General features: G+C 41.9%; 19 protein-coding genes across 37 annotated transcripts; 11 read left to right on the top strand and 8 right to left on the bottom strand.

The window, feature by feature from the left end:
• Nucleotides 1-46,641: 46,641 nt before the first annotated feature.
• Nucleotides 46,642-64,202, bottom strand: GPR139 (G protein-coupled receptor 139). Its single transcript, XM_054080370.1, has 2 exons — nucleotides 64,002-64,202; nucleotides 46,642-51,006 (listed from the first exon to the last, which is right to left on the bottom strand). The coding sequence occupies exons 1-2, from the start codon at nucleotides 64,120-64,122 to the stop codon at nucleotides 50,072-50,074; spliced, it is 1,056 nt and encodes a 351-aa protein (XP_053936345.1). The 5' UTR covers nucleotides 64,123-64,202; the 3' UTR covers nucleotides 46,642-50,071.
• Nucleotides 64,203-134,406: 70,204 nt separating this feature from the next.
• PDILT (protein disulfide isomerase like, testis expressed) lies at nucleotides 134,407-161,198 on the bottom strand. The gene is made up of 12 exons (XM_054080366.1): nucleotides 160,906-161,198; nucleotides 160,425-160,577; nucleotides 154,008-154,214; nucleotides 150,937-151,070; nucleotides 148,347-148,484; nucleotides 147,671-147,781; nucleotides 146,591-146,716; nucleotides 145,409-145,606; nucleotides 144,003-144,123; nucleotides 142,471-142,652; nucleotides 140,785-140,874; nucleotides 134,407-134,539 (listed from the first exon to the last, which is right to left on the bottom strand). The coding sequence occupies exons 1-12, from the start codon at nucleotides 161,006-161,008 to the stop codon at nucleotides 134,468-134,470; spliced, it is 1,635 nt and encodes a 544-aa protein (XP_053936341.1). The 5' UTR covers nucleotides 161,009-161,198; the 3' UTR covers nucleotides 134,407-134,467.
• A 2,795-nt stretch (nucleotides 161,199-163,993) lies between these two features.
• Nucleotides 163,994-173,928, top strand: LOC104063782 (acyl-coenzyme A synthetase ACSM3, mitochondrial). Its single transcript, XM_009566044.2, has 13 exons — nucleotides 163,994-164,194; nucleotides 164,424-164,634; nucleotides 165,914-166,121; nucleotides 166,979-167,122; nucleotides 167,971-168,127; nucleotides 168,937-169,016; nucleotides 169,933-170,056; nucleotides 170,772-170,852; nucleotides 170,980-171,081; nucleotides 171,855-171,982; nucleotides 172,112-172,211; nucleotides 172,880-172,999; nucleotides 173,628-173,928. Exons 1-13 carry the CDS (start codon nucleotides 163,994-163,996, stop codon nucleotides 173,712-173,714), a joined length of 1,743 nt encoding a protein of 580 aa, XP_009564339.2. The 3' UTR covers nucleotides 173,715-173,928.
• A 408-nt stretch (nucleotides 173,929-174,336) lies between these two features.
• On the top strand, nucleotides 174,337-192,144 carry LOC104063781 (acyl-coenzyme A synthetase ACSM4, mitochondrial). 3 transcript variants are annotated; one of them, XM_009566043.2, is made up of 16 exons: nucleotides 174,340-174,550; nucleotides 175,952-176,210; nucleotides 176,874-177,084; nucleotides 177,502-177,709; nucleotides 178,087-178,230; nucleotides 178,963-179,119; nucleotides 179,730-179,809; nucleotides 180,584-180,707; nucleotides 181,209-181,289; nucleotides 181,400-181,501; nucleotides 181,871-181,998; nucleotides 182,660-182,759; nucleotides 183,530-183,649; nucleotides 184,644-186,837; nucleotides 188,876-188,979; nucleotides 191,996-192,144. In XM_009566043.2, the coding sequence occupies exons 2-14, from the start codon at nucleotides 176,010-176,012 to the stop codon at nucleotides 184,728-184,730; spliced, it is 1,743 nt and encodes a 580-aa protein (XP_009564338.2). In that variant the 5' UTR covers nucleotides 174,340-174,550; nucleotides 175,952-176,009; the 3' UTR covers nucleotides 184,731-186,837; nucleotides 188,876-188,979; nucleotides 191,996-192,144. The 3 variants fall into 3 exon arrangements, with proteins under 3 accessions (XP_053936340.1, XP_053936339.1, XP_009564338.2); XM_054080365.1 differs by lacking the exons at nucleotides 182,660-182,759; nucleotides 184,644-186,837; nucleotides 188,876-188,979; nucleotides 191,996-192,144 and having other exon boundaries at nucleotides 174,337-174,550; XM_054080364.1 differs by lacking the exons at nucleotides 179,730-179,809; nucleotides 180,584-180,707; nucleotides 188,876-188,979; nucleotides 191,996-192,144 and having other exon boundaries at nucleotides 174,339-174,550; nucleotides 184,644-185,980.
• Nucleotides 192,005-203,913, top strand: LOC104063780 (acyl-coenzyme A synthetase ACSM4, mitochondrial-like). The gene is made up of 14 exons (XM_009566042.2): nucleotides 192,005-192,143; nucleotides 193,609-193,884; nucleotides 194,316-194,526; nucleotides 195,033-195,240; nucleotides 196,885-197,028; nucleotides 197,443-197,599; nucleotides 199,098-199,177; nucleotides 199,665-199,788; nucleotides 200,173-200,253; nucleotides 200,461-200,562; nucleotides 200,944-201,071; nucleotides 201,163-201,262; nucleotides 201,860-201,979; nucleotides 202,302-203,913. The coding sequence occupies exons 2-14, from the start codon at nucleotides 193,684-193,686 to the stop codon at nucleotides 202,386-202,388; spliced, it is 1,743 nt and encodes a 580-aa protein (XP_009564337.2). The 5' UTR covers nucleotides 192,005-192,143; nucleotides 193,609-193,683; the 3' UTR covers nucleotides 202,389-203,913.
• On the bottom strand, nucleotides 200,569-206,386 carry THUMPD1 (THUMP domain containing 1). 2 transcript variants are annotated; one of them, XM_054080372.1, is made up of 5 exons: nucleotides 206,138-206,386; nucleotides 205,710-205,890; nucleotides 205,135-205,383; nucleotides 204,207-204,560; nucleotides 200,569-200,775 (listed from the first exon to the last, which is right to left on the bottom strand). In XM_054080372.1, exons 1-4 carry the CDS (start codon nucleotides 206,339-206,341, stop codon nucleotides 204,250-204,252), a joined length of 945 nt encoding a protein of 314 aa, XP_053936347.1. In that variant the 5' UTR covers nucleotides 206,342-206,386; the 3' UTR covers nucleotides 200,569-200,775; nucleotides 204,207-204,249. The 2 variants fall into 2 exon arrangements, with proteins under 2 accessions (XP_053936347.1, XP_053936346.1); XM_054080371.1 differs by lacking the exon at nucleotides 200,569-200,775 and having other exon boundaries at nucleotides 204,114-204,560.
• A 288-nt stretch (nucleotides 206,387-206,674) lies between these two features.
• On the top strand, nucleotides 206,675-219,639 carry LOC104063779 (acyl-coenzyme A synthetase ACSM3, mitochondrial). Of its 4 annotated transcripts, XM_054080362.1 has the most exons (16): nucleotides 206,675-207,014; nucleotides 207,835-207,958; nucleotides 208,890-209,099; nucleotides 210,137-210,398; nucleotides 211,831-212,041; nucleotides 212,723-212,933; nucleotides 213,158-213,301; nucleotides 214,125-214,281; nucleotides 215,218-215,297; nucleotides 215,634-215,757; nucleotides 216,278-216,358; nucleotides 217,034-217,135; nucleotides 218,149-218,276; nucleotides 218,395-218,494; nucleotides 218,954-219,073; nucleotides 219,225-219,639. In XM_054080362.1, exons 4-16 carry the CDS (start codon nucleotides 210,186-210,188, stop codon nucleotides 219,309-219,311), a joined length of 1,758 nt encoding a protein of 585 aa, XP_053936337.1. In that variant the 5' UTR covers nucleotides 206,675-207,014; nucleotides 207,835-207,958; nucleotides 208,890-209,099; nucleotides 210,137-210,185; the 3' UTR covers nucleotides 219,312-219,639. The 4 variants fall into 4 exon arrangements, with proteins under 4 accessions (XP_053936337.1, XP_053936336.1, XP_009564336.2 ...); XM_054080361.1 differs by lacking the exon at nucleotides 207,835-207,958; XM_009566041.2 differs by lacking the exon at nucleotides 207,835-207,958 and having other exon boundaries at nucleotides 206,706-207,014; nucleotides 210,219-210,398.
• Nucleotides 219,640-219,842: 203 nt separating this feature from the next.
• On the bottom strand, nucleotides 219,843-244,545 carry ERI2 (ERI1 exoribonuclease family member 2). Of its 3 annotated transcripts, none has more exons than XM_054080357.1 (8): nucleotides 224,863-225,006; nucleotides 224,644-224,774; nucleotides 224,403-224,530; nucleotides 224,110-224,302; nucleotides 223,477-223,577; nucleotides 222,344-222,425; nucleotides 221,589-221,677; nucleotides 219,843-221,407 (listed from the first exon to the last, which is right to left on the bottom strand). In XM_054080357.1, exons 1-8 carry the CDS (start codon nucleotides 224,883-224,885, stop codon nucleotides 220,064-220,066), a joined length of 2,091 nt encoding a protein of 696 aa, XP_053936332.1. In that variant the 5' UTR covers nucleotides 224,886-225,006; the 3' UTR covers nucleotides 219,843-220,063. The 3 variants fall into 3 exon arrangements, with proteins under 3 accessions (XP_053936332.1, XP_053936333.1, XP_053936334.1); XM_054080358.1 differs by having other exon boundaries at nucleotides 224,110-224,263; nucleotides 224,863-225,003; XM_054080359.1 differs by lacking the exons at nucleotides 224,644-224,774; nucleotides 224,863-225,006 and adding an exon at nucleotides 244,015-244,545 and having other exon boundaries at nucleotides 224,110-224,263.
• REXO5 (RNA exonuclease 5) lies at nucleotides 225,008-244,021 on the top strand. Its single transcript, XM_054080907.1, has 19 exons — nucleotides 225,008-225,127; nucleotides 227,442-227,563; nucleotides 228,384-228,510; nucleotides 229,353-229,437; nucleotides 230,792-230,941; nucleotides 231,087-231,175; nucleotides 231,989-232,104; nucleotides 232,899-233,037; nucleotides 233,574-233,668; nucleotides 234,504-234,606; nucleotides 235,206-235,342; nucleotides 235,657-235,765; nucleotides 236,111-236,221; nucleotides 236,346-236,483; nucleotides 236,984-237,076; nucleotides 237,594-237,813; nucleotides 238,328-238,521; nucleotides 239,094-239,203; nucleotides 241,250-244,021. Exons 1-19 carry the CDS (start codon nucleotides 225,008-225,010, stop codon nucleotides 241,317-241,319), a joined length of 2,328 nt encoding a protein of 775 aa, XP_053936882.1. The 3' UTR covers nucleotides 241,320-244,021.
• A 149-nt stretch (nucleotides 244,546-244,694) lies between the features above and the next one.
• On the bottom strand, nucleotides 244,695-268,439 carry DCUN1D3 (defective in cullin neddylation 1 domain containing 3). Of its 3 annotated transcripts, none has more exons than XM_054080373.1 (4): nucleotides 268,365-268,439; nucleotides 258,024-258,089; nucleotides 252,769-253,301; nucleotides 244,695-250,997 (listed from the first exon to the last, which is right to left on the bottom strand). In XM_054080373.1, exons 3-4 carry the CDS (start codon nucleotides 253,197-253,199, stop codon nucleotides 250,514-250,516), a joined length of 915 nt encoding a protein of 304 aa, XP_053936348.1. In that variant the 5' UTR covers nucleotides 253,200-253,301; nucleotides 258,024-258,089; nucleotides 268,365-268,439; the 3' UTR covers nucleotides 244,695-250,513. The 3 variants fall into 3 exon arrangements, with proteins under 3 accessions (XP_053936348.1, XP_053936350.1, XP_053936349.1); XM_054080375.1 differs by lacking the exon at nucleotides 268,365-268,439 and adding an exon at nucleotides 267,786-268,092; XM_054080374.1 differs by lacking the exon at nucleotides 268,365-268,439 and adding an exon at nucleotides 260,418-261,088.
• Nucleotides 268,437-292,417, top strand: LYRM1 (LYR motif containing 1). Of its 3 annotated transcripts, XR_008452399.1 has the most exons (6): nucleotides 268,437-268,607; nucleotides 275,351-275,509; nucleotides 276,542-276,634; nucleotides 278,281-278,455; nucleotides 286,071-286,227; nucleotides 292,297-292,417. XR_008452399.1 is itself a non-coding variant. In XM_054080383.1 (4 exons), exons 2-4 carry the CDS (start codon nucleotides 275,351-275,353, stop codon nucleotides 278,395-278,397), a joined length of 369 nt encoding a protein of 122 aa, XP_053936358.1. In that variant the 5' UTR covers nucleotides 268,439-268,607; the 3' UTR covers nucleotides 278,398-278,620. The 3 variants fall into 3 exon arrangements, 1 of the variants encoding a protein (XP_053936358.1); XR_008452400.1 differs by lacking the exons at nucleotides 286,071-286,227; nucleotides 292,297-292,417 and adding an exon at nucleotides 284,129-284,446; XM_054080383.1 differs by lacking the exons at nucleotides 286,071-286,227; nucleotides 292,297-292,417 and having other exon boundaries at nucleotides 268,439-268,607; nucleotides 278,281-278,620.
• On the bottom strand, nucleotides 282,139-337,816 carry DNAH3 (dynein axonemal heavy chain 3). Its single transcript, XM_054080354.1, has 60 exons — nucleotides 337,722-337,816; nucleotides 336,056-336,157; nucleotides 334,803-335,038; nucleotides 334,004-334,169; nucleotides 333,278-333,467; nucleotides 332,690-332,885; nucleotides 331,906-332,031; nucleotides 331,002-331,197; nucleotides 329,735-329,914; nucleotides 329,204-329,340; nucleotides 328,940-329,045; nucleotides 328,111-328,289; nucleotides 326,602-326,786; nucleotides 326,028-326,151; nucleotides 325,310-325,463; nucleotides 323,529-323,673; nucleotides 323,025-323,236; nucleotides 322,620-322,711; nucleotides 322,068-322,182; nucleotides 321,376-321,492; nucleotides 320,128-320,307; nucleotides 318,835-318,971; nucleotides 317,971-318,172; nucleotides 317,012-317,104; nucleotides 316,609-316,719; nucleotides 314,899-315,013; nucleotides 314,289-314,487; nucleotides 312,812-312,920; nucleotides 311,884-311,997; nucleotides 310,584-310,760; nucleotides 309,829-309,920; nucleotides 309,199-309,418; nucleotides 308,226-308,360; nucleotides 307,165-307,276; nucleotides 306,401-306,642; nucleotides 305,691-305,791; nucleotides 305,505-305,610; nucleotides 304,057-304,186; nucleotides 303,317-303,553; nucleotides 302,819-302,922; nucleotides 301,443-301,737; nucleotides 300,823-301,002; nucleotides 299,981-300,104; nucleotides 299,732-299,888; nucleotides 298,663-298,806; nucleotides 297,379-298,045; nucleotides 297,101-297,266; nucleotides 296,552-296,768; nucleotides 295,455-295,637; nucleotides 294,369-294,567; nucleotides 291,345-293,486; nucleotides 290,387-290,612; nucleotides 289,821-290,065; nucleotides 288,316-288,432; nucleotides 287,093-287,247; nucleotides 286,193-286,360; nucleotides 284,934-285,076; nucleotides 284,156-284,360; nucleotides 282,988-283,125; nucleotides 282,139-282,811 (listed from the first exon to the last, which is right to left on the bottom strand). Exons 1-60 carry the CDS (start codon nucleotides 337,752-337,754, stop codon nucleotides 282,458-282,460), a joined length of 12,132 nt encoding a protein of 4,043 aa, XP_053936329.1. The 5' UTR covers nucleotides 337,755-337,816; the 3' UTR covers nucleotides 282,139-282,457.
• A 1,659-nt stretch (nucleotides 337,817-339,475) lies between these two features.
• LDAF1 (lipid droplet assembly factor 1) lies at nucleotides 339,476-344,680 on the top strand. 5 transcript variants are annotated; one of them, XM_054080381.1, is made up of 6 exons: nucleotides 339,476-339,740; nucleotides 340,397-340,464; nucleotides 341,199-341,337; nucleotides 341,842-342,010; nucleotides 342,414-342,552; nucleotides 343,734-344,680. In XM_054080381.1, exons 3-6 carry the CDS (start codon nucleotides 341,242-341,244, stop codon nucleotides 343,831-343,833), a joined length of 504 nt encoding a protein of 167 aa, XP_053936356.1. In that variant the 5' UTR covers nucleotides 339,476-339,740; nucleotides 340,397-340,464; nucleotides 341,199-341,241; the 3' UTR covers nucleotides 343,834-344,680. The 5 variants fall into 5 exon arrangements, with proteins under 5 accessions (XP_053936356.1, XP_053936354.1, XP_053936357.1 ...); XM_054080378.1 differs by lacking the exon at nucleotides 339,476-339,740 and adding an exon at nucleotides 339,982-340,287; XM_054080379.1 differs by lacking the exon at nucleotides 340,397-340,464 and having other exon boundaries at nucleotides 339,477-339,740.
• Nucleotides 344,681-346,812: 2,132 nt separating this feature from the next.
• ZP2 (zona pellucida glycoprotein 2) lies at nucleotides 346,813-362,473 on the bottom strand. Of its 3 annotated transcripts, none has more exons than XM_054081039.1 (19): nucleotides 362,240-362,473; nucleotides 352,219-352,437; nucleotides 352,070-352,143; nucleotides 351,804-351,887; nucleotides 351,622-351,716; nucleotides 351,190-351,348; nucleotides 350,805-350,849; nucleotides 350,388-350,552; nucleotides 349,917-350,013; nucleotides 349,653-349,834; nucleotides 349,122-349,251; nucleotides 348,764-348,939; nucleotides 348,594-348,685; nucleotides 348,382-348,506; nucleotides 347,942-348,131; nucleotides 347,561-347,696; nucleotides 347,378-347,474; nucleotides 347,203-347,289; nucleotides 346,813-347,118 (listed from the first exon to the last, which is right to left on the bottom strand). In XM_054081039.1, coding segments are annotated over exons 1-19 (2,301 nt in total). In that variant the 5' UTR covers nucleotides 362,242-362,473; the 3' UTR covers nucleotides 346,813-346,972. The 3 variants fall into 3 exon arrangements, with proteins under 3 accessions (XP_053937014.1, XP_053937013.1, XP_009564363.2); XM_054081038.1 differs by having other exon boundaries at nucleotides 346,815-347,118; nucleotides 348,764-348,945; XM_009566068.2 differs by lacking the exon at nucleotides 362,240-362,473 and adding an exon at nucleotides 355,497-355,554 and having other exon boundaries at nucleotides 346,815-347,118; nucleotides 348,764-348,945.
• On the top strand, nucleotides 355,122-361,501 carry ANKS4B (ankyrin repeat and sterile alpha motif domain containing 4B). The gene is made up of 2 exons (XM_009566035.2): nucleotides 355,122-355,830; nucleotides 359,312-361,501. Exons 1-2 carry the CDS (start codon nucleotides 355,616-355,618, stop codon nucleotides 360,378-360,380), a joined length of 1,284 nt encoding a protein of 427 aa, XP_009564330.2. The 5' UTR covers nucleotides 355,122-355,615; the 3' UTR covers nucleotides 360,381-361,501.
• Nucleotides 362,474-363,504: 1,031 nt separating the features above from the next.
• Nucleotides 363,505-373,844, bottom strand: CRYM (crystallin mu). Its single transcript, XM_054080995.1, has 8 exons — nucleotides 373,632-373,844; nucleotides 373,371-373,521; nucleotides 372,334-372,396; nucleotides 370,269-370,370; nucleotides 369,552-369,735; nucleotides 367,138-367,259; nucleotides 366,229-366,313; nucleotides 363,505-365,608 (listed from the first exon to the last, which is right to left on the bottom strand). The coding sequence occupies exons 1-8, from the start codon at nucleotides 373,802-373,804 to the stop codon at nucleotides 365,544-365,546; spliced, it is 945 nt and encodes a 314-aa protein (XP_053936970.1). The 5' UTR covers nucleotides 373,805-373,844; the 3' UTR covers nucleotides 363,505-365,543.
• Nucleotides 373,845-374,050: 206 nt separating this feature from the next.
• LOC104063771 (cytochrome b-c1 complex subunit 2, mitochondrial) lies at nucleotides 374,051-383,765 on the top strand. Its single transcript, XM_009566032.2, has 14 exons — nucleotides 374,051-374,210; nucleotides 375,518-375,610; nucleotides 375,738-375,887; nucleotides 376,253-376,317; nucleotides 377,257-377,313; nucleotides 377,652-377,776; nucleotides 378,166-378,263; nucleotides 378,672-378,729; nucleotides 378,892-378,987; nucleotides 379,654-379,853; nucleotides 380,126-380,206; nucleotides 380,756-380,832; nucleotides 382,533-382,686; nucleotides 383,519-383,765. The coding sequence occupies exons 1-14, from the start codon at nucleotides 374,175-374,177 to the stop codon at nucleotides 383,600-383,602; spliced, it is 1,374 nt and encodes a 457-aa protein (XP_009564327.1). The 5' UTR covers nucleotides 374,051-374,174; the 3' UTR covers nucleotides 383,603-383,765.
• Nucleotides 383,766-388,477: 4,712 nt separating this feature from the next.
• MOSMO (modulator of smoothened) lies at nucleotides 388,478-419,316 on the top strand. The gene is made up of 3 exons (XM_009566031.2): nucleotides 388,478-388,743; nucleotides 408,698-408,910; nucleotides 415,406-419,316. The coding sequence occupies exons 1-3, from the start codon at nucleotides 388,638-388,640 to the stop codon at nucleotides 415,588-415,590; spliced, it is 504 nt and encodes a 167-aa protein (XP_009564326.1). The 5' UTR covers nucleotides 388,478-388,637; the 3' UTR covers nucleotides 415,591-419,316.
• Nucleotides 419,317-420,355: 1,039 nt separating this feature from the next.
• Nucleotides 420,356-446,596, top strand: VWA3A (von Willebrand factor A domain containing 3A). Its single transcript, XM_054080668.1, has 32 exons — nucleotides 420,356-420,538; nucleotides 421,696-421,820; nucleotides 421,899-421,973; nucleotides 423,224-423,278; nucleotides 424,034-424,132; nucleotides 425,189-425,295; nucleotides 425,583-425,708; nucleotides 426,987-427,095; nucleotides 427,936-428,001; nucleotides 428,454-428,579; nucleotides 429,221-429,359; nucleotides 429,445-429,548; nucleotides 429,779-429,859; nucleotides 430,428-430,522; nucleotides 431,125-431,244; nucleotides 432,125-432,199; nucleotides 432,908-433,052; nucleotides 433,536-433,734; nucleotides 434,139-434,209; nucleotides 435,151-435,309; nucleotides 435,922-436,012; nucleotides 436,867-436,977; nucleotides 437,212-437,309; nucleotides 437,461-437,613; nucleotides 438,293-438,401; nucleotides 439,114-439,258; nucleotides 439,753-439,897; nucleotides 440,932-441,083; nucleotides 442,658-442,784; nucleotides 443,393-443,490; nucleotides 444,230-444,293; nucleotides 445,509-446,596. Exons 2-31 carry the CDS (start codon nucleotides 421,705-421,707, stop codon nucleotides 444,279-444,281), a joined length of 3,348 nt encoding a protein of 1,115 aa, XP_053936643.1. The 5' UTR covers nucleotides 420,356-420,538; nucleotides 421,696-421,704; the 3' UTR covers nucleotides 444,282-444,293; nucleotides 445,509-446,596.
• Nucleotides 446,597-447,242: the final 646 nt, after the last annotated feature.

The following is a 447,242-nucleotide window of genomic DNA, read 5'->3' as shown; positions in this document are numbered from 1 at the left end:
GTCTGTGTGATGCTGCATGTCCCCAATTTTTTCCTTCTGTAGCAGCATTCCTAGCAGGATTTGACAGCAGAGAGTCAGTGTGTTACAGCTGCACTCACCCAGCAATGAATGCCAAATCCATATTACCACAGACTGTCATCCTCATTTCAGAATTTTTTCTGTGTCCAAACCTGAGATAAAGGCAATTTCCATTCTCTGTTCTCTTCCTTCCTTTCAGGAAGCCAGGAAAGTGTCATGCTTACTGCAGGAACAGGCAGAAAAACTGTCAAACGGTATTTCACCAACAGCTTTCCTATTGTACAGCAGATCGTGCAGAACCTTTTCACTTGCTAGGCTGATTTTGTGGCTCCTGCCAACATGGAACTGTGGTTGTGCCAGTGCAATTTAAATAGAATATTTCATTAAGAGATCAGCGGTAGGCACATGGAAATGACAGCAATCATTAAGTCTGCATTACTGTTGTTTGCATTAGAGAGCACGTAGAGGCCCCAGGCAGAGACAGGCTACGCGGTGCAAGATGAAGCCAACCCCGCTGCAGTGCGGTCTCTAAACCAGCTGCTTTCCAGTGGTCTCTGAAATAATAACCTGAGACAAACCGTGTGCCTTAATCATAGGGTGACCAGCCTCTGGTGTTGCTTCCCAGATGTTCAGACACCCTGATAATAAACGTGACAAAAGAGAATAACTGGATTAATTTGCCACAGCCAGTGGTGTGTAGTTGATTTACACCATTTCTGACCCCCAAGTAGAGGTACTTTTCATTACACAAAGCCCTGCAGTGTGATTAGTTTGCCTAATACTCGCCCCGCTTTTTCTCAGGGCGGGATACAAACCCCGTTGGCTGGGAGCATCAAGGTGACCATTTTGATTTTTTTTAGAAAAAATTATATACTTGACCTTTGCTCAGGCAAAGTCCCAGTTGTGTTAGAATAAATTCGATCAGGCAAATTATTTGTGGCTTTCTCTTCCTGGCATGAGAACATTTCCTTAAAATTGCCTGTGTTGAGGAGCTAGTGACCCTGGCCAAAACCGGCAAATTCTGCTTGAGAGCCTAGAGCTTCTTTCCTGTCAGTAGCTGTTGGTGGCGGTGGGGGCAGTGAGGTTTCCCAGAGTGACAGCTCTACAGTAGGGAACAGCACGAAATGTTTGTGGAGTAGAAAACCTCTCTTTACCCGCTATGGGTTCTCATGTTTCCCTTAGATCATGCATCCTGGCTGTGATTGATCCCCTCAAGCAGTTCTTGTATTCCTTTAGATTTTAAACAAGATGCAGCCATTCCAGTCAGTTACGTGTGTGTGTCTAAATGAAAAAAAGAAATGTTTTCCTCGGTTTTGCTACAGAGGTCATCTTGGTCATCACAAGCAGTCGTGCTGTAAGCCCATACCTGTGTTCACCAGAGGCAATTGTGCTCCAAGTTATGCACTCAGCCCTGTCTGGGCCTGCAGCAAGGAAGGTGTTGCAATCACTTAAAATCCATGAATAGATATTCTTCATCCTGTTCCCTCCTTAAAATGTTAAAGGTATCGGCCCGTGTAACTGTGTCCTGCTTGATTGTACTTCTGTTTCAAGTGGGCTTGATTTGTAAGTGCTTTTATTTGTATCTGCTAATTACACACCTACACTGAGATGTAATTTGTTTTTCTTCTGAATGCCACTAAGAATCGTGCTGGTACCTCTTGAGCACAGCATCATTAATACCCTCATCTGTAATACTTCCTTGGGGACACAGGAAACCACAGTATCAGTGGCTTTCCTTTTTGTTGGTGTGTTTAGTGAAAAGCGTTACCCTTTATTGTGGACTGCCCGTATGTCTAAAGCCAAATAAATAACATTTACATCCTGGCAGAACACTGACCAAACCTTTCCCTCTTTGTGAGCTGCCCGTTTTTTTCTGTTGCTGAGACTGTCACCTACTGGCCAAGAGCAGCTCACCAGGATGTCAGGAACACAGAGGCAGATAGATTAGATATTCAGCTTTGCCTTTACAAATTACACAACTGAGATGTTCCTGTGTTATCTAGCTGTAAAAAAGGTAGTAATTCTGTAAATGCAGTGAGTTCAGGAATCCGGAAGGCTTCCGCATCTATAAAACATCCAGGTTTCATGGAGTTTTAATGCAAAGGAAACCAAGATCTCATCACAGTGGAAATGTGGGCTACGATGCTACTTCCAGTAAATTTAATGAGAGTAAAATAACCCATAACAACACTCAAGGGATCAGCTATTCTGTCTCTGGTGGATTTTGATTGTGTTAGACTGTTGTTCCAAGATGACCTTAAGAAAGGGCTCCATCTTAGTATTGACCAGCAGAGCTGAACAGGAATCAAAAGGACCTTTGCTGAAGATCTATGCTACAGTTTTTTACAAGAAAGGAGAAGAATCACTCCGAAAAGCTCTTTTAGCCCTGTCCTTGTCCTGCCCTCAATTCTGTTGTCATTGTCAGCTCATTTTCAGCTAGTCTTTGGGCCAGAACCTCAGCTGGTGTAAACAAGCGCAAATCTGAATTCATAGCTAGGATATGGGACCGTGAGGTGGTTTATTGTGCCTGTTTTGAGGAGCTCCCACCGTTCTTCCCAGACCTGAGGCCAGGTTAATCTACTGCCTGAAAGGCACTATTCAACCGGGATTTTTTCTGTTAAAGACCTAGAAATGAGTTGCTGAGCTGGATAGCAGGTGTCAAACTGCAAAACTGCATCTTTACTGGTTGCAATGGAGCATCACTCTCTATAGCTCTTCCTAAAATCTGTATTTTTTTCTTATTTGTAACTGAGCTGCATTACTTGCGTTCTGCACGACTGCTGATAGGAAAGGAAAGCTAGTGCCATAGAGGCTGTTTCATGACAAGTATCCTCAGCTCACTTGGTGTTACACAAGAGTATTGCTGCCTGAAAGCACATCTAAAGTAACCCTCAAGCTCACTGTCGTATGTTTTACTGAAACTTTAAAGAGATTTTTTTTAATGGATGCTTTTCATATGCCTCTTAGTTCACATCTGTAAAAAATAGATTTAATGTACTTTGGACATACTTTTTGACCATGTTTGGAGTCAATCCCTAGCACTGAATTTATGCAAAGTGGCCATGACCTTATTTCTTATTAGAGGGCAGAGGGGGTTGGAACTAGATGATCTTTAAGGTCCCTTCCAACCCAAACTATTCTATGATTCTATGATTTTTTGTGAAATGGGTACATTATTTCCCTTTATTTCCTTTCACTTCATTCCTGTGCTTGGACCTTACAAGCTTTAATTGTTGTGAGAGAGCACTGGGTGCCTGGATGTCTCCCTTATGAAAGCGAGTGGCTGGTTAAAAAGAAAGCCAGAGAGATTACAGACTGTGTGAAATTCCACTAAATTCAGTGAAAAAAGGTCATTTCAAAGAATTTAGGATCAGATTTCAAATGCATTTCATGTGAGGTTTTGGACTGATGGACTAATATAGGATGCTGAGTCTCAGTCCCCAGCACTTTACAGGAAGATAATGCTCTCTAACTCCCCTATAGGTTTCCTTACTACTCACTTCTTGTGCACTGTTGTAAAAGAGCAAAGCACTTCAAGGCCATTTGGTGTCAAGAGGACTTGGAAACCTCTGGCTGAGAGCCAGGTGGACCCTGGGGCCAGCTCTCACAAACATCAACAGGGAAAAAGCACAGCCTTCCCTTCATTGAGAGTACCAGCCTTTGCCTGAAATGCTCTTTTCAAATTTGTGAATGCAAAACTAGGAAAAAATCCCCCTGGCTTCCTTCTCTGCTATCCGCCTACACTACTCAGTAAGTAATTTCCTTGGAGCTGGTGGAGTCTTTATTCAGGCAGAAGATGACTGGGGAGTCTTGTCTCTGTAAGCACTGTGGAGGCTTGGGAGCGTGGGCTCTCCAGGGCTATCATGCAGCCTCCTCAGTCCCGTCTATCGCTTTATTTATCACATAGAGATAAAAAACCTGCTCCTTTGCTGGTAGATTTACTTTGTGCTGAGACATAACATGGATTAATATTGTTTTTGAAGGTAAATAAAGGACAATGAAGATCCTAGCCTAAAAAATGTAGCCTATGAATTTTATCCCTGTATTGCGCATTCATTTTAATGGTCCTTGCTGTGTGTTTTATTGAAGGCTGAGTCATAAGCAGATCTTACTGCTTTGGAGGGAAGGAAATGGAGTTTGGGCAAAAACATTACCTGTCTCAAATGGATCCAGCAAAGAGAGACTGCTCAAGCTGTGAAAACACAATGATGTGTCTCAGCAAAAGGGAGAAATCAAGGTCAAAAAGAAATTCCTTGTGTTTTATTAGAGTTTTCATCACCTGAATCTTGTCTGGACTCAGGGATATTTCTGGTGAGAGGGCCATCACAGAGAGAAGATCAGATCCTGCTCTTGTCCCTGCCCTCAAAAAACAGTCCTGCAGTTAACAGGACTCCCTCCTAGGTCTGGTGTTTCAGTGTTATGACGATGGACCCCTGCTTGCTGCTTGGAGCTGACACAGTTTTGTTGGGACTTGGTCGAAGCAAAGCATTTTTCACTGGAGTTGTTGAGGAAGGAGAGAGAAGCTCTTGAGTTACGGCAGCACCTCTGTAGGATACAGGATGGGCCCTGCACAGATGCTCTTAGGAGTGTTGCCTTTGGGTGGGCAGTGGGGAACCATGGAAGCTGAACTGTGTGGCTTTGGAGGAAGGTGTTTGCTGGGCAAAATCAGCCATACTTGGTAATGAACAGCAGAGCATCCACCCTGTGAGCAGAAGTCATCTTCGTCTCACATCGTGAGTGGGACTGAACTGCAGTGCAGGAGAAGGCATGAGATTCAAAGGGGGAATCTTTCATACTTTTTGTCATAGACAGTATCTTCTTTTCCCTGTTTGTTTTTGGGTTTTTTTAACCCCAGTTACACTTGTGTTCCTTAAGGCAGGGACTAGATCAGGTGTTACCTCTGGAAGCAGAGGTCGGCTGCCCTTTCTCTGGGGTGCAACTGAGCACATTCAGAGGGAAGCTCTGAGACCTGGAAAGGGGTCTGAAGACAGGGAGCACAGCCCAGGAGCAGGAACAGCTCAGACAGAGACCAAGCAACTGCAGAGCAGTGGGCAGAAGGCAGCCAGGCTTGGGGCTCCCCAGGGATTCACTTGGACAGGCACAGCTGGCTGCAGCTCAAAAAGTCACTGACTTGCAGCCAAGCCTTGAAATAGGGTAGGCAGAGAGCTGCATGTTCAGTCACTGATAGTTTGACTTTGAATTTGTTGAGAAAGTTAAGTTTCTTTTTTTTTTTCAGGTAAAGCCTGGCTGTTTGAGGTCAGAAGCTTTTTGATTTTCTTCAGGGAGCATACCGTGAGGGAGAGGTTTAGGCATATCTATTTCAAAGCTCTAGACCTTCCACTCCTTTTTTTTTTTTTGAGCCGGATGCCACTGCTGTCACACTCTCAGGGGCAGTGAAAAACCAGGGACATTAATTTGGCAGGATGTCTTCACAGGAGCTACCACCCTGCTGACAAGAGGCAGCCAAAGAGTGCTCCCTCCTGCCTCCCCGGGCAGGATTTTGTTGTCATTCCTCTGCCTGCCCTGGAGTTATGGCAGGGCAGGTTGTCCTCTGCTGCAGTCAGTCAGTAAAGTGAAGAGTCTGGAGCCTGCAAGGACATAGCGGCTTCTGAAGGGTCACTCAGTACCACCACATGCAGCCAGACTGGTGAGGCAATTTATTAAATAGTTATTAGCAAAGATACTTTTCAAATACAGCTGTGAACATGTGGCCTTTTTTCTTTCCTCACCCTCCCTTTGGCCAGCTGATGTTCCTCCTACGTGGTAGAGAGGAATTTTTATTTGTTAAGGTTCAGGCTGTAAATCTGGCTGATATTCAAAAGGGCTTTGGAGAACATCTGATGTTTCTGAGAGTCCTGGCGATTGAAGGCCACATTCCTCCGGGCTCCTTCTGGTTTCTAATCTCCCTTGGGTTTTATATTGCAGTAGGAAGGAATAAAAGGCCCTTTCTGTCTTTAGGATCTAAAATGGAAGAAATGAAGAGGAAGAAAATTAGTTTAAACTTTGTTTTAGAAGTATTGAAGGTTGAATTTCATGAACTTTTTGGCCTTAAAGAATGATACGCAAATAGGTGTTGCACATGCAGAGAGTCTCTGGCTGAGATCAGATGTGTGCACAGAGACTGTCTCTGTGCCATCCCTGGGAGGGGAGCTTTTGTTGGCCGGGGTACCCCAGCCTCAGAACGCTTGCAGCGGGCAGGCAGTACCAGGAGCTGCGCAGCAGGGCAGGAACGGGGCTGCCACAGGCAGGGAGATCAGAATCTTTAAGATGTCTTGATTTTATGGATGTTTATACAATAGCATTGTGTTTAGTTAGCCACCCTTAGGTGTTATGGCACTGCCAGTGTTTCCAAAAGTCCTGCTAACGTTTCCAGACGTCCTGGTAACTTAGTTCATGTCCTGGTAAACTGAAGAGTCCCACTCCTGATGTTGAGCAGAGGCCTCCAGCTGGACCTGGGCTACAAACACAGCTCCAGGTGCTGCACGCAGCTATGTACAAATATAATATTTAAACTTGTCTAATCTGGCAGGTGGATTTGTATGCCTGTGTGGGGAAAAAACAACATCTGGGCTTAACCATTATTTTGTTTAGGTTTGGGAGAGTATTTTCATTTGCCTATTGTTTGTCATTGTAACCTCAGAAGATAAAGGTCTTTAGCCAGCAGGATGAAGCGTTGCTTTGTTTTAGTATTTACAGTGTTACATTTGGCTGGAGACCATGATGCTGTAAGAGTGAAAAAGCATGCAAATAACTTGTTTATCTTCGGAGATGGATGCTTTGTGCTGTAACAAGCTGTGCTGTTGACTCAACCCAACTTGACTTTCCGGGAACAGTGGAGGCTGACAAAGCTCACTGAGGAAGGCTTCTAGACCAGCCAACATTTGATTTCACAACAGCTCCACAGAGCATCAGCTTTGATCTAATAGTATTGATTACACAAGAAAGGAAGGGACGGTAGGAAATAATGATGTTAAAATAAAATGCCCAAGTGCAGATTTAAAGATCCCACAGCAAAATTTAAGAGCAGGATTGAGTAAGTGGATGGGATGTGTGGGGTAAATGGGGTGCCTGGTGACTGACCACAAAAGATGGTTAGTTTGTTGAAGTGTTATTTTTGTTCAGCCTGAAGAGACTTTTAAATACTGAAACACACAGAAAAATATGATGTGAATTAAACTATTTGACCTAAATAAAAAACTCAGTTCCCTTTTAGACTTTTCAAATCCCAAAGAAATTAATCGTCCTCAATTCAAAAGCAGGACATCACAATTTGACAGGGATATTTTCTTTCTGGACCCATGAAAGCAAAATCTTAAAATTATTTTTTTTTAATGGTCACAATTTCTTAAATTTTGGCTGAATTTGATGTTTTGGACCTTCCCCAAACCATGCGGTTTGCTTATTAAGTTATTTATTTAGAGATTACTTAGTAATACTGCCATGAGCATGAAGAGCACGTGGTGTGTGATACCAAGGAGCTAAGAACCTGTACTGAAATCAACAGACTGCCTTCCTCCCAGGCCATCTTCCAGCGCTGTCCCCTGGTTCTGATGAGTTTCACCTCCTGTCTGGAGCAGACAACCCAGTGGCACCCTGGCATCGGGAGCGTATTTATATCAATGTCTCGTGCACTTGCCTTTCTGCATGTTTGCACAGAGATACTGCAGACCGTAATGGACACCGCAACTGCCCAGCCCCATTACCTGAGTTTGACATCTGGGAATGTAGATGGGTGCCTCCAGGGTAAGTTTGTGTTTGGTAGGCAAGGTCGCTTTGCCTCAGGAAGAAGTGGGAGGTTAACTCACTTATGTGCTATTTGAAACTAACTGACCCCGGCTTTCTCTCATATGAGCAATTTTATGCATTTTTTTCCTGTAACTATGACAAGGTATTTGCTTGCTCATATGAGCCTACCTACCACTGCATTTCAGCACACGCATTCTTTGTGCATTTGTTCCTATAACTGTCGTGTGTGTTTGAGAGCAGAAATGGGGAGGACCTGTGGGAAGTCAGGACACCTTCAGGAGAGAAGCAGGGTTTAGTTCGTGTTGAGTTTTGCTCTGCGTGCACCATGATGTGCTTCTCTACCCCTGCTCAACATTCGCTTTGCTTTAACTGAGACCTAGCTTGAGCAAATTATATGTTTGGAAAAATGTCAAAGAAAATCATAAGGAGTGTCTTCTCTCAGTGTTAACAGGAGAAGAAAATGCTTGGATGAGTGCTTGGCCTGCCGGTCCTTCCGAATGCAGTTCACATACTCCACAGAGTTTAAATTTTCAAGTAAAACAACTTTGTCAGGATTATATTATCAGACAAACTTACTGCTGGGCCTGAACAGTGATCTCCTAAAGCTTGCAGCAGGTTTCTCATCTCAGACCACCAGTGTGTTGCAGAGATGTCCTGATGAAATACCTGCTGGGAATCTTAGAAAAAGCCTGCCCGCTTTTCTTAGTGGAAGGCAGGTACCGAACTTACTCAAACTCTAGTGGCTGCATCACCCGTCTCCAAATTCCCCACCAGATACGGTTGAGTGCAGACCCACATTTCCCCATCATCTCTGCTGGTGCAACTGCCATGGCTTCAGTGAGGTGTTTCAGGTTGCTGCAGCGGGAGCAGACGGTACCCGGTGGCCGCCTCCTGCCTGGAGCCGTTGTGCAGCTGGTGTGCGGCTGCCACACTCCTCTCCAGACCACTGACTGCGCTTCAGCTGTGAGTGAAGTGATCCAGAAATCTCTTACTTACCTCACAGCAAGCAGTTGATGTGTGTGAGAAGCTTATTTAATTAAGACTTGTAAGACAGTGAGCTCTCCTGAGAAAAAAGCCAGGAAGGGGGTGGGGAGATGACAGCCGAATGCAGCTCCTGGAGATTTCTGATTTTTCATGAGAGCTGGCTGAAAACTTTCTGCCAAAATACCGAGTGATGTGTTTTCCATCAGAAACAGGGCTGGGGTTAGGTGTTCCTCCCCTCGGCCATTTATTACCCCCAAAAATGGATTATTGACATGTCTGCATGGTCAGGAGCCAGGATCAGCTACAGGTGCCAACCCAGGTGCCCATGTGTCTGGGGCAGAGCCGTTGAACACATGGTTAGCTGAATTTTTCCACCAGGAACACAGCAGTTTTGCCTGAATGTGGTGAGTTTTCTGGTGTGGGCAGTATGATTTAAATATTTTGAGTTCTACTCAAATCATGTTCTTTAGTTTAAAAAGCAAAAATAGCAAACCAAAACATCTCTGCACAGAATAATGCATCTCGTGCCTCCAGATCCCTGCTCTCCTGGAATTTCTGCTGGTTGTAGTCCTGGGCATCTCCACAAGCTGACGGGCACTACAGCCTTGCTGCTGGCTGAGCAGGAGTCGTGTTCATGGGCTGACACCGAGCTAATATCCAGGCCTGGCCAAAGCCCTGCTCCATCCAAACCCAGACAGGAGAAAGCCGTTGACATTTCTATGCCAGCTGAGTTTCTAGGCTGGAAAAATAAATGATTAGTAAACGATTAGCCTATCTCTAGTGACTCCATGGTCACCATCAATAACCCTAACACAAGCTGTGATCACAGCCCAAGAGAAAAGTAAAACAATTTCCTTCGAAAAAGACCATCATTAGCTGTACTGATGTCAGTAGAGCCTCACAGCTCCAAGGCTTTGACATCATCTCATAAATTAGGAAGATTTTCAGGCCAGACAACGCTTTAGCAGTCTGCCTGGGCATTGAGGGGCTGTTGCAATGAGCCTCGTAAAATAAAATGCTGACTATAAAAAGGTGGAAACAACTCATTGCCTTCAGTCTCAGGAACATGTATGAGGCCAAAATCAGCTTAATAGAAGTGACCAGATCCCTTCTTCTTTAGCATATACCCAGAGTTAGCTTTGCAGTTAACTGGTGGTAGGGGTGGGAAGAGACACCTGCCTGGGAAGCATGGGAAGCAGCAGTAGAATAAGCAGATAAAGAGAAAAAGAAACAACAAAGTCTTGCTGTCAGAGTGAAGTAAGGTTGCAGTGACTAATCAGGTAGAATAGGTGTCTCTTCGCTTTGCAAACAAATCATGACTTTCGTTATCTATGCCCTGATCTTGCTTTTCCTGAATTCAGTGCCAAAGTGCTCCTCGGTTTCACCATTGCAAGCTCCAGCCTGTTTTGTCCATTTTTGCCCCTTGCAAATGATCCGTGTGAGCAGAGTGGTGAGCAAGCCAGTATGGTCCCCTGTGCCAATGATAGAGCTGATCTCATGGGAAGTTACTGTGCCAATGCTTTTAGACAGTAAACTTTTGGGCAGCAGTCATGCAAATGTTCAGATTAATTTAGATATGCAGGTAGCCCAGGAAAATCAATGGAATCACTTAGATGATTAAAATTACTTTGTCCAAAGTGTTTGTAGCCTCTGTACAGGTCCTTGGTCTGTATGGATGGCTTGTACACAGATTTGTGCACTTGAAAAGATTAAAACCATTCTTTTTCATTAGGAGAACTTAACTCTGCTTGAATGCAGAGAAGGTGACTGAGAAAAGCAAGTTATTATTTTCCCACTGGCATGTGTTGTTTCCTTGTCTCATTGAGCTGTAATGTGCAGATACTGTCTGTGAGAGACATGAAAAACTGTTATGCCAAGCTCAGTGAGTCCCTGATGCTTGCAAATGTGTGGTTTTTTTTTTTTATTATTTTTAGTATTTCCTGGAGAAGGGTTGAATCCATCCATGTGCAAAATATTGCAATTGACAGAGAGGGGAGGCATGCATGTGTTTCAAGACATGTGCCTGGAGTGGCTGTGGTTATATAAGGGCTCTTTCAACATGGCCAATTACATAAAATGATAATACTGGAAAGGAAAGGAGTAAATGAATGCAGAGAAGGGATCTGTAGCCACAGACCCTGTGTCACTGCAGCTGACGGGTATGAGGTGGAAGAAGAGTCGCCAGGTTCATTGTGGTTCTGCGTGTCCTGCAATCCCCAGGTGCTTTGACCCTCCTGCTGCAGCCCCTGCGTTGGAGTGGCCATCGGCAACCATATGGTAATGCCTCGGCCAGCACTGGGGAGGAATGAGGCCATGAAGCATCCCCGTTAATAAGATGCAATCTTTGGAAAGCTGTTTCTTTCGTTACATTTTTAACAGCGATGTCCTCACTGAGCTGCAGGACACATGGCACGGACGGTTCTGCCACTGCAGTGGTAGGAGGGGGAGAAGCACTAGTGCTTGTTTAATGATGCGGCATGTGCACAGCAGAGAGAGGACATACGCACGAAAGCCCAGTGAAGCATATGCTCCGGCTGCAGGAGCTGAGCCCCCAAGGCAGGATCCACAGCTCTGAAATCCTCAAAGCTGGCACATGGGATTGAGGAAGGTGAGAATAAAGTTTGGACTTGTCTGGGCAGGCAGCCCAAATCCAGCTGTGGATTCTTTTCAGCATACAAGGAGGGCTTTACCACATGCCCACTTCTGTCTACAGGTAGCTCTCTTGCTCTGGCATCACCGCTGCCTCACTGGCGCAGTGACGCTGTGCCCATTGGCAGGAAGGAGAGAGGATGCATGTTTGTGCTGCTTGTCCTGTCCTGTATTGCAGGCAAGAAATCAGACATCTCCCATGAGAAAGCCGTAAGATGTATATATTCTTCATATGTTTTAACCTGTGTCAACCTTTCCAGGTGCAAAGTCCAGCACCGTGACTAACCAAAGGGTCTCAAAGGGTTAAATTTTTACCCTGGAGCAAATATATTGTTATCTGCTGTGCAGTTTCCAATGAGCCATGCTGTCTGTGCAGCTTGCAACAGGGGCTCAGGGTGCAGCAGCTTCTCTGTGATAGAGCTCTTCTACGTGAGCGTCCTTATTTTTGCACTTTGCTGACAAGGACCCTGTTTATGTCTTCATGTTGATGCAGTCAGTAGGCTCCGCAGCAGGAAGGAGCACCCAGATGCGGGGTGGATGTCAGATTTGGTGGAGCTTCCACAGGTTGCCTTCCCTGAGGAACACGTTTACCAGGATTTGGTTTATAACTGCTGGGATGAACCAGGGCACTGGGGCTTCTATCCCTGAACCACCTGCTCGTGCATGTAAGCATGACATGGTCTGTGTCTGTCTCAGCATCAGCTGAAAATGTGAAGTGTAGGCTGGCCAATTTTAATGCATTTCCAACAGATGGTGCTGTGATGCCACCGAAAGGTAAATACATGCACGGAGGAGAAGTTTTAGAGAAGGCTCCCAACTCCCGCCCCCCTGCTTTTCTCCATGGTTTCTCAGTTGAACTACAGTAATTTTTGTTTTCCTAATAATCTGCTCAGGCTTCCTCTGGCTTCAGTGTTTATCCTTAGCAGCCCAAGAAGATACTGGCCAGCAGGAGCCAGCCTGCAGATCTTCCACCTTCCTGGTTACTCATTTTAATCCACCTGCTTTAGCAGGTGAGCTTGTGACCCACTGTATGACTCATGGGGAGTTTGGTGTTGGACATCACTGCTGCAGTCCACGTCCAGTGATGTGGAAGCAGCCTTGCCACATGCCATCATCACAGGGGCTTCAGCCAGCGCCTTGCCACACTGCATAGCTGTGTTTTGTCATTGCTACTTCTCCTTCTGTCTAAATGTTATTTATGTTGTTGAGTCCTTTCTTTCTTGAGATAGCAGAAGGGGTTTTGATGTCTAGGGCTATGAAGGCTCACGGGTTTTAGAGTTAGCAGCAGTGAGGTCTTCATGTCAATTTGTCATGGGCAGTTATGTTGGCAAAAGAGCCACGCTTGTCTAGATGGTTTGGCTCATGGAGAGTTGTTTCTTGTGTCCTGGCTTTTCTTTCCTGACTCCTTTAAATCTTCTGCTTTCTTGCTCATACTGGAGGGGAGGTAAGATCCTGTTTCATGGACCTTCCCGAGGAGACATTTCTTTAGCTCTGCAGCCACTGGGGAACAATAAAGGTCACATACTACCTGCAGCCTGGGGGAAGGCGGCCTCTCCTGCCAGCTGCTTGGGAGCGCCACACCCATGGGGCTTCATTAGCTCTGAAGAGCCTCACCTGGGACCTCCCCAGCTGTGGGCTGGGACCTCTATTTAAGCTCGGCCCAGGGGATTCACTCCCTTTCTGAGCTGTAGAGTAAGGGTGGTAGTCTTTAGTTCAGCTATGGCCGTGCCCACCCTAGCCAAGGAGCTGCTTCGTCATTGTGAGCTTGCCTGGTGATCTTAACTCTTACTGGAACCTGCTCGTGGTCGCTGTGCCTACCCTGCTCTCCGTGCTCAGGTACTGTAAACCCTTCTGACTCTTGTGCTTGGTCCTGAGGGTGCAGCTGGCCCTCGCTGTGCCCTGCTGCTTCTTGTGCTCTGTTTCTGAACACAAGAGATGCTGCAAATGCTTCAGGCAAGGGCAGAGCTTAGGTGGGGAGGAGGTGGTTTGGTTTCATCAGTGTTTGGGCTAGGGGAGGAAAGTGCATCCAGACATCTACTGCTAATGCTTACCTACCTGCTCCCTGTTATTTATGGCAGCTGTGCTTGAGCAGCTTAGTGTCTTCTCGCTGTTGGCCTTGTTGGAGGTGCAGGGTGCCCCTCTCTGAACCTGCTCCTGTTTCTGCATGGCTTCAGAGTCTTAGTTTCCCGCTGACCTTGTCTGACAAATCTGTGCCAGGGAGCAAAGCTCACAAAGAATTTGCGAGTGGTGGGGAGCTCCTTCCTTGAGAGTGTGGGAAATGGCTTGGGGATGTGCTCTGGGCTGAGCACCCAGCGCAGTCCCAGGCAGCTGCTGGGGCCCCAGGTGAAAACAACATCAGCCCTTCCTGATTTTGAAAGGCTGGTGGCGTCAATGTGTTTGAGTTTGCGTCTTATATTCATTTAAAACAGATATCCTTTCCCCCCCCTTTTTCTCTGAAAGATTTGATACTTTCAAAGCACTTCACAAACAAATGAAGTGATCTTTCAGGCTGCCAAAGAACAATCCTGGGAAACTGAATCGAAACTGAGCTTTTTGTGATAAGGGCTGGAGAGTGTTTCTTTCCTTGATCTCAGGAGTGTGTGGGTGAAGGCAGCAGTGTTTTCTTATTGCTACACAACACTCCTACAGCTTTGGCTGAAGGAAATTGCGCAGAGAATTGCCGCTGGTTTTAGCACAAGCAGGCGGGCACCTGTTATGCCCGAACACAGCAATGGGCACACTGGGAAAGAAACATAGAATCATGGAATGGTTTGGGTTGGAAAGGATCTCAAAGCCCATCCAGTCCCACCCCCTGCCACGGGCAGGGACACCTCCCACTGGCTCAGGGGCTCCAAGGCCCATCCACCCTGGCCTGGAACCCCTCCAGGGATGGGGCAGCCACAGCTTCCCTGGGCAGCCTGGGCCAGGGCCTCACCGCCCTCAGCGTGAGGGAATCCTCCTCATGTCCAGACTAAATCTGCCCCTCTGCAGTTCGTCCCCTTGGGTGCAGCAGGCTCTGCAGTACCGGCTGTCGGCGCTGCGGGCGGCGGGCTCCCTCCCGTGGCCGGCGGCGGCTCTGCAGGCTGTGCCGTGATACCGCTCTGTCCGTAGACTCGTAGAATAGCGTGGGTTGGAAGGAGCCTTAAAGATCATTCCTCTCCTGTGAGACTTCATCTGGAATACTGTGCCCGGTTCTGGAATCCTCCACATAGGAAGGATACGGAGCTGTTGGAACGGGTCCAGAGGAGGCTACAAGGTTGATCCAAGGGTTGGAGCACCTTCCATATGAGGACAGGCTGAGAGAGTTGGGGGTGTTCAGCTGGAGAAGAGAAGGCTCCACAGAGACCTTAGAGAGACCTTCCAGTGCCTGAAGGGGCTGCAGGAGAGCTGGAGAGGGGCTGTTCATAAAGGCCTGTGGGGACAGGACGAGGCGGAACGGGTACAAACTGCAGAGGGGCAGATTTAGTCTGGACATGAGGAATTTCCTCACGCTGAGGGCGGTGAGGCCCTGGCCCAGGCTGCCCAGGGAAGCTGTGGCTGCCCCATCCCTGGAGGGGTTCCAGGCCAGGTTGGATGGGCCTTGGAGCCCCTGATCCAGTGGGAGGTGTCCCCCCCATTTCAGGGGGGTTGGGACTAAGTGATTAAGGTCCCTTCCAACCCAAACCATTCTACAATCATCTTGTACCCCAAGAAGTACACCTGGTCCTTTCACAGGTGGCACCAACAGGTTTATTCTCTCCTTTCTAGCACCAAACGTGTCAAGAGCATCCTGGTGTCTAGTCTTGCTGTGATGTGATGCTGTGTTGTGGTGACATTAGTCCTGAAGAGGTGATAACGCAGAGGTGGCAGATGTGGCAGCAGTGCTCAGGGGGTGGCGCGGGGAGCAGCAGCATTGGGATGTGTTTTGCCTTGCTCAGGTTGTGGTTTGCCTGGGTGCAGAACTGCACAAACACATCTAAGCTGCTCACATGTCTTCTGCTCATCTGTCTTCCTCATGCTCCCTGTGTGCCAGTTCCCTGGTGCTATGTCCTTGCAATCTGCCTGCACTGTGAGATGAATCTGCTATTGTTGCATAGTAATCATGCTTAAAGAAGACCACAGGGAAAATATAAAAATACATCCAAATAAAGAATTGAACAGCTAAATTCACTTCACAGTAGTTCGTTGTGTTGCTATCCAGCCTCTTGCAAAGCCTACATGGCTCTCATCACCAGGGAACATTGCTGGGATGAGGTGAGCTAGAGCCACAAACATCTTCTTCTAGCATCGATCAAATCCAATTATTAAGAAATCCACAAAACAGCTTGGGGATTGACCAGTGAGCTGACAACCCTCTGCTAGTTGTCCAGGCATTTGGTCTAAGCACGCATCCCATCTTTCAGGTTCAACTGCATTCTTTTGCCAAAACTTATATTGGTCTTTTGTATTTGAAGGCTATGAAATTGAGTCCTTTTCAGGTCAGGACCTGAAAAGCAAGAGACTGGGTTGATTTTCCAGAAACCCAGGGGAAACCTTGAATAAATGCATAATCAAGTGACCATTTCTCCTAATTAATGCTGACAGTAAAATTTGATCTCACTTCCATGAAGAAAAAATGATGCTGAGATCAATTTTCCCTAATTAAGTAGAAATTACCTGCATGTATGCACAGTAGTGCTTTGGAACTTTTGGCTGTATTCTTGCATTAATATTTTCCCAGTGGATGCAATATCACTGCATTTAGAAAGAGAGACTTTTGAATATTGTATCCCTTTAAATAAATGTTTAAATCAGCCTTAATTCCTTCGCCCAAAGTACCATCCTTTAGGGAGTGCTTTGGTAGTGGTTTAGTTGTATTTTTGTGCAGCAGGTGAAAGGCTCAGCAAAGCAGCCAGTCTCCTTTCTTCTGTTCTTCTGCCTTTGGCTTTGAGCTTCAGCTCACAGCACAATGAGACCAGAGGAACGTATCTGTTCAGTGGGGTATAGAGAAATAACTTATTCCTAAGCCAGCCTTTGTTACGTACCACAGCTTTTGGGAGAAGCAGGCTGCATCATCTGATTTCTTTCATGCTGCCCTTACAGCAGCATCAGTGGGCCATGACTCTCGTCTTGGTGGGCCTGAGGTTTCACTCTGCCTCCTGGTTTTCAGGATTTGACGCCTGCCTGCATGTGGAAACACTGAAATCTGGTGTGTCTTTGTACAGGATCTTTGGGGCTTGCTTGTACTCCTGGTCATCTCTGTAGACTTCAGTGTTTGGGATCTCTGCGAATGCATCCGGGATTGATGTTATTTGCAGTCCTGGAGCAACTGTGTCATTATTTATATAGCTCTGCTGTAGTCATCTGAGCAGATGACTCTATTTGTCGCATGTGGACCTCCCACGTATAGGCCTCTTGGAGACTCATCTCTGCTGCTCGTATCACCATGAACTCCTCTCCTTTTGGCCCAGCATGCCTGCACTGACCCCAGAATTCTAGCCCTGCAGCCCCTGTTGGAGATGCTGAACCTCTGGTTCAGGGAAGTCTGACAGCTAAATTACATCCTGCAGTGCAGGATATTCACCCATTGCTGGTGTCTGATCTGATTTTTGGCCAGTCCTGAGTTGTGACCCTCCTGGAGGGCTGTGAGTGGCGGTCGGCTCTCCAGGGAGTGCGAGGGTTTGTTGGGAAAAGGCTGAGTTGTAGTGGTGGGATGTGATCTCTCCCTCCTCCCGTGGGCAAAGCATAGGGAAGGCAGGTGAATTGCAGCCATCCCTTGCGGTGAACAGGAGCACCTTCACAGCTGCCCTCTCCAGACCATGTTGCTGGTCCCCAAAGCTCAGGAGGAGCATGTTGCTGGTCCCCAAAGCTCAGGAGGAGTTTTGCTCCTCGTAGCTCCTTTGCTTAAGCACCACCTTCCCCAATGTGCCAGTGGGTGATAAATCCCATCCCACCATGGGCTGTCTGCGGAAGAGTCGGGGTAGCAACTGGCCTGGGCTGGACCCTATGGAGAAGCCACTTTGCCCAAGAGGGTACAAGTGAAGCATTTCTTTGCAGCGAGACCTGGCCTGTCCCATGCCAGGGCTGATGGCACTAGGTGGCACCATTGAATTAGAACCGAGGAGATGGGAGCAGTGCTCAGGAGGAGGCAGTTGCAGCCCAAGGGACCCAGGGAGGGAGAGAGCTTTGCAAGGGTATGGTCAGCAATATCTTCTGCCACCCTTCAGTCGGCTTCATCCTAGCGCTGAGGGTATGCACACCCCTCATGCTCAGAATAATTGACCACCAGAGCTGCCTTTCACCTTGGCCTTCCTGTGCTGTTGGCTTTTGGAGGACTTTCCCTCTTTCGCACTGAGCAATGTGGGGACAGGTCCCAGCACAGCTGGAGGAGCTGGGGGTTCACCAGAGCTGGAGTAAAACATACCTGCTGAGCGTTGCTGCTGCCTCCTCATCCCTCAGCAGCCCCCCTATGGTCTTGCTGGATCATGAGCTCTTCTGTCAGCAAGCTGTGGCAGTGGGAAGATAATGGTATTCCTTTTACCTCTTTTACTTTATCATCTTTCCATTTCTGGCCTTTTAGATTGTTCTCACCCAGCATTACAGGATCTTTGCTATAAGCTAGTGCTTTGCTCAAAGCCACGCCGTACCCAGAGAACTTGCTGTAGGCACACTCACAGTGATACAAGTACCAACTGCAGGAAGAACTGCTTCAAAAAAGAATTTTTTTCCTACAACATCTTTATTAAAATATAATTTTAATTGAAGTTTTCGGTGGAACATCTAGTTTTTGAAACTGGAAACCAATACTTTCTGGGGTATTTTGGTTGTAAATATTTAACATTGCACTTACGCTTGGGTTCTACAGCAAAAAGTAGTGGAAAAATAGTGCTAGAAGTAGGAAATAGTAATAGACTATGCAGAGAAAAATTGAGACTAATAATCAAAACTAATTAAAACAAGAAGTTGCTATAACTGAATAGTGATTGATTAAAATTTCCTATTACGTTATGAGAACAAACATACATAAAACATTTTGTTGCAGGAAAAATGGTTGTAGCCCACTTGTTCCCCCTCGCTAACGCCATCGTGATGGGGAGCAAACCCAGAGTAGTGAGGCTGTGCAAGCTCACCACTGGAGGGGAGTGGGGCTCGTGTTTCCCGGTGGTGCTGGTGCAGAGGGTTGGATTAGATGTGGCTCCTTTGGGGAGTGCATAACAGGCACCAGTCCTGGGTCTGGTGGCGGCAGCAACGTGTGGGGCAGCGTGGCCTTGCAGATCTGCACGTTGATGAGCATTGTTATTTGGGGGTCAACTGCAGCTTTTCTTGCTGTAACTGTCTTAAAAATGCTGCTCTCGGTTCTGGCTCATCAAAGACTCTGCTGATGAGGGTTCTGTCAGGTGGTGAGACCCAGCGTCCTCTGATTCACACCGATGGAAACAAAGGGCAACTTTCTAAGCCTGGAAATAATTCTAGTCTCTCCTGCTGTTGTGCTGTTTGTACTGAGGCTTGGGAGAGCTCATGGGCTGTCTCAAAGACAAGTGATGGCCTCTGAGTTAGTGATTCTATAAGAGCCCCTGGAGCAGAGGAGCTCTACATTGACAGCCCAGGTGGAAATGAGCTACAAAGTTCTGTGCGGAGATCTTCCCGGTGTCTGAGTTTGCTGGGGCTGATGCTCTGATTTCTATGAGAATCAAATCTTTGTGAATGGCTGTACTTCCGCAAGTATTGCTGTAGGTCTGTGCAGTGTGCTCCACCTAGCAGAGCTTGGTGTCTGATGTGCAATGCTGTTGTCTGGTGTCACAGAACCTGCTAGGCTCCGTCAGCTGGCGGTAGTTTCCTTACAGTGGATATTTGGGGTTCCTAAACTGTGGGGAGTCTGCCAGCTGCTCCAAGCATCCTGCTAGCAAGGGGGCTTCTGGCCAAGGGGACCCACTGAGGACTCATCACAGACAGGAGCGTGGTGGTGGCAGGATTAAGTATTCCCTGATGGATCTAGAAATCTGTGTTTGTGCCTAGCTGCCCCCATAGTAGATGCTCCAGGCAGCAGTGCTGAGTGGCCATCGAGCTGGGAAACCAAAGGTGATGTGAAGGGAGACTCTACACACCCTTTGTGCTTTTGGCTGCAGCCTGAGCTGGACCAGTGCCAGAGGTGCCTGGGGAGGACCTTGGGCTGACTCAGATTGCAGTATGAGACCTGTAGAGTTACTGCTCAAAGCTTAGGTGGTTGTTGTATTTATTATATAAATACATTATGCTATTACCTATTATAATACTCTAAGTGTGTACTAATAATATGCCATTATATAATTAGGTACGTTTTTCTGCCTCTGATTCAAGCTTGTCCCTTTATTGAAAATCACTCTGAGCTCTTTCCTCCTGATCTGCCGGCTCCTGCCTGCTCAGCTCTGAGCCCAACCTTGCCTGAGTCCTGTCCTGCTTCCTTTCCCTGGGCAGGGCACCAGCTGAAATACAGTGCAAAAATCCTCACTTGCAAAACCCTTAAAATCTAGAATGTCCCAGTGATTTAAAGCAGTTGTTGGTGTTCCCAGTGTGTAATTATTTTGGTTAAGATATGTTCAGAGTTTTGTTTTCCCATTCAGAAAATGCATGACAGGGAATAACAACGGGTGAGTAAGCACAAGTTTTTGGCAGTTGGAGTTAAAGATGTTACCTGAGATTTGGTATCAGGAGCTTTTTTTAAAACGTATTCTCTTTATTGCCATAAAGTACGAGTTAATGCATTGAATAGACTGTCATACAGGGTATCAGGACCATGATTAGGCAATTTTTCAGACTTTGCCCATCAGCGGAAAGATATGCTCTTGGCATCTCTTCTGAAATAGTTCACTGAGACTTCATTTCAGGGAGAGACAGATAAAGTTTTCACTGATTAGACAAGGAGGGCTTGAAAAACCAAACAGCAGCAGCGATAAAAGGTGATGCCTGATGGTGGGGTAAAATACTAGAAGCTGCAACGAATAGAGCTAGAGGCTCGGTTGAGGATGGAGAGTATGTGAAATGAGCTGAAAAATAATTGGTGCTGTTTGTTCATCCTTTCTTCCCATTTTTTTCTTTGTCTAATTGATTAGACAGACTGACCAGTCCTTATACCAAAAGGTTATTTCATCTAAAAAGCACAGAAGAGACCCTGAAATCAGTGCTCTGTTCATTTGAGCATGCTGATGGCAGTGTTTAGTACTGTCTGGTGTCAGTGACACTGGCTGGCAAGTCTGTAATCATGTAACGGTGCAATGGTAAGTTGCTGTTTGTTTATAAGGTATAATCCTTTATTAGCAGAGGCAAAGCCCAGAAAGGCCTTGACTTCTTGGATCAACTTGGACAAAAAGCTTCTGCCCAAGAAATGTGTCTCTCCATCTTAGCCTTCATCAAGGAGTAGAAGGTTATGATTTAATTTAGCATGGTGAGGGATGGAATATATGAAAAATAGCCTTGAATGTCAGTCTTGAGAAGCCACCATATGCTGGTGGGCACTGGCTTGTGTTGCTGGAGAGGCACGTTGCAGCAGTCTGTACAAAAGAGGCTTGAGTTAAAGGAGCTGATCCTGAGGTCCCTGGTGACTTGCATTGGAAACTCCAAGGAGAGCATCCAAGGTCACCTTTTGTGTGGAGTACTAGTGTCTAGCAGCTACGTTAGCCTCAGCAGGATGTTGCACAGCACGTATGTCCTAGTGTTTCAGGCTAAAGGAAAAAGAAATAACGGTCTTGTCAAGGCCACTGTCTCAAAAGCATCCAGTCTTGCTCCATTTAGGCTCTGATGCACTGAAATTTGAGCAGCCACCCCTATCTACCTGTAAAATCTGTGCTGCTGAAAGCTACTCCAATCTAATTTTATGCAAGCGTTCCCCATTCTCTGCATTAAGATGCTGTCCCGCTTTTACCTCCTTTCATAGAATCATAGAATTGTTTGGGTTGGAAAGCATTTTAAAGATCATTCAGTTCATACCCCCTGCCACGGGCAGGAACACCTTCCACTAGATCAGGCTGCTCAAAGCCTCAAATAATACCTATTTTCAGATCAGAAAGATGGGAAATGACTGAAAAGACCTTAAAAGTTGGAAATGCCACACCAAGGGCCTGTCAGCATGCTCTGAACCTGAATGCTCCCTGCTTGGTGTGTGGAAGAGGCTGCCTGTTTTGGGGAGAATAGTGCTTCATTGAGGAGCTGCACCCAATTCAGTTGCTTTATGATATCCCTTCTAATCAAACTCGGTTAGACTTTCCTTTGTTAGTGTGCACCAATTTGCTAGGTATTGTTCTGTGTTATACCGTTCATCACTAGATTAGAATTAATTGCAGTATTGTCTTCTGATATTTATTTTTATCCACCGTGATATCCTTTATAGGATGCTACACTGCAAGGCATTTGGTTGTGCTTTTTAAAATTCAGCCCTGACCCTCTATTCTGAAATCAGTGGAAGGTTCATTGTCCTGAGACTCTGTATATGCAAGAAATACTCTGAATGAGAGCAGTTTTTGGTACTGCTGGATTTGATTGCGTTACAGAGAGTGTCAGCTCAGGTACCTGTACTCTTTTCCTGCTGTGATGCTATGTCAATAATTAGAAAGTACAAACGGGCTTCCCAGCTCAGCCTTGCCTGTAGCTGTCTTAACCTGCCCTCTGGAAGGACTGGATGGCCTTGGGGTCTGGAGTAATAAAAGTGAAGCCAAGATTTTATCGCTGCACCTTCTGCATGAGTTTAAAATAACAAGGAATTCTGCCAGCTAGGAGGCATGGACAGCTCTAGCAATGGAGTCTGGATCCCCCACTCTGAGCTCTCCGGGCCACATCTAGCGTAGCTGTGCAGCTACTGATGTTTGCATCTCTGCTTGGTCACAAATGGAAAAGCCACTGGGGAGTTAGTCTTGAGTGGGGAGACAGACGTGTGGCAATGCAGCTGCTGACCCTGCTGTCCCCTGGTCTGTGGATGTTGTGCCATGGAGCTGGAGTAGGGCTGCCCAGGAGGAAGGCAGAGGATGAGTGGCCTGTGCAGCTGTTCTCCATTCTGCTGGAGGTGTATGGAGGTGCTCAGCAGCTTTTACTACTGAGCCCACGTTACCTCCATCGTGTCTCCACCTCCTGCAGCATGTCAGCTACCTGTTAGTGCTGCCGATCCTGCTGTCTGCATCCTGTATCAGAGCACTTATGCCCACATTCCTAAGCTGCTGGAGGGCTTTTGGTGGTGGTGCTCCTTGCTCTCCCCTCCAAGGGCTGTGGGACTTCCCCCACCAGCTCTGCCTCTTTCTATATTCACTTTGTGCCATCAAATCACAAAGGGATGAGGCAAGCAGGGTCCTTTGTGCAAGTGACCCACAAAGCCAGGCCACCTGAAGTGTTTAAGTGTGGTTGAGAAGGGAGCTAACCTTTAGACAGCAGGTTTGAGCTTTATTAAAACAGCTGGAGCTATTCTGACAGTCTGCATCCCTGGGCACTGGAAATGTATGAATCCAATAAATGCCGCTAATTGCAGATGCTCATCTTGCACTAAGAGCCACTATCTTTTAGGGGATCAAGCTGCCCCGCTGCCTTCAGTGTGGGCAGGGCATGGCAGGTCACTACAGCGTGCAGATGCGATTAAGCAGAAGGTTTCTGCATCCCTGTTCTCCTTGCTTAGCAAAAATCTGTCATGCAGCTCACTTTATTTTTTTTTATCGTAAGTAGAACTCGGTGTGAATGTAGAGAGAGCTCAGATGCTTCTGGGGCTGTGATTGGGAAGTAGGCTGCTCGCAGAGCCGCCGGGCAGGAGTTCAGCTCTGAAGCCCTGGGGAGCTGTGCAGCTTAAGGCTGATGGTGCCACATCAGAGAGGTCTGGCGAGGAACAGGAGAAAATGGAGTGCTGGAGCGTTAATGAACTCTGGTGTTTCCTTTGTATTTTCTGAGTGTGCTTTGCTAGGTTGATAAGAATAAACACAAAATATAAATATTGTTGACTACTAACATTGTGTTTTCCCCACATCACCCTGCTGTAGTGCAAACCCCATCATGTTGTTAATTGGGCATAGACCAATGTGTCTCTTAGTTAAAAGGCAAGAACTAGGAAGAATTCTAATAACTACAGTGTCTTTGGGTTTGTGCCAGCTTCAGTTTCATACCTTTGAAAAATCTCTAATCTGTACAGTGCAGACCAGCCAATTATTTTTTCTTGTTAAACAGTAAATATCCATTGGACATTTTGTTGCTGATGAGGATGCTTCTTAAAACGAGATCCATTTTTTCCTCCATTTCTTGCTAAGGTCAAAGGTACTTAGGAGATGCATTTCTGTCAGACTTAGTACTAAGTGGGTGGGAGAAAAGGTAAATACAGGAGCATCTGTTTAAAATAGACCTTTAGGCTGAATATGGCCAGGTCAGGTATTTATAGTGCGTTCAAATTAGAATAATTTAGCTGGAGAGGTCAGATGCTGTGTATAGTTTTCCTGTTAATGCACATTAGAAATACAGAACCAAACAGAGTTGTGACTTTTTCAGAATGAGTGTCTTTGTCAAAGCCTGGTCCTGGCCTCGGGGCTTAGACAGTGAGTGCCACAACATCTTTTGAAAAACAGAACTCTATAGGGTTACCAAACACTCACAGTATATTTGAGCAGGAATTTAGTTCATTGTAATTTCATAAGAGCTGAGCCATTTCAGGTGAAACTTTGTGTCAATGTTGCATTTTGGGAAAGGTTTTTTCAGCATGGGGGAGAAAGAACTGAGATTAAAGTAAAATCATGCCTGTCCTGGATGAAGACAATCACCTGATAGTACCTCACATCACCTTAAGCATTCTTTAAACTATAGCAGGTGCTGTGGCTTTGGTTCCAAACATAACCTTTCAGAACATTTTTTTTCTTAGCTGAAAAGGCAAGTTTTGTTCTCTTGCATTTTCCTATGTAAGCGGATCTGTCCTCGTTATGGCAGACTTGTTCTTATTTTATTCTTGAGGGTTTTGTCATAACATAGCAGTAACTAGGGAGCAGATTGTACAGACAAAGAACAGGAAAGCTCCAATGTAACCCAGAGGAAGGAGCAATGCTGACCTGTGGAAAGGTATTTTTAAGCCATTCATGTCTGTGCTTTGTAATACTTATGACTGGGAAAGCAATGACCTAGCAAAACTCTTGAGGCTGGAGTCACAAAAACTCTGATGACACTTCCCAAAAATGGTGCTGGAACCCTTTATAAAGATGTGCTAATTGCATTTTCCTACCAAGCTTTGCTTGGCTTTGTTCTTCCCTCTCTGGATATGACATTGCATCAAGAAACAGTGACTCTCTGACCCTCTTAAGATAAAGCTAAACCCAAGAAAATAAATTGTCATCTATTAAATAAAAACTGTAAATGGGAAGCTAAACGAGGAATAACATTCCTCTTTTACTTGCCTCAAGACTAATGGCACTACTGTGCTTTTCTCTAGTTCTGCCACAGGACAGTAGCTCTGCACTCTTACAAGGAGATCTAAGTGCTTTGCTGCAATAAACAGTAAGTCTAATTATCTTGACAGCTGATGGCAAGAGTTAGGAGGCTTGAAACTTTCCCGGAGGAACAGGTAAGATAAGAGTGTGCAAACAGAGCTAATACAGTCTCCTGTCCTACTACCATGATGAATGGAGAGCTAATGTGATGGATCGGAATGGGGAGTCTGAGGGCAAATAAGAAACAGCGCACTGAGGGACCTGCTGTGTGCATCTTGCGCTGTCCTCGCTGAGGGGGCTCTGTCTGGGCCAATTAATTTATTGCCAGCAGCACGGCTGCGGCAGCAGCCCAGAATAAGGGAACTTATCGGGTACGTGCCAGCTCTGCCGTGGGCTTTGCCAGCCGGGCTCCCTCCTCTTCTGGCTGGCTTGCATTAATTCCAGCTCAGTTCAAAATTAGTTCAGGTACAACGCTTGACTCTTACACCTGAGTCGTGCATAGTGTTCCTCTGGCTGTTAAGGAAGATGGTAAGGAGGTTCAGATGCCGCGTTCGCAGTATCACCTTGAGCGTATGCTGGTTTTTTAGCCTTCCTTATCAACACAGGCACTCACTGCTTCCTGAACCCCCAAATATATCCTTGCTGGTGTTAACAGCATGTGTAATGGACCGTAAGGACTTGGTAGCAAGATGCTTGTTCTGCTAATCTTTTCCGTGCTGTGTGGGTATCCACATAAACAGTCAAATCCCTCCTCAAAGTGAAGTCATCCTCGGCAGTGGTCATCCTCGGAAGCCAAGAAGACGCGATTAACAAGGTGACTTTAGTGGACTTAAAAATAGGTCTGTGAAAATGCTTTTAAGAGCCTAGAAAGACTTATGTCATCTTGCTGGGGCAGTGGGGGCTGGGCAGGGGAGAAAGCTATATGGAAAGGTAAAACAAAGTGAAATGGAAGGCAGTTCTTGTTTAGCTATTCCTGATTGTTTTAAGTGTTTTGGGGTCAGAAGAGATCCATGCTTTTCATTTGATTATAGAACTGAGCAGGTAGTTAATCACGTAAATGAGAACCTTGTGATGCTTTTAAATAAACAATACGTACGATTTAATGTTTGTGGCTTATAAGCATTATGAGCTTTGTTACTGTCTTTAGAGCATGGACGTGTGGTTTATGGATTGGTGGTCAGTGGTGCTCTTAACTGAATGGAAGTTGCTTTAATGTTAATGAAATCTGGATGCTCCTCTATGGCATCAAGGCTATTGTCCCCAAGAACAAATTGTTCTGATGACTTTCTGGCTCTACAGAAGCCTTCTATGTCTAAAGCCCTGGAGAAGTCCAGATGTATATTTAAAGAGGTGCGTGTGTATCAAACTACTTTGAAAACAAGACACCTTAATCGGGTTGTTTCTAAGCGTGTGCTTTTGAGTGAAAGATCCTCTTTGCCTTTGCCCAAGACGTGTGGTACCCCATAAGTTTTGTCATTTGGCTGCTTTTACTGTATGAAACAGACCACAAGAATGGGGAGATATTCCAGCACGAGCATGGAAACTAGAAAATGAGATAAAACATGTTTCATAGCAGCACGAAGAAAGCAAAATGGAGCCAAAAAAAAAAAGAGGGATGTCAGTAACAAGTAGGAAAGGGAGTAAAAAACCAATTGAATCCCATCCCTTCTCTAGTGATTTAAACTAATGCAGTGTTTATTTAAAGGAGTTAATGGTCTGATGTCTGAGTTCTCGTTCCCCTGGGGCAGGCGGTCTGTGAGGAGGGCTGTCTGGGAAGGCACAGAGCAGGGTCCCAGCATTGCCTAACAGCAGAAGTGACAGATGAATAAGCAACAGAACCCCTGAGTTCTGTTCCCCAAGCGCTGCATGCAGTAAGACTGACTCCTGGCCTGGTGGTGCAGGTCAAGTCTTTATTTGGAGTCTGTGTCCTATTCCTTGTCCTGTAGTTGCCTAAACCCTTGTTCTTTGCTTTCACCTTTCTCTTGGCATTAAACAAAGCAACAGGAATCAAATTAACAGCCCGTGGTCCTGGTGCAAAGGACCTTCCTCTGCCTCTTGGGTTTTATCCTTCCCGTTTGTTCTCCTGTAGCTTTAGCAGGTTGTTGCTGCCAGTAAAAAGCACACCGTCAGTGCTGAGCTGGGGCAGTTGTAGCATTTGATTTCTGAAAGTAATTTTAAAAACTGCTTTGTTTTTTTTCCTCCATTAAAGAAAATTATTTAAGTTATATAGTTATATAAAGGAAGGCAGAATCTGTGAGTTTCCTGGTGAGGAACATCAGACAGGAACTGTGCTCTCTCTGTTCCTGCTGTGCCATTACAGGACTAGTGGTCAGTCAGTAAGTCCCATGTTACCTTGTTCTCTCATCTAGATGACATCGCAGCAATGTCTTCTATTGAGGTAGTTTTTATTGTTTGAGGATATTTCCTCCACCTAAATGTTGGGTTTAATGAGATGACCCTGGAGGGCTCTTAGCCACAAGGTTTTAAGAGGAGCTGTGTTCTCTATGCTGCACTCGGGTGTCTCTGCCAGGACCTTTTAGTGGGTTAAGAGATTGTCCAGGACAACGTTGCCCTGGACCTCATGTGCTGAAAAGTTCCCCGAGGTATGAGACGGACTCAAAGTTTAAATTTGTGAGTCACCCCGGCAGGTAGGTAAAGATCTAGTGCACTATTGGGAAACATCACCATAAAGATGGAAACCCAAGCACTTCATCCCAGGAATGCCAGGACAAAAAACTTTGATTTTATTTTTTTATTCCTCCAAGGAACTTGCAAGCCCTTAACTATTTTACATAGCTGAGAAACAGGCAGAACATGTGAGTAAATCTGAAGCGACCACTGGAGTCTTAAGCTATCTTTTAGGCTTACCCCCTCTATCAGTCAAATCTTCCATCAAAGTGGTCCTGTCTTATTCAGTTAAACTTGTAAGAAATTTGGTCATGCGTGTCACCTCCCTAGAACACAACTGTAACCTAGGACCATGTGGCTGATTTAACCTCCTGAGTAGAATCGCAGGAAAACTTTTCATTGGAAAAGGTGGCTTTAGTTGCTCTTTTTTATTAATTTATTTTTGCAAGGCAAGCCCAAGCGCTGGTGTGAGGCTGACTCGCAGATGAAAATTAATGAGTGAAATGACTGCATGAAGAAAATGCTACTAGCAAGTTGGGAAAAGTGCTTTAATCATAATTAATAGGACAAAATTAAAACTGAACTTTAACTCTTCTCCAGTGTTTGAATTAATAATGAAGTTTAATATTGATTATGGCACTCCAAGGTATCTGTGGCAGAGCAGTCAGGAAAAACTAGAAACTTCTACAACAATGCATTCATAAACTTTAGGCTGGAGGGATCGTTATGATCTTGTGTCCTTCTGGAGTCTACAAATGCGAATATTCATCCTGAGATGGTTATTGTGCTGTGGTCTAGTCAGGGAGTAAACGACTATCGAGTTGCACATCAAATCTAAACTGTGCACCAAAGACTTGAATTTCAAATCTCAAACGCTTGCAACACAGGGCTAATAAACAAGTCACAGATCAGGAGTTAGTCACCACAACCATTGTGACTAATTTATAAAGCAAGTTAGATTTGGGAGGGGGAGGGCAGGGCATATCTGCTCACAGATTATTTGCACGCTGAAGAAAATAGTCTAAAAATTATTCATCAAGCTTTATTCTTGAGTCATGTTGTGTCATCACTAGCAGGTGTTGGGAGAAATGGCACAGCATACCATAATTAGTAATAGCTGTGTATTTTTGATACTAGTTTATCTGTATGATTTATGCCCAGATGGGTTTGAAAATGGAATTGAGATAAAACATAAGTTCCTGCATCAGAATTTGCTCTCTAGTTAATGAGTTAATTCAAAGCTTGTTATTGTTTAAAAAAATATTCTAGATTAATAAAGAATAGTATTAAATGTTGGGATCATTCCAGCTTTATTACTGGGCTTCTTTTTTAGATCAGCGTTGCCCACGAGCATTGCCACAGGTAGCTGTTAAAATGCTATCTTACTATGTGCCTGCACACAGATCTTCCTGCTTGGTGCAGATGCTCACGTGTAGCCTTGCCAGTCTTAAACTGATGACCCTCAAAAGTTACCAATGATTTAGAATGGAGAAGACATTTAGCGTGACCTGTTAGGAAGCGCTATCAGCCTTGGTTTCAAAGATGCTTAATCGCTGTTTTCCCATGAGGGGTTGTTGGGTAGCACAGTGTTGAACTACACAGCAGAACTTCCCCAGGTGTGCCCAACACTCTCCTGAAGAAGTAATGCTCATTCCCAGAGTACGCTTGCTGGGTCGCAGTGTACTCCTTTACATGTCTATAACTTTTGCTAATACAATTTTGCTATCAAGTAGCCTTCAGTTCCAGAAAACATCTCTTCAACTTGTGTCTAGATCTCTTGACCTGGCACACTTGGACGTCTTTTGCAGCAGAAGTGCTCTGTCTTCTTGGAAATCTCTCAAGTAATTTCTTCTTTCCCCTTTTGTCCTCAGGGGCGAGACTCTAATCTTGCTGGCATAAGTAATAGTGCTGCTTGCAGATGACTGCAGTGTAAACGTGTCAAACTTAGTCACTCTTCTAGATGAAGAACAGTGGGTTTCATATTACCTTAAGTTTAGACATCTAATGAGGTTAGGATAGATGGCTAACCTTCTACAGCCAGTGGAGAGAAATCTTTCTATATCCATCATATCACAAGAGAACTGTCTGAACTGCATCTGCCTCCTCAGGCTGTGATAACTCTTTGCTACTTTGGTGAGATGGATTTCACTCCATTTCCAGGTTGTGCCAGTTGGTGACTAGTTAATAGCTAAGCACAAATCTTAAATAATCTGACTCTGTTTTAGTTAATATACTACAGTGGTGAGCTTTGAGTTTATATCAGAACCTATTGATGCCTAACTTTGGGGACATATAAGGATGGGAAGGGCAAATCCTGTGTTATCTGGTGTTTGTTATTCTGTGCCAGCCAACAAAGGTAGGGAAACCTGCTGTTTGGACATTTGGATGCGTGTCACAAAGTACTTGTTACTGGAGACGAATCCTCTCTCGGTGCAGCTGAGGAATATCAGGTCTCTGCTACCACTGGCAGTAAGGAAACGCTGAGAAGCACTCTAGATAGATGGGACTCTTCAGACATTGTCCTTGAAAGCAGGCTGCTTGTTAGAGTCTGTGTTGACAGTCGGAGCTCTGTCTCTTCAGAGTGACTCTGCACATTTATTTCAGTGATTGTCAGCTCAGGTAGTCGGGAAATCTGCAAGACTGGAGTGGGCTCCCAGCATGAGGGAATATTTCTGAGTGTGCTACTGGAAGGATAGCTTTTCTTCAAGTAGAACGCTTGTTTCAGAAGGATGTTAATAAGCATTTCCTGAAATGAGTATATTTGACTCTTAATTGTCCTTTCATGTACCAAGTAATTTCAATTGTCTGTGTGGGGCACAATGCCTCTTGCTGAGGAACATGCTGGGAGGTGTACTGGATCGGTTCCTGATGGTGACCTCCTTTTCTGTGGCAAGACCTACTTCATGGTCCCTCTGTGTGTAGCACCCAGCTGTACTGCCCAAGGTAGGGTTCTTTGGAACAAAATTAGAACAGCAGCATCTCTAAAGAATAATGTACAGAAGATATAATGCAGATGTATGTGGAAATTCATACTATGGACACGTTCTCCTGGACAAGGGTCACTAAAAGAAAAAATTACCAAAAATGAAGTTATATTCGGGGTAAGAGAGCTTGAAAGCTGTTTAGTGAGACAACAATATCATTTGTACCTGGCTTAAGCTGCAAAATGAATCCAAGTAAAAATGCTGAAGGGTCAGACTTGGGTTGTGAAAGGTTAGCATCCTTACTCGGTGAAGGAAGAGATGGTTGTGCTTCAGTTTCTCATCCCTGTAAGACAGTACCTTTGGGCACGGGACCATTCTGATGCCATCACTTGGTTCAGAGTAGGCGAAGAGGGATATATGCTGAAAGATGTAGCTTTGTAACCCTTAAGAGTTGTTTTTCTGCCTTGAGCTCCTGGGAAAGAGATCAAGTAATGAACGTGTGCCCTTTTCCAAATCAACTCAGTAAAGTTTGTTCGCAGGAATTGAAACCTCTGATGAATAACTCGTTCCTGGGCAGAACAAGAACAAAGTAAAGATAAATTGGGGAAGAAGGTGTCCTGCAACACAGGTGAGGGAGCAAGCCATCCCCCTGGGAACGATTGCCCTTGTAGCAAAGGAGGTTGCACTGTTTGGTATTTAGCAGGGTGAGCAAATGCCAGCTTGCATATCATCTTAGTGGGCAGAGTGAAAAATGCCTGCATCAGATTGAGCTGTGGTTATGTGGAGTTATTTAATCAAGCTCATGTTTCTATTTCCAGAGACTGTGATGCAAGAAATGTTGTATTTTCTAGCAGGAGCGTGAGTGGATGTGTTGAAACTTAAACTTGGTAGAGAGTTTAGAGACAGGAAACCAGGGAGAAGTAAATGAGAGCTTATTTCTCAGAAAGCAGAGAGTGGGAAAAGCGGAGGGTGGGAGGGAAATCCCCTATCTCTGGACTGAATTTTGAAGGTCACAAGCCTTCAGTTCTTCCTAAAGTTTTTTCAGTATCTGTTACTTTTAGCTGAGCATTTTGTCAAAGGTAGGTCTTTGGCAACAGATCAATACAAGTTAAAAGATATATGGCACAAGCCTTTAAAACATTTGCCTTACCTTTGTTAATTCATTATGTAAAGATAAGCTTGAAAGAGATGTAATAAATTATTTTTAAAATCTTATGCTTTTGAAATGCTAACGAGTCAAATCCTTTGAGGCTGCTTGATCAGATTATGGTGTATCATACAGTAAATCTAATTGGTTATATCCAGTTCTCAATTATCAGATTTACTAGTTTGTCCAAAATAGTTTAGGCAGGGAGTATCATGTGAATGCTATATGTGGCTGAAATCATATAGAATGGTTTTTAATTAAAATAAATTCACTTTTACAAAACAAGGAACTCTACCCAGTTTCTTACAGTTTGGGAGTGGGGAAGTATTTGTTCTTTTACCAGACCTCTGCCCAGCAGCAGTGCTCACGGCTTCCTTCTCACTTTAGGTGTCCAGCTTGAGACTGTAAGTGTCCCAATTTATTGAGTTGGTGCCTGGGACTTTCTGAGAACCAGGTGTCTTTTAAGGTAAATGTACAATCACAGTAAAGACTAAGAATGCTTTCTTGCTTCCCATCTCCTCCAAACGTTTGGGACAGACTGACAGAGGTGGAGTGTCCAGGTCTTGGGTCGATCACAAATGTTGGATGTGTGATGGTGCACTGGTTCTCTGTCCCTTGCAGAGGTTGAGCAGTGGGTTGGTGCTGCTGCGCCGGCCCTGCCTGGAGCTGCTGGGGAAGGGAAGGGGATGCTCAGCTGACCCACCATCCCTGACAGGATATTTTTTACAGCTCACCTTCTGAGGATCAGAGCATCTCTGTGAGAAGCTTTAATTATTGCTTTCCCTTCTAAAGCAAATAGCAAAGAATGATGTTTAAAAGCTTCTCCTATGCCTTTGAAGACTCTTGATGAGATCCTATGGCTATCTCTTTGTGAAGAAATAATAAGGCTTGAACAGTAAAAGCATTCTCCTCTGTAAATGTGTTTTCCAGTGCTCGACCTGTGCTGATTGATAATGCATTTGCTGAGTGAACAGATTCTTCTTTACCAGCCTTAGCAATCCCAATGCCGACCACATTTGTTATTCAGGAGCACTGGACACTAACCAGTGCTCTTATCTCATTGCTTGGTGAAGGGGAAGAACGAATGAATCGATCCTGTTTATGGATGGTAAATGTTCAGGTTTGGAGCACAAAAACCAGGGAGAAGTTGCTGTCCTTTGCCCAGGCTGGCCACCCTGCAGGGGCACAGAGGTGTCAGGGCTTTTTTTGTGCCTTGGGAGCAGAGGGAGGGGCAAATACTAACAACAGCTACAACCAAAAATGTTGCTTTCCTCCTTCACCACCCTTTGGCCAGACCCTGCGGGTAAGTTGCGATGTACCTGTGTTTGGGCAGCAGATCACGTTGCTTCTGTCAACTGCTGAATGTGAGAAATTAGGGTTAAAAACTGAACTACAGAGGAGCCCTTGGATGTTCAGAAAGCTTTGTTAAAAGGAGTACTTGGTGCTAAATTCTCAACCCCTTGAGAAGCTCTGATGTTGAGGAATATGTTATTAGGAGGAAACAAGGTTTTGGTGCAGAGCCAGGTCTCCACTGGCTGTTCCTGTTTCTGGGGGAAATGTGTGGCGATTACCTAAATAGCCAGCTTATCTAGCTGTGAAGCTTGTGCCAGCTTTGACCGGGACTGAGGAGCCAGGCTGTCCTCCTCCTCTAGTTGTCAGCCCTCATCTGTTGATGCAGTAGAGTCCCTCCATGTTCATCCTTCTGGACTCCTGTTTCTGAGCTCCTGTAGTGGTGGTTTTGCCTGAAGTTAAACCTTGGGTATGGTGCAAACCAAGAGTGGTGAATGCTGCTGTGTTGGTGTAAAGTTGGTGTGATACGAGCATCTTGAGTAAGTTCTTCCTTGGCAGATTGTAGGGCTGTCCATGATACAGAGTGCAAAAAAGAGAGGTGATAGAAGCCAAAAGCAGTTTGTATGGTATGCCTGAGGCCTCAGGGAAGAGGCTCTGCAAAGATAGCACCGAGCAGCACAAAGAACTAACAGCTTGTGTGTAAACAGAATAATGTGTAACTGGACAGATGGAGGCAGAGCCAGCATGGTTTAAGACAGGCTGGGCTACTAAAGGCAAATATTGATGAGTGCTAATGCAGTACAGGGAGTGCTCTGGTACAGTCCATGCTTGGGAGCAAACACAGACCTGCGGAGGGGTCTGCAATGCTTCTGGCATTTTGGAGAGAGGGAAAACAAGCGACTTGGACAAACAGGGAACAACAAATCCATTGCTGTGCTGCCCTGAGGTGGGTATATTCTGAGTGTTTATTATGTTCAAAAGCATTGTGTAATCCTTGGTGGGCCCTGATGTAACTTGAATCCATCTCTGCTGTGTAGATCTGGCTGGGGCACTGGTAAGTAGAAAGAGGATGCAGCCTGAACTCTTATTTGCTCTGCTGATGCCCGTGTCAGGGTGAAAGGCTTGTCCTGGGTGCGATGATGTGTTTCTGGCTGCGCCATTGTCAGACCTACCACTCGGATCTCCTGCTGCATACTCTGTGGCTGTGAGCAAGCTCAGGTGGGGCTGTGGCTCTAACCTGGTGTTTGGTACGTGGACAGGGTTGTTGGCCTAAAATGAGCTGTTTTTGTTAATCAGGCCAGGGACAACTTTGGTATTTGGGCACAACAAGATGACACTATAGATCCAAGGGTGTGAGCTGGGGCCTGGATTCATGGGCACCTGCAGGAAGGCCAGGTGGGGCTGGTGCTGCAGCTGGGGGCTGTGGAGATCTGCCGGTGTATTTATCCACTGTGCAATTAACTTATTAAAAAGTGTGAATGCTCATAAGGCTATCTAATAATGCATAGAAGGAGAGAAAAAAACCTTGGATGTGTTTCAGTAATGTCTTTTAAGTGTCAGCTGAAGAGACAAAGCTGGTCTCCTGCCTTCAGAGTAAGTTACGGTTAAAAGCTGGCCATCTGCAGGGAATTGCAGGCAAGTGGGTGAGCACCTGGCAGATGTTTAATCATTTTGTGGATTCTGCCCTTTTCACTTAATTAAAAATCTGCCTGGTTGCAAACCTCCAGTGGAGAACACAGTTCCTTCTGCACTTCTCTTGGGGAGAGGTTTGTTTTTGCCATGATGAATTGTCAGGCTGTAAAATAACGCTCCAGCCAGACAGGGCTGTGATGGATTATGGAAGTTTTGACTTAGTGACCAAATATCACATCAATACAATAAACTGACCTAGCAAGACTGGCTGTCCCCATTCCTTTGCCATGGAGATGTTGGTCAGGAGGGATTGTCTGTAGATACGCTCTTGCCTTGTCTATGAAAAAGCCTGTGAAATGTTTGTATCTTGGGGCAAGAGAGCTCTTCTGCAGAGGGTTGGAGTAGCTGCAAAAAGCTTGAGGTGATGCAGAAGGGTGTAATGGCTGTGCACATGGAGATGGGAAGTGCTCTCCTGTCCTGCCTGCCTACCGCGGCCACCGCGGCTGTGTGCTAAGACGGGGGACCTACTTCTGCTCCAAAGGAGGACCTTGAAGGAGAAGTAAGGGAGGATTTGAAGGCAATATTGAGTTGATCTCTGTGGACGTGGCTGAAGCGCCAGCTGCAGCATTTCTGAATGCAACTCTTGATTAAGAGGTGCTTTCATTTTACAGCCCTGTGTGGTGTGAGAACCAGACATTAGTGGTGATTTGCTGCTGTGTGGGCCGTTAACTGCTCAAAATGAACGACTGCAGATCTGCTCGGTGCAGATGTCATCCGACCTCACTTTATAGGTGACTTGGAAATAATATAAAAGCTGCTTTAGGCTCCTGCTGGGGAAAGATGCTGGTCCAAATTTTCAGCTAGTGCAAATCAGTGCAACTCCACTGAAATCAATGAAGATTGATGGACCATGTCTGAGGACTTGCACTACTGGCCTTTATAGAAATCCTGTTAAAGTTACTGGGGACTTCACATGGACTTTTGCCCTGGGGAAGGACAACTGGGTGGTTTGAAGGTGGCAAAGTATTGATTTGGAGAGACACCAATAAGCAGTTTGTCCTAATAATCAATCCCAGAACAACATTAGCATAAATCAGGACTAGAGCAGGAGCGAGTGATGGTAAAAGATGTGCTGCAGAGTGTGCTGGGGTGAGGGACTCCCAGGGTGGGATGTGGATCTGCAGGGTGATGAAGGAGCCCTGAGGGAGAGAGGGTTGGGGGGCTTCACGTGAGGGGGTTTGAGATGCATAAGAAGATTGTTTTAAATTAAGTACGCATCACCAAAGATTATGCAGAAAGCTTGCAAGCCTGTTCTTACGTCCCTCTTCTGTGTCAGTCTTCCATAGTTCCTTTTGGCTGGGCTGGATTCATTTAATTTGGACAACCTGCCCTGTGTCCGTAGAGCAGGAACTTAGGCAGAAAATCAGGAAAAACTTCCTGATGGTGACTACACAAAAACATAATGAGATTCTTACATAAGACCCATTTGTGCCAATGCAAGATTTCCTGCACAAAATATCTGTCATTTTCTATTTTAAAAAAAAATGTTATTGCACTTAATGGCAGTTGTAGTGATGATGATGAGGTCGGTCCCTTCCCAGGTCAGGCAGCGCTTCAGAACAAGAGTGGGACAAAGCAACTCTCTGCAAACCAGTGAGAACAGCCCTGAGGTTTAGATGAGATGATGAATGGCTATTACTTTAGTTTCTTCTCCTAAGTTGCCTTTTGGGGTTTGTGCCCTGAACTTCCACTCCGTTTTAGTTAAGTGGTAGATGTTGCCCTTACAGACTGGAAAAACTGACTCTTTCCCTGTCCTGAAGATGTGCAGCTCTGTTATGAGGGACATCACCCCTAGGAAGCTGTAACTAGGGTCCGTTGAACTTTTCCCTGTGTGTTTTCAAGGGAAGCATCGAGATCAAAGTCTGAGAAAACCATTTGATCTTCCAGCTGTAAACATCTACTAAAAGAGAACACACGCTATGTTTAATCACTCTCCATTGAGGTGCTTGTATCCAAATTCTGACAAGCTGGTTGAGTTTCTTTTCTTGTTTGAATCAATGGCAGTTAGAGAAGACTGTCATTGTGAGAAAAGGTGAGTGAAGAAAGTAGAAGAGTTGATCAAGTTTCAGTCCTTTTGCCCTTTATTTCCTGCTGAAACTGCTAGAATGCAGCTGGGACGTTGATTTTGCTTTGGGAGTGTACCCATGGGTGCTTGCTCTCCCATTCTTGTATCCACTGGCTGTTCACAAAAATATCATCCAGAAAGCTCTTGTCAATGAGTCCTTATTCTCAGTTTTCCGTTGTACGTCCCTGATCCTAACGGAACTATCTGTATGCTGAAGTTCACATCCGCTTTTACATTTTGGAGCAGCACCTAGATGTCAAAATTCAGTAGAAAGCAGTGAATTTTCTAGCCATTTGTGTGAATTATTGAGTCATTACTGTAATGAGGAGTGATTATCTGTGTTGGCTTGGAAGGTTGATTCACTGGATAACTGATCAATCTGGAATATTTCCAATAGCTAGGAGCGATAAGAAAAATAGGCAAGCAGATAAAGATCCAACACCACAAATGTACTTATCTGTCTCGTGAGGAGACCTCCTGGATTATTCACTGGATTTATATTAACCAAATTTACAAGATTCAACGTTTGACAATTTCTGACTTGGTGTTTGGTACTCTTAAAGTTATAGGAAGTAGTTGGGCTAAATTGCGTCCCTGGAAACCTATTTTTCTCCGTTCTCACCTCTCAACTTCTTAGGCATGATTTTGTTCCAAAACGATGATGCATAGCCATGAATTGGCTTTGCCCTTTATCGCTCTAACATATGAGAAGATAAACTGAACAGACCTGTTTGTTTATTTTGGAGGAAAAACAAAATTAAAAGGCTTCTGTGTATTGTGGTAATGTAATTCCTAATCAATGACAGTAGGTTTAACAGCGATTTATGGGTTTTTAACTTGTAAGATTAATGGCTACGTACATTGATGCTGTCAAAATGACAGTATCATGGTCACGTACTTCATGGAACAGATAGCAACCTCCTGCCAGATGCGTCCTTAAGGAAATGCAATTATTGCTGCCCATTTTACTGTGCTTAACTTTTTTTTCCCCTTAGTAAGTGACAACAGAATGGGGTTTTAGCATAAATTAATCTTTCTAGATGAACTGTTAACCCTTCATGCCTGGCAGCTAGTTTTATTAACTCAATGCCCACGTACTGGTTTGTGGGGTGACACTGGCAAAGAAAGTAAAGCAGTGCCAGAAGTACCATCTGGAGGCTCTCTGGAGCACCAGCAGTCGTGTGGGAGATCAGATCAATGTGACTCATGTTGGACTTGACTGTAACAGTTGCTGACAGGGCCCTTGGCAATAGAATTTTCCCAATATATACGTAGACACACAAGCATATCCATTCATATGCACGTAAAGCATAGTGGTAAACTGTGTGTACAACCTACTGCAGGCAGGTAACTAGCAAACGCAGATGTGGGGAAGCATCTGCTCTGGCTGTGGTTATTCCCAGGATATAGTGCAGAGTTATCACTGTTCCTGGTCTCTTGGGACAAGCTTCTGCAGCAAACACACTTGACTTCATAGCTCAACTATAGAGGAAAAGCTGGGTTTTTTTCAAGGGTTTAAAGATTCAGGAACAAGAAATCTGCATATTTCCCAAGAACGTGTACCAACATCCAGGTCAACAATTTAGGTCAATACTGGCCTTGTTACGTTGCTGTCTTCTGCCCTGAAACAAGCAGCCAGCTCTGGAGGACGGGGCCTTAATATGCATCAAACCAGGTCATTAACAGGGAGAGGCCGGGAACTTCATGCTATGCTTCTTATGCTGAATGTGAAAGATGAATATGAAACGCTAAGGGAAGTTAGGCAGAAGGCTACCAACTGTGAAAGTGGAGCCAGAACTGTAAAATCTGGGAGACCAAGGCACTGTGTATTTTTCCAAGACCACGATGAACACGTTCTAGCAGTTTCTATCACCTTGAAATCCTGATGGTGCAGGAGAACAACCTCACATGTCCTGAACAAACAGCAATCAAGCACAAAAATAAGATCTACAATTGCTTGCCATCTTAAAGCATTAATATGCTTATAAGGAAATAAACCGCAGTTAAAAATGTTAATAGAGTATTCTAAGTTCTCACACAATAAGGGGTAGTTGAGCTTTATTGCCTATCAAGGAAGAGCTGTAGCCCACGTCGTCTGTTGCTCCCTGCCAGAGGGACAATGGTACAGATGGCAGGTGAACACGGAATACCACTTGACTTTAGGGGACCGTCTAATGTCAAAACCCAAGTAATCGAGTATTTCATTCCTACTTTGCTTTTGGAAAAAATGCTCTGTTTTGAGGCAAAATGGAAGTTTGTTTAATTTCAAGGTACGATGCTTCACCTTGGTATAATAACGCTACGTGAACAACTTGCATGGACAAAAGCCACTTTCTGCATGAAGTCTGGCAGGTGTCAGTGACTGCAGCAAATTCCCAGTAGTATTGCCTCGTGTAAAATGATGAAGATACACCAGCTTGGTTGGTTTGTGGAGGGCAGGGGGGTCTACTGATATCATGCATTGACTTTAAAGTGGCTGTTTGATGTTGGATTCTCTGTTTGCAGTGGTCATCACAGCAGGCTTCTGCATCAGTGCAGTTCTCAAAGAAAAGTATTTATTAAGAAAAAAAATCAAGGTGGTGCTCCCGAGAGTATCCACATAGCCCTGGAAATCAGCTGTCTACCCTAACCCCAGGTCTGGCAGCAAATCTCCATACCTGCTGAGAGCCCGACCTGGCCAGTGAATCTTTAGCGTGCACAGTTCATTATAAGCTGTATTCACAAAGTGTTAATGTGTCTGAAAATATCGACGCGTCCTTTGTCTGATGCTGTAGTAACTCAGCCTTCAGCTCCTGCTTGGTTATTTATGTGAAGGAAAGGTTGGTTTGGGGAATTGTTGAGATGTCTTGGTGAGGACAATGTGATTTAAAATGCCGATCCAGATGAGCTGCTTCTGAAATACTGTTTTGATGGATAGATATTCTGCTTATCCATTGCTTAGCTGAGAGCTCACCAGGCATTAGCAGCTCGCCTTTGTGAGCCCCTGGGTGGTTGAGCTGCGTCACAAAGTTCATCAATGAACATCGCATGGCTGGTGGGAATGTGTGAGTACTGACTGAGGAGATGGGGCTTTGCAGGTGTAGGAACCAGCTTTGCCAGGAGGCAAGGTTGGAGTTGTGGCACTTAGAACCGGCAGGAGGGTGATTTGCCAGTTTGAGAATCCACAGTGGCATTCATTTCTCCACCTGCTTTCCCCAGAATGTGGGAGCTGTGTTTAAGTCTACTAAATTCTCATGGCCTGCAGTACTTGTTGAATGGGTTGATAAGTTTGCTGCAAAAGGCTGTGTGGCTTCTACTAAGGGTGATAGCTGCTCATGGGAGCACCGGGGCTACAAATCAGCTCTTAAGGACAAGGTCAGAATATTTTCTGTAAGAACATAAAAAGCTGATTTTTCCATGTCTAAGACCTACTACCATACATGATTGTTTAACAAGAAAGGGGTTTGTGTTCCTCTTTGTGAACCTCTGATGTGTTAGAGAAATGGATGTGGAGGGAACGTGCTGTGCAGTGCCAGTCTTGCTGTGGGGTAGGTGTGGGGCTTGTGACCCCCAAAAGTCCGATGGCCTGGACAGGAGAAACAGTAGCAGCAGAAGTGTGGAATAAATGGTGGAAACTAGCTGCACAATGAGATTTGCCTGTTAGACAAACAAAGGTATAGTAACGCCCTTTAACTCAGAATTCATTAGTTTGTTTTCCAGGAAATTACTAGAAAATGTCTGCAATGTAATTTTTTCAATGCTCAGTTGCTTGTGAGCATCTGAAGATGAGTTTTGTTGAATCCATTTAGTAGTTAAGACTTTCACTAAATGGAGCATTGAAAGCTTTAAAACCCGGTATCAGACATGGTAAATACTGCAACAGAAGCAGGAAAACTACTTTATTTTCAAGCTCAACTTGCAATTTCATCTTTGGAAAGGAGTTGTTCACCTGAATGTGTTCAAGATAGAAAAGAAGAAAGGTCTTTTCTTAAGGGTAATTCAATACAGCCCTGGCTCCCTTGTAAGCATTGAAGCCCACGTGTTAGCAGATGTGAAAATAATAATTGGTGTAAACACTGAGCCCTTTCACAGGGAATGTGTATGGTGAAGGATGGTGTCTCATTTTTTTCTGTGAGGTCTTGTATTGATGTCAGCTGTTCCGTGGCAGCTACAAAATCAAGGCTGTGGTCACCTCACCATGCTGTTGCCCCGCAGCAGTCCTGGGTGAGTCCTGCCCCTTCGGGTGTGAGCGTCCCATCAAAGGAACACCCAGAGGCTCAAAGCAGGTCTACACGCACACCAGTTTGTAGGTCAGGTGGGTACATATGCTGGTTCCAGAAAGAGGGGGCATTGGCGGTCTGTACAAACGGTAAGTGCTGGTGTGTTAGAACAGAGGCTTATAAACCTGAGGTGAGCAACCTATAGAGGGCAGATAGGAGAGACAATCCATTATATCATGTTTTTATATACTTTTTGTCATGAAAGAAGCATTAAAATGCTCCAGCAGCTCCTGGAGATTTCTTAGAGGCACCTGGGCTAGAGAAGTAATTTTCCTTTGCAAATATGTTTATGAACATTTTTGGTAGAGTGGAGCACTTTCACACCCAAACTCGGAGGCACATCTTTGAGTTAGCAGCATTTCCACCCTGTCTGAACACTAGAGGAGGGGATCTCACCCAGTTTAGAGATTTTTCCTGACAAGTCCTGGGTGGTCTATTTGATATTTCTCCTTTGCTTCTTTATGCAGCTCAAGAAGATAAATACGGCAGAGAGACCCGAGAGGAGAATGGTTTGGTTTTGTTTCATGTACATAAACAGCACTGATTAGTTGTCATCTCTGCCATTGCCTTTACGTGCTAGATTGTGCATAAACGCGTGCTCGGGGCTACCTTGCCGTGTGTCACCTTGGTGCAATGCAGCAGTTGTACCATTTGGCAGACACGGGCTGGTTACTGGATGAGCACTACATTTTCTTTAAGTGATGCAGTTAATGTTTGTGATTATACACAGAGCCTTAACGTTGAGGTGCTGGTGTGCTTTTTCTCTCGGGAGGTGTTGTGCTGCCGGTGCGCAGCCTGGGGCTGCCTCTGCGCAGAGCTGCCACGGAGGCTGTTAGCAGTGATGAGCACAGGTGGGGAATCAGGGCTCAAATGTGCCTTTTTACTACATTGGTCTCCAAAACTCCTGGCCCTTCCGGAGGTTTAATCTGGCCTGGAGAAAAGCCTCCTCTGGCACGACTTCTGCTGGTTGTCACTTTAGGGAGGCTCATTTGGCCCCAGCATTTTCATTTTGGCACATGCTTCAGTTCAGATTATTTCTTTTTACAGTTAATGAAATGGAATAGTGAAACTGAAAATTTGAGGGAAGAGCGAGCTCCTTTGAGTTGTTGGCTGCAGGTCACTCAGCAATGGAACAGGTTTTGCTAGACAGGAGTAGAAGGTACGTATCTCAGCAGCTTCCCTGAGCTCCCACTGCCTGTGCTGGCTGAGCGGCTGCAATACTGAGCAGCTGTGGAGGTCCCAGGCTGGGACAGCAGAGCTGAGGAGAGCTCTCCATGGATATGCCCCTTCGGGGCTGGGTGCCGGGGCTGCTTGTTTGGTATTTATTCAAGAAGCAACTGCACTCAAACACATATCTGACTGATAGGCTTGTCCGATGCCTCTTGAACAGCCTTTCCTGAGCAGGACAGGTTGCATTGCAGTTGTTAGAAGCTGCCATACACTGTTGCCAGTTGTGGGGCCATTCCCAAGGGAAAGCTGTGGTAGCAGAGACCCGCTGAGTACTGCAGCATCCCAGCAGCTTGCAGGGCACAGCGTGTGGAGAGGGGGAGGCTGCTGAGATGCTTCCAGGTGCTGCATGGATGCGCATGGAAGCAGCGCTTTCCTTCGTGGTGCTTTTTTCCTACCTGCTCTGGCTGTGATTAAGACTGGCTGAGGCAGGTTATGGGGCAGCCCCTGAAGGAGAGCTCCTCTGCACAGCCTGTATCCCCTCAGTCTCTGGGGGGGGGTCTGGTAGGACCCCTCTGAGTTGGTGATGCAGAGGAACAGCCTTTCTGCTGATTTGGACTGTAGTTAGACTTGATAATATTAAGGGTCTTTTCCGACACGTGATTCTGTGGCAGCCTAATTCTTGCCCTTGTGCCTCTAGGATTCCTCTCTCCAGAGATCCACTGATGCTTTTGAGATTTAGATTTCTTTTATTTATACTAATGTACTTTTGTATTAGGTGACAGCTTAGCAAAATGGCCACGTGCTTCTGCCTATGGATTCCCTTGTGCTGTTTCTCAGTTTTCTGCATTTTGACAATCCCTAGTAGTTTAATTAAACTGCAAATTTCATTCCTTCTCCATTCGTTCTTCTTTCTGAATCACTAGTGCAGTTGCTCACATAGAGCATGGTGGGTCTGCCTGTTAATCAGGTCTCTTCAGCTAGTCTGCAGATGTGTATCCTTATCTTCACCCCGCGAGCACCGCTACCCTCGCAGACAGAAGCACAAAGTGCTGTTCTCCTTGGCGTGTGCAGGGTTTGGCTGTGAGCGGTGAATTGTCAGGCATGAGCCTTCCTGCACGCAGCTGCTGAGCTTTAGTGCTGTTGATTGCTAGAGTTTACACATAGGCACTCCTGGAAAAGGTCACATCAGTGCAATACTGACTTAAATGAAAATTGGTTTATTATGCGTGTGGGTCTTCCTGCAGGCAGCTGATTGAGCAGCCAGCTGTGGCCAGATGTCTGCTAGAGATCCTCTGGGATGCATGCAGCTTTAAAAGTCTGTTTGGATGACTTGTAGTCGAGCCTGCGTTTTGGCTCACTTGGACTCGTACTTTTTATTGCAGTTGGGCATAGTGTTTCTTGCCAGTGTATGCAGAAGTACTTGTTGCTCATACCGGTGAGGTGAAACCCCACCTGTGAGGCAGCTCTGCAGGCATGCGAGGGGCTGGGGTGCTGTACCTGTGCCTGGGCTGCCTTGCTGTGCCACGACCCTGGGAGTGTGGAAGTTACTGATGTCTCAAATCCCCAGAAGCTGATCAGTCCACCCCATGGATGCCCACTCCCTTTGCTGCTGTTGGTTTGGCGATGCAAAGGTGATGTCTTCCCAGTGCCATGCCCATACCTATAGGTCACTGCCCCGTTAGGAGTTGAACTCCGGCAGCAGGACCTGTTCAGAGTTCTTTCTCTGTCCCTTCCACATTATTTTTTTATTTGCCTTTCCCATAACCAGTTTCCAAGCCTAACCTGCACCTGATGGAGCTCGTGGAGCAGCAGGCTGGCTGTACGGCCAGTCTCTCCGTGCAAAGCTGTTTAGCTGCTGCTGTATGGCACTGCCCAATGGGAGGTGCCACGCTCAGACGAAGGCCTTTGCTGCTGTTGTGTTACAGCAAATTAATCTTCTGACTATATTCTTCAATATCATGCCTTTGCCCGCAGTTTGTTTTGTCCACTTATGACAACTATAAGAAGGTGCTGAGTGAGAAATAGGTGGAGCAGGGTTTCTAGCCTGTCAATAAGGCAGGAAAAATGAGCCTTTTGGGTTTTTTGACACAATTTTGTAATTGCAATAAATATTTGTCTTTGGTCCAATGCAGCAAGCTAATAGTAAATTCATTTGTGATGCCTATTTATTACAAAAGGCTGGAGCCTTTCATCCCCCTTGTTGTGTCTGGCAACTCCCGGGGATTAATTGCATGCTGTCAGGAAGGCAGATCTGGCAAATCCAGCCCCAGCCTGCTAATAGTGGGATTATTATTTAACAGTTCAAGACTGTGTGAGGCTGCTTTTTATTCTACTCCGCTTGGTGGGTTTAAAGAGGTTTTTAAAGAACTGAGCAGCTGAGGCAGAAGTCAGTGCGAGTTCAAGAGGGAATGCATTAGCAGCGGTTCCCTGTTGTCTTTAGCATCCTCAGCGAGTGCTGCCAAGTTAATTGTGGCTGCCTGCAGGCATCCTTTGCTGCACAGCTAGTGGCTCTCAACTCTCGTGCTGGCCATCTCCCTTGAAGCCGCCCCGGTGGAATGAATGGGTTTTTGGGGGACGCCTCTGCTGCCCATGGAGCTGACCTGCCGAGTGGCCCAGGAGGTGGATTCTGGTGCGGGTTGAGGTTGTGAGGCTGCCAGCTCTGAGGAGGCACAGTCCTAGTGCATCCTGTTGCCTGCCTTCCCTCGTTATCCTGTTTGCGAACCCCCTGAGCTCAGTGTAAAACCACTGGGGAGATCAGGGCTGCGGGAAAGGCTTTTGCTGAGCCTCCCCTCTTTGGTTGTTAGAGACTGCCTTCTAACTTTCAGGGTGCGTTTACCTGAGGAAAGTTCAGAACCACTTAACTGTTGTTCCAGCTCTGTTTCTCTCTCCAGTTCTTCTCTAACTACTGCTGTTGATCCATTAATAGATAAATACATATGCATATGCTGCACAAAGTCTGGCAAAATGCAATTAATACTATGCTGTATCTTTAGAAATGTTTGTGATTGAATCCTGGGTTTTTTCTCAGCTGCTTTCTGCTGGTGACTCATCTTTCAAGCCCAGCTGGCACAACTGGGTTCTCAGTTTTTCCTGGCTCCTGAGGTTTTATAGTAAATGTATATTGTTACAGGCAGACAAGTGGAGAATCTTCTGTTTATTGCTATTGAATTCATTCCATTTTTATCACTTGAATCTTCAAGGTCATCTGGTTCTTACATGAAATACTTCTCCTTCAGTCCTCTGCCTGCAATACAATGCCTTTTTTAATAATCTGTACGCTTCATCAGCACTTCTCAAGCCGCGGCTGTTAATGAAAGTAGAGAGACAGACAGGTCCCAGGCTCCCTCCAAAAGGAACAACTCTGATAAGCTCCATCAAATATAATGCTGCCCCTTTCAGCAGTGCCCTTTTCCCCCTTATTTCTCTCTCCCTGATGCTGTCCTTTTAAAATCTGTTCCCAAGCGTTTCACAGCAGGGACATCTGAGGAGTGGGTCTGGCATTACCTGGATCACTCTCTCCTTTCTTGCTTTTAACCCTACATTTCTTGATTTCTAAGACACTAGACTTTTCTGACCAGTTCCTTATCTACTCCACACTCTGCTTTTAATAATTTTTTAGTAGTCCTGTTACTTCTCTAGAGAGGTAAGGAGCTCAATCCCACAAAGTTTTACATTTGATTGGGGGTACAAATTCTGCATAGAGTTTCTATCTTTCATTTGACGAAATGTGGGGCTTCTTCCACATGCAGTCTCCTGAGGTCCTGACTCCACTTTGTATTTCTCGTATTTTTTATTTTCTCTTCGCACTTTCTAGTGACGGATACATTTATCACGTTCTGATATTTAACATATAGAGCTGTAAGTGCTGTGTTTTGCGAGGAACCCATATATCTACAACAGACTGAAATACCCTACAGTAACATACGAAACCCAAAATGTTTGGGACCAGCTGATGGAGCAGGGGCTCTGGATGCTCGTCTCCAGACAAGCATTCGGTCAGAATTCTGCTCTCCTTTTGCCTTTGCAAAATGGGAGGACTCGCACCAACAGAAAGGGACCACCCTCCAAAACATGTGGACGCTGTGCATCCAGAGGGAGAATGAACTGGGAGGATTTACTTTTTAATGTCCCATTCTGTTCTCAAATTCGAATCAAACTGCCATTTGTCCCATTTGTCCTGGCTGCTATGACTGAGGAGAGCCTATTTGCAGGGAGGCTTATGCTGTTAATTCTTTCCTTGCTCGATGCTGGGGATCAGGGTTGTGTCTTGCTCTCCTGGGCCTGACTGCCTGGGTACCTCATCCCTTGCCACGTCTGGGGGCATCAGCCTGACTCCTTTTACCACACCGCCTGCTTTGGGCAGGTGTAAATGATCTCAGATCCAACTTCCCACCGTATTAGGGTCAGAGATTTATTGACTTTAACAGCTAAACTTAACTTAGAGCAGCTGAGACTTTGCTTAAAAATGTAGAATTGGGCTACTAATAATTTATACATTTTTACATTTCAGATATTTTTCAATAAATTAATAAACATCCATAATCCCAGCCCATGTGTTACTGCATAATGATTGCCAAGGACTGGTCTTATTTGTCATATATCATAAGTACCTATAAATAAAAAGTAGATCATAAGAACCTATAAATCAAAACAATAGCTCCAAACGCTGTAGTAAGTTATGCACCATCTCATAATTTATTATAATACAAACAAGTCTGTCAAACACAATATACTGTCTACTTATGAAAATATCCATATTCACAATTTAAATAGGCGATAGGTCCCATAATTTTATATACCAGCAACTCATCTATAAAGTCTTTTGTTCCTAGCTGTGGTCTTCAAGGACATATAACCTATAAGTAACTGTAAAACTGTCCATTCACAGCTTATTGTTTCTAATTGTAGATAGTTGAAATATAAATTAATAGAGTACAAAAGACCATCTCCACAACAAAGATGGTTTTGTCTCCAGGATACTTTTCCCCTAAATAATGACACTACATGTGCTTGGTTAAGTTTTTACTATCTTAAAATTAGGAGGTACAAAGAGTACAGCAAGACATTGGCTAGTTAGCAACAGTCATTGCAAAATGCTTCACACAACCGAAAATAAGGCAAGTATTATCAACAGCAGCTCTCATATGGCAGACTAAAAAGTCAAGGCTTTATTATCCAAACTGGACTCTAAGAAGGCTTCAAATGCCTGTTAACAAGATACGGCTTGATCCAAAGCCCTCTAAATTGATGAGGATTGAAAAAACAACCACAACCCATAAGCAACTTTCCCTTTGACGTCAAGGGCTTTGGAACTAAGCTCTTAAAGCCCTAAATTAACAGAAATTAAATGATGAATTCACTGTACATAAAAATTGCACCTTGTCATTTCTCAAATGATATGGAAAAGGACTGAGTTTTTTCAAATTAAGTTACCATAATTTAATGGGTTATTTTTAGTGGGAAATAAAATATTCACGCAGAAAGAAGTTTGTCTTTAAATATGGTAATTTACAAAAATACATCATCAGGACAGGAATAATCAGATGACACTGCTAGTTTGCAGGTTAAACATTGTTACAAAACCATAAAGTCACACCATGTGAATGGCAGCATATGCCACGCAAGTAATTGTTTTTTTTTTTTTTAATAAATAAAAGCCCTAAACATTCACTATTTCTGTAAGGTTACTATTATATCAAGTAGAATAGTGAATTTCTTGTATAAATATTTTTTCAATAGATACATTCTCAAAAATGAACCACTTATCTATATAGATATTGCACTTCAGACTCATTAACATGTAACTCAGACAAGCATTCCTTGTAACTTAGAATAAAAATAAGTTATAAATACAGTGTTTTCCCAAAATGAAACATACAGTACCTTTTTCATAAGGTAACTTTGGTTACTATCAACTGACAAAGCCCAGAGAGAGGTTTCTGAGAGAAGGGTAGAAGGCATGGCCACAAAACTGAATTTCTGTAAAACACTGGTAAAGGGAGCAATAATTTTAACCTTGCCACGACAAACACAGCAAGGCTGAGCATCCCTCTTACGCTTTATTGCAAGTATGTGTGAAGTTTTGTTGAGTTCATGGGGACAAACAGCCTACAGGATGAAGGGGCTCCTTATTTCCCTTTGACTCCAGGGTGATTCAGGATGGGTCGCGTCCCCTCGGTGACTGCGGGTGGGAAGCGTTGGCTTTGGCACTCGGCTTCCCCTCTCCCCAGAGGTGTCCCTCTCTCGCTCTAACCAGCGTGGTCCCCGGGGTGCTGCAGCACCTCGCAGAGGAGTGGTGCAGCTCTCCCAACTGCTCCACTGATGGGAGAGGACCGGGCGGTGTACTCTCCCCGGGGCGCGGGGCAGCGCGTTTCTGTGCTCCTGACTGACCTGAGTAGTCTGGCTCTCCTGAGACCCCTCCACACAGGAGCCAGTCTCTCCCTGGGGACCTGCCTTGTGCCTCCTGCTGCCGTTCCTCCGGGGAAAGGCATGCTTGTGTGTGCCATGGGTTTTGCTCTTTGCAGGTCACCGGTACGAGTCCGTGTGCAAATGCAACCAGGCTGTCGTCCTTGGCAGGACTTGTGCGGAGTTGGCATTTCTTAGGGGAAATGCACAAAAGCTGAGCCATCTGTGGGTTTTAGAGAGATGCTTTCAGCCCTCAGACCCCACCGAAGAGGGATTGACTGGATCCCTTCTCAGGGGTCCTCGCTCTGTTAGGTCGCCGTGAGCTCCTTGCTGGCAACGGAGATGGGCACAGGCACAAATGCAGTGCTAGCACCACGCTGCTTTTTATTTGCAGTTACTGAGAAGCTGTTGTGTCCTCTGACCGCATTGTGCTTGTGTTCATCATGCAAGGCAGTTTGCTCCCACGTTTAGTAAGGCTGCATTAAGTGTCCAGTATAGAAGTAAAAAGGTTGTGATACATGGCTCTGAGAGACCACAAGCCAAGATCTGAAAAGGAGAGAAATTAAAAGAAATGCATTTTCAGCCTTCCTGTATGTCTCTCCTCATTTTCTGTACTTGGCATTGATGGGATGCTGGTTTTTGAGTGGGAAGGAAGAGAAGTTAATCTATTTTAAATAAGGTAAATATTTCAAAGCCTCAGTCCAAGCTGATATATGTTTTTACTGCTGTCTGGGTATTTAATTTCACAAATAGTTTTTTAACAATTAAATGGCAAATCTGCAATAAGATAATAAAATCTGTTAGGAGAAATCTTAAGCTGAGGTTTTGTATGTTTATTGTTAAAGGCCTGAACAGGGGAGATAACTGAGAATCTTTATTGATTAAAGAGGAATTTGAAGGCTGTAATCACTCCAGACTTTGCAGGAGCAGCTTCAGTGGGAGCTCTGCATCAGGCAGGACTTGGCCTTGTACTTGAAAGTCTTTAGACACCATGACTGAAATAGCGGGGAAAAGACGCTGCTTTTGTTCTTGGCTCTAGAAACCTCTCTCCCTTTCTTGAGCTCCCCTGTCTTGGTCACATTCTTTAATAACAACATACGAATATTGGCAGCTTGCAGGACTGCCTGCCGTGCCGAGGCTGCAGCAGGTACTACATCAGTCCTCAAGTCTTGTTCAAATGAGCCAAAAAATGGCTCTGTCACAGTTTGCGTCTCGCAGGCTGCCTCCTGCAACAAGACTATGTGGCGGTATTTCATGAGAGCAACAACACACCGTTTTTGGCAAGTGCACACACCAGAAATGGCACCATCCACAGTACATAAAAGCATTCGTTTGCTCTGTCAGTAGTGAACTGCGCGGTCAAGTAAGGTTTTGTTGTTGTTTTTTAAAAGGCTGTAATTAAACACTGTTGTGGCTTCTCCCCTCCAATGACTTTGGACTGCACTGGTGCCGGGATGCAAAACATTTGAGTGCGATGGAACACTAAGACTTGAACTCTGAAGCACGTTCAAAATGCTGTGCAAGAGACGGAGGCATTTGCCTTCTCACTTTTGCTCCTAAATCGAGTGCTCCTGCTCCCTCCTAGCAGTCTGATCTGCCCTTGGTCTCCCAGGGAAATGAAATCAAATGACCATTCTTCAAAATAGCCATTTCAGCAAATTACATCCTGAAGATGTAACCGTTTGAAAAGAACTTGCACCCAGAAACTCCAACTACTGCCCTTTTCATGGTGATATTTTTATAGGCTTTCCATTCTTATCATACTGGTAAACAAGCATTTTGATGCAGTGAGAGTTGGCAGGGGAAATCCAAGGGCTGCTTGTTATGGAAAAGTTATGATTTGTATAGAATTGCACAGGTTGCTTCTGACACTTAAAAGAGGCTTTCAGCATGGCAGCTGCCATTGTGCGAAATCTTTTGCTAATAAAACAGTAGAGGAAGAAATTAATTGCAGTGTTCAGCAGTGCTAGCATATTGGCGATGTCCGACACAATATGTACAACCCAGCTGTTGTTTATAGGCGATACGTAGAGGTGATACAATATCATGATAATTCTCGGTGCCCAAAGTATGGCAAAAATAGAAGTTATAGTAAACAGAATGGCTGTTGTTTTACCTGTCGAGTACCCCCGCAGTCGGAAATTGCTCTTTCGTCGCAGCTTGTATACAATGATGGAATTCAGGATGAAGAAGATGGAGCAGGGCACTAAGTAAACAGTAAAGCAGTGGATCCAGATGAGGACATGATGCATTGATGTGCTTATGTAGTCTTCAATCCAAATGTTAGGCCACCAGTAGTAGGGGATACTGGTCAAAAAGCAGGTGATATAGACACTTACGATGACTTTTCGAGTACGAGCAGGATAGGAGACTGTGTGATACTTCAGTGGATGGCACACAGCTATATACCTATCGATTGTTAGAGGAACCGTAATCCAAATGGAAGTGTGAATTGAAGAAAATTCCAAGACTTCAATTATTTTGTCCAGTATCTGAGGCAACTGTTTGTTTAAGATGAAGTCTTCCATGAGGAAGTCAACAAAGACGATGAAGAAGAGAACCAGGATGTCAGCGGCAGCTAGTGCTAGAAGGTAGTTATAGGAGGATTTCTGCCTGCGTGCCACGAGCTGGGAAAGTATGATGACTGTCAAGATGTTTGCTGTGGAGACAGAAAGAGAGTTAGGCTGTTAAGACTTAATACTAGCTTTTTTTGAGCACTTGCTTGGAGCAGTAACTCTGTTCAAGCAGTTGGCAACATGACCACCTTTATTAAAGTTCAAGAATACAAAAGGAAAGTGCTACAGTTGGGTCCCTCAGAAAAGCCTTTGCAATGAAAGGAGCGTGTGGCCCTTCTCACAGCTGTGACATAAACTGATGCTGCGGCTTGGCACACCAGGACACGGGAGAGAGAAAGTCAGTACTTTCACTCCAGACATATGGTTAGGTGGTGTCCAACAGCCCTTTGCTATTGTTCCGGAGCAGATGCAGAGGTGCAGTGACAGCCCTGGCTATGTTGCTGCTCTCTGGTCAGCGCTGATGCTGCTGCAGGTGCGGCAGCAGCACCCTGAGCAAGGGTGCTGGAACCCCTGCCCGCACGCAGGGAGGCAAGGGTAGCAGAAGTGAGCACCAGGAGAAAAGAATATCTCACACATACACTTTCTGTTGCCTTTCCACCTCTGCTGGAGATGCTGCGCAGTACTCGTTTTTTCAGCTCTGGCCAGGATAAGCATCCTGTCACCCAGTCCTGCCTGTCTCACCTGCTCTTCTGCAGAAGGGTTCTGGGGAAGCATCTCCCTTCCCTCACAGTGGAAATGAGCAGCTCCATAAAGACCTGCTTGAATATCCAGAGTTGTTCTTTGAGTCCTTCAATTGAAAGGCATTTTTCCTCTGAAGTGATACAGCTGAGCCTTTAAGGAAATCCTGCTGGTCCCATCAGATGGGCTGAGTCAGAACATCCACCACAAGTGTAAACACCCCGGAGTTTCCTGAAAAAGCATCTGCTTGCAACTCTCTAGCCACAACACAGACCCATCACCTAACTCATGCCTAGGTGTACTGCATGACAGATAAGATTGTGGTGAAGTGTTGAAGTGTCTGGTCTCTGCTGTTTCGCTGTCTTCTAAAGCTGCCATTCAGCTTTAGCGGCTGCTCGAAGCAGTGCTGTAAGAGATGCTCCTGGAAAGGCTCAATCCTACAGCCCCTGGTCAGGCAGAGCTCCTCGCTATGTGTACAAACAATCCTACCAGTCTTAAAGAGCTTTCATAGAGCACTAAGGTGTAGCCAAACTTTAACTACTTGCTCGTGTTTACTAGAGCTTACTGTGTAGTCTTGAATTGGGAAGAAAAATCCTATTATTCTTACTAGCAGTATGGCTGGAATGAGACAGGCGAGATTGTTCCCATCAGAAGTTTCTGTCACTTGGCTAGAATACCTGAAGCAGTGCTTAAAATCAGAGATCTGGTTTACTGTACAAGAGACTGCCAAATGTTTGTATTTGACATTTTCCTAAGTGTTCTATAAATCACCTCTTCTATGCATTCAGTACTTCAAACATTTCTGCCAGTTTTGATGGATTTCCCAAAACAAATCAACACTAATTGTAACAGTTCCTTTAAATCAGAGAGAAAAGAAGTTGCTGACAAGGTAATGATGACATAGGGCATATGTCCTACAACTGAAAATGCTAATTTTTTTTAACTGTTTTACTTGGCACTGGAGAAAACTTCCTCCTTCCTAAATGCCTTCACAGCCCGCTGTCTGGGAGCCGGTTTCTGCCACCAGGGAAATGAACTGCAGCAGCGTTTGATCTTGGGTAATAGCCCTCGCATCACCTATTTTTGTATTAACTCAATATATTAATTTTGTATCTTGGAACAAAACTAAACCAAACATGACGATCCACTGACTCCTTCCATAAATAAATAGATGAATAACCCCATGATCTTTCCCACAGTATTGTCTCAAATCACCTTCAGGGGAATTTTGCCCTCCATTAACATGAATCCAACTGCATTGATTTCAGCTCAGAGCAAATGGGGGAGATGAGGGATGATATAGTCAGAACTGCTGTGTCATTTTTCACTTACTTGCTTATGAGATGCCTCTGTTGTGCCTGCTGATGAGCCCTAGAGGTACGGTGAGTGATGTTCTGTCAAGGAAATCCTTGAGCTGGAGTGTTTATCGTGACTCTGCAGCCACTGGTGGGTTTGGCCAGCCAGGCCCAGTGGCTCAGCTTCACAGACACTGGATTTTACCCGTGGGGTTCATCTTATCTTTAAATCCTCTGGATCTGGCTGGCTGCAGAAGCAGCGGCTGGAGCTCGCGTGCAGCAAGGGGGGTGCCTGAGCATGTCTGTACCTGTTGGCAACTCTGCCCTCACTGGCAGAGGGGTTCCGCAGCGATGCTGAAGCCGTGTCACGTCCAGGCACTGCAGCCCTGCTCCCCAACTCTTCCACCCACTGCGTGAGTCCTGCTATCTGGTTTTAAGGAATTTATGAGGAATCCTTTCATCTGTACCCGCTCCCCCCACCTTTTTCAGGGTTCCCATCAATGGCAGTGGCAGCATGTACTGAAACGCAAGTTATTTGCCTAACGCCAGTGAGCTTTGCAGGGTGAGCCGGATTAGAAAATTGATCTGACAAAGTACATGCAAGCTCTATCCAATTTTTCTTCAAGGGTTAGAGTATTTAGTATTGGAAATGCTTTCTCTGGGATCCTATTAGGGCTTTTTCTGGCTGGATGAGATGAAATATAGTAATATCATTTACTTTGTGAAAACAAGCTATATAGCAGGGTGCAGCAGAAGGTTGCCAGTACAATAGTGTCTTAGCACCATGTTTGGAAGTACTTTTCCTGCTCTGTGCTGTATACGGAAAGCAAAGATGAGCTATAGATAAGTCTTAGTGCCTCACCCATTTCCTAGCCAGTGTTAAGTTGGTCCTTGGTGTGTTGTCAAACGCTATCTAATGCTCGGTGAAATGGGAAAGGGGTAGAAACGCTGTTCTACGTGAACTGTGTCCTTGTGCCAGCATCTTAGTGACTCCTGAGTGCCTACTCAGTGCCCTGTAAGCTCTCCTATGGGAAAAAACTACCTGTTATGGGTGAAAGGTGATGGAAGAATATTTGCTACCACACTGTAATCTTATTTATGGTGATTTTTGCACTAATATTGTAGTGATGGGCACTACAGCAGAGATGACAGAGATATAGAAATATCTGGTTTTTACTGTAATGTACGTGGAGCTACAGTGGCTGGATAGGTCAGTGCCCCTAAATCGTTGTGAACGGTACACTGCCCGTTTCTTGCAGTGTTTTAAATAGATACTAAGTAGTAGAGATCATCTGAATTTGAAAGAGATTGATCACTGTGCTGGGAGTTGATTAGGGGATGACAGATGGGAATTTATGCCAGTGCCGCTTGCTGCAGTGCAGTATTCTGAATTTATAAATATCTGGTCGAGAACCAGGGCTTGATTAGGGAGTAGCTGGCTGAAGCCTTCAGATGCCACTAGCAGATGATGAGAAGCAGCTGTAAGAAGTGGCAGTCTCAGTTCCTTCCCTTCAGCCATGAGTATGCCTTCGAGACACAGCATCTGAACCTCTCTAACACCCAGACACCAACTGGGTCCATCCTGCTCAAAATACAGCAACCTTCTAACTCAGCCAGGCTTCATCATGGGACCCTTAAATCTCTCCTGATACCTCCTCTGACGTTATCAGTTTCCAAGTACAAGTTGTAGCATTGAAATTCATGCGGTTGGAGGTCCCATGTACCTGAGAGGGATCATCCTCTAGGAGTAACCTTGGCTCCCAAGTGGATTTGGCTTTGCTTCCTGTACCAAAGCTGTGCTGCCTTGCCTGCACAGCCCGGGCGATCTTCTGTGCCTCCTTAAAGCAGTGCCTGTGACCTAAAGGCACAGTTTTTTCCCCAGCTGCTTGTTTCATGGATTACAGTCATAGCTCAAATGCTGTCTAACCGTGGTCTTCATTGGGGATTCACAGAGCTCCTTCCACTGAATATTATCACCGTGCGTGAGCTTAAACAGGAGCAATTGTATCTGCCTGAAAAAGAAATAAGCATGTCTCGGGGCTTTGTTTTTTGTTTTTCTTGAGAGTGTTTTGCACGTATGCAGCAGCGTGTGCAGTGAAATAGCCTTCACAACACAAATGGCAGCACTGCTGTGCTGGGAACAAGGTGCGCTGTGTGGTTCAGTAGTTCAGCATCACAAACTACCTAAATGAAGTAGCCGCGTCGCTTACAGAATGTGATAAACATTAGGTCACTGAATATAATAGATGCCTTTTACCAAGTACAGTTGTTGCTAGGATCCCTACAAATCGTTGTGCGCTGTATGAAACTACTCGGCAGCCGCTGCGTGAGTCACCTGACGGGCACGGGCAGAGATGGTGTTCGAATGGGAAATTTGAAATTGCTTTAAAAAATGGTAGTAACACCTTCTTAGATTTGGAAACTCTGAAACTTTAAGTGAGATAGGCTAAAAGCATATGCTGAAAACTGTAATGTTTTGGCTTGATGGGAATAGATCCCCTCTAAGCTAGGAGGTAATATTAAAATATAAATAGGGACCGTGCCCAGCAGCCAGATCTGACCATGATTGCTAGCAGTCCTTTGCTAAGAGTTACCAGATTGGAGATGAGAGTGGCATTCAGCCATTGCTTCATCTGGGAGCTCTCTCGGAAGATGCTGACAATGGGCGATTTCTGATGGAGGCTATGTAATAGGAATTATTTGGGAAAAATGCTGCGGCAACGTAAATATGTTTATTAATGATGTTGGCTGTAGCTGGTTATGCTGTCTTTCAAAATGACCCCTTGCAGAAGAGGGGTTTGCTTGCCTTTACAGAAGACAGGGCAGTTCTGTGTTTGTCTCCTGCAGCAAGTGTGGGTCAAACCCAATGCTACAGCAGATAGCGACAACCTCTGTGAACGGCACCTGCTCGTGGCTAATGTAATTTGTTCTTTTCTTTTGTTATCCTATCCTGAGATCCTTCCATAACTGTTGTGAAGCATAAAGAGATACTTTGTAGAATGTAGTTAGTGCAATTTACATATTTTTGTTCCCTGAAAGTTTCGGTGAGGACTGATTTTGAAAATAAATTGAGTTATTTGTTGTTCAACTTGTCTGAGCACCACTGAATGGCACTCTCCCCCAGTGGGGAAGGGCTGTCATGTCTTCCTGTTGGTGCCTGCATCATCTCCCAGGGGATGGAGAGGGATCCAAGACAGAAAATGAGCATCAAAAAGGTATGGCAGGCACGGATGTAGGACTGCCACTACAGAGGTTTTACACCTTGGAGGAAGGCTCTCGTGTGGTCTGTTCTTACAAGTCCCATGTGCAGGGTCAGATCACGCCAGCTCTGAGGGCAAAAGTGAACCTTGGAGATAGAGGATGATCAAACTCCAGCCTAGGACAACTCAAACTCCCCTCCGTATACAGGCAACCAGCTTAGTGATTGCCAGAGAAAACAAGGCATGGCCTTGCGCTTATGAGTCACAAGTGAATTAAAGAGTTCGTGTCAGAGGCCAGATTCTGACAATGAAATCTGGCCTCTGGGGCCATTTTTCTTACCTGACATTATTTATTAGCTGAGGAGGCTCTAGGGAAGGCTGTGGTGAATGAGGTACTCTGCTCCATGGCCGGCATTAGCTATCAGTGGGTCACGGAGGCCAGAGAAGGATTGTAATCCAGCCAAAGGCGTTTCCTTGCTGTTGGAGGGCATAGGTGCAGTAATGGCACGGACATGCCAACGGCTGGTATTCACTTCCAAGCACTGCCAACCACTCAGGCTTAAGTGCAGTAACTTGTCTGGCAGACAAGTGTAATTCCGGTGCGTTGCTTTTGGCTTTCCTAGACCATCGGAGTAGGTGTTTTTCCCTAGTCTTTATAAATACAGCTATTTCTGCCATATGAGAATGGCTCAGAAGGAACGCTAGGCTAAGATGCTGGGAGGCCTGGTACGTGCTCATCGGTGACACGTATAAATGTGATGGGGATCTGGTTCTCTTCTTGCTGTCTTCACCATCCTCGTCCATGTTTTCTGAGCTGGGCCTACAGTGCAGAAAGCTGCTAACAGCTCTTGGACATTTCCCTCCTCCTGGAGCCCTTCTTGGAAGAACCCACATCAGGATAAAAAAGTCTAAAACTCCCATCTTAAAGTCTAGTCTTGCATCTTGCTACCAGAGCATTAAACCTTTCTAATGCAAATCGATGCTGGAAGGAGAAAAAGCAATCTGCAAAATAATGCAGAAATCATAAAAGGAATTTGGTTATTCATGCAAATGTATCTGGACAGATGGAGATTTTCCAGGCAATTCGGGTGTCTCATTTGGCAGGTGTCTGTGGCTTCTAAATGTGGGCTGTCAGTGAAGTTTAAGAGGTCTCAAGCTGAGTAACTGGAGTTCAAGGATGATAAAACCATTCTACCCTTTTGATACTGAATGCCAAAACACAGAGGCAGGTGCCAGAGGTATTTGATGGGATGACTAGGATGGAAGGAGGATGTGATTTCATAAGGACACTGACATGAATTCTTTACTGAACATGAATAATTAAGAGGATTTTACCTTTGATTGTGGTTTTGCTAAAATAACAGCCTTTATGTCTTCCTAAAGCATTAGCTAATGTAATAGGAGCTCATGCTTGCAAACCCCATGGCCAAGCTTTCTCAGAGATTATGCCAACTTTAAACAATATGCAGGAAATTACAGGCTATGTAAAACCATTGCAGTTTGGCCTTATTTCCCCCACGGAGAATATACTGCATCCACACTCGATATATCGCTCTCTGGTGTGCTAGCCTGGACACTGAAGAAAACACACCTGGAATGAACAAATATCCTAGTCTGATGTAACTGACTGACAGGTAATTTGTCTTGAAACCAGAAGCAACCTCTAGTGCGCCTATCCGCGCAGTCAATGTACCAGATGACTGAAAAGATGGAGAAGTTAAATGACTGTATGTTCCAGTGACCCTGTTTCAGGTGGTATAAGAAAACAATTTCAGTGGAAAAAAAATATAGTCAGTGTTTCAATAGGCAGGCTTCTCTCCGCTTTCGTGGATAAAGGGATAAAACTCCTTTTGGCCATCTTCTGTACCGCTAATATGGTCCTACTTGGTTGCCTCTACTTCATTCCTTCTACACAACCGTACTGGTGTCCTGCTGGGACAACCCAACATGACCTTTTCCCATCAGGTCACCTCCAGAATGGCCCAGACAGTGCTCCAGACTTCATGGTTTAGGATCCTTACATACATATGTATCTTTATTCTGCAGAGTGAAAATGGAATAGGTCTATGACGTCTCCTGTGCTCAAGGAGTTAATTTTGGCTTCATTTCCTTTTCTTATGTCTCAAAGTTTATGGGGAAAGAGATTAAAGGCTCAAAAAAGACCACCTGAAATGGAAGGTGAAAGCTTTTGTGGTCAGGGATCGCTTTGCATCTCATATGTGAAAGCACAGTGTGCGCTATGTCAAGACATCTGTGTTGTTTGTTTGCCTACAGCAAACTCTTGACGTATGCCTTCTGCTGGCTCATTTCTGCTGATTCACCCCTGTTTTACAGAGGGGAGCAGAAAGAGGGAGGAGAAGGAGAAAACTAAGTAAGGGGGTGAATGAAGAACAGCAGGATACTAGACTGCCTAGTGCTTCTGAATGGCTTGACTTAACAACTGGGGGCTCTGCATTACCCACCTACCGTGAAAACTGGCTGTGCTCTCTCTTTTGTGACATTGTCATTTCAAGGAAATATCTCCTTTGGAGTCTTTCCTTCCCATTCCATTTCAGCAGCCTGCCATGCAAGGTTGTGCACTTCATACTCTGCTGAGCCTCCCGAATATTGCACCTCGTTATCATTACAGCCCTGACAGTGTGGTTTCCTACCGATGTGCCAGAAGACAACCAAAGTTAGCAGTTGTACTGTAGTGGCGTTCAGAGATGCACAATCAAGTCCTCTTCTGCCTTAGCATGGACTCAGCCACACGCTTCCTTTCCGGCTGCAAGGCTTTGGTGTCCACAGTCCCCAGATGTACTCTCCAAACTAAATCACTCCTACCTGCATGCCTTGCTGTCACTGGTTCGGTGCAGGTACACCGTAATGAATCTATTCTTTAATAATGATTCTTCTTTCCTTAAAGAAAAAGCACTCATTTTACAATAGGAAGTGACTCATTTTAAGCACGTTAGCAGCAGTTATGTTCCCCTCTGTCCAGTAGCGCTACTGTAATGTGCTGCAATGTCCTTGAGGTGCTTCGATAGCTGAGCTAAAGTTCTACCAATTTTTTTTTTGTTCTCCTTTAAGCAGGGTGCAATGTACTGGCTTTGCGTCCAATTCAGAATTTAAGTCGGAGAAAGCATGGTCTTTGAATAAAAGGGGGGTTGAATCAGGCCTTGGGAGGGTTCAGTTCTTATTCATTGTGTGAACTCTATCTAATAAGTGACAGCTGAAGAGTGCTGTTGTGTTTTTCAAGGTCATAACTCTGCATGTAACAGTTCTCCCACTCATCTTTTCAGATCTTCCTTTAGCACTTCTGTTGTTCAGGTGCACTGTTATGAGAAAGGCTATTTATTCAGGTGTTGGAAATGCTCTCTTTAAGCAGAAGCCTGTACTGTGGTTGCAGGAGAATATACTAGGCAGGAGATGGCAGGAATCCAAGATGGGTCAGACACACTTCGGTACTGTTGTGTGCTGTATGCACACACTGACCTTCTGCCAGCTTTGGTATTTACTGGGAGTAGTACATGCCATGTTGAGTCATCAACAAACATTGCTACCTGTCCCTCCTCCTACTCGTGGTACTAACCAGGTTGTGGCTGTAAGCACAGAGGTGGGAACGCTTTTCAGGCCTCGTTTCCCCCACACCATAGTGGAGCAGAGGGAGCACAGCTGGGCCGTGGCATGGTGCTGGTTGCTTAGATCGGGGATGCTCAGCCCCCACTGGCAGCACCTGCCTTGCCAGGATGATAACCCTGGCTTGCACGCCTCCCAAATCCTTATTTCAAGCTGCATACGGGGAGAAGGCTCTAGAAGGACCAGTTCTCCATCATTTCAGTTTGTTTGTGACTGTACCATAGTTTGCATGGGTGCAGTGCAAATGTTACACACCTGCATGTCAATGCAACACCCCAGGAAGCACAGGCCTGCTGTGCAAGGACAGCCAGTCTGCCATCTGTTAGGGGAAGGTCTGTAACAAGTAGCTCTCTTGACAGTGTGTTAAAAAGGCTGGGCACTCCTGCTGAGCTTACACGTCCCTCTAGGTCAGGACTACAGCTTCTCTCTCTCTGCATGGATCCCGCCAATTGCTCTCTGCTCGTGGCTGGGCTTTGAATGACCTGGCTTGTCCCGATTTCCATGACATCTTGTTCAGCAACAGGTCTGACATGAAAGCACACCCTCCAGCTGGGAGCACCTAAGTGCTTTCCCAAGCTTGCAGAGTCCTGAATCTGCGTTTAGATCAGTGTGATCACATTTAAGTGAAAGCCTAAAGCACAAATAAAAGAAATGCTTGTGGACCACACTCTCAAAGTCTGGAGTGGCACCTCCCTAGGGCATTGGTGGGAGTGTGTTACCCCCCGGGGATGCTGGAAGGGTGCTGGGTATGTGCCTGCACTTTGCATCACTGGAATGTGAATCCCTGAAGCTGAGTTGCTCCCCAGGTAGGTGACTGACTGGAGAGCAAAGTGGAACCAGTGATCATGCAGATGTTACTCTGCCTTTCTGCACCGCCAGAAGGAGTAGGAGTAAGGACCCTGGGAGTACGGATCAGGCCAGGCCCTGGTCTAGGAAATGCTGCCGCTTTGTCCTTTCTGGCAGCAGTCTGCTATACCTCTGGGAGGGTGACTGCATGCAAGGCAACTCAGTTGCCGCTGCACCTTCTAATGAAGCAGGAATCGGGAGTCAAAGGCAGGTCAGTCTGCGGTGAGCACGGCTGCTTCTCTGCCTGACCCTTCTGGCTGTGTTTGGTGACCCTGCCATAGCAGGAGCTCTTTGGTGTAGCTGCTTTGTGCAGCTCTCACTGGCAAAGGGATGGATTGAGAGTTGGTACCTGTTGCTCTTTGCTTCGTCTCCCTGCCAGCCCCTTCCTGGATTGAATCACAGCAATTTCTTCCCTCCTCCACATCCGACAACATCTCTTCTCTGGCATTTTCTCTCACTAAAGCAAGAATTGCTTCCATTAAGCCTTTCTGCAGACCCCTTCTTGCCACCGGGCTAACCAGAGGCACTCCAGAGGTCCTCTCTGACTAATGGGCGAGAGGAGGGCAGGGATGGTAGAGCAGGGTCTGCAGAACAGCTCTGTAAATGACACGCCCTCCCCTCTAAATATGAGTATGACCCTGCTTCTAGCACTGCTGCCTCACTCTGCTCCCCACCCTTGCACTGGGACTGCACACTTGTGGGACACCTTTGTGTATATGCACTTAAAACAAGTTTCAGAAAACAGTGTCTGTCTTGCCAGCCCCGGCTTAAAGGGAAAAGAAGAAACCTCCTGTCCCAGCCGGTCAGAAGGCACAAGCACCTCTGGCAGAGTGGTAGCCACCTCGATGCGCTGCACCTGCTGCAGCAGGGTCGGTGTGCAACGCTGCCTCTGTGGCTGCATCTCTTTGCAGAGCACAGCCTGGCACTTGCCTCTGCGTGCTACTGCCAAAGCAGGGCTGAAGGGACTTTGCTCTCTCCCCTCTCTGCTTTTTTCAGACTTTCTGGTCCCTGGTTGAACACAGAGGAAGAAAGAGCCACTGCTGAGAACAGGATCTGCTGAGATGCCTGCGTTATTACACAAGAGAGGGAGGGGAAAGGATGCTTGCTTCGCATGCACAATCTGGCCTGGCGTTGCTTAGCCTCAAAGTGGAGTTGTTGAGTTAGTGAAATTTCCTTCAGACACTAGAGCAGGAAAGGCAGAAATAGATAGACTGATGAGATGAGAAACCAGTTTTCTCCAAGATTTGTGGCAAGGAGTTAAGTGTTTCCATTTCAGCAAAACACTGCACTAGCACTGTATTTGAAGACAGATCCTAGATGATGCTTAAGCATTTAGCATGCAAAACTAATTACTCAAATCTCAGGAAATTCAGGGTTCAGGAAATTCAGGGTTCTAATAGGCAACGTGTGCTACCTTTACAATTTTCTGATGTCAGAACACTGAAGAGCAGCTTTAAATTAAAACACAAAAAGCTCTCTTTAGCATTGCTTTCACTCTGAGTCTTCCCTTAAACGTACCCAGCTTGTGCTCATCCCTGTGTGGTCTCAGGGTGAGAATCATAAATTTCTCATGCACTCAGCATACTGTACATGTGCAGTGTTTTCAGGTGTTAGTGCCAACGTTCAGTAATGTGCACTGAACAAGCTGACACATTCATACCTGCTGTGAGTCCACTGAACTCGGCAGTGTTGCACTCCCAAATGCTTTGGCTAATTCTGTTAAGCACTGTCACTGCTGCCAATGCTCTAATCGGCCAATGCCTGTTCCCTTGAAATGCATGTCACCATTGCTAATTTGGATCGTGCACTGATTTTAACCATGTTCTTAGAATGACAGTGTTAGGTCTGTAATTACAATGTGGTATCCTTAGGGAACTGGTGCAAGTATGTGCAAGTATCGCTCATTAAGTTATTTTTCTTGTCTGTGCACGTAAGGATTTTCCTGTTTCAGAGATACAAAAAGGCAAGTTTAGCCACAGACTCCTTCATTGCAACTTCTTCACCTGACAGTCTTGAGAGGGTCTCGGTCAGTTCCTAGGGGACAGATATTGTCATTATTGTGGAGCTCTACGCAACCCCTAAAGAATTAACAAAGAGGAAACGACCTCCTCATCCCCATTGCCTGGGTCTCTTCAGGCCAGGGCTGAGCGTCATCAATGCCATGGAGCAGAAACACCTGCTTATGCTCTGAATCCTCCGTGGATAAACACAGGACTTAATTTTCTAGTTCTCTGAACTATTAGCCAATCGTCAAATTTTAAATATAAGCCAGGGAGGGGGAAAAGAAAAAGCCAACACAAAGAGCATCAATTCATATGCAGAGTGGGAATTGCATTGTGTGCTGTTCAGAGACAGGTTTCTCTTCATGTCTGATTATATTTTTTTCTATGAATTAATTGCTTGAAGAAGGAATTAAAGTGAACAAAGCCATTTAGAAATTGCACACTATTAACTATTATTGCTGCTTACCATTTTACGTAGCACTTTAAACGCATAACCGTACTAGGCACAACCGAACTCTCTTGTATTGCACCCTTAAAATCCGAATTCACCTTGGTGCCTGACATTGCTCTAACTTTTCCCGACTCGTTCTTCCTGCCCTGTGGATCGTTCCCGGTTGCTGTGCGGCGGGAGGCGTTCAGCCGTGCTCGTTGCCGGGCGGGCGGCTCTGCCCGGGGATGCCCAGCGCGGAGCTGCAGTAGCGCTGCTCGAGCAGCTCCCCCAGCGCCAGAGGCGCCTCGCTGGCAGCCTCCGCCTGCAGGAGCAGGAGCAGCAGCCTGCTCGGTGCTCTGCCTGCGCTCAGACAGCACTGCCCATGGGATGCTCGGCTGGCACTTGTGCCTTTTGAGCTGTGGATACCTCTGTGCTGGCAACGGTGTGTGTGGGTATCCTTCCCCATTTGGGGTCTCTCTTGCTTTTCCCATCTCCAGCAGCTCTGCATCGTCTTTGTCCCCGTTTTAAGTAGGAAATTGTGCTCAAGGTTATACAGGCTGGTGCCCGTGAGCCGGGACTCCCTCCCGAGCGCCGCCGCTGCTCTCGGTGCCCGCACGGGCGCTGCCCCCGGGCCGGACCCCGCCGTACCGCCTGGCCGCAGCAGCTCGGGCTCCGAGCAGGGCAGCCCTCTGCTCACCTGCTGCCAGCGTGCTCCTTCCCAGCCGGGTTCCTTAGGAGCAGCCCCAGAAACACCCGACAGCGACGCTTTTGCTTCCCGCCAGCGCGGGATGCGCTGATGGGGGACGGAGCAGGTGCCCTCCTGTCCTCGGCACCGCTTTGTCTTTAAACGGACAAACGGATGATGGCAGAAACTTCACGACGGGCTGAGACTTCGCGTGTCGGGTCGGGAGGCAGAGCGGAGATGGGGGAGAGGGAGAGGGGGAAGGCGGCGGAGATGCTGCCCGGGACCCGCCCGAGAACGCGCCCCGCGGGGAGCCCCGCACTCACCCGGCAGCCCCAGGCAGAGCAGCAGGCTGTAGTACACCACGGGTGCGTATCCCAAGCCGCAGCCATAGCGGTGATGCGCCAGGACAGAGCCGTTGTGGAGGTGGACGTGGTTGTGCTCCATGGACCCGCTCTGCCCGCCCGCCCCTCGCGCGCTCCGCGGCGGCCAACGCGGGGCTGGGGCGGGACCAGCCCGGCTCCTGCCCCGGGACCCGCCGAGGAGGAGGAGGAGGAGGAGGAGGGGATGCCGGAGGAGAAGGGCGCGGGGAGACCACGCCTCGGGGCTGCCGCTCCGCGTCCCCCGGGAGCCGCGTCCCTCCCCTCGGCGCCGGCTCGGGGGGGGTCACCTCCTGCCCGGCTGGAGCCGCGGAACGGCGGGGCGGAAGGGGCCTTAAAGCCCATCCAGTGCCATCCCTGCCATGGGCAGGGACACCTCCCACTGGATCAGGGGCTCCGAGGCCCATCCAACCTGGCCTGGAACCCCTCCAGGGATGGGGCAGCCACAGCTTCCCTGGGCAGCCTGGGCCAGGGCCTCGCCGCCCTCAGCCTGAGGAAATTCCTCCTCATGTCCGGTCTAAATCTGCCCCCCTGCAGTTTATACCCATTGCCCCTCGTCCTGTCCCCACAGGCCTTTATGAACAGCCCCTCCCCAGCTCTCCTGCAGCCCCTTCAGGGACTGGAAGGTCGCTCTAAGGTCTCCTCAGAGCCTTCTCTTCTCCAGCTGAACACCCCCAACTCTCTCAGCCTGTCCTCAGATGGAAGGTGCTCCAACCCTTGGATCAACCTTGTAGCCTCCTCTGGACCCGTTCCAACTGCTCCATATCCTTCCTATGTTGCGGATTCCACAACTGCACACAATCCTCTAGATGAGGTCTCACAAGAGAGGAATAGAGGAGCAGAATCACCTTCCCAGAGGGAAGGACAGAAAAAAGGGGAATTTTTCTCCCAGGCTGGCTCACCGGTCAATAGGATAACAAAGGAGCACAGGCAGGGTTTATTAGCTTGTCAGTTTTGGATTAGCCCTCGAAACAGGCTGGAAAGAAAGTAATAAATCCAGAGCTACAGGTTTACATCCCCAGGACTGAAATGCGGAGCTGGGATTAGCTCAGCTGTCATCGCTCATCACGGCACTGCGGGTGAGGAGCAGGTGCCCAACAGTGAGCGGGTGTGCGGGTTGTTCCAGGAGGCAAGGGGAATCGGGGTTTTGAAAACCTTCTCCACCCATTCCATAGCGTTTGTGTGTTTCAGTACATGGTCTCGGGTATAACTAATAAATGATTTTGAGAAGTGCTTGTTATGTTGAGGTGGTGGAGCCCCGTGCTTTGTGCTACCGGTCAGTGGGCCGGACAGATGACAGCACGTGAGCCAGCCACGTGCCCTGGCAGCCAAGAGGGCCAACCGCGTCCTGGGGTGCATCAATCATGGCATTGCTAGCCAGTCCAGGGAGGTGATTGTCCTGCTCTGCTCTGAACTGGTGTGACCCCACCTTGAGTACTGTCTTGGACTCCACAATATAAAAAGGATATGAAGCTACTGGAGAGCGTCTAGGGGAGAGCCAGAAAGTTGATGAAGAGTTTTAGAGAGAAAGCTATACAAGGAGCAACTAAAGTCATTTGGTCTGTTCAGTCTGGAGAAGAGGAAACTGAGGGGTGTACAGCTTCCTTGCAAGGGGAGGAGGAGGAGCAGGCGTTGATCACTTCTCTCTAGCAACCAATTATAGGATCTGAGAGAATGGCAGGAAGATGTGGCGGGGAGGGTTAGGTTTGATATTAGGGAAAATAATGGGAAATATTAGGGAAAATAGAGTGGTGTAGCACTGGAACATGTTCCTCAGGGAAGCAGTCACGGTGCCAAGCCTTGCAACACTCAAGAAGCATTTGGACAACACCATCAGAAACGTGATGTGAACGTTGGGGTTGTCCTGTGCAGGGACAGGAGTTGGACTCGATGATCCTCTTGTGTCCTGTCCAAATCAGAACATTCAAAGATTCTATTGATACCTTCAGGAGGGCCATGGTTTAGCAATAAAATTGGTATTTGATTGTAGTGCACTTCCGTGAAGTAAAAAACAAGACTGTTGCACCAGAAGTGTGTAGGGTTGAGCCCACAGCATGGCACTGTGTGTCAGGTTTCCGTGACTGCCAGAGCATGCTAAGGTTGATGTACGAACACAGAAGATGTGAGGTTGGTCAATGAGACATGTCAGTTTGGATACGCACAAGAATATAGCAGTTGGGTTACAAACCTAATGAAAGATGTAACCAAAACCACCCAACCATTTACCATGGATAGTAATGTAGCATAAAAAAGGGTGTTGCAGGTGGGAAGGCACCATTAGGGCAAGTATTGTAACAGACCATCAGGTTGCTAAGCAAGGACATCCATATCTTTGGGTTTTCATGATTGCATTTAAAGAGTAGTTTAGCTTTTGTTTGGAAGCATAACGAGGAGGGAGCAAGGCTCTGATCCTGCAAGGACTTGAGTATGTTACTTTGCTCGGAGACTCAGTGAGATTATTCACGTGTTAAAACATTTAATAGAAGAAGTCTTTTTGAACTGTACTGAAACTGATGTCAAGTTTCCCAGGTTAAACATGCTGGGAAAACACACGTTTTTCATCTGCTTTTTCAATTGATATCTTTGTGAATGTAACCTTCAAATGGTTCGAGCCTGCTAGTGCAGCATTCAAGTGGATGTGTTCCTTTTTAGAAAAAAAAAGTCTTTTGAAACCTTTCATTCAAACAACCAACAGAATTGGATAAAGCAGTGGGCTGTGTGCGATTATACAGTACAAAGCCCTGCAAATTCAGCTCTGCCCGTTTGGGTTTTTTTCAGGCATTTAACATACAGGGTTTTCATGTTATTTTAAAAAGTGCAATTTCTTCTCGTGTTCCTGTAACAGCTGATGAGGAAAGAGATCTTTTATTGCCTCCTGAAGGAGAAGCGATGATTCCTGGAACCTTTTCTTGGGCAAACTAAATACATCAGTAGGGCTGAAAGCGTGCCTCGTGGTTTTGAAGCTAAGTGAAGTTTATCAGCAAAGCAATACACAAAAGGAGGAGGTGGCAGTGGAACAGCAACTTGGCAAGTGGTGGCTGAAGAGCCTCACATACAGTTTGCAGTGAGTGGGTGTCTCAACTTCCAGATTAACGACAGCGAAATCCTACGGAAGCTGGAGGCTAAGGAAGCGCCTCTGCCATCCATTTTCTGTTGTGCTGCTGCCACTGTTCTGTCTGGCCTAGTTTTAAACATCCTGAGCAATAGGCCTTCCCTGGAGAGGTTTCTATAATAGTAGCATTAGTTTCCTCAGAGTTAGATTTGTCTCCAGGGTGCATTTCAGGTAGCTGCTTGTGTGCTGAGAATGAGAAGAGCTTTTGATCGTAAGAGAAAGAATCTTTTCCCATCTTCCCACCTGGAGCTCTCACTGGAGCCTCCCAGATGCAAGCAGCTCTGCTGCATCTCATGCATTCCTGTCGTATGAGGGGAAAAACTGGAAAATTTGGTCATGTTCACTAATGCTTTCTCTGGCCTGTCCTGCGGATGGGGAGGCCAGAGAAAATGACTCTGCTTCTGGTACCCCAGTGAGCTTGATTAAAGCTTGTGGAGGAACCTTTCTGCCTCACTGTGCCAGGAGCTCTGAAGCAGGATCTCCAAATATGATTTCCTTTTTGTTTTGCCAAAGTCAAATTAGTGGAGTACTTGGTAATATATCAGAACTAAAGACCCAAAGTAAACGTGAAGATTGCTCTTGTGTTCAGTGCGTAAAAGGTGTTTTGAGGGGATTTTGTCCTTCAAATGAAATTCATTTGGTTAATTCCACTCTCTGAATTGTGCAGTAACAGAGCCTTAGACATAAAAATTTCAATAAACCAACCCAAAACTAACCACAGTGCTTGCTTCTACTTAAAGCTGTTTATTTTTAAACTTCTCGCTATTTTCTAGCTACTTTCTAAAGGGATGATGGTTACAGGCCCGTAGTGAAAAGAGCGCTGGTCTGCTCCTGAATTAACGGTGAAGGCAGAATGCCTCTGGAGCTTTGGGGAGGATGGTTTCTGAATCTCCTCTCATAAACAGCCATATGCTCAGACAATGAATGACATTTATTCTTTTCTGAAGAGCAGTTTATTCTTTGTATGACTCGCTACATAAGAGGTAGATGTACTTTACTTTTAAAATTCCAGAGCCACTTGAGCTTGGTTAGCTTGCTGTTTCTCAGAGGAACTGAGTGTTCCTATAAACTGCTGGGCAGCGATCCTGGGGATATCAAGACTGAGTGGCATGTTTGACACCCCCAGTCACTTCGGCCATGGAGCAAAGCAAAGGTGACTTCAAGAGAAAAGAGTCATTGATTCAAGGAGTATGGAAGGACTAAATGTGTTGTTGCAAGACACTGGCACGAGTAACATACCTGGAAGATAGCAAAGGTGAAACTGGAAAACGAATACCTGGAATGTGTATGAGGGATTGGGAGAGGCAGTTGGAGAGGTGGAGGTATCTTTACGTGCAAAGGAAAGATGTGGTTTGGCTGAAAAAAGTGAGGTTAACAGTTCTGTGAGGCAGGCAAGGACACTGGCAAGAGAACGGGTCGGTGGCCTCATCAAAGTTGTCTTACCTCTGTAGCAAAGCTGAAAGTATTAATCTCAGATTTGCTGCAAAGAAAATGATACCTGTAAGAATGTTTAGTCTTAGATTATACTTTATTAGATGCTTGTACATAATTTTTCTGCAACAAAAGCCTTCTCTTTAAAGCCCTATTTTTATCTTTCCAGCCATATTTTTATCTTTCCTTACTGTTAGCCTGCAGAATAATTGAGTCAAATTCTACTCTTTGTGAGTCAAGGGACTATCTTTGTCAGTACCGTCCTGCAGGTCTCTCTAGGCCTGCAAGAAGAGAGAGACCTTTCTGCATTCTCATAAAAGCTATTCAGAAAAAAATGTCATTATTAAAGTTCTTTACTGGAGCCTCCTTGGTGCATCTGAATAGGCAGGCTCCAGTTTTACAAGACAATGGTGAAGATTAGGTGGAAACTCTTTTCCTTGTGCTAGTGGTGGTTGGTTCATAGCCTGTACCCTCAGGCTCCACACCACTGTAGACTTCTCTTCATCTCTTTTTTCTTTGGTCTTATATCTCCTTGGAGACCTTGTGAAGGTTGCAGTAGGTCTCAAACAATGGCTATAACCAAACTTTACCTATATGAACCATCTCAAAATTTGTTTAAAGCTTTTAAACACCTATTTATTTCCTCCTAAAATTAAATGTTTATTTCCCGAACACCCTTTTAGGGTTCAACTAACAAATCTAATTGTAATTCATTTGAACACTATTGTGAGTATACTTTCCAAGGGAACAGAAATCAGATGTGATAAATGCCTGAACATGAGATTTAACCTAGCATCTGTTGTTTGAAAGAAGCATTACAAAACAAAAAAAGGGTAACCGTGTTTTGTTTGCATTTATTCAGTAGGTATGATGCTTAACTGCAGATTTAATGGGCTAATTCATATGTTTAGCATAAGTATATGCTTAAGTGCTTTGCTGGATTCAGGCATAAATTGGGATTAAATTGTAACTACTTGACAAATACTTCTTAAGAAGGAGGCTTATTTGTCCTCTCCCCAAGGTGAAAAGAAAGCACATGAGATTCATGTCACAGAGATTCTCTATGTTTTCTCTACCGAGATTTTTAAAAGTTGAGCAATAAATTACTCGAATATTCATCTTTTCTCTTGGGCTGGAAATACCAGGTGGTTTAATTGTAGAAAAGGTAGAGTGTGCCCAATCCTCAGAAGTGGAATGTGACAAATGGAAATGAAATTTTCTTACTCCATTACTAAGCAGAAATCAATTCCAGCCTGTGAACACCAAGAAAAAGAGTGAAAGCAGAGTAGATTATCTCTTATTTTAAAGTCATTGTACCAACTATATGTACAAATTATTATTATTGCAACATAACAAAGCATTCATTTTTGTCATGCTAAACATCTCAGGATCAAGCCACAAAGTTACTTACTTTGTGCTGTAGTTTAGGGCTTCTCATACAAATGCCGTGTTTTGATGGTTTGGTTAAATTCTGCCTTCATACCTCAAGAGAAGTGTATGTGAACTTCCGTTCACTTTAAGAAAATGTACAATCCTTCCTTATATTTACTTGTTGATGCCTTTGCATTACTGGAGCGTAGTGAGCATCAGTAAAATCAATGTGCCTCTTCATGAGAGCTGGGGATGGTTTCTATATGGAGCAGTCGTCACTGGCCGGTCACAGCGCGCCTACAGAGAGTGTCTTGTCAGAAGTCACGGCTCTGCCATTGACGTGCTTGTCACGGGCATACACGGCAGCAAGGCCCGCAGCTGCGAGAGCCTCAGCGCTGAAGGCAGCTTTGCCACCCGCTTGCGTGTGGCTTATTTCTGACGCCCTGGTAGAACGGAAGGGAAGTCTTGCAGCATCACCGTCCTTTCCCACGGGGAGGGACAGGAGGCATAAAAGTGCAGCCCCATGGGTAAAAAGCTGATGCAGACTCTGATCTTGTGGCCAATTAAATAGATTGCAGGGCTCCTTGTTAAATTCTGCCTGTCTACCAAATGAGCAGCTAACCTGGGCAGAATAAGATTACTTTCTCATTTTACATAAGGCTTTCATATGCTATCCCCCCTATTAATTAACTAGATAAAAGGTTCTGGCTTCCTTGAACTCCTCTTTTCTTGTCTGATACACTTTGAATTAGATGTAACCATTATAAAATGTATCAGAAGATTATTTTTTTTCTCACTTTCTAGGTATTGTAGATATTTTTAGGTATCACACTGAGCAGGTACAGTGAAAATACCTTCCTCCAGGTGGGTGGTTTTAAGTGCTACAAAACCCAGTGTCCCCCTGGCTTTATTTCCTTGATGTACAAATTATTATTATGAGTTTTAAGCAAGAGTAATTTGTCTGCCAGTGGGCACATATTTTCCTGCTTTGGGTTTGTTGTCTTTGTTGTTATTATTCTAGGTAAAGGGAGTTAGTGCTTATTCAAAAAGCAGTGCCATTAAGAATGTTAATGAGCTTTGTACCCAGTCTTACTCTCCTGTAGTTCCAGCAACTGTGCCACAATTTCTTGTGCATCGGCATAAGTAAGGCATAAGCAGGATCTGGCACAGGTTAGCCACAGGCTTACTGTAATCCATAACGCAAATGAGAGAACAGAAAGAAGGAAGCTCTACATAATCAGAAATCAAATACTGTAGTCTCTCTACATTTCCACCTTGTCGCTTGCTGGTGGTATCAAACATACGTCCCAGCCTACACTAGAGGTACAACAAGCAGTTGCCTAGGGGAAAAGTGACAAGAACAGTTGTGTGTTTGAGCCTCGAGACTAGAAATGGTTTTGATTAAATTCATGTCATTTCACAGGCAGGTGCAGCACTCTGATATCCTTCTGTTTATTCCACAGCTCACCTAGCTGTGTGTATGGCAGGAGGAAAAGATGTCGGAACACATCACTGAAAAAAAAAGGGAGGAAAAACAGAAAGAAAACAAACCTAAAATTGAACTTGTCAGAATCAGCAGGGAGAAGGATGTAACTGCAAAGTAACTGATGCAGTTCAACTCAACAGAGACAACTGAGCAAATCTCTGCACTGGCAGAGCTGCAGTAAGCCTGTCCTCTAGGTGGGGACCAGTTTCGTAGCTTCAGTAAGATTGCTTCACTAAGTAGGAGGAGCAGGATCTGGCTTTTAGAAAACTGCAGAGAATATTACTGCAGGGTTCTGATATTCCCCCCCCCCCCCCGGTTTAAATTGGCTCAGTAGGCCTTGTAAAAATCCCTGTGGGTTTGAACAAAAAATGATTTGCAGTTTCCTAGAGGCTGACAACTGTTTCTCCTCTAATCAGATGTTGCCCTGAAGGGAGCTTTGGTCTCCCTGTGGATAAGGCAGTGGTAATCTAAAGTTACTTACATGGGGCCAAATCCTGCTTGCTGGCATGTTTTCAAGAGGGTTAGTAGTTTATTTTACACCTAAATCCACAAAGGCTCTGGATAATTTACAGAGCGTGGTAAGATTGCATGGCAAAAGTGCCTGTCCTTGATGGTATTAGTGCTTGGGCACACTTTTGACAAAGACACATGACTGTGATTTTCCTACCTTGAACTTGAAAGAGAAGTCAGGATTTAATTTTATGTCAGCACCTGGAGGCTCTTTATTTCTTGCCTCTGCTCTTTATTGCTCCCATACTGCAAAAACATACACCAAACTGAAGTCTCTAATAATACAGTCTATGGAAATCACAAACGCAAGGTCACACAGTGCTTGCTATTGGCCCCTGAAGTCCCACTTGGGCATGACTATAAAAGCAGAGACTCTTCTGCTATTGACTCTTCTCCTCTACTGCTGATGGCCTGGGAACACTAGACACTTACTAGTCTTCAGAGCTTTTCTTCCAGATACGTCATGAACACAATGGTATTTTCCAAAGGGACCACTGATCTCCAGCTGGAGTCGGGGAAGCTGTCAGTAGTTAACATTTCCAGTACAAGGCTGTGCTCCTGATGGTTGATATGCAAGGGCTTTGTCGGATCGATGGCAGAATTAAATTCCAGAGTCAGACTTGGCTTTAATTTTTTTTGGTAAAGTTGGGTTTGTGTGATAGGGGAAGACAAGCCGTCAGGAGCACTTAATCCCTTTCCTTTCCTTTTCTTCTCTTTTGTACTGGCCGGTGTTCCTGCATCAGGTGATGCAGGTGACTCCTCTGTTAGTTTTGTTAAGTTCCTGTGGATGCGTGCAAGTATTGATGGAGTACTGTGCTAGCAACGAGTTCCTGCAGCCGTGGGTTGGTTACCTTCCTTTTAGTCGTTGAATGAACCTGCAGATTTCGGCGCTGTACTGCTGTAGCACAGCACTGGTGGTGTTCTTTAAATACGCCTTGGATCACACAACCAAGTGTTTCTTCATTTTCAGGGTTTGTTCTGTTTTGTGATGGTTGTACGTTGACTGATGAAATAAGGTTTTGTTTTTCGGTTTGAGGTAGCTAATGGATTTCAAAGCTATTTGCTATTGTAATTTTTTTTCCTAATTGTTTTCTCTCTGTATGCCTTCACTTCCAGAACTCACTCTTGCATTCCCATGTAGTTAGAGTGATGCGGATTCTGTGCACTTCCACAAAATGGCACTCTGTTCAATAGCAATCAAGGATACAGACAGAGGAGACAAAGGCTGCAAGAAGATTATTTTCATCTCCCACTTGAAATGTAATTTCTAACCTGCTTTTGGAAAAAAATGACACCCCAGTCTCAGAAGTGGGTAACATATCATTTTATGTGGAAATCATTTAAAACTGCTGGGCGGCTGACTAATGAAAGAGACAAACAAGCTGTACATGAGTCAAATTTCTGACTCGGTTTTACAAAGGCGTTTTTTGCACAGACACCAATTCATAACCAATGGGCTTTTTGAAATGCTTGATTTGGCCTGATGTATGCGAAGGTTCTTGTAGGTCGGCACCACATCTAACATTAGGGTGGTGTCTAGTTTCTGTAAATATTGATTTCTCTTTAAACAGGTTGACTTTAACTTGTTTTTAATTAGTAATGGCAGATGTTCAGCTGGAAGAACATCTAGGGATCGTTATTCTAATAATGTCCTATTAGCTTTTAAACCTTCCTCTTAATGTAAATTTGTAATTAGAGTGCTCTGTCTATCTGCTTCATCCTACTACAAATTCTACCTGTAAGCCAATACACTGGGCTGCCAAAAAGGCTGCAGGGATTGTAAATTGTGTCTTATGACTCTGTTTCGGGTAATTGCACTCTGAGGACAAAGTGGAGTAACACAGCAGAGCTGCAGCAGCAGCCCTACCTTCTTCTAGTCCATAGGAAGGATAATCCCTTGGGTGGAGGATGCTTTGACAGCAACGGAAGACTGGAGAGGTGGAGCAGTGATTGTAGTCATCGTATCCCACAAGCACAAACAGAATCCGGGTGCAGAACAGGCAGTGCGTGCGGCAGCCCTGCCTGCTTCTCCCTTGCAAGGGCAGGTTTGGTGTTGGTCTGTCCCAGCAGGGCAGAACACGGGAGTGCCTCTGGCACTTGGAGGGACAGTTGTCCTCTGAGTATGGATGAAGATACGTATGAATTAAGACTGCTTCACATGAGTCATTGGCTGTATGACTGAGATAACATGTAGTGGGTATCTGAGGAGGCTTTCCCTCTGCTGGAAGCTTTTGCCTTTGTGTGTGTTTAGGTGAAAGTTTCTCCTCAAGGCCATTGTTTCACTGCCTCACACGAGTTCAGTTCCCAACACAATGGCACTGACTTGGCACTTCCTTAAAGTGATGTTATATCAGACTCTTACCAACCCACTCCAGCTCAAAACTGATATAAAACGTAAGTGAACCAGGCCGTGAGTTGTGTCTGTGAGCAGAAGTCTGTACTATTTAGCTGGTTTATTTGTTTTTTCTTTGTAATTTGTTTCTTACAAACAAAACCCAACCCATTTCTTTCGCTGCCCTCTGGTGGCATATTTGCTTTTCCTCATATTAATCCTCACATGCAAATATATCATCTATTTCATCTGTGAATCCGAAAGGAGACGTTAACGTCATTATCTGCACATGCTGCAAAACAGATATGCAGAGATCTTGTTAGTTGCCTATAGTAACATGGGCCAGGTCCAGACCTTCGGTGGCCGCACAGGATCAGGAGTCGATTGTCAGTCCTCTGGCTCCCATCCTGCCTACCGTGAGAGGTGCTCTTCGATGTATTACTCACAAAACACTAATTCCATTCACATTTCCTATTGCAGTAGAAAATGCTACTTCTTACTATCAGATAGGAGGGCATATGTGACTCTGGCTATATGTTTTATGTTCCCCTTGAGTACATAGTGTCATTAGACTCCTTCAGTGTTGAATCTTAGCTGTGTACCCACATTGAAATAAAATGACTTTCTAAAAAGCTCATTCCAGCTTTCCAGCCTCCTGGAGTCGAGCCTAGAGTGGCATAAATCTGCTGTGCTGTTTGTGAGAGACTTATTTCTAGTTCTGCAGTGACACAATCTTTTTGACATAACTGCAAAGATTTCCTTCCTTCCTCTCTTCCCATCCTGCTCGCTGTATGTTTTCTCTTGCTTCAGGCACAGTACTTAGCTACAGGTTTATTTTTAAATAAATAAATAATGCTCCAATGTATCCTTCAGCCTCTTTTCTGGATCGCTCTTGAAAGGTCACCTCATACTCACTTGACACATGGAATTTACCAGAGCTTGCTGACCTGTTTCTCTTATTTATCCTACAGCCTTTGCACCAGCAGTGTCTGCCTTTACTAATCAGAGAGACTGCACAAATGGAGTCAACAGGCAGCAGATTTTATGCTGATGTAGGAGAAGAAACAGATTCCATGTATTTCTTTGCATTCGTTTTACACAATGAAGGTACCTGATAGGTAGAAGGCTGGTTGGTAGTGATAGCTTACGAACTGCCATCCCTGTACACAGGGAGATATGCCCAGTCTGTTTTGTCTAAATCCATACCCTGCTTCCTCCTAGTACGCTGTGCAGCCTTACTTGGAGACTGGCCTATATGTTACCTCTTGCTGTTTTAGGGAAGAAACTATTAGGGTTCTCTTTTAATTACCTTGTATTTCTCAGTGTTTAACTTCATTCTTTCATTCAGGCTGTGCTTGAAGCATACCCAGCCTGATGTGACTAAGCTGTTGACTCACTTCTTTTATGGCTGTAATAAAACAAGATCTAATGACCAGTGTCTGGATATCAACCGTTTTCTTGCGTTTGGAATAAAAAGAACCCAGATTGTTCCTTCTTGGGATTCTGTGTCCTCGTATAACTTAGTTTAAAATACCAAGTGAGCATGGCCCAATTGTATCACAATTTTGGGTTTTTTATTTTTCTAGAGCTTATCTGCTTGGCTTTAGCGTTATCCCAAACCCTCCAGTTCCGAAAGTTTTAAACAGTGTTCTTTGGAATCTGTCCCTGTAACCATTAGTGCTGGTAATTGCACTCAAAGACTTAATGTAGACAATCAGCCTTGCACTGGGCCCTAGGGATTTAATAATTTTATGAATTTGCAGCTTGCCTCAATTTTGTCATCCTTCTGGTGTAATTTGAGGGCCTCTCAGCCCCTGCTGTCGTCTCAGATGTGCTCTTGCCTGTGATTCCAATGTGTCTGTGCCACACAGGTATGGACAAGGTCAAGTACCTAATTTTTGTTTGCAGGTTGACCCCAGCAAGTTTCCATGATGGAGGGAAGGCTGCAGTGAGCATCTGCATGAGAATGTGGCCCTTGCACTTCTGCTTATGTCTTTGCTGAGTATAAAGTGAATTTCATGCACGTGAACACGGTAGGAGAGAATTCATTTCCTCTCTCTATATCCTTGGTAGTTTCCTTGCCAGTGGCAAAATAATGGGCTATTAAATGTGGCACAGGTCATGGATAGGAAGGAGAGTCAGGGAACTGGAATTGATTCCCTGGAGCCTCCACCATCTGCTGTATTGAGGAAAGCCCACAGTAATTCTACCCATTCAATATAGACTCAGGGAAGTGATGGGTTTTAGCCCTAAGACACCTGCAATTGCAAGGCTTTCAAATTGAGATTATATCACAAGAGTTGATGCTGGAGTCATTCAATTACAAACAAGTCTCAGTTTCATTTAAAAGAAAAAAATGAGTTTCTGTACTGCACCACAGCAAAGATTAGCTTGCGTAGATGAGCTGAGCAACTAGGAAAAGCTCATGGTTGAGGGCACGGAAGAGTCCCACTCTTGTTGTTAACACATCATGATTTTAGAATCCATCTCACAACAGAACCAGTCTCATAATGGGAAATTTCTTTTAGTGAATGCCATTTTTTTTAAAACAAATGAAAGCCCCCAACCCAACAAAAGTGGTTTCATCAGATCTGAAGCTTTCTGTGAATTCAGATGATATTCAGCAAATACTTTGGGCAGGAAACCAGAGACGTGTGCTTTGGAGAAGTGGAATTATTTTTCTCACATGTTCTAGCTTTTGCTTTGACACTGTGTTTACGTTCCAGAATTGAGCTATAATTAATTTCAATTAAATTGAAAACAAAAGATAAATGAGACAAGAGGGGATGATTAAAAAAAAAAAATGTGGAAGGTGCAGATATTTGGATTCAACAAATGATACACCCTTTACATGCACAGCTCTTAATGTGAAGGTCTGGCTGTCAAGCTTTTGCTCTGTTGGGGATGGATGCTGCAGGGAAAGCTGCCCGGGAAAAATAAATTGAGGCTGGACCTTAAAGCTCTTGGACTGGTTTGTGCCCTTAGTACCAATGGAGAAAAACCCAAGACTCCTCAAAGTTTGGCCTCCTCTTTCCTAAAGACAGCAGAAGCTTTTTTTAATGTCATGTGCATGAATATTATGGGCTTCCTTTTCATTGGCTTTCTCATCTCGCCACAAACAGCTCACCTGAATGCCTCACCTTCCTGGGTGTAATCAGCAGGGCATTAAAATACACATCTAAGCCTTAGAGTTCAGCCTCTGAGAGTCATTAAAGATGCCTGAGAGGAAAACAGCCTCTTTAAAGTTTGGAGGAGGACATAGCACCTTGCTTTCCTCTGATAAAAGCAAGCAGGGGTCCCAACGAGACATCTAAGGACCTGATATCACTCAGGGAATTCTGCCTGGGAAACCTCAGGATCTGGGCTGATCATTGTATTTCTGCAGCTCTCGCAGGGTCCAAGGTTCCTGAAAAGCAGGGGTTTTTCAGTGGAGCTGAGCGAGAAGTTTTTATGCTCAGCTGCAAGACAATCACTAGCTTTTGATCAGTGGATGAGTGGTTTTAAACAATGAAATATTAAAACAATCATTCAATTAAATGTGAGCAGATGCCCCGAAGTGAACTGGTGTGGCTAACTTTACAGTTTTATTGATGATAAGGCTTGGAAGTATTTGATCATTTGTATTTCATGACTCTCTCTTGCTTAATATTATCCTTTTTTATAGCTGAGATGGTTTTAAAACCTGAGATAATTTTTTTGCAACAGCAATACATTTTCTAAAAAGAAAGAAAGTAAATAAATTGCAAATCTGGAGGGACAGCTTATTTAGAGTATAGTGAGACACAGGGGGCCTTACTCAATTTTTATTTAGAGCAAAAGTTTAAAAGATATTTAGGTGTCTCTAGAGGAAACTAACAACTGGGATTTTCAGTATCACTTGAACAACAGCCCCCCGTGAATACTCTTTGAAAACAGGCCCTCATTTCATATGGAGGTAAGAGTGCCTCTTAATAAAGCAGCCACAGTCTGTGTGCTCCCCTGGAGGCAGGAGCTGCTTCATCTTAGCACCTGCAGGGACTAGCATTCCGTGAAAGCAGGATCTAAACCACTTTGAATGAAAACTGCCCCCTTTAAAAAAAAAAAATATTTTATTTGCCTATTCTTTTGTAAAAAAATGAAAAGTTCCCATTTAGCAGACTTCATCCCTACCTCTCTTGAATGTCCTATATTAATTGATACCCAAATGTTTTTTTAAGGTCTGAGTTTCTTATTTTACTTTGGTTCTAAACTCTTGTCATTTCCTGAGGTAAGGGAAAGAGATGGGGTGAAGCCCCAGCCTGAAGATCCTTCATGTTATTGCATTCAGAAGCAGGAACACGTTCCTGTACTCTGGATCCTAGTATAGAAAGAATTCTCGGATATGGGAAACTGTCCTGCTTCATTACTCCTTGAAATGGAAACAACTGCAAAGTCCACAGTTTCGTTATTTGAATTTTCAGCAGCTCTGCTGCTAGACCTGTTTCACTCTTCCCTCCAGCCTGGCGGTGTTCCTCCTCCTTGATGCCAAGCAGATCCCATCCTCCCCGGTTGTCCCTGGAGCGGTGCAGTCTTGCGCTGGGGTGCTAGGTGAGCCGTGCCCCAGGAGCATCCCCCAGCAGCCTCTCTGCGCCGTGCAGAGCTCGTTGTGTCGCAGCTTGTGTGCCGGAGATGGTTATGTGTTAAGCTCAATATGTAAAGTGCATCGGGGCACACAAGGCTGCTGTGGACGGATCAGAAGGGCAGCTGACTGGCCTCTGACTGCCAAAGCTGGGCACTAAAGGGGTGAAATGTCTTCAAAACAGTTTGTCTTGTCACTGGATTGACCCTTTAGGCACCTGTGGTCCGTTGTGTCGTTTTCCTCGTTCCTTCTGTATATATTGCATACACTGGTTCTGCTGTGTTTCTGAATAAACCAGGCAGTAGCTTCACCCCCATTGCAAATGAAGAAGGTGGTGCAAGTACTGAATAGCATGAAGAGTGCAAATAATGACTTCCTTGGAAAGGTGAAATGTGATTTACCTTGTTACAGTAAACTAATTAAAGCCAGGCTCAAATTTTATCCTTTGGGCTATGCATTGACACCTGCTGATAATACAGTTAAGTACACTAAGTCAATGGGAAACAAAAGTCCCTTTTTGTATTAATATAGCAGAAGGAGCGTTATGCCTTCCTTCTGGGTTTTTAAGACTGACTATTAACAGTCTGGGGGAAAAATATGCTCTTGTGCTTCCACCTGACCTTTCAGAGTAGCACGTGGCAGCATGGAGTCGGGAAGGAAATACACACTTCTGGATGAGAATTTAATTTTCTGGAGGCAAAGCCTGTAAAGATTCAGTATAAAACTGTTGGACAAATTCAAGTAGGACTGTTTTGTTTAAAGAATCCCTTTCAATAGTGCCTGAGGCAGAGGAATACCTACAACCTCTGCCAAGTGTTACAGTATGATGTTCAATGTAGGACTAAGAGCTTATTTGTTATATATTTCAAGTTATTTTCTCATAGGCTTTTAAAATTAAGAACTCTATATTACAGAAAAAAAGTCTGTGGGACTTTTCAATGCAGAAAAAGTGGCACCAGTAAAGTCAAAGTGTGCCTTCATCCCAGCAAAGATTAATTGTCAAAAAGGGTGGTCGTTGGGGATTACATCATGGTAAATTGGAAATGTCTGAAAATACTGAGGAGGTTGGGTGGTAAAACACCTGCCAGATGGGAGACAGAGAATGTTTAAGGTGGAGAGAAAGGGAGCATCTCAGAGTGCACAGTGTAAACCAGAGCTTTTTTCTGATTAGAAGTACGCTAGCTAAATAAAATTAAGAAACATCTCTTGTCTGAGTTGGAATCTGAAAAAGGTTATAGGAAGAAATCTTTTCAAAATGTTTACAAAACACAGGGGAATGTAAATCTCACTTAAGTTTTACAAGCTCACAGACACTGGGTTTGGACTAATTTTTGTGAATATATCTGTACATATTTTCATGGTATTCCGTGCTTTTTTCCCCTTTGTTGGAATGGTAGCATTGGTTTATGTGTTCAGCAGAACAGATGTTAAAGAGTCTCTCAGTGAATGTGAAATTATAAACGTCTACTCGTTGCCACAAAGTTTTTGGTTACTAAAAATTAATCCACATGAGAAGACATTCTCTGGCTTAATCATACGGGAATTTTGCACAGATCTGGATGAACAGAGTTGTTTTTAGTTTGATCTGGACCACGCTGAAGATCAGTCCATTCCTGGCAGTGATTGCAGCTATTCTGAAAACGGTTCTTTTTTAATTAAAGACATATTACTACAGAAGGGAACGCTGTAGTGAGGAGTCAGAGGACAACTTATGTCCTAAACTTTTCTCATCTCTGTGATACATTGCATGTAATTAACAGGAATGATGAAGAGACTGGAGGCAGAATCCTCCTGAGCAGAACGTAAGGTGAAATGGTCTCTGTGTACTTATTGAATCTAATAATTTACATCTCATTGAATCCAATCAAGTTAGCAGTTTATCACATTAAGACTGCATTAAGTTAGCTGTCTCTAGCGAGACTGAATTATTGCTGGAGGGGGATCCTACAGCTCCGTGTTTGGGGCTTTTATATTTCCCAGGGAAAAGGTCCAGCTTTGGCTGGGATATGCAGAAAGAATCAAAAAACCCTTTGCAGAGGCCACCTTGCCTGGTGTAGCTCCATGTCTTTCTTGTTGGTGAGGGCAGAAAGCTGTGAGCCACCAAAAGGAAACAGCTTCATACTCACATCTCATTTCACTCTCAGTCATTGAAATATCACTGAAATTAGCAGGTTTGTTTTGAATTTTCCTCCTTGCAGCTGAGGTCTGATCTAGTCCTTTAAATGAAGTTTTATGATAGAAGACTCTCGTTAGGCAGGTGTGTAGGCAGATGGCAGCAATAGCAATTGTATAATGCCACTTCATCTTCACCTATTGAGAATATGGAGTGATACGCTTGTTACCACAATATTTTGAAATTCAGAACCTTAAGTTGCTGGATTTTAATGGAGAATTTTGTCTCTGTGTTGGAGCTCTCTTGGATGGTTTTACAGTTCTGGATAAAGGCTTCATCTAATCCCCCAGGTCCTGCTGTTGCACGTACGTAGGGCGGAGCGGAGGGCGCTGCCTGCCGGAGGCAGCCGCTCCAGGTGGACACTGCCCATGCTGGGTGGCTGCGGCTGAGCCTGGGAGCACAGGCTTTTGACCTCCTGCTGTTTGGGTTTTTTGTTGTTTTGGGTAGGGATTGTCTCCCGTGCAGTCGATAGTGTCTGACCTTACAGACCTATTGGTGCTGGCTTCACTTAGTCGCTGCGCCTGTGGTTATTGCCGCTCCCGTTGCCCCAAAGGGAGGTTAAATCACGCCGTTCAGGGTCTGCTTCAGAGCCGCCTTTCCCACACCGTGTCCTGGTTTACTTAAGGAGAAGTGGATTGAAGGGAGAAGTGTTCCTGTCAAGCTGAACCCAGAACATTTTAGCCAGAAGACAAAAAATCAAAGGAAGAATACAGTGGGAGAGAACCAGTTGCTGTGTGTCTTACCGGTGTAAAGGCAAATGTTTTCATTGGAAGCAGTCTTTTAAATAGCTTTTTCTTCTGGATTGCAGCTGCTGATAGCACAATGTCATAAAGCCTGGTGGTCTGATTCTCTGTTTTCTCCCTGCTCTGCAGTTTTCCTGCTGCTTTGCAGCCCGCTTACATTCTGCCGATCAGTGTGCAGGGTTTTAACAGTTTTTAAACAGCTTGTGGGCAATTGATCTACTATTAGCACTATCCTACAAATTGCTTGCCATTATTTAAACATCAGATAGAAAATTTTTGCCCTAGGGCCTGGCCCAAATAAAAATAGTGTTACTGGAAAATGGGTTTGTAATAATAATTTGATCATGAGCTGAGGAGAGGAGAAGGCCTTCGTCTCGCTGCCTGTATCTCGTTAGGACTTACCCCAGTGCAGCAATATGGGCATCATCGTGAAAGGCAGCTCAGTTGCTGTCAAAGACTCAGTCTTATTTTTCTTGAGGCTTGCAGTAGCTGTGAATTGATTAGGTTTTGTTCAGAACAGGCTGGCTGAAGTAGAGTTCCACAGAGGCTAAGTGAAAATCCAGGGATTCCTAAATGATAATTCTGGGATTACTGGAAGGGCATTTAAATATATACTGCATCTCCAGAAAGGAATGCAGGTTTTTAGTAATTTCCTGTTTCAGTTCTGGACCTGTAAAAAATCAGTGGAGTTGCCTTTTAGGAGTGACCCAATGTTCCTGTCTGCGTTCAGCCCAGTGTGAGTAACTACGCAGCGTGCTCTATCTGACCTTATTTTCTAAAGCCCTCTGGACAACTGGTCTGCCTTTCAGGTCCTGCAATCCTTAAATTAGCTTGATTTTTTTTCTCACCTGCTATCTTTCTTGTAATCAAGTAATACACTTAGTCCTTGCAAAGACCTTTCAAGTTTTTGGAAGGCTTCACACCTATTTTAATTCAGCCAGACGCTGGTGCAGAACCAGGGCTGCAGGGACATGCGTATATTGAAGCTTGGCTGGTTTAACAGAGGTGACTTTGAACTACCACGATAATTGTGAGGTTGGAGAGCTCTGAAGGAAAACTGGAAGGGAAGCTAGATTATATCTGGGCATGATACCTTTTCTCTGCCATCATTTACATGTTTCTGAGACAGGGGCACCATTAACACCAGATGATGTTATGTAAAGGCTCATCAAGTCACTGCATTAGTCTTGCTATTTTTAAGTCTGACTTTTACCACCACAAAAGGGATTTAATGCGCTAATGAATGGAGTCACTATATTTAAGATTTGGCCAATAAGCAGCTGGGCGGAAAAGACTAAGTAAAATCATCACATAGGTAAAGATGTTTTTACTCTGCTGTTTTTGCTCTTTCGCTTGATTTCATACAACAATGAACACAATTAATTTAGTGGCTATATTCCCCATCATCTATGGGTTACAGTGAAATAATACAAAATACTCAAAAGTGTTGTTTCAGTGATTTCTCTTGGTGAGCAGTTTGAAACGACTGTTGCATTTGGACTAGATGGAAAATCCAATTTCCAGGGCCAAGAAAATACTTTTTCCTTTTTAAATTGGGCATGTTTATTAAACTCATAAAAGTTAATGGAAACAACAAAAAGCCAATAAGATCTGGGGAAGAAATAACAAGGTTTCTCTCCTTAATAAAGCCACCTTTGCCTGGGATGGCATTTTCTGTTCCTCTCTGCAGGGAGCCGGCCAGTTTCCAGCAATGAGACGAGGTGGGGGGGTACGAGGAGGAAGGCTGAGTCAGTGGCAGGACTCGCAGGTATCCATCAGGACAGAATAACCCCGAAAAACCTCTCAGAAGTCATGAGCAGCTGCTTATCCTTGAAATTAGAAATTTGCAGAGGAGCTTGGGAAAGCAGCCTCCTTCAGGAGAAGCAGGGAGTGACCCCTAAGCCAGAACCTAGGATTTCCTGGTGGGATTTTCAGCAGTGACAAAGCTGCCTTGAATCTGTCCCTAGACGAGTCTGTGTGGCTTCAAAGGGAATGGAGCGAGGCTAACACATCCCACTCTGGCGGCTGCAGTGTGGAGGTGGCTGGGCAGGAACCCACACTCCTCTTTTGGGGCCACCTCTGCAGAGGTGCCTCCTAACGTGGCCCTCTCTGGAGTCCCGAGCTAAGGGTTAACTCGATGGCAGAGCACAGACCAAAGTTCTAGCCCATTTCCAGGACTGAAATTGGATTTATCCAAGCAGACTCTGTCATCCTGCTGTAGCACTGGCCTTTGGGAAATACTATCAAGCAAAACTCCCACTTATTTTTGAAAATACAGGAGAGAGAACGGTTTGCTGGTTACTCCACTCTGCTTGGTTTTAGGGTTCTCTTTCTGGCAGTCAGTGCCTACCACAAACTTGGCAAATGACCCAGTAAAAAACACATGGAGTGGCTTTCCGGTAGTGACGGAAACGGCAGTGGGAAGGCTCAACCAACCAGACCAGAGCCAGGTTATGTTACAGAAACAAGGACTGCTGTAAAGCAGGGGAAGGGCTCTCTTATTTCTCTGCAGACTAAACATTAGTCCGAATTACAAGGAGGAAACCCATCTTCTCTTGGGCATATAAAGAAGATGTCATTAACCATTTGGGTCATGAGAAGCAAGGAAAGGGATGCGTTTAATGAGTCTGCGTTAGAGCTGCAAAAGATTAATAGATTCCTTGAAAATAGCTGGCATTTGGATTAGAGCATCCTTCGACAAAGAACCCAGCTGTGCCCCTGTTTCACTGTAGGGCTATTCTCCCTGCCAGGTGCCTGCCCCCAGTGAGAGAGCGCTGACTGCTGGGCTGCCAGTCGGGCTGGACCATTAGATGCTGAGCAAACCCCAGTTGTTAGGAGAATATGCGGCTTTATTCCTTTTCAATTAACGTCATCACATATAAATCTGCTGTGGGACTCCAGTGATAAAGAAAACTGACATATACCACTCCAGCGCAATATATCTTTGGGCTCTGGCTGTAGAGATGCCAAATCCACTCATCAGCTTGTTATTCTTGAGCCCATCAATTGTGTGGCAGTTGTTGCTGCACTCTGAACACCATTGTCTTGTGCAGAGGCTGAGCTCTGTTTGGGCAACTGGAAAAAATCCTTGGACTGTGAAGCTTTTCTACACATTCTCATTTTTCTATACTAGAATTGTCTCTGTAATAATTTTAAGAGCTTGTAATTTACCTCCTTGCCCTATCTTCAGTACTGACAATTTTAGACTTTGGGTTTTAACATGTGCTTGTGCATCTGTGTGAAAAGCACTTGGGGGGTGGGGGGGGACTTCATGGGTGTAATCAGACAACTTCTGGCCTAAGAGGTTGATTTCTCCTGGGATGGTTTTCCACTAGCATTTCTGGTTTCAGGGTAAATCCAGGCAGAGTGAACTTGGGTCTTTCTGTTCTCTGCGTATTTCTGTAAGATCTACTGCACAAAGCATTTGTTCATGGCTCGGGCTCCTGAGTGTGCCCACGCTACAACTAAGAACAATCTGAATTAATGTCCTTTGCAGCCCAAGGTGTAGCTTATAGTGGTAAAGTTTCTCAGCCTTGGCCTCAAAGAGGTCCTCTGCTCTGAAGCTTTCTGACACTAGAGAAGTCGAACATTATCTTTCTTTAAATAAATCATGTTATTGCGGCTGAAACCTCGGTATTTTGTCCAGCTGTTGTCAAGTTTAATCCAGCACATCAGGCTGGCTGACCAAAGTATTTGCGAAAGCCGTGCAGTTCTTAGTGATGGACCATTTGGGGCTTATTCTCATTACAAGCTTTTTTTATCATTATTCTTAAAGCAGAAGCCTGCCACAAATAATGTATGTGGTGTCTGGCATGAGCTCTAACTAATGGCCTGCTGGCAGGGTGGCTATTTTGCTGCCTACAGCATTTTGTACTTGAATATTCCAGTGGGATGGGAACTGTGTAGTGCTAACTGTAGTAATGACGAGCTGCCTGCACAAGCCTATATATATGTCCTAGAAACTGCTCTCTTTGGTACTGATTTGTTCTGTGAGCACCTGATATTACCTTGTCTATAGTAACAGCACAATGTAATATTAGAAAAATTAGAGTAAAATGAAAAAAAAAAATCAAATGTATAAAATTGCACAGAAATCATATTGCTCCATTTTTCAGAACCGCATTTACTTCTTGAAGAGAAGGTCAGGGGCTGTGAGAGTTGAAATTTCCTTTCTCAGTAATCCTTGTAATTATTTATATCACATCATGACAGCAGTCCCGCTAAGAGATACCGTCTTGATGGGGGTTTTATACGGGCACGGAAGATGATGTACGGCTGCTGGAGAGCTGTGACAATGTAGAATAGTGCCTGGAAAGCCAGAAGTGAACAGGATTTTGGGTAGCTTGTGAAAATGGTGTGGAAGGGAAAAGACACAGGGGAAAATGATTTTAAAAGAAGTGGGGTTTTTTTGCATTTCTTTACTGGCTATTTTGATTTTTTTTTAAGAAATAAATTGATTGCTTAAAACTTCAACTAACTCCATGGCTGAACAAGCAGAATCGGAATGTTCAGTACAATTTGTCCTTACAGTGATAGATATGTACCTTTTCCTCCCTTACTTCTCCAATTGCTATGAAAGGGAAAAAAAAAACCAGTAGATTCTCTCTTAAAACTTGACAAAATTTGAGCAGCTGGAGGGCAAAAGTTTTGTTGAAATCACCCATTGCTATCTCTATATGAGTATCATTAAGTTTCAGAAACTATTTCTGTGTGTAAGAGGGAAAGGTTATGTGATTTTTGAGTGAGAGTATGTGATTGTAACATAATTAGATATTTATGATTATGTTTATGTTCTATTGCTGCATTGTATTTCACATATTTTATTTTTTTGTGTCATTAAGACTATTTATTAACTGAATAGCAAGTTATCAGTGCCAGTTCTATCTTTCCTCTGCCGTCTGTTGGAGAATAATCTTCCTTTTTTCTTCTGTGTAGTCCAAAGTAGATATGACTGAATCATTCATACATTTGCGCACGGAATTGAGTCTGCTCAAGCTCCTGATGTGCAAGCAACACAGGATCAAGCTCATAAACTTCCTGAAGTTTTCTGCTACTTTCTACATGCATTCAGCCACTTAACTGGGAATCCACATTAAAAGCTAAATGCTTCAGAAGATACCATCGCTATATAATGTGTCGAAAGTCTGGGGTTGTTAATGCTCTTGCTGTATTAAGATAAAATTGAGCCAATACAGAATGTTCCAATTTTTGTTTAATTACCCGAGTCACTTTTTAATAAATCAGGAAGTTGTTTCACTTCTTGTAAACACATCTATTTGCACGAAGCTCCTTTTAACTCAAGGAAACCTGTCAAATCATCCTTATTGCTTGAATTTTGGGTGTCACTTTTTATGACTGTCAAGATGATGGTGATTAAAAACGATACACTTAAATATCTCATTTGCTTTTAAGAACCCTGAAAATAGAAGTGGTTCAATTCAGTCCTGCCAGTTTAGACAAAATCGTTACGGTTTCTGGAAATGTGGGACACCCCATTAATGACCGTAAGGCATCCGCTCTCTGATATCATGGAGGTGGGTTTAGCTCTTTGAAGATGCCCTAAAAATGCTCTCTTTTTAAGATACTTGGCAGGCAGGAGAGGGAGAGAAAGAGCAATTCGAACGTTTGGTTTCCAGTCTTAGTTTTGCATCTTTTCAGTTACTATTTGTTCTTGGCTGTTCTAATAATTCCATACTTAATAAGCACCTAGATAACCAAACATACATAAACAGAGACAAACTAAAATATTGATGTTATCTGGACATTCTGGGCTCCTGCAATAATGAAGTAAACTATACTGCTCTGAATAACAGTGTAAATAATAGATCAGATAGTTATACCACGTGACTGTGGGAAATAATAGGATGAACCTTACCCAAAACAAAGCAGACACGTAGAGGAAGTAGCCTTACACTCTGCACTGACTTTAGATGGCGTTAGTTGTGAGCTAAAAGAAAAGGTTCAAGTTTTGTTAATGCTAACTATGCAAATAATAGTTGTTTCCTGGGCTGCATCTAATCACAGCTGGGGGCGAGGCTGTGGTTTGAATGTGACCCAGACTAACAGAGTTAAGGAGGGATTTTGGACCAGGAATTTTAATTCAACCTCCTCCAGATTTCTAGAAAATTTGAAAGAGACATGTTTGTTTCGTGTTTGAGAAGCAAAGATTTCATTAACAATTCTGTATGGATTTTTTTTTTTTTACCATAGATATAATCTTTTGAAAGAATGAATTGTATTTTGGCAATATTTTAATGAAAACTTTCTTGTAGTTGTTTGGACTGTTGGCATGTTTCAAATGCTGGTGAGCTTTAGAGCCTTGCCAAAGTAGCATATTACTGACTTTTCCTCCTTGTCCTGAAATGACCAACTCTCCAAAATACCTGAGAGAAGAGATGGGAGTTACAGCCTGCCAGAAAGTCTGGCAGAAAAAGGAGGAAGGCATTCTCCATCGGTGAAGTACTTTCACTGGTAATTCCATCAAAGCAGCTCTGGTATGGATCTCAGGTGCAGTGATGTAAGAGTCATTGGGCACTGGAACAGCTGCCCAGGGAGGGGGTCGAGTCGCCTTCCCTGGAGGTGTTTAAGGAACGGGTGGATGAAGTGCTGAGGGACATGGTTTAGGGAGTGTTAGGAATGGTTGGACTCGATGATCCAATGCGTCCTTTCCAACCTGGTGATTCTGTGATTCTGTGATGTAGGTGAGCTCTGGTGGCTCCCAAAAGCTGAACCCTTCTACCGACTTTGTTGGGTCACAGCTGAGCTGCTCTGGAGGAAAGGTTGTCTCTCCGCTACCCACGTCCCAAACCACTGTCAGTTCAGAGCACTCGGGGGGCTGTTACCTGTAGATGGGAAGGATCCTGCACCTCAGCTTCCCTGATGTAGTGTTAGCACTAATTTGTACTTCACACTTAACAACCAGCGTTTGGTAACTGATAATAATGATCTCATCTGCAAGATGCCGAGGGAGATGAGAAGCCTGAAAGCACGAAGCTCTTCGAAATGGTAACCCAGATGCTCATTAAACACCCTGGTTGGTTTTCATCCTTCCTCTAAGCCTCTGTCTGCAACTGCTCAATTGCTTCCATTTCTTCCAGACGCGCTATTTCATTACGTTGCCTCCTGGATTAGATAGAAGAGCAATAATCGGTTTAATTGTTTAATCATTGATGAGGTTAGGCTAAATTAGACATGAATTCAGTTATGTAATTCTGAATATAATAATTTGAGATTGAACTGAGAGCAGACCTGGTCTGAAGCTTGGCCGAAGGAGGCGGGAGCCAGGCCTCGCAGGCTGCAGGGGACCCATCTCCTCATCCAGGGCTGTGGGGAATGGGCCATAGGGAGGGTTGGGAAGAGCTCAGCCCTGCTCGCAGACCCCACAGAACTCTACCAGCGGAGAAGGGAACAGTGGGAGGCTCTCACTGGTGCTGCCAGCAATGGCTTCATCCTTTTCCCCATCCTCCCTGACAGCAGGAACAGAAATCTCGGGGGTTTTTGTCCCGTCCTGGCTGTGTCCTTTCCCCTGGTCTCACCTCAACAGGTGCCGGCAGACAGAGTGCCTGGCTGGGGGCAGGAAGGAAGGATCTGGAAACAGTGAAGGGCTGTGCCTCGCTCGTTTCTAAAGCCTTCAGCAGCCCCCATCAAAGATCCCTCTCACCCCTCCCAGCGCCCCTTTTCCAACAGCTTCCGAAACCCTCCAGCACTTGCCCTCCCACTCACCACCAACACCGGCTTCCCTTGCTCATCCCTGCTGTTGCACCCTCACTCCTCTCCCACTGGACCCTTAGAAAATCATGGATCTCCCCGTGAGACATCTCACCCCACCCACCCCCTGCCACTCTCTTCCTCCCACCACGATAAAGCCGAGTCTTGCCTCGTTGCTGGGGTCTGTGTGGGTGGCACCGATTGTAGCATCCAACAGGTGAGTTGCTGTGGTGAGGAGACGCTGTTGGGACAGGAGTTGCAAACTAAGTCTGCGCTGCAGGTGCGAGCGTCGCTGCTGCAGCCTGTGCGCAGGTAGAGACGTACCCAAGCGAATCGGGGATGCCTGGAGGGGGATGATGTCCTACTGTGGATACCGGTAGGTAACTTTATGGCATTGCAAATGAACAAAAGAAATCTGCATACATCAGCATAACAAAGTAGGCATAGATTTACATCGTTATTCATTTGACTCATAAGAGCCTCATGTATTCTGCTCCCCATTTGCTATTGGCTCTCTCTATACTCATATGCTTGAGTTTGCTTTGCTACGAAGGAAAAATAATGAAAGATGAACTGCAGGTATTATCATCATTTATAGCTCTCTTACATCTTTGCAAAGCAATACTGGTTATTAGAAAGCCTGGGTACAGAGTAACAGTATCTGCAGCATGTAAGATGCTTTTCCAAACAGTGTAGAAAGTACACGGAGTAGTCACACCCCAGCTGTCCCCTGGCATCCATGAACTAACACCGAGCTAAGAAGCTGGTTAGTCTAGAATCCAGTGTAGACAGCCTTGTTGATTTACAGCGGAAGTTTTGATATAATTCAGTAATACTCCGAGACAGTTTTCTCTGGAGCCTTTTATTCAGCAGTTTTACAGCTGTAAGTGACTGCAGTGAGTTGATGCATCAGCTGGTGCAGGTCAGGACAGCTTCACTGTAATCACTGAAATAATTGCTGTATTATGGCCACCCCATTACTTGTAGGCATTAATTCTTAATTCACTCTGTGCAGAGCTAAGTCCAAGTTAGGGATCTTTATGTACCATCAGTGTACTCTGTAGCTGGGAGGTTAACACTGCCCTAATAATAGAGATTCTTACAGGCATGTTTAGGTGTCTATATGTTGATATGTTTACTTTTTCAGTTGGATGGGTGGTGTTAGTTGGATGTTAAATATTTCAGGAGCTCTAGAGGTAAATCACGTTATCAAATCTTTGTAAGAATGAGTAAACCAAGCTGTAAGTATGGATCTATTCTTCTACCACTAGCTAGGAATGGAGTCTAATTTTAATTGGAAAACCTATCTAGATGGAGAACCCCAAAATGCAATGATATGAACTGTGGTGGTTTGCTGGATTAAGGTAGCACCAGAGATAAAATCCAAGATCGCTTTGTGCTATACAACAAAGGTGGCTCTGTTTTTTTGACTTACCTGTATCTGTAGTTCTCAGGTATGGTTGTATATAGAGCATTAAGAAAAAATGAGAATAGCTTATAAAGAAGAACTCTTAGATATATATTCTTGGGTGGGACCTGTGGGGTTGTAGGTTACTCTGTTGGCCCAGAGCACTTTGAAGCATACTGTGTGTGGTGGTGTGGGGAAGGCTGCGCTGTGCACTACCCCAGTCGGGGTCACAACTGTATACGAGTTGTTCCTATTGCCCATCAGTAACTGCTATGAAGACCTTTGCAAACTCAAACTCGCTTGTCCTTGCATCACCCCGACGTAATATATCTGTTTTACAAATGGGAAGCTGAAGTGCAGAGAAACTAGATGACTGTCTCTAGCCTCATCCTCAATCAATGTGTATCAAATTAGCTTAATGTTCATCCGTGTACTCGGATTTGTCTAGAAGAAACTGTGATCATCACCAGATAATGTCATTCACTTGTCATTATGGTCAAAACAACTAGACAGCACGAAGATATGTTGCTGCTTGTCCTGAGAGCCAAGTCACTCAAGTTGTGTTTTCCAATGATAAAGTTTCACGCGATGAGTTATCAGGTTGCAATCAGGTTCAGCTCCTCAGCTTTCAGCTGAGGACATTATCTGCTATCTCTCTTCCCCCCAGCAGGTGCTATTAACATAGTTTAATATAAGTAGAATAAGACTCTCCTTTAAATGATGAATGCTATTTTCTGTAACACAGCAGGCAGGCTCTCCCATTCTTATATCCTATATGACAGATAGATATGTAAATGCGGTCACTCCCAGAAGGTCACCTCTGGTGAATGCATGACTTTGCCTGCTGGGACAAGAATTAGCGTGTGTATTAATGCAAGGAATGATGAAATGAGAAGAAAAAATGATTTTCAAATCAGAGATTCTGGCTACAAAGCAATTATCCTACATGCTTAGAGAAAAGTAACTCCCTCCAGGCTGTGATTTTTTGCAGGACTTTGCACCATAGATACACTGCATACTTCCATAGTCCTGTGCTTGTAAAGAAAATGTTAGCTAATCTCATTGTGTGATTTACAGCACATACACACCAAAAGCACCTGAAGGTATTTACAGCTGCTTTCAATACCAACAAACTTGCTGCTTTTGGAAAGGTTTGGATGGGCAGTAGTTTTCTTTTACCCTTTACTATTCTCCACAGACTTTCCCAAAGGTGGTGTTTTGAAAATTAGCCATCAAGAATGACGGGTCGGGTAGGTATTTGTGTTAGATGATAAGCTTTTAGAGACTCAGTGTCTGTGGAGCTGTCTGTAACACTGCATGTTCTGCCTGCAGATTTGTTACCAGGTTCTTTTCATACCAATAATCATGCTGTTTGCACGTTGTGCTGAAGACAGAAGAGATAAATGCCCTGTTTGGCGCTGAAAGGGGTTTGTTCATCTGTAACGGTTAGCTCTGACTAAGCCATGTTTTGTTGTTGAGCTCATACCTGCAAATGGGAGCGTTTAGGTGAGGAAAAAGAAAATGATGAGTGTCTAAGGAGCTACCAGAGCAGAGGGAGCTACTGGGAAGAAGACTGAAACCTAGCTGCTGGTGTGTAGGATGTTGGAAAGACTGGCGTTTCTTTAGGCTGTCCGTGGCAGTCATGATTGTTTGTTCTGTGTTGTTTCTGCTGTTGCATTTAAACCAAGCTACTGTTCTTTTTTATTCTGTTTTGGGCCCTCTAGAATGTCAAATGTCATGGTTTCAAATGGGAAAATGCGGAGGAGGATAAACCTAACCTGACGTATCTGTGTAGATGATACCAGAGTAGCAAGTAAAGGGTAATGAAGAGATTGGAGACAGGAAGAGTATTGCTATCCTCAAAATGCAGACTATGAGTGTCTTTTTCTGAGAGTGTTTTAAGACTTGTTCTAGTTAAGGGCTCTTCTCTTTGATTTCTGTGTACATTACTATCTTTTCATAGAGCCATACGTTCAATGACCCCTTCATCACCATCAAGATGATCTTGATGTCCTACAGATTTGTGATTCCAGTGAAATGAGTGGAAGGCAACCTAACTTGCCTCTCTCAAGGGTTGGGATTAACTCAGGGTTGGCGTTAATTTTAAGTTAAAGTCTGTAATGCCCCTTCTCAATGCTACCCGATGGCTCCAAAATCTGAACTCCGTGGTCAAGTTAAACGTAGGTGCAGAAGTCTACCTCTTCTCACCACTTGTGTTCCGATTCTCTACAATATGATTCTTCCCAGCATCCTTCTAGGGCACTTTACCTTGTTCAAGAATATTTTATGTTCTCAATTGAGCCCTTGTTGTGCCAAAAAGTTTGTGGCCCGCTTTGGCGTCCGGCGAATAGACTGCGCAGTAGCCTACTGAACGAAGAGGAATCCGCGTCTTTCATTAACTTCAGCACTGGAATGTTACCTCCTCTACTTGATGTCTGAAGCCTGATCCAGGGTAGCGCTCCTGAACTCAGCTGCCTTCTCTACCCCTTGCTTTTGCCCCAGTAAATTGTATAAACAGTATTGAGTAGCAGCACGCGCAGGCGTTTGGGGGGCTGACTGTGCTGGGTTGGCGTAGGGTGGAGGAGTGAGCTGTGTTTATGCTGTTGCTCTTCCTGGGCTGTGGGTGGCTGCGAAACTCCAGCACGTCGGGAGCATCATTTCAGTGCTGCACACTGTCCCCTGGGAGGCCGTGTGGTGTCACAGCTGGCTCCTGGCTCCATGGGAGGGGACTGAGCACTGCTCGCTACATTTGGCCCAAAGGATTGCTTTGATATGTATTCTGGCACTATGAATGAGATTATAATCTACAACGTAAGTTTGAATAGATATGGAAGGAGCAGTCCCTCTCTCCTGAGAAAAACCTTAGTGATGAGCAAAAGGAAGTAACTTTACCACCAGCCTTCTCCTGGGGAGGAGCATTTTGTACTTCCCGTATAATACATATGACAAACACAAGGAGTCTGTGCTCCTGCAATTAGAGAATCTTTTAACTCTGGGATTCCTGATCAAGGACAGAAGAAATAAAGATCAGTACTGGGATGTGAACTATAAGATTTGAATGAATGCCACGAACACTCAGTAACACAGAAATGAAATCCAGTGAAGCAGGGAGCAATATATAACTTCAAATAAATAAAAGACAGTGCTTTTCAACAAAGAGTGTCGGTATGATCTCTGATTGCATTTATTTTGCCAAATCATGTTTAAAGAACACAAACAAGCCTGAAACAGAATAGCTGAAGAATTTTCAAATGGAATAAGGATCGTTGCAGATGTGTCTTGTGACGGCTGTTATGTATTCAGTTTGAGTTTCTCTGCATTGAGACATATGTATAAAGATCTGAAAGGGCTGCAATAACATCTGGATGGCATTTTGGTGGCATAATGTGCTGGAAAATAATGTTATTGAAAGTGAGGAATGATGCTCTGCATATATTTTTTTTCCTCTGTGATTTCACTCTAGCAGTAGTATTCAAACACTGTAAAAACAAAGATATCTGGTTAATGATCCACCCGTGCTCTTGTATCAGATTTGCAGTGGTGTTCTTAAGGGTAAAATTCATTAATAACTAATATTTGTTCTATAAAGTTTCCTAAACTAAGGTCTGACTGACCTGCTGGCATCCTGCATCCTAAATCCTGAGCAATACCGCTACTCTTCAAAGAGATTTTATAGCCTGGATGGTATATTGCTGTCTGTAAGGAACCTGTCAAAGCTCAGAAGAACTGAGAAGTGGAAAAAAGTGGAAGAATCCACTTTATGTAAAGCTGTCCAGTACTTATGGGAAGATAACAAGATCAGTCATCACTAGTCCAGTGTTTGGAAATATAAAATGGGGATTCCAGTGAGTAGCTGCCCTAACTTCCAGAGCCAGTGTTCCAGTGGTATAAACCAGTGATTTCCTCTGCCGTCAGTGGAGTTGTGCCGGTGTAGAGTAGATGACAGCTGGATCCTGTACTTCAGCAGAATATAAATGTCAGATCGTACTTGCAGAAACAGAAAATGCAGAGCTCTGTTGTGATGCACTGTGTGACTTTTAGCCTCGAATCTACTTAATCAAGTGGAAATAATATAAACTGGCTAATTCTGGCACCTTCACTGTTTGCTTCTTTGGGGGTACGTGTCTTTGGGGTACAGAGAGAGCCCTGCCTGCAGTGTTCACAGGGACCCTTGGTTAAGACAAACCTACAAAGAACGTCCTGACTAATGGTGCTGTTGGGAGCAAGGTGGGGGTGGAGAACTTCCCGGTAGGAAGGAACAGGAACATCCCTAACTTTGTTTTGACACAGACAGTGCCACAAGAAACTCATCTTTTTAACAATTTGTATATATCCTATCCGAGAAGTCCTATTGAAACGTTTCTAAATGAGAGTGTTGAGGTTGCATATTCTGATTCAAATGCAGAAGCGAATATAATCAGTGGAAACTTGAGGTGTACGTCATTAGGGAGCCAATCAGGTACATTTTATACAAACACAATTAGGGCTTGCATGACTGAGTCACTGGTGCTCTTGCTGTGTCCTTCCCACAATTATTCAGAGCCGCTTCCAGTGCAGCTGAGCGCATAGCAGATACTGAGGCATCAAACATCAAAACTACGTTTGTGTAAAGTCACCTTTTGGCAAATTGGCTTCACAGGCCGTGGGTACGCGTTGATAGTGTTGATGTCTATAGTCAAGCTAATCCCAAAATATAGAGACAGGCAATCCATTTTGAATTGAAAGATTGCTGAGAGAGGAGATGTTGTTGGACTGAGCATAAGGACGTTTTGTTAAGAAGGGTTAGATTTTGTTGAAGTTATAAAATGCTGATGTATCTGCTGTGAAACTGATAGTAACGAACGTGGATGCCTTCTGGAAGGGTTTCTCATCATTTCTGCTCCCCGTTGCTGCAGTGTGTGCTGTGCCTGGTGCGTGTACAAATGTCAGGAGGAGGGCTGAGAGGGCCTTGGTGCCCCTAATGCTCCTAAGCTGTGTTACTCAGGAGTCTGGAGGGCCTTCTGGATAGGGAGGAGCTTTTGCTCAGAGACTGGTAGAGCTTAATCCTGTGCAAAATGAAGACAAGTTTCTTCAGGAAGCATTGATGTAGACAAGCAAGTCTTCATGGTTTCGTTATGTATCATTCGTGATTCTTCCAGACACTTATCTTCCTTGTAGATAAATAGGTTTTGTCTTGTTTGAGCTGCTCTTATTGTGTGATGGTTGTCTGGGTTGATGTACCAGAAGACTGGAAAATCTTTCTAATTCTGAACAGGAAAACAGGATAAGAGAAACCATAAATCTTTCTGATTCTTCTGCTGAAGTTCTACAGCCCTGGCAAGAGGTTATCAGCCTCAGCGCAGCAGGCTGTTTGGGACTTCTAGGGATCAGTTATTACTGGTATTTCATTTTGCAGAGCAAACCAGATTTGTGAGTGTGTGGATTGTAGCAACAGCAGTGGCAGAGCACGCGGTGTTCACGGGGTGTTACGGCAGTGCGGAAGGACTTGGCAGCTCTGCTTTCAGGTGCCAGACCTGCTCCTGACTCCCTGGGGAATCTCGGGCAAATGACTTACTCTTTGAGCGCTTTGGGTCTGTCTTGGGAACAGTGGCTGAAGTGGTGTTTGGTGCCTCCTGTGGAGGGATTTTCAAAAGTGATTTTAAAGTTGTCTTCACATAACTTAAACGTGTCGCTGTACTTTGTGGGCATTAAAGTGTTAAACGCCTGTAAGTTCTGGCTCAGGTGAGCAGGTTGGAGGTGTGAGAGTTTGGATGACTGTGAGAATCTGAGTGCTTAGAAAAACGCCAAATGGACATAGGGGAGGGGAAGCAAAAGGAGCAGTGGCAAGAACAAGATAGTCCTTGGGATTCTCCTGTCGTTGAGATCTTTGGAAAACTTCAAATGGGGAGCAGGTGAGCAGGTGGACTCAGGTGTGCCAAGCCACACAGCTTGTGCATTTTCTGTTCCCGGTTTGCCTTTGTGGTTGGACTTCAGAAGAGCTGAAACTGGGGTGTAGCATACACATCTCTGTCTATATCTACTCCTAGATTACAAGACTGAGTGCTTGTACGCAAAGATACCAGAGGTGATAAGACTGATTCCCTCCACGTTGCTGAGGCTGAGTTTGCATCTCAGTGCATGCTGGTATATAAAGTGTGGCCGGTAAGAGTCTAGGTTTGAGATCAGGCTTAGGTCTTGAGCTAACTGGCAGTGAAGGCATCTTAGAGATGTGAGTAAAGGACCAGGACATAGCTACACATCCATTCCTTCCTTTGGGATGTCTATGTAATGTCTATAGTGACACTGGATATCCAAGCAAGAATCAGAGCAGACTAGGCAAGGTTTCTTTGGGTTAACACAGCCCTTGTCACGTTAAAAAATGTGCTTAAAACTGAAGATGGTACTGGAGGAGGCAATGGATCGTGAAGCAAGATTTGCATATTCTGGTGAAGTATTTTGCTAATTATTTTGGAGGGTAGATGGGACTGCAGAAAGCCTGGCATGACCTCCTGTCAGGCTGGGATCCTGGATAACCGAGCTGCTTCTGCTCTTCTGAGCATAGCAGTCTTAAATCTTCACGTGGGAGCGTTCAGTGAGGGAAGGCATAAGCAGCCTGCACTAGATATAAATTAGGTTTTAAGAATATGAAATATTCTAACTTTATTTAACTGATGTTTTGAAATATGGCATTCCCTGCAAAGGAAGACTCTTAACTTGTATGTACCTAGAGGGCACGCGTTGAAACTCAGTTAACTTTTTGCATTTTTTTTTTCCAGAGCACCACTGGTATAGTATGATATTATTTATAGAAAGTGTGCTTGGGCTTAGTGTTTTTCCATTTCCAAGCTCTTAGTTTTATTTTTCAATAGCATGAAAACTGCATCAAATGTATGTACAGCTCATACGATATGAGTCTTAAAACTGTAATGCTTCAAGCTAAGAGATAAGTGACATCATATGTGATGAATGAATGGGTGCCGCTGGAATGGTTAAACAGCTCCATAGCAATAGTTCTTCTTAGAGAGACACGGGACCCATGTCTGAGATAAAGCACTCATTTTTGCTGGCATTTAGATAGAGGAGAGATTATAAGATCATTAAATGGGCTTTTCTACACACTGTTTCTCTGACGCTGGTTTAAGGTTAAAGAGCCCTTACGTGTCTTGGCACTGAGAGTGGCTCGTGATCCCGGCTGAAATATCTTTTAACAGTGGCAGAGTTGGTGCTGACAGTGGCAGCTAAGAGGTGGAGAGAAACTGCAGACTTAGCCACTGGAGACAGTAAACTTGAATATTTTGGCCAATTGTAAAACAATGATGAGCTGCCAAACTGTCCAGTCTGAAAAGACCTGACGTGATTCTCAGTTGCATCAATTAAAATATTAAAATGCTCTACATGATGATGATGGGGAGTGTTTGTACTACAGTATAAGACATTAACAAGTTTTCATTTAGAATAATCACACAAAAAAAGAAAAACAATAGATTCGGCCAAATTTAAAGCATCGATGCTTTAAATAAAAGCATCGATGCTTTAAATAAAGCATTTAAAGCATCGATGCTTTAAATAAACTAAGAAACGTCAAGTCTGTTAGGCTCTTCAAGGACAAGGTTCACTCACAGTCAGTGGGATTCTGTCCAAAAATCCACACTTCTTATTTATTACAGAACATTTCTCAGCCTCAGCGAATTAGCCTCTAATTAGAGGTCAAGCTTTCATAAGCTGAACATACTTGGCAAAATAAAAAGAAAGGCAACATACTGTAAGTCATCTTGAAAGACAAACTTGGAGGAAAAAATGAATGTTTCCCTATGTGCAGAAAATATTACAGCAATTTATCTTTTTATGTCATGGTGAACCTCAAGGAAGGATGTAAAGTAAGGAAAAATAATGACAGTGCCAGATATTAAGTTTAGAATTGTAGCACTTCATTCATTAGACAGCAGAAATCAAAATGTCTATTTTGTCTGGAGGCAAATGACTTAAAACAACTCCTATAATGGTTTATTGCACTGGTAAATATCTTGGGAAGCTCTATATGGGGAATTTTATAGGGAAATTAGTTAAATTAAATTTTGCGTGAAGAACTCGACTCTTAATGACTCTTCAAAGAGCCTTCACACTGTGGAATTTTAATAAATATGGAAAAATAGATTTTTTTTAATTTCTGCTTACCACTCAGGACCTGATTATTACCTTGCTACTAAGGATGGGCTGTGAGAATGGGAGATCTGCCTTTTCAGGAAAGCAGAACAGGCCGTCAAGTCCACTTTTCTTAGGCATCTATTGCCAGGGAGTAGCACAGGATGACTGAACCCGTACAGCACGTCCCCAGGTGGCTCCTTGTTTATGTAAAACCTCTGCAGATACTGTTGGTGCCTGCCAGGTTGGGGTTGTTTATAACTGTTTGTGCATATCTTTAAAAGCAGAAGGGACTACAAAGCTGCGTTGTCAAATTCTGCATTTGTCTGGGTGCAGAATCCTGCCTGCTTGGGAAATTCCCAGTTCCCATATCAAGAGAAATATTTAGACTTTCCATCTATCAGGTCAAGACAAAGTGATAGTCAGATGATAATGCGTTCAGTATGACACAGGCTGTAAAATCTCATTTACTATGGAGGGAACGATTCTTCCGCGCTGCTCAGAGAGCACAGTTTGTGTACAACTGAGAACAGATTTTTGCATTGGTAACAGCCCACGTGCACTTACACCGAGCGGGACGATGGCCTCAAATTCTGCCTCTGCGTTAGAAACTGGATTAGAGAAAGTTTCCTATTCTCGGGCCTCATCATCAACTGGAGCAGATGCCACAAAAGTACCATTAAAAAGTAATTTTACACCAAGAGCTGTAAAGGAAATCTATTTACGTGCAATTGCATGAATACTTCCAATAAAAAGATGAGAAGAAAGAAACTGCCAACCAAAATTATTGTGACGGTACAATATCCCATTACCACAGTTCCTCGAAATGGCATCATACGCAGAGTTGAAACAGAGTAAAGGCATGAGCCGTTCAGCTGTATTCAGAACGATAATTGTAGCCTCCAAGTTTAAAACATGTTGGGTGTTATCTCTGGGAGGTGGAATTCAGTCTTGCTGTACCATTGTCAGTGGAGCTGTACCTTCTTACAGCCACCAAGGATCTGTCTCGTTGCGCTCATCTGACACGCTGTGCTGGAAACTTTGTCTTTTGCAAGGTCTACAGTCGCTGCTGCCAAAAACTTTTCAACCTTGAAAGAGTGAAAGAAATGTATAACAAAAGAATTGCACGTTGGAGATAAAGCATCTCCTAAAAAATCTGGTTTTCTTTGTCCAGCTGCCAAATGCTTCCTCTCACGTGAGCAATTGAAAAGGCTCATTTGAACGACTTCTCATAAACGGTATAAATGTTGCGAAAAAATAGATGGTCTGAAAGTCCATCCTAAGTGTTTAAAACAATCTTTTCTTGGACCCGAGAGGAAGAAGTGCTGATCTTCTCTAACAAGCAAACTTTTGCCAAATGCAGGGTTACCGGTAAGACACAGCCACTTGGAAGATGAACAAACGTGTGCCACACCTGAGCTCTCAGCCCAACGACGAGACTGATCAGCTGCCCGTTCCCTTTCCGTGGTCAGTCAGGGGATATCCCAGCGATCCGGAGTGTTTCTCTTGGTCACTAGCAGAATTTCAGGAATAACAAAATACTCCTATAATTCATACCGGTACAAAAAAGTGCCTGAGAGGTAGTGCTGTCCTTGTTTAGTGATCCGAGACAAGGAGACATTTAAATCTGCCAGGACAAAATCTTCAGGAAACATGGGGTAAGGTCAGAACAGCGTCTGTGTCTGCTGCTCCCTGGGAAATCGTGCTCTTCTATTACCTCTAGCCTAACTCAGCCAGACAGCACAAAGATTAAATAATTGGAGAGAAATGCAGGACAACTTGATCCAGCCAGGAGCTACACTAGGAACTTGCTGGAATCACTGAAAAATGAAAAGGGAACAGGTGTAATATAGGTCCAGGAATAGTGAAAATGTTATTGAAGGGCAATGTCTTATGTTCCCTGAAGGGAAAAAGTAAATAAGGACATTTCATCCCAACAGTGGCATCTAATCTAGCAGAAAAAAACCCGGACCAGAGTTATCCTGTTGCTCAGCCACAGCGGTGAACAACGCTAGGTGAGGGCTAACGCCTTCCACCGTATTCGGAGGCACCTGGAGGGATGTGGCTCTGGCGTTTGGGCGTTATAGGCAGGTCGAAAGTGTTTAGAGGTGGCCACAAAACAGATTGTAAAGTTTGCCAGGCTGGTGTTTCGCTGTGCTCATGGGATAAGAGTCTCCCCCAAGAAGGAGCTGTGAAGTCTGATGTTGGTACAGCAGAGGCTGAGGGCAATCGTGTGAGGATGGCAAGCATCGATTTGACTCTTGGCACTCTAAAAAAATAGCATCTCTGGAAAGGAATCTTCTGTTCAAAATTTAGAACAGCCAGTAACTGATGTTTTACCTTGCCTTTAAATTTAAAAAGTAAATTTGAACTATTTTTGTCATCAGAAATACAGGATTTTTATGCATTAAAGGCTCTGTAATTGTAGTATTTATATAGCTGAAGAAGTCCTAATTTATCCCTATTGATTTTAACTTTGGTGTACTTTTACACTGTGGGCAAACTTCTTCAAAAATCAATATTTGTACATTTTGACAAATCTGCTGCAAATGCATTGTTTTACCTCTCAATTCTTGACTTTAGAGTAGAAATAAAATATGCTCATTGAGCATATGTGGTATATGCTCTCTGCTAAGTCATCAGGGTTTGAAGTTAAGGTCTCACTCAACTGACAGCATCAACTGTTTGTTCTGTGTTCAAGACTATCCTTCCCCACAGGCATTCCTTGTCTGTAGCATTGTGGACTACAGATCTGTGTGGTGTTCTCTGCATTCCAGTAATGCGCAGAAGTAGAATACCTGAGGCAGAATCCAGACTGGGAAACACTTGGCAGAATCACGACAAAGCTATAAAAAGACATTTACAGCAATTGTGGACAGTAAAGCCAGAAAGAATACAATTAGCATGATGTAAAATTCACCAGGCTTTGCTCAGTGGTTGGAAAACTCTCTGCTAACTCTTTCAGCAGAACCCAAAGCTGTTTTCCTTGCCACTTGGGTCAAGGAACTGTCAGTACGTGCAGCCAGCTGGGGAGGCAAGGCAGTGGGGGCACCTTGCTGGGACCACCTAGGCGCGTTGTCCATCGGCACCCCTCCCGCCCAGCCTGCCTCGAGCTCATCCACTGACATCCTCAATGCAAACATTGCCGTTCCTTTAGAAAACATGTGCTGTACGGAGATGTGCATTCCCACAGAAAAAGGTCTTGCCTTTTTAGTCAGAATACTGATGATTGCTTTTAAGTTAATATCTTTCATGAAAGGGATTTTAATTCCAGAATGTAGAAAACACCTTGAAGATTGGTTGCTTGGCTTTTTTTGAGCGTCATACCTGGTGGTTAATACTGTAAACTCTTGCTCTTCTGTCTCCACTGGTGTACGAGGCATCATTTTTGTCATAAATAGGAAACGAGCAGTCATTTTCTATGCATAGGGGAAGCACTTTGTTCTCCGAGACAGATAAATTATGTAGTCCAAGCAGGTGACACGTAGTGTATGTTGTTGCTTTCCATAACCTGAGATGTAACCCAGCTGTGCCCTTTGCTTTTGCAGATGTCAGCCGTACCATCTGCTGATGAAAAAAAACCCCATACATGCATTGCTGTGGAAACACTGAGCAGTTCTGTGGTCTTTTCTGCCCTCTGCTTAGGCTGTGAATTTTTAAATAGTGTGACCTTTATTGATTCTTACAAAAATGGACTGTGAGAAATAGAAAACGTGAAATGTATACTGTCTGTTGCCTTTTAGGACAAAGAATACAAGTATATTACAGAAGTGTTAAAACTAGAAGAGATGAAATCAGTTAATTTCCGCCGAAAATGTTTGGAAGAGCTTCAGAAAAACAGAATGGATGGCAACAGGAAACAGAGATCTGATCGGCGAGACAAAGGGAAGGGAAGAATACTTGCTCCATCGAAGTCAAAGGTAGTTTTGGCATTGTCTTCAATAGAATGAGGATTTCATAAACTATAATGTATATAATATATATAAACCACAAAGATATAGCCTCATGTCTGTATGTTAATGCAGAAATTAGATGTTATGATATAAAAATCAGTGGATGAGGAATGGATGAGAAGGGTGCCAAAACAGGACGAGTGCTATGACGAATGTAGTGTCAAGCAAGTGCAGCAAGAAGAAAATCTATTAACTACATATAGTCACTGCTAGTGGCATATCTTGAATCTGTCATTTTAAGATGCTATTAAAATTAATGCTGTCCTGAGAGGTACTCTTGGAACTATGTATCAAATTCCCTAATTAGTTAAAAAAGATATTCCAGTGAGATACTGGATTTTGGGAGAGAAACAGTGAGCAGTTAAGAATGCCACCAGGCACTCATAAAATGGACTCTTCTTGAGGAAGGATGCTTTGTCTCTGATTTGTGAGAACATCCTCGCAGTAGGAACTGCAGATCACATCTGCAAATCTTTCAGTTTTGAGAGTGTTCCTTTACTTATTAAAGGGGCATTTTACTGAATGGATTCATGCCACAAATCAGTGAGTTTAATTAAGTGAAATAAATTACCCTCTATTTGAAACTCTGTTTCATTTACAGGTTCAGACCCTGAAATCACTGGTCAGTAGTTTCCTTGTCCATTATTTAATCTGACAGTGAAACAGAAGGAATCCCTGATGGTCACCTCTGGCAAAACAGAAGCAAATGCTGGAAGTGTTCAAAGTCTGGTTTGATGGGGCCGTGACCAACCTGATCCAGTGGGAGGTGTCCCTGCCCACGGCAAAGGGTTGGAACTGGATGATCTTTAAGATCCCTTCCAACCCAAACCATTCTACGATTCTATGATTTTTCAGATCTCTCTCTCTTCTTCCCATCCCATAAATTGTAGGATCCAGAAATGTGTTTAATGACCTGTCTGTGTGCTGTGGGGTCTGTAAAACAATCAGAATAACGAAACCTTTGGTCCTGCTGAGCTACCAGCTAACAGGAGAGACCAATAGCTTTTAGAAGGCAGAATGGTGTCGGAAGCAAAGGAAGAAGCACAGGCAGGAGCGGGAGCTGGCACAGAGCATTCTGCATGTGTAGGGAGGTGTTAGAAACGCCAGAAGGTGCAGATTGAGGGATGCATGGGAGCAAATGGAGACCTCCCCAGGTTCAAGCTGTGCTAACGAGAGCTTTTGCAGGTAGGGCGGTTCTCTGAGGCACCACTGGTCAGGAGCGCTGAGCACGGGGAGTGGTGAGGAGAGGCTGAGCTGAGCATTTCTGCAGCCCAGATGGAGCCTCTGGTGTCCCTGGGCCCCGGCGCTGTGCGCGGGGGTTCATCCTCCCACTATCAGCGGCTGCAAGCGTTCATCTCTTCTGGCAGTAAACACCACAGTAAGGCGTACAGGTATAATCTTTTCGAGTGTGGCAGCAACCAAGTCACTACGTGAAATCACAGCCTTGTATTGATTTTATGTTCTGCTGTTAATGATTTTGGGAATCCTCTGGGATTGGGTAAACACGCTGACGCAGAGCTATGGGGTAGGCTCCTGTATTCCTCTTTCACAGCAGCTACCCACTATTGATGCACACATTTTTGTTACAATGATGTATTAAAATTCAATATGTGTGTCTCCTCTTATTTAAAACAAACGGAGAGTAGATGCAGGGGGAGGGATGGGACTGGGCTGCTAATCTTAATAAAGGAAACCCATTCAAATGAGGTGTTTTATAAACTACCACGCACTTGTGCTGAGTAAGAAGTGAAGCCTGCTGCTATTAGCTTGGGCAATAACTGGCCACTTTGATTATTAAAGCCACCGTGAGGAAATACCGAGCAGCAGATGCTGCCAGTGAACCACGTAGACTTAAGGCAGGAGGTTCTTCCAATATGACAGTGTAGGGAAAGGTTTCTCTTAATAAAAAAAAGAAAACTAAATTCCCCCTATATTCAAAGAAAAACAGTTTTGCCAAAAAAAACCCACCTGTACAAAGGATACTTTTTCTGTGCTAGGAGCTCTGTATCGCATGGTGTGAACGCAGCACTGCATCCATCTTGTGCAATGCTGAAAATACGTGCAAGAGAGCCAGAGATACAAAGGAGGGGGACATACACCAGGATGCATGTTAGCATGTTAGACCCTGCCTCAAGCAGACACTGTTACAGCCTTCTCCCTGTGCGTACAGCGAGATGTAGAACAGGAACCTCACATGAACAGCTACAGTAATATTAGAAGCCACTTGAGAACCAACTTAAATAGTTAAAATTTAATTTTGGGACTTTAGTGATTTATATATTATTATTTCCTAATTCTTGGTTATGGAAGTCAGTGCTTGTAACATTTACAAAGCTCCCACAACGCTTGGAATTTGCTTAGATAGTGGTTTTGAAGGCATGTGCTGCTAATCAATGTGTTAATGATTTCTTCCATGCTGTAATCCATCATTTTATCACAGCAGACAATTTAGCAATTTGCTTATGCTAATTACTACAACAGCCAGAGCAGTTCTGAGCACAGCTCCAGGCAATGGCTAGAGCAATGTTTGCCATGTTATTTACATTTCCTTAGTTTGCCACAGGGAAGGCCCAGAATCCAAAAAACACTGGGAAAAATTTACTTAGATACCAAAGAGGTGTTTGTCTTGCAATTAGCAAGTTTCCCTCTCTGATCACTGCAAAGGAGGCTTACAGAATGCTGCTCCCTTCTCCAGAACCCGCTGCTCCCCTGGTGCAGATGTGAACACGAGACAGGTATAGGGGTGTGAGGGGAAAGGGGCTCCTTGCACTGCTGCTTGTGGCACAGTAAATGTGTTCAGGGGTCGGGGCTGTTAATCACAAGAGCGATGCAGTTTGCGAGACGGCCATTTGGCAGATAGACCACCATTTAGGTTTTATTTTTATTTCTTTTATTGTATTGTATGTTTAGCCTGCTTTGAGCTCTCCGAGGGCAGGCAACATCTCCGGGGTATCCTCATGCGAGGATATTCCTAACTGAAGGGTGTTTTACCAGTGCAGCCAGCTGCGCGTGTCTGTGCGCTCCTTCTGTATTATGGACACATGTGGCTCTTCTTTGGGGTAATGAGTTCCGCTCTTTTCTATCTCTGCTGTAAAAATTTTACCTGCTTCTTAAGCACAAGAGGGGGATTCTCAGTGTGTAGCCACTAGCGCAGCCTCTCCGTACTCCATATCTCGGCTATGAGTGAACCTTCAGGGTGTCCTGATGCCAAGACGCTCTTCGCCTTGCGGTCCTGGGGAACGCAGCGAGTGTCCCCAGCAGAGGACCAGCTGCTCTTCTAGGCAGAGCTCTGCATCTTGAGTGAGGGCTGGGTGCGTGTTTCAGAGGGCAAATGTGGCATCTGAACCTCCTGCCATGCCCCTGGCCTTGCTGGGAACCTGAAGGCAATGTTGAAATTGCAGTCTGTCACAGAACAATAGTTTTCAACCTCCATCATAATTGCCCTCTTAAAAGTAGCACAGAAGACTTTCCTGACAAGGCCATTACTGTTGAAAGGACAAAGGGAAAGTAGTTAGTCGGCTGTGTTCAGAACTGGGTTATCAAATTAGCTTCAGCCACTTTCAATTACAGAATCTCATGGTTTTGAAATGAGCTCTAAATGAGGGGCTATAATTCTTTGTCAGCAGTGAGCAAAAAGAATATAATCATCATTATTTAATAGGAGCCTACAGTCTAGCTAGCTCCAGGATAAGTTCCTCCAAAGAGAAGAAAGAATTCAATTGGCATAAGCAAGGTGAAAGATTATCAGCTGGCCGAGCTTCAGTGCATTTCTCAGTCCTGCAGCTATGGAAGTCACCTTGGGACTCATCCAGCAGGGATTTACTCCCAGAGCCATTCCGAGCCAGTAGCTAATGAAACACAAATACCAGAAAAATTAGAGCAATAGGAGTTGTTGCAGGCATGCATCACTCCACCTTAAGCTGGGGCTTTCTTCTGCGGGCTTCAACTCTGCCTGAGACTGCTATTATGATTATAATAGTGGTGTTAAATCCTACCTGTCCGGCGGCTGTTGGGTGTTACTGCTGCTTTGTATCACAGTAACAAGGAGAGAGAATTGCTAAGCTCGTGCCAACAGAGAGAAGGTTCATTTGCAGGATGAGGCAGCCTTCTGGAACAAACCAGTGCATGTCCTACTGCATCTTATTTTGCTGAATGCAGCAGAGATGGAGTACGCTGTGCTGCTGCAGCCGCTCTGCCCCAGGCAGCCAGATGGTCTGGGCCCAGGAAACAGGCTCGGCCGGGACCACGGGGACACCTGCAGTGGATGCAAAACTCTAGAAATTTAAGGGCGCGATATAGTGCCTGTGCCAAGCTGCTGCCATGCTGTGACCCTCTCACAGAGCCGTCCGGAGCCCACACCCACGTTCAAAAGAGCGGCTGTTCGTACGCAGCGTTGCAGCCTCTATCACAGTCAGGCTCTGGGCGGGTTGCTTAGGTGGTCAAGCCCTTAGACTAAAGGCGGTGACTGAGGCTCCTGAGGCCTTCTTCCAAACATGGTTCTTTAACAACATGCACAGGAAACATCGATGAAATTGTCCAGGATTCCTGGACAATTTTTTTTGTGTGCTGACATTTAGGTTTTAGACACTTTACAGGAAACAGAGTGTCCCGGGGTCGTGGTTTTGTCAGGTCCATTTAGTCCTGCTGTGAATCAAAGTGTTATTAATTACAGGCAGCGCTGTAGACATCTGTCATGTACCAAAGTGTTAGTTGGCTGTTGGACAACCTGTTGTCAATACTGTTACTTCAAGGACGATAGTTCCAATTTTGAACTCTAAACACTCTGGAGACCCTTAGGGATCTATGAAATTCCTTCCAGTTTCTCTTTGGCTTTCAGCAAAGTGAAATCGCGATTCCTCCCCTTGCCTCCGTGACCACGGCACACGCATGGCCTTGTGCACTTAGGTCTGGAAGAGGAATTAGCACGTTGCAAAACAAAGGGGCAGCTGGTGTGGCTGCCTCGTGTTTACACACCTCATGCACCCAAACCTTTGTTAAATGGTCTAATGAAACAAGGTGCTCTGAGAGGAAAGCCCATTTAACAGAATAGCAAATCCCATTAAACTCAGCGGAGCTGGAAATCTACCGCATAATAAATTAACTCTGAATTCGTGGCTTTGAACATAAATTTCCAGGTCTAGATTGATACATTTTTAAGCTTGTATGCAACTTGGCTAATAAGCTCAGCATTGGTTTTCCTTCAGATACATTTTGCTGATAGTATTTCTCTCTTTCTGTTTCTGTAAGAGCAGCAGTTTTCTTGCTTTGACGTCCTGCTGCAGAAGGCAGAGCTGTCATTACTTAAACTGCAGGAGCATTTGTGCATTTGCATACGAGAGTCAGACCACAGGATGGACAGTGTCACCCAGATCTGTAAGCAAAGGACTGTCCCTGCCTGAGCAATATGAGGCACTCTGATACAATCCGTGTACCCACAGATCAGGGAGAGGAGGAATGCTGTCCCCGAGTGACACGGCCGGCTGCACGCGAGCCATTTTAAGCTGAGGAACAGTATGGCTATGTATGACTTGGTACAGGGCCCACAGTAATAGGCCAGGAGATGGGTTTTACTGATTTGGATGTAATTCAGCATGAATGTGGCTCTGCAGCTTCCAGGCCAGACCTGGCACGGCCACTGCACTGTGGGGAACCTACCTGGAGGCAGTTTCATAGCTCTGCTTTGGGTTCTGTCATGCAGTGTAAGCATATGTCGTCCCCAGTGCAGTACGCGTCAGCTCTTGCCTTGAAATGGCCTCACTGGTGCGCTACGCAAGAGATACAGGATAGTCAACATAGGAAAACCCTGGCGGGATTAATTTGAACCACCTCGCTTTCAGTTGTTGCTTCTGAATGATCACAGTGGCTACATGGATTAAACAGTGAAGTCACCAAATCAAGCTACTGGAATAAAAGCTGAATTTCTGTCCTGTGAAGCCGGAACGCATCCTGCGAAGCCCTTCACTGACAAGGCAGCTCAGTCAGGTTATATAATTGGCACCCTCACAAGCTTTTCATCTTTGTCTGAGTGGTACTCAAAAAGAGTGAAGTTATCTCCTACCCTTGAAAATATTGATGAAACTCAGAGAGAGTGCTTACTGCTAAATGTCCCACCGATCGCAAGAAGCCAAGGGCACACTGCCTCACTGCCAACAAGAAAAGACCTTCTGGGAAGTCAATCCCCTTCCTCCATATTATTTTTTTATTTTATTTATATCTGTGATTCTTGGGAATGTTCCCACCAAAATTATTTAGATCCTTTGTTTCCTAATTCCTACTCTACATGAAGTAAAAGTTCCAGATCTGGAGGGTATTTCTTTGCAGCTTGCACTCCGAACTAGCTGAACCGGGCTCTGTGCCTTTCTCCGGCCCTCCGGAGGCTTTGCCCAGCCTGGCTGGCTGTGCCGGGGTGCTGTAACGAGCCCCTCAACGCAGTATTCACAGCCCCGCGCGGTACCAGAGGCTCTCCAGCGCGTGGGTCTCCTCTGCCTGACTGCGCGAGCACATTTGGGGCATTGAGTTTGAGCAAGCAGTGAATCTGCCCGTGTCGGCTGAACGTGCACACTCCTTTGAAGGGCAACGAGGATATTGACAGTGAGCTAAAGTCTAACTTACTGGGATGAATAAATTCTGATGTAACTCCATACATGTCAGTAAAATTACACTTGTTCTAGGATCCGTATATGCTGAGTGCATCACTGAATTTATTGCTGTCTCCTATGGAACAACCGAGATATTTCTGTGAGAGCTGTCAAGGGCAGAACACCAGCATCCCCCCGGGTACACTGCAAAGGTTAGCTGGATGGTGTCATTAAATCTCCCTTAGTATCTGGGGTCAGCAAACCCTCTGCGGAGCGCCAGGCTGTGAGCAGCAGGCAGGCAGGCAGAGGAGACCTCTCTGAGCGGAGCTGTAGTTGCTGGATCTTCAGGTGCATTGGGGCCTGGAGTTTAGCTCAATATACACACTCAGCTTCTGAGGAAGGGGGGATGTGCTGGTGGAGCATTTTTGCACATCTATATGGCAGAAAAAGGGAATTAATTATTAAGTACCATGGGAAAAAAAAATCCATGAACAATATTTCTGCTCTGAAACAATTCAGCTTGATCAGATGACGTGCTGAAGGGAAGAGGAGGAATGTGCCAGGTGATGCTTTAGAGAAAGGGTGTTCCTGGGTCACAGCTCGTTTTGCAGATCCCAATCCCACACTGGGTGAGCTGCTGTCAGAGATGAGCAGCAGAGGAGAATGGAGTCCAGTAGTCTGTTTTGTGAATTTAAAACGGTCATCAAATAAGGAGAGTCTCTCTAGTTCTACTGGAGCTTTAGATTCGGAAAGATTACCAAATATCACAGCTGAATATGAGCAACTTCTGTAGTGGAGTCATGTAAACAAGGTATGATGAACTCGGGTTAACCTTCTGTGCTGTCGTCTGTAGCAGGAGCTAGTTCATTGTTCCAACTGGCCTCAAAGTCACAGCAGAGCACTGATGCTTGTGAAATTTAATATTCCTAAAAATGGCAATCGCTATTGCCTATAAACTTCACTGCACCCTTTGGTCTAGTGTCTCTGCACTTCTGTCGCTTGGCAATTTCCACTTCGCCATTTTAAATAGTATTATCAACCCCCAAAACAATTAAGATATGGTTTATTGCTTATTGAGGAGATGGAAGATTCATGGAGATTATTTCTTCTTGTGCATGAGAGCTTTACAGACTTCTTTGACCATGGGTATTAAAATTGGAGTTGAACTCCTCGATATTTCTAAGTTTCTTAAGCAAAGCTGAGCTCTCATGGGCCGTACTAACAGCTTTACAGTCAGAGACTCAGCAGCTCTTCATAAGTTTCGTAGGAGCATCGGTTGAGGGGTTTTGTAGTATAAAGATTATTTGGGGTTTTTTACAGTGTAAGGGCATTGAAATATGTGGGCTTTAAGAGTTGTTGGCTCCGGCTCTTTTTTTTTTTATAAATAGCACACAGCATTTGGTTTTTTGTTAAGGCAAAATCCAAATAGAGAAAAGCATCTCTCTTTCTTCTGTGTGCATTTTTGTGTAGTGGCTTCTCAAAGGACAACTTCTCAAATAAAACTGTTGACAGTAACCTCAGAGAAAAACGTTTCACTTCAAAGATTGAGCATAAAATTTTCACATCTTGCACTTCAGCTCTGATGTGCCTTGCTCTCGTGTTTTGCCCAGAGGCTCAACTATTGTTCCATTACTGATACAAATGGAGGGGCTGTTGATCCAATTCAAGCTCTTCAAGTAAACTCTTTTCAAGTCATCAAAGTCTAGCCACTGTACTCTTTTAATCTCTAGCTATAACTTTGTTGGTTTTTCCATTTATTGTTTAAAATTGTTTTTCTCTCCACCCTTTTATAACCGGAATGCAATGGTATTTTTCTTCTTTTCTCCGTTGTTCTCCTCGCTAGCCCTGTTTCTCGCTTTGCCGTACCCTTGTGCTGGGGTGTGTTGCTTGAATTCTCCGCAGTCTGACTAGAAACCTGGAGACTGCACAAGTGTGTTTGAAGAAAGATGGAAGAGGATAGTGATTCCAAATGCCCACGAGGACAGCGTTATGTATAAAACCGGTTAGATTTACTGCTAGCTACTACAAACTAGTGTAAGCATTGGGTGGGTCTCGTTCCTACAATTGGTATCGTGGCTTATCTGTACGGTCAGTGTTTCAGTACTGCGAGTTCATTATTCCACAAGTTGCCCTGTGCTCTCCTAAATAAAATGAAGAACTGTCTGTTTCCCTGCAGTGGATGCAAATGAAGAAAGTCCTTCTTGTGACAGAAATTTCATTATAGTAGCAAAAGTAAAATAGCATCACGTCTTCTTTACAGTAAACTTAGACTTTCTCCTTGGCATTTCTGCACAATTTTACTGTAGCATATATATATAAATTACAGCTCTGAGAAGCAATCATCAGGGGCATTCAGAACTCAGTGCTGTTGCAATATCTTCTTGTTTTTACTTAGAATATAAGAGTCCAATCAAGTACATTGGTATATGTCTGAGGCTACTGGAGTGAAAGTGTCATTTTCCTAATAGAGTTTTGTTCTATGACTGCATTGCTAATGGCCTGTTCACCTTGCTTCCTAGGAACAGCCTAATTAAAGGTTTGACATTGAAAAAGTGAATAAAATTTGCATGAAGTTATATTGAAAGAAATATATACTTTTTTTCTGGTGAGTCAGTAAGTAATAACATGCATTTTGGTAAACACTCGAGCTCTGATCCAGTAGACTTGCTGGACAGAAGCATTGTTAGAAGGGTGGCATTTAATTCCTACTAGCTTCTTTGGGATGTAACCATGTGTTTGAAATTAAGCAGATATTACAAATTATACGTCTTGAATAGGAAGTCAAACCTTTATGGCAGTATTTGACAGCATCGTACTCAGAACACTGCATATGTATTTACTTTTGGATACATCTTTGGTAGTTTAAAGGGTGGCCCTTCACAAAATTTAATGGGTAAATAACTAACATAGGGTTAGGTTATGAGTAGCTTTACTTGATATCGAGTAGTCCATACTCCAAATAATAACCCCACTGAAGGAATAGACTATCAAAAAGTTGTCAGTAACAGTACCGGATTCTGTCCCATTATTGTAATGGCTGCCTGAGAATATCAATATTCCTTATGCCTAATCTGAATTCACCAATATATATGTACATTTCTTAAAGGTACTTTTGCAACCAGCAGGAATAGCCCTTTGTATACACACAACAGCATAATTCTTCCTCCCAGTAACTGGATTGGCCTAAGTGAAGTTATAGTAGTCCAAATTAGTCGTTGATGTGTGGAATAGAAGCTACAGAACTACTGGAGGGAACATTGTTCCTGCTGTTAATATTGTCAGGGAATGGTTTCATTTACCTCCCCTGCCATGATAGACAATGTTTTCAAAAGGATTCAAACCTGCAGGCAACTTCTGTGCTCATCTCTGGTGCTTAAAATGCAACATGTAAATCAACTCAAGGTAATTATAAGCATTGCAGGAGCAGTGCAAGCACATGACTGAGTGCTTGTAGGCAAGAACTTACTGTGCACTGAATGTCCATGAGGTTCAGTATTGCAAGTTAAAGTTAAAGCTTTCCTGCTTTAAGCTCTGTGCGTCCATGTGCAAATTTCTGTATTAGTTGTCTCTGCTCGGTGAGGAAGAAAAGACTCCGCTGGTTACCACGAGCTCCGTATCAGGGCCCCTCATGAGCAAAATAAAATAGGAAGTGTCTCAGTGGGTGATACAATTCTGTGTTAAGTGGTTTTGTGTCTGTTCTTTCGAAATGTGCCTGCAACACATGGTTTTAAGAATGAATTCATGCTGTAGTATATCAGGCTTAAGTAGAGAAGGCTCTTGTTGCTGTCTCACAAATATATTCCATGTTCTGGAGAAACAAATTATTTTAAAGGTCTGAGTGCCAGATTTCTAGGAATACAGAATTCAGATACTTGAGGAGCCATTAGCCAGATGAGAAGAGCTACCAAAGGAAGGGCAAGGGCTCTTGTTATTATAGAATCAGTGACAGAAAATCTGAGTATACTTCAATTCTGTTGAGAATCCAAACTTCTGCTGCATAATTCTCTGTAGAAACATAAAACCTACTGCTTGAAGATCTGACCCACTTCAAGCAGTGAAACCTTATATCAGAGTTTCACAAAAAAGCAAGTAACCAGACTGTTGACAGGAATCATTTGGGAATTAGGTAATTTAAATCTTATAAACCCAATGGGCAGAAAGCTTTCTGGAGTGAGCCAGGGGATCTCTAGCAATTCCCTGCATTTCCTGGAAACGATACGTCTGTTCTGTTACTGGCAACCTCACAGTCTGACCTCTCTGTTGTCCAGTTTTATCCACAATTAACCTAAAAGTGCTGATCTGAAGAAAAGACTGGGCCCTGCATCAAAGCAGGCACAGACCTGAACTAATTTGTGCCTGTACCTGCGGCCCCAGGGGTCTTTGTCTTTATTTCAGCTGCAGATAGCCAGAGCCCTGGGAACGTTCTCTGTGTCTCTGAACGTGGACTTGCGGTGAGCGTGTGGCAGAAAAGCCACTAAGTACATTTTCCACTGTAGCTATGAAGCTGCCTGTTTTGTGGAGCTGATTGTCCGATAGCTTCTCTACACCCATGCTGCAAAGAAATGACTCTCAGTGGTGTCCTTCCTCCTGCAGCAAAGACCTGAGCAGAAGACTGAGCCGATGCAATCCTACTGTGAAGCTGTAGTACCGTATGTTTATAAGCTTCTCAAACCGCCTGCCCACCTGCCTTCTCTTCCCCTCTTTATGTGCTTTAAAGCAAAAAGCAGATGTGGTTTTGTTTGTTCTTTCCCCCGTACACCCTGGGCTTTCTTTTTCTGTAGACTGCTATCATTCTTTTGATTTGTGCATGTAAAGTACCTGGAAGAAAGACATTCCTGAACCTAGTAAGCTTTTTTTTTTCCCAAACCAAAGGGAAACAAACAGTGAAAACTTCCCTGTGAGATTAGATTATGAGCTCATGAGCCGGAGATGCACTTGTACGAAGGCATTGCTTGGTCAGTGGCAGGTCTTTTAGGTCTTCTATAACACAAATGAATGATGCCACAAACCTTTTTTCCCTGTGCCTAAACAGAGGTAACGGTAGATCTGCACAGGCAGGGTGTGAGAGAGAATTAATTCAACCTTTGGAAAAAAAAACAAACCAAAAAAACCCAAGCCAAGCAAAAAAAAAAAAAAAAAAAAAAAAAAAAAACCCCCCAACTTCATTACACTCAGATGAAACAGAACAGGAATGCTCATTTTTTTTTCAGACTCTTATTAAGCTTTCAAAAAGCATAGTGTGCAATAGAAGGAGTATGTGCTGTGCATGTGTAATTATTGGCCTTAACTGCTTTCTTTGGGCACAGCTGAGGGCGAGGAAGAAACCTGCTTAACCGAGGTACAGTGATGTGAAACACATGAAACAAAAAAGCCTGTTGCAAAGACTCTCACAAAACTGAGTATTGTTGAAAGTGTGGAGCCTTTGCAGAGTTGGGGATAGGCAGTGTTTCCGCCAATAGAAGGCTTGGCAAACAAGCCTTTTAGCCTGGGAAGTGAATTGGTTTTACTGGCACGTAGGCTTATATTCCCTGTATTCAGTAGCCACCCTTGCCTGAAAATAATGACAGCTTGAAATTCAAGATGAGCATCTCGGCTCCGGTGCCTGCCTTGCGTGTCACAGCGCTGTTTCCCATCGCGCGTTCCTGCCGCGCATCCAGTCCTCTGTGAGGTGCGAGTCTAACACATGCCTCAGGTTGATCTTTGCTGGCTTAAGTGTCTCCCTGATGCTACAGTAAATGAGCAGACATGGGACTCTGTGGGCAAAGGCAACTCATCTGAAATTAATAATGGTAAATGTGTAAATAATTCACACTCTTTATGCAGCTCTCTGCACATTCCATACTATACACCTGTGAAACCTACATCTCTGGTGATTTCAGACATGAATATAGGAGCCAGCCTTGTTCAGTCGTCCTCTATCAGGCAAATTCTGTATGTATTTTACAAACAAAAAATATTTTGTTAAAAATGATGCTACTGAGAATCGGTCACAGCTGCCGAGGCCCCCGTGGGCTGAGCATCGTACGAGAGAAAACAGCCGTGCCTGGAAGAGCTTCCAGTCAAACCCGAGTTGCCACACGGATACAGGTAATGAGAAGAAATCCTGTATAATAGTTACACTGAGTGCCTCGGCAGCCTGCCTGTTATACGGATCTTGTAGGTGTTCCAAGAAGAGGGATGTGAAGAAGAGCAAAGCTGATGTTTGCACATGCCAAGTCTCTCTTTTGCACAGTTACTGTGAGGTACAAATGCCTCTGCAGGAGGAGGAAACATCTCTGCTTCTCCCTGACATGGCATTTTTTTATATACCTATATATGTACGTGCAGATTTTTTGATTTTATATATATATATTAGTGGAAGTAATTACACTGTGCATAAGAAGAATCATAAATAATGAAGGAAGAATGAGCTTTAGGCAACCTAATTAAAAACCTGCTCTCTTCATTAGTTAGCAAGGTAATCTAACTCAACCTCTGGCTCTAAAGATTTTCACTTTACAGCAAAAGAAATTAATCATCTGTTAAAGAGTATTTTCTTTAACTCTTCAGCTTGGCAAAAAAAAAGTGTTTGCTCAAAGTGGATTTTGGAAGAAAATTAATAGGTGCAGCTGTGATAGTTTCTTTTATTTATTTATTTAATGAATTTGGTGGTGCATTCTTTATCGGAAAGAGATACCCTGCATATTGCTTCCTACACGGCTACCTGCTAGTCTGGAGTGCTTCCTACTGAATATCTTGCATCCAGGGCAAACTCTTCGCGTCCGTACTTCCCCTCATGAGTTCAGTGCTTCTGATAAAACTTTCTGTTGATTTTATCTTCTTTTAATTGTTGAATTGTTTTTCTGTCAGTCTAAGGTACTGTTACAGGTTTTATATAGTTAATTTATACTTGTGTTTTGATAATGGTCCTGACTGGGAAATGCAGGGAAAGGGGAGAGCAGTAGTATTTTTCTAGAAATACTCACAATTTTAAACATTATTCTGCTGAATGAAGTAGATCATCATTAAGAGTTACTGCTTGGCAACACACATGAACCAAATAGTACAGATATGGCAATATTTGAACTCTGCTGCAATGCAGCTGATGACTTGGATTTAGTAAGATCTGTCTAAGGTAGCTTTTTGGGTCCTGTTTCCGTGATGAGAGAACATATAAGAAAATAAATCTCCTTTACAACTAAGCTGACTCCTTGTGAAAACAGGCATTACTCTTATAAAGTCTGTAGAATTTTAGTCAAGTTTGCATCAGCTGTTAATCTGTCCCTGAGTGCTCTCTGTGTGTTGAAGGGAGGTTGCAACTGTGTGGTTTTTTTCTTGATATATTTACATTTTATAAAGTTTTCAGAATAATTTTTATTTGAGGAGGGGGTGGAGAATTGGAAGAGAAGGAGAAAGATAATTAGCATTTATATAGCAATCAGGCAGGCCAGCTTCTCTTGAATTATTAAACTTAATTAGGTTTCATTTATTATTCCTGCAGGCTACAAATATCTGTATTAAATGCCAGTCTAAAATGTGCTGTGTTTGATCTGGTGGGAACACGGATTTGGTAATATACTGCAGTGTCACTAAACTTCTGAATAAACCCATGATTCTGCTGTGCTTTCGTTTGATGAATAGTGTATATTTTTTTCATGAGGTACTGGTAGAAAATAAGAACATCTTAACAAGTACTCAGCGTTGTGTGATACTGGTCCAGTGGTTGTTTCCATCTGTATTTCTGAATTTATTTAGGTCTCGATTTCACGAGTATGTGTGCAGAACACTACTCACTGACTGCAAATAGTTGTGCAAAGCCTTGTTAGAGAAGGCAGTTCTCCTGCTTCTGAAAAGTGATGTTTTTCTTTGGCTTGTAGTTAGTAACCTCTCAGGGTGTTGTTTGTGTCTCGGTAAATGTCTTTAGCTACAGCCTCACGTTGAGAAAATACTTCCTTTCGTTTTGTTGTGCAAATGATGATTTGATCCCTCCCCCACGAATTATGCTCCTGAAAGAGGAGAAAACACTCTTTTAGTTGTGGTGGGCAACAAATAGTCTGTACAGAGAGCAAAAGACTGACACAGAGCTTGTCAGTCAGTGGAGTGGAGAATTTCTACCTATCGGACGCTGGTCTTGATGTTGGGTAGCAATGGAAATCCAAAGGTGGTTGCAGTGCCTCCAGGCGTTACGGTGCTGTTGGCTGCCAGCGGCAGATGCCCCGGGCACGGCGATCGTGGGCACCAAATCTAAGGCACCATCACCAACTTAGTACTCTGTAAATCCCATGTAAGTGTGAGAGCACCATTCCTGCTCTTGAGAGCAAACGCCCTCTAAATGACAGCTTTCATGTAGGCAGGACAGAAGAGGGTGTGAGGATAATTTTGTGTATAGCAGGAGTAGAACTGTTGCGTAAGAAGATTTTTTTACATATTCACTTTTTCAGAAAAGACCTTCCAGAATTTTGTGTACTTTTTGGAGACATTAACTTCCCAGATAACTGTTTCCAGGAGGCCATAAAACACCTCCAAAGTAGGAGGAGGGACAGCTAAGTACAGGAGTGCCGGCTGGAAAGACAGGACTGTATTGAAGCAAACCCAACTCCGTCACTTAAAAATTCATTGAAGCCTACAGTTATTTAATTTTGCAGAGAACAAGATCTCCCAGTCCAGCTGACATTTCAGTGCTTTATCTTCATTTTGTGGCTCAGGTGAGATTTTTATAACCTTCACAAAACAGCGACTTGATTCAGCTTCTTACTTCTGACTAAATTGAGATTAAAATAATGTACCTTTGCAGAGCTCTTGGATCCATTTTACATATTAATCAGTAGTTGTGCTTGATTAACAATGGAAGGGTAATAAAAATTGCTTCAAATTGTGGCTCTGTCGCTGCCCATGTCAACTGATGACCACCTTTACTGTTATCTTCTCTTTTTGGCAAGATGGCATGAGCTGTATCTTTGTTCTATTCTAGCTGCAAATGATTCTGTTGCAAAATAATTAATTAGCCCCTTATATTATTAAATGCAGTGAAAAAGCAAGAAGGTAATTCTCATAGCGAAGAGTTAGTGCTAGCTGGAAGGGAATAGCCCGTTTAGGTGGAAAAGGACATGAATTTTGCCAGAAATTTGATGGAAAATCATATGGGGAAGGGGGAAAGAAGATCAAGAAATGAATGAAGAGGTTTTGCCACTCTTAGTTCTTCAGCACAATTCATACCTGCAGCCACCTCCACTGAATGATTTACAGTCATATCACCTGGCTTTTAAATTCTTCTCACATTCCAGGGATTTCAGTATTCCCATATGATTGCATGGCAATAGTGCTGTAATTATGTTGACGTTTAGTAGTAATTACCCTACCTGTACTGTTTCAGTTGTGTGATAGATCTAGTTTATACTTTAACTGGTCATCCTATTTAATTATCAATTAGTTATGGTGTTTATTTCCCCATTGGTTTTGTTTTCTGATCCCCCACTGGAATATGCCAAAAAGTTATCAACAGGCTACATTGTGAGAGATTTTGTCGTTTAAAAGAAACAGAGAGTTAAAGGATGAATGAGCAACAGCAGCATCCTGAAGCAGTAAAAGCCTGTGATTCATCATGCTTCTCTCTCCTGAGACGTGGGTTCCATGTTCCAAGCAGCGACTGTCTGTCCAGAACAGAATTTTGCAGGATCAGGGCTTTGCAGAGATTCTTTTTGTGCACATAAAGTAAGATCTGCCCCGCCAGAGTATCACAGGTAGACTCCAGTATTGTATTGAATGTGTCTTAAACAGTTGCTGGCATTTTTAGGTCAACAAGGACTTAGTTAGCAATAATGACACTTCAAACCATCAATACACGGCAGTGCCAGCCCAGCTAACAGAGCAATTAGCACGGTCCTTTGATCTGGAGCAGCAGCCTGCCGCACGCTCACCTGCGTATTGCGGAGTTGAGCACCCTTTAAGGCTATACCTCTTCTTTCCTGCTCTTAAGAATTAATGACCCTCTGAAATAAAAGCTTTCAGATCCACACCTTCTGAATAACTAGGTTGGTTTGGGGAACCTAATCTTTACAAAGAAATGTTTGTGTGTGGAGTAGGTCCCAAAAAACCTATAAAATAAATATGTTGCCATAAAGGTCCATTTAGCAATGAATCATCTATACTAAAAACCTGTGTTTCCTTGATTGATCTGCTAAGTCCCATTTATGCATGGATTCGTGTTACCATCTTTTATAAGGCATGTCAGGATGCTTCTGTGGAGGTAAGAGAGGGGAAGAGAAGAATATGTCTAATGCTGGACTGCCCTTAATGGCTTGGGTGACCTTAATACACAGCAGGAAAGCACAAAGATGATATTGCAAGGGATTTGTTAATACAAACTGTGGAGAGGAAAGATGACAGGGAAGTCTTCAGCAGAAATTTCACAGTAAACATAGAAGGCTTTAAGGAAAGTGACTTCTAATGGGTCACAGAGCTACGTCACAGAGAATGGTACTAAAAATTAATCATAATAACTTAATTTCTGCCTTGTAAATTCTGTTATGAGAACAGCTACATGTAATAGTTATTATCATATTTTTATCTCTTTGTAGTATGGGATACTGTAAAGTAAAAAAAACTGGTCACGATACAGGTTACCGCTTATGGGCAGCTCCTGCTTTCTCTGAAGTAGTGTCGATCTCCTTAGTGCTAACGTTATACTGCTGTTAAGGCTGACACGGAAAAGCTTCTTACAGCAGTTAACTCCGAGTATCTTTAGTGTTACCTTTATATTAAAGTTAGATCACAAATGCCCAATCTTGGATGGTTCTGAGAGCCTGTGATATAAATTGATTTAATTTAGGGCTTGATTTTTATTTATTTCGCAGTGGAAACTAGATCTATGTTCAGCAGATGCTCAACTTCTGTCAGGAATTGAACTCTAATTAATTCGTATTACCTTTTCTCTATGTATTCTCTGAACGTTTTCCCAGTGTGGATGAAGCTCTTGAATTTAAAAACACTCGTAAGATCAAAGCATCTGAAAATGTGCTTTTTCAAATTCAGTTACTACGTGAATCAGCACTAATCTTTAAAAATAAAATTAGATTTTTCAAGAAAAATGAGTCTGCAATCATTTGCCAGATTTATGTTCCTTCACAAATCCAGAAAGAAAGTCAGACACTGGTAGACTGAGTGTAACGCTACCTAAGTCTAGTAAGGAGTTAGATATGCAGTAGAGACATAAACAGTTGACAAAAAATATGTTAATCCTCTGTTTTGACTTCAGATCAAAACAATGGCTCAATTGCTTCAAACCATCAGGCAAACTTATCGGAGAAAATTAATACAAGAAACATCCTGGAATATCTCAGTGTATTATTGGGGTCCAAATCTCTCATCCAGCATAGCTGTGGCATAGCTGTTACTCCTCTGAGTAGAAATGACTGTAAAGAGGTTCGATCAAGGGCACAGATGCCCTTACGTAATCTGAATCTAAACAGAACAAAAAGGGTATCCCAGACGCCAAAGCGCTCTGCGGTCGAAGCGCTGGGTGCTCGGTTAGTGCAGGTTTGAGATCTTCTGTTCCTACTTTCTTAACAGAGACCATTCGAAAGAGTGAGGTTCTGTTTGGGGTTTATCAGTGTGGCTCGGCTAGGTGAAATACTGACTTTATCAAATATTTAGCCCTGGGAAAACATAGCACTTGGCACCTCTTGCTAACAAAACGACTCGTGACGTCAGATAAAATGCAGATGCAGAAGGGACTTGTGCTATAAATAAAAAGCACAAATGCTTTGTGAATGAACTGAACTTGTGAAAGTAGACCCTCTTAAAAATAGTTGTCTAAGTGTCAAAAAAAAAATAATCCAAAGGCTGCTGGTGTTCTGATGGACTTGATTTGCTGTCCTTTACGGTGGGAAAACAATCAAATGAGGACAGGCTGTGGGGAAAACAGGCTGGCAAAGACGGTGACGAATCTGCTCACTGCAGTCTAATAACGTTGTTTCAGTCTTATTAAAGGTAATGAGCTTTTATGAGAAATGAGCAACAGCCGGAGAAGATTTTTGGCAGGGGATAGAGAGGAGAGTCCCCAGCCTGCCCTCCTGCTGCGGAGCAGGGGGAGATACGGAATACTACCTGCGTGCTGAATTCAGAAGTCAACACATGCCTTATCTTGTTATTGAAATGCTAAACAGACCTCCACCATTTCTTATTTGACAAAGGACATTAATACACTGCTTCATTTCAGATGATGCAAATGGAATAATAAACGGTGGGTTCAGTCAACAACTGACATGCTGGTGTGAGAGAGGAGAGTGGCTGTATTCTTCTCGAGTGCTGTGCAGTGATTTTCTGTGCTCCTGTCAAACAGGTCCCCTATATAATCCCCCAGTAGTAATTACTTTATCTTCTTTCTTCATTTTAAAATCGGACCGAAATAGGAAGGAAAGTGTGTGTTCTGGACCATATAAAATAAGTCAGGCAAGAGGTTTTAAAACCAAGGTATTGGCAGTTGTAATTTGAAGAGGTGTTACTGTTAGCTGTGAAGCTGTTCTTTTTTACAGAACTTAGCAAATGAAGGCAGCTTTCTGTGATTGGCAGTAGCGAGGCCTCTAGAAATGAGTCTAACAGAAGCTACCTACTGCTGGTACTGTTTGGGGGGGGAATACTGTATAGGAAAATAGCAACAAAAATGGAGCAAAATTCCCACTGGACTTCACTCTGTATTCCGATCTTTGCTATAGGTGCCAGTCCTGGATTTGTGGAGGGGTTAGACTTTGCAAACAATAAGCAGATATGTTCCTTTGACTCTCAAATCCAAAGTCAAATCCACCAGTGAACAACATTTGCAGTAGTAGTAAATGTTAAATTAAATATGAGAGCGTTAAAACAGCTGAGCTTCATGAACAACTTCAAACTGACCTGTTAGCTTAGAAAGGGCACTTAAATCTCACTTTTTGTACTGAAATAATGAAAGCAGGAAATGTTTTCACAGCAGGTCTACCTGTTTACTTATAGAGAAAGTGATTTGATCTAATGATTTCTTAGAGAAAAGCCTCTTACTTAGTTTATTCACAACAGACTAAGGACTTAACCTATTTCTGATTAAAAGGATTTAACCTATTTCTGATTAAAAAGCCTGAGCTCACCCAGCACGGAAAGGTCTGATAAATCAGTTGGAGAGATGTTCTTAAAGTTCATCTTTCATTACAGTATGAACAAGGGGACAAGGAAGCCACTTACCGTAATGACGTCGACTACACTAAGGACTGAAATCAGAAGAGAGGGTTTAAAGCAGTGCAGACATTAATGGACCATTGAAGAGCGGCTGTGATGCAGAGCACATCCCAGTTTGTTGGTGTGGTCTGATCAGTAACAGATACTGCAGCGGTGTGGGCAATGTCTTCTCCTCCTACTTGGTTTGATGTTGGCTGATGGCCTGCAGGATGGCAGTTCGTATCCAGCTATTATCTGCAAGGTTTGCATTAAATGCGGAAAGAGAGATGTGAGTGTTAGTTTAAAAAAAAACAAGAAACAAACACTATTTAACTGGCCCAAATTTCCCAGAAGTCAGCAGAAGTGTACCCCTTAAACTAGAGGCTTAGACTAAATCCATAAAGGTACAAAGATGACCAAAATAATGCCCTTCCCTTCCTTCCCTTACCCCTCTTTCAATTTCTCCCTGTGGTGTCTGGAAAAATGCGTTATGTGGCAAACGTGGCTGGAAGAAAGGACGTGCTTTCTGCATCCTGGAAGCACAGAGACGTTGGCATATGATGAGGAAAGTGCTGTGGAGCCTCAGCACGGCGGGTGAGGTGAGCCTCCCCTGTGCCCTAGCAGGACCATGTGGTGTTATCCATTGACAAAGTTTCCACTTCACTACAGTGACTGGTGGCTCGTGTGTTGTTTCCTAGAGCCATTCGGGTGTGACACAAAGCTTGCTGGGGACCTGGCAGTGTGGCAAAACAGCTGTCACCTGCAAGAGTCTGTTGGTCCTAAATACTGGAGGTGTCTTGAAATTGCTTTTGTAATTGCCCTGTTGTTAAATTGAACAGATGTGCAAATCGCAACTACTGAAAAGTCTCTTAAATAAGGTCAATAAATGCACAACCAAAGAAATAGGTTTAAAACCACTGGGGCAGTCTTTAGAAACAGGACAAAATTAGTTTTGAGCCTAATTCTTCACTGATGCGGAAAGGAAGCATTCTGCTGGTTTCAGTGGACTTGACACAGTTTTCACTTGTAAAAAACCAGAACCTAGTGTTTTGATGTAGCTTTGCTCTGAACCTTTTAGCATATCCGTGTGTGTGTTCGCAGTGAGTGATGCAACAGAGCCGTAGTTACACAGACAGCCCAGCCTCTGGGCGTTGGAGGAGGATCAGGTCTGTGAGCCTTCATGGAAGAGTTGCTTATTTGAGGATTCGGGGTGGAGTGTCCATTGTTCTGAAAAGAGATCTCTTACTTCTGAAGTAGGGAAGGAGTTGGTTAGTGAAACATTTCTAGAAGTGGGCAAGGTTGGGTGTTAGGATGATGTTCTGCCTCCACCCAGTATGGAAATACAGTCCAAGATAGTGGTGATGGGAATAAGTCAGCCGTGTTGCGTCAGATCATCCGGCTGCTTGGAGAGAAAGAAAATGTGAAAAGGTTTTATGTGTTGGGATTCAGTATAAGCTTGCAGCAGTGCACAGTTTATAGCATTGTCCTCCCTCTAAACATATCCCCTAAAGGTATTTATCTTCCATGTGGGAGAATTACCACACAATCTGTTAAAAGACTATACGTCTTTAAAGTGTCATAGCACAGTGTCTTGGGGCAATGCTGTCTTCTTCTTTGGAAGACACTTTGCTATCCAAAATAGACAAGTTAGCAGCTTAACAAAGAGAAGATTTGGGGTTTTGGTTTTACAGACTCGCTGCCTGACACCTCACGTGAATCTGTTAATTTCTTTGGTCATAAAGCAAAGACTAAGGTGCAAAATGGCATCTGGGCAGACGTTGTGTATAATGAAATCTTAGGTTAGGGATTCATTCTCAGCTCAGTATTCAGGGCTTGAGTCGGGCTCCTCAGAGTTCCTCTTAAGGCAAGTGGAAGGGAATTTTCACATGACGGAATGCGTCGGATGTCTGCTTGCCCCATTCACAGTTTTGTTGTTTTGCAAACACATTCTTTTTTGTAATTCGTTTTCCACTGAAATCCATAGCAGGAAAATACATGATCTGTTGGGTTTGATGCCTACTGTGCTCTGTAAACAGTGGTGGGAGGCAGAGTAGATGTGACCTTTTCAGGCTGCTAAATAACTCTGTATGTTGCAGTATCTTGGAAACTTGAAAATGCTACTTAATGTGAAGATCACAGCTTATTCACATCTTTAATTAGAGTGGGAGGGTTTCTGTCTTACTGTAGTCATTTTGATCCTCATCCTGCAAGCTGGGCTGCAGCGTGTAGCCGAAACGCGAGGGAACAGCCTGTGGAAATAAGCAGTGATCAATGGTTCTCCTGGTAGATCTTAGCCCGTTACAAAACCACCGAACCAGAGCTACTTCAAGTCATGCCATGCTGTATTTGTGTGTTTTCTTAGACTTCCTTTAGTTTGAGTGGGCGACATCACTGCCTTTCCTTGGAGCCTCCAGCATGTTTCTGAACCCAGTGTCAGTCTGTTCTCTCATCCACGCGGCACTGGCTCCAAGGATGAGCGCTTCCTAGCCTCACTGAAAGATAATAAAAAATCTTTCTACAGATCTATCAACAAAAGGAGGGCCAAGGAGAATCTCCATCCTTTACTGGTTGCAGGGGGTTCAGTAGTGACAAAGGATGAGGATAAGGCTGAGGTACTTAATGCCTTCTTTGCCTCGGTCTTTAGTAGTAAGGTAAGATGTTCCCTGGGTGCTCAGCCTCGTGAGCCACCGGACAGGGAGGAAGCGGCTGAGAGAGCTGGGGGTGTTTAGCCTGGAGAAGAGGAGGCTGAGGGGAGACCTTATTGCTCTCTACAACCACCTGAAAGGAGAGTGTGGAGAGGAGGGAGCTGGGCTCTGCTCCCAAGTGACAGAGGACAGGACAAGAGGGAATGGCCTGAAGCTCCGCCAGGGGAGGTTCAGGTTGGATATCAGAAAAAAATTCTTCACAGAAAGAGTCATTGGGTACTGGAACAGCTGCCCAGGGAGGGGGTTGAGTCGCCTTCCCTGGAGGTGTTTAAGGAACGGGTGGATGAAGTGCTGAGGGACATGGTTTAGGGAGTGTTAGGAATGGTTGGACTCGATGATCCAATGGGTCCTTTCCAACCTTGTGATTCTGTGATTCTGTGATTCTGTTTAGTCTGGAGAAGAGGAGGCTGAGGGGAGACCTTATCATTGTCTACAACTGCCTGAAAGGAGGGTGCAGACAGCTGGGTGCTGGGCTCTTCTCCCAAGTGATAGGTGGTGAGAGGGAGTGGCCTCAAGCTACACCAGGGGAGGTTCAGACTGGACATTGGGAAAAACTTCTTCACTGAAAGGGTTATCGAGCACTGGCATAGGCTGCCCAGGGAGGTGGTTGAGTCACCATCCCTGGAAGTTTTTGAACAGGCAGATGAAGTACTTAGGGATGTGATTTAGTAGTGGACAGGTATGGTTGCACTTGATCTCAAAAGTCTTTTCTAACCTAGTGATTCTATGATGAATCTGACCAACCAGGAGCCATTTAAGCACAGAACTTGGTGCTGTCCTGAGTTCAGAATCAGTTTCCCTTCCCTGCCCAGTCCTCCTTATCACTTTAAATCTTGCATAAATGCAGAGTGCTGTCAGTATCCCAAACCGAGCAAGACCTCTGTGGGGAACTTTGGATCAGCAGAAGTAATAGTCCCATATCTATGGGGACATCTGAATTTCTGGTTACCTTCCAGTGCATTTCTGCAAAAGACTGATATCCAGCTTCAAAGCACATAAAAAATTTAACGAATCACTAAACACTAAGTAAAAAAATACAATGGAGTTCTCTGCACTCAGTGAAATTATTGAAGCAATAAAGAATGATGCTTTTGCAGATGAGGCTTCAGACCGAGCAGTGCAGAGCAAATCAATAATGTCATACTTCTTGCCAGAATCAAAATACTTGTGGAAATAGCTGTGGAGTGAAAGGGGAAAAGGTTTGTTTCAATCAATCATTCTTGTTGTATAATGCAATATCACAGACCAAACTAACTCACTTGCTGGGGACTTCAAGAGCTTGAAAAGCATTTAATTGAAAATGTGGACGCGTTGTTTATCCTGAAGGCTCATTATAAAGGGAGTATGTGGTGAATACAGGGGAGACAGGCTGGACCAACAAGGTTACGCCAGGTCCTGGTCACTTTTCTTGCGTGTCCTCATGCAAAAGGCAAGTTCCTAAAGCCGTAAGCCTGACTTTGTGTTCAGAGCATCTCACTGCACGTTCACTCTGTGACTGCCGGTGGAACAGCAAGAGAAATGCCCAGTCAGGGTGGACGGGCTAGGAGGAGCTGCTTTGGAATCTCCATGTTTGTAAGGCAGCATTGCGCTGGGGCCGGGCTGTGCCTTGGTCCCACCCTCTGCCGCCTCTGACAGGTGCACAGTGTTTGGTGGTTCTGCTCTTGGGTAATCTCTCGTTTAAGCAGTAAGCGTATGCTTGAGTGGGTGAAAGCTCTAATGAAATTCTATTACCTGCTGAGGAAACATGTGGTGGATCTGAGAGTTAAAAACAGGTCTCATGAGTCCAAGACCCATACTTTTATACCCAATATGTCTTTAGAGACACCACCAAGTGAATGCAGGCAAACTTTGAATTTCTCCATGAACCTTGCTGTGATTGGGGGCATTTCAGGTTAAAGCGTCTAGAGTCAGAAGACTGTTAAAAAGTGATAGTTTATGATACAATAAAAGGAGACAAATACCTGTCCACTCCGATAGTGTTGCCTAGATTATTGTTCGGGAGAGACCATGCAGCTGCGCAAGAGCTTTTCAGATGTAGAGCATCAAACAGTGCTGGTTTGTTTAAATTATACTATTTTGAATGTATCCAAGGAACCAGTTCACCAGGTGTGAGGTGAAACTCTTTTGTAGTTTTCCTAGTCGTAGAAAAAGTTCTTCATTTATTTTTAAAAAAGAGGAATGTGATCTTTGGTTACTTTTGTATAGAATGACGCAACAGAAATTGTTGTTTCTGTAGTACACACACTCTCTAAAGCAACCTGTATTGATCAAGAGGATGTGACAATTTTCCCCCCGCCTCTCTTTATGTCAGTATTTTATTGATGAAAGAGCAGAAATTACATTTCAGCAGCTTTTCAAGTTTTCAAATGCTTTTTAATTCTGCTGTGGAGCAATGCAAACCCCTTTTTTTTTAATGTGAATGTGGAATTTCCGTAACTTATCTTTTCAGGATGAACGTCCATTTTTGTGTGGGACACCAAGCTGCGTGTGCTCTCTCGCTTGCTCTATCATGCACACAGAAGTTCAAGTGCTCAGATCATTTTTTATTCCAGATATCCCTGACTTAATCAAAACAGGGCATTGAAGTTGTCTCCCTTCATCATATAATACAGCCATCTCACTCTATTATTTTTAAAAAAATATTCAAATTAAATCATTGCCACAAAATATGTGATAAAATATCACACTTCTACAAGATCTAATTGAACCAGAAAAAAGATTTGATGACTATATTCAAACTATCTTGTAGTTCTCTTGGAGGTTATCTAAAGGCTTGTAGCACTTCAGGTTTTGGAATGAAAGCTGTCATCTTCATTTATTTTGAGTAATAATGGAAGGAACGTGAATTATAAGTTGAGATTCAGTTTTTCCTCCTTCAGCTACTGAATAAAAAAAAACAAAAAAAAAAGTTTTATTAAATGAGATCTATCTTCTGATTACTCAGAACAGGATTTCCAGCCTCTTATAAGGCAGGTCAAACAATGCCCAGAAAGTTTAGCTCCTTTCCTTAGGCCATTAGAGAATTAAATGGATTGCAGCATTTTCAGCCTCATTTCACAACAGTCAATAGTCCATCTTAGAGATTGTATCAGTGCCTCGTACCATAATACCCATCCGGAAAAAGGAGCAGCTGCCCCTTCCTGATACCCAAGGCATTTAAAATTCTTCTACAGAAAATTATTTATACAAAGCAGCAAAATGGCTGCAATTTACCAGCTTTTTTTTTTTGTTTTCCTCTTGCAAAGAGATTCTTCTGTAAGAATAAAATTATTTGCTGTTCTTTTTTCTTCCCCCCCCAAGTAGCCTAAATTCACCATTATGTAGAGAAGGTTCGATCGAAAGAGAATACACGTAGTAACTGTGCTGTGATAGATATAGGCGTTGACTGAATAAAGCGAAGTCAAGAAGTCAGCTTAAAGGCTGAGAGGAATCAATGCTGACAGCGTGCTGCCCTGTTGCACCATTGGGTCTTCTTACCTGAAGGCTTATTTAACAGTGGAAGGGAAGGACGGCCAGCCTGGCCGGTGTCTGCCTTGGGAATGAAGTAGGAAAGGCAGGAGGAACCAGAATATAGTTTTGTGCTTCTGGAGGGGTTTTTTTCCTCCCAAGATAGTGTGCATTTTTCATAACTGCTTCATGAAAAATACTCTGTCCCTGGCTGACTCCTTTACTGATTATCCTACTCCTTAACTTATAGCCGTGTAAAAAAGAGCTATTGCAGTCTCCTCAAGCTTAGCCTGTAAATGTATTCTGCATCAGTAATAGGGTGCAGCTGTGGTCCAGAGCAAATATTGACTTTTACCTTCCTGCCCTTGATTCCTGGATATTAATCAAAACAATGTAGGTGTATGCTTTTGTTATTGGATCAGCCCGGGAGGAGAAGAGCCGTCGGTATGTGCGCATCAAACATAGCTGCAGTCTTCCTTTCAGCTCCCATATGAGTGTTTTCCGAGTCTCCTGTTATCAGCCACAACTTGTGGCCGTCGGAAGCTGCTGCCGGTGCCACTGTCTGTAGTTAAAAGGGAGAGAACACATTCTGTTAGGGGCAGCAACAGTGCAGATCAGACTGGACATCCCGCTCTTAGATTGAATAATTTCTGCTTTCGAGTGGGTTGAAGGCCAAGACACAGAAAGCGCACCGCTCCAGCAGCCTGACCTTTGTGTTAGCCGAACAAGCTGGATTCTGGACCATAAGCTTTTCAGTCGCTTGGCCCAAACCTCTATTCTGCAGCCATGAATGTGTTGCTGCAGCACTTGGTGCAAACAGCTCAGAAAGAGCCCCTTCTGCTGAGGCTTTTCTGAACGCTTATGGTTTGTCGTCTGGCTTCTCATTTTGGCCCCTGGGCGGTGGCTACTTGTTCAGACTTCACTGCAGTGAACTTGGTTTGGAGTGAAGATGCTCTCTAAGTATAACAGGGCTGGAGATGAGCGGATGCTGAAAGTGCTGGTGGCCAACACTAATCCAGAGCGGTTCGGTTTGTTCTCGATCTCAGCCAGTTATCTCAGCTGTATCCTACCCAAAATGCATACATTTAGGCAGCACGAGTGACTGCAATATGCAAGTGAAGTCCTCCTCGCACAGAAACTGCTGGCTATGCTCATTGAAATCCTTCTGCCAGGCCTTCTGGCTGCGGTCATCACATTATTTTGATCCGGACCACTGTTAACAAGCTGGTAAGAGAAAATCCCCTTTGAGACCGAGATTTGAATAAGGAAAAGTGAAATCTTGATTTAGAAAGGTCTGTTTGTGTATTAACCTGCCAGTTTAGGAGGTATCCACCCCACTGTGAATATAAACATGCCCTTAATGAGAGTGCAGGAGGTGTCAGGGACCATTTTATAAGTGAGAACAGCTGCTTCTGCAAGTGTTATTATCTGTTAAATAGCAGGGTTACCATTTGAGGTTGATGCAGGAAGGGAGAGGAGTCCTTTGCTTGTCTAAGAAAGTCATCATTTCAGGTATGATTGGAGTTCTTTCTGATAAGATTGCTTGTAACAGTTCAATCTGTGTTAATTTCAGTCTTCCTGGGAGTTAATACAGACCTAGAATACAGCTCTCTGGGGTTTAAGTGGGTGTACAAAGCTGGTAATTTTATCTGTTTGCCTACAGCTGCTCCTTTTGTGCCCTCTCAGTTTTCTCAGAGGCGCATCTAGGCTCACACAGAGGTGTCCCCATATCATCTGACTGAGACAAATCTGTCATTCTGGATTTTCCCCCATCTTAGATCAGTGAGTGATGCTGTATTCTCTCAGGAAAACCAGATTTTTATTATCATTTTTTTTTGTGCATATTTGACTGAAGCTGACAGTGGCCGTTCTCCTGGGGCTGTATTACACCTTCACCAGCAATGACTATATCAAAGGCCAGGTATAAGAAATGAGAGGTTAGACAGACATAAATCTCTTCTCTCAAAGGCTGTAGTAGAGTGATTTATAAGGTGCCTGGGAAAGCAGCTCCTCTGTGGAGGGGACTTTGCATCTATAGAGTTTGCTCCAAAGACTTGCAGAGATTTCATCACTGGCTTTTCACAGCAGAGGGTGGAGGGGAAAAAACAGGTGGGTGCGGGAGGCATTTGCTGTACTTGTTTAAAGGACAGCTTGGAGGGAGCATCCTTCGCTCTTGGAGATAACAGTTGTGTTCGCTGTCAGTGGGTGAAGGGATCAACTCAGCCCTTTAATGCTCCTCATTCCACAAGTGCAAAGTAGTGTATGGCTACAGGTTTGGAGGGGTTTGGGTTTTCCTTAGCTGAGTTGTGGGCCAGTGGCAGGCTGTGTTTGGGCTGGAGTAGCGTAGCTGTATTGGTAGGTTTCTGTTTGATGTGATCAGCAGCCTGCGTGCCCCTCTGCCAACTACCCATAGTGGGTTACTACCACGAGCCTCATGCCCGCAGGCTATTGCTTTACAATATAAAAGTGATCTGGGCTGTATTCCGTGTGCTGCTGAGGTCTGGGTGCAAAGGCGATCGGAAGCAAATTGGGAAGTGCAAATGACTGCAGCTGTGGTGTGATGTTTTGCAAAAACTACCACATCCTCAACAAGGGTCTTCATGGCTCACCAGGTGAATTTATCTACCTCTCAAAAAAGCAGTGTGACATTATCTGTCACGCTCAGCTTCCCTAAGAGGCGGGGGGGGGGGAGGATTATATCATATGTAACTAACTGTCAGCTGTATCATGCCCTCAAAGTGAAAGATTTGCCTCTGTGAAAGATTTTCCTCTTCCTGCTGTTATCAGCTTTTGTTTTGATGTTAGAACTACCATTATTTCCTCAAAAATGTATTTGTATTGACCAGCGCAGACACCTACCATCAGCTACATATTCAAATACAATTTCTTGCATTTTGTTCTTTTACTCCAAATGACACTTCCCTCTAACAGCACTCCCACAGTCTCTTTCAGAAATTATAACTGCTGTAGACTGTATGCCCCGGGAGATGATCTCGATGAATTGGCAGCTTTGCCTCTCTGTAAATCTTCTGCCAACTTGCAGAGTTCATGTGGTTCATCCTTTAGGCTAACAGCTTCTTTATATTTAAGCACACACATACACTCACCCTCACAGTGATTTTTTTCCTCTTAACTCTGGAAAGCATTGCACTCTTCTTGCTATTTCATTATGCTTTCAAATGAAAATTTGTGCTCCTTCCTATAGTGCGGCCGCGTTAGCTGGCTAGCCAGTACATTTGATCTTTTGATAACTTTAGTGGGGAAAATGGGGTTCTAATTTGGTCCCTCTCTGGCTCTCTGCTGGGCTCTTTAGGAAACATAAATGTGAGTAGCATATATAATCATTGTCGTATCTGTTAAAGAGAATATGTTGTACTCAAACGACACTGTGCCAGAGTCACAAGTGTGTCTGCACGTGCCACACCCTGTACTGTTCCGGGAAAACCTACACCAACCAAAAGGGGCAAAGCTATGACTGTGGAAGGATCATCAATACCTGCTCTTCATTAGCCATAGATGTGTTGTATTCGCTGTTCTTAATGCAATTCTTCCATGGCTATTGTCATGTGTTGCTCTTGCTTCTTGGAGTCAGTTTTGGCAAGGGAATACTTGCCATACAGTGCCTACGTGACATATATGGCAGATATAGTCAGTGCTTGGGAATGTGAGGTTGAACATTCCGTTTTGGAAAAGAACGGGAATGAGATTTCATTTTTTAAAAAAGTTCTTTTGTATCATAATGGATTTATGGATCCACTGCAATATTCAGTAGGGTGAATTTACGCTGAAGAAGCTGACCTGAACACCAGTTTGAATTTCTTTGTTACTTCCTCAGCTGGTCTTTATCCTTTACCCGTAATACAACAGTTTCCTGGGGCCAAATGCTATTTTAACTCTCGCCCTCCACCCCAAAGTAAGAAGGGTGCCAAGAGCTCAGGGTAGAACCAAAGCTGGGCGTTAAGAGTGTGATGGAAATTTTGCTTTCTTTCCCAAACCTGGAAAGCTCTCTGTCCCCCGGTTGCCATGGTAACACTTCCTATCCACATTCCTTCATCACTGCTCACTATTACCTTTCTCTGCTGCTGTCTTGAAGCAATCATTGTCTTTTCCTATCGCTGCACTGAAGCAAAGAGAGAAATTACATAGAAACTGAAGGAATGGCCATGAGCACACGAGGGCAGCTTCCTTCTGGGTTTAAAACCACCAAAGTGATTAGCCCTGAGGACAGGCTGGTGGGAGAAAGAGGACAAATTGTTGATTGGAATGTGTAGCTCTGGTTCTCATCAGGTAATTCCCTGCATAACTTGACAGTCACACAGAGCGTTCCCTGGCATAGCTGCTTTCGCTTGTGCCCCTGAGATCTGAGGGTTTTTAGGCAGGTCATTGCCTGGGATTTCTCTGCCTGGGTTACGGTTGGCCACCAGGCCAAGCTAAAGGACTTCTGGTGAAGAGTTTGTCACAGAAAGCAGGCTGGCTTGAGACTGTAGAAACTGTTGTGAAGGGACTTAAGATGAAAAGCCTCCGCTGCCAGCCCAATAAATTTGTTGCAACAGGCTTGACTCATGTAGTTGAAGCTTCGCTTAGTTGTCTGGTGATCTGTAACTGATGGTGCTACAGTGCCTCTAGATCTTTCTGCTAGAAAATGTTTCTACTGGTTGATGGCAACGAGCCTGGCAAACTTTCCTCGTAGATGCTACTTGTGTTAACTCGGGTGACGTAGCTGTGCTGGTTCCCCGAGTGCAGTTTTACAAGGTTATGATCCTCTCCATATAGTTCTGTACCTCTGCTTTTGGTATAGCCGGCTAGAGGTGAAATCTTTTTGGTATACTCTGTACCCACGTGGCCATGCAACACAAACGAGGAAGCGTGGGCCGTGTCTTATTTTGATGCAAAGGTGGTCTCATATAATTACAAAGTCCTGTACAGTTACCTATCTTTAATTAGAAACACTGATAATTATCTATTGCAAAGTGGATAATTACAGTACTTCTAACTAAAACTCACTCACCAGTGTCTTCTAGAATGTGAATGAGGGCTGTTCTCTCACTCCTTAAATGTATATTTTCCTCATCATGGCTTGATACCAGGCAAGTGCTGTCATGGGATGTCCTAAGCTCTCAGCTGTTCTTGGTCTTTTTCCTGACAATTTGGTAATTGATGTATTTGGAAAAAAAACCCAACACAGCACAGTCTCACCCTTAAACAATAGGGCTGTCATAGGGTAAATTGGAGAGCAACTGGTTGCAAACCTGTTGCAGATTTTTGTTCAAAAAGACTAGTTTTATATCTTGATCTGTTTGCATGGCACATGTACACCTTTCTAAATGAGAGCAGTTTTGTTGATAATAAAGGCATTATTTAGGCAGAATTTGTAGTGCTTTAAGAACCCATGACAACCGATCCCAGTAACACTAGGAGTTAAATTGGATTAAGAAGTCACACATAATAAACCATATTGAATTGTTTACTTTTTTTAATCCAGCTGTGTTAACTTTAGAAGATTCATTCTTGCAGTGAGTTCCTTCCAGGAAGGATTTCCTGCAGTCCTCGGGATTTTGCTCTTTTTCTGTGCTATTAAAGTTCTTCTTTCTCTGTTATTACAGTCTCTCTTTGGATGAGATCCTCTTTGATTCCTCCTGAAGGATCCTTTTAAAAAAAGCAAATGCAAGAGCAAATCTGATTATTACTGATGTTCACAAAGAGAATTGCTCTAGTAGTTCTTTGCTTCCGAAAAAATGTTTAGAATTCTACAAAATGCAGATTTTCATCATTTCAGCTGAGGAACTTAGAGGTGTGTTAATGAGGTTATGCAGCTGTTGCTAAAACATGTTTTGTTTTCAAAGCTTTACACTGGTTTATGGCAAAGCTTAGGTAAGGCTTTGTGTGAAGGTTTACTAAGAACTTGGAAATGCGTTTGGTAAGCTGATGGGCGTAAGATAGTCTTTGCTAAGCAGTCTCAAAAAAAAACCCCTGCCTTCTTGTTTGTGAATGCCCTGAGGTGAGGATGAAGAGTTACTCCAACAGGGGAATTCACCTCAAGAACTGTACTGGCCTCATCCTGTGGTCTTCTGGGAAAATTTGGCAGGTGTCAGGTGAGGACCGAGCATGTGAACAGATGAGCGAATGTCAATACTTACCCCCTTTGCAACACTGAGCGCGTTTTCGAACGATGTCTCCTAAACTGGCTTTTTTTACTTATTCTTTAGTGCGTAATCAAGCATAAAGATTAGATGACAGAACGTACATACGTGTGTAAGGAACTCAACAGATTTGCTTCAAACACTGCTAAAAGAACATGCAACAGTGGCAAACGCCAAATGTAGGGCTTAGGTATTGGAAAACAGACGTGTGCAACGTCTGGACAGAGCTGGATGTTTGATCTTTCATTGCAGATTTCTGTGTCCCAGTATTAGTTTTGTTTCCTCTCTCCATCTGTAACCACCTATTTCAGCAGTGAATTCAGGAGCAAACCAAAGCCCCTTGTGGAAGTAAGTCTGAAAACTCAAAACAGTTTCCCTACTAGTTGAAGAGAGTGTTAATTCACAGGGTAGCATCAGGTATCATTTCCTTCTTCACTTCCAGGCAGAACAGGCCTGTGCTTGTTATACCGAGTGGGCAGTGTCTCCGTCTGTATATCACTTTTCTTGTGTTGCTTGGAGCTGCCTGCATGGAACTTGATCATGTCCTTCACTGACAATGGGTCTTTGCAGTGAAGTGCTGGGATTACATAAAAGGCTGATCTGGGACAGACAATGCTTATCACAGAATCACAGAATCACACAAGGTTGGAAAGGACCCATTGGATCATCGAGTCCAACCGTTCCTAACACTCCCTAAACCATGTCCCTAAGTACTTCATCCACCCGTTCCTTAAACACCTCCAGGGAAGGCGACTCGACCACCTCCCTGGGCAGCCTGTTCCAGTACCCAATGACTCTTACTGTGAAGAATTTTTTTCTGATATCCAACCTGAACCTCCCCTGACGGAGCTTCAGGCCATTCCCTCTAGTCCTGTCCCCTGTCACTTGGGAGAAGAGGCCAGCTCCCTCCTCTCCACAACCTCCTTTCAGGTAGTTGTAGAGAGTAATAAGGTCTCCCCTCAGCCTCCTCTTCTCAAGGCTAAACAACCCCAGCTCTCTCAGCCGCTCCTCATAAGACTTGTTCTCCAGCCCCCTCACCAGCTTTGTTGCTCTTCTCTGGACACGCTCCAGAGCCTCAACATCCTTCTTGTGGTGAGGGGCCCAGAACTGAACACAGTATTCGAGGTGCGGTCTCACCAGTGCCGAGTACAGAGGGAGAATAACCTCCCTGGACCTGCTGGTGACCCCATTTCTGATACAAGCCAAGATGCCATTGGCCTTCTTGGCCACCTGGGCACACTGCTGGCTCATGTTCAGTCGGCTGTCAACCAGCACCCCCAGGTCCTTCTCTTCTGTGCAGCTCTCCAGCCATTCTTCCCCCAGTCTGTAGCGCTGCATAGGGTTGTTGTGCCCCAAGTGCAGGACCCGGCATTTGGTCTTGTTAAACCTCATCCCATTGGTCTCGGCCCAGCAGTCCAGCCTGTTCAGATCCCTTTGCAGAGCCTCCCTACCCTCCATCAGGTCGACACTTCCTCCCAGCTTAGTGTCATCTGCAAACTTGCTGAGGGTGCACTCAATGCCTTCATCCAGGTCATTGATAAAGACATTGAACAGAGCTGGACCCAGTACCGAGCCCTGAGGAACTCCACTTGTGACTGGCCTCCAGCTGGAGTTAACTCCATTGACCACCACTCTCTGGGCCCGGCCATCCAACCAGTTTTCAACCCAGGAGAGTGTGCGCCTGTCCAGGACAGAGGCTGACAGTTTCTGAAGCAGAATGCTGTGAGAAACTGTGTCAAAGGCTTTACTGAAGTCCAAGAAGACTACATCCACAGCCTTTCCCCCATCCAGTAGTTGAGTGATTTTGTCATAGAAGGTGATCAGGTTAGTTTGGCAAGATCTGCCTTTTGTAAACCCATGTTGACTGGGCCTGATCACCCGGTTCTCTTGCATGTGCTTCATGATAGCACTCAAGATTACCTGTTCCATGACTTTCCCTGGCACTGAGGTGAGACTGACAGGCCTGTAGTTCCCCGGATCCTCTCTGCAACCCTTCTTGTATATGGGCACAACATCAGCCAGCCTCCAGTCTAGTGGAACTTCCCCAGTCAGCCAGGACCTCTGGAAGATGATGGATAGGGGTTTGGAAAGGACATCCGCCAGTTCCTTCAATACTCTTGGGTGGATCCCATCCGGCCCCATAGACTTGTGGACGTCTAGCTGGGCAAGCAAGTCTCTAACCGCCTCCTCTTGGATCACGGGAGCCTCAATCTGCCCCTCTAACTCTTGGATTTGTAAACAGAAGGAACAACTTTCTTTGCTATTAAAGACTGAGGCGAAGAAGGCATTAAGTACCTCAGCCTTGTCCTTATCCCCTGTCACTGTTATTCCTTCTGCATCCACTAGAGACTGGATATTCTCCCTCGTCCTCCTTTTCCTGTTAATGTACTTGTAGAAAGACTTTTTGTTGTCTTTCACAGACTTAGCGAGTTTTAATTCTAGTTGGACCTTGGCCCTCCTGATTTTTTCCCTGCACGATCTCACTTCGTCCCTGTAGTCCACCCAAGATGCCTGTCCTTTCCTCCAGAGCACATAGAGCTTCTTTTTCTTATTGACGCATCTTGAGATCACCCTGCTCCACCAAGCTGGCTTTTCCCCCCGCCGGCTCCTTTTCCGGAACACAGGGATGGCCTGCTCTTGAGCTGATAGGATTTCATTTTTCAAGAGCGCCCAACCCTCATGGGCTCCCTTGCCCTGAAGGACTGTTTCCCACGGGACTTTGCTAATCAACCTTCTGAACAGGCCAAAGTCTGCCCTCTGGAAGTTTAATGTGACTGCTTTGCTAACCCCCTTCTTAATCCCACCTAGAACTGAAAACCCTATCATCTCATGATCACTTAATCCCAGGCGTCCTCCAACCGTCAAATCCTCAACAAGACCTTCCCTATTCACAAACAGCAGGTCTAGGAAGGCACCCTCCCTTGTTGGTTCGCTAACCAGTTGTGCAAGGAAGTTGTCTTCGATGCACTCCAGGAACCTCCTAGACTGTTTCCTTTCTGCTGTATTGTACTCCCAGCAGACATCCGGAAAGTTAAAGTCTCCCACAAGGACAAGAGGCAGAGATTTAGAGACTGTCCCCAGCTGTTTATAGAAGAGTTCATCAGCAGCTTCTTCTTGGCTGGGTGGTCTGTAACAGACTCCTATCACAAAGTCCCCTTTCTTGTGGGCTCCTCTGATTTTAACCCATAGGCACTCGATCCCGTCCTCACCGTAATCCAGTTCGAGAGTTTCAAAGCACTCTTTGACATAGAGGGCTACCCCGCCTCCTTTCCTACCCTTCCTGTCCCGCCTGAAGAGTTTATATCCCAACATAGCTGTAGTCCAGTTATGTGAGTCATCCCACCACGTTTCTGTGATGGCAATGACATCATAGTCACCTTGCCCTACAACAGCTTCCAGCTCATCCTTCTTATTGCCCATGCTGCGTGCATTGGTGTAAATGCACTTCAGCTGGGCTGATGAACCTTCAGCCCTCATAAAGGGAAGAGAGTTTATTCTCGATTGACTGGTCCTTGGAATAACTAATTCCACAGACCCAGTTTTATCCTTACTGTCCCCACTTATACTCGCCCTCACTCGCCCTATTGTGGTGTACTGGTGGTCCTCTCCAGCACACCATTTCTCAGCCGCTGGTTTCCCACTTCCAGGCTCATTCCCAACTAGCCTGGTCTCCTCCCCTTCCCCCTTCACATCTAGTTTAAAGCTCTATTTAAGAGCCTAACCAGATTTTTAGAGATAACTTTAGTTCCCCTTCGAGACAAGTATGACCCATCCCTAGTAAGAAAACCTGGGGGTGGGTGGGTCACCCCATGATCAAAGAAGCCAAAGCCTCTCTCCTCACACCAGGCTCGGAGCCAGGCATTAATCATCTGTACGTTCCTGACTTCCTGCTCCATATTCCTTAGTATTGGGATGGAGCTAAACACCACTTGCGCTCCAGAGCCCTCAATCATCTTCCCTAAATCCCTGAAGTCTCTTTTGATGGCTTTCAGCTTTCTGCGCTGTAAGTCATCATTACCTATTTGAAATACTAAGAGGGGATAGTAATCCGTTTCCTTCACCAAGGAAGGGAGTTTTCTATTGATATCCCTCACTGAAGCCCCCGGCAAGCAGCAGACCTCCCTGTGGAGCGGGTCCGGTCTGCAGATGGGACCCTCCATTCCTTTAAGAAGGGAATCCCCTAAGACGATCACTCTCCTCTTTTTCTTGACAGAGGATGTTTTTAGGGCCCTCCGAGGATGCTGGAGCCTAGGGAATGTTTCCAGGCTGTGGGGACCATCTCCTTCTTCCACTGCTTCTTCCTGGGGAATAGGTTCTACCTGCAGCATTTCATATTTATTTCTGAGGGCTATCTGGGGGTTAATTGTCTGGGTGGGGGGAGCAGGTTTCCTACGCCGGACAGGAACCTGCTGCCATCCCCCATCTCTTGTTCCCCCTGCCTCACAGATTATAGGATCGAGCTGCTCCGCCGCATTGGCTCCAGCAGCCTGCTGGGTTTGTGCGAGGGCACTGCTCCAAAGATCTATGTCCCTCTCACATTCCCTGATAGTCCTTAACCTATTCACCTCCTCCCTCAGCTCTGCCACCACGTGAAGGAGTTCTGCGACTCGTGCACAGCTCCCACAAGCGTAGCCGGTATCAGAGGCACAGGCTGGTGTTGGAGGGGGGCATTGCCTACAGCCCAGGGTCTGCGTGGCTGCATGGACCCACTGAGGCTCTGTCTGGGTGGCAGTATCCATCCTGCTCGCTGCAGCACCCGGAGCAGTTTTAATCTTCTGCCTGGTAGCCACCATGGTCAGCCACCAGCCTCTCCCTGAGCCCTTCCTGCTCGAACTGCCGCTCAAACTGCCCCTTCGTAATAACGTGCCCCGCACCTCTTTGCCTCGCTCCTCTTCGCCGCGCTCCCAGTCGCCGTGCTCCCAAGAGACCGTTTAAATCTCCCGCGGTATCCGCCGGGACCGCCCCCTCCCGTCAGGCACCGCGCGGGACCGTCCGCTGCCGCGTGTGAGGAGCCGAGCACCGCCCGCCCTGCTCCCGTTTAGGTTTTCCTAGGCTTTTCCCGTCACAGGGAAGTGCCCCACCACCTCAGATGGCCACCCCACCGCAGTACTCACCGTCCTGCTGCTGGATGTCGCCGAAAAATTATCTGGTCTGATGTACAGTGGAGGAGAAAGGGTCGAGGAAGCAGACAGTAATTATACCCAGTTATTATATATATAATGCCAAGAGGGGCAACATCTGCTCTCAGGTGTACCCTTACTTTATGAAGATGAGAAGACGCACTGAACGTGGCCGGATGGGTTGGGCAACGGCTATTTGAACTGCTCCAGCTGTTACTAAAATCAATCTAGCTGGATCTTCTTCTTTCCAGCTAAAATCCTGACAAAGTTTTCCCTACCCCTGTCAATATGCACGTTCCTTCCTGCCATGCAGTACTACCCGACTGTTAACACGGTGACTCAGTAATGACTTGAGGAGTGGGAGAAGAGGGGTTTGTGTGATGAAAACAAGGATGTGAGTGGGTGTGTGCCTGCCAAGCTGCAGTATGTGGCGGTAGCTGGTGTGGTCATGCCTCGCTAGTCAGCTTCAAACCATCTAAAAGCTGGCAAGAACCACTCAGATACTGATGTGAGCAGTGGCTGAAGCTCATATGTGTGGCTGTGCTATAACCAGTTCAGATGTGGCTGTACCAGGTGTGAACATGACTTGGGTTGCACAGCAGATCAGTCAGTGTCTGGATCAAATGCCTACCTTATCTTCTGGTTCTGCTTTTGTCTTGATTTGTTCTTCTAAGAATTCAGAAAATGCCTCCAAGGTATGTTCCCCAGTGTACGGCACCTCCTGAAAAGTGTTTCAAGGTTAAGCATTTAACTCTGTACACAAAATGTTGGAAATTTTGTGTACAGAGAAATAACAACATAATCAGCTGGAGGATTTCGGTTCTTTAGGCTGAATTTAGTTCTTTAGTTAAGAATGCATGGGCAGAAGCACAGAAGGTTCCAACATCATCTGAAAGTCAAGTATAAAGAAGAAAACAATGTATATCCCTAAGAAGAAAAGGATTTGTATAAAAAACATAATCATTATTGTATAATACCAGTCTGGGATCCTGCCAGCTACTGACATCAATGTCTTTTCTGTATTTAACAATAAGCATAAGGTACTCTGAGCCTTAACAAACTATGTTATTATATTTGCATCCTGTGCTCTGACTTCTAGAAATGAACAAGTATATGCAGATGGGGGAGAATTCCCAGTATACCTGCGGGTTGGGTAGGAAATGATTGAGGTCCCTTCCCACCCTGAGCATCCTGTGATTCCAATACAAGTTAAAATTTCTGAAGCTGAGGAAACTAGTATAAAAGCATGGTGCCTAAGGAAGAACTTGGAATTTCAATTGCTCTTTAATTTCAGGCTATTTGTAAGTATGAAACAGTCCCTTAATAGTTAATGAAAGCTTTTACTGATATTTTTTGACAAACTGTCATTTTTTATGAGCATTTAATGTGTTTCTGCTTTTTTGCATAAAGACTAAACTTAATGCGAGTATGCAGGACTGCAGTTCAATTCATTAGAAGCTATGCATGCGCATCTGAAAGGAAAATCTCTCCCTCAAAGATTAAATGAGGACATGGGCAAATGTCTCGGAATCTAATTTAAGTTTAGGACTAAGAAGAAAAATGAAAAGCTTAGTAATGTCTTAATTATACCAGTATCTTAGAATGTAATTTATTTCTTTTGCTTCAGAGATATTTTCTTTTTAATTAGATTGTCTGCGTAGATGGAGGAATGCAACCATTTAATTTTTTTTTACTTTCTCTTTCAGCAGCATTTTCTGATTATTGTGTAAGAGAGCTGATGTATGAGGTAGCATATTGTAAAGATCATTGGTTTTGACAACAAATATTTATTCCTAGTTAAGTCTGGAATGAAGTAAAGTTACTGGCATAAGTGGATAGAAGAAAGTTTTGGGATTTGAGTTTTATGAAAATACGGAGGATATAACGAGAGTAGCAGCATTTTAGAGGCTATAGTCATACGTGCTCCAGAAACAACTGACACAGGGTAGTTCTGTGACTATATATCTCTTGTCATGATTTGGAGGAAAAAGGCACTGCGGTGTTTAGGAGGTATGTGTAAGTTCGCTCTGAGTTGAGACTGCTACTAGAACCCAACAGGTAGATTGGAGTTTGTTAAACAGCAGAATGTAAGGCTGTAATGACTTGTAGGTCCATGTCATGGTACAAAGGCTTTTGCCACAGCCTAACACATAGGAGAAGGTGATAGAAGTGTTCCTCCTCTAGTTCAGGTTCTTGACCACAATAAATACAGTGTTGAGGAGTAAGGATCAAAGCTTAGGTGGGCATGGACACACACACACATATCCCCCTTCAGTGTGGAGCGGTGTCTCCGCATTCTTCCCTGACACCTTCTCACCTGACGATCTGGTCCAGCAGGAAACAGTCTGAAGAATGGGTAACGATCTAATACAATGGAGAGGATGTCGTTTGCTGTGACATCTATCTTCGCAATGATTATGTCTTTGCGACTTTCGTATTCTTCTCCTAGCTCATCCCAGATTGGCAGGAGTTTTCTGCACTCATAGGACCAAGGGGCATCTGCAAATTTAAAAGTGAAAGTAGAAGGCTATAGTCTGGCGGTAGAGCATGTACTGGTGCAATCACTGGGACCCACTTAGTCCCCAACGTTAACAGGTTTTTTTGATTTCAGGTGTGGCCAGCCTCTACTTGAGACCATTCACCCCTCATGAATTTCATGAGTTTTCATGTAGTGGTAACTGATTATTCACTAATGTGTTTCTGATAGCGGTGCTGCTTTAGCTGTCTTTAGTTTTTTATGACTCTAACAAGCATGCAACACTTGTCATTTGGCTTGGCTGGAGAGTCATACCAGATAACCAGTCCAACTCAAGTAAGTCTTGCATCATTCCCATGGTGAAATACTTGCCAGAAGCACAAAATGCTTTCTGCATGCTAAAATTATCTCTTTTCATAAATCATGCTATATTTTCAGTAAAAGGAAGAGTTTGAGGTATGGTGGTGTTTTGACTTTGGGTACTGTACTCCTGCAGGTTAGCAAAAAGGCAAACTGCTGAGAACCTGTTATGCCCTTAAACAGCATGACATGGCCGCGATCCTCCAGTCATGAGAGCAATGCTCATCGTCAGTTTAGAGGGACTTCACATTTCTGGGGCACTTTCCTGAATGCACTACGTCTCCCTTTCATTTCAGTTCCTGCTTAGATTAGTTTGTTCGTGATATTGAAACGTGAAATAAAACAGCTGCAGCCAGCTCTGAGGGCTGCGGGAACATATTACCTTTAAGAATTTCTGGATTCAGGGCAGTACAGCTAGTTAGTGATCTATGTTAATGCTGCATATTTGCTCTGTTGAGGTAACTAAGGCACAAACTAATCCCTGTTGGGTGGTAAAGGGATAGAGCAGTGGTTTCTTGCTGGGAAGAGTCAAGTGGGAAAGCCACTTGCCTTGCAGACAAAGGAGGAAAAAAGGAGTTACAATTTGTTAAACCACAACTCCTCTCTGGGATCTAATCGTAGAGCATTACAACCAGACAGCCTCACTGAAGTCTCCCTCTGTCTGTGGAAGACAGCCTGACTCGCGCTGTACAGCACGCTGTAACGTTCCGTTGTACAAAATGACGTTCTAGTGTCATTTTGTCTCTCGACACTGAGATTTGATACGGCCTTGACAAATATTTACTTAAGGGATCCAGTGTTACTCAACCTCAAGTCAACAAAGGTATCACAGCGTTTCCATAGATATGACACAAATTTTTCTTCAATGCTTTCATCGAACAACAAAAATTCATGAAGCTCAGCTTCTCTAAAGCGCAAAGATTAATTTTGTATGTAAGCATGAGGTTTCGTTTTTCACTTCCAATCAATCATATTAAAACAACTTAAAATCTGAATACAACAGTAAGACTTACAAAACATAACAAACACAGTCATGGTCTTATTGAAGACAATCCTGTTGAAATTTTTCCCAACAAGCACTTTGACAGGCATCTTGTCCCAGTCCTCTGGAATTTCTTCACTAGAGAGATGTAGCTGAGCAGAAACAGAAACACTGCTGTGAAAGAGGAGCAGGGAGCATTGAGAAACTGTACTCCAGATCAAATTAACGTGAGCCTAATGGGACGTTTCTCTGCCTAATGCGCGCTATCACTGCACATGATCTCTTGTATTTTTGCATCCTTGCCAGCTTTCACATGCTACCACGCTCTCTGCTTTCTGTGGAGACCTGGCGGCTTGCGCCCCTGCATAGTTGGTGGTTAGAATTACTTGTCAATACAGACTCCATTGTAGACAGTCTGAAAATGACCCTTTGGAACACATTTGTACTCATTGTCCTGAATTCTTGTTGGCCAATGTTCAGCAGCTAGACTGCCGAAACCCTTACCTATTGTGGGCTCTCAAAGGTAACATAAAACACAAGAAAGACTGCATTGCTTAAATCTCTGCCTTCACCACCAACTGCAGTCCCCACGTGGCTCCTATGATTTACAGTATATTAGCTCCAGTTTCTTTTCTTTTGCACCACAGTGCAGCAGTAGAAAGGTGCACATTCTATATGGAAGCTGTTCTCTGGTAGGAGTGTGCCCCTCAAGCAGATCTTGGTTGGAAGAGGAGATATCCCCACCTCTTCTGTCATTTTGCCCCCCTCCAAAATTGAAATCATGATCTGCTGCTCAGGTCTCTGTGATGGATACGAAAGTAAGTCAATTTGAAGGGCACTGCATAAGTAAAACACTTTGATGTATTTTTCACATGACTATAGAGGACGATGCTTCATTATGACAACAAAAAATTGTATTTACCTTTGGGAATAATTCCTCCCTGTGCAAATTCACTCTGTTAACCTTGCTTACAAGAAATACCAAATCTTATTCCATGCTGAAACTCTCAATTTCTATTTACCGGACTTCTCTGTAACTGCTAAGTCCATTGCAATCATTGTTTGCACCTCTCCCAACTAAGGAAGTGAAATATCTCTTTTATAGTGTTGGAAAGATTGAGACCTAAGGAGTTTTTAAACCACTAAAATACATCCACTGAAATCAACTAACATGTTGGGCCATGTGTGATTTATCCAGTTTTTGCATAGAAGGGCTTGAGAACTTTGTAGTCCTCCTCAGTTGTTAAATACAGAGTAATGCTCTGCCAACGACTGTGGATGTAAATGGATGCATTAAAGTGAGCAGAAATTAATAAACTGATAATTGGAACAGCACACTTTTAGTGTATTGTTTTTGAATTAAAAAGGGCTGTTTTGCACAGTTGTTAGTGTTTTAGCTGGTGTAGTGGAGGGGCGTCTCGTTAGTAATTGACATACCTTTGCTTTTCCATTTAAGTAGCTCCAGCAAAATTCTTTTAGGTTCTCCACGGTCACCTCATCTGCAGGCATTTTGTATTTTGTATCACTTGTCAGATTTAGGATTCTCACGGCAGGAACATCAACATCCCTGATGCGAAAATACTCAAAAATTCGTCCATTCCTTGTTTCATCAGTGTCCACCAAGACAAATATTATCTAATAATAGAAAGAGAGTCGTGCATGTGGTTGAGTCTTTGAGCTTTGGTTAAGCCATTTTAGGAAAAAAGACTGTGAAGCTTGTCAGTGGGTTAGGATCCAACTTTAAAGGCAAGGAATTGTATGGAACCATTTCTTGGTCTCAATCCAACAACCAGCAGCTCTGTGGGCTTTATCATAACTTGATGCTAGTTGATAACAAATGCTAAAGTAGCCAAAAGGAATGGAGCTTTTCCCTCTCTCCTTTCACAGTGGTTTTCTATCACCTGTTTGAGTTACAGTAATAAATTACCCCTCGAAGCTCTTATTGCTCTGCCTAATAAATCTTAACAGGACAAAAGAGCTGAAACTCCTGAAATCCATTTGACTTTACGAAGACTAACGTCTGATACTTTATTACATGATGACTTAATGTTCTTCAGGATGTCATATACTTGGAGCAGGAGTAGTATGTCATATACTTGAAGCAGGAGTAGCATCACAATGATTGACAATGGAAAATTTAAATACTTCTGGATATGACTGCCTATATCTGTTTCTACACGTGCAAACGTGAGCTGCAAGCAGGGCTATGCAGCTGCCTTGCTGTATTTCTCTTCCTTGCCTTGTAGCTGGTTCCAGCTCTTGGCTCAACCAATGCCCTCAGATCCTCATGGCATTTCCTGGAGTGGTAGAAATTGCCAGAACTGTGCTAAAACTATCTTTTGTTGGAAGTTGCTGTTAGAAAGTTGTATTCGGAAAATAAGGAACGGGTTTATTTGGACTACTTGGAATTAGTGTTGGTTTGTGTGACAGTTGCGTTTTAAAGAATCATTTTCACATTCAGTTTATTTTTCAGCTTCGCTAATGTCCTTAGCTAATGCAAAGAACAGCGACTGAAACTATTTTTAGATAGTTTGGTAGGCCTAGAAGACAGACTTACAAGTGTTTTACCATTGATCTTTTGTTATTCGTATTTGCAAAGCAGGATTCAGCATTACAAACCTTTCCTCTGAATTCCGCAGCAGCAGACTTGTAGTTTTCGTAAATCACATTGAATGTCTCCGAGCTCTTTGGGGTGAACAGCACGATGTGATTTTCAACAGGGACATCAAAAATCTTCACAGATGTCTGGGGAACAAAAGACTCAACATCTGTTCCACTCTTTCGGTATCGTTCAGTTCTGCTATTGCAAATTCTAAGACTCAGTTCCCAATCATGCCCATAACTGTTGGGGTTTTTTCGTTGTTTTAAAGAAGATGAGTGAGAAGCATAGGCAGCTGCTGAGCGTTTTCCCTGTTCCAGGAAAAACCTCGTTGTTATTCATAGACTTGTACAGTCAGAAGGGGATGTTAGGGATGCTACAATCTCCTAGTTTGACGTGGATAACACACACTGCAGAATTAATGCTAAAGATGTGCTGGAAGTAAAAAGCAGTGTTACACAGGGAAGCCCAACTGCAGCAGCTGCAGGAGCTACACCTGGGTTGGCTGCGTCCTTCACTTCTGAGTGGCATCAGCAGCTTACATCTGCTTTCGTACGCAGAGCTGCCTTTTTCTCATGCCACCCCATGATCAGAGGCAATGAGGTGTCTCCCAGGCAAGCGGGTATTTCCATGTCTTTCCCTTTCTACCTTCACTGTCAGCAGTTACTGCCAGTTTCTTTCTTCTTGGCTCAGAGTACCCATTTGCTGCATGGGAGTGGAAGGCTTGGAGCCAGGATAAGGACAGACCTTCCTACTTCCCACCCCACCTCGTTGCTGCAGAAGCAGCCCAGGTCTTTGTGCTGGCTCCACAGGAGGGAGGTTTTTCCATGTTCAGTCAAGTTCACTGTTTGGCCAGCCATTCCCCCATATCCTCTAAGAAACAACATCTTGCCAAAGGGAAGCATCCTCTGCCCTGGGTTAGACCAAGAGCTGCCTGTTGGGTTTTGCTCGTGTTTCTAGATGTATTTAAGACTGGCCTAGTCAAACAAGCAAACAAAATAATAAGGAGCAGAATAGCTACCTGGATCTTTTTCTGCATGGATTCCTGCCTTTCCTAGTTTTCTCTTGTCGCTTTTATTAATACAATTAAATGCACGTACCTCAAGATTATATTCAGTGATCAAATCCAAGTTAAAGGTTTTGATGAACCTTGTTAGATCCAATTTGTTCTGTCTGCCATCTTCAAGCACTTCATTGTGCACAGGTTTCCCCTTGGACAAATAGTGAAGTCTGTGAGATTGTTGGCCTTATCAGCTATAAGTGCAAAGAGGTTGTCTGTACTCTAAAATGTTGTTCTTATCTTTGCTGTTTTATGATCCTCAGTAACTGAAATTCCGTAACTTGTGAAATAAATGTTACAGTTATATTATAGAACAAAATTATAGCTGAAATTCTAGTTTTAATCTGTTTAGTAATCTTACCATAGTGAAAGATCTTTCCTAAATCCATACATACTATCTATGACATATGCTTACTTAGGACATCCTTGGTCTGACCACTTCATAGCCTAAATGTTGGTGCTATTTCTGTGTAGTTCCGTTCTGTTGTGTATTGGAAGAAAAGAAAGTTCCTGACCAAAAGTAACCAAGGAAAAGAGGTAAATGTCTGCAAAACTCACTGAACCTGCCAGCGTGTGTTGATTAGAACATGGACTGGCAAATAAAACCACTTTATCCAGATTATTTAACTTCAAAAAATTCCCAAACTGCCTTTTCGTAGACCAAAGCTGCCGTGGCAGCTCACAGCACATTGCCTGCTAGGCTTTTGTATTCTTACCTTCTTAAACACAACAACAGTGTTCTTTTGGATGCCATAGTTAGCACAGACATTGTCGTTGGCTGTCATCCCAAAAGGCATTTCTGGCACATCTTTTGCTGTCTCACGGAAAACTTCCACACTGTCATTGTGAAGTTCCTGGTCTCGGAAAAAGTATTTATTAAGACTGTGTCCTGCATCCTACTGGGATGTGTAGGAGTGAGAGCAACAAGGGAAGCGCGCCCCTAAACACTTGTGAGGTAGAGAAGAGTGTGTCAAGTGAGTGTGAAGTGCGTATAGCTTGCCACGATTACCTCCAAGGGGAGATCCTAGGAGTGTTGTCACAACACTACTGCGTTCCCCTTCCCAGCTAGTGTCAGCTGGGCTGAGTCAGTATGGGTGGTGTATGGACTCCTATGTCCTTCTTATGTCAATCTCATCTGCCCTGCTCTATCCGGGCATTTCCACAGCCTGCAAAGGCTCATGGAGATGGGGAAGGATCATGTCAACAGCTGCTCCCCTACTGCAGCTCATCTGCACAGCTATGAAGGGAGCCACATGGGCAGGATGTGATGGATTAGAGAGGAGGGCTCTCTTCTTGCAAGAGGATCTGGCTGATGTGTTTGGTGCTTTGACTGAGTGCTCTTCAAGGCAAGGACCTTGACTCCTACATCTGTCAAACAGTCATGGTGCTGTCCACCCTCAAGCTAATAGTAAATAAGCATGGTAAAAGGCAACAGCACTTCCAGATTTGTCTTAATCAGACAATTATTGCATGCTAGATGAATAGTAATTTATATGCTGGACCTCCCAACACTTCTTGGCACTCACATTTGTGAGCAATCTGTGACTAATAGGAGGCCAGATACAGCTCTTTATTTACTTGGACGCTATTCTGTTGGCTTCTGCCCCTTAAATTTCTCATGTGGCCATACTCATCTATTGTAATTTCAGCCCCAGAGTGAAATCACAGAGTCCAGTCAAACGCATCTACAGGCAGTGTCTGCTCTCAGTGTGGTTCGGTGAACTCTCCAGCATCACTGTGATAGCAAGGGCTTCTCAGTCTGTCCCAGCACTGGAAAACTGCCTTCCTTCATAAATGGCTGCAAGCAGATTGCTGCAAAGCAAAATTCTGGGCACTCTGAGCATTTTCACAGTTTGTCCTATTATGCTGTATGTGTTCATCAGCTCTGTTACCATGGGGCATTTGGTAATGAATCCTGTTTTCCACATCCATAAAGCCTGGACTATCCACTGCAGCCAGCACATTTGGGACCTTATCAGTTCAGGTATGAGTCCAGACATGCTAAGAGATACCAGAATAAAAGTCTCTTTAGTTAGAGAGAATCCTTAACTGAGTGTTTTAGATATTGGAGCCATCACAGGATCACAGTATACTTAGGGTTGGAAGGGAGCTTAAAGATCGTCTAGTGACTGGAAGGTCGCTATAAGATCTCCTCGGAGCCTTCTCTTCTCCAGGCTGAACAAGCCCAACTCTCTCAGCCTGTCCTTGTAGGGAAGGTGCTCCAGCCCTTCGATCATCTTTGTAGCCTCCTCTGGACCCGCATCAAAGACACATTGAAAGAACAGGGGAAAAAAATCCTGTTTTACTGACTTCTGACTGTGTGCTTTGACAGCTGAAATTTATTTTGCACTATTTGACTATTGTTCTGTCTCATTCAGCCCCGAATCCTAAGAACATTATTGTGCTCTGGAAACTAGTAGGAAGTACTTGAGAAAGGGCATGAGTTGGATCATGTACAGTGTAATATTTTATGACTTCTTATCCATGCAGATTTCTTAGCTGGCAGGAGCTAAAAACTGCAGTTAGCGAGATATTCATGGAGCTGGAGCTCTGCCGCTCTGAATTTCACTGAGGTTGTTTAAATCATCAAATGGAAAGGTGAAGAAAAGGCACTCCAGTACATTAGACAATGCTTACTGCTTTTTTTCCCCTTTAATAGACTTAAGCAGAAAGAGAACGTTCATTTGCGAGGACAGCCTGCAACTATTCACGTCTATGCTTTTACACTGTACTTGAATAGAAGTGCAGTGATCAGGTAACTGTAGATTTGTAGTTCAGTTACAACTCTGGGCAGGGAAAACAACTTTTCGCATTTGAAGACTTCAGTAGCACCATAACCCAGCAATGGGTTAATTCTCCCCAAAGAAACTGATGGAGTTAAGTAAGGATAAGTAGGTCAGTAATTCTGCCCTCTTCCCACCAGCCACCCAACTTGGGATGGTTTGGCAGACGCCCTTCCTCTGAGAGCAGAGGCAGGTCTGTTGCGACCAGGGCTGTGTCAATGCTGCTGTAGCATCACGCCCGCTGAAGCTGCTCTCACAGAGGTAAGTCTTTGTGCCTGGGTCCCTATTTGGGAAAAGTGCTGTGGTGCGAGATGTTCTTATCTCTGCCTGGGCTGCTTATCTAGAAGTGGAAAAAAAAGTAGATAGAAATAATTAAATAAATAAAAAAGCAGAGAAAACTGAGGTCCTGGGTATTTGAGGTGAGTACTAGGTCTTTTGGATACGTGAGATTTGGTGACGATAGCAAGCAGTATATCATGAAGCTGGAGCAGAAACTGGCCTTTGGAGTTTTCCAGTGACTTACCTTAAAAAAGCCAATCACTGCCAAATCATCAGCATTTATGATAGCTTCAGCCTGATCAGTAGAGTTGATTACAACAGTGCTAGGTCCTATTCTTCTTTTTATCCATGTAATAAAGGCTGAGGCCTGTCTGACTCCTGTGGAAGAAAAAGAGAGTTAAAATGACCATCAGAATGAATTACAGAAATTTCTGTACAATCAGGATAGAGGCAGTGGAGGTGCAGAAGAATGCTGAATACAAATGGACTTCAGCTCCTTAGGAATGAGGTCAAAGCTGATTCAATGGGATTGGGGTATCCAAATTCAACCTCAGGTTCTAGTCATCATTTAAACTCTTGCTGACTATAGAAGATCAGCAGTGGGTTAGTTCGGTGTTTCCCTGTAATTCTGCCGATGGCTGTACGTCCAATTAACTGCTTAATCATGTATGGAGAGTAGAGGTAGGGAAATTCAGATAAGTAGAAAACCTGTTCTCCAAGATTTCATGTGTCCCAAAATCACAGTAAGCTATAAAGAGCTATCGACCTGAGGCTTAATCTAAAATGACTTCAAACCAATTGCAGATTTTATTGAACTCTCTGTTCAATTAAATTAGGTGTCAAAATTGTTCCTTCGGTGCTGTAGAAGGGATCTGATAGGCAGAGAGACATGTTCAAACTCCTCTGTGGTGTTGCAGCTTCTCTGTTCAGTTTAAACATAAGAAACAAAGCTGAAGTGTCAAAATTGTCCTTTAATTCTGGATTGTTCTGCCTTCTGGGTTCCGAATTATTGCTAGCAGTTTTATTGATTTTACAGTCAGTATGTTTATTTGGTAAATTCTCTTCAAGCTGTCAGAAGTTTTAGGAATCTTGAGACGCTTTAAAAACCCACAATTTCTAGTTATTTTGGTTTCAGAGGAATTAGAGCCATAAACTGAGGTTAGGGTGTATAAACTGTCAGCTGTAAAGTAGCCCTTTCATCTCTGTAAGTACGATATCTTTGTTGGACCATAGCAAGAATCCAGTGAAGGGTTAATGAAAGTTCTAGATGAAAAAGTCTGTATGCTGTGAAGTGCTAGAGTCAAGGTGGGCAGTACAAGTGGATTAGCAAAGATGCGAGTCCTGGTACTGTGCATTTTAGCAATATGACAAGATCAAAAATTGAGTCAGACCATTTTACTGCCATCAAGTCATTTTGCAGTAGGCTGCGCTGCAACAAGTTTAAAATACTGTTTTTTAAGGTGAAGGCGGCAGGCATTTGCTCTGGAGAGCAGCGGCTGCAGAACAAAGCACAGAGCAGTATCTAGTGGCCACATAGTGCTTGACTTCTGCTGTCTAAATGCAGAATTGAGGTCCTGCAGCTTCTGTCAGTGATATAACCTCTCAGTGTATTTTTCACTTGGTTAATCTTTCTATTGTGTTGTTTTAAGCAGCCCAGGTAGCTTGTTTCTGTTGGCCAAATTCTGGCCTTGGAGTTATACATGATGATTTTACAAAGCCTAGGATCTGATTTTTTGTGCTATGTCCATTGCCAGGACAACCGTTCAAAAACTCCCTCTTCCATAAAATATTTGATTGAATTTCTTTATTCAAGTGAGGTCTACTGTTTCTTTTGTGGTACAATATATACCACCTTCTGCATGAGAAGTCATTGGGTGGTTGCTGCTCCTTTTCAATTGCTGATTCTCAATGGTTTAGAAGTCATACACCATAGGCGAGATTTTACTCATTGTTTTACATAAGCATTTACCAGTCAGCAAAACACAACTTAAGTCATTATTGGTGATCCTTGTGCTCTGAATGGTTGATGCTCTCTTGTACAGAACCAGTTTCCTAACGTTTTGCATCCCGCTAGTTAAGCATGCCTTGGATAGCAGCTCTCTGCTGAAGGGCGGCTGCTGTGTATTGGGTGTTAAGATCTTCTGTGTTCTTCCCTGGTTCTCACAAGCATACCTGTCAAACAGGCTTACCAGTTTAAAAGAGGTTTTCTTGCCAGTATTATAGATTTAATCCGAGACTGAAGGCAGGTGCTTTCGCTTTCAGGTATCAGCACCTCTAATAAAAGTTCAGTCTGGCAAATCACACTTCCAGTAGCGTTTGTGCAGAAGCTGCTGTTTGCACAAGCCTAGATGGGAACTGGGTAAGAAATTCAATACCAGGGAGGAGCAAGTTACTAAAAATACTGAAGATCGTCTTCCAGCAGCAGCAGCCACAGGGGGCTCAGCAGTTAAAGAAGTCAGATCACTCAGCTGTGCACAGGTTCAGGAGGCAAATATTAGGCTCCTTTTTTTTTTGTTCATTGTATTAGACTTGTGACTCAGCTGTATCTGCTTAGAGTACCCTAACAGAAGCCTGGCCAAGTCAAGCAGTTTGTCAGCCGTGTAAAAGTTCATTATTTTAGGCCAAAAAAAAATTAAATATCTTTACTGTATGTATGATCTGTGAAAGAAAAACTAATAACGCCCGGATTTCCCAGGATTGCTCAAGCCAGTCCTATTCTAATAATATTGTCTTTGCTTAATAACTTTCCATCAAAGATTTCTAATGATTTCATGGTTCTTTTGAGCCACATATGAGCTCCCTCTGATGGCTAAATTGCAAAATTCTCGTGCATGCTTTAGGATGTGTACCTGTATACTTAGTGTGAAATCAGTGAATGCACAGTTTATTGCTCAAGGCACAGAGTATTGCTCCAGCCAATTTCTAACCATGGGAACTGCAGTGAACTAGAGGGAGGGCAAACAGAGCCGGTTCAGGACAAAATTCATGTTTGTTGTACTGCATTTATTTGTGTTTATCGTAGTAAATGAGAGTAAGTCATCTTGTTGGGGTGATTCTCTGTACTCAGTGGAATTAGGCCAGCAAAGAATTTAGCTGTGTGAGGTATTATACTTCAATTATACAATTGGAAGATGAATTCAAATCTAGTTCTTATATTGGCACAGAGGTAATTGTGTGTTTAAAACAATGGGCAAAACCACTTTGCTACCTTGCATATTCTTTATCTGAGCATCTATGTTTTTCTTCTCGGCAGCGTAATTGATCAGTACAAGCTGTAATTACATATCATTATCTTAACAGCGCATAACAATTTACCTTTGCAGTCTATGGGATCTTCCCTGTTGCCATCCACAAAAAATTTCACAGTAGGAAACTCTCGAATATTAAATTCTTTTTTCAAATCGTGTTGATGTGTGACATCAATTTTGCCAAACTGGATTCTTGGAGCTTCTTTTTTAAGCTGTCGTGCAGCCTCAGCAAACTCTTCAGACAAATTCTGAGATGATCGAGATAAAGAAACATCTAGAAAGGGTCAAGCAAAAGACAACGAGTTACACAGGCCACAGCCTGAAGCTTTCTGGTGGGAGTTGTTGTGTCAGATAATAGCAGAGGGGTTGCATAATGTTTTTAATGACTCAGAAATAAATAAGGAATTATCTTTACTTCTTTGTGTTGAAGCTGATTGTTCACCACTCCACATGTCCTCCAACCAGTCACAGTGAAAAACTAGTAGGATTGGAATAGTGTTCTGCTGGAGACAAATGGCATGGAAGCAAAAAGTAGTTTGGGTGCCTGACTGTGCTGAGCGCGGGTTAAAGGGAGGTCAAGGGCAGAGTTGGGTATTACGTTAGGACGCTTTGATAAGCTACTGTTTTTGTAAGCACTCCACTGAGGCAAACCTTTGTAAAGCAGAAACTGCTTTTGCCGATAAGATACAGAGGAGGGAAGGAGAGCTACAGTATGATTTTTCAGAGACTGGCAGCGTATTTATGCACAGTGTGCTATGCGCCAGCCCTTCGCTGGCTCTAATGGCAGTCGTGTGTTTGGAGGAGGGAGGAAGGGTGTCGTAATCTGGGCCCTGGAGTTATAAATATTAACATGGACAAAGGACAAGAGAAAGAAACTAGTCACACATCACTGCTTTGTATTCAGAGTCAGATAAGAGCTCAAGGCCTGGAGCTTTACAGTTTTGCAACTTGAGTTGAAAAGAAAATGAATTTTACTTTCTTTTGATAAAATTGAGGTAGCCTATCTTGTTAGATTTGTTTCATTGCAAAGAGCAAAATCTTTTTCTTTAGATCCTGCACAGAAAATTTTTAGTTTCATCAATGTACTTTTCAAATAGGAACAGATGAAAACCATCCATTTAATCTTGGTTTCATATATTTGTTTGTCTTGTGTGTATACACAGTCAGATGTGTACTTACACAGGCACACACCCCAAGTATAAATCTAACAAAGTAACTATCTTTTGTTCTTTCACAAAATTACGAATGTACTTCTCTACAGCCTACCTGGTGAAGACGTTGCCCAACGTAATTATAAGCAGAAAGCAGATGAACATGTTTGTACAAGTTCTAATGAATGAAAGATAAAACCACTAATCTAACTCGGTGCTGAATTACATTTCTACAGTGGTCATCGTTATCTTTGCTCTCAGTCCCAGCCATGGTTCTCTTCCACCCCACTGCTACGACAAGGAGTGTAGCATTAAATAATGTTGTTTTCTCAAAATATTAACCTGATAGGCCCTTCCAAATTCTTCCACATATAAACCCATCTTGGCTCAGGCAGAAACCCCAGCGCTGCGACAGTTACTCCAGCTGCTAACACGCCAAAGGGGATGGTTCTTAGTAGCACAAAATTTAGTGCCTGTTCAGGGGGCACTTAGATATGGTAGTGAAAAGAAGGTACTTCTCTAAATAAAGTAAATGAGCTTGAAGGTATCAGTCCAGAGCACATTGTGTTCCAATTGCCTGTAAAACTATTGATTCATCAAATAATTTTATTTTTTTTGATTTTCAGAGGTTTCATTCTAACTTCAATTTCTTTTCTCCTAATTATAAAAATGGTCCTACAGACCTTTTCCCTAACGTGTTTGTAATGTATTATCTCCCCGTACACAAAATAAAGTTGGAGTAGTATCTCCAATTGTATCTCAGCCTGCTGTAGAGGTAACTGCAGCAAACCATGGTATCTATTAGAAGTTCTGACCTGTCAGCGTAAGAAATACCATGTCTACCCTAAAAGCTGAAGCCACTTAGAGGCTTCTTGAATATACAGGGGCATTAGACATCTGTAGATTGTTGGGGGGGGAGGGGGTGGTGTCTAATTTTCTCTGAAATATTCCAGATACTTTCAGAGTGATCTCTTATCATTGAATGACCTGAATAGGCAAAATAGCAGGTAACTAGTAATGTAACTAGCATGCTTAGGTAATGAGAGCGGTAGAGTTCGCAGCTCCTGCCTGGAGCTGGGAGCGGTACCTGACTCCATCCTGTAAAACATAATCACTGCACTCGTAGACCGGGAGAAATCCAAGTGCCATTAACCTGGTAACTGTGAGACAGAAGTTCAGTGAGTGAACAGCCTTCTTCATATAAAAACTGTTTCCTTGACTACCTGGAGAACGTGTGGAAACATCCATGCACACACCTTTCCTCGGCTTTCCTGAGTGATTAGACTCCTCTTCAGCTTTCCATCAATTGCTTTTCATTCCACTCATTCTCTGTTTGCCTCACAGGTGCTTTATTTTTCAAGTCGCTCGAGTGTTGCAGGAAATCATCACTCCTTTTATTTGGAGACTTTTCTTGAGTTTTGTTTTGTTTCCTCTGTTTTCGATGTCTGTTGACACCAATCACTTTGGGCACTGGAAGGGTAAGCGGCTGCTGAGGCTGACACAGCGACACAGACTCCAGGGGAGCGGGGTGCTGGTGGGGTGCGAGGGCAAGCGGGTGAGACGAAAGAGTTGGTGGCAAGGTCACCAGGGAAGACATGCAGAGGCGATGGCACCTTGAAAAGGAGGTGCTTGTCTTTAACAGTTATCTTCATCTTTCCTATTAAATGTCATTATCTCAGCTCAGATTATCAGTCACAGGTTGCAAGAATACTACAGCTGACCCAGTGTCTCACTGGATAGACAAATGTTCTGCTTGACAACGCGAGCATCACTTCTTCACAGATGAGAGTGGAGAGATTTATGGAACGGCTTTTGAAGAGAAATTAAATAGGAGGTGCATTTTACTGTAATCAGGCAGTGTGCTGTGCTTAGGCGGTTGCTGTCCTTGGGAAAACAAAAGTTAATACACCAACTGGTTGCTGTTTGTTGTGGCATGCAGCAGTGCTTGTAGTGTCTGTGCTTATAAGTGTACAGAGTTTATCCTCCCTGTGGTGATGGTTTTTGTCAGAGCGCTTGGGATTTTCTGGTTTTGTTTGTAAGGTATAGTGTAAACTGTTAAACTCATCCCCTCTGGGCAACGTTGGTGTAAGATCTGCCTTCTGCTGGTGGCAAATGCTCCACGTACTCAGTGTTCGTAGGCATTTGAGTGATATTTAGAGAAGTTTAATGTGGACAGGGAGATGCCGCGGACTGCAGCAACAGAGCCCTGTCATGTGAGCTCTGAGATCAGGTGTCCCTGGTGCATCCAGAGCACAGAATGCAGCTGGGTAGGCAGAAGCGCTCGTGTCCACATTGCTGTGTGCTGCTCGATGATATTTTCAGATATTGCTCTCCGTGTCTTTCCCGAAAACCAAAGAGAAGCTGGGTCTTCTGCTCCTGTGTCCTTCCTCGGCTCCTGCTGCCCCTCCAGGTACTTTCTTGTTGCACAAGGCAGTTTGAATGAAGATGGAAGAAAGCTGGATGGAACAAAGTCTGTACTTTGTTTCCAGGCTCTGTACCTACCCTGTGTACTTTGCTCAGCTCCCCAGGGTAGTGTGATACTGCTTGGCAGAAAGTCAATTTATGTTTTCACTGCAAACCTTGCCTGAAAGAAGGCAGACATGGGGCACAGTGAAGGTGGAACTGAAGGGCATTAGAAGGACTTGGGAGTCGTTGGGCACAAGACATCAAAACAAGACTCTTCTGATAAACATTGAGGACTGGTAAGTAGATAATGGTACGCAGCAGGGAAGGCATTGGGGTTTTCTTATACTAGAGAGCTCTAAGGCAGGTCCTCTAGCATTTAATCAATCTTTTCCCCATGTTGATACAGCAAGAGAACAAATCCCACTTTCTGGGAAGTATGGGATTCCCTCTCATTCTCTGACTGTGTCTCTGTGGTTGAGAATGGGTGAAGAGAAGGTTCTCAGGTCCCGCATTCGTTCTGGAGCCAGTTCCTGGCAGCCCCACAGATATTCTGTCTGATCGGGGAATATTACCTTGTTTCTCATTATCTAAGTACACTGAATAATTCCATGTTCGCAGAGATTGTTTCTTTAGGGCTTGTTTATTAGGGCTTTATGGCCTCTGTGTGCAGGTGCATCTGCGTGCCCTCTCTTTAGCTTCTTTGTGCAGTATCAATGCAAATGATTATGGCAGATTGGCCAGATGGTTCAGCATTGTGGTCTCCAGTTTTTCACATCCCAGGGCAGTGCCTTGCTGCAGGGTGGTTTTCCACTGCCCCAGAAGCTGTTTAGTGGCACATCTCCAAAGAGAGCTATTGAGATCGAGGCCAGTGATTTCCAGATAGTGTATCTGGGCTGTGGAGCTCATCACTATCATGAGTGATTTCATAATCCTCTGCAGGAACTGTAGATGCCTCTATGGTTTGGGAGGAGAGTGGGGAGGGAACAACCCATAAGTAAGCCCTTCAGATAGACATGGTGACCCTGAATCCAAACCAGAGAGCAGTGAGGATCACTAGAGCAAGGTGTGGGAGCAGTGTTTCATCTCTGAATTTTTGGGGAGATGCAGCACGGAATGGAAGTGTGTGTTTGTCCTTTCCTTCTGAAGAAAGCCAATTGTGAGGGTGGTGGGATATCGGAGAGAAAGGGGTCCAAGACTCTTCTCTGAAATAGGGGGAAGAAATTCTGATTTGGATCTTCCACGTTCTTTGAGCACCCATCTCCCTGGACTACTGTAACAATTGTTTCTTCATCTCTTGTTTCTTTATGAAACTTTTCACATCAACTTTCCATTCAGTGTTACATTGATATCCTGAAGTGTGTTTCAATATCTCATTGTTCATCAGCTCTGCCAGTACTGAGAGGTTCAGCTGCAGACTCTTCTGTGATCTGAACATTTAGATTCTGTGCTTTGAATTAGCTCTTGCAAAGCTGAGAAAAGAGCTTGACTAAGGTATTTCTGATAATTTTTTTTTTCAACAAAATAATGCACCTTCAGAGAGATCAAAACAGTTCACCGCTGCGGACTGCGTTTGGCATTGTAGTCAAATAAGTAGCATTAGACCCTCCACAATTAAAAAGTAAACCCTTGCTAAATTTCAACACTTTCAGTGGTGTTTAAAAGTCTTAAACATACATTAAATTTTAAAGCAATTTCTAATGTGATTTTTCTGAACGCTTTAGAAATATTTCTAAAGTTTCATAGCATTGTTTCAAGACTAACAAAATGTTTAATGTAATCCAAACGTATTTTTAGATTCATTAATCTGCTAATGTATTTTAGATCTGTTGTTGGAAAAACACAAGTCTTTTCATTTCGGATAGACCTACACTAACACTGCTACTTTCTGTTGTTGTTATTACCAGCAGCAGCCAAGTTTGATAACGAGGAGAAAGAACAAATGACATGCGCTTCCACAAGTTAGGATATTGCTTTAATTTCAACGATCCCTTCCAGATGTGGCATAGATGGGGGTTTTTAGCCTCTCTGTAGTGCCTGCCTCCACAGCAGTGCTAGTTTGCAAGGTGTTTGTATAATTTAAGGCAGAGTAGGTGTGTGCGCTGAGCTCGGTGAGTACGGCACAGGGAAGCGAGGTCAAGCCCAAGCAGCAGAGAGAAAGCTTTTGCTGTCTTACGCAGATTTTCTGCTACTAGCAAGCTGCTAGGAAATGCAGCTCTATCTTTGTGGAGCAGGAAATTATGCAGCATCTGAACTTTTAGATGGGTAACATCCCAAGAATATAACTTTTGGCTTTTGCTTTTGTCATTTACTTCCTGTAAGGCTCAGATGACCAGATCTGACAAGTCAGTTACTCAAAAGGCCTCACTGGTTTCATCCCTATAAGGAATTCATGTGAGCCTAACAAAAAACCCACAAAGCAGCCTCCACCTAATCAAGGGCTAATTTGAGGGAAGAGTGAAATATAATCCATTACAGATACCAAAATGTTGTAAAAAGGCATTCCCTGAAGCCTAAATACTCAGAGAAGAGAGATGTCATCCAGTAAAAACCTTATATAAAACACTGATGAAAATGTAAGAGGGAGAAAAGCCCTCTCTGGTTTGGTTTGGGTTTTTAATACCTACGGTTTGCTCATCACTGCTGTGAAACACATTCTTGCAAAATTAGGCAGCGGAAGCAGAGAATGCCAACTCAGCGCTGTGTGTGAGGATCCATCTTACGGTATCCGTCTTTTGCAGCAGACTGGTATTTAACCACCCCAAAAAGGAATAAATTACTGTATTTATGGTCAAAATTATTTATGGAGAAAAACAAACAAGGACTACAGGAGTGCAAAGCAGCTATAAAACAAGCATACCCATGTGTCCCAGAATCAATCACGCTCTGCAGAGCCATCAGGGTGAAAGACAGAGGAAACCCATACTCACAGAACTCCACCAGCAGATACTTCGTTTCCTCCAGCGCTCTGTCAAAGTTGCTTTTTTTCAGCAGGAGTACACTGTTCTCCTTTTTTATTTTGGGGAGTTTGGCTTTCTTTGCCTTTGTTTCGTTTGGGCTTATGACGCCCGCTGCCAGGAAGCCTGTGAGAAACAATAATGACACAAGGAAAAACTGCTGCGTCTTCATCTTGTCCTGCCTTTACCCAGTTACTGAGAAAGAAAGAAGCAAAGGAGCCCAAAGCAGCAAAGGAGCCCAAAGCAGCAGGATATGCTGCTCAAATGGTTGCCGTTGTATCAGCTCAGCTAAGAGGCTGATAAGGCTGATAACGGAGTTAACCACCAGTGGAGCCAATTGCACCTTTCCACAGGAAGATGAATGCAGTTAATTACTTGCCCGTCTTTAGCAGCATTGAGAAAGAAAGTATCTGTTGGAAAAGTGTATTTACGGTTTCTGTAAAAAAATCAGAACCTTTGGGGAGGGTGAGAGAGCACAGGAGGAAACGCTCGCCTGCAGAGGCACCACTCCATTCATAGTGCGCTTCTCTAATTAGACAGCCTGCTCTTGTCACCATGACGCGAGCTGCAGACGAAATCGTAGGTGAAGTACCTGGGACAGTATTTGAGGGCTGCTCCTCAGCTTAGCGTTTGGATGCCTGTTGCACTTACGGAGCTGTTTGTTAATGGATATGAGTCAGAGCACGCTGAAGTCAGGGGGGGAAGCTCTTAGTGCTTTGCATATATGGTTTTAATGCCTGCGTTTCCTTAGTGCCTTGTCTCTGAGGCTCCCATCTCTGCTTAAGTGCCGAATTGTAGCTCAATTAAGATTCTACTTTGTCAGTTAAACCAGAAGATTTTTGCCGTTGGCTTTCGGCGGTAGAACAATTTCATGCAGCTGATACTTATACCTAACTGAAGGGGGAAAATGTACTATTTCATCCTCAGGATAGCGATCAGCTGTGTCTGTGAACTATGAGGCCTCTCCAGCAGTCTTTTTAGAACATTTTAAGAAATATCTTACAGAAAGGTTAAGGAGGCACCATTTACTAAGAGATGGTTATTTCTGTAAGTATCTGCCTGTTTGTAATTGCAGCAGAAACATATTTAGCCCTTAAATTGTCCTGAAGTTTGTGAACTGTACGTCCAAAGCTGAAGCCCCTCCAGAGGGGACCAGGCATGCTCGTGGTTTTTTCTTTGGCACAGACAAGGACAGAGCTGACTTGAGGACTAGTGGGTCCAGATTAGTAGAACCAAACTGATGGCTGCCTTCTTCCTTCCTCTTGAGGAGCAGTAAGTGTCGCTTTACTCCTTCACGCACGTAGACTAAAGGATTAAAAATCTGGTATCAGGAGGGTACTGCTAAAAGGAAGAAGGGTTCATAATGGTGGTTGATACGGTAGCCTCTGTTTTCCGGAGGGTGATGAATCTTTGGTGGCATATTGCCTCAATTTAGATTGTTTTCATGCATGGTGTGAGTGGGGCTGGGCTTGAAGTGAACTCTTCCCGTTGATCTGAAAGGCTTTGTGTTGTCACGCACCTTGAGAAGTGTTCTGTTAGCACTGTACAGGGTACCTAATGAAATCAGAGGGAGTTGTGTATCCAGGCTGCTTGCAAGATAAGATCACAGGTAAATACAGATGCAGTGATCAAAAGAAAAAAACAAAACAAGAAAAAAAACAAAAAAAACCCCATACCCCAAAGATAAGAAACTTCTGTTTGGCTTCATGATCTTTTTCTCTTCATAACAGGCTCTTTCCCAAAAACATCTTTCAAGTAACGTTCTGGGAGGGCTAAAAAGCATCTTTCAGAACAGGGAAATAGTAACAAGGCCTGTTTGATTTCAACGGGCTGTGTGTTACGCCCAGAACACAGCCCAAGGGTCCCAGGGCACAGGTAGGATGACAAAACCATTTGTTTAGAGAGTTGGTTTCCCCCTGTCTGCCACTGAAACAAGCAGCAGTCAACTCCAATCCTTCCTGGAAACCTCCTGCTGGGAAATAGGCACCGTTTTCGAAAGGGCTTTTAACCTCTGTCCTGGAAGAAAACTGCAGCAAAAGGAGGATCATACAGCAGTCAGTCCTGCCAGGACAGATTTGCAGTGAGGAAAGGAGTTAAATTTAGCAGAACTAAACAGAAAATTGAAACCAGTGGAACACAGTGTTTTATTTCGGGCATACAGCGGATTAGGTCATATTTCTGCACACTTCTTCATTGGTGCTAACGAGCTCTGGCTCGTTCATTTTGTGCTTTGTAACCTGAGAGCAATGGGAAATCTGCCTTCTGCAGAAGTCACAACCCGAGTCAGAGGGAAACGTGCCATTCCTGGGGCTTCTGCTTCGTTACCGCTCATACTCTGAAATTGCATGGTCGAGAGCCGTTGACACGTGCCTCACGCGTGAGCACCTTCTGTTTGCGTTTCTCTGGTTTCCCTCACAAACACAGTGAGGTTACAGTGATGTCAGATGTTGTTTATTGGCATTGAACACTTCAAGTTGTCGCTACATCTATACTTGTAATACATAGTGCAAAGGTAAAAGTAAGGGCATAGTATCCTTGTGAATTAGGTATGTACTGTTGGCTACTAAATAAGGAGAAGGTCATGGTACAGAAATGTTTAAAAGCATAGCTGACTTCATTTAATTACGGGAAAGATTCCCTTAGATTTAATGTGGTGGGTAGATTGATAAGGACTTTATTACACTCAAAACAAGTTCATCAGAAGATTCTGCATCTATGAGTATAGATCCAGTTTTCTTCACTTCCAAGGCCGGTCTTTAAATATCTGCAGTAACATCCATTCTGCCTCTTCCGTGTGTGTCTGTACGTTGTGTGGGAAAGAGTAGGAGAAACTGGAAGTTTCTTTGCAAGTTTGTCCTATAACATCTATCGTTTTCAAAGTTGCTCGCTTCAGCTGAAGTGCAAAGCAAATGGAAGTCTTTAGCATTTCACCTCTGCTTCCCTGCTGTTTATTTTGTTTTTATTCCACGAATAGAACTCACTTGGAAATCAGAGATTCATCAGTTTATTGGTGTGTAAATTCAGTGTGAATCGCCATCTAGTGTATATTTAAGACATAGCATCCTTTAGACCGGTCTAAATCAAAGTGAAGGAAACGTGTCTTCAAAAAATTTCCTAACTAGCGTCATTTTCTTTCTGTAAGCAGGCAAAGTAAGATATAAAACTTACAGGAAACTAGAGATAGAAACTTAGAAGAGGACTGGCAAGTCAAAGTTTAGAGAGATGAGTTAGGAAATTAATTTATCAGCTGACAAAGTAAAGGACAAAGATTATAGTGGAAAAAAACAGTGCACAACCTCTTTGCCCAAAAAGGAGGAACGCTTATACTTTAAGAATCGTAGAAGATAAAGGGGAAAAAATGAGAGGGCACACAAGCAACCTATTTATTCAAGCTGATTTGCACTAGTTTATCGAACATCACAAATGAGACAGTGTCCAAGAGCTGGCTGTTTTTAAATGTATTTTCTCTCATTTCAGATGAGTGATTCCTGTAGGTGCGCATCTGATTTTTTCCCCGTCTCTCCGATAAAACATCATTTATCATGAGAATACTTATTAAATCATGGATTCCTCAGTGTCTGCGGATTCTCAGGTTACCTCGCAGGTTATTCCATGGGTGCAACAGGCTTCTTGCATCTCAGATTATTTCACATTATGATTCTATAAACCAATGTAAAAAGGAACAACCGGAATATTTCAATTTTGCAAATGATGTCTTGGATCAGTGGTCACAACTGGAAAAGGTAGTATTTTTCTTTTACTTCATAGATAATGGAACAAATGTCAGGAGATACAAATCAGTTTTGTGGATGGATACTGGACAGTATTAGCTGTGGAGTAGAATGTAGAAATATAGGTATGACTTTAAGAGACTAGTTGCCAGGGATGATTTTTAGTCTGGAGTTATTTTGGATAGAAATTAAACTTTTTAAGGTTTGTCTTCTTATTTTAACATCTTCTGTTGTGTTCTAGGATGGAAAACGACATGCAAATCCAGCTTTTTGGTGGGTAAATGATGAAGGAGAGGAGGTGAAGTGGAGCTTTGAAGAGTTGGGATTTCTGTCTAGGAAAGCAGCTAATATACTTTCTGAGATATGTGGTTTACAGAGAGGAGACAGAGTTATAGCAGTTCTGCCCCGTGTTCCTGAATGGTGGCTACTGAATATAGCCTGTATGCGGACAGGTGAGTAACCTTACTGATCTCTTAGGAGCAAAAAGAAAATAAATGAAACATACAAAAAATATGCAGAATTATTTGGTTTTTAAAAAAATATGATAGAGAATACGCTGCTGTGTCGTGTACAGTTCAGCTTTCGCATAGAAGGAGAATTGCAGCACCCACACAGGAACCAGAGCAACTTTGTACTGTACACTGAACAGGCACAGCACAGTTCAATGGCATCCTCGGTTGAAGCCAGCAAAGCTTAGGTTACAATCTAAAGCCAGATTTGACCAGATATATCAGTGGTGTAGACAACTTCAGTGCAGTAAGCTATATGACTAGGCTAGTTAATAATTCAATACAATATTTTTTTTCTCTGCTGTTACAGTTTTGCAGATTCTTAGGGAGAGTTTGACCCGTTGCATTTTTAGACTGCTAAACATCCATGATATAACAATTTAGCATCAAAAAGGGCATGATCAAGTATTTTTATCCCACTTTTAAATGCTATGATTCTTGCAGGTTGTAATTGGTTTAAGACTCAGGGAATGCAGTTCTGTTGTATCCAGGATTTTCTGGACTATGATGTGGGAGTATGTCAGTGCCTCATTTTCCCAGGTGTAAAATTTGGTAGACACCTCCGAAGGTGCAAGGAGACAAATTGCTCTGTAGGTCAAGTCTATTGAAATCCTTGGGAAATGGAGGCATAGAAATGTACTAAATAGATATTTTTTTCCCCCTCTGAAAATGCAGTTTCAGTCATGCCGTACTTAGTATCGAAACTTACGTTGTTCACATCACAAAATTAATCCAAGCTTGAGGTATTCGTTGACTGAGCAGTGTAAGGTACCTGACCTCACTCTATTTATCTTCTATCAGAGGTATTAATTACTTACTGAAATGAATAATGGCTTTATTCCAGATGTAAATATAATCTAACTGATGGCCTTATTTGTATATTTAATTAAGGGGGTGATAAACTCAACACTTCCTTCCTGAGTTACAAAGCATGAAGGAAGTGCTCAGAACCTCTCGAAATCAAGATCTTACTCATGATCTGGATACCTTTAATATGGATGAACACCACTGTGGGAGAGTTTGTGGTCTTTCAGAGCCACGTGAGCCCAGGTCATTCCTAGGCCACAAATTCACTCAGGCTCTGCCTTCAAATATGAGTTATACTTTATTCCTATTTCTTAACGAATAAGGAGCTCAGCTTTTCTGTGGCTGGGGTCACATCCTCTGAACATAACAAAGAGAAATTGTCAATTTTCTAAATTGTTTGTTGCCTTTCTTCCAGGAATTGTCTTTATTCCAGGAACATCCCAATTAACAGCCAAAGACATCTTATACCGACTCCAGGCTTCAAAGGCCAAGTGTATCATTACCAATGACACACTGGCACCTGCGGTGGAATCTGTCACGCCTGACTGCCAGTTTCTGAAAAACAAATTAATTGTAGCCAAAGAGGGCAGAGATGGGTGGCTGAACCTCAAAGAACTGTTTGCGTGAGTATCCAGCTGTTTTACCATCATCTCTGTAAGGTAAAGGAGGCTCTATCAGTCAGATGGCATTGCTGAGTTTGGGGATTAATTTCCAAAATACAAATTATTCACATTTTTGCATCCTTCTGCCAACTTACTGTAATTGCTGCGTTAAGTACAAGTTCCAACACGCTTTTGAGGACAGTATTCAGGTCTTTCAGCTCTCCTCACTCAGCAGCCTGCTAGCTGTTAAAAGTTCTCTGCTTCTACTATGGTCACAAGACAAGCGCATGGAGTACTAAACCTGCAGGTGTTTTGATCCTGACTTCCAGAGCTCAGCCTACTGCCCCTTGAATTCCATGAGAAGATACCCGCTGCCAGCTTTTGGTGCTCACCTAACATGGCATCGGTTATTTCTTCTCTTGACTATATAGCCCAGAAAATCTGAATTGTCCATCAGTCTCTAGAAGATAAATGGTATAATACATGTCTAAGACTACCTTACCTGGCTTAATAGCCTGAATATGGAGCCCATTGACTTCAGACTGGGGGACAGGATGTGTTGAGGCAGAAGGAGTTTTTGCAGCTGCCTGCCATTCTGTGTAACGAGTACCTTGAGTGCCCTTGCAAAATAGTTGTAGATGAAGTCGCTGGAATATGCTGTAGGTACTCACATCTTGAAAGTTATGGCATGCAGAGCACACTTGTGACTGCTGCAATGTGCTCTCTAACTCTTCCCTGTGATATCTGATGCGATCTGTTTATTTAGTAAGATCATATAGTTTGGGGGCATCTTCCTGCTTACTACCAAAACCTTAAAAATACTGTTTCCATCACAGAAAACTACATGTAGTAACTGTCGTATACTGTTTCTTCTGAAGGGTAACGGCTGATGACCATGAATGTGTCAAGACGAGGAGTCAAGACCCAATGCTGATCTATTTTACTAGTGGAAGTACAGGTTCTCCAAAAATGGTGGTGCAGTCACACAGCAGTTATGGCATTGGATTTGCAACCAGTGGCAGGTAAGCCTTGCAGTTTCTCCCAGTGACTTGATTAAGTGACGTGATCGCAATTAAATCAAAAATGTGACTATAAAAAGTCCAGTAAACGCAGGCGTTTCATACGTGTAGGATCTTGCTTTTTTCTCACCTTTCCCCTCTCATGGTGAAACCCCCATTATTAAAAGCCTCTTGAAGACTCAGCTGAGATCATCAAACTCAGTATTCTGTCACTCAGAGTAGCAATAAGGATTGCTTCCTTAGAGCAAAACCAAATAAAGTTGAGTGCTTTAGCATTATGTAAACCTTCCTTGAGAACCAAAGCAAACTTAGACCGTAGACTGTTATACCTTAAAGTTACAGTTCTGCTTTAATCCGTTGCTCGGTACTGAATTGCTTTCATTGAGCGACTTTTATTTATGCTTCCCAAGGAGTGAGAAATTTCGTGAAAAACAAAGGATACATTTCCCAAGGCATTCTGACTTGGAAGTTGGTGGCATAGTCCATAGAAGTAACTTTCATGGAGAGAGAAGCTATGATTTAGCCACTGACTCTAACCCAGAAGGTGGGGAAAGGCTACTCCAGATGATCTGTTCTGGGTTTGACCTAGATCCACATTTTGCAGCTCAAGCCAAGGATGCTTTACGCTGTCCAGGAGAAAAGCAAACACTGGAAATGTTAAACAGGAGGGAATGAAGGGAGATAAAAGAATGTTTAAGATTCTTTTCAACCCTAATAATAAAGAACCCCCCTTGCTGACACCACATCTTCTAATGAAAGCCTCCTGCCCTTTCCTTTAATTAGGCTGTCGCCTGCACCTGAGCCTCTCATGCTCTATGAAACTTTTTTTCCTGCCTTTGCTTTATCATCAGGCACTGGATGAACTTGACTCCTTCAGATGTAATGTGGAATACCTCCGATACTGGCTGGGTAAAGTCAGCTTGGAGCAGTGTTTTTGCACCATGGATCTGTGGATCATGTGTCTTTGTACACAATATGCCACAGTTTAAACCAGCAGTTATTGCAGAGGTGAGTGTAACGTTTTATACTGTTTTATTTCCATTTAGCATAAATGAAGCAAACAAGCTGGGCTCCAGTGGATGGGTACCCATTGCTCTGTAGCAGCAGCCATAGAACTTTCACATCCTAAGCAACCTCTCTTTGGTGCCCGGTAAGCTACAGTGTAAAAGAGATGTGGTGAAGGATGCAGGATGAAAAGGAGTCAGGATCACAGCTGTCTTGTCCCATATTTAGCCTAAAATTCACTTCAGGTATGGTCTTTGGGCTCACAGTGAGCATGGTCTGGAGTGTGGCATAGATATGAATCAGGGCCTTGTTTTCCTGAATTTTCAGTGAGTTTCCAGAATGCCTATTCTTCCTTTTTGCCATTTCACAAAAGCACTCAGCTGGCCTGTTCTCCTAAATGTTGGCCTCTTGTGTGGAGAGGAAACCCAGACTTTCCCAAGAGTAAAATTGGAAAAGCTTTGTTCTGGTTCATTGTCATTTAATCTTGAGCCTGGGACACAGTCACCTTGGGAAACAGAAAACGGTCTTAATGACCACTGAGAGTAGTAGAGTTCCATTTCATTTTCACGAATGATTTTTGTTGGACAAAGTACTATATTTTCTACAGCAGTAAGACTGACCTGGTTACAGCCACTTTGCAGCCAGGAGTCATAGTCACTAATCCATAGTCTGTCTCTGCATTGAATGCCTGTTGCATTTCTTGGTTTTCATGGTGCAGGCGTTTGAGCACGTGAGTTGTGTTAGCCACCTACACATTTACAAGGCCCATCATTGCATTTTCTTTTCACGAAAATAAATTTCTGGTTTTCTAGACTCTCTCAAGATACCCCATCACTGTCTTTTGCACCGCTCCCACTGCCTACCGAATGCTGGTCCAACATGATTTGAGCAGGTACTGTCTGCAGGGGTAGCAGGGAGCGGCTGGGATATAATGCTCAGTCAGGGCTGGATGTTTCATTCCTTATGTTGCTCTTTTTGGTTTTTAACGAAATGAAATTAGTAAAATTTGCTCTTGGAAAAGAAAGTTTTGTTCTGAAATATGAGAATAACTCGTCTCACCTTAGGCCGTTCAGGCTTCAGGAATGGGTCTTTGAAAAGACAGCACAGAGGAAACACGTGAGACTTTTTTAAAGCTGTCACTTCCTCTGAATTTATGTTTCACAGTTAATTTAAAGGTTTCAGGTAGCACCGGATCAGGGAATTACTGGAGTACAGTGGAGTTGTTCCCATATACTTGAGAATGAAGTGAGCAGCTGGAGAACTCCCACATGCTGAGAGTTATTTGCGGCTGTCTCCACCAGTTTGTAACACTGTAAAATACTGAGCTTACAAGAAGCAGTCAGTGTGATTTGTAAGGAGTTTTCACATCTTCAGTGAAGTACTTACTCTTCTCACTTTGGTCTTCCATCCTGACAAAAGCCAACCCTCCTTCAACAGGCTCTGTGGCCTATTCAGCCTTACTTTTGCTCTAGAAAATTCTTAGTATCGTAATTGATCTTGAGTGTTGGCACATAACTCAGCTTTCCGTGAAAATCTGATCTCCTAAGAAAACACCTTTGTTCACTCTTTTTCCAGTAAGAAACGACCTACTTCCAGTAATGGAAATAAACCACATTGTCCTCAGTGGTTAAAAGAAGCAATCTAGGAGTCTGACCCAGGACTGGGTAACAGGTTGATTATTGTCATTTCCAAAGTAGTTTGTGAATTTTTAGGCACGCTTCTTTGAAAGATGGGGGAGGCCCAGTTAAGACCATTTATTGCTCCTTTCTAAAGTTAAGAAAATTCTTTCATTTGCTGTTCCTCTCAAGCTACAAGTTCACGAGTCTGAAACATTGTGTATCTGGAGGGGAACCACTCAATCCTGAAGTGATGGCAAAGTGGAAAATCCAGACAGGGCTGGATATCTATGAAGGTTATGGCCAGACTGAAACAGTACGTTTGCATTTATTCTTGCAATATACCCTTTCAAAGGCAATAATACTAGAGGCACGATGCACTTGATAAATCAATGGAAAGGCTATATATAATTATCATAATATAGTTCCAAAATCAATTAGCTGCGTATTTTAATGCTTAATGGAAATACTATGACTTAAGGGTTCAGTCCATTCCAAAAAAACATGCCAGAGGTTACCTCTGATCAAATAACTTGTGATAGGTCCCTCCATCTTCTTTACTTAGAAGGAAAAAACCAAAAACAATTTGCTCTGGGTATTAATTTGGCCGGTCTGAGGTTATAATGAAAACTAATAAATCTGTTCGCATCCCAGACTTCTCCTTAAGTGAACGTTAACGAAGCTATTAAGAGTCAGATGTCAGGCATTCTCTCCTCTTGCCCCTGATATGGTCCAAAATTGATTGTCCCAGTACTGAAATAAGATCTGTAATAATTTGACATCTGCTGTCTTGCACATTCAAGTGTTTGCAGAAGAATGCACTGGTTCTGACTGAGCACAGGCAACCTCGTTCCACAAGGCTGATCTGAAATGCTTCTGAACACCTCTCTGATGTGCTGGAGAACCACAGCGCTTTAGTGCTGATCAGCCCTTGTAACGACAGTCATGCAGATGTGACATATGCCCGATGCAAAGAATAATAAAGTCTACAAGATGTTGCACAAATTAAAAAAAAAAAATCTATTATGCAGGTGACGATATGTGCCAATATGAAAGGAATGAAAATTAAACCTGGCTCTTTGGGAAAAGCTGTTCCACCTTATGATGTGCAGGTATGTCACATCTGAGCTCAGCTGCAGCTGTGGATACATGAGTGAGGGAATTGTCCCTTCTCTGTCCTGCGCTGTGCAGGCATTTCACGGAGGTAATCAGAGTGATAATGCTGTATACTTTCTGCAGATCATAGATGAACATGGGGCTATTCTGCCTAGAGGGGAAGAAGGCAACATTGCTGTCCGAGTTCAACCGAAGAGACCATTCTGTATGTTCTCTGAGTACCTGGTAAGTCTGAGTTGGTCTGTGTCTGCTGAGACCCAGGGCAAGGATGCGTTGGCCTACCAAGATGCTGAGTTATAGTACACGCTGAAGAAAACACTAGTATCAGGCAAACGTATTCTCCATTGCTTTTGAACTATAATGCTGAATAAGCTTTGGGGAGCCTATTTATGTGTTTAATCCTCATCTGAACCCCTATAGTATTTGGATATTTGTGGCATCCACAAATAACAACTTGCACAGAGTAATTCCTCATTATATGATAAAAAAATTAATTTACTTCAATACCATCACTTCAGTTATTCATGATGTCTTCTGTTGTCAAGGTGTTTTCCTGTGTGATCTAGACCTGATAAATGGTTGTAGGTAATGAAGTTTTTTCCTGTAGGTCACCTCATTTGTGTTTTGGTCTTAAAGGTTAGGGATGAAAAGTTTCCGTTGACAGATTATTGTGATAACCCCCTGCGATGATAAATCATTTATCTGAAGAAGGGTTTATGCATTGCAGTAATTTGCTGTGACTGATGAGCATTTTGATACAGCACACTGTTTTTTCTCTAGAATATGAATCTAGATATGCACAAATGCCTTTTTCCACCTCTCATGTATTTCCATCACAGGCCTGCTGATTAACCTGGCTGGTTTTTTTAATTGAAGGCATAAAATAATATTGACCGTACTCATTTTGAGAGCAACTTAAAAAATTGTCTTGATAAATTTTAGCACCGCTGCAAATTTCAGTAACAATCAGATGCATTTTTTGAAATGTTTGTTGTCAGGATAATCCACAAAAAACTGCTGCCTCTATATGTGGAAATTTTTATGTCACTGGGGACAGAGGGATTATGGATGAAGAAGGATACGTCTGGTTTGTTGGAAGAGCTGATGATATAATTAATTCTGCCGGGTAAGTCAGTTGCTTTTAGATTTGCTCATTTTCCTGTTAATGCTTCTCTGTTTTACTGCAAAATTCACTCTGGAATGACCAATTGAAGGGCTAGTTTGCTGCGGCTGTCATATCTGCATTTTCTCCTAGGTATCGTATTGGCCCATTTGAAGTTGAAAGTGCATTAATTCAACACCCTGCAGTCTTGGAGTCGGCTGTTGTCAGCAGTCCTGATCCGATTCGAGGGGAGGTAAAAAGGAAAAAAAAAAAGGAAAAAGAAAAAAAAGGGAAAAAAAAAAAAGATATAGGAAGAAATGCACTTTATTCTAAGCCTCAAGTTCGCTATGTGTACTAAGTGTCCTTGGAATATGTTGCAGATTGTTGAAGTTAAAATGGGTTAAAAAAACTTAAAACCATACAAATCTTAGAATTTCAGAATTATTTCCCTTTTTGCGGGGTTTGATGTAGAAAAAACAGTTTGGCTCTTCAGATTTATTGTGGTTTCTTTTCGTATGAGAAATGGAATTTGGATTATTTCTTTTTGTCACTAAGCACATGGTGGCAGTGATATCCATAGTGTTTAGTTTTTCTTTTTATGTTTTTCAACTGTGGAACATTTCTTTGAGGCCCAGGGCAAGATTTCCAGCTGTCTTTTTTCTGTTCTACAACTTTTTGAAAGTTTAGCAGTGTATAAAGTTAAGAACAGAAAAGAGGGAGAAAAAGAGCAAAAGGTCCTGTGCTGCATCGTATGTCCTTCATAACGTTGCGTTCAGTACAAAATAGCAGATCAGAAGGGAAACTAAAGACAAAAATCAAACTTTTGCATTTCTGAGTTTTGATACTCAGTTATAACAGTGGATGTATCCCTTCATTCCTGTGTCTGGAAGCTAACACAGGCCCTTAACTTTTGTGTCACAGGTAGTCAAAGCCTTTGTTGTTTTAACACCTGCTTTTGTGTCACACGATCATGAAAAACTAATTCATGAGCTTCAACAACATGTCAAGAAGGTGACTGCACCTTACAAGTATCCAAGGAAGGTAAGTACACCACAAAAAGCAGGATTTTCAGCTGTGTCAAAAATTGAACAGGTTTTGTCATGCTTTTTTTTGACTGTATTCTGACAAACTCTCCAAACTCGGTGACGTGAAATAAGACAACGCAACTGGTAAATTACAGGCTCTACTGCAGCTGTATCCTTGGGTTCTGTATGTGCTAGAAAGGACCCAAAAGGAAGCAATGGTACCTTATCTCAACCAGAGTCCAGTCTTCCTTTCCCGAAATGCTAGAGGTTTCACAGCAACTCAAACGGACAAAGTCATTCAGCTCTACCAATTCCTGTCTTGAGCTCTGTTCAGACACTCAGCCACAGTAAAGGGGAAATTCTTGCTGGCATTGGAGTGGTTGGAATCCACCCCTTGCAACAAGGAAAGACATCAGTAACTCCCTGTCCTGGCGGGGAAACGCACAGCTCTTCCAGACTGCAGCACTCGCCTCTGCGTGGAGTGCCCGTGCAGTCAGCCAAGCTGTGTATAAAGGAATTGCACTGCCCCAGGCTCTGCAGCTTCCCTTCTTTTTACCCCAGCCATAATAAAAATGTATCTTTTCTTGCATCTGGGAGATTAATCAGAATGAATTTGGCTAAAAGCAAGAAATTTTGCCTTCCAGATGGAATTTGTTCAAGCCCTGCCAAAGACGGCTACTGGGAAAATCCAGAGAAAGGTTCTAAGAAACAAAGAGTGGGGGAAAGCATAAGATGATCTGGGACCTCGGAAGAGAAAATACCTATCATCCATAGCACAACACGCTTTGCAAGTGATCATGACCCAGAGCACTCGGAGAACTCCTGGAAGAACAAGCTATGAACAAAAAAGAAAAGAGAGAATGCTTGTATAGCATGTGGATGTGTGGTGTTAGAACCGCTTTTGCCATCAACACACAAATTTACAGAAAAATGAGGAAAAGAAGACAGAAGAGTTTTTTTTCTGAAATTAGTGTAAACAGCAGCTTCCTTAAAAAAATAAATAAATGTCTAACCACAGCATTTTGATAATTACAAATAAATGATAAATTAATAAAAAATATTTTACTTGAAGTAGGTATCATCAGTTAAGTGATATTCTCTCTTCGACATCTCTCACTGTAACATTCCCAAATCCTTTCTGGATGGAAGGAGGAAGGAGTATTCTTTAACTACTTTTCCTCATCTTGATGAATTTGTGTTCTACTGAAATGGTTACAGTGGGAGGAAAGAGAAGATACAAAGTGCTTTAGGTTAAGGTACAAGTGATGGAGTTAACGATGGTGTAAATGATTACAAGAAAAAAAGGTCAATCCATAGAAAGAATTGTGCTGCCTCGTCTGTTTTGTGCTATGTCCTGTTCTCATTACTTCAAAAAAGGAAAGCGGTAAAGTGGAAAGGGCTTCACCTCAAATCCTTTTTGACAGTGTCCCCAGGTTTCACTTCTCCAGATAAAGGCTAATCTTTACAGTGTCTCGTTTGGGAAACACACGTTGCGAAAACTGAATTTGAACCGGTGAAGAGGATCTACCCGAGGCAGCTCTCAATCCATACCGCCCACAGCAAACAGGTCAGGAAAACACTCTTGTTTGCCATCACTGTGTCTTTTCCTCAGTTTTCTTACTTCATTTTTCACCTCTGGGCTTGCGGGTGGAAAAGTACTAAAAACTATCAAATGTTCTCACATTTTGCATAGGTTTTTGTAGACCACCAGGGAATCCTGGATTTAAAATGTTTTTCTTCTTCCAGCCTTGATCTTGAACGTCATTCCTGAATGTTCTTAGACTTCTTTTGTCTTTACAGGCTATTGTGTAGATTTTGTCATTGCAATGCTCTGAAATCTGTAGATTGCAGCTAAATCATAGAAATAGAGCAGGCTGAAAAATGAGGAATATCTTACTATGCATTTAAAAAAGAGTATTCAGAATTATTAGGCTTTTCCGTGAAAGGAAGTGGATCCATTGTTTTTTAACATTAACAGTGGAGGCCGTAAAGACAGACTGATAAAATGAAAAGCTTGGTATTTTTACTGACACTTCTTTCCTTAAGTAAGAGAAAATAATTAAAATGAAAGTGTATCTCAGGTTATGACATAAAATACTGTTTATTAGCATACATTTTTTTATGCAGTGTTTAGCAGATATTTAAAAGACCATTTTTCACCAGTAAAATTTTTTCAGATCAATTTTTTACAGAGTGTTGAATTAAAGTGTAAGCACCATCTACATAAGTTTCTGCTCAATAATCCTGATTCTGAAGTGGGTGGCACTTAATTTTACATCCGCATGATTCTTTCTTGGGAGCAAATTATGTCCTATATAGGATTATTTACTGCCGGTCAGTATTTCTCTTCCACAGTCTCCACTTAGCATGGAGGAGACTGTGAATTACTGTTGGCTTTGACGATGTATCTGTTGTGGGGGGAAAATATGCATGTAGGGGTTTTTATGCTGCAGATATCACTGAAATGATTGAGTTGTGCACGTTCCAGATATATTAATTCATTCACCTAAAAGGCAGATAAAATATTACTGTAACATCTCCTGCTAAGGAATAAGGAAATAATTCTACTGTTAAATAAGTTACTTTTTCGTGGGGAATAAAATTTGACCAAAACTGAGATCTGTGGATCAGAGATGTAAGGATAAGAGGTTGCGGTTGAAGACACGGGAGGAGGTAAATCAATACAAGAATACAAGAACATGTCAAGAATCTGTAAGGAACACTAGAGCTACAGATGAGGTAGTACAGATCAGTACAGTGCATTAAGTCCTCAAAAATCTGGTGGTGAAAAATATAGGAAAGCAGGATGAGGACCTTCATGTTTAATTGAACTGTTAAAAATGTCAGCTTCACTGTGCCTAGCCTGAGTGACTTCAGTTGATACATAATTCATCAATTTATAACTGAATTGTCTTTGGATAACCAAGATTTGTTTCTTTTTCTTTTTTTCTTTGTTTTGTTGTTGCAGGATTCATAGCAACAATTGCACTAATTTTCTACAGCATCTACACACGTTCTTTTCTGCCATGAAGTTGTCGTTTAAATTACGGACTCTAAAATCCTTATGGACTCTGAAGCCTTCTAACAGGTCTTTCCATGGACACGGCAGGCTGCTTGCTGCTGATGTATATTCACAGTACGAGTCCATCAGGAGGGGTGAACAGGAAATACCACAGTACTTTAACTTTGCGAGCGATGTGCTGGACAAATGGGCTGAGATGGAGAAGGCAGGTATCTCGTGTTGTGCAGATGAGCTACTTTTGATTTTGATTTAACCTCAAATGGCTGTGCTCATTCCTTCTGCATACCAGAATGTTAGTAAGTCACATCATAAAAATAGTTAACGTAAGAATAACATTGTTTACCAGGGAAAATTCTCTCGCAAATGTTTAATTACATTCCTCCAAAGTGGATTTGTCCAGATGGCCTGTAGGGACCACTTAAGTCCCCTCTTCATGAGCAAAGAAAGAGTCCTGGGATACCCCACTGTCTTGTTTATTTCGTCCTCTGCCTTTGCTGCTCCCATTAAATAGTGTTCCACAACTGCATCCAGAGTCTCAGGTGTGTTATGTGAAGTATTCACAGTACCCGTTATCTTGTAAGAGTATTAATGCTTGTCACAAGGCTTAAATAGAAATAGGATCCAGACTAGGATTTGAGTCTGGAGATGTTTAATCTGGTAAACATTTCAGGATCAGAAGAGGAGAATTTACTGGGGATATCTCTTGGCCCATAACAAGTTTTAATCCACTAAGGAGAAGGGAAAAATAATAGCTTATATGACAGTTGTGAAGTACACAATCCTTCCATAACTCGCAGATATTTCTGCCTTGTAATTTCTTGGCCTTTCAGAATAAAATGTTTTGGTTTTAAATCCCTGTGTTTTGTAGGCTGGAAAGAGACCATCAAACCCTGCCTTTTGGTGGATAGATGGAAAAGGAGAAGAAGTGAAGTGGAGCTTTGAGGAGCTGGGGTTCCTGTCACGGAAAGTGGCCAATGTGCTGACTGAAGTGTGTGGACTGCAAAAGGGGGACAGAATTGTTGTGATCCTGCCGCGAATCCCAGAATGGTGGCTGGTGAACGTGGCTTGTATGCGAGCAGGTCAGTGTGCATATCTGAGACCGGTAAAACTGCTTAATGCAATTGGTTGAGAGGATCAAGAATCTGAATGGTTTATAAAGGAGAAGTAATATAATAATGTAGCGAGTGGCCTAGCTGCCAATTATGCAGGCAGTCCTGCGGGGTTTGCACTAGGTGCCGTGGAACGGGTGGCCTGTACAGCAGGGATGGAGGTGACAGAAGGTAGGGAAAAGCCATGGGAGTTACCCGACAGGTCCACGTTTCATTCCTTACAGGAGAGCACAAGCAATTACATTACTTCACTAGAACTGTTTGGCTTGGGAGTGACAGGGCAAATTCGTATCAGAAGTCAGTTTGGGAAGAATTAATAGTTTAGGTTCTTAGAAAAGAATCAGATGTAAAAAATGTCATCCCAAACTAACTTTATTGCTCTTCTAGGAATTGTCTTAATTCCAGGAATATCCCTATTATCACCCAAAGACATATTATATCGACTTCAGGCGTCCAAGGCCAAGTGCATTGTTACCAATGACACACTGGCTCCTGCCGTGGACTCTGTGGCATCCGAGTGTCAGTTTCTGCAAACCAAGCTAATGGTGTCCAAAGGCAGTAGGGAGGGATGGCTGAACTTCACTGACCTCTACAAGTGAGTATGAGTTCGGGACACTGCAGTCGTGATGCTGAAAGCAGACCTGTTGTCCACAAGTTCTCATTTACAAGTTTTTGTCGACTACAAATACTCATCAAATGCCAACATTAAGTTGTTAAGCATGGCTGCTCGATTGCTGATCCCCATCCGAGTTGTTTAATAGCAGTGGTCTTGTTCTGGGAAGTTTCTGTCCTTTTCTTATTAGGGGGAAGTCTGTCTTTGAGGAAGGTGTAACTCCATGTTACTTTAGTCTAACGTAGTGAAAAGCTTCTGTGAAGCTTGTTTGGGGTAGGAGATGTGCAGTATACTTCATTATATTCTGAACCCTGTGAAAAGTAACCATTAAAGTCATGACTGTATTCTCTGTTTTAAAGAAACCAATCTGCTGATCATTCCTGCATCAAAACAAGGATTCAAGATTCAATGACTATCTTCTTTACCAGTGGAACCACAGGTTTTCCAAAGATGACTGAACATTCCCAGGGAAGTCTTGGTTTCAGACCCCTTTTAAGTGAAAGGTATGAGAGTTTTGAACCTACTTTAACGTAGGATAATTGAAGTTGCATTGTAGAACTGATGAAAAATTGCTGAAAAAGAGATACCAATGTACGGCTCCCTCTGAAATTGCCCTAGAAACTCCAGCAGATGTCTAGGCCGGTGGGATCACCCCCAGTGTTTCCATTTTTCAGTTAATATCTCTTGCCCTTTTCCTTAGAGTAGTTCACAGCTCAGCCATCAGCTGGGAGTACTTTAGCACAAAGAACTAAGAGTTACCATGATGTTTGGACTGCAAAATCTTTGTGACGTGTAGGTGAACGGAGACAGCGTTTGTTGGTTGCGCAGATCATCTTGGTCCCTCTGCAAGTTTAGAACCGAAATGTCTAGTGTCCAACAAATCATCCATTAATGCTGCTGCTCCAGTTCTCTCTTCCTACGTAAGGGAAAGTCATTTTATGGAAATTCAGACTCCTCTCTTTCTCTCATGCTGTCCTATGTTGTGATCAACATCATACATGTATGATATACATATGTGTGTATATACATGTATGCATTTACACAAGTTAGATGCACTTCTACCCTACGAGCTAGCTCATACATAAACTTATTCAAAGTGCGCTGCGCCCATGTATCTTGTCAGAAATCTTGGACTTGTTGGGATATTTTGTTTTATTTGCTTGTGATTTGTCTCAAGGCTTTTTAAAGTGAAAAAATTTCATTATCTTTCTGTTCATTTTTTTCTGGTGTATCAGGTACTGGTTGGACTTGACTCCCTCGGATGTGATCTGGAGCACAGCAGACACGGGATGGATACTAGGTGCACTGACATCTGTTTTTGATCCCTGGGTTTTTGGGTCATGCGTCTTTATACATAGGCTACCACGGATTGAATCAGCAGACATCCTAAATGTAAGGAAAAACTCATGGCGTTATGTTAATCTTCAGAAAAGGCACAAAAATTAGTTTTTAATAGCATCTGTAGATTTCATGAGGGTTGTGTCCATAGTTGTGTTTCAGATGCTGTATCTATCGCCTAAAGCCCCTGTATGTGTTTTTTACGTACGCAGAAGAGGCCAAACCTGTGGTTCATTTATACAGTTTGCTCATAGCTGGTGAGCACATGAATGGAAATCATCCAAAAGCAGCAATAATTGCTTGCCTTTTGGTCTAGTGACTGTGGAAGTAATATCAGGTGAAACCAAAGCATTTCTCTGCCTACACTGGCCAAGGTGAAAGTGAAAACATCCCTATAATGTGAACAGAAAGAGGCGTATCCTGCCCTTGTTCCAGGGTGGGCAGTCTGGGGGTCATGTAGACTTGTTAGCAGGGGATTTTGTCCTAACAAATATACTGCGAATCTCTGCATATTTTGCCAGCTGTAGGAGGGTTCCTTACCTAACAGAGCGTGTCTGGTGCTTTTACATAGAAAGGAGAGGTACATTTGTCACCTATATCACCTGTTCACTGTACATTCACGAGGCATTTTTTTGTCTGAGTTTCATCTTGTTTAACTCGCTAGACTCTCTGCAGATTCCCCATTGACACACTGGTTGGTGCTCCAACGTTGTTCCGCATGCTGGTGCAAAATGATCTCTCCAGGTACCTCAGGAAGTTATTTACTACTGTTTAATTGACCCTAACTAAACTTTAGTGGTCTCCTAGATCTAGAAGCTTCACCCAAGATAGAGTAGTAATTTAGTTTAAAATATCCTTCATAAAAAGACTTTCACACAAAATTTATGAATTTTGCTGAGTTTCATGATCAAACACTGAGGAACTTGATGTTTTCCCTTGGGAATTTGAGACTTTCACTACTAACTTCTGACCAAATGCCTGAGGATGTGAAACTGAGCACCTCTTAAATTCTTTATCGTAATTTACAATTACCATGATAATTATCAGTGCTCTGGGAAGGGCCAAAGGCAGTGTCAACATAGCTGTGATTTGTGGCAGTTGTACATCATCCCCTGCTCCACCATCATCCTCTGCCTGCCGCCGTTCTTTCGTCCCATCTTGCCCTTTCTCACTCAGGCTGTTGCAGAGTCAGCGCTCGAGGCCCTGGCTCAGCAAATCGCTCAGTGGTTGCTTATAGGCATGGCCTGAAATCCCAACTGACTTCAGCAAAAATTTTACTCTACTTTTCATGTGTGTTTAACTCTGACTACTACTACTCGTATGTACAGTGTTGAGCACAGGCTGATGTCCTTGCTGTATCAGGAGCTGAAGGATCGCAAATCCTCTGATTTTCTCCCTTCATGGGACTGACTCTCCCATTAAACAGCTCTCTGGTATTATTTCCCTAGAGTTGCATGCTCCTTATCTTGCTTAATAGATTGAAGTGGTGCCCCTCTTGTTTTTTAACTGCCTGTGAAGCTATAAATTCATGAACCTGAAGCACTGCTTGAGTGGAGGGGAGCCACTCAACCCAGAAGTCATGGAGCAGTGGAAAAGAGCAACTGGGCTGGACATCCATGAAGTATATGGCCAGACTGAAACGGTACAGCAATTTTCTTTTAAATCTTAGTAATTCCTTTTTGCTTTATGATATTTTGATATTTGTTTTCAAGGAACACAACCTGATTCTTCCTTCAGATTTCTGTGAAATTTTCAGTAATCCTCTTCCCTGATAAACTGTGAGGGATACCCTTCCATGGCTCTCCTCACAAAACCATCCAGAAACACGGATTGGTGGGAGGAGATGTGCTCTAATATTTCCATAAATGTCCTTAAGCAAGTTCCAAATGACAGTGACGGGCAAGAGGACAGAGTCTGAATCAAAGGAACAAGACTGGTAGGCAGAGGACTGAGTTCTTCGCAAATAAAGGAAAAGGATTCTTTCAGGGAGTTTCTTGATTTTGTTTCTCTGTGCCATGCAGCACTGACAGATACCATCCTATCACTCTCAATTGCTTACTTTGGAATTCTAGAAAGTACGTTTAATGAATTGAATGTAAATATAGAAGTTTTCTATTGCAAAACTTTATTTTGATTTTTACAGGGAATAATCTGCTGTGTTTCTAAAGGAATGAAGATTAAACCTGGATTAATGGGGAAGGGAGTTCCCCTTTATGATGTGCAGGTTTGTTGGCGGCTCTTTAGTCTCTTTCTTAGTGGTTTTTTGGTTGGTTGGTTTGGGGTTTGGGATCTTTTTCCCCATTGAACTAAACTACGTGTTGTTTTTCATTCTAGATCATAGACAAAAATGCTAATATTCTGCCTCCAGGACAACAGGGGGAAATTGCTGTCCGAAGCAAACCTCTAAGACCACTTGGTTTATTCTCTGAATATGTAGTAAGTACTTTAATTTATTCCTCACCACCACTAATCTCAAAATCTCTCCAATTGTGTAATAGTTCAAAAAGCTGGATATATTTCACAAGTTTATTATTTATTACCACAGTAATTTCTTTGCTTGGATTGGTGGATGTTAGAAAAGAAAAGAGAAGATTTTGCTCAAGATCAAGTTAGGTGTTTTTTTTTAAATAACCAAAATGGTTTTGGTTTTAAACCTATTTTATTTTATAGCAATATCAGTACAATTCTTGAACATTCTTGACTGAAAAATTAAGTTCCAGTGCATTTAGCATTATGTGCGTTATAGCATAATGTATAGCTAAAGCATGCTCGAATTCTGAAGTACTGTTTGTAAATCACTTTGAGGATAACCCAAAGAAAACCGCAGAAAGTGAACGTGGGGATTTTTATGTCACTGGAGACAAAGGGACTATGGATGAAGATGGATATATTCAGTTTTTTGGGAGAGATGATGACATCATCATTTCCTCAGGGTTAGTCTGCATGCTTCCTCTCTAAATCTATCATTGTATAATCTTAAGTGTTGTGTTCCTGATGAGTGTCTGATGTGATAGGCATTTGACGAATGTGTTTGCCTTTTGACTTAGGAATACTTACTTTTATTATTAGCTTTTTATTATTATTATTAGACTTACAGTATCATCTTGGTGATGTCAGTGGCGTCTCTGTGTCTGTTTCCCCTGCAACATCTCATTTGTTTCAACAAAGAGTGAAGACTTCTATTGGCAGAGGAGGGATTTTAATCTTGTTAGTTTTTTGACTGAAATTGAAGGACGTTTGGATCAAACAGGCAGAGCACTGAAACGTTTTAAACACATGGAAGTGAAACAGTTTGCTGTTGCATGATGTGGTAACATGAGGTGGCATCAGCTGGTTCTGCAGACCCCAACTGTCAGGGTGGGATGGATGGAGGAGAAAGGAGAGGTGGGGATGTGTCCACAGCCCCAGCAGTCCTCTACCACATGACCACCATGAAATGCTCCTATCTTCTAACACAGCCAGCTTTCCCATTCTGCCTAAAGTTTCTATAGTTGCTTTGGTTTGGTTTTAGTTTGGTATGGCAATTAAAAAAACATTTGGTACTGGTTTTCCAGTTCATGACACCAAATCCTACATTTTCCTCTCCTCGCCTAGATACCGCATTGGGCCGTTTGAAGTAGAGAGTGCCCTGATAGAGCACCCAGCAGTAGCAGAAACAGCTGTTGTCAGCAGCCCTGATCCCCTCAGAGGAGAGGTAATGATGCCGAACAGTGGCGGGGGAAGCAATGGTTTTGTTTAAATATATAACTATATAAAGAAGTTCCTACCTTACTGAGTGATGTATAGATCTAAGGCAGTCATGGATAATCTTACTTGGGGTGACAGGCAAAATCCCTTCCCATTTACATGCCTCTGTTCTTAGTTTCTTTTCATCCCAAAATGGTCTTGTCTGTGTAGTTTGTCACTGATGTTTACTTTCCCCATGCTGTTAAGCCCTTGTCTATACACTGAAATTGTCTTTTCTGGCTCTCCTGGTGTAGTCATACTTATACCGTAACTGTCCTGGCATTAAACTTGGGCTACACATAGAGAGAAAGCACAACCCTCTGCGGGGATGACGTGGGGCTACTGTCCTTAGTATGAACTTCAGAGAGAAACAGGATGTCCCTCAGCTTCAGAGAGAACTCTGCAGAGACACTTCTTATTACTCCTTCTTGTGGTTGATCGGAATGGTTGAACTCGATGATCCTGGAGATCTTTTCCAACCTAGTGATTCTGTGATTCTTCTTGACTCGCACTGAGAAAACAGAGCAAATGCTCTCACTTTGGAATGAGCGCAGGAAAACTATGCTTTCAGGTTTCCCTTCTGCACATACATATTTCACAATAGTTTCTTAAACTGCGCTGGTTTCTCTGTTCCTCTCTTGTGTGTCATGACTGAGCAGTACGTGCTCACTTGGAACCTGTATATCAGCTCTTAGAATAAGCTGGCGTCTGGCCACTTTTGTTGACCTTACCTTACAGGTTGTGAAAGCATTTGTGGTCCTGTCCCCTGCCTTTTCTTCCAGTGACTTGGAGAGCTTAACCTGTGACTTGCAGGACCATGTGAAGAAAACAACTGCTCCGTATAAATATCCTAGAAAGGTAAATGCTTCTGAAGAGACACTTCACTGGAACAGCTGCCCAGGGAGGTGGTTGAGTTGCCTTCCCTGGAGGTGTTTAAGGAATGGGTGGATGAAGTGCTGAGGGACATGGTTTAGGGAGTGTTAGGAATGGTTGGACTCGATGATCCAGTGGGTCCTTTCCAACCTGGTGATTCTGTGATTCTGTGATTCAAACCAGGGCATCCTTCCATCAGTCCCAGGAGAATTATGATTTGGATTTTCATGATTCACCTGAAAGCGACAGTCGTAAGGATCCAGCTAGAGCACTGGCTCCAGAAAATCTTTCCTAAATAGCGTTAGTTTAGATTGTTTTTCATGTATTTGTGTGAAGTGTTTGATTAAACCTCTTGAAAATTCCTAGGCTTCGTATGATATCATAATCACATCTGCATGTTCTAAGTCAGAATCATAATCAAATTCTCCTTTTTGTGTTTAACCTCAAGCAGGGTATCAATCTGGTGACTTTAGGGTAGGATCTCCCTGAATCTGAATAGGTTTTTTTTCCACTGGTCCTCACAGTTCGTATATAGGAGGAAAGCCCAGGACGATGCACCTGGTGTTTCTCAGTAATCACAACAGTGCAGTGGAAGAGCTACTAGCAGTGCTTTACGTGTGCAGAACTCATAGGAGCTAAGGACCATTAAAGATGTCCTTAGTTTTATCTCAATACCGTCCCTTTTGTCACTCATCTCTGAACTCTGATACCATTTAGGTATTTGTCTGCTGTTACAGCACTCGGTTTGTTTAGCTGGAAAGCAGCTACACAGATGCTCGGCCGTCTGGGCAGGCAAAGAAATTGCTTTACAAGTGGCACAATGTGCTGCCTTGATTTGGCTTGGACTTGATCCTTTAGGCAAGCAGTTCTTACTGGTGGGAGTCCCCTTTGTTTTCCACATATGTTGAAAGGCAGTCTTGGAAAACCAACTCTGTAGAACGTGCTACATTGTTTTCTGTCTTTTTTTTTTTTTGTTTAGGTGGAATTTGTCCAAGAGCTGCCAAAGACAGTCACTGGGAAGATCAAGAGGAATGAATTAAGAAACAAAGAGTGGGGAAGGGCGTAGCATTGTTTGGAATTTAACAGAACTTCTTTCATTCCATTAACACTATAGAAGTTTCTCTAATATAACTGCCCTTTTCTGATCTATTTTTGTTAAATGCCTGAACATTAAAAACTGTAGATAGCACCAAGAGATGATGTTTACACCTGCTTGCAAAGCTTCTGATGTCAGAACCATGGTTTCAGTTCCTGAAGCCTTGCTTGGAAAGGGAGCAAACCATAGAATTCCATTCTAGTCCTAAATGTCCACAGGTTCATCAGAATTTGACTGGTGACCCATATGTTCTGGGTAGCATCCGAGATGAATGGAGATTGCTGGTATCTTATCTAGCTCCAAGCTGCAGAAAAGGCAGGCATGGATTTGAGGGGTTCAAATGCTCTGTCCTTTAATGCAGCGTGTTTAAACTGAATGCAGCCTTCCTATCATTTACTGATGATGGAAAGACTCCTCTGTATTGATACCACCATATGACCTTCATAAACCTTTCTAGTTTAATATAGGATTTGTTGACAAGCAGTGCTAACTTCTCCCATGCTTTATCCGCAAATACATTCTCATACTGAAGTGGCTTCATTGCTCACCTTATATTCTGATCTTCACACACAATAGACAAAATTCCTGTACCACTTCTGATGGTCTTTAAAACAAATTTTGCTGTTGGGCAGATGACACAGTAAATGTTTGCTACAGGACCAGTCTATTTCAGCACCCACTTAGAAGTGAAACCAGTGAAAACCCTTGATCTGCTTTGGATAAGCACATCTCTGTTTAACATTTAGCTCTTAGCTTTGTGGAGAAGCTCGTGTGGTAGCGCACACTCTTACTTCTTACAGTTGCACATGCAATAGTGGGCCAGCCTTTAAGGCTATATCAGTTCTTAGCTGTTAATCCTCAGGTTATTTCAATTCATGCACTCAAAGAAAACTTCACTTTCTGATGTGAATTTTCATTATTTGACAAAACCATCTCCAGCCTTGAACTCCTCTTCTGTTCATTAAATAAGCAGAAATCGCTCGAGAACAACAGCATCTTTAGCCAGGAAGGAGGGTCTTCTACAGCTGTATCTCACTGCCTGTATTTCTGTGTCTACAGCAGCTGTAAAGCGAGATTTGGAGAACTCTGATTTTGAAAAAGTACAGTGTTTTGTTTCTTGAGACTAAATATTTTGCTTATGTCAATGAAACAATTTCTGTTCTAGCAAATGTTGAAATGAAAGGGATTGTCAATAAACACAATGTTTACTTCATTCCTTTTCACAGTAGCTTCACTTTTTGTCACGCTCCTTAGTATTTCACAAAGATTTCAGAACACTTTTCACTAGTTTACTCCTAAGGCTTCCAGGAGCATTAGATTACATGATTATAAAACTAATCATTAATTTCTTGAATGTACTTCTTTGGGCGTGTGACTTGTCGCTGCCTCAAGCTCTTTTCTGTACCCAGTTCAGTTTCCTTTAGAAGCTTTATACTCCTGGGCCTCCCGGGGGTCTATATCTTCTAGCTTTTAAAAACAACAAAAAGTGGACAAAACAACAAAAAGTCTGCAAAAAATTGAATGACAAACAAGAGTACAAACTGGAATTCAGAGCCCCTGGAAACTTGTCCTTGTCCCTGCAGTTTGCTGTTCAGGCACTTAAACTCCACTAATGCCCAAGGACTGGGAGGTCGATTTTCCCCCCACCCCCCAATCAAATACAATTACCTAAAATCAAGCAACTGAACTCAGAGTTGGGGAAGTTCAGAGCCTAAAAAGAAAAAAAAATGTCTGAATGAAACTGCCACACTGAAGACAAGAGTTTTACCACTAATTTCGGTGGGATTATGACTCTTGACTCTGTAAATTCTAGTGTGGCTTGTTAGAATAATTTGCTCTAGAGTTCAACGCCAGAACTGTAACCTCTGATGATCCCTTGCCCAGCTGACCTTGGAATCTGGGCTTCTACTGTGCTCTGGTACCCAGTTTTTTTGCATGAGTGGGCTGGGATCAAAGTCAAGCAGTCTGCCAGGTTATTTATACCACGTGCGGAGGCAGCGGTCTGAGGTGCTCTGTGCCACACTGCAGCAACCTTTTAGCATTGATATTCAATTTGCTTTTCTGTCTCACGTTCAAGGTAGGTGGTTTATTTCAACCTCCTCCTCCTGCCCAGGATCAGAGAATCACCAATGCGTTTCCCCTGATCTATGCAGGATGATTTCAGAGGCACAGGCTTGCAGCTACAAGCAGTTGAAGGCAAAATACATCTGTCTAGTGCACGGCTTTCTGCACCAGAAAAAGTATTCTGTATCAAATACATCTTGATGCATTATTTTCTGAGAGTTTTGCCTCTCATCCAAAGCCTGTGAAAGGAATACGGTGACTTTGGTATGGATGATCTCCATTTGTGTTCTGAGACTCTCTGGACTTTGGCCTCATGCTTCAGGACTTAATCAGCCCTTTCTTTTCGTGTATTATGTGTATTTAGAATGGGCCACACAGCAGCAAACTGTTCTAAAGACAGCAAACAAAAAAAAAATCTATTATTTTTCATTTATAAGGCTTGTTTCTTTCTTTTGAAGTTTTTTAACGTAGTTTTTAATGAAATCTTTCATTTCAGCTGGGGAAAGGAAACGTGTACCCTCTTCAAGGTTTTCCCCTTATTGGTCATATAATATTTTCTGGTTTGGGTTAGTGGCCAGATGGAGGACTCGCAGTTTTATTGCAGAAAGATTCAAAATCCCCATTTTTGTTGGTAGGATGAGAACCACATGTAGGTGTCCCCTTCTTTTGATGTCACATCTCTCGTCTTCAAACCATGAGCCAGGAGTAGGACTCTCAATGCAAGGTTGTGAGCGTTTGGCCTGATTTAAACTGTGAGGCATGTTATTAGACCTAGTAAAAGACTACTAAACTATTACACTGAAGGCCATTTTGAAATAGGTTTGAACAGAAGACTCCATCTTTTGCTTTAACAAACGCTCTGAGGTAAATGAAATCAGAATTGAGGTTATAGTCAGTATGTGAGAAATAATTCTTCTCATGTATTTTGCGATTATACATTAAGGGAAACTAGTAAGTTGCAGAAGTTCATAGTATGTGCTTAATGTTGTGTGTATACATATATACTGTGTATGTGCATATATATAATGTGTATGTATTTTGGCACATAAAATTGCTCTGCTTGTGTTAGTGAAAAAAAGTTAATATTTAGTTCTATGTCTAGAAAGCCTTAATACGTTTCCAGAATGTGTTTGGAGCTTGGTCTTGCATATTTGCTGGGTGGTGATTTTTGTGACTTTGTGTGCGTTATTTTAGCCAGTCCATTGAGCAGGAGCATTTTATAAGTGATCTACAACTTCGGTTTGTCTCCCACAATAGAAAAAGTTGGAATAATGCTGTAATGAAAAACAGAGCAGCCATTAGGTGAGTTTGGATTTAGTTATTCATAAAGCTTTTCAGATTGTTGTTGTAAAGCCAGTTATTATAAAATCTGAGTCTTAATAGTCCCAATGTAAGAATAAAAACGAACACAATTTATAAATTAAATGGATGCGAGTGCGGGAAAGATTCGTCATTAAAAAGGTCAGTTGGAGAAGGGGTAATTTGCCAAGTTTGGCGATCACATTCAAGCGTTAGGTTTAAGATGTAGGCATAAGATATAGACTCACCATTAGTGTCTAAGCTTCCATCAGCTGTGGCAAAGCAACAGAGTCCAGCAGCTGCTCCGTTCCTAGGGGATTCCTTTACAGTCAGGAAATCCAAAAGAATGTTATCTTCACGCACAATATCACAGGCTTCTAGTGAGTCTAGAAAATTAAATCCCCCATGACAGCAAAAAGTTTATTTAATGTGACTCTACCAGAAGAAAAGTGAACAAAATTTGGTTGTGGTGAAATCTGGCTGCAGCAGGATCTGTCTGCCAAGGAGCCCGTGCTCCACACAGCTCCGTGCTCTCAAGTGAGGTTCCTCTTGAGGGAGGGAGGCTGTGGGCACCACAGTCCTCTGCTTTTTAGGGCCTCTGTGAGTGCCACGCATTTTGGACAAATGAGGTCAATTGGAGAAGGTAACAAACTTTGCCTCTTTAATTTGGATATTTACACTTACTTCCAAGTGGGTGATGCAGCATGCGGATACGTGTCCAAAACATGTTTATCTCAGCCTTTCCTTTCTAGGTATCTCGTTGGGCTGCTTGAAGTAGAGAGGGAGTGCCCTGATGGATGGTCCATCAGGAGCTGAAACGGGTGCTGCCAGCAGCCAGGACCTCTTCAGGAGAGAGGTAAGGACATTGCTACTAGGAGCTACATAAAACATCTAATGTATGTGTGGATCGGGATGTAGCTATGTCTATGATGGAAATCTTGGCTTGTATGAACATTGTGAAAAAGTAGGCTGGTATTTTCAAATGCATTTGAGGAGATGAAGAGGCATTTAACTCGATTTCAGAAAAATTAGGGGCACCTTGGCCTATCTGAGGCTCTGGCAATGGCTTCTCTGAATCTCAGTGAGTTCCTGTTCCTTGAAGCAATGTTCCCTAGCTATTCTTCTTAAGAAGGCCATTAAGCAATTGTCACCTCTGTCCTTGAACACTGTGAGCACATGCAGTGGCTGCCCAGACACCAGTAAAAAATTCCTGTCTGCTGGGAACACCACTATGCTCTCTACGAGTAGTTTTAAGGCCCTTTTGTGGAGCTCAACAAGCGATAAAAACCAGAAAGTTGTCCAGCGTCTGGCTGGGAAACTTCTATTTCCACTGGCTTGAAAGAAATTCAATTGTAGAAAATTGCGTTATTCATCTTAGTCTTTGTATTGAACATTATTCATCAAGTGAGTGATTGCTGAGTGTTGCCTTACTCCCGCTCTCTCCTTTAGGTGGTAAAAGCTTTTATTGTTCTGTCTCCTGAATTTACATCTCATAATGCTGAAATACTAATTCTTCAACATGTGGAAAAAAGTTACTGTGCCTTACAAATACCCAGGAAAGGTGGTTATCGGTGAGTTCTGAATATACAAGTCCTTCCTGCCAATGTACCCTAAAATTAAAACTCCTCTAATCAGACTTAACAACCATGCTAGAAATATGATCGAGTTATATTTTGGAATAGTAGAAATTTGCTTTTTTTTTTTTCTCCTGGAACCTCTTTTAATCAGGTCTTGAAATGTAACATTGAAAATCTTACCTCATCCTGACTGTATAAGTAAACACTTCTTAGCTGAACATCACAGGCCTATCCCAACAGGCTCTGATGCTGTCTTCTTACATTGAAACTACAGATGAACCTCTATTAGATTTCACTGTGATTACGTACAGGAAAATGAAATGTTCCTTCACCTAATCGAATTGTGTCTATGAGCATAAATTCATCCTAATTATTTTAAACTAATCAGATTTTATAAATTAAATACAGTTGTAAAATATTAAATATATTTCTTGACATTTGAAGGACTAACTGAAGAGAGGAAGATAATGCTTGGATGTCAGACTAACAGAGGATTTGAATACTCTAGAGTGGGCGAAAGCCTCAGCTGGCAACGATCGATAGGCTGTTGGGTTCCTCGGCAGAGTTATCACGGTTTGCATTCCTCCCAGGTTATCAGGCTTAAAGGCTACGGCAGGTTTGAGGGAATCTCAGCATGATTGTCACATCTCATTACTGGCAGCGGTGGGCTGTGCTGAGGTAAACAATACTGCCGTGTCTCCAGGTGAGGCAGGAATCAAACTCCACTAGCAGAGTGTCTAGAATGGTTGAAAAGAACCCCAGGGTATCCACATTCTGAGTCAAACATGAGTAATTCATCAGGAGTAGCGGATAAACGCCGTCTGGCTACCCAGTGATTCATCAGCTCCCACCAAAAGCTTTCAAAAAGACTTCGCTGTCTTTGGCTTCCCTCGGTTTCTGCACAGGGTTCCAACCACCATAATGCAGCGTTTTTAATTTACCTTCCCGTTTCCTGAGGAACAGCTTTGTTCTGGGAAATTAATTTTTTCTCTCCTTGATGAAGTCGGAACAGAGGGAAAACACGCTGGATGTTTCAGATGTAATCCCATTTTTGCAGCAGAATAACTAGGAATAGCATTAGATTTTTAACCGCAAAGTATGCGGCTATGTGTTAAATGTTATTTTGTGGGAATGTTTTTTAATAATTGTTGATCAAGACTTCCAGCTTTAGCTGGTGCTGGGTCACATATAGTTTCGGGATTAAATATAATCAAGGATTTCCTGAACTGGGTAATCAGTTCAGCCTGTAAGATGTTTCCATAACAGTCAAGCGTGGTTACACGGCTATGGTTTGGAGCATCCGTGTTAGGTCACATCTCACATTTCTTGTTACCCCTCCATAGCCCTTGCAGGTCACATGGTGCTGCTACAGCGCATCCTGTGTGCTCTTTATGTTTGCTTCAGAAGATACGAGTAGTAGTTGAACTCTCTGACCCAGGTTGTATTTACTGAGAGCACAGAAACACCAGTGAAGCAAAAAAAAAAACAGGGTTATTTGTCTCAAAATTTCCTGGTTCTGCTGTAAGCCACTATGCAGCACCCAGGAGCACATCTGCTGTTGGACCAAGAGCCTGGAAAAAGAAAATAGCAAAAGTGCAGTGTCGTAAAGCTGTTGATGACCTTTCAGAACAACTAATTGAGTTATTAACTGCCAAACAAACACAAGTCCCAGGAGAGGCTGTGCCGGGAGCGTTCTGCGGATAGATCTCGCCTCTTTTATCTCACCTCTTTCATACTCTTAAGCTCTGAAATGGATATTGCTTAGCTTTCCTGCTAGAAAGCACATAATTGCCCGAGGTCAAAACGAAAGAGAAAACAAATGCACAAAATGCTGCATCCATGTAGATTGCATCAATCTAAATGGATCTGAGCTTGCATTACTGAAACCAGGAGATAGCTGAAAATTGGTTTCTTTAGGGGCAAAATTAGACCTCGAATGAAAAATATACCCCACTTTCTGGACTATTTGCATACTGACAGTGTTATATTTCTTAAGGAAATTACAAAAGTGACTGCAAGTAGGTGGTGTCGTATCGTTTACCAGATACGACAGTCGATAGTTATTGGCATCAGGCTTATGAAAATCTTCCTATCTTTATCATACCAATTCTCATACTAAGATTAACTCCAGAATCTGGAAATAAAGTTCCACCGTTGCCATTTGCAAAGTCACTGGTGCCATAGAATAGAGTTATATATTAATGTATGGTGGATTATCCATTCTCCAAAGGCAGTGAACCAGAAATGCAGTCATTCGTACTCAGCGCTCTTTCCATCTTCTCTCAACTTTTTCAGTGATTGTGCCTTTCTTCAGAAGGTAATTGGAGAAATGAAATCTGTGCTCTCAGGAGCAAATAATCCCCACTACAGACCATGATATATGATACTAATGAAGGGCTACAACCACTCAAAGAACTGGAGTGAGCCAGGAGTCTATACTCAGGTAAGTACTACGCAAAATATACCAGGAGGAGTTGAAAGTAGTCTCACCTAATCAGAAATAACATCTCCAGGTAAGCATAACCTCTTAAACGCTCTGAGAGATTAGTTTTTATTTAGTATTTGTTCAAATACTTTGTCTTCTCAAAAATGAAATATGTCATCTGACAATGTAAAAAAAAATAAATCTATAATGCCAGGGTTTAGTGCTCTTTCTTCACATGATTCTGACTTTTATGAAGGAAGGTGGACCAACAGAAAGCAGTTATAATTTTCTGGTTTGTGTCAAGCAGACTGAAGAAGGTACTTCTTTCTGTAAGAACATCTTCTGGGTCTGAGCCTGCAATCGCCGGCTCAGACCTAAGGGGAAAATAGAGCAGCAGCCAATTCTACAAGGATTTTACTGATTAACCACGAGTTCTGGAATCAGGGATTTTCTTTATGACCTGTTAAGGCCAGAGATAATAGACAATATGTTATAAGCAGATTATGAGAATAAAGAAAAAGCCTCCATCCAGATCTTCTTGTCCCTGAAGCCGAGTGCATTCCGAGTACTGCATTTCCATACATACTGCTCTAATTCACTCTTTTGCAAAGTGTTTTCATGGTAGTACACAACTACAAATGGTGTTTTGTGAAACTAAATGCAACTCTCTGTATTTAAGGACAATGTGATGTGGCAAAAGCATTAGTCTGGAAAAAAAATCAATAGTAGATGTGGAAAACCACCTCTGAGTTATTCATTATACTTTGTTATCCAACCAATAAAAGTCAAACGCTGGGGAGAGGAGGGGCAAATCTTTTTCTTGGACAAATGGAAGGTGGAGCAAATGGTGCAATGTGGAATATATTTCTAGTTAATGTTTATCGCTTTAGCAACAAAAGCAACAGTAAGGATGTTTATAACATCTCTTCTATATTGGCTAAATGTACAGATCTCTCACTCCTTCTTACTAGCAACTACTCTGCTCTTCGATTAGTTGTGTGTGATGGTTACATCTTCGATTCTGAGACAAAAAACAGGAACGAGAGGTGGCATCCATCATACAATCAAACCTGTGCTTGCTGTTAGTAGCCTCGTAGGGCTGTAGGGCTGGGAGAGATTACTGCGGTGCGTAAAACATGGGAATAGTGGGTACAACTCATGACAAGTTCTTGAGTTTGGGTGATTGGTGGGTGGGTTTTTTTTTGAACACTCAGCTATTCACAGTTTCAAATCCCTACTTTGGTGGGACAGAATAGGAATTGTCACCTCCAGGGTAATTCTCTGAGAAACCTGAGGATGAATGAAAAAATGGAGACTTAAAAAGGGTTAGCAGAGCTCTAGCTTACCCATAAGGAGAAATGGGATAAAAAGTCATAAAGAGGTGTTCTTGCTGCTCTGTATACATCTGTTCCATTTGGAAACAACAGCTCATCTGGGAATGGGCACATCATAATACTATTATTGATTTTCCTGTCTCTTGTAGGAGGAAAATAATCATTAAAAAAATAGTTCTGATGGTTATCATCTCCAAAAGCCCCCATACATCAGCTTTTCTGCCATGAAGATTTTACTTGAATTTCGAGTGTTGCGGTCCCCGTGGAGCATCCAGACACTCAGCAGATTATTCCACCAGTCTCATAAGACTTTTACGCCTTTAAATTTCTCAGATTATGAAGCTATCAGTCGTGGTGAACAGGAAGTACCCGAGCACTTCAACTTTGCAAGTGATGTACTGGACAAGTGGTCTCAAATAGAAAAGGTAGCATTTTTAACCCTCTAGATTCAGTATTCTTAATTCAACCCTGCCTCTACCCCCAAAATCAAATCTAAAGGATCACTGGCTTCAGTGGGATCAGAACTTCTGTTTCTATTTTAACATAATCTTACATTGCAGAGAAAGGAGAGGCAATTTGCTTTAGCATCAGAGGGGACAGGTGCTTTGTGACTGATTCAGCAGTGTGTGTAGTGCTGGGTTCCTAAAAGCCTTTAAGTAAGTTTGAGCATTGCAAATCAGGTATACACACCAACTCGCCAACTGAAGCCTGCCTTGGAAAGGGGCTCTTTTAAACAAAACGTGCTTAAATCCCTGCCTTAGAATATGTAACACTATCAGATTCTACTGCCTGGAGCACCCCAAAAACTCAGCAAGTCAGTCTCAGAAGTAACTATGTTCCCTTGTATCGTATACAGGAACGAAAGGGACCATCAAATCCAGCTTTGTGGTGGATAAATGGAAAAGGAGATGAAATTAAATGGAGCTTTGAAGAGCTGAGCTTCCTTTCCCAAAAAGCAGCCGGTGTGCTCTCTGGGCCATGTAATCTTCAAAAAGGAGACCGTGTTTTAGTGATTCTACCCCGAATCCCAGAGTGGTGGCTGCTGCAAGTGGCTTGTATGCGAACAGGTGAATTGTACAATTCCTAATGTTTCGTAGATTGTTACCTTATAGGCCAAAAGTTGGTTAACAATTCATTTAACAATTACATTTCTTATTTGATTTCATAGCTTGAACATTTGGCAAGCAAAAGGGCTGACAGGGGTAGTCCCTTATAACTGATGGAATTACCGTCATCATTTTTCTTCCACTTTCCATCGCTTGTGTTGATTGTATTAAATCAATTTGGTTTAACTTCAACATACTTAAGTTAAATCTGCTACTGTTAACTGCTCCAAAGTTATTCTTTCTACTTACATGATGCCTGGAGCAAAGGATCTCATAGAAACAGAAGCTATTCCGTACTTCAGATCTCCACGTCTGTATTCCCGTGCAGACGCGTGGGATTTGTTTCCCTTTCTTCTTATTTCTGGATTGAATGGTGCTGGTATTCAACAAATCAAGAGGAGCTATGAGGTGATCAGGACTGAAAGTGAAAAATACCTAATGAATTTCCAATCTTATTGCACTTTCAGGTGTTATCATCATCCCAGGAACAACACAACTGACAGCACAAGACATTTGCTATAGATTACAGGCTTCCAAGGCTAAGTGCGTTATCACAACTGATGTGCTTGCTCCTGTGGTGGACTCAGTTGCATCTAAGTGCCAGTATCTGAAAACAAAGTTAATGGTATCTGAAAGCAGCAGAGCCCAGTGGCTGAACTTCAGTGACTTGCTCAAGTGAGTGCCTTCTACCGTAACTCCATCATTGTTATCTCTGGTGTAAAATTTCTGCTGTTGTTCAAACACACTTGTGCACTTGTCTCTTATTAGCAAACTAGGTACCTATGAGGGGATGGGGAAGAAGGCAGGTTAGCCTTTTTTCTGTGAAGAAAGGAAATACTTGGGAATAGCCAAATTGCTAATTGAAAAATAAGTGCAGTCTTACGATGTCTAGGTTTTTTGTATATGACCATGAAATAATACAGGAAAATGGACAGAAAAGCCTCTTTTATTGACAGCTATGGCCTATTTACTCTCTAAAGCTAAAAAAAACCTATTCTATACAAATTATTACAATACATCTTCCTAAAACTTGCTGATAATAGGGCTAATGACAATAGCTTTTCACTGTGAAAGGCTAAAAAAAGGGGGCTGTGAAGTGAACCTTTTGTGTTTAGGAATTCGCTGGCCTCACTGCTGAAAAGCAGCTACTGAAATGGCATCCAACAGACAGCTCTTCACCGAGCGCCTGGGACTGTGGAAGGGGTGGAGAGGCAAATTGGAGAAGGGAAGCAGATACCCTGCTGCAATCTGCTCGAGGCCCTACTGTGATTTTGCCACCTGCTATTTTGATAAAAGCAGCTATGTAGCTAAAACCATTCTTTCAAGGTGGGATCCGAGCTCCTCAGTCACTTCAGTTGCTTTCTAAGATGTACCACGTGTTCTCAAAACCACGCCTGTCTGCACGAGCACCGCCTGTGCAGCTCACTGTGCAGCCTCGCTGTATGCCCACCTGCTTCTTCGAACAATTGCCCCCTTCGGTGTCACTGAACTGGAAGAGAGAGGAAACGGTAACACCGCATTCGCAAACCTCCTAGAGCTACAGAAACATTGTCAGCTTGATTTGATGAATCCTCTTTCATGCTGGGCTAATAGTCTATGCCTCAGTTCCACGTCAGAAGGTAAAACAGATCTGATAAAACCTAATTATTGTGTGGAACTGCCTCAGTCCTGCGGAGGCTGTCACTGGTGGCATGTTGGCTCTCTGGTTTCCCCCGGTGGCTGCTGGCTGGCTCCAGTGTTGCTCTGCTGTCAGCCCAACAGTCTTCCCAGAGCTCCGGGCTGCTGTCCTTCCCTGCTCGCTGTCTCGCCAGGTCACTGGCAGCCTACCCACCCAGTGGGCTAATTGCCTGGACTTCCCAGCTCCCGTGTCCTCGGGTGCCTTAGCTGACTGCTTAGCTGGTCGGGAGGCTGCGAGTGAGGGCTCCCGGGGCTCCTGCCAGCCGGCACGGAGAGGTGGACGGCCCGGGGAGACAGAGCCCATGCCCAACCTTGCAGGCATGGGCAATGTTTGCATGCCAAGGAAAACCTTTCGGAACATCAGTCCTGACAGAGAAAAAGAAACTGTTTTGCCTTCTCTTTCTAGTAAGAGAGCCAGCTGGCATTTTTACTTTGGAGAAGATGGACATGGGGAATAAAGAGCAAGACCAGCAACAATTTAATACAGAACTAGCAGTGCAAGAGTTGGGAATCTCAGTAGTTTCTTATCTTTCGCATCTCATTATAGAAACAATCCTGCATCTATTGGGCACAAAGGCTCCAAGCTAAGTGTGCTGAATAACAGCAGCCACTATTTCATACAACCTTTTGTTTTTCCTTAAGGGCTTCCCCTGCTGTCCATAACTGCGTGAAGACAAAAAGCCAGGATCCAATGGCAATCTATTTTACCAGTGGTGCCACAGGCTCTCCAAAAATGGTTGAACATTCCTATGGAAGCTTTGGTCTGGGTTTTTTTCTCTGTGGAAGGTAAAGTATCCAGCTAATTATGCCTTTACAGCTTGAAGTTTGCTTGTGAAGAGTTTTGTATGTGATAAAATTCTGTAGATAGTGAGCCTCCCACTATACTCTGTGTCTTTTCTTTCAGTCTCCTCAGCTGAATTGTACCCAGGAAGCAAGGATCTTGTTTGATGTGGTATATGGCTCCATTTTAGAAATTACTTGCCTGATAATCCAGGCTAAGTAATGAGTTAGGATACTGCTTGATTTTCTTTGTCTTCGCCATCAATATAAAAGCTCGGCAAAAGGCATTTATTTGAGCTCTTGGGTTTCAGATCAAATCTCCCATGCCTTTATAAGAAAAAAAAATAAAACCAAAAACTCCTCACATTCTTAATTTCTACTTACAGCCTCCCTTATATTGGTCACCTTTGCCTTCAACAGATACTGGATGAGCTTGACTCCCTCAGACATCATGTGGAACGTGTCAGACACTGCCTGGGTAAAGGCAGCCATTGGAAGCGTTTTTGGTCCATGGTTCCAGGGCACGTGTGTTTTTGTACATGCCATGCCACAGTTTGATCCAAGAGCAGTCTTAGATGTAAGAACACCATGCTCACAATGAACAGTTACTCATATTTCATGTTGTTTTCCAGGCAGGCCACAAAACTAAGCCTCTTAGGTTTATGGGATTAACTGTTTTAAGATGGCATAACCACAAGGTGGTTGTTCTTTGACTAGGAATATAATACAGGAAGGATTTTGCAGCCTGACTCCTTTGGGCACAGGATATTAGCAGCTGCTTCTCATCAGTAGGAGTTACTGGTGTTATTTAAACCTCTCCCCTACTGTATTTCCTTATTGTAATGATAAATGAGCTGAATAACTTGTAAATTAATATTTTAATCACACTGCTGTGACCCTTAAGAAGGGCAAGTCATTGCTGGAAGACACTGAAGCTATGAGATTGGCTTGTTCTTGAAAGAAATTATTTTCAAAGTCTTTAGTTTTAAACTGGCTCAAAGCACCTGCATGGTAAAGCGTACACTCCTAACATGTGGGGGTTATTTGGGGTTTTAATCCCATCCCATCTCATCCCCTTTCCAAAACAGTAGTTGCCAGTTCGGTTTTCCTTTTTTGTATAAATTTCTCAGCTTTGCAAACACCTGATTGCAATGCACAGAGGCACAAAATGAAGTTTTGTAGTAGAGACTGCTTTACTTGTGGTGTGGCTGGAGCGAATGCTGGTGAATGGGAGGGCTTCCTCTTGATTTTTTTCTTGCTATCTGTCCCCCTCTCTCAGAAAATTTTTATTGTAGGCAGAAGTGAGGTTTAAGAAAAAAAGTAAGGCTTAGTTCCACCGGAGCGACTGTGAATCATCTGCTGGTGTTCGGTGTGAGCAATAAAGATGTGTCAGAAAACAGAGGCTCAACAGAGAGCTTTATTTTTCTAGCAAGTCACTCATGCCCTCTGTTCTGTCCCAAGTGAAGCAGGATATAGAAATTTGCCAGTCCGAACCAACTTTTTAACACAGCATTACTCACAACTCAACCAGAGCTCATGGAGACTTGGCTCTGTGTGTCAGGCCCTTTGTCAGGACAGCGAGGAAATTGCAGCATGTCTAAAGATTTGTGACAGTCTGTTCCAGAAAGCGTGAGGCTAAATAAAAGGTTGTCATAGGCAAAACGGTCAACAAAAACCTGTAATTTTAGGTGCCTCCATTCTGAGGTGCCTCACTTTGTCCTGGATGGGGCTTTACTGAAGTACCCTGCAAAACCCACCCTGCACTTCCAGGGCTGGGGTTTTCTGCCAAGGAGGGGGTGGTCCATGTGCTTCAAGGGAGCATCAGGACAAATTAGGTTCACCGGCGATTTACCACAGTCAGTGTATCACCTCTTCAGCTGATGTTCGGGGCACTGTAACATCTTTCCTGAACACTCACAGTGACAGCAATTACTCTGCTTTCCACGTAAGTGAGGTTGTGCTCAGGTCATTTGTAATTTGTGCCCTAGCGCGGAACAAAAAGGAATAGCTAGCAGCAAGATTTTCCCCAAGACAATATTGTTTAACCCTCTTTTCTCCTTTCTTCAATTGGCCAGACTTTGTGCAGATATCCAGTGACCACTTTGTGCAGCGCGCCAACGGCCTACCGCATGCTGGTACAGCACGACCTCGCCAGGTACTGTGCGTCTGTTAACAAGTGCCCGTGCCACGTCTCTTCAAGCTATTGCCTGGCTCTCTAACGGTGATTTCTATGGGCCCTTATACATTTAAACTCTTAGAGTGGGGGACATTCTGTATTGCAGGCAGGGCCTCGTCCTTAGCAGAACAGCAAGAGGTAACAAAATCCATCCCTCGGGCACCTCCAACTCAGAGCAAATTTTGCCCTGAGGTGTTACAGATAGTAAATACAGAGACCAGTATTCAGTGCTTGAAGGCACATGTGTGCCTGCACTGCCACCAGTCCTCTGCATCTTTGCAGCTCCGATGTTTTGGCAGCCCCTTTCCAGCTCTGCTCCAGTTGGGGCTCTAGGCTTTCTCTCAAACCTTAACCCTCAGAGAGTCTGGTGTGCCCTTAAGTCATGGGTTGGACACACGGATGTCAGGGAAAGCAGAATTTGTCCGTTTGTGTCCTCTGATCTCAGCAATGTCCTCTTTCTATGAAGGTATTCATTCAAGACACTGAAGCACTGTTTGTCTGGAGGGGAACCACTCAACCCAGAAGTGATGACACAGTGGAAAAAACAAACCGGCCTGACTATCTATGAAGGCTATGGCCAAACGGAACTTGTACGTTCAGCTTTTTTATAAAGGGTTACAACTCAGCTGTCACTTAGGAGACTTTGATATCTCATTCCTCTTGGTAAATGTGGGGCTTGGCCACATATGACTAAAAAGAAAGATTAACATATCAGGCAATTGCCTACAAGAGGGTTCATTGTTTTGCTCAGAATCCCATCTTGGTTATGATAATGCTTCTAAGGCTATTTCGGCTGTAAAACATCTTGAACTTTTGGTCAAAGACTCTCAGTGAAGTTCACAAATGCTCTGGCTCATACAGATGGAAGATCTAGATCTTACGCTAGCATAACAGTGGGCATAGTAGAAGAACAGGAATAGTCTTAGGAATGACAGTGAAAAACACCTGGGCTGGTTGTTTGTCTCTTCCAACAGGGAATGATATGTGCAAACACGAAAGGGATGAAAATTAAGCCAGGTTCCTTGGGAAAGGCAGCTCCCCCCTATGATGTTCAGGTATGGTGATCCTCTTTTCTGTTTGCTGTTGATTTCATAGGAAGTAAAATACAAGAGAGTAGAAGACGCTGTACAAGTTTCAGTCCCTACAGTGATATTCAGAGCAGGCTGACTTGGTTGCATTAGCTGTTGGCTGCTGGTTAGTTTTAGAACACGGCTCTCTTAAAATGGGAAGTTATCATCAGCCATTTGCCTTTTCTTTTGCAGATTATAGATGAAAATGGCAGTGTTCTGCCTCCTGGGAAAGAAGGAGACATTGCTATCAAAATGGATGCCAAGCGCCCATTTACTTTTTTCACTAGATATGTGGTAAGCCAAAAGTGGATTTCCGGAGAGCCATTCCAGGCCTGCAGCATGGGATGCATTTATACCAACCAGAGCAGGTGCAACACCAAAGAACTGTGGCTCTTCCCAGCTTGATGGTGTTCTGACTTAGGAAAGTTGCCTTCTCTCCCCAATTCTTCTGCAGACCTACTGTGGGATCTTCAGTTCTATATCTGCCCTTGTGATAAGTATTCCACTCTGGAAAAAAACAAGCACGAGCTCTTACATTCTTGAGGCAAAAAACAAGCAGTGAAAGATACTATGGGTAGTTTCCAAAGAGGCAAAACTCATCTCTAACCTTAAGGCTCCTCAATATTTAAATATTGAAATATCTAATAAAGTATTTAATTGTTGCTCGTTCAACAGGATGATCCAGTGAAAACTGCTGCCGTAATCCGGGGGAACTTCTATATCACTGGAGACAGAGGGACCATGGATGAGGATGGATACATATGGTTTATGGGGAGATCTGATGATGTCATCATCTCCTCTGGGTTTGTAGATTTCAGTTAAAATGCCAAGAAATGTCTTAAAAACCCAACCATTTACCTCTCACCTACTAAGTATTTAATTTCTCTCTCCCAGGTATCGTATTGGGCCATTTGAAATAGAGAGTGCCCTGATACAGCACCCAGCCGTCGCCGAGTCAGCTGTTGTCAGCAGCCCGGACCCCGTCAGAGGAGAGGTAGCGGTCACTCTCCCACTCATAAAGTGCCTTATGGGACAGAGCTTACACTCAATTCCCACTGCACTCCTAAGACTTTTAATATAGCTATACAAACCTCTCCATCACTTTACCGAAGTAGTTCATCTATCCCACAGTCCTTTTTTTTTTTAAAAAAAAAAAGTGAAACTGTAACACTCAGTTTCCTAAACAAGACACAACAAGACAAGAGTATAAAGATGACTCTAGTGAAGAACTGATCTGTACACTTTGGCCCACTGCCTGGAGAATTGTATTTTTAACTTTAACAACATATGTTTAGAGAAAAGGCCTGAGCACCTAGAGACTGGAATACAGTCCTTTACAGAACACTTACAAATTTGGAAGCAGAGTTTGAAACTTTTATCAGGTATTACTCAGGACCTTTACTAATGTAAGGCAGAAACAGTCTTTCATCCTAATGTTAAATTTTCTTACCAAAAGCAAATTTTGCTCTACTGTGCAGATAAGGCAAGCCTGTACACAGACAGTATTCAGTTACTCTCAATTAACTGCCTCATTTGGTATGTACCTCTCATTTAATTAATGCTGTGGGGTTTATTTATTTTCCCTTTGTAGGTTGTAAAAGCTTTTGTGGTCTTGTCACCTTCCTCTGAGTCACAGGATCTGAAGAAACTGGCCTGTGATTTGCAAGATCACGTCAAGAGAGTCACTGCTCCATACAAGTACCCCAGGAAGGCAAGTAAACAAGCATGTAATAAAAAATATCCCCAATGCCTATTGCAACCGCTGGGAAGCTAGAAACACAAAAATCACTCAGTTTAAATGCAGTAACAAACAAAAATAGCTCAGATAAGTGCTGTGCGAGAAAAATGACAAGTATTATTTTAAAGATTATTTTGGAAAATAATAGGTACAACACAATTTAAAACCAAATTGGAGTTACTTCCCCAGTCACCAAATTCTTATTTAAATTAAGTAGGATGGAGACCTTTGCTGTTCTGAAAAAAATATTTATAAATGAAGTCTGATCATTTTACTTTTTCCTCTCTTGAATCAGATTGAATTTGTCCAGCAGCTGCCAAAAACAATCACTGGGAAAATCAGACGGAATGAACTGAGGAACAAGGAGTGGGGACACATGTAGTTTTGATAAGTAATCTAAAAACAAACCTATCCTTACCCATTTAATTCATGATGGAGCTTTCCTATTACAATCATAACACAGGATGATATTTCACCCACGAGGCAGTGATTATGTAATAAAGCACAAGGTTTAAAAACTCCAGCTGTACATTTTTTAAACGCTTGCGTTCTCGTTTAACAAAAATCAAACCTACTTAGCAAGGCATATGCAGACCCATCTTCCAGGCACCTAATGCTTTTCAGAATGACAGTACAAGCAGAAGTACGTGATTAGCAGGTGAAGGAGCGCTCTGTTCATTCTCTGATATTTTAACTCATGAGAGACTTACTAATGAGAAAATCATTATAGTATGTAGCGAAGTTCCAGACATGGCCATAGAACTTGAATGTAGGTCCTGTACACACATGAATGAGAAGGGAAAAAAAAAATCCACAAACCATCCATGAATCTATCTTTGTCCTTATTCAGTTAAGCAGACTGTCTTGAATTGTGATCACCTACATCAGCCACCAATGAACATTCACTGATGGCCTTTGGGTCTCAGATGATTCCTATGGGTGACCTAAACATTGCTGGGCTTAATCAACACAAAAGGCTTTAAAATTTAAAGAAAACACTGACAGAGGTAAGAAAGCAGAATTTTAATACACAGGATGGCAAGAAAGACAGGACTGGGGAAAAATGTTGCATTTTCCAACTTCTAGAACAACTTTGAGAGAAGAGGAAAATATAAATAAAACACTGTTGAGAGAGTTGAACACATCCTTTTCATTAATCCAAAACAAATAATAAGATGAAGGGGTTTTTTATCATTAGCAATCCACAGGCTTTTGTGTTAGAAATGAAATACTAAAGCTAGATGGTTGTACAGGAAGCATACTCTAAAACCCTACTGGAAAGCAGTTTATGGCTGCACTGGTTTTGGTTGTCTTTTTAAGTCAAAAAAGTTGCCATAACAAATGGAAAAAAGAAAAACTCACTAACATTACTTTCAATCTGAAGCAAAATTAATAGTGTAAGGCTAAAACTACCAGAAATTAAACTTAATTTCCCTATCTAGTATGGTATAACAGAGAATTTCTTTCATAAGAAGTTTCCAAGCAGTATTTAAATTCAATTTTGAAACTTAAGAAAAAAATAAAAACAAAGGAAGACTTAATAACACTCCCACCCCCAAGGATGAAGTCTTTGGAAAGAGCAGCAAAAGGTTATTTGCAGGAAACTGCTCAAGAGGATTCTGTTCAGTGACAACAGCGTTTCCTATAAACCCAGAACTGCTGTATACACAGCTAATGTAAACACAAAAGTAGTTTTAGCTAAAACTATCTCCAATGCCTGCACTGTACTTCTACTGTTCTAGAACAGTCAAATCTATTACTCTAAATCGTCATAGTATTCAAGTATTTTGAGCATAACAGTTCTTCCCATTCACTTTCAAGACTTGGCGTACCCTTGTAGGACAATGCATATATATATATATGTGTGTGTATAAAACCCTCCATCATATAGAAAACGAACAGCTTTAGCTTATTCTGTTGTTCGCACAGAAAAACATCAGTTATGCAGTCATACAAGTTGTTGGATCACCTCCTTAAAAACCCTCTGTAAGTAACTGTCTTTTTCAGATCTCTCACTTGTGTCAATACTTTCCGACAGAGCCGATTCTGCACTGCCTTTTGCCGTCTGTAGCCGCCAGATGGAACAACAGTCACTGTATGTCAGAATGGCCACATTTACATAGGCATGCACACACTCCAGCTTTTTGCTAGGTAAAGGCAATGCAGAACAAAGCCATAAAAGAATGACAGCAAGCTTCACCTGAAACCTTGTTTCTCCTTGATTCTTGTTCACTTGTTTTACTTCATTTGAGCTCTTCTCCTTCTCCGTGGTTGTTCTCTTGTTTTACTTCATTTGAGCTCTTCTCCTTCTCCTCCTCCTCCTCCACAGTTTCTGGTTTTACTAGCTCCGAGTTCTGTTCTTCTGTCAGACTTGATGGGTTTTGTTGTGTGTCTTCTTTGCTCTTCACCACCTCCTGTAGATTGTACTTTCTAAACAGAACATAGTCTCTCACCACACTCAAGCAACAGACGCTTTTTATTATTTCCACCACAATTGTATATTGTGGGTTATTAAGATCGACTTTGTTTTCTGGATTGAGGCTTCCCACAATTCCTGTAAAACAAGATGTAGTTTAAAAGATGCTGGAAAAGCCATTTCAGAGCATGAGCGTACCCTGTTGAAAGGATAAAAGTTAAATGAGAGAAGGCAACATCCCCCTTAGTTGTAACCAATTACTCATTTTTGTAATTGCTTAAAATACCAGAACAGAGCAGGATTCTTAGAAAATACCACCAGTAGGACTGATGTAACTGAAATACTATCCCACTGCAATTACAAAACACAAAATACTTCAGTAAGGTGGAGCTATAAGTCATACATTCAATGTAGAAACAGTAACACATTATTTCAATACAACATTGAAAGTTACAGCAGTCATTTCAAAGCACCTACAACTGACACTCCAAACTGTAATCAACGCTGTACTCTCTGCTGGTTTTTTTCTCTTAAGACATCAATGCCAACAATGAATACTAATGTAAAGCTCTTTTAAGTCTTACAGAAGCTTTTGTAATTCAACATAGAGATTTTAAGCAACAGATCCATATGCCCATTAAGACCATGCTAAGCGTGCAGTTGTGGGCTGCTTATAGATTTGTGCTTACTTTTATGTGAAATCCATACATACCTGCCAATTCCTTAATTACTTCTTCCCTACTCATATGACTGTTATTACGAGCTTTGTAAACAATCTGAAAAGTACCCTTCTTAGGGGCTTTAAACCAAGGCTCAAAAAACGTTTCCGTGTATTTTTTCATATCTTCCATAAAAGCCTTGCAAGTTCCAGAAACGGGCAGCATGCGCAGAATGACTCTTGTTTTCTTCTTTTTAGTGGCATGCATATCCTTTAATATATGGTGCACCAGGTTCTCAGGTTCTACAACAAAAACAACTACGTATGAGAAACAAATTGAAGGCGCTTCCTCCCTTCTTCCCCCCTCTAAATAAAAAGCAGGGAAAATGCAGCCTCAAATCCTGTTCTGTGGCGTTATTTTACAACACCAAAACTGGATAATGAAAGATTATTTTGTCAAAGCATATTCCTCTACCTTTATTGACTCTACTACTGACAAAATGTGGTGAAAATACCAAAGGGAAGGGGAAACCCAGTATTTGTTTGGTATGCATGAGTTTCTTGGAAGTCACACTCTGTGATCTGGTGCTAACACTGTTCAGAGCAGTTTATTCCCACAGCATTCCCACCTATGCCCTGGGTTCTGATGAAGACCACATTGTTGGCACCGCTCTCCACCGACTGGAACCGCCGCAGCTTCTGCTCCGTTAGGGTGCGGATCTGGCCGACCTCCTTCTTCAGGGCAGCCTCAACATCATCCTCATCCTCCTCCCTCTCGCTTCCAGACAGCCGCTCCTCGGGATCTGAAAACTTCACACAAAGCACATCTCCTGTTCGGTGGGTACCAAAGCCACAGCGCCCACAACCGAAAAACCAGCAGCGAGGCCGCCCCGGGCCGGGAGGGGCTCATCCCCGGCCACCCCGCGGGGCTGCGCTGGGCCCTCCTCACAGACACCGTGCGTGGTGGCCGCGGACAGGCCTCTCACACGCAGGAAGGGACAGGAGGCCTCGCGGCGCCTCTCTCCCCGCCAGGCAGCGGCCCCGGCCCCGCACGCACCTGCTCGGGCCCGTAGAGCCGGTCCCCGTACTCGCCGAGGAGGCTGTAGGCCTCCCCCACGCACTTGCGCTCGTTCATGTTGCAGGTGATGAGGATGCCGCGCATGCCGGCCTCCAGCTGCCGCCCGCCGCCGCGGGGCCGCTTGGCCCGCCCGGCCGCGAAGTGACCCTTGGGCCGCCGCTTCCGCGCCTCCGCCGCGGCCATCGAACCCGCCCGCCGCCGCGCCGCGCGATGGCGTCACCGCCGCGACGGGTGTCGCCGCCGAGATGATGTCATCGAGGGCGCTGAGCCCCGCCCCGCGCGTTCGAACCGCCACCTCGAGACCGAGCTGTGGGCGCCGGTTCGAGCCCCGCCGCCGGCCTCGAGCTCTTGGCAGGGCCGGGGCGGTGTAGGCCATGCGGTGCCCTCCGAGGTTAAAAGGTGGCTAAACCTCGCCCTTGGCAATTAGAATTCACCTCAGGCTCTGCTCGCTGCAGGGGGGAGCCTGGGCGTCGTGCCCAGGAACGGCCCTCTGGGCTCGGCTGCGGTCAGGCTGTCACTAGCGGCCCTTGGTGCCTTTTTCTGCCCCTGAACTGCGGTTCTGGGATTAAAGTCTGGGTTTGCGTTAATGATTCCAGGACTGAAAAGAGGAGTGGGCAATGGAGAGGAAAAGACGGGCGCTGGCTGAAGCTCTGTCGAGCAAGCAGAGCTCAGTCCTGCTCCGCAGAGCTGTGCCGAGGAGGGGCTGGCTCGGCTGGGACACCAGCACCCCGAGGGGCACTAACCCCTACGCCCCAGCAGAGGAAGCCGGGCTTTGGCCATTGCCCCAGCTTCCTGTGTAACTTCTGAGAGCGTCTCGGTGTAGGGGGACCAGCTGAAAAAGAAGCTCTTTACACAGGTAAATCTAAGCCTGAGATGCTGGAGAATGTGTGTTGACAGGAACAACGTGACCTGTAGCATAATTTCTAAACGAAGGTGTCTGTCCGTAAGAGCTTCCTCTTCCTCCAATGACTCTTGAGCTCCTTGGACAAGTAAGTGGGGAAATATGTCAGGTTTCTTGACATTTTGTGAAAACAGGCAGGGGAGACAGCTAAGGAGGCCTCGCTAGGGGCAGGACTATCGTATTATTTACATCCAGAGAATCCAGTTGGGCTAAAGTAGGAAAAAAGAAAACTTCACAAATGGATGGAAGTATTTATCAGTTACAGCCACAACAGGAGGGTGCGGTGATTACATCTTGTCTGAACCTTTGTTCCTGCAAAGCCTTTGAGGCTCATATTATTCTACAGCTCCCGGTAGACATTTATGTGTGGGATTATTGACCACACGTAAAATAAAAGTCACTTGAGTCTTTGCAGGGTGGAGGTTGTGTGAAGGACTCAAAAGTTCTCGTGAATTAAAGTGATAGTCTGTGGAGCTGAGCATGTCAGGACATGTTTGAAACGGGAGGGAGAATTTCTACAGGCAGCTGTGAGTGGTGTAGAGGAAATGCAGTTAGAGGGTTACTAGGATACTTCTGTGGTGGAAAGTGCTGTGGGGGGACTTGGAAATACCCATTGGTGCTCTGGAAATGAGTTACGTGCATTACCAAAAGAATGGGTTACAGGTTAGAATAAGTTACACTTTTCTCTTGAAACCTTGTCTACATATTCCTGGCAGATTCAATAACTCTTGTCATAAACCAGGGCTGTGATTTTCTCTTGATGTTCATGCCACAGCTAGGGCGATGTGATCTGGATGGGGAGTTCCTTTAGGGCTGTTCCTCCACTTTCCTCTTGAAGGATTTAGTTGCGTGCATTTCAAAGAGCTGTTTAAAATGTCACTACTGCAGACTGACCGAAGGTAGGTCTCTCTTTACCTCTCTCCAGCAGGTTTGTTGTTTGTGGGCATCTGTTTTGAATCAGTTTCTTTCTGCTGCAGTGAACATTTCAGAGAGCTGCTTAACATCTCCTTTGAGTATACTGTTTACAAACAGACGTGGGCAGAACCCCAGGAGGGAATTCTGGCACAAATACCTGAGCCACTTGCCAGGAAAGACTGCAGCATTCACCCTCGCTGATCAGCACCCAGAGGACTGTTCTGTTCCAAAGATGTAGATAGGTGTTGGCAATCTGTCTGCTGACCTCGGAGACACTGTTTGAGGTCGGAGATACAGTAGGAGCAATTTAGGGCTCTGGTAGCCACACTCTTATGATTGATGTCCTAATTTAAGCTATAGCTGTCACTAGCTCCCGAGCAAATGGCATCTTTGCAGGGGCAGCTGGAGGAAGAGGTGCACAGCCATGGCCACAGTGGTGCTGGGCAGTGTCCTGGATGGCAGAGGGGATGACATATGTTCCCTCTTCTCCCGTGGCAGTGGAGCAGGAGAGGCAGTGATGTTGGAGCACCACATTCAGTGTGCTCGCTGAACATGAGGCAAAGCCCTTACAAAGCCTCACAAGTCACCATTTGTTAACAAAGCTGGTCCAGGCACCAGCTGCAGCATCCCAGGAGTCGGTGCTCACACTGTTGTTGTAGCTGAACTGCTGTGGTTACCTGAGGACCCCCAAGCTGCCCACTGAGTGGTGTAATCGCAAAGCCAATTGCAAGGCTGTTGCTCCTGTCTTGCCTCTGTCAGAGCACAACAGACATCACTTGGCTGTAGCAATGACTATGTTCCTCCATGGGCTGGTGTGTGGAAAGAGGGGAGAAAAAGAAAACGAGATATGGGACTCACATTTGCTACCTCTACTTTGAGCTCTGTAGAAGCCTGTTTGATTTTTTTGCTGTGCAGGACTTGACTGCCCCTCGTGAGAGTCCAAAGTACGTGTGGGGAACACAGGAGTCAGTCACTGGACACAGTAATGGTGCAATACTGGGCATATGGCCAAGAGTCTGAGATCTGAGTAAGGAGTCAAAGCTGTGACGCATCCCAGCACTGAGAGGGCTCCACTTTGGTGCAAAGCAAAAAAGCAGGAAGTTGGGACTGACACCCTTTTGACAGGTAACTGACCCTCCCCCCTCCCCTGTGAGCTGCCAGTCAGAACATTTTCTGGTACTGCAGAGTGCTGCTTTACCTCTTATCTGTCCACATTCCCTCCTCTCCCCATCCCTCTCTGTCCCTCCTTTGGCTGGGTTTCTCTTCTGTGTTTTTCATACGCAGACTGAATGTTACAGATCCAGAAACGTCCCTTTGCTTCACTAAACCACTAAAAGCACATTCTTTTATAGCTGGATAGTTATTCATTCCATGAGGAACTAGCAGTGTTTATATTATTTTGTAAATAAAATACAGTTGACAATGCATGAAAATAATGACACAAGAGTTTTCAGACCTCCTGCTAAGCTGACTCTTTTTAAGAAGTAAGGCTTTGCATTTTGGGTGCTTTTTCAGGGAGTCTTTTAAAGTTTCCGTATCTCGTAAAGTGATGCTTTTTTACTGATCACACATCAAAACAACGTTTAAGGCATCAATACTTAAGAGTCTTTTCAAGGCTTTCCTACATTCATTTCATTCCTGGCAACCAATATATCCCCAATGCTGATAAAGTAGAAAAATGGGAAATATCATTGTACTAAATGACACTATGGTCAGCCAGTAATTAATGCACAGTTGCTGCGTTATCTGTGCAACACCTTGGTCCATGATCTTACTTCTGTATTGTCAGTTAGTAGCAGACATTTCATTTACGGAAGTCAGAGTCAAAGTGCTTGGGTAGTGTTCAGTGCCTCTGCTGTATAAGGCAACTGAAATGTGATCTGCAGGATTAGTGGGGCCTGTAGGAAGGAAAGGAGCATGAATTAGAGGAAAGCAGCCACAGTGCCTGGGCTGAGTGCTGCTGGTTGAATGCAGACTGAGGATATCAGCTGCATAATGGTCACTAGAGAGCAGGGACCAGGCAATGGCCGAGCCGGAACTCTCCTCAGCAGTTACTCCAGTTGATATTTGGTATTGTGGTGCCAGTGTGTTCCACTGTGTGGTAATAAAAGCTATTCTGAAACCACACAGCTAATACCAGGTTTATGTCTGTATCACTGTAGCATTTCTTGAAGATTTAATGAGTATAGAATAACGTTTGAAGAGACTATTATGGCTCTTGCTGCTATGTATTTTTTACTGAAGATCCCAAGAGCTATGTCCCTGCGGGTTCCCTTGAGAAGATCTCTGCAACTTTGCAGTCGATGCTACCCAGTTCACGCCCCTTTGAGTTATGAAGCCATCAAACAACAGTACAGACCAGAGGTGCCAGAGTATTTCAACTTTGCAAGAGATGTGCTGGACAGATGGACTGAAGCAGAAAAGGTAAGTTAGTTGGCTTCTCTGATGCTGAAGTATTTAATGCTGGTCATTAATGCTGAGTATCTGACAGATCCAGTAACCAAGACGCTGGGGTTACGTTCCGATTATAATCTGGTGGTCATCTCATGTAGGTTGAACCTGTAGATCCCTTATGCCACACATTGTCCTGCCTACAAGATCAAATAGTTCTTTCCTTTAGCCAGTAACTCCAGTGAGGCTGAGTGTGAGTGAATAGGTGCCTCATAAATGAAACTGTGAACTGAACCACCCTAAATCTTGCATCAATTGCTCTGATAAGCTGTGGCGGGCACCCTACTTGGATGTGCCGGGGAAATCGCTTGACCTGTGTGTGCTTCATTGCCTGCCTGGAAAATGAATAATAAGTACAATGTAGTGTAAAACCTCACCCGCCTATCCCAGATGTGAAATCTTCTGGATCAAGGACCTCGAACCTACAAAACTGAACACTTGTGAGCCCCAAACCAGACATAAGCTCTATGCAAAGAAAGGAAATATAGAAAAAAAAAATCCATGAAGTATAGGTCTATCACCTTCCTTTCTACCTAGGTCTGGTCTCTGTGGATGTAGAAATGATTTTGTAGGCTCCAGCTGTTTTGATGAGGGGCTAAATGCAGTTATGTCCAGTCTGACACCAAGAATAGAGCAGAGGTAGTACCTGTCTGACACAATTGTTCTTCCTTTTGCAAGAAAAACAGGTTTGGGCAGGCTGTAAAGAGAAGAAGAAACAGCCTCTGGAGAAAAGGGTTTGCCTTCTGAAGTGCAAGAATAAAAACTGCTCCCTTGAAAATTAACCTTAGTGCTACAATACCTTCAAATAGATAATAAGGTGTCATATTCTTGCTGCCCCAGTGACTTTTTTTTGCTCAGGAGGTGACACTGCTAAAGCTAAATGCATTGGCTCCTTTTAAAGTGCATTGTATGCATGCGTTTCAAATCACTTTACACATCCATTAAGTGGGTCATTGATTAAAGATGACAGTGTGTGGGCCTGTGCTTTTGAAACCTTGATTTAATTTTCAGAAGTACCAGACAGGCACAGTTCCAGATGAAGTTGAAAATGAGCTCTGAGGGCTCAGGAGACTCTGGAACACAACCCAGAGAGAGTCACATTCATCAACTGCTTTGCTGGTGTGATGTGAACCAAACATCTTCTTCCTCTGTGCCCACTTCTGTACAACTTCAGAGTATAAGATGAAGAACTCGGGAAAGGAATACAAATTCAATTTCATACATGACATTTACAGGCTGTTCTTTCTAAGGGAGAGTTCTCTGCCTCATTTGGAATCAGTGGCAAATTTCTGTGGCATCCCCAGGTTTCTCCAGTACTGAATAGGTGGTTTTCGTCCTCAGACTTAAGAAAAAGGCAGTGTGTTTCTAAAAGGAATCATTTGTACTGTACCCTGTTGTTCTGTAGGAGGGAAAAAAGTCCAAAAACCCTGCATTGTGGTGGGTAGATGGTGCTGGAGAAGAGGTGAAGTGGAGTTTTGAGGAGCTGGGAGTGCTGTCCAGGAAGGCAGCAAATGTGCTCTCTGATGCCTGCGGTCTGCAACGGGGAGACAGAGTTCTTCTTATTCTGCCTCGAATTCCAGAGTGGTGGCTGATGAACGTGGCTTGCATGAGAACAGGTTAGTAAAGGCACAGAAATGGTAATAGGTACAGATATGGTGACTTAAACCAATCCTTTCTATTTAATGCACTCAGAACATGCTAATGAGGATTAACTGGTGTCAAGCTGGTTAAAACCACTCTTCATGCCACGTTTTTTCCTTTGTGGTGCTTTTAGGACTTTTGTGCATGCTCTGGCTTTTAAGAAGACGCTGTGAGCCCGTGGCCCCCGTCAGTCTCCTCTTTCCAGCACTTGCTACACATCACAAATGCACCCTTTTGCTAACTTTCAGTCAAGTTAGCCCACACTTAATGAAGTGTATCGTATGTTCCCCCATGGGACCTGTTAAAATACTCAGCATCCCAGTGCACACAACTCGGAATGTCTTGGTGCCTCACAGACACTAGTAGTGCACCTTGTAGGCAACGGCTATGTTTACCAGTAAAGATGTCAAGTCTAGAGAAATGGCATGTTTATTTTACCATCTAATGATTGATATAGGATTTCCTAACTTGTGCTAATTCTCACATAACGTTTAGTCCATCAAAGAAATTAGTATTTACAGATGTCTGGCCGAGTCCTTCTTTTAGTACAGCCCTGTCCCACTCAAAAGAACAAAGTAAGCTGAAATCTGCTTGTAGGTACAAGTGTTATTCTTAAATGTTGAGACTGTTTTTCCATTCCTCTTCCTTCCCTTTAGGAACTGTTCTGATTCCTGGCACACAGCAATTGACAGCAAAGGACATTTTTCATCGACTACAGAAATCCAAGGCAAAGTGTATCATCACCGATGATTCTGTGGCACCAGCTGTAGACTCAGTTGGGGCTGAATGCCAGTTTCTGAAATTCAAGTTGCTTGTGTCAGAGAGGGGACATAGAGAAGGATGGCTGAACTTTAAAGATCTCCTGAAGTGAGTAAATACCACTGTGAAAGCACCACAGCAATAATAAAAGAAAAGCATAGTGGTTTGTTTTGAATAGGAAATGTTGGCGCACACCAAGATATTTTCACTCTTTTAGGACTGCACAGTGGAAAACACCATCGTTTATGACACTTTTGATTTTAGTTAAATATTTCCAAAAATGTGAAGCCACACTTTCAAATCACTTTATTTGTCATTTTCTTTACTTTAAGGAATGCTCCTTCTGATCACCAGTGTGTGAACACACACTGTAAGGATCCAATGGCCATCTTTTTTACCAGTGGAACAACGGGATCTCCAAAAATGACTGAACATTCCCACAGCAGCTATGGTATTGGCCTCACAGTAAGTGGAAGGTACAGGTATCACTTTAAATCAGACATATTTCTATAGCTGGTCGTGGCATAAGGAAGAGAAACACGAGCTTATTACGAGAAGGTTTTGTTTCAGTAGTATAAAAAACAGCAGTGGTTTGGGGTTTTTTTCCATAAAACAGGGCAGTTTGGAGTCCAGCTGCTTTAGTGCACAGAGAAAGCAGAAGTCATATAGCCAATAACTTCTTCGCATTTTCTCTAGCCTTTGGGAAACTCTTCATTGTGTAGTTAATAGCTTTCCCAAGAACTGAACATCAGCACAAGTTTATGAAGTCTGTACCATAAAATGGAAAAAAATATGGTTCTGTTTGGTTTCTGAATCCATGCGTGTCTGGATTAGACACAGTTCCTGCAGGAACAAAATGCTGATAGTTCAGAATCTTTAAACTTATTAAAGCAATGTTGTTTATACAATTGATAAGGCAGTGCACTTTACTGTAGCACACAAAGAATAACAAATCAGAAAATACCAAACCTGCAGTAAGTAAACTAAAAATTCCCTTCTTCCCTAAAAATGGGTTCAACAAAACCCCAGCAGCCTCATAGATATTCATGCATTTCATTCTGAGGTGGTGGTAGCTGGTCCACAAGTATAATTTTTCCCTTAGAAAAATGCAACATCATTCTATCCTGGTGTCATCCTCACTGTGCTATGACTCACTCCTGCTCAGTAATTCAGCCACTTCTAATTGGCATTTACCCAAAACAAATAGTGATGGATTTGCTTCACTGGCATTTCTCTTGTTGGTGTTTTCATATTTGCCTTATTCCTGCCAAATACAGACTGTAGACCATTTCCTCGTAGGTACTGGCTGGACTTGACTTCCTCAGATGTACTTTGGAATACATCAGACACAGGCTGGGCAAAGTCAGCTTGGAGCAGCATTTTTTCAGCATGGATTCAAGGGGCGTGTGTATTCACGCATAAGATGCCACACTTTGACCCAAGCATTGTCTTTGAGGTGAGTGAAGAGAGGCCAGCAACAAACAACATTGTTGTCTCTGGCTGATCTTGCTGAGCTTTTCATTTCCCCTGATGCTGCGCAGGGGCTGCACGCAGCGCAGTTATGGCTTTCACTAGGAGGTAACCAACCGATGAGTTAAGTAGTGAATGCTGCAAATATGTACACCAAAACAAGAGCATATTTGACATCCAAAGAGTTTCATCATATAGTCTGCTCTGGATTTGACTGCACAAACCTGCAGACATCCATTATCAGGCCTAAAAGTGAGTACATGAGAAATTATTCTGAAATTTGTGAAGCACTTCAGTGTTCTTATTAAAATAAGTGACAATAACAGATGAATGAGAATTTCAGTTGCCCGTCCCATGTAATTCAAAGTTAAAGGTGAAGAGGCAGTGAATTTCTTTAACAAAAAGCACCAATATTATATTGGTTTCCATCCTACATACACAATTCTTCATCATTTGCAAAAGACTACCATGTTTCATGTTATTTGGAATGACTTTTATCTATGTTAATTAGGTGGGTGGAAATTGCTAGTTAATATTAGATAGTTGAAGAACACTGTCAGTTGTACACCTACGTAGCATCTAAAAAAAGCAGCCTTATGGTTTCATTTGTTTTCTATATAAACTGCAATTATGAATAAATTGTGGAAGACAAACTGTAAAACTCTCAAGCAAAAAACTTTGGTGTGTTGAACTAATTGTAAAATGACATAGATTCTGTTTTGAAGAAGAAACTAATTAAATGTAACTGCTGTGTGGGGGTGTTGGCAAGTACAGAGCTAACTGCTTTTAGGACACAATGTTTTGTTCGTGTGTTTCATAAGCAGGATGCAGAGATCATTATATTATCTCTTACAATGAAGATGGAACTTCACAGGTTTCAGTATATTGGCAAAATTTAGCTTTTCTATTCTAAATTCTCTAGAGTCTGTCAAGATTTCCCATAACTGTCTTCTGTTCTCCTCCAACTGCCTATCGAATGTTTGTGCAACATAAACTGTCCAGGTAAGCAAAAGCTTAGTATCCTTGTTGGTGTATTTGATCAAAACTGTAGACCAAATGTTCATCTCACCTTGATTTTAGTCCAAATTTACAGTGGCGTAACAGTAACTCACCTCATGTATTTTTCAACATTTTGAAACTTAATTAGAAGGAACAAAGTCAGAATAAAGATCTAGAGGTAGCTTAATCTTTTGGTTTTTTTCAGATTTTTTTTTCTTTAGCACTATACAGTTCAAATTTTGTTCTTACGTAGAAAGAACCCCACAATACAGGAATACAGTAGTGAATGGGGCATAGCAGATAGATGACTGCCAGTTCTTTGTTTTCTTTTCCACTAAGCTATACATTCAAAAGCCTGCGGCACTGTGTGAGTGCTGGGGAGCCAATGAACCCTGATGTGATGGAAGAATGGAAAGCGCAGACTGGGCTGGATATTCATGAAGGCTATGGACAGACAGAAACAGTATGTTCTGCTTTACAAATGTAAAAAAAGTATGTTTCACAGATAAAGCAAAAAATTATCTTCAGGTTCCCAAGAAAAAAGTAATTAAAATTATTGTACACAGTTATAACTGTTAGGGGAAAAGTCAATCGTGATAAACAGCACTGGAAAAATGTAGTTTTTGTAAGTCGTAGAAAAAATCACAACTGTTCCACCCAAAATCCAGAACTTGTTTTCATTCCTGTGGGCTCTGGATTGGGAACTAACACAAAATGGGTATATTCCTCACTACTGAATTCCAAACTGTTTTAAAATGTGTCTTTAGAGCACTAACTTTATTTGGAGCTATGGGCATTGATTCTGAGGGCATAGTTTATTCCTAGTTTAATCATTGGATATATGACTGTAAAGAAGGCAATTAGTATTTCTCACAGAAATACAAAATATTAGCCAAGTATTTTAGACCTAAGATAAAGATCGAATATACAAGCCACAGTTTAATTCAAAACAAAACACCCAAATTCAACCACACTTTTTACAGGTGCTGATCTGTGGAAATTTTAAGGGAATGAAAATCAAACCTGGCTCTATGGGAAAGCCGGCTCCAGGGTATGATGTCAAGGTAGTGTACGTCTGCTGACTCAATCTCTCTCTTGCATAATCAGTTTCCATTAACGAGGTCTGAAAGCTCTAACAAGGAGTCGTACCTTGTACCAACACTCAGCAGTGAATGAGAGAGCGAAGAAACGTGTGTTACTGCCCTGAACTGAGCACGCAGAATAACCAGTTAGACTGCCCTGTTGCACCATCCTCACCAACACCGGTGACAACACACTGCTAACCGACAGATAGATATCAAAAGTTAAGGCAATGACAGAAATTAAATTGCTGAGTTAAGGAAGAGAAGGAGTGAATGTTGTTTCCTGGTAATAACCAAACTGCTGGAGCGGATTCTACCACCATATCAATTTCCAATATGGGTTAAGATTTTTAGTATCTTAACTAGTTCTTAAATTCACCCCCCCCCATTATGTATGACCCTCCCTGGGGTCTTAGTGACTTCACTATGTGTTTGTGTAGTACTTGGCATTCCTCAGATAAAAGTACAGTGGATTAGTCATAATCTTACACTTCAGTTGTCAGAGTAACGCCCCCTACTGCTTCAAATAATTTCCCAATAAAAAAATACTTCGGTTATGTATTTAAAATGCACACCAATATTCTATAATCTTAGCTTAATGGTTTTTAATTTGACCTCAAAATAATAAAACTGTGCTTTTTTTTTTGTTATTTTCAGATTATAGATGAAAACACTAATATTCTGCCCCCTGGAAAAGAAGGAGATATTGCCATCAGAGTAAAACCTACAAGATCACCATTTCTTTTTACTCGCTATGCTGTAAGAATATTGCTAGAGTTAAAGTAATGTCCTGTTAAATCTCGGTGACAAGGAACCTGATGCCCTATTCCATTTACATATACTCTACTTACCAACCTGAAAACTTGGTTGGTAAGTTTAGACCAACCTGCAGACCTTTGGTTTATTTTTACAATCACATGTTCAATGAGATTGTCCTGCCTAGCAAGGTAAAATCCACTTTCTTTTCACTGTTATTTCCTTGACACAAAGGGAAACATTTGGTGGACCCACTAACCCCAAAATACTCTTTGGCCTAAGGACTAGAGCCCCCATCTCCCCCATCTGAGAAGCGGGACACCTTTCAATCCCTTCCCTCCAGATTTGAGCTGTGTGAAATGTTTCATGCGTGCAATATTTTTTAGGTCTTTTGCACTTTAGAATTCTCAATCTAACAATCAGTAGAACAAATGCATAGTTTTTACAGTTCTGACACCAGGAAACCTTATTAAATGTTATGGATAGTATCAGCTTGTAATTAGATCTTCTGAGCATGCGGGGGAGGAAGACCATGCACACTGCCTAGAGGAATTCTTACAGAAATCAGTTACATTTGCTGTAGAAAGAACACTTATTAATTGTGCTTATTAGTTGTACCACGCTGAGCCAAAACTTTTCTGGGAGTGAAAAAAAACCCCATCTTGGGATAGGGAGATGCTAGAAACACAAAGGATTAAAGGATAATCACCTAAAGGCAAATTCTCAGTTCCATAAGCCTATATTTTTGCAACCTTCAGTGGTTCCTAAAGCCATGGGGTATAATGTTTAAAATTTCAAGTCAGTTATATTTATTGCAATTTATGAATATCTGGGTTTGTATCTTAAAATGGTGAATTAATTCTCTATTATTGATGTCCCACTTCAATCCGATGCACATGACTGCAGTATGGGCCAGTCTGAAAAGCTGAAGTCTTCTAATATGCTAAAAAAGTCAGAATGCAATTTCATGTATTTTTTGATAGTTTTTGTGTAAAACGCTGTTTAATATTTCCTAGGATGATCCAGAGAAAACGGAGGAAACGATACGTGGGGACTTTTATGTCACTGGAGACAGGGGGATTATGGATGAGGATGGATACCTCTGGTTCGTTGGAAGAGCTGATGATGTCATTAATTCTGCTGGGTAATTTAAGCCTGATTAACAATAAATCATTAAATTTTAATAACACAGATGATTCAGATGTAAAGTTTTTCTGATATGTTATCAAATACAACTAAAAGCCCTTTCCTCCATCTTGAAGATACCGTATTGGACCGTTTGAAGTAGAAAGTGCATTAATAGAGCATCCTGCAGTGGTGGAATCAGCAGTTGTCAGCAGTCCAGACCCCGTCAGAGGAGAGGTAAACATATTAAACATGCCCATTTATTTAAGTAGCTTTGTCAATACCCACACTAATAAAAGCCCAACTTCAAAGGATTTGTCCGTGGAGGAATTTTTTTGTTTTCCTTTTAAAAATTAAAACTAAATTAGAAAGTCAGCATTTCTACTGTCAGACACTGGAGAAACCCACACAGGAAAAGAGAAAAAAAAAAAAGGACCAAGTCCAATACCAATATAACAAAAGCACTATTTGAAGCTTCACCTGTCATTCAAATACAGGTTTTTTTCTCTATTACAAGTACATAAACTGCCTGTACAGTCCAGAGCAACAGCACCCACAGACTTTGGCAGAGCTTTCTGTACCTGCCCTGTACATTTCTCTGAAGCTTGTCAGGTTTTTTTTTGTTAAAGTTTCAAACCTTACTGTTACGTAATAGTTTTAGTGGCATTTAAGCCATGGCTGCCGTAACTCCTTTAGGTGGTGAAAGCCTTTGTTGTTTTAACATCTGACTATGCTTCACATGATCCGGAAAAACTGATGAAAGAGCTACAAGACCACGTTAAGAAAGTTACAGCTCCGTACAAGTATCCTAGGAAGGTGAGTGTTCAAATACCTAGATAATTTTCTCTACCATTAAAACAGTGAGTGTTAACTGTTAAGTACGTTGTAAGCCTGTGCCACTAAGGTTAAGTAAAAGTTCAGGTCAATTGTATCTTATTTTGTTACTATTTCCTCCCTTTCACAATAGATGGAGTTTGTTCAACAGTTGCCAAAAACTGTTAGTGGGAAGATCAGAAGAAATGAACTGCGCCAGAAGGAGTGGAGAAAAGATTAGCGGTACTTGTTGCTTTTCATAGGATTTGTTTTACAAAGTAAGATTTTGCAGATTTATACAGCAACGTAGAGTAAGAGACATGGTGCTAGGTCCTTATTCTTACCTCTTCCCAGCATTTGGCTCTCCCAGGTGTGACACTAATAGCTGATAGTACCAAAGCAGGCAGACCAATAGAAATGAAATGAGAAACTCACACAGTCAAGAGCACAAGAGATTATGTCTGTTAAGTAAAGTATTTAATGAAGCATCACCAGCATTTTATCTTTATTGTTATCTAATTTAAAGAATAAAAAAGACAGTAAGAGTTTAAGAGAACACTATTGCTTCAAGAATCACTTTTGAGAAGTGTGACAACTTCTAAATACATGTCTAAAAGTTATAACTATTACATGTATATTTAGAAAAAAGTGTCAATAAAATCACTATCATTAAAATGCCCTTTAAGGACTGAACTAGCAAAGAATTTAAAATACATGATAAAGAAGAAATGTAAGATTTGTAGCAACAGCTGCTCATATTTAATTTTAGCACTTGATAGTTCTATCTGTTCTCTCACACTTCATTAAGAAGATACTTCAAGATGTACTGATATTTCAGTATGCTTGCACAATTTCCATTTCTATATGTTAACCAAGCAGCATCATTTTCATTCCATTCTCAGAAGATATATCTGACATCATGTAACTGTCCTCATGATATTAAGCATGATCAACTTACTGAGTTTTAGACTTGGACAAAATAATTATAAATCCTCAAGATCTCATAGAGGGTCTAAGACACAAAAATTTTTTGTTGGAATAATTTCCTAAATTACTAGCACAGGTTCCAAGACGGGTCAAAGCATCTGCATTCAGAGGAACACCATTAGATTTCTCTTTCAGAAGCGTGTGTTCCCACTTGAAGTATCCACAGCCTTTCTTATTACCTTCGTGCTTACCAACAGGACAACAAAAAAATGGTTTGCCGTGATTTGGACCTGCATTTGACACGTACAGTTTTTTAGCTCTTCGACCACAGTGACACAGAGGGGGAGTTGGGTTTCCATTTTTCACAACTCTTGCAGACTGATTCAAATTAACTGTGGAGTTCAGAATGACAGGAGACACTCTGGGCAAATTTGAACTTTCTAGTGGAAAGGAATGATCAAAAGATGAAGTTTTCTCTTGATATATAGCAAAAGACCGTTTTTTTGCTGGTGGAAACATTTTTGGACTGGTTGGCTTTCTCTTAGGAACCTCCGAGGGAGCAGAATAATTTCCAGTTAATGCTGATTGTGCTGAAGTAGCATTTATCTTTGCAGATGGTAACTTAAAAGCTGAAAAAAGTGAAGACTGCCTTTGTTCTGTTCCTACATTATAGATAGTAGTGTCAGGACTTTTGTAAATGATAGATTTAGGAGGTTCCACAGGTACTACAGTTTTCTCCGAGCTTGGGTTACCTGAACTCCCCACAGCTAATTGTTTAGAAGTTGTTTCCTCTTCAAACACTGTTAAAGTATCTGTACTTGAGTCATCTTTGAATTGAACACTCCCTGAATTTTGTTCATATTGAGATTCTGGTATTAAAGCGACATCTTCCCAGTCAGTCAACAGAGATAAGCAATCTGAACTGGTGCTGATATCCTCATTGGAGATATTAACTGAGGAGATGGTAGTGGAGACGAGCACTAGTCCCGATCCCTGTACAGGAGGGTTGTGTCTGGCTCTACTCAGAGGTTGCCCATTGCTCAATCCTTGCCGAGTACCTGTTAATACAGTCCTGGGAGATTGCTGTGCCCACGCCAGAGGAACAGGAAATCTGTCAGTAGATGCTGTTGAAGAGCTTTGGGCTTGAGCATGTCTCTCAGTCCTTGAGCTGCTGCTAGATACAACGTGGTCATCTGCAGATGAATCAGTGGAAGCGGTCCGTTGTTCTTCCGTTTGTACAGTAGAATTTATCCTCATTCCAGCAACACCATTCTGTTTTTTCTCAGCCACAGAGTTTGTGTTGCAAGTTCCATCTCTCGATATTTCAGGTGTGTTGTTACTTCCCAGTGAAGTCTTATCAGTGAAGTTTATAGTCAGTGTTCTGGAAATTAATTTATTCTTTGTATGAGCCTAGGGAGTCCGTAAACAAAAGGAGATTTTGGAAAGTGAATAGTCATAAGTTTTAGGAATCAATGCACAAAATTAATAAGTGTATCAGCCTTGGGATGTTCTGTTCAACTCATAGTTAAGATGCTGGGTTTATTATGTGAATAATAAAGTAGAAGGGAGATACAAAGTAGTAGTTACTAACCTTATCCAAAGATTTAGTAATCTTCAACACACATCCATCACACATCATCCTCCAAGCAAGACGGGCAGTATTCCGAGAATCATCCAACCCTTCAAAAGTATGGTTATATTAATGTCTTCTTTTTAAACTATTACTGGGGATTGCTCTTACTAGAGGAAAAATATAATCTAGGTAAGCCTTACATAAATGACAGGGATTCACAGAACTCTGGCCCATAGTTACCTGGTTCTAAGAGGGGAAACTGAAGTAAAAAGTCAAAAAAAAAAATCCCTATGCTGAAACAGCCAAAGGACCACTCCTTAGGGATGAATATATAAATATACACAAATTTTTAAATCTGTTTTATTAATCATGTCAACAAAAATACCCACGCATTGCACTAGTGTCCTCTCACACCAATGTGCTGTCCAGAGCTATCAGGACAAGTTTCCTTATCCTTCTGCCACCTCTTATTTTGACCTCTAGCAGTTCAGAAACTGATCTTGTTGAACACACTCAATAACACTAGCAGAGATTTCCAAAATAAAGCATGATGCTAGAAGCGACAAAATCTGATCTTTGAAGCATCTTGCCTTTCTTGTTTTGATGTCTTTATTGGACAGAACATTGTGTAACCTGGAAACAATAGTTATTATTTAGAGGTAGGACGAGCTATCACTAGCTGCTTTAGTTTAGCTAACTGAAGCTAACTAGTAGCTCTTTAGCTTTATACAAAAATACCCATATTAAAATGAGGACCATCACGTCATACTTACCAGAATGTTCCCGTCCTTTAAAAGCTATCCCCAAATCCTGCAAAGCACCGCTGAGCCCTTTTGGCTTCCTGTTATAGAAGGCCTAAGGAAAAAAAACGCAGGTACTTAACATAAAGCATTTCAAAACCTCTTCATAGTGAAGTGAAAACCATTGCAGAAAAATCACTTTATGAATAATAAATCTCACAAGGCAATTGTGCATGTTGGGTATCTTCATTTTACAGTCAGGATAAATAAGCATAAGCCTGTAAGTGATCTACCCTGTAACACATTGGAATGGAAAGAAACACGAATCTCTTCTCTCAGTCTTAAACTAATCCATTCTGTCTTAGCTCTGGAGTCCTTAATTTGCACTTTATGGCTTAAATTGATGAAGGACTTAGCAGAGGAGCATTGAAGAATACAACTATAAATAATACCTCGAGGTGTTTGAACTGTTGCATATTGCAAAGGCATGAGCATTAATACTTTCACGTATAAATGCAAAAAAAAAAAAGTGAGTATTGCTACTGACTCCCAGTATCTCATTTGATCACAAGAAAGGGGGAATATTCACAGTGGTTATCTTTGGAGACCTAATTCTGCCACCTTGGTTAAGAGCCTGAGCTCCGAAAGTCAGGACGGGGAGACTCCTGGATCACCCTTTGAAAGTTTCCGTGCCTACACGGGGGAAGGCGCAGCTGGGAGCTGTTCGCCCCCAGGTTCAAACTCTGTTGTCTGTGCTATTCAGGATGCACTTTTTGGTTCAAGTGCAGTTCAGATGCTACACCTTTAAGTTACCTCTAACAGATGGTGACTAGTATTTTCTGCACAGCAATAAGAGCACACTAAACCAGGGAAGTGAGAAAGCAAGCAGAGCAGAAGATGTCAAGAAAGAACAGCTTGGAAAATTCTCTTAGGATAACTATCATTTCTCTAACAATACACCAGGTTGTTTTCCTAGCATTAATATTTCTTTTAAAATTCACACAGTTCTAGGGCATGCAATTTGTTATTAGGCAATAACAACGTAGAAAACAAATGGGTTACTCTAGTCACTGGAACATGCAATATTGGCTTGTAACCTTGGATACAGCTAGCCTTTGAGATGATAATGTAGGTATAAATATTTCACAGTCTATTGATCTTCTCACCTTGTATGTTGCTTTGAGATCAATCCAGGAATTTAAAATGTCAGGTTTTCGCAGCTGCTTCCTTTTACACTCATAGTGCAAACACACCCCCAGGTCCCAGTCTGCACAGAAAAAAACCCCACAAATAATCCATCACTAAAGAACTGGCCTAAAATCTGCATAACCATCACCATGGCATAAAATCTACATAAAGGGCCATAATATTACCATACTGGTTGTGTCCTATACTGCTGGACAGGAAGCACAGGCTAACAAAGGCTTTTTACAAAAAAAAGCTCTAGGGTTGCAGCAATGGACATGAGGATAAGTGAATACACAGTGTTAGTAAACAATGACTTCACGTGGGCAAAGATCTCGAAGACGTCATTAAATCATTTGGACACATTACGACTGGTGACACAGTTCAGTATATGTAAAGCAGAAAAATGTCACCATGTCAGACCCTGAAGACAAAGATGGAATGAACACATCAGGATGCAACAGACTTTGTATTTTCAGTCATATTCTAATACTGCACATCTTTAGTACCTCATAACAGGATTTGGGCTCTCTAGAAGGAAAGAGGCAATCTCACCAGTGTTCAGTGTTATGTGTATTATATATACAGAGAAAGCAAACGAAAACTTTCTTTACCTGTCCAGGTAACGAAGGTACAAGGCTTTGCTTCTGAAGTAGAACGTGGAACGTCTGAACTGAATATAATTTTCTTCTCCATTTGTATCTTTTGAATCCATTTCAAAAATTGTGATAAGCAAATGTTTAGAGGGACTCCTTCATCAACCTGAGTCTTCACCAAACAGAAGAAGCCTGTCAGTTTTAGCACGCCCTGAAAGCCATTTGAGATTTCTCTTCAGCCCTTCGAAGGCACGTTTAAAAAAAATAGCCAGCAGCGATTATACCAAAGTAATACCGAACAGCGATTTTACCTGCGTTATACCGGTTAATTCCGTACAAAATTCGGAGAGGACGGGATGCTCCTGGGGCTGGACGTACGTGTGGAACTCGGATTCGATCTCCCCCGTCGCAGTGTTCAACAGCACTGCGGGAAACTCGACTGCGACAAAAAAAGAAGGAGAAAAACCCCGAGCGAAGCCCCACGGGCGGTCGGCGCCGCTCGGTCCGGGAAGGCGGAGACCCCCCTCAGCCCCCCCTCAGCCCCGCACTCACTGGTCTCGGGGCTGCGCCGCGCGCGCTCCCGCCAGCACGTGGCCTCCAAATCCACGACGACGAGGAAAGCGAAGCGCTGCCCCGCGGCCCGCGCGCCGCTCCGCCCGCCGCTCCGCACCAGCCCCAGCTGCCTGCGGGCGGCACCGTCGCGCTCAGCGACCGCCCGAGCCCCTCGGGCTCCCCCGGAGCACCGCCCCCGCTCCCCCCCCGCCCCCGCACCTGGCCAGCCGCTTGGTGGCCATCGCCGCTCCCGCCGATTCGAACCTCCCGCCGCGGGCCGCCCCGCCCCATCCGCGCGCTCGGCCGATCGGCTGCTCCGGGCTGGCGCGCGGGCAGGGGCGGGCAGTCGCGCGCCGAGGCGGCCATGGCGGCCGTGGGCATCGCGCTCAACGGGCGGAAGAGGCCCGCGGGGCGTCTGCAGGCCCGGGAGGCGGCCCGGGAGGCCAAGAGGAAGAGGAGGAGAGCGGCGGGCGGAGGCCCCGAGGTGAGGCCTCGCGGCTGCGGGCGAGAAGGCGTTTCGGGGGCAAGGCGCGTGCGGTCGCGGGCCAGGGGCGCAGCCGGGTCCGGCTCTGGGGTTCCCAGGGAACGGCAGGGAGCGGTTGGAACGGGTCCAGAGGAGGCTCCAAGGATGCTCAGAAGGTTGGAGCACCTGCCGTCCGAGGAGAGGCTGAGAGAGTTGGGGGTGTTCAGCTGGAGAAGAGAAGGCTCCGAGGAGAGCTTAGAGAGACCTTCCAATACCTGAAGGGGCTACAAGAGAGCTGGGGAGGGGCTGTTTACAAAGGCCTGTGGGGATAGATTGGAGGGAAATGGCTTTAAATTGGAAGGGGGGAGGTTTAGATTAGACTTTAGGAAGAAATTTTTCACGTTGAGGGCGGTGAGGCCCTGGCCCAGGCTGCCCAGGGAAGCTGTGGCTGCCCCATCCCTGGAGGGGTTCCAGGCCAGGTTGGATGGGCCTTGGAGCCCCTGAGCCAGTGGGAGGTGTCCCTGCCCGTGGGAGGGGGTGGCCCTGGATGGGCTTTAAGGCCTCTTCCAACCCAAACCATTCTGTGACCAGCTGGAGGGCTGGTTAAAGATAGCACCTACTGACAGTTCCTCAGTTTCTGTTCTAGGAAATATGGAAGTGAACTCGTTTGGAGTTGAGCATTTACATTTAAGGAATTTTGTTAAAAAATAAATACACACTCCAGTATATTTTTTTGCTAAACAGAGTAAATCTTGAAAGGAGCATTGTATCTGCTCAGCACTCTCTCGCCTGAACAATGCAGCTCAACCCACAGTTTCAGCCTTGTAGTAGCACCTTACCCACCCTGGTTGGTTACAGCTAACTTAGTGCCTGGAGTGGGACGGGAGTCTGTGTGTCTGACATATGAGGTTGGTCATGCTTGTACCTGAGAAGAGTCTGGAGTTCCCATGGCTGGCAGGTTGACTTTGCTGGGTGGATCAACCGTTTCATAGACTTATAGAATTGTTTGGTTGGAAAAGACCTTTGAGATCAAGTCCACCTGTACCTGTCCACCACTAAACTGTATCCCTGTGCACTTCATCTACCACTCTTTTAAATACCTCCAAGGGTGGTGACTCAACAACATCCCCGGGGCAGCCTCTGCCAGTGTTTGATAACCCTTTCATTGAAGAAATTTTTCCTGATATCTAATCTGAACCTGCCCTGGTGCAACTTGAGGCTGTTTCTTCTCATCCTATCACTTGTTGCTTGGGAGAAGAGATCAACACCCACCTCGCTACAAGGTGGTTGTTTTTTTTCACCAAGGTCTAATTGGGCTGTATTGAAAACAATGATGTCATTACTTATTTGTGTATAACTTAGCAGGAGAAGTGAGAGGCACGCAATTACACCAGCCTGTGTTATTATTACCAGATGATTCTTAACCACTCAGACCTCAAATGTTGTCACCTTTGTTAGATTTCCTACTCAGTGACAAGTGGCCTTAGAAGTGCACCAGCACGATCCCATGTGCAGGCTTTGTCAAAATTCATGAGCACAAAGTTTGCTAGCACGATGGGGAAAACAGGACTTCAAGTTGTTTATCCTTCGGGATTTGATATTTTGTAGTGTTCTGTGGTCTTTTTCTTCTTTTCCCCTTAATGCTGTGACGTCTTCTCATCACGTAAGAAAAGACTATATTTACAGGTGAAGAATCTCCATTGGAACAGGCCATATGGTCAGCGGAGGTCTCCAAAATCATGCATTTACTTGCTGATTAGCTTTTTGGAGAATTTGTGCTTGTAGGCTTAAAGAACTGTGGTTTTGAACTGTGTGGTGCAGTCTCCACCTCATCTACTCCTGCTTTCTTCCTTGGATTTTATTGAAACATTTTTTTTTCCTGCAGGGGTCAGCAAACCCATCTGCCAAAACAGATCACATAATGTAAATGGAGTAAATGGGTTTCGGCAAAACCTTACGTGCAGTGGCTACGTAGAACACTTGTATAAATGCCCAAAGCTCTACAGCAAAAATTGGGTGAACGGGTTGAGAGAGCAAAACATAGTGTTCACAAAGCAAAGAACACTAAGTCTCCTTACTGCACACATCTACTTACAGTAGTCTTTATTAAATAAGTTTTTGAAGTTGGAGTACCTGAGTTACTGACATATTGATAGTAAATTTGATACTAAGTGTGATCTGAAACTTTTACCTATAACTAGCGGAAGAGTTATTTTAAATGTAGTTGGTTGTATAAATAGTAAATAGTTTCCTTTTAATGTGTAATTCACTTCATATTCCATGAACTTGTGTGATTACGTATAACTATTCTTCACTAGTATTTCCCTTTTTACAGGAAAAGTCATCTCGCCTGTCAGCAGCTTTATTTGGCGAGGACTGCGAAATCAGCCGTGACCAGCTGTATGAGTTATTAAAATATGCGGCTTTGGGAAAATGCCACAATGCAACACAACCCAGGTATAACACATTCATATTCCAGAATCAACCCTGTCTTCTGTCCTCATGTGTTGGGAGAACCTACCTAGAGGTATATTGGCCATCCTGGCTTTAGAATCCTTGCAGTGCAGTTACAATAATGACAGCCTGTGTTGTGTAGGTCCAGTTGACTTGGCCGGAGACCAGAATTCCTCTTCTGAGAAAAATTCTACCATTTAAAAGTTTTGTTTCATGTGGTTCTCAAAAACTAAATTTCGTGGAACAGAAGAAGCTTTACAGATTGAGAACAGAACCGAAAAAATAGTAACGTGTTTCTTGTCAGGAATAGTTGAAGCAGAGTGTTTTGGGAAATATGTTTTAATTAGTTTGCCCTTTTGCAAATGGAAGGGAAAGGCTGAGGAGGGTCTGTAACTTCAGACAGCAAAAATACAGTGAAATAATCTTCAAATGGAACTCAGGGCAAAAATGATCCCATTCTAGAGTTTTAGTAGTGAGTAGAAAATGATTTTGTGAAACTTTTTGATGCATTAATTCACTAGACTGCATCATTACAGCTGAAGTTACTCGTGTATTCACATTCTGATGCATATAAATAAGTGTCTTGAAATGGTACTGCAGCAGAATTTTCCTATAACTCATTCCTTCTCTGTCTCCCATATTATGTTGCTTCCAGGAATATGTGGCTGCTTGAGATAAGCTATAAAGCCTCTTCTCATTGAAGTCGTTTGGCTTTTTGCCATTCACTGACTTAAAAGCTGGGCTGGTTCCAAGTTTGTTTTCAAGAGGGCTTGATAATTGTTTTGCTTTGATTCTTTTTAATATTATCTTTTTTTAACTGCAGTTGGTGCCGTATTTATCACCAAAGCCACCTGGCTGGGGTTGTGGTTATTGTTCTACATGAAATGAGCCAACTCCATTTCTACAAATTCTATTTGCAGTTCAAACACCTCAGGAAAGTCTTCCGGCATGTAAGTCCCCAAACTGTATTGCTGTCTTCTAAGTTTCTTCCGGTCCTGAAGCCATGTCCCGAGGATTAATTGCTGCAGTGAAATTATTGCCTTTTCCAGTAGGAAGCAGCCATCTTTGACTCTCAAAGCAAGCAAATGAGAGGATCTATTTGTAGCCTTTGTCAGCTCAGAACAAAGGCCAAGGCTTTAAAATTAGAAACAGGTTGTCAAGACTTATGTCTTTGAAGCCTTACCAGGTGAAATGTGTATTGTTTCAGTCCTCTGACTGTTTTGCTTCCTACGTCTTCAGGATTCTAGTGAGATTAAAAATATCTTGGTTAATTTTGAATTTACTCTGAGTGAGTGAGGAGGCTGGCAATAGTTATGCTGTACCCACTGGCTGAAAAAGTCTCACTTTTACTATTTGCACTTCCATTTCCCAGAAAGGTTGCTAAAGGAATTGTTTTAATTTTCTGAGTTACAAGCAATGTTTTTGAAGGAAAAAAGAAAGAAGCACTTTGATTCAAACTTCTAGAGAATTCTTCTTGAACTGCAAAAAATGCAAATCACAACTTAACTGGAAGGTCTGGAACTTGCTTTAGTTTCTATCAAAGAAAGCCTTGAGATTTGCCTTCTTGATCATATCAGGCAAGGCAAATTTGTCCCTTAGTACAAAGAATCCTATATCATCTCATGGAAGCAAGTTTGGTTTGTGTTCCTCCTTGGGCAAACACCAAACACATTTCCACTAATTTTTTTATCCAGCCTCCTTTAAATTTCGCTTGTTTGGGGATCAAGAAATATCTGTTTGCTTGGTATTTCTGCTTCTATTTCAAAATCTCTAACTCATCTCTCTTTTTCAGAGATTCATATTAACACCTTCCACCAACTTCCTAGCCAGCCTGTGTGGAGAAGGAGGAAACCTGAAAGCTCAGAACACTGCAAAAGGTATCTTGCTTGGGTTTACATCATCCTTCTCAACCAGAGCGATTCATTTTCAACAGTAATTTATGACTCTGTGTCCTGTGCAATCCCAGCGTGCTGCTCTGGTAAGCTTGTCTACAAAGGGAAATAGGGAACGGCTTAAACCATGAGACTAGTTACCCTAACTAGTTCAGTGACTCTCTGCCAGCCTTATTGTCACTAGTACTTGCAAAAAGCAGAGAGAAAGTTTTTAACATGTTTAGTCCAAACTTCTAATGCTTCATTATCCATTTTGTGAATATTTTATCCTAAGAAGTATCTAATAAAAGAGATATAAATTAGATTTGTGCCAAGTAGTTACTCATTTCTTCTTCATTTTCTTTATTATACTGAGCAGCATATTAAGGGTAAGGAACAAGCATGTTGACAACTAATTTCCTATTTTTATACTCTTTAGAGTTGATTGTAATCCAACAGGCTAGTACAAAACCTGCAAGAGACTACAATGCGAACTTCACTGAAATTGTTAGGAGTGTAACAAAGAATCTTGAATTCAAGTGCTAAGTGGGAGAGTGAACAGCTGTTACTTTCAGTTTATTGACAAAGTCCTCTAGCATCCTGACTGTAAAGCTACTGCACACTCACAGATCTGAGATGTCAGGTATATTTTTCTTTTAAGTGGGATCTGCAGAGAATCATTACAGGATAATTTAACTCTATACAGCTGTAGATTCTGGTGTGAGTTCAGTGCTTGCTGCTTTGTGAGCTGCACTTAGAGCACATTTTCTCCTGATAATACGTATGGGAAATAATTTCACAGAGAAGGTAGAAAAAAATTAAAAAGAACTTATTTTGCAGCTTACGTGAAGTAGCAGATGATTATGTTGTCATGCTTATAAGGCAAGTTTGTTGTCTGTTTCTGAAAGGAATATGAGAGAGACTTGTGATGTGACTTGCTTCTGAGTCAGCCAACAGTGTAAGTAGCTGAACCGGGATAAAAGTCAAGCATCCTGAATATCAAGTATGTTAATTAAAAAAAAAGTAATAGACACACACACACATTATATATAATATATATAGTATTTTGTGTATATAATTATGTATATAGTGTGTGTGTGTTTATATACAGACACAATAAATGAGGTAAAAACTGAAGAAAGAAATACATATATATAAACTGGAATGAGAGAGAGATAGAAATAAGCTGCAGATGGACAGATCAATATCTCTGTCTGTCTATCTGTATTGTCTATCTATATCTGCATTTTTTTGTTCCAGGTTGTATTTTCACTTGAAATGGTATAGCCTCTTAGTGTATATACTAATGCAAAAAAGTTGGGAGTGCTGTCTGAGCTCAATGCTTCTCTGTATTTTGCAGGTTTGACCTCCACGGGCAGTGATTGTATTCCTAAAAGCTCAGACTTGCAACATGATCCCATCATTCGGAAATACGGAGGAAAAAAACAAGGCCTTACTAGCTATACTCTAACTTTAGAAGAGCAGAAAAAAAATGACTATCCCGTAAAAGGTCAGGTTTTGAGGGGTTTTGTTTCGTTGTTTTATTGTTTGGCTTTTTTTTTTTCAAAGTTTGACAGTTAGTGATATGTTTGGTCATAAGAATGTGTAATGACTTGTAGAAGAGAGAAGTCTGTATCTAATTTTCTTCATCCTAGACTCCCCTGGGTGTAAGGGCTATGTGTATACAGAGTGTGATCAGCCGAGGACGGACAGCAGCCCCCTCTTCGGCCTGGATTGTGAAATGGTAAAAATAATGTGTGTGGCCTTACAAAATAGAGTCAAGCAATCAGACTCTGACCGGCTATTCCAAAGTGAGCCAAGCAGACTCTGTATTTGCTGAACCACTTCTGATAGATTAATATCTGCTGCCAGTCCACTCATTGATGATTCAGTGCTAAATGTGGTCATAGGAAGGACTCGAGAAGGGGTTCTGCCAACAAAACAAAAATATCACCTTGAGCAGTGCAGCTGAGAGCTCAGTTCTGTGCTGACTGTCAGAGCAGCAGCTCGATCTGCCAGTCCATCAGCAGTGCTGCAGTAACCCCTGAGATTGCTGTGGAATTCCTCCTCCTAGCCCTCCCCAAGGTTTGGGAAAGGAAAGATACTTCCATATCGCACATTTTTCCTTTAGCAGTCACGGTTCTGGCAGCACTCTGTGGTGAAGATTCCCCCTTTAGTGCAGTTTTGACCTTGCAGAGATGCTGATATGGCATCAGCATTGAGTAACGTTAACGACACAGCCTGGGCCCTGCTTTTAAATTGTACATTTGTGGTGAATGTACAGTGACAGCTCTGCAGTGCAGAGCACAAACTGATTCTGTGAAAGCAGCACTTCTTTATAATAGTTTTCTTTGTGTCATGCTTGCCTGTGTGTTTGCTGTGCTTATGGTGGGCATTTAACAATTAAAATGAAGCGTGTTGCAGTATAAAAAAGCTATGAGTGGTTGAGTAATTCCTTAGTAGTGATGCTAGCGGCAGCCTAAAGCAGATGTTGGCTAAGGATTTTGAGTGGCAGCATCGTGCTGATTCTGCAACTGCCTCTGCTTCTTCCTGACAGTGCCTCACTGCAAAAGGGAATGAAGTCACTCGTGTCTCTTTGGTGGATGCGCAGGGTCAATGCCTTTTGAATGAACTAGTGAAACCTGAAAGCACAGTATTGAACTACCGCACCAGGTGACTTGCATGGAAGTTCCTTATCTCTTCTTTAAGACCTGAAACCCTTTGAAATTAAACCTGTTATGCAAGACCTTTCAGAAGACTTTGGTTTGCACAGACGTCTGCTGCATTTTATGCAGTGTTAAGAATGCAGTTCTTGCATGTGATTAGAGTAACCAGCATTAAGTATACACTCCCTGCTATGTAGTGCCCATCATTCTGCAGTGTTCTAGGGAAAGTTGTTACAGATTAATGATACATGGTACAAGCTACTCTTTACGGCTGGCTAGAAAATAGGATACAGGGTAAGAGTACAGTATTGCAGTCTGTGTCTCTCTGTTCCATAGCTAAGTTTGCTTATCTGTAAAAAAACTAATGGAGGGGCTGATGAGCTTTCACACACTTCCAGCGCTGGGCTCAGGAATATAACAAAAGCAGACAAACCTCAAGCCTTGTCTTCTCCAAAACTTTGTCCATCTATATCAAAGAAGTGATGTGCCAGTTCCCTCGGGTTACTTGGAAGCCTCTCCTTCCACCATCGGTCTGGAGTATTTCCTTACCTATCTGAAAACTGCATCACTTAAGCAGAAGTTACACTTAAGAGAGATAAACTTTTGAAACAGATGTGGTAGCAGTTATAGCAGTTATTAATATACCTGCAGTACATTCACTTCTGTTGGAACAGAAAGCAGTAAATAGCATTTTGTCTTTAGTCACACTGAGTTCATCTGTTAAATGCCCTCCTTGTAATATTCTCCAGTGGTGCTGTTGTTAATGTGTTGCTTTTACCTCATCCTACTTTTGTTTTGAAGGTTCTCAGGAATCACAAAGAAAATGCTGCTTCCAGTGAAAACAAGACTGCCAGAAATCCAAACCAGACTAAAAAAGATGCTTCCCCGTGATGCAGTATTGGTGGGTCATTCCCTAAACGGTGATCTTCAGGCTTTGGAAGTGAGTATGCTTTTAAGAGTGTTTTTTCCAACCCTGTGATACTCATTTCAGACCTGAAAACACTAAACAATTCCTCTTTTTATTAGTGAACACTTGTTAATTGCTTTTTGTTATGAATAGCCTTATGTCTTTAAGGATTTAAAGGATAAAGACTCTCCTTACATCTATAAACTTGCAAGGAGCTGTTCAGAACTCAAAAGGAAAGAAGGAGTCTGTCCAGACATAGATATGGTTGCAACAGAAACTTCACCTCTCTGCTTCAGTCACAGGAAGGACTTCAGTTCTTCCTATATTTAATTTAACCGGTCTAAAATGCTTGAATCATAATTAATCTTAATAACGCAATCTAGGTCTTCCTAGTGGAGCCTTGGAAACGAAATCTGGGCTTGTTCCATTATTCTCATTTCCTCTCTTGTTGTGGAACAGTGAGAAACTGGCAACTGAAATGAAAAGGCAAAGGCACAGATAACAATGGAGTTACTGCCCAGTTCTAGATGAGTGCTGGTTTTAAATGGGTGATGTTTTCTGTCCTTTAGATGATCCACCCCAGTGTTATTGATACTTCACTGCTTTTTGCCAGAAATGAAGGTCGACGATTTAAGCTAAAATTTCTAGCCAAAGCTGTTCTAGGGTAAGATTATTACTGTATTGTCATGGGAAATATTAGAAACTGTCATGGTGGGTCACAGGGTCTTGTCCTTACTCTAGGAGTATCAGAATTATTATTTTTTTTCACTAAAATTCAAAAGAAAAGAGCAGGCTGTGCAAACAGACATAGAAAGGAAGAATTAACTACCTGCTTGAAACATCAGGCAGCATAATAAATTTGCTCATCTTTGAGCAAGCAGGGATGCTATGACCCAGCCAGATTTGAGTCCTAGCAAAACTAGCTTCTCTGCGGGTCTGTGGCAGTACCAGTGCATTGGATTGTAGAGCAACAAAGACTCTGTGGTTCACACAGGTTTGACCTGTTGCTGGTAGCATGAAAGAAAAGCTAATGCATGGAAGTGTGATGTACTGACTTAAATGATATTCCTCGGTGTACTGGCTCCCACGGGACAGTATGTCTTGGCGATACAGTTCTCACCACTCACCTAGTGAACACTCATACTCTGCTGCACCAAACGGCACTGAGTTGGAGGGCGCTTCCCTGTTTGTGTACAAATTGTGAGTTGGGTCACTGATAAGGAAGAAGTGAAATTAAAAATAGTCGTGCATTGGAGTACCAACTATTACCACCGCTTCTGTCAAACTCTGTAAACAATGTTTTGCTCGACATTGCAAAAACATTTCTTGCAGTAACTTTTGGGAATATTTCACAAGAATGCTGCTGCACAGAACTGAAATCCTTTTTGGAGAGGGAAAAGTTATTTTTTCCTGAAAAGGAGCCAGTTTAGAAAAGATGGGATGTTGGTCAGTGTGGAAAACCTGATAATCTTACTGTACACCTAATTTTGATGCCTTAGGAAGGAAATTCAGAGTGAAGAGAAGCTTGGGCATGATCCTGCAGAAGATGCTAGAGCTGCATTGGAATTGGCTCAGTTCTTTATTGAGCAAGGACCAGCAAAGGTAGCTCTGTCTGAGATTTCTGTCCTTAATCACAGAATGTACAAGTTGTTGTGCTTACGAAGGACATTTCTGCCCAAAAAACATTCCTGCCCATCTTCTTGTTGATTTAATAGAGAAAATAGAGCTGTGATAGAGGCCTCAATTTTGACAGCTTGTTTCAGCGTATATTCAGGTGTCTTAATATCCTGCAGCGTTACCAATGACTCACTGATGTGAATTAGCATTGCTGCCGATCTTGAAGAGGGGCAGTGGGTAGATAAGGATTCAGACACTTCCAACCTACAGGACTGCCTGTCATTTTCCAGATGAAAGAAGTGAGAGACCTTGTATGTTGTGGCAGTGATTCAGCTGTTTTTATGAGTCTCTTGCTTGTGTTGTTGATCTCTGAGAGAACTTTTTCAGAGATGATTGCTGGTTGATGCTGTGAGTGCTGCATGCTTGGAAATGACAACAGAAAATAATAAGGCAAGAAATTAATGGCTGTGTTTCTTCACTGCTGTGGAGTGAGCCTAGGTGACTCAGAGAGAAAGCGCCAGCTTTTTGATTAGCTACAATTAGCTGAGATGAAAGCCAACTACTAATCTTTTTCCTTCCCCAAGGTAGCAGAACTAAACTTGGAGATGCTTCTGACAACTGAAAAACTGGCTGAGGTCTCACAGAACAAAGCTGCGTTACAGCCACAGGGATGTAGCATCCAGAAACAGTTGAATGAGCCTCCACATTTACCTAAACCATGGTAATTAGATTCCCAGATATGCATGTTTTTCCTTCAGTTAATCCTCAGTAAACTCAAAGAAGTCCATTATATTTTTCAGAAGGACCTTCAGAGAGACACAAATAATTGTAGCTTAGCACTGAAAAACTTTAAGAAGTTATATCCTAAATTTCACAAAGCATTTTCTGGGCTGCTTTTTGATGTTGAGGACAAAAGTATTCTTTTAAATTTTGTTAATGAACTCTACTGTTTTTCTCTGGCAAGCACTTCTTGAAAGCTTTTAACTCACCATACTGGTAAGTATTATGATTCACAGCTTGCTTTCTCTCTCTTAGTTTTTTAGACTGCTTGCAGGTGACTGGCCAAAAACCCCTCCTTTTGGGCAGACAGGAACTGGATTCTTCTGATCTGCATCAGAGTAACATGAGCACTCCAAACAAACAGGTGAATGGGCTTAGAGTGGGTTGGTCTAAGCAAGCATCAAAGTAGTTCAAAATTGTTCTTGTTCTGGGGGTGGGTAGCTGAGTCCTATTTTAAAAAGCTGACTGACAGTACTGTTAGCAATAGTGTTAATGCCATGTTAGCTAAATCCATTTTAACATCTCGGAAGTAAGCTTTGATCCTCTGCATCCTCTCATGATTCACTAAGGAAGAATTTCTGCCTGAGGGCTTCCATGGACAATAATGAAAATTAAAGTTGGGCATTAGGTTCATTAGCTTTGTTTCTGTTCCTTTGCAGTACAATTGTCTTGTACTTCTTTGAGCTTCGTATACTCTTTTTCCCTCCAGATACTTGAGAGAGCCTTAGAAGATGTTCCTCTGTCCACATTCAGTATCGTTCAGTTCAGTTTGGGTCCAGAGTATGTTGCATCTCACCTTCTTGCTGGACTTTGTGAAAAGGTACTATATTTTTTGAGAAGAGTCTTCATTGCTGAGCTTGGAAAGAGGTGCTAGTTATCTGGAGGGCCCAAGTAGTTAGTTCCTTTGCTTTGTGAAGTTCGTTCTCTAATCTGTGTTCCTACAGGTGAGAAGCAAGCTGACTGACATGCTGACAATTTACGCAGGTCCTTTTGAAGAAAGCTTTTGCCTGAAGTCTGTGAAAAAAGAATTTGGGAGGTGTGGACCAATCCAATGTGTTACAGTGGTGACTGAAACAAACCAGGTGAGGAACATTCGAAGCATTAAGCTTGCTGACAGGCATGGAAGGCCTGGGTGAGCTCTGAGAAAGATATGGATTAGAACCACTGAAATACTGGGCTTGGTTGGTTGGGGGTTTTTTTTTGGTGGTTTAGTCATCAGCTACAACGATTCAGGGCATCTAAAAGCTGCTCCACACAATGACAAGAATAAACACAGCTCACGGCTTAACTGTGCTGTTCAAGCTAGAGGACTGAGCACTGGAGAAGCTGAGATGCTTTTTGTCCATCTCGAGAGATCTTATATGCTAATGCCTTTAATGGGAAAGAAAAAAAAGGTTAATTGATGAGCTAATTGAAGGCTGTTTTTTAACAGCTATGGTAAATGTAGTGTTACATTTATTACCCCTGAACCTTTTTATATTTTTAAAAGAAAACACAATTTTACCGAGACCTGACTTTAAATGAAGGGAGGGCTGATGCGTCTTATCAGTAAGCCTGAAGTATCTTATTGTTCTGTTTCAAGCCCTATGTCTGCGTCCAATACGAGGTGCTGGAAGCTGCCCAGCTTGCTGTGGAAAGCCTAAATGGAGCTGAGGTAGCAGGATCCTGCATTAAGGTAAACAACGCAAATAGCAAAAGCCTGAGTTATGTTGAGCACATGAACAGCATCCAGTATGTCGTCTCCAACGTCTACTCACAGCACAGCATCTGGGCAAATGCTGCCTGGTTGTGCTGTTGTATCTCCCTATCCCTGGACAATTCAGGGCCACTGGCAGAAAGGAATTAGTGATAGCTCTCTTTTTTAACTTTCTGCCTGTCAGCAGAAAGGGATTAGAACGCATTCTGATGTCCATCTGCAGCCTTAAAAGGAAGAGCCAAATAACGGGGTGTTATAATACCATCTACAAAGTATGGCATTCTTAATTTTATGATGTTTCTGTATTACAAACATGCTCTTTCTTCCTTTTTTATGACTAGTTAAGTTAGCCCTCATTAGTCATATTTTTATTAAGGGAGGGGAAAATAGCTTGTAAACTTCTGGTAATGGGAGAAAATAATTTAAAATAGACGCTCAGAACACAGAGCTGCTTGGCCTGACGCGCTGTGTTTGTTTCCTGCTGAATCCACCCAAGGTGCAGAGACCGGTCACTGCGGCAATGCTGGACTGTGATGTTTTGATAAAGGAACTAGAACTGGATGTAGAAAACGAAGGCGTGATTTATGTGGCGGGTCTAAAGAAGTCATTAACAGAGACAGACTTGCAAGAAGAATTCAGCCAGTTGAAAGACCTGGAAACACTGTTCCTGCCAAAGGATCTCCAGACTGGAAAGCACAGGAACTGCTGTTTCCTCAGTAAGTAACTTCATATACAGCCTGCTTATTTCTTTCAAGTAAGTTCATTCAGCAGCCCTTGGGACTTTGTGCAGACATAGCAAGAGCTGCTGAAACTCAGGCGTGCTCAAAGTGGTGGTGTTTGAAGTACTCCAGTGAAAGGAGGTATTGTTTGGAGGAGCAATTTACAGCTAAATATTTTAAAATATTTTTTTTAAAAAACTGCTTTAAAAAATAATAATTTTTACATAGAGAAGATCCAGCGTAGTTCATTAGCTCCAGTGCCTCAGTGTGAGGGGCTGGCTACAGCGCAGGTTCACACAGACAAGTCATCACCTCCACCAAAGGTGAGGGGAACAACTGGATGAATGCCGTTGCAGTTAACTGGCATTTCTACAGCCTGATGTTTACCTGTAGCAAAATGGGGATCTGCTTTGCTGCAGTGATTTCAGTTTCTCATCTCCCTCCTGCTCCACACCATTAGCCTGTCCTACAGGTGCCAAGAAACATTGTTCCTCTTCTCTTTGTGTTTCAGAATTCCAGAAATCACAGAGTGCTGTGGATGCCCTTGAAGTTATAAACGGATGGACTGTGAAGGGTAGCAAACTAAGTAGTAGGAATGCTCTTGCTTCGGGTCACCTCTGGAGATGGATTTGGCAAATGAATCACAGCAATGGGAAGCAACGAGGAAACAGCTTGTATGAGAAAATGGAGCAACTGTCTGATCGTGTAGGTATAAGGCTATGCTGACGTTCGTTGCAGTTATTAAGCTGTAGGAACCAAGAGTGAAAACTTTGAGCAGACTTGAGTACAGAAGGGTCTCCTTGTGCTGGTGCAGAGAGCCTGCCACGGATCAGTTCCCACAAGGTAGTTTGAAGAGCTAATATCACGTGAGATAATGCAGTGTTTGCAGGATTCTGTATAAACTTAAAACCAGCAGAGCTGCTCAGGGCAGTGAGTGATGCTACACAGGAACTGCCGCCTGCCACTTCAAAGCAAACGGAGCAGTGTGCAGGTGATGCAGGTGGGGTGGGAGTCCGAGGGAGAGGTGAATAGTTGTGTGGCCCTGCAGGAAGCTTTTATTTTTACTGGAGGAAGCTGCAGTGTCATGACTTGGGCATGTGGTTCTCCCTGCTGCCGAGCCACTGTGCTGCCGAATGCCTGCCAGTAACAGAATCATTGCTCTCCTCCCCTTTTCAGTCTGACACTGAGGGTCAGGCTTGCTACACAAAATTTGCAGTGTGATTGCTACAGATCTGCAGATGAAGCAGGGATTTTAATGCTTATATTCTGTTATACAGGAGCAGGATCTAAGGAAAGAGGTGAAGAAGCTAGACCAACATATCAAAAAGATTTACAGAAGGCTGCAGAATAACACCCTGTGTGTTGTTCTCTTTCCTGGAGTGAACAGGTAATCTGCTACCTATTTTGCAGAGAGCCAAAGAAAATACATAGGCTTTCGCTTCCTTGTGCAGGAAAATATTTGGCTGAGAGAAGGCCTGTAGAAGCTGGTGTACTCTGACTCTTATGTTAGGCTGATAAAACCTGAGCGGGTTTTAGGCTGCCTGTAGGCCGTGCCTGATCCAGGAGGAGCACAAGTGCTGAAAACACTTGTGTAGCTGAGGGTCCAGATTAGCGAGGCTGAAGTACACAGTGTTGATTAATTATACAGGCTTTCTCAATTCACCTACCTTCCTCTGTTGGATGTTTCATCCCTGTTGACAATGAGGCAAGATTTATGTGCCCAGGAGGGAACTAAAAAGTTTCCACAGCGTCCAGATTTTTGGGTGATAGGGTTTTGTTTTTTTAAAAACCACCTAACTGCTGCAGCCGTGGCACCAGCTACCAGTTGTTGGCATGTGGTACCCTGGTGAACGTCCTTTCAGCTACAGCTGATCAAGGGGGTGGTTTGTGCCCTCACTCTTACGTGAAAGACACAACTGGAAAAAAAAAGAATACATTCACCAAGCCTGTACGTTTTCATAGGAAGGGGCAAGTCCTAGAGGTGTGTTGGGCTTCAGCACTAATATCAGGGATGCTTCCAGCTGGGGTGGCCTTCCTGCATTTCAGACCCCAAGGCCTGAACTGCCCACAGTCATTCATTGCTTAATTATTAACTAGAAAGGTTAAATCTTTCCCAGGCATTCCTAGTTACTGAGCGCATACTTATTTCAGCAGTCTTCCTTCTGTCTCTCACTGTGTCACTGTGTGAGATAAAGGCCACAGCTACCCTTGCTTTACTTCAGTTTCCCTTGAGCAGAAGGGGGACCGTTCCTTGTGGAGACAGAGACATGCCCTGAAATAGAAGCAGGGAGACAGAGCTGCTCAGCAGCATCTCTCTGCTGCCGGGCCACGGTCCCCATTCTTACATGCAAAGCTTCCTGAGAAGAACCACCATGCTGTATTATCCTCTGCACCACCCAGTGTGCCTGAGGAGGGACACGCATCCCAAGCCAAGAGCACATGAAGGCTTAAAGCCAGTAATGAGTCATTTCAGAAAGATTGCATGCCAGGGGCTGCTCTTGGCGTGATTTGCTCCAATTGTTTGTTTCTAATAACTTTGTTCCTTTTTATAATTTTTTTTCAGGTTTGGTTTTTTAAATTAATGATTTGCTTTCTTAAATGAAACTATTTTTCCCACAGACCAAAGATTAATAGAAAATGAGATAGCAGCACTTCTTACTGTATTAGAGCAGCAGTGATTGGTTGTAGCCATATCCAGATGGTTTCTTGCACAAGCTTGGTGTTTAACACCGCCTCAGTTTGAATCGGCCATGGAGGAGGCCTGACCTGAGGGCTAACCTCTGCAGGCAGTTCAGGCGGGCGTGTAGTCCTTGGATCATCTGCTTTCTTCTGGGCTATAATTGAGTTCATTTGTACATTTGTCACACATCACCACTGTATCACCTCAATCACTTTGCATACTGACCTGTTGGCCCAGCTGCAAAGGTTTGAGAAGATGGCGCTGGCGTCACAGCCCACACCCTGTGCCTTTTGCAGCAGATTCACTGGTCTCGGTGGGTCTAAGCTTACTTTTCAAGGGCCATCTCAAAGTAGCCTCCCTTAGCATAAGCTTGCCTGTTGTCTTGTAGCACCACAGAGTATGAATTCCACCAGCAGAACAGGTGCATTCAGGAGTTTGCAGCCACAGTCTGTAGGAGCCCACAGAGCCTGGGCTCATGTCTCTTGGGCTGCCGAGGGGGCTGGAAGGAAGCTCCATCCCAGGCTTGGAAGAGGCTTCTTTGCTCAGTGCAGTTTCTGTCATACAGACTCCCAGAGGACTTGACAGTCAGAGGAGGCTTCTTGATTAAAAAGAATGCCAACTAATTGTTGGGTGGAGGAAAAAAATATAGTTTTTCAGTCTGCTGACCTTCAGCGTTGCAGGCTTTGCCACGACTCAGCCAGGAAGCTTATGTACAGCAGGGCAGAAATAACACACCTCTTGTTTATGTTGCAGCATGTGTGGATCACAATCTGGCCTTGGTCTGATGGGAATAAAAGATGACGGAGGGAGGAACGCTTGTTAAACTGCCAAGCTTTTAAGCAAAGTCTTTTGTTAAGATATTTTTTTACTTTAAATATTGATGTCTTTGTAAAGATCTTTTACCATAAGAACAATAGGCTTTCACTCTGTATCTTTTACAAGTCTAAAAATAAAAGCTATTTAAAACATCTGAAAGTGCAAAACCTTTTCCATTAACCCCTCTTGCTGTGGCAGTTTTCCCTGGCGGTGGCTGAGTTCGGCAAGTACTTAGGAAGAGCTGAAGGCAAACCAGGGAGTGGTGCATAAAAACCAGTCTGTGAGCCTGCGAGAGGCCGCGCAGCCAGTCGCTCATTGTGGAGACGGCTCAGCGGTTAACAGCTCTTCTCAGGAATTGTGTGGATTTCTGGAAATGTGCTGTGCCAGCTCTGAAGCAGAGTTGCTGCCTCCTTTCTGGGAAAATACTGTTCTTAGTCCATGGAAAGGAGGAATTGGTGATTCATACTTCCTGGACAATCTCCACTTTCTCCTCCCTCTCTGACCACCCCCCACACCCCTCACACGTAAAAAAAAAGAAGAAAAAAGAGAAATTGCAGTGTGGCTGTGGGAGGGGCAAAGGCCATTTTAAGGAAAGCACACGTCTGTGCTAACCTCACACATCACCGCTTTTGGCCGGGAGCTGGGAGCGCAGAATTGCAGTCGGATTCAGTGCACTACGAGCCGTAGGGTGAGGCGCTTTGCAACCTGCCACCTCGAGGCCTGTGCTTTGCAGCCACTGCCACCTGCCATAAAGGCTGCCTGGCCATCCTCCCGCCAGCTCTGGATTTCCAAGCACGAGGATGCCTACGAGAGCTTTCAGCACGGACACAAAAAAAACAAAAATTAGAAAGGAAATGTTTGTTACAAGGTCCGAATGCGAGATGAAGGATTTCTTGATATGAATTAGGCTGAAATAAAGTTGAAATACTTATTATTCCAGAAATCATTAAATACAGCTGATTGATAGAATATTTAAGGCCTCCTACTGCCCGAGTTCGCTACGCTGGGCTCTTGAGTGAAGACCAGACTATGGAGTAGACGTTGGGAGTTGCTGTGTGGAGGAACAGGGAAAAATAAAGGCAGGGGTGAGAAAGGCAAATGCAGCGCGAGCCCCGAGGCAGCACTGGTGGGTGGGTGGTAGATGCTCACATCGGTGTTGCTCACACCTAAATTTAAAGCCTCTAAAACTCCTGAAATTAAATATACGAGTAAGCAAGATGAATGCAGCCATTGTTTTTTTTCTTTTAAAAAGTTCCTTTGTGCACGCCAAGTGCGCCCGGCGTCCTTGGGCTGTAGCTACTGCAAACTAGACTACGCACCAGCATCGGTGCCGCTACAAACTGTGGCAGAGTCAGTGCTTCGGCCCAGCAGGGAGCCGGGGGTCAGGAAGCGCAGTGGAAGAGAGGGGGAATGACACCAAAGCGCTCGTTCCGCTGCACGGATACACTCTCTTTAAGACCACTCACATCCAGCATCTCTGCTGCAGATGTGTGCACTACAACGTAGAAAAAACCCTCAGCTAGCTTTCATTCCACACACTTAAAAATCATGTGGCCACTTCCCTGCAAGAACTAGGATTCCTGCTTGAGAAAAACCTCTGGAGATGACAAATAAAACTAGCAAGAGTCCTATTTCTAGGCATGAAAAAATAATTAAATTTCTCCCCTTTTAATCGAAAATCTAAAAAGGAATTCAGCTTTAAATAAGACATTCTGTACAAAGCTTGAGCACAAAAAGTGACCACCACCGTGTCATTATGTAAACACCACAAATGTTACTCATTTGTTCAGTAATGCACAGAGCAGCGTGCAAGTTCCCTTTCCAGTGGATTAGGTTTCTGTAGCTGTTCCCCTCCCTCCCCTCAGACCTTACTGGAATACAGGAAACCCAGAAGCTCTGGAATATTTACAAAGCTACAGCAGTCAGGATACATTGGGACTAAAGGATTATTTTTTTTTTCTTTAGGGACCGGTCATTTAAATATACAGAAGTACAATAATCTCGCAGGTAAATGAATGGCAGCTTGGATTAGAAAAAGCACCAAAATATTTAATATACATCTGGCACAAATTCCACAAGAAGTCAGTAATGGACAAACCAATGCTTTGTTTATAAGAAAAGAAAAACCTCAGACTGCACTTAATGCTCTTCTTCCCGAAGGGACACAACAAAAACATTGCACTCAGGATTGCTATCAAGTAAAGACAACTTTCTTATTACAACCGATTTGCATTGTGCCTTAGATTGCACATTCTATAGGACGCTGTTTCCATTCTGTTCCAGACAACAATGGTGAGCAAAGTTTGATAAAAGTAATTGTAAAACTACAAACCAAATGGAACTCAGTAGATGCATCATCTTGAACTTCCCCCACTTTTCCTCTCCATCACTGTTCCAAAGTTGGACACATCCCTTTAAAAAAGGATCCTACATGACACAGAATATACTCCAGCCATTTTCAAGCATTATATTTACACAGCACTTCCGATACTGCTGTCCGAAAGAGGAAGCATGGCCTGCTCCACAACACACAATACATTCATCATTTCCCAGAGCGAGAAAATGGGATCATACATGGTCCTCTCTTGGGTAAGTCTGAAAAGGCAAAACCCACTCCTGACACAAAGAATGGCAGATTTGATCCTATCCACCCTTGGTGGTTTACTGAGGAACTGAGAGCTCAATCACCAGGTTGTACTCACATGTGATTCCATGGAAGCTGCACCAAAGTGTGCTCTTATTATTTGCTCTCTGGGAGCAAATGTGCCAAAACGCGTTCCTTCCATAAAGGGTGACAGGGCTAAATCGGGGCAGAGATCCACAAGCAAGTACTCCCAGAAATCCAGCTGCGTCAACTGGCTCTCCCAGGCTGACCCCTCTCCTCCATGCAGCCTTTCAAGGACTTGCAGTTGCTTCATGCCCTCAAGACCAGCCAGTTCAAACCCCAGTGGCGTTGGGTCAGGACCTACTCCTGCCAGTTGCATCCCTGTTTCTTGGAACTCGAGTTACTCAACAACTAACAGCACCAGGCTCTCTGACCACTCCTGCCAGCCCATCTCCCGTTTTAAACCTAAAGATAAAAAAACAAGCATATTTTTAAGATAACTATGTTCAGCATGACTTAAAAAGTCCCAACTTCAAACTATTACGCGGTATCCTGTGAAGTCCTCTAACATGTAATACACGGGAGAATAAAACCAGCAGCCAGCCTGCAGCTCCACTGATCTCTGTGCAGGTTTGCTGCCTCTGGTCACACGATCTCCCCTCTCGCGGGCCCAGAGAAAAGCAAGAGTCAGCAGGTGTCATTGCATAAAATGGCAACATTCAAGTAAACACACTGATCCAACAGCAGCCAACCTTTAGTCCAAATATAATTTACTGGGGGGGGGGGGGAGGAAGGAACACTTTACAGCAAGAACAGCAGAGATAGATGTTTTTTTCTGTCTGTGTGTGAAATGACGTAATCCAGAACGGGCTCAACTCAAGAGTGCAATTATGCAGATAGAAGCTTTTTAAATACAGTTGTCTAACCTCCAGAACCAGTTGGATTTTAAAGCCTATCTACAAAAAGACTGAGGATTACAACAGTAGTGAGGAACCGCTGTCACCTCAGTGATTTAAGGCAAGCTGTTAGCAGGACTCGTGTTTGCGCTCCTTTCACCTATTGTCTCACACCCTCCTCTTGACTACATGCCCACACAGACAGTGCAAGAAGTCACACCCCAAACACAGCCCTCAAACTGGAAGAAGAATCTTGTAGCAACAGTTGCTACCGCATAGCATCTAGGTGAGACTCGCAGTGACAGTAACTGTGTTGTCATTTTCTTTGGGGGAGGAAAGCAAAGGACGCGGACGCATTGCATGAAGAAGCGACTCCACCCAACTGCATTAATGAATACAACTGAGCACTGAATCCACTCCGGCATCTCCAAGAAACTCAAGACCTCTCCAGCTTCACTGAAGCATAAGGGTATTGTCCTGAGCAAAAGTCTGACCTCAGGGAGGACAAGGATGGGCATAGTCCTTGCATTTCCGCAGCTCCCATCTTTGCTGGGTGTCACAGGCCCAGCCCAACGGAACAAAACACAGCATTTTTCATCAAAAGAAAAATACGCTTATGGCACTGCATCAGATGGGCTCCTCAAGTTTCTCAAGGGCAAATGAAAAGGCTGACGGGGAGCAGCTGCTTCATCGTCCGTTTATTGTCAGTACAGGCAGCCCAGCCAGGGAAGAGGATGTGCGATGCCAAAAGCCCCTGAGCCACATGCCACGTAGCTCCAGTCGGTCACTCTGTTGCACTCCAAAACCAGCACCCAGGAGGACCGACACTCTTGCCTGCAGCTTGACTTGGCTCCCCTTCAAAGGGTCAATTGCATGCAGGTTAAAAGCAGTATACCAAAAAGTATGGCAAAAAGGTAATACTTAACTCGGGTCAATTAAAAAAAATAGATTACTCATCCAGGCATAAAATCCTGGGAGAAAAGGATGGTAACCTTAAACTATTCAAGTCTAAGAATAAGAGGTAGCGATACCTATGTACTTCATGGTGAAGGAGTTGCAGCTTTCTGTCTTACAATCTCATGTATTTCACTTCAGCTGACAAAATAAAATCAAAGATTCTTCAATAGTCCAGAGAGAAAGTTTTAACACTGGTGGTTTTGTTTGCACACAATAAAATTCAAGCAGACACTTCACTTTCAATACTTATTTGAAAACAGTATTTAAGTTTTTGCTGTATATTGAAACACTTAACCTGAAGAATTTTGAGTTTCAGGTTAAGCATCTTCCTCTAGAATAGGAAAGACTAAATTGACATGCACGCATTTTGAGCGGAGTGAGCTCAAGGGAAGAACGGGGCACCCAGTTTACTAAGGATCTTCTAAAAATGGATCACACTGCAGAACACAAGGCTGTGAGACCCAGAAGCTCACAATGACTATTATTTGCCGATGAATGGGAATGACGTAACCTCAGCCAACAAGTTACATCAGCACTGAGGTGGCTATTAACTACATGGTGTTTGCTGGGGTTTTTTCAGAAACAAGGCTTAGAACTGGAAGGAAGATGCTTACACTGACAGTGTCATGAAAAAACTAAGGTCGCTAGTCAGTGCGTGGCCATGCCTGGGAACCACAGGTGACAGCCTAGCGCCTGTCCTGGGATCCACAGGTCCTTCAGGCCCTGACAGACATACAAGAAGTGAAATAAAAGTCAGGGAGGCAAAGCTGCAGCTGCCCCCAGCACTCCAACCCACCCTCAGCTGACAACCACCCCGCCCTCGGGAAGAGAGGCTGCACCTATCTGTGACCAAACCCGAGTCACTCCCTTCGGCAGAGCAGGGTGAACTTGTTTCACGGTCTTACATGTGCTTCGCTGAGGAGCTGCGGTGGCTCAGAGGCTGATTCACCAGCGGATCTGCTGGGCCAGTCTGGGGAAGCCAGCGCTCCTCCTGGGGCCAACCGACCTGCCACAGGCTGCAGCTGCCTGCTTTTATGCCACCTGCCACACCTTCACTTACTACTCCCGTGGTTCTTTCACTACAATTGCACAGTATTAAAAAGCTATAATTCTCCATACGGAATAGCACCAGCAGCAAGTAAACTCACAATTCAGCGTTCAATTAATTTCCTCGGTCACGTTTTATGGCTAACCACGGGCAGAATCTTTCAAATTCTTACTTGAATCAATGAATAAATCTTTGACCTCAGAAACACACCCACACAAGTAAAAATTAGCACAACTGAGCCTCCAGCTGATCTGGGAGCCAAATTTTGAAGGTGTTGCAAACTATAGTATGGTGCAGGTGGTAAGTGTTTTATTCCTGGGGAGTAAAGTTTACAGGAATTGTATTTCTTTGCGTATAAGGGAAAGCAATAAAATGCCACAGAGTGTGGACGTCAGACCAGTTTTTCCAGTATATTACTAAAACTATCTATATAATTATCTATAATTGTTTATCCCAAGTTGCAGCAGATTCACCACATGCATCAAGTTTTCTAATGCATACTCTAATTTTTAAAAAATTAAATAGTTGCAATGGTTTCAAGGATTCCATCGGCATTACTGCCCACTGCAGTCCTGTGCCCTACACAATAAAGGTTTAAATTATATAAAAATGAAGAGTGAATGTATTTGGCCTGTTCCACAGATATTCACAGTTTAACCACTAAACAAGCATATTTTCAGAGGTTCCAATATTGTTAAAGACTTCTCAGAAAACACGTAAAAAAAAACCAGTCCCACACAGGTACACCAGCGTTACAGAGTACTGTCTATTCTTGTTTACGAGCATAAAATCACCAGGCAATCCAAGGGAAGGTCTGACGCCCTCTCTCACTTTCAGCACTGTCAAAGAGTTGTACCTTCAGCTCCTGGTTCAGGGGTGTAAAACTGATACGGGTGTGGCTTGTGTTCTGTAAATGGTAATTAAGAAACTGAAGTTAGACTAAAAATAGACGGTACTTTGCTAGATAGATCATTTGGCTATTTTTGCAAATATTCTCCCCAACGGTAGTTGCTCCTGCAAGGCTGGGAGCAGCGGAACAAGAGCAGGGCTGTCCTCTCATCCTGAAAGCATAGGAGTTCAGCCACAGAGAATTGTACGTCCCTTCCCCAACAGGAAAAATGGTTTTTCCCTTCCAGTATATTCACCACCACCATATTTAAAAAGAAGCTGTATTACATTTGATGTATTAAAATGGGCTGAGATTTGATGTGCTACAAACCCATTTCCTTACTGCAATCCACATTCAGACCATAAGATGAACACCTTCCTTAAAGAGCTCTGTCCCTCATCCTTTGGAGCTGCTGCACGTTAGTGTACAAATCAGTAGCAGCCACTGCCACGACTGTGTGCGCACGTGCACGCGCTGCCTATGGATCTGAATAGCGAGCTTTCACACTCTGGACATTCTAAATTCCCTCTAGGAAAAAAAAAAAAAGAAGTGATGAACAAAGCATGTAATAGCTGAATGAACAAGCAGTCTCGAACTTTAAATACAGTCTTCATTTACTATCAAATCCATCTCCATTTGGAACTTTTGCTAACAAAGTAACCTCTCCTGGGGAATTTTTGTTTCTTTTTTTTTTTAAAAAAAGAATAGCACCGGCAAAAATCTTACCATAAATTAAATTACACCAGCACAAGTGCTTTGGCCTGCTTTGCTAAACAAATCAGAACAAGGTTTTGCTGCCCCACAGTGCTTGTGCCATGGTAGCTGGGAAGGTTACAGTAGCAAGGACAAAGCTTTGGGTATATTTGCCCATAATATAACAAGTTCAGGGCTCCTCTCCTGCAAACGGACAGACTCCGCTGCATCTAGAACGGCATTTGTTTTCCACAGCTTAACACGTCTCCTAGCAAGAGCCTGCAGAAGCAGCATGGACCAAACTCTTCTTTTATTAGATGAGAGAGATGCTATCTGTGGCTTACGGGTTTGTTTTCTGAAAAGTTTTCAATACCCACATTTTGTTGGTGATTTATGATCTCAGACCCAAGCTACTGCATAGGCTGCACACCAGCAAAGCCAGTGACAGGATTCAGGCAGATCCTCCTCCTCTCTCTGCTCACCCCTCTGGGGCACAGCAGAGATGCAAAGCATGCCATCCTGGATCCAGCAACAACCACATCACTTACAACTGTTTCCCTTTAGCTTTAAAATCTCAGTATCACCAAAGCCATTAGATGCTATGGATGACTGTCCAGGGTTTGTTTTTTTTGTTTGTTTTGTTTTCTTTTTTTTTTTTAATTGAAGCTGGTTTGTGATCCTGAAATGCAAGCTCTGAAAATAAAAGGTGTGCAATGGAAGTGTATCAAATTCATTAAGCCAATACTTGGCTCTGTAGAAAGCCTTGGCAATCATCCCTTTTACCCAAAGGTGTAAAAAAGTTGACATACTGAAATTAAAAAAGGTAGCATCAATAACCAAAAAAGTTTCAACCAATGTTAATAAAACTCCCTTTAAGTCACAACAGTTTCAACAAGCAAATAGTCCCAATACAGGCATTGTAAAATAATAAATTGTCTCCTATCCAAATATTATCAAATCAGTCTAAAAATGACTCATCTACACTGTTGTCATTAAGAACACATTAAGAATTCACTTTGTCATCAGATGCCGATATCGTTGCTCCAGAAAGTGTGGAGTATTAACTGCAATTTAGCAATTAAACATAGGTTTTAAAAAATTGGTTCATCAATATTAATGCAAAAGATAGTTCCTTACACAGAAGTACTGTGCTTGCCAGACAAGTAAGATAATACTTTAGGTATAAATCAAACAAATTAAAGCAGAATTATACCACAGTTTTCCTTGAAGATTTAGGGTTTGCGTGTTGCTTCTGCCAATGTTTAGGAAACTTAAGAAGCAGAACCTTTGGTTCTTTTAGTCAAGTAAAAATATTCTCGTGTAACCACAAAAATACAACTTCCAGAGAAAATGGAAGTCCATCAAAAAGTCCGCTTTCAATAAAACTGAGGTAGTACTGCTCTTTTATTATGTGATGTGTAAGAGATTTAGATACAAATCATCATCTACCACTCAGTTGACTGACAGGTACAGTAATTTTATAAAACAATCCCAACATTTACTTTGAAACTCCAAAAAAACAGAATGATCTGGACTCATTCACTAAGAGTTAGCTTCAAATGGGAATTAGCCATATCACAAAAAGCTGTCGCTTATGTTGGACTTTAGAGCCTTATTACCCAGGGGATTAATGCATTTATAGTTAACAGTTAACACTGCTGTTCATCTTGGTATAAAACCTTAAAGTTATTACAGCCTAAAATTTCAACAATGTAAACAGCACTACACGCAGTACAGACCTGCCCTGACAGATGTAGTATGAAAAACTTAATCTGGCACTGTATAATTTAGCAATGTTAATTTAACCTAACTAAAAAGATCTACATTGTGCAAGAAATATCAGACTTACTTATACTAATCTGAAGTCTTAAAAAAACCCCAAAAATGCTTAACTTGTAGCCAGGGTCAAATATTTCAGGGCAAGAATAAAAGGAATAACCAAAATTAAGAAAGTGCCTAAAACATGATACAGCATTTTAGAGCCCTTTCAAAGACAAGGCAGAAAAAGGTGTAAAGTAGAAAAATCTGGAGCCTCGGTTACTTCCAGAAACATCCAGAGTTTACATTTTATGAAGGGCAATAGGCTGGTTTTGTCACTGCCACTTCAATGCTGCTAAGTCTGTTCCTCCGCACACAGGCCCTCTGTGTCCGAAGATGCAATACATTTGGTTTCCTCTTCCTTTTTCCTTCGCTCCATTTCCCACTCCACAAAGGTATCGAAGAGACTCGGCCAGGCCTCGTCTTCGCTGTAGTTGCTAAGGTCCGGTCCAATCACCTGAGTAAAATTTAGAAACATGTTCCACGTGTCCCGGGAGATTCCCTTGATTCCTGAGGGGTTCTCAATGAGGAAATGTAACCACTGGTCCAAAATGGGGGGCTTGTTTTGAGTGAAGACTAGTTTCCAAAGGGCAATGGCTATTTCCCGATGTAGTGACCTCTGTCCTTCTTCAGAGTCCAGGCCGAACTGAAAGGTGAAACGATAGAGATCCTTGAATTTGTCTTCCTGCTTGGCTTCATTTAAGAGGCTGGGGAACCTTGCACAAATGCCGTCAATGCTGTCCGCGTTTATTGCTTTACAGCCTTCAAAAAACTCCTTCCTGTTAAGCAAGAGAAGAGAAATTAGTGCGAGTGCTTACCACTGACCGAACACTTCCCATCTCTCTTCAGCTAGGCCATAGCAGAAGAGGGTTATCTGGACAAGACACGGTGCGCTCTCAGCCCATGTGGCACTAAAAACTCGGCAGCAATGGGAGCTATTGGAAGGGGAGACACTTCCACAAAATCTTTCACAGCCTGTGGAACCACAGACGCAGACACCACTCAGATCTGCTGAGGCACTCTTAGCACTCAAAAGAGATTTTGCTGTCTGGCTTTCTGACTGCTCGATAATACCACATCCACTGCCTTTCACAATAAAAAGTGAGTAAAATTTACCACAGAAGAAATGCCACATGTTTGAAAACACAATTTATGCACTGAAGTGCCATATATAAACCCGCTTGATTCAATATCGTCCACACCTAAACGCCTGTGCTCTGGGGGAGCTGTTCTCAAAGGACAGAGAGAGCAGTTCACTGGTGGCTTTCCTGTGGTTTTTGGTTGCTCTTCTAGCCTGCAAAATAAAAAGGGTGCCAACAGCGACGGTCAGCAAGGCACCTGCTGAGAGAGTGGGAGAAAGCATAGCCTCACACATCAAAGGCTGCAACGCAACCTATAGACACTGTTCAAAGCACTGGTCCTATACTAATTAGCCCACTAATAATCTGGCCAAGCGGGTAGATGGTTAGCTCTGATAGCTCTAATGTTCACAAGCAAGCATTACAAACAGCCAATATTAACCACGGCCAGCAGATTCTTTAGTGGGATGAGCTGGAGGGAAGAGATGAGATGGGGCAGAGCTCAGAAGAACAGAAGACCTCACGGCTCTCCTTGATGCAAGCAGTGAATCAGCATCCGTATAACGGAGTGTGCCACTAAACAAAAGGTAACCTCTCGCCACTAGATTTGCCCCTCTCACCAAGAAAATAAAAACTACGTTAACAAAACTCATGGTAGTTCTGCAGCATCACAGACACTATTTGCAATTCCTTTACCATGTCAGCAAATACCTGCGCCATCAGCCTCTAGTAAATCCACATTTGCATTCCAGAGTAACTCATCCATTTGACACACCCCCACATCCACGGATTCTGAAGATGCTGGAAAAGCTATCTGTGTTCAGTGCGCAGCAGAGGCTTGGTTCAAGGCTCAGAACACCAATGTAATTTTGGAAGTTATAAGCAGAGTAAAAAGAGGCAGCATTATTCAATCCAATCTAGATAGATCAAAAAATAAAACATGGGTTTTCTCTCAGAAAGTCCTTGTAGGAAGCCTTTACCCGCTCTTACCTGGCTATTGATAATCAAGGTTGGGGGGACGTTGTACTTCTGGGTTTGGTTTCAGTTTTTTTTCTGGTAAATTTTAGCAGTTCTGCTACTTCCTCAAGCATCGCGCGTGCTATAAGCCTGCTGACTGACCTCTTGTCCAGAAGGACAGACAGCACTTGTCAATCAGTATGAAACAGCTACCGCTTTCAAAAACCTTGTGTTACCTTCCCTCTTTATGCTTTATCGGGATTACTGCAGATAAAAATCTACAGAATCTCACCACCCTGTTCATCATTTGCAGCATGATGTCCAAACCCACATTTTTGGTTCTGAAACCCCCTTACACAAGGCTTACTTTCTGCAGCGGTAAGAACTGATGTGATCAGAATGCAAGTGTTACAAGAAATAAGTAAGAGAAGACAGTGAGGCTGTCTCTCCAACATACAGATGACAGGATAGACTTTAACATATGAAAATAATTACAAGTTCCACAAGAACTAACCTTGTAAATTTGCACATGGTAGCAGCCTGGAATTTCCAAGCCAAAACTAGCACTTTAAATTCAGTGGGATCAACACAGAGGTCATTGCAAAATCGTTCCATTCCTTCTTCCAGTATGGCATCTTCCCGTTCATCCTTATACCTCCTAAATAACTCCCCAATCCTTTGGAGCGAAGATTCTTCTGCACTGGTAACAGAGTCTTTCTTTGTATCTCCAGAAAACGTTGGGGGCTGACTAGACTCTACAGCAGCGTCCGTTTTCTTTGTCCCATTCACAAGTATATCTCCCGAAGACTTCCCACAAGCTGAACCATGGTCATCTTTGTGGATTGCACTTCTCTTACTATGTGACTTGCTGCCGGATTCCCTTTCCCCATTTTTGCTGCCAAGGGTAGAAGAAGGATTCTTGCACTTCGTGACACACTGGCCCATGATGTTGCAAGCCCCGCTTCTAGAGTGGTCCCCTTGCTGTCGGACACCCTGGCAGCTGCTCTTCAACACATCTCACCATGCCATTAGCGGCAGTCAACTAACCTGAAAAACAGTTTCAGAGTCAAATCACTGTTTCTCCACAAAGAATATTGTAAATATTAAGTGTGGGATAACATTCACCAGTAAGAGACCGACTTCAGGATATTTAAGTTTTGCATACTGAAAAGGAGCAGTGTACAGAAGGTTGGTATATGCCATAAATTTCAGGCAATTTCAGGCTGTTTTACCTAGAAATCAATGCAGCTCACTCAGTGGCTGCAGTATACTAACGGGCCCTAATAAAGGAAATTCCTAAAATTCTTACTGTAACATAAGTTACAAAGAGGTTGATTCACGTACAGCCTTCATCAAGACAGACTGCTCTAACCCAGAAATATTTTAAAGGAAATGGTTTTTAAAAGTATACCCACATTTTATATATAGAATATAAAGCAGTGAAAAAAAAGGGACGTAGGACACACACACACACACACACGACACTGAAGGACAGTCTGGCAGAGACTTAAACATTAGATTTAGACTGTACCTTCAGCAAAAAGGCAAAAGGAGTTTTGGGGGGTGTTTGAGGTTTTGTGTGTGTGTATGTGGTGAGTTTGTTTTTCTTAACAGAGCTCGGAGTCCAGATTTTTTTGTTCTTAAAACATACATAGAACATGTCTGCAGAAAGGAGGCAACGCTCTTTCCACTTTTCGTGGAAAATGGTGTTTAGGAATTATTCATTATTTCAAGTGGGCTCCTCCCTTCAGGTAAGGAGACAGACGGGGGAGAGGGCCTTTTTAATGAAACTCAGACAGAAACATGCAGATAAATAGCAATTCCAGTTCAGTCTTTTTTTAAATAAAATAAAAATTAAAATGCCAAAGCTATCATGGCTTGTTTTTATAAATCACAATGTTACAGCCTCGCATATTTGGAAAAGATATTTTAACCACAGAGAAGGTTTCTTGAATTTTCTGCATTAAAACACAACAAACTCTCTGACACTATCCTATCAGCATGCAGCCATGCCGAGGACAGTCCATTTCTCAGAAAAATCAACTCCAAGAAAGCAACTGCTTATCATATTCCTCCATTACCCACTTATTTGCATTTCATCTGCACTGTCAGTTAGGCAAAAGCTTCAAACATAAAAATAGGGTTTGCCTTGTCTTTGTTTACTACTTCCAGGTTACAGAATTACAGCAAGAAACAAGAGAGATAAAAATGAAAAACTAAGAAATAAAATAAATGTCAGGTCAGTTTATCTGTGTTCTCTCTTGGGTAAAGCGAGACCAAACCCCTGTTTTAAGCTGTAAACCAACTTGGAACAACAGCACCAAGTGCAGGTGAATTCTCCAGAAATTAGGATTACAAACAAACTTTCTCTCAGTCATTATACCCGTTTTAGCAAAACAGCAGGTATGCAGTTCCAGATGCAAAGAAAATATGGTTTTGCCAGTACAACTACAACAATCAAGATGCCAGTTTCAACTACCTGGCCTCAATTCCCCTCCCCACTCCCATAACCCACAAACAAAACAAACAAAAACATATCTTTCAGCTGCAGAAGGAACAAACGTGTGGTAGGTCCTTTCATCAAACTGCTTTAACAATGAAATTTGTAGCATTGTTTTCAATTGGCAAGTAAAGTTCAATTTAATGTATTCACTAATGATTTCTTATTAATTTGCATTTTAAAAGCATTGATTAAAATACACATTTCCACATAAACAACCCAAAAGACAATTTCACCGGTCCTTAGAACTTCACAGCTCTTTGTGAACTGCAGAGTACAGTCCAGCACAGGTTCCTGTGCTGCCGTGCATCTAAGCAACATCTTCTCCAGTCTACCCCCGTTATTTTTTCATTACACCAAAACAGACAGGATATTATTAAGGAGCATGAACTACTGCTTAGTGATTAACCTCAGACAGCAGCTTTTCTCACCCGCCTTTAAACTCGCCAGAATTCAGCTGCTCAATCTACACTAATTTTTGCTCTCCCACCAGTTTCCAAAGGCAGCCAGTGCTAGTTTGGCTAAGCCTTTCTTCAGAGAGAAGAATGCATGTAAGGAATAGAATAAAAAAAATCCTGAGCAAAAAACCCCTCGTATTAGAGTTTAAAGAGGGGTTTAGCAAGTTTGTAAAACTCTCTGCTCAAGCACATAACAGCAATTATTAGCTGCTGGGGATTCGGAACAGCTTTTCCCTATGGGCAGGTTAAAGAATAGCTGCCTATTAGTGAATGGTACTTTCCACTAAAGTAGCTGGTAGCAGTCAAATCACAAGCAGAATACAATGGACAGAGATAATCCAATTTTAGTAATCCGAATTTAAAGTTAAAAGGACAGTTTGCAAGTCCAACTTAAATACTCTCTCCATAAATTTTCCTACCTCAAGTGATTCACGCTGTCACACATCCGAAGCAACAGCTTGTATTAAAGATGATAATTTAATATGCAAGTCTACAAAGTGACATCACCAGCATGATGAGATAGACAGGGTTTATTATCACTTGCCGTTGTAAAAACACAACGTCACAATACATACAGGGAAGGTTATCCAGCATTACTAAACATCTGTATGTGAGGAAGTGCCCTGACAGCTGCTTCCAAAAGCCACTGGAGAGCATAGTAACATTAACCCATGGAGTGCAAGTTAACCACAGCCCCCCCAGTGTACCCCTCTAACAAACATTTTCTGTACTCCAACCTACTTGCCTTGGAAGGAGCTGCCTGCTGCTCCTGAACAGCCACTGCCTGGGCTCTGCTAGCACTGCTCTTCTCTGCAGTAAGAGTTCTTCCTTCCTCCTCCCAGCTGAGAAGGATTTCAGAGCACAATCCTACTCGTTATGAACAAACACCAGAAGCTGAAGTACAGTTGCTGCAATTCCTCACTTTTCTACTACATGAAACTTGATGCCACACACCAGATACTTTGAAGCATTCTACCCCAAAAATAGCAAAACCAGCTTGGGAAAAAAAAAAAGAGAAAAAGTCAGACTGCATCCACTGGCAATCACGCATGTATCTGGTTTTGCAAGAGACAAGTCTTTTGGGGCTCCATCAGTTACCCTTTTATAAAATGCCTCCACTGAGCTGGATCCACTTCACTTACCAGTCACCTCCGCTTCCTACATGACTCAGGTTTCAAGGCATGAAAGGAACAAGAGACTCGGAAGGAGATAGAAACAAGTGGGAGAACTCGGCCCCTTTGTCACGGAAGGCTGGAAAGAGGATCCAGTTGCAGCATCAGGGGCTGCACTGAGCTCACTGTTCAAGGAGTATGAAAAAGCACTCTCGGGAAAGTGAACAGAGCTACTCATTTAACTGTAGAGCAAAGCAAATGTCACCTCTAGGTCATGCCAATTACAGTTAAGTGAGCACAAGGACATGCAGGGCTATTCCTCCCAGCTGGACTGGGATCTACAAGTATAAAGTTCTTTCATCCCCAAAGGTTATACCGAATTGGTGGCAAAGCACCAATTCCCAAAAGGATCAGTTCCCAAGAGCAAAATTACTGTAACAGGCTTGTACAGCGTAACAGTGAGACACAAAAGGCAGTGCTAGCCACTAGTTTTGCCATTCCACTAAAAAGATGAAAATTCAGGGCTAAGGTTGGAACGTACTCAGTGGTACAGGCAGGATGCAGTCCTCCTAACGAAGTTTGATTACTCAGACAAGTATTGAGCAATAACCTACAGTAAATATGATTCACGAAGATGCCTTGAGCCCATCTTCCACATCACAGGAACTGCAAAGCAGACAGCAACAACGATGTTCTCTGGGCCTTTCTAAAGGGCAGTAAGCAACTGGAAACACAGGAAGACTGGTACTGGCAACCACAGCCAGTTAAAAGAAAGGCAACCCCTAAGAACAAAGGATGTGTAGAACCGCATTGCCCAATACATAAAACGGAAAACTTAGAGGATTGGAAAGGCCTTGTCAATGCTTGGGTGGACACTTTCAGGGGGACGGGGCAGTTGCTGGGGGTTTTGTGGTTTGGGGTTTTTTTTTGTTGTTTTGTTTTGTGTTTTGGTGGTTTAGGGTTGGGGAGGGGGGTAAGTGCTGTACGGAAATTAGTTTTTCCTCATTTTCAAATGACCAGATCAGGCATAACCCAAGATTCGAAGTGAACAAAACAACAAAGTGGCTTAGTAATAACTCTCTTTCTTACAAGCACACAGTGGCACAATTGAAAACAGCAGAACGGAGGTGGGGGAGAGTTGGCATGTAGAGAGGAGATGCAAAAGAATAACCCTGTATTTTTCTTTAGTGACAAACATTATTGTAGTAATACAAATTATTGGATACATCCGGAGAATAACAAAACACAGCCAAGCATTATGTCCTTTAATAAAGTATTGCATCAGAAGGTATTTACAATGAGTTTTAAAAAAAGGGGGAGGGCACAGCTTAGCCAATGATTAAATCCCTTCCCAAGCAGCAGTTCATTAGCTAAGCCAAAGACAAAATTGCTAGAGCTTAACTAAGCCTCAACCCAGACTCAAATTTCACAAACACCTGAGCATAGTCTGTAAGAATTTTACAGATATTCACTGTGCATTAGCTAGCTTGTAGTGGACAGGAACACAAAACTTCTAAAATATCTGAGAGTAGAGAACAGTACCATGAGTGTCCCGTCTTTTTTTGAGGCCTGAACAGGCACACGCAGCTTTCCATTGGAAAAGCACGAGAGGATCATTGCAACTGCTGACCAGAAGCAATCGCTGATCTAACAGTTGATGCTGGGCAAGTGATCTCTTAAGCAAACATCTAATACTTACATAGTTTCAGCTGCACAGGGAATCATTCCACTAGATTTCACAGCCTCCTTCGGGCCACATGAAATGCTGTTAAGACAAAAGACGACACAAATCTTTACATTTAGAAGAGTCTATATAAACCATAAAACATACCAAATCGCTCAGAAGCCACTACGCATTTAATAAAACACTTCATAGCCAAAATCCATTTGTCCAAAGAGTAATTTCATAAAACTACTTCACTTTTATACTTACTAAGTAGCAACAACACCACTAACTCTGCATTGTCATATAAAGTATAGACCAGGTACTGGACACAACAGACAAGTTCAAATGTTTGTTAGGAGTAAACACACACTTCCTGATACTTTTATGGCTTTCAGTGGGGAGAGTTAATTCCTCATTTCACGCACTCAAAGCAAAACAGAGGACATGCTATCATTGTCAATGCATGTCAGCTAAGCGGCTGTTGAATCTGTGAATGCCAGACAGCTGCTACCTAGCAAAGCATACTTCATGTCCAGAAAGTAATTCTCTTTTTTCATTCTCTAGCACATTCTTTTCCATGTTTGTTTTCCCATGCTCAGTTGAGTTGGCTCAGCTTCACTTCTCTTACATTCCCAGCTCTACTATACAACTAAGAAGCTCTGAAAAGACAGACAAAGGTATGTCTGGTTTGTGTAGCAAAAGCTACAACTGCAGCACCTAGTCAACACCTCTGTCTGCATTCGATCTAGAAAACAAAAACCAAGCAAGCTCTGGCAAAGCTCCTCTGTTCTATCATACTAACAGAAACACTAAGACGTCGTGGTTTTACAGCTCTTGGTACATTTAGGGAGCGGACAAGTGATCAAAAGCTGTCTTTCTGCACACTTACTTTTTACATGAGACCTACTTCTTGGTTCTACTTGTTCAGTGCTTTCTTCAGTAGAAAGTAGGGAATGGATGTAGAAAGATAACAATGAAACAAGTTCTTATTACACCTGCCCAATTCCATGTAAGTTCTTTTCCCTGATCTTGGGTACTATATGCAGAGTAGGACAAATCTGAGCAAGAAATAAAACCTAGTTCAGATGCAAGGTTTTAGAAAGGTGTAAGCCCATGGAAACAGGCATCCAAAACACTTCAAAACCCCTGTGGGGTGGTACTTCTGCCCGTAACAGACACATAGAGCTAAACCTTATCTCTGCTGAACCCCTTTTAGGCATTTACTTCTCAGATGGATATTCTAAAAAGTCTACTTTATTCTGGATTTACATCCTCCACTTCCAAACCTCATCTTCCACACAAACAACAATCCTTTTGCTCCTCTGATGGCTTCATAGTTCTTTTAGCATACAATCCTGCCGAAAGGGCCGCCCCGTGTGGCTGCACAGCCACCAGCCAGCTTAAATGAGTTCGGGAACAGAGGAGTTGCCACTACTCTTGCGGTGGAAAGACTAGCTTGGATTTCTTTCCATTTGACCATAGCATTCCATGAATTTCAAGAATTTAAGAAAACGTAACATCTGGCACTTCTATGTTATTTAGTTGCAGGGGGCCAAAAGAAATTAACTCCTTTTATAAATCATCAGAGGAGGAAAGAAGAGACAGGAGGGACAGGACACTGTGCAGCCTCATCAAAGGAGCCTGCTTGAACAGAGAAGCAATCTTACACTTCACATTTTGAAAAAACATTGTCCTAGCAACTTTATGCAACAAATGAACTGCTTTTCAAACAGATTAGTATTTCTTTGGAAGAAATCTATGATCAAACAAATCCACATTTCCAGCTGATTACTGGACATACGGGAAGCAACCACTTCAAGTTCAAAAGAAGCCCTACCCAGCGACAGTCAAACTTTTTCAGGTTGTCTGAAGTAGTTTCCACGTTGGCTGACCTGCGCACACAGTGTCTGGAGCCAGAAATTTTAACAACTGTTAGAACCACCAGCTACAATTCTCCCCGCATTCTTAGTTTTATTCTACCAAGTTGCCCATTTCACCATTTTTTAAATTTTAATGCAGCAGCAAGTCTAAACTTCTGTGACAACACCATTATGGGATGTGGAATAAAAAGTCAATGAGCTAGCAGTTCAAAAACAAGCTCTTCAAGTCTGGACTTAAAAGCTATCATAGTACAGCAATATGTTGTGGCTGACTTCATCCTAAATCACACAAGGCAACTAGTGGCAGGGGTGGAAAGAAGCATCAACACTTCCATGACACAGGTTTTAATTCAGTCCTTGGGTCAGGCTCACAAGGTACAGCCGTACGCTAGGATCACCAAGCGCCCCTCCTTGCTGGCCTGGGAGGAGCACCATGCTACAGTAACTCGGAAAACAGCCTGCATCATTTGTTAGCAATCCCACTCAGTGGTCCCCCGGGGAAATAAGTGTGCACCCTCAGGATTACGGAGACCTTTGTTTTGCTCACCTGCCACTTTCTGCACCTGTGTCTGACTTCCCTTGTGACTCTGGCTCTCCTGAGCACTGATGCACAGAGGATCACACTGCAGTGCCAAAGTTGCTATTGCCCTCAACACTCATCCTCAACAGCTTTTTTAGGGGCCAGAGCCAAGTGTTCTCACAAAAGGCAACTTTCCTTTTCTGTGGAGAATCAGAGAAGAATTGGTGATATCATTTCCCTCTTCAGCCTGCAGAAATCGAGAGGATCAACTCTGCACGTGGAAGATTTTACTTCACAGTGAAGAGTTTTATACTACAGCAAAGCACTCGGTGCGTAAGTTAGTACATAAACAAACCTTTAGTCAGCAAAGCCATCATACTACAGGAACTGCTTATTTCAAGTCAACCTGCAATGAAACCTCCTCAGCAAAAGCGCTCCAACTCCAGCACAGAGGGCACACTCTGGGCTTCTACTAGCCCAGAAGACACCTCCCCACATCCCTAACCAAGCACTGCGCTAGCACCAGTCTGTCACACAGCCCTGCTCAGCGTCTCTACCGCGGAAATATATTTATGCAAAGTTACTTAAGAGGAAGTCTCGAAGCAGGAAAGTCCTGCTGCAATTAGTTAAAGTGAATTATTAGTTTGTCAGGCTTCCTGAGTTCCAGGCACCTTCCAATGAACTAAAACCAGGTTATGATTTTGGAGACATACAGATGGGAACTGTCAATCTGTTTCAAATCAGGATAACACACTACTTCTGATTAACCTTGCTTTGAGCTTTGGAAACTAATCAGAGTATTCAGAAATCCGATCAAACTGGGTAAAGTCTGTCTCTACAGAACAGACCTGTAGCACAGTAGAAGATAGATTTATGGACTCTTTAAGGATTTTTTTTTTTTTTATGGACTCTTGAAAAGCCAAACCCATGCAGGGTTTTGGCTGTCACTTGAGAGAAGGCTAAACACCAGCGGATGGGAAAACCAAGAGGTTACTGGCCCAAATTCACCTACACCAGAAGCATGAGTACTTTGTCACAAATTAGACATGAACTTCTTTGAGAAAGACCATATTGGAAAGGCTTAACTTGTTTAGAAGGGAAGAGAGGGCTAGGTAGAAAAAAAAAATATTGAAGTAACAATAGATTCAGAAACTGCTTCACCATGTCTACAGACCATAACGCTGGGCCAGCTCTCAGTGCAAAAAGCCAGAGCTATAACCAAACCTCTTCCTAGGAGAAGCCACACAGTCACCAAAAAATAGGTAAAAGTCTCTCACACAAGTTCATCTCAACATGGTGTGCTGTCATGGCAAGCCCAGCACACCACAGGGGATTTTTCCACTCAAGACCGTGCAGAAGAAACCTGCTTGCAGCACTCTTGAAAAGCATCCTACAGAGACACAGGGCACAACACACTTCATGTTCAAACTGCAACAAGTAGTCTTACAATGAGAGGGAAAGAAGAGAGTGAAGGCACCTTACTACTTTTTCTCATGGAAGACACATCCGTTAAGCAAGCTTCCGTAGCATGTACACATGCACCATCCTCAAATCCATCCCCTTCTTGTACACTCTCTAACCACACAATACCTTACTTAGTGACTACTCCTCATTGTCTTTTCCATTCGGCCCCATTAAAAAGTTTTAAATCCTTTCCTATTATGTGCTTCATCTAACTCTATTAGATGGGTACCATGATTTATTAGGATTATTGTATTTGCACAGAGTGAACCCAAGTCCAGTTAGCTAAATGGCATATAATCTTAGAAGGGAGCCTTCATGTGCTTCTGTAATGGAAATAAATTAATGAACTAATTCACACAGCAGCAGTACTTGCTTGGAGAAGTCTATTTAGGCTATGAGCAAGACAACAGGCGGAGGCAAAATCAAGACAAACAACACAGCTGTTCAAGATTACACTATTACCTTTCAGTAAAGCTGAAACTGGAACCCCAACCAGATTCCATCCGATTCCCTACCTCATAAGTACTTAGACATGAATAAACTTGTTTTTTTCAGTGCAGGTAACTCAAACCCTGGATGCGTTTGAACCTATCCCCTTCAAAAAGCAGTCAGCCACTGAGCAATTCACCTCCATCTCTTCAAAAACTATCAGTCTTACCTCTTTACCCCGAGATCCTCATCCAAAAGGCCACACAACCCAAGGTTCAGCACTTACAAAAAAGTAAATCATCATCTCATGAGGGTTTTTTGTGAGTTTTTTTCCCCATTTAATGTGCAAAGGGTTATAAAAGAACTCAGTATTTTTCCAGGGGACACTGTAACTTCTGCACAGCATGACAGACCTTTAGCACCTCAGTAAGTATTATGAATAATTTAAGCATTGAGGGGAAGAGCCTCTGTACTCAGACACAAGTCATATCTCTACAGCAAAACTGCAGAATATGGAGCCAACAGAAACGATGATCCTCAGATATTTGACACAGATGCATCCTGCTGTAAGCTTCTGAAAGTAGCTGCACTACGAATATTTATTCTATTCTGTCTCAGTCAATTCCGTAAACTAATCTACTGAAACCTGCAACTATCCTGTAGCCAAACCAGAATAACACTGAAAAACCACCTTGGTCTACAAACTGTTCTGCAATGGAAAAAAACATTTACTTTTAAACTGAGCTAAGTGTGCAGAGATTTTCTTTTCCACTGAGTTCAGCTAGCAGGCTCCACCTCGAAGCTGCCAAAGCACCTTCACGCATTACCTTAGGCTGAACAGAAGACAGGCAGATATCAAGTGATTCCTGTAATAACAAGTTATGCTTTAAATTAATTGTAATAAGTGAAAAACTTTATATTTCTTACCACTCCCAACAGTGGAGAAAACCACACTAATCACAGGAAAGAAAAAAGTCCTGCAAGCAGCTCTAGTTAACATTGTCTCGTCCCCAGCACATTTCAAAACAGCTGGGAGAACTGGGACCCATACGGCTGCCTAACGGGGCAGTAAAGGGACAAGTCTAAAGACAAGAGCCAGACCACCTCGTAAGATCATTTCTGGCAGCAGATGCTCATAAGGAGTTTACAGAAGGCCCGCTACCCATCTCAGTCAGTGTAACACAGTTTACAGGCTGCCAGCCAAAAGAATCCCTCATTTCATGCAGTTGTGTAGGAAGTTCATTACCAGCTGACCATGCAAATACTGGAATCGTATTTAAGTTACGTACAAAGAATTGTTCTAAGTGAAAGGACTGACATCTGAAAGTGCCTTAAGAGCATATCATTGCATTTTTGAACTGACTACAGGTTTTAAAGCAGACAATACACAGAGCCACCTGTAGAGACCCTGGTTTTCTCTACTGATTCGAGTCCTGACTTCCCTACTGCAGTGAATGACTAGAACACTTTACACTGTACAAAGGATGCTGCAGTATTTAGATGCTAACTGTATTCCAAAGGAGCTCCTCTGAGTACTTGATCTTAGGTAATCAGTTGTAACGAAGCCCCTCAGCAATCCTTGAGAAAGCTGGTGGCAGCTTCAACCAACACACTCATTTTGTTAATGTTTTCAGGTACCCTTGATTTCACCTGATGTCTTGCGTCTCACAAGAGACTCAAGGTTTGTAAGTATCTATCCTGTGCTTCATGAGACATAATCACTGACTCCAAGCACAGGTAACCCTGCTTGAAGCTGGTACACATCAGGCCTTTGGCATTCCCAAACCGCCCATTTATGTGCTGATCCAGACTACTCGAGGCCTTCTGTACAGACTCGTTCATAATGAAAATATTGAACAGTCAGCATATGGCCAAAACCAAGTTCTAGGACATTCGTGTTTGGGAGCCTATTACTAAGTGACACATCTCTCCTAATTACGGGCAGTAAAATGATTTTTCTCCTTCTCTTTCAATTTTAGAACAAAAAGATAAGACAGGCCAGATTAGATGTTTCAAAGTTGCAGAAAGAAGAGTTGTATTACACCAAAAATATTCAGAGTAAGAACTAAAAACTGTCATTGTCTGCTACTACATGGATGCAAAAATAAGACTGGTATTTTTCAGGCACACATAATCCTTCTGGTTTAAAAAACACTTCTGATTACTAAACAGGAAAAGCAAGACAATAACTATGACTGTAGGACTGTCTTTGGCAGTCTGACTTTCTGGGAATAACCAATTGCGACAGGAGGTCAGTAACAGTATTCTCACATTTTGCTAAGTAAGTTTTGTCTTTCACAAAACACATTGCACAGACAGAACAGCATTTGTAACTATTCTTTCTGAGACACCAGAAGATTATACTAGGTCATTCTCTTCACTGGAACTCTGCCTCACCACCTATGCTTTTGTGCTCTCTACAGTATTCCTACTTCTATGAACAAGGTTTTTACACAACAAAGCAGTCCCCTAACTGTTACTCTTTTAGTAACAAAACACTGCAATTAAATAAACTTTACCTAAAATCCTGATTTTTATGCTTCCTTCAAGATGCAGAACTTTGGGCTTGAGAGCTGCCCCCAAGACACACAGATGAAATGGAGACATAATGAGTTTAAATGGGTTAGCTGTCAGATTATCTTTTAGGCAAGATGATTTGATTCACTTTCTCTTCCTCTATTTGCTCTGGTTAACACTGATCTAACACTATTTCGTTCTGAGATCAGAATGAAAAAGGATCACCCAACTGTCACACCAAAGCCACATGTAACAGGGAAAGCCTCCTTAAGTCACCAAAAAGAATACTGGCATTTGTGGGAGAGAAAGCAGAGCTCCTCTTTGCTTTGCCAACACCATCACTGCTGGGGCACTCGGACAGCCAGTTACCAAGAGCTGAGAAGTTCCACACCTTCTCCAGAAAGGGTGAAGTCAAGGTACAAGTGAACGATGGGAACACCTCTGCAAGGCTTGGCTTTTTCTGATCACTCCCTGGGAAGGCTTCAGCCCAGATCTGTAATTACCTGACTCAAACCAGAGTCAAAAGAAAGGAGGGGAGGAAGAAAAAAGAGATAGCTGACTGTTTCAAAAGACAAACTTGAGGAAACCTCCCTGTATAGAAGACACCAAGAAAACTAGCACAGACAGTTTACTCACATGGTATGTTTATGGGGGTAAATTGCAGGTGGCTCTTTACGAGAAGGCAACATTTGCCTTGAACATTTGCCATGAAATTACCATTGTTTCAAGTCAAGTTGCTATGTCATTACTGCTGAATAAGTTAGAGTCAAGCATACAATTAATCCATGTCACCAATGCAGATAATCTGCAAAACAGTACAGTCATTTAATCTAGTATTTTCAAAAGGAGGAAAGGAGAAGAGACAAAAGAAATTATTAGACTACCAGTAACCAGAAGACAAAACCTATTAGTCAGAGGCAAATAAAGGAAAGGAAGCCAGCCAGATAAGATGCATACCCCTAGGGAGAAGCAGCCTGAGAGAAGGAGCCAAGTTGGGGAATTCTGATGAAGGCTGTTAAGGGGTCCCCCCTTATCTTCTTTTGACTCCCAAGTCCCTCAAGTGTTTACAGATTGTTCTTTCAGTCTCCAAAAATTCGGGCTACCAATTTTCAGATCCTTTCTTTTTAAGAATGAGGATGAAAGAAAGGACTGCTTTGCTAACATCCCTTGCCTTTGCTTTTACAGTCTTTTCTTACTCAGAGCAGTTTTCCTGTTACACTAGTCACTACAGACTCATGTGTCTAATGGAACAATAACATTGTTTCTGCGCTTTCCAAGTTCTTACAAACTGCCAAAACCCCACCACTATGGATTCTACAGCACTCCAAAGCTCTATATTAAATTTACCAACACTTCCCTAAAAACAATAAAGAAATCCAAGTGCTACACTGTGGGACAGGTCTGAGTAAGTACTTGGGGACTCACACATCATTTTCTGCCAGGAAGAAATGCAAGTTTAGAAGAGAATCCCCCATTCTTCCATCCTCTTTCCATCTACTCTAATATTCCCCTACCCTAACACACATACATACAATATACAGAATCTTTTCCTGCTCCTTCGGCTGAACCAAGCCTCTTCCTCGCCCACACATAAATCTGTCAGAACAAGCCCCTTTGTCCAGGAGGTCTGGCAGTCCCTCCTGCTCAATACATACTTCACCAGCTTCTGAGAAGGTCTTCCAAAAGAGCTTCCCAAAGCCTTCTCTCCAAGCCACCCTTTTAGGTCTGATCACCTGATCCCCTTCTTTTTAATACAGCCCACACCAAATGGAAGCAAGATGTAATTATGAATGAATTTCCACACTCACCAAATTATGAAAGGTACAAGACAAATCAGCTTGAATTTTCTACAAACGTGACAATGTTCAACTCCAAACCAAAGCCAGACACTGTGCACAGAAGGCACCTAACCCAGTCTGAAAGACCCCAGAGGAGATTACAGATCATTTTGCAGGCTGTCAAACTCAAGATGAAAGCAATTTCAAAGCATCACATTGAGCAGCCAAGTAATATCACAGTCGTAAGTTTCCCAACTAATAGTTTTGTGTGATTGTTTAAGGTGTATAATCATACAGCTTGCTATTAGGGAACAATCAGAATTTTAGAAATCATTACAAGAGCTTATATTTGCAGTAAGTTTGTAAAGCCAGTTGTACTTTGTGAATCTGAATTCATTCAACACAGATCACAAGCTCTCCTTTTTCTGCTGATGCGCAGAAACCCTTTGCTTCAGCCTGCGTGCTGCCTTTCATGCAAAGGGCTATGAAGGTTTTCTACAGACCACTAACACACACCTCTGCAGGGATGGCATCAGATTTAAAGACAAAGTACAGAACTGACAAGCACATGAAGCCGGATCTCTTTACTCACACACACAGCCTTAACTAAGGGATTGTGTTTCCTTTTCTGAGGATTATCTTCTACTGGAGAAAGACACATCAGCATTCAGACGAACTTGAGAAACACCAGTACTCAGACATTCTCTCTTCCCATTACTAGCCCAAACAAAACACTAATACTGTAGTTATACATCAGCTGTTTCGCAAAGAAGCTTTTAAACAGACAATAAGAATGCACTTAGAAAAGATGTCTTTTGATCAACTGTTCACCCAAAGAAAGACAGACTCTACAGTAAAACTCCATCTGCCAGTGCGGCAGTTTAGGTGTGTTGTCTATGATGTTCACAAAGGCGAGGCTGTTTTGTGCTTCTTCTTTCTACACATATACCTCTTTCTTGGAACACTTAATCTCTTACTCCTCTAAATGACACGGCAGACATTACCATTAAAAAAAGGTTACCAGCATTAGATCAATGCTGCATTCCGATACTTGGCACCAGACTGCTCAGTTATCAATATAACATTTTGAAGGACAGCATACAAGCAGCGTTAACTATTTAAAAGATAATCAATGATTCTTTCCAGCAACCACAGCACTGACAGGAAAGGCACATTCTTCTAACTAATATTTGCTTGAAATACTGACCACGCCAGCTACAATTTAAGCTGTTACCAGCGGCTCATTAGTACCTCCATGCCCCAAAGAGTGATTAGCGCAGATTGCGGCTCTCAGGGGAAGCGTGAACACACTCAGGAGGAACACAGAGCCGAAGTGAGAAGTGTCTGGGCAAAGGGGGGCTGTTTCGACTACGCGAACTATCTTTGACACGAGAGCTCTACGTTTTCCCTCCCTGCCTTTTTCCTGTGAACGTCAGGAGCCCCTTCAGCCTCACACGTGTACGGGGAGCACGGGAACAAAGCAGCCGATCGCCCCGGCCGTGGGGCTACGGGAGGGCCAGGCCCCGCACCAACGCCTCAGGGTCCCAAACGCCAGAGCCCCCCGAGCGAGGCGCGGCCCGGGCTCAGCGAGACCCCATCGCCGCCCGCCCGGGAGGCTGCGGCTGCCGGCCGGGCACGCCGGTCCCTGCGGCTGGAGCCCCGGAGCGGCCCCGCCGCGAGGGGCCGGTGAGGGTCCCGGCGGCCCCCGGCGAGGCTGCGGGCCTGGCCCCGCCGCCCCCCGCCCGCGGCGGCGCGGACGGGAAGAGACGCGGTCCAATTCACTCACCTCCGCGGCTCCCGGCGAGGCTGCCGCCCCCTCCCCGCATCACTTCCGGGGGTGCCGTCAGCTGGCGGCTGTGACGTCACCGGCGTGCCCGACGCCGCACGCGCGGGGAGGGCAGGGAGGGCAGCGGGGTCGCCGCCTGCCTCGCCCACCGACGCGCGGGGGAGGGGGGAAACCGAGCCCGGCGGGGGCGGCAGCGCCGAAAGGAAGGCGGGAAGCGGCGCCTCGGCAAGCTTCTTCCCGAAGGTAAAGAGGGAGGGTGAAAGGCAGGCGAAGCGATGGGGAGGGGAGAGACTGGAGGCTTGGGGGGGGATTTGCCCGTGCCCTCCTCCCCCCCGCTTCGCGCTGTGGTTCCGCCCGGCCTCGGGGGCAGCGCCGGCCCGGCCGCCAGGGGGCAGAGGGGCGCGCGCGGGCAGCGCCCCCTGGCGGCGGCGCCATCTTGGGGGCTGTGTAGGACGAGGGCTGAGGCGTAGGGGGGAGTGTTGGCGGCCTGTCCTGCCGTCCCCACCGAGGGCACTCTCCCCTGGGGGATGGAGGAGCCCTGCTCCCCTGCCCTGGGTGAGGCAGCGGGCTCCAAAGGCTCATCCGGACACCCTTCAGGAGAGTCCAAACACTGCGCGAGGCATTGTGGGCAGAACTGCCCAATTTGAGTGGGATTTGCACACTTTAGGTCTGAAAATGTAATCTTTTTTTTCAAGACATGCCCCACTATGGTTGTCCAATAGTGACTAAAAATGGTATCCATCAACTTCCTGGGACTTCCTGGGACAAAGTGAAGCGTTTGGCCACTGAAGGTTGATGAAAGTTTGCTAAATGATCCAGAAAACCAAGAAAGAAAGGGGGCAGGGGGGATTGTTTCTCTGCCCGCATTAATATTTATACCTGTTCTTGAGTTTGGGAGCCTTTCCAACTCTGGGAAGTATTTCTGTTCATGCATTCAATTGCATTTGTCTCGAAGCCAAGGTATGAATAAGGCACCTAAATCCATTCTGGGTGTTGTGTCCACGTTGGTGTATTACTGTGTGCTTCTGTGTTATATAAGTCAGGCCATCCGAGGAGAGCCAAGATTTCAGTTTCTCCGCAAAATTTGTTGTGCTGTCTTAAAACCTCTTTTCTCTGCTTGTAAGTAATGGAGAACTAAACGCAAAGGAGGAGAAAATGGTTCTAAATAAATGATAGCATGAGCGACAGGGTTGCACAAGACTAGAGACTGTTTCACATTGCTTTAGAGTTACCTGGACACTGTGTGACTTTAAGGGAAGAGCTAAGAAATCTGGAAAGCTTTTTTTTGTTGTTTCCCCTCCCCCTCTCCACAATCTAAGTCAGGATTTCTGTTCTTCCTGAAGCTACTAGGGCACAGGAGGTGCTCCCAGAGGAAGAGTCTGCACATCCTACTAAATCCAGATAATGCCCTGACCACTTCAGACTGGGTGGAAGTCTGAAGTAACTGCAAACTGTGTGATCAGAAGGGGCTACTTAAAGGTTTCTACTTTCATTTATTCCAATGACCTAATTTTCTGCAATTTCACTTATTTTAAATTATATGTGAAAACCAATAATAAAATCCAAGTCTTTGCTTTTACTATTTGATTATATTCTCTTGGCACGCAGTTTCCTTTTCCTGATCAGAAGACCGCTCCATATGTAAAAGACAGCTTAAAAGAGATCCAAGTTCAGTCAGAAATCTGACCCATGAATAGAATGGCAGAGTTCTTATCCCAGCTGATGAACACGGTAAACACAAATAGAGGCTGGTTCAGAGATGTCGACTGGTGTTTCAGATCAGGGTTTCAGACCACTTCAATTTGCCAAGAGAAAGATACTGGTGTGACAAAATCTAAACCCATGTGAAAGTCATCTTCCTTTCAGATATCAGTATTGAGCAACTTGGTTCAGTAACTTTGCTCTTTTTCACCAAATGTGCATAGATTTATGATCGCAGCTTGTAGATGGAAAGAATGAGAAATACTTGGAATCAAATTAATCCTTGATGGAAATGTCTTGAAATGTACAATTTACATCTTTTGCAGAAATGAGGATGTAACACCATGATGGAATAATATGATCTTTCATTTTAGTTTGTTTTTCAACATGTGGGATATTGTAGCTGTGATTGAAGTTTTGCTATAATTTCATTTCATCTGAATCTTAAAAAAAAAAAAGGTATTAATGTTCAATCAAGAATGAAAATCAAATGAACTCTTCACTTTGCTAGGTACAGACTGCAGCCACATGTGGTCAATGTTTGCAGGGTAGCAGCTACCACAGGCCACTAAGTCATTGATTTGAGTAAAAGAAGATAAAATTAGGTTTGTAGAAACTGGTGAGCTGCTCAGTTATCACAAGGGATCTGTGACCCCTTCTCTTCTTGTGCCACAGGAACTCAATGTTTCTGTTGTCCTGCTGCCTTAAGAACCAGAGACTCACTGTGGCAGACTTGCAGGAAAGACAAATGTGGATTACTGACCTCTAGTTGCTGTGGAGAGCTGTGAAAGGAATGATTGATTATCTGTTGCATTAGCAGGAGGAGAGAGACTGCAGGTCACTCTTTAGCTAAGTGGTATAATTTAAATCTTGGGGAAGTCAACCCAGATTATGCACAAATTTTTTGCATCTTTTAAAATAAGCATTAGCCAAAGAGTGTATTTGAAAATGTGAGATACAGGCTGAAGCTGATGATGTTCCATACTATAATGTTGATACACTGTGCTTTTGAATTATGTCCTTGATTTCCATAACAGAAATGTGATCATAGCCTGATTGAGAAGGCAGTCGGCCCAGAAGTTTGTCATTGTGTCTTCAGGACTCCTTGTCAGTAGCAAACCAGCTGTCAAATAGAAGTTGTATTGCTCCTAAATAAAACATTTTACATCTGAGAAGTTCAAAGCTGGTTTTTCAAATGATTTCATAGTTCTATTCCCTACCATCTTCTCCCCTGAGCAAATATGGTTTCAGCATCAGCAGTTAACCGTGTGTTACTAATGCATGCCCTACTTAGCTGGGATGTAAAAGAAGAAATGTATTGTTTTAAAATATCCTTTTTTTCCCCCACAGGCTATTACTTTTGCCCTTTGTTTCTTAAAATCCTCTGTGTACGCAGTACTGGCAGATTTTATATTTGAAGTGAGTAGCTCACACTTGACTTGAAAAGAAAGGATGAAATAAAATAGACTTATAACTTCAGGAAAGGAGCTGTGCAGATAGGTGAAGAGTGACAGACATGCTTCTTAGCCAAGCATCCCTCTCTGGGAAGTGGCTGTAATTTAGCTGATGGTTTGTAAGTAGTCAGTCTCCGTGCAGCTTGCCCTCTGTGCCAGCTGCCTTTTGACAGTGAACTACTGCAGTCACTTTGCAGAGCAGTTGACAGTTTCCTTTTTTTACTTTCATATAAAATGTTAATTTAAATTCTAAACAAAGCTGCAAATAGCAAAAGACGACTGGTGTTTCACTGATTATTACTGAACTTTTGGGTCAACTATCTAAGAATCCAAAGGAATGTGTATTGGTTTCCTAAAAAAAAATACTTGTTATTGCATTTTATAGTCTGAAGGATTGTTTTAATTAACAATGAAAAAAGCTTGCATCTCCATCACAGTAACTCATTAACAGCTCAAGCCTCCTTTGCAAGTTTGGATACAATGGGTATTTCATGTGCTTGATTTGCATATTGATAACAGGGATTTGCACGTAGATCAAAAGAACGATACAACCCTGCGTTGTCAGAACCCTGCCACAGCATCCAGCAAATGCTTATGTGGAAGGCAATGCTTGGCTTCCCTCCAAAGGCTTAATTCTAACAATCGGCTCAAAACCAGCCTGCAACTTACTGCTTTTCCCATTGATACGTTTGTGCATGCAGACCTATCTTTGACCTCTGCCAGTTTGTTTTGTTGCAGTAAACACCTGAAATTTGCTCTGCTAATACAATAGCCCTGTACTTTTTGACAAAAACGCCTGTGGTTAACCTCTGTGGGCTGCATTCCCTAACGAAATGAAGGGTGGTAGAAGTTAAACAATGGGTGTGACTACCGCAAGATGAGTGTTAGTGGGAAAGTGGTGTAACATCCACTTAGCATTCCAGAGATGTGAAATATAATTATGATTTAAATGCCAAAGATGTAAGTTGCAAGATGAGTAACTACAAGGACATAAAAGCCTCCCTTATCTTCCCTTCTGTCCCACTCAGAATCATTTTGCACACCCACAAAACTAATACAAGCAGTGTCACTTGACGAAATTACACCTGATATGACTTGTACCGTCACTAACATTTCTGTCAGTGTGGGCTCTGTTTATACCAGAGGAAAAAAATTCCAGTCTCATTTACAGCATTTTAAGTTGGAAGTAATTTGTCTCTCAGTAAAATTATTCCCTGTTTATGCTCCCACTCAGATCAGAATCTATCCCAGGCTTTGAGTTTTGTCCTAGTTGCTGTCATCCTTTCCCATGATAGAAGGGGGTCCTCAGTCTCTGAAGGGCTCCTTACACCTTCATTTATGTATCTTTGCAGGTCTGTAATGTTAGAAATTGTTGACTAAACACACCGCAGGAGTGGCTGGTTGCTGAGTATATATGAAAAGCTGCTTAATGTCTTTTACATCATCAGGCATATGCGGGAAGTAAAGCAATAATGGAAAAGAACAGCCCATGCCTAGATGAGGGGCTACACAGTTCTGTATCAATTCCAACACTGTGAAATGAAAGAAAGAAAGAAAAACTTAAATTCTAAGCAGATTCTTGATATATTTAAAATCCAAAAGCAACAGATGTGATTAAAGCTCTAAGCATAGGGCATGCACCGTCCCGTGTTGTGGCTTTGGAAATTGTCTGATGTGTACATCAGAATTTAAACTTGTATTTTAAACACTTTTCCCATCTGACATTATTCCTCTTATTTTCATTATGGATTGCATGAAAACTTAAGCTGAAAGTGTCTAGTGCAGTACTACCTTTTATTAGCTGTCAGCAGGGAAGAAAGGGTATTACCAGCTCCACCAAAGGTGACACCTTCAAATAAAAGCAGAGGGGTGAGGCTGTCAGGAGGGGCTCTAGGTGAGAACATGATTTGGGCCTCAGCTTGTGCTAAGTCAGCCCTTGAATTGTTTGCTTTCTAAACTTTTGACAGTGGGAAGCAGTAATTTTTCAGATACACATACGTACATATCTTTGTGTATGACTAATTTTATTGCCTGAAATGGAACTGTAGAATGGATAAAGTGATGCATTTATTCCTAAGTGTTAGACGAGCTGGGACTACCTACCAATTTTATTGAGAATATTTGTTTCCTAGAAATACCATAAACATTTACTAGAAATACTTTCTGCTGGGTAGGAAGAATCATTTTTATATCTGGGTGAAAAATGCATGATTGGTTAAACATTTTGAAACATAAATAGGAAAATAAAAGTGTTCTTTCTTAAGAATCAGAGAAAAACAGTTTTATATCTGTACTTAAGATACCTAACGGAGTTCATCAAACAACAGAAAGTCTTCAGATCACAGCAAGAGTTCAGACAAAAAAGGCTAGGATTTAATACCTTGGGATTTTTTTTAGTGAGAAGAACTATGGGCCAAACCGTGTTGTTGGGTTAGCACCTGTAATTCTGACTATAGTGAGGAAAAGACTATGTGACTGTCTGAAGCTGCAGGAGCTGAAGTATCAGTGGAGGTCAGCAGCTGTGGTGGAGGCTGCCATTTGAGAACCTTATGGCTGAGAAGACTTTGGTTTGAAACCCTATTCCTCTACACATAAGAGCAGGAATTGCCCCAGTCTACAAGGAGGTGAGCAACAGCCTCATTGCCAAATGTTCCGCAGTAGTTTAGGGCCATGCATTAAGAAGCAGCTTTTCCTCTATCACCAAGGGAGAGAATGCTCTCTCCAGAGGGCAGTTCAGGCTGTCTGAATTATCCTGCTCCAAACTGTCCTCTGTTGGAGCCGTTTCCAGCACACAGGTCTGATTTCAGGGTAGATTTAGCCATATTAACTAGAGCTCCAGCCTGGCAAATGGGTCCTGAGACAGTCACATAATGTCCTGTCCCTGACACTTGCTCCTCGTTGCATCTTATATACTTTGTAGTGCTGTTGCAACTTCCTTTTGACAGTAAGGTACCTTCAACAGCTGCGGTGTCCGTAAGCAGAAGTCATTGTTTCTGCAAATCTAATTCATGTCGGAAGTGTTCCAGCAGTGGATTTGTCTCAGGGATATTTGTAATCTGGCATGAAATAGTGTCACTACTTACATGATAAAATGCTCGTTTACATAGAATAAGAATAGGATTTTATTCTTGATTTCTGACAAAGATTCTTATCGTACCTGGAGGCTGATCGAGTGGGCTCAGCAGGTACACAGTTCTCCGAAAATCAGGGCATTCAGGACTTTCCTAAATCCACAGTTAGTCTGCCTCTCCTGCAGTGCTTAGAAAAAATAGCTTTCATCACCTTTTCATCACATCAGATTCCAGCAGAATCATTATTACGTACTGTAGCACTATCACAAATAAGCTTCTCGGCCTCTGAAACCTATACTGGTTTTCAGCAGTATCATGCTGGTTTTATCATGTATTTTATTCACAGGTTTTCAAGATGCTTTGCAAAGATAGGGTCAGCATTGGTACAGCAATTTCACAGGAAGGGGGATGCGCAGAGTTTCGGTGACTTGCCCAATGTCTGTTGCAAAATAGCAGCAAAACGCAACCTGGGCATTCTAGTACGAGGCTTGTAATTCAGCAAAGCGCTAAACCAAGGGCTTAATTTTGAACAAGAGCTTAAGCTGTTTGAATGGAGACACATTTAAGTATCAGTTTAAATACTTTGCTGGGCTCAGTCTTTAGCTTTCAACAGCTAATTATTGTTTACAGCTATTTCAGTTTTTTCATATAGCTCAGCATGTCTTTAGATGGTGGAAATAGTTTTAAACAAATTAAATTGTGTGAAAAAGCAGCTCAAATGTTCATGCGTATGTTTGGGGTTCTGTGCTGTTTTTTTTAGATGACACCAGTTACTCGACAAGAAGTTCTTGGCCTTTACCGCAAGATATTCAGAATAGCCAAAAAATGGCAATCGGCATCAGGACAGATAGAAGAAACTTTTAAAGAGAAAGAGTATATTAAAAATGAAGCCAAAACATTATTCCGAAAAAACAAAAATGTGAGTGTTCTTGCAGTTTTGAATTACTGAATGATTCTCCTCTTGTTCTTTACACTGCCTTAGTGATTGGATGCTAAGATATAAGAGTCGATTTCCTTCACCTTAAATGTGGGCGTATTTGGGTTATAGTTTAAATTTCACCCCCAAAATAGCAGTAAGAAAACTCAGATAATTACAACTCTTCCTTAACAACTGTAGCAGTCTAAAAAGTCTAGAGTTTTCACTACAAAAATGCCAAGAAAAAATTGAATTACAAAGATGCTGCCTGTGTAATTGAAGCAGCTTTTGATCTTTAGAAAATTATCTAAGTGTATCATTACCCATGCAACAGAAAAGAGACCTCACTAGCTTCTTATAATTCTTTTCTTTTCTTTTCAAAGCAACAATTATTGGCATATCTTTTAAAAGAAGCACTTTAATTTTTTTTCTTAAGGAAGAAGTTTCAAACTCCTTTTAAAAGGGGCAATACAGACTCAATGGCAATCAAAGGTCCTTCTTGTAATTCAAGATCACTATACTTATTTATATCCCGTTTTGGTCTGGGACTAAACTGAGGTAAGGCAAAACCCAAAAAATTAATTTAAGCCACAATTTACACCGCATTTCTGACTTTAAAGGGTGTTTCTGGATAGGATGGTAGCAGAATGTAGACCAAGGAGTCTCTTTGCTTTTTCCTCTAGCTACCTTGCAGCGTGATGAATGGGTGAGTGTGTTTGTTCATAGATGTATTAGTAGTTTACATGTGTATTGTCTTTTTACAGAGAAAATACCATGTTTGGGTAAAAAACTCCTTCTAGAGCCTCAGCCATGACAGCCTCTGGGCCTTACTATCCAGTGCCATCAAGCCCAGAACTGTTGAGTCAAGGCATATACTAATGTTACCTTTTATGGATGCGAAAAATGCAATCACTCTATCTTTGGGATAGCCAAAAAAAAAGCTAAAGAAAGTCATGTGGCTTTGCATCACTTATGCTTGAGCATTCAGTTGGTATTTGCTGTACTTGTACAAAAAATTTGCTTGTATGATCGTAGGTAACAGATCCAAAGTTGATTAAGCAGTGTATAGAAGAATGTGAGGCAAGAATAGAAATGGGACTTCACTATAACATCCCCTACCCGAGACCTGTGAGTATAAATCTAGTCACAAAATCTTCATTTATACCCACTTAGCTCTCACTGGACAATGAGACCATAAGTTCACATCACTATCACTAGACTGCATTTTTAGATAAGGCAGTATTTAAATGCTATGCTAAATCAGAGCCAAATAAGCCAAATTTAGATCAAAATGTTCTTCATGTATCTTGTTTCACTGTAAATGGGCTAATTTCTTCTCAAAATAAGGAGTCAAACCCTAACTGGGGTTTCAAGAGCTGAACTCTCAAGGCCTGTGAAAATTTAGGCAGTCTTGTCCAACCAAAGAATGAAGGAAAAGACAGTAAGGGGATCAAATCTGTTAATCTTTACACATAGTAAAAGAAAATAAGGAGAATAAAAATACTAATTTAATTTGGTATAGATAAAGAAATTTTTATACCCTGCCTTACTGATAACTACTGTTCATAAATCAGGTCTTATAAAACATCTGCCTATGTTGCTGCTTCTTTTTCCCTGTTCCTAAAGAAAAGCATGTCCAAGATTGCCAAAATACTGGAAGTTGCGGCAATGTCTTCTGTAGCACCATTCGGTATAGTTTCCTCACTGCTGTAGTACCTTATGCTTCTCCACAGAGACTTCCCCCTCTACTCCTGTTGATCAGTCTATATTTTCAGATCTATCATTTCCTTGTCAAGACAGTCATGGTTAAAATTAAATTGTATCTTCATCAGGTGCTGGCCTAGTATATGGTCACTGTTAGCATCTGTTTCACATATAGTTTTTTTCTTTTTCTCTGGTATACAGAGTAACACCACACAACTGGCAAACAATAATCCTAGAAATGGGCTTAAAATGTATGCTTCGCATTGACTTCAAAATCTCAGAGGATCAGTTGTAGATAGGCTCTCTCAGACAAACTGGAAGATGGTTATTTTTCAGATTCTAGAAATCTCTATTGCTGCTTTAGTCAGTGCTTTTACTACTATTTGAACCTAAACAGATACCTTACCTGATGACAGCCTCAGCAACAACAGCATCTATGACTGCTAACACCTACATTTCTCAGTCACTTAGCAGGGGGGATATAGCTGCATGACTCCCACTAACAGTCTTATGACTTATAAAGACTTTGTCAATCAAAGGAAGAGCCTGTCACCTATTGCTCCTTCTGCTTGTGGAGTCAATGACATTGATTGTACGTTTTAAAAGGGTATATATAATCATAACGATAAGAAGGCGGTCTTTCAATGCATACAGGTGGGGGTTATTCTGTGACTTGTTAGGTAGATATGAATAAAGCACACGGTGCTCTACGATATCTACCCAGAAATTTTCAGTGTTTTTTAGGCCTTACTGTTCTGGAACATTGTCAGCAGTTCTATTACATTAAGTATTTTATCAGTACACTCTGATATCAAGCTACAAATCAAGGTTATTAAAGCCTAAAATACATAGGATTTTAATAAACAAAATATTTTGGGCCTGAAAGTTACACCACTAATCACTCAGAGAGTGCTTTACCTAGAAACCTAATAATCTGGTTTGAGATGGTACAGTTGCCCTCTCCCAAGTGTGAAGAAATATAAAACTCGGTGAAACTTACTCTGTACAGATGCCATCTTTTCCTTGTAGCTTCTCAATTTGCACCTAACTGGTGGGATTTTCTTTTCCAGATCCATCTGCCTCCTATGGGTCTTGCTCATAAACAAAGCCGTACGTTGCGACACCAGGAAAAGTTAAGGAAGATTTCTAAGCCAATATACCTGAAATCCCATGATGAAGTTTCATAACCTGTCATTTAAGCTGTGATGTGTAATCACATAATTTAAGCTGTGGACTGCAATTCAGGTGATTTGCGTGCATAACTGTGAATGAAGCTGTTTTGGTTACTCGCTCCTGCATTTCCTGAGGCCAGCAAGCTAATTGATACATTGCATATGATGGATAAGGCTGGTTTAGTATTTATTACATTTCAACCACTGACTTATCAATAAAAGTAACACTTTTCAAGGAGTGAGGCATGATACAAAGATGACTTTGACATCAGGACAAATTACAGCAGATTTTCGAACACTGTTAATCTATTGCAGGGCTGTCTGGTGGTTAGAGGATTAAATGTGCTTAACTGTGATTCAAGGCAGTGCCTTGTGTAAGGGTCAGCAAAAATCAAGAAAGTCCAGGAAAATCAAGCAGACACGGTGCCTCTAGAGCTTCCGAATGCGAGTGGGAATACAGTGAGTGCATCACGCAGCTGCACTCCTTCCTGTCTTATCCGGGCTCTGCCTGTTTTCCCTGGAGAAACGTTTGTTTCATAGTATCCTTATACTGAAGTATCGTTTCTAAATGGACAGTAGCAAAGAGACAGCAGAAATGTTACCACTCTTTTCTTTTTGCAAACTGTAGGGGAGTGGCCTAGATCCTCTATGTCAGTTTTTTTCCCCTCTTCCTTTGGAGAGGGTGTGGATGTGAAATGCAAAGTTTGGAATGCCATTACACAACTCAGAATAAAACATTCCAGTGTTGGGTTCCTCAGGTTCCCATGTATGGACTGACTGATAACTGTCCCTTCAGGGTATCCCTGTGGGAGCAATCTTAAGATGCTTTGGGTGTCTTCACTGTGAATTCCTTACATCATTAGCTTTTCAACAGAATCAGAGCATTAGCTTTCTCAACAATTATTTTAGTGTCAGGTTTTAAGCCTTACATAACAGACACAACCCCAACTTTATTAAAAGAAAGTATCTACAACTATCTCTTCTGTCTCTTAAGTACAAGGTGTATTTCTGCTTCACAGCTGCCTCATGAATGGAAGTGAAACAAAATTAATTTCCCCCTCATTGGTCACCAGTTGTTTTGGCTCCTTTTCCATCCCCTGGCTTTACCAAGCTGTTTATGCGTTCTCCTCAGGGAAGTTAGGGGAGCCTTCTGTGCTTCAGGCTAGAAGTACCAATGAGACTAAGCTGTGGACAAGAGCCACACAGTATTGGGAGACTGCATAAGCACAGCCCACAGCTGCTTTAAAGACAGGGGGTATAAGCAGCAGCCTATTCCAGCTAGAAGTTAACGGTGGCAAAAAAAGCAAATCTGAAAAATGCATTGTATATTATTTCTTATTAAAGTGGGAAAAGCCAATGTAATCTCATTTTTCGAGCTCTCCAACTCATCCTAAACTCTCCGAGCCCTAACAGACAGTGGCAAAGAGATATTCTTTCAAGGTAGACTCTTGTCTCATTCCTCCCCCAGGAATGCACTTGTGAGAATGTAAAAAATACAAGCGGATGAAAAAGCACAAAGAAACAATGAGAAGAGCAAGTCAGCCTGACAGGTACTGGCTAGCCCAATTTCTCACTACCCTTTATGGCTCCAGTCCACAAGGATATCTATTCCCATCTAATTATTTCCTGGGAATGCCTCATGTGGGAAGTAACATATAGAGTGCCATTGTTCTGCCTGTCAGTAGGAGCTTTGCAAATTTATTGCTGCCAGGAAGACACAAACCAAAACTTTAGCTTAGGAAAAGGACGATGGAATAAAACCAGTAAAATAAAAACATGGTTATACACACTGCTTAATCCTTCATTGAAAGAAGTCCAAATACAGTCTTTTCCTATTCTGGTTCTGATACAGCAGTGCAGAGATGTGTCAACCGAGGCAATTCAAAGTGTGCAGAGATAAGGGTTTTGAATGGAAGCTTAGGCTCATTCTTTGCCATTAATCTACCATTTGAATCTTTTTAATTGTTAAAATTCATGTGGCTAATGAAGGCACTGATGCTGTGACTCATCAGGTGAATAAACAGCTATATAAATAGCAGTCTAAATTTACTGTCTGTATTATAGTCACAACTCTTTCCTGAGCACATACTGTTAGGTTGGAGATTATTTCAGAAGAACATCCCTAAAATTACAGAAGATTTACACTAAATTGAAATAAAAAAATAAATTTATTTCTGAAGGGAATTATAAATAAGGAATTTTTAAAAGTCTCAAGTAGACTTAAGTAACTCATATGAGTATCCACTTGCTTATAACTGAAAAGCAATAACAGCATCACATTATTTGAGATGCTTTAAAATGCTGGACAGCCCATTAATTTTTCAAAGTAAGTACTTGAGACATTATTAACTAGTTCACAAATCTCATGACTTTCCAGCACCAGAAAGCAAAGAATGAAATTTGTGAAAAGCTCTGAAACACTCTTCTCTTAAAAACTGTTGTCAATTTGGATCACTGTGCTGTAACAGTCATAAACGAGTTTTATTTTTGCGATAGGTGCCAAATATCATTTACTCTGAATTGTCAAGAGTAGTTTCTTCCCATCAGTAAGTTGAAACACCTGCACACCTCTGTCCCCTTTTTTAAAACAAATATCCATGAAGTGGCCTGGCCTGACATCTTTGCCCCAGTCACCGTGTAACAATAACGATGCTCCAAATGCCTGAATACTGTATCGTTAATAAGGCATTGAATATGGTACCTGAAGACACTGCACTATTACCTGTGTGTATCTTTGTGCAGAGCAGCATTGTACAACTGATCTGTAATGCTTCTTGCTTACCTGTATGACACCATTCTCAAAAGTTACTATTTTATGAATATCTTTATAAAACAAAGCAGTGGTTAATAAAACAATAATTAACACTTTTTCAACTATAATAGCTAAGCACAACACAACCGATAAACTCCTATAACAAAAAACATATGTTTTGATGAGTTGTAGCAGCATCACTTCATGACTGGACCAGAAAACTGGGAATTGCTGCATCTCTCGCTTTGTGAGGCCCTGAACAAGTCATTAAAATGCTGCAGTTTGGGCAATAAAAAAAAATACAAGACTCTAAATTAGTGGATGTTTATGCAGTGGGGGGGTGTGTTAAATGTTTGCCTTGATTTTTGTACTTCTCTTGTACTGTGTACACAACAAGTCTAGTGATCCATCTTTAGAACCTTCTTGGCATGCTGGGGGGATTAGTTAATGACTGCACAGCTCTTTGAAGCTGTTCAGGCTATTTTATTTTTAATTAATGTTTGCAAGCTACTTTGAGCTTCTCTGATGAAAAAGCCTAAGTAAGTACATGATTATTAGTCCAACACAGAAGAGGGCAAGACAAGGAAGTAAAATGAGACTGTGGGGCAAAGGAAACAGTTCTATTTATCATGCACTTGGGATATGTAGGTAAATAACATTGAAACAAAAATGTTTAAAAATGATGAGACAAGCATACTGCTCTGAGAAATGGCAGGTTCCCGATGCGTGTGCTGTCTAGCAGTTTTCCATGGAAATTCTGAGGCGCATCCTCAAGGGGTGTCAGTTACCATAGTTTTATAATAGAGCTCCAGTAGTTCCCTCTAGCCAAGGCTAGCTTTACATACTGACAACACGACTTCTCTCATCTCCTCCCTCCTTGCCCTACGTACTCCTGGGACACAGAACTGGTAGGCAAATCCACAGAGTCTCATTTGCAAGAGCTGTGGATTAGATTCCTGTTAAAATCAGCAGCAAAGCCCTTTGGGCCCAATTTCATTTTAAAAAAAAAAAAGCCCTCTGATAGCAGCTAAGTGGGTAATATTAGGATTCCTAAGGTTTGTAATGATGTGGGTAGCTTGATGGGAGTTCCGTTCATTCGGATCGATTGCAAGCTACAGCCCAGGCCTTTGAAATAAATGTCAGTTTATAGCATTCTGTTTTCACTCACTCTTGCTCAGTGGCTGATAATGGCTAAAACCAAAGGAATCAGAGAGCTGCTTTGAAGTCAGCAGGAAATCCTGATATAAAAAAAATAATTGCAGCCATTAGGGAGTAGAGGATATCTTTTAATAACAAAATGAGAATGTTTTGACTTGCATACTCTCAGTCGTCTAATTGGCACAGTGCTGCCACACCTCGATTTATCCAGTGTTTCTCAGGCTTGTCTGAAGGGAGTTCGATTGAGAGAACATAGTTGGTTGAGTGGCCAGTAGTGGATAAGACACCTCTTCTTGCACTTGTCTTGTATACAGGGCACGAATAGATGTTCGTATGAAGAAATCTGGAACTTTCTCCAGGTTTCAGCCAAATTATGGGCAAAGAATCATAAAGGATTTTTGGAAGTGATTCTCCAATTACTGAGGATTCTCTATCCCATCGTGCACCTTCCAAAAAAAGGCCTCTCACATAAGCCCCATCTTCTGGCATTTTCTCCATCGTGTGCTCCTGTTTCATCACCTAGAATGATTAAACCGTTGCTTGATTTTATTTTTATCTGGAGTATATTAAATCCTACGAGTGATAGTCTTAAATTAGTCTTTTAAATAAAATTTCATTTAAAAATGCTATTCCTTGCTGCCCCAGAACAAATGTCAAGCTGTTTGAGAAAAACAGCTTGCCCTGTATTTTCTTACCTCAAATTCAAATCCTATATGGTCAATTGGGATGGTGTATTTTCTGGCATAGTTTTGTAAAACACCGGTCAAAAAAGACTGAGTGAAGAAGAATCCTGACAGCCAAAAGACTGCGGGTGGCCCATTAGTGATCCAATCCTGAATACAGAGAGAAAAAACAAATATGCTACTGACAAAGAAATTTCAGAAAGCAGCATAAGCATATTTTGGTAAGTCTAGATACAGGCCAGCAAAAAAAAAAGCAATTGAATTTGGACACTTCTTCTATCAATGTCCCCATGTCTTGTAAACACCAATCTCCTGGCATGAAAAAAAGGCCGAATTTTCTCACATTTTATCTTCACCACTGTGAGGGCACTCACTACAGCCAACACATCCAGTCTTAGTAGAGGAAATCATGCCACTACAAAGGCGCCAGACAAGGAGATCTTGGGCCAGTATCTCTGTTGGATATCACAAAGGCTGTAGGAAAAAACAAGGCAAGGACAGAATGTCCGCACATTACTCTAAGCCATCTGGAGTCAAAAGAAGCCCATTTGGTGCTCTGATCCAGCAAACAGGAAACTCTGCTGCTTATACAAATCTTTCAGACGCTTCTTTCTAGCTTTTCTGCCCCATGACTTGTATGGAGTTCCACTACATCTCAGTACCTCAGCTATTTAAGGTACATCTGAAATATTAAGTAATTTGAAGACAGCGCTGAGAATTAAAGGGAAATAATGGAAGGGTGAATTAAGAATAAAATAGCTTGTTCAAAAAGCATGTGGAAGTGGTGCCACTTTTTATTAAACTTGAAAGAGATTTACAGTCACATATATAAAATTCAATAGTGCCCATTATGCAGTTTCCAGAGCATTCTCACACCTGGCTCAGTGTCCTTTGAGCAGGGAAGTCACTAAGACAACAATGCAAAGTAAAATGCATCTTCTAGAAATAGAAAAATAGAAATACCAAATGCAGCACTGGATTAGCACCAAAGGATTATACGCCCAACTCACCATGCTGAGAAACTGCCCAGCTAATTCCAGTGCTGTTAATGCAGTGTATATTTGGTCCTGAATATGTGCAAGTAGTTCATAATCTGGAGCTATAAGGATACTGCTGAGCTGGGACAACACTGATACACATTTTCTCCATTCAGCTTTCAACTACCAAGTCCTTAGCATACCTGGAAGAAGGCCAAACGACAGAGGAGATCGGACACATAACTTCCCAGTGGCTTCAGTGACGGATAGGATTTGGCAGCCCACATTGATGGTACTTTTCCCATTAGCACGCTGCTGAAAATATCTTCAAGTTCAGATGACATCAACACTTGGCCTTTAATGGCTTTGCCTAAATTAATGAGGCTGCTCCGAACAACTTCAGTAAGCCTTCGGATAAAATAAAGAAATTGTCAGGTCTTTATTTACTTCTTACTACCGAACTAGAGAACTCTGCGTCTGCCTTGAATGAAGGGCCGATCAAAGCTGGTAAATGTCCTGTCAGAAATTCCTTATCTCACCTGTACTTACCAAAACTCTTACTTAACTTTGGGAAAGCAAAGAAACAACACACAGAGAGAAATGAAAAACAATGAAAATTCTTATGCTAGACAAGGGAAATCAAGTGACAAGAGCTTTGAAGATTTCAACACTGATTAATATAGTGTCCTATGAATATTGGAGCCCGGATATGACTTAAAAAGAATAAAGTAGGCTGCCCTACCTCAACACAACAAACTCAAGTCTGATTTAAGTTCATACTCCAAGAACATAGGTACTATTTCTATACTGAGGAAGACAGCTGCAGCTTTCAAGCATTTTTAAAAGGTTCATCCAAAGCAGAATCTATGTTGTTAAGAACAACGTACTGCAAAAGGCTTATAACTGTTTAAGGCAGTTATAGCATATTTTGCAGAAGCATATTTTGATATTAGTAGTGCTACACAAAACACTGAGCCATACCTGTTAAATCGAATTAGTTCTTGCCTAAGAACAGTATTCATGGACTCTTCATAGAGTACTGGGTATACCTTCATAACCTCTTCAACATCAAAGCCACTTGGTAATTTGGATAGGATGTCCTGTGCCAATTCTTCAACAGTTTCCTGAAATCAGAAGTTTGCAGTGAGTGAGGAATTTCCCTTTTTCCATCTATTTTTATTCAATAAATTCCATAGAACACTATAGATTTTCTATTTCTTCTGTATAACCGCATAGGTATTTTAGTCCATTTTCCTAAAGAAATAATGCTTACATGCTCTTACTTTCTTTGTGTGTCATCCTGTCTGTCTCTGCATGTGTCTCCTTGCTCCTTTCCCCTTCTCAATAATTTTAAATTTGTTAGTAATTTCACTTTAATTTACAAAAAGGTTTTAGGCAACTTCTAAGGAAAGGGGAAGCAGGACAGACAAGCACAATCCTACTACTGCCACAACGAAAGAAAAGAGAACCATGCAGCATAGGGAAAATTATGGGAAGACCGCATGAATCCCCTAGCCATGAGAGCAGCTTTATATCCCTAGACAACCCCACAGGAAATGAAGGTCCATTGATTCCACTTTTCAAGAATCCACTTGCATATAAAATACAGGATGTAAAGTCAGAGGGGCTTGAAAGGTCATTCATCTATGCCTCAAAGGGGCACGGACTTGACCTCAGTAACCTGAGCCACCAGGACCGGATGAAGGAAAGAAATTCCCATTATCTCCACAACCAGGTCCCGTGGAGGGGTAGATGACAGTGAGGTCTGTGTCCAGGAGATTCCATTCTGCCAAACTACACCCTGTCTTTATGCCACACGAGTCACAAACGCAATAACACAGTTACATGCTCAGGACTGAAGACACTGACGCAGCAGTCAAGGGGAAGGAAAAAGATTGTATCTCAAAAACCAAGTGTTCACTGAGTAATAACAGACTGGAAGTGCCATTGCAGTTCATAACTGTTATTTTAAAACACTAAATATGAAAGAAACATTCGAATTACATGTTCTACTCAGCCGGGGGGGTTGTGTAGTTTTAAGCCATTGACATTCAAGTCATTAGGGTATCTTCCATCATTAGAGGTTCTTCTATGTCAAAACCATCTGATTCTCTACAGGGACATTCACATCGACTCCCAATGCCACAGTCGTGTGATGACACGTCTTGGATTGCTCCGAGACTGAGGGCATGAGAGGAAAGGGCACCTTCCCAGACTGCACATTGATCTTTACCAGTTACCTGAGGGGACTTGCCGCCTCCTCCTGCTTCTCTAGGTAAAGTAAGGAGCACTCCATGGAATAGCTGGTTAGTTTCCTGGTTATCCTTGGTGATGTCTGCATTTTCATGAAGTCCGAATACTTCAGGGTGGGTTGTAATTGGTAAACATCGTATGTATTCAATGTAAGACTGTAAAGAAACATTTAGATACTAGAAATCATGCAATCATGCAATGATTATATTCATAAACGATCAGTAAGCCCAGCCTGGACAGAACCTTCCCATTTACAATGAAATACATCAGTTCATCATTTAAATGTATCCAGGAATTGACTTAGTCATTCCACAGAGATAAACAGAAAGAGTTTTGAATGATTCAAAGACTCACTGAGGAATCCTTACCACCCTCATATAAGTAGCAAGAGAAAGCAAGAAAAAGTAATGTACATTAGAAAGCACTGGTAGGTGTCACAAAGGAGGGTAGGATGCTGTATTTATCATCCCTACAACTGCTGTCTACACCAGCAGGTGGGATTTCAACACATTTATCATCTCTATGCAGTTGTTAGAAGGGAAGAAGGGGATGAAAATTGAGTATATGTCTGCCATTCCACCTTCTCGTCCTGATCACTGCTTTCAAAGCAAAAGTGGTTGCAAGAAAGTGAAGATGTACCCTGTAAATTCCTAAAGCCTGACTCTTACAAACATCAGAATATTGGATGATCCACTCCTACCTCCACTGGGTTGCATTAGATATTAAGTACCAGATTCATATATCATACATAAGATATATTCTGGTATGGCTTTGTGATCTAATATATTTTACTTTCTATTTATTGTATCCAGCATATCAAAGTACAGTGTTTTGATAAGGTTTTTCCAAATAACTCGGGAGAGAATTTACGGCTGTTATCTTCTCACCTCATATGGACCATGTAGTGGTATATAGTAGTCACCTCTAGCGGTAAGCATATACTTGTCCTGCTCTATGTCCTTGCTATAGACTATGGAAAGAAGGGACAGGAGAAGACGCCTGTCTTTATCATCTGTTACTCTGCCTCCATAGTTACACTCCCCTGGGAAAGGATAAAGAAAATCACAATGAAAAATTGAAAGTTAACTGACAAATAAAAATGGTTTCGCAATAATGTGTAGCTCCAGTAAGTTGAAGTTCTGAAGCCTCAGATCTTCAAAAGTTTTTTAAGTCCTATACTTCAATTGATTCAATGGAAATCAACCACTTTAACGCCTTTGGAACCGTGGGCCAAAATCGAGTGTCTTGATGATGAAAGGTTTAAGGAACACTATGAGTTGGTCTGAGAAGCTGCTACTCATGCCACAGTAAATAATCTCATATTTAAAATGACAGCTCTTTTGCTTGAAATTGTCATAAGAATTTTTAGAACTGTCAAAATCTGACCAGTGCTATTTGGCTGATCCTTGTCTTGTCCCTTTCATGTGACTTAACCTGATTATGTATGTATGCAGCAGAAAATAGGGGATCACAAATATGTAATACCCTGTGCAGAAGAGGTTGAAGAGATTTAAGTTGTGGGCAAGCAACGAGGAGAATTTCATGCCGATACAGAAAAACAGCTAAAAACTCACAGTTATTACCTGGAATTCTTTTTCATAAATCTAATCATCATAGTAGCAAAAAATCAGAAATTTTTAAGGTTTATAACCTTTATAAGGTTGACAAAGGAGATGCCAAGAAGCAGCGGTCTTTCTGGAGAAAGGGACTTGAGTAGCCACAGCAACCAAATCCTTCACACAGGTCAACACCTCCTGCTTTAAACTGATAAGTATTATCACACCCTCTGGTAAACTGCCAGTGTTTACTGTGTCAGGGTCGTATTGATCAGCCAAGGTGAAACAGAGACCATTGACATTTTGACTTGACATATACAAAACAAAGACCAGAAGGCTTGCTGGACCATTAGTAATCCTTCTAGCTATGATATATACGAGCCCAGACAGCAATGACATCTGAGGGCTTGGGATTCAACTCATCTGGATGTGGAAAGCCAAGAAAGTAAAGCTGACTGGAACCCACCCCATTTGTCAAGCATTCATCAGGATATCGCTGTACCAACAGAAAGGGCCAACAAGTCAACACGTGTTAGAGGGGGCAGTGCCTGTACCTGTTAGATATGTCAGAGCTTCAAATGGGATTTCTTCATAGTCATTCAGAAACATCTGGATCTGTCGCATACTGATTCTGAGGTCGGATTCATTGAACTCATATGGAATATTCCAACCTGTTTGATTCAGAAAAGATATACAGGGCAATGGGTGCACTCCATTGATGACCATGCTTAGGAAATGATGGTGTCGGTACTATACTGCTACTACAGAGCTGTAGGTAACAGCCACCAGACAGGGCCTAGAAGAATCTCCTAGAACTTATCAGGCTGTTTATTGCACAATGGAGAATACGACTCCATAACAATACTGTATCCTAAGGCACTGTTACCATTGTTCTACATAATGAAAATATAAGCACAGGCATTTTGTCATCACACACTCCTGAAAAATTAGTTTTATCTTAAGTATCTGCTGCTGTCTGGAGATGATGAAAACAGGAGTTTTAATTCATTGATTGATTTCAATTTTTAATGAATCTGCCTATCTATTAATGCTGTTTGTATATTAAATTCAGAGTTAACAGTACAATAAAAAACAACCAGGAGAACACATCAGACAAGATAATCCTTAAAAAACCTCTACCCCTAGCACAACCCAAACTATGGGGCTGTTTCTGCAACTATGCTTCTTCCCGTAGACACCTGGTCACATTAAGCAGTAGCTGTTGCTTTTGAAAATGACCTCTTTGTCACTTACAAAAATGGTATTTTTTACTTTAAAACAATAAATAAATATCTTCATTCTGGCAGTCGTGTTTATTCAAGCAGCTGCCTATTAAAATAAGGACAGTGGCTTTCAGTTAAAGTATAACGTTTCATAACAGTGTTATGACAAAAACAGACTTGGAATGGAAGGCTGAGAACTTCACATACACCAATGAGGAGTCTAAGCTCTACATAGTTATAAAAACCCAGAAACTATAATTTCATACATTTCATGAAAAAAATCAGAATTCTATATAGTTTTCTGAATATTTTAAGATTATAGAAAAAGCTCAACTACAAATCTAATACAGATTTTTCATTGATGTTATGAATAACACACTGCAGTTACATAAATTTCAGTTTCACCCCAAGTAAACACATGCATTAGCTTCGCTAAAATGAAGTATACACATAACAAAAGCAGAATTGAAGAAGATACATCTTTCATTATGAAAATTTAAAATGGAACTAGATTTGATGGATAAATTACTGCAGTTAGTAAGAATAAATTAATAATTTAGTATGCTATAATTTAACGTAACTACTGTATAACATATTTATCTGGTACTCTCTAGTTCTGCCCCAGAGTAACACTTTTAGTAGTTTCAAGAGCAGCTTTGCCTGAATAAGAATCCCTGCAAATAACAGCTTTGAAACTTTATTGTGTTTGTGCAACACAGGTTGCACCTTTGTAATATCGCTAACAACAATACTGCCTTCGTACAGACAGGCTTAAATAATGCATTTCAAAACTACTAATCTTTTTGAAACAACCTGCAAAATAATCCAAAACTTACCCAGTGGGCCAAAGTTTCTCCTTTCCTGCACAACAGCATGAAAAAAGCAAAGGCCAAACAGCAGTTTTTGCCACATTTCTGGCTTTTGGCAACTGCTAAAGAACACAGGGTCGGAGATGGGGTCATTAAGGTATGATCGAAGAAGGTTCGCTCTAACTCCTTTTGGAGGTTCATTCGTCATTTTGATGCCGTTCTGGAGGATACTAACAGGAAACTTTTCTGATGGATAACTAGTTAACCATAACCTGAAACGAATTTTGAAATGCACATTATCAAAAAATCATCAATATTGGCAAATTCTCAACATTGATCTGCAGCAGACAAAGTTTTATTATTTGCTTTACCATAATGATAACATCTAATTTGTTCTAAAATACAGGCATAAAGTAGATTATATTGGACATATAGAAAATATGACATCCTAACTTTATTTCATCACTGCACAAAGCCAATGTGGCCTTCATACTTCACTGTTTACACAAAAGAAGTTTCATTTCTTTTTACTAGTGTCTTCAGCAAACAATAAATACTCCCATCAAAAAAAAGGAAACAATTCAAACTCCTACCTGAAGGTATCGTTGGTATTCTCGGGCACTATAACTTCCTCGCAGATCTTTTCCAAGGCAGGCATCCAGCTAGTTGCAAGGTGGCAGTTTTGTAACACTACCCAGGTCCCATCAGTAAGAGCCTGGTCAATCATTTTTGCTGCTATTGGGCCCTGGCCCTGCCCAAGCGAAATAGTTCGAACGCTTGCGCCTCCCATGCCAACATCATCGGCAAATTTTAGCAAACCTATGATGGCAAGTTTCACACACGCAAGCAAAGACAAAGTGTATTAGAAAGATCTGTTATCTTTATCATTTTTATAATATAAAAAGTAATTAAGGGGGCAGAAGTCAACAAATACTACTCAATTGAAAACAAAACCACATCAACAACCCAGAAGTAGTATCAAATACTGTACCAGTCACTGTGTTTCTGAGGCATAAGCTAAAATTTAGGTGTATAAATAATAATAATAAAAAAATACTAGCCAGTTAAACGTCTGTCCTCTCCTTTAGCCCCGAGCGCTCAGTCCCGGCCTGCACTACAGCTCTCTACTCTCCCTGTTGCATGGGCACAAGTGTTTCTGGGTGTTGAGCTATAAACTGGCTCTTTAGACCTGTTTAAAAATAACCCTCCAGCTTTGCCATCAAAATCAGTACCTCCTGGAAATACATCTTTTCTCTATGGCTCCATATTACAATTCTTTTGGCATAAACCCAAGTTTAAAAGTAATCTTGGTGTTTATTTTTTTAAAGGACATTTAACAGATGTGTTTTTAAGTGTGGTCATATACACTATTTAATTAGTAACTCAGAGGGAGGACACTTTCTGGAGGAGGAGTTGTAATAAAGATTGGGCCAAGTCCCAAACACCCACTGAAAGAACCGTAACACAGTGAAGGGGCCTACACTATTAGCAGTTTAGTCACATTCAGTGACATTTAACCAGATAAAAAAAGATTTTTAACACCAATCTCACCTGCCATAGGATCAGCACCTGGTGATAATACAAAAATTAAAGGGGCACAACAATTTGAATCGCTGTAACTCCTTCCAAGATCAAAAGTCGGTGGTTCAGTAAATGTTCTTCCCATGTTTTTCACAATGAACTCCTCCACTGCTGGGATAATTTTGTCAGGTCTCAAACATCTGAGAATTACCATGCGATCTAACCCCACCAGTGTGTTCCACGCATCTGGAAAGACTTCTTCATGGGGTCTTACAGAGTCATAGATTAGTTTCCATTTCAAAAAATTCTCTCTTACGTGTTCCATTAGTCCGTGGAGGTTTTTCAAACTAGATGCACGGACGAGCTCAGCCCATGACTTGTCAGATAGCCAGTCTGGAGCTGGATTGGGGTGAGGATTATCAAGAGCAACACCTCCAGTCAGCAGGAAACGCCAAACCTCATCATCTATTTGGTCTTTTCCCTTCATAATGCCTACTGTCAGAAGCAAGGAGAATAACAACTTATCTTTTTCAAACAGTGAACGACAGACATTATTATAGATGCTTATCATGAAATGCTCAGTTATATTCTTAATTCTCTCTTCTACATCTTCACTCTTTTTGCTTTTAGCAATAGATTGAACATACAAGTTAATGAACCAAATCAATGAATACTGGTACATAGGTTCAATGTTTGCCAGATCAGAGATGCAGAAGAAGACAACAGCTGAATGAACAGCAACTGGCTTATACCTCATTCGAGTAGAATCTATTTCCACCTCAGTTACAGAGGCAATTTTTTGCTTTTCAGAGATTTCTTCAGATAACTCTTTAGATGAAGACAAAATATTAATTGCTGTTTCATCTTCTAAAATGTTTCCTTCTGAATGGGAAAGGACCTCCAGGATTTTGTCTTCTATTTCCTTTAGTTGTTTCTTGTTGGCTGCACTTTCTATAATCAGTTTATTTTTCATTTCTTCTAGCTCAGGCTTTTCCTCCGCAGCTACAATTCCAAGAAGCTGGTCCTGAAGACCCAAAGGTGTGATCATGAAGTTCAGTAGACAAACTTTCATAGCCACTTCAGGAAGATAATGAGGATTTCTTAAGTGGGTTGTTATGTAAAATCTGAAATCTCTTGAATACTCAATTATATTTTCCCCTAATTTCATGTATTCTACTCCTTGTTGTTTGAACGTTAGCTTTAATAAAATGGGTTCTATGAAAGCGTCCAGTTCTTCACCAACATTTTCTAACAAGACTGGTGTTCCAAGCTGAATCGCATTTTCTAATGTCCTCACATAATGCGTGTCAGATAATTTGATAACTGACAGCCTGTTAGTTTTCTCCATATTTTTAACCCACTTGTTAGCTTGCCTTTGAGGATCTATCATTAAAGCCCATCTTCTTGAGTTAGAAACAATTATGCCATTGTCAACAGAAAAAGAATCAATTGGCAAGCCAGCAATCTGCCATGCACGGATTTTGACTGGATCCCCTAATGTATTACTTAAGCTAAAATCACTGGAGCATGGTATGTTCTTTTCTTTGCACAGGACGTGCCATTGCTTTTGACATTTTAAGCGGTAATCTACCGTAAAGGCTCCCAAATAAGCCACAGTTCCTGACGATAACAACACATCTCCTATAAGGTCTATGTACCGTCCTCCTAATAACCGTGCAGCTTCTGTCCACCTATCTTTCTCTCCACCAAGACCACTAATGAGTTGTTCAGCTCTTACAAGCTTTTGTGAACAGAGTTCGATATTATTTTCTAATTCTCTCTTCCGGTTATTCATGCTGTCAAACTCATCATTCAAAGCTTGTAGGCGATCAACTACCTCCTTAAGTTCTGCTTGTTTTGCTTTTAGCTTCTGCATTTGAATGTCCAGTTCTCCTTCTGCAGCTCTCAAACGTGCCCGCTTTGGGGCAACCACTTTTGCAACACGGTCATACACCTCCATGGCTCGCACCCACTTGCATAACCCTTCACAAGCAGATGAGACATTTTTTATGACAGCTGGTTGAAAATCTGGATGATCAATAAACCTGTCTCTAATTCTCTTCATTATAATAGCAGGAATATTATCCTTGTCATACGCCTTTAAGCTTTCAAGGAATTTCAGATCTCCAAGAATTTTTTTAGATGGCCCCCAGTAGTCTTCTAGCATTTTACCTACATTGAAAATAATACTAAAGTCAAGCTTAAAACATGCATGTTCAAACCGAAAAAATACTTGAAACATAATCTTAAACCATCAATGGTTTCGCAACAGAATTTTACCATGTTGGCTTGTTTGAGAAAGTCATTACTTAAAGTAATTCGGACAGGACCTTCAGCATCACTAACCTATGTCATATTTATTAATTACATATTAATTCTAAATCACCGAAGCAAAATAAAGGAAACAAATTACTACACAGTCTTTCTTAGCATAGTTTATGAGATAAATCAGTAACTACGTGAAAGCATTACTTCCTAATCTAGGTAAGACAGTTTGATACGAAAGACATTTAGAGAATTCTTATTTTCAGTTATGAAGGGTTGAACTGTGGGGCATAAGGTAGAAGAAATGTGAAAGACAAAGGTGTCTCTCCTTTTCTACCCCGCAAATCCTGTGCAATCTCACAGTAACAACATAACCCACACAGAAAGAGCTCTAGGGTATAGCTAGAATTCTGCCTCCCAGTATAACTGATAGAGTTTGGTAGTAAGAATTAGAGGGGAAAATAGAGATTAGTGTTCCACAGCACATCTCCAGCTCCCAGAGTTCCTTAAGGCAATGCAGATCTCAAGATTTGGTCAAGCAAGTTGAGGAGATGACTTTGTGCTGGTGACTGGGATCATATTTACAAAGCTTGTACGACAGTGTCAGGCAAATGCAATGTTCTACAACGGCAAAGCAGCTCCTGGCTATTCAATGTAGTTATAAGACGCTGTTAGCAAAATGCACTGTGAGTGCACATGGCTGCAGTCACGCCAGAAGCACTTTGCTGGTCCAACACAGCAGTACTCCAAGCATCCTTAGGGCAGGGATAACTAATACAGTATCATTACCACTGCCACTTGGATCAGGCTTCCTCTCTGGTTTAATTCCCTTCATGACACAGATACTCTCCATGACGAGCTTAACAGGACCGGGTGGATTTGTCATGGATTTCACAAGAGTGATGTCTGAAGGTTTCAGGGTATCAAGAGCTGCAAGTGCTGCCTCCAAAGCTGGCATGGCCTCGGCAAGTTCTTCTTCACATTCGTCCTGTTAAGACATTGGGCAGAAGCCTGTAAACCTTCACCAAATACCAGGTCTACAACTTGATTACCCTATTCCTGCAATGCCACAGAGAACCTTCTCTGCTTATAAATACGTAATAAAAAGATTCTTCATAACATTGAGTTTCTTGGAAAGTAAACTACTTCCACAATTTGTCTGTGCAGTTTGAAGATGGAAAGTTTGTAGAGAAGTTAGTAATTTCCACAAGCTGAACTGAGAGCTGAAAAAGCCATACAGGCCTTCAAGATCCAAGTTTCTTTGGTCTGACAAGGAGAATTAAACCCCAGGTTAGATACAGTTGTTCTTAGTTAAATCTTACAGTGCCGATCAGTTAAAAATATATACTGTGTTGCTTGTGTCCTTTATCATGTACTCAGGTCTTAGTAAATTTCTATCTTCTCTATCACTGATGTTTCCAACTAGTTACAAAAAAAATATGGAGCTTCCCACAGGAAATTCTGTGCTACAGATCCTGGCTATGGCATATCTCTTAGGTTATGCCTAATAGAGCTTCATGCAGAGCTATGCCAAATTACCTCTGCAAACTCTAAACAAACCATCTTTGGACCTGGAAACAGTATAATCTCATTACTCAATCCATGGAGAAGCAGAATATATAGCAGAGAAATAAGAGCTATACGGCTTTTGTGATATGAACCAGAAAAGGAAGCTACGTAGTGCTGTGATATATGGTCATAACTCCAAACAGCTAAAATTTACCATGTTTATACTAGGAACATTTCATTCACCACCTCTTGCAACTTTGTTACTTTAAGAGCTTGGATCATACCATTAATGCATCATCACAATTCCTGTTTACTTGTAAAGACTTGGAACCCATCAGGCTCCAAGCTCAAGCCCTTGGATGCTACCTTAATAGCTTTTGCCTCAGCTGCTGCTTTATCAGCTTCTTTTTCATCCGCTGACACGAGTGCCTTCTTGGCATCTACTTCCGTTGTTTCCTTTTCAATCTTGATCATCATTTTGTCTGTTTCTGCAGAAGTTTTAATGAGTTCAGGCTGAAGGGCAGTCAGTTCTTTCTGCATCTCTGCAATCTGATGAACAGAACAAGAAATCAAGAAGAAATTTGTGTAAACATTGCATTCATTTCACATCTTGATGCAATAGGAAGATCAGAAGACACTACATTAATACAATCTCAGACAAAGATATTTGATCTAAATAATTATTAAAATAATTCTCTGAACTGTTTTTACTAAGAGCTGTTTTATTTAACTGAATAGATATTTTAAAAAGATTTATCGTCCATGCAATATGTTTATTATCCACTTAATTTCAATAATGTGAAATAAATTAATACTATTTTTCTCCTTGCAGTCAGTTTCAGTTTATAGAATGATTTATTTTATAGGTGGAAAACAAAATCCAAAAGCATCTTGGAACGAAACACAGAATTAGTGACAGCAACAGCTGCAAACTGGATGTTCTTTTCCATCCAGCAAGTATCTGGAAGTCATTTTACTTTGCATCTTGGAAAGATCAATCCCTGGATCACACAGGTTGAAAAAGGGGGTTATTTACCTGGAACCTGACTGATTTCCTATTGGGAATCTGCTCAGGAATTAATGATTATTATTGTCTTACAATATTTTTCAACTACTCCCTTGTTTGGAAATGAGTAATAGGTACTAGGATGCTGAGGCACTGATTTGAGAAAATAATGACATTTGTAAGGTTTATGCCTTCAACATTTAATGAGTACCATTGATTTCATTTAGCTTTCTATTAAATGCTATAATCCAAATTTACATACTACCATTTCTTAAAACGACTAACCAGTAATCTAACTTCTCCTGCTGGTTTTCTATAGAAAATTATCAATAGCATCATGAATACAGTAAAGAGAGAATTTAACTAGTTTTCTTTTCATACGTTTTAAACTGCTTATAGAGACTCTACACTAAAGTATGTGTTTTTCACAATTTCAAAGTTTTCATCTGAAACTTACTTGTGAAGATGCAAAGTCAAGTTTTTGAAGCCCCATAAGATAACGATTTCTCATCATGTCAACTTCTTGCCTTTTGCTACTCAGCAGAGTCTTAAAGGTAAGAATCAATTCCAGGTAGGAAGTTGGTGTCACATAGTTGTGTCTTCGCAGTGTAGCATAATAGCTGATGGAGAGCTCTCTCACACTTCCTTGGAAATATTTGCACATTGACACAACCCTAGAGAAAATTTTTCTCCGTTACTATGAAAATACAATCTGTCTTTATGTTAATTATGAGGAAATTACTCCAAGCTTATGAAATTACATTACTGCTAGTGAAGGCAGAATTGGTTTTTCCCTATTATAAGAATCATTTTAGACTCCTTGCAGAGTGGTTTGCTTTTCAGAAACACCAGATACATATATCTAGGTATCTCTGACTTGCACTGAAATCCTAGAGTTGGCTTAGCCCGTTTATAAGGACAATGTCCTGCTTTAGTATGTTGGAGGCATAAGGGGGAGGGGAACAAACATTTGCTTCTTATGTTTCTTGACAAATAAAAATCATACTCTTTTCTAATATCATCTTCGAGTTCAATATCCTCTAAAAACTTGTTAGCAACCATTTCCAAAGCATCTGTAGGCCAGGTTTGGAACCAATCAATGGTGCAGCAGTTTATTAGTGACGGGAACATCCGTAATCGATTCCGAAATGCATCTCCAATAGGACTCATGGCTAAGAAAAAATGAAATAAAAAAGATCATAGTTGTTACCCAGGTTTGCAGTTAGTAAGCAGAAGAAAATAAGGCTAAGAAGCATTCTAAGAAATAACACATTGTATACAGACCTAGGACAATATGCAAATTTTTCTTCACCCTTTCAATAAAAAAATTGTACATAGCAAGGGGAGTGGCTTCAATTTTCCTGTTCTCCATCCTTGCCGCACTCTGCATTTTCTCAACAATTTCAGCTTTCTCATCTGCTGCAAAGATATTAGGCACATCACCAGTATTTAAAAGCATGTTGATATCTTCTACAAATGCTTCATCCTTTATTTGATTATCGCAGAACAAAAAGGACACACTCTTGTTACCAACACCTGCTTTCAGCATGACTCGTTTAATATCTTCCTTCCATTCACTGATTCCATAAGACTTTGTAATTTCAATTTGAAAGAGCTCAAAGTCATTCATGTAAGTGGCGAGCTTGGTAGCACTCTGTCGACCACTCCCGCCAACCCCCGCCAACAACAGATGTCCATTATCCTGTTTCAGAACCCTGCATATCCTCGAGATATGCTCAATAGCAAACTTGAACATGACCAAGGACATGGGTGCTTTGCTGGTATTGTTGTATTCCTCAAGGTAGTATTCCATCACAGTTGTCAACTGCTTCAAGTCTGTGATCTCATCGTATACTTTCACGCTACTGTCTGGCTTCAAATAGTCTCCAAAGAATAGGCTGCGAATATTATCATCGGAGACATTTCCAGTAGGTGAGAGATGACTCAGTACCTAGAGTTAAGACAAAAATCAGCAGATAATTCAAACTATTAGAGAATTATTTTCCTTAAAGTCACAATCATTCTTATCTAAGTGGTAATAATACTGTGAGAAGCGCTGTTTTCCAGCTACTCTAGTTATTACCTTATTCTGTGAAAAAAAATCCACCAACAAAACGCAAAAACAACCACCTAAGTGGGAAATATGCTGTAGGTTGACATGCAAGTTTCCACATATGCATACTTCACAGAGAGACTTTGCTGTCAAATATATGACAAGTTCCCAAAAGGCTTCTCAGAAAGGTACCTACTATTTCCATTGGCTCATCCAAATATTAACTTAAGCAAAAGCACAGATAAATATTGTGTAAGACGTTTATTCCAGACAGTCCTCTGTACCAATACAGAATCCTTTTGAAGTTATCAATCATTCTGATATGAAGTAATTTGTATTAACTTGAATAAGAATATGTATAATTCTCAACGCTGGATAGCGTAGCATTCATACTTTTTAAACACACTGATTGAAATAATTCAAAATGTGTCCAACACTACAGTAATCTCAATATCTAAGTATTTCTGAAAATCCATCATTCTCGTTCTTGGTCCCAACACATTTCTCAAAAATACCTTACTGAATCTCTGCTTGAAGCTATTTGAGGTGGTTTCTTGCACCATCTGAAAGAATACCTTCCTGTCCTCCTCATCGACCAAGCGATCATAGAAAACTCGGTAAACCTCATGAATCCAAAGCCTGATCAGTTTATCTCCATCCTGAAAATGTAAACACAAGAAAATCAGTACACATAGTTCAGGCAGGACTTGTTTAAAAACAATGAAACAGAAATGTCTATCTGGACCCTGCTGTACCTTGTACTAAACTCAGTAGGAATCTTTCCAATTCCAAGCCATTCAGCACATGGCTCAGCATCTGCTGACTTAACTGGGCTTCCTCATCTAGTTACCACCTTATCCTTCAGGCCAATACAAACTGGGACTCTTATCAGAGCATTTTTCTCTACTGTATCAAATCTCCCCACCTTTCCAACATAAAGTAAAGAATAAATCTTTCAGAGATACGGCTTGTGGGCTCTAACCCAAGCCCTGCCCAAAGCTGATGCTGGCCAAGATTTCCCCTGAATTGCTTGTAATGTTTTGTTCCGTTTCTGCACAAAAACCTTTGCCCCAACAGAAACAAAAATTTTAATAATCCTTTAACCAGACATTTTACTGAAAACAGATGAAAAAGTGTAAGATGAAAATCGTATGTCCATCAGTATTCAGTCGTAGTTTGTGGCAACAGGCAAACTCAGGGCTAAATTATTCAATCTTGTTCACTGATGAGCTTGTCCTTTGTAAGAGAGAGATACTGAGTCTTTTCTCACATTTGTTTCTTTTGTATATTTAGTTTGCAAGTTCAAGAGAAGTGTCTGACTTGATGTACCGGCCTTAACAGATGGGTCTTGGACCTCTGGGCCCAGCTGTAATACACGTAAAGAACAGTAACAAATATTTCCTGTCTTCCTTTAGAGACAGAAAATACATAGCAGGTACTCAGAGACCATCCTAATTTTAAACATTGCAAATCTGTTGAAATCACAGTTCATGTATTTTGAGATGTTTACTTACTGATATAATAAAAATAATTTACTTTTTCCATTGCTCTTTCTTACAGCAACATAATAAAGCTACCACTTACTTGCAGATGAGTGTGTGGACAGAGCAGCACTCCCTTAATAACCCTGGAAAAATCCCGTAGATTAAAGACATAGTGGGGTTTTGAAGGAGTTGGGAGAAAATTATCAACTGCCATTTTATAAATCATCATTGTCGCTTGGACCATCACCTTACCCAGCCTTAAAAAGGAAAAGAGATACAATTTTAACTTCTGCAGAGAAATCGCAGGAGAAAAGATGACAAAGGTACTACAGGAAATATATCCCATTACCTTAGAAACACTGGCTCAAAGCCTGTGCTGAAGTGCCAATCAGCAACTGCAGCAAAAATCTTGGTTAATATGTCATCATCAAAAGAACAGATAGATACAATATTCAAGTGCCTTGTGAAGCGTCCTGTAATACACACAAAAAGATGCAGAAAGATTTAGAAATGTCCAAACATTTTCACATCTTTCAGCTAGCATATTCTAGGATTTTGAGTTTGTCACTGAACCAGGCTCCAGCTCCATGATTTTGTTTCAGGCAAATTTCTGCCCCAGAAATGACGTAAAAGAAATAGAAACTGGTTTATATTTTGCATCAGTATTTCACTTAGAATAACTGTAGTAACACAAAGCACCTAATAACAGCGCAGTTGTAGCTACATTAGGGCTTTTACTAACTTAAGTTTTTCATTATAAAACACAACCTCCCTTATGGTGACACGACAGGAACCACAGACTTGTAAGCAACATGCAGGCAACCCATCTTAGCAGCAGGAGATACATTCTCAGAAGAGAATTCCCAGAAATACTTGGCAAGAAGATGTATTTCCTCCCTCTCGCAAAGAACAGAAAACGGAGAGGGTCCAATACACTAGTTTTAGGATTATTTTCATCATTCATAGTTTAATCAATATTAAAAGCACTGCTTCTAATGTTGATTAAACTCTCCCTGGAAGATGAACGGATTTGACCTTGGGCGTTCAAGCTTCTATTCGGAACGACCCAGGCGGTGAGTGTGTCTGTAGATTTACATTTAAGAGACAAATGTAGAATTTGTCATCAGCAGAACTGAACCTGCCTCTTAACTTCAATTAGATAACTACTTACCACAGCAATATATTTCTTACCTGTAATATCATTCCGGCCTCCCCCAGGTGGACCCATAGCTGAAACAAGCAGCATATCTATGATATTAATCTTGGATGTATCTTTCTTGTCATACCAGTGACCGTGATCAATCCACTGTCTGAGAAGCTCAATGGGTGGCTGGGCTCCATACACTTCCTTCGCGGGCATGTTTAGGTCATCTTTAGAGAACACAAGACGTTGAATAAAAAAAAAAACCTCAGTGCTTAAGAATTATAGTTTCCTTTCAAAGCTAAGAAGAAAAAATAACTGAACTAGAGGTAGAAAAAGGTTGTGTCTTGTTATTCTTGCTTCCTGTTAAACCAAGAAGAAACAAATGACATTATTCTTCGCAGGCATACTTAGAAGTGATAGTTTAACTTGGTGTGGTTGGTGATTTTGTTTTGTTTTATTTTGTGTCACTGCAACCGTATAAGCTATTCTGAAAACCATCACTTCAAACAGTTAAAAACCTTTCAGCAGGTGGCAGTGCTAATCCTTCTGTGGAAGCCTGAAAAAAAGAGCACTGAGGCAATCCACAATTACTAGTTCTCAGTGAATCACTTCCTTTGCCTAAAGCCAGAATTCAAATGATATAAAAATCCTGAAAAAGCTGTCTTACCCACAAATATTATAGCTTTTTTCCCCAAAGGAGGTCCAAATAATCCTTTTCTTCTTCTGTCCAGCTTGGACATAATAATATCCTGGGTTTGGTTAGCAGAGGTTCTTGCAGAGAAGTTGATGAAGTTTGGGATGTATTTCTCCTTTGGAAGTTGTAGCAGGAAATTGTTTGTTATAGCCGATTTTCCAGTGCCAGTGGGACCCACAAAAAGCAAAGGAACATTATGTTCCACATACGTTTTAAGAAAAAACATTTGTCTGGCAGTCTCCATTGTTGGAATTATCAGTTCAGATGCCTGTTACAGAGGGAAGTAAAATAGCACATGACAAATCAAACTGCTAATACTTCAATCAACATGAATATTTGCAAGCGACTACAGGAAGCCTGTAGCACATGTGCAGTTTTAAAAAATTCTTGTCTCTGAAAATCTAGACTATGAGAAGTCTCTCGTAGGTAGTAAGGTCCCACTTCTTGTTCAGCATTTATACAGTATACAGCACAAGTAGCTTTATCTATATTATAGTTCATAGACACTATATAAAGACCAGAAGGAGAACTGCAGAGTTAAGTATGGCCTAATTCTGTTCCCCTACTGCGCAAAGGAAAAGGAACAGTGCATTGGCATTTTTTTTTATCACCCTCATCTTCCACTTACCATTAGGAGCTGTGACCTAGGAATAAAGAAAAGATTTTCGCAGAATGAAATGTAATCTTACATCTATCATGTACTTAACAGACAAGACAGTTGCAACTACAACAGAATGAAATGCTGAACATATATGTAAGTTATCTCCAAACTTCATCTGCGGAACAGGTACTTTTTGCAGTTCTCTGCTGTGCTGCACTTCCCTCGAGTTCACCATTGCCATTCAAAATGTGAGTGTCCCAACTTGGAAATGGATGCGTGTGTGTGTGTGTGTGTGTGTGTGTGTGTGTTCAGGACTTTCAGTATTGCTTTCTGTACCCCAAAGAAGTAGTAACTGCCTTTCCTTGCTTTCTCTGATTAACTCATCTATAATATCAAGATGTCAACTGCAGAGAACAAAAATGCAGGAATGGAAATTCAGGCTTTGGCATTTTCCTACCGTGACCTCCCCAGCATCAGATGCTATTAGAGAGACAAAAGCAGAACTAAAAATTTTAACCACCGGCCAACCTCCAGGCTCCATGTTCACCTGCAGTGCCGAACTTTCAGTATTGACAGTACCATAATTAAGAGATAAACATGTAAAGGAGCCTACAAAGATTAATGAAATGTTGCACATCAAACATTAAACAGCCTAATATAGTAGAACCAGAGCTAAGGTAGTTGACTTATATCTCTTAATCATGTAGTCAAATAATTATTTTCTATAATGAAAAATATCTGTGTGAACCTTAGCCCCTGGAGGGATAACTTGCTCTTCTTTTGTGATGTACTCAGTCCACATGTTCCACTGCCCACTGCCATGCTTGTGAAAATAGAAGTCATAAACAGTCCCTGTTAATTGAAAAACACAAAAACACAACATAGGAAAATAGACCAATTAGAGAACAAAAATAAAATTCAGTCATTTTCATGCAAAACATCCAACACTGTGAGAGAAAGAAGGCTTTCTGGTACATGAGATACCCTTCCCCCTGCACTGCCATTATCATCACCGAATTATTCTAGGTCAGATTCAGCTACATGGTTTGAGTACAGCATGAGGCATATGCTACTCCAGGTTAAAAGAGCCAGGAAAGCACACCCAACCGTGAGCCCAAGGCCTGGCAGATGGTGGCTCTGCTGTAGACTTAACATCTGCCAGGCACTCTCTTCTCCCTTAAAGTGCTGAGTTTTCTCGTTGCTTCATAAAAGGCCAGGCAAGTACAGGTAAGTTTTGAAGAAGCACCTTTTTCTGGGAAGATGTTGTTTCCGGTAAGCTTCACACTTTTAGGGCGTGGGTTTTCATCATTCGTTGCCATTAGCAAGTTGCGGTAAAACAAATCAAATTTCTTTCTGCTGTCTGCATCGATGATCCCACCAACAGTCCACACCAAAGCAAAAAGGAAAAGCCCCTGCAGCCACAAGGTGACACGCTGACTAGACATGCTTTCCTCCTCCGCTTCCTTGGATTGCTTTATTTCATCTAAAACACATATTTTGAATTCTAGTTAAATACCAGTAATTACCATAAATCCCAATTAAAAATGCACTTTTGCCAAAGGATTCTGAGATAACCTCAGAGTATTATCTTCAGTAGAACAAAGCCAATCTAAGAGCAAGGATCTTGTCTGTGTAAAATACTGTTTACAAATAAAAATAAATCAGAATAAAAAAGTATTTACAAAGGGTCCTAACGCTTCTGTTCAGATGCTAGAAAACAGCAAGTAAAACATACGGAATACACTCACAAGATCATGTTCAGTTTTGCAATGACACCACTGTCCAGATGTGGAAGCTCTGCGTGCTAAATCAAAGAGCTATTATTAATACTGATCAGCGAGAAAGGGATGATGGTGCGTGATCTTGACAGTAAGGAATTCCTTTGGTATTTCTTTGCATCTGATAACCTGCATCTTGTCATGAGACACAGTAGGAAAAAAAAAAAAGAAAAATTGAAATCAAAAGACTAAGACTTAGGGTACTTACCAAGCAGACAAGTATAGAGTCTCATCAAGCTGTGACTCAGATGAATAGAGGACGTTTGTACAATCGCTTTGCAACGAAGGTGAATAAAGTCTAAACAGGGTTGGACGAGCCACATAAACAAGTCATTGACCTAACGGGAGAAAAGGAAATGGCTTTAAAACAAGGCAGAAATTTCCGACTCCTTCAACTCTCTCTCAATAAAACATAAGCATCAGAAATTCTCCAAGTTGGCAGAAGGAAGATCAGGAAAGGTGTGAGGCAGTCCTTAAGTGATCACAAAGCCACATTGTCATTATCTGATGGTAAGAACAAGTAGCTTCTACCATAGAGAAGTTTTCAGCAGGAATTCTGTTACCCAGTTACTAATCCAGATGGCAGAGCAGTGGCTCAGGCTAGAAGGACTGCTGCTTTGCTTAGGCAACAACAAAATTATTCCAACAGAAACAAAGATAAGGGCTTCATCCTCCCTTAACAAGGACAAGCCTCTGCTGAGGGCCCAGCACAGATAGATACTGTGCCACAGCAGAAATTCCAGAAACCTGGAACTGACTCGTACCTGTGGGAATGCCACAGTGTGCAGGCAGGTAGTGACCGTGGCTGGCAGGATCTGCTCCATGAACTCAATCAGGAAAACAGGAGAGGAATCATGACCTCACCTTTTCCCAGGGACTAGTGCTCTAGCAGACGCACTAAAGGTACGAGCTATCTGCTGGTTAAGGAATAATTATTTTGATTTGATGAACTAAGAAAAATATTAATTAAGAGCTCTCCCAGTCTTGGTACTTCTTTTGAATTTTGTTGCAATTTTCTGCAAAAACTCAAAGAGAGTCTTATCAAATCACAGAAATCAAAGATTTTTCCACCTCCAACCCTATTGTGGACAGATCTTATTCCAATTCTTTTACTAGATTTTAATGCCCAGTAAAGGGAATTCTAATTTTGGTGAGATTAAAACCTGATTCCCACCAACACCTACTTTTATTTGCATCTACACAGAAGATACACTAAAACACACAACACAAAGAGGTCTCAATCATGCGAGAAATTCAGTACACAAAAGACTATTTAGCAAGGATTCATGTGGTGAATAGGGCTTTGAAGATCAAGCTGTTAATGATAATATTATTGTAAGCATTTCTCAAGCTAAACTCTGGATGTCTCATACAGAAGACGGATGCAGTTCAAAACATTTTTAGTCTTCTAGTTATTCCCACATTGTATTTCTAATACTCCTGGCATGTTTTGCTCTCAGGCACTTTCCTTGCAATGACAGTTGACATTTATCACTACAAAATCATTTACAACAGCCTCTAGGAGATCTGGGACCCTCTAAATCACAGAAGTACTTCAAAACATTTCAATTCTGCACACCTGCCTTCAAGTGGGGAAACTGTGAACATCACCTTAATCTTCTAAATTAGACATATGCAAAAAATTAAGTCTCGTACCAGCTCTCGGTGTTCTTCCTGCAGGTTTGGGGGCAGCATTTTCATGTAGGAATCCTTCAGTGGCTTCCAGCCTAACTGTTGCGGGTCCATATAGATCATACCACACCTGGGAAGGACAGATAACTTAACAGCACAGGACTAGATGTGCAAAGTGCGACAGTTCGAGTTGGGACATTTTCACATTACCTGCTGACAGTTGCTGGAGATGCCTCCTCTAAGTCAGCTGGCTCAAAGATTAAACTCATTTTTGAATTCATCTGAATTATTTCACCACTCATTAAGCATAGCTAGAAGAAGAGCATCACGTAAACATGATCTAGTCATGTCAGTGTTGATCAACCAGTGAAAGCAATGCTTGTCATAAAACCACTGAACATTCTACTTAGCGCCACTCCTCATTCACTCATTCATATTCTCACAATACATGATATTTTCTGGCCTTGTCTCAGCTTTCCCTATGTGTTACTGTAGTGGCTTACAGAAACAGAGAATAATGCTTCATCTTTAAATAACTCTGCCAGGAAAAGCAGTTATGACCTGCAGTTTGGTTTTTTTTTTTTGGTTAATTTATTCACTAAGTAATTTAAATAAGTTTGGTTTTCAGTTAAAGAACTGAGTTCATGTATTTCTCTTTCCTTAAAGGGTCAATAAAAAAGCTTCAGTCAGCAACTTCATCTCAATACTGTAGAAACAAGACAAAGCTTCTATGGATAAGTAACAGCTTAATAACATCTACTAAACCCATCCACACAATTGAGGGGAAAAAGCAAAGTTTTTAAGCACATTAGCCTTTCCTTAGTCTCACACCTTCTTTGACTAACACTGTAGCAATATTGCTACCAGTAAAATAAAGTGGGTGTATTCAAGGACAAGGCTACAGGCAAAAATTAGGCTACCTTTTTATTATCATCCAGCACAGTGTTCATGTTCTCTATCCAAACTGCATCCACTGGGCCATCAAAAATAATCCACTTCCGATCATCTGTGGTAGAAGACGCTTGTTCCCGGAAGGCATTGGCAAGAACTCCATCTGTCCACTCGTGGCTTACAGGATCAAAACTCCCATATAACTGCCCCATAGTGATTGCTTTGGGATTAATAACTTTGTATTCAACAGCAAATTCATCCATGGATTTTGCTGTGTAAAAAGACAAATAGATGGATGACCTTGAGGACCCAATAGGTTAGTTTCATTCAACAACTGAGGGACAGAACAGGAAGATGCCTGAGAATCCTACTTTAGCTGCCCAAGGCAAAAAACACCCTCCAGATATGTGGCAGTAAACAAGAAATTCCATTAATTGTACAGGAAAGTATGAACTCCTCTGTGCAGACGCATGGGAAAAAAAGAAAAAGCAGAGCAGAATAGATTTTACATGTTTATGGAGCTACTTGTAGTCGCCCTAATAAAGCCTGTTTTTTCCCAGAGTATTATGCACAAATAGAATGCTTAATAAAAGGCAGAGAAGCATAAATATATTAGTATTTTTTACTGTTACAGTAAATGCAGACAAAAATTCTTCCCCAGTTCACTGAATAGAAGGTTTCCAGTCAAGAAAGCAGAACATAGGGCAATTGGCAACCTGGGCATACCTCTGCAAAGTAAGAGCATTAGTCAAAGAATTCATTTAATGAGAGGTTTGTGGCTGAACAACGTTACCTGCGTACAAATCGCCAAGGGCTCCAGCTAGCACTTTGTAAGCACAGGTCTTGGCACTCAAAGGATCTCCAACGATCATGAAACCATGCCGCACCAGCATCATCTCATATATCTGTAGTAGTGACAGGAGATTGATTCTTTCAGCATAGCACAGAACCAAACATTATTTGTATGAAACTAGAGGCATCTTTCCTGCACTCAGACATGACAGGACGACAGGACAAAATATCAGCCACAAAGCTCACTCTGATAAGGCTGACCAAAGCAGTCAGAAGGCAGTCGTATTATGATGGCAATTCTCACTGATATCATTTAGAAGCCCTTGTCCCAAGACAATCCTCCCTTTCTCCTTCCTAAATATCGTCTCTCAACTGTAACAGCATCATTGTACAGGCTCCGATTGTGCTAAGCAGACCCTGCAGATCACAGCCCGGTGTAAAAGCCTAACCAAAATCAATGGTTACCAGTGAAGTTAACACAAAGGAACTAAAACTATAGTTCTGAGGATCTGTCCTGGTCCCACAGAGGATGACTTTGGACTGCAAGGGTGGCAACTTCTTCAGTCGTCCTACAAGATCTTTCCAGAACTCAAGTCAAAGCAAACAGAACACTTTCAAACAGACCTGTAAGAAGAAGCCCTAAGAAGATTTTTTTTTTCCAGTCTCAAGTTAAGGCTGATATTTCCTGGATTAGCTTAAATTTCTAACTAGTTAATACTACCTCTATTTAAATTAAAGATACAGGACAGTTTGCAGAGCAGCATAAGCCAAGTCTGAACTGCTGTTGGAGAGGCCCCTGATGATCCTGCCACAGGCCATGAGTTTTTGCCTTTTCCATTACACAGTCACTAGGCTCCACTACTCAGAAGGAAAAAAATAGTTAAGCATTCTTTAAAAGGTCACTAATTCTAGCAAATGGGAGGCAGTGGGAACACAGAGCTGGAGGTGAAGCATAGGCAAGGGTAATAAATGTCACCCCTATTCATTCATGACAGACAGTGAGTGAAAAACGTTTCTGCTTTCACACTTGTCTTCCCCAGAAGTAAGTATGTGAAAATAAACCTGAATGATTTTTCCAATGAACCATGGAACTGGCTGAAGATCCATTTTTTTAATATTTTCAGTTAGTGCCTGGATAAAGAGGTCATAGTCAGGTGTAGGAAGAACCACTCCAGGGAACAGGTCAGATACGATGCCCTGTTAAGGGAAGACAGAATAGAACAGTATTTAAACATAGATTAAAAGAAAGAGAAAAATCCCAAAGCATAAAAACCTACAAGTAAGACCATATTCACACAGTTAACAGGAGCTTAAGAGGAAATGTTCTCATCTGGAGAAAGCTAACTTCTAGGCAAACTGAGCCATGAAACTATTCTGTGTGCATGAGACAGAAATGAGTGCCTGCACTTTTCATACACACACCGATATTGGAAAATGAAGCCGAAACTTTTGCAAGTTTACTCCCAAAAATATTACAGGAAAGGATGCAAAAGTGATTGGAAGAATTTTAGTGATTAAATACAAGGGTATATGTTCTGAAATGTCAGAGCAATGTTACTGTATGTGCTTGTACCTTAGCTTTTAAGCCTTCAATATGGATTACTCCGTAGCTTAGCATACTTTTATTTTCTATTAAAGCAGCATGCAAGCAGAAACTCCATCACCTTCATTCTGATTTCAAATTTAATTGGCTGTAATTTAGTTGTCCACATCTCTTTTACAGAACAAAGGCAGAATGCAAACTTCAAATAATGAGTTCAATGAATGAAACAACACAAAGTAACTTTAGCAAGATAACTTGTAAAACATTTTATAGAATAACTTAAAAGCCACCCCTGAAAGTATGTTTTTCAAAATAATACTAGCAGAACCAAGAAGTGCATCCAGATCAGTGGACTGAAATAACTTTAAACTAATATGGCAACATTTAGATCAAACTGTTCTTTATTATCTAACCAATAATCATCTGTTTCTGTAAGTTCTTATACTGGATTTTGTCATCACAAAACTTAAACACACTGACTTGATAGCTTACCTGAAACAAGGGCACATCCTGTGCCAAGAATTTGGCCAAGTTAACATCCAGCAGAGCCCGAAGTAACAATATGCTTTCATTTTCAGTTGGGTACTTCAGTTTTAAGTTTCCTGCTGCTGTCAGGACAGATTTAACGGCACGCATTCCATAATCATAGTGGTGCTGAGATGACAACTGCTCAGAGCACAAACGGTAGGTGGCAACAATTTTCCAGGCAAGACTGTGGACATAATATCACATGTAGAATGAAAATATCTCATCACACAAGAAAAATAACTTAAGTACTTATACACACAAAGTAACTGCAGTGATTATCACACTTATCAGCTGATAAGATGGCTCAAAACACCTAAGAAGCAAAACTGCAGATTAGCCATGCCAGAGAATGTGTGCGCCACTTAGGAATTCTGTTTGATATTATGATACGTTTTCCTAATGGTCTCGTGTAGAGGTGCATATCTGTCAACAGGATGTGGTAAATAAGAATTGATGATAAAGCAGGAGATGAAAAAGTACTTCTGGAGAAACAGACAGCCTGCCAGAATGGTATACCTCAAACACACATATCTACCTTACAGAGGACTGAGGTACATCTGACTCAACCGAGGTAGAAAATTCAGCATGTCTTACCTCTTAGAGTCCAAAAATCCCATTGAATAAAGTGAAATTTCTCCAATCAAAGCATAATCTGGAACCATCATGGCAACTGTTCGGAATAGTGCCTGTAACAAAAAAAAGTAAGATATAAACTTAGACTATGGAATACAGTAATAACTTCTGCTTGTTTTGTAAGAATAGTATCTCCCCAGAAACTCACAAACTTCCATACTCTGTATTCCATTTTCATGACTTACAGAATCATCTGAAATCTATGAGATTGCATTAGAATTGCTACTAGAACTGTGATCTTACCAAGAGGTTCAAGAGGTCTGTGTGAAGCGCTATCAGAATGAATGTTTAGAAAGACTCACAATTCTGAAGAACTATTAATGGAGGAAAAAGGGAGGTGTCATCCCTGTCACTTTCATAACAGACAAATTAGCATATGGTGTGGTTAATGTCTTGTAAAAGGTCATGCAAAAAATTGTGGCAAAGCTAGGAAAAGAACTAAGACCATCTGAGTGCCTGCAGTGTCTCAGCAACTTGCAAAGGTATAATAAATTTAAATCGGGATTGGAATAGACAAGCCACTGTAAATCAAGAGAATTTCCACTTCAAAAGGGCACAGTTAAAGCTGTTGAACTGCTATCAGTGTGATTACAGCAGAATACACTTGAATGTGTTATCACTGTCTTGTTTGATTGCTGCCTTCCTTTTCTTAGTATAACAGATCAGAAGATGCAAATTCTGTTAATCTCTACAAGAAATGAGGAATCCAGATTTACCTTGAGATTATCAGGCAGCTCTGCCCGTCCAGCATACCCAGGATTCATTGTGATAAACACAGCACAGGTGGGATTAAGAGAGATCTCTGTTCCTTCAAAGATGAATGTTTTGAGTTTGCGGATAATAGCTTGCTGTATGCTAAGTATTTGTTGGGCAACTACAGATAATACTTCAACCTAATACAGACAGAAAAGATTGGAAAATGTAAGACACTTGGAGACAATCTAAAATGGTTTTGTTTACATATTTTGATGGCTATACTTGCACTCCTCTGTGTGAAAATCACCCTGTGTCTGATAACTGAGCCTAAATATTAGCTGTCTATTAAATTGATCCCCTGAAAGTTAATGCCATTATTCTCTATTCAACCAATGCAGACAGATCATAGAGCTTCCAAAAGCCTCCAAAGGGAAGTATCATCTGCCTAAAGGTAGTTAGGTGGACAGGAACTCCCTCTGGAGGCCGCCAAAAGCACATCCCTTTCACCTCAGACGACATAAAGAATTTAGGCTCTTCATATAGACTGACTCACTCAACACCCCACACTGAGGTTATATGTAAAGAATGGGACAGGCAGCCTAGGGTCAGCCTGCAGTGCCTAAAAGTATCAAAGAAACAGAGTATTGGAAAACGAGCATGCTAACTCTTGAGTGAATTAATAAAGTCACAGCAGACAAATGGAGAAATTAAGGTGTTAAGGATACTAAAACATACAAAATAGAACTTCATGGAATTCCCACATTTACTAGTATTTACTTAAATCTAATTCCATCAAAATAACAATAAAATCTATCCAAATTCATGAGTTATCAAATAAAAAACCAAGCAAACAAGCAAGCAAGCAAACAAACAATACCATAATAAGACCAAGGAGGAAATTAGATGCATGTGGTTACACAGGTGGTTAACCAGGTCACTCAGCCAGTGACACTGAGCTATTCATCACACGAATTCCTCCACTGGATTTGTCTTATGCTGAACATAGATAAACACAGTAGCTTGATTTCTTAAGAAAAGGACAGTTCTTTGTCAACAAATGAGCGTCTCACACGAAAGAGGAAATTGCACAAGAACCATTTCTTCAGCTAAAATAACCCAGAACACAAGATTTTTACAATACAGCACAGGTAGGCATGTGCTCCAACAGCAGGCAGCTGAGAATTTGTGTCGGTGATCATCGAAACAAAGATTCTATACCACAAATAAAAGTAGAACATTGGCAATAATGCCGTCGTCTATAAACTTCTCATGTCTTAAATTAAAGCTTTATCATCTTAATTGTCTGAATTAAAATGTTACCTCGATCCTATTGAACTCGTCAAAGCAGGACCACGCACCAGATTGTGCCAGCCCCTTAAAGAACTTGCCCATTGCCTTGTAATCGAGACCATCGGAGCAGTTAAAGACCACACACTACAACAAAAACACACAGAGAACATCTCTCAGTATTTACACAAAGACCACTATAAATTCTTAGCATCTAAAATGGCAAGAAATTATTATTGCTAATTTTGGATCACAGCACTTGTGAGACCTCCTCTGGAGTACTGTGTCCAGTTCTGGAATCCTCAACATAAGAAGGATATGGAGCTGTTGGAACCAGTCCAGAGGAGGCCACAAGGATGATCCAAGGGCTGGAGCACCTTCCCTACGAGGACAGGCTGAGAGAGTTGAGGTTATTCTGCCTGGAGAAGAGATGGCTAAGAGGAGATCTTATAGCGACCTTCCAGTACCTGAAGGGGCTACAGGAAAGCTGGGGAGGGACTGTTCACAAAGGCTTGTGATGAGGGGGAATGGGTATAAACTGGAGAGGGGCAGATTTAGATTAGATATTAGGAAGAAATTCTTCACGCTGAGGGCAGTGAGGCCCTGGCCCAGGTTGTCCAGGGAAGCTGTGGCTGCCCCATCCCTGGAGGGGTTCCAGGCCAGGTTGGATGGGCCTTGGAGCCCCTGATCCAGTGGGAGGTGTCCCTGCCCATGGTAGGGGGGTTGGAACTAGATGATCTTTAAGGTCCTTTCCAACCCAAACTATTCTATGATCTCATGATTCTATGATTCTATATAAACAAAGTCCTAAACATGGGCTTCTTACCAACGATTTCTGTGAATAAAAAATAGGTAAAGAACAAGGAGTCCTTGCTTAAGAATAGCATTTAATGAAATATATATATAGCCAAACATAAACAACAAAAATTAAAAAAAAAAAAGAGGACCTGTATTTTGATACCTGCTTAGCTAGTGCTTTTGCTAGATCTTTTGTTGTTTCTGTTTTGCCAGTCCCAGCAGGTCCTTCTGGAGCACCACCAAGATTTAATTTCAAGGCACCCATTAATGTCCTACATAACAAGAACACAGGCATTAGAAAAAGTAATCTTTAATAGTAGATTGTTTCTGAAGGGATGGATAAGTATTTTCCTATACAGGTTCCCCCAGAAACAATTTAGTTGTGACTTTGCAGCTTGCCCTAAAAAGCAATATTCTCTCATAACTGCTTCTCAATTGCAGAAACTCACATTTATCCACTTGGCCTACAAAGGAATGCCAAGGCTTTTTATTACATGCATCCACCCTGTATTGTCCTCAATAACACAAATAAATAGACAGTGCCGTGAGCAAAATGGCAGAGTTCATAAAAACACACCTTTGCCTCAAGAGGCACTTCCTCATGAGAAGACTTTGAAGCTGGCTTTATAAGTGAAGTCTGTCTTTAGAAATGGCTGAGAAAGCATGAAAGTTGTTTCATAAACCAAGGAAACACATTGCTCTCCGAGCGATTTTCATACTAAAACCGAGATCCCTGTTAACACTGGAGTGATCTGATTATTTTACAAAAGCCTTGTTCAAAGGCTTTGCCACCAAAAGCAGTTGCTAAGTTGTGCCAAAGAGTCTGCTTGCTCATTGCTTGCACTGAAACTACATCTGGCACAGCTGTCTGCATAGTCTAAGTTTAGACTGAGCTAATCCTAACGATAACAACCCCGGTTTACAGCTAATTCGCCAGCCATGTGGCTCTGTCAACACCACTGTGAATGCCAAGAGATTAAGCATTTGCCATCACAGGCATTAACATAGGCACTTTACTACAAGTGCCTTCTACACCATGATGCGTTTGCAGATCAAGGTTGAAGTAAAATCTTTACACCCTCACCATTTATTTCCCTGAAGATACTATAAAGAAAGTTCTTTTAACCTTCAGTCTAAAATTACTGCTGAGATGACCTGTGCCTCCAGAGCTCACCAAAAGTGAAACACCAAATGCCCTTGGATACTTCAACCTTGGGGGATGAAGTATTTCCATTTCAACCTCTTGCAAGCAAGCAGAGGAACAAGAAGTTAACTGCATTCACACATCTGCAAAGGGTTCTATAATTACCTCATTTATTTCACAGGCAGGCAGACCCTGTAGGTCTTATTTCAAGAAATTAATTGACCACTTCTTTACAGTTCTGGTACCAAAAGCTGCCAGCTCTTTGCAGAAGCACATTCTTGGAAACAATAGAGACTATTACTCTACCGGCGTAGAAACCTAGACATTGTAAATATTTTACCGTATCTGGGCAAAGAAGATTTGTAAGATTTGTCTCCAAGACCTACGGAAAAATCTTAGCTGCTGAGGTTCCTGTTATAATTAACTATAACAAATGAAAGCAAATATAGGTCAATCCAAAAAACGAAAACATTATTTGTAGACAACACGGCTTTACCTATAACATCGATCTGTTAATGGGGTTATAACCAGACGTGGAGAATTGCCCAGATATTCATAACCATATTTGGTTTCTGTTGTAATCATTCGCACTATTACATCGTTCTCTTCCCAGTAGTATCTCAGCTGAGAAATCCACTGGAAGTCATTCAGATCCGTGACTCTGTCTTCAACCAATTTTGCAACAACATCACGAGCTTCAAAGTGAGAGACATTACTTGAAAAATATGAGTAGTTCTACTATGTCAGTTTACTTAAAATAATGTGTAAGTAAACATTTACTTATAGCTATGTAAATCAACATTTAGAGTAGTAGGCTGTCTTTCATGTTAGAAAGCAATCCGCACCCGTTTTGCATAGGGAATCAGCTTACTTTGATCTAGATCCCAGTGCCTTTTCTAAGTAGATGGGAGATTGTTGTACAGGACTGAACAATCTCTATCTGCCCAAAGACACTGCAATAACTCTGTAAAGGTTGTTTAAAGTTACAGAAAGCATTTTAGCTACTTTATTATTTATTCAAATAATTATTATTCAAATAATTCACTCAACTACCGGTAGCAGCACTGCCTCTGATGTGACAAGAGTACCAGCAACTGCACATTTACCATGCACATCAATGACAATAAGAGCTCCAAGTGTCAGCCGGGCTCCACTGGACAGCTTTCCCCTCACTAAATCAACAATGTCCGCAATTTGTAGATTGCTCTTCTCCAAGAAATCCTGTCACAGAAACAGAACACAGGCATTAACATAATGCTGTAGCTAGCAGTTCCTAAGCTCTCATGTGCGCAGTCATTTGATACAGCTTTTCCAACAGAATTCCATATTAATGGAAGTTCCAGCACTACACAAACATTAAAAATTCTTTTGATATACCGGCATTTTATTTTACTATGACCACCTGAAAAGCTTTACAGCCTGAAAACTTTACTATGAGAATTTTAAATTTTCTCATTATTGAATGAGTATGTTTAATGAAATGAAGATTAATTAAGTTTTCATTAATGACCTAGACAACAGGACAGAGTGCACACTCAGCAAGTCTGCAGATCATACAACACTGGGAGGAGAGTTGACAAACCACATGGGTATGCGGCCACGCAGAGGGACCCCAACAAACCGGACAAACAGGCACATGAGAACCTCATGAAATCCAACAAAGGGAAAGTCCTGTAACTGGGAAGGAATGACTTCCTGTCCCAGTAATTTCTGGTGGCCAATGAGCTGGAAAACAGCTCTGCAAAACAAGGCCTGCATGCTGGCAGACACCAAGCTGAACACAAGTGAAGAGCGTGCTCTTGAGGCAATGAAGCGCAGCAGCATCCTTGGCTGTATCAGTAGGAACATTACCAGCAGGTCAAGGGAGGGGACCCTTCCCCTCTCCTCAGCACCACTATCACTACATCAGGAGCGCTGTGTGAGTTTTCAGCTCCCCCTCAGAAGACAGGCGTGGGCATACTGGAGCAAGTCTATTAGCAACCTCATTTAATTGGCCCTGCTTTAAACAGGGATTGGACTTCAGGATGTCCAGAGGTCCCTTACATTCTGTGATTCACTATTCTTTTATTCCTTCTCATTTTTCTTAACCTATGGATTGTTCAGGATATTTTCTTTAAAAGCAATAAATATTTTGTTCTGACTGGACATGTGGAATGGAACTTCAACTGGTATTAAACAATACAGGCAAGTCGAACTAAAGACACTCGGTAAGGATACAGAAATAAGGATGTAACATTAAAATTTAGTATTTGGCGTGAAGTTTTAAAAGACTTTACTACTTCCAAATTTAAAATAGGCCAAACACTCTGTTGACAGAATTAATCCCCAAATAAATCACTAGTCACCTACAAAACAAAAGAAAACTACAAACACATAAAGTAAGTCTCTGGTATGAAATAACAAGCTTGATTGTTGCACCTTATCATCAGGAGAGTCGAGCAATAGCCAGACAAATAACTGCACCATTCTGTAAGGAGGGGTTTCTGCCTACACACTTCCCTGGGGCTTTACGTGTAAAGATGAGTTAGAAATAAAAATATCTAGTGTTTAACAACAGTCTACAACTTTTTGTTTGGTACTTCTATTTACACCAGTATCACTTCTGAAAAAAAAAAAAAGTAACAATATTCCCTTTAGTGGGACTTCTCCTGATACACAAAGTAAATGAAAACCAGCCTCTGCTAAGACACACAAAAAAAGTAAATAGACGGAAAATAAAGCACACTACATGAGTAAGCCACAATATGTTGTAGGGGCTTTTTATTGCTAAGCACTAAACTCTGATTAATTAATAGAAAGGTAGAAGAAAATCTTACTGGTAAAGTTCTTTTCCTTATAGACTCACATACTTCTTCTGTCCAGTAAATGGATGAAACGCAAATAACCACCTGTCCAGGCCACTGAAGTACCCATGTTTTTCGTGGAACCTAAACGAAAAGAATCATTTCAGACACAGAGTCATATAAACACATTAGATTATGGCACTGATAGCAATTGCTTTCTTCATATTTCTTGTAAATAAATGAGAATCAGCATGGAAAGCTTTGATACTTTTTCTTCAAGAAATTCAGATTTAGAACGTCAGACTGGTACTACTGAACAAGGAGAGCTGGATTCCACTTACCTTCAAACACGTTTCCCTAGTTAAGAATTTGAGCAACCTGTTCATGTACATTTACTTATGAAATCTACTTTATACTATAATTTAGGAACAACAACCTTTGAATATCTTCTTATGCCATCTTGAAGAACTTGTCTTACACTGGCCAGCATCATTTCCTCCACTTGCAAAAGCCATTTTTCCACCATGCCCTTCAAAAAAGGAAAACAGTCAAGAGTCAATACACATCTCCTGATTATATTCCGGTCAAAGGACAAAATCTTTGAAATGTGTTAGGCTTAAAAAATGCTTTCTTCTGATCTGGGTGTGGTATATAGGAGGAAGAAAGGTTTAAATATCCAAAATTCTGACAGGCAGTTCTGCAGTTTAACACTGTCTGGAGGCAGGTAAGTCGACCTAATTCTAAATACAATCCAGCTGAGGAAACAGCTGGATATGTTTCATATAAGCCTAAACAGCAAACACAGATCACAGCTTGCATGGTCAGTTAAGCTTGGTCATTTTAGCCCAGGGCATCTTTTGTTCCTGCAGTATTAAGTGACAAAAGGTATCTGTAGCTCACAACTTGCCTCACTTTTCATCTCTTTGAGGTTACCATAAGCAATTCAGATCCATACCTTCATGTTGAAAACAGCAGGAAATCTGGAACTGAGATACTGTCCAAAACTTATAATGCCTCTCTGTTTCAGCCACGCTGTGCAATGTTTCATACATAGGTACATAGAGAGCTTGGTTTACATCCATCCATCCACACATCTATCCATCCATCTGTCCATCTATCTATATCTTATCTAGCTATCTACATCTTAAAGTAGCAGGTGCATAGAGCTGTAGACAAGTGCCTAGAGAAATTTAGCCCAAAATTTGTGTCTTACTCCTTGTTGTAGGAAATCCATTTTGTCCTAGAATACAAGTCCACACTCTCACTTCCTAAACACCTTTCATGATCTGATCCTAAATGTTTTAAACCCCAAAAACATACACTTTAGGTAAAGTATTAATGTAATATTATGTAGTAAAAAAAAAAAAAAAAGGAAAGAAGAAATAAAGAAATTACTTTTGCATTCACTGGATAGATTTTATCTATGAAAGGAACGATTTCTTGCTCTGAACTGATCATGCCTGTGATCTCCAGCTCTTCCGTGAACTCCAGTTTAGCAATTCCTTCAAAACACTTCTTTAAATGTGGTTGTACACGAAGGGGATCCTTTGTTTCGGACAGTATTTCAAGCAGCTCATCATTAGACAGGAAAAAGAATCTGTTAGAAAAACACAATTAATGAACATGCACTTTATTAATGATGATTTTCATGATTAGAATCAATTAGCACAAGAGAGATGGGATTTGTTTTAGTGTTTCTTAGGACACTACCATATCAAAGAGCAATTATAATCTCAAATCCATTTCCTTAAGCAATTTTTAGCATTGTAGAACTCATCACACCTATTTTTTTTTTCAGAATTCCATTATGAGTTTTCAAACTCACACAGGAAAGACCAGATATATCTACACAGACGATAAGTACATTGTGAAGACATACAATCTTGTTCCTCATAATCATATATAACTCCTATGTATCACACACCTCTGCACAACTAAAGGGGGTAGAACAGAGACATCATTGCAATCAACCATTGGAAGATAGTTAAATTCCTTCAAAAATGCCCTCTATGTGATAATGTCTTTCTAACCATAAGTTTAGACTGTGCTAGACAGATTTTGCCCCCCCAACCTCTGCCTGTTCCTAGCACTGCAAATTTAACTGAAGCTGAGGAAAATTAACGTCTGGTGAAAACAGGAGGTTTTCATTTTTTATTGCATAGGACTGTGCCCCATGTGTTTATAAAATTTTCAGTTCAGCATAAATAGTTTGAAAGAGCTTATGTTTGTCTCTAAAACAGGCCTGTTTAATTACTTTACCTTGGGAAAAATAATCTTTTCTTCTCCAAGTATGTATTCAACCCCTTGTGAATGTCTTCTAAGAGACTATTCGCTTCCTGAAGTCTGTCTAACATCATGGGTTGTTCAGTTGCTACAAGTACCTTCGTGTCCTTTGCCTTTGTAAAAACAAATACACAGCTGAAACTGCTAAAAGTTGCAATAGGTTTGTACATTAAAATCGCTATCATCAATCACACACTTTGCATGAGGCTAAAAACCCATATATTCTTCTCTGTAGTGTGCCTTCATGTTATCAAACGTGCATTATTTGATACTTTTTCTTCTCAGACTGTCAGTTTTACCAATTTGAACTTTACAGACAGTAATGCAATAAGGAAATATCCACGGGAATTAAAACCCTTGGCACTCGCTCCTGCATCTTGAGCTTGCTACATTTTTTTCCTTTCACAAATAAGATCTGTCAAACAGAGCCATAGTGCGTGATAATTCTTCTTTGTTCTTGCCATCTAGGTCGCATTTTTTCTTTCTGCTGTCCTCTTAACTTGAAAGGATACACCTACTTCAGAACAGGCTTCAACAGTCACTGAGTCTGAGTTGTTAGACAGGTCTCAACTTCTGTTTTACTATACTGATTATTTCAACATCATTATCACAAAATCACACACTCCCAATGTTTTTGCCAAACATCTCAGCTCACGATACCACCAAGTATCTGCCTCTTACTCAACTTCTTAGTTATAGGGAACTGGATACCAAATTACACTTACTATTTCCATTATCTTGTCCTGATATACATCTCAGCATATATCTACCAATGTTTTGAATAATCACGTCAGCACGTATTTGAGAACAATCATATGCAGAAAAATTCATTTAGTTGCTCTAATAAGGTGTAAACCTTAAAAGCTTAAGCAAAATCTAATTGCATCCAGGGGACACTTTGCACAGATTTACAGGGAACTCTGAAGCAGATCCTGAAAGCACAAATCATTCATCTTTCTACCTAATGCTGATCATTTAACCATACAAAAGGCAGAAAATTTTGAATTAAAATGTTACCTGAGCTCTAATCATCCTGAAAGATGCAGCCTTTACAGAAATTTCAAAGCAACAACGATACAATCTATCACTTTTACTTAAAGTGGAGCTTTTGGTACACTTTAGTAAAGGATTTTCCACTCTGTAGTACACCTTCTTGTGACTTAAATACAAGTACCTAACTCCAAAAAAGCTTGTTTATCTTCATGGTAGCAACAATCATGTTATTAGATGCGCATAAAAGTACACAGTTTATTAACTGCAAGCACTTACCACTTGTGCCATAATGTCCTTCCAGTACGTATCCACAATCTTGAACTTTCTGCCCTCCTCAGGCATCTGAGCTATGATGTCTTCAGAACTAAAAATTGGTTCCAAATACAACCACGTTCCCTGGCATTTTAACCAGTTATCTAGAATATCTTGCATTAAACACAGCTTCTCTTCCCAAGCCTGTAATGAAAACATTTAAGTAAAATTATATCAAGAATTAATCTACAGCGAGGAAACAAAGAGTGTGAGTTGCTTGGCTTCAACGAAAAAGAAAACAACAAAATAAAACACAAACAAATGAACAATTTTAAGAGAGAAGAAACTTTATTTTTTAAAAAACATACGCTATCAAACATCTGGATATTTCTTATAAACAACAGCCACTCTTCCTGTAGCAGTTTTTACAGTAAGTTGTGAGAGAACTGCCTAAGAAGTGCAGAGACGACTAGCATGGCAATCCAGAACTTTGTCTTCTAATTCTATTTGCATTCTTTGCAGAATACAGTGTAAGGGATACGCAAGGGAAAGTATTGCAGTGAGAAAGCACAGCCAGCCTGTACTGCTCATTACTCTGTAAGAGGTACATGGAGACTGTTAAGATAGCTCTACAGTAAAAGTTCACTCTCATTCCAGCAGCTCTGCTGGAAAGCAGAACCCAGCTTTATCTATGATTTGGCTAAAGTCCACGGGAAAGTGTAGAATTTAGGCCGTAACATTGCTTACAAGTCATCACTGTTAGGCCAGAAAAAGTGATGTTAAATACTGATAGGAAAGAACTCTCTGCTTTCTGCATAATCTTCCTACTAGAAATTCATCATCTTTAACAAAGATCACATCTTCACAAAATAGTAGGACAGCTAACAAAAAAGACTTTGAAACCCTCAGGGATCATGCCAATACCAGAGGATTAAAAATAAATTCTCTCTCACAATTGAGAGACCTATGTCTTTTCACACAGTGCAGCAGGATTTGTTTAACAACTGACCCGTTCCCAAAGCATTCACCTAAAAAACTATGCTTATAAGAACTAGATTAGCAATGTAATTATAATTTCTTTAGCTGTAAAGCAAGCCTTGCGTACCTTTGTCTGGAAAACACGAATTCAAAGCTCTTGAGGAAAAATATCAACGTGTGTTCTTAGAAACCATTAAAAGCTACATAACTTCTTATCATGCCAAAATACCTTAAAGCACTTAGGGAAAGTATATTATGAGACACGAAAGCTCAGTCAAATAAGCTTTTCCTTACCCGGCATCCAGCTTCTATTGGTTTGATGAAGGGAGAGCCACACATTGTCTGAGTCTTAACAATGTGATCATCCAGCAAAAGCTGAATGTCATCAACTGCTGACAGGATGCTGGTGTTCTGTAAATACATCATATTTTGGTAAGGCAAATAGCCTTTGTTTTATTTCACTGTTCTTCATCCTCACCCTCATTCCTGTTTCCCCCTTCTCTATGACGGTTGAAGGTAAGAAAGCAGTAAGACATTGAAAGCCTGCAACACGCCTGAAGATATGAAATGGTATCTTCACTGTACATCTCTGCTCCAAAGATCAAGAGATAGATTAGATTTTGGATGGGAAGCTATCCAGGGGTGCCAGTGACTCCTGACTCAATCTTTTGCACTGTGATTCTTGTTTCTTCTGGGCAAGTTAAAATTTCACTACTGCCCAGGTTTCCGTACAACACCGGAGAAGCCTTCAGGCTTACAGATTTGTTAGGATGAATACGTTGAGATCACAAATTATCCAGATACTAAGGTCCAAAGGATATATATATATATAAACGGAGACATTTGCTCAGGCTCTGGAGTATAATACCACTTCCCATCATGCCACAATGAATCAGCAGTAACTTCTCTTTAGCATTTCTCAGTTGGTATTCAGAATTGAAATAATTCTTTTCAACAATATATATGTTGATTTAGTGTTCACTCACAGTATCCCTGTACTTCACGAGCACGAACTCCATGTTGGTCCACTCCGATTTCATTTTCTCTAATGATTTCTCTAGGGAATACTCCTTACTTGCAGTTACTCCAATAGGTTCCAGCCTGAATTGAAATGAAACATATCTTTGAAATATTTTCACAACACAGCTGAAAATCAAACAAAATCACTTGCAGTTGTAGGTAGAGTTGTACATCAGGCTACCTTTCATATGAATTTGTTAATAATATCACAGACTCTTATTTCAAGAAACATCTTTTTGCACTTTCAGGCTCATCGAGTTAGAGATATTAATTCCAAGACAAATACAGACAGAAAATTCTGAATGTGGAAATTAAATGGTTTAGGAATACGACTCTGGGTTTTGGTGTCTTTGTGCGACAAGAACAACTGATAGTTCTATCCACAGCTTGATAAAATACAGCTGATTTTACAGTATGTTCTAACTGCCCACAAAAACCCCCAAACAAACTAAGATTTTGTATCTGACATATGACATACAGTGACTGCTTTAGAACTGAGAATAGTGCAAACTTCTTACTGATCAATATATCTTGGAAGTCCAAAATCCAACATGTTTCTAAGAGTAGTAGTTTCATCAGGTCTGATCTCGCATCCTACGATTTTACTAATCTGAAAATAAAGCGAGAAATAAAACCTATTATCAAGATACACGCTTTTAACAAACTTCTCAAACAGCAAGAAATAAGTGCTGAAAAAGTATTAGTGCAACACCCTAATTTGCTTTTCCATCATAAATTATTAATTCAAAGAAGCTCCTGCCTATACCATTACAAACTTCAAAACTCAATTTATCATGGGACAGGATAAAGGACCCTATTTTGAAACACTGAACTATTACTGTACTTCACAGCATGGACGATACGCAGTACTACATTGAACTCGTGGTAGAATACTCCCACAGTAAAGCAGGAGTTTGAAGTACCTGCTCCCAATGCCTCTCCTTCAGCCCACGATTGCAGGCAACTGACAGGACAGGAAGATGATGTTTAAATTTTTCAAGCTTATATTTCATAGTTTCTGCTACGCGCCTAGGCGCAGGCAAATCTGGAAAGCTCTTATTTAGTTTGTATATAATCCTCCACATATTTCCCATTTCTTCAGTAATTTCATCAGCATTCAAATTCTGGAGAGACCCTGAAAACAACAGTTTAAAAAAACCACAGCAGTCACATCAGCACAAGGAGATTTCCAGGCAGTTTATTTACAAGTACTTACAATCATTCTCCTTTAACTTGAAATCAATTCTGTTAGAAAAAAAAATGTCCTAATGCAAAATCCAAGTTAATAACTGTATTTCATACAGCTAATAAATGCTTAACAGCATTTATTTCTTCAAAATTATTTTCTCACAACTAATAAACCCTTTCAGCTTCTACTTAACTCACTGAAAATTACATAGTTCATTGAATGAACACCAAAGCCTCACCATCCATCCATTCCGCAGATTTGATATGGAAATTATATGCTGTTAACCAAAGTTGCTCAAAGGGTTGTTTGTTTGCAATTATAGCTTGCAGTAGAGGAAATTGACTCTTTTCCCGCTCAAGTAACTCCTCTTCTTTATTAATAGCCTTTAATGAAAAAACAAAAACCATTTCCATCAAATATTCCTACAGTTGTTTAGACTTTTAAATAGGTAAATACAATTTTTCACATGTCATAAAGCCAGCCAGATTCGTAGGCTTAGGCCTGTGGATTTTGGGTAAACAAGGACTGTGCTCTTGTAAATAAATTCCCCTAGTTATTTGTTGGTATCTTTTATTACTCAAATAATTTTAAAAACCTATATTAGAAACAGCTAATGCACGATGCCATTCAGTGAAACCAAGGCTCACAAGTTACCAAGTCATTTTGAAAACTGGATGTAAGCAGTCACATAAACTTGTAAGAATTTTTTTTTCACTTGTGAGTTGGCTTTTTTCCTATTATAGTAACATCTGGAAATTCCAACTCCAAACAGATATTAATTGCTGTGCTTATTCATGCTTAGATATTATCTCCGTCCAATATCCTTACAGCATAATTCAATGTGCAAAGATTAGATTAAAAAAGAAGAATTGCTTTCTTCATTTTAAAAGTAGGGAGGAGAAGCACAGAGAAATGCTGTCTGAAATGCAGACTCTGAATTCCAATTAACTCCCAAGTCTGTGCTTTTATAATGCTGACAAACCTTTCATAAAACTTTAAATCATTCAACATGAGATGAAGCAGAGAAACAGAAAGATCTAGATTCCAATATAATTTTTAACTTCGTGTATTCGCAAAGCTGTTTGTCATGTCATTTAAAGTGCATGGATACACGCCTCATTGTGATCACGTATTAAGTAACCTAAACTTAATTACTTTTTCTAATATACCTATAACAACATATCAGTTCTGTTAACTCACGCTAATTAAATATAGTAGACACCTTTAAATTAGATTAAGTGTTGATATGTAGAACTAGCAATTTATCTAAATCCTAAACTTATTTAATTGGTTCAGTTTTCTCTTTTGAGTGGGACTTAAATAAAATTGTGATCCTTAAGGCTCCATATATGCAGAAATCTCATTGTTTCACTGTGATTTAGAAGATTAATTAAGCCTTACAATACCTGTGAGATCTCCCAAAGGTAACCATTCTCATTTCCCAGCAGAGGCACAGCTAAGACAAACTATTCAACTTACTGGATGGAGAGCCCCGAACAGAATCTAGGAATCTCGGTCTTCGGTTTCCTTCTAGCACCTGAACCTTCCCTTTATGTAATATATTTAAAGCTTACACACAACTTCTGGAAATTATACTAACAGTTCAAAAACACTGGTTTTAATTAGAGGACAACAAGAGGAACTAAAAACACAGGTCCAGCAGGACAAGCCACAGTTCAGGGAAAATGTCACATCCCTAACATTCTGCTCCTGCCAATTCTGCCAGAAGGATTCTGTTTTCTGTGGATAGCATCCTGCTACTACTGACGGCTTGGAAAGACTGAAATTCTGTATTGCAATTTCATAAACTCCCTAAACTTTTTTTCCTCCAAAAAATACGGTCCTCAACTCAGCAGCACACAGGGACAAGAAGATATTGCCACACGTTTGTGAATCTGGAAATTTTAAAGCCATCTTGACAACACAGGGCCAGAACCATGATAAAAAACCAGACAGGAACAAAACTTTTGCCCATCCACACACTGCAACCCACTCCATAACTGACTAATAAATACTAACCTCATGTTCTGCTAGTGCATTATCTAGATTCTTATTTAATTCCTCAAATTTCTCAGCATTGTTCTTCATTTCTTCTAGGGTGATGATATCCCGCTTTTTGTAGCTTTCCACTTCTGTATCATAACCTTCAAGAGTTTTCTCAAACTGAGAACACCTGAAGTAAAGATAGTTGGGGTAATATGACGTCCTGTTTTGTTCCCTTTCAGGTTTCAATTATTTTATTAATTGTAACAGGTACTGTCAAATGAAATCTGATTTCAACACTAGTGTAAAGGAAATATAGATGCCAGTGAAAACTCATTCATCAGTTATACCAATACCATGCAGTTCAGAGGATTAGAATTCAAGGTTCATTTTCAAACCGTCCAACTGCTTTAGTTCACTTACACTTGCTACCTTTACTACCTGGACAAAATAAAGGAGTGAAAACAACGTAACAAAATAATGTATAATGCTGTACTAAGCAACATGACTAAATTATGAATATTCTAGCATCATATTTCATTCCTCCTTTCAGACCTATTACAGGAATATTCTAATCCATCCCCATCAACAATATTTTCCTGAAATCTCCACGATACTGTAAACCAGGTTTCTTCCTTACTTTCTCAGCTCCCTTCCAAGTTTTCCTTCCATGACATCGTCTCCCTCTTACCGACAATGAGATTTTTCTTTTCTTTAAAAACACCCAGTGAATGAAAATATCTTAACATCATACCTTTCAAGCAAGGCCATCTCTGCACGATTCCTCCTGTTGGACACCTGTTCTCTAGTGTTTTCAAAGATTATCTCAATCTGAGCAGGCCAATGGAAAACTGTGCTATTCAGGTTTATGTCATCGTCTAAAATAAAAAACATATAGACATCGTTAAGAAAATATCTTTTAACCAATGAACTAATAGAATTGCTGTTGTGAAGAGTAGGCAAAATACCTAAAAATACATTTAGGAATAACCTTTCTAAGAAGCTACATATTTCAAGGCGCTGGGTGAACTATTTTCGCTGCAAATAGAACTGTTCCCTGAAAAAATATATACATATTTAACTAAACACAGAGATAGACCACTCCTAACTAAATTTTATATATATATATATATATATATACACACACTTCCCTTCCTTTCTGCATTGGTACATTTTGGCCCCTACTAAATTCTTTTTATTTCCTTTCTGTCTCTTTCATAGCTTTCCATTAGCACTCCAGAAAATGCAGTGTTTCTGCACACAAAGCCCAGTATCTATCTATAAATATTTTCATATGGAGACTTTTATGTTCTGTAATTGAGACATACGAGAAAGATCAGCATAGTCCATGAGGAATTGCAGTCTGCGTGCTGCTTCAGTGATCTCCTTTCTCAGTTTAACAACAGTAACTTCACTGGCTTTCTTTAAGTACGCATCAAATGCCACCAGCTCTTCAGTGTTCAGAGGCACTTCACTTATCCTCTTGGCAATTATGTCATATTCATTGCAAATTCTACAACAAAAAACAAAACAGAGGTATCACTGGGTTCATAAGTGAAGAAAAATGCAAGATCTTGTTAATGAAGTTTGTCTTTTAAACAAGAGTATTAAATTTCTTCGTAAAGTAAGTATCCAAACAGAACACACAGAGCAGACAGCATTTATAAAGGATGCCATTTTACTCTGTATGATCAGTTCTATTGTCCTCTATGTTTACAAGAACTGATATTTAATACAATGATTACTGAGTTGGTTCCAAATAACAATTAACAATATACTAATAGTTTCCTTCCTATAGGTTTAGCATTTCCTTTTCAAGACCCAATCCGCTGCAGAAAGAAATGTTTGAATGCAGTAAGCAAGAGTTCACTTCATCACCCCACAACAATAAAATTAAGTGCATGCTATGAAACAAAGTTATAAAGAGAAAAATTATTAAACATCCGAGTTTATTTTACACTGCACGTAGGAAGAGAAAATATAGACAGGAAGAAACCCTGACAGGAGGAAATCCTTCCTCCCAGTGACACGTTTTCTTGTTCCAGATTCCAGTTCATTACTGCAAATAGCCATACAGACAGCAGGCATGCAAGCAGGAACCATCCACAAAGGACAGGTTCATTTAAACCAAGTCAAGCCTTCCAAATATTTCGGTGTTCAGCATAAGCTCACTGCCTAGACCCTCTCCACAATAAGTGGAAGCAGAGGGCTCCCCCTACACTGTGGCTCATCTCCACCTGGAGATGATTTTTAGACAAGTGGGTTGAATAATTTCTTTATGATTATTGTCTCTCTCCATTCACTGGGGAAGTACTTTTTAATTGCTAGGGGAGGATTTTTGGTGTTTTCAAGGTGGGGTGGGAGTGTTTTTAATTCACAGAATCAGGACTATCCCATTATATTGGAATCAAATTAGATTTTCAAGGTCTTTTTTTCTTCTTTTTTTTTTTAATTTAAGCTTGTCAAGACATGAAACCAGGACCATTACTTCCCTAGGGGGGAAAGAAAAAGAAATTAAAAATAGTCAGGGACAAGACAAACGCAAAACTGCATTCTTCACGTTGCTCTAACTGGACATCAACAGAGGAACCAAGAACCTCAACCCAAATCCTAGAAGGTCAGCAAAGGAGGAAAGACAATGGCATATTTCCAGTCTAACATCTATGTACACACCATACAGACTAAGTCAGGTATTTATTTACAAGTATTTCTCGTTCCTATTTATTTTAAATAGCCACTTTGGTTAGCACTGGAAAAAACAGTAGATTAATAAAGTTATCTATCCACAGCATCAGTCCACACAGACAGCAAGAACCACGCATGCTAACAAAATGTACCTTTTATTTAACTTTCTATTTTCCACCACTTCAAATTCAATCAATCTATCTTTAAGATGTTGTGTATGATTGCAGAGCTCCTCATTCAGTTGTACAGCATCCAAACAGATCATGGCCAGAGGGACAGTGACACGCAGGGAAGTAATCTCACTTTTCAGTTTTGTTAAGCTATTAATCTTCTACAAATGGAAAATAATACGTTATTTTTCCTTGTAGTCTATCGATGAAAAATACTAAACAACAATTCGTTCCCATCCAGCAAATGGATAATATATTCCAAACATAAGAAGGAAAAACTACTTAATATCTTTCCAGAGCTCAGCTCCTATCCACAGATTCCAGGGCTGAAAGCTTTGCATAGTAATATGCCATATTAAGGAACATCACAAGCTGCCTAAAGAAATATTTAGCCAGAGGATAACTCAGGAATGCAGAAAGAAAAGTAGATAGAGCTGACCAAGGCCATGACAGCCAAAAGAGCAGCAAGATGCAGATTTACCAGATATTCTGGGCAGCCTTCCACTGGATTTCTACTAAGACTCAACAGAACCCACAGAAGAAGGCCATAAAGAACCCTCCTTTCCCGTCTGCACAGCAGCCCTACAGTGAGGGGCTATATAAATTATTATTAATTGATTATTATTAATTGAGATTAGTATATATATATTCTATATATATATATATTGAGATTATATAAATTGAGATGGCTTCCCTGCTATTCCCAGGCACAAAACAAGTGATTTGAACGGAGTTCTTTAGGCAATATATTAAGAAGTTGTGTGACGTGAGTTGTTGTACGGATACGTTGCAGTTGTCAGTTACATATTACCTCTCTTAAAGCTTCTAAAGTACAATCTTCTTTCAAGAAATCTGAGACATCTTGCTGTGCATTGCTGTTCAAAAGATCACTGTATTTCCTGTATACATTTAAATACCTTCAACACAGAAGATCACAAAAACAAAAATAAGATTCCCACACGAAGATTCTCTATATCAAGAAACAATTCAGCTCAAACTGTTTGTTTGAGTCAAACAGACAGAGTTACAAATCTAAGCATTTCGATGGGTAATGGAGTTAACAGCCAAAACTTACTTCTGTGGACCAAGTGTGTTGCTCTCAAAGATCTTTTCAAGTTTGTTCATATACTCCAAAAACAATGATTCATCTGGTTTGACTGTACTGAGAGTGAGATCATCTCTTTTTAATTCTGGAAACAGAAGTCTTTCAACCTAAAGGGAACCATTGCAATTACTGTAATAACACATACAATAGAATGAATAAAGTATTTTATTACCCATTCACCCACCACTTAAAAAAAATGCATTATTTGGTCAAAACACTGCAATGTGAAAAAGCTCTGATTCGTAACACTTGGTTGCACACATAGTTCACTTGTGAAAACAATATGAAAATCAAGCCAGGGTTTTAACATAACTCGAACCTGCAAAAGAATAATTCCTACGTTATCTTCTATAATCAGAGAAGCTGACAGTTCATGATACACAACCCTCATCTTTATTTTCTATTTGTCAGCTTTCTGCCTCATTCATACCTTTTTATACAACAGACAGTTTTTATTCATCTTGTATAATATTTCAGCTGCAGCTGTAAGATACCCAGTACCTTTGGAAGTTCCTCAGCACTTCGTAGTAACTCCCTGAAGCAACGACTCATTAAATCCCAACATTCTTTCAAAGGTGGCTCAAAGACAATCTTCTGTCCTTCCACACTGAGTTTGACTGTTAGTATCTGAGGCAGAAAGAACTGCATTTCTTGATACGGTTCTGTAAAATCACTTCCATCCTTTAGGAAAAGAATGAACATTGCACACACCAAAGAAATCGGATAAGACTATAATATCTTTTAAAAGATTCAAATAACTTGAAATCTCTTAACTACACAGCACCGATGCAATCTTCATCCCTGATTTTTATTCAAAAAACTGATGCTCCAATAAACAAGATTTTAAGGTGCCAACTCCTAAATGAATCTATGAAAGCTTGAAATCAGAAACTGGATTTAGGCCTAATTGCCTCAATTTTCCCTTAAGTAACAGAAGTAAAGCTCTAATTACAGTACAGAACAAAAGCTCTAAAAAAATCCATCATATCTATCAGAAATAAAATCTAGAATCAAATACAAGATGCTATTTTTTAAATTGCCAGGTATGGTTAGCAAGAACTGCCCCACCTCTAAATTGCCTTCACAGTAATGGAGTTCTAATCCATGACTAGATTTGTAATGCAGATGTTATAATAATTAAAAAAAACCACACACAGAGAAAAAAAAACCAAACAAAAAACAAATCCAAACCATCCAACAAGACAAAACAAACCTAACCCCCACCCAGATGCAAGGTTTAGTGTAAGTTTGACAGCTTATGGTATTAAGTGTGATCCGCTGGCTTCAATGCAGTACCTAATCTGCCACTGATATTCTGCTTAAATATGTTTCATTTTGTCTTAAAATGGTAGATTCTGAGTGATCTGATATTTAAAGAACTCATTTCTCCTAAAAGGCAACTTTATTGTAGCCAAGAAAGTGGTAAAAATTCTCATGGTGTAATGTTTATTCTAATTACTTGCATTATGTGAAATAATACAGGGCATTAATTTGGTATGGACAGGATACCACATACATAAATTACCTCTGCAAAGGATTACATGCATGACTATGCACACATTTGACTTCAAATCAGGATTATTCACATGCTTTCAGAAACACACGTTTAAGTGACTTGCCTGCTTAAGTCTAAGAAAAATAAAACTAGAAAGCAGGATAGCAGGAGCTATCTGGAACATTTTAGCCTTCAAAGAGCATTACACTTTATGTCCATATGAATTATCTCTATGTAACACTGAAATCTATAGATATACTTCACAGCATATACCTTGTGGATCATAAAAAATGCAAAAAGACCTTCCAAGGAGTTAACAACCATCTCACGTAATTGTAATGACATTAGAGTGGCCACTGAATGAAAATAGCTTTCAACTTGCTGAGAGGAATCGGAGTCCCTCTCAGGAGCAAAATGAAGCCATTTCCCTCTTTGATCACGGAGAATAGATGCACAAGTTGGGATCCACCTGCAATGAAATAATATGGAGAGAAAGTTTTTAAAAGCTTATTAGTCTTACCTTGTTCCTTGCAATGAAATCTAACCTCAGAAGTTATCCCAAAAATGAGCAAAACTCAAAGGGCTAGCAGAGAGTTTTTAATTAGATGTCAAACAAACCAGTATGTAGCAGGACTTAGGGGAAACCTGAGTTTTTAAGCTAAGGATTCTTTTCATAATGGGCCCCTACTATTAGTTTAAATTAATATTAATAGAGAAAATACCAGTAACAATGTAAAATCATTAGCATTACATGGGAATCTTGAGTCTGGAAGAGATCTCAGGTGGCAGAACACAGTCACCTGATACGTGGGCCATTACCTGGTACAATTTCTTTCTTAGATTGATCAATTTCCATAATTTAAACAGTTAGGTTTCCTGTCACCATTTTCACAGATTTAAACTCCACTCCTCCCACAGTTAGAAACCTTCTAAGTTACAGTCCACACTTATTCATAGTCAGTTTATTTCCATACGCTCTTGTGCAAGCACTCCTGCAATTTCAACAGCTGTTTCAGCCTCCGAAGGTGTATCCCTCTCTGCTATTTTCCCCTCTGTTCTGGCAGCCTTGTAGTTGGCACTAGTGCCATCTCAGTCCCAGATCTATTTTAAAAAGGGAGCTGCTTGTAAGTCAGACTCTAAGATACTCTGTTTATCTACTGTTACATTTGGCACTGACTTGTTCTGAAGAACACTGCGAGCTTCCACACAGTGTCTGTGAACGACCTCCTCAAATTCAGTAGGCAAGAGCGGCAGATCTTTACAAAGCATTTCTTCAGTGCGAACAAACCTTAGATGACTATACCTATGGAAGTAAAACAAATAGTAGAACATACAGAATTACACCTACTGCCTCCATTCCATATTAGCAGTAATAAGTACCTATCCCGGCTACCCTATAGGGAAAACAAATAAAATTCCATCAGGACAACATACATCACCGTCTGTAACACATAAGAGCTGAAATTCCCGCAAATGTTACTTCAATGCAAAAACAGGTCTCAGGATTACTACCATACTTCATAAGAAAACATCTCTCAGTTTTCAAAAGTCGCTGGAACGACTTCCAACTACAGACATTTGAAAAAGACTCAATTTTAAGAGTTTGGGTCTATTTTTTAATCTCAGGAATCAAGATGAGAATTCCAAATCACTATTTACTTGAGCACTGAATTAGGGATAACATCTTTTAATAAAGAGGATGATCTTTTCATATCACAAAGTTATCCATTCTTCATTGTGGATGTGAAAACGTGTTCAGGTTTGCATTCCAAGTCTGCAGGAAACAATCATTTTATGTTGAGACAGGCTCAGAAAACCAAAAATTACTTAGAAAACAGAACAGATTTTGCCAGTTGCTTTCCACCAGCTCCCTCAGCACCTCCACAGCAAAGGCATTCTAACCAAGCCATAAAAAAATACATTCTGAATTTTATTAAGATCCTATGAACAAGACGTCTTACTCAGAAAGCCAGAGCTGTTGCAAAGTGGGCATCAACGGATTCACTACGAATAGATTGCTTTCATTCCAGCTTTTCACCTCTTCATAAGAGTTGTGCCATGGGACTGGTGCACGGACAACTCTCTGAGGAAATGGGCGTGGGGTACTTCCAATAAACAGTCTCTTTCTCTCAGCTGGATCCATCAAGATGTAATCAACTAGAACAAATCATATATATCACGGTGAGACTGCATGTGTAGTCAAAGCCTACATTTGAAAACACAGTATCTCCACAGTTCGGGAAGTCGTAGAATTCTGCACACGTAAAACTTATACAGTGTCATACAGTTAATGATTCTATACACCCAGAACTCCTGAACTTGGAAATTACTATATTTAAGTGATGGGAGGTAGGGTTTAGTAAACAGATATTTGTTGAAACTGGAATGTTATGTAGCATGATCACAGATTATTTTCTCACAGATGCCTACTGCAGTTCTACTGACCGTGAAGGAATTCTCCACAGGTGCTACGAATAAAATGCAGACTTGCTTTCAGACTGCAATAAATGTCTATATACTCCGAACTGGTAAGAGATGTTGAGCCTTACCAATGGCTTTCATGAGGCTCATACGATAGTCTGCCTTAACCTCTTCTTTTAAACTTGCAAGTAAATTCTCCAGGTCAGGGTTACCAAGAAGTTGAGTTGAAATATGCTTTAAAATTACATTCATCACTTCCTTATCCTGAGGTGCCAGCATGTCTTCCTGCACTCCATTATGTATATAGTAACAGTACCGCTAAAACATAATGTTAAAAATATTATGCATATTGTCCGATTTTTCTGACAGATAATGAATTACTGCAAAATATTTTTAGCTTTTCTACTACTTGAGCCTTCTCCTCAGTGAAAGATGCTTGGACACAATGGATTCTGGCTATCTCTCTCGCTACCTTTTGGAGCACTGCCAGCGCCTGCCATTTTTACAATACTTCCATCTGTTTCAATGTGAGAACATATACCAATAGAATCAAGCTGGGCATATTAAATTACTGATCTCTGAAGTACTAGCCAACAATGTGAGAGGTTAAGAATTTGGGAAGATACTTCTACTTGCAAATCCATTAGAACAAAGCCTGTGTCAAGCATCTAGAAAGAGAAATGGGAAAGGAGCTGACTATACCTAACAGCAGTTTGATATATTGAATATTTACATCTTCTAAACCTCATGTACTGTCTTCTTATCTCAACTACTCTTAAGTAAACAGTTTACAGACATACATAGCAGATGATTACTGTTGCTACTTTTATCTTAAAAAGAAATCGTACAAATACCTCCATATCCCTTTCTGAAGGTGGCTTTTCTCGCTTGCTTATCTCCTTCTCACGTAAGTGCATGACAGCAAATTGTTCTTCTGGGGTCAATGGTTGGCTGTCTGTATAACACACAGCATGTGATTCTGGCACGTGAGCCGGTGCACGTAGTGAAATGGGATCCAAACTGTTTAACAAGGTTGGTGCAATTCCAAAAAAAATTAAAAAAAAAAAAACAAAACAATAAAAGTTTAGTCAAGAAAGAAGGAGTAATGGATACTTAAATCAATAGGGCCAAACAACAAGCATTATATAAACCACTGACACTGCACTGAGGCCAAGTATGATCTATGATGTATTTCACTTACTCTCAATAGTCTCAGTAAAATTGTATAACATAACTACTTCAATGTAAGGCACGCAATCATGTAAACTTTACAATTGTGCTGTATCACTCAGATAGGCAGTATCCTATAAGCAATTTCACCAGCACTAGACCTACTAGCTCTATTATTTAGGTGCCCCAAGATCTCCCCTTTATTTTCAGGTGATTATATGCACCTCTATTAACTAAATTCTGGTCTCATGTCAGCAGTCATGAAAGGAAGACCTTTTCTTTAGCATGCCTAAGACTGAAATTTGTCCTGCCAAAAAGGAGCAATTAAAGGTGCTTGCTTAGCACACCATGGAATTTCAGCCTCGATGCTCATACAGTTTTTTTGCAGAGACATAACATTTCCAGGGGTGATACTTTAACAGGAAAGCAATTAAAGATAAGAACACATCAAGCAAACAAAGCTAAAACAATAAACATATTCACATATGGATACGCGGTGAGGCTGTTCTCTGCTTTGCTGAACCCGGTGACGTCCCTGTCATTGAAGAGGACTTTAATTTGTGCACATTTTTCAATTTTAAATCCCGTGCAGTAGGAGTATAGTTGTTAGCTATGGAATCACTTGGGCTGCGGTAGTGACTCTGTTCTTTGAATGGAGCTGCCAATGTCCATGATTCCTGTTGCATCAAAGGAGGATAATGGCTGCTCTTCAGGACAAGCTGCAATTGGTAAAAAAAAAAATAAAAAGGCAAAAATCTTCTGCTTACGTGACACAAAAATTTCAGAACTAGCTTAATCAGCGCCCATGGCTTATATAAATCCTTAACATATCCCCAGAAGTCAGACTGATTTCTGGGTGAAAAAAAAATCCTTTATGTAAGTGTTAATTGAATAATTTGAACTCAATTTAATAATTTAGTTTACTCATTACTTCAGAGCGTATGTTTTGCTTAAAATTTCCTGTTTTCAAAGACCAAAATAATGCATTTTCCACCAGAAACTACTCCTCAGAAACAGTATCTTTCTAAAGAAAGAATTTTAAATGAGCTGAGGTGCTAACACAAACAAGCCAAATGAGAAACTCTGAGGTACTTAAGTGGGGAAATGGATGGTTGGACTCGATTGACCCAGTGGGTCCCTTCCAACCTAGCGATTCTATGATTCTATGAAAGTGAGCGCTCTCTTCTTCCTCCCCTTAAGAGCTGTCATATGTAATTTTCACTTGCGTCACACAGCAGAGGCCGTAGTTGTGCAGCTGTACAAGCTACCCATTCTGATCAACGCTGCACCTGCCACGTTCTCAGCTGGTTTTGGAAGAGCAAATTAACACAGAGGGGTTTGTGCTCTGCCACGAAGTATTGGAAGGGATGGAAGGGAAATCACAATTTGTTTGGAAGAAAAATATTTTCATTATTTCCTTCCTTCCCCAGAATCTTACACTCAAAATATTTAATTCAAAATTTAACAGCAAATAATTAAATATAATTTTAAAGAACATATATTTTAACTGCCAAAGTTTAACATCCAAACCATAACAGAAGTTGTAACACTAAAATTAAAAAATATAAAAGCAGCTCTAATGAAATAGACAATCTGCTTAGTACTTTAACTTAGTAATTTAAATAGTTTTTCCTATCTTTACTTCATCTGCTTATGACTTGGTAATATACGATGCCTCAAATCATGCTAACGTGTAATTTAATGTATAACCTCACACAAGGGGAGAGAGCACATACCTGATACAATTCTGAAGGTGCAGCTGAAGCAGAAGCTGGTAGGGGCGGTAACTCTGGTAACCGTTTTACATGACTCATGCTATACACAGAATCATTTCGTGACTAGAAAGGAATGAAAAACAACTTCAAAGACATTTATGAAATCCACTGTTTTGAAAAAGATTCATTCTGAAAGAACAGAGACTTTCAGTTTTTATTGAAAACAATGTATTGTAACTTTTCTAGTTTCAAGGAAACACTCCGTACTCTGTGGAGAGGGTTCGTCAGCTAAAGGGGTTTTCAGATTGCACTGTCATTTGATTTCAGATTCGCAGTCATTTGATAAAGCTCATCACCAATAAATGTCAGAATAAAAGGAACACTTTTTTATGCCACTGAAAACAACTCAAATGGTTTAAAATAGTTTTAGTTACACTAAAAGCTCCACATATGTTGAGTCTGTAATGGTATAAACACTGGATATTAAAATATTAAAGTCTAACAGACTGCCAAATCAACAGTGAAACAGTCCAAATTGTGTGAACTGCACTAATGGGGAGGAAAAAAAAACACTAGATTTTCTTATGTCTACAATGACCCAGCTCCAGAAGAAGCTATATTGCCAGGATACCACTGAAAGAACAAACTACTCACAAGGCCTCTGCAAGGTGCTTTAATACAAACGTCAGAATACCTAATATCTCTCAAGACTATGCTCCACCACCTTAATGTGACAACAGTTCGAGGTGGCCTTCCAGGACCAAAGTTCTCTAAGGATATTTTCTCTGAATTATTCAGCCCCAGAGTGCTTTAAGATGTCTGTGAATGGCAACTCCTCTTAGTACAGGCCAAAACCTTATCCATATTCTGCTTTGAGTTTCCTAAATCAAATGTGTTTAGGAGACTCATGAGGAACAAATTGCAAATATATAGTGACGCTGTCAGAGAAAGAAGAGGTATAGGTGTGCGGTATCTGAACACCAGTGAATTAAATCGCCGTGAAAGAAAAATTTATTACCCAATACAATTATGTTTAAATAACATAATAATTTTTAACATAATTTTAAATACATTTTAAGCACATAGTTATTTGCTTTCTGATATGTGACTGGAAAACTAAACAGTTCAAATTACTTTTCCAATAGACATAATCGAGCCCTCCTCAATAGCAAAGTAGTATCCATTCAGAAATAAAACTTGAGAAAGGACTGATTTGATCCTACCTCCTTGGTATTCCCCAGCGTGCCTGCACACAGACACACAGAAATCAAACATTATCACTGCCAGGCATATCTCGCTAAAGACCACGTGAATTGTTCTTGCTTAATGACTAAAGGATTGGGCTTTAGGGTACTTTAAAAATGAATAAACCCTGCAGTTTACTAGATTTGTTCACATGAAAAGTACAAAAATTCTCAAGAAAGCCACTGTTCACTTTAAAGCAACTCTTGTTTTACACGTCAACTAACCTTTCAAAAAGTTAAAAATCTGAGGGAAAGAATTCTTAATAAGAAATATATTATAATTATTTAAGGAGTATATTATAATTATTTAGGTTCAAAAAATATTCAACAAGAATGAGTGTCTTCAAGAGTTCTTCCAATGTGAAACCACCAGAAACGGCCAACTTCATCTGAAGTTTTCAAAACATTATTAATCTTTCACAGTCATTGCAGAAAGAACTTACCCTCAGGGGCCTTGGGCCGTGTGTTGGCTTCATCTTGCTTTGTTTTTTTATTTGCTTAGAAGGTTTTGGTCCTCCTCCTCCTCAATATAAGCACCCTTGTCTTTACGAGTGCTGGAAGAGAATTAGAGACTCATTTCAGGTACTCTGACACTGCCTTTCAGTCCTCAGCTTTGTTGCTCCAGTTACAGCATAACCAGTGCTTGGAGACAGGAATTCCCTCCTCCCTCTCTTCCCTGAGCGAGCAGAGAGAAAACAGCCCCTTTAAGCGCAGTGTTAGGCCAAGCTGTGGTCAGGGAGATTCAGTTGTGGAGTCTATGAGCCACCGGACGGGTTCACTTTACCTCTAAAAGCTATGACAAATGTGACCCTAAGACATCTGAGATGCTCTGACATTTCTATGAAAACACTGCACAGAGCAAGCGAGCTCCTGGAGCAATAAAGGCTATATTAAACCAAATTTTCCTAGGAAGAAATAGGAAAAAAAAGAAGTATTAAAGATTCTATATTTTCAACCAAGACAGCTCCACCATTTCTCCACTGCTCAAATCAAAACTCCCTGTCCAAAGACAGCAGGTGGGATACTCGTACTCCCAACTCCTCTGCTCGTCCGCGTTTGCCTCCCACTCACAGCCATCACCAAGTCCTGAAAGAATCCGCCGCCAAATTTCTTCACAGGTGGGAATTACTACCACCCAACACAAAACCTAGTGCAGTCTCCTTATATCGACCCCCAAGAGAGGCCTTACACGTGTTCTGTCAACACGAGACTTCCATTTTAACTTAAACTCCTTCCTAACATCTTTGGGTGCTGTTCTTCATTCTATTTTCTCTAAACTGTGAGAACAGCTGATATTTCGGAGTTAACAGCACGGTTTTCCTTATATCTTGACCTACTACCAATACAAACAGAACATTGTTCCTGCCTAGAAAGTTTCTATCATAAATTAAGCTGCTCTTTAAGCACAAGCGAGCAGCGTGTGGTACAGAACCAGCGCCGCCGATGGCGATTGCACGCCCAGCGTGTGCAGTAACTCTGAGTATTTCAGTGCCAGTTTGCAACGAGAGTATTTTCCTGCTAATTTGAGCTGATGCATGAAGACAATATCGATTAAGCAACAGTAACTACTGTTCCTCTGCGCACAACTTGGATGCTTATAAACCCTTTTGAAGTTAAATGCTGCTCGAGAAATACTAAAACCAGTTATTTTCTATGGAAAGAGATATGTTAATGCTTAACAGAAGAAATAATTACGCAGAGCAGAATTCTTTACTAAGATGCACAAGATTGTCTCCAAAGCTGCAATATGTTTCGAAACAGGCAGAAATTTAAAATCCCCCGTGTACTTCTTGTAACTCAGTGGAACCGTTAAACTTTATAGTGCCATTATCACTGGATTATGTCACACTATAATTCCACCAGTTAGTTTTTCCCTATGCTCGCCTTATAAAAAAATATATAACATCAACAAATTGAAATTTAATTTTATAGACACTCGTCTGACCTTGAATGTGTGCGGGGATGGGGCATCGCCCACCCCCCGGGCAGCCCGTGCCGGGGCCTCACCACCCTCAGAGTTGAGAATATCTCATCTAAAACTCTCCTCTTTTAGTTGAAAATCACTGCCCTTCGTCCTATTGCTACAGGCGCTGCTAAAAAGCTTTTCCCCTTTGCCGCGAGGCCGCAGTAGGGTCTGCCGGAGCCTTCTCTCCCCGAGCCGAGCAGCCCCAGCTCAGCCCAGGGGAAGCGCTCAGCCCTCGATCGTTTCCGTGGCTCCCGCCGCAGGGCCACAGGGAGGTGGGACAGCGAGGGGGGCACAAAAGGGGAATAAATTAAAGCCACAAACCACCACCACCACCCCCCGGGGCGGTTGGGGACACCTTCTGCACCGCCTCCGCGCTCCCTACGCCGCAGGCGGCCACGAGGGAGCCTCCCAGACACCGCCCCGGAGCTTCGCCTTCCCCGGCGCTGCCCTGGCGAGGGGCACACGGCGCGTCCCTCGGCCCCGTGAGGGGCTGCAGGTGAGGGGGGCGGGAGATGCTGCTCGGAGCCCGCGGGGGGAGGCGCAGCTCCAGACCCCGGCTGGGAGGGCGGCGCACTTGGAGGCCCGCGGCTCGGAGCGGGGCGGGACGGGGGCGCAGCTCCAGCCCTGCCGCTTAGAGCCCCGCGGGGAGGGGAGAGCAGCTCCGGCCCTGCCGCTCGGAGCCCGGCGGGAGGGGGGAGGGGGGCGCCGCTCCAGCCCCGCGGCTCGGAGCTCGGCCCGGGGGGGGGGGGGGGTGCTCAGCTCCAGCCCCGAGGCTCGGAGCTCGCAGGGCAGAGGCCTGTTCCCCGCTTTAAGGGCTCAGCGGGCGCGGAGCGGCGTCTCCCGACCTCGGGCTGGGGGTGTCCGTCGCGGGTGGCGAACGGCCGGGCCCGGGGCCGGCGGGGAAACGGCAGCAGCGGCCCCGCGGGGGCGGCGGGAGCGGAGCGGGGCCTCCAGGCTGCCGGCAGCGCAGCGGAACGCGGGTTTGGGGGCGAGAGGTTTGAGCCGTAACATCTGCCCGGGGCGTGTGGGAGCCGTTCGTGTTGGTGAGGCCGCGCAGGGCGGGGTTTGAGCCCTGTGAGAATCGGTTGATAAGTTTTGCTGCAGCTGGTTTGTGTTTAATTATCATATAATTCTATCTTGTATCCTATGCAGATGATCTCCAGACACGGATAAATAACCTGAAAGAATAAACCGTCTCTTAGAGTTGCAAGAATTTATCAGTATGTTTAGTTGTCTTGTAAGATTGGGCAGTTTTAGGTCGAAATAGCCTGTCTTGGGGCTGCGGGAGTTTATTGATGTGCTCAATTAACTTGTGAGATACAGTTGTTTTGGGTCAGGAGCTCACCTGCAGGGGGGCTCCAGAGATGGTTGGATAACCTACAAATAGAAGCGTTCTTTGGGGACTTACACAGTTCTTAGTCTGTCTCCCCAGTGCTCCTGGGAGCTGGGATGCCTTTTTAGAAGAGCATCCGATTCAGCGCTGAATTGTAAAAGAAAAATGTTCTTGCCTTTGCTTCAAGGGCTTTGTCCTCTTCAATATTCTATTCTACCAGTGAATAGGTGTTCCTCACAATTCTGAAGGTGAAGTTACTCAAAACTGAGTCTCACAGATGTGTTACAAGTTCGCAGCGCTGGTAGTGATAAAGTGTCCTTGTGGAAATTGAACTTTTTACTGGTAATTCAATGCTCCCACGGTCAGATAGAGGGTTAATGTTGTAAAGGAAGAAGGTGAGAGTCACCTTGTGTCTTGATGCTTGGCTTTGGGTGTTCCAGAAGAGCTTTCAGCTCCCTACATCAGATGTAGTTCAGTACAAGCAGTGTTCTAGACTCTGTGGATCACGTTAATATCTGCACTCTGTATTTGCCGGTTTCATAAAAGATAGACTTAATTTTCAAAAAAAGCATCTGTGTGAGTCTGTTACTAATTGTATTGTCATTGTACCTTAATTTTCAGGATAATTGGATGGCTGAGTGAGAACTGGTTCTTCAGAAGATTCATGATTGTGGCTGAGGATCACAACAAAGCTAAAGAAATGCAGGAACTGGAAAAGCAATGGCACTCCATAGTGCAGTCCCTCCATAGCAATTCAAATGTAGGTCTGAATTGTAGTTTTATATAATGTACCTATAAAGATACTCCTTTCATAACTCTCAGAATATCACACCCTAATTTATTTAAATGTTATTTCAAAAGTCTAATTTTTGGAGGAGGTCGTTTTTTTAAACTGAGCACTGAGGATCCTGTGGGAAGGGCTGTCTTTCCACACATTCCGTAATCAGGAGAAAGGGAATCATGTTCTGCATTTCTGCCTTTTACCATTTTAACCATTTAAGGTAGTAGAGTAGCATTTTAGTGAAATGAGGAGTCAAAGAGAAACATACCTGTTGTTGGTAGAATTACATTAGCTATGAAGCTACCTAAATTTGCAGTAAATCCTCATGCATTTGAAGCATAGAGTCTACAGCTGCCCTCTGTTCAAGCTTCAGACTTACAAAAAGGTGCTACCTGTAGTTTGCTAAAGTATCAGTGACCTTTAAAAGTTATCTGTAACAAGAAATAAAACCAAACTCTGAAATGTTTTTTCTTTTATCCACAGGTTGTTGCATTTATGAATTCTCGTGTTGGCCGATATTTAGATGACCATCCTTTTGTTGCACTATCACTCCTGGTGTTTCTTGCAGTGTCTGCTATTCCTGTTGCATTTTTCCTGATTTTTGTTGTTGTGACAGCCATAATGGCCTGTATCGGTGTGATAGTCATGGAAGGTATTGTATGCATGTATTTAGGTACTTATTCCCTTTTAAAGCATAGTGTCTTTTCCTTTTCTTTTTTCCATCTTCCTTTGGGAGTTCACAGCTCAAGCAAGTGAGGATTTCTTTGCTGTCTCAGATCTCAGGAGTAGTGAAACTCTTAATGTAAGAATAGTAATCTGATTAACTGTAATCTATACAGGGGAAATCCTTTTTCCCTTTCTAATCTCAGCCACCATGATATGCCTCAACCAGTAGCTTTTATGACCACACGTAGCTTTTATAGAGGTAGGTAGTTTAATCACAGAAGACTATTTTCCCAAATGGTTTGAAATTGAGGTTGTGGTAGAACTTAAGCTCTTCTAGGTTTTTTTGTATATAAACTCGTTTAATTAACAAACTAATTTTCTTTTATTAGTTGTTGTAATAGTCTTGGGTGGCATAACCCTTCTTTGCGTGCTGTGTGGCCTGGGTGCGCTTTCATTGGGAGTTTCTGGAATACTGAGCATTTGTTACGTTGCTGTTTCAACTCTGGTCAACTACTGGTGTGCTTCAAGGTGAGTATTAATGTCTTGGTCCATGCTTGGATTTCAAACTGCAACTGTCCTGTTGCATTGATTATTTCAAAGTAAGCAACCATTGGTAGTTTAACAAAAGTTACTTGAATGCCAGAACCTCTTTGGCTACCCTGGTGGTTGATGCACAGCATATAAATGTCTCATTGTCAATGTGTATTTTAGTGATATTTGATACATGCCCTTTTTCCTGCATAGGAATGAGGAAATGTAAATAGTCTTTAAATGTGCATGTGCTAACACAACACGCTAGCAAGCAGTAACACACAGCTTTGCCTTAGGCAGTGTTTGCTGCTTTAAATGTCATTAAAACACACTTCGAATTGGACTTTGCCTAGAAGATGAACCTTTTGCAGTTCTTTCTGCGTGATGACCAAAATTGGTTGTAGATTTGGGACAGACAAAGGGTTAAGTAAAAGGGGCAGCGTGCCCAAAAGAGAAGTTACGGGCTTTGCTGGATGCTGCAAAAAGCTGAAAGTCAGTATGACTATTCTGTAGGGTGGGCTGTGTGTAGGGATCCCTGGAACACTGTGGTCTTATCACCCTGACAATGTCACGGGTACTCCTGCCTGTCCTTGAGACCTGTGCAAGGACCAAAGCAAGAGTCTAGGAGCAAGAGGCAGCAGCAGGCTGTGCTGGACTGCCACCTGTTGACCATTTAGGTATCTAACAGGGAATGAATGTTAGTCACTTCTTTAGCAGAGGGAAGAGCAAGAAGAAAAATAACAGCCATTCCCTCCTAGACTCTCACTTTCATCCTTCTTGCACAGGTCTCAAGGACAGGCAAAAGTACCTGTGATAAGACCACAGCGTTCCAGGGATCTGTACCACTCAGGGTATGCTGCCAGCTCCATAAAATTCTCTACCAATTCTAGAAAAGAATTCCTGGTGTTTTCCCCCCCCCCCCCGAGTATCTGAACACACAGCCCAGCCTACAGCATAGTCACACTGACTTACAGCTTTGATGTTAAAACAGGTAATAGCTGCTCTTTTTTATGTTACACTGTCTTTGAGAGCAGCTCTGGTAGACTGACAGCGAGTGTTCCAGGAGTCTTAAAAGATGCAAAGTATGAGATGCAAATCTGTCTATGAGCTAAAAGTTAAAATGTTGACAATCTTACAGAAGTACAGACTGTAAAAACATTCTTTTCTCCTCTCTACAGGGGTCAGATAAGGAAGCAAGAAGTTAATGTAAGTTTGTCACAGAAGAGTCCTCCTGTCTCAGATCGTTCTGCTAATAACGATGCTGATATTCTGTTTTAATAATAATCTTTAATAATCTTTAATAAATAATAATTAAATAAATAATCTTTATTCTGCTAATAAAGAATGAATAAGTTGTTTCTTCCGACTTCCTTTATAGGCACTTAACTGTACTGCTTTGACAGTTGCAGTGTAATAGTTTACTCATTGAGCATTCAACCTTTGTGCACTCCTTAAGGGAACTGGGGGAAAAAAAATGTACCTCTTATCATCATGCTAAAACTAATACTAAGAATAACCACTGGGCAGCAGCAGATCATGATGTTGTCTAAGGGAATGATGGAGTGTTCCACAGAATGTGGTAAAGGTGCAAGTGATAAGTCGGTGACAGCTAGGTGAAAGAAAGTAGATAAGTACTTGACTTTCCATTTGTTACTGGAGTTTAATGTGTACTCTCTCAATATTTGTATGTAGCATTTAGTCATTTTGAGACACAAGCATCAAAGCTCAGAACACTAGAAATGTTTTGGATACTAAAATATATTTTTAAACCTTAACAGCCTTTGTTAAAATAGCCTGAGTACACCACGCTAATGCTTTCTGTTTATTATAGGAGACAAATTGGGGTTTATCATATGTTAAGTCATGGTATAAGCTTTTGTTTACCTTTAGATGTTACATTATTCTGAAGGAATATTTTCCTTGTTGTCGTTGCCTCATCACATCAATGTTAGGGCGGTTAGGGCTTGCACTTTGTTATACTCTTTTAGTTATTTAAATTGCCTGGTTTGCTTTTTAGTTGCAACTTGTGTTATTTAACTTTTTTCATTTTTGCAAATACTAGCATATTTTTAAGCATTAAGAAAGTATCCAACTGTATTAGTTTAATAAAATGCCATTTGTTTAACCATGTTGTCTTGTTATTCTGTTTATTCTACAGTGGAAACATTTCCATCTCTGCCTCTAGTGAGACTACACTTGGAGTTGAATGTTTCTCCTCAGTTAACGGTTAAGTGTTTTAGCTGGCCAATACAGATTATTCTTGTGTCTGTAAAGAGAATGCAGCATTCTAAGGACTAAACTACTGTAATACTCTAGTTTTGCATGAACAATATGTGCCATTTGACCCCAAGATAGTGTCAAAAGTATATCTAAACCATAACGTTCTGCATCGCATTTGTAATTAAAGTAAAAGTCCTTACAGCAATAACACATTTTAAACACCTTTAAAAGTGCGAGTCACATAGGTAAGCTATATTAGAAACAGTTTATGGGGATTTTGGCTAGCGTTTCCCTTTTACAGGGCACTTGCATGATAGCCAACGTAGGGCTGTTTAGTAGATTACAGGCATCCTGGAGTGAAGGTTCAAACTCCATTGAGCAATGAGAAACAAGGAAATGCTTTTCTGCCTGAACGCACACCAGTCTTTTCCCACACAAAAAGAGAAGAAATAGGGAGGAGACAATATTAAGAACGCCAGCCTCATTTGGCTCAGGAGAGCTAAAAGCCTCGACAGTTAAGGACAGGGTGCTGTCAAGTACACTAAACCCCTTCACTGAGTACCACTGCTCTCGCTTTCACAGAACCACTTCATATTCCATGCAAGTGCTAAGTCAACAGGACTTAAGCATAGTAGGTGGCTTGCTGGACAATAGCCTGAGTAATCATTTTAACCCTAAACCCTACAAGACTGGTAAGAAGTAGCAAAACTTACTTGCAAATAAATGAGTCTAGGGTGAAATTCATAGTTTCATCATACTTACTATTGACAATATGTCATTAAAACCACTATAAAGCCTTAGTGATCACATTTTCAGTGCTCCATGCTCTCCAGATATGGAATTTACGTTAATATTTAGAAAGTGTACCCTCCACTCTGTTCTATTAGAAATAGTTACGGAATGCTTATTGAGTAAAGCAGGGGCTGTGGCAGATGGTACAGAGCATGCTTGACAGTTAGCATTAGTAGAGTCTGTCCACTGACTTGATCTGAAGAGCTTGGGTGCTCAGAGAACAGGGAGCTGGACTTGTGACAATGCTGTCCCTGTTTACACAAAGTTGCCAGGCAATGTTTAACCTTAAGGTTGTTACACCCTGTGCAAGGAGCACTTTCGTCCTTTTTCATTCTGTCACATACAATTGTACTTTTAATGCCTCATTTCCTTGACTGCGTAAAGGAACATAGAAGAGAAAAATGAAAGGCAAAGTTGTATGACTGAAACTGCCCCACTTCAAATGGACTATTACTCTACAGCTGCTGTCTTTGTTACAGCTTTCAGTATAAACAAACAGCTACAGTGTTTTAAAACTATACCTTTTTAACAAAGCACAACCAGCTTTCATGCCAGGTGAGGTGAAAAGGAGACTTATCATTGATAAAGAGACATTAAGAGGACTAGCAGGATTCAGTTTCATAAGCTGATGCAAGACAAAATGCAGAGGAGACAAACATTTAGCGTAGGAGTGCTACACCGAATGCTCTACCTCCATCTTGAAGACTAGGCAAGGCTGTCCCTGCATAGGACTACCCCAACAGTCACACCACATGTCCACGGGCATTGTGGCACAATGTGACCCCATGCCACAGGTGGGCTGTTAGAGCTTGAGGCGTAGCAGCACACTGATACCAGAGCAAAGGGAAATGAGGCTTTTAATCCAAAAGGTACAGAAGAGCAGCCCCAGACCACAGCTGAACATTCAAGAGTTTGACATAACTCATGAGCTTCAGCCTCCAGAAGCTTGTAATCCACAAGTCCAGTATAGGTAAGGAAAAACAGCCAGTAAATTTAAAAGCTATACTAGTCTTCAGCTTCTCAGGAAGAGGGCTAGAGCACTGAAACCCATTTGGAAGCACAAAACAAGATAAAAGGAGTTACTTTTACACAGTCACTTTTTAGTCTTAGAAATACAAGTTCATGGAGTCACCCTGTAATGGTAAGTAAGGAGATGAGGAAGCCATCCACCCGGGGGGGAACCTTGCCATTGCCACTTGAGTCTTACCCAAAAACCTTAGGCTCTTAAAAGCTTCAGCTGCAGTTTCAGTTAGAAAATTGACCAAAGACCTTAAGAGCAGAGCCACTGTTCAGCAGACTTATCTTTCTCCAGTCTAGGGCCTTAAACACTCTACAGCAATAAATCTAGAGCCCCACACAGGCCTTTGAGTCACATTTCAATCCAAGTTTATTTGTAAAATATGCACTAATGCATTACATTTACCGTGGATGCTTTTCTCCGAAGGCACTTACGAAAAGCCAGGAAGAGTAGCGTTGTGGCCAGCAGAGAGAGAATGACAACAGCAGTCACTGTAATGATAGCCCATGCTTCCTTGCTCAAGAAAGTGCTCTCTACAACACAAGCAAAGATGTAGTTTGTAGAGATGTCTCTTCACCAAATCTAAACAAAATATTAGCACCATACTGGCTTAGTACCTTGGGTTGAAGACCATCCCTCTGGCACAAAGAGGACAGGACCCCACAAGCTCGCCACTGCAGAGTTCACATCTGGCATCCCACTCTCTACAACAACAGCAACATAGCAGAGGTGAGACCTGCAGTACAGTGGGCAACATTGGATCAGTGCAGCTAACATCCACCCAGACGTTACCTCGCTTGCTTCTAGATGATCTAGGGCACCTTATCACACACAGAGGCGAGTCGGGTTGAAAACGGTCACAGATTAGACTGCTGCAGTGGAAGTATACCTAGGACAGAGAATGAGAGGTCCATTCATTTCAAGACAATAACCGCTTCTACTTACTACTCCAAGTAGAAGGAGAATGTCACCTACAAGGCCAGGGAGGGTTTTGTCACCAGAAGCAAAGGCAAAAGTCTTCACTTCCAGCCTCTGGCGATAGTTAGCATAGCTGACACCATGACCCACAGGATGAAACACAGTCTTGTAGCTGTCCAGGTCATACTCACACCTGCCAATGGATAAGAAGTAGGTCAGAGCAGCACAGCAGAGCAGATTTGCAGGGTAGAGGTTTGGGTGTTGTTTTTTCTAAGCAGAAAGCTAGAATTTGAGGTAGAGGTGCTTCCATCCTCCCACAAGTTCCAGCATATCAAACCCTTTTACATGGGGTTCTGTTCCTAACAGTGGAATGGGAGAATTAGGAAATCCTCCTCCCCACTGCCAAAAGTGCTTCCATTTTTCTGGCAAGGCACTCACCCATCAACAACAATATTCCACTGGGGAAGTGAGCTTGGATCTTGCGAAGCTGTTGCCCAACAGTCATCCAATACCAAATGAAGATTGGGGTCATTGCGGTTCAGGACCTGAACTTCCAGGAAGATGGACTGGCGTAGATACCTTACTATTGGGTACTGGTCATCACGATATGGCTGCCTGTATGACACCTCTACAAGAATGAAAGACTTGTTGGATGAGGTAGGGTACAAAAAAACCAAACAAACAAGTCCTGAAGACATTCTGAAGCTTTTCAGCAGAAATCAATCCACCAGATAGAGTTTATCCTAGAGTTACAGGTTTAAGGCATTAATGGGAGGGAAGGATGCGTATCAGGCCATTAGAAGCCCATTCCCCCAGAACCATTCACTTACACACAGTCCCTCCCACAAGCTCCAGTTGCTTCCCAGAGCTAGCTTTACCTGGGTAGCTTAGAAGAACTAAGGAGAGGGAACCTTGATTCCTTGAAGAAGCTGGAGGAGGAAGGTTGTCCACCCTTATAGAGAGGGAAGCATCACCATTGCTGAAGGAGCAGAGGATTGTTAGCCTGTAACATAAAAGGAGCAGGTAAGTCTTACATTCATATATAGCAAATCCAGGACTAATTATTACCCAAAGAGGTTTACAGGCACACCTGAGTTCACTGTCCCTGGAGATCCTGCGCAGCGGAAGGTCTGTCCATAATGCCCTCACCTCATTCTCATAAACTATCTTGTCCCCATCAAACTGAAGAGAGATCATATCATTAGTAAGAGCATAATTAACATGTGAAGCCCTTCCCAGCAATACTGGCTACACACTTACCCAATACCTTGTCCCACACCCATTCAGTGGGACATGAAACCAAACTCTATCACTCAAAGGTGATTTAAAGGCTGGCTGGCACACAGGATCTCTGAGCCTAAGTGTATCCAAGTCTAATGGTGGTGTAGTAGCATCAGCAAGGATTTCAAAATCCATGTACCCATCCTGGGTGCACACTGCAGCTGCAACAGAGGTTCAACATGAGTCATCATGCCAGTCAGCAACAGCTCAGTCTGACAAGAGCTATCGTGTTCTGATTGGAGATAAATCAATCCTCCAAGAACATGAGAACAAGCCACCCTAAAGGACTCCTGACCAGCATGCTGGACTGAATCCGTTGCAGAAGTCAATCACTTACCTATTGGTGCATGCTGGTCACAGGGGCATTCTGGATGCATCACCATCAACACATTCTCCCCATGGAAGTGAAAAACCAGTTCTAAAGAGGACATGTAGGACTGAAGTCCTGAGCAACTCTCTCCTTGTAGCTGAAAGACAAGGGTTACTTCTCCTGGAACGTAGGTACAAGAGCTCCCTTTTAACACTTGCATGCATTAGAGCCATTTCACTTGCCCTAAAGTCACAATGCTCTTCACTCAGCTAGTTTGTTAAATTGCATCACTCCAGGAATGCCAAATACCAGTCAATTCCAAGAAGAATATTTTCACCTCCAGCCCGTTTTGCCAAGTAACTTCAAGAAACCCAAGTTACCTTTGAATGATGCCCACCTATTATAAAGTCAGTTTGCATTAATCTTAGTCACAACTGCCCTCAGATAGCCAGAGTTGACCTGACAAGTACTTAGTCAAAGCTACTGTGCTCCAATTCTCAGTAAGCACCAAGGAGCTATGATCGCACCAGTTCCTGGGACTTGAGGATCAGAACTCACCCTGGACTTCAGGACACTCCTGCTAATATGCAGCTGGACCCCTCTCTTTGTGTCCAGGGCAATCCCATTTTCTTGAAGCTGGTCCATGGGGATGGTCTTATCCTCTACACCCACAGCCCTAAGGGTCCCTGGGAAGGCTGGGATGGCAACAGTCATGTGCGTGGCATTACAGATTGCTGGCCCTGCAAAGACAACTTTGTTAAATAGAACACCAGTTTCCTCAGGGCAGAAGCAGGCCAGGTTCTTGCTTTCTCCATGCATTACCTGGTGCACAAAGCATTCTTGACTCCACAGACAGTCTGTGTTCAGGAGGGCCATATGTGAGCTCGAGTGCCACAGTGTGGAGTACCTTATCGTTGTGCTGACAAAGAAGACACAGAGCTCTGTTACAGAGTGCTCAGCTCATGTTTACGACAGCAGTGCCTTCCCATCTCAACACGCTCTCTAAAACCATCTTTTCACGAGACTGCCAGGACAGGCTGCAGCTAGAATTGTGCTCATATAGATGCCCACCAGCTGTGCTGCGTTCCCAGGCGCACACCAGGATACCCCATCTTATAGGGCCGGGCAGTTCATGGCAGCTTTGCACACACCAGTTAGCCACAGCAGTGCACCAGCTTGACATCAGCTCTGGCTGTCATCTACAAGTGCTTTCCACAGGTCTACAGGAGGGAGATACCTAACCCTCCATTAGAGAAGCCCCATCTCCTCAGTGCCAACAGTTTGTTTACCTACCTTGTAGGAAACAACTCCAGTGGCAGTGAAGGCCACCTGAAAGATGAGGTTGGGGCCATCAGCTAGATATTTATATCCTTGCTGCATGGCTTGTTCAGGATTCAGCTGATGTACTCTTGTTCCATCATCAATTGACAGAGTCCAGGTCATTGGAGTTGCTGGAACCTTCAAAGCAGGAGGTCCATGCTTAGGAACAGAAGGCACAACCACACAGAAGCAGCAAGTCATTATGCATTTTTCAACCCTGCAGGGCTGCCACCTCACAGGTTTTACATTTAAGTCTTACATTGCTAGCTTCCCAATAAGATACAAATACTCCAGAGAGGCCCTGCTCCAGCTTGGGGACATCAGGCTCGGTTTTGGTCCAAAATCCAGACACTCCCCCACCCTCCCCTTAGCAAGGCATAAGGCACATACCGTATGCTCATCACTGAGGCTTGGAATGAGTCCTGGGAAAGTGACCTAAAACACAGCACAAGGGTTAGACCACAGGAACAGAAAACAGCCTCAACTCTACAACTTTCCAAGAAAGGTCTCTTCTACAGTTTTCCAAAGCAGACAGCTGGCACCAGCATCCCAGTGTCCCCTGCAATAGGGCTGGGACCAGATCTTCTGCATAATTGACAGCCATTTGCAAACCAGCTCTTCCAAGGGCTAGCAGTCATGCCCAGGTGGACACACAGCCAGGCTTCCCTGGAGCTGGCTGGAGCATTCCCAAGCTTTCTGCAGGTCCCATCCACCAGGAAACAGCCATCCTGCCTAGCCAGCCTCTAAGAAGGATGTATAGTATTCCTCTACTTACTACCATAAAGTCTTTTAAGCAGTTTGTTGCACCAACAAACAAAGGAGTAACGATTTCATCTGCATGAACACTATTGCAGTGAGCACTGTAGGTTACATTCGTCTCCTCTTCCACTGTGTCATTCACCATCAGCCTCAATCTTAGCTGGTGCTGCTCATGCTGTAGAGAAGAGACATTAATTAGAAAGAGACAGCAGTACTAGGCAGCAGTACTCGCTGCAGCATGAGGACAACTAAAAGCCATCGAGACTAAATTCAAGCTTCAGAGCTGGTTTGGGCATTTGTAGACCAGCGCAAGGACAAGATCAATACTCATCTTAGGAGTCTTATGTGAAAGGAGGAGTTCTTGAAGTCAGAACTAGAAACCTCGTTCAACACATTCCTGGCCAGCAAAAGCTTCCCACACCCCATCGTAGAACGAAGACCCCTTTACCTCCAGATCAGTACAGTTGACAAATGGGACACTAAGCAACAGCCTCTCGTAATCCACAGTGTGGTTACAGGACACCATCTCCTCACCATTCATGTCTAGGGAAAATGGGGAATATTAGCCTTGCAGGCAGGAACCTGCTTTCAGGCTAAAGCAGAAAGGGCCAGGGCAAGAGCAATACATACCAACAATACACACGTGCCAGGAATAGTTGCCAAGCTCTCTGGAAAACTCAACTTCCACCCTGTCCCTATGGCAAGTCACACTCTCTGTACAGGGAAGACCATCATCAGCTCCACCATCCCCTTCCTGGAAGCACACACCCTACAAGCCCTCCACCTCGCCAGCCCCCCTTCAGAGCCCCCTTCCACACCAAGCCAGAAGGGAAGCAGCTCCAAGCAAGCCTAAAGCCCACAGCCACACCACCAGCAGCCCAGAGAGGCTTCATTACCCAAGAGATCCTGATCCCCCAGGCCATCAGCACAAGTGGCTAAGGGCAGCAAAAAAACAAACAGGAGCAGCAACCTGAAAGCAAAAGGAAGACTAAGTAAGAGAGCAGCTAAGGACCCGTTGCCCCAATCCCTTCCAGCCTCTACTCACCACATCCGTGAGGCACTCAAGCACTGCTGCTCCACAAAGAGCCCCATCTTCTCTCTGGCACCACAAGCCTGCTCTTTGGCTGCCCGGGGAGGATTATATAGGAGCCAGTTCAGACTCCACACAGGTGTAGCCTTTCTGCTGCCTGGGGACAGAGAGCTTGCACCTGCCTCTAGCTGAGATGCAGTCTCCTTGCTGGGAAGAGGAGGGCTTGCAGGAGACCTTAAGGTGATATGAAAAGTTTGTCATGAATTGTTGTTTTCTTCTGTTTTGAAGGCATTTTTTCTTGTTCTGATAGTGCACTGTCTTTATTCCCTGGCCACATGCTGCATAGAAAGATGCATATCTTTTTGGCAGTTATGTATTAAAAAGGAGATTTCTATGCCACTTTGATTTTCTGACAACTTAAAACAATTTCACTGATAGATTGGAACGTAACTGAGAATATTTTGTTCCTCTGCATGGGCAAATATCCAGTGCTGATACAGATCTAATTAGGAGGAAGACATGAGTGACAGTGTAAGGAAGAGAAGTTGCAAATCAGATCTTTAGACTGGAAAATCTCTGGAAGCTCTGGTTGGACTGTCGTTGTTCAAAGCTGTGGGGAAGAGGTCTGGAAAGAAAAAAAATCTCAAATTTATGCTATCTTTCATCTTCTTCAATGCTTTTGATTTCAGAAAGGCTTGTAAAAAAGCCCAAAGACTCACTTTTTTAAAGTAATTGATTTCTTGAGATGAAAGAAAGCAAAAAGGTAGATCATAGGAAGAGAGGAAAACAAGTAGTATGGATGGTAATTTCAGAATGGAATGTTGAATTGGGCTTCGAGGAATAGCAAATTTTTATATTAATGTGCCATGTATTAATGTAAAATATATTCATTTATATCTCTTTTTAAGTCATAGACCTGTGCCGAGAGCAGATTTTAGTTTCCCAGCCCAAGTGACAGTAGTTTCAATCCTCTTAAGGACTTAGAGCTGAAAGAGAGAGCTCGTCTGTCTGCTGCTGGTAGGTACCAAAGTGCTGGAAACTTGGATGAACAGCATGAGTGAAGGCAGGGAGCTGCAAAGGGTGTGACTGCCATCAGTGCTCTGTGTAGCAAAGCAACACGATCCATACAGGCAGAGAAGATCACTAGTAATCACTAGCACCAGTCATTTAAGAATTTACATTCTTTAGAAGCACTTCTCCAACTGTCATCCTTGTAGGAACATGTCAAATACAGAGTTAAAGCTCTTTTGCAAGTGGGGATAGCAAGTGTGCAGGATGCCACCCAGCAAGAAGCAGGCAATAGCTCCGATCCATAAATACACCAGAGTAAACAGCACCTGGTGTTAATAGCACAAAGAGCAATTACACTTCTGCTTTTGCCATCAATAGGATTAGCATGTGGCCGACCTTTGACAAGAAATTAACTTTCCAGAGACTCCTGAATTCACAAATATACATTATGTACTTTGGGTTTCCTCACTCATTTTTTAAATAATGAGATTCATTGTTTTTGAAAGTAATAATTATACAGAAAACTAATGAAAGAAACTCTGACGCCATACTTTAGCTTTATGTATCTATTATTAATTAGCTTGGGTTTAACTAACACAACAGAGGGGAAAAAGTGCTTCAAATATACATCCTCTAAAGAATTACACAAATGAGGCACTTCCAGGCAATCATATCCTATATAAACTGACTTGTAATTTCACAGCCCCTGATTCTCTGCTTCATTAAGTTGGAGGAAAAGCTGGAAGCCCCAGGGAGCTTCCAGCTTGCTTGTGAAATGCCACATGCAGACAGGCTGTGGGGGCTGCCCTTGGACCCCTGGCTCAGGTGTCGGTACACCTGAACAACAACCACGTCAGGATGGGTCTCAGGCGGCGCGGGTCACGCTCAGCCTCACTGTGGGAACTGGCTGCTCAAGAGGACATCCAACAACACCGTCCTTGGGCACAGCAGTTTTGCCTCTCTAAGGAGTGAAGAAATAAGCTTTTGTTGTTGTTTAAATGTGGTCCTCATCTCTGAATTGTGTAGCCACAATTACCCCATGTGACTAATTTAATTCTTCTCTAAGCCTATTAGTTCCAAGAATCTCATTAGGCAAGCAGAGGCTCACTTGCCTCCCCTTGTCTGGCCTTTACCATACCACATCTGATGCTTATAAAAGTTGCGATGAGGGAATGCGCTGGATAATACCTCATGCAAAACAGATGGCACAACAACATCACTGTTCAGGCTGGGGTCTGAGTTATCGAGAACAATGTAACAAAGATTCTGTAACCTTTCAATCTAAACAGCTTGTTTAACTGACAATAGTTTATTTAAGATAGTTCTCAACAAAAACCACCCAGAGCAATAATCATAGACGTAGCAAAATCCAATAACAAATCAAAGCTGCTAGTTAAATAATTCATTAGCTTATGGCACCATGTACCATCACAACAGAGTTTCGCCTGGGAAGACGTTTCAATTGGAAGTAGAATGGTTTTGAAGTTCTTTTCAAACCTCAAAAGAAAAGCTTCATTCTAACTACACAGGGAGTTTAAAAAGTTCACAATTTTGAGCTGTAGTCTTAAAAGAAAAATCTCCATTGAGGCTGAGAAATTTAGCTCATTTGATGTTGAATCATTTACTGCATTTTAAGTTGAAGTTTCTGGATGGGACAAAGATGAACAAATACAGGGAGTTTAGAAACAGATGGAGATTTTGTTTGGTCTTTTCTTTTTCTTTCTTTTTTGTGATGCCCACTTTTGTGACATAAATAATAATAAAGCTTGCAAAATCCCAGAGCTTCTCTCCAGTTGACGTGGTGGTTTTTTTGCTTTACCTCTAAATAAAACTTGGAACAATAGTCTCCCACTTAGCATGATACAGAGTAACTTTCTTTTTAAATCGATATTTTCAGATGTTAGATGATAAAAATCCCTCTGAAATCAACAATTTGTGTGCAGAATTAATCAACAAGTTGTTTTCAAACGGGGCAAACCAGTAAGTGATAGGTTACAAAGGACTTCACCAGTAAAGTTAACTGCTTATGCAGTTCATCCTACAAAAACTCAGGGATACATTATTACTTAAAGTGAAACCCAGTCATACTGACAGTCATGGACTTTTGAAGGTTTTTTTGGAGTTCAAGGTCCTCTTGAAGTTTTCGCAGAACAGTTAAGCAAAGACACGGAGAAGATTGATAAATTCGCTCTACATTTAAGTGGTCAAATATTCAACAAGTGGTAAACTGCAGGGCTACCTTTCAGAAAAAGAAAGCATTGGCCACACCATTGCCTTATTACCTCTGCAGAGCTCCAGATAACTTGTCTGCTAGGATGAACTTCGCCTCCTCATTTCCATCCTCACGCGGATGTCTCAACTTGTAATCATTAAACCATCCCTGTAATGGAAGGCTGACTGTATGGTCTGGATATCGTTCAGAGCTGCTTTAGGAAACCAGAAGTCGCTGAAAATGTCAAGCAGGTATCACAAAGCAGCAGCTGATGGCAATTTGGATGTCTTGAAAGAAGCCACAAGGAAAGACCTCAATGCTTCAGATGAAGATGGGATGACGCCTACCCTTCTGGCAGCGTACCACGGATACCTAGAAGCTCTGGAAGTCATATGCCGGAGGGGGTAAGTCAACCAACCTCCATCGCTTAAAGCCTGTGGCTCAGAACTATGATTAGCATGTCGTGTTTCTAATGTCCCGGTTACCTCAGACCCAAAAGGCTGAAAATCTCAGTCATGTCTTTCAATACATCACCAAGAACTGTTTCTCTCCATTTGCTAAGGTTCATTCCCAGAACCAGCAGGACTGTGTCATTTATGGATTGGACAGAGGGTGGTTAATGGGACCTGGGACCTTGCCTCCTCGTCACAGAGAAGCTGGCCAACAACCTTTGATGACAGCAAATCTTTGGTTCTGTAGAGAAATGCATTGTTTGAAACATTTCTAGCAAAAAAATCTTTCCCATTTGTCTCCAAAGAGCAGTCAGTAGACACCTTTGAGGGTTTAATGCTTTCCAGAGGCAAGTCACAACAGATAGTTTTGAGACAGCAACATCTGAAACTGTTATTTCCCCACTTTTTATGGCACTAGCAGCTATCATTATGCTAAAAATGATAAGTGTTTCAGAAACTATGGCAGGATCCTTGAAAAGGCAGGGGAGGGAAGGTTTTCTACAGGTTTATTTTCTAGTAGCAATATTTCTGTTTGTTATCATTTAAACGCGCTACATGCTTAAAATGTATTATTGATATGGTATTTACCTCACCACCCTCTGCACTTTCTTGCTTGGAGCCTACGTTTTAAGATGCGATTCTGTAATAACATCTAATGAAAGAAAATCTTCTTTTCATAGTTAATAAAATATTATATATAGAGACATAGTTAATAAAATATTGTTTCTGTGCTGAGATGAAGTTTAAGTTCATCTGTGTTTTCAATAATAATAGTTTAAAGAAGATTGGAGGGAAAAGTTGAATAACTATTTGGATGTATCCGAGTTTTCTTTTATTAAAAACAGAGTCTTAAATATGTAATGCAGATAGGTTTGTCATAGATTTACTTTGTAGATCATTGAGCTCTGGTGTGGCTGTAACAACACAATAAAAAGGACCTTTGGACTGCATGGTTATTGCTGAGTCCCCAGAAGAAGGAAAAATAGATTGAGAGTTTTTCAGGTGTTATAATTAAGGTAGCTCCAAAGAAATATCTAGACTTGATAAAGGTTTGTCCCTGAACACCTAGAAGATGGAACAATCAGCTAAGGAGTGGATGACAAAATAGTATTTTTCGAAGTTTGAGTGAAAAATATGTCTTCTACCATATAAGCTGTAGAAATTAGAGCACATGACACAAAGATCAGAACTTCTGTGTATTTGTTATTTAATGTATTTCTAACTCTTTCTCTTGTTAGAGGACATCTTTGGGACAGTATTGCCCTCAAGGTCTTCAAACGTACACATTTCCCTTTATTTTAATCCAAGATTTCTTGACACAACCAGCAAGCTGGGGATGTCAGAGATATGGCTGTAGTCTCACTGGTTTTATTGGGAGAAGCTGAATTTTAGAAGGTGTTCAGTCTGTCCTGTGGTCAGTTAATGTTTTCTTCTAAAAAAACTATTTTCATTATTTTTAACAAATTCATCCTTTCCTTGAAGCAAAGATTTCCTGACAAAGGCACAGAGCTACTGGATGGTTTTCTTTAGAGTAGTTGCAGATTTTAGAGCTTTGAAGCTTGCCACACGCTCAGCCCTTGGGAAATGTAGCAATATGAACAATAAACTCCTTTCATGTTGACACAGTTTGTCTTCCCAGGCATCAAGAGGCATTTTCTTTACTTGCATTCCAGGTACATAAATAAAGTCAAGAGCAAGTAGAAGATCTGTTCTCTTTTGCGTTAGCCTTTTTCTTGGGAAAGCAGGGAAAAGAGGAGCATGAGAATCCAAAGTAGACGTCAGACCCTATCTAAAGTACCACCGAGCTAGGAACAAACATTCTAGTTTGCAAGTTGTTAGAGGCTCAAAGGCTGGCAGTCTCCAGAGAGAAAAGAGATGACAAACAGCTATGAAGAGACCTGGGGGAGGATGGATAACCCAGCACTCTCAAGGCTCCGGATAACGCAGCCTGTTTGCTAGTTGTGGGAATAAAGGATCCGGCACGCTCAGCCACAGTCGGGCGGTTCCGCAGGGCAGACCCACAAAAGCAGGATTATGTACACATGGTTTCCATATGTCTAAGTGGAGGAACTTTGATCCTCAGCTGCCGTCTCCCTGTAGAAATGCCTGCACTCGGGCAGTCTGGCATGCTCAGGCTTGCCGTTGATTCTCAGTGGGAGCAGCTGTCTCAGCTCTGCAGGGACCCCTGACTTCCCTCCTGCCTGTGGCATTTCAGGCTGAAGGATGTTTTCAGATTTGGCCCTCAACAAATATGTTAGTGCTTTTCTTCAGAGATACTCAATGCCTGAAGGTGAATTTGTGACAGGACATGCCATTTCATTCATAGCACAACTGCCATGGAATAGAGCGGCCAGACATTGAAATGCTTCAACTCCCCAAAGTAGAAATTCCCCTTGTTTGTAAATTTGGCCCCTGGCTCTGAGGTTATTAAAGGTTTTGGGACACCATGGCTGTCTCAGTTATCAGTCGCAGACTACTCAAGCTCTGTTCTGAACCTCTGCTGATGTTGATCTTGCCAAATATGAATCAAAAGGTTTGAGCCAACTCTCATCTGCAGGCAGCAGTTCCATGTGAAATCAGTGCAAGAGTTAAAAAGAAAGCAATCCTTTTCACTGGCTTTAAATTCAATTGAAAAGATGTGGTATTTTATTTCTAAATGAATGTCTGCTTTTCAAATCCCATGAGAAAATGAAGCTTAAGGAGACCAAAAGAGCTGAAGAAAAACAATTGCATCTATCTCAGCTTAATCTAATAGCAACAGAGATGAATGTAACTAGTACTTTACTCTCAATCATTTACCTACCAGAAAACCTTACTGCATGGGTTCATTAAATGTGTATCTCTGTGGCCAAGGAAGAATCCTCCTAATAGTGTCCCTGCATCTGACACGCAAAAGGGATGAGTCAACAAAAAGCCTTTAAAATATTCCACTCAAAAGCTATTGAAACAATTTTGCCATTAATTCCAGTAGCTGCAAGTTAAAGCCCGAGCCCTCCTTGAGCCGCTAGCAGCCAAGCAGTCAGAGCTGCGGTCCCTTGCCTGCACACAGGTGCCTGTTCATTTCTGCCCTGTTGCAGGAGGCAGGCGAGACCAGCAAGCGGCAAAGCAAGCCTTGCCCAGAGCCCTGCCAGACACCTTGGGATGATACAAAGGAAACACCCTGGCTCCATTACAGGGAGTCGCAGTTTTACTCAGCCCCGAGCTTGCTTAGTTCACAGAAAGGCAGGAATTGGAGCTTATGGCCCCCACACACAGCCGAGCTGCGTGCATGTGTACGTAGGTGCAGTGCTGTCCTAGAGGATGGAGGTAAGCTGGCTCATTTTCATTGGGCTGGACTCCTCAAAGCAGAGCTAAACGTTTAGCATCTTTTCAATCCCACTGCAGTGCTGTGTTTGGTTCCCTCTATCTCACTGTATGCTATTTCCCTTCTCAGAGGTGATCCGGACAAATGTGACATCTGGGGGAATACGCCTCTCCACCATGCTGCTTGCAATGGTCACATCCATTGTGTTTCTTTTTTGATCAACTTTGGTGCCAATATCTTTGCTCTGGACAATGACCTCCGCACTCCCCTGGAGGCGGCTGCCAGCAGAGACCGCAATGAATGCATCCAAATCCTGGACAAAGCTGCCACCGAGCAGAACATGCTGAACCCAAAGAAGGTCTCCAAACTCAAAGCACAGGCCCAGAGGAATGTGGAGAAACAAATCAAGGAATGCGAGAAGCGCCAAGAGAAACACCAGTATGAAATGAACCGGAATTATATGAAAGAACAGGTTGGCACAGTAAATTCTTCCAGAGGGACCCACTCCAGAGTAAAGTTGCCTAGTCTCTTCACTTCAAATACAACAAATTCTTTCTCCAAAAGTTTAAAAGACACCTTCAGACTGAAGGCTAAAAGGACAGCTGACAGTACGAGAAGCCAGGAAACACAGAGCAGTGACCAAGATACAGGTAGGAAAACTGTGATGCATTTGTTTGATGAGAAAGAGGAGGATGAGTTACTGAATGACCTTGGAGAGATAAACCTTTCTGGAAATGACAGCCAAGTCTCCATTTTCAAGCGGCCAGGTCTTGGCAACATCGTTTTTGGAAGGAATTTGGCTGCAGATGTAAATCCTGGAAATGTGTCTTCTGAGAAAGAAAGCATAAACTTTAAGATCTCCAGTGAGCTCTTTCAGTATGAAAATGCTGAGAATGGCAGAGAAGATGATGCTGAAAATGGTGTTGCTAGCCCATGGCATGAGGAAGAAGTCATTTGGGATGATGAGGAAGTAGAGAACATGCCCCTGGAGGTATTCCTGGCATCACAGATGCTGGATGAGTTTCTTCCAATCTTCATGAGGGAAAAAATTGATTTAGATGCACTGATGCTATGTTCTGATGAAGATCTACAGAGCATTCAGATGGAGCTCGGACCTAGAAAGAAAGTCCTGAATGCAGTGAATAAAAGAAAAGAAGCCCTCAAGAACCCTGGAAAGACTAGAGATACTTGCTTATAAAATACCATGCCTCTTACTGCAACCTGCACACTGATTGATTACAGTTTCCTGTTTCCAAAGAGCATGCAATTCTTTTCAGACATCTGCCAAAGCAAAAGGCAGAGGTGTTACCAATTGCCTTAGAAAGTACAGAAGGAAAAAGATTTTTCTCTTTGGATAGATGGCTGTGGCATACAGGATATTAATTCGAGCAGATTCTGCCCTAAAGAAAGATTGTGAAGGTAAAAAAAAAAAAGCTCTCAATTTAAAGCTTTTTCTCCCTGAACTGTTTATGGAGATGGATTTCTTTTGGTTTGAATAACTTCAGCTATTAGTGAAGGCCAGCCACATTACACTCCTTAATAAAACCCTTCCTTTCTTCTCCAAAGCCACAATGCAAAGAGCATCTCCAGAGCCTGAGAGCTTTGAGTTTTCTCCCTTAATTTCTGTTTAATTGCTACAAACCAACGTTTCTGGTACTGATACGATAGAAATAGCATCTGAATCTTGATTTCAGCTATGTCTGATTGATTAGAATAGCCTCTGAATGAATGGAAATAAGACTAACTTACAGCAAATCTTGTGTTCTTGACACTAAAGTGTGTTGCTGTTGTATTGAAATTAATTTAAAAATACACAAAGTACCTTGCCAAGAGATGTTAAGTGTAAGTTGTATATTCTTTTCTCGTCTCATTAACCTGGATGCAGTTGCCAGTGCCCACCCATCCCTACGGCTGCAGCATTGTCTGGGGGGTTGGTGTGAACTCAAGGGCAGGACCTGGCCCATCGATCCAGCCTATCCAGGTCCCTCTGCAGAACCCTCTTGCCCACAACCAGATCAATACTCCCGCGCAACTTGGGGTCATCTGCAAACTCACTGCAGGTACCCTCGACCCCCTCCTCCAGATCATGGATAAAGATATTAAACAGAATTGGGCCAACACTGTGCCCTGCGGATCACCACTTGTGACTTTATTACTGCATTCTTTCCTCCTTGGATTCCAGCTTGAGTAGGTTGATATTTTTTTCTGGTAAACAGTCACATCACAGTCCTGTTCTGTATAACCTTAAATGATTGCACAGTAATTAAATCAGAGGGCGTCCTCCCAGACTGTGCTATGAACCTGCTGCCTTTTTTTCACATTTGCTAAAGACATTTCCAAGTGTTTAACAAAGCAAGAAGGAAAACAAAGCAAGAATGTCCCTTCCAACACAAACTATTCTATGATTCTATGAAATGATGAATCACATATCTGAAGGCATGTGATAAGTGGATTTTGAGGGGTCAAATCCTGTCATTCTCGGTCCCATAACTAATGAATTTTCTAGTTCCCCATACAAATAAACACTTATGACCTGCTCACATCACACCATCAAAACACCAGCGAGTGGTGTCACGGAGAACCTGCCTGGTAAATGCCATTTTCACCGAACAGCTTCAGCCAGCCTGTGATAGGCCCCAAGTATCTCTAAAAGGCACCAAAACTCTGCCTTTGTGCAGACCCATCTGTCAATCTGCCCAACTGCTGTGGCTTTTCACAACCAGAAATGATGGTAGAGACTTATCAGCACATAAATTGACTCAGTTGTCACAAGCATCCAACGATTAGGTACGTCCTTAGTCATCTGCAGTAACTCTCCCAAGCCAGCAGACCAAGCTCAAGCCCCTTGTCCTGCTGGAGCTGCATCTGTGACTGAATGCCTCAGACACAACACTTCATTTCAGAACCCCAACACATATATCCTTTATGTTATTAAATTCTTCAAGAATCCAATGCTGCTAGTCTTTTTCTGACAGGGGGATCCTGCAATTTGGCCTCTGCTATAAAGTAGCCACATGAAATAACTGGGAAAAAAATATAATAAAAAGGAACACTCACATTTCCCTTCTTTCCACAGTCCTGGTTTCAGCTGGAATAGACTTGTTTTTCTTCCTAGTAGCTGGTATAGTGCTGTGTTTTGGATTTAGTGTGAGAATAAAGTTGATAAGACAGCGGATGTTTCCCTTACTGCTGAGCAGTGCTTGCAGAGCCAAGGCCGTTCCTGCTCCTCTGCTGCCCCACCAGCGAGTGCTGGGCTGCCCAAGGGGCTGGAGGGGACACGGCTGGGACAGCTGATCCTGACCAACCATAGGAATATAGAATCATAGAACAGTAGGGTTGGAAGGGACCTTAAAGATCATCTAGTTCCAAATCCCTCTGCCATGGGCAGGGACACCTCCCACTGGATCAGGGGCTCCAAGGCCCATCCAACCTGGCCTGGAACCCCTCCAGGGATGGGGCAGCCACAGCTTCCCTGGGCAGCCTGGGCCAGGGCCTCACTGCCCTCAGCGTGAAGAAATTCTTCTTAATGTCCAGTCTAAATCTGCCCCTCTCCAGTTTGTACCTGTTCCCTCTCATCCTATCACCACAGGCCTTTATGAACAGCCCCTCCCCAGCTCTCTTGTAGCCCCTTCAGGTACTGGAAGGTCACTATAAGGTCTCCTCTGAGCCTTCTCTTCTCCAGCTGAACACCCCCAACTCTCTCAGCCTGTCCTGGTAGAGAAGGTGCTCCAGCCCTCCCATCATCTTTATAGCCCTCCTCTGGGCCCATTCCTTCCACATCCTTCTTACACTGGTAATTCCAGAACTGGACACAATACTCCAGATGAGGTTTCACAAGAGAGGAATAGAGGGGCAGAATCCCCTCCCTCCCTACTGGCTGCGCTGCTTTGGATGCAGCCCAGGACACGGTTGGTTTCTGGGCTGCGAGCACACATTAATGGCTCATGTCGAGCTTCTCATCAACCATCAACCCCAAAGTCCTTCTCTGGAGGGCTGCAATTGTAATAGCCCAATGCAAACTCCAACCAAAAAACCACAGGATCTCACATGATCCCAGCCAAGTACAAGGTTCTGCTTCCTTAAGGATTTAATATTCTGCCTTGGACAGACATCAGGAGGAGGGAATGTGCACCATGGGACACTGACTGCCAAACTCAGTATCACAGTGGAGTAGAGCAGTCTCTATTTTTCCCTTTACATTCAGTGACCTCATTTACTGAGAAAATAGTCACTGCAACAACTTGAATAATTTCTTCTTCATACTCAACCCCCCCAAACCCAGAATAAAAGTAACATACAACAAAATAAAATTCAAAGAAAACCAGAAGTATCTATTTAATTGTAATTTACACACAAGTTACACAATTTCTAGAGACTGATTTGTAAGAAAAAGACATGTGGAAACAAGGGCTATGATTTCGCCCAAAAAATTCTAAAACGGAATCCAAGCAATTCCTACTGTAACTGAACCAAATCCTTTGTGAATTCAGAGGTACAAAGCTGAAGACAGGCTCCCAGAACCTCCTCTTGCCTATGAAAGCAGAGATCACTGTGGGTTTTCACAACCAGGTTTTTGGACTGGTTCCATTGACTTTTAAAGTGCATAGCCTGTAGAAGAGTAAATGTGAAAATATGTGGTATTTGTCTTCTTCCCAAACACTATCTCATTTCAAATTACAGAACTTGTTTTATACAGGCACAGAACCAGGATAATACTGTCATGACCACCAAGTTCAAGTTCCCTCACAGTTCTTGAATGAAAATGGCCGTCACACTTGTCTCACATTAATGGACTTCTCTGCTGCTGAAGTCACAGGCCAAGTCAACACATACATTTCTGAATACTTCAGAAACTTCAGTAAAAGAAAAACCCAGAAAAACAGAAGAGTAGTTTTGGTACAATTAAACGCAAAAGCTAATAGAGAAGTTTCTGTTCTTGTTTCTGCTGATATAAACAAGACCAACAGATCTTGTTTATATCCAAACAAATCCCTTTGGATCTATTCACTTACTAGTCTGATACCTCTCCATGTTAAAATTCCAGAGTTTACAAACTCTGTCACTTACTACATTTCCCAACTAGCTTACACCAGGCTTATAACTTGGAGTATTACTTATGTCACATGCACTGTACTCATTGACCTCTTCTATACTTACTTATGGACCACCAAGAGCTTTAACACTAACTGCTTCTGAAGCTTCTTCCTGTCGCTCCGCTGTATTCTATTGGCACCATTATAAAATGACCACATCATCTAATCCTTCCACAGAATGAAAGAACACCCAGCACCCTGCATGAAATATGTAAGTAGAAACAAAATTTCACAAGGCACAACTCTACCCTGAGACAGGAATTTCTTTCCAAGGCAACAGCTATTTTTCAGCAGATGCTCAATCTGTTGTGAAGCAATCGCATAACACCACAAACCTGGAACTCTTCCTTATGTAGAGCATCACTGGGTTCCTCCATCAAGAAAGGATAATGGGAACTCCTACCCCAGCAAATACCCACTGGGACAGAAGAACAATTAGCAATTAATGCACAATACAGCCAAGCTGAAAATATTTGCCTGTATACTTGAAGCTTATCCTACTGAAACCAGTTTGCATGGTTCCAACCTCAAGTTGCTTAGAAAGAGAACTTACGGACACCACAGATTAATAATCATCTCCCCACAGAATACAGATAAGTTACATCAAAACACATTTTAGTGCTCACATTTTGAGTGGCTCCTTGGAATATAAAAAAGACAATATACCACCTAGGAACGTACTAAGGGATGCATTGAGTCCGGTTTCCTCCCATCTAAGACATATAAAATATAAGCTCCGATTTTTTGCATTCTAAGTCTTCCTGAGCCAGCTCTTTTAGGAAAATAGACAAAAATTTAACTGTATGGAGGCATCTATGAACCTCCCACTCAGGCATGTGCTCTTAAATGAAAAAAAACATTGGGTTTGAGGACAGGGAAGGGAGCTTGTGGGCAGTGAAAGTAAGGATACAATTACCCCTCTGAAAGACATGAAATCTACCCATAGACTTCTGCTACATAATCAGGGAGGAAAGGCTTTGATTTCAGAAATATACTAAAGTATGTAAAAATACTCTTGGTTAGTATCACTGCAAACATCTAATACTTGCTGTTACATGAGACACCTGTAGCATTACTGCTAAATGTATCTAACACTTGCCATTAGAAAAAAGTAGAAATTAATCTATTGCGAAAATTTTACTTTTCATTCTTGAATGTCCTAGAAGGGACACATTCAGAGAGAACTGGTGCCTTTCTTGTTAAGAAAAGATCCAAGGAAATTAAGTGCAAACAATTTTCTTGGCCTTGTTGGCATTGCAGACTTCTCTTCAGTTGCCAGCTGACCATGAGTCATAGACAAATTTTGCCGCCACTGTATCTTCAACCGCCATCCCTGAAAAATAATTGAAGTCACCTTCAAGCAGTACTTCAGGTGTACAAAACTGAGCTTCAGAAAGCAACAGAAGGACTCAGGAAGTCATCTAACTGGACAGGAATAGGAATCATTCCCCATCCCAAACACCAGAGGTTATAGCCCCCATGTAACTGTTAGGTGTGTAATATGTGTTAATGAGAATGAAACTCATTTTCAGTGTTCATGTCACAACTTGGTCCTTTCAGACCTCCTTTCCCCCAGCCATCACCTCCAACCCTCCAGCACACTGTCACGTTGTCTGTAGGTCAGACAGACTCCAGGGGCATAACAGCAGGGCATTTGGGTTGGAGCTGTGTTAAACAACGCTGCAGTCATGTGCTGAACAATCATGACATGGAAAACATACTTCATTCTATTGTTTGTTTGCTCTCCTATCACTTTCCATTACATCAGTCCTGCTAGATAAATAAAAAGGGAAATAAAAAGGGAAAATGCAAATCACATCCTAGTTTCTCTGGACAGTGCACTGCTACAGCAGCTTTGAAGATGATCAGCAGCTTTCCCATGCGTGGCTGACCTAATAAATTGCAAAGACATTGTTTTCTGGCAGGCCTGTACACAGGAGGGGTTGTTCTTACCCAGTGATTTAAACACTGTTGTTTTCTCAGGCAGGGCTGGTTTTGTACCCTGCAGTACCTCTCCCAGCTCAGCAAAAATCTCTGCCTGGAAAAGAAACACAAATCTCTTAATATCCATACGCATATTAAGAAAAAACTTTTCTGAGTCACTTCAAATGAAAGAACTTCTCCAGTTCTGCTCTCCTAGAACTGATTTCTTTCCATGCTGAAGCACATCAGTATTCAGACAAATACAGAAGCTGGAAAGAAACCAGAGGAATGGAATCTTTCTCAAAAGAAAAGCAGCTGTCACACTTACCTCTGTCATTGTGTTAGTGAATAGCTTGTTACACAACAAAATACATGAGGTTCCACACATCTTACACTATCTGGATCTCCTATATTAAACCTTAAAAGTGGAAACCATATTTGGTCTGCAAAAGCATTAAAAGAAAAAAATCCACTCCATTAAAACCTAAAAAGAATCCCTGCCATCAAATTCCTGCATGAACCGTCTGCTTGGCTTCTGTTGTCCACTCTCTAGAGGTCTGATGTATCACACTGAAATAATATGAGAAGAAAGTTTCATGTTTTAACAAATAGATTTGAAAAATACTTAATATTACCAACTACTGCAAGAAATGCAGGTTTTTCAAAACCAATACTTTGCTATCATACACAAAGGCCAATGCTTAAAATATGCTACTGCAGTACGGTGCCATGTAATAGTTGATGCAGAGGTTGCATGGTTGTGGCATTTATACATCCAAGTCTCAGTTTGAAACCAGTTTCTCTTTCAGTCTGTGCCTGGAAAGTGTTAACAACTACATCTGATGCTCTATAAGGTTTCTACGCAGCACATCATCAGTACCAACTTGTTTCAAACAAGCCAATTGCCACAAAAATCAAGTTCATAACTTAAAGCCTTACCCCTGATAATATAACATCTCCCGATTCTGTCAGAGCAGCCTCTCTAGAATCCACAAATAGAACGGAATTCTTCATCAGTTCATCATCCAGTTCCCTCCAGTCTGGTCTGCTTGCTCCAACAGCTAAGACAACAAAACCAATGAACTTGGGAAGAATGTGTAAAACATATTCAAATGGCAATTTGTTCAAAAGATGTGTGAAGTAACAATGGACATTATTGTGGAAAAGTAAGATACAAACAATCTGATGTTAGTACTGGAGACATGTCGATTGATAAAACACAAAAATAAGATGTGTCTGAGCAACTGGGAGAAAGCCTGGATTTCTCCCAACCCGGCCTCAGCTGTTACAGACCAATACGTGGCCTGTTTCTGCAAGGTGCCAACCCCCTCAGTTTCCACTGATGTCAATGAAGGATGACATTGGGTTCAACCCTCCAAATCGCAGCTCACTGAGATGTACAGCATCCTTTATCTTACACAGATCCTGCTGCTGACAGAAGCCTTATATTCCCCATAAGCACAGCCAGAACAACTGGAATGAACTGTCCTTTGCACTTTCAACTGCTGAAGCGTTAAACTGCAACTCTTCAGGAAGCAGCAGTGAGATTCTTCCCTGCCCATGTTCCCAGCCCTTTGATGCACTGGTCAAACTGCTCCTTCCAAACAACACTGACAGAGAAGAGAAAGGGAGGTAGCTCTGCTTAACCCTCTCATCTCATATCAATACCAGAATTGTGTATAGGATACATGTAACTATGTACAGGTACAGAGGCCTTTGCTAGAAGCCTTTAAACTGAGGCCAGTAAATAAGTGCCAGTTACTCTCTTCTGCTTACAGAAGGCACCATTTGAATGAACTTTGATCATATGGTGACCCAAGTCAGCGAAGATAAGACCACAGCTCTTCTGCAGACAGTGACCTGTTTCTACCACTGCTAAATTAAGTTTATAATGGTTTTTGTTTTTTTGGTTTTTTAAACAGAGTATACCAACACCCAGCACAGTTCCAAAATATTAAATATTTCATGTTAGGATAGCCTTAGCTACCCAGAGCTGTCTGACAAGGATAAGAACATCATCTCCCTTTGCCTATTACCTCTTGTGCCCTTGTCTTTCATGAGACCGTTATCTAACACCTTGAATTTCATAATCCTTTCATTTGATCCAGGCTGTTCGTCATTTGTCCTGTGTCTATAGAATCTGAAACATCCCTCAATTATCCCCAACAAATAAGAACAAAAATTATTGTGCAAAGACATGCGCATGCAGAGTTCAATGGTACTAATTAAGTTTTTTTAACCTATAGCCTTCTATTACTTCCTTGGAACTTTATAAACAGAACAAGTTGAGGATTATGGATTTTTACTTAGTAGAAACTGAAAACAAATGAAGGAGCTTAACTTTAAATATAACAAGTATACTCTCAACTTGCTATGAGCTAAAACTGTTACACTGTAGTCAAATGCTTTTCAAAAGCGCCCAACTCTTACACAAGAATAAATTCCACGTTGCTCAACTGCCTCTTCAAACAGCATGAATGCCTCTATGGAGAAGAAAAAAGGCAAAGAAAGGAGAGAGGTCTTTGTGCATGTGTCGCCTCAGTGACCATAGAACTTAATTGATTTTGGTTCTACTTCTGGCTTCCATGCAGTCACATAACACAGACAACAACATTCAATTACAAAGGACTAAATTGAGTTTGAAAAATCGGTAGGATGCTGCTGGAACGTGGGACCTTCCGTTAAATTGTTCCCATTGACAAGTTGCTTTTGTCTTATTACCAAACCATTTGGAAAGTGCACAAGGTCATCTGAACCAGGCCCACCAATTATAAAATAAATAAATGTGGGCATGTCCAGAGACTCCAAACCATAGTGTGGCAACATCATTAAAAGGCAGGCAAAAAGAAAAAAGCCTCTCAAACCTCACCATAAACAGAGGTCAAATTGTGAAGTTCTTAACCCAGTTATTGTATCTTTCTAACTCTAGTAATAAAAAAAGAGTGAGAGTGATCAGCCCAAAAAAGAACAAATAGAGCTCACAAAACGGGGTGAAGACTGCTGCCAGGGAAAACGGTAGGATGAGCAGGAACGACTTGGAAAATAACATGCTTGTTTGGGTTACTTAAACAGAAAGCAAGATGAGCATCAAGTGAAAACACAGTGGCAAAGATGATGCACCACAAGGGAAAAAAACATCTCTCATGCTTTAGCAAACATCCAGTGCTGGAATATGCAGGAGTTTGGGCTATAGACAAGCAGGAAGACAGGGCTGGAAGAGTGGTCCTCACTAAAGGGGAAAAGTTGAAATGGAAAGAACATCCTTTCCAAGAAGCAGAGTATTGCTTTTCAACAGTTTTCATGCTAAGCAATGAAAAAGTAAACGCATCCTTTAAACAAAAAGCAGAGCATACCATTGATATGAGCACCTGGTTTTACCCACTCTCCAAATAAAATGGGTGTTGTTGCCATAGTGACTGTTATAATCACATCGGCCCCATGCGCTGCCTCCTGAGCGGAGGAGCAGACCCGCACCGCACCATCAACTGAATTAGCAAACTTCTCCGCATTCTCCTTGGTACGGTTCCATATCCTGACCTTCAAGGAAAAAAAAGAAGAAGCAGATTAGCTTGGAGAATTGCTCCTTGCTGAAACAGAACACTGCTTCAGTTTCCAGCAGATAATTTCAGCAGTATCCTAAACATGGGGTTTTTTCCCCATTTAATGTTCTGAATTTCACATGTGTGCAGCTACACTTGAATGACTGCTTTGCAATGCCACAAATAAAAGCTCTGTGTAGGGCTGTATTTATAAAATACAAATATTTCCAATAAATATATTCAAGGGAAAGCATAAAACACATCCATGTATGGCACACAGGGTAGGATGTTCTCCTACAGAGAGAAAAAGACATCTGAAACTTGACTTTGTTTCCAATTTTTTTATTTTAAGAGAAGATCATCATCTGAGCAAAAAACTCTACACCTGCTCAGATTACTCTTGGGTTCAGTAAAAACAAAATCAAAACATGATATACTCCTTAACTTCATTGGCTGTAGTGCAGTTTATTTATATTTAGCGCTCCTGAAACAGGGAAAAATAGATGTATCCTGTTAAGATATGTCCATTACCTCTTTAAAAGAGAACAGCTCCATGAAGATATCATAATGGCTGTAAGCTTGGACGCCAGCTCCCAAAATGCACAGCACTTCTGCAGAAGCAGGCATTAACAACTAAACAGTATAAAACAAAAATATTTAAGGACAATATATTAACAGAAACAACTAATATATATTAAAATACTACAAAAGTAGTATTTCCAAGCAGTATCCTTGGAAAACAGAAAATGTTTTTACTGTAAAGCAATATTCAATTCCCACTATATATGTTTTCTTTAAATGCAAAAGCTAGCATCAATTAGCACCATGTATTACACCTAGGTGACTAATTGTAAAATCTTGGTGGTCTGCACTGGCTGAAATCAGGGTTCAATACCAAAAGCTACATCCTGAAAGCGATAGCTGCATGGGTAAACCCGTCCTAGTAGGCCCAAACTAAACTTTTTTCAATTCATTGAAGCTATAAATCAGACCACAAACCTCTCTTGGCATTGTACCAGCCAGGCTATGCATTCATCAGAGTGAAAACAGGGAGGGTTCTTAAGAACAAATATTCAGTTCTGTGATCACTTTTGTTTTCCTGGTTTAGTTCTTGTGTGGGATTGACCAGCACTTGGCAAAGGGGAAGTGGGCTGCTGGAGTCCAGCCCTAAGCTATCCTTCTTGTCTTGTTTACGCATTTGCTGTGCCACTTGCTTCTGTATAGAAAGCTTTAGAATTGTTTAGACTCTCAACACTCATTCTGCTGCAAATAAATTGGAAAAAAAAAAATCTAATTTATCCCATTTTTCGAGAGCAAGGACTCATTTTAATGTTCCTTTCAAAGACTCTGAAGCACTGATTTCAAAGGTTCCTTGCATAAAAGCATGAGTCTTTGAAAAGCAAATGCCATTAAGAGGACAAGATGACAACTATGACGTAAACTCAAACAGTCTTGAAAATGTCCCAAAACAGCAGATGACAATGAAGGATCTGATCTTGAAGTCCCTTAAGCAGCCAAGCTCCTTTGAGACCAGCAGAGCCTTGGTTGTGTAAAAACTGTCAGAACTGCACAAGTATAGAATGACTGAGATGAATGAGGTCCTATAAGCTCATGTCCGAGGAATCCATTGTAGATTGTTCTGCCCCTTGGACCGGGGAAGCTCTTGGGGACAGGTGCTTCACTCCAACGTTATGCGGGTTTAGCTCTATTGCCATGGATAGAGTCATGCTGGCATGAAGACTGTGGTCCGATTTATAGCTGGCATGAAGACTAACGAAGTGGTGAGATCAGCCTTCAGCCTGACGGAAAGCTGATGGGTGAAAAACATCTATTTGTCTGGCCCTCTTATTGCCGTGTTCTTTGTGGTGGAGGCTAAAACCCTACTGTGCCATGGATGTCAACTTGCTCTCTTCCCACTAATAGCAGCCCAGTCAAATATAGTTTTAAAGAAGATCTCAAAACCTCCAGTTTTCCATCTGAAATTGAAGTGCTGTCAAGCAACATAGAGCAAGACACACCTCACCTGTCTTCAGACACAGAAGCTTATGGCTTAAGTCAGGGATAGTCATCTGGACATCTTCCAGTGAGAGAAGTCACCAGACAAGACATCTGGCTCTGGACAAATCATCTGTCTATCCTCAGCACTAACTCTGAGGACTCACATTGTCCTCTGCGAGTGTGCTTTTTCCCCTTCTTTCTCCAGGTTCAGTGCAACTCACCTGTCTCGGCCCAACAGCAGAAAACTTATATCTAAACAAAACTGATTTTACCACCCCAGCTGCATCACTCAGAGCCATAAAGGAGTACATTAAGACAATCACAAAAGAAGATCAGAGAGCACAGAACAAACCATAGAAACATAGCTTGGAGTCCTTCTCCAGTCACACACAAAATGTTAAAGCCAGACATGACTCACTCCAAATAGAAAACTCTACTTTTAAGCTTTCCCTGAAGGTACATACGTTATCATGTATTTAATTTAAAGCTGTATTTGATGAAAATCCACATGCACTGAAAACCACTTACATAAATCCCTCTAGTTATTTTATGTAGAGCAGCACTAAGTCTGTCCTGAGTTAGGAAACAGAAGACACACCTTGGTAGCGATCGCAGAAACGGCAGCTGTTCTTTTCGCTGTAATCACACTGCCATCTAGGAGCTTTTAAAAAAATAAAATGTTCAAACAGACTGAAATGAACACTGGAAACATGAGTAAATACCAAACGTTTTTGCCAGTTTGTAAGTTAAATGATATTACAGGGCACAGATAAAAATATAAAAGTTGGCAGTTACTCCTATAGCAAGCACAAACTATACAAAAATCACACTGAAACTGGTCAGACTTTCTATTCCAGCTCTTCCATGTCAATCCACCAAAACAAATGGAATAAAGACCTGTCAGAGCTGACCCTCTGGTAACTCTCAGAGCTCTTTGTGAGCTGCATGCCCCTGGCTCACCAACACACGGAACAGACCAACATGACTGTACCACCCTGCACTGCAGCAGGACCAGAGCAAGCTGGCAGCAGTCCACGAGTCCTGCACCATCTCAGCCTGTACGAACGGGTGACAGACAGCCACGAATCCCGTTATCGCGTGTCACAGCCAGCGGGGCACTCCTGCCTCAATGCCTATCAGCTACTGCATCCAAATGGATTAAGGGGCTTAAAAAGTTGACATGTTTTTGATTACAGTTTAGGAATAAAAACCCAATATAATTTTCTGGACCAGTTCTGGCCTTTTAATAATCATTAAAGTGTAATGATAATCAGCCTCTGGATTCTACTACCTGTCATACAAATTCTAAGTCTCTTCAGATTTAAGATGGTTCAAGATCAATTCTTTATGCTGCAAAACTGTTGGTTTTTTCCTTCTAAATACAAGGTAAACTGCTCCCGGTCATTTCTCTCTCCCCATCAGCCCGTAGGCCAACAGAGTCCCTTCAAACCACCAGCAGAAGTAAAAGAGCAGAGAACAGTTTAACACATATGAAAGACACGAGGCTTTAGCTCTGATCCTTACGGCACAAACCTGTTTTCATTGACGAAACAAGTAAACTCGGAGCACTCTACAGGGGCTCCAGGCTCTGAGAGCCAAAAGGAGGAAGGGACCAAACGAACGCGTGGAACTCACAGCTTTTAAAGTGCCGTTTCTCGGGTCAAACAAGAGGACCGCCGCCTGGTGAGAGGGGACGGAGGAGTCCTTCTTGTGCTCGTAGAAAGTCACCAGCTTGGTGGTGAGGGCGTCCTCGGCGGCGCTGTAGGCGGGCATGACCCCCAGGAACCTTGGCAGAGAGACACCCCGTTACTGGGGCACAGCCGAGCGCGGTTAACCAGTAACTGGGCATCAAGGACCCTTTGGAACGCCCGCCCGCCAGCCCGCCCGCCGCCTCACCCGCCGTGCCGCCGCACCGGCACCACGGTGCGCACGGGCTGCACGACACCTCCCGCTGCGCCGGCGGAGAAGTTGGCCAGGGCGGCCTCCAGGCCGGGCAGCAGGAGGCTGGCACGGTGGAGGTGCCGCTCCACCTCCTCGGCGGGGATGAACAAGGGCGCGGCGGAGCCCATGCTTGAGCTCCTGGCAAACAGAACGGGGGGACGCGGCCGCGCGCCCGGTAAATAGGCGGTGAGGGCCACGCCCCGACCACGCCCATTGGTCATCCCGACCTTGGCCACGCCCCCTACGACCACGCCTCCTTCACCGACCACTGACTCGCCCATTGGTCCCGCCTCCCTGGTCCTGCCCCCTTGACGGCTCCCACAGTCACGCCCCATTGGTCACGCGTATTGGCCACGCCTATTTATTATCTTCACGAGCAGTAGAGTTTGGCCTTTCGCTCGCAAGAAAGTCCCGGCAGCGCAGGGCGTGCTGGGAAGGTGAAGTCCTCCTCGGAGACAGCCATCTTCTCGCCGGGGCTGGGCAGAGGGACGCGCAAGGATGAAGGGATTCCCGGTGGTCGCGCGTTCCCTCTCGGTGAGGGGGACCAGGAGGCGCTGTGTGCGCTGGGATGGTGCTGGCGGCGCTTGTCCGTGCTTGTCCGCGCTCTGGGAGCCGCGGGTGGCCTGACCCTGGCTGGGCTGGGGCAGCAGTGGGGGCCGCGCTCGTCCTGAGGTGACTCCGGGGGCGGTGGATGAAGGTCAGGTGGGCCTGGGGCAGCCTGTGCCCAGCTGCGGGGCTCCCTCTGAGGCAGTGCCGCCTGCACGGCCGCGAGGAGGACAGGGGGAGCTCTGAGGCGACCGGTTCTCCCGGGGGAAGCTGCCCCTGCCTGTGCAAGGAGATGCCCTTGGTGATCGGGGCAAAGCCGGGGGGCAGGAACGGCGTGTGGTGGGGCTCTGCTGAGAGCCTGGGAGATGGGTGAGCCCACTGGGGACTGTGCTTGTGAGGCTGTTTGGGACACTTATTCGTAACTCATAAATGAGCAGGCGTAGAGGTTACAGTGGGGTGTCTGAACAGGTTTGTGGTGGGGAATGAAAGGAGTTTTTCCTTGACTCGTGTGTTGAACGGAGTCTGGCAAAGCAAAGAGAGTTATGTCCTTGGTATCCCTACGGCTGCGTGCGGTTTCATGTATTCTTTACTTTGAGATGTACAGGAATGAGGGTGGTTGTTTTCTTTTTAACGGTGAAAGTAGTATAATAAATAAGTGTATATTTAAAAAAAAATCTGTAAAAGAAGCTTCCAAATGGTGGAAGGGAGTAGTGCTTCGGATTCAAAATCAATAGTCTTGTTATTCCTTTTGCCAGTTGCTGAAGGGAAGGCTCTTGCGATGTTCACCTCTTCAGTTTGAACGTCTGCATCTGGTGGTTACTTTGCAGTTTGGGGCCTTGCACACCTGTGCTCTTTGAGTGCAGCTGTCACAGTAGATGGTTTGTGTTAAGAGAGGTGACTCTTTAGGATTTTGAACTGTCTACACCTGCAAAGTTGTGTTCTGCCGATGTGGGTCGCTGTAGCTGTTTGTTCAGTTAATTGCTGTACCTTTGCCCTAAAGGCTGTCGGGTATCAGTAGAATTCTCACTGTATAACAGCAAAGAGTGGGAAAAAAAGCTTTGAAAAACGTTTTCTTGCAGTGCTATTTCCTGAACTTCCAGACGTCTCATGTAAATAATTGTACAGGTTCTAAGAGTAATTTAAGATGTGATTTTAGGATTACAAGAAAATGACGGTTTTCACCCTGAGACTTGAAGTTGTTCATTTACTTTAAAATGAGTTATTTTTTTCAGTATGTAATAGAACATGTGAGGGACTAATTCAGGAAATCCATTCTCTCATGCTTTCTCCTCTAGAAGAGACTTTACTCACTTAAGGTAGCTCCCAAAGTTGCGACCTCAGCAACTGCAGAACGAGTGAAATTATCTCCAGAGTCTGAGGAACTTGAGGTCAGTATGAATGCTGCTATTTTTTTTCCCTCACTCCTTTTTATTTCTCTTTAAAACTTAGTCAAAACAGAACTGAGACAATACTTCCAGGAGATGACTAAACTGATTTTTTTTCTTTTTAACACAGATCACAAAATTACCAAATGGCTTAATTATTGCGTCCCTGGAAAACTTCTCTCCAGCTTCAAGAATTGGTGTGTTTATTAAAGCAGGCAGTAGATATGAAACCAGTAGCAACTTGGGAACTGCTCACTTGCTTCGCCTGGCATCTAATTTGGTGAGTGTTTATTCTCTTTGTTATTTTGTTGGCAGTAGATGAAATAGTGGAAGGCTTATGATCACAGAGAGAAACAATATGGTGAAATTTAATGTAAGAGATCTTACGAAGTGGAAAACACTGTACATTGATTCCTGGTCACCTGGTTCGAGTGTAGGAGAAATGACATTACTTATGGGAAGACAGGCAGGGATACTTAGAATTATGCTCTCTGGTGGTGTCTCAAGCCGTCTTTTTCATTTGTACGGAAACCATTTGCATAAGCAGATACTGTTTCAACATTGCTCCAGCACTGAACAACCTCTGGCAAATCTGTTCTTAAAATAGTGAGAATTTTAAATTGCCCTTATTTTTTTTTTTAATAGACTACTAAAGGAGCATCTTCTTTCCGGATTACTCGTGGCATTGAAGCTGTTGGGGGCAGCTTAAGGTTAGTAACCACATAAAAAGATAATCTGTCTTGGTAAAATGCAATCAAGCCGTATGACTAAAGGAAACTTAAAACAATAAGCATAACAGTATGTGTAGGTAGATAAGCTCAGTGTGGTAACAGTACTTGTCACTCTGTTAAGGTTCAAGAGTGCACCTGTGATTGGCATTTCAAAAACACCTTCCAGTTAACAAAATATAAATGTTTTGTACCTTGAAAAAAATTCAATTTGTTCAGAAAGCTTAAGGTTCTTTCTGCGTGTTCAAACTTTTGAGATTAAATATCCTGACGCCAGTTGTTTTGTTTATTTTTCTCCATCTTTTCTGACTAGCAACCACTCACCACACTGCAATTTGGGGAACAGTTCAGGCAATAGTTTGCTTTTGTGGTTTGAGAATTGAAAGCCTAGGAAAGAAGCCTAAGAAAAATAAGAGAGATCTCGCTGTGCTTGCTGCTTTCTTTCAATGTATATAGAAATCAATCAGTAAGATTGCTTTATATAGAACTTGGTTAAATCGGTGTTCTCTGTAACTTAGGACTCTATCCTTTTTTGTTCTTGTTAAACACAAATGTGGAAAAGTGGAAAAGTATGTCCTCTGCCCAAAGCGAACAATTTCTAAATTGCCTTGTTAATGCGTAAATACATTTTTCTTAGCTCATAGTTTTGCTCTTCAGCCTTACTGATTGTTTTATCTCAAATTATCATGGTATCTTAAATTCTGATGGTCACAAGATACTTGCTATTACTTCCAATAGTTAAGCTACAAGTTTTAGTTAAGTCTGTTTCTGCTGTGTGTGTATTATCACTTCTTTAATTGGTCATCTCGATCACATTTCAGGTTCACTAGGTATTCTAGTCAATATCTTGCTGACAAATACATGTTAGAATGCAATTCTGTGTCATCTGCTGAAATGGATTCTATATTTTTTTTCATTTAGTGTGTACTCAACAAGAGAGAAAATGACTTACTCTGTGGAATGCCTGCGTGACTACGTGTAGGTATCTAGATATGCTGTAAATTGATTTATTGCATTCTTGACAAACTGCTCTGCGGTAGAGACCTGTCGTTTTACAGCTTAGCAGTAACACCTATTTTCATGTCCTTGTAATAAATCAATAAATTACTGCTTTAACATATTCAACTTCTGTATTACTTCACTGAGCATACAAATGCTGAATGAACTGAAGCTGAATACCTGCTCTGGCTCAAGTGATACATTTTGTTGTTTATGTACTGCTTTTAGATTGGTTTGAAGTTGAATTGCTTTCCACTTCAAAAGAAGTACATGCTACTTCTGTTGTGTTTAATGCCTTTGTAATGTGTTTTATCCAGTGATACAGTAATGGAGTACCTTCTTAACGTCACCACAGCATCAGAGTTCAGACCGTGGGAAGTAGCTGATCTTCAGCCACGATTAAAAGTTGACAAAGCAGTCGCATTTCAGAATCCTCAAGTAGGTAAGTGGATTTTCCGATCCGCTGCATTGGCTTCATTGGAGTTACTACAAAAGGAAAGACTTTCTATTGCCCTCCCTCCGGCAAACGCTGATTGCATTTATAGCTTGCTGTTGAGGCCAAAAAGTATTGAGCACATGCAAGTCATTAGATTTTTTTTTTTTTAGTATGTTACAAAAGAATGCAAGCCCTCAGAGAGGTTCTGTTGTTTGAGGATTTGGGTGAAACTTCCATGTGTTTTGGATTATTCCAGACCTGCTTTTGCAGACCTTGTGGCCCTTAAAGGGGATCACAGCTCTATTTTCACTGAGGTGACACTTAGTTTTGTTCCTAGTTTTTATTAAAAGTGGTTCTTGCGATAATCATCATTGCTGAAACTTTGTTTCTCTTAGGAGTGCTGGAGAACTTGCACGCTGCAGCTTACAAGAATGCTCTGGCCAACTCCTTGTATTGTCCAGATTACAAAATTGGAAAAATCACTTCTGAGCAGGTAGGGTTATTCATGTTGCTCTAAGTCTGTTTCAGTTTCTGTATCAAGGATAGGTTTAGTAAATATGCAGTTAGTATGCGCTACCATATTAGTCTGGCGTTAAAATAATTTATTTCCATGCAGCTTTTGGTATTGGGCACAGAACTTGGGTTCACGTTTAGAGAAGTGGTTGATGTCAGTGGGTTTTTGTGGCTAGGAAGGCTGTTCATTAAATGCACGTGTTCTTGTATAAAAGGGTTTTGTAATTGTCAGTGGAGAACATGTAAAATGCCATTCTATAGATAATTCCTTTTGGAAGTATTGGAGTTTGCTGCATTAAGAAGCTTAAGAACAGTAGATGTCAGAAACACTTGTGGTTTTTTTTGTTCTTTACACAAAATACACTAAAACATTAATTTTCTGTTGCAGCTTCACCATTTTGTACAGAACAATTTCACAAGTGCGAGAATGGCTCTTGTAGGAATAGGTATGTATGCTCATTATTGGACACTACAATTTGTAAGGCAAAAGTACTGTAGAAATTTGAGTTCTCTGTAGAAATAAAATGTTATGGTACACTTAAAACACTTTGTCACTGCTGTATTTTTTCATGCCATTACATTATTTTGAATAAACTATTGTATTGCAGGTGTAAAGCACTCTGACTTAAAGCAAGTTGCCGAGCACTTCCTAAATATCCGGAGTGGAGCTGGTGTTTCCAGTGCAAAGGCTGTCTATCGAGGGGGTAAGTAAGTTTCTTTTGTTTCTTCTGAATGACTGATTTTCTATTCATTATAAGTGTGGCGTTATTCAAAGTTGCAACTGAAAACTATGCATCTCCCATGTAAATAAGCAGAGAGGATTATTCCCTGCTATGGAAAGTTCTGGGATAAAACTGAACCCATATCCACAACAAAGCTTTACCCGCAAGATTGTTATTCCATAAAGAGAAAAACAAGCTGGTGTAGAGTTTCTCATGGCATTTTTGGGAAATTTCCTTAAGAATAGATTAAGGACTATCTAGAAGTGGTGGTAGGTTTTATTTTTGGGGAAGATATAAAAAAGGACAAGTATTACTGTGAACAGAAAGTCCACTGCTTTTCTGGATATTTGTTATCTGGCGCCTCACTACGTTTTATCATCTTATGCTCTCTATGGCTTAGGACCAGGTTCAAATGAGGTATTTGTTGTGCTTGCGAGAAAATTGTTGAACGTGAAGGACTTTTTAAAATTACCTACAGTGTACTCACAGCTTTTTACTCTCTTCCTAGTGGACACGCATTGACTTTGCACTCTGGCTTCTCTCTCAGGAAACCACCTTCTGGCTAGAAATGTTTCTTCCTTGAACCGCTGAATGTACAGTAGTTTGTAACTGCACACAATATTACCTTTTATCCTGTTGTATTTTTAGGAGAAATCAGAGAACAAAATGGTGATAGCCTTGTCCATGCTGCTATTGTAACAGAGGGAGCTGCTGTTGGAAGTGCAGAAGCAGACGCATTCAGTGTCCTCCAGCATATTTTAGGTGCCGGACCTCTTATCAAGAGGGGAAGCAATGCTACCAGCAAATTGTCCCAGGGTATTGCTAAAGCAACTAGCCAGCCATTTGACGTAAGTTCAAAGGGTTAATATACTCTGATATTATAAGTAAAATGCATATTATCCTTTGGGGTTACTACCTCCAGGTAGAATCTTGATCAGTCCATTCTTGCACAAGTTACAATATTTCAGAGAACACCTTCCAATCTTAAATTTCCTGTGCACCGATGGAGTTCAGCGTTCTGAATTGCAGTATTTTAGATCCTAATAGTCATTATTGTCCTATGCTTGGTGCTGAGTTTCTCTGATACTTAGAACTGTTGATGATGATGTTTGTTTTGCAGGCTTCCGCATTTAATGTTAACTACTCTGATTCTGGGCTTTTTGGAGTTTATACCGTATCCCAGGCTCAAAATGCAGGAGAGGTGAGTGGCTGATTAGAATTTAAGCATTAACAACATATCTCAAATGAGGGTTTTGATTTGAGATAGTGACTGATCTAAAACCAGTCAGTTCATCTGGTTTCTTGTGTAAGAGTGCTGCACGCTCTGTTATGATTTAACTCTGTAAGTTGGGAATGCAACTTGTTTTCTGGGGAGTGCAAATACCTAATACAAGGTAGAGCTGGTAAAACACCTTGACTTGCTGACTGTAATTGCCAATTTACACATGTAAGCCTGAGCATATCATGAGGAATGTGCCGGCTCTTGAGGCTGGCAGAACTGAATATTCTCACAAAAAATGCTGAGACTGTGCAATGTGGAACAATTTAAATGCACGCTGATTTTATGTCTCGCTTGGTCGTTTCTTACGGTGGTTTTAGTTTCCATGTAAGGCTGTTCAAAATTGAGTTCAGGCACACAATCCTAACGCTGCCAACTGCTCTCCCCTGAAGTTTCTAAGATATCAGATAATAGAAGTAATGTTGAAATTTAATGCAGAAAGAAGTCTTAAATGATTTTAATTATCTTCAGGTCATTAAAGCGGCTTTGAACCAAATAAAGGCAGTTGCTCAGGGCGGTGTCACCAATGAAGATGTCACAAGGGCAAAGTAAGTGCATAAAGAACTGTCTTGTGGGTTGTAAAGAGACATTTCTTAATGTGTAGCTACTTGTCAAACACTGGAACTGTTCTGTACAGGCAAGTTTAGTGTTGTTCTGCAATTACTTCCATGGGGAACTGCTCGTTTCCTTGTGTTAAAATTGAAGCAATGTCAATACTCTGTTTTTTCTAAAGCTACACTAGTGGCATTTCCTAATAAAAACTTGCTTGATAAGCGTTAATATTTTCAGAAAACTGTTTTGATGTAAGAAATTAGAAAGTATCACCAGATGCTGTCGTTTTAATTGTACTCTGTGGTATTAAGATGTATTTAAATTAGAATCCTAAATTGCATTATTTAGGTAATTCCCTTTACAGTCGCACTGCTGCAATTCCCAAAACAATTACATTAAGCAGTCTTCTGCATCTTCAAAGAACAGTGGTAACGAGGGGCTGCAAATGTAAAGCTCTGTATCAGCCGTGTTTCATTGAAGTACTGGAAATATGTGCCCCTAGGAGTATTTCAGATGGGGGAAAATTACCATGAGAAAATGCAGTGACACCAACAGTTTCAGAGTTTATAATTTGTAGAGAGTTGGGCGCATTAGGTGGTGCTTGATTGCCAAGTAGTGTTAAACTGCAGGGAGCCTCTGAAACTGTGGCTGTGCAATACAGTATAGTACAGATCAACTCAAGTAGAAAGATTAAAATATTGCCTGTTGTGTATATAAAATACTTCCAAGACTCCACATAGAGCTTGGTTACACAAAACGTGATAACCTAGGCATGACTGTTGTGCCTCAGCACTAGTAGCTAAATGGTGAGTTCTGAACCTTTAGATCTTGCATTGTTAGTCGTGTTGTGGGTTTTGTCATTTTGTGGTATGTTTGGGGATTTTATTTTCTTGTAATGAGGCTGTATCATATTCGGGAGCTACACACAGTGCGGTGCCTTTTTTTTTTCTGGAGTTTCTCTTTTGGAGTGGCTTTCTGTTTTTTTATATACTGCTTTTTCCTTTAGTGACTGAAAAAAACTCCAAAACCAGATTCAAGGGCAGCAATATTTGCAAAGTCTTAAAATTCAGTTAAAAATACCAAGCCACTTACTCATATTCTATTGGAATAAACTTTTTCTTCCATTTTGACTTTTAAAAAGAAGGACTAGCGTATAAAAACGAGGTTTCAATCTGTAGCAGTGAGACTGCGTGAATCAAAAACCAGTATAAACTTGCTGTGTTTTAACAGACCATGGAACTATTGTGCAAGGAGCCCAAGCAGTTAATTCATGGCTGCTTTGTTGCTTACAACAAAATTGCTCTACATATGTCTGCTCTTGATGAGAAACTGGAATCAATTTTAAACGAAGTTTTAAACTTGATAGATTAGTTTGTCTTATTCCCGGGGTGCCTGCTTTTGTTACTTCAAACAGAAACAAATGCTGAGCTAAAGATCTTCAGCATATGTGGAGTGGCTTGGTCATGCCGAGGCAGTAAGTGTTTGAGTGCCCTGCCATTTTCATGCTGGGAGTGTTCGTGGTGCCTCTTTCTGAGCTACAGAACCCTCTGTCCTTGAAGAGGAAAACATTTCAAAGTGGAGAGGAATCTTGAAAACTTAAATGGCACCAAAAACTCATTGCACTTAGAGAGGTGGTGGAGAAGGTAATAACGGGGCTTAGATGCTCACTGATCCTTAATGCTTTGCTTGATGGCAGAAATCAGCTGAAAGCCACCTATTTGATGTCGGTGGAAACTGCAGAAGGGTTACTGAATGAAATTGGCTCCGAGTCACTGGTTTCTGGCACCCACTCATCCCCATCTGTTGTGGCTCAGAAAATCGACTCTGTCACCACCGCTGATGTTGTGAATGTGAGTATGGGTGGACATCTACAGGTATTCCTTAATTACTGTGTAAGCTTTTTTATATAAAACTGGTGCTTATTTGTGTGTGTTTGTAAACACACACAAGCTATCTTTGCAAAACAGCAATTTATTTACAAACCCCAGCTGTCTGTCTTTTGATAGCTTTACTTACTTCATTAAGAGAAGACCCTTTAATCCAATACACTGTAAAGCTAGCGTAGCTGGGAGTGTGTGAAGTACTCATCTACTCACCTCCTTCACTTAAGTTTTACAAAAACTGCCAAGTAGTATTCATAGCAAACTCAATATTAGTTCCAGTGCAGGTACTTCTGTGTCAAGGCTTTTATGACTCTGGACTCTAGAATATTTGGTGTGCTTAATAAAACAATTAGGCTTCCGATTATAGATTGACATAACTGCATGGCTGTTACAGATTACCTCATTGCCTATACTTGAAGCAACTTTCATACAGAAATCCATCAGGAAGAGAAATTCTAAGATAGAAAACTTGGGTTTTCACAGTCACCACCAATTTTATGTTGCAGTAGCAACTGTGTCTTGTAGTGTAATAATTACTCTAGAAATAACCATTTTCAAAGAGTCTGTGCCTTTTATATCCAACTGTCATTCTGCCATTCCTGTTCAGATCATAAAGTAATGAGGAGCTGGATTAGAAGCAAAGAAATTTAGACAGCAAAAGAAAAATATTTACTTGAAGATGTGCCGTAGCAGTGTTGGGATTTTTTTGTTTTACAAACTTGAAGCTGAGGTTGGGAGCAGCAAGATAAATTCTGTAGTGAATATTTCCTTATACCCATCTTTCTGATTTGTTTTTTAGGCTGCAAAGAAGTTTGTCAGTGGGAAGAAATCAATGGCAGCAAGTGGGGATTTGGGAAATACTCCTTTTCTTGATGAGTTGTAAAAGCAAAACTGGGATGCAGATTCAAGGTGGACCTGAGCGCTAAGTCACCTATGTTCTAAATTGATTACTACTAACGTGTTATTTATGAATTCAGTTCTTTCAGAAAATTCATCTGAAGTAATTGTGGGCTTGCACTCATCAAATAAAGTGAGTTCATACATTGTGTGTTGAGTTTTTTCACTGAAAATGTTATTTCGCACTGATAGGTCTGGCTCTGTGTGCTGAAAGTAAACTACAGCAAAAAAACAGTGACTTGTAGTTGATATGAAAAATAGATATATTAAAAATGATCGCTGTGATGCAGACAAATACTGTTGTTGCCACTTGTTGCCCTTGTATTCTTGCCTGTTCAGGAAGAGTTCTTGATAAATTGTCTGCACTGTTCTTATATATTTATATTAATTTATATAAATATGAATTTATATTATTTATTTTGCATATAGAAACATAATGTTTCAGAGTCCAGTACTGCTGGGCTCCAGTCTGGTGGGAACACCTACCAGTGCTAGAGAATGCTCTTCTGGGAATCGGCTGGACAGGGATGTCCAACTCACGCAGGACACAGCTGGACAAGGATGCTCTAACTCATGCAGGACACAGCTGGACAGGGACTCTCCAACTTACACATTCAGAGCATGAGCCTGTTCCTTCAGCTGCTGGTTACAGAGCTGGTGAGAAGAAACTAATTAATCAGAGGATGACACTGATTGGAAGGCATACGGTCAGAGGAACTCTCTCCGTAGGAACCCGAAGCTGTAGTTTTATCATGAGAGCAGTGGTTAGGGGGCAAAATATGAAGAAAAAAACTAAACGACCCCTGGCGGCGCCAGGCACCGCCCTCTCGGCATTAGAAGGGCGGGCCCGTGCCCGGCCCGGTGCCGCCGGAGCCCCGCTAGGGTAGCGGGCACCGCCGGGACCGCCGAGGCGCGGGCTGCGCGGCCGCTGGGGGGCGCTCGCCCCTAGAGCACGGCCGGGCGGGGCCCGCGCCCCGCACCGCGGACAACGCCTCCTACGGGGGCGTCACTGGAGACAGCGCGCGGCAGCGCCCCCTTCGGCAGCGCTGGGGAACCGCCCGGGGGAGCGGCAAGAACGGAGTTCCTCATCGCAGCTGCCCCGGGGAGGGAGGGCTTTGAATGAGGGTTTGGGTGATTGTATGGGTCTAGCAAGGAAAATTCATGTATAGGAAGGGCTGAGAAGAACAGTCCCTCCCCAGCTCTCTTGCAGCCCCTTCAGGGACTGGAAGGTCGCTATGAGGTCTCCTCGGAGTCTTCTCCAGTTGAACACCCCCAACTCTCTCAGCCTGTCCTCAGATGGGAGGTGCGCTCCCATAGCTGCACTCTGAACAGTTCTGTTGGCATCTTTCCACTGCTTCACTGGACCTTTTCACAGCTGGAATCCCCCATCTCTCTATCTGCCGCCTACCCTTGTACATCACCTTGCTGTTTACCTGTTGGTATGCAGCCAAGCATACCCTTTCTCTGCAGTGGCTAAGTTGGCTTAGGTGGATGCCGAAGAACCTATGTAACAGCTGTGTCACTTTATGTTTGTCATAAAATTTTGGAGACTGCAAAAGGTGAGCAGAGTCAGTCTGGGGCAGACTAGGGCTCTATCAGCAGCCTGGCAGAAACAGTTGCACAGAGGAGCAGTATCAGTAAACATTGTGTACTGAACTGCAGCAGAACAGCAGAGGGGATTTAAACGAGCAGTACAGCTGTCTGCTGCCCTATTAGGCAGAGCAAGGAGCCTCTCTCCATCTGTTCTATTTTCTTCGTAACTCTTTTGGGTTAAAAATGCCTGTAGGAAAAACTTACAGGTTTTAAAACTGTTTGCCTGAACTACTGAATACCGGTTTTTCATTCGCTTTTTGCACTAACTACTCGTTCTACTCCATCATCATCACAGCGTGTCTCCACTCTAACTACAGGATATTGGTGCTACTGGGGTGCGAACAAGAAGTTCTGGAACAAGTACTAGGATAGCAGATACCAGAAAAGCAACAAAACCCATTTTATTAAGTTTTATATAAGTCCTCAGCCTCAAACAGAAAAATAAATCACCCAGATTGTTTCAAAATGCGTAGACATAAATGTACTAATATTTTAAAATATCTGCAAGACAATCTTGGCTTTTAGCAGGTTCTTTCAGAAATCATTTTTTCTGCCCATACCATGCTGATAACACTGTTGTGGTGAATCAAAGCTATCTCTGAACTGCAGAATTTTGCTCCTCTGCTCCAGCAGCTACAGTCTGAACCACACGGCTTTTCAGTTCACTATCAGTTCTGAGGTTAATATCCTTCAGTGGCCACTGAAGATCCATGTTGAGATAACCTCTTGCACTAGGAAGCTATTTTGAAGCAGTCCTGTTTCTTCTTGCTGGCATGGAGAATAGGACACGCATACATCCGTAGGAGTTTGGTGAGTCTAACTGCAGGATTTTAAGACATCAGTGTCTCCTGCAACCTCTGTTAATTCCTGCCTCCTCCCTGTTAGTCAGCAGAATGGCACCAGCTGCTTTTATAAACCAGAGAAGGCTTTTTAGGGAACAGATAAAAGCTATCAGCTTCTAAGATAATAATAATTAAAAAAAAGGCATTTAGTTCAAATCCAAATCAATTTCTATTTTACACTCTGGACTTTTCCCACTGAATTTTATAGTTGGATCAAAAGTGCAAAGCCTTTGCTAAAAGGAGGTTAAGAACTCCACTCAATGCTTTTTATTTCATCAAACAAGTAGATCTTTCTTCCTAGTGCCTGGAATTCCAATTTTCTCTGAAAAGTATGAGAAGAAAGGACTGTCCAAACCATAAAGGCAATGCTAGGGAAATTGTTCTAATTTAAAGATACGCATTTTCACTGTACAGCCAGTAAATTTCCAAATTACTTCATTACACTCAAGTCTTAGCTTCATAGATTTCTATGCTGGAGACAATTTAGTATTTGGTAATAACATGGCATGCTATCATCCCCAAACTGTAGTTTATGAGTCTAATGTAATTGGTCCAGGGACCCATACGAAGCAGTCAAATTTACAGAGCTTTCAATTACAAGTGTAATATAGATGTCTGATGTTCCACAAGAAACCCTAATAACCAGTAGCAGGCTGTTAGCACTGATATGGCACTTTTCAGGTTTAAAACATTTACCAAAGAACACCTACATCAATTGTTAGAGCACAGAGATTAGTCCATTGCCCCTCTGTAACGATTCTGAGTAATAAAGAGAAATAAAAAGCAAATAATAAGGCAAATGAATTTCAAGCCTTTGAGAAGTTACTTGTAGACTGAAATTCCTTGAATAATAATGCCGGGCAGGTGGGTTCTGAGCCCCCGCAGCACCACACCGCTAACAGGAGCCTAGGGAAGTCATGTTGGGCAGAGGATGTGTCTGCATTTAGAGCGTTGTTCCAGTCCACGAGGAGTAATCCAGTGTCGGCTGCCCGTGTGTCGGTACCCCAGCTCTGTCTCAGGCCCAAAAGCTTTCTGCAGGAGCTACAGCTGGCGGTGTTCTCCCACACGGCGTCCCCAGGCGTGTACTCATCTCCTAATAACCCTGAGAAAGATTAAATAACTGACCACACTGCCTGCAGGGTATGAAGATTGGATTCTGGCACTGAGAGCAGATTTGCCCGCGTATCCAAAGCCAATGAAGAGCCTATCTTCCCTTTGTGTACCTTCTTCCTTTATTCCCTTTGCCGTGAAGCTGAGTTATTTGAAGACAAACTCATTTGGAAGAAGACTTTTACATAATGCTTGTATTAAAAGCTATTTCAGTACCACTTAAAGCTGGTTTATAGGATAATTGCAGATGATTCTCAGAAGTCACCTCTTCTCCAGGCCGCTGGCTCCCCACTGTCAGCGCAATGTATTTTTTAAGTCTTTTAAATAAAAAATCAGCTGTCCCATTTCTTCCACACACCGTCTCTTGTTTAAAGGGAACAATTTCAGCTGTTTTTCACCAGAAGTCTTAACTATTTTCCCCGCCCTTAAGAAAATCTGTCAAGGTTTGGTGATTTCAATAGAACCTGAGTACAGCTCTTGGTCGTCTGGATAACAAGTCCATTGCTGTTGGGCACTTTAAGATTGCTTAATCTCCATTTTGTTTGTATAGACACTCATCTACAGACAATCTCCTTGAGGGATAGGGATGGCTGAGGGCAGCCAAGGACCGGGGGGGGGGGCGGAACCTGGAGGGAAAACAGAGGCACTGAGGCGGGTGGGGACCAGGAGATGCGCGGGAAAGGGCGCCCCGTAAGCCCCGCCCACCATGAGACCACGCCTATTACACACAGGCCCCGCCCACAGAGACCACGCCCATTTCCCATTGGGCGAGCACACAAAGAGGACACGCCCACACCAAACAGGCCACACCCACCAAACATTAGTTTCGTATGCCACGCCCACAGCTAGACCACGCCTACTGAGAAGACATCGCCACGTCCCATAGGCCACGCCCACCCGCACGACCCTCCCACATCTCATAGGACTCGCCCAGCGACAGGACACGGCCACACTGCGCAGGCCACGCCCACTGAGAGTGTCTCTCACACATAGGCCACGCCCGCCTCCGCACACCTCACACAAACCACGCCCACATGGGGGATCCTCCCCCATCCCATAGGCCCTGTCCGCAAATGGCACACTCCCATCCCCTATAGGCCCCGCCCACCGAGAGAGAACACGTCGATCTTCCCTAGACTCCGCCCACAGACACACCCCATCCCTATAGACCCCGCCCATTCATCAGACCACGCCCACCAGCCTACCCCCGCCCACGTGCTCCAGGCCCCGCCCCCCGCATCGCGCAGACAGCCCGGGGTTCCCCGGCCTCGCTGGCCCCGCCCCCCGGGGGCGCGCGCGGCGCAGGGTGGGTTTCCCTTCCGGAGTCGCCGCCGCGCTCACCCCCCCCCCGCCGGGTTCGCTTCCGGCCGCGTCCGGGGGCGCCCGTTGCTGGCGCCGCTGCCCAGCGGAGCGCGGGGCCCATGGAGCCGTGAGGCGCCCCCGGCCCGGGCCCGGGAGCCGCCGGAGCCGGAGGAGATGGACAAACTGACCATCATCTCAGGATGCCTTTTCCTGGCCGCAGACATCTTCGCCATCGCCAGCCTGGCGAATCCGGACTGGATCAACACCGGCGAGTCCGCGGGTGAGGGGGCGGCCGGGGCCGAGGGGGCGGGAGGAGCCCCCGGGGGAGCAGCCCCCGGCCCGGCTGCGGCCCCTGGTGGCGGGTTTCGAGTCCTCCGTCCTGTCCCGGGGCTCCAGGTGTCGCAGGGAAGAGCTCCCTTTCCTTCCTCTCTTTTCCAGCTTATTTCCTGCAGGCTGATTCTTATCGAGCCTGGAGCCCCTGTGGTTTTTATTTTAGAAGGTGACATTGTTTTCTTTAAAAGAAGAAGGGTTTGTGTGTCTGACTTTCTATTAATGATGCAATTGCTCACTTGAATGGTTCGTTTCAGCCTGTTGATAAGGAGCGGGGGAGCAGGGAGAGATAAGAGGAAGCGGCAGCTCTTTGATCTCCTGTCCCAGAGAAACCCAAATCTCTGTGTCAGGGGAGGACGCCTTCCTCACTGCAGACAGAGGAAACGAACTCAACTCCCTTTTCCAAGCAAAGCACGAGTATAGAATAGAGAAAAGGGGTCCTGGAGTAAAGGCGTCTGTGGTGAATTCTTGCCGGTGGTTTAACAGTTTTTCTTTGTCTGTCTTGCGTCTTCCATGCTGAATATTCAGTTCAAACTGAACTGGTTCAAATGCAATTGTATTTCCCTTATTCTGATGAAGTAGGGTATTAAGAATGCTGGCTGTTAGGGACTGATGACTGGGCATTCATTCCCTCTGACCAGACCGTTCTTAGGGTTTGTTTGATTTGCTTCTTGTTGCCTAGTCTAGAACCTGGCTTTTCCTTCGTGGTCCAGAGGAGAGGAATGAGTCACTTCCCAAAGTGCGGTGTTCAGGAACTCCCTAGATGGCTTCACCATTCCTGCTGTAGGTAATTGTGAGGAACTTCCTGCCTATGGCTACATAAAATAGTTGGTTTGTTCCCCTTAAATTGCTCTTAGCAGCAACAGTGCTACAGTAATGAGCCCTTCTTTAGGGGCTTACAGTCAAATAAAGCAATCTTCATTTTAAATATTTAAGTATGCCTTTCTTAAGTCCTGCCTCATGCTAACAGATCCTTTGCAGTGTGTGAGAAGTTGGAGTCTCTCTGCCTGTGTAGAAATGAGATAACAAAAACTATACGAGGAAGTTACTGATGGAAAGAAAGGTCTTTTGGGACCCAAGCGTAGTCCATTACATTCTTAAAGAAAATTGTTTAACATCTCTTTATAATACAAAAATAACTTCCTGAAATATGAGACCTAGAAATAATTCTTAGTTGACGATTACTTAAGAATCGTCTGCCTTTTCTCTCCTGTACCTCTTTAAGAGGTGCAAGTAACAGTTTCATCAGGCTGGCAAACACAAAATCTATATGGATTTTTCTGAAGGACTTCACTAGTTAAATAATGTTTTGTCAGACCGCAGCCTTTTTTTGCTATATTTTGAAGACAAACGAATTCCCGACTTGATAAAATCCTAAAGGAGAGCTACCTGTTATCCTTCCTTAATGACTCTTTGTAGATTTGTATTGATATGGGATTCAATGCACTCTAAGACGTCTGGTTGAAAGCAATATAAATGTATGTTTCTGGTATTTAGGCTCATTTTAGAGGTCTTTTGCCCAGACTGCAAGGAAAGGAAGCACGAGGATGTGCATTGAATCAAGGGCTTCTGTAGCCATCTCTGGTATTGAATGGTGAGGTAAATGCTTTTATGAGTGCCATTGATTACCCGGGGACTGCTGGGGGGAGGTATGGCATGGTAGGACACGAACTGGAGGGTGAAACCTGTCCCAGCTGCTGGTGAGGTTTGGGCACTCGGCAGACTACCATACTTAGCCTCTTTCAAGCCATCCAACTTCCATATGTGCCACTAAGAAGTAGGGTTGTTGGGTTGGTTTGGTTTTTTTTAAGCATCCTGTTCTCAGCTGGTGAAAAACTATTTGGTGAAAGAAAACATTTCTTTGCTGTACCTCTGTGCCCTTAGGTTTATCTTCTGTGGGAATCGTTCTAGCTTCTGCTTCTCCAAGTTAGCCTGGTACCCAGAAGAAAGGGAAATAATACTGTTCCTCTGCTTGACTGCTCTCCTTGGGGGTTTCTGGAAGGCAGCGTGGAACAGCCTGGTCTTCTCAATGCTGCAGCTGTTTGGGAATTGCATAGAGCAGACAGAGGCCTTGGCAAACCTGGGAAGGCAGCACTGCATTGGCTCGTTCCGAGCTGTTTACAGCCATTCAATTGGGAACCTGGGCTTGTGTTTCAGGAAAAAAAAAAAAAATTGTCCTGATTTGAATGCTAAACAATATGTACGTCTTGCTCCAGAGGTAATGATGATTTTCTGCTAAATTGGATAGCAAAATAAATCGGTGGCTTTAGTGCTTCTCTAAAAACTTAGATTGTTTTTAGTATTTATTTTAAAGATGCATACATTCTGGGGAAATGGATTTAGGGGAAGGGCTCACTAGTCCCATGCATCTTACTCTTAAAGGTAAGTTACAGTCATTTGAAAAATGTTGGCTATTAATACTCCTCTCTGGATCATTGAAGGTTTCAGATGCTTATCTGTCTTTAGGCTACAGGAACTGCACCTTTGTGGACATTGGTCCAAGTCTCCATTGGGTGCTTTTTCTTTATATAGTTTTGTAAGAATTGTTCATTAACTTGGTTTCAGATATTTCACACATATTTAGGATTATGAATGGAAAGGTTATAAAGGAAAGTTTTAATATTACAAAGGAAAATTAAATGGTCTTTTCTTTCAGAAAGTTCTCAATGAGGTTTCGTTATTCATGGTGTACAAGTACAAAACACTGGTAACTTCGATCTGGAAACCAGTGGCTTCTCAGTATTCTTGCATTTGACATCCTTTTCTTATCAAACCAATATTCTATGTGAGAAACAAGGACAGAGTTGGCTTTAATTTCAGCTAGTGCCTGACCTCCCATTGATTTCAGTAGTGATGAATTTTGCTCCTGTATATCTGCACTTCTTTTGCAATGAGCTTTAAAAACTGATAGTTTTGTCTCCATATATTCTTTAGTGTGCGTGTGAGAGTCTTTAATGGGTTTGATATTTTGTCTTCAGTAGGGGAGGAGGGAGGGTTTGCGCTGCTCTAGCTTCAGCTCTGAATTCTTTTGTAGGGAAAAAAGTATGAATAGTATGTACAGTGAAATTAGACATGTTAAAAGCTGTAAGGTGCCTGACAATTTGAATTGCTTTTAGGATACGTCAAATAATTCAGGAGGAGAATTTAATCAAATACAATCCTCCTTCGTAAAGCTAAGCGATCTGTTTATGTGACTTAGTCATCCCTTCCTATGTAGCATGATTGTTCATTTGATTCCAATTTACAGAACAACGTGTACTTTTTTTATAGCAGTCATTAAGTTAATATGGATGTCAGAGCTTAAGGCTGCTCAACTCTGATGGGTCACATCTAAAGCAAGTGTTTATCACATCCTCTTATACTGATAGATACATCGCAGCGGGGCTGTATGTATCACGGTATGATGCTGTAGCTGGGCCGCTCAGCGTGTGCGCAGCAGTGCTGACTTGGGTGATTCAACAGAGCTCCCAACTTCATCTTTCTTCTGTGACATAAGCATCAAGGTCACTCATGTTGAGAATTATACTTCTCATTTAAACGGCGTTCTATAGCATGCTGTGCAATAACACAGTCAGCTGTGGATCTATAACATGCCGTTTACTTTAAATTGTCTATTTTGTTTACAAATGCTGCCTTTGTGTCTATCTTCCAGTGTATTGTGTGGGGTTCTTAGTTTTGCATGCTCGGTTGCTTTTTTATTTGTGAAGTGTGATGCCAGATGCAGTGGTGCCTACAGCCTTATAGAAGAGCAGGCAATATCCAGCGGGCCCTTCCTCCTGGGGCGGTTAACTCCCTGCTCCTGTGAGATAAGTTGCCTGGTGCAAAGTGGAGAATCACTGCTGTTCAGTGTTATTCCTCTGCATCAGATAACTCTTCTGAGGCACTCTGCCCCTCAGTTCCAACATGAGGACAAGTTCCAGGACAAGAGGGAATGACCTGAAGCTCCACCAGGGGAGGTTCAGGTTGGATATCAGAAAAAAATTCTTCATAGAAAGAGTCATTGGGTACTGGAACAGCTGCCCAGGGAGGGGGTTGAGTCGCCTTCCCTGGAGGTGTTTAAGGAATGGGTGGATGAAGTGCTGAGGGACATGGTTTAGGGAGTGTTAGGAATGGTTGGACTCGATGATCCAGTGGGTCCTTTCCAACCTGGTGATTCTGTGATTCTGTGTGATTCTGATGAGGTCTATTACAGGTGATAACAACCAAGCAGTGACTCTCAGCTCTTAAGACAATGTTGCCCGTAATTTTCTCTACTTGGAGTACTGACTATAGGTGGAGTAACCCCAAGGCCACATGAAGGTACTCAAATGAAGCAGTATTTCTAAATAGGATAGAACAGATAATATAGAATAAATAAAGCATCAGCAACTTAGAAGAGGGTATAAACTTGAGTTCCAGCTAATATTATTGTTCTAAATGCAGTTACCTGCTCAAAAAGTAGCAATGTGTAAAAAGCAGTATGGCATATTAGCACTTCTGCCCTTTAGGGCCTGTGCTGAGAAACTGTTCATGTACAGTGCTCCTCTGTGGAGGAATGACGGTACAGAGCAATCATCGTGCTGCCCACTGAAGTAGATAACTGATCTGGTTTGTTTCTTTGATGTATGGATAGTTGGATTTTCCAAACCTGTCTGTAAATGGGTTCTGGTGATTGTTTGTTAAGCGCCTTGCAATATACTTGCAACACAGCATGTTTCTCCCAGTTCTTCTCAGTAGAGACTGATGGGGCAAGATAGAAAGCAATTCTACAAAATTACTTTTTCCTAATGTTTTTTGTACTGTATCATGCAGTGACTGTGACAGGAGAAGTTATTTTCCCTTTCATGATCCTGTTTGGATTGCATGCTGAGAATACAGAGAAGGAAGATGTGCTATCATGCCTTAGAAAGGAGCGGCTGCTGAAAGCAATCTCCAAAGCCATCTGAACATCAGAGTGTGAAAATTAGGTTCTGAAACATAATTTCTAGGAAAAGACTTTCCTTTTGGTATATGCCCCCAGGTGTGTGAGCAGGGAGTGAAAGGTGGTGCTGTGCGGTACGATGCTGATCTGGGCAATGAGGGAGATAGGAGCTACTTTAAGATGCAGGCACTGTTAATTATACTTGCATGTTAGACCTGTTGCCAGTGCCTTAAAAAAAACCCCAAACCAAAACAATAAAAGCCCAAACAAGAACTAGTAAGGACTGGCAAAGAATCTAAACCCCAAATATTCTAACAAGAGCAGTCTGTTAATAGGTGTGCCTGGACTGGGAGTGCCAGTGCCATGTCTTTAAAATCTGGGAAGGGAGAGTGCTTGAATTGTGCTTGAGTTCTGTAATTGACCAGACCTTGAGGCACAAGAAAAATTAATAGTAAGGCATTGTTGTAATGAATTCATTTTGTGCTTGCTCAACCACTCAACATTTAAACATATGGAACTATTTTATGTGTAGGAAGAATCTCATGAAAGAGAGCTATGTCAGCCTGGTTATTTGAGCTTGCCAGAACAGAGATGAGAGAGCTGGTTGGTTTGGTCCATAGAGATGTTTCACATCTGCTTTTTAACAAATAAAAGTTAATGCTGCTTCTGTTAGGTGAATGTTTTGTTTTCTCTTTGATGTGTGAAGGTACAAACCTCTTAGTTTGCCTCCCACCAAATCCTGTTGAATTCCTAATTCTCTAATTAGCTTTAAAGAATTAGGTAAGAAATACCTGATTTTTAAAGTACGGATCCAGGAGCCAGTGACTTGTATTTTCTATTCAAATTAGCTCATTGTGGATGTTGGGAAGCAGCCTCAGCTGCTGCTTCTGTAAAATAAAGGTGGTGTCTTTATCACAGAAACCCTTTGAGAATTAGCAGCAAAGCTTCATTTAAGGTTTCTTTTTTAACTTTTGTTTCCTATCACAGTTTTACTTTATTAAACAAAGGAAAAAAATGTAAGCGTAACAGGTACTTCCTTTGTCTCTTCTGACAGTGGGCGTTTTTCCTAATGTACTTGAGTTTCAGATATTTGGAGTAACTTTCTTTAAACTACTTACTTCACAGCCGTGTGTAGTTAGTATACAATTAAATTGTATTTGGTGTGTGCAGATGCTGATCCTGTTTTCTGGTTTTTGTGTGTTATATTCCAGAAGTACATAGTTGTAAATCTGTTTTATAGACAGTACAAATTGTGGGAAAGGTGCTTCGTTGAGACTTCAGCTCTGTGGCTTCAGGAGCTATCTGCGTTTCCCTAATAGTAATGATTTTTTAAACTGACTTAGGGCTGATGTTAGGCGTGTGTATTTCATTTGTTGACACGCTATGATGCTGAAATTAACACAAGAATGACTTAAACATATGCATCTTAAAAGTAAGCATTCAGTAATATGTGCTGCAAAGCAGGGATTTAAAACTGAAATAAAAAAAATAGGGTTCTGTTAATGGCTGAGGCTTATTAAAAACACTTGTATCGTTTAGTTTCCAGCCAGCGCTTACATGTGAGCAGCATTATGTAAACTCCATTTGTACTTTTGCCAAAGCCAAGAAGATCAGTAGGTCAAACTTTTAAGCTTTGACCTACTTTTTTTGTAGATACCTCCCAACAGCTCAACTTTTTCCCACTTATTTTCTTGCTCATCTGGAAACAGTGTAGAGGGAATGAACTTGTCTTGCCTGCTGCAGTACTGTATTTAGGATTTTCATCTTGTGCAGGAGTTGCTCACCTAGTTCAGGTATCTTTTTCCAGCAATGGTTAGTGCCAGCATCTGTCAGAGGAAGGTAACTGGAGTGAGTCATGGATGAGGAGGAATGTTGACCTCTAAAGATGTGAAATGCTGCTATCTGTATTAAAATAAAATACAAAATTACTTTTATAATATGGTGCAACAAATATGATATGGAGCCAGTTTTTTCTTATATAAATTAATTTGGGAAAATGGTATGCTATTATAGATTTATAGTCTATAAATTTTTAAAACTTAAAAATCCAATTATTATTACATAATTATAAGGGGGTTTTGTAATTCACAGTGCCCAAAAGCTTAGTAATGGGCAGAGTCTTTTTTTGAGGGCTGTATGAAGGTTAAAAGTTCTCTGGTAATTTTGCAGCAGTCCCCTTGTGTGCTCCAGTTGCTCTTCTCAATCTTGCTTTTCTTCCCCAAGCGTCTGACTGATGGAGATATACACAGATCTGAAAAACTGGAGATATGGCCAAGAAGAGGATCTGTGCAGGGTAGGTGCCTATTTTAAGGAGAGGGAAAACAAGGTAGAGCTTTTGACTGGCAAAGCACGTATAGATTCTTATGGAATTAGGCCAATATATGGAATTAACAGTTGTAGGTTACATACTTTCTTGGGTTGAAGCTCTTGGTTTCTTCCTATTATATCGTATTTGATTTCCTGTTTGATGTATTATCTTGCATGTTTTTAAATTTTGTAAATCGAGTTGATTACAAGGGTTTGGTCTCTTGGCTACCTTAGGAAACACAGTCTGATGGTGGTGATTTCTCTGCAAGGTGAGCTAATCAAGTATCTAACACTGGCTGCTAAGAGGGAAATGTTCAAAATTCCAGAGTATGTAGAATCTAGTCCTTCTCTTTGAGCAAAAACACAGCGTTTCCTGTCCACACAGCATAGTGCAATAAGCAACAGCTGGCTGCTACCCAAGAGCCACATGGTAGCTGCAGTTCTGTGCCACAAGTTACAAAGCATTTTGGGATTATGAAGGATGACAGTGTCTCAAGGTATAATGATTAATAACCCACTTAAACGTTTAAGTATTTGTCCAGCTGAAGACAGTCCACTTCAGACCTGGAACTTGACTATGAGCAATTCTTTGTGCAGTTGCAGGGCTGAGCTGTCTGAGGTTAATAATTTAATAATCAAATGACAGTGTTCATGGGCAGTGAAGTCAAGTAGTTTACTTTTATAGTGCTCATCATTGAGCCAACTTCCCAGTTTAGAGTGTTGCAGTTCTTACTCCTGGGTTTCCCGTTCTCCTGCTCTCCAATCATTGTCCACGTTCTTCTTCCCTTTTTTCTACTTTTGCTGTGACTGCTTCAAGTTATTGGCGGCAATGTAACTCAGCTGTACTTTAAGGAATGGGTATGGGACCAGAATAAGAGTAGAACAAACGGATTGTTCAGTGTACCTCACAACTGCTTTGCTGTGAATACTTTAAAAGAGCTGCGTTGAATCTAGGCTCTTTCTATACTTCTTAAATCGATGACAAATATACTAGTGTTATTAGGATGTCTCAGTGAAACTACTTGCTTTCTGCAATAAAATCTTTATATACATCTTTAAGGGCAAATGTACAAGTGTGGGGGGGCAGTTTTATCTGTAACTTCATCACTATGAGCTTAGTGCATCAAGCATACACAAAACTTTATTGTAATGTCTTTATACCAAAGCGAAGTGAAGAAAACTGAGAAGAGGTTGTTGTGGACCTCAGGCTTCTTGAAGGATGACTTTTGTATGGAAGGTGACTTGTTTGACTTAAAAATTTGCTCTACTGTTGTCTTCTCAAAATACGGATATTATAAATTGCAGCATTAAGAGATCTTTTCTCAAGTACAGACAGCAACCGGTGGTATTCCCACAGTCAGTGGCAGTGTCAGAATCTGATCTCCTTTTTTGGATTGAAGAAAATGCACCGCATCTTCTGTGTCTGTTGGTGCGAAGGAGTGTTGTGGGCATTGTGTGCTCTGGGGGAAAAGGAGTCATAAAGGGTGAAGAGAGAACCTTTTTTTTCCTTAGGTTGGACTCTGTTCTGAAAACTAATAATGCACCTAAATTAATGTGTTAATAATGTAGTTCTCCATTGTAGAAACTTGTGTGGGAAGAAGCATGTTTCACTTTGTTTTTTAAACCCACACTTTATTCAGTTTAAAAGTTGTATCACAAGATTGTACAGGATACCTAAAAAGGTTGAATGGCTGAGAATTTCCAATGTGGTCTCATAAATTCTTGCACTGGAGTATTATTGGGTCACTTATAATTACTAGAAGCACCCTAAAGCTTAATACATGAAAAATGGTTGAAACAGAGTCAAGGCTAGAAGTAGTAGCTGTTGGTTTACCAACAGAAGTCCGTTGACTTATGCCTAATGTAATCTGAAGTGAATGTCTCTGTAAATATATCGTCAGTAAGATGAAGTCTGTGATAAAGACAGAGCACTCCTTGCCTCTTCATGCTGAATCTAAAATTAGATAGAATTCTGTTTCAGAATGTCATTATAACAACTGCACAAACATATGTTAACAGCGATGCTCTTTGGAGCACTACGTAACATCTGATTGCTTTTTAAGAATAGTCCCATTTGTTCAGAAAGGACTGAGCCCTGCTGTTAAGATAAAGTTGTATTTTATTTTAGTAAAGTGCAAATTTAACTGTTCAGGAGTGGTCTGTCTTCTGTCGTTCTAGCCAAAAAAAAAAAAAGTCTCCAGACTTCTTCTACTGTCTACTTCTGTAGATGCCAATTTGTGATAAGGAAGAAAGTGTTATCACCACACAGACAGCATCTGTTAATTGCCTAAATAATTCAGACTTAAATTATACAGGCTCTTAAAACAAGGACTTGTCCTAGCAAAAAGGATATTCTTCTTTGTTTTGAATGGTTTTGTTGTGATAAGAACAAGTAAATGCCTAAATTTGAGAATTTTACATCATTTTCCTTTACATCATTTTCCTTTACATTTACTAGTGTGGAAGAAGGTTGGGAGTTTTTTGCAGTTCACCTGAAAAGTTAAAGCTACTTTATATACTGGACAGGCTTACAATGTTCATCAGTCAGGAACCTATGTGCCCGCTGCCCTTGAGGACAGGTTGTACATAGTTATCTGTATGTCAGTTGTCTTTTAACACGAGGTGTTACTTGTAGAGAACAAATTCTTTGTTGGCCCTGTAACCAATCCCTATTTAAAGTGCAGTTTAACCTGTATTGCCAGTAGTTACAAGCATGTCATACACAGATTTGGCAATAGTTACAAAGTGCCTTTAGGAATAAAACCTAAGGTTAGGTTTTATTCTACTGGAAATATTCTCTAGTTGCCATGAAATATGCCTTGGGGCATTTAGGTGCCATCCTTCAATCGACACAGGTGCCTTGTGGAATAAAGCAAGTCTACCAGACAGAGATAGTATCTTTTATATCCCCAGTTAGTAGAGTGAGGGGAAACTTGTGCGTCCAAGGAAGGACTTGCAAGACTAGAAATGAGCTTAATCTTTCAAATTATTCTAGTTGTTCTAGTAAAAGGTGTTACTTCTGCCTGCAAACCTCCCTTCTTGTGACCTCATTGCTATAAATACAATCCTGCCGTCAGTTATGTGATCTAAAGAAATTGCCACCAAATTGTTAGTATATTTTATTTGCTTTTTGAGTATTTTATTCCTTATTTTGCAAGGTCTGTTATACTTTCTGGCAACCTGCTCTCAGCGGTGGACCAGGAGAAAGCTAGGCTCAGCTGTAAGAAACCACTCAAGCCCACGAGGTCTATTTAGGCTGAGCGTTTGCAGAGCAGATAAGTAAAATTTGTAAATATATTTCTAACCATATAAATGCCAAAAGACATTTCAGTGCATCTCTTTTCACCTTACACCGCTGGGTGATTCATAATGCCATGGAAGAGCCAGATCAGTGGGTGTCCTTGGATCGTATCTGACACAAGCAGAGATCAGCACAAAGCACAACAGTTACAGCTGACAGAGGAAGATGATCCTTATTCCTCCTGAATTTCATTTGATAAAATGCATAAGCAATCTTGAGGCTAGGGCCAGAACCTGAATTTTCTCCCTACTTTTGAATGCCCTTGTCACTAGGCCAGAGAAATTGCTTTAGACTGTAACCAGGAAGATTGACAGATATTTCATCTTCATGAATAAAGAGAAAAAGAACAATGGGCTACTTTACTTGGTCTGATTTGGAGGTTTTAGTATATTTGTCCTGATCTGCTTGGGCATCTATTAAATTTGAAACTCAACTGACTTGGTGAAATGGTGCTTTTAGATATGCAGGAGTTAAAAATGGAGAGTGAAGTCCAGTTATTGCCAGCCTATGAAGAGACCGCTTTGTAAGACATCGTGTGGAAGATGACCCACTAAACCGTCAAGATAGAGAATTTCTGTGTTCTTGCAGGCTCTGTTGTGTTTGTGGCATGTGTCAAACTCTGGTGCTGCTGTTACTGACCCAGCCTGGCCACCGGGCATCTCTGGCTCCTGGAGGTGATGGCCAACCTTAAAGAACCTGCACATCAACCATACGATTGTGAACTGATTAGCAGACCATTTCTGAGAAGGTTGGGGTAGAGTTGTGTGGTGTATCTGGTGGAGAGGTATCATTTTACAGCTCTGTCTGAAGCCAAATATAACTCTTAAAATTAAAAGAACACAAGCTCATCAGATGTTAAACGGCAGAACAGCTGTAGGTGTCAGAGCTTCTGGCTTTTAACTGAACATATGGCATAAAACTGTGGTGTAGTTGACTAGAAAAATCACTTTTAAATATCGATGCTGGCTTTGATCTTTCTTTTTTTAGGCAGTGAAGTTTGTCAACTTTGAGTAGCTTTATTTTGGTTAGGGGGAAAATGGAAATGACTATGGATTTGTTGTTTGCTTTTTAAGCTAAATAAAACATTACATTTTCCTTCTTTAAGTTCCCTTTTTTTTCCAGGCCCTTGCCACTTGAGAAATTGTAAAGATTCTAGTCACTGACAACGCTATCCAATTGTGAAAATGCTTACAGTGTCAGAAAACAAACAACCAGAAGGATGCAACTTATTAGAGATCCTGTTTACCAACATTTAATTAATGCTGTCTTCTGAAGTCAGAAAGAAAACCTTCAGTGAGGGCAGATTTCTTGGCTCTGGTACGTGAGAACACACAGAGCCTTTATTGTGTCCTCAGGACAGTTGTTCCTGCGTTGTTGCCCGAGGACAGCTCTCTCAGTGTGGCGGTCCATCCCTTCTGAAAAAAAAAAGGGGACAAACCAAAACCTAAACATTGAAAAATCCACCCCAGTACACAAACAGCATGGCGTTTGGATATTGGAATTCAGAAATAAACTCCCTTTTTATTGATGCAAATGTCTGCAATTAAAACATCATTTATGACATTATAATGATTGTCATCTGCAGTTATAAACTTTTCTAATACATGTAAGTCAAGGATCTTTGCCAATAGATGGCCCCTGATGTTTTTTCCTCTTTGGGGTAGGAGAAGGGAGGGAAAAGACTGTGGGTTTTGTGGAGGGGGTATTTGGTTTGAATTAGACACGATGCAAACACTGAACTGAAAACTCAGGCACCAGATGGTCTTCAGCAGCAAGGCAGGCTTTTCTGCTAATGTACCACGGCTCTTTTAACATTGAGTTTAGACTTTAAAAATGAGAACTCTTTAAAAAGAGCCAATAAGCAGTTTAAAAGCCAATAAGCTTTGGAGTTCTAAAGAGTGCCAAAAATTGCACCTAATAAATTAAATTTTGGGGACATTAGATTGTTAAATATAATTCGATTGGTAGGCTCCTCATAGCTAGCGAAAGCTGGAGCGAAGCTAGGGATGTTGCCTCACCTATCGTTCTCCATATGAGTGTTTTTAAGAATCACTTAGTTCCTGGTACAAGAAAACACCCTCTTTGTCTCTAGAGCAAGAAGGATGGTGTATTTCAAACTTGGTTTGAAAGGGAGAGAACATTCTGATTTCAGAAAATGGGATAAATGGAGTAGAAAAGAATTAGTAGCTTATATAATAACATGCTCTATCTTGTGATATTGATTTGAACTGCTCTTAAAAGATGCACTCTGCATATAGCAAGGATGTTGCAAGTAAATCTAGGTCTTTCAAACTGATCTTTTAACATTGTAGAAATACTTTCCATTTTTTTATTTGGTACCAATAAATATCCAGTGGGCATATGAATTGATCTTACGTCTGGTCTGCTTCAGAGTGAGAAACTGCAAAGCTTTTCTTCCAGGGTTACAATACCTATTTGATTTGAGAGACAAATCAGAGTGAGTGCCAAAAACGTAAGATCTGGCATACAAAGGACAGGAAAGATAATTTATAATCCCTTTGGTTTTGACTTCTCTGTGTTCTGTGCCTTTGCAGTTAATCCTCTGTTATTCTTTTAAGCCTTTCTTTAGATCATCTTTAACATTCATAAATCTTATCTTACTAAGTCTGAACTCGGTTGCCTCAATCTGCTAACTGAACAACATACTGGAACATCCGCAGTAAAAGAATCAATCTGTCCTGCCACATCCTGAACACTATACTTGCATGGTAACCTCGAAGTTATTTTGGTGGCTTAAGTGCTAGAGAGGATCTGTTGCTTGCCCATCCTACCCCCCATCCGTCACAAAAAAAAGTAATTATTTATGTAAGAACAGTAACAGATATGGTATTCTCATACTTGATTGGAAACTGGCAGTTGATCCTATCTTATATTTTGATCCTCTTATACATGCTTTCTAGTTATTTAGGTATAATCCAGTTATTGTATTTTCCTACAACTATGACCTAAGCAAAAATTGGAGGAAAGGGTGTTCGACTTGCTTATAGTTGCTTAGCTGCAGTTAATTATGTGTATGTGCTGTTTTACAAAATGCTCTGATATGGCATTATTTGAGACTGTAAACATTTTTAAATTGTTTTAATGGGTCAGTGGCTGAAAATGTAGATGAGGACTAACTATGCTTCCTTTTATGAGGCTATAATTTTCAGCAGCTGTAGGTCTATGCCTGTGGGTGCCATTCAGTGGGACCTTAGGTACAGAGAACTTGCAGTGCTGTTTAACTATTACAACATGAACCATGCCTTTTAGAATCAAGAATTCTTCCAAGTGGAGTTAATCCCTTTTTTTCTCTCCAGTTTTGAAGTGCTTTGCAAACCAGCAGGGTACTGTATCTGTTTCCTCTTCACCTCAGAGGTGGTGCATGTCCTGCAGAAGCATAGCTTTCTCCCTAACCTTCTGCATTGATTACTCTAAGTATGAATAATCTCCTCGTGAGAGAGGGTACAGGGCCTGATTCCTGATGGTGTAAGTAGAACTATCTCTGTGTGCCCTGGAGTGAACTGCGAGGTTATGGTAGGGAAGGATCAGCAATGTTAAGCTACCTCAGTTTTGGAAAAGGCAGAAGGGAGAATACCCTGTTTCCAAGGAATATAGAATATAGAAATTAAGGAATATGAAATTAAGAGACATTTTCCCCCAAACAAAAGACAAATAAATAAACCTAAATAAGTCATTCTCTCTTCCCCTTTTGTATAGTAACACCAGTTGGAGTGCCTATTGCAGGAAAATAAGTTCCGTATATAAGACCAGGATACATACCACTTAAACTGCTGAAATCCTTGGATGGCTGTGAAAAATATCCTCTTGGAAATACCTCCTTCTTGTTTGCTGTTACGGGCAGTTGGGTTGGAACTATTCTTGCCATGTTGTGTTTGTTCCTCTCAGGAATTCCTCAGCTAGGCTTCCCTTGCTTTGAAAGCAGTCTTCTGTCAGAGAGCCTTGGTTGCAGGCGAGGAGCAGCAGATATTTAAAAGCAAGGTGGCTGGAGTCAGCTTGATGGTTATCCTTAACATTGATACAGGGAATTAGTTTGCCATGACCAAATCACTGCATTCTCTTTAGACCTCTAAAGCTTCCACATGTACAGGGTAGCAAGCTACAGCTATGCCCTAGGCAGCTGCAGCCTGTTCCTCCTCTTAGATGGACCTAGACCTTTTTCCATTCAAATGTATTAATTGGGTAGAACTTAGAAACTTTCCAAGACGAGGTTCATTTCCTCCCGTCCTTGTCTGCGGCCCGATAAGAGTTACAGGGAATGGCTTAACCGAGCTGCCCTTATTTCACATATGTTGTTCCCTGGCATGTAACTGTTACCTAACCAGCTGCAATGAATGTTTTAGTGTGCCTGGATAACATAGCTCCATGTACTGTGCTCATTACTAAAACATAAAACTTATCAGTGTCCTTGATGCATTGGTAGTTCTCTAAGATTTACATCACCAACACCTCATTAGGAACCCTGTAAACTGTACTCTTTGGTTAACAAAGATGGTTTAAGGCGTCCACAGTGCACTAAAGAAAAGATGTTGTTTGAGCAGAAATTGTCTGGCAGTCACAACTGAGGTTTTGAGCAGAACCACACCATCTCATCAGGACAGCGAGGGAGGGAGGGCGAGTGGGCTGTCTCCGAGCAGTTGGATGTTTTAACCTCCTCACTATGTATATTGGCCCATATTATTTATTTAGCATTAGTAGTAACCATTTTGCTAAGGATGTGGTTCATATATGGAAGGTAATAGCAAGGAAGCTGTTGTCAAAGAATATTAAGGGTTGCAGACCCATTTAAACCCAAGGAAATAGCATTTTCTCTAAAATGATGGGAAAAAGTAAAGACAGTTTCATGTGAGGAGAGTAAGGGAGGGCAGAGAAGGGGTGGATACCCCAAGCTGTATGAGCAAGAGCAGTTCTGAGAATCTGTGCTTTGTGTGTTTGTGATAGCTGCTGAACTCTGTGATCTTGTAATGTGTCAGCCTCTCCTCCTTCACTGCTTCCTGCTTTTACCATATTGGTTACTTCTTATGGCAAGCTCTTCACGGCATCTTTCCAGTGTCCAAGTGGCATGCTTGATCCCGCATGTTCTGGCAATCAAATAACAGATGAACAACCAACATCTGAATAGATCATATTGTGCTGCTGCATTCCAGCCATAGTATCGCTGTGCCTTTTTTAATAATTCAGAAGTGATGGGAGAGGTGGGGAGCAAAAGGGCTGCAGCAATCTTTGTTTCTCTCTTTAGTGTGTGATTCCTCCTTGGTGGCTTTGTAGTTACCAGGGAAACAGGACAGGGATGGCACAGCAGCAGCGGGGCTGGAGTTGGACTTGTGGGTCGGCTCTGTGGCAGCTGTACATCTGCACAATGGGCAGAAACTAGGGCTGCCCCTCTTTGGGGTGATGCCTTTTCCCCTCTCCCTCAATGGTTTTGTGAAACTTAATTGTTAAACAGGTGATGCTCCCACATCTTGGTGTGTTTGCTAAAGAGTATTTTTATTAGTGGTTCTAGTGAAAATATGCAGTGTTGAAAAATGAGCATCTCTGGTGGTCTAGAGAAGTTTGGTGAGGTGGTGTAGGAATATGATCATGACATCTTTTACTGGTACAAACTGGAGCCCTGGTTATAGTCAGACTGTCAATACTGGATTGTTGGTTAATGTATTTGAAAAGCGCTAGCACTTCAGGGAATAGATGTACTGGAGAAGACTAGAACCACTTCAGTGACACTTGCTCAGTGCAGCATTCTCTGTTTTTATTAAGGTTTAATCTCTTTTATAATAATTAGAAATATATATCCTAATTACGTCTCACACTACTCGTGCTGACCTGTGTAATACCAGTCTCTGAAACTACAGAGGGAGAGGCATAGAAGAGAAAGGGAGCTGCCTTCTGCATCCCCACGTTGTCATTCTAGATGGCGACTGCTGTACGGTGCAGGCGTTGGGAGCGGGAGGCTGGGCCGGCCTGGTTACTCTGCTGCACATTTAGGGCTGTATCCATCTTTAAGCTGCATAACCTCCTAGCATTAGCTGTGCTGTTTGTTTTATACGTGCTTTGGGTGCTTAGATTTTCAGCAGTTATGCTGGAATTGTTCTCGGGGAACAACTAAAAATCTCTTTTACCCAGGGATCAGAGTGGAACTTGGTGACTGGCTTGAGATGGACTGTTGGGCTTGTTTTCTAACTACAGGAAAGGAGACCCTTCGATTTTGTATCTTTTTCTCTATGATAGACTAGATAAGGTTAAATAAGATTTTTGGTAACAAGTTTGTTGGCAGCTGCCTGGCAACTGTTTACTTGATTGCTTTAGAATGGCACCAAGACAATAAAATAACTTGTAAACCCACTGTTTTTTTGAATTTTGTAGCAAAAAAAATACTCTTTTCCATACAAGAGACTTCTTTGAAGTCTGCAGCCAACAGATTGGTCACTGTGGGAGCAAGCTCTGAGGTTTCATTTCCTTCTGCTCAGTTTATGTACACAAGTGAGGTATTCCTGTATAGTGAACTTAAACTTTGACCTTAACTAAATTTATGAGCACATAATGAGGTTGTTTCACCCAGTTATTTTTGCAGAACCTTTAGAAATAGTTGACAAAACTTCTGTTGCTCTCCATTTGCCTCACTAGAGTGTGCACACTCCAAATTCAAAACCTTGAATATGGAGTATATATAGCTTGAAATCCATGAAGCAGAGTTCAGATAAAATATTAAGTATTTGCCAACAAAAACTTAACCATAAAGTTCAGTATTCTTCCTGCAAAATGGCAGACCCTGAAATTTAATGCTGACTCTTTACAGCTCTGGTTTAAAAAAAAAAAAGTGGAACAGAACATTGGGCGTCAGAAGTGATGAAACCTGTGAGTAAACTCTGCTCTTCTTTTGTTTTCATTTTGAGTTGTGGGTTTGTTCATTTTTTTTTTTTTGAGAAAGTCCGAATTAGACGTTGACAACAAAAAAAACTGCACTGAAAAATAGTAGTTCAAGACGGAGTTCTCTTCCATTTCCTTTAGATATGGCACTGCTGGGCTTAGCTTTAGTCTTCTCTGAACGTGACATATTAAATGAGCTCTTGTTAATGGAGGAGTATCTTCAATATAAACTGCAAATTGCATCTGAAAGATGAATCAGTTGTCTTTTTCTAATACACGCTCATCTAGAGCAGCTGTTCTTCAGTTTCATTTTAACAGACAAAATGGAATGGAGTCCCCAACAGTGGTTCTTATCACTGTTGCTTTTGCCAAAGTTAAAAATGCACTGGATTATTGCCACTGAATTGAAGAGAGGTCTCTGAATTCATAAAACATCTTTTGAGTGTAGTGTCATTTTTATGAAGTCATTCTTAAGATTAGAATTGCAGTTTAGAAAAAAATGACTTCTCCTGTAAGTGTAGTAAAGTTGTTGTTAACTCCTGGTCTTGCAGAGTGATTTGGATTGATTTCCTATTCTGTGATAGTGCAATGAATAGAGTTGTTATCCTCAGACTAGAGAAAACTAGCCAGTGTTTTCTATGAGGTTTGCAATATCTGTGTGTCTCGGGGAGCTTGACTCGTAAGGACACAAGCGCATAGAATCATAGAATCGTTTGGGTTGGAAGGGACCTTAAAGATCATCTAGTTCCAACCCCCAGTCTCCCCTCTGTCCCAGCAGCTGATGTAAAATGAACACATTGCAGGCTATAAAAAGGCAACTGAGAAGCAGTTCAAGCAGAATTGTACTGTACAGGTGTGTGAGCTGTACAAAATGGGTTGTGTAATTCTGGCTCACAGCAGTGGTGTGGTTGCTGTATATCCGGAGTAGAAACTGCCAGTTTTCTTGGTTCTGTAACTGACGCCTTTTTAAAGGATTTAACTTCAACTTTTATCTGAAAATTCATCTCTGAATCTTTTGGTTGAGGAAAACATAGTTAAAAGGATGTATTTGAATAGGGCTAAAATTTGTAGTTTAAACAAATGTTACAGGAATGCTTCAACAGAATTCATGCAGGTTTTGCTCTTCGTTCTTCTCATCGTCTAGGAGTGTATCAGAAGTGCCACATCTAATAAAATGTGATATTCTGCTTCCTAACCCAATGATTCTGAGCTTAGAAGCTGATTCTGCTGGTACTCGTGGCTAAGGAGTAAGCGGAGAGGATCTGAATGCTTGTAGAAACTGCCTCTGGGGCACCAGGTGGTGCGTGCTAGGACTGGTCACCCTTTTCACTGTGGGCTTTCTTCTTTGTCCCATTGTTGGATTTGGTTTGTTGTTGGGTTTGGTATTGTTTGTTTGTTTTTTTCCCAAAGAAGCTAAAAATTGACTGTTGTCTAAACTTCCAAGTCTTACTGTAATTCTTTCTAATTTGCCCTCTTTTTTTTTTTTGAAACAGGTCAGCTATGACAATATTTACTTACGATACTTTGATGCTGACCCTAGTATTATCCACTGGGTTTTTTTGCTCCTAATTTAGATGAAGGACAATTGTGATTATTTAGGAAAAAGTTCACAAGAAGGGGCAAAATTGAGAGATAGAGGACTTAAAGCTTAAGAGACACTGGAAGAAATAGATTTTAATCTTGCATGTTAATTTCAGGTTAAAATTTTCCAAATAAAGAGAACTTCATTATTAAAGATTACTAAAAGCTTCTTTGTGAGACTCAAAAGCACTGAATTGGATTTTAAAACAGATTTTTTTCTACTTAACAGAAAATACCGCATTTTGTGTAAAAATTTATGGCTCCTATACCAATCTTATCCTTTTACTAGGATGTTTTGGATAGATATTTTATGTAGATATCCCAGTTTGTTATTATAGTAACTCTTCTTAGCTGTCAAAAGAATTGACCAGTCTCTTGCTTAGAGGAACTCCTAAAGAGTTAATTGTCAAGAAGTGGGTGGTTTTTTTAGTGTTCTTAAAATCCTGCTGTGAATTAAATGCAGTTTCTGCTACAAGACTTTGAGGATTAAAGCTGTATTACAGATGAGGGTAAAAGGCATTAGACAATTAAAGGCATTTTAGGGGGCTGCAGCTCGTTTTTGTTAGATTATAGAAGTGTTTCATCTTGCACAGATGAGGGAATGATGCTCTGTACAGCTCAGCTACCACATTAGCTGATATCAGCAGGCTTTATAGGAGAGCTTTATCTCTTTGATTAGACCTTGATTGCCACTCAAGAACCAGATACAGCTTGCAGCCGTCTCACTTCAACTTGTGCAATTGTATGATGAAAGAACATGAAGATAGATGTTTAAAGCATGCCCCCCCAATCCCCTTTGTTTGAAAGGCTTATTAAAGTTCATCAAAGAAAGAATTCCTTATTTTTTGGACAATTCTGAGCTTTGGTTTGCAATTGAGCGCCCCTCAGAGAGGATTTTGAAAGTTTACTTGCCTCTCTGCTGTGTATTTTCAGGTGCTCTCACAGTTGGCCTTGTGCGACAGTGTCAAACCATCCACGGACGTGACAGGACCTGTATTCCTCCACGGCTGCCTCCTGAGTGGGTCACTACGTTATTTTTCATCATTATGGGAATCATTTCACTAACTGTCACATGTGGTTTGCTGGTGGCTTCCCACTGGCGAAGAGAAGCTACTAAATATGCCCGCTGGATAGCTTTCACTGGAAGTAAGTGACCTCAGCTACACAGTTGACCTGTATGCAGGATAAACTGGTGGAGTCTAAAACGAAACACCACGGCGTTGTAGAGGAGCAGTGCTTAGGGCTCGTACTTTATAAAACATTCCTTCTCTTTAAATACCATGTCTGAGAGAAAAATAAAATTCTTCAAAAATCAAGGTGTTGCTATCCTAAGTGACTGGAATTGAGAGGGATGAATAGCCTGTGGGCCCCAGGTGAGCCCAGGAAGAAGGCCTGACTTTACCTTCCTTGGGCAGTGCTTTTAATTGACTGAAGAAAATGATCAGGCATAGAAAAGGTCAGTCCTGAATTGTGTGTCTGATACTCTTTCATACTACCCCACTCCCATAGATCCAGGACTTTCTCCTTGGAGAATGGAATGCCTGAAATTCCCTCCCCTAGGAAAAGGAGGCATCTGAGACTTAATATGGTCTGAAATTCATCACTGCTTCAGGTGTCTCTTGAATACCTCATTCCAGGTTGATGTCGGTTCAGTCCTGCTTCATACTCACAGTCAGCTGGTGCGTTATTTGGAATAGCTGCATCCTAATTGGCTATGCAGGAGGATTGCCCACTGCAGAGCATCTGCTCTGCTTCACAGCACTGAGACTTTTGCTTCCGTAAGTGACCCGCAGTGGTGCTTTAGCTGCAGGGAGGAGCACTACTGTGTTTCTACATCCCTTGATACTGCTCTGTGCAAGCCCCAGCAAAAGTCCTAATAGCTGAGTCTCCTCTAGCAACCCTGTGTTTCCACACAGGGCAACATATCCTATGGCTACTCTGGTGCAGAAGGAAAACAGTTGTTATTATAATGAGTAAGGGGAATGACTTTCAAAATTCCTTTTCTTGTTGTGTGTTACAGGCTTAGCCCAACTGTGAAACGGTGCCTTAATGGTGAGGATGACAACATGAAAAAAATCAAAACCTGAGGCTTTTAAATTGGCTTGAATTATGACATACCACTAAAGGGAGTGTGAACACTAACTAGAAAATTCAAGTTTGTGGTTTACACAGACATAAATCAGGTTTAATGGAACTCTGTGAGGTCTGATGATATCTAATATGAATGAGATTTAACCTTGTTTTGGAGGAGGGAATAATATAAAGAAGTGCTCAGCTTCAACAAAGGTACTTCACTGAGGCACTCGTGCAATAAAGCCATCCTTCAGACAACTTTGCTGCACAGCATATTAAATTAATAGTTCTGCTCTTGCAGACAATGGAGCTATTGAAATGCTGTATCTGTTATGATTGACTTTTATTTATTTTATGGTGAATGATTAAAATAGCAGACATGAGTATTGCTGAATATTCCATTACAAATTTTCCAGTGCTCTTGTTTATCTATACATATTTCATGTATATCTAATGCACGCAGGGAGGGCTTAAACTCAAAATGCCATATAAAATTGAGATGCTTGCAGTGAGCTGAAGTAAAAACTGTACGGTACAGAGGCATTTTGGAGTACTATATATTAATAGTTGAAACCATAATTTATTTATTGAGTGTTTTTTCTTCATTCAGGGCTTGTATTTTGGCTTTATGTATCTTAATAGTTTTTTAAAAATATGTCCAGTTGTCACAACCCTGCATCTTTAGTTTTTTAGAATTGTGATGGTTACTGTTGTGAAAAAATCTGATACCCTAAGGCTGATTTATTTAGGCTTGCAGCAGGTCCATTATTCAAAGTCTAAATATAGGAGGACATTCTTTCATTTCAGCACTTGCCTTTTTGTTATGAGATGTTTAATAATGAAATATATTAATTTGTTCTCTTGCAACTCAGAGTTATTAATAAGCTATTAAGATATGATTGCTGTGTTGCTGAAGTTCTAAAATTCAGCATCTTTGGTATTCATCTCCAAAATGCACAACTGTGACCTTTGCATTCCCGCTAACAATGAAGATGTAAAATTTTATTGCTTAACTCCTTTGTAAGAAAAGTCACTTTTGGAAAAGAAGTGAATTGGAAGAGTTCTTTATGTTTCCAAAAGTTGTTGAGAGTGGCTTCTGTGGTTCATTGAATGGCAATTAGTAACCTATTTGTAGATTGATATTAGGAAACATGTAGTCATGTGGAATCAGCTTGGAATGCCATGAATAGGTCCTTCCTGTGAAGTGCCAGGGCTGTATGATGAAAACATGTAACTCATTAGGAGGGGGTAGGGAAAACTTCATGGTTGTATCATGTCTCTTCTGCAAGCAATTTCAAGACTCAACAGCCTGCGAATAAGCTGCTAGCAGATATTCATCTCGGAACTTTCTGAGCACATCAGACCTGCCATCCCCCACAGCCAGGGAAGTCTGCTGGGACTGCCAAGGGCAGCTCTGGCACTGGCAGCTCCATTCTCTTCAAACGCAGAGAGTTCTAGAGTCAGTCATCCAAGGGCAAAGGAATCCTCTTGCTCAGCCCTTTCCTTGCAACCCTGACAGCAGCATGCAGAGCCTAGCATGAGGTCACTCTTGTGCAGTTCATGCTGGAATTTATATATATATATAAATATATAGCTCGTTTTCATGGAATTCTTGGTTGTAGTCTTCTCATCTGGGATGACTCCGGATTTTTCAGCCGTGCATCCATAAATGAATTATTGCTGACAGCGGTGTTGTCTGTCTTGTTTAGCTAAGGGACGCACGAAGGACAAAAGTTTCATCTGTCAGTTCTCTTTCCTGTATGCATTTCTAAAAGGATATACCCAAGACATTATTTACTAGTACGGTGTTTGCATCCTTCTCTGGCCATTGTTGCTTTTACTGCACAGAAACGTGATTTTCTGGCTTCACTCAAAAACATCATTGTAGAGAGGAGAGAGAATTCCCTCCTCCAGGTCATACTGTATGAGTGACAAAAGTCTTCTAAAGGTAGATGTGAAAGTTTTCTCCTGCTTCCTGTGGAGAATAGCCTTTGAAGAATTGCAGTATTCCTGCTGGTGTGATGGGTATTATCACTTGGGACATGGCTACTATCAAACTGATCATTGCTGTTTGAGTCCTGTTAACTGTAGTACCAAATTCCTACAATGTAATGGAGAGTGGATTCCTTTGTGTTGTTTGTGCGCTGCCCAGGTCTTTGTGTGCTTCTTCAATGAATGAGGCCCTGCAAACTCATAGCTGTGCTTCGTGTGTTGATAGCAGCCAAACTCTGATCAGCTACTGCTTAGCGTGGTATTATTTAGCTGTTGCTCAAGTGTTACCATCCCAGCTTCTGTACCACTTCATCAATAACTATGCCCAGTGACATAGTGACATAAGTTGGTAGCAGAACAAGTAACTGGGTGTTAGTATTGTTCTCCGTATCTCTGAAACTGTTCCTTTTCTGCTGGCCCTGCTTCAAATTTATCGAAGCCCCTTGCCTTTTCAGGGTGCCTGTTATGCCACCTTCTGGTTTAAAAGATAGGATGTGGTGATCCCATGGTAAATCTCAAGCGTTGTGATTTCCAAGGTCCTTGGAACAGATACTGTTAGGTTCCATAATTAGAAACAAAGTCCAGAGCTTGTTCTCTGCAGAGACCACCTTATTTATGTTATATCTTGTGTATGTATGTCTTATGTATCTTATATAATGATCTTGACTGTTGCAGAAATTCAGAGAGTTCCCGTGAGATCTGTTTTCATCTTGCACAGATTCAGGTCTCTTACCATCTGCTACAACTGGAAAAGTAATGCATATTGTTTCTGCTGCCACTGAACTGCATGCTTCTCTGAGATCTATCGAGCGAGGAGATGCTGGACAGAAAAATGGTATTTCTGCTTTTTTTCCAGCAGTTACCAGAGAGTCTGTTATTCTTTTTGTCTGTGGATTTAAATGTTCACAAGTATAATGGACTTGCTTTTTGGAATGCAAGTAAAAATGGGGCAGGATAATCGCATTCTTAACTAACAGTAGTTATGTCTGTCCCTGGTGCTCCCCAGTGAATAAAGTGCTGCTTGAGTTATTAAAAGACCTGCACATAGTGCTGTTTTCTGTTATGCATCTCTAAGCAGGCACTACAGTGACTCCTCTAAAGACTAGAACATAGCTTTTCCCTTCTTTTATTACACTGTCATTGGATGCTCAAAACAATTTCAAGCTGAAGAAAAATAGGAACCAGATCTTTTTGGACAGCCACCATTCAGAAGCAGAATAGAAATGATGGTGCTTTGTTACCTAAATATTTTTCTTAATAGAAATTGTAGCCATTAAGTGTCTTTTCTGCAAATTTTCCTACCCAAGGAAGAATTTGAAATCATGAGCAAGTACTGTCAAGGGAGAAGTTCTTTATGGGTTGTCAACAATGTTGCTGGAAATTCACTGAGTTGATACTAACAGATATGGAGAGCTACATTTGGGCTATGGCTTGTACAAGAAATACCTATCCTCAAGCTTTATAAACCTTGTTCTAAAAGAATAGATGCTAAGTTAACTGAGCACTTCATGTCTGGATTTTCTCTTTAGTTTCTTCCTCCTTTTAAATAAATTTATCATGCAGTCTTTTCTTCATGACTTCTCAAAACTTTGCCATAATTCAGACTTCCCATTCTGAATCCATTTTTCATTTGCTGTTTCAGTAGACTTAAAATTCAGACCACATTGAGAAAAATTGCTTGGACACCCTCACAACAGAACATGTGCACTGTTATTTGGAGGAGAAAAGATGGTTACCTCTTTACTGACTCTTTGAAATGTGTGTGCAGGTCTGCACGCTGCACACTGCCTGCATATGCAGAGCCTATTTTTTCTCCTGCTGTGAACTGAGGGAGAGCTGAGGTACCTGCATCCTTCTGTCAGACAGGAACACCAGGAGACAGTGGGCACACGCTCCACTTGGCAGTACAGTGTCACTAACAGGTCTCAGACCTAGAACTGGTGAATGTATGTATAACACACCTCAAAGAACAGTAGTTTAGAAGAGAGGGATAAAGATTCTTCAACCATATCCATGATGCCATCAGAACTTTTCCAGCTGTGTAGTTATTGGATGTAATAAAGGAGATTTAATCGTGAATGTGCAGGTGGTTTTCAGAATCTTCAAGCTATTTCCTGTAAGTGCATTATTGTTAAGATACAACAGTTGTGAATAACTGCAATGCTCCTCAGGGAAAAACTGGATGTAATAGGAAGCATGCTGAGTTATGATAAGGCGGCTCATTCTCAGAATATTGTTTGAACTGTTACTAATTGTATGTCGTGTTACTAATCAGAGATCAATCGCTCTGTTCTGGACCACTCAAATATAGAGCTTTCCCGTGCTTACATAGATCTGCTCAAGGACCACATACCCATGCTCTCTCTGCTCAGGTGGGGCAGTTGGCTGAGAGACAATTGAAAAAGGGGAAGCATTCTTTAAGGATTAGATTGTGTAGTTTGTTGAATTACATCGACCAATAATCATGTAGATTAAAAACTTCTACGTTATTTAATATTTAACATCTGTTTGCTGCTTCTTTGGTTTTGTTCTAATAGATGTAGTAACTATGCAGTTGCCAGATGTTTTGTGTTTGTGCTCTTTTTCTCCCCCTGTATAAAACAATCCGCTAGCGCCGGTGCCTGAGAAAAGAGACAAGAGTTCCCTCTAGTGGGACATTGGATTTTTCCCTGCTCACTGTTGTCAGGTGAAAGACAGGCTGGTCCTGGTGGTAGCTGCTGTTGTGTAAGCTGCTTCGTGTGTTTCAGAAAGCACAGAGCAGATGATGTTCTGATGTGGATCGTAGTTTGTGAAACTGCCCTTTTTTGTTTATGCTCAAGTCCTACTTAGACACTTTGAATTCAGATTTATCATGCTCATAAGTAGCCTCTTCTGTAGAACATCCACATAGTCAGTTGTAAGCACAAACCATGTCCATAAGTCTCACTGTTCAGACAAAATTAAAAGCCTCATCGCTTGGTTCTTTCTGTTCATGGAGTTTGAAGTTTTTCAGTAAGAAGCTTAGATTAAACAGAATCAGAAAACTTCCTCTGTATTCCAATGGAAAATCTTAAGGATCTTTCATTACTTAAGAAATTAAATGAAAATATGTTGCTAAAAGAAACTGTAATGACAGTCTGTTTTCTATTTTTAGTAAAACTTGTACAGAAAAGGAATTTATGTGGAAGAATAGAAAAAGACAACTGATAATACATAAGGAGTTTCTTCAGTATCGAATGTTAGTTTGTCTTGACTTTAGGGAAAAACTACTCTAAAAAGAAGCAATTAACTCTGTGACTAAACTTGTGGATGGTGGTAGAAGGACATCCACCAAATTTTCATTCTGTAAAAGACAGTATATGATCTAGTGAACAGGACTGAAATTGAAGTCAAATGGGAGACTTTCTCAAGAGTAGATGAGGAATGTTTTAAAAGCAAGAAGAAGCCTGCTTGGTCATTTCAAGAAGGTTGGGTACCGGAATATCTTAGCTTTTCAGTTTGGTCAGAATACTTGGCTTGCTTTTCTGGACTGCTCTATGAACTCGTAAATATTTGAACACAGCAGTGACCATTTTTTCTTTTCTGTTTTCTTTGCAGTGATTCTATTCTGTATGGCAGCCCTAATATTTCCAATAGGATTTTACATCAATGAAGTTGGAGGCCAACCATATAAACTACCCAATAACACAGTGGTTGGGTCTTCGTACGTACTGTTTGTCTTATCCATTTTCTTTACAATAGTGGGACTTCTATTTGCTGGCAAAGTTTGTTTACCTGGCTGATGAATGTCTGAACTGCAGGACTTTTATTTCGGAAAAGAGCAAGACGCCAGAGTTGCATTCTCGGGAGGATGCCTTCGTCAGACTATCAAACATGTACTGAAAAGAGGAATGCTTTGACTTGTTCTCACTATGCACTTTGGATGAAAAAAAGGAGAGCCTTTCCCATAACCAAATACAGACAACGTTGACTAATCTCCTGAGCATATATAATGCAGTCAGGCCGGCACTGTGATAGGAACTAGTGAAGAATGCTTTACACTGAGAAGCATAATGCCCCGTGTTACTGTACTGTTCCTGTTTTTAATGTTGTAATGATTTGGAAGTCCAAGTATTTATGAACTCTGTGGTAGACCAGAGAGTTGCAGAGGAATTCAAGTGAGGCTGGCCTCGCTATTTAGGAGATTAGTATTTTACATCTTCCTTCGGATGAGCAAAGCCTTTGGCACCAATGTGGATCAATCTTGCATTACTGCACCAAGAAGCCAATAGATCAAAACATGTTCTCTAAATGTATGTAACAGCAAGAAGACATACATCCCCTCCTCCCCCATAAGGTCTAGAAAAACACTAAGGAACATTTTAGAGAGGGATTTCTTCCTTATATTTATATAAATATATATATAAATATATATATATTTTGCTGATGCAGTATACAGTGTGTGTGTATGTGTGTGTGTGTGTATATACACATATATATATGTACGTATATGTATATACACACAAATGGTTCCTGGAAAAGAACTCAGAACGCTTTGCTAGCAAAACACTGTGGTGTGCAAAACTAGAACTCGATAGAAAAAAGCCATTTCTCTGAAGGCCACATAGCTGAGAGTCTTCAGTTTACCTCATTCTTTGTAGCAGCCCTTGATTTTAACAGTTTTTGTAATAGGTACAAATGATCCCATGCCTTTCTAGGTGCAATTTTAAGTTAAGCTAAAATTCTTTTTATGGTAATTTATTTGTATATGAGGGTAGAAGGTGAGATCATGTCATACCTTAAAGTTAAAAATCCTAATTTTGGGAAACTGACACTATTTAAATTATTAGCAACTGTTGTACAGAAAGCCTCTTTTTCTACTGCATTGTTACATTAGCATTCATACAGGTTTAAGCACAGCATTTTGCCATAGGTAAGCATTTCTCTAGCACATCTGAAATGCAGTGTTTAAAGTAATGCAAACACTATTCCACTGTAAAGATGGATGGACACATTTCTATTTGAGTATTAATTCCTCTTTACAAAAAAAAAAAAGCAATATAATTGTTTAAGTAATACATTCATCAATTACTAAAGTTGTTACTTTAAACGTGGATTTAAGGGCCACCCAAATTCAGAGTAAATATTCCTTTGAAAGAAATTCTTTCTACAAGGATAAACCTTTGAATCCATAGGTGTCATAATTCACTGCTCAATCTACCCTTGCAGAAAGTTCAGTTCAGTGTCCAAGGGAAGCTGCCTGCACTACCAGTATTTATTTTTCAGTTAATATGAAGTTTACTTGCGATTCATTATGAAAACAAAAGTGTATGTTTCAAGCACTGTTTCATTGAGCTTACCAGAACAACTGCCTTGCTAAATAGACATTTTTCTAAAATGTTTAGTGCAAGTGTATTTTAGAATGAGGTTGTTGTTAAAATATGATCACCAGTTTCTAAATAGTCACTTATCAGATAAGCTTACATGTTGAAAATAAGACAATTTGCACAATTCTTTTAAACTGTGTGCCATTCAGGCCCTAGTGGGTCCCTGTCCTCCTCCTCCACCTCTTCCTTTTCCCCCCTCCCAGGATATTTCAATGCAAAAATGTTATGTGCTGTGCTAAGTATTTTTTTCTTTGAATATTTTTGAACAAATTTGTCGCTGGAATGATGTATAAGTGACTTTTTTTTTTTTCCAGTCAGCTCACTCACAGGTAGAAGGGAGTGTTTATAGAACACTATTTTTTTCTAAAGTACACTAATCTGTAAATACAGTCAGGCACCTACTTAGAAGTAATGGTTTAAATATGATTTGATTCCTGATTTGAGCCTTCATCTGCATGGGTATTCTCAGGTTCCCAGTGATGTTGATGGAGATAAAATGCAGGGTTCAGCTGCTGGATGTGTGTCTGAATGTTCAGTGTTGCCACTGCTGTATTCTAAGCTATTCACTAAAACTCAAGTCATAAATTATGCTGGGGGGAGGGGGGAGAGCTCTTTTTTTCCAGAAGTGTCACTCTTGTAAATAGTTCTAGAAGATTTTTGTAACTGGAACACAGGGGGGGGGGGGGAAGAGTTTCTGAGCTGCTACGATTTCTTCCCTCCCTGCCCCACTCCGACCCAGCTTACTTATTTCAGTTATAGCAACATCGTGTATAGAGTGGATTTAGGCTTAGATTAACTGGATCATCAGTTAATAAAAAAATATGAACACTTGGAGCATACCCAGGCCGTGGCTGGCTGGCTGGAAATTTATCTGATGTGCCAGTGCTATTGCTATGAATTATTAAATTATAGTGGAGATTTAATGAGCAGATTGTTTGATTAAATATTTGAGCATTTCAAGTCCAGAAATAGATGCAGCCATCTGCATCTAAATTAAACCCCATCCAGTAATTGAAGAGACAGCTGTCAACAGTTGCTTTTAATAAGGTCACTAAGTACTTATACAGTACAGTATTAATTTATAGCAGAAAATCATATCTTGTAAACTGTATATAAAACACTGTTTTATGGTGCAATCACTTGTCAAACCTATGTCTGTTATTTTTGTTTTAAAGTTGTGTGCATTCTTTTCATACCTAAGAGCATCACTGTAAAATCTGCTGAAGACTATTTATAGGTTTTATTTGCACAAGGTTTTTGTTTTAAACTACAGGAAGTTCGTATTGAACGTGCCTAAACATCTGTAAACTTTTTCAGTTCATGAAAAGCAAATGTTTCTGTATGAATCTTCTCCAAAGGTAATCCCATACTTGTGTTGAGTGTTTACATAAACTTTTCTGATTCTGCCAGCCATTATTTTTAACTTTCTGAAGGACAGCTCATTTCATACGACTGGAGGTTCTTATTTAGTCTTCTGCTTCAGAATTCCCCAAAGGTTTGATGTCCCATCATAATGTAATTTGTGCACACTTTGTCATTTATTTGGCTAACAAAACATAAGATTGGAAACAAAATGGCTTCAGAAGGAAAACAAAGTTAATTTGCCTGTATAAATCTTACCATTGAGCTCAGCTGAAATAATCGCCTGGAAGCTGTTTGTCTCAGACCTGGGGAGGATGCACTTCCCTGAACGCACCCGTCTAACCATTTCACGTCAGTTTACGTTGTTAATCTTGCTGGCAAGTGATACCGGTTTCCCGCAGATGTCGGCAATGCGCAGAGCGGGACCCTCCCTCACGCCTGTCCGCGCCGCTGTGTAACCGCTTGGGAACACAACCGTACAGGACTGCCCCAACACACACAGAAGTACATGAAAGCTGTCCTTTAAAACCTTTGTGAAGGATGAAAATAATGAAGGAAACGGTGTCTGCAAGCGGGTTGCCCCGCTCCCACCTCGCGTGGCTCCAGCTCGGCGCCCGAGCTCTGCGTCCCCAGTGCTGCCGAGGGTTGTTTTCTAATTGGTTCGAGCGTTTTTCAATTAATGATTTCCGAACAAATGTTAATACAAACTGTATAAAATGAACATAATTTTCTTCACTTGTATTTTTGTTATCGAGCAAGTTTATCAAAATAAATTGTCTACTAAACCCACCGCCCCCGCTGCGCTCACTGCAACCACACCTGCACCGCCCCGGGGTGCTTCTCCCAGCTCCACGGATGGATGGAGAAGGGGAGAATGGTGAATGATGAGAGAAGACACAATATTCCAATCAGTGATGTTCATTTCTGGGCGGGGGGGGAGAGATGGCAGAAAGTACATGAAAGTCACATTATAAAGAAAGCCAGAGGATTAAAATGAGGTGTCTGGCTGCCCAGGGAGGGGGTTGAGTCACCTTCTCTGGAGGTGTTTAAGGGACGGGTGGATGAGGTGCTGAGGGGTATGGTTTAGGGAGTGTTAGGAATGGTTGGACTCAATGATCCAGTGGGTCCTTTCCAACCCAGTGATTCTATGATCTTGCGTTAGTCCATGTTCTGCGTTTGGGCAGCATATACATACACACGAGTTTCTTCCTCCTATACAGTTTGAGGTGGATTCTAAAGCATCCAGCACCCACCCTGCCTCTGTTTGAAATCCTGCTAGAACATATTAAAGCCATATGGAGAGTCCGCTAGGATTTGGAGATGGAGATTATATTCAGAATTCAGCATCTGATCCGTACTTTCAGAGATACCGTGTTGGCTTTCTCATTGGTTTGTGTGGCGTGCCGGGTGACCTCTGAATTGCAATGGAGTTGCCAAACAAGGTAAGATCTCAGTGGCTGAGCCTGGTGTAACGTCGGTGAATTAATCATTGGGTCACTTCTTAGCAAGGAAATGATCTTTTAACTCTAAAGGTGGTGGTGGCCGCGCCGTCTGTCTAAAGGGAAGCTTTAATCGGGAGCTTATGGTGTTGGTGTCAGTGGTGAATTCAATAAGACCGAAATCCCTTAAAATCATGGAATGGTTTGGGTTGGAAGGGACCTTAAAGCCCATCCAGTCCCACCCGCTGCCACGGGCAGGGACACCTCCCACTGGATCAGGGGCTCCAAGGCCCATCCAACCCGGCCTGGAACCCCTCCAGGGATGGGGGATCTATTACCTTACAGGTAACAGACTTCTGTTCGGTGCTGCTGTTCCGAGTCAGCGCAGCTCCCGCCGCGGGCTCCTCCCGCTCCTCCCGGGCTCCTCCCGCTCCGTCTCCATCGGCGACGCGCTAACAGGAGCGGGGCGGGGGCTCTCCCTCGGGTGCCCCCCGCCCGGCTCCTCTGGCAGCTGCGGATAATCCCCCCGCAATGAGCTCCGAGAACGTGTTCGCTCCAGGCGGGTAATTAGTAGCTCCTCTTGGCAGCTGTTAATTTGCTCGAGTTCCACGTGCGATGTGATTATCGTATAAATTGCCAACAATAGGGGGGGCGTGATGGGGAGCGGCCCTGAGGAGAAGGATTGGGGCGCTGGGGAGGAGAAGCTCGACATGAGGTGGCAACGAGCGCTCACAGCCCAGAAACCACCCGTGTCCTGGGCTGCATCCAGAGCAGCGCGGGCAGCAGGGAGGGAGGGGATTCTGCCCCTCTGCTCCTCTCTGGGGAGACCTCATGTGGAGTATTGTGTCCGGTTCTGGAATCCTCAATGTAAGAACAATATGGAGCTGTTGGAACGGGTCCGGAGGAGGCTATAAGGATGCTCAGAGAGTTGGAGCACCTCCCGTCCGAGGACAGGCTGAGAGAGTTGGGGGGTGTTCAGCTGGAGAAGAGAAGGCTCCGCAGAGACCTGAGAGTGACCTTCCAGTGCCTGAAGGGGCTGCAGGAGAGCTGGGGAGGGGCTGTTCATAAAGGCCTGTGGGGACAGGACGAGGCGGAACGGGTACAAACTGCAGAGGGGCAGATTTAGACTGGACACGAGGAGGAATTTCCTCACGCTGAGGGCGGTGAGGCCCTGGCCCAGGCTGCCCAGGGAAGCTGTGCCTGCCCCATCCCTGGAGGGGTTCCAGGCCAGGTTGGATGGGCCTTGGAGCCCCTGATCCAGTGGGAGGTGTCCCTGCCCGTGGCAGGGGGTTTGGAATGAGATAATCTTTAAGGTAGATCAAGTGTTGGTACTGTACTTTTCTTTAGAAAAGCAGCAGACAACATATACTCCTTCAAACTCTTGTGGGGCGGGCTGTGGAGATTCCTTGTTTTTCCTCCTCTGGTAGATCACTGGGCTGTTTCTTTTATTTCTTTTACTAAAGTCTATTTCTTATCTTTCTTCCTGTCTCCTCCAAACTAAGATCTCCTTCCCCTTCCTTTAGCTCACAGTCTGGGGGTGCTTGGAAACCTTTTTCTTTGCATCCCACATCCAAAAGAGTATGCCAGCACCTAAAATTGTAGTGTTCTTGGATATGTACTGCCTACCAGCTGCTATCCTTAGGAGTTATATTTTTGTCACATTTGAACAGCATATTTCATTTCTCATATGGCATTTAATTTTTCCTGACTTGATCTGTAGAGGATACAAATGGAGAAAATACAGCCTGAAAAGGTGCAAACCACGGAAGAATGGCTAAGAAACTACAGTTTAGAATCCTTGCAGTTAACATTTGAGCATCTGGTAAATGAAGGCAAATGTGTTTTGTAAGTACAACACTGCCCTTTCTTTAGTTGGTCCTGCTTTATGTGCATCTCTGATGCTAATTAGGCATAATGTTCCAGGAACTCAAGAACTGGTGTTGAAGAGAGAGAGTTTACAGAAGAGACTGTTACGAGTTTTGAGTCGAGGCTTTCTGAGTAAGTATCCCTCTTGTTTATCATTTTGATGTGTAACAGATTCTGTATCTCCTTTCGTCATGATTTCAGGTACTGCTTTAAGTCTTGATTTGTTATCTCTGGGAACTTGAGAGTATCATCGCATTAAATCCTTTCTGATGAGATTGGGGGGAATTGATAATTATATATTACTACAGCTGAGTCCTTTTATTTTTTAATGAGGTGCCATTTGGCCAGGTTTTGAACTGAAACAGCTCATTATAGAAAGGTGGTTATTGAATGGTTGGGTTTTCACAGGTAATTCGACATGTTTGTGAAATATGTTTACTGTAACTTGAATTAGTTTCAAGTCGTGGATCTGGTTGTGATATGTGAGAGTTAGCCTTCTAAGTGAATTTTAAATTTATAAAATTGAAGAAACTTAAATTGAGGAAAACGCTTAATGACTAAATTTGATAACCTGCAGAGTAATTGTAACTCTTTTACTGGTCTTCACAATGCTCGTTAGACTGCTCTAGGAATGCCACTACTTTATCTTACTTTACTGTGTCAGGCATGAAGATCCAGAATCCTCAGAAAGACCTCTCTTAGTACGTGGGCCTGGTGCCATCTAAGCAAACTGTCTGCAAATCTGGCTTAAAAAGAAGTATCTTTTGCGTTTTGAAAAAGCAAAGTTTTTCTCTCTTTGAAATGCATTCATTACATTGTAAAAATTATGCATGTGGATTTAAAACAAGCTGGTTGAAGTAAAAGTTTTGAATGACTGCAAGCACTTTGTTTTACTTGAGTCTATACCTGTTTTGAAATTAAATTTTTGAAATTTTTGTGCTGCAGTTAGTCCATCAATTCGGTGAGCGTGCTGCCTTTCAATCACGAGGTTATATTTCATTAATGTCTTAAGCAGTTGTGCAGTTTGTATGAAATACACCTGAAAATAACCTATGTGTGATGATTTAAACTCGGTTTTGCCTGAGCTGATGTTGGTCACATAGTGAATACCTCTTTCCTGAATTAGCCAGCAACTGGTTAGAAAACATTGCAGTGATCCAGTTTTTCAGACAGCTTTTGTATCTTATCAAACAATTTTAGGTGAAGAAGTATTTAAGTGGTTAGCCCTGCAACCACCAGTTGTAGGAGAACACTGGAAACTATTTTTAAAGGTAATCTTGTGTCTTGGAGAGAAAAGGATGTGAAGAGTAATTGTTGGATATTACATTGATATGCAATGCAAGAGAATGCCTTAGCTAAATATGTGCTATGCCTTTTGTCAGAGTGATTGAACTTTATCAGCAGCGAATTCAGTGGCTGTTGCAGGACAGCAGAAAGGTAACTTTAACTTTGCAGTATATTTTTTGAATGAAACTGTATATGGCATTAAAGAGAAAAGTTACTTTTGAATACTAGTGAGTAGTAGCTTCCAGAAAGCTTATTATTTACTGTGAGTTGACACATCATGTGCAGTGTTATTTACCTTTGCAGTGGGTTGGTGTTTCGTGATCTTTTTTTTGGTATGTGGTTTTCTGCTTTCTAGATCTAGTCTTTTTCATTCTCTTTGCAATCTTAATTATCGGGACCTCTCAGCACAATTTAAGCACAGGCAGACAGTGCTGAGCTTAACCTATTACTGCAGTGGAGCTGGGTTACAGTCCTCTCTTTCAATCAGCTGGTTAATAGCTGATTGTGCTTAGCAGTGCTGATGCTCAGGAATGGGCAAGGGATGTAACTCCTTCTCAAAGTGTATAGAGAAACAAGCAGCTTCCAAAATCTGGTTTTCCACAAAGTTGCTTGATTTAACCTGAAGGAGGTGCTGTAGACAAAGTTAATTTTTATCCCCTTGTTTAATGAATCGGTTTGCTTGGGTAGGAGGGAATGTCATTTGCTGCTAAGCATAAACTGGGAGCCAGTAGTCCTCTCTTCTTCCCTCCACCCTGGCTTTGTCCCTGTGTCATTCTGATGTTGAAAAGTTTAAAGTGAAAATAAAGACCTAATATCTAGTTTTAAAATGGTTTTGTACAGAATTGACAGTAACGTTTTTAAACTTTAGATAAGATTAGTGTTTCCAATGACTCCTGTCTTTTAAGGTGTTTGGCCTTATAAAAGGAACCAAAGTTGGGCTTGTGGTTGATGTGTCTCATGTGAGTTACAGACCTAGACTACTGGATTTTCAGAAAGACCTTCTTGTAAGTAATAATAAAGCAGACTTTGGCAATTATAATGTACTAATCAAGGTTCTGTGTAACTACAAGCCATGAAGTAAATGGAAAAAAAATCTACTTAAATGCCTAATATACAATAGAATAAAAGATTTCTGTTGTAGAAGAGCATGTTTTAAATGTCTTTGAAAGTGCAGTCTTTGTTAATGTGTAGATCCAAACAAATTCCAGTATGTACTGTAATAATAATACTTAACTTATTAGTATTTGAAAGTTTCTCAATTCTCTTAGCATCTTTTTTTACAGAATGAACTGGCATAACAAAAAGCTGTAAGAGCTAGAACCAAGTTGTACAGAGAGCTATTTATAGTAAATACTTTCCTTTATATCTTTGTTTTGTGACAACAAAGCACATTTCACAATTGCAGTCAGAATCTTAGTGAGTTAATCACTTCCTGAAGACCCCCAGTCCCTTCCTTATGCCCTTTATTTTTATAACACTTAACATCTTAACTTACCTTTACAAAAAAAGATAAAATGTGTGTGATTTAATATCTAACTTTGAAACTTTCTGTAATTTAATTTCCTGCATTCAGGATTTGTTTAATTTCAATTTATATGTGTGCATTTTTCATTTGTGTGTTTTAAATGAAACTCCTTCAAGAAAACTCAATTTCCATATGTTTACCTAGCCTTAATACTTGAACGGTTGTTTAGCCCTATCCATGAATATGTATTAAGCCTTTTTTTGTAATTACTTGATGGGTGAATATCCCCAATCTAGATCAGGATGTTCCATGTGCTTATCAACTGGAGAGAAAACCAGATACCAGTACAACAAATATTCCCTGCTCCCTGCCCCATTAACAAATTGCCTGGATTACTGTGGGTTTGCAGGTTTTGTCTATGTAATCCTTACCAAATACTTGAATATGTATGACTTTCTTGGAGGCTTTTCTCTGTGGTAGCTGAAAATATTGCTGTCAGTTATTTTTAGGAAATTAATGTTTCTATTCTTTTGCATAATAAACCTATTAGAAGCAGCATGGATACTAATACATTAACATTTTTTTGATTTATTAGTGCTTAATAGATGAACAGCTGTGTTATAAGAAGCAACTATACTGCCTGTCATTCAGTACAGAAATTTCACCTTTGTGGGAGAGTCCAAAACACATCGATGGTCATGTGTAAGTAGGCTCGTTTTTCTGAAAAATAAAGGTGTTTCAGATAAGGTCTTCATTTAATTAAAGCAATCTCTGGTCGATAGTAAACAGTGTGTTTTTTATCACGTGCCTGCAGTGGCTAATAAGAGGGGAAAAAGTGCAGTTAATTTTAAGTGCAGTCAGTGATGTCAAGCTGTTTGTTCATGTGTAAAATATCTTAGCAGCTCCTGTAGTTTGTAGTAATCTTTGTGATCTGTCTTATTTAGCACCTGCATGTTAAGTGTACATACTCCTGTTGTGTTTTCCTCTAGGCTACATGAAGCACGACAGTGGATACAACAGCTGGAGCCTGGTCGAGGCTGCAATCTGCTGAAAGCCTTAAAATGTGTCCTTACGATGAAAGAACTGAATTCTCTTATCCTTGTTGTAGGAAGCTGGTAAATTTGTTATCTGTCCTAACAACCGGCTTTAACTTGGATACAGAATTGGTAGAAGAATCTGAACTTGATACGAAAATAAATAGAAAATTTCATATTGAAGTTCTGTGTATTTATAGTTCATACCACTGGAATTTATTTCTTCTCATTTTTTTCCTGTGTATAACTCTTCTCTTTTCTGATACCAAGTTAGGTTTTCCCTTTGCAGATCATTAATCTACTGAGAGTCTGCTAGCTCTAATTTTAAATCAATAAAAATCGTTCAGATTCATTAAGGATGACACTGGGTCCACACCTCTGGGAAGGTTAGATGGTGAGCTAGATTTTGCTGTAAAATAGCATTAAGCGTTCAAAGGTAGTCGTCTTTCTGTGATGTTAGTGGTGCTGATGGGAAACTTAAAATGTCTGATTAAATAAATTAAACCAGGCTGACATTAGATAAATTATGGACTTAAATTCTGCAGTTCTACTGTCATCACTTGAAAATTTGCAGAGCTGGAGTCAGGATTACAAGAAAAAGACTACAGTAAGGATTCTGGGGTGTTACTGTATTCCTGTGTTCATTGTAATTATTATAAATATGCCAAAAAGAGATGGTGTAAGCTTGGCAAGCTTGGTATTTAGGGGGATCGAGATTAAGTTTCAGCTAATTTACTGAATGCACAGTGTTCTGTTAAAACGTTTCAACTTTTCTTTTGAACAGAAAGCAAAAGTTTCTAGTATATGCAAGTGAAAACTTCCTTAGTTGTAGCTGGAAGGGACAGTTTTTACTTGCCATGAAGAACCATCAAAACTCAGGGAATGAAAGCTGTGTGGGCCACGGATTTCTAAACACAAAGCCATTTTACTGTCTTCAGTGCCTTTGGAAGACTGTGGACATCCTAAAGTACAGTTGAAGATCTGAGATGGAAACTTTTCTGTCACAGTTTGTCTTGGGAGCAAAATCACAATTGTTGATTTTTAGCTTGCGAAGCTGCTAAGGAATAAGTTAGAACATTTCACACACAGGCTATACTGAAACAGAGTAGAATTTTAGTGCTTTTATTATCATTCAGGTTTTCAGGATGGAACGAGACCCCAGGAGCGGTACCTCAGTAATTGTTGAAAGAGGGAGAGGAGGCCATGTTACACTGAACAGCTGGTTTACATTCCTATGATTTGTTATTTCTTTCCCACTTGATTTTATTCCCTGTTTTTTTCAGTATGGCCTTTTTTTTCCCCTCATTTTTTTACTGCCAGTGGTTAATCTTTTTACCTTTATTTGTTTATTTATATTAGCCCTGATCAGACTTCGGAAATATTGTGTGACTATATTCAGCAGCGTATGCTGGGGAGAAAACTGCAGGCTCATGCTGTTAGCTATGATTGCAGCAATCCTGCTTCTCTTGTAAGTATGGTCACAATTCATGAAGTGTCCTGTCATTTGTTTACTATTCAGCTGCAATATCTTATCTCACAAACTTGCAGGGTGGCTGTCCTGCTCTCTAAAGAGCTCTTGATCTAGAATTGTGTTCTCTTTAGGGCAGATTTGCACGTATGAAAAGATTTGTTTGGAGCATTCCTCTTGGTTCCTAACAAAAGTAGAAGTGTCAGCAAAGTGGTGTGGACAGGCTCAGCAGCTCGAAGGAAGCGGTTGTTTCCAGATAATCATCCTGTGTGTTTACAGAGAAGATCTTGGGTCTGAGAGCTCTTTTGCAGGTGAAAACAGAAAAATAAGGGACTTGGTAGGTAATGTGGCAGGAAGGACAAGTGGATTGGGAGAGAGATCATGAGAGACGGACGAGGACCAGGGAGTGATATGATACAAGTAGGACAGTCTCTGGAATAGAATATTTTTGTGGTAATTGTGGGCAGGGAAAGTATAGCTTTATATTTTATACTTGTAGACTTCAGTGATAGGTGTTTGATCTGACTAGCCACAGGCCTGCCTTCAAAGGGAGAGGAACTGATTGGCATTTTAGCACAGGGTGAAAGAACCTGACTGTTGTTGCCTGTTTCGAAAATTGCTTTTCAAAAGAAAAGCTTTTCAGATGTGCTAAAATGGTATTAAGTATTAAAATAAGACTGGTAAGAAAGCAAAGGAAATGTAATTACTTTGGCTTTGTCACTACATGTACCTCAAAGATTCTTTCTCTGTCTCAGTATAGAATTGAATACCAACAACCCATGTTATCAAAAGAGATGACCAAATCAAAGTAACTATTTTTCCTCTTATTTACACCTGTAGGCAGTTCTAAAGAACCTTGCAGAAGCTGTGAGAGGCCGTTATCATTGCTACACTTCAAAGGAAGAGGTAGGTGACAGCTAGAGGGACAAAGCATTTTTCTCTCTTTTTGATGATTCTTACCTTTCAGAAGCTAATTGTCATCTGAGTAAAAGTTTATGGCAAAACCTGATGCTGAAAGTCTTTCAGACAAGTACTGAGAATGTGGCCGATAAACATGTGGTTAATTCTTTCTGCAACTGAAAAGCGCAATAAATTTTGCAGATATTGTTCACTGACAGAAGGTGATAAAAAGCCACTGCTTTCATCCTGTTTATAGACTGATGCAAAATAATAAAATAGTATCTTGTTTATAAAATGATTAATAACTTATATGCAGTGCGTACGATACATTTACACTCCATTCTGCTGTGCCAGGCAGTCTTGTATAGATGTAGGCACATCAAAGTAAGTAACCTGTGTTTGGCTGATATTTGAGTAGCAGTTAACTTATTTTTCCCCCTTTGTTTTTATATGTACAGAATTTTGATAGCAGTGACCTTCATCTGCTGCTTCATGAGTCCCAGAAGGCTAAGGACTTACTCAAGAGCATCAAACAGTCTTTTCAAAGAAGAATAGACGGCCCAGTTATAACTAGAATAGCAGATGTATGTATCTTTTTACTTTCATGTGTACTTTGAAGTGCCAGAGGTAGAACTTTTTAGTGTTAACAACATGAAAAAAATTATAAGATCAATCCAGTGTTATGATAAGTGAATTTTGAATATCATCAATAGACCATACATTGTAAGAGCAAATTGAGGCCAAAACCAGTAAAGGAGACATTTTGCTAGACATTCTCCAAAATGCAGCAAGTTTTATAAACCAACCAAAATGTGAGGAAAAGAGCATTGTACCAAGATTGTAATGGAAGTGTAAGAGAATTGCTGGTTGAACTGTATGCATGATCACTCAAATGAAGTTCCAACAGTCTTTTAAATTGCTGATAAGGTACTTTTCCTACCAGGAAAAGGTGGACACTTAACTCAGCTGCAGAATACTAAGGGCTTCTGTAGATCCATTACTAGTGTTGAAGTTAGGAAGTTAAAATCTGTTAATGGAACGTTGTCCCCTGAAGCTTATTCATAGGAGGACCAATGATAGCTGTTTTCAAAGTGTTTTGCTTGCTAAAACCCCAGCTTTTTGGTGAACATAAGTAAAAAAAAATATTCCATGCTGGATATTGTGAATTGAGGGTATGAAAAAATATGCTAAAACTTGCAAGAGTTCTTCTTAAAATTTGTTTTAGGTTTCCGCAGAATTTGCAAATACAGCACCTTCCAAGTTCTTACCAAAGCCTCAGGAGCACAAAGGACCATTAGTTATTCAAACATCATGCGTCCTGGCCAAAACCTCAATGGACTGGTTAAAAACGAATGGTTTGAAAGGTAGCACAGAAATAAAAGCTTAACAGGAAAAAATCATTAAGGACAGAGTATGTGTTTTATTTAATATCTTTGTTCCTTGCTATAGCAAAGAAGTTAAACCTTTATCAAGTTTTGGCTCCCAATGCTTTCTCTCCTGTGGAAGAATTTGTACCTATTCTTAAAAAAACAGTATCATCAACTTTGCACGAGGTGAGTAAGGGGGACTCGTTCTTCTTCTTTTCTTTTTTCCTTTCTATTGTGACTTTTTTTTTCTAATTAAAATCAGCGCTTTCAGTTAGAGGAAATCTACAGGCTTTAAGTGAAATTTGAGTTGTAGATTCAAGTCGGATACATATGCCACTCTTCAGACTGATTCAGGGAGGAATTCTATATTAGCGGAGCTTCTGTAAACACAAAACTGTGTTATTTTATCCTTCTAGAAAGCGATGATGCAGTTTGAATGGTATGATGGAACTGTGAAGAATATCCACATTGACCTGCCAGCAATATACAGCTATCAGGTGAGTTGTCTGTACTGATGTGGACCTGTCAGAGCTAGATTACTATCTAATTATTCCATATTATTTGTCCTGTTATGTAAATACTGCAGGGATTCATGCACTGAGAGCCTTCTGTGTAAATCTGCAGTGATCTGGTCAGACTTCAGAGCCAGATTCTTATGCTACTGAGGAAGGAGGTGAAGTAAGAGAGTCTGTCAGTGCTGCTCGTAAATTATAGCAGTGTACATTTTGCAATCCATCTGTAAGAATGCATTTACATTTTTTTTACCTATGTGTGTGGATCCTTGAGTCTGTACATTGAAATGATACAACACCATGGAGTACCCCTGCTTGCTTTAACAGAACTGTCCCCTTTCATCTGGGTTTACCTGTAAGAAAAAAAAAGGTTTTTTTATTCTATTTTATCTTTTTGAAAGTCAAAAACGTTTTATGAGGAAGAAAGTCTAATTGTTACTGGCTAGACCAAGAAAGACTCAAGGTATACAAGGAGTTTTCTAGGAAGTAGTGTAGCAGCAGGCCTGGTTTTACTTGAACTTTTTATTTCTAACTTAATTTTCTGTATTCACAGAAACAGCTTGCTAAAATGGTAAGAGTCTATGAGAAACGGATTGAATGGCTATCTGTTGCTAGTAGAAGAATATGGGGAAATGTTTGTGAAAGGAGGTATCGTACCTTGATAACCCTTTTTGTTGTATATTGGTGATAGGTCTTGTTTGCCAGTGTTTGCTTGTGTGTAAGTCAGCACCAAGTAATACAGGGCATTACTGTAGAGACAACAGTTGCGAATATGACCAGTGTAAGTAATTCACTTCTGAAAACAGATATTGATATTCAGCTTTTTCAATAGTCCAGTGAATTTAAGAAATTGGGGAGCATCACTTAACACAACTGCAGTTTCCATGAGACTCTTAAATTTTAGTTATCTAGCAAGTAAACCACACATTTCAGAGATCGTTTGGATAGTCAAGTACAGAGAAGGAAGAGGACCTGTTTGGGGTTCAACAGCCATTGTGACACTACATATGCCAGTACCCTGATCTTTCCATAATTTAAGGAAGGGAGACTTTTCCATTATTGTTGTCATTTTTTTAAAATCTAGCTTTGTTTTGTAGACTTATCTATATCTACATATATATATATTCGGTGTTTATACATTTTGTTACGTATCTAATAGATACTTTCTCTGGTGATTTAGAGGACAGTGAAGGTAAGAATGTAATTACATAAGTTTGGTTTTTTTTTGACAACTAACATTTCTTATATAGGGTGGTTATACTTGTTGATATATCAATGACAAACTCCATGTGCATCATCCATATCAGACATTCTTTGCGACTTTTACTTGAGGAACAAATGTCAAATAAGGATTACTTCGATATTATAGCGTAAGCAACTATTTAAGATTCTTTTAAAATAATTGTAACATATTGCAATGAAAGAAGTTTGATGACAGAATGTAGTAAATACTGGACATATTTTAGATTTTTTAAAAACTTATATAATGTTTTATGAGGAATTAATTGCAAGAGTAGCACTGGTTTCTTTTTTTGATAGGTGTATGGATTAGATATACAGCAACAAGATTAGTAATGAAAACATCCCTGGTTTGGGTGAGGCTCACTGAAACAGATGGCATCACACCTGCAACAAATTATCTTCCTGCTGTATTGTTCAGGATAGTATCAATTCACATGTCAGAAAGTTTTATTGGCAGAGGATTGTGAAGGTGTCTCAGGTACGATAACTGAGGACACCCCTTAAATTTTGTAGTAATTCCAGTAGGTTTTTTAATAGCTAATAGTACTAAAACTTTGTGCTTGATGTGGGTAGTCAGAAACATATGGCACAGCTGCTGAATAACACCTGTGTGGGTTTCTGAATGGTGGGTAAGAGAGAGTCAGCAGTTCCAAACCTGGTGGGAGAGCAGAGCTGTTGCCTCGCAAGAGAGAAACAGGTAGTATCTAAAGATTGAGGTTGTTTTTGTCACAGTCATTCCACTGAGCTTTTATCAGCTCACTTAGGATCCTGTTCAGGAAAGAGAAGTTTAGTCTCGCCCACTACCTTGAAAATCTGATTACCTTGAAAACCCTTGAGTGATGGATAAATGTGAATAATTAAATTGTTTGAAACGGAGAATAGGTAGGAGACAATTTTACATCTGTAATACCCCAAATCGGATTTTTCTTTTTCAGAGTATTTACTCTATCCTTTTGTTTGTTCTAAAGCATACTCTGGAAATTAATTACTGTTATCTTTCCGTGAAAGATTTGGGAGTGATGTTGTGCCTTGGCAGCTGGAACTGGTTCCTGCCCAACCAGAAAACTTAGAAAATGCTTGGAGGTAGGATCGAATAACTTCCCTATACATCTGATTTAAGTGATCACAGCTACCATGAAACAGATAAAAGAGAAACAGATTTAAACAGCATTGTGAAAATTAATAAATTTATCGTGTAGCAAAAATAGTTGACCCTGAACTGTTCTACGGTAATTGTTCATGATGGCTTGTTGTGGAAACAGCATTATTAAGTTTAATATATCCTAATGACTTTGTATTTCATATGTATACAGAATGTATATGTGCACAGGTATACAAATGTCTGTAAGAAATGTGCAGGCTGCATGAGGAATTGAAAACTGCTTAAAATTCAGCTGGGATGTGAAAGCTAAACTGTTTTTTTTCCCCATACACTGGAGATACATCCCAGGTTTCTGTTTGTGCGTTACACCCTCGGTTTTGTTATAGTTCTGCGGGTTCATTTTTATTCCTCTAAGTTCTACTATATCAATTTTTTTTTCTAAATAAGGGAGAAATCTTTCATCCCGAAGCTCTGAATCTCACCTTAAAATACAGTTTGCCATGGTGGCAGTACCAAAGCAAGAATAAGTAATTTGGGTTGTTCTATAATCTGGTTTTGCTGTCTGTCATTCTAAAAAATTCTAGACTGCAGTGCAGTGTTATTTAAGGTTCTTAGTTCTCTTTACTGCTTCAAGCAGAAACAAAAGCTTTTATTGTTTCATTCTTTGAACTGTAAACATCTCCTTTTAGGTGGGTGTCAAACTTGCAGTGCAAAGGGAGTAGAAATCTCATGGGTGCTCTCAGGAGAGCTGTGGAAGTGGACTTCAAAGACAAAGAGAAACACAAATCACAAGGACTTTACCTGCTGACTACTGGAATACCTGATCAGGAAACGGTAAGTATCATTACAGGTTTCACAGCTCTTCTATAAATTCCTACCAGAATTAAAATCAACTTTCTTTTTCTTTCCCCCTCACATTTGACTAGTCACCATTCTTTGTTGGTAGGATAAATCTTTACGTATCTAAGCCAGTACAATTGCCAGGATCCCAAACTTCCATTTCTGCAATTGCTATTTGTGTGTTGGAGGTATCAGTTGTTAATAATGTGTGAATCACAGAAAAATAGCTACCCAGTCTCACTTACTGGCTGCAGCAATGCTGTTGCCATTGTCACTAGCAATAGTGGCAGTTCTTGTGTATGTGCATTGATTGAGGAGGGGTTCAGCTACCCAGGATGTGCCTCTGCTGAGTTACTCAGGTTGGGAGTGTGTTCATCAGTTCAAGAACAAGTGGAGTTGATGGAAGCTCATCTGAGGCAGAGGGTACTGATTTTTTTTTTCTCTTTTGTTTTCCTTTTTTTCTTCTCTGTCTTGCAGCACACAGTCAGTGCTTATGTAGCTGAGGTTTGCAGAGGGTTTGATTTGCACCTTCATGTCTGTCTGTTCAGTGTAATGGAGAACATGGACTCCAGTAGGATTATGCCAGCCCGCTATGCTAACCCGACTGAAACTGCCGTTGCTTTTAAAGAAATAGCACAGGCAGCCAATGGGAGATTTCATTGGTTTGGAGAAGCAGGTACGTGAAAAGGAAAGTCAGCACATTTCTTTTTCATTAATTAAATAATACTTACTAATGCCTTTTTGCCTTAATCAAGTAATTTACTTTTCTAGGATGTGATGGTGCTGTACTGGCACTGAGATATAAACAGAGGTCTTAGTTTGATTGAGGCTTTGCGTTGTCTTGCAGAATATTGTAATGCAGCCTTAATGCAGGAATTTGATTTTTTCCCCTATTTGAATTCACTGCTGGGTATTTTAAAGATTCCTATTTATAGTGCAGTTACAAATATGGTAGGTCCAGACTGCCTGGCTTATGGGAAACAAAGGGTTTTTCATTCTCTTCATCGATACTTGGCATGATTTACAAATTGTAGATGTATAAACCTATATTAGATGTATAAACCTATATTTGTTTATCAGGTATTTTTGAAAGTGATGATATCACTGTTATTGTGTCAGAAGTGGAAAAAGCAAACAACTACTCCCAAAAGGTATGAATTGTATATATCTGTAAGTTATGTTTTTCTTCAGAAAATAATTCAACGGTGTTTGTTCAGCTGACAGTGCAGAAGATTGGACAAAATTGAAATCCTTGTAAGATGGGCAGGAATGCTCTAGAGAGTGAGAATAGTCACCATAGTGTGAATATGGACTAGAAAGCAGTTGTACAGTAGCGCTGCAGTGACTGGTGTTGGAGTGATTCTCCTTTTTGTTGCCAATCCTACAATGAGTTCTTCTCAAGTAGAATTAATTGTTTTTTACAATTACGTATACAAAAAAATATTTAAAAAGTTAGTGGAGTGAGGGCTTATTGTTGGCACAATAAATTTGTTAAATTCAATAACAGCTGTTTTTTGAAGTGCACTCAGAGTGTAGAACTGGACTATATCTCTCCATATTACACGCACATTACTTTTAGAAAAGGTATCTAACGAAGCGACTGAGGTAACATAGCCAGCCTGGCAGCACGGTGGTTGTTTCTTTCATAAGTGTGGTGAGAATGTTACCTGCAGTGAGATACACATTCAGAGGTCTGAGCACCTTGTTGCACCCAAGTTTGAGTCAGAAAAGTATTTATAAAGAGAAGGATTGGTGGATATCCGATGAGATCTTAAGATATTTTGTTGTCATTTAATAGTTGCGTATACTTGGTTCGTCTTCTTCCAGTTTATTCTGATCTTGATATACATACTGTTGGCTTTTCTTTTGAAAAGTTTGCTCTGAGTAGGGAGGAATTCCCTCCTATGTGTTTGAGCAAGCAAAGCACAAAGGGGTTTTGGTTCCCTTAGAGGCGTTAAACCTTGCCAGATTAATATTTGGTATGGATTTTATTTGTTATTAAAGCAATAAATACAGAATGCCCGTCTTTGAAATGCCATTTACTTGTATTTCATGTATATGAATTGCTAACCAATGTGAATTTCCATTTCAGTGTGCATTCCTAGTGGAATCCTTAAAGCAACGTTCAGTAAATCGGCCTGTTACTGCACTTATACCAGAAAGAGACTCCAACGTGGTTACAAAGAAAGAGAAAGGAAGGCCACAGAAGTTGCCATCTCCTAAACCCACAGCTCTGAGTCTGGCTAGAATGGTTTGAAATGGTCCCATTTTAAGACTATGTATTTTAATTAGAATTCCTACCCAACTATCAGATGCTGCTTGTTGTGAGAGAAGTGTTCAGGCTGAAAACTTGAAGGAAGCACTGTGACAGTGCTCTGAATTTTAATGTGCAAAACAAATGTGCTGTACTAAGTTATGTCCATTTCATGAGTCCTTCTAGCAAGTACTGAATGTTATGGTATCCTGCTCATTTACAGGTGAGATGACAGCAGCAGCTATCTAGCATGTCTTTGGCCACACAGAGAGACAGCAGAAAACAAGAAATAGGAATCAGGATTTGTTTCCTGCCTGCTGGGTTTATTTCCAAATGCTGTGCAAATCTGTAGTGTACTTAAATGGTCAGTGCCAGCGCTTGCCACTTGGGTGGGTAAATGACCAAATACAGAACTTCCTGTTGCAGAGGGTTGAAGACTTAACTTTTGACCTGAAATTTTCAGGTCTCATCCTTGAAATGTGGTTGGCACTCTTGAGGGCCTTGAACACCTCCAGGGATGCGATAATGAAGCATAGTTCTAGTTTTGAGTAATGCAGTTACGATCCAACTGAAATACTATGTTGTTTTTTTATTTATTGTTTTCTGTAGTATACGAAAGACAGCCATAGTACGGAGAGGAATATGTCCCCAGGAGTATTGGCATGGCGTCCTCCTAGTGCTAAAGCAGACATTCCACCAGGTCTGTATGGATTAGGGGCTTTTTGTCTTTGGGTACTTAGGGTTTTGCTTAAAAAAAAACCCTTAAGTTAGACATTTCATTTACATTTTTTTAGAAGCACCTGCAATTTTAATCTTCAATCAGATTGTTAGGAAATATAGAGGTTGTTTAGAAATTACTTCAATATGAGTTTTGGCTGTAATAGGTCTAGCTTTCTCTTAGGTCGTGGGTGAAAGGAATGCTGCAGAGCTGTATAACATCTGACAAAATACCTATCCTGTATCAGGAAATGTCAAATTTGAGTGTGGTGGAAAATAGAACCCTGCTTTGTCCCATCCTTGAGGTTGTAATTAGAACCCCACTTCTCTTGGTTTTCAATTCATACTCCGTTTTTTTTCAAAGGCTCAACAATTCAGAGATTTATTATGTTAAATATATGTATTTTTTTCTGCTAATGCTGTTAGATCTCATTGTAATAAATATGCTGTTCCATTTAATTTAATTATTCATGATCCAGTGGTGAAGGAAAATTAGAACACAAACGTAAGGTTATCTGAAGTACTAACTTTTGCAACTGCTGCTAGTATACAGAACAGCTCTTAAACTGGCTCCAGTTACTGTTGATTCCTTAAAGTCCAATTCGTATCTCTCCCATTTTAGTGATTTTTTGAGAGGTTTTTCTTTGCATCTTTGATAACATCTGCAGGTTTTTTTATATGTCTGCATTAAATTTGAGTCTTGAGATCTACTGATGTATTGAAAATTAAGTATTTATAATTCTGGCAGTAGGAAACTATAAACTGAAGAACAGCATTGCATGTAGGAGTTTTATCTAGCTGAAGTAAGTCAACATCATTTTTTTATTTTATTGGTAGCACAAACAATAAAAGAATGGCCTCAGACTGAGAATAAAAGAAAGCGTAAACCAAGGAAGCAGCCAGAAATTTCTGTGTCAGTATTTTACACTGATAAAGGAAGAAATGTGGGTATGTATTATCAAGATATGATGGGTGAAGCCTTTTTATGATCAGTATTTATATTATAGAACTATTAGGATGTTAAGTCAACGATTACGAGTGTGCTTTAAATAGTGAGTGGAAGTGAGTTTCACTTATCAAGCAGCAGTGGGGTTCTTTGGTTTGGTGTTTGATTTTGGGTAGGATTGGTTTAAGATTTAAAACTGGGGCTCCTAATGTTTCTCTGTTCTTTTGCTTAACTAGGTACAGTATACCGAAAGTATCCAAAGATAACATGTGTGAGAAACTCTATTTCTTCTGTTAAGTTGCCGAAAAAGGAGGAAATTTGTTCAAGCAAAGAGGTATTTTACACCTTACCGATAAGTTGCTATTTTCGAATTACCTGTATGAATTGATGCGAACACGTTAATTGTGATTCTGTACAATGTATCATTACTTCAACTGCTCTAATATTTACTAACGATCAATTGCTGCATTTGTTTATATTACAAGTGGCTGACCAAGTATAGCATTAAAAAGCTTAAACTGGAATTGCCCAGACTGATGTTCGGTCCAGGCTGTACTCACCAAAAGCAAACTGTGGAGTCTCTGCACAAGAAAGTATCGGCAAAATACTGTGCTATCTTCCCAACTGTAGAAATCAATGTAAGCTTTTTCAGATGTCCTATATCTACATCATTAAAAGGCTTTGTATTTGTTTAAGGCGATGCATGTTGATCAGTGTTTGTGGCCTGGTACTGTGGGGTTCCCTCCGCTATCCCCTGTTATTCTTTCTAAATCACCCTTCTGTTAAGCTCAAGAAGGTATATTTATTCACCACGAAAAATATTTGGTATGTTTGAAATGCAAACTGCATGGGAGCTTTAGAACATGTGGCATCTCCTCTGCTCACACAGTGAAAAAAATAATTTTAAAACTTCAAGCACAGCTTTTAAAAGTCATGTGTGAGTCAAAACTTGGAAAACATTTGATCTTGATTGTTTTTGTCTGTGTAATGACTGGAGGGAAGCATAGAAAGTTAAGTCTGGGATATTATTCCCCCATTGCATCTATAAAATTTCAGAAATAATGCAATAGATGCATCTGTTCAGTCAAATGATATAATCTTGTCTAGCACAGCTTGCTGAGGTGACAACTAGGCTTTTCTAATTTGGATAAACCAATTATTTAGTAGCAACAGAATCACAAAAACTTCCTTACACTATTTCATAGAGATAAAGACAAAAAAAATAATTGACCTAATTTTTAATGCGGATATTACATATAAAGCAGCTGGACTCAGATGTCCTGAAGTAAGACACTTGTACAAATTGAATTTTTATAGGGGGTTGTGAAACATCTACAGTTTCAATCTAAAGAACTGGAAGTCTACACTGAACAACTGGAGAAAGTGTTGCAGCGCTATATACAAAGAATACAGTGGCTTCTGTCAGGTATTGGTGTGCAGCTTTTTTTCCATAAAGCACAATTTAAACACTCGTAAAATATTCTTGCCTGCTGTTTCTAATACAGTAAGTCTGGATCTCAATTATAAATGAAGGTGACCTGTTTTGCATTTCACTGAAATTTTAAGTAGTATTTTATGACAATAAAATAAGAGTACAAGAGAAATCGGCATCTGTGTAGCTGATGAACATCTAGGTTGATGTGAAATAAGCTTTTCCTTTTTGAATGCTGCGTTCATTAATACAAGGTCCCTGCTGTCAGATGCTTTCTATCAGCAGAATGCATGCAATAATGTGCAAGCAAAATCGGCTTTTCTGTTTCTTTTGCTAAGAATGTGCACTATTTAGAAGTTCAACATCACTGCTGATGAAAAGTATTTTGATTCCTCTGTTGCTCATAAGGAAGTTTGTTGCATTTATTTTTTTTCTAGATTGTAAAGAGCTACAAATTGTTTAATGCAAATTGCCGCAGTTGGCTAGTAATTAATATTTGATAGTGCTAAATTTGAAATGGCAGAAGACTTTTCTGTCATTAACCTTTGAACTCCCTAGTTTCCACGCAGATTAAAATTTATTATGAAGAATTGTGTCTAGAATAACCCATAAAGACTGAAGATTTTACAGCATGCTCAATAAAATCATGTGTTCAATAAAATAGCCTGTGTGATGACACTTAATTAGTTTTAATGTTCTGACCCAGGAAGCCGAAGGTTGTTTGGTACCATTTTAGAAGCAAATGTCTGTGTTTTGGTTGATACATCTGGTTCCATGGACCCATATCTGCCACGTATCACAAAAGAACTCACGTCCCTTATTTGGGAACAGCTGAGAAAAAACGAAGTCAGGTACAATGCGCTACTGATAAAGACTGAAATGTGCACTACTTCTTATTTTGTAACAAGGTTACTGAATTATAATAATGCAGTACTGAAACACAATACAAGTAATTATTGTATTTTAGTGCATAATACGCGTGTGGCATGAACTACTTTCTCTGTTGTTCTTTTTAATTCAGAGAGCTTTTAATTCTCAGCTCTCTGAGATCTGAGGCTCATTTGCCACAGGCTGATACCATCTGTCTTTTTAGGCTCAGCATTCCTATAGATTTTCTGCTCGTGCAGAGTGAAATAGGCTTTCTGATTCCTCCAAAGCCGAAGACCATATTCCAATACTAGGATTTTGATTTGGGGATTTTGGTTGGTGGATGTTCTTTTCTTGGTTTTGTTGGTTGGTTTGTTGGTTTTTAATTTGGTTTGAGTTTGCTTTATTTTGGGTTTTTATTTGAAGTGAATGATAGCATTGGATAGGGTTAAATGTTGTGGGCCATCTTTCCTCTTAGGTTTAACCTGCTGAGATTTGCAGAAAATGCAGAGAGTTGGAAGGAGTGTCTTGTAGAGGCAACTGATGAAACCTGTCATGATGCTGTGCAGTGGGTGTCCAAATTCCACGCTCTTGGTAATACGTGCATCCTTATGGCTTTACAGGTTAGTAAGTTGTGTACCACATAACGGAGTCTTGCGGTGATAAAACACTTCCATCTGACTGATAATATTTTAGGAAAATGACTGGGTGAAGGCATACAACATTTTTATATGCAAAACGATGAACAGGTATGGAATCAAGTCACTCTTCCTATCCCCAGGGCCCATATAATTCATTGCTCATGCTGAGTTGAAGAAAACTGAAATACCAATAGCTGCATTAATATTTGTGTTCAATGAGGAGAGAAAATAGCCAGTTTCTTAAAATGATGCTTATGTACGACTATGGCTGTGATATATTTGTTCTGAGTCAACAGGGATTTTAAAGCAGCAGCATATTTTGGAATTGCATGGGCATTGAGTGCAATTCTTGAACTTTAGTAACAGGTGAAGAAACTTCTATAAAAAGTCTCAGTGTAGAAATTTAATTGCTAATAATAATTTAAAACAAGGGCAGAAAGAACTTGTAATTTCATGGGATTTAAAATTTGAATAAAAAAAAATGTTGCCTTAAACAAATTATTCTTGTCCTAGACACCCTTGCAGAATGTCCTTATAAGTTTTATGGAATTCATATTGAATCAAGTTCAGTAGAACTATAAGGCATGTCTGTATTACGGAAATCTCCACTGAGTCCATTATGGTAGCATAATATGGTTACATAATATAAAAAGGCCAAGTCCTAGTGAGCCTGATTTTCAGATATTAAGCATCTTTAACTCACAGAAAATGCGATGTAAAAATCTTCTGTTGACATTTCTGCAAAACCAGATAGTCTTATTTCAGTGAGTCAGTTTTTGGTGATGTCCTGCTTAGGAATATATTGCCTTATGCTACAAATTATCTACTAGTTTGTTTTTCAAATTTATATCCTTGATCCCTTTTATACTTGGTGAAAAGGAAAAGACAATGTCAAACATGATTAGTGATGTAGTAAGTATAAAGCCTTATTAAATCATTGGAATAGTGTTTTTGTTCTTAAGTATAACTTCTTGCATAAACATAGTAATTATTTAAGCTTATTTTCTGCTTTTCAGAAGGCTCTCAGTTTCCAAGGTATAGAGGCACTGTATGTATTGACTGATGGAAAACCAGACACCAGTTGCAGTCTGATTTTGAAAGAAATTGAAAGACTGAGAAAGAAGCAAGATATTAAAATCCACACCATTTCTTTTAGCTGCACAGACAGGTATATATGATACTTTGCGAGAAAAAAAATAATCTTTTAAATTCCTAAGTTTATTTTTTGTCAAGAGGCTGGGTTATCGAAATGTATCAGTTCACTGAACACCAGGATTGTGCTAGAAATAAAACGTTCAGAAAGGTGAACACGCAACAGGAAACACGGTTATAAGAAAAGTAAAATATTTTTAAGCAGGAGTGAGAATAGATGAGGGAAGATCTCAAGGAAGTCTGAGAGATGATAGTTGTGATAAAATAGGGCACATGTGATGCTTGGACCATTTTGTAGAGTTTCAGGATGTTTTCAGAGCTCAGGGTGTCTGAGGAGTCATCTGTGGGTGTGTCTGCTAGGTGCTCACCAGAGGATGTTGTGGTTGTACGACCACGCTAATACCTGATAAATTGTTGAGAGCATGTGTCTACTGGAATTTCTAGCTGAGCCTGCTGCTAAAGGAACATGGTTTGTACACAACAGAGCTACTGTCAGAGCCAAACCTGCACGTGGCAGACAAAATTAATGGAGGGATTTGCTTCAAAGCTCCATTACTGCTCCAAATTAAGTTGCCCGGATCCTGTACTGCTATGGTAGCTAATAAGCCTTAAAGCTAAATCCCACAAAAGGTGACTGTTAATTTGGACGTCGTTTTTTCAAGCTGTTAAGGGGAGAGGTAGTAGGAGTCTCGATATTTAGCTGTGGTCTGTGATTTTGCAGGTGAAGTCTGACAGGAAGGGAGTGTTATTTTATAAGCTTTTATATATCTTAATTTTTGGTTAAAACTTTGAATTCCTGGTCCCTGAAAAGTCTTTTAATTATGAATATTTAGAGTTAACTAATTTGCATATTATTAGGTTATATGGTCAGTAGCCAATAACTTTCTGTTAAGGAAATCTACTACTAAGGAAGAAAGATGTCACTTCTGATGAGTCTGAAATAAAATCTCTGCTTCCTTTCCAAGAAGTCCCCTGGTTTCTTGTGGAGGTTTTAGTGCCCAGTCCTCGAATGGAATCAGTCCCTGCAGTTTACTTGAAATTAATGGATGTATGCAATGCTAGTGCTTGGGAGACAGAACTCTAAAATGAAGTATAAATGGCAGTAAAAGCGTATTAGAAGTGATTTAGCTTGTGTGCAGTAAGAATATAGTAATAAACATACCAGTTATCCCAGTGGATAATGTTGGACAGTGGCAAGTGATACAAGCTTAGTCAAGAGAATAAAATATAGGGCACGTACAAAATGTTCTTCTTGTACAAAACTTCTGGTTTTCTTCCCCTGTGTAAACTATTACTGCCCTTTACCTGCTTCTGGATTTCTTGGCTTAGTTTTGTTTTTTTTTAGTTCTAGTGCTGCACTGAAACTCTTGTCCAAAAATAGCCAGTCTTTGAAGGTTATGACAGCTGAGCAGTGTATATTCTTCATTAGCAACTGACAATTAGAAATGATGCAGAAGTTTATCATCATATCCTCCAAACTGTTTGTTTTGATGTCCTATTTTTATAGGAGTTCTTAGAAATTATTTTTCTGTTGTTGTAGTTTTCAGTGAAATAATTTTCCTAAGTAACTTGCTATTTTGCTGTTAACAGGGGAGCTAATGAATTTCTGAAGAAGGTCGCTTCTCAGACAGGGGGGCGCTACCATTGCAGTTCTGGAGCTGTGGATGGACAACTAGCAGCACACAGAATGCTGACAGAGGGGCTCGATGATGAAGATGTACGTTAAATGGATTGATGTCGCTGGGTTTGATTTTGTATCATTTCAACTTAGTTCTTCATAGCAGTCAAACTGCATTTAGAAGAGAAAAATAAAAGTAATGAGAAAAATTAATACAAGACTCCTATGATACTTCACATTGAAACTAAAAGGGCAATATTATCTGGCTTTGTCTGTCTGCTGACTGCCTTGGTTAGAGGGCCAAACCCATGACAGAAATATACGATGTAATATAGTTTTTGAAAGCGAAACAAAATAAATCTTCTATCTGGATGCTGTGTTTTTTTGAGCTGACAGTAACTTACTGTGTCTTCTCATCCCTACCATCTTGTATTTCATTTATGTAATTGTAACATCCTTATACTGTGTTTAGCATGGTAATGCTTCAGCAGGAGACCTCAGGAATTGCCACGTTAGTAAAGTACGTTAGTGAACAAAGACGTATGCAATCCAGAGTTGTTTTCCTCTCCCCTTGTATGACCAGGGCTTTTCTGCAAGTGTATAAGAGCAGGGAGATCTAGAGCTTAGGTTCAGTTAATTAAGTTGGTAGAAATTGAAAATAATGGATAGGCACAAGTTAAAGTAGAAAATTTGAATTCCGCTTTCAGGATCCAGTTTTCCCTAGCTTTGAAGGAGATGATTTAAAGCAGCTTACTCAAGAAGTAGCAAAAGGCAGAAGTTTCTTGAAGCAGGCAAAATCTTTGAGGTAAGTATGTATCAAGAATCTTTCAGTAACTGTTTTTTTTTATTTCATTAAAGGAAAACAAGAATATCTGACCTCCAGTGCCTGCTATTTAAAAAAAACCAAAACCAACTCTTTCTTTCTTTGTACTGTCAATTTTAGTGGTTTTTTGAGGCATGGAAAATTCCATGCAAGCAACCTCTCTGCTTCAGAGGGATTTATTTTCAGGTCTTGCACAATTAGCTGCCATCACAGTAAAGGAGAAGAATATATAACACTGCATTAAACTTCAGAGCTGTTGTTTTCTCTCAGCTGTTGTCCCTCCATTTCTTATGTCAAAGAGAAATTGCAATAAGTTGTTCCTTGTGGAGTTGTGTCATCTGCCAAATCGATGTATTTCTCTTCGTATATTTTATTAGAAGAGAAAATTGACTTTTGTTAATGTGATGCAATGTTCTTTATAGTACCTCTTCTCTTAGGAAGAGCTGTGATACCTGCCTAGAATCGGAGTGAAATACAGTTGAATTGTATTAATTCTTACATTTCTTCATTGTTATGTTTCTTAACTGCCAATCCAGAACCGGAAAATGCCATTTAAATAGGAATAGCAGGCAAAAGCACTCGTGAAGAGCTTAAAATGCACTTTGCTTCTTCATGAAAAGATTTTCTGTCACACAAGGACATAGCTGAACAAAGATGCAAAGGTACTGAATGTCTCTGTGAAAAGCTGCTGTGATTCTTTGGAGTTTTTTCTTTCAAACAGGTTATTACTTCAGAAATGGAATATAAAGCAAAAGGACGATTCTGGCTTTTAAAAATGTGCTCAGGTAAATATTCACCACAAATAGATCGTAGTTCATCTATTTCAGTAGAAAGATAATAATTTGTAGACCAAATGCAAAATGTATTAGTTTCCAGCAGTGACTTTTTCCAAAGGTGAAAACATTTATAATAATTTTAGTTCTTAGCTGAGCTAGTTGACAGTATAACCTAACGTTTTCAAAGAACATTTCAAAGACTACTGTATTTGGTGTGGAAGGAGCAAGGCAGGTGTGTATTTGTAGTTACTGATGGTTTAGCTCTTTCTAAGAGCAAACGCCGAAGCGCATTAGAGGGTTGGGACCGGGTATAAGGACTGTAATAACAATTGCTACCTAGGCTGCGTGATTGATCAGTTAAATGAACAAGGTTGACTGGAAAAAGCACCCCACTATGAGCAAAGGCACCTCAGCAAACACTAGACTACTGTTACATAGTTTTGAAGGAGGCAGCTGGACAAACTAAACCTCTCACAGAGCCATCCTGCTGCTTTTTAAACTGGTAAAGTAAAAGATACAGCAAAAGAGAAGTTGCTGGATGGAAGTGCTTTTTCAGAGTTAAACAAGACAGAAGCATTTGTCAGAGACTGTTTGAGGGGGAAAGCAGACATGCAGACAATTACAGAGAGCTGCACTAAAGAACTTAGGCCTGCCAAGGTATTCATCAAGGAGTTGGGTAAGGCATGTATACAGCGAGACTGTTTTTAAAATCCTCGCTTCTGTACCTGTTGTGTGTATTTTTGTTTACAAATATTGCCCAGTCATTCAAAGAGAAGAAAAAACAATCCAGTCAGACCGGCTGGTTTAGAATGCTTCCTTCATGGAGAATGAAACCTGGAGCCTCGTCAAGTATGTGCAGAATTTGGCAGATATGGGCTGAATCACTAAAGAGTTGCTTGCAGAAGAAATGGACATATAACTGTCCTAGAGTAGCGAGGGAGTTGTTAGAGGCAGATAGAGACAGAGGCTAGTGCTCCACAGCCATCTCTGTCTTTCAGCTTTCCAAGGTAAATTGTGTTGCTTGTAAAGCATGTAGTGTTACTGTACTTCAGGAAGTACTTAGCATTGTAGCACGATGAAATATGTAAGTAAGGAAAATTGAGAGTTGATTAAGTTGATTTATATTGGTTTTCTATTACCATTTTGTCAAGGCTGATGGCAAACCTATGCAGTTTATATATTTGCAATTGTATTTGAAAACCTATTCGTGTGCTTGACTTGTAGGATTAAAGTTTAGATGAAGAAAAGATGCTACGGTGGTTTGGAGTGGTACCATTAGCCTGCTTCTTCTCAGAGTGTGCTCCAAGGTTCCAGCTTCAAGCAGAAAGAGGGAAGATGCACTCTGTTGCTAAACTTCTGGCGAGAGTTGTTACAGATGATAAATGGTGCTGACTTATTCCACTTGCAGACTTTGCAGGACTTGAATCAGGCCCTGAACTCTCTGAGGTTTAAACATAAGTACAAGATATTTTTCAATATATCTAATACAAATTTTAAAAAAAATATGTATTTCTAATATAATCAGTAGTTACCCAGCGTCACAACTCTTGGTTCTGTTCAATTCTATTGCATCATACTAATAATTGCTTTAATCACTTGGGGGTATGTCCAAGACGTCTATTTTGGCAGTTGGTTTGAGACTGATTTGCTGGTGCTCCTTATCCCTAACAGATGGGGCAGATGGCTGTGATAGTAGAGAGAGAATTCTTTACAACAGTTTTGCGTAGGAAGTCTAAGAAATAGCCGAGAAAAAAGTTTGCTAGTAGTTATTTCAACTCTTTGCTTTTTATGTTGATAGTAGAGAATGACTTAGTGTTGGTGATTTCTGAATCAACAGACATGCAGACAGGTAGTATGTTGTTGCTGATAAAGCCTGGTTATGTTTGTGTAACCAGGCACTGTCAATCTTTAAGCAATTCCATTAAGTTCTTAAGCGTTTCCTGTCCTAGAAATATAAAAAATGTTAGTCAGTACCATAGAACAAAATTGTGCTCAAGTTTAAGCTAACTGCACTAGAGGCATATATTTTTCTATTTGATGTATGAAATAGACGGTTTTTTTAACTGAGAAACTCTGCAGTGACTGCTCATTATTATTCTGTAGGTGCTTACTCTTTTCTTTGAGAAGGCTAAGAATTAATCTCAGGTGTTTAAAATATGTAATACTTAATAAAAATAGATTCAGACTGCAAAATTCAAATACCTGATCCGAGTTTATTCAGGAGCCATTTGCATCTCCTGAGTGCCAGCTGATGGGAATGACTGGATATACTTTGATATAGGAGATGTTATTGTCTCTATCCTTCCATCTGTTTTGTATCCATAAAGAATTAAAAGCTATTTCTAGCATAAAAGTCTCTTTTTAATGTTGTATGTTCTACACAAGCTGACTCCTGCATTCCGTGTTAGTACCAGCCTGTGGCAGAAAACTGCAGTTAAAGCAGTGCTTTATGTTGTGTGTCACATTCTGTGATTTTATTGGTATATGCGTTAGTATGTGTGTAACTGCTGAGAAGAATGTTAACTGTAAATTAATAGGATTAGTTACATTTTTATTTGGGTTATGTAAATATTAGATGATGATCACTGATAAAATGAGGCGGTTTGTAGTAATGGAAATGTCGAAACAGTAAATTCGGGTAGGAAGCGTGAAGTTTCTATATTGTCAAAAAGAGGTTCTTATCTATTCCTTGGAGGATTTAAGAACTGTCACGATACTGTAGCATAGATTCTGATAGTCTTGTGAAGGTCCTTTAAAGGAATCTTAAAAGGAAATGTACTTGTGCAGGTATGTTAAATGAAATCTGAGATGTTTTGTAAATTAAGACAGTAATGCATATGTTGGATTTCACAAAAGTTGAATAAGCATCAGGGTATTTCCCTATGTTGTGTTGGACTGCAGTCTGTCAAGCCTCTTATTTACACCCTTTTTTCCCTGTATAGTGTTTGACGTTGAGAG

Source organism: Cuculus canorus, chromosome 15 (genome assembly GCF_017976375.1).
Source record: "Cuculus canorus isolate bCucCan1 chromosome 15, bCucCan1.pri, whole genome shotgun sequence".
In the NCBI taxonomy this organism is placed as follows: domain Eukaryota; kingdom Metazoa; phylum Chordata; class Aves; order Cuculiformes; family Cuculidae; genus Cuculus; species Cuculus canorus.
The sequence above is the reverse complement of the archived record's forward strand: the minus strand, read 5'-3'. Positions and strand labels throughout refer to the sequence as shown.

Excerpts from the sequence above, each read along its gene's own strand:
- GPR139 (XM_054080370.1), bottom strand. The coding sequence starts at position 64,122 with ATGGAGCACAACCACGTCCACCTCCACAACGGCTCTGTCCTGGCGCAT. Across the intron at positions 51,007-64,001 it reads GCTCTGCCTGGGGCTGCCGG|CAAACATCTTGACAGTCATC; the intron begins GTGAGTGCGGGG and ends CTGTCTCCACAG.
- PDILT (XM_054080366.1), bottom strand. The coding sequence starts at position 161,008 with ATGGTGACAAGAGCAGGCTGTCTAATTAGAGAAGCGCACTATGAATGG. Across the intron at positions 148,485-150,936 it reads CAGTGATTGGCTTTTTTAAG|GAACTTCACAATGACAGTGT; the intron begins GTAAGTCACTGG and ends TTCCGAGACCAG. Across the intron at positions 134,540-140,784 it reads AAGCAGAACCAGAAGATAAG|GATCCTTCAGGAGGAATCAA; the intron begins GTAGGCATTTGA and ends TTTTTTTAAAAG.
- LOC104063782 (XM_009566044.2), top strand. The coding sequence starts at position 163,994 with ATGAGAATACTTATTAAATCATGGATTCCTCAGTGTCTGCGGATTCTC. Across the intron at positions 166,122-166,978 it reads AACCTCAAAGAACTGTTTGC|GGTAACGGCTGATGACCATG; the intron begins GTGAGTATCCAG and ends TTTCTTCTGAAG. Across the intron at positions 169,017-169,932 it reads GTCCAACATGATTTGAGCAG|CTACAAGTTCACGAGTCTGA; the intron begins GTACTGTCTGCA and ends GTTCCTCTCAAG.
- LOC104063781 (XM_009566043.2), top strand. The coding sequence starts at position 176,010 with ATGAAGTTGTCGTTTAAATTACGGACTCTAAAATCCTTATGGACTCTG. Across the intron at positions 179,810-180,583 it reads GTGCAAAATGATCTCTCCAG|CTATAAATTCATGAACCTGA; the intron begins GTACCTCAGGAA and ends CTGCCTGTGAAG. Across the intron at positions 180,708-181,208 it reads TATATGGCCAGACTGAAACG|GGAATAATCTGCTGTGTTTC; the intron begins GTACAGCAATTT and ends TGATTTTTACAG.
- LOC104063780 (XM_009566042.2), top strand. The coding sequence starts at position 193,684 with ATGAAGATTTTACTTGAATTTCGAGTGTTGCGGTCCCCGTGGAGCATC. Across the intron at positions 194,527-195,032 it reads AGTGGCTTGTATGCGAACAG|GTGTTATCATCATCCCAGGA; the intron begins GTGAATTGTACA and ends TTGCACTTTCAG. Across the intron at positions 197,600-199,097 it reads ATCCAAGAGCAGTCTTAGAT|ACTTTGTGCAGATATCCAGT; the intron begins GTAAGAACACCA and ends TCAATTGGCCAG.
- THUMPD1 (XM_054080372.1), bottom strand. The coding sequence starts at position 206,341 with ATGGCCGCGGCGGAGGCGCGGAAGCGGCGGCCCAAGGGTCACTTCGCG. Across the intron at positions 205,891-206,137 it reads GGCTCTACGGGCCCGAGCAG|TTTTCAGATCCCGAGGAGCG; the intron begins GTGCGTGCGGGG and ends CTTTGTGTGAAG. Across the intron at positions 205,384-205,709 it reads CATCAGAACCCAGGGCATAG|AACCTGAGAACCTGGTGCAC; the intron begins GTGGGAATGCTG and ends TTTTTGTTGTAG.
- LOC104063779 (XM_054080361.1), top strand. The coding sequence starts at position 210,186 with ATGGCTCTTGCTGCTATGTATTTTTTACTGAAGATCCCAAGAGCTATG. Across the intron at positions 210,399-211,830 it reads GATGGACTGAAGCAGAAAAG|GAGGGAAAAAAGTCCAAAAA; the intron begins GTAAGTTAGTTG and ends GTTGTTCTGTAG. Across the intron at positions 219,074-219,224 it reads CGTACAAGTATCCTAGGAAG|ATGGAGTTTGTTCAACAGTT; the intron begins GTGAGTGTTCAA and ends CTTTCACAATAG.
- ERI2 (XM_054080357.1), bottom strand. The coding sequence starts at position 224,885 with ATGGCCACCAAGCGGCTGGCCAG. Across the intron at positions 222,426-223,476 it reads ATCTCAAAGCAACATACAAG|GCCTTCTATAACAGGAAGCC; the intron begins GTGAGAAGATCA and ends TTTTTTCCTTAG. Across the intron at positions 221,408-221,588 it reads TTACTAAATCTTTGGATAAG|GCTCATACAAAGAATAAATT; the intron begins GTTAGTAACTAC and ends CGGACTCCCTAG.
- REXO5 (XM_054080907.1), top strand. The coding sequence starts at position 225,008 with ATGGCGGCCGTGGGCATCGCGCTCAACGGGCGGAAGAGGCCCGCGGGG. Across the intron at positions 238,522-239,093 it reads TGGAGCAACTGTCTGATCGT|GAGCAGGATCTAAGGAAAGA; the intron begins GTAGGTATAAGG and ends TCTGTTATACAG. Across the intron at positions 239,204-241,249 it reads CTCTTTCCTGGAGTGAACAG|CATGTGTGGATCACAATCTG; the intron begins GTAATCTGCTAC and ends TTTATGTTGCAG.
- DCUN1D3 (XM_054080373.1), bottom strand. The coding sequence starts at position 253,199 with ATGGGCCAGTGTGTCACGAAGTGCAAGAATCCTTCTTCTACCCTTGGC. Across the intron at positions 250,998-252,768 it reads ACCATGTGCAAATTTACAAG|GAAGGAGTTTTTTGAAGGCT; the intron begins GTTAGTTCTTGT and ends CTTGCTTAACAG.
- LYRM1 (XM_054080383.1), top strand. The coding sequence starts at position 275,351 with ATGACACCAGTTACTCGACAAGAAGTTCTTGGCCTTTACCGCAAGATA. Across the intron at positions 275,510-276,541 it reads TATTCCGAAAAAACAAAAAT|GTAACAGATCCAAAGTTGAT; the intron begins GTGAGTGTTCTT and ends GTATGATCGTAG. Across the intron at positions 276,635-278,280 it reads ACATCCCCTACCCGAGACCT|ATCCATCTGCCTCCTATGGG; the intron begins GTGAGTATAAAT and ends TTTCTTTTCCAG.
- DNAH3 (XM_054080354.1), bottom strand. The coding sequence starts at position 337,754 with ATGAAGCCAACACACGGCCCAAGGCCCCTGAGG. Across the intron at positions 320,308-321,375 it reads CAATAGAAGCTGGATGCCGG|GCTTGGGAAGAGAAGCTGTG; the intron begins GTAAGGAAAAGC and ends TTTTCATTACAG. Across the intron at positions 282,812-282,987 it reads ATATAGGATTTGAATTTGAG|GTGATGAAACAGGAGCACAC; the intron begins GTAAGAAAATAC and ends TAATCATTCTAG.
- LDAF1 (XM_054080381.1), top strand. The coding sequence starts at position 341,242 with ATGATTGTGGCTGAGGATCACAACAAAGCTAAAGAAATGCAGGAACTG. Across the intron at positions 342,011-342,413 it reads CGGTGTGATAGTCATGGAAG|TTGTTGTAATAGTCTTGGGT; the intron begins GTATTGTATGCA and ends TTCTTTTATTAG. Across the intron at positions 342,553-343,733 it reads AACTACTGGTGTGCTTCAAG|GGGTCAGATAAGGAAGCAAG; the intron begins GTGAGTATTAAT and ends TCCTCTCTACAG.
- ANKS4B (XM_009566035.2), top strand. The coding sequence starts at position 355,616 with ATGGTCTGGATATCGTTCAGAGCTGCTTTAGGAAACCAGAAGTCGCTG. Across the intron at positions 355,831-359,311 it reads GAAGTCATATGCCGGAGGGG|AGGTGATCCGGACAAATGTG; the intron begins GTAAGTCAACCA and ends TTCCCTTCTCAG.
- ZP2 (XM_054081038.1), bottom strand. Across the intron at positions 351,888-352,069 it reads GGGGGATCAGGATCTCTTGG|AGAGTGTGACTTGCCATAGG; the intron begins GTAATGAAGCCT and ends TTCCCTGTACAG. Across the intron at positions 349,835-349,916 it reads AAGAATGCTTTGTGCACCAG|GGCCAGCAATCTGTAATGCC; the intron begins GTAATGCATGGA and ends TTGTCTTTGCAG.
- CRYM (XM_054080995.1), bottom strand. The coding sequence starts at position 373,804 with ATGGGCTCCGCCGCGCCCTTGTTCATCCCCGCCGAGGAGGTGGAGCGG. Across the intron at positions 367,260-369,551 it reads ACCAGGTGCTCATATCAATG|CTGTTGGAGCAAGCAGACCA; the intron begins GTATGCTCTGCT and ends TTGTTGTCTTAG. Across the intron at positions 366,314-367,137 it reads GAGATGTTATATTATCAGGG|GCAGAGATTTTTGCTGAGCT; the intron begins GTAAGGCTTTAA and ends TTTCTTTTCCAG.
- LOC104063771 (XM_009566032.2), top strand. The coding sequence starts at position 374,175 with ATGAAGGGATTCCCGGTGGTCGCGCGTTCCCTCTCG. Across the intron at positions 375,611-375,737 it reads CAGAGTCTGAGGAACTTGAG|ATCACAAAATTACCAAATGG; the intron begins GTCAGTATGAAT and ends TTTTTAACACAG. Across the intron at positions 377,314-377,651 it reads GAATGCCTGCGTGACTACGT|TGATACAGTAATGGAGTACC; the intron begins GTAGGTATCTAG and ends TGTTTTATCCAG.
- MOSMO (XM_009566031.2), top strand. The coding sequence starts at position 388,638 with ATGGACAAACTGACCATCATCTCAGGATGCCTTTTCCTGGCCGCAGAC. Across the intron at positions 388,744-408,697 it reads CAACACCGGCGAGTCCGCGG|GTGCTCTCACAGTTGGCCTT; the intron begins GTGAGGGGGCGG and ends GTGTATTTTCAG. Across the intron at positions 408,911-415,405 it reads CTGGATAGCTTTCACTGGAA|TGATTCTATTCTGTATGGCA; the intron begins GTAAGTGACCTC and ends TTTTCTTTGCAG.
- VWA3A (XM_054080668.1), top strand. The coding sequence starts at position 421,705 with ATGGAGAAAATACAGCCTGAAAAGGTGCAAACCACGGAAGAATGGCTA. Across the intron at positions 424,133-425,188 it reads ATTTTCAGAAAGACCTTCTT|TGCTTAATAGATGAACAGCT; the intron begins GTAAGTAATAAT and ends TTGATTTATTAG. Across the intron at positions 430,523-431,124 it reads GGAAATGTTTGTGAAAGGAG|GGTGGTTATACTTGTTGATA; the intron begins GTATCGTACCTT and ends TTTCTTATATAG.